Source organism: Uranotaenia lowii, chromosome 2 (assembly GCF_029784155.1).
Source record: "Uranotaenia lowii strain MFRU-FL chromosome 2, ASM2978415v1, whole genome shotgun sequence".
NCBI classification, from domain to species: domain Eukaryota; kingdom Metazoa; phylum Arthropoda; class Insecta; order Diptera; family Culicidae; genus Uranotaenia; species Uranotaenia lowii.
The window spans coordinates 409,532,568-410,109,283 of NC_073692.1; the positions used below are offsets into that span (position 1 = coordinate 409,532,568).

At 33.7% G+C, this 576,716-nt stretch overlaps 13 protein-coding genes and 1 long non-coding RNA gene across 25 annotated transcripts in view; 8 read left to right on the forward strand and 6 right to left on the reverse strand.

Annotated features, from left to right (window-relative positions):
- The first annotated feature begins 5,300 nt into the window (after positions 1–5,300).
- On the forward strand, positions 5,301–6,796 carry LOC129747248 (elongator complex protein 4). 2 transcript variants are annotated; one of them, XM_055741357.1, is made up of 4 exons: positions 5,301–5,427; positions 5,487–5,663; positions 5,747–5,862; positions 5,922–6,796. In XM_055741357.1, exons 2-4 carry the CDS (start codon positions 5,513–5,515, stop codon positions 6,759–6,761), a joined length of 1,107 nt encoding a protein of 368 aa, XP_055597332.1. In that variant the 5' UTR covers positions 5,301–5,427; positions 5,487–5,512; the 3' UTR covers positions 6,762–6,796. The 2 variants fall into 2 exon arrangements, with proteins under 2 accessions (XP_055597332.1, XP_055597330.1); XM_055741355.1 differs by having other exon boundaries at positions 5,368–5,427; positions 5,500–5,663.
- A 13,375-nt stretch (positions 6,797–20,171) lies between these two features.
- Positions 20,172–60,677, forward strand: LOC129748610 (CD151 antigen). The gene is made up of 4 exons (XM_055743271.1): positions 20,172–20,748; positions 59,473–59,712; positions 59,770–60,165; positions 60,225–60,677. Exons 1-4 carry the CDS (start codon positions 20,686–20,688, stop codon positions 60,630–60,632), a joined length of 1,107 nt encoding a protein of 368 aa, XP_055599246.1. The 5' UTR covers positions 20,172–20,685; the 3' UTR covers positions 60,633–60,677.
- A 5,903-nt stretch (positions 60,678–66,580) lies between these two features.
- Positions 66,581–436,019, forward strand: LOC129748188 (neurogenic protein mastermind). 9 transcript variants are annotated; one of them, XR_008737676.1, is made up of 8 exons: positions 66,581–66,882; positions 78,967–79,494; positions 178,355–179,450; positions 363,650–365,269; positions 406,730–407,111; positions 430,729–431,700; positions 431,759–432,799; positions 432,859–436,019. XR_008737676.1 is itself a non-coding variant. In XM_055742699.1 (7 exons), exons 3-7 carry the CDS (start codon positions 178,899–178,901, stop codon positions 432,376–432,378), a joined length of 4,146 nt encoding a protein of 1,381 aa, XP_055598674.1. In that variant the 5' UTR covers positions 66,581–66,882; positions 78,967–79,494; positions 178,355–178,898; the 3' UTR covers positions 432,379–436,019. The 9 variants fall into 9 exon arrangements, 8 of the variants coding, with proteins under 8 accessions (XP_055598674.1, XP_055598675.1, XP_055598676.1 ...); XM_055742699.1 differs by having other exon boundaries at positions 431,759–436,019; XM_055742700.1 differs by having other exon boundaries at positions 66,581–66,741; positions 431,759–436,019.
- Positions 191,043–191,777, forward strand: LOC129748191 (uncharacterized). Its single transcript, XM_055742708.1, has 2 exons — positions 191,043–191,484; positions 191,548–191,777. The coding sequence occupies exons 1-2, from the start codon at positions 191,067–191,069 to the stop codon at positions 191,670–191,672; spliced, it is 543 nt and encodes a 180-aa protein (XP_055598683.1). The 5' UTR covers positions 191,043–191,066; the 3' UTR covers positions 191,673–191,777.
- Positions 194,206–194,981, reverse strand: LOC129748192 (uncharacterized). The gene is made up of 2 exons (XM_055742709.1): positions 194,565–194,981; positions 194,206–194,498 (listed from the first exon to the last, which is right to left on the reverse strand). Exons 1-2 carry the CDS (start codon positions 194,953–194,955, stop codon positions 194,374–194,376), a joined length of 516 nt encoding a protein of 171 aa, XP_055598684.1. The 5' UTR covers positions 194,956–194,981; the 3' UTR covers positions 194,206–194,373.
- LOC129748190 (ferritin heavy chain-like) lies at positions 332,147–333,139 on the forward strand. Its single transcript, XM_055742707.1, has 2 exons — positions 332,147–332,364; positions 332,427–333,139. Exons 1-2 carry the CDS (start codon positions 332,259–332,261, stop codon positions 333,002–333,004), a joined length of 684 nt encoding a protein of 227 aa, XP_055598682.1. The 5' UTR covers positions 332,147–332,258; the 3' UTR covers positions 333,005–333,139.
- Positions 341,440–342,340, reverse strand: LOC129748197 (general odorant-binding protein 99a-like). Its single transcript, XM_055742713.1, has 2 exons — positions 342,183–342,340; positions 341,440–342,117 (listed from the first exon to the last, which is right to left on the reverse strand). The coding sequence occupies exons 1-2, from the start codon at positions 342,219–342,221 to the stop codon at positions 341,722–341,724; spliced, it is 435 nt and encodes a 144-aa protein (XP_055598688.1). The 5' UTR covers positions 342,222–342,340; the 3' UTR covers positions 341,440–341,721.
- On the forward strand, positions 347,322–348,929 carry LOC129748193 (uncharacterized). The gene is made up of 3 exons (XM_055742710.1): positions 347,322–347,515; positions 347,575–348,358; positions 348,420–348,929. Exons 1-2 carry the CDS (start codon positions 347,477–347,479, stop codon positions 348,028–348,030), a joined length of 495 nt encoding a protein of 164 aa, XP_055598685.1. The 5' UTR covers positions 347,322–347,476; the 3' UTR covers positions 348,031–348,358; positions 348,420–348,929.
- Positions 358,026–358,813, reverse strand: LOC129748194 (uncharacterized). The gene is made up of 2 exons (XM_055742711.1): positions 358,675–358,813; positions 358,026–358,601 (listed from the first exon to the last, which is right to left on the reverse strand). The coding sequence occupies exons 1-2, from the start codon at positions 358,708–358,710 to the stop codon at positions 358,185–358,187; spliced, it is 453 nt and encodes a 150-aa protein (XP_055598686.1). The 5' UTR covers positions 358,711–358,813; the 3' UTR covers positions 358,026–358,184.
- LOC129748196 (uncharacterized) lies at positions 359,117–359,803 on the reverse strand. Its single transcript, XM_055742712.1, has 2 exons — positions 359,695–359,803; positions 359,117–359,627 (listed from the first exon to the last, which is right to left on the reverse strand). Exons 1-2 carry the CDS (start codon positions 359,740–359,742, stop codon positions 359,232–359,234), a joined length of 444 nt encoding a protein of 147 aa, XP_055598687.1. The 5' UTR covers positions 359,743–359,803; the 3' UTR covers positions 359,117–359,231.
- Positions 436,020–437,315: 1,296 nt separating the features above from the next.
- Positions 437,316–437,871, forward strand: LOC129745774 (uncharacterized). The gene is made up of 3 exons (XR_008737180.1): positions 437,316–437,432; positions 437,499–437,632; positions 437,708–437,871. It is a non-coding gene; the product is annotated as an uncharacterized LOC129745774 (long non-coding RNA).
- A 19,873-nt stretch (positions 437,872–457,744) lies between these two features.
- On the reverse strand, positions 457,745–463,120 carry LOC129743384 (uncharacterized). The gene is made up of 2 exons (XM_055735379.1): positions 459,901–463,120; positions 457,745–458,667 (listed from the first exon to the last, which is right to left on the reverse strand). Exons 1-2 carry the CDS (start codon positions 463,118–463,120, stop codon positions 457,745–457,747), a joined length of 4,143 nt encoding a protein of 1,380 aa, XP_055591354.1.
- Positions 463,121–517,733: 54,613 nt separating this feature from the next.
- On the reverse strand, positions 517,734–518,561 carry LOC129743385 (uncharacterized). Its single transcript, XM_055735380.1, has 3 exons — positions 518,522–518,561; positions 518,052–518,454; positions 517,734–517,912 (listed from the first exon to the last, which is right to left on the reverse strand). The coding sequence occupies exons 1-3, from the start codon at positions 518,555–518,557 to the stop codon at positions 517,734–517,736; spliced, it is 618 nt and encodes a 205-aa protein (XP_055591355.1). The 5' UTR covers positions 518,558–518,561.
- Positions 518,562–527,460: 8,899 nt separating this feature from the next.
- The window catches only part of LOC129749740 (SH3 and multiple ankyrin repeat domains protein 2), a 598,094-nt gene continuing 548,838 nt past the window's right edge, over positions 527,461–576,716 (forward strand). For all 3 annotated transcript variants that reach the window (XM_055744799.1, XM_055744801.1, XM_055744800.1), the window contains exon 1: positions 527,461–529,289. The gene's annotated coding sequence lies outside the window, so the exon portion shown is untranslated. The remainder of the gene's footprint in view (positions 529,290–576,716) is intronic.

A 576,716-nucleotide genomic window follows, 5' to 3' on the forward strand; every position in this document is an offset into this window, starting at 1 on the left:
TTTGTCATTTTTGTCATTTTTGTCATTTTTGTCATTTTTGTCATTTTTGTCATTTTTGTCATTTTGTCATTTTTGTCATTTTTGTCATTTTTGTCATTTTTGTCATTTTTGTCATTTTTGTCATTTTGTCATTTTGTCATTTTTGTAATTTTTGTAATTTTTGTCATTTTTGTCATTTTTGTATTTTTGTCATTTTTGTCATTTTTGTCATTTTTGTCATTTTTGTCATTTTTGTCATTTTTGTCATTTTTGTCATTTTTGTCATTTTTGTCATTTTTGTCATTTTTGTCATTTTTGTCATTTTTGTCATTTTTGTCATTTTTGTCATTTTTGTCATTTTTGTCATTTTTGTCATTTTTGTCATTTTTGTCATTTTTGTCATTTTTGTCATTTTTGTCATTTTTGTCATTTTTGTCATTTTTGTCATTTTTGTCATTTTTGTCATTTTTGTCATTTTTGTCATTTTTGTCATTTTTGTCATTTTTGTCATTTTTGTCATTTTTGTCATTTTTGTCATTTTTGTCATTTTTGTCATTTTTGTCATTTTTGTCATTTTTGTCATTTTTGTCATTTTTGTCATTTTTGTCATTTTTGTCATTTTTGTCATTTTTGTCATTTTTGTCATTTTTGTCATTTTTGTCATTTTTGTCATTTTTGTCATTTTTGTCATTTTTGTCATTTTTGTCATTTTTGTCATTTTTGTCATTTTTGTCATTTTTGTCATTTTTGTCATTTTTGTCATTTTTGTCATTTTGTCATTTTGTCATTTTTGTCATTTTTGTCATTTTTGTAATTTTTGTCATTTTTGTCATTTTTGTCATTTTTGTATTTTTGTCATTTTTGTCATTTTTGTCATATTTGTCATTTTTGTCATTTTTGTTATATTTGTCATTTTTGTCATTTTTGTCATTTTTGTCATTTTTGTCATTTTTGTCATTTTTGTCATTTTTGTCATTTTTGTCATTTTTGTCATTTTTGTCATTTTTTTTTGTCATTTTTGTCATTTTTGTCATTTTTGTCATTTTTGTCATTTTTGTCATTTTTGTCATTTTTGTCATTTTTGTCATTTTTGTCATTTTTGTCATTTTTGTCATTTTTGTCATTTTTGTCATTTTTGTCATTTTTGTCATTTTTGTCATTTTTGTCATTTTTGTCATTTTTGTCATTTTTGTCATTTTTGTCATTTTTAACATTTTTAACATTTTTGTCTTTTTTGTCATTTTTGTCATTTTTGTCATTTTTGTCATTTTTGTCATTTTTGTCATTTTTGTCATTTTTGTCATTTTTGTCATTTTTGTCATTTTTGTCATTTTTGTCATTTTTGTCATTTTTGTCATTTTTGTCATTTTTGTCATTTTTGTCATTTTTGTCATTTTTGTCATTTTTGTCATTTTTGTCATTTTTGTCATTTTTGTCATTTTTGTCATTTTTGTCATTTTTGTCATTTTTGTCATTTTTGTCATTTTTGTCATTTTTGTCATTTTTGTCATTTTTGTCATTTTTGTCATTTTTGTCATTTTTGTCATTTTTGTCATTTTTGTCATTTTTGTCATTTTTGTCATTTTTGTCATTTTTGTCATTTTTGTCATTTTTGTCATTTTTGTCATTTTTGTCATTTTTGTCATTTTTGTCATTTTTGTCATTTTTGTCATTTTTGTCATTTTTGTCATTTTTGTCATTTTTGTCATTTTTGTCATTTTTGTCATTTTTGTCATTTTTGTCATTTTTGTCATTTTTGTCATTTTTGTCATTTTTGTCATTTTTGTCATTTTTGTCATTTTTGTCATTTTTGTCATTTTTGTCATTTTTGTCATTTTTGTCATTTTTGTCATTTTTGTCATTTTTGTCATTTTTGTCATTTTTGTCATTTTTGTCATTTTTGTCATTTTTGTCATTTTTGTCATTTTTGTCATTTTTGTCATTTTTGTCATTTTTGTCATTTTTGTCATTTTTGTCATTTTTGTCATTTTTGTCATATTTGTCATTTTTGTCATTTTTGTCATTTTTGTCATTTTTGTCATTTTTGTCATTTTTGTCATTTTTGTCATTTTTGTCATTTTTGTCATTTTTGTCATTTTTGTCATTTTTTTTTGTCATTTTTGTCATTTTTGTCATTTTTGTCATTTTTGTCATTTTTGTCATTTTTGTCATTTTTGTAATTTTTGTAATTTTTGTAATTTTTGTATTTTTTGTTATTTTTGTAATTTTTGTAATTTTTGTAATTTTTGTAATTTTTGTCATTTTTGTAATTTTTGTAATTTTTGTAATTTTTGTAATTTTTGTAATTTTTGTAATTTTTGTAATTTTTGTAATTTTTGTAATTTTTGTAATTTTTGTAATTTTTGTAATTTTTGTAATTTTTGTAATTTATGTCATTTTTGTCATTTTTGTCATTTTTGTCATTTTTGTCATTTTTTCATTTTTGTCATTTTTGTCATTTTTGTCATTTTTGTCATTTTTGTCATTTTTGTCATTTTTGTCATTTTTGTCATTTTTTGTCATTTTTGTCATTTTTGTCATTTTTGTCATTTTTGTCATTTTTGTCATTTTTGTCATTTTTATCATTTTTGTCATTTTTGTCATTTTTGTCATTTTTGTCATTTTTGTCATTTTTGTCATTTTTGTCATTTTTGTCATTTTTGTAATTTTTGTCATTTTTGTCATTTTTGTCATTTTTGTCATTTTTGTCATTTTTGTCATTTTTGTCATTTTTGTCATTTTTGTCATTTTTGTCATTTTTGTCATTTTTGTCATTTTTGTCATTTTTGTCATTTTTGTCATTCTTGTCATTTTTGTCATTTTTGTCATTTTTGTCATTTTTGTCATTTTTGTCATTTTTGTCATTTTTGTCATTTTTGTCATTTTTGTCATTTTTGTCATTTTTGTCATTTTTGTCATTTTTGTCATTTTTGTCATTTTTGTCATTTTTGTCATTTTTGTCATTTTTGTCATTTTTGTCATTTTTGTCATTTTTGTCATTTTGTCATTTTTGTCATTTTTGTCATTTTTGTCATTTTTGTCATTTTTGTCATTTTTGTCATTTTTGTCATTTTTGTCATTTTTGTCATTTTTGTCATTTTTGTCATTTTTGTCATTTTTGTCATTTTTGTCATTTTTGTCATTTTTGTCATTTTTGTCATTTTTGTCATTTTTGTCATTTTTGTCATTTTTGTCATTTTTGTCATTTTTGTCATTTTTGTCATTTTTGTCATTTTTGTCATTTTTGTCATTTTTGTCATTTTTGTCATTTTTGTCATTTTTGTCATTTTTGTCATTTTTGTCATTTTTGTCATTTTTGTCATTTTTGTCATTTTTGTCATTTTTGTCATTTTTGTCATTTTTGTCATTTTTGTCATTTTTGTCATTTTTGTCATTTTTGTCATTTTTGTCATTTTTGTAATTTTTGTAATTTTTGTAATTTTTGTAATTTTTGTAATTTTTGTAATTTTTGTAATTTTTGTAATTTATGTCATTTTTGTCATTTTTGTCATTTTTGTCATTTTTGTCATTTTTGTCATTTTTGTCATTTTTGTCATTTTTGTCATTTTTGTCATTTTTGTCATTTTTGTCATTTTTGTCATTTTTGTCATTTTTGTCATTTTTGTCATTTTTGTCATTTTTGTCATTTTTGTCATTTTTGTCATTTTTGTCATTTTTGTCATTTTTGTCATTTTTGTCATTTTTGTCATTTTTGTCATTTTTGTCATTTTTGTCATTTTTTTTGTCATTTTTGTCATTTTTGTCATTTTTGTCATTTTTGTCATTTTTGTCATTTTTGTCATTTTTGTCATTTTTGTCATTTTTAACATTTTTAACATTTTTGTCTTTTTTGTCATTTTTGTCATTTTTGTCATTTTTGTCATTTTTGTCATTTTTGTCATTTTTGTCATTTTTGTCATTTTTGTCATTTTTGTCATTTTTGTCATTTTTGTCATTTTTGTCATTTTTGTCATTTTTGTCATTTTTGTCATTTTTGTCATTTTTGTCATTTTTGTCATTTTTGTCATTTTTGTCATTTTTGTCATTTTTGTCATTTTTGTCATTTTTGTCATTTTTGTCATTTTTGTCATTTTTGTCATTTTTGTCATTTTTGTCATTTTTGTCATTTTTGTCATTTTTGTCATTTTTGTCATTTTTGTCATTTTTGTCATTTTTGTCATTTTTGTCATTTTTGTCATTTTTGTCATTTTTGTCATTTTTGTCATTTTTGTCATTTTTGTCATTTTTGTCATTTTTGTCATTTTTGTCATTTTTGTCATTTTTGTCATTTTTGTCATTTTTGTCATTTTTGTCATTTTTGTCATTTTTGTCATTTTTGTCATTTTTGTCATTTTTGTCATTTTTGTGATTTTTGTGATTTTTGTCATCTTTGTCATTTTTGTCATTTTTGTCATTTTTGTCATTTTTGTCATTTTTGTCATTTTTGTCATTTTTGTCATTTTTGTCATTTTTGTCATTTTTGTCATTTTTGTCATTTTTGTCATTTTTGTCATTTTTGTCATTTTTGTCATTTTTGTCATTTTTGTCATTTTTGTCATTTTTGTCATTTTTGTCATTTTTGTCATTTTTGTCATTTTTGTCATTTTTGTCATTTTTGTCATTTTTGTCATTTTTGTCATTTTTGTCATTTTTGTCATTTTTGTCATTTTTGTCATTTTTGTCATTTTTGTCATTTTTGTCATTTTTTTTTGTCATTTTTGTCATTTTTGTCATTTTCGTCATTTTTGTCATTTTTGTCATTTTTGTCATTTTTGTCATTTTTGTCATTTTTGTCATTTTTGTCATTTTTGTCATTTTTGTCATTTTTGTCATTTTTGTCATTTTTGTCATTTTTGTCATTTTTGTCATTTTTGTCATTTTTGTCATTTTTGTCATTTTTGTCATTTTTGTCATTTTTGTCATTTTTGTCATTTTTGTCATTTTTGTCATTTTTGTCATTTTTGTCATTTTTGTCATTTTTGTCATTTTTGTCATTTTTGTCATTTTTTTCATTTTTGTCATTTTTGTCATTTTTGTCAATTCTGTCATTTTTGTCATTTTTGTAATTTTTGTCATTTTTGTCATTTTTTTCATTTTCGTTCTATTCTAACATGTTTATCATTTTTGTCATTTTTGTTATTTTTGTCATTTTTGTCATTTTTGTCATTTTTGTTATTTTTGTCATTTTTCCAAACAAAATATCCCTAGCGGCAGTTTTCAACATTTCAGCATTCTTTGCTTTTTTTTTTATTCCAATAGGCGTCACTGGCAGTTTTTAAGGTGTCTTCGCTAGGAGGTCAACACAACGAAGACTCGAACCTCTTGCGTTTGTGTTCCTCAATTCTGAACGTCATATCAGAAAGTTCAACACGCAAACGCATGGGCCGGTTCTTTGTTTTGGTTTGTAAATTCGTGGTCCTCAGGCAGCAGCACGTCGTGCATGGCTCTGTAAGTTTAATTTACTTATTTTACGATGAACCGGATTTAAATGTTATTTACTATTTAAGATTTATGAAATAGTCGCAGCACAACGATGTCCAACTTTTTTAAACGGCAACCGGCCGTCAGCATCAAGGGTTCACGCGCTTCGCTTCACAGTGGCCAGCCCATCGTTTCCTCCGGAAATCCCTCGCTGGATCATGTTTTTGGGGGAGGTTTCCCGATAGGATCGGTGATTGCCATCGGTAAGTTCAATATAATTTTTCTTTTTTCATGTCAAATTCAAATCCTAAAAATGTTGATATAAGTAATTTGCAACATTTTACAGAGGAAGATAAATTTGCGAACTATTCGAGGGTGCTGACAAAATATTTTCTCGCTGAGGGAATAGTCAATGACCATGCCATATTTCTCGCGAGCCTTGAGGAGGATCCCATGGAAATGGTAATTTTCATATCACTCAAAATCAACTTAAGATTCACCTTTCTTATGATTTTTTTAAGATGAAGAAGCTCCCGACGCCTGTTGATCCATCGGAGCAGGAAAAACCAACGAAAGATAAACAAACACCGGAAGAAATGCGAATAGCTTTCAGGTACAACAACCTATCGATGGTGGATCTGGAACAGAAGCCAAGCACCCAACTGGGTCATTTTTTCGATCTTTCGAAACAAATCTCTGAATCAGAACTCAAAAAGGCAGACATGGCCATTTGGGATGGACGTCAGACTACAATAAGCGATGGTAGGAATTTCTCAAACGACAAATTTCAATCGCTTCTAGATAGTATTTTAGAAAAGGCAAAACCCTTTCACGTAGACAACAAAGCGGAAGGCAAGGAACGTAATCTTCTAAGAATTTGTCTCAACTCCATCGGATCACCCCTTTGGTATGACACAAATTTCGCCCAAGATCTGCTTCGGTTTCTTACGCTGCTCAAAGCGATAGTTCGACAGCATCTATGTACTTGTCTGATAACCCTACCGACACACCTATTCCAACATCTGGACCAGCCCGGTCTTCAAGAAAGATTAATCAACCTTACAGATTATTGCATTGGGTTGGAATCATTCGCTGGTTCGGAAAAGGAGACCAACCCGATGTTTAAAGAATACCACGGCCTTTTGAATGTGGTCAAAATATCCGCTATGAATTCCCTGGCGGCATTTGTTCCGGAAACCCTAGATTTGGCGTTCAAGCTTCGTCGGAGGAAGTTTGTCATCGAGAAGCTTCATTTGCCACCGGAACTGGGCGAAGACGATGGACAGGGCGGGAAAAGCGAGCGGCTGATCCAAACGATGAGTTGTTCCGGGGGAGGCGTCAAGAGCAAGCTGGAGTTTTGAGCGATGGTAAGCAAATAAATTTTTGTTAAAAAATGGTTTCTATTTTTAAAATCGATTGTGAAAACGGCCATGTTGAAAATGTTTCAATTCCATTTTCGAATCTGAGAGCCAAAAAGATATAAGTTAAAAAATCTAAGGATTGAAAAAAAATCTGAATCTTCAATTGAATATCATCAGTCCTCAATGATTGATTTCACTCATAAGTGATTAATTATGGCACTTTTAGACGCCATTTTACAAAAATTAGAGGTGATACACTAAATCTGTACGAAGAATCGAATTCAGGACACCATATTGCTGTATCTTTATGTTATCAAACCATAAACTTCGAAAACTAATTGATTGTTAAAATTTAAAAAAAACAAGAGTTTTTTTAATGAGTTTTTTTTATTCTGCACATGTAGTTATGCAGACTTACCTCTAGCAAAATCTTGCTACTTTCTCTAGTTTTTTCCCCAATAATTAATATAATTATTAAACTTTTTTTTAGGGTTTTTAAGATTTCTTTTGGATTGTAACGGGCGTAGTAGAAAATCATTCTAACTGAATCCAAAAAAAAATCAGATCATATTCATAACACACACAAAAAATCTTAATAATTATAGGAAATGCATGTTCATCGAAGCATAGTTCTCCCGTCCCCCTAGAAAAAGCTTAAAAAGTACAAGCTTCTCCGAGGTCGTCGCTTTCCAAATCGTCACCTACAGATTCGTATTCATGTCTGGGAGGCTTTTATTATTTTTTTAATTTTTTTTATAACCAACTTCACGCCGAGTAAAAGTTCTGTTTTGTGTTCAGGGAACGATGACGATCATATGATGATAATTGAATGATAGAATAGGTATACACTTTTCACAGATGATGATCATGATACTAATGATGAACTCCCTCCATGACAATGATCGCTTGGTGTTCGGTATAGAACTTTGGATCTTTTGTTTTGTTTTGCTATTCATCTCCGCGTTAGGTTGCAATTAAATGACTAGGGGCAAACTTTCCGAAACGAATAGCGACCGTTCGCCTCCATCCAGACAAACACTTAGTATGAGTCAGACTCCTCTGGAGCGAACATAATTTTTAATTTCCCTTTCAAATGTGATAAGTTACTTTGGAAGATCTTTCTCCTAAGAAGTGTAATAAAAAGTTCTTGTTGATGAACAACACTTCAACGAATTGCGGTTAAAAAAGCTTCAAAGACCCAAAAAAAAAAAATGAACGGAGGAATGTGAGGATGACTAATTTATGCACCCACGATGAGCATTTTATTTATTGGCCACACTTTCAGAGCATAAAAAGCATACAGAACAACATTCATACCTACATACGATCACCATATCCGTATAAAGGTTTAACCTACGGGCAGTAATTACGTAATGGTCAGATGGGCACACATAATCCGGTCCCGCAAAGGGTGTGTAGCAAAATAGAAGTCGAAGTAGGTACACTTTATGTGGGGTTAATGAGTAAAAGTTCTTTCCTTGATGGCGTAAATTCATGCTTTGATCCGTGAAGTTCTCGAAAAGGCAAAAGCCAAACTTCTACCTTCCCAAGAAGCCAAACTTCTGAGATTAGCAATTTATATGGGCAACCATTTTTTACACTCTTCAATTGAATAACGGTTCTTCGTTATATTTATTGTAGTTTCAAAATAAGAAATGTCAATACCGTAAACTTTGATCACTTTTTTCATTCATTTTTGAATATTTTTGAAGGGGTTGCTTTTTCGTAATACCTAAAAGCTTTAAAATACTTACTGAGGTAAGGAGTGTTAAACATGATGATTGATTGCAGTTAATTCAAACGACATTGGTGGTTATAATTAAATGTTTGTTACAAAACCAGATTTCGAGTTTCGGGGTAACTTTGATCACTCTGGTTTTTACGTATCTCAACATCTTCAAATTAATTGTTTTGATGCCATTTAGCACATAAGGCTCAAAATTTCGATAACAGTCATTTTTTGTTTAGACTCAATTGAATTTTTCAACGTTTTCTTTCAAAAACAAATATACTCAAAAAATGGACAACATTGCTGCATACATTTAGGGGCAAAAATTATAAACATTTCTCCATATTTTTTGGCTTCAGAATCAAATGAAATTTTACCTTCATGCAATTCCCTAAGTCCTCACGCTGTTCCCATGTTCTTTTTTTCTTCAAACTTAACCATTTGATTCTATAAGGTACACCGGGGTAAGTGTGGACGATGGCTATTAAAACAATACTGTGGACTATTTTTTTTCAAACTATTAATGCAGTATGTTCAATTTACTTGTAATCTACCCAATAATTGTGAAAAAGATACGATTCCGACAATAACGGATGTTTACATTGACTTTTTGCGAATTTTCTATTTTCAACTACGATGTCGAGGTGATGTTCATCTTTTTCAACTGCAAATTTCTCGTAAACTAGCTGGTTCTCGACGAAAAACTCTACATTGAAACAATCCTGTGGGCCGCTTTACAAACTTTAACATTGAAAAAAAAAAATATATAAAAAAAAAATCCTTACATTCGAAACAACCAGTTAGGAAAAGAAACGGCGATTAAAACTTTAGAAAATTGAGTTTATTCACAAAAATCTAAAATTTTCTATCGGCTTTATACTGGCTTGATATTTACATATTTTTTTTTAATTTTCTGTCCTTCATTCAATACAGCTTAGCTATATTTAGCATTCGGATCATGAAAAGTTGGGCAAAGTGCTTGTTTGTTCTGGGATAAGTATATATTTTCGATAGAATCGGATCTCGTGTTTTGCAACTTAAATTACACACAATAATTATTGAAAGACGCCTTACTAATAGCACCATGAACTTTTTTCAAAATTTTAGACGGTTCGAGCAATAAAGTATCGTATTCAACCAAGAAAACACAAATTTGTTGAAAATTTCCTGAAAAATCATAGGGAAAATCTACCGTCCACACTTACCCCATAAAGCGGGGTAAGTGAAGACACCAGCAGTCCATAACAATTTACGTGATAACTTTTCTCGCTTTGCTTCTTTCAAGCTCATCTTTTCAGCGTTTGTAAAAAAACATGTTCAGCATCACATTGAACGTAGTTTTATCAAAATTGATCCACTGCTGATTTTTTTTATGATTTTTTAAAGTTGAACTATACGAAAAACCGTCCACACTTACCCCGGTGTATCTTACGGGCTTTTTCGAGGAAAATGTCCGTTTTTTTTAATTATCCAAAAATAATCATCAAACGAGCGTAAAAATAACATATAAACTAAACCTAAACCAAGAAAAAAGTTGAACTTTAACATTAAAGAACCCATTTGCTCCTAACTGCTTAAATTTGATCAGCAGAGATGTTTGTTGGTGAGCCTTCACAAAAAAAAAAGACAGATATTTAAAGATTTTAAAATTACATTTTAAGTAATTTAAAAAATCTCCTAATGAAAACTAAATTTAGCTTATTTGTAACTCAATTCTTAGGCTTCCAAACGTAGTAAACAGTTTTCAAATATTTTTACTTTACACTTAGTTAATGATGATTATCTGCAAAAATTTCATGTTGTTAAAAGCAGCACGACTACCGGAACGGGCGAAAAAACGTGGGCTACAAATTAGCCATCACTGCCTCTCTAAACATCCGGAGGCACATCCGGAGCACGAGGGTGGCTCAGCGGATGGATAGATATCCGAGCAAACCGGAAAGGCTTGCTAAAGCGATCGGCCAACAAGAAAAAGGGCCACAGACGCCCGGAAAATTGCCAGCCAAGAAAGAAGGAAACAACCATCAAAGGGGTCGTGAGCGACCCTCTTTTTTCATCTACGACCAGCCTTTTTTTCCTGTTACACGGAACCTTTTATGCAACTTCCTCTGGTGCAATCTCTTTGTGCAAGCCTGTTTGCGCAATCCTTTTCTTTGCGTGACATTCTTTTCATCATCCTGTTGTTCCAACATCGGGGACAACTTTTGTTGCACTTTGAGGCACTCTGCTGGGAAGTACGTTTTGGACACGTCTCGCGACCGAAGGCTCGTTCGAAGTCCGGATTGTTTCGACGGCCTAGAAAGGCATAAGGCTTGTCGATTCGAAGCACACTGGGTGTGCTAAGTTTCTGCGGTGCGATCGAAAAACGACGAGGGAGGCAGAAATCCACGGAAAGACAACCCTCCGTAGAGCCAGGAGTGGCTAGGTGCTGCACATCTCTTCGTGTGGGCCGACAAGGTGTGGTTTCGGTAAGACGAGGCCGTAGGCACCCAAGCATCATCGGTCAGCGGATGACATTTTGCGGGGACACGAGCGGAAATCCATGGTGTGGTCCGCATCTCCGTACGACGAGTGAGAGTGCATGTCTAGAGGCGCACCTGGCGGTGTCCAAGAATCGTCGAGTGACAAGCAGCATTGCACGGGTGCCAGCAAGCGGTATCACACGTGCATCAAAGGTGAACGAGAGTGAATCGGACAGGTAATGCGAATCGTACAGCGTGTGTGACAAGAACAGGTGTGAACCTACGGATTGCTGAGGGCGTTGACTGTGGCGAGTCCCAGGCGTGTGCCGAATAGAACCAGGGAGCCGCTTCAAAGCAGCCGAGGCGAAACCCGCAAGGCAGCGAAGATGCACGTAAGTCGATTTGTTTATGATGTGAGGTGGGAAAGAACATGGGTGTAAAATTCAAGCAACCTTAAATAAGTGTTGCCATCATATGTTTGCAAAATATTTTATTTATTCGTGGCATCGACCATAGCCTACGTAATAAACCAATATCTCTCTCTTCTTTCTCAGCCGAAGTTTCCAAATTAATAGTTTTGAAAACCTCGCAACGTAACTCAAATATGTTTCTCAGACAATATTCACCTCCAACACTTAAGTTTTCCGTTATTCAAAGTATAAGAAAAAAAAATCCGAAAAAACATGCTTCGCAGAAAACTGAGGCACTTGGGATCAGAGGGGTGCAAGTGATTTTTTATCAAAACTGAGTTAAACTGTTTTTTGGAAATTTAAAATATAGATTAACAATTTGTAGAGGACACAAGTCAAAAAAAATTTTTCGATATTTTTAAGCTGTTTAAAAAATAACGTGTTCAAAAAAATCCTGTTTCGTTTGGTGTCAGTTTTTTTTTTTATAATCTGACAATTTGCGCCGAGGGTCTTTAGAACTTCTCCAAAATTGACAACTTAAAAACAATTGTATTTTTTCAGATTTTTAACATTTTTATTTATCGAGTAAGCCTCGGTTAGATTTTTTTTTGTAAATCAATATAACCATGGGCTTGTGATATGGCTCAGTTGGCAAGTCTGTTGTCTCCTGAGCGGATGTCCGCGAGTTCGAGCCCAAGAGTAAACATCGAACACAGTTGTACCGGATAGTTTCTCAATAACGATCCGCCAACTGTAACGTTGATAAAGTCGCGAATGCCATAAAGATGGTAAAACGACTATAATCGAAACAAAAAAAAAAAAAAAAAAAAAAAAAAAAAAAAAAAAAAAAAAAAAAATATAACCATATTTCAAAGTTTTATAACTCTGTTATTTTTCAACGGAAATTATAAAAGAGCACATCAAACTGCATTGAAATTTTATCAGCTTTTCAAATAAAATACTTGAAAAAATTTAATTAATGATCTTCAACATGAAAAATTGTAATTTATTGCGAAATGAGATTTATTGCTGAATCAAAGCAATCGAAAGATTCCTTTTAATTCAACCACGGTAAATGAAAAGTTCATATACCGGTATTTCGATAGCAACTTACTACCTTCTTCAGTGAACGTTTTCGATTGATTCCCTGAAGGCGTCTTTCAATAATTATTGTGTGTAATTTAAGTTGCAAAACACAAGATCCGATTCTATCGAAAATATAAGTTATCACCATATCAATCTAAACCAGCCTAAATCATACGACAGCAGAAATCCAGCGACGCATCGGGATCTAGAGGCACATTTTATGCTGACGCTATCGGCGCGTGGGAAAACCGCAACATTAGAAGTAAGAAAAATATGTATTTGATTGATATAAATAGAAATATAAATTGATTGATCAAGTCAGTCTTCAGTTGACCGTCAGATTGATAGCTGCCTTTTTAAAAAGTATATCACAGCCGAAGACCCATAAGCAAAAACTGAGGGTTTATTCTTCATCATTCGACAGAACGCATCACTCCAGCTATCCATTTGACCGTTTCGCCGCCATGCAAAAGATCAACCCCTCAAGCTTCACCGATCGCCTCAGGTGACCCACAACTAAAAAACAGATTCACTTATCAATTCCGAGTCTTGGAATCTGAGCAGTGCAATAAATCGTGTTCCTTCCCCAATCCCTTCCTCCTCATCCAAAACGCTTCCCCATACTTTACAAAAATATGAAAAACATATTTGAGTTACATTACGAGGTTTCAAAAACTTAAAAATTATGTAAAAACCGGTTGAGAATCAAGAGAGATCTCGCGTGAGCTTTCATTACTTCGTATGAAACATCTTAAGAATTCACAGAAAATTGCTGCAAAAGTTAACAAAACAACTCAAAAATTTGTATTTTTCACATATAGAATATGTTGTCTAGCCTACAAATATTCTAAATGGAAAGAAATTGCGACTAGTTTCTGTCAGTTTCTGTATTTTTTCGGAATAAAACTTTTTGTTTACATTTTGTTTCGTACGACGTAATGAAAGCACACGCGAGATATATTGATCCAAATGATATTTTAAAATTAAGAGTCTAACTACAAATACAAATCTATACTGAACTAAGAACACTAAGAATTCTTCTTCGGAATACATCCCTCGAAACGTCAAAATCAAAATGCTCTGAGAAGCGGTTGAAAGTCTTAATGACGCCAATTATTGCAGTGTTGGCCCCGTAATTGTTCAGTCTAAGAGGAACGAAAAGCTGAAGATCTCGATTCCTCAAACGTCGAGGTCGGACGCTAAGTGGAAGAACTTCCAAAAGAGCGGGAGAGACGATTCTTGATGAAGGCAGGGGCTTTTGTAGCTGGGATGTCGAAAAGCTCTTGCTAGTTTAAGTGTCGAAAGACATACCTGTAGTATCGTCGTCACATTATCTTTCTACTTCATACTTTTCGTTGGTATTAATTGGTTCTACTTGAAAAAGTATTATATGAAAGAGTGCGAAGGTTTTAGAAGAATCTAGGCAGTCGAGGAGTTTCCTGAGTAGTCTTTGGTCGATATTACAATACCTTGAAAAACGTCGTCGGATGGCTTTGATGCGCTCAGAACCGTTTTGATAATATGAGCACCAAACAGCAGAAGCATAAATATTTATTCAAGAATCGATCAAACCAAGCTACTCTAAAGATTCTTCAGGCAGTAGACGTCCTTAAAGTCCTTCGTCATAAGGATAAGAAGACACAGGCTTCTGGAGGCTTTGTCAACGATATAGTTGGTATGAGTCTTAAAATTCAGCCGCACGTCAAGAACCACACCAAGATCTTTCACGTGTTCAGCTCGAGAGATTGCATCGTTTCCAAGGAAATAAACGGCTAAGAACGGGCGTCGTTTGCGGGAAAATGCGCATTGGCATCACGCCAGGAGGCAAAAATGTTAAACTGATTCTGCAAGAAGCCTTCGAGGCCATTGTTAGAGTAGAACAGTTTCAAGTCGTCGGCATACGCTTATTTTGGTCCATCGAGAAGTTGCAGCACGTCACTGAAATAGATCAAGAATACCATTGGCCCTAGATGACTTCCCTGAGGCACGCCTGATGAAGCTGAGAGTTGCCTGGAAAACAGTTACCCGTACGAAATGTCAATTTACGTCCAGTTAAATAACTGCGGAACCAGCCAAGAAAAGATCGACAAGATCTTAAACATTCGAGCTTTCCGATGGCAATATCATGGTTCACCTTGTCGAATGTGGCAGACAGATTAGTATAGATGGCATTAGTTTGAGATTTCTTTGCAAAACTTTCATGCACAAACGAGGTGAAGGTCAGTAAGTTAGTTGTAGTTGAGCGTTGGGGCATAAATCCATGCTGGTCGTAAGAGAAGTTATGCTTGCTATGAACAGGAAAAGGGGATCTAAAACCACCAATTCGTAAAGTTTGGCTATTGCACCAAAAGCTGAAATTCCGCGATTATTATTGACATCTTTCCTATTTACATAAATAACACACGACGTAATACAGGACACCTTTCCTATTTCCCTTTTTATGAACCGGGAACATGTAAGCTTCCTTCCACAGTTTGGGGAAGGTGGCCTGGTCGAGCGAATCTTGGAAGATAAGCCTGACAGGAGTCAGCAAAAGGTAGCTTCCCATCCGGGCCCGTAAAGAAGAAGTTTTTGAGCTCAGCTACTACCCAGCCAACAATTTGGTAGGTATATCAAAAGATATACGTACGTCTAAGTCGACACTAATCATCGTATATGCCGTTAGAAAAAAGCATATACCTACCAAAAGTGGAGGCGATATACGTACATAGGGGAACATGCCCTATTATGCGCCACCTAAGCGAATCACTGATTGTCTATGTATTCCACGTACAAATTGTGTTAAAAATGGGTGCAATCGTTGAAGAAAATGGTTTTCTACAAATGCCTATGATTTTTTATTACTCAAATTGCTATAGTTGCTTCAAAAACTTGATTTTTAAAAACCTTATTCAAAGCCACAGAACAAAACTGTGTTGCAAATACGCGCCGCCGTATATTCAATACGCGCCTAGCAGCCGAACACACCCGAAAGCAGCCGAAGACCGAAAACACACCAATACTTACAAACACTTCGAATGAAAATAAAATGAAAATGGACTAATCAAAATTTAAAAAAAAATAAAAGTAGATTTTTTGAGCTGAATTAACGCTCAAAATAAGGTTTTAGACTTTTTGTTCATTTTCAATGAAAATTGGCCTTTTTGAAAAATTAATGCTATTTTAAGCCTACTACGATTGGCGCGTTATAACGAGCGCTTGGGCCGTGATAAAACATACCCATAAAAAGCATACCATAGTGAGTTCGGTATAATTTTTTAGCATTAAATCGTAGTTTACATTCTCCTCTATCGATGTGTCAGAAAGTATTGTCTTATTCGTTTTTCTCTGCTTGGTGACACCTTATTGAAAGTGTTATAAAATTTAGATCGAAATGAAGAAAAACCTAAATTGTGAAATTATCACGACACAGGAGCATTTTAAGGAAAAATTCGTACTTGCCATGACCAATCACAGCATTTAGAACAAATTGGTAATATTTTGCAGGCTTAAAATGCTTCAGATTCTTCAAAACAAGGGTGGCGCGTATTAGCCACATGGGGCGTTATATGAACTTTTCCCCTACCTGTTTTCGCTATTTTCTGGTTTACGACTTCGACATCATCATATATGATGTTATTTACGATGTCAGAAATGCTTTGGTACTTTATGTCTCATTGGCAGCACTTTGTACGTTACATTGAAGGATTCGATTGAAGCACATTTACGATGATGGGATGATTGAAAGTTCCAAACACACTTTATGCGATGTGTGTTTTACCCTTTTACGACTTGATGTGATTTGATGATAAATTGGCACTTTAAGACACCCTTAATGTGAAGTGTGTTGAACTCTTTTACGACTTGAAACGATCTGACGATGAATTGGCGGTCTAAGTCACTCTTTTTGCGAGGAGTTTTGTACTCAAGTACGACTTGAAGCAATCTGACGATGAATTGGCGATTTAAGTCATACTTTATGCGAGGTGTGTTGCAGTCTTATACGATGTGCATAATTTTGAACCGCGGTTGACAACTTAAGTCACACTCTAAAGGAGGTGTTTTGTACTCTTGTACGATATGAAGCAAATGGACATTTGATCGACTGTTTTAGCGATACTTTATGCGAGGTGTGATGTAGTTTTTTGCGATTTGTTCCATAACACGATTTTGAGAACCATTTTAAGTAGCATGTTATGCATATCATTGTGATTGAAATACGAATCTTAAAAGAAATACAAATGTCTGATGATTTAAATTGATTTAATTTCAATCACACTTTTTATATTTCGATACATTATACAAAATCGTAGCTGATATTACAATAATGCATATATTTTTCAGTGACATCACTCTAAATTTAATTGTAAAATATCAATCCGGACCATGTTCCGTTCGCTGCTTTACCGACGGTTCCGTCGATCTTTGTCGCTTCCCTCTTTGAATGTCGAAACACTACACAACCGGAAGCGGTCGCACCATATTCGCTATCATAGCTCTGTTCAATAGGAATTATTAGGTGATTTAGGTAATTAAAGATACAACAATGAAAAAATATTGTATATTTTTAATGTTAAAATAACTAAAACTGTCCTTACCATTGAAGAGATGTGCGTGTGGCTGCTTTTGGATCTGTTATCTTCAGGGCATTTAAGACTTGAGTTGATGGCTGTTTTCCAGAACTCCCTCGTATCTTTCTGGTCATGGCCTGCAGCTGATCCTTTCCAGGCAGGTTGCTTCTCAATTTGATTATACCTTGATCAATTTGATAATACCTTGAGTGAATTCTGGTCAGCTGAGCCCAGGAAAGCAGAAGGTAAACCTTATTGTGAAATAAAATTGTCATTGAGATTTCTAGCCCAGCTTTATTTTTCCTAAACTTACCTTTAATGGTATCCAATTTTCTTTTTTGTGAATGCCAGCACACAATTTCACAGGCATAATTGCTGTAACAAAAATACATCATCTCACACTTGCCATTTCATGTCCGTTTAAAACGTTGAAGTTTGATTTATGATTTGTTAGTACACTCTAAGTATCCGTTTATACAAACCTGATTCGATCGGATTAAATGTATTTATATCGCGGGTAAAGTGACCGGCTATACGATTAAAATTATACTCGTTAATTTATGTGGCTATATCAGAAAGACGTGGTTTTGATTTGCCTCTTAATGTGATAATTATTATAATATACAAAGTGGAATGATAGACGATGCTTACGAGGTATTATATACGAATTTATCTGAAGTCATTTACGATTTCGATACGAAAGTAAATTATGTACTTATAAAATGCATCTTAAGAAATCTTATGCGATTATTATAAGATTTCATCTGACATCGGTCGAACTAAATACGACTTCATCTAACATATCGTAATCAAGTCGTATTTGATTTGGTTTTAACATCTTCTACGATGATAGTCGAATTTAAAGTGTACACAATTACGATTCCGATTATAGTTGCGTCCATATACGAGTTTAGCGATTATTTCTTTTACGATTTCATGTTGGCTTTAAGCGGGCCACAAGACTACACAACATTTGTACAAATGCGATGAAATTCGATGAAACTTTGTCGCTGTGAGCACGATTTGCATAGTGTATGGCACTGCTTGAATGAGCGCCCAAACGGTTGGAGTAAAATCGGTCGGGATCGAAATATTTTGTACAAAACATTCTCCCAGCCGGGGTGGAGATGGTTTTTTTGTTGCTGTTGCTGTTTTCGCCAGCAATCATTTGTGTTCGCGTGAAATATGTTTGTATAGTGTGTGGGCGAGCATAGATCAAACAATCGACGCGGAATCATCGAATTTGTACAGGCCAATTTGTGTAGTCTATGGCCCGCTTTAGAGATGGTTTTATCCTCGACTGTAATACCGATTTAAAGAAAATCCCACTGCTGGTGAAACACTCCTGATAGCACAATCCAGTTGTTCGTCGGTTATTGAAGATGTATCAAAGATGCTCCAGAATTTATTGGCAAAGAGGTCGCAGATGCCATCTTGGAACATGCAGGACGGTGTTCCAAGTTCATTCCGCTGATTTTTGACGTGATTCCAGAAGGATTTTGGGCTAGTCTTGATGTTTCACTGAATCCGGCTAAGATGATTTTGATAGCAACGTTGACTGGCTTTTATATAGGCAGAGTTGAGTTTGCGATATTCTTCCTTGGTATGCGGAGATTTGTGCTTGTTGTAATTTCTAAGCGCACGCCTTTTTGTCGCTCTCAGATGTCGTAAAGCTGCTGTAGCCCATGGAGTCCGAGGATTACCATTGGCGCTGCGTTTCGATCGTTTCGACGTTAGTGTTCGTCAGGCTTAAACAAAAATTTACATTATTCTTCTATGACATTTTTTTCCATCCCGTCAGATGACTCATCTTCAAATAAAATTATGACGAACTTAACAACTGTTTAACATCCTCAAAGTTTAATATAAATCTCCCTAATTGTACTAACTATAGGAACCTACGCTAAATATGAGCACCGCAATACGAAAGGGTAAACGTCAGTTGATAATATCAGCTTCGATATGATCTCGCTGGATGGCCGGCGGCTTGTTTGCTTACTTGTCATACCTCCACCGACCCACTATGGGGTTTGAGGGGCAAAAAGTCAAAAACTGAACTTTATCCGATCGCTTTTTTATTTTTACTAGTTAATAACTTAATATTTAACTAAGATATTCCCAGTTTTTCAACTCATTATCTTGAATACTGAACGCACCACAGACATCAGACTTTGAAAATTTGAAAAATTTATATGATGAAGAAAAAAATTTAAACCACATATATTTCTATGGAGAACATTTTTTTCTTAAATTCAAAGTACACCAAATGAAAGCTTATATTAAAAGCTATCATTTGAACCATTCAAAATTTTTACACTCTAAATTGATCTATGATAAAAATGAGTAAATAATTATTTTTTTCAAAAATCATAAACTTTGAAGGCTTGCCAAAGAAAATCCTCAAATTTCCCCATACTCTTTTCACTATCAAGATCTATTTTCAAGTCCTAAAAATACAATGAAAGAGATTCCAGGCACCTTAAAGCACCGTTTTTTGAGTTATAGTCAAATAAAGCTGAAAATATCATGCAAATGGGTAATTTTTACCCATTAATGAGTAAAAATTCAACAAAGTTTATGTTGGTTTGTCAAAAAAATGTTTCTCATGATTGATCAATCATTTCACACATTTTTCTCTTGAGTTTCATGAAATGTCTTGATGTTATTTATCATTTAATGATCAATTAGTCCAAAACCTGGTTTTCAAAAGATATAAAAAGTTGGGTCAAAAATAACACCAAGCATCGTATTTTAAAAGCTATTTATGCAAAATTTTCTTTGGAATTTATTTTAAGTTAGTTAAAATAGTAATTTTCATAAAAAATTTTCAAAAATAACAAAAAAGTCCAAAACACCTAATCATACTTTTTGCCGCCTCATTGTATGGAGCTGCCCCATAGTGCGACCGGTGTGTGCAGCTCTGAAAAATTAAAAACTTCACAACGTTCGTTCAAGCGACGAACCCTTTTTTGGTATTTAGCCATAGCTAGTTTGAATTTCCACCAGCTTTTCCAGCGCTTGGTTTTTGTCTGTAGTCTGATCGTTGCTGATGATCATCATCATCGTGATCATTTTTCGCTTCCACACAATAATGACGGTGGGCGGTCATTTTCAAATTCACTTGCTTTGCTCTTGGTAGAACCGAAAGCATTTTCCATTCAGTTGGCAGTCGGCGTTGGTTCGGTAATGAACGCAGTTGGCCAGTGCCGGGACGGATTTGGAAACAGTTTTGGAGTTGTGAGTCGGGGGAAATTCGGTGGAAATGCTTACTTCGATTTGCGTGAAAAAAGTTTGATCAAACAAATGTGTTTAATGTACAAGAAAACAAATGTCAGTGATAATGTGATGTTAATTAAATCTCAAAGAAGCTTTAAGTCATTCAAATGATTAAGGGAGTATTTAACCAGAAAAATGAGGTGTCTAAAGTAACAAGTGAAACTAGCCTTTGAAAATCCTCTCCTCACGCTTCTCTTCCTTGTGGCTTCTGGCTGAGCCACGTGCTGCAGTAAAATTTATACAAAACACACACCCCCGCTCCTTTTATCAGTTGCCGATATCGATTGTTGTGGCAGCAGCAACAGATAAGAAAAAGAAAAACAACTATTAACAACATCAAACAACACGAAGGCATCCATCGAGCATTGATCGATTAATCGAATCAACGTGGATTAATTATCGAGCGGAACAATGAAGCTGGGTAAAGTCTTCAACCACAGATTCGTGCTGGGCAGCTGCAATCTGATCTTTATGGTAATTTAAACGACTTTTTTTAAATAAGTAGATAGTTACTCTTAGAAAATGATCACAATTTTTCGGTTTAATAGTTTAGAATAAACAATCATTCGTTTAAAACAAAATTGTAAAAAAATAACAAATATGTATCTTTTATTTCATTTTGATGAGGGGTTTGGCAAGAACCGGGTTCTCACATCACACTTTAATTGGTTGACGCTTTTTTCAACCTTTTATCTGATTGCTATTTCATGATTATCGAAAAGTCACTCTGTATATGGTCGTCGGTCGTCCATTCATCGTTGGCAAACGAATGAACTGATGACTAGAGACAGGTGATGTAGAGTTCCGGTCAGGCAATCCCAATTTTCCGCTTTATTTTCAGCAATGTAAAATTAAATTTTTGTCGTAGATCGGAAGTCAGCGTGTTTAAAACTAATTCAATTTATTCAAAAGGAGAAGGTTCGTAGAAACATTCAAATGAAAATTTGACTTAATTTTATAGAGACTTTTTTTAAACTTGTATATTTTTAAATAAACTCAAAAGTTTGCAAATAATGGTGACTAAAATTGAGTTTTTTTTATGATCCTGTATTGAGATGAAGAATGCTATCAGATAAACCGATCCTATTTAATCGAGTAAAATCTACATCTAAGTAGGTATGGGAAATAAGGGCATAATGGCCACCTTAAGAAAAACGCTTTTTTAACCATAGAAAATAGCTATAATACAGTGAGCGAAATAAGAATAGCACCACTATGTGTTTTGCTTGTTAAAATATTAATGATTGAAAATTACGAAAATTTTCTTCCACAGATTGTTCTGAATTGCTTAACGAATAAATCAAGCATAAGTTTACTTTTTTTCTACGTAGCAATTGGCGTTGAGGACCAAAAATGTGAAAAAGAGGTGCGAAATAAGAATAGAACCACTTGAGTTTTTCTAACAAAAACAAGATTATTTTCAAAAATTTACTGTGTAAAAGTGAATAATAATGCTTCTACGAGTTATTTGAATAGATAACTGCATTTTAGGAGTTTTCCAGAATTCCAAAGGATTTCAAAGGTTTTAAAATGGGGGTTTTAAGAGATGCTCCTCTAGCGTTAAGGAATTAAATATTTGAGCTGTAATTCATTATCAAATTACTAACTTTCATCATTAAAATGATGTGAAATGATGAAACAAACATTCAGGATAAATTTTTAATCAGAAAAAGTAGGTTGGAAATCAAAAACTTTGATTTTGTTCAGTAAACCACACTTTTTTCCAGTTTCAAGTCGTAGATGGCAGCATTATCTTGCAGTTAACACCAAATTTTGTCTCAATATTGATTTTCCAGGTTTATTTAGGCCCATATTCATCATTTTGAGGTATTTTCCCCTTACAGTTTTGTGGAAGTTCACGCTGCAGAAAGTTTTTCCGGATTTGCTAAAGAATCACCAGCACAAAAATGTACAAACGCCAAAATTCCTGCTCATCTTAACATCCAATTCAATTGCAAATCATACCAATAATACTGCTAGCCATCTGGTCCATCAAGCTGCATCCCAAAGTGTAACTTTATTCTGATAATCGGTCCAAAAAATTCACTTTTAGTGACCTTGATGCAATTCTATTTTTTTGGGTTTAGTGATCTTAGAATATCCAAAGTGTTCACACGGTACATGTATTTATTTCTTGACCAAAATCGTCCAGCACTCCCTAATTAATCCCAGATATTCGAAAATGGGCATGAATTTGGTTAAATGGCAAGATAGTGCTGCCATCTATGACTTAAAACTAGAGAAATAGTGTTTGATTATTGAAAAAACATTAGTATTTTTGAATTCCAACCTGCTTTTTGGATTCAAACTCAGCCTCAAATCTATGTTTCATCAGTTTGCATCATACTTATGAATGTTAATGAAGAAATCAAGCAGTTTGATAAAGTTTTATAGCTCAAAAATCTTATTCCTTAACGCTAGAGGAGCATCTCTTAAAACCCCCATTTTAAAACCTTTGAAAACCTTTGGAATTCTAGAAAACTCCTTAAGTGCAGTTATCTATTCAAATAACTCGTAGAAGTATTATTATTCACTTTTACACAGTAAATTTTTAAAACTAATCTAGTTTTTGTTGGAAAAACTCAAGTGGTTCTATTCTTATTTCGCACCCTTTTTCCACATTTTTGGTCCTCAACGCCAATTGCTACGTCCAAAAAAAGTAAACTTATGCTTGATTTATCCGTTAAGCAATTCAGAACAATCTGTGGGAGAAAATTTTCGTAATTTTCAATCATTCATATTTTAACAAGCAAAACACATAGTGGTGCTATTCTTATTTCGCTCACTGTATGTGAGGTACATCATTGTTTCGTGTTCAGACACTAAAAAATATACTTCCTAACTGGCTGAAACTTGAAAAAGTAGATTTAAACGTTTAACAATGCTTTTTATTTTTTTTTTGAAAATCAGTCACTGTAAGGGCATAATGAGAACCCCGCTGGTGCAGTATAAGTACCATTAATCGGGGCAAGGTGAGCGTTTTTGGCCGTACAATCAGGAGCGATCTCAACTCACTGAAGTCAACTGAATTATAGAGCTTCAGCTTGGCTAGTTTCATCTGACGAATTGTAAGGACTAGGAGAGATAATCAGTGGACTCGCGTTCGATTCCTGGTCGAGGCGTTTTTTTTCATTTACCTTTCTTGGTCGATGCATTTTGCACTAAACGGTGCACGGTGCAGAAAAAATACAGTAACGCTAATTTTTGCATGGACAGAAAATACAGCTTTTTCCGGTTCATTTTCACCAAGAATTAAAATATTTTGTCGGTTTCCCATACAAAATATTTTTTTTTTAATTTTATATTTGAATTCTTCAAAAAATTTATATATTTCTAGTGTTTTATAATTTCAGAGGTGCTAATGCTTTAACTTTCAATACTTTTAAATTGAACTGGTAACTCAACAATGTCATAAAAAACTTTGAAAAATTTTCAAAAATTTTTCAACAAGTTACAAAGCAGTTTAAACATAAAAATGCTTTAAAGGTATCTCTTAATCCTAAAATTTAAAAATTGGCTGGCAAATCCTTTCAGCAGTCTGAACGTGTCAAATTATCTGAAATTATTAGAATTATCTAGAATAATATGAATCCATCTATGAACCCATTTGAATCCATTTTCTTTAGATTTGCTGATTGTGGTAACACTGGGAGGAATTTTATTACAAAAATGATCAATGATTCAGAAAATTAATAAATTAATTTTAATTTAATTAATTCAAAAACAGTAAAAATAGTAACATAAAGGCGAACCAGCTTGTGGCTGAAAATCTTTCAAATAAAGAAAAAAAATAGTAACACTAGGAACCGCTATCCTTTTTATGATAACAACGCTTATAGTGATGCGTTCTAGAGTAGAAACGTTTGCCTTAATTTAAGTTTTGATAAAAATAATACGATAATGAATATTGAAAAGTAAACGATACGTTAAAAACAATTTTCGATGCGAAACCAGTTTTTATAATACTCTTGAGTTAAATGTCTCAAAATTCCATTTGCACTTCAGAGACAATGCAAATCGCTACAGCAGTTCAATCTAGCTGAAATTTTGCTTGTTACTGTCTTTTGATACAATTATCTTATAATGATTATAATGGAGTTGCCTTTAACCTTTTTATTTTAATTATTTTCTAGCCCAATTTTTGTAACCCTGCTGCACTCTCTGATTCATGGCCGTAGGAACGGGGGGGGTTTTGGGGGTTAAACCCCCCCCATGAGTGTCCAAAAAAGCAAGCGAGGTATTCTACTCTACACTCAAAATTTTAAATTCATACTCAAATTATGATAGTAGAGCAAAGATATTCAAGAGTAACTATCTGGACTAAAAACTAATACAAAAACCTCAAAAACCCATTTCAAGTACAAAATTCTGCTACAGTTTTTCAAAATTTTCTCACTTGTGCACAGAATAAGATTGTCAGATTTTTTTACAGCATGTATCCGGGCCGAACAAATGTTTTGAACCCGTGTATTCGATTTAAAAATTGTTGACCAAATCCAGGCAAAACCGGGCAATTTTGGTCAAAACCCAGAAATTACCCATAAAAAATCTAGAATGATTATTCTTTCAAACTTGATGCAAAAATTTTGAACACATAAAAAAAATTACAATACTATTTGTTTTTTTCTAAGTTTCATTTGAGAATGAGAATGAGGACAATCCCGGGCAAAATCCGGGCATTTCCAATGAAATGTGGGCAATCGGGTCGGATCGGACTTTTCCCAAATTCAATAATAAATATCCGGGCCAATCTTGGCAACCTCATCATAGAAATTCAGGTTTGAATATTAAATTTTAAATTTAACCCATTTTGGAGGTTCTGGTTCCATATTCCTATAACCAGAATTGTATTTCTACATATTTTCGTATTTCTTATGGTGTATCAAGCTTGGGATTCTTGATTTTCAGTTCGAATAATCATAAGAAAGTAGGAAACCCGTGTTCGATTTCGGTTTTGCATTCATATGAAATTTGAATCATGTTTTTCGAAGATCAAATGCATTTTCAATATTTTGATAATAGTTTTCCGAATGTGGAAAAAGAAGAGATTTGTTCTATATTCAAATTCGAAGTTCTTAAATTTTTTTCTAACACAAAATTTCAACATTAAAAGCTTCTTAGAGGCGATTCAAAATTGAAAACCAGATTCAGATTCATCATTAGAAATTCTCATTTTCAATCAGATTCATAAAACAGATTAAAAATAAATGATTCAAATAATGAATTAAGATTAAAGTAGGACTAGAGAATTTCAATAATAGATCCATGAATGGGGGCTCTAAGATTTGGCTCATGAAATTCTAATCTGGAATTAAGATTCTTAAATCGTATTTTTTGTACATTTCGAAAACCGTATAGAAATTCAGAAACAGATTCAAAGTTTAATTTTTGGATTCAGGTTTGAATTCAGATTTAAAATTCAGAAAAAGATTCAGCTTGTGAATGAGTTTTTCAATCAACATAAAATTGTTGAGAAATTCAAGAGAACATTAACTTAAAAAATTGTCAATTTAATTTCCAGATTTCAAAGTTTTTAATCAGAATTAGTATGTACACACAATTCAGTTGAAAATCACAAATATAAAATGAAATTTGAATTAGTTTTCTAGGTTTTGATTAATGCAAAATATTCCAAATTATATTAAAAAAAAAAATCAAACATTTATTCTTTATGAAAAATATTTCCTGTTTCAGAAACAAGAACTGGAGATAACTTAAAAATCTGCACAATTTTTTTTATTTTCATAGTGTATTGTTTAACATTATTAATATAGTAGCTTTTTTAAAGCCAAATTCCAAACTAAAATCATAAACTTAATTCAAATTTGCATCAAGCAAATTTGATTCGTATTTTTTTTTTCTTCCTGTTTTTTTTTCTCTTCCTGTTTTTTTTTTTTTGGAAAATTGAATTTATTTTCATCAAAGGTTTGAATTTTGGAATTTGCAAAAGAGTTTAGAAGATTGGGCTTGTTTGATTTGAGTATTGAATAAGTTTATTTTTAAGAAATTGAGGGTTACCCTAAAAAGAACTTATTTTATGATCAAATCATACAACTTTGATCTAAAAGACTTTTAAATAAATTCAAAAAAATTATCCATCGATGGAAGCAAATTTCATATTTTGTTTTTAGAGGTTTAATAACAAAAAAATAGCTCACCCTTTAGGCTAATACCACTTTTCTAAAGCTACTTTTTTTAAAGTTTTTGTCAATGACACTTTTCCATCCTCGTAACATTCGTGTCTTTTTTCAAGTTACCATTTCATACGTGAAATATTAATGAGTACTTAATAATGAATAATCATATAGTCACAAACATAATTTGTTTAAATTTTTTTTTGTTCCTGAGTTGTTAAGTAAAAAATCATAGGTTAACATTAGTCACCAAAACCCCCCCCATGAGTCGGTTCTTCCTACGGCCCTGCTCTGATTCTTCCATTTTACCCAAAGAGCTAGCAATACTGTTAAAGTTAAATAATCTTTGCTTCTACGGTTTCCAACCCGCTATATAATTTGAATAACCTCTCAAATTCTTTGTTTTGAATTGAATTTTACAGTTTTTTGGAAATAATTTTGTTTAATAGATGAATCTAGTCTAAAACTGTGATAAATTTGAAATTTTTCCAAAAAAAAAAAATGCAATTGAATCTTTTTGTCGATCTTAAATTTACAAAAATTAACAGTATTGTTGGCAAAAGTGACTTGCAAATGATCGATAGCAAACTAGTCTGTGCGCTACAATTCTTCGTATTTTGTTCATCCCTTACTTATTTTAGTTATTCTACTGTACACTGAAGTTCTTCTTTGTTATTAAATAGAACCCTAATGAAGCATGATTGTTACAGTAAAACAATCATAACTTTTACAATTTTATACCAATTATGGTAAAAACTTGGTTTGAATAAACCATAGAAAACCAAAAAAAAGAACAAAAAAAATTGAACCGCATAAATTTGGTCTAAAACCGTCGATAAAATTGAAATTTCTCTTTAAAAATATCGTTTTTCATCGTTTTGTTGATCATGAATTCGAAAATATTCAATTTTTAAGCAAAAATGTAGTTCAAATGATTGATAGAAAATTTATTCACCATCAATATGAAAAAAAGATATTATAAAGATTATAAAAGATAAACGGATTTCAGTGCAACTACATTAACTTTTAACTAAGGCCCTTATTCTGCGCCTCGAGTGACGTGACGATAGTAGAGTCACCCAAGTCACTCTATTCCAGTAGTCGGTTTAGGTGAGGATTGTCACTTCGGATGAACTTTGTGAGTTCTTACCCTATTCTCGTAGTCACCGTGGGTGAGAATCGTCGCTTTCGGGTGACAATTTTAGGTGACAATTGTCGGTACCTTTTCAGGTGGTGACGGGATAAAAATTTAAAGGAAAATTTATGCAAAACGGAATAATTAGGCTCTAAACGTTTAATTACACTAAAGTGTGATAGTTTAAGAATCAATCATAAGAAAAATCACTTCAATTTTTGATTTTTTCAATCATTTGTGCAACAAAAAAAAATTACTAGGTAGAAGTTGGAAATAAATTGAAACATATAAAATTGAAAAAGGTTATAATTTTATTTTATACAACTTTATTAACATGCAACGAGTTTAAAATAACACATTTTTTGCACTTCACTTCATCTTATCCAATTCCCGTCGCGGGGGGATTTTTCACTTTCACCCGGTAATGTTGTTTTCGAACAAATTAATGTTACAGCTTTGAAGTCCTTTACTGAACCATTGTTTATCGACGTCGAGGTGTCGTATTCCATGTGTTAATCTGTATGCAAAGGACCAGTTTATTGGGGCAGCAGCCGTCGATTTCCGCTATTTTGTTGGATGTTTTTTTCCAAGCCGCTCCAGGAACCAAACATATTAGACCAAATTCTGTCCGATTCGCTTTATTCGCAGCTCCAAAAGTTATTCCAGCTGCTTGCTTAAACCTTGCAATCCGTTAGTGACCGTTTGCGTACCGAAATTTGTACATTTTGATTTTAAATTTAATTTTAACATTTGGAATCGCGAACGAAATAAAAACAAACCGAGCAAATTTGACACATGAGTTCATTCGGTCGCTCACCTAGAATGAACCTCTGTCACTTTAACCGGATCGACTCCGGGAATAAGGTGACAAATCTCACGGTGACTCCGAGGTGAGGTGACAATCATCACGTCACGCGCGGCGCAGAATAAGGGCCTAAATTTCATAGTTCAAATTTGATTGAAACTGGTGTGTGTGTGTGTGTGTTCCATCCAACGACCCCCTGAGCTGGCAGGTATGTTATGCAAAAGAGTCAATCTTAATCTATAAGATCAAAATTATTCAATTGCGGGTGCTGGAGGTGTTAGCTCTATTGAAATTCCAGAAACCCATTTCAGAATGACAGAGACCTAGCTGCACATTCCGAGGTTACTTTCGTTGTCAATAAGCCCCGCCCAATCACAGCCGCATGACCAAATGGGTCATGTAATTATGATTAGACTTTCAATAATTTATTGTTGACATAGTAAAGTACTGAATAAATATAATTTACCAATTATATTCATTGAGCACACTAGTATATCCAATAAAATATTGACGTGTATTTAATTTACGAGTTTTAGTTGAATTTTAATTACTATTATGGTATGGTTGCTGATAGATATTGTTGGTAATAATATTTAAAAACTAGTTGAAGGGGCTGCTAGACATTTATCGTGATTGTAATTGAGGCGCTTGGGATCGGAGGGGTGCAAGTGTCTAAATGATAGTTTCGAGAAAACGCGCTTCAAAGTTGTGAAGGTGTCCGATTTTTCATAGAACTTGAAGAATCGTTAGGTTTATTTATCTGAAAATTGATTATTTTGGCACTTGCATTCCTTTGATCCTGAGGGCCTCAATTGTAATATTTTTACTGTAAAAAATTCAAAAAAAAAAAAAAAACTTATCAGAAGCATCGTAATTTTCCGTTTCCAAAATGAATATCAAGTCGTCGAGCACGTACTAAAATAAACGTTTTGCCGCCGCCAGATAAAATCGATCTGAAAATTAAACGATATTAAAAAAAAAAATTAGTTTTTGTCCATATGTCCAGTGTTAACGTTGATGGTGATTATACCAATGATGATAGCTGAATGACTCGTACAAATCTGTAATCAAAACATTATTAAAAATATCAAAATATTCTTGAATAGATTACCAGCAAAAACTTTACTATTATTCTGAATAAAGATATACCTTTTTTGCCTGCAAAACTTTATTTAACCAATATTTAGCTGCAACATTTTACAGATAATAAAGTATAGAGTAGAACCATACTCTGGTAGTAAACTTCAATAATAAAAATAATAATAATAATATAATACTAAAATAATAAATGTTACTATAGACATTTGTCAGATTCAATGATTGTGATACATTTATTATGTAATAGGCATAAAAATGATAATCAGTAAAACTTTTGAAGAATCATTAAGAACAGTTCAAGATCGACATACAGCTGTGTATGGTCATAAATATAATTTTCAACACTATTTTTTGAGAACAAATCTAGGAAAGTATATTTAAAAACAACAGAATAATTGATTTTCTATCTAGACTTTTTCACATCTTAAAAACGACTACACTACAATGATGCAAACATTAAATAAAATTGGTTGAATTTGCACAGCAAGCTTTTTCTTGTAGAAAACACTTTTTAAAGTTGTGATCCCAAATTAAGCTCAGAATCCCGAAATAACGCTTCTAAAGGCCAGAAAACGCATTTTAAAGTTGTGATCCCAAACTAAGCTCAGAGTCCCGAAATATGAATGTCATAAAATTTTATTGTGCTTCATTTTAAATAAATACTAAGAAATATTAACAATTCAATATTTTTTTATTAGTTCCTGGTTAATGGATAATGTTTGGGAGTCAACTATAATAGAATAAATGATTTTTCATATTTCCAATTTTACATTTTTTTTAATCCTGTGAAATTTAATTCAATGAATAATATGGAAATATAATCTAAATAATAATATAGTATTAAAAGCAAAATTATCAAACCACGATAAAGCTTGATTTAAAGTGAAAAATATTTTAATACATTAAAAATTAGATTATAATTAGAAGTACGTTCACAGTCATAAACAAATGAAGAGCTGAAAATATCAAGAACATAATAAGGTTAATGTTGAATGAAGTCTGAAATTACTTCAAACATAAGATATTCCATGTATCCATAATCCTGCAAGAAATATGTTATTTATTAACTAGATTCCGATTGAAATAATCAATATCATGCTATCACATTGCATGCGTATACCCATATCGTTCCCGGTTCAGTCAAGGTTCTTAAACAGTTCTCTATAAAAAAAATCTACATATACTTTTCATAATAAATTTGAACAGTTATTAATAATCAAGAAAAGCAAGCTCCGATTCGATCCATGAGATTCTACTCACAGAACCAAACGAAAACAGCTCCACCAAATAAACTCACCTACAAAACTGAAATTAAAATTATTTTAAGGATATATAAAATGTTAATCATATGCTTGGATTGAGCCTTAAAATCGTGCCAGTAATCATCTTTTAAAGCTTAAAAATATTCTGATCCGTTCATACCCAAACTCGATTTTCTGTGGCTGAAAGGTAATTATTAAGATTTTCAAAATAACTTGGATTTAGAAACACTACTAGTTACTCTGGCTGTGGTACATTGTGGTATAACTACAAGTGTCCGAGAAACCAGCAAGACTCAGACACAATCTCCCGGACTACCCCCTTCAGTATCACTTCATTATCTAAGGGATTATTTTAGTAAATATTCCTCTATCCTAAAAACCACCCACCATCCAGCGTAAACACATCAGGAAACCACTCCTACACCACACTATATCGACCCATTCTAAGTCATTCTTGCAGTTCTACACAAATTCGAAAAAGTTCTAAAACACCCTTAAACAACTACTTTCTATTACAACTAGAATACTTAGCTTTCATCCGATGTTTGGAACCAGTTCGCTGAAATTTCTGTAAATTGTTGTCACCGTCACTAGTTTTCTGATTCCATCAATTTGGCATATGATTTGCAGTGCGTCTCCCTCTCAAATATCGTCGAAATATTTTCCCGTTTGTTTTGATTCCTTTTTGTAGCAACTCGCGTTATGCGAACCAAAGGCGTTACGTTCCGTTTCTCGTGCATTTCGTAGCGCCCCGCCGAGTGGTATTCCTTTTTTTTTTTTCAATAAAACATGGTTTGAAAAAAGGCAAAATGTTAAAAATTGGGAGCACGATTTTTCGATCAAGGAACACCATAAAAACGGAACAATCAAAAGAATGCAAGATGAAAACATGAATTCTATCACTTCGCGAGATCATTTCCAAAAAACATCATTCACTTTCACAACAGCACTTGTTTAGCTCAAGAATAAACATTAATTTCAACCTCAATTATTCATTTTACTTGAAATAAATTAAATTTTCACTCCAGCAATTCTTCAGAACAGGGAAGCAAACAGGGTTGCCAAAACTCCCATCAGTTCAAATTTGATTGAAACTGGTCTGCTTATATATCTTTAAATTTAATCTGAGGTTAACGAAATTCAAAAATGCCATAAACGAGTGGTATTATTGAAAATTTAATTTTTGTTTTCTAAAGTGCGTACTCATATGCATCAAAGCCTGTAAATATTGTGGAAATATTTCATAGAACAATTTTGAAAAAAGAAAAGGTTTTTAATATTTTGTTGGAAACCAATCAAATGTTGTTGGACTGTTCTTACTCATGTGTCATAAATTTGTTTAAACCAGAGTAAGCTCTCCAAGATATACACAAATGAATATAAATTCATGTAACATTTGGATAACACCAATTTAACAAAGATATTCCAAATGAGGCCCTTGGAGCGAAAGAGGTATAAGTGACAAAATGAAAAAAAAATCGAGATAACCATCTAGAACGAATCCTTGACTGTCGAGCATCATATGCTATTTTGATCATAATTGTTTTTTATTTATTTTTGTAAGTTTTGATCTTGTTGAAAAAATCCTGCTAACTGAAAATTACTTTTTGTTTGGAGCCAAAGGGATATAAGTGCAGCACTTATTCCCCTTGGCCACCAAGAAATTTACTTATATCCCTTTGCCACCAACCCAAAAGTCATTTCAAGGAAGTAGTGTTTTTTTCATCGAGACGAAAAATTTGTGGAAATTAATTTGCATTTGAAAAGTAAATCATGTTTGAAAATTTACCAGTACCTAACAGTTAATCTTTTCATTGCATTTAGTCATAATTCTAGTGAAAAAAATATTATCAAATTTTGTATTTTTTCTTTTCTAACACCAATAAATGAATTCCAAAATCCCGATTTCTAGTCATAATAATATGGAGTATGCCACAAATTTTGAGCTAGGCTCAATATGTATGAGATGATTGGATTAACGTTGAAGCGCTAGTCGTAAATGTACTGTTAAACATCAACTCATAATGAGCGGAAGTCCTTTTCCAATGTACAATTTATCACGAAAAGGCTCAAGCAATATGCAATGATTGAGAATTCATTGAGAAATACCTTTCACGAGTAATTCTTATAATTGTCCTGATGAAAAATTGTTGTTTGAAGAGATTTACTCCAACTGACAAAACAAGGATGATCTTTAGACATGAAATCTCTCGATTAACTGTACCAGGTTACATTTCCCATCAAAACAGTAAAAAATGAATACAGTAATACCTCGATATAAAGCAACGAAATTTTTTTTTTCGTTGCTCTATATCGAAGTTACGTTATATCGAAACACTACTCAAAATGGTCCTTTGGAGCATCGATAGTGATCGTAAATGTGAAAAAATATCGACAACAGTTTGTGATTTATGTACTGCCTTTCCAAGCAAGATTGTCCCATGTGAAAAAATGTGTTAACGAGAAAAACGTGATTGAAATTTCAGCTATGTTTCCAATTTTACTGTCAAACTCAAAATTCACAGACAGTCTTTTCGTAGTGAACAGTTTAAGTTAATCATTTAACAATGTTTTCTTCCAAAAAATAACATTTCCTACAAAAAATAGCAAATTAGAGCCAAAAATGCTCCGTGTGACACTTTTGCGTAGAATTATAACTCAACAGTTTTAGAGAATTTTTTGATAAAATTTGCATTTTTCATAGAATTTTCTGTACATTCTTGCGGAGACACATCAACATAGAGACAACCACCTTGATGAAAATTTCGTATAAGTTCAGAAAAAAGTATACTTGTTTGTGTTTTTATTCGAAAGTGAACAAAAGAGAGTGTTCCAGCAAGAAATTGAAAATGACCCAAAAGTCACATGGGACAGTCTTGCTTGGAACGGCTGTGTATAGGTCATAAAAGTGAGGTTAGGGAATTGCTCCTGCTATGCCCAAAAGCGCCATCTGCAGACAGTTTTGTTTTTTTTTAGCTATTAATAAAATGCATTTCTTGACGATTAAAAATTGTGATGAATGTCACCTTATAATGGCATTCTGATATGATAGGCGATTAAAACCAAACAAAAATCCAAAAGAGGGTGTATTTTTAAAACGGCTCAAAAACATCAGAAATTTGTTTTTGTTATTTTCATAGCAAGTGATAAAATTCGTGCATTCGCGATGGTACAGAAGTCTGTACAGTGATTGATCAACTGTCAGCAATCATAAAAACTTATTTGAATAAAAGGCTACATGACTACATGTGATCAGTGAAGTTAGTCACTTCTGCTTAAGCAACTTATCTGTAGGTGCAAATATAGTCATTAAGTTTGGAAATGGAGATACATGCTCTAGGCTGGATTTTAAAAAACACAAAAGCGACTATCACAAAACTGAAAGTACTGGAGTTACATTTTCAACGCTTGCGCTCATTCGCTCTTTATGCCTCTGAGAATTTACCGCATGGCTCATAAACAACATTATTATATTTTTATGACAAAAAAGTATTGAAATTAAACATTTTTATTCAAATTAGAAACATTTTTAAAAGTTACCTAATATAGAGGCAAAAGTTGCTTTATATTGGGTTACGTTATATCGAGGATGCTTTGAAAAGAAGTTGCTTTATATCGAGGTATTACTGTATGTTAATAAATTATTAGACTTTCACCTAATAAAATCACTATGTTTTCTGAATCATATCATCAATAAGACAAAATCACCTGAAAATGGAAATTTGTTGGTGGCAAAGGGGTATAAGTTAATTTATTTGGTGGCAAAGGGGTATAAGTGCAGGTGTTTGGAGCAAAAGGGGTATAAGTGAAAAAATAAAAAATCACGTTTCGTCTCAATTTACGTCAAATAAACGTTGTTTTTCTATAAAATGGTGCTATATGATTTATTTTTATTTTAAAAGATCATGCTCATTGAAAAATTTCATAAAAAAAATATCTATGGAATTTATTGGAACACAACGAACTTCAAGTGCTTTTTTCTCGAAATAAGCTTTTATTGTTTTTACCCCTTTGGCTCCAAGGGCCTCAAACAATAAAATTTAAAAAAAATCATATAAAAATAAGTTTTTCTGAAAATCCAAATCAATTATCTTTCCAGGCCTTGACATTTTTTATTGTTTCAGACTGACAAAAACTTGAATAAAAAAAAACAATTTTCAATGAAAAAAGTTAATATTCCATTGCACTGCAATAATTTTACATATCTAAATTTTTAAATATTGACTACAAATCTTCAAAAAAAAAAACAGAACGTATGGGGACTCACCAACCAAATATTTTAATTTTGCCTGAAAATGATTCAGAAAAGGCTAAATTTTCCATTTCTGTAAAAATTAGAGTTATTATATTTTTTTTTTAACATCTTCTATGAACTAACCGTGGGTGAGTTTTAGATCCACCAAACAAAGCGAAAACAAAATAATGTAAGTCTGTTAGTAGAATACCAACAGTTCACATACACTCATACATCATGTTTCTGGTGCTTTGTTTGGCGGATGATGCTACTAGCCGTATATGATGATACAATCAAAATAATCGATCATGAATGGTAAATGAAAAAAAAATATAACCTCGATCAGGAATCGAACTCGAGTCTTCTGATTATCTCTCCGACATCTAACCAATAGGCTAAATCGTCAGATGTAAACTAGTCAAGCTGTAGCTCTATAATCAAGTTGACTTCATCGAGTTGAACTAGCTGCTAGATTCTACGGCAGAAAACGCCCATCGTGCCCCGATCAATGGTGCTCAGTTCGCCCCAAGTAAACAAGCTAAAGTGAAAACGCGTTTAAAAATTGATTACAGTGAAAAATTGAACAATGTGTACATCATGTTGCAGTGCGTACTTTATAGATCAAGATGATTTAACGATCGTCAGAGCTTTTTTCCCAAGTGCTCAAAAATTATAATATTTTCAGCACTTGAGATCCTAGTTGGTTTTTTTTAATATTTCAGTCAAGACGATAGGGATATTTCATTTTTACAGAAAATTGCTACTATACGAACTACAAAACTGAGGTATAAAATTGCGGTCCAGGCACAGTTTCACAGTCGAGTTTAATGTAGGTTTCATTATCCATGATAACACAACCCTATTTCTGGATCGGAAGTTCGTCTTTGAGTTTCTTCGCCAGAACTTGTTATGAGCAAAATTTATTTTCGTCCCTTGCGTTCCTTTCTCGATGTTTCAAAATTGAATTTTCAATGCTGGTGAAACACTTTCCAATAAAAAAACAAACTTTTAATGCAGTCACTTGAAGCGTCCCTGTTTTAAAGAAATGTAAGAATTCACCTAAACCAGCGGTCGGCAACCTTTTGAGGCAGAGGAGCCAAAAATTGCAAATTAAGGAAATGTCCAAGTTTCAAAGAGCCGCAATTCATTTTATCCTTACTATAAATAATGGTGATCGCTAAGGTACATTGCATCCTGATGTTAACTCAGTTTTATTATCCTTTTTCATAACGCCACAGATTTTCGTTGTTTTATTGGCAAACGGAAGCGATTTTCTTTCTTCTGAATCCATTCATTTTCATAACGGGTACAGCTTAGTAACGTTAAAATTTTGGCGATTTACCATTGTGACCTGATAAAATTTATCATATTAATGGTGCAATTCTTCCTAACACCTATTCCCAGATAAAAAATTGACTTTCGATGTGTTCTGTTGAAATATTAAAAAGAAGCATTGAAAATTTTATATCATAAAAATGCATACTACAAGATGTAAATTGATATAAAAAAAATTAAACGAGAGTTTGTCATTATTATTTTTCTTCAAATTCTACAAATAAGCCTTAATTTTTTTTTTTGGTTTTGAACATTCGTTAAAATCCATTGCGGTTCATTTGTTTGTTATAAGCATAAAACTATCATTATAAATAGATAAATATTTTCCCGGCCTTAGAATAAATAAACCAACAAATTTTAATTCATAAATGCTCATTTTATGGATTGAAAAAAATTAGTCAAAATTTGACAAAATTAAACAATCGGTCGCGAGATGTGGTCTATAAAATGTGGTTATAAAATTTCTTTTGGAGTTTTTTCATTACAAGCATTCCGATTCAGCTCTCTAGTTCTCATTTTGATTTATGATAAAATTAGAAAAATGGTTTCTAAAATTATATTTTTCGATAACGAAAATATAAGATTGAATTCTCAATTCTGTTCAAAATCGTAAGCCTTCCAAGTTGTTTCTTCTCCATACTAATGAAATCTTTAAAAAAAATGTCTAAACCTCTGAGCCTGACATATATCATGGATTCAGATTGATCCTTCTGTCACAGTTTCTATGAATTCTAAACACAAATTAGTATTTTATATTTTTATACAGTTAGGGATTTGGAATTTATTCTATTTTATTTTTTTTTTCAAACAGATATTTTAATTTGTTGAATGAATTCTTAGTTTTTACTTGCGAATTAGTAATGTTAAACATTATAAGAATTTGTTGGCGGTCCCCTGGCCGAAAATGTTAATTAATTTTAATGATATAAGATTCGTTGTGTGAATAATTCATTCTAATTTTTAAATATTTCAAAACAAAATAATTTCAAATATTTCAAACAGTCAAAAAAATATTTTTAAAATACTTTTGATTCTTGACAGATTTGCTGTATTTCAGTGTATCTTGAATTTTTGGAATCGTCAAGAATAGATTCAACCGATGATGAAGAAATATGCTGGGGTCCAATGAAAGTTTTGATGGCTATATCGGATCTTCCATAACAATAATACATCTAACATAATAAGAAACATCTAACTTTGGCTTTGCTTCGCTGTATTTCATTTTTCAACGAACCGATTTTTTAAACTCCAATTTCAGGTTTTTGACGTTATTTTGATCATCACTTCATAGAACAAACCAAAATCAAAATTCTAATGACTTAGAAATCAAAATCAACTTTTAGAACAACAAAATATTTAAAAAATAATTGCAGAATTAGGAATAAGGTTGAGAATTTAAAAAAAAGACATAAAAGTTGTTAGAAGATATATATTAATTTATGGAAGAAAATGCTTCTTTACCAAATAGAGTTTCTCTTTCGGATAAATACCTAAAAATATTCATATTGTACATGAAGTTCTAAAATTAGACCGGCGCTCAGTTCCCGGTTTACAAAAATATTTTTTAACGAACTTGAAAATTAAGTTCACTTGAACTCATGTTCAAATTAGAATGAAGAGCTTGGTTTTTTTTTCATTGTTTTGAAAAGGAACATGGAGAGATGGAATTCAATATTTGAAAAATTTAAAAACAAAATGTTTTAAGAAAGAAATTGTAATGCAAAAAACCATTATATTATCAGTATTCAAAGCATTATTAAAATCATCATCTGATGTTCATAATTGATCAGAACGGTGGTAAAGCAAATTTATTTTTAAAATATTCAATCCAAGAAAAACAAACTCAATTTCATCATTTTAACAGTGAGGACTATATTTGACGATTAAAAAAATGCTCTGTTTTTTCCGATTAAATCATAAAAAAAACTCAACGGAAAACTTCCCGTGCCAGCGAAAAAAAATTTCACCGGGCTTCTAAATGATATATTAGACTTTTATGAAGAAGGTTTCTAAATCTCAGCTTGATTGCAAACTGACAAGATGCTGTTAATTTGTTCTATAGAAGTTTTTTGGTTTCTTTTTTAATCCTGGGAAATATTATACGAACTGAAGGAAAACATATGTTGCGTCCGTTTACTCTAGAAAATTTCGGGGATTTGCAAAATTTTCACACATTGAGCTAAAGAGCCGCAGTTATACATCTAAAGAGCCGCATGCGGCTCGCGAGCCGCAGGTTGCCGACCTATGACCTAAACCAATAAAAAAATAAAGAACTGTCAAATGGGTTTTAAATCTTTATTTGTGACTGCATTTCCACTCACACGGAATCGAAAAACTCGTCACCTTGAAAGTTCCAAATTAGCGCCAAATCAACACAATTAATTGACCGATTGCAATAAGTTGCATCCGACATTTTCCGCATCAGTTGTTCGCGTTTTTTTTAGTTTTTCTTTATCGACTTCGCATTATTCCTCATCAAAAGAAGCCGACAGACTTCCCTGTAGTCGAAAGTGTTACCGAATGTATGTATAGTGGCAAAAAACACACAAAATTAACCAAAAAATTAATGACCGTGTGGGTGTGCAACGCTAGTGCAAAATTATGCAAATCAGCTGACTTACGATAACACGAACGAGTTTGTACGATATGCGATGGCAGTTGGATTACGATCAAAGCGTTTTCCATGTTTGGGAAAATGTAAAACAAACATCTTGGATCATCTTCAAGAGGCGGTCATTTGAGTAATGTTAATTTGAATTAGGTACTACTGCTGAATGCTGATACAGTTTTCATAATTAGTGATAGCGGAGCATCTTAGCATAAATCTGTATGGCGTCAACGATATGGCATGTTTTTCATGAAGGTTTGGCCAGTAAGTTACACGGATTGAATAACTTCGTTTTGAATGAAGTAGCGACCTAATAATTGAATAAGTGTTCAAAAAACAATTATATTTCAATTCTAACCATTAAAAATCACCAAACGTAAAATTTCTAAACTCAGTTTATTGAGATGATACACATGTACATTTTCCGATCGTGTGGCAGAAATCACGAAACGATAAAATACAGCATCAGTAGGTAATTTGCGTGTGGAAAATCTACATACCTACATACATAAGCTGTGACATTTGATTTTATTTTGCTTCTCCCAGTTTCATACAACAATGATTTGCATATGTCCAAACGATGCTCATTTGGTCAGTTTCATTGTGCGGGGCAGTCGATTGTGACGGGAAGTTGAGCACAATGCATCATTCAGTCAACATATGAACGTAGTTTGTCACTCGAATCACAGGTGCTCGGATTTTCTCATTTTATTGCCCGTGAATAACGTAGTAAAACTGGACTGATTTCTGCTGCTCCGTTTGATTAACACAGTTAAATTGACGGAAAATTCATATTATAACTGAAGTTGAGTGAGTTACCTGAACTCTTGCGAACATCGGACCAAAATTTTGAACTTCTAATAAAATAACTCTCGTTAGTGAAAACCATTGCATCCAAGTAAGCTGAAGTTGAACAGTATAAATGCGCCCCGTTAACTCTCCCACAAATGTTTGGGAGTCATTTTAGACCGACCAACGTTTGAAGTTTAGAGCTCACTCAGAAGAAATCAAAGCGACATGCCAACAGAGAGTTCTGTTCATCCGGAGTATGGCTGTTAGAACTTGGGGAGGCGACCGGAGAACAGAGATGCCATTCTCTACCGAGAAAAACGGAGAACGGAGAAAAAAACACCCCCGTGCGATAGTTGCAAATCACCCGGGTGAGATTTTTCGATCCTCTCCACACATTATTCGCACCCCGGTTTCGAAAGCCACACACACCTTAGTTCAATAGCTCCGGCGTGCGAGGATTTGTCACTGTAGAGCACCCCGGTGAAAACACAGAACCGTCTAGTTGAAGCCACCAAAAAGCAAAGACAAAAACAAACACGACGGTGCGCATAATAATAGCATCAACAACGATGAATGTTTCGGGCGAGTGGTTCAGCTTCGTATGTGTTGGTAAACGCAACAAGCCAAGCCAGCTGCCGTCGCTGTCGCTCTCCGTGGTGAAAACATTTTTTCACTGTAGTGTGCGTTAGCTCTGTCGTGTTGATTTACAGATTCTCTACAGAGGTTCGGCTAAAAATCTCTGCGGTGCGTTTCAGAGAATCTCTACCGATAATCGAAAACCGAGCACGTGGGTGATTCTCGTAAGAGAAATTGCAAGCCTGCCGGAGAACTCTTTTAAAGATTTAACGAGCCACGGTTCTAGAAAACCTATTGAATTATTATTATTATAATTTATTTGAGACCTTTTAACCACCGTGATAAACCTATTATATGCAGCTCCAATTTTGTCAGGCATTGACAAAAAAAAACTCCAATCTTTGGAAGTGGTGCACAACACAGGACTCTGAGCGATTGTTGGAGCATTCAGGACTAGCCCCGCACAAACAGGAATACCAAGTTTGAAAACACTGCTAGATGAGTGAATTAATCTGTAAACTGTCGCGCGTTGCTGTAGATCATGTTGAAGGAACCATCGAAATAAACAACATTACAAGCGAGGTTAGCAACAACAGCGACTCTGATTTAAGCTCTGATGAACGATGGGGCGAACAAATCAGGTCTCAACAAAACTCCTTTAGAGTTAGAGGTCAAAACATGATGGCTAAACTAGACTTACGTGTACCAAGAACAACTCTTTTAAGAACACTGGAATGTCCTCCATAGCTTAGATCGAAACTCTAAGTTGACAAAAGCCTTCATAATAAATTATCTCAAGGTGCAACCTGATATGAACTCGGAGTATGTTTAATAAACTATGGCAAACCAAATACCGTATGCATAGAACAATATTTACTGAAGGGTCGACACAAGATTCTTATTGTAGATATGGAATAATCAGCGATGTTAAGATATTCGAAAACCCGCCCGTGGTGGCCGCCGCCCGTGGCTTAGAAGATAGCCTTCAAGTCTGCTAAGCCAGGAGGTATGAGATCGAATCCCAGTCACGGCATACATAGTACACTTTCGGTGGGTTGGTGGTTTTAGCATTTGTAAGATGCTAGCCATCATATCCTCGAAAGATGTACGCTTAGAGTTAAAAGAAAGGAATCTCTTCGAGGAAACTCATGTTTCATTAAGATCCTGTATGTGTTTGTGTTCGTTTTTAAAACGCTTAAACAATACCTTGTAACACGATTTCATGCAGGCGCATTCAGCCTCTCCCATACAACTTTCGCTTTCATCAAACAAGTGATTTAGGCGCTTCCTTATATGAGGACAACTCGTCGAGGTTGATTGCCCGACTTCCGACCTCAGGCCGGGTTATCCAAATGGATCCGGAAAAGGACACGGAAAAATTAGAGGGATGGGAAATATACCAGCAGTTACACCGTTGTATCCAAAGGATAGCTGGGCGCAAACCGTTGTTCTATCCGCTCGAAAAATACTCTCTTTTGCGTATCTTTTCATGGGTGGAACACCCTCTTACAAGGTTTTCCCTTCCGTGATAGAGGCGTAAGCGAGGAAACTGTTTTGCGGAACAGCTCAATCCGGAGTGAAATAAAGAACTAGAACCAATAAAGAAAACTTTAGATACTAAGCGAACAAAACACGTCAAATTTCTTTTAAATCAAAAGCAACTGTTTAAGGCAGGGGTGAGCAACCGCATGCGGCCCTCGAGGCATGTTTGTGCGGCCCGCGGAGCTTATCTCAAATTAAATTTATTTCACGATTTTTTTTACGAAAGATTGTTAATTATCATAAAATAGCCCCTACTAAACCAAAAACATGATATATCAATAACTTGATTTGCACGTCGCTTGTTTTCAGTTGCATTTTGCCCATAATCATCCAGATTGTTGACTTTAGGATTTAAGCTTTTTATTGAGTTCTTTTTATTTATCGGAAATACGTTATATAGGAGGTTGTTAAGACTTGATTTTTCGTTTCAAACAAAGTTAAAATTGTACGATGAAGTGAAATATTTTTGTTCTTGATTAATGACAGAAATAAGGAAAATTTTATAATAAAAACTGGGCTAACGATTATAGATTTCATATCGATAGAACTCAGTGATATTCTGATACCTCGACAAAAACAATATCTGTAATTCTGTGATTCAAACAAAAAAGTTTGTAACGATTACTCAGTGAAACAGCATTTTTGATGCCTATGTTTCAACTGATTTTGTGAGAGATTGGCGTCCTTTATTCAAAACATTTCACATATTTAGGTTATCGCTTCTAGTTTTGGTAATATGGCGTGTGGAAGTTTTTAAATTGATCATTTTGGGTAAAGGTTGGATCTTTCATAACTGATAAACCAATAAACCTACTTAACAATCCAAAGCTGATTTTCAATCAATTTACTACCCTTTTTTCAATCAAGGACTCAGATAGATAACGCTTTCAAAAATTGAATTCTGCTATTTATAGAAATTCAAAAAATAAGATTACAACTTGTTCTGACCTCATTAAATAATGTTCTTGAATTGAAGATTTTAATTTTTACAGCAAATTTGTTGAAAACTGCGGAATAATTTGACTTACGGTTTTAAAAATATCAAAGATTCAATTTAGTTTGATTTTTCTTTAAAATTTCGTATAAATTCCCAGTTTTGCAGGTTTGGATAACAAAAAGAAAACTTCCATATCTTTTTTTCAGAATTCAAAATTACTTGTGTTTTTTTTTTGAAGTTGATCATTGAGTCAATAAGTATTTGTATTTAACAGTTTTGTCAAAAAAAGGACATAAATTGAAACTTATTCTTTTCCTCTTTTTTAAATTATCTTATCTCGAAAACTAGAGCTGACAAAAAAACTAATTGAATACATATTTGGATTCAGTGCCCCTGAATAAGTCAAAATCAGATCTGAGATTCTTTGCACCTAGGAAAAATGTGAAATTTGTTAACTTATGATATCTGTGATGCTATTTTGAGAAATTTCATAGACATATTATGCAAAACATTGATTAAAAGGAGTCATTTAACTTAAAAATTAGACATCCACATTACCAAGGTCATAAGATTTTTATGATTCAGCCTTAGAAAGCCTGTCCCAGAGGTGTCTAATTTAAATTAAAAATTTATGAAATCTGTAAATATTTTCTAGAAACAAAAATGTAAACTGTAACATTGACAAATGCGCGGCCCGCCGAAAGAATTTCAAATTAAAAGTGGCCCGTTGCTTCAAAAGGTTACCCCTGGTTTAAGGAGAAAGCAAAAAAAATTACATCAACATAATTGTTTTAGCACGAAATAACTAAAAAGTTTTATTCAAAAAAAACTATGTAGGGGAGATAAGGGCATAATGGCTACCTTAAGGGGGGGGGGGGGGGGGGGGGTAGGGTCTAACACTTTCAAAAAATCGATTTTTTTATTTTTTTTATTTTCTTATTGTAAAACATTTCAAGAATTTTGTGTCAAATTTTCAAGTCAATTGAAGCAAAACTGTAGAAATTACAGGCCTTTATCTTCTCCTATCTAATACTGCAAGAAAGCAAGAGCAGAAACTTCAAACGCGTTTTTCTCGAAAGCACATTTTTAAAGTCCGTGGACATCGTCATTTGAAAACTACTTATCCGATTCTTTTAAAATTTGGAACATATTTTCTACATATAAAATACCAGACCCCAACGTTTTTCTTTTTTGTTTTTTTTTCTTTGGGGAGATTTTACAGGTGAAAAATGGCGGATTTTTTCGTGAAAAATCGAAGTTTTTACTTCAAACAGCCACAAAAATTTCATAAATTTTTTTTTAAGTTAAATAAAAACGTTGGGGTCCGAAAAACATCTATTAAAAATATATTGCTCTGATTTTTTGACTTCAGATGATTCTGTGCTGAGATACAGTGTCCACCGCAAATCCTGTTTTCTAAAAGGCATCCTCGAAAATTCTCCGTCACCGGCTCATTTTTCAATATTTTTTAAAGAAAAAATTACTAGATGTTCTTTTAACAATGCTTTGTATAATGCAAAAAATTTGAATACATTTGTTTGAACGATAGCTCTAGAAAAAAAAATCGTGAAAATGGTGTTTTTTTATACCCGTTAGACCCTACCCCTCCCCTTAAAAAGAAATTTAATTTTAATTATAATAATTTTATCGAAATTAATTTTTTTCCATGAAAGGGGTAGCAAAGCACACCGGGTCAGCTAGTGTTGTATATCATTTTGTTTTCTTTTTAAATTTGTATTCGATATTCATACTATTTTCATCATATTTATATGATGCCATATATACTTGAAATAGAACTAATTGTTTTTCATAGATAATTGTTATTTTTCTCATTTTTTTTTTTGTCAGTTTTGCCTTTTTTTATTTTGGATTTTTATTATATATTTGTCAATTTAGTTATTTTTGTTTATTTGCATTTTTTTCATTTAAAGCTGTTATCATGTTTGTCATAAGAATTACAAACGGCAAAATTTATATAATCATTAAATTTTATTTTTTTTAACTTTCGATTAGACCAATTACCCAAGGACAATTCCAAGCAAACTTCTTGTCATTCAAAATCATCAACAAATTTAGTTGAAAGCAATACAATTTAGGTACATATTATCTTACAGGAAATGAAAGAGCAACTCGAACTATAACCGTTAAAAAACCGCTCGACTCGAAAACGTCGTCATAGTTCGCCCAATTTGGCGGCGATGAAGCGTTAATTTCTCAACTGCTGTCAAATCTATCCCGCAAAATAAGAAGCGTAACGCTTTGTTTTGTTTTGACTGATTAGTTTGGAAATGTCCGTCCGGAGACAGCGGCCGGTGGCTTAGGGACGCGGTACGCAAATCAAAACAAACCAAAAAATGGATACTGTAACGAAAGGAAAAATAATCATAGTAGCCCACTGTAGAGTTGATAGATAGTCGCTTGCTACCTTTGGTGAGGAAAATGGACGTTTGTTTTACACTGTTTTGAAGAGGAGGGAAAAAAGGGAAAATAGCCGACTAAGGAAAAGAAGCACATAACACAATAAGATCATGTACCAGTTTAATGATTGAGTAGGTACATTGTATACATTCACTTAACGATTAGGACCAAACATAACGCCAAACGTAAGAAAAATTTGAAGTTTTGGCTTAGCTTAGCAGTCTGCGTGTTCGATACCCAAGCATCTCCTAATTGGACAAGGGCCTACAATTTTGAATTCGCTAAAACCCCACGTGCCATTTCCCTTTTCATTCAAGGCTCTCGGAGGAAAATTTAGCAAAGTTAAAATATTTAAGCTTCCCAAGCTATGCGAGCGTTATGTTAACGGGGTCTGCGATCATGAATGGATCGCACAATCAAGTAGGCGTGAGAGTAGAAGGTCGGTATGCACCACACCACAACGAAAAAGTTACGCACATCCCCGACCGCTGCGCGATGGAAGTCATCAATCAGTGTCCATTTCGGGGAAGAACTTTCGATCAAAGCCAACTGTGTTGATGATGCAAATATTAACCACACTCCACAAAACATTAACGAAAAGCAATGAACGGATTTTCACAACTATTCCAACTGCCGCAGCCGACCGTCATTGGCGCGCAAATGTATGCAATTAGGCCACTTTTTTGTTGTTGTGGCTTTTGCTACTGTCACCGGGTGGTGCTGCAAAATGGTTAAAAATCACGAGGCTAGACCGCTACTTCCAAAATGCCTCTAATAAAGCCCACAAGCCTCCGCCAAACTAGACGACGCGGATTAATTAGCGTGAGCTAGCAATAGCAACAAACACATTTTTCGATGGTTTGTTTTGTTTTTTTTTTTCGCTTTTAGGCGCCGCATTCTTTTTTTTTTGTTGCATGTGGTGTTTAGAGCGATTTGAAAAATTTGCGAGAAAGTACTACAAATGAATGGTGTTGCTTTTGCTGGTGCAAATGTAAATTAGTCAGAGATCAACAATGAGCCGGAGTGAATTTAAACAAATTACCTTGGTTGTTTTACTATGATGACCGCTAGAGTAGTTTGATATTGATGAACATGAGAAAATATCGGATTTGGAGGTTGCACTAGTTTTGAGGCTAGAATTTTGACAGAGTTTTATGTATTATGTGTTTGATCCTAATCTGAGGTCATGAAGCATTGAAAAATGATCGCATGACAAACAGTATTCTCACGAAAGAGTTTTCAATGCAAGCCGAAGCGATCCCGCAAATTCTTACCATGAACTGCGATTGTAATCTTGTTTCAATCTCGAGTGACTATATTATCGGCCCAAAACAATTTTTTCTTCTAAAGAGCGAACTTCCGGCTTCCGACAAAGGAAAATGAAGTACTAGATTGTCAGAACTCTGTGTTCAGCTGTCACCCAGCCAACAATTTGGTAGGTATATCAAAAGATATACGTACGTCTATGTCGACACAAATCATCGTATATGACGTTAGAAAAAAGCATATACCTACCAAAAGTGGAGGCAATATACGTACATGTTTTCGTTATTTTCTGGTTTACGACATCGACAACATCATATGTGATGTCATTTACGATGTTAGAAATACTTTGGTACTTTAGGTCGCATTGGCGTCGTTTTGTACGTTACATTAAAGGATTCGATTCATGCGCATTTACGATGATGGGAGGATTGACAGTTCCATCCACACTTTATGCGATGTGTGTTTTACCCTTTTACGACTTGAAGCGATATGATGATAAATTGGCGATTTAAGTCACCCTTAATGCGAGGTGTGTTGAACTCTTGTACGACTTGAAGCAATCTGACGATGAATTGGCGATCTAAGTCACCCTTTATGCGAGATGTTTTGTACTCTTATATAACTCGAAGCAATCTGACGATGGAATGTCGATTTATGTCACCCTTTTATGCGAGATGTGTTGCAGTCTTATACGATGTTCAGAGATTTTAACATCGATTGACAACTTAAGTCACATTTTATAAGATGTGTGTTGTAAGCTTGTACGATATGATGCAATTTGACATTTGATGGACTCTTTAAACGATATTTTATGTGAATTGGGATGTACTCATGTACGATTTGTATCATAAAACGATTTTGCGGACCATTTTATGTAGCATGTTATGTGTAATATTGTGATTGAAATACGGCGCTAAGAAGAAATCAAATTAATTGATGATTTTAACTGGTTTTTATTATAACTAACATTGAAATGCACTACATATATTTTCGTAGGTACCGCAACCGGGCATTGTCCCGATCGCTACTTTCCTAACTGCCACCGCCTCCATGCCTCCCTCAGGATCTTTGACGCCTCTTTCTTTCGGGTTTACAGCGTAAATTGCCGGGCCACAATTCTGTCCGTGAACATTCCTTGATACTCGTAGTATGCACATGCAAATCGCCGGGTAATTATCCGGCGGGGTTTTTTAATCTGAGCCTAGTAGGGGAGAATAATCCTGTTATTTTTGAAAGGAAAATGTTAGTGAGGTTTCTGTCCAACGTTGTTTTTCCAAAACCTACCTTTATTATTTTATTTCATCCGTTTGCTTGTTTGCTTTAGTCGTCAACTTTCACAAAATTCAAATGATGATACGAAATTGCAAGCACGATCGCAAAATTGCACATCCACTGAACACGATTTATCACGATGAAGTTTTAATATCATGATGAGATGTGGGCGAACGCTAAGTATCTGTTAATACGAATCTGATTTGATCGCATTAAATATATTTATATTGTGGGTAAAGTGATCGATTATACGATTATAATTATACTTGTTATAATATTTGTAGCTATATCGGAAAGACACGGTGTTAATTTGCCTACTAATGTGACATTCTAGTAAACATACAACGTGATACGAAAGACGATGCTTACGTAGTATTTTTTACGAATTTATTCGAAGGCATTTACGATTTCGATTCGAAAGTAATTTGTGTACCAATAAAATGCTTCTTAAGAAATCTTATGCGATCGTTATAAGATTTCATTTGACATCGGTGGAACTAAATACGACTTCATCCAACATATCGTAACTAAGTCGTATTTCATTGGGATGTTGCATCTTCTACGATGAATAAACGATATGATCGAATGGTAAGTGTACATATTTACGATTCCGATTTGAATGGCATCTATATACGAGTTCGACGATGATTTCTTTTACGATTTCATGTTGGCTGGGCAGTTACCCAGCGACGTTTCTAAAAAAAAAATACTAAAATGCACAATATAACCTATTTGTATTGCTTTTTATCACAGAAAATGACGAAATTCAACACCGGCTTATAAAAAATCAATCAAGACATTTGGCATAAAGATTTAATTTTCGATTTTTCCGATCTCCTTTTGGTTATTTTTAAGGGGCTTTAGGCACCCATAACTCAAGTCCAATTGAGCTGAAATTTTTCACAGGTCTGTTTTTTAAACCAATCTACAAAACGTATATGATCGGTTTTCAAAATTCGATCATGCATTTTTTTCCCTTCCATCCATTGCCTCCCTAATGAACATAGGATAGCGAAAAAAAGTTGATTTTATAAATCGACTTTCTGAGATTTTGTTTTTCGGAACTCCGGCGAATTTATAAGGAATGTTTAAGAATTGGCTTGTAAAATCAATCCTACCTGGCTCCAAACCACAATTTCACCATTTGAATCTTTATAAATCATCTAAATACAAAAAAAAAGTTTATTCTGTAGTTTTAGTTGTATTTGTGATTTTTATCATGCTTGTGATCTTCGGTAATTTCTTCAAAATTATGGAATTTTTGTATTATCAGTAATTTCTGAAACTCTTGTTAATTTTATCACTCTTATAATTTGCAATTTTGAAATACATTATGAACAGTACAAAAATTATAAAAATAAAATGTTCAAAATGTTCAGTTAACTGAGAGATTTGTCATGGAGGACAAAAATATGCTTAAAGTAGGCTTGCCAGGTAGTTTTAAAAAAAGCGGGTAAAAGTCAAAGGAATTTCATCGCGTCACCGGGAAACCGGGATAAAACCGGGAATTTCGGCACCTCACCGGAAAATTGTCATGTTTGAGATGTTTTCACGGAATTTCCAAAATATTTTTAAATCATTTCAAAATTTAAGAGTATCTTTTGTCAGTTTCGTTATAGATTTTTCTCAAACGCTTTTTTCGTTCATTATTAAACAAACGAAGTTTGAATCGCTTTGTTAACTAAATGGGAGCAATATGTGATTTCTTATTTTTTCGCTCGTCGCAAGTGTGCTACACTTAAAAGCATAACTCAAATGTTATAAATTTAATATTGAAACTATCATCGACAAAACTAAACACAAAACTAACTACAGTCGAACGTCGAAGTGAAAGTATAGAAAGTATAGCAACATACAAATGCATTGAAGTAATCTAGAAATGCAACTATTCAATGTGTATTTGATAAAATTCCACTCGAGTGAGTTTCAATATGGAATTATGGATATTGGCTATTTGGTAACCCAATATCCTTTCGGAACCAAAACATCAATACAAAACTGGTATTTTCTCAAATTTCCTTGGTCTAGTCAGAAAAATGACTCTAGCTAATAGAAGGTTCACACTTTCACTTAAAAAGGTTTTGTGCTTTAAAATGCTTGGGATTTAGTGTTTTCTCTTACTGATAGAGGTTTCTCGCTTATCTAGGTTCGACTGTACCAGTTTTAGTTTTCGACGTCAAATAATTCAGAGTTCGATTTGCATACATATTTCATTGAATTATGTTATGCAAAAAGCAACTAATTTAGCAACGTGAGACGTTTTTAAGCAGAGTTACACCTCTTTTCACCAGAAATAAAGGGTTTCAATGTTGTTGTTGTTGTGTATTTCATTGAATTGGCCTGAGTAACGAAGCATTATATCTCAAGTGTTTAGTTTTTAATGCTTCCTACAAATAATATCTTACATTCAAACGATAAAAGTTCAGCCCTGTCTTATACACGATTTTCTATATTTTTAACGAATCTTTAGTTCAAATGACTAGAACTCTACTAAAGTTATTCATTGTTTTTTTATTGGAAAGATAAACGTTTTTTTTCTAAAACATGTCTTTGGACTTGTAAAAAAAATATAACTGCATTCTGCAAATAACTAAAAAACCACCGAAATTATTTTAAATTCTTATGAAGAACGTTGAAATTCATCAAAAACAGTACACCATGGTGGAACTCAAATCTCAGTAAATTACGAAAAAACTGCAGACGCTCTTGGAACCGAAGGCGCACGGAAGGTTTTGATGCATTCAAGTTGGCTCGCAGAGCTTACCGGAAAGCAACAAGAGCTGCCGAACGCTCAAATTGGCAGAGCTACTGCACAAACATTTCAAGCTTGCACGAAGCAAGTAGGTTAAATAAAGTCTTAGCCAAATCAAAAGATTATCAGGTTTCATACCTTAAAACCCCTAGTGGTGATTATACATCAAACGACGAAGAAACATTAAGTTGTCTATTCAATACTCACTTTCCAGGATGTGTTGATCAAGATTCATCGATAGAGCCTGAGTTCTTTTCTGGAAGTCTAGATTCCTTGCATTTTGCTCGGAAAATAGTTACTACAGAATCGATCAAATGGGCAATCGATGGTTTTGCTCAATACAAATCTCCTGGAAGTGACGGTTTATTTCCAGTTTTGCTTCAAAAAGGTTTCGATCATTTCAAACACATATTAAGAAAAATAATGATAAGCAGTTTTGCTCATGGATATATACCTAAACTTTGGCGGCAGATAGCCGTGAAATTCATCCCTAAAGGGGGACGATCATCATACGACGAAGCCAAAAGTTTTCGCCCTATTAGTCTAAGCTCATTTCTATTAAAAGCACTTGAACGTTTAATTGATCATCATATCAGGCAAGAATGCCTTGTCCAACATTCGCTTAATGCGACACAACATGCATACCAAACAGGAAAATCAACATTAACTCTTCTGCACAACGTAGTACATAGTATTGAAAATAGTTTTTCACAGAAAGAATCATGTCTAGGAGCATGTCTAGACATAGAAGGAGCATTTGATAATGTCTCGTTTACATCAATAATGGATGCGGCACTACTTCATGGAGTGCCTAGTGTTATAACTAACTGGATTAGCGCAATGCTAAGTAACAGGAATCTTCATTCGTCTTTAAGACAGGCTTCAATAACAAAAGTTAGCACACGTGGTTGCCCACAGGGAGGTGTACTATGACCGCTTTTGTGGAACCTAGTTGCAGACGGCTTGTTGAGAAAACTCAATGATCGTGGAATACCAACCTATGGATTCGCAGATGATTATCTTCTGCTGGTAAGAGGTTTGTGCATAAGCACATTATTTGATATAATGCAACAAGCTCTGCGCTCTGTTGAACGATGATGTTCTCATGTAGAACTGTCAGTTAATCCTCTAAAAACTAATATTGTATTATTTACTAAAAAACGTATCACCCGCGGGGTGCGCCCTCTGCTGTTTTATGGTTCCGAAATCACCGTGTCTAATCAAGTTAAATATTTGGGTGTCATTTTTGACTCCAAATTAAACTGGTCTGATCACATCGAATTCAGAATCAAAAAAGCATGCATGGCCTTCGGACAATGCCGACGTGCAATCGGAAAAAACTGGGGACTCAAACCCAAACATATTCACTGGATTTACTCCACAATAGTAAGACCAATTCTGGCCTATGGGTGTCTAGTGTGGTGGCAGAAAGGAGAAGTTGCAACAGTTCGGACTAAACTAAATCACCTTCAAAGAATGTGTCTCTTAGGGATGTCCGGATCGTTCAGTACAACTCCTACTGCAGCACTAGAGGCTCTGTTTTCTATCAAACCTCTACACTTGTTCCTAAAACAGGAAGCCTTCTCATGTGCTTTTCGTCTACAGGCAGTTGGTCTCTGGCTGTCAGGAAATATCGAAAGATCATCGAGTCATACAAATGTGTGGCCTGAATTAGTTAGATTAAACAAGTTTAATCTAGCGCCAAACGATTTAACACTCTCGAGTAGTTTTCCCTACATGGGGTTCAAAGTCAAATTTCCTTCTCCTCAAGAATGGTTATCAGGTTTCGTAGAGGACCAAATGTCCTCTCATATTGTATTCTATACTGACGGTTCATTATCAAACGGCCGTGCAGGTGCAGGAATTTACTGTCACGAGTTGAACATAGAATATGCTCAACCTCTAGGAAAATATTGTACAGTCTTTCAGGTTGAGCTATATGCTATTATGTATGGAGTGCAAATTGCACTTCAAAAGAAGATTATGTTCAGAACAATTTATTTCTGTTCAGATAGCCAAGCAGCTATCAAATCACTCAGTGCTTCCAGTTCTAGATCAAAACTGGTAATCGCATGCCGGAAAGCAATCGAAGAACTTGCTGAAGGCAATGGATTAAACCTTCTATGGGTACCCGGACATAAGAGAATTTTTGGAAACGAATGCGCCGACGAACTCGCTAGAGCTGGGTCGGAAAAGGAATTTTACGGACCAGAGCCGGCTGTCCCAATATCAACATGGTTCAGAAACCAAATTCAAACTTGGTCCTCTAACCAGCATGAACGATACTGGGAAGAGTTGGACACTTGTCGTCAAACTAAATTATTTTTAGAAAAACCATCTCCAATCATATCGAGTTACTTATTAACTTTAAATAAATCTCATTGCAGCATTTTGATCAGAGCACTCTCCTTACTTACTTACTTAATGATCCCGCGCCGATCCTCCGGTGCATAGGGCCGTGGTAAAAGACCTCCACTGTTGACGATCCGGAGCCAGCGTCTTCACCTGGTCCCAGTCAAGATTCTCGTCGACAGTTCGGATTTCAGCGGCTAGGCTTCGCCGCCACGAATTTCTGGGTCTGCCTCTTCTTCGATGACCTTCTGGATTCCAATCTAGCGCCTTTCTGCAAATCTCGTTTTCATCTTTTCGCAGCGTGTGCCCAATCCATCTCCACTTACGTTCCCGAATCTCGATTTCTAGCGCCCTTTGATGACACCGGCGATGTAATTCCTCATTCGAGATCCAGTTGCCAGGCCACCAAGCGCGGATGATATTCCGCAGGCAGCGGTTTACAAATACTTGCAGTTTTCGCGTCGTCACCGCATATGTGCACCAAGTTTCGCACCCGTACAGCAATACGGATTTGACGTTTGAGTTGAAGATTCGGATTTTAGTTCGTAGAGAGATCTGGCGTGACCGCCAGATGTTTCGGAGACTCGCAAACGCAAATCGGGCCTTTCTGATCCGGGTTTCGATGTCTTTCCTGGTACCACCATCAGGCGTTATCTGGCTACCAAGATACTGGAAGCACTCCACTTTCTCAACTTGTTGCCCAGCTACCATGAAACTGGAGGGATTTTCTGTGTTGATCTCCATCGACTTGGTCTTTCCAACATTGACTTTGAGACCTGCTGCCTTGGAACTTTCGGTGAGGTCGTCGAGTTTGCTCTGCATATCTGGTTGTGTTTGGGCTAGCAAAACAATATCGTCAGCCAGGTCAAGGTCGTTCAGTTGCTCCATTGTTGAAGGATTCCACGGCAATCCTCGGTTCGGTGCACAGTCAATCGATCCAATCAGAATCTCATCCATTACGATTAGAAAAAGTAGCGGTGATAGAATACATCCTTGTCTCACTCCAGCAGTTACCGGGATTGGTTCGGACAAGACACCGTCGTGCAAGACCTTGCACGAAAATGCCTCATACTGTGCTTCGATGAGATGGACTAGTTTCTCTGGGACCCCTCGTCGCCTTAGAGCCGCCCAGATGTTTTCATGGTTAAGTCGGTCGAATGCTTTTTCGAAATCAACGAACACCAGCAGAAGAGAGTCCTGGAATTCGTTGATTTGTTCCAGTATGATTCGTAGCGTTGTGATGTGGTCCACACATGATCGTCCGGATCGGAATCCAGCTTGTTGTCGTCGGAGTGTAGCATCTATTTTCTCCTGGATCCTGTTCAGAATCACTTTGCAGAGTACTTTGAGGGTTGTACAGATCAACGTTATGCCTCGCCAGTTACCGCACTCTGTCAGGTCTCCTTTCTTCGGGACCTTTACAAGGATACCCTGCATCCAGTCGGCCGGGAATGTTGCAGTATCCCAGATGTCAGCGAAAAGACGGTGCAACATTTGTGCTGATAGGGCAGGGTCGGCTTTCAGCATTTCAGCAGGGATGCAATCGATCCCAGGTGCTTTGTTGGATTTCATGTTTTCGATTGCCGCTTCTATTTCAGCCAGCGAGGGCGCTTCCGAGTTGACGCCATTAATGCGACTTACTGTTGGCGCTTCGAGCTGCGGGTTTTGTTGGCCATCGCTATTCGTGACTTGGAAGAGTTGTTCGAAGTGCTCAGTCCATCGTTTGAGCTGATCTGTTCGATCGGTCAATAACTGACCTGCTCGGTCTTTCAGCGGCATTCTTGCATTAGTCCTTGCACCACTGAGGCGGCGAGAAATGTCATAAAGTAATCGGATATCTCCATTGGCGGCGGCTCTTTCTCCCTCTTCGGCTAGGGAGTTTGTCCAGGCTCTCTTGTCTCGTCTACAAGCTCGTTTAACTGCCTTTTCCAGCTCCGCATATCGTAAGCGGGCGGCTGCTTTGGCTGACCCGGTACATGCCTACTCAATTCCGACTTTCGCCTTTCTCCGATCATCGACCATCCTCCAAGTTTCATCCGACATCCATTCACTCCTTCTTCCACAAACTTTACCGAGAGTACCATGGCTCGTCGTGATAAAGGCATTCTTGATTCCACACCACTGTTCTTCGACTGTTCCGTCTGTCGGCAGCTCCGAGGCTCGGGATTCTAGCTGTTCAACGTATGCCCTTTTCACCTCTGGATTCTCCAACCGGCGGACGTCGTATCGACACCCGACTTTCTCCTCGCGCCGTTGGACACGCGCAACTCTCAGTCGTATCTCGCCAAGGACGAGGTGATGGTCAGATGCAATGTCTGCGCTTCGTTTGTTGCGGACATCAAGAAGGCTCCTTCTCCATTTTCGGCTGATGCAGATGTGGTCAATTTGATTTTCTGTTCGGCCATCTCGGGATACCCAAGTGACCTTATGTGCTGGTCGATGGGGGAAGAGCGATCCGCCGATCACCATGTTGTTGTTGCCACAAAATTCTACAAACAGCTCTCCGTTTTCGCTCATCTGTCCTAGGCCATGGCGCCCCATGATGCGCTCAAGGTCCTGATTGTCGGAGCCAATCTTTGCGTTGAAGTCGCCCAAATGGATTTGAATGTCACCCTTCGGAATTCTCTCAACCACGCTGTTCAGTTGACTGTAAAACTGCTCTTTCTCCTGCAAGTCGGCAACGTCAGTTGGCGCATAACACTGGACCATTGTAAGGTTTCTAACCCGTGTTCTGAATCTGGCTACGATTATTCTTTCGTTTATCGGTTCCCATCTAATGAGGGCCGCGTAGGCCTGCGGGCTTAACAGGAAACCAACTCCTCGTTCCCGAGTAGCATGTTCTCCTCGTATGCCAGAGTAAAGCAGGACTTGCCCGGGTTGTGTCTTGTGTTCTCCAGTATTAGGCCAACGGACTTCGCTCAGTCCCAGAATTTCAAGCTTGAGGCGGCTAGCCTCTCTAGCAAGTTGTTCCAGTTTGCCTTGTTGGGCAAGGGTTAAAACATTCCAAGTTCCAATTCGTGTCCGTGTTTTCATGCTAAAAGTCGTCGCCAAAGTTCCAGGTCGGTCATTTCTTTCGGATTCCGTAACAATTTCAAATCGGGAACAGTAGGTTGTTAGCCTAAAGTCCCTATCCCGCGATGGGGCTGCCATCTTGGACTTAGCTGGCGGGAGCCGCATTTCATAAATTCAGCCGCTTGCTGCAAGACAGACGCTGTTTGAGCCGCCCCTGACCTGGAGAACAGACGCTCGGTTGTTGTTGCACGCCGCCCCTGACCTGGGGAACAGACGCGTGCGGCCACCTTCTCAGTCTGCATGCGACCAAAGCATCCACCGGGGTTGGGTACCCGATCTCCGCTTAGGTTACTCGCACCCCAGCCGGCACCGCGGGGAGGTAGAGATAGGAGTTGTGAATAAGAGGTGATATGACCACTATGGGGTCTCGTGTTGCACATTATCCACCGTTTACCAGCCACTCTCCGGTCATTGTAAACTCAACTATCACATGCACAACATTCAGCGTGCTGAATCTCCAGTATGTGGTAGTTGTGAATCAGATGTGGAAGATCCCTTCCATCTTATATGTAACTGTCCCTCATTTGCCAGACTACGTTTTCGTACTCTGGGATCTAACGCTTTAAGCGAATCTGAGTTTAAGAAATTAAACTTAAAAAACATTCTATCATTCTTTACCGAATGTAGAAAAGAGCTTTAATGCTAATAATCCCTAGTGGAAAGGCTTTATGCCATCTCAAATAGATTGAATTTATTTCTTCCTTTTGTAGGTTTTTCAGGTTTCTCAGGTAAATGATGAAATCTTGGATAAAAAAAAGGCTAGGCACAATTTTCCCGTATGTTTGGATAACGTGCCGCTATTAAGCCTACCCCCATTCTGATACCCGATACCTGAAGAACAGCGAGAAATCTTGGCCGGTAAACATCCAAATTAGGTACACTGTATCTGAGCATCCACTAAAAGAATTTTTACAAATTTAGTCCTATCATTTAGTTACCCAAAGTGTTGTATTTATTTTTGTAAAATAAAGTTTCGTTATAAACTTCAAAGCATTTGAGTTATGGTTCTAAGTGCAACATACTTGCGACGATCGAAAATGTATTTTTTTTTGGGTTCATTTCTGACACTTTAACATCCTTGTCCATCCTTGAAATTCGTGTCTACAATCTTTTGATGTGAGATGAGGTTCATGAAAAGTTATAATTTAAAGGAAATTTAAATCACGTGGAGTTTTTTTTTACATTTATTTAACGAAGGTATGTAACATAAGTTTTCACCCTGTAAATCTCGTGGGGTTTCGTAATATGTGAAGATGAAAATTTTTTTTTGTCTTGTTCCGGTAAAATGGCCGTTTCACCATCTTTGTGGCATTTGCGACTTTACATCAACGTTGCCAGTTGGCGGACAGTTATTGAAACACTTTTCCAGTACAACTGTGTTCGATGTTTACTCTTGGGCTCGAACTCACGGACATCGGCTCAGGAAGCAACTGACTTGCCAAAGATGAAAACGTTTTCTAAGTACTCTATTGAAATGCTTAAATGTGACTTGCATTTTTCGATGAGAAAATATCGTTTTCATAGACATAAGTTACAAAGAAAAGGCAGGCATCCTTTTTGTGTGTTGTGAAGTTTGGATAAAGCAATTAAATTAAATCTATTTTTTTAATGGTTAATGTATATTTTATATTGTTTAAACGTTTATAGGGCGGGACATTTTCTGAAAAAGCGGGACTTGTCCTGCTTTTGCAGGAAAGATGGCAACTCTAGTTTAAAGGCTTTTCGTCAATTTTCAGAACAAAACTCCATGATTTTTAGAAATGCGTTTCAAGGACATAGGCACCAATGAAATGCGTTTCAAGGAACTATTAATTGGACATTAAAAAATTCATTCTAATTTTTTTTACCTTTTATCATCATCTCGAGATAAAAAAAAAGATTGAAAAGAATGGCAATTAGTGATCCCGAAAAGCTTTTACCAACACCATTAAGATTGTAATTATTCCGCCCTGGACCATGACCCTCTGAATCACAGGAAAACAGCTCGAAAGACACTAGAACTGTCAAAAATCCACAGGTTTACCTGAAGCACCTGAAGACATCCGAATCTCGTAGCACTACAGTTCTCCTGGAAATCGAAGATACTTTCCTCGAATGCTAAGGAACTCGAGGAAATACAGGACAACTACTACCTGTTAGTCGTGACATTCAGTAACTGCCATGTGTTTGTTTTTTTTTTGTGATTCGAAGATTTCTTTTCTACCGGTGATTGATTGTAAAACTCGCTCAGATGAAACCGCAGAAGCTGCTAAAACTCGTGCGGGTTTGTGTTTATTGCCGGGTGATAAAGACGAAGCCACTGCTGACTGCCGGAGATCTTCTTAAAAAAATTATGCCACCCTAGGATCTAACAAAAAAGTTCAAAATTCATACGAACGCTGGAATCAGTAGCAATTTATAATGCTGGAGCAGCTGAATATTTCAAATCAATTTATAATTGACTGAAAAACTTAGAAACGTTGACGTTAACAAGAATCTGCAAAGAATGCCATATGGATTAGACAACTTTTCAATAAATCAGTATTTTCAAGGCCCAAATTTCGATCTTAAATCTTAAATTGGGATCGTATGTGCAAGAATAAAATTTGAACCGTAAAATTATAATTTACGGATTACAATTTTCATCGATGAAAAAATCGTTGTATTCGCCCAAAAGTTGGGTAGATTTATCTTACTTGATTTAAGCATACAAAAGTTTTTTTAAAAGAAACTTAAGGCTTCCTTATAATACTTATTTTTTTATATAATATTGAGAAAAAGCTAATCAAAATAAACTTACTATTTTCAAAATTTAAAGGACGTATTTTCAGAGGTTGCTATTTAATATTTTAAAACAATGAATGGAAAAGAATTTAATAATGAATAATCAAAAATGTTGTACTAAAAATTTTTGTTTGTGTTGGTCAGTTCAGGCACTGTTTGAGCAAAAATATCATAGAAATAAATCTGACACCAAACACACACACCAACTTTTTGTTTAAGGTTCCAACGTGTTAATCCTTATTTGATCTGCGGACTTGATCCAATTTTTTCCTATTATTTTTGGATTTATAATCTCCAGTATTATAATTTAGTTTCCTGTTGGAAAGTGAAGAGTGATCACTGTGGAACTTGATTACTGTAGATTATAAATCCAAAACATTAGAGGACAAAAACGAATTAAGTCCGCAAATGTTGCCAAATCAGCCTGATCAGTCAAATTAAAAAGACAACATTTTTCGTCCCTGATGAAAATCGTTGGAATTTAATAGTCGTCTTTGCTATTTAGTATAAATAGGCTGCTAGTGGAAAAAACTTCCACAAACATAATGTTTTCAGTCATTAGTCTACACTCAAAATGTAAAATATTTTGTATGTTGTTTTTAAGCGATGCTCTAACATAACTCCATAATATGACGTTGCGTTTTAAAGCGTTGGCCTTAAATTCTTAGCAATTATATCATTCTTAAAAACTGTTAAAGCGTTCTGCTGAGTTAAAATTATCGTGGAGAGACTTTTTTCAACAAGTCAGAACATTTTCATCGAACTTCATTAAAGTCCAAATACAGTATTCAAATATTATTTCAGTTCACCTTTTAAAATCTAACATTCCTGATCTTTTCTTACAGCTATGCGGCGTAACCCTGCTGGCCACGGGGTTCTTCATGTTCACAGATGCTCCTCGGATATTGCTGTCCCGATTACTGATATCGGCCTCGGAACACCACAAAACAGCGCTATCGGAACTCGAACAACCCCTGTTCTATTACGTCGCCCTGGGCCTAACCATAGCAGGCCTCGTTGCCATAACAGCAGCATTGCTGGGTTGCTGGGCCTCCTGCATGAACACCTACTGCGTTTTAACCATTGTAAGGACTCTGTTATAAGTACTCGGCTCATAAAATTAAAGATTTTTTCAATTTCAGTACTTTCTGATAATTTTGGCTCTGCTAGTAACAGAATTTGGAGTCTGCCTCATGATCACGGCGTGGCCACAATGTTTAGGTCTAAATTTGGACGAAACCGCCATGGTCAAAGCACTACAGGGCAGCTACGGCGTCCCCGGTCACGAACAGTTCACAGCTGCGATGGATTTGGCTCAGACCATTTTCGAGTGCTGCGCCATCAATACGGCCATAAACTATGACACATCCCTGTGGAAGTTACAAAGCTTAGGGAAGAAAGAACTAACAGTTCCGCTGACTTGTTGCCGCCTTCAGAACCGATACGAGTACACAGCCTACCTGGATCCGGTTCCCTCGAACTTAACCCTCTGCCAGGCGCTTCAACCACACGATTACGAAGGTCATCGACATTTGGATGTAACTATTAAAATCATTGTATTCGGACTCTTCATAACTGATTTTTTTCATTTTTTTAGGGTTGCCTCCACAAGATCGAAGTGTGGTATCGGGAGCAATACTTCCTGTTTCTCTGCGCCGGCTTAATAGTCGCAGTTGTAGAGTTCTGTGTACTTCTAAGCATTATTCTGAGCTGCACTAAACTCCCGCGAAAGTCAGCCTCGCTGAGCCCGGAGCGGCTTCCCCAGGTGTCAACAACGACCTCCAGCCTGATGCGATCCGGTATCGTGGGTCTAGGTGGACCTGGGTCCGGTCTTCGATTGCCAGTGCGGGATAACATCTACGAGCGGGACCTTCCTACTCCGATCCCAGTTCCCACCATCAGAGAGACCTACCTGCAGCCCAAAGAATTTACCAAAGCGAGGCACGAGAACCCATTCGGTCCCGGGTCCCACTACTATCAGATTTCCAAGAGCTATCTCGTTTAAGAGTAAGATAAGTAAGTTATAAAAGGTAAGGTAAGGTGCAAATAAATCGATAAAAGTAATGAAGTATTATCTAACTGTGGAATTTTCGAACTCCAAATTTTTTAGTGACACATATCTATACTTTTTATAGAAATTAGGGATAAAAATTAAAATACAGACCCCGTTCGTTTTTGGCAACATTCGATTTTGGCAACATTCGATTTTGGCAACATCCGATTTTGGCACATGTGCCAAAATCGAACGGTTTTTAGAAACGACATGACCTTTTAGTTTTCTCTATAACAGGACCAATATAATTTAGATAAAAACCAAAAATACGTTTTTACGTTCAGAAATGGTGATAGAATACAACAACAAAAACAAAAGTTTTTTTAAAAAATTTAAAAGTACTCAAAAATTACAAAAAGATGAAAAATTTAAAAAGTTAAAAAACAAATTCAACCAAAAGACTGAAAATGATACAAAACAACTGAAAAATGATGAAGAATGATGAAAACTGCAAATAAAACAAATGAAAACAAACATTCTAAACCAAATAAGAAAAGGGCAAAATGCATCAAAAACATGATGAAAAAAATTAGAAATGACTTCAAATGATCGGAAATTGACTAGGAATATCGTTTTTGATAATAATAACAACTATTTTGTAAAAATAACTGAAAAAAAAGTTGAGAAAAAAAACCGTTCGATTTTGGCAACATTCGATTTTGGCAACACAAAATGTACGGGCGTGTTGCCAAAATCGAACGGGGTCTGTAATAGTTCAATATACCAAAAAATGGATAGCAATGGATAGATATAAACATAACATCCTAAAATTCAAAAATAAAAAACAAAATGACAAAATTATTGAAAAAAAACATTTAAAAATTTAATATAAAAGAATGAGAAACAAAATTAAATTAACTTGATAAATTGACTAAACTTGACAAAAATGGCACATGAAAATAGATTAAACGGATTAAATGGAAAGAATATAAAAATTAACAAAATTGACAAAAGAATGACACAATAAAGAACAAAAAAGACTAAAAATTAAATAAAAAAAATTAATAATTTCACAAGAAAAATCAACTTGACAAAAATGACGAGATACCTAAAATTGAAAAATTGAGATTATGAGATGGTGGGGAATCATTGGGGAATATTTTGTTGACTTGTGTACGCATCGTATGCTGCTTAAGCTTGTAAAATGAATGGAAGGGCCCGTCAAGCTTTGGCACACACAACCGGTTGTGTTTTCCGACGTGGAACAGCAAATCTGGCTGTGCTAGAGATTGCTGACAGCATCCAGACGTTGGGCCCAGAGAGTGCTGCTCATCATGCAACGTTTGAAACTGCTCGTAACGCTGATCCGGTGGCTCCAGATAGTGGATCCGAACTTTGTTTGCAGGTTAATTTCCTCGAAAATGACCTATTTTCAATGTAGAAACAATTTTTTCTGTGGATTCATTTCGAACTCACTGTTTCACCTGTTAGAGGTTTAAATCATACGTAACAAGTTAATCCCGTACTACTAGTTTAAAGAAATACCCGTACTATTTAGGATAAGTAAATACTTTTTAATTTTAAACGCTCTGCACTACACAAGCCACAAATTTTCAGTTATCTCTCGCTTGTTTTTGTTTATGTTTTCCTCTCGTTGGTGATGGTCTATCTCGCGCGCACTTTCCGAAAAGTGCTGCCGAGTCGTGCAGTTGATACATGCTCAACAGTCCCCTATCCCAAATAAACCTGATCCGGATCCACTATCTGGAGCCACTGGGTCAGCGTTACCAGCAGTTTCAAACGTTGCGTGATGAGCAGCACTCTCTAGACCCACCGATTTGCCGTTTCACGTCGAAAAACACCACCGGTTCACACAGGGATAAAACATAAAAAAGGCTTTTTTTTTGTTTTGTTTTAATATGTTTATGTCATTCGCGACTTATATCAACGATGCAGTTGGCGGGCAGTCATTGAAAAACTTATCCGGTACAGACTGTGATCGATGTTTACTCTTGGGCTCGAACTCATGGGCATCGGCTCAGGAAGCAACTGACTTGCCAACTGAGCTATATCACAAGTTCAATTAGAAAACAGCGGTTGGCGATACTTTTCAAAACCGCCAGCTATGATGTCAGTTAATTTTTTGCGATCAACTCTAATGCCGATAATGCCAATAAAATTTTCTAAAAACTGAAAAGAGCATTCTAATTGAATAAGCAGAGCTAAACGAAAAAGGTTGTTTATTCAAAGATGGCTAACGTAAAAGCACTGACATGACGCTTAGAACAAAAATTCAACAATTTTCTGTCTAATTTTTTGTTGTCGGTTTTTGCAGGTTCACAATATCGACGGTAGGTGGCGAACCTGAAAAATTTGACAAAAAATGCCCTGTAGGAAAAATGGTCCTGTTTAGCCCGATTTTATCGTAGAAATTAAGTGTTTTATTTTTAAAGTTGGGTGGCATTTCCTAACTGGGAAAGCATTTCTTCAAATCGATCGATGCGCACTCTGGAATCGACATTGCGTACTGTTGGAAAAATTATCCAGAAAACGAAATCGAGTGTCCAGTCAGTATGGTCAGTGGTAAAAGTGAACTATAATATTGAAGCCTGCTACGATTTGTAAATTATCTCTAGATAAGTTTCCGTTGGTCGGTTGCACTAGGGTTCACCTAACACCTCCGCTCAACCGAAGAGCCCTAGCTTGTTCAGTAGATATTCGAAAGATACTCGTGGTAATCCTTTTGTGAAAATGTCTGCGACCTGCTCCGATATTGGCACGTAAGAAACTTTGAAGACCCCGTCCTGGATCTTCTCACGGATAAAATGGTACCGGATATCGACATGTTTCATCCGCTTATGGTCCCTTGGTTCCTCTGCAATGCGGATACATGATTGATTGTCTTCAAACAGGACAGTTGTCGATTTCAAGTTGCGGGGGGAGCGCGCCGGTAGTTTCTTCTTCCTCGGATTCGGATTCTTTCTCGGTGTCACTTCCGTCGGATGTTAAAATATCCGTCGATTCACTTTTCATTTATTCTTTTGCGTGTACAACAGGTTCGATTTCGTCGTCCGATTCGCAGGGTACACTAACGGGTCCGGAACTCAGCAACTTTTTCTTCTTACTCTCGTCGAAAACAACATCACGAAACGTAAAAATCACTCTTCTACTTGGGTTCCAAATCCTGTATTTATTCGTGGTGTAGCCAACCATAAAGTTTTAATCGCTTCTAGGATCCAATTTACCGCGCTTCTCTTTCGGCAGCCAGGTAAAAGCGGTCGAACCAAACACACGCATCTTGTCAATATTTGGCTTTCTCTCGTACCGCATTTCAAATGAAGTTTTTCTGTCTTTCAGCGCAGACGTCGGGCTTCTGTTCAGGATGTAAACAGTAGTGAGGACGGCCTCGTCCCACATGGATTTTGGCAGACCAGCATGCATCGAGATTTATCCAACAAAGTGCGGCTTAATCGTTCCACAACTCCGTTTTGCTGCGGGCTATACGGAACCGTAGCCTCCATCTGGATTACCTCTGTGCGGCAATATTGCTTGAAGGAATTGCTGGTGTATTCTCCACCGTTGTAACACCTGAGTCGTGCAACTCTCTTGCCGAAAAATGCCGTCACCTGAGCACAGTACTGCTCGAATTTCTCCTGAACTAGTGGCTGTAGTCGTCCGTAAATGAAACATAAATACGCTTACCACTCCACGTCACTGGTGTAAAAGGCCCGTACACGTCAGAATGGATTATTTCCAACGGTCGCGATGAACGTCTGTCACTGGTTTCGTTAAAGCGCAGCCTCGTTTGTTTACCTGCCAAGCACTCCTCACAGATACTACGTTCGGGCCAGTCTGAAATCTTTTTCGCTGTTTGGACCATCTCATGCTCCACAGGTTCTTTATGTTGGTCTCACTCAGGTGGCCATACCTTCGGTGCCACAGTTCAAATCCGTCGTCCTTCGCCGTCAGAGCTCGTCAAGACCAACGTCAAGAGCGTACAACTGACCACTTCTGCGTCCCACGCACACAATCTTGTCACCCTTCGTGATGATCACTTTCCCTCCACCAATTTTCACCGACATGCCGTTATCTTCGAGCCGACGAACAGAGAACCAATTGCAATGTAGCTCGGGCACGAACAAAACATCCTTCACCACTGACGGTTGCTTCTTTCCATCGACTGCCATATCGACTCGAATTGTTCCAGCAGACTCCGCTACAATCTCATGACCGGATTAGGCAACCGAAATCGTCACCTTCTTTTCCAGTGGACGCAGCTCTTCAAATAGACGTCTTTCACGAACCATATGATCCGTAGCACCGGAATCCAAGAACCATTCGATGCGTTTTGTGGCCGTTACAGTAGGCATCGAAAATGCATCGCAAACCGTGGTTGCGATAAACACAATTTCTCCCCCATAAGTGAAATTAGCACTGCCTTTGAATTTTCGGTTCGATTTTCCACTATACTTGGCACCTTTCTCTCGTTCCTTGCCCGCTGATCGGAGCTCGGGACATTCAGCACGTTTGTGTCCGAATCTTCCACACTCGAAGCACTTGAAGCCGGTCTTCTTTCCAGCAAAAGCCGATTCACTAACGTGTTCCTCCGGATGGTCAGTTTGATTCACACGCTTCGTCGACTCGTCCATCAGCTGCTTATTGACGTTGGTTGGGTTGCAGTTGTTCCGGTTGCATAGTCTCCAGTGCCGTTATCAAGGCATCGTACGATTTGGGTAGCGAGAGTAGAAGCTGACAAACAACTTCCTCATCGTCGATTTTCACTCCGGTAGCCTTCATCTCGCGAAGCCGCTCTGACAGCCATTGTGTCCTCTGGGAGATCCTCCGCGTAATCCTCGTCTTCGATGGCGTTCTCCAGACAGTCACGCAAATCCTTGTCCTCCATCTGAACTTCAATTCGGAACTTCCAGTTCCCAAAATTGGTTCCGTCGAATAGCCACAACTTATCTCCACCCATTTTCGGGTCGCATTACTACTTTCGATTAAAGAAAAATCCGAACTTTTTCAATTTTCTTTCACTACCACGCTGGGCACATAACCTAATAAAATAGGCAGAGCTAAACGAAAAAGGTTGTTTATTCAAAGATGGCTAACGTTAAAGTGAACTACAATATTGAAGCCTGCTACGATTTGTGAATTGTCTCTAGATAAGTTTCCGTTGGTCGGTTGCACTAGGGTTCACCTAACACATTCTGCCTGTATTGTGATATTAGTGTTAATAACACTGTGTTACACATATAACGATGATTTATAGTAAATTAAATTAATAGTATATAGTAACATAACAATCTTACTTTCTTGGCACCATAATGTTGGCATGATGACATATTGTTATACCATACCCATTTAACATTATTTCCCTCCGTTCCTGAAATGATGGTTCAGTAACTTTGCTATAATGCCCTATCCAACTTCGAACAGTACACCTTTGAAGCCGTCAGATAACCCAAACGTTAGCGAAGCTAACGTTCTCGATTTCCCAACCTGGTTGGGTTATTCCCTGTAGATGTTTGGCAAACACCATATCGACTCGATCCAGATGTCCGACCCGGCACGGGATCCTATTCCATCAACGATTGTATTTTGACAGTTGGTCAGAAGGAGAGCAAAAACAAGCTGTGATCAAACAAAAAAAGAAAAAAAAACACACTCAAAGCGGATACAATAAATCATGAATGAAACCCCTCAGCAGCAGATGGGCAAAGACACAAACACCAAAACCATATTTGTAGCAGAAAAATGTGTGAGTGAAGTGAGACACCATATTCGAGTGAACGAAGGATAGAATGAGATACAGAGACAGCAGAAACACACAGCTGCGCTGCGTTGTTATGGGTTTGGGTTTGGGTATGGGTTTCTGTTTCGGATTCGGTCTCACTCCTTGCTGCACTGCACTACACTGTGAAAGAAAAGTGAAGGGTCAGGTTAGTTGTTCGCTACATTCCTACGCGAAGAGCGGCGTTTAGCGTTTTCGAGTGTTTAGTGTGTCTCTCGGCTCGAACCCTTTCTACTGTATTCGATATACCAGTGACAGTGACAGTGCTGTGAAGAGCTTTGCAATTCCAACTGAACAGGAAGAAACGTCTCGGATCCTTTTTACACTGTACGGATGAGTAGGCTTTGCGGGGTTTTTTTTGGAAGTGAAAAGGAAATTACAGTTGAAGCAAAAGCCTGTTGCATGGCTTGCTTGGGGAAATAAATTAAGGAAACGTCAGTGATGGTCTTGTGAAGCGTCTAATTGAAGGTGTGTTTCTTTATTCGAATTTAATCAATTGAATTAGGATTGTGCAAAATTTTTGTACGAACGACAGAAGCACAAGCAAAATATGTACATACAGTGCTGTGATCGCCAATGGTGTTGCCAATAATTGACAGTTCCGCTCTTTTGGCCTAACAACCGGTTTTGCCGAACTCGTTGCCGGTTGAAGAAGCAAGAGGGCTTGAGAGCGTGTATATCGAAGAGAGTGAGCGTGAGCAGAGCAGCGATACGAAGACAAACCGACAACGAATCGACTCAGGCCAGCCAGGCAGCGTTACCACATATACAGATTTTTCAGTGAACATACAGATTTTTTGAAATTTTCAAACCAAGAATCTGTATATACAGATTACAGATAATTGGAAATTTATACAGATTTTATACAGATTTTCAGCAAATGAAAAAAATTCTATGATATTTTGATTATGCTTTGAGTTAATCGAGAATAATCTCCTTTGATGATCCAACGTTCAAGCCATCAATTGCCATGCTCACAAATGAGAAAAATCTTCCAGATTATAGTTCGGAACTGCATCAATGCAACGGTAAGACAACAGTTTTCAAACCTGTGTCCGAAAATCATATACCAAGATCAGGCAATGCATTACACGAAATGTAACTTTTAATGGTACCTAGTTAAATATCATTGAGTTACTTCAGCTGCTGTGAATATTTTTCTTGCAGTATACAGCGATTACAACTAAATACAGAAACTGATCAGAGACAATTGACACAATTTAAAACTCCCATCTCATTGTTGAACCCCGGATGGACAAAGATCGTTGCATTTTACGAAACATATCCACTTTAAAGTTGGCGTGACCTTATTTTTTACATGTAGCGGTAGCGGATATGTATTTTGTTCGTTGTACAAGAAATTGGATTTCGTGCAATGTTTCGAAGTCACATTTTTTAGTACAACCAAACCAAAAAGCGGATTGCATGTAGCAAAATCACAGAATTAACACTGATTTGAAAGATCGCACAAATGTCGCAGTTCGCAATAATGAAGAGGGCAACTAGATTAGTGCGCCACGCATTATAAAAAAGGTCACCGTAGTGCAATGTTTGTATCCGGAATCAAAATTTTGAATACAGATTTTAATACAGATTTTTGAGATTTTATACAGATTAAAAAGATTTTTTGCCTCGAAAATACAGATTTAAATGTGGCAACGCTGCAGCCAGGAGGAATGTTTGGGTTCGGTCGGTCGATATGCTGACCTCGGGTCGATTCGGAACTGTGATAGTGTGAGTGAGACGCTTGCTAGCTGAGGCGTGAGGGAGAAAGGCGGTGAAAACAACAGTGAGTGTGCAAGCTAGGGAGGGAAATAATAATAAAAATAATAACCGGTGGTGAGAATCATGCTGATGATGATGAAGATCGGTGGTCAATCGTCGGTCGTCGTCGTTGTTGTTCTTGTCCTGCTTGCTTGCTTATGCGGATTTTATGGATTAAGTGAAGGTGGGCTCGATTGAGTTTTGACCGGTGTTCGGTGGTGTGTTTTGAGGAAGTTGTCTCAAACAACGAGCGAATGAATCAATGAAGATGGATATTATTAGGTGGGAACGTTTTGAGTGGCTTAGCTCGGCGTTGAGTTGAGTTGTCTGTCAGGTGTTTGAACCAGCCAGACGCGCCGCCGAACCGTATTGGTGGCAATCCATTTTTAGAGCGGAAGATAGAATCGAAGCACAAGTGTTTTTTAATAGATTGAACAATTATAGAAACGATATTTGAGCAGCCTTTTAGATTGCTTTTTTTATTTGGACATTTAAACATAGATTTTTGTTTGATTTAATCTGTTTAAAGCCTCAACACATTTTTCTACTTAAATTAATAGAAGGGTTATCATGGTATTGATGTCCGTGTCAGTGAAATACAATTTCAAAGTTCATGCCAAATCAACCAAAAACGTAGCATTTGCTTCCACTCTTCTGTTTATTTTTACAAGAATTTTTATGCTGAGATAATAAGAGGTTTCAATCGCAATTTGTTACAAAGCTTTATTAAATTTGAAGAACTTTTTTCACCAACTTTCTCTTCTTTAATGATTTCATTGAAAATTTTAGATACATGGCTTCATAAATAGAGTGCAAAATTTTACCTAAATGTGACAAAAATGAAATTTAATCAAATACTGATCTGGTGCTGACAACTTTTTTTTTCATAAATTGTATTATTTTTTACTGGTCAATTTTAAAATTTTATGTAAGATTAGAGTTTTATAAGATTTTTACAAATATTTTTAAAAATTTTGAAAAAAAGATATCAAGATTATTTTTTCTAAAGTTTTTATCATCAAACTCTTTAGGTCAATTTGAAACGAGAAAAAAAAACTTTAAAAAAATTTAATTTTACAATTACATTTTACAAATAATTTTTTGTTCATATTTCGCATCCTTAAAATATAATTATCTGAGTTTCAAATTGTGTTTAAAGTTTCCATGGGCTTTCATGAATTTTGATCAGCAAATAGGTTCTATGATTTGATCAATAATAATCAGTAGAATATTTGAAAAACCATGATTTAAGTGTGAGTTTTGGGGGTTATTTCTGATAACTCCTGAAAACTAATTAATGATCATACACCAAAATTTGTATTAGCATTGTTTTACAATACTATAGGGATGTTAATTATAATGAATTTGAGTGAATAGTGCATTTTTAGATCCATCAAGAAATAAATCTCGTTCGTGATCCAAAACATTCTTTGCTCAATCAAATTTGAAGAAAAAAGTGCTTCTACTGGTCGAAACCGTTCTCCAAAAATGGCCAAAAAATGCAGCCAAAACTGTAATATGTTGATGTTAACAAATGTGGGAATCTATCTAACATAAAATTAGAGTGGAGTTAAATGGTTTTTTTTAATCTATAGTTGAAGTTTTTATCGCTTTTTAATGATATACTGCCGTTCCAAGCAAGACTGTCCCATGTGACTTTTGGGTCATTTTCACTTTTTTGCTAGAAACACTCTCTTTTAGTGTTAACTTTCGAATAAAAACACAAACAAGTATACTTTGTTCTGAACTTATACGACATTTTCATGAAAGTGGTTGTATCTCTGTTGATGTTTCTACGCAAGAATGTCACACTAGAGAAAATTCTATGAAAAATGCAAATTTTATCAAATTTTTTTTCTTAAGATGAGTTTAAACTGTTGAATATAACGTTATTCACCGTAAAGAACACTAAAATAGAGGGCGGAGGAGGAGCGCGAAGCCTTGAGTGTTTTAATCAAAGCAATTTACACAAAACACTTTTCGGTAGGCGCTACTTACAGGATCCATACTCAACTATACATTTTTATAAACAAAGAGGAACGCATTTCTCAAATTACGGTTTAACTTGAGTTTTTGGGAAAAATAGAAAATATAAAAGCTTTTACAATGATAGAATTTGGCCGATTTTCGTAGAACTAGCATCGGTATGCGTTCTGATTCTACGCAAAAGTGGCTCTAATTGGTGTTTTTTTTGTAGGAAATTTGATTTTTTTTGCAGAAAACATTGTAAAATGATCAACTTGAACTGTTCACTACGAAAAAACTGTCGGTCAATTTTAAGTTTCTTTGAAAAAATGGAAATATAGCTGAAATTTTAATCGCGTTTTTCTCGTTTGCACGTTTTTGCGCATGGGACAGTCTTGCTTGAAACGGCAGTATATTCCATAAAAAAAATTTTAACTTCATCTAAAAAAAACTAATTTCCAATCAATAAGGTGTAAAGTATGCCTAGCAAAAATATAAAAATTACAGCAAAGCAAAATAGATTTGCGATTTTATTATTTATTTATTATTCAATGTAAGCTAATTTTTGAGAAATTTTTAATCAATGTAAGCTAATTTTTGAGAAATTTTCAATCAAAATTCAAACTTTTCCTAGCATTGCATTGAGAACTCCTAAACGAATAAATTCATGACTTTCATCTTAATGGTTTCTTGTAGCCTGAAAATGCCAAAAATTGACTTTTTGCCAGCTTTTCTAGGTTTTGGACCACTGTGCAACGTCAGTATGAGTCGAATTTGTTTACTGAAATTACATTTACTCCGATGGTTTAACGTTTACAAAAAAAAATCACAATCATTATGAGTCTCATAAAAATTGGGCTAAACATGTTGAAGTCAGGTGTAAAATAAAATTAAATACAAGGAAACATTTCATCATCAAGATTTTTATTCAAATATCTGAATATGACTAAAGAATATGGTTAGTAACCAAGTACAACTTCCACCAATATTTTGCTCTTGTGCCTACAGACGCCGTATTAAGAGGAGGAGGGGAGAAGCATTACAGAATATTTCCCGAATTTTTTGGCTGAACAAATTAGTGAAAATTTTTACAATACCTGGCAATATCTGGGCATTTAATGTCGAATTTTTCAACATAAAATCCAGACAAATCTAAGCAGAACTCGGTGATAATTCGAAAAAAAACTATAAGATTGCCGTCGACCGTGGCCTAGAAGATAGCGTTTCAGTCTTCTAAGCCAGAGGTCATGAGATCGAGCCTGGGTCACGGCATACATTGTACTCTTTCTGTGGGCTGGTGGTGTTAGTATTAGTAAGATGCTAGCCATTATATCCTTGAAAGATGGACACAGTTTCACTGTGATCCTATGACCACCACCAATATTTTAATTTTATTCTATTGATACACTTTTTTCTATCAACAGCGTTCAAATTCCAGTTTAAACTCCCCAAAAAAACCAATTCGATGAAACAAACCCAGAAAAATTGAGCCAAATTTAAACTTTAGCATGCTTTATTTGTCCACTATACTTCGAAAACCAGGGCATGTCCGAATAAATCCGGGGAAACAGGAATGCAAACCCAACAATCAATAATACATCACTTTCTCTGATTAATTGAATTAAGCAAATATTTCAGGAGCTTCCAGCGAATCAAGCATTATGTTTTAATAAGGAAATATTTTCTCCTCATTAAAAAAAATATAACGGCTTTTACGGGGGATAGATAAACTTTTTCTTAGATTCGTTAATATAAAAAAAAAAAACAAAAAACATCAAGTTTTGAAAGAAAATTTGCAGAAATTTGAAAAAGTGCAGAAAGTGTAGAAAAAGAATATTCAAAGTCCTTTTAAATTGTAAGTTTTCTCGGGTTTTGTCGGAAATAAAAATAAAGAAAAACCAGGAAATCTGGAACGCTCACTTTCTAAGCATAAGTATAAATATGAACAATACAAAATTAGTGTTGGTTTTTCGAACATTATTGGAACTTGCGTTGATTTATACACTTTATACCCTTTTTAAATTTGAAAGAAAAAGGTAACTGTAGTTGACTAAATAGAATCCATCAGGGTTCAACACGCAGGAGTGCGTCGATTGAGAAAGAGCAAATAAAACGCAGCTCTTTCGTTCTCGGTTCACGGGCACATTTGATTGCTCGAAATTCTCTCGAGAAATTTGCGACCAAAACGCAGATTGAAAATTTTTGAGCAGAGCGAATTCGCGCGCGCCTATTCGAGAGCGCGAGCGGTTCGGAAACTGCGTTTGCGTTTTTTCTGCCGCGTGCGTGTAGGAACACCGAGCATCTACCGAAAGGACACGGCGGCTCACCGGACGGCGCGCGCGGCTCTCTTTAGCACACGGAGTGTTCGCCGTGTTTTCGTTATTGAGGGCCGACGGAATAATCTGTGCGAATAATTAAACAATAGATATGGTAAACAGATAGAAGCAAGCAATAGCCTTGGGGGGAGGGTTATAAAAATCCATGTTAGAAGTTTTAAAATACATACTAGTAATAGTAACTAGCACTAGTAACTATGAAAAATTTACCATGAAATAGTAAAATTTCGCGAAAAACGCCAAATGAAAGATCTTTACACAAGGATTGTTAAAATGAATGTTAAAAAATTCTAGCCACTAGTAATAGTTACCAGCACTAGTAACTATGAAAAATTTACCATGAAATAGTAAAATTTCGCGAAAAACGCCAAATGAAAGATCTTTACACAAGGATTGTTAAAATGAATGTTAAAAATATTCTAGCCACTAGTAATAGTTACCAGCACTAGTAACTATGAAAAATTTACCATGAAATAGTAAAATTTCGCGAAAAACGCCAAATGAAAGAGCTTTACACAAGGATTGTAAAAATGAATGTTAAAATGTTTAAGTCACTAGTAATAGTTCCCAGCACTAGTAAATATGAAAAATTTACCATGAAATAGTAAAATTTCGCGAAAAACGCCAAATCAAAGAGCCTTACACAAGTTAAGAAAATCGCGAATTTTTTTTTCTTTAACAAATTTGTGTTTCAAAATAACGATCCAAGTATCTAAAACAATTTTGTTAGCTATTCTTCGCTACAACAGGGTTCAACAGCACCTTAAGAGTTCTAAGCGCTTAAAGTCGGACTCTAACGAGAGCTTGGAAAAACGGTTACGTCGGTTTGCACTGCAGCCATCTATACCGTTGGACGTGGACATTATCACATGGTGGAAGCAAAACTATAAGCTTGATGTGGAATTAAATAATTTGGCAATGACAGCCCTGCAGCTGCCGTGTACGCAGGTGTCTGTGGAGAGGGCTTTCAATAGCTTGGGCCAAATATTGACCAAATTCCATGTCAACTTGTCTCCGGAAATATTAGAAAAAAATCTATAATTAAAAAATAACTATGACATCATCGAAGATCCGACATTTGACCCGGAATTCTAAATAAACGAAAAAGCTTACACATACGTAGAACTGATAAAAATCTGTTTTCATTGAAAATTTGTTGACACTAACATGTAAACTTAGTTGAGTGATGTGTGCATGCATTCTGTGACCATAATTGTATGTGCATTCTAGTCGCTAGAATATTCCGACATTCATTTGATCAATCTTAAGAACCTTTGATTTAGCGTTTTTCGCGAAAAATAATTATAATATGGTAAATTTTTCATTGTTACTAGTGCTGGTAACTATTACTAGTGGCTAAAACATTTTCAACATTCATTTTAACAATCCTTGTGTAAAGATCTTTCATTTGGCGTTTTTCGCGAAATTTTACTATTTCATGGTAAATTTTTCATAGTTACTAGTGCTGGTAACTATTACTAGTGGCTAAAACATTTTTAACATTTATTTTAACAATCCTTGTGTAAAGTTTTTTCATTTGGCGTTTTTCGTGAAATTTACTATTTCATGGTAAATTTTTCATAGTTACTAGTGCTGGTAACTATTACTAGTGGCTAGAATATTTTTGACATTCATTTTAACATTCCTTGTGTAAAGCTCTTTGATTTGGCATTTTTCGCGAAATTTTACTATTGCATGGTAAAATTTTCATAGTTACTAGTGCTGGTAAGTATTACTAGTGGCTAGAATATTTTTGACATTCATTTTAACATTCCTTGTGTTAAGCTCTTTGATTTGACATTTTTCGCGAAATTTTACTATTGCATGGTAAAATTTTCATAGTAACTAGTGCTGGTAACTATTACTAGTGGCTAGAATATTTTTAACATTCATTTTAACATTCCTTGTGTAAAGCTCTTTGATTTGGCGTTTTTTTGCGAAATTTTACTATTGCATAGTAAAATTTTCATAGTTACTAGTGCTGGTAACTGTTAATAATGGGTAACGTTAACCTCTTACATTAATTCTTATAACCCTCCGCCAAATCCCATCGCGCGCTTACATATATTTTAATTATCTTGTTGATAAAATCATACACACAGATTTCTCAATCGGCACTGCAAACAGAAACACGAACGAAACACAAGGCCCTCACTCGAGCCCGTGCGCGCCGCCCGGTGACGAAAAGAGGGCCGCCTCGGACCATTCGGAGAGCCGCCGCGCGCTGCATTGTGAGCCGCTGCGTCCTGTTCTTTGAGCCAAAAGAGAGGCCTCACCCGCCGCTCGATTAGGACGCGCGAGAGCTAGCCGTGCCTGTTTGACTTGGCCGCTCGCGCAGATTTCGGATAGTGCATCTCGTCGACGAGAACGAGGGGAAAAGATTGAGCGAGCGTGTTTTGGTTTCGAGCGAGAGCGCGTCAACGGACAGAACGCAAACGAAGAAGTGTTTCGCTCGAGAGCAGTGGTTTGCGTGTGCCGCGCGCGTCTAAAAGTGTGCGTTTTGTTGAACCCTGTCCATAGGCAAAACAGAGTTCTGCTATTGAATTTTTATTCAAATGTCTCAATCTAGGATTTGAAATTCTAATTGAAACTTTTCCAATTGATAAAGCCCAAATTAGGGGCGGCCGTACAGCCTAATGGCTAGTCTGACTGGTTTGTAATCAGACGAACAGGTATCGAATCCCGCCGACTCCAACTAGGTTAAGGAAATTTTGTAAAAGTCCACGAAAGTGAAATTGAACACAAACACAATTAAAAATGTAATAAACGATGAAACAATAATAGAATTGTAAACACTACTGAGAATGAAATAATGCTAAATATCTCTACGGAGTATAAAAAATTTAAAACTGGGCGAAGTGTAAACAGAAACATTGGCCATATAGTTCCTGTAATTGGACTATTATAGGAAATAGTCGATAAGGCGAGTCGTGCTAAAAATAGTATCGGCCAAAAGAATCAGAAGAAGGAAAAACCCAAATTTCACACTTATGATTTTGATGTACTTTTTTTTAATTATCCGCTACTAAAGGAAATATCCTGAATTCAGCATATCTTTATCCAAATGACCATTCTCAAATTATTTTCAAAAACACGCTCTCATTGTTGAACTGCAAATTTCAACATTAATATATCTTTATTTTCAATTCCTCATCTTATTCCCCATTTATGATTCTGTGTCTTGAAAATTTAATTTCCGTTCAGAATTATTATTATTGAAAGTACGTTTTGTTGCATTAAGAAGAAATTTTGACAAAAGCTTCAAGTTTTTTTAAACATTAAAAAAAATATAACCTTCAATCCGCATTCCCTTTTTGAAATTTTAACACATTACATGAACACGGTTTTTATGTGTTTCAAAGACTTGAAAGTGAAATAAACATTTGGATTTAAATTATAAATTTAGCAATTCCTGTTTTTTCTTTGATTGTAACTTTGATTCTCAATTTTGTATTTAAATTTCATTTGTAATTTGATAGTACGATTTTAATTTTAGACTTTAAATTGTGGGTCTGAATAAAATTAGGCCCCCGAATAGGTTGATTCGGCCCTGCTTATATGAATGTTTTTTTGGAATAAACTGTACTGGTTGATACTTTTTGAGTTCCTTAAGACTCCATGAAGTTATGTTTTGGAAAATGAACAAACAAATTTGTCACACCCGTTGTATTTGTTATCATCAGAATTTTTAATAATTATCTGTTCTAAATTAGCAAAAACGATCAACTCAACCATCGGATTGGACACCTTTTGTTCACACAAGGTTTTCTGTGATTTAAAAATAAAAATATTGATTTACGATCAAAGTTCTAGAACAAAAAATGCCGAATTTAAGCCAACTTAAATGATTCAGTAGAAAAATTTGGTTTTTGAAAGGGATCATACAGTGAGCGAAACAAGAATAGTACCACTATGTTTTTTGCTTGTTAAAATGTGAATGATTAAAAACCACCGTAACTTTCTCCTACAACTTGTTTTAAATCGTTCCTCGGATAAATCAAGCATGAGTTTACTTTTTTTGGACGAAGCAATTGGCGTTGAGGACCAAAAATATGGAAAAAAATGGCCAAAAGTACCACTTATGTTTTTCTTCAAAAATTAAGATTATTTCTTTAAATTATCTGTGTTAATGTTCAAAATAATGCTTCTACAAACTATTTGGATAGATCCCTACATTTATAGACGTTTTTCAGCATTCCAAAGGTTTAAAAGGGGTTTTTAGAGATGCTCCTCTAGTACTAAGAAATTTGATATTAGAGCTGTAATACTTTACCAAACTACGTACTTTCTTCATGAATATGATGTGAAATGATGAAACCAACATTCTGGGTTAATTTTGAATCAGAAAAAATAGTTCAACAGAATTAAAAAACTTAGATTTTTTTTCCAGTCAACCCCACCTTTCCAGTGTCAAAGTTGTAGATGGCAGCACTATCTAGCAGTTTAACCCAAATTAAGTCCCAATATTGATTTTCCAGGTTTGTCCAGGCCTATATTAATCATTTCGGGGTAGTTTTCCAACACAGTTTTGTTGGAGTTCACGCTGCAGAAAGCTTTTCCGGATTTGCAAAAAATCACCAGCACAAGAATATATCACAGAGAACAGACGTACAAGATAGCCCACGAAACTTGTGTAAAATTTCCAACGACCTTTTGGAACCAATCTTTGTTTTTTGGCTAAGCCACCAGATGTCTCCAAACACGCCAAAGAAAACTGTCAAAACAAAACTGAGAAAAATATTCAAAATTTTGTCAGTTTTGAATAGATCGTATCAATTGTTTGGCATGTTTCAAGAAAATCGCTGTTGAAGTTTCGTAACACTTTCGTCACGTTGCATAATAGAAAAATATCTTAAAAGTTAATCGCAATTCCCTTCAAGCTAGAAGTACTAAATTATGAACAATCTGATGCAAAAGTTGGAAATAATCCGCTTCGTGATGTCTAGAATCAGCTCTGATGGGTGAGACTGATCGTCAAAAATGTTCCTAATTTATTGGATATAGCCGATTCGTCTTCTGACCGTTCGAGAAGTGCATAAACTTATTCCATAACTGCTCGTTATTTTGACTGCCTTAGTAGTGCAAAAATAAAGGAAGTGAAATTCTATCCTGTCAAAAGCAACTCTTATTGCATTTAACTAGCAATAAATTTAACCCGTCTATTTTAGAGTGGCATTATTTTATTTATTATTGAGTTCATATACGATTACGCCTTTTCGAAAAATGAGCTCTTGGGAATTTGATCTGTAACTTTTGAACGGCGCAACAGATGGCACTGTTTCAAGTCACTTTTCAACGTATTTTTTAGGTGTCAGCATTTGAAATTTTACACACTTTTTTGAAGATTTTTTGTTCGAGCTGATACGTCTGTTCTCTGTGAATATACCATCACACGGTAGCAAGTAATTATTTCTTCACCAAAATCTTCCAGCACACCTCAATTAATTCCGAATAATCGAAGTTACGGTCTTCGATAAAGTTGTTCAGCGGAAAAATTTTGCCAAATTAATTATAAATTTGCACAAAAACCATCATAAGGTTCGGTTTCATAGAAGAAACAAAAATGCTGCTAATTTTTCAGTACAAAATATTCAATTTTTCCATACAAACCTAAAACTTCAAATTTACTCATGTAAATGTTAAATAAATCCTGAAAAATAAATCATGGATGAGTTTTGAACCAAAACCCAAGTTTTCAAGACCCAAGGGTTTGTGAAATTCAAAAATAAACTCACATCGACTCAGTCTAATAGAGTACACACTCAGATCTTCTTAACTGTTACTTTCTAGTTCCCTATTTTTCTTAAATTTTTCTGTTTTTTAGAGGATTCTCGACCTGCCTCTTGAAATGCTCGATTGAGTTGAAATTTGAAGAGTTGGGGGTATTTTGAGGCTTTTATCGATATTAAATATACAGTATTTACTTTCGTACGAAATGACGTACGAATTTTTGTCAGCTTCACTTATTTATTGAAAGTAATTAGTGGCAAACGAGATTTCCTCACGAAAAGTTGCTTGGTCTGTTCTAGGATGGCAAATAATCCATTTGGAACATCTTTGAGTTGGAAAACTCCATGTTTCAAAATCTAAGGTTTCTCATGCACTCTCATGTTATTGAGGCCTTCAGATTTTGAAGCATGGAGTTTCTTAACTCAACGATGATCGATGATGTTTGCTACAATTTTTTTAACCAAACTTGCAACTTTTTGTGCTGAATCAATGCAATCGAAAAATTCCTTTTAATTCAACCACTGTATAAGAAAAGTTTATATACCGGTATTTCGATTCCAACTTAGGTACCATCTTCTTCAGTGAGCGTTTTCGATTGATGGATGTGTATCGTTTCCGATATGTGCCAATATTTATCATTATTCATCCACTTTAAAAAAAAACAGTTTCTGAAAGTTTGTTGCATCTTTGAATTCAAATAAAATCAATCGAAATACTCCTATTACAAAATGCTTATTTAAATTTTTCATCTTTCTAGTTAACTCAGATTTCTGATAAAATTCTCAGAACAACAGTGAATGAAACGGAAAAAGTAAGAATCTCAAAACAAGTGCTCGTCTCGGAAACAAAGTAAATCAGCTTAAGCTTATTGTGTGTGGCTGAACCGATATCAACAAAAAGCAACTGAAAAATGCTTCAAGTGTAAACACACAACAAGAAAAATCGAGATCGACAAAAAGTCAGCAGCAGCAACGGAAAGTGTCAAATCGTGTGCTGGATCAGCAAATTCAGCAGAGTCAACGGCAGTTATTGCACGTGTGTGTTGTTTTGTGCTGTGATGTGATGTGATGGGATTGAAATCGGTTTGGTGGATGTGTGAATTTTAACTCGATCATCATTATCGAGAGAAATAAACAAATCAAACAAACAAATAACAAACGCCTTACCAGTCAGCTAAGAATGATTGTCTCAGTCGACGATTGTTTTTCGAGAGGCAGTTGGTGTGTGATCTTGCGATAGTCAGGAGAAGAAGCTGTTTTTTTTTATCAAAACATGTGATTAATTGGTAAGTAGTTTTCTGTTATCGTACTTTTTCTTTTAGCCTTGAAGTTGTTTATGACTATTCTCATATGGAATTGTTTGGAATTCCAGAGTTTTGTGATCGCGGTTTTCGATATATTGTTCGGACTTAAAAAAAATTCTGTTGAATTGATTTACTTCTGGAATTCTTCCGCTTTTAACTTAGTTTAAAAAGTAATTTTGGTGCCACGAGCTTCACGAGCTTTATAATATCAAGGATGATAATCTTTAATAATTTCATGCACAAGACATTCTTCCATCGTTAATGATAGGACTGTCTCATAATGACTTGATTAAAAAAAAATTTAAAAAAAATGACAAAAATGGCAACAAATGACAAAAATCACAAAAATGACGAAAATGACAAAAATAACAAAAATCACAAAAAAAAAATCAAATATGACAAAAATGACAAAAGATAACAAATATGACAAAAGATAGCAAAAATGCAAAAATGGCAGAATTGACAAAATGACAAAAATGACAAAAATGACAAAAATGACAAAATTGACAAAAATGACAAATTTGACAAAATTGACAAAATTGACAAAATTGACAAAATTGACAAAATTGACAAAATTGACAAAATTGACAAAATTGACAAAATTGACAAAATTGACAAATTGGCAAAATTGGCAAAATTGACAAAATTGACAAAATGGACACTATGACAAAATTGTCAAAATTGACAAAATCGACAAAATTGACCGAAATGACCAAAATGACAAAAATGACAAAAATGACAAAAATGACAAAAATGACAAAAATGACAAAAATGACAAAAATGACAAAAATGACAAAAATGACAAAAATGACAAAAATGACAAAAATGACAAAAATGACAAAAATGACAAAAATGACAAAAATGACAAAAATGACAAAAATGACAAAAATGACATAAATGACAAAAATGACAAAAATGACAAAAATGACAAAAATGACAAAAATGACAAAAATGACAAAAATGACAAAAATGACAAAAATGACAAAAATGACAAAAATGACAAAAATGACAAAAATGACAAAAATGACAAAAATGACAAAAATGACAAAAATGACAAAAATGACAAAAATGACAAAAATGACAAAAATGACAAAAATGACAAAAATGACAAAAATGACAAAAATGACAAAAATGACAAAAATGACAAAAATGACAAAAATGACAAAAATGACAAAAATGACAAAAATGACAAGAATGACAAAAATGACAAAAATGACAAAATTTAAAAAATGACAAAAATGACAAAAATGACAAAATCAACAAAAATGACAAAAATGACAAAAATGACAAAAATGACAAAAATGACAAAAATGACAAAAATGACAAAAATGACAAAAATGACAAAAATGACAAAAATGACAAAAATGACAAAAATGACAAAAATGACAAAAATGACAAAAATGACAAAAATGACAAAAATGACAAAAATGACAAAAATGACAAAAATGACAAAAATGACAAAAATGACAAAAATGACAAAAATGACAAAAATGACAAAAATGACAAAATTGACAAAAATGACAAAAATGACAAAAATGACAAAATTGACAAAAATGACAAAAATGACAAAAATGACAAAAATGACAAAAATGACAAAAATGACAAAAATGACAAAAATGACAAAAATGACAAAAATGACAAAAATGACAGAAATGACAAAAATGACAAAAATGACAAAAATGACAAAAATGACAAAAACGACAAAAACGACAAAAATGACAAAAATGACAAAAATGACAAAAATGACAAAAATGACAAAAATGACAAAAATGACAAAAATGACAAAAATGACAAAAATGACAAAAATGACAAAAATGACAAAAATGACAAAAATGACAAAAATGACAAAATGACAAAAATGACAAAAATGACAAAAATGACAAAAATGACAAAAATGACAAAAATGACAAAAATGACAAAAATGACAAAAATGAAAAAAATGACAAAAATGACAAAAATGACAAAAATGACAAAAATGACAAAAATGACAAAAATGACAAAAATGACAAAAATGACAAAAATGACAAAAATGACAAAAATGACAAAAATGACAAAAATGACAAAAATGACAAAAATGACAAAAATGACAAAAATGACAAAAATGACAAAAATGACAAAAATGACAAAAATGACAAAAATGACAAAAATGACAAAAATGACAAAAATGACAAAAATGACAAAAATGACAAAAATGACAAAAATGACAAAAATGACAAAAATGACAAAAATGACAAAAATGACAAAAATGACAAAAATGACAAAAATAACAAAAATGACAAAAATGACAAAAATGACAAAAATGACAAAAATGACAAAAATGACAAAAATGACAAAAATGACAAAAATGACAAAAATGACAAAAATGACAAAAATGACAAAAATGACAAAAATGACAAAAATGACAAAAATGACAAAAATGACAAAAATGACAAAAATGACAAAAATGACAAAAATGACAAAAATGACAAAAATGACAAAAATGACAAAAATGACAAAAATGACAAAAATGACAAAAATGACAAAAATGACAAAAATGACAAAAATGACAAAAATGACAAAAATGACAAAAATGACAAAAATGACAAAAATGACAAAAATGACAAAAATGACAAAAATGACAAAAATGACAAAAATGACAAAAATGACAAAAATGACAAAAATGACAAAAATGACAAAAATGACAAAAATGACAAAAATAACAAAAATGACAAAAATGACAAAAATGACAAAAATGACAAAAATGACAAAAATGACAAAAATGACAAAAATGACAAAAATGACAAAAATGACAAAAATGACAAAAATGACAAAAATGACAAAAATGACAAAAATGACAAAAATGACAAAAATGACAAAAATGACAAAAATGACAAAAATGACAAAAATGACAAAAATGACAAAAATGACAAAAATGACAAAAATGACAAAAATGACAAAAATGACAAAAATGACAAAAATGACAAAAATGACAAAAATGACAAAAATGACAAAAATGACAAAAATGACAAAAATGACAAAAATGACAAAAATGACAAAAATGACAAAAATGACAAAAATGACAAAAATGACAAAAATGACAAAAATGACAAAAATGACAAAAATGACAAAATGACAAAAATGACAAAAATGACAAAAATGACAAAAATGACAAAAATGACAAAAATGACAAAAATGACAAAAATGCAAAAATGACAAAATTGATGAAAATAATGAAATTGATAAAGTTGACAAAATTGACAGAACAACAAAATTGACAGAAATGACAAAATTTTATATATTGACATTTCGAATTTTCAATGTCAATAGTTTATTCCATCGATTATCCACTGTTGAGTGTCTTAAATCAGAGTTTCCTTCTTTAATCGTGTAGAACGGCCAATATCGTCTTCTTTTAGAAAAAAGACTTGTCCAGATTTCATCAAACAGAACTAAAACATTTCATTTTTCACAGCTCAGTCGTTGCCATCGACGGAATGCTGCTTTTTCCAATAAATATATGTATGAAATGAAACCTTAATGCACACATATCGCACTCTGCCTACTTTGTTCATTTTTCAGTCGGTCCAAACAAAATGCGCCACGGTTTGCTTCGTCTGGCTGGGCTGAAATGGCTTGAAGCGAGCGATCGTCGCCATCGAATCAAGAAGAAGGTGGAGGGGGAGGCATACAAATTTCTCGGCCACTTTTTTTTCATTCCCTGTGTGCTTTCTTGTGCCTTCAATTTGTCTTATTCGTTTTAAACATAAGAAGTAAAAAAAAGTTTTAACCGGGGAGAAACCAAGCAAGTGAATGACTCTGATGAGAAGGAGCAACAACGAAAAAAAATCCTGCTGCTGCTGGTTGGAAACTCTTCGGGAACTCCACCAGAGTCTGGTCTGCCTGGGATGATCTCTCGAACATACGTCGAAGCAACAGCAGCAGCAGCAAAAAAAAAAGACGCAGAGCATGAATAAAAAAGTAAAATAAAACAAGAACTTCCCAACAACCTGGAAAAAAGTTTAACGGCGCGCGAACATCATCGGCCTAAGGTTGGACTGTTTTTTTTGTCATTATGAAAGTTTTTATACGGGGTTTTTACTCAAACGATGAGGTTATCGAAACGATGATGATTTCATGAATCCATTTTTTAAAACTGAAGCTGAGGATCGGAGATTTTGAGTTGTGTAGCAATTTTGATCCTTAAAGTGAAAAGTGAATGTAACACCACGTAAAACTTAGATTTGAGATTAAAAATCCAAATCCTATTTTGCGAACCCATTTAAAAATCATTTAGAAGCAAACCATTTTTGTTTGCTTTAAATAATCTCTTAATTTTATTTTATTTTTATATTTTCAGAATATCTTAAATTGAAAACTAAATGTATATTTTTAGGGTTTATTAATTTAGGGTTTTCTCTCTTGTATGTGTTGTGAGCCTACTTGGTTGAATAGTTATACTGAATCAAAGCAATCGAAAGTTTCCCTTTAATTCAACCACGGTATAAGAAAAGTTCATTTGTAATTTTATTGCACCTCGAGTGTAGTTCTGAAATTAAAAATATGTGTAAAAAATACTAGAAAGCTTAATAATATTCAGGAACTTCCTCTGAAAATTAAATTGAAAGAAAACGACGATCAACCGATACCAACTTTGGTTCGACGATACAGATACGACTCTTCGTTATAGGTACTAACTAGTTGAAGAGCCCTTCTCTTTTTACCTAGTTTCGATGCCTTTTTTTTCTTTCATCTCGGAAAGCGCATCGAAAAGTTTCACCTCTTCCTGAACCCGCGTTCAGGCACAAAGTCTCATCTCATCAGCTGAGCTGCTGCTAGATTTGGAGGTTGAACTTTCGGCGTTTTGTTTTTATTCTGCAGCAGATCAAATTCATACAGTTTTGATCTTGTTGATTGCAAGTTTTAGTTTTAATTTTAAAAATTAATATTGAATGAAAATAACTAAAAGATGATAATAAAATCGCAAAACAATTGTTCTATATTTTAAAGAAAGTTTGAAGTTGAGAGCAATTGATAACAATATATTGTAAGACGTTAACTGTTATAAGGTTGCTAGATTGCCCGGTTTTATCCGGGTTTGCCCGGATATTTAACACAAAATTTGGGAACAGTTCGGCTCGGCCCGATTGCTCGGATGTCATTGAAAAATTCCTGGATTTTCCCGGATTTATTCATTTTATTTGGTGAACCAAACATTAAAAAAAACAAATTGCGCAGTAAAAATTTTTCATATTAGCCTCCAAAACGAAATTTGTTGAGTAAGTTTTACAGAAATAATCATGAACGGTTTTTGGAAGCCGAAAGAAATAGGTTTATAATCGGTCGATGAGTTAAGATGACAAATTTTTTTTTCAATATTTTTTTTATTGATTTTTGTTGAATAATTTCAGGGTTTTGACAAAATTCACCAGGATATTGCCCGGGTTTTTTGTCATCCATTTTGTAATCAAATACCCTAATTTTTCCCAGGTTTTTATATTAAATTTCCTGGATTTGTCCAGCCTGAATTTGTGCTGAAAAATTATGGCAACCTTATGATAACTACATACAGACAAGTGGAAGCATAAGAGCGTCTTATAATAATTATTTTGCATATCTAATGTTTTGCATTTCAGCGAGTTATGAAATTTAAAGTAGATATTTTATACAGAAAGGAAACCATTTTTTCTACTTTGAATTTAGTGATTTGTGAAACGTAGATTGTCGACCAAAATTCTTCACTTTATAATATGCCGGGTTTCAATTGAATTTTTCTTGCAGGAACCAGCCCCACGGTGGTCTTGCAATGTACTTAAACAAAAACTTAAAATTTGAAATTAAAAACAATTTAAATCATGATGGCCTTCACACTATCAGTACAGAGCTCTTCATAAATGGGCAATTTATAGACGTACACGGTATATACAGGCCACCTTCATTCCCATTCAACGGTTTTTGTGATGATTTAGAATTGTTATTGTCATCTGTACCTGACAAACATTCGTGTTTTATTGTAGGTGATATAAATGTTCCAGTGAACCTGAAGAATAATAACAGCACTGTGAAATATAAAACTTGGCTCGAGTCTTTTGGATTTGAATGCTCAAATACTTTTGTAACCAGGCCCAAAAGTCAAGACATTTTGGATCATGTGATTTGTAAGATTGCTGATCTTCAAAGATTGAAAAATGACAAAATTTATACGGATGCAGGTGACCACTTACAGATTATAACTACTTTCAAACTTTTGACTGAGAAAAATAAAATCTTTTTAGAAAAGTATTTAATTGATCACAGAAAATTTAGCGAACCATTCCGAAACTACTTGCAGACTATTGTTGCTATTGAAGATGCTGATCTCTGTTTACAAAATATCATTTCAACCTACAACTCTTTGCTTGAAATTTGTTCTAAAAAAGTTGTAAAATGTGCTAGTCTCAAAGAAAATAGCTGTCCATGATGAGTTTTGATCTTTGGACCTTAATAAAAAAAAAATTATCTCAAACGCCTGAAACGTGATCCTGGTAACTCTCATCTAAAAGATATGCTCGCTCATGTTTCCAATAAAGTAAAAATGTATAAAAGAAAATGTAAACAAAACTACTACTCCTCCATCTAGAACAATACTCCTAACTCGAAGCTTTGGAAGCACATCAACAATACTTTAGGTAGATCCAAGATTAAAACTTCACTTTGTCTGCAAGAAAATAATATACGTATTGAAGACAATTCTGGAATTTGTCAAAGTTTCAATAATCACTTTACAAATGTTGGAAAAGAATTAGCTAGAGAGATTCCTGCGAACTCTTCTTTCAATACTTTTTCCTACATGGAACGAAACTCCAACTCAATATTTTTGTACCCTACCACACCAAATGAAGTTTAAAATATTATTATGGAATTAAAAAATAAGAAAAGTTGTGAACCTGATTAGATACCTACAGCACTTCTAAAATCTAACATTGAATATTTTGAAAATGTACTCTCACAATGCTTCAATCTCATAATAGAAAATGGAGAATATCCCGATTGTTTGAAAACCGCGAAGGTCATACCAGTTTTTAAGTCAGGAGATACTGCCAACGTTAATAATTACCGACCGATATCTACTTTGAGTGTTTTTAACAATATTTTTGAAAAACTATTAACAGTGACGTTGAATGAATTCCTCAATGACAATAATATACTTTATTGTAGACAGCATGGCCGTAGGAACGGGGGGGGTTTTGGGGGTTAAACCCCCCCCATGAGCGTCCAAAAAACAAGCGAGGTATTACACTCTACACTCCAAATTACAAATAATTACCAATTATAATAATATCGCTAAGTTTTTCAAGAGAAACAATCTAGACTAAAGCCTATAGCCAAAACCTCAAAAACCCATCCCAAGTTCAAAATTCAGCAACAGTTTCCCAAAACTTTCTCACTTGTTCATAGGTTGCCAGGTTTTTCATCACGTATTAGGGCCAGATAAATCCGGGCTAGTTTATATAAAAACCTTGCAAAATCCGGGTAGTGGATTGAAAAATTGTCGACCAAAATCCGAGCAATATCCGGGCAATTTTGGACAAAACCTAGGAATTACTCATCAAAAATCAAGAAGAAAGAAAAAGATGAAGAAATTAAAAATTTGAACGCATAAATGGAGAAAATTAAAACACAATTTGTTTTTATTTATTTGATTTGAGAATGAGAATGAGATTTAAGCCGGGCCAAATCCGAACTTTTCTAATGTGATCCGGGAAACCGGGTCGAACCGGACTTTTCCCTAATTTTATATTAATCATCCAGGCCAACCCGATTGAAACTGGCCAATCTGGCAACCTTGTCTTAGAAATTCAGGTCTGAATACTAAATTTTAAATTGAACCCATTTTCTATTTTTGAGGCTCTGGTTTCATATCCCCACAGCCAAAATTGTATTTATACATATTTTCGTATTTCGGATTCTTTATCAATTTTAGGATTCTTGATTTTCAGTTCGAATAATCATAAGAAATTGGGAATGAAAAGCTGTTTTTAAATCCTGGTTCAAATTTGGTTTTGCATTTCATATCAAATTTGAATCATGTTGAAAATCGTATGCATTTTCAATGTTTAGATAATAGATTTCCGAATATGAAAACAAAAATTGTTTTACATTCAAATTTGAAGTTTTTAAAGCTCTTAAGTGGCGATCCGAAATTGAAAACTTAGATTTAGATTCATCATTTGAAATTCACATTCTTATTTAGATTCACAAAACAGATTAAAAATAAATAATTGAAATAATGAATGAAGATTAAATGTGCTCAACAGAGTTTAAATAAAAGATTCATGAATGAGTGCTTTTAAAATGGCTCAAAAAATTCTGATCTGTAATAAAGATTCGGAAACGTATTTTTTGTACATTTCAGAAATCGTACAGAAATTCGGAAATAGATTCAATTTTTAAATCAGGTTCAGAATTCAGGTTTAAAATTTAAAAAAAAGATTTAGCTTATGAATGAGTTTTTTAATCATCATAAAATCACAATTAGGTATAATGTTTATTTTTGTTTGTTTTGATCACCGCACTTCCTAATGATCCTTTTCCTTCCTTTTATTTTTTGACTAATGATCACCGAGAAACATCTATAAAAAAAGATCGTAAATATAAGGTAGAAATTGAGTTAATTTTCTAAGTTTTGTTTTATGCAAAAAATCCCAAATAATATTTAAAAAAAAAATCATCCACACGATTTTCATAATGGAATTGATTCTTTATGAAAAATATTTGCTGTTAAGAAAATGTGTACCTGATCTTCACGTAAAATATTTGCACAAAATTCTATATTTTCTCGCTGTATTTTTCTAATATTTTCACGGTGTATTTTTAACATTATTAATATTGCAGTTTTTTAAAAGCCAAGTTTCAAAATTAAAACATAATTTAAGTTCAAGTTTACATCAAGCAAATTTCATCCGATTTTTTATCTCTTACTGTCTGTTGGGAAAATTTTATTTATTTTCATCAAAAGTGAGAAACTTGGAACTTGCAAAAGAGTTTAAAGGTAAAAGTCAGTCACCAAAACCCCCCCCATGAGTCGGTTCTTCCTACGGCCCTGGTAGACAGTATGGTTTTAAATCTGGGTCCAACGAGGTGTAGCCAATGACTTAATTCGTAGCTACTTATCAAATCGAAAGCAATTCGTGTCCATTGACAACACCAGCAGTGCACTAGAAAAAAATTGAAATAGGTGTTCAACAGGGAAGTAATATTGGACCATTGCTTTTCCTGATATATATCAACGACTTAAGCAAGCTTCCCTTACATGGTACTCCTCGTCTATTTGCCGACGATACTGAACTTTTTTACCCTGACAAAAATCCTAATACAATATTAAGGAAAATGGAGGAAGACCTCGAATTGCTACTTAAATATTTCAACAGCAACCTTTTATCATGAAACTTTTCAAAAACTAAATATATAATTTTTCACTCAGCACGAAAAATTGTACCTCCACACAATGATCCATTGGTTGGGATGTGTACCATTGAAAAGTAAATGAGTTTAAGTATTTAGGCATACTTTTGGATGATTCGCTTTCTTGGAAAAATCATATCACTCAAATTCATAGGAAAGTGTCTTCGTTTTGTGGAATTCTGTGGAAAATTAAACAATTTGTTCCACGGCACGTTCTTTCCAAGCTTTCTATACTATGCGTTCATACATTCCCATCTAAATTATTTGATAGCTGTATGGGACAGGGCCAAGGTTGCCGAAATCACAGATAAATCTGTAATTTCACAGAATTTTAAGAAAATTTTCATCACAGAATCTGTGTCACAGAACACAGAATTATAAAATTTTCACAGATTTCACAAAATTTTTAAATTTTGAATGAATTGCCGAAAATATAATTTTTCTGGACAGTATCAAATTTAGATTTCTTACTTTGAATTTGAAAAGTATGATAAGATTTGTAATGGTAATTGATTTGGCCTAACTTAAAAGGGAAAAAGACCCAATTTACTATGAATTTCCTATGAAATTCAAAGAAATAGCATCACAGAATTTTTGGGTAAAATCACAGAAAGTCAGAATTGTTTTTCTCAAAACCACAGAATTTTTTTCGGCAACCTTGGGCAGGGCCTCTATATCATCTTTATCTCGGCTTCAGACCCTACAAAACAGATGCCTGAAAACTATTTTAAATTTGCCTTTGCTTTATCCGACATCAGCACTATACTCAGACACGTCGCACAATATATTGCCTTTATCTCAGCGTTGTGACTTGCAAACAATGATTTTTGTGTTCGATAATCTCCGTTCCTCTCCAATCAAATTGTTTACAATGCAGTATCTAGCTCGGCCTTTGGTCAGCGTAGAATATCTTTTACCGGACCTACTAAATATAATTCTTTACCGCAGGAAATAAAAAATTCTCAAAACCGTAACATGTTTAAAACGAAACTAATTCAACTTCTTAAAGAAACGCTGAACCTATAACAACCAATCATCATGCCAGTTTTTTTTTAATTTGTAATATTTTCAATTTGTATTTCTCATTTTAATTTGTAATTTTTTGAACTTTAATTATTATGCAGTAGTGTAATGTTCTTTAATATATTTTTTCTCTTATTTGTTATTTTTACTAAGTAAGCAAGAAGGATCTCTTAAAAGGAAACCTTTTTCCCCTGAGATCCCTTCTCTAGAATGATACTCTAATATTAATATACATTTCCTCGCATTAAATATATTTGTGTTCTCAACATGCTTAAATTTTTTCTCGCGGTCATTTGTTAATTTTTGCTGCCAAACATGTTGAGAACTGAAGTGTACATTACCGGGGGACTCAGTTGAGTTTTTTGGTGTGGGGGAGTGTGGCGGGTAAAAAAAAAGAAAAAAAATCATATGTCGCCATAATGCCAAAAATTGGATAAGAATATATCTCAGCGGCGATTTAAATAAGATAACATTGATGATTTTTAGAACGAATGCCAAAAATAACATCCAGGCATTTTTAAGGTTTCGACATTGAAAAGGGTGCATGTGGAAATCTACTTATCCATGTTTCGGGATGATACGAATGGAACCGGAAAAATTAAAAGTTGATGTCTTTGACTTGAAAACGTATACAACTTCAGGATCTGGTATAAGACCAGTGATATTATAAAAAAAATTGTCGTTGTGCCTTTTGTCGTTCTTGTAGCAGTACGACGAAGTTACGCTATTTTGGCCAGATTTGGCATCATGCCACTGTTCTAAAAGTGTCCTGAAGTGGTATGAGGCCAATTCTGCCCATTTTGTTCCAAAGGACGTGAACCCGCCAAACTGTTCGCAGCTGCGCTTGGTGGAGCAGTACTGAGAAACTGGTACCGAATGAGACTGTAAAGACTTTGATGGAGGGCATTAAGCAAAAATGCGTTCAATTTTACCCTTAAGGCTCCATCGATTTTCTTTTCTTTTGATTTTTTAAGTAAATATATGTACAAAACTACCCTTAAATTTTGGTTTAATTCCAAATTTTAGCCTGCAACGCATAACATTTCACAAATTTCAAATTTCGCATACAAGTTTTAGCGCAGTCTACTAACCACAGCATAAAGAATCTTAAAATTATTTTTTTCATCAGTCATAAAAATATTTCATACGGTAAATAGATAAAAAGTATAGTCTATCACGTAGTGATTTCCAACCTTTTCCAATAAAAAAAACACAAAGTATACAAAAATGACAAAACAACCGTCGTTCGGGCTGACTCATTCTAGAAGGTAACTATGGACCAAAACAAAGAAAGTTTGTTTTTGAAATATAGACTGTTCCAAAAATTATAAGCACATCTAATTTTAACGGTCATTTTGAACCGAACATTTATTTCCGAACTCTACTGGCTGCGTCGTTTTGTTTACATATTTCTGTGCGTGATGATAACATAAAAAACATTTAGCTTGTAATAACATTTCAAAATGTGTGGTCCTTCTCCGGAGAAGAGAAAATGAATCGTGCACAGGTGGTCTATTGTGAGTGGAATTTCATTGAGAAACTTGGCCAAAGAAGAGGATGTACGCGTCGAAGCGGTACGGACAGCTTTTAAAAAATATGGTTAACATTGTACATTTGAGATGAACCGAGGATTGGTCGAAAATCTGGTCCTGGAAGTCCTGCTATTGACAAAATGGTCAGGGATGCCTACAAATAGAAACCATCGGCTTCCGTTCGGGATGTGGCGAGCAAAGTCGGACTTCGACGTCTAACGTGACGCGTTCTAAAGAGCGACTTTGGCTCAAGACGTACCGGAAACCAAGAGTGCGGAAACTGTATGATTCTATATTTTGCATAAGTTCTGGGTGCATTTCATGGACGATGAAACGTATGTGAAATTGGACTATAAAACCTTTCCTGGGCCACACACAATACTTCAATGTTACACAAGGACAAGAATATTCCCGAAACGGAGAAGGCCATTTTCACTGAAAAATTTGGCAAGAAGGTGATGGTGTGGCAGGCATTTTGCGAGTGCGGTAAAATCATTGTCACATAGGAAACAATGATCACCCAGAACTATATCAAAGAATGCCCCCAGAAGCGTTTATTGCCGATGATCAATCAGCATGGACCCGTCATAATTTGGCCCGATTTGGCATCATGTCTTTACGCCAAAGACACACTAGGGTAGGGTTACCATCTGTCCCACAAAAGCGGGACATGTTCCGCTTTTTTGTTGAATGTCCCGCTGTCCCGCTTTTTCCTCAAATTGTCCCGCTTTTTTTCATGGAAAACTTTTAAAAAGTTCACTAACTTACACTAGAAAAAATCAAACTTCACCCTAATTTGAATTCATTGGTTCAACACAGAAAAGCTTTCAAATCCCTTTTATTTCTCAAAATAGGCAGCATTTTTCATAGTCCATATAAGACAATACTGAATAACTCTTATGCTCTTAGCATTACAGAAAGATTCTGATTCAGTTAACCGTTCTTGGAGAAAGTTCAACCAATGCTACATGAATAACTCTGGTATGAAGAACATATAGTTTAAGTTGCTTCCAAATGATTAAAGAGTTTTACTTTTCGCCGGAATCTTAATTAAACTGCCTTATATTGTACATCACTTATTTAGACTCAATTGTCCAAACTATACAATGATGGAAGTTGTATTGAGTTTTCAAATTTTTAAAACAAATTTGAAATATGTTTGTTATTACACAATGGTATTATACGCGGCTTCAAAACTGAACAAAATCAATCCGCGTGACAAAAAAAACCTTAGTGTTCAATGAACAACTTTGGATGATGTTTGACTATTATACCATTAAGCTGTTTTTAATTTTTTTAAGAAAAAAAATGTTTTAAAGAGTTTTTCAATTGTCCCGCTTTTTTCGGCTGTGTCCAGCTTTTTTCTGAAAGTATCTGTCAAGCCTACACTAGGGTGATACAAAAGCCAAAACGTATGTTTTGTGCCAAAAAACATGAATCCGCCAAATTGCCCCGAGACACGGCCAATCGAGACTTTTTGGGCTATGACCAGAGCAAAGCTACGAAAATACATAAAACCAGCTGATGACATCGGGAAATTTAAAAAAGATTGGCCAAAAGTGGTGAAAATTTTGGATAATGCAACTGTGCAGAAGCTTATTAGTCATTTTCGAGGAAAAGTGCAATATCTGGCTTATGATTAAAGATGTTCATCAAATAAGCGTACAGTGTTAGGTAGGACACAAATGATGATACAGTGTGCCAAATAAAATAAACAAAATTTAATAAAACAATATTAAAATTACAATCTGGAACAGTCAATCCTTTAAAATATTGGAGAAATCGTTCACAAATTTTTACACGTAATAGTTTGCAAATAATTTAGTCTTTTGCTGAAAAAAATTCAGTCCCAAAACATCTTATTTGAATTCTAAAAATTGGCTAAATCCAATTTGAAAATGGCAAAAATTACTTAAATCAAGTTTGAAGGAAAATTAAAAAAAAAGCTTCATTTTAAGTTTCAATCAAAGTGATATCTTTCCAACAGATGCGAAACCACTGCTAAGATCAGTTTTATATGCGCCCAATTTGTTAAGAAAAAAAAAATTAAGGATAACTTCAAGGCTTTGATGGGGTTTTCTAAACACCAAACGTGCCATTGATGTAAACACGGTGTCTTTTTTTGGACCTTTAAAAACAAAAAAATCGACATCTCTAAAAATTTGCCACATTATAGAAGAAGCTGTCCTCTATTCAACGCACAATTCAGGAACAAAAATCGATTGGGGGAACTATAACATTTTTTTATGGAGATTTAAGAACAAAATACACGAGGAAAATTTACAAGCTATTTGTTAATAATTTTTCTTAAGCAATTCAAATTTTTCATTTTCTTAGATGTGATAAGATGCTTTCAAAAATAAATATTACTCCAAAAATTTTGTTCAAAATAATTTTTTTTAAATTAGGGCAAAAATGTTAAATTTCGAAGAAAATTTATAAATTGACAATAAAAATATCTAGAATTGGCCTAAAAAATAACTGGCAACACTGTAGCAAATAAACAAGAGCGGCGTTATAAAGATGTATTTTCTTAATTAAATATTTGATATTTTTATTTTATTTTATCATTCTACAATATATTATTGCTATCTGGAAAAATCATAAAATAGATTTCCGAACTCGGTTTTAATCAAACACGGTGTGATAACTTTCGATGATTTATATAAAAAAAAAACAATATGCTCAAAGATCCTTTCAAACTGAAAATGGATGTTGGAAGGAAAGAATTTTGATGGAAACACATAAAAATATCATATTCCGTTTAAAATATAAGAAGGTTTTTTTCAAGCAAACAATGTACACATTCAATGATTGCACAAGGCAACAAAATGTACATTTCCGATGTGCAAAAAACTGATTCAGACTTATTTGGGGGCGCTGCTTCCAAATATACAATTAATTTTGTTTTTCTAGCAGCTCTTGTTTTCAAAATAGCTTTGGAAAATGGGTAAAAATCCATTTGGACACTTTATGGGCAAAACAGTAGAACATTATAAAGATTTGAACATTAAAGGTTTTTACTCAATGATCAACTTTCCCAAAGATTGCGAATATTTTTTATTTCTGAGAAAAAAGTGGTAGAAGTTTTTTATTGTTTATTTTCCACAATTTTGCAACATACGGCAAACTTTGACGAAATTTTGACTCAATTTGAATCTTAAACCAAAAGTCCAATCGTTTTGCAGTGTTCAACAAAGTTCTTAAATAAATTAAAATCTTTATTATAAAATACTCAAAGACTTTCTTAAGCGATGCCAAAAACAGAAGTAATTTTATCTATTGAAATTCAGAAAAATGGTTGAATTTAATATTTCAAAGCTTTATATGGATCTCTGAATCTATAAATTCTAGGCAAAATCTGAGTCCTTCATTGAATTGAATAAAATAAATAGATTCAAAATCAGTTTTTGTTTTTCATGTAGGTTGGTTGATTTATAAGTCATCAATGATCTATTTTACTAAAAATCGACCAACTTCAAAATTTCCATAATATCTCTATAATATGAACTGATAGACAAAATCTGGCTTATGATTCAAATTGAGGACGCCAAAATCTTCCAAAAACAGTTATGAAATGATAGGCCAACAGCTTTGGCGTAGTGGTTAGAGTTCAAGTCATCTACGACAAGATTCATGAGATCGAATCCCGGTCATGGCATACATATAGTACACTTTCTGTGGTCTGGTGGTTTTAGCATTTGTAAGATGCTAGCCGTCATAACCAAGGTTGCCGAAAAAAATTCTGTGTTTTTGAGAAAAAAATTCTGACTTTCTGTGATTTTACCCGAAAATTCTGTGATGCTATTTCCTTTAATTTCATTGAAAATTCATGATGAATTTAGTCTTTTTTAAATTTTAGTTGGGGAAAATCAAATAACATTACCAATGTTAACATACATTTCTAATTCAAGGTAAGAAATATAAATTTTATAATGGCCAAAAAAATTATAATTTCGGAAATGCATTCAAAACTCAAAAATTCTGTGAAATCTGTGAATATTTCAAAATTCTGTGTTCTGTGACACAGATTCTGTGATGAAAATTTGCTCAAAATTCTGTGAAATTACAGATTTTTCTGTGATTTCGGCAACCTTGGTCATAACTTCGGAAGATGTGCGCTAAGAGTTGAGGAAAGAAGATCTCTTCAAAGAAACATGAAGTTTTACTGGATGTTCGTTTAATAAAAGCTGTTTCCTAGTGGTATCAAAACAGATAGTTATTATATATTTTTTCCAAAATCATACCCATGTGTGTCCAATGCACAAATAAATCGTGAGGGGGGAAAAATATTGTTGAATAATTGAATCGTAACTTTCTTCACTCAACTCAAAACTACATTCAGTCTTCGATAGAAATGATCATAAAAAGTACACCTTTATTAATGTGCTCTTTTCAGTTTGATAAAGTGTTGCCAGTTAATTTTAAGGCTTTATCAAATTTTTTGAAGGGATTATAATTTTTAAAAAAAATCTGGCACATCTAAGCTCAAAATTTGAAACTCTTCAAAAAAAAGTTTTTCTAGACCCCTTCTTTATCGATTTTTTTTCCTGAACAGTGGTTGGAAAGGGGAGAGTCTCCTCTGTGATGTGGCTAATTTCCAGAGATGCGGAATTTTTATTATTTATTCTAAAAAAGACATTGGGAGGTATATAAAATTTAATATCAAAAACAAGTGGCCAAAATTGTGTTGTGTTACACTAGAGTTTGTTGTACGATTCAACACAAAAAATTGAAAAAAAATGTCATCAAATCCTCCCTTGAGACCGTTCTTCCTATTCCTATGGCCCTGCCTTAATAATAATCTGTAATCTGTAACTTTTCTCACAAGAAACTCCGTGGTTTAGATTCTACAACCATTGACTAAAATGTAACCAATGATCTGCGGGACTAGATGTATTTTAAATCGAATATATCTAATGGTAGTCAGCTAAGTGATGAAACCATACTTTACAGTCTATATTAAAGAATATATTTTACAATCGACTATTTTTCTATAATAAAGTTGAAGATGACGCAAATCGTTTGAAGTCGTCTTTTATGACCCTTGTTTTGTTTCATTATAACAGATTTTTTTAAATTGATCAAATAAAAATTTGAAGTTTGATCCGGCCAAACTTTACACCAAATATTTTGGTATTTTGGTTCACAATTAAAAGTAAACCAAATTCAGTTATCAATTATATTACTTAACCCAACGTTTCGAGATGGATTTTCACATTCATCAAGGATAAAAATAAATTTTATTTTCCTAATTGAAAGCACTTGTGCTGATTCCTTTTTGTTAAAGTTTAAGTATAAGAAAAAAATATAAAATTTCAAAAATTGTTAAATTACAATTTCAATCAATGAAATAATCAAATTTAAAATATTGAAAAGGGCTAGCTAAATTTATTAAGAAAAGAACTGTGGAATAAATCAAATGCAAAAGGAAGCGTTTCACGAAGGTTTAGTTATTTCTTTCTTGCCTCAACCGATCATGAGACGACGCACATGATAATCATCGTAAAAACACCGGTTCAAGCCAAATGAAATGAATGTTGAACCATCGTCATCGCCTTCATTCGTTGTTCGCGTATCAGGAAACGGGCGCGAGGGATAATCGTCGTCGTCGTCGTTCTCGGTCGCATGGCATCAATTTCAGCGGGGCGCGTCGTCAGCAAAAATCCATTCTCAAGTTGCTGTTGCATTCGACAACAAAACTCATAACAAACCCCGAAAATAGGAGTAAAAACCAGATCGCATCGAAGCAGCCTGTTGTTGTGGATGCAGTCAGCAGCCAGCAATCACATCGTCATCTTCATATTCATCAACGACGACCACGACACGACAATAAGAGAAGAGTAGCTGCAGAGACAAGAAAAGGAAAAAAATCATAGCAGCAGCAGGCTCTGACTGGCTGGGCTGACATCAGACAGGAGTCGGACGAAAAACGGGCCCAGGGTCATGAACAAATATTTACGTGACTTACACAAACACTCGGAAAAATTCCACGATAGAACATCAATGTTGAATAGTGTAAGTGAGTTTAAATCGACATCAGGAAAGGGGAGGAGGGAAAAAAACAACAAAAACAAAGAGAACGAAAATGACATTTGCACCGGCTGCATTTCCACTTACAACATCGGATCAACGGAGAAACGGGGACGAGCAAAGAATATGAAATTCAAGAGGAATAACGAAGACGATGATATGGTGAAGAGAGTCCTGCGTGTGTGCATTTCGATGGTTTCGATTTATTAATGAAAAATTACGAACCGCACACGACGCCACTTGAAGGAAGAACCTGGGGTGAAGATCATCTAAACGCGCTTCAAGAACAAGGTCGATTTCCTTTAAATTAATTTATTCTTCGAAGTTGTTTAACTGAAAATTAACTCAAAATATCATTGTAATTTCAAGTTATCAACACCTTGAAACATTTATACATTTTTTTTTCAAGTGTAGAAAGGTCCTTCTCAAGAGAAAAATAAAACTTCTTTTTTTTTGAGATTATTGCCATTTTTGTTGTTTTGCAAATACAGTTAATAATCAGTTTTGTCAAATTAGTAATTTTTAAATTTTTAAATTTTCCTCAATAATTTTTGTAATTTTTGTCATTTTTATCATTAATTATTGTCATTTTTTATTGCTTTTTTATTTATCATTAATTATTGCTGTCAATTTTGTAATTTTTGTCATTTCTGTAATTCATGACTTTTTTGTCATTTGTGTCATTTTCGACATTTTTGGAATTTTTGTTAAATTTGTCATTTTTAAATTTTTGTCAATTTTGCAATTATTGTCATTTTTGTTGCTTTTGTATTTTTTGTAAATTTGGTTTTTTTTTTTTGTCATTTTTATTAGATTTGTCAATTTTGTATTTTTGTCATTTTTGTCATTTTTGTAATCTATGTCATTTTTTTTTCAATTTTTGTCAACTAAGTAATTTTTTTCTTTTTGCGATTTTTGTCATTGTTGTCATTTTTGTCATTGTTGTCATTTTTATTTCGTCATTTTGGTCATTTTTGTCATTTTTTTTTCATTTTTGTAATTTTTGTCATTTTTGTCATTTTTATCTTTAATGCCATAGTATTGTTTTTTTCTTTTTTTATTGTTGTCAGTATCGTGTTTGTCGTGATTTTTGTCATTTTGGTCATTTTTGTCATTTTTGTAATTTTTGTCATTTTTGTAGTTTTTGTCATTTTTGCAATTTTTGTCACATTTTTCAGTTCTGTCATTTATGTCATCCTTGTCATCTTTGTCATCTTTGTCATTTTTGTCATTTTTGTCATTTTTGTCATTTTTGTCATTTTTGTCATTTTTGTCATTTTTGTCATTTTTGTCATTTTTGTCATTTTTGTCATTTTTGTCATTTTTGTCATTTTTGTCATTTTTGTCATTTTTGTCATTTTTGTCATTTTTGTCATTTTTGTCATTTTTGTCATTTTTGTCATTTTTGTCATTTTTGTCATTTTTGTCATTTTTGTCATTTTTGTCATTTTTGTCATTTTTGTCATTTTTGTCATTTTTGTCATTTTTGTCATTTTTGTCATTTTTGTCATTTTTGTCATTTTTGTCATTTTTGTCATTTTTGTCATTTTTGTCATTTTTGTCATTTTTGTCATTTTTGTCATTTTTGTCATTTTTGTCATTTTTGTCATTTTTGTCATTTTTGTCATTTTTGTCATTTTTGTCATTTTTGTCATTTTTGTCATTTTTGTCATTTTTGTTATTTTTTCATTTTTGTCACTTTTGTCACTTTTGTCATTTTTATCTGAATCAAAGCAATCGAAATCGGTATACCGTGGTTGAATTAAAAGGAATCTTTCGATTGCTTTGATTCAGTTGAATCATTCAACCAAGTAGGCTCATACCACAACAGAATCATTTTTATAATTTTTGTCTTTTTTGTCATTTTTAAAATTTTTGTCATTTTTCTCTTTTTTATAATTTTTTGTAATTTTTGTAATTTTTGTCAATTTTGTCACTTTTTTTGTCATTTTTTTCCTTTTTTGTCATTTTTGTCTCTTTTATCATTCGTGTCATTTTTGTCATTTTTGTAACCTTTGTAATTTTTGTCACTTTTGTAACTTCAATCGTTTTTGTAATTTTTGTAATTTTTGTATTTTTATGGAATTTTTGTCATTATTGTAATAATTTTCTTTATTGTCATTTATACAACATTAGTCATTTAACTCCATTTTATCAACTTTTGTCATTTTTGTCATTTTGTTTTTTTTTTGTCATTTTTTGTCATTTTTGTCACGGTTGTCAGTTTTGTCATTTTTGTGAATTTTGTCAATTTTAGTCATTGTGTACTTTTTGTCATTTTATGTCATTTTTGTCTTTTTTGTCATTTTTGTCACTTTTGTCATTTTTGTCAAGTTTGTCAATTTTGTCATTTTCGTAATTTTTATCATTTTTGTCATTTATGTCATTTTTGTCATTTTAATCATTTGGGTCATTTTTGCCATTTTCGTTATTTTCGTCATTATTGTCTTATTGTTAGTTTTGATTTTTTTTGTCATTGTTGTCATTTTTATCATTTTTGTTATTTTTGTCATTTTTGTCATTTTTGTCATTTTTGTCATTTTTGTCATTTTTGTCATTTTTGTCATTTTTGTCATTTTTGTCATTTTTGTCATTTTTGTCATTTTTGTCATTTTTGTCATTTTTGTCATTTTTGTCATTTTTGTCATTTTTGTCATTTTTGTCATTTTTGTCATTTTTGTCATTTTTGTCATTTTTGTCATTTTTGTCATTTTTGTCATTTTTTTCATTTTTGTCATTTTTGTCATTTTTGTTAATTTTGTTATTTAAGTCATTTTTGTCATTTTTTCATTTTTGTCAATTTTGTCATTTTGTCTTTTTTTTGTAATTTTTGTCATTTTTGTCATTTTTGTCATTTTTTGTCATTTTTGTGATTTTTGTCATTTTTGTCATTTTTTGTCATTTTTGTCATTTTTGTCATTTTTGTCATTTTTGTCATTTTTGTCATTTTTGTCATTTTTGTCATTTTTGTCATTTTTGTCATTTTTGTCATTTTTGTCATTTTTGTCATTTTTGTCATTTTTGTCATTTTTGTCATTTTTGTCATTTTTGTCATTTTTGTCATTTTTGTCATTTTTGTCATTTTTGTCATTTTTGTCATTTTTGTAATTTTTGTCATTTTTGTCATTTTTGTCATTTTTGTCATTTTTGTCATTTTTGTCAATTTTGTCATTTTTGTCATTTTTGTCATTTTTGTCATTTTTGTCATTTTTGTCATTTTTGTCATTTTTGTCATTTTTGTCATTTTTGTCATTTTTGTCATTTTTGTCATTTTTGTCATTTTTGTCATTTTTGTCATTTTTGTCATTTTTGTCATTTTTGTCATTTTTGTCATTTTTGTCATTTTTGTCATTTTTGTCATTTTTGTCATTTTTGTCATTTTTGTCATTTTTGTCATTTTTGTCATTTTTGTCATTTTTGTCATTTTTGTCATTTTTGTCATTTTTGTCATTTTTGTCATTTTTGTCATTTTTGTCATTTTTGTCATTTTTGTCATTTTTGTCATTTTTGTCATTTTTGTCATTTTTGTCATTTTTGTCATTTTTGTCATTTTTGTCATTTTTGTCATTTTTGTCATTTTTGTCATTTTTGTCTTTTGTCATTTTTGTCATTTTAATCATTTTTGTCATTTTCGTCATTTTCGTCATTTTTTTCGTTTTTTGTCATTTTTGTTATTTTTGTCATTTTTGTCATTTTTGTCATTTTTGTCATTTTCGTCATTTTTGTCATTTTCGTCATTTTTTTCGTTTTTTGTCATTTTTGTTATTTTTGTCATTTTTGTCATTTTTGTCATTTTTGTCATTTTTGTCATTTTTGTCATTTTTGTCATTTTTGTCATTTTTGTCATTTTTGTCATTTTTGTCATTTTTGTCATTTTTGTCATTTTTGTCATTTTTGTAATTTTTGTCATTTTGTCATTTTTGGCATTTTTGTCATTTTTGTCATTTTTGTCATTTTGTCTTTTTTTTTTTGTCTTTTTTGTCATTTTTGTCATTTTTGTTATTTTTGTCATTTTTGTCATTTTTTGTCATTTTTGTTTTTTTTTGTCATTTTTGTCATTTTTGTCATTTTTGTCATTTTTGAAATTTTTGTCATTTTTGTCATTTTTGTCATTTTTGTCATTTTTGTCATTTTTGTCATTTTTGTCATTTTTGTCATTTTTGTCATTTTTGTCATTTTTGTCATTTTTGTAATTTTTTTCATTTTTGACATTTTTGTCATTTTTGTCATTTTTGTCATTTTTGTAATTTTTAAATTTTTGCAATTTTTGTAATTTTTGTCATTTTTGTCATTTTTTTCATGTTTATCATTTTTGTCATTTTAGACATTTTGGTCATTTTTGTCGTTTTTGTAATTTTTTAATTTTTGTAATTTTTTGTCATGTTCGTTATTTTTGCCATTTTTATCTTTTGTGTCATTTTTTAATTTTTGCAATTTTCGTAATTTTTGTCATTTTTGTTCTTTTTTCCTTTTTATCATTTTTTTCCTTTTTGTCGTTTTTGTCATTTTTGTCATTTTTGTCCTTTTAGATATTTTGGTCATTTTTGTCGTTTTCGTTATTTTTGTTATGTTTGTTATTTTGTCATTTTTTTCATGTTTGTGGTTCTATTCATGGTTGTCATTTTTGTCATTTTTATAATTTTTTTTTCATTTTATGACAAAATTGATAAAAATCAAAAAAAAAATTAACAAAATATTTTGTTATTTTAATCAATTTTTTCATTTTTTCATGTTTGTCATTTTCTTCGATTTCTTTATTTATGTCATTTTTGTCACTTTTGTCATTTTTATCATTTTTGTCATTTTTGTCAGTTTTGTCAGTTTTGTCATTTTTGTCATTTATGTCATTTTTGTCATTTGATTTTTTTTTTCCATTATTGTCATTTTGTCATTTTTTTTTCATTTTTGTCATTTTTTCATGTTTGTCATTTTTGTCATTTTTGTCATTTTTGTCATTTTCATCCTTTTTATCATTCTTTCATTCTTGTCATTTGTGTCATTTTTGTCATTTTTGTTATTTTTTGTAATTTTTGTCATTTTTATCATTTTTGCATTTTTTAAATTTTCGTCGAATTTGTCATTTTTGTCGATTGTGCCATTTTTATCATCTATGTCGTTTTTGTATTATATTTTTTTTTTTTTTTAAATATAGTTTATTTTTCATTCGAAGGCTCAACTGCCATTTTAGCTTAAGGAGCCGAGCATCTTTTCAAAGAGGTAAGAAACCCGTTTGAGAGTGTCTTGAGTCACGGTTCGAAAACCGGACGAAGCCTCTCTCAAACGCGTGCAAACCTCCTACAACGTTATAAAACTTAGTGTAATTGATATTAACAATAACAAAACAAAGTAATAACAGTGAAGAATATCTCTATACGAAGTATCCATGATTGTTGTATAGCATTTTTCTGGATCTGGAAATATCCGCCTGCAGTCATCGAGGTGATGTGTATCTCTTTTCCAAAACGTTTTCCGAATGTCAGTCTTGGTGATAGTGGGAGCCGGGTTTCGTCATACATACGTTGTTTCTCATAAAAATAAATAGAAATGATAAGAATGAAATACAAAATTTATAGGAGCAATGAAATGCATATTGATTAGATGTTAAATGCGGATATTGATAGATGTTAAATATTCATATAATATTTTCAGGAGATCTAGGTCTTGTTTAGCCAAAATATCGCGTACAGGTGTTCTTGGAGAAACACCTTTTTGTCGGAATGCGGTTAATAATTTCAATCTTGCACTATTATATAGTGAACAATTCCACACGATGTGATCAATGTCGTCGTAACTACTTTGGCAATTACATAAGTTTGTGTCCGACATATTAATTCGGAAATTATGTGCATTAGACTTATAGTGGTTGGACATTAAGCGAGATATCGCTCTAATAAAGTCTCGAGTAAGGTCTAGTTTCTTAAACCAAGGTTTTGTGCATACTTTCGGTTGAATTGAATACAGCCATCTTCCTTTTTCACTTGCATCCCATTGAGCCTGCCATTTTGATACAGCCAGTTGGTGGGCAAATGGAAAGTGTTCGTGATATGCAATGGGGCGATCCATAACGTTTCCTTCGGATGCACCTTTTTTGGCAAGTTCATCCGCCAACTCATTTCCCGGTATACCACAATGGGATGGCACCCATACGAGGGAGATTCTATAGGATTTACTCGCTAAAGCATTTAAATTTTTTCGTATGGCTAATAGAAAATATGAATTTCGATTCGTTTTTCTAAGGCTTTTGATAGCTTCGATTGAACTGAGACTGTCAGAGAAGATATAATAGTCTCCTATTGGCAATTCATCTATGAGCTCCAGAGCTCGACTAATTGCAGCCAATTCTGCAACAAAAACTGATGATGGATTGTCAAGTTTGTAGAATTCTGTATGATGATGATTCATGATGCCAAATCCTGTTTCTCCATTGAAACTCGATCCATCAGTATAGAACGCTTGTTGGGTATCTATTTGTTCATATCTATTAGCGAACAAAGCTGGGATGACATTCAATCTAATACTATCTGGAATGTTTCGAATTTCTTCCTTCATTGAAAGATCAAATAAAATATGTTCGCTGTCAAAATCGGTGTTGTTTACATGAGAAGACAGATCAGACGATTTAATTGCTTGACTTTTAAAATTGGAATAGGTTTGAACGAACTTAGTTTTCCGCCTCAAAGCAAGTAGATGTTCAAAGTTTTCAATGATTAGAGGATTTCTTATTTCAGAGCGAATTAAAAACCTTATTGCAAGTTCGAAAAATCGACATTTCAACGGGAGCATTCCTGTTAGAATTTCTAAGCTTTGCGTATGCGTTGAATGCATGCTTCCTAACGCTAATCGAAGACATCTATATTGTATCCGTTCCAGTTTTATCAGATGAGTATCGGCAGCATCTTTGAAACAAAAACTACCGTACTCTAGTACAGATAACAAAGTTGTTTTATATAAACAGATCATAGATTCAGGATGTGTGCCCCACCATGTACCGGTTATTGTTCGTAGAAAGTTTATCCTGGGTTGACATTTTTTCTTTAAATATTCAATTTGGCTTCTCCATTTACATTTTGTGTCGAAATAGACTCCGAGATACTTATGCGAAGAAACCTGTGTGATAGCTTGGTTCAAGAGAGTTAAATTCAAAGTTTTTGGATTGTGTTTCCGAGAAAAGACGACAAGTCTGGTTTTTTCCGCAGAAAATTCGATGCCCAGATCAATTGCCCAGTCTGATAAACTATTCAAAGTAGCTTGAAGAGGATTTTCAATGTTTTTAGTACCAGTGATCGAAACTACTGCATCATCTGCTAGTTGTAACAGGCTACATGTACCTTTAAGACAATCATCGATGTTGTTCACGTAAATATTATAAAGAATGGGGCTTAAACAAGATCCTTGTGGAATGCCCATATAACTTACACGTTTTATATTGGTAGACCCATAACTAAAATGCATGTGCTTTTCCCATAATAAGTTGGTTATAAAGTTGTTCAACAAAGCCGAAAACCCTCGTTGGTGCAATTTTTTAGAAAGAATTGAAAGTGACACGTTATCGAACGCTCCTTTTATGTCCAAAAAGACAGAAGCCATTTCTTGTTTGCTATCAAAAGCTAAATGTGCTTGTGTTGTTAATAGCCCAAGACAATCTAAAGTACCTTTTTCCCTACGGAAACCGTATTGAGTTGGTGAAAGTAGTTGATTCCTTTCCGCGAATTCATCTAGTCGATTCAGAATCATTTTTTCTAATAGTTTTCTCAGGCATGAGAGCATAGCTATTGGTCTGTAGGAATTATGGTCCGAAGTTGGTTTCCCGGGTTTCTTGATTGCGATTACTTTTACTTGTCGCCATTCATGAGGAACCAAATTGAACGAAATTAGTTTGTTGTATAAATTAAGTAATCGTCTTTTAACTAGATCGGGTAAGTTTTTAAGTAAACAGAATTTAATGTTATCAATTCCAGGGGAGTTATTGTTAGACGCAAGCAGGGCCATTGAAAACTCTACCATCGAAAATTCTGGTTCGCTTGGAATCTCGGACGATTCAAAAGAAGTTAGTTTTAGAGGTGCCGAGTCTGGGCAGATCTTTTTGGCAAACTTATGTAACCACCTTTCAGAATGCTCGACTTCCTCATTTGACGGGACATGGTTTCGTAATCTCCTCGCGGTTTGCCAGAGTGTAGTCATCGCAGTGTCTTTCGACAAACCTTCAACAAAGTTCCTCCAATAACTAGATTTTTTCTTACCACAAAGTCGTTTAAGTTTGAGCTCTAAAGCTTGGTATCGGTTGAAATCGATAATAGATCCATGCTTACGGAAAACCCTGAAAGCATTAGTTTTCGATTTGTACAGATCCGTACACTCTTTATCCCACCAGGGAGCAGATGATCGTTTTTTGAATGAGGGGAGAGGTGGTTTCGTTTGTGCATCAACAGCGCTATCGTAGATTGAAACAGCAATAAATGTATATTCTTCGAGAGGAGCCATATCCCCTGCTTCTTCTACTCGTTGTAAGACTAATTCTTTAAATCTTTGCCAATCAATATTTCGTGTTAGGTCGTAAGTCAACTCTGCTGAGTTGTCTTGCCGAGATTCCTTGTGAATCTCAATTAGGATGGGTAAGTGATCACTACCGTGTGGGTCTTGGTGAACTTTCCATGTACAATCTAAAGCTAGGGATGTAGTACAAAGAGAGAGATCTAAGCGACTAGCTCTGATAGGAGGTCTGGAAATCCTCGTAATTTCACCAGTGTTCAGAATAGATAGATGGTATGTGTCGCAAAGATCGTAAATCATTTTAGCTCTGGTATCATCTGATGGTTCACCCCATTCCGTACCATGGGAATTGAAATCCCCTAAAATCAATCTTGGTTCAGGTAAAAATTCAGCAATGTGCGAAAGTTGTTGACTGCTAATTTTGGCAGAAGGTTTGATGTAAATGGATGCAATATAAAGGTCTTGTCCTCTTATTTGGACTTGACAAGCTACTACTTCAATATCTCGATAAATTGGGAGCTGTACTCTATGGAAAGGGTGACGCTTATGGATACCCAGCAATACCCCGCCGTAAGAATCATCTCTGTCTAATCTTATTATATTGTAACCCCGTACTGTAACAGTTGTTTGATTTGAAAGCCATGTCTCAGATAATGCAATTATGTCGCAATCTAAATTAAAAATAAGTTGGTTGAATGAATCAAGTCGAGCCATCAAACTCCTGCAATTCCATTGCAGGATTTTTACACTACTAGTTGAATGCATCTGTCTATTCATTGATATTAATCAGTTCAGAGAAGAGGGGCCATTTTGAAGCAAAAGATGCGCAAATTTTTTGAACAATGGGGAACAAGTGTTTGATAAAACCAGTAATAGACTCTGGAATCTCAAATAACTGAACAATCATTTCAATTAACGACGAAAGAGTAATGAGGTTTTTCGAGCTCGAAGGAGTTGCTCCAGCTGAAGGTGTTAAAGAAGGTTCATGTAAGGAAGGACTAAAGGTTGTTTGGCGTTCAGAAAGGGTGTTGGGAAATTCTTTTTCATAGCTTGGATTGCTGGGACAAGCGGAAAAGGTATTTTTAGGGGAGTTCTTTGGATTCTTAATAAGTTTTGCTCTGTTAGTTATGTTAGAATAAGCTTTTGAAGTTTTTCTCCTCTTTGGAGCCTGATTTCTGTTTGTTAGTACATAGTTTTCTTCCGTAGAACTGTAGCTTTCAACTACATTATCGTCGGATTCGTCAGGTAATATTTCGTAGCGATTTTGCTGCGTAGACTTCAAAATATTTGCAAATGAAAGATGAGATCGTTTAATTAAAGAATTTTTGAGTTTGGTGGAGCGTTCCTTGTACTTAGGACACTCTTTAAGGTCATGGCGATTCCCTTTACAATGAAGACATGTGGCTATATCGTTTTCGCAGCCATCATCTTTATGGGGTCCCCCGCATTTGGCGCAAACACTTTTGTTGCTACAATGTGTTACCGTATGTCCTAACTGTTGACAATTCGTACAATTCATGATTTTTTGATGAAACAACCGGACTGGTAACCGAAGTTTACCGACCGAAATGAAATCAGGCAAGGCAGAACCCGCAAAAGTAAGACGGAACGACGCAGAAGGTGTGAACTTTTTTTTATCTCCTTCAATTTCAACGGTTCCCAACTGGCGATATTCAACTATATCGACAGTTGGAAGTCCAGGTTGTTTGAAGTGACCTTTGACGCCCTTCAGGTCATCGAGTTTGAGAGAATCCTCAGTAACCACCCCATCTATCTCGACGACGTGGGCCGGTATCCAGACACGATATTTCAAAGTGAAAAATTTGTCCCTAACAATGGCGTTAGCATTTTCAGCGTTATTTACATCAACAACAAGTTTGTTGATGTTAACCCGTCGAACAGTTTCAACCCCTGCAAAACGTTTGTCCAAATCCTTCGCGATTTGAACCCGATCGAGTTTGCTCTCCCCTTTTGGTCGGAAGTAAACGACAAACTTGCTACCACTGCCATTTGGGTATTGACGAATACGAGGTTGTACGGAGGAGTGCTGATCTGCTGGTACGAGAGATGATGCTTCCGACTGAATACTCGTCGCCTTGAAAACAAATCGATTAGATTTTGGAATAGCTCCTGTAGATATCGGTTCCCGGAGAGTGTGTGTAACTTGACGATCGTTCAACAAAGTTTGCAAATGCGAAGCATTGCATATTCTATTATTTTTTTTACCCTTCACCGGTATGAAAGGGGAATTGTTATCATCTAAAAAGTCATCGTCGGAAGCCGAAGGAGACAGATCTGGAAGGATTTCCCTTCCATCAGTCTCCATGCCAGCTGAGTCAATTTCTGGCCAACCAGCGAAAATATTCGCCAGTTTAGCCAATTATTATAGCAAATTCAATAAAAAGAATTCAATAAAAGGAGGATAAAAATAAAAAGATAAGATAATAAAGAAACAAATGTGACCGTCTGACTTGCGTTCTCAATACAGCTATCCAATTTGCCGGAGTCTTCTCGTTGCAACCACGCTCGATCCACCTTCGGGAATCCAGATCGGGAACCAGTTCCACACCTCCAGGAGAGGTCCGAAGCACTTCGGGTGATAAGAAATCCAAGCCTTCAAATGATTTAAAAAAAAAAACTCGCACCAAAACGTTTGCTATAACCACTGCTAAACAATCGAACGTGTTGATAGCTCCACGGTACGAAAGCGAATGATTTTTTTTTTTTTTTTTGTATTATATTGTTTTTGTTATTTTTTTTATTTCTGTCATATTATTCATTTTTATCATTTTTTTTTTTCTAAAATTAATAAAAAATAGTTTAGTGGTTCAGATTTGTTTAAAAAAAAATTAAAAAAGGACAAGAATGACAAAATTGACAGAAGATGACAAAAACTTTAATGAAACAAAATGATAACTATAAAAAAAGATGTATCAAAGATTTATAAAATGATAAAAATGAATGAAATTACAAAATCTTGTAATTTTTTGTTAGCTTAGTCATTCTTGTCATTTTTGTTTATTTTTTTTTAAACATTTTTGTCATTTTGTCATGACAAAATTTTCAAAGAAATGACAAAAATTTAAAAATGGCAAAAAATAAAAATAATGCTTTCTATTTTCCACCAAATAAAAAAGTATAAAAACATTAAATAATGATAAAAATAACGAAAAAATGTTAAAAATGACAAAAAAAAGAACAACTTACAATTATGACAACATTAAATAGAATAAAAAAGTTCTATTTAATTTTATTATTATTGTAAGGTTAATAAAGAATTGTCATTTTTAACATTTTTTGTCATTTTTGTCAGTATTTATTATTTTTATACTGTTTAATTTTTGTTAAGTTTTCTATTTTTTGCCATTTTTTTAATTTTTGTCATGACAAAATGATAAAAATGTTAAAAAAACATACAAAAATGACAAAACTGACTTAATTGATAAAATGTTACAAAATTATGTGATTTTATTTTTTTTTATCATTTTTTAAATCAAAATTTTTTTGATTGTTATCATTTTGTTTAATTATTGTTTTTGTAATTTTTTGTACGTTTTGGTCAATTTTGTCATTTTTATTTTTTTTTTGTTTTTTTTTTTTGTTTTGTTTTAACAGTTCTGAACAACCAACCTTAGAATGTAATTTTTCAAATTTGCAAAAAAAATAGCTTTTATCAATAGTTTATTGAAAATTGAGTTTAAAAAATATTTTCTCTATCCGCTTTTTTCAAAATCATTTTTGTTTCCTCATAAACCAGTTTTTGTACAGCTTTTTGTCATTTTTGTTAATGATTTAAATTTTGGTAAGTTTTGGCATATTGTGCGATAAAATGAGAAAATTTGTGATAAGATGAGTGAAACCAGTGCGCAGAGGGAAAAAAGTTTTGGGAATACAAAAATTGATGCAAGTTGTGCTGTAGGTAATTGTGGAATTTTGATCATTATCATTCAGAATACATTTTATTTTTCAAGCTGTTTCACTCTAAGAAAAGATTCTCTTATGCTAGAAAAATAGTTTTGTTAATTTTATTTTTCTACACCCACAAATAAGACTCTACTCCAAAAATGAACTTCCTTGGAAGTGAAATTATCGGTAAAAGATTCTACGCCGGACCAGCATTAATAAACTTTCTAATAACTGGCATTGTCCTTTCAGCGCAACCGTCTGAAAGAAACCAAATAAAACATATCCCATATTCTATCACAAGACAAGGCAGGATGGAAATAATCAGCCAGCAAGGATATAATCGAATTGTGTGCCGAACGCTGTGCGTGTATGTAAACCGGCATTGGAAAAAAACATTCATTGTAATAGAAAAAAAGTTTCTAGTTTCCCACTCCCTTCCAATTCTCATCCCTTTCCCATCAAAGACAAGAAATGAGTAAAAAACAAAACAATGCAGTAATCGACGATGGCAGAAGGACTATGCTTATGCTTATGATACGTACACAGCCAGATCTTTTCAGCATCCCGGTGAATAGTAAAAATACATTTACTATTCATCTTATCAAGGCCGGGCCCACTGTGCAGTATTGGACGCAGAGACGACTGGAACCAGGGGAGGAAGAAACGTGGACAACAGTACCATACGTTCCCATGTTAATTTTATATTTATTCGTTGGGAGCATAGATGCTAAGATATTTCTATGCTCCTTGGTGTTGGGCCTTGCGATTCTTCCTTCAGGGGATGGAAATGAGGTTTTTCTACATGGAGTCCAAAATTCAACAATACAATATTAAAGAAATTTCTTTAATCATTATACACTGTTTAGTTCTGGATCCCTGTACCTTCATCTCAGGTCATCGACCATGGTTATAGCGCCATTGCCCGCTTTTGAAAAGATTTGAAAGAGCAGAGAAATTATTAATACAGCACCAAAATCCTTAGAATTTTTCCATTCTAAAAGATTTTAGCGCCAAAAGGAATACATACACATTATGACATACTAAAAATATCAAAAGCAAAATTCTAAAAACAATTCTTTATGATAAATTTGCAGTAAAAGATAAAATTAAATGATTATGAGCGTAAGAAATATAATCTTTAATCAATCAAAGTTAAATGCACTGTTGAATATAAAGTTTTGACCCTGTTGCAGACGAATAATCATAAGTGTAACAAGTGTGGTATGCAAGTTTTTTTTGTTACATTTTCCTAGAATGAATAAATACTATTAAATAGAACTAAAAAAAACTATTAAATAGAGCAGAGAAATTATTAATACAGCACCAAAATCCTTAGAATTTTTCCATTCTAAAAGATTTTAGCGCCAAAAGGAATACATACACATTATGACATACTAAAAATATTAAAAGCAAAATTCTAAAAACAATTCTTTATGATAAATTTGCAGTAAAAGATAAAATTAAATGATTATGAGCGTAAGAAATATAATCTTTAATCAATCAAAGTTAAATGCACTGTTGAATATAAAGTTTTGACCCTGTTGCAGACGAATAATCATAAGTGTAACAAGTGTGGTATGCAAGTTTTTTTTGTTACATTTTCCTAGAATGAATAAATACTATTAAATAGAACTTTTAACCTTCCCATGCCGTTCGGGTCAATATGACCCGAAGCGCACATTTAAAATCTCTTTATCATCATTCCAATATACTGAAGAACTTGGAATTTTGACAGACCAAGTATGTTCTATGAAAATAATGATCAAATTAACGTCAAAAAATTGAAATTTGAGTTTTGAAAATCAGTTCATTGGGAAATGAAATACAGCTAAGCAAAGCAAAAATTGGATATCGTTTTTTTAAAGTTAGATTTTTTTCTACCGGAAGATCTGATATAGCGATCAAAACTTTCATTGGACCCCAACATATCTATACACTGTCGGATAGATGGATTCTTGACGATTTCAAACATCAATGAAACACTTAAATACAGAAAAGCTGTCAAAAGTTATGAGCATTTTAAAAATAAAATTGATTTTTCGGACTTTTTACTTTCTGAACCAGTTTCTGATAACTTGGTAATACATATCGACTTTATTTTAAAATGTTGAGTAATAAGAACAAATTACCTACACAATGAATATAAAATCATCAAAATCGGTTAACATTTACAGCCAGGAGAACGAAATCAAACTATAACTCAAATTTCCCCGAAACGGATATTTTGCGAACGGCATGGAAAGGTTAAAAAATAAAGCCTTTGCATATTTTTGGCGAACCGAAATCAATTTAAACAAAGGATCTGAAATCAATTAATAATCGAACATATGTTATTTTGAACTCCACACACATCAACATCTTGTACATAACCACTATAATCTTGCCAACTGCATTTTAGTTATATAGGAAAAATAGTGCTAGTACTGGTACTTGAAATCTATTTAAACTGGCGCATGTTAGTGAATGGTGTCAATCAAATATGTTTTGAGACAAAATATTTTCATTTAGTCAAAAAAATAAATTACAATGTAGTATTAATTATCGTTGCCCGAAAGATTTATGTCGCCGGATAAAACGCAATCACTCAAATCGCTTAACGCCCGACCTAAATCGTTACGCTTAAGCGTTACAAAACCGTGACGGTGGTATACGAGTTTAATCCAAGGGTCGATTATAATATGCATGTATGCTTGATTATGAAAAGTATACTTAGCTTCGGGTTAACTTCGGATATTTTCGAAATTCCATCTGAAACAGGGACCAGACTAGAAGAAACAGCATTGAAATTGGAGCTAGATTGCAACTAGCTCAACATGATGATACTCGTCCACACATTCATTATTTCCCCTTCTTCGACGATTCCAGCTTCGCCTCATAAGAATAAACTTTGAATTCTCTCAACTAGAAAAACTCGTCCCACATTCCCGAAAAATACATGTCGCCCCGACCCATCTTGAGCCGAAAAACACACGCGCGGTAACAAAAAAAGAAAAACACGTCGGCTCGCGAACACAATCACACCGTAGCGGAATGCTTCCCTTTCCTGAGGAGCTAACCTCACGTCTCAAAATTTTGAAGCGAAACGGCACAACCAAAATTTAAGATTTTCCCGAAAACACCAAATGGTTATTAAAATCTTCATGATGTAATAAAGAAAGCACTCTTCACTTATTGGTTCCACTAAAGAAAACTACTTAAACCCGGCCGAAATTGATTTAAATTAACTTTAAAATTTCACGGAAAAACAACGCGTCCATTACCAACCAGTGTTCCCAACGATCCTCCAATCGACGATGGCAGAAGGACTATGATAATAAACTTTCGTTCGCTAACCGACTCAGATGGTGCACTGGGTAAGATAACGGACTGGCAATCCAAGATGAGATGTTGCAGTCAGTTCGATTCTCACTATATTTTTTTGGGATGAGTTATCCAATAGGATGAAAATCTCATAAAATGTATTTCTTGTTTCGCTTGAATGTAGTGGTTATGCATCAAATTAAATTATAAAAATTGAAAATTTTAATCTTTACAACTACACATATTTTTGAAACATAAAAACGGAAAACATTACAAAAGAAAAATTTCAAGAAATATCCACTTTTGTCCCGAAACGTTCAGAGTTTACTGACCTCAATCAGAGCTTTAAATAAAAATAAAAAAAACTTATAAAATCCCATGTCCATCCCGCCATAACGGAGATGCCGATGACGGACGACGCGACACGGTGCGGTTCATTGGATCAAACCTCTAGCAGGCTCCCTGGCTCGCTGAATTAACGTGAAGTAGTAGGCGGCGACGGGCGTTGTCTCAACTAGTCTCCGAAGGACGTGAATACAGTTTCGTGGAATCTCAGGAGCGGATTGCTCGTAAATCGAGGCCGATTGAGACCGGCGGGTGTCGAAATAGCGGCAGCATGGCGACGTGATGGCTTGCTGAGACCCCGCGAACCGCGAGAGCTCTTTTGTGCCCTCCTAGGGAGCTGCTCTCTGATGACGTTGCTTGCGGTACGCAAAATGAATCGCGTAAGTTGGACCCGGATGTGGTCAAGATTTTTGTCAAATGACCGCTGCTGGTCTGACTATTGAAAAACGTCATACGTCTATAATTTTTTTTTAAATAAATAGAATTGATCGTGTAGGAATTTTTTAAAAGAAGCAAACTGAGGTTTGTCCAGTAGATGAATGCGAGATTCTTGGCATGCTGCCTTCGGACGATATTAAATTATCGTTGCTTCCTGGGGATGTTGTTTAGAACCCTTTCTTTCAGAGCAAGTTTAGTGGTGTTGGGAAAAAGTGGTAGAAATTTTAACACTTGTAGTACATTTTCAAAAATTTTACCATGTAATAATGTTTTCAAGATCTTTGGCGTTGTATTTTGTTTACAGCACTGTTTCTATTTCAGCCGTATGTGATATAAATAATGCTATTTTTGCATCACAGCATGCGAAAATACAACACGTGTTGTAAAAAGACTTGAAGGCCACAGATCTTGAATAAAAATGTTTTTGCATTGTAAAGTTCTCAAAATGTGCTAAGAGTGTCAAAATTTCAATCACTTTTTCCCACCACCAGTGAACTGACTCTTAGTACACTTTTTGGATGACACTTTATACACATTTTTGATAAATATTCAACATTTTTGTTACCATAAGTAGGCTACTTTACAAGTATTATGGTGTTATGGCAGCTTAGAAAAAGTAAAGGATGAAACTACTAGTTACACTGAAAGCCTCAAGTTAGGTAAACTCAAACATAAGAAGGAAAAAAAAGTTACATCGTTTGACAACAAAAAGTTTTCTCTTGTCAACGCAGCCTAAGGTCATCTTGTCGTAATATAATTTCAAAGTCAAAGCATATTTTTTACAAAACTTTGAGCGAAACTTCAAAGTGGGCAAACGGAAATTGTTGAGCTAACTTGTTGAGTAACCCGAGAATCCTTTGCAACCATTCCGATTACGAATATGAGTAATAGCTCACCCCGGAGTATTCATAAAACGAATAAAATGAAGTAGGTACAATAAAAGAAAAATACCGTTTTCTGACCGGAATGAATCACCTTCGACCAGCAACATTACTTGGAACCAGAACAGAAGACCAGATCGAAAAAAAGCTGTAAGTTAGCAAACAACATCCCCAGAAAACCATCACTTTTGATTCGAGTCGCTCCAGAAAGCGCTGCTGGCTGCTGGCTCTTGCTCGAAAAACAATCCAATTCTTTCATTCCTCCGTTCAACATCCACGCGGATCTGTCGGAGGAATGAGACCGAGGCAGGTGACCCAGCTTTGCATGGTTAAGAAAACGTCTCTTAAACTATTTCCTCCTTCTTTCACGAACGTCCAATCGGAGTTTCTCCAGCCATAGAAGTAAGGTTTTTTTTTCTCACGCGTGCCAAATGATGAATATCTTTCTGCCCAACAGCCTAACAACAAACCTCGAATCGAGCCTCGCGCAGTCAGTAGTTTAACGACGAACGAACAGGAAAAATGTGGTTGGTTGGGTCTTCTCTCAGTAGTGTTTTCTGTGTTGTGTTGTCTTGCCTCTCAAACAAGCTTTTTATTTTTATGGGACCTTCCTTCCACTTGTGCTGTTCATCACCTGAACCACCACACCACATCACCTCCAACCGGCACCAGTCTATTATTCGGACATTTTTCCTCCTTCTTCCTTCGTTCTGGATTATGTTCTAAGGCACTTGTGTTCTTCTTCTTCTGATGTGTCAACTACCTGTTTGGATACCGTTCGTTTTGAGGTTTTGGGTTTGTGGAATTCTTCGGATATCACGTTTTTTTTTTCACTCTTCTCCTGAAGAGTGTCAAAACTCTTTTGCAAAAATCTGAACGATTTATCGGAAAGTATTTTCATTCGAATTCTGACAACATTTTGGGTTTTTTTTAAGGAATAGATATTTACCTAATCAATTATTTAGGTTCAAACTGTGGAAATCATAAAAACAAAATTCAAAATTTTTGAAAATTCCAATTACCATTCAAACGCAAACTCATCTTTACGACAAATGGCAAAAATAGCAAAAATAGCAAAAATAGCAAAAATGGCAAAAAAGACAAAAATGACAAAAATGACAAAAATGACAAAAATGACAAAAATGACAAAAATGACAAAAATGACAAAAATGACAAAAATGACAAAAATGACAAAAATGACAAAAATGACAAAAATGACAAAAATGACAAAAATGACAAAAATGACAAAAATGACAAAAATGACAAAAATGACAAAAATGACAAAAATGACAAAAATGACAAAAATGACAAAAATGACAAAAATGACAAAAATGACAAAAATGACAAAAATGACAAAAATGACAAAAATGACAAAAATGACAAAAATGACAAAAATGACAAAAATAACAAAAATGACAAAAATGACAAAAATAACAAAAATGACAAAAATGACAAAAATCACAAAAATCACAAAAATCACAAAAATCACAAAAATCACAAAAATCACAAAAATCACAAAAATCACAAAAATGACAAAAATGACAAAAATGACAAAAATGACAAAAATGACAAAAATGACAAAAATGACAAAAATGACAAAAATGACAAAAATGACAAAAATGACAAAAATGACAAAAATGGCAAAAATGACAAAAATGACATAAATGACAGAAATGACAGAAATGATAAAAATGACAAAAATGACAAAAATGACAAAAATAACCAAAATGACAGAAATGAAAAAAAAGGAGCCGAAGAAACCAGTTCTTATATCCAGATGAGTTTGACATTGACAATCCCACACAGCAAAATAAAAAGGAAAAAGGAAATTGAATAAATCATCGACTATCGTTTTAGAATAATTAAAATATTGCTAATTTTTTAAATTAATAATTATTAATATAGTCTTCATTCTCTTTCTCTTTCCAGGTGAGTCGCCCGAATGGATATTGTAAGTTTAGTTTGTCATCTATTTTTTTAAGAATACCATTCTTACCTAAGACAACTTTGTAGGATGTAACAACTCAATAACTCTGTAAACTTATGAATAGCAAAATCTAATACCGGAAGTTGTAAACGGTGTTTTTTCCGGAAAGTTTTGATATTGAATCAAGATTGATACTGCAGTAAATCGTAAATAACTGCTTTACCTGACAAGCTGAATAAACTGACCGGGACTGTTCTTTGAAACTTGTGGTTGCTTTGACGAGCATTACTTATTTTGATTTAGTTAGCACACATTGACCCCACATACACTGCCGGCCAAAAGTTTGGGATCACCCGCTAAAAAACATGCAAATTTTGATCGTTCATATCTCAGCCGTCTTAGGTCATATTGCAAATCTTCTGATCTAATTTGAAAGATAATGAGCAATAGCTATTTCGGAGTTATTTTGCCAATAAATAATGTTTTAGTTTTGCACCTAAAACTTAACCTAAAATTAGAACATTTTCAAAAAATTGCACTCAATATTCAAAGCCAATCATCTCGCGATAGGGTGAACCAAATTTCAAAATTTGAGTTGCATTAGAATCCTTATTCTATACTTCTCAAAACACAATCAAAAAATTTTGTGCAAAATTTAAGAATGTACTTTTAATGAATGAAATAGACACTTAAGTTATCGTCCAAAAGTTTGGGATCACCCCTCAGTATGGTGTATCGGCCAAAAACATGCAAATTTATCTCATTCATATCTTTCTCATCTAACATCGTATTGCAGATCTGAAGGGTGCATTTGAAAGCTTAGGAATTAATGTTTTTTCATAAATTCAAACAAAAATTATATTTTAAAGTGATAACCATAAAAAATATGCCTGAAATTAATTGTTTTTTGAAAATTCACACTTATGATTGTGAATTTTTATGGTTAAGGATTTAAAATATAATTTTTTAATGAATTTATGAAAAAACAACAATTCCTAAGCTTTCAAATGCACCCTTCAGATCTGCAATACGATGTTAGATGAGAAAGATATGAATGAGATAAATTTGCATGTTTTTAAAAGAATGATCCCAAACTTTTGGCCGATACACCATACTAGGAGTGATCCCAAACTTTTGAACGATAACTTAAGTGTCTATTTTATTAATTAAAAGTACATTGTTTAATTTTTGCACAAAATTTTTTGATTGGGTTTTGAGAAGTATAGAATAAGGATTCTAATGCAACTCAAATTTTGAAATTTGGTTCACCCTATCGCGAGATGATTGACTTTGAATATTGAGTGCGATTTTTTGAAAATGTTCTAACTTTAGGTTAAGTTTTAGGTGCAAAACTAAAACATTATTTATTGGCAAAATAACTCCGAAAGAGCTATTGCTCATTATCTTTCAAATGAGATCAGAAGATTTGCAATATGACCTAAGACGGCTGAGATATGAACGATCAAAATTTGCATGTTTTTTAGCGGGTGATCCCAAACTTTTGGCCGGCAGTGTATGCATGCTGCGATTGGTACTATTTGTGTCAAACTATTAAAAAAATCATCTTTTATCTTTGGGCGCATGGCTAACTAATGGCGTATTTTTTTTTTTTTTATTCCGGATTTGGCTCTGGATCCGTCCGAATAAAAAAACGACTCTCGGTTTTGGCGCATTCCATACGTAGGTGTGCGTGAGAACGAGCGCAATGTTTACATGCAGCTGTCATTTTGTTCTCCCTTCTGGATTTCTTCACTCGGTTCTCCACATCCGGATTGCCTTTTTTCGTGTCCGGATTGCATTGGACAGCAGATAGTACCATTTTGCTTGGCTGAGAGGTTCAAAATCGCGGCAATAATCATTTTCCTGTTCATTATTTCAACTGTTTTGCTTTCAGCCACAAACAGCTGTTTGATGTTTAGACAACAACGTTGAGAGTATTGGTGAACTTCTCGCAAAACTGACTTTCTTCTCAGGGCGACTCCGTCCGTTTTTGGAGCGAACCTAGGTTGCCTCTAGAGCAATAAATGAGCACGATAACAGCAGTTAGAGCGAACCTAGGTTGCCCCTGGTTTGCCCCCAGGTGAAAAAAAAATACGGTATAAGATTGTAAATTTATCCTTCCCAATCTAAAGGATGATACGGTCTGCCAGCAGATCGTGTCCTAGAGGGTAGCATCCTTGTCTTCTAAGCCAACGATCATGAGATCGAATCCCGGTCGTGACATAACCTGGCACACATAGTATGATGAAGATTGGCGGTTTTAGCATTAGTGAAATGCTAGCCGGGTATACCTTGGAATTGTACGCCTCAATGATGCAGCACATGCATGTGGATGGAACTTTTCAAGGGAACTTAGATTGCACTTGGAGATCCTACCTAGTTATGTGTGTGCTCGTAGTGCTACCGGTAAATAACTGCAACTTCAACCAATAGTGCAGGGGTGTCAAGTAGCATAGCAAAGTAAAAATTATAACGCGGGGTAAACCACAATAGATCAACTTAATGGTCGCAGTGGACTCTCTCCCCAACAGGAAAAAAAATGATACGGTCAAAATTTGGTCAATATCAACTTGACTGAACACCCCTCATTGTGTGTGTGTGTAGAATGTTGCTCCTATTTTTATTTTGAAATTCACTTCTCAGTTGTTAAAATGCCGTCCAAGGAAGAAGAGCAGCGTTTCAAAATTTTGCTTGCGCATCTCGAAAATCCGAGCAACTCGCACGGAAAGCTGGCAAAATCGCTAAAAATTGCCAAATTAACCGTTACAAATGTAATTAAAGTGGTTGGGGAACGTTTATCGACAGCCAGGAAGTCTGGATCGAGGGGAAATCTAAAAACCGGAAGCCGTTGAGACGACAAAGAGAGTTACCGGTAGTTTCAAGCGAAACCCTAACCTCTCTCTCCGAGATGCCGCAAATAAGCTGGGTGTATCTTCTACAACCGTGCATCGAGCCAAAAAACGAGCCGGACTATCGACTTACAAGAAGGTAGTGACTCCAAATCGCGATGATAAACAAAATACGACGGCCAAAGCGCGATCCCGGAGGCTGTACACGACGATGCTGACGAAGTTTGACTGCGTGGTAATGGACGACGAAACCTACGTCAAAGCCGACTACAAGCAGCTTCCGGGACAGAAGTTTTATAAGGCAAAATGAAGGGGAAAGGTAGCAGATGTTTTCAAGCACATGAAACTGTCAAAGTTCGCGAAGAAATATCTGGTTTGGCAAGCCATCTATACCTGTGGCTTGAAATGCAGAATTTTCATAGCTTCCGGGACTGTCAACCAAGAAATTTACTTGAAAGAGTGTTTGAATAAACGTCTGCTGCCTTTTCTGAAGAAACACGGTTGTTCCGTACTGTTTTGGCCGGATTTGGCATCTTGCCATTACGGTAAAAAGGCCATGAAGTGGTACGCCGCCAACAACGTGCAGGTGGTTCCCAAGGACAAGAACACTCCCAACACGCCAGAGCTCCGCCCAATTGAGAAATACTGAGCTATTGTCAAGCGGAACCTAAAGAAGACCAAAAAAACTGCTAAGGACGAACAGCAGTTCAAGCAAACTGGCTTTCTGCGGCGAAGAAGGTGGACAAGGTGGCTGTACAAAATCTGATGGCAGGGGTTAAGCATAAGGCCGGGCAATTCGGACTTGGAAAAGCGGAAGCCTAACTGAATATTTTTCCTGAATTTTATACTAATTAAACTTGAAAAAGAAATTTAATTTGATTTTTTGAATAAACGATTTCACCGATTTACACGCGTTTTCCCTTGACCAAATTTTTACCGTATCACCCTTTATGTAGTTGACCCACTGATAAGGTTGACCAATCTTAAGTGATCTGGACGAAATCGGGAAGCTCAAAGATATGTATTGGATATTGTTTCAAGAAAATCTTTTAAAAAAGATAATTTCAATAGAGAATCCAGTGAAAAAGTTTTGCAATTGGTCTAAAATAAAAAAAACACAGGGTATCAGAACCGGGAAATCCGGAATAAACGGCAATAGAAAATCGAAAAAACCGGAATTTAGAAACAAAAGCAAGAAAATTAAAAAAAAATTGAAACGTATGTTACTGCTGAGATTTACCATGTTAAATTCTTCATATACTGAGATTAGTACACTGCGTTTCGATTAATTATTAAAAATGTAAACATTACTGTTTCATATTTTCATATTTTTCCATAAATTTAACCCCACTCAGAGAATAGGAAGGTACAATGTCATTTTGAACAATTAACTGTACCTTTTTTTTACTGAAATGAAATCAACATTTTTCTGCATTACACAGCTGTAAAGCAATATTCTACAATGTTTTGTTTAAAACTTCTATAGGCACTGCCAACAAATTTTCATTGTATAATTTTAGGAATCTTTCAAAATTTGCGTATATTCGGAGAAAACTAGGTAAAACTATTTGTTAAGTTGAATATTTGGCCAATTTTCAATTTGGGTTATATTTAGCCCGAAAATTCTAAACTGCTTTTCCCTGAATTTCACAAATTTCGTTTTGTACTTCAAATTCATGGGTTCTGAATTTATAGTTATTTAAGTTTTTTTTAAATTGTGTACTTAAATTTGAAATTTAAAATTTAACTAAGCCTAAAATTAAACAAAATGTATGTCTTATTGATATTCGTTTGAACAATCCTCAAATCTGTAAATACTAGACTATGGAACTTGTTGCCAAGATTGCCGAAATCACTGCAAAATCATTAATTTCACAAAATTTTGAGCAATTTTTCATCACAGAAATTGTGTCCCAGAACACAGCATTTTGAAAATATTCACACATTTCAAAGATCATCAGATTTTTGTACGTATATTACTAAAATTTTTATCTTTTTTGTCAACAAAAATTTTGTATTTCTTACGTTGTATTGGAAAGTCATGGTAAAATTTTTATTATTTATTAATTTTTCTTAAGTAAAATGTAAAAGAGACAAAATTTTTCATGACTTTTTAAAGAAGTCAATGCTTTTTTTTATCACAGGAAACCGTCACAGAATTTCTGGTGGGAATCACTGAAAGTCAGAATTTTTTTCACAAAAACACAGATTTTTTTTTTGGAAAACTTGCTTGTAGCCAATATTATTTTTTAACTTTGGAAATCAGAATTCAAACTTGAGATCGTGTCTTAATAATTCTGCAGTGAGAGCATCGAAATGGAAATAAAAAAATTATTTGAGTGGATTTGTTTTTTTTTTAATTGGCTTTTTTTTAAAAAAAAAACATGAATTTATAACCGGGAAAACCAGAAATTGAAAAAGGAAAAAGTTGTGGCCACCCTAGACACAGGTTGCTTATTTCGACTAGGTTAAGGTTACCCAAACTTTTTTCGCACATATTCGGCCCGGAGAAATTAAAGAAGTTCATTTAAAAACCGGACAAAATCCGGGCATTTGATTTCGAAATTTTCAACTCAGGAATTATTCAACAAAACTCAAGATAAAACAAAAATCTAAAACATATTTTTTTTTTCATTGAAAAAGATTCAAAACAAGTTCATGGTGATTTTGTTAAATTTTGATAATAACTTATTCGAATTTTTTGTTTGAAGTGAATAAATCCGGGAAAACATAGTAGGCGTTGGCATTTTCGGAGCGATCGCGTTTTTTCTACGCTTTTCAATTCTCTGACATCGCATGGAAAACTGCTCCAGTAACCACTGTAAACAGAAAAATGTGATTCAAGCCAAGAAAAAAAGTCTCTGGGAAGTTGAGGCTAGTGCTGATCGCCCGAATTTTCGTTCTTCAAAATTCATTGGAAGTGGAATAAGATTTTCATAAGAATTCCATTTTCAAATGGAAGGCGTAATCGGGAACAAGAATGCCAAGTCCAGTGAAAGTGTGAAATTTCCTAGGATTCAGTTTTCAAGAGTTTTGGAAAAGGATATCAAAATGTGTGCTCTTGCTTCAGAGATTCACTTTACAATAATGGATTAGGTGAGGCTTACTAACTTCTCGGTGAGGTGAAGACCATTATCAGATTGGGTTTAAAGAATTTTGTTCAGAATAGGGGAGGAGCGGGCTATATGCGCCTATTAAGCTGAATACTGATTTAATCTAATATTACAAAGAGTATGTGTACAAAAACTATATACACATGAGCAAACATCTGTTTTCTATACATTGGAGTAATTTTTTTTGTTGAAATCTCCTTCCGTTTTTGAGAAATCGATTTTATTATAACTGTTGTCAAAATTACCGAACCTCAAACCGTGCGGGCTAAACCTTATGTTTTAGGTAAAATTTTTTGTTTTTTGGCAATATTTCCGTATAATTTCATTGGAAATGCTAGAAACTGATAACTTTCATACGACAAAGCTGAAGTTTCATAAAAATCTAAGTCTTTTAAAACTTTATGGAATAAACAATATTTAGGCTTGCCATAATATGAAGGAATTTCATTCCTAAGATAAATTTTATCAAATCTGTTTTGAGATCTTCAATTTGCTCTTAAGATGTTGATTAGAGCTTAGATTTGAAGGTTCAATGACAAAAATCATTTATTTATTCTATTTAACCTATTATTTTAGGATGGAGGCATTTTACCAACATGATGGGGGCATACAAAAACACTATTTTATTCCACTTTCCCATCATTATAAAACTATCATAAAAGCTTAAATTTGTTTTACTTCTAATGTTCATTTGAATAAGAAACAAAAACCACCCAACTTTTTGTTTTGAGCTTCTTTGCGTATGATTTTTAAAAGTCAAAATATTACATCAAAAGGTATCAAAACCTCATATGAATTTTTAATATTTTTTGAGTTGGTTTATTCATAAAATTCTTTCATGCCTTATGTTCAAAGCGTATCACCCTCAAAATGCATTGATTAGATATGTTGTTTTGTCAGCCATTTCGTCAAACGGCCGTAGGCGCATTTAACCCGATAGGCCCATTAAGGAAACCTTTCCCCTACGATTCTTGTAAACAAAATGAAAAGAAAATGTCGTGTGTTTCGTGATTCCACCTGAATGAATTGACTAGAATGTTCTGAAAAAGTTTTGTTTTTTTTTTCACAGTTACTAACAGTAACAATAACACGCTTGCTTTGTTGTTTCTTCATAACTTGCATAATATATAAATAGCAAATAAATTTGGTTCTTACGGTCTTATGTTTGATGAATTTGAGTGAACATATTAAAAAGTGATAAAATTTGCGAAATTTGTAAAAATTTTATGATACTTATGTACTGTAATAATTTTGAGCTGAGTTATACAAATGCGTGATGTGATTGACCTCAAGCTGCTTTGTGCGTAACTAAATATTGGGTGAAAAATAAAGATTTTTTCCTAGGGGAGATTTGCAGCATTCGGGTAAGATGTTTTGGATTTTATGGATTGTGATATAGAATACTGAAATCATTCATAAGGGATAAAATAACGAAAGATTTCAGAGCTCTAAAGCAAGTTACGGCGCTATAACCATAGTCGATGACCCGAAATGAAGGAGAATTTCAAATTTCTAAAGTTTACCAATTTTAAGGTATACTTACCTTAAAAATTGTACTGATAAATTTTTCTGTCAAAATTCTTTATTTCCATCTATTGAAGGAAGAATCGCAAAGGACAAACATCAAGAAGCATAGAAATATCTTAGCGTCTATGCTCCCAACGGCAATGGTAACAAATCTTATTAACACGGAAACGTATGGTACTGTTGTCCACGTTTCTTCCTCCCCTTTGTTCCAGATGTCTTTGCGTCCAATACTGCACAGTGGGCCCGGCCAAGTAAAGATGAGTAGTAAATGTACTTTTACTACTCACCGGGATGCTGATAAGATCTGGCTGTGTATGTATCATAATCATAAGCATGAATTAGTAAAATCGGGGAAAATCTGTGGGTTTTTTAATTAAATCTGGGCAACCAGGCCTCTTTTCACTTTTGATATAAAATATACGGGAAACTCTAGGGAAAACCAGGCAATCTCACAAGCTTATTTTAGGTAGACACATACGATAGTAATTGGTGAATATCTCTTACAGTAGATTTTTTTACAGATTTAACTTAAAGTCGAACCAGACCAAGGCAAGTGTACTTATTAATCGGTGCCACCACACGATTGTTGAGTGATGATCCAAAAATAACCTCTTTGATAAGACTACGCCTTTGATAGGATTTTTTTTTCTTACTTTTTACTTTTCGTCAGATTTTAGTTTCGGCGATCCATTCATCCGAAATGTTTCAGCAGCCGATTGTCGGTTGCCAACCACTCAATTCGTTGCTTTTAGGCTCTTTGTCGAATGTCCGTCCGTCGTCGATGGCGCAATCTTGTTTTATTTTTAAGGCGTTTTATTTTGGGTTCACCCGATGCCCATTACCTGGGTATCTCTAAATACCTTGATGCATACCGAGAGCAACAACAAAACATCGACTAAAAGCAGCTCGATGTGCTCGTCTAACTAACTCGCTAACTAACTCTTGCTTTTGGCTGGGTGAAGTTTGGATTTTAGAGTATAAAATATATCTAGGCACTACAAAATAGATAGATGTATGATGTTGATGATGAAGCGAAAAAAAAACAGAAGAAATGGGTTAGACGAGGGGGAAAATAGAAAGTCAGAGCTTTCAATTCTCGTGTCGCGCGCGCTATTTTTGTTTCGTTTTCAGAGTTCAGTTTTCCAGTGGCTTGTCGCTTGCAATTTTGCTTGCATTGTGGCGTGTTTGCGCGGGACTATTTTTGCGTAAAATTTATCGTTTCCAGCAGCTCTCGCCGGTGTGACCTTTCGAAAAGTTTTTTTTTTCTCTCGATTGCCTGGAAGTTACCTGAATGCATTTGTGGCATTTTGACGGTTTATTTTTAAGTTGGACAATTTATGCAACCTTCTAGAGTACAGTGCTTAGAAAATTAGAAACGTGAATGGGAAAGACATTCTTTTTAAAAAAAAAAAAAATCAATACCTAGTTGAATAAACTACATGTGGTGGAATAATGAGCACTTTTAGTTAGTGATCATCACTGATGATCAGCTACCACACTCCAAGGTGAGGAGATACACAGTTATTCCGTTTTTTTTTATGCCATCGCTGCGTAAAATAATAACAAAAACAAGCCAGTCCGCGATCGGTTTCCATTATATTCCAACTTAACTAAAGCCAGAGCTGTCAGTAACTTAAACCGAGCGATTACGCCGGAAAGCTTTCAATCCTACATGGATTTTTGCACACTGTTGGTGCCGTTTTGTGAGACCTTTAGGTTGGTTCATTAAAACCTGTAATATTCGAAGAAAATTTTTTAAAAATCCTTGAAGAAAATTTTAGAAAACATCGAAACGTCAATTCCGTTTCTATTTTGTCCAAATAAGCACCTACTCCAAAAAAATGCATTGAACTACCCTAGTGTGCATAATTTGTTGCAAAATTAAGGGTTACACTACCCATATAGTGTCGGGGAGCTGAGAGTAAGGAGTACAACAGAGAAGAAAAAAAAATAATAAAAACGGCAGCAAAACCAACCAAGTTTGGGGTTGGTGGAGTGACAAAGAGAGCAATAAGTGCTAGTAACTGGTGTTAAGAAACAACAACAACAGACGATTGTTGAGGGGGGAGAGATTTTTACTGTGCCCAAGAACTGATATCGAGTCAAGCTCGTTTGTATGGCAATTACAAGGGGCGCCTCGTGGTTCAATTTTTTTTTCTCGCCACCCTCCCTTCTTTTAACGATACTTTGTGCAACACACTCGAACAGTTTATTGTTGGGGGGGCATTTAAAAGTTTCCTATTTTCATATTCAATTCGATGATGATGATGAATATCGGCGAAGGTCTTTGCTTTTAAGTTATGGGTGCTAAGTTAAGACAAAAAAGTTAAGTCGGACTCGAAAGGTGTGGTACTGTTCTGAGTTAAATTCCCGGGAAAAAAATAAGGACTCGGATTTAAGATTTGAGATTTCAAATTTCAGGTTTTAATTTCAGGTTCAGATTACCGCATGTCAAAAAAAATATGATCTTCACTCTTTCCAGAATGCACTTGCACTTACAGTTACCAAGTCAAGTAGTAGCGTGAAACGATTTCCTAAATTTGCTGAATAGTTTTTCAAATCTTTCCAAAATTCTTACAAAGCTAAATTAGAATTCTTAAACAAACGAAAATATATTGAAAAGGCATAAGGCGCTATGAAAGCCTTTGAAAAGCTGAGAAATTTCTTTCACATTGCAAAAAAAAACCTCATATGCAAAAAATTAAAAAAATACCTAAGATTGTAACCGTATATAAAAGTTCTACTTGAATAAAGAAATCTTTAACGATGTTCGATACACATCATTTTAAATTTTTTTTTAAAGAAAAGGCTTTAATTCTAGAACAATAACAAATAAGCATGAAAATGCGAAATTAATGAAAATACTTTAAAACACAGTCAAAATTTAAAAAAAATCGCTCAATCATTTGCAACATTTACAATTTAAAATTCGCGTTTTATTTTCTTAATTTATTCGGGTAAAATCCGATCATATTTTATGACTCAAGATTCTGAAATTAAAATATAATTTAAGAATCTGAACCTTAAAAAACCAAAAAAAAAGTAAAAAAAAATAAAATAAAATAAATGGAAAATTTTACCTCACAACCTTTTCAACCCGAATGACAATTGTTAAAGGGCCTTTAATAATATTAATAATAATGATAATTAACTCACAACCGGATCACAGAAAAACTGCTTTTATAAAACTATCTTAGAATTTAATTTCAAAATCTGAACTCCGAAACTGTCGGAAGAATTGAAATAAAAATCTGATTTTTAGAATTCAATCCCTGAATTTCATCTCAGAACTTCGGCTTGAAAAATGTTAGTGGAGCTATAATTTCGAGAGATTATATTGTTGTCTTTGAATGGACTATAATTTCTGTTCAATGATCCTAGGGTAGAAGCTTCTGAGACAACGGCTTAAGGAAGCTGTTTTAATTATACTAATAGAATTACCTTCCATGTTGGTTTAGACACTGACATTTATTTACTAAACCATCTTTCTAATATCTATTATATAAAATTCTCTTGTAACGGTGTTTGTAGTACTACTCCTCCGAAATGACCGAAACGATTGTAATTAATGTATTTTTAGAATATTCTATAGGCATGCGAATCGGTTAATATCATACAAAAATAACAGAAAGTTGCATAAATTGTCCGCAATAATTGAATTTGTAGTTATTTGAATAAAATTGAAGTTATGGCATCCATTTTTTCGAGATTTTCTTTACTTTTTATGCCGGGCGGGCGGTTTGTTTTTCGTCTTCATGGTCGAGGCGTCCCGAGCCAACGTCGTGAGAGGATAGTAACCATGGCATAGCATACTGATTAGTGGGAACATTTGGGCGCCTATTTCTCAATCAAGCATACTTTCAATGCACGTGGTGGCGATATGAAGCCTAGATGTGTTTTTTTTTATTTCTCGATTCCTAGCTTATTTGTACAGCACATATGAATAAATCAAGCCTAGATGTGACCCAGATTGATATTTTGCCGATTAAATCAAAACCATTTAAACGATTTTAACGTTCAACATTTACAAAAAATGTGTACATTATTTCTTCATTTATATCTGGTTGGGCCCAAATAAACAATCTGACTAAAAAAACTAAACTTTTTCTCAAATAATTCACCGAAAAACTGTTTACAGGTTCACTGTTTGTTTACACAGAATTCAAGTACCATAATCCGGGGTAATATTGATCACTTTTTTCAATATTTTTCGATTATTTTTCCCGTTAAGGGGAATGTGGTATGGTTCATATTTTTAAAACCAGTACTGGACTCCTATAAACGTAAAACATGGTTGCAGAAAGTTATTGGACTACTTTAAATTTGATTTAAAAATCGATTTCGTCGCTGTTCAGGAATTGATGCTTTGGGGTTACATTGATCAGTCTCCATTTTGACGGTTTTAACGAGTTTTCTTGATCATAAAGGATACAAAACACCTTCATAATTGTTTTAAAATTCTAATTTATCACTTTTACCTTGCTTTTCAACGTTTTCTTTTAAAAACATTTATAATCGAAAAAAGAAACAATGATGCTGCATACATCTAGGGGCAAAAAATTATAACAATTGCTAAATTGCTTTAGCTTCAAAATACAAATGAAATTTTAGCTCCACACATTCCCCTAAGCCCTTCCACTATTTCCATTTTCATTTTCATAAACATTTGATGGGATTTCTATCCATTTGTCCAATAAGGGCTTCTCTTGGAAAATATACTTAATTTATGAATATCAAAATTTATCATCAAATGACTATAAATTGAAGTACCAAGCATTATTTTATTATGGATATAAACTGTAGATATATCAATGAGAGTTGATAAAAAAGACAAACAGAAACAAGTATTAAATTCATTATAAAGTCTTTCCACTGACGCATCTGAAATAGAGCAATGTGATTTTAATTGCATCAATAAATGGGACAAATGTATACTTAGATATGAAAGTTGAAGTGTGATGGTATCCGTTTGCACTTGCCCCGATGTTTCTTTATTGAAAATTACAATTTATAATAAAAAAGACATTTAAATGTTTTTTCAGGTTTCCAGGTATATTTATAAGAAAATTTCCAGAAAATGAAATGAACTCATGAAATTATCGTAGCCTTAACAGATAAGTTCTTTTCAATCTATTTAATTTTTTTGAACCTGCATTCCAATTAAATGTTATTGAATCTTGAAAATATTACATAATTTTAAGTAAAATCTCAGGTCACCTTTAACACTGTTCAGAGCACCCCAATGCTTCAGTTAGAACCTTTAAAAACAATGATTCAAATTGGCAGATATGTTCTTTAGGATAAAAAAATGCTGTAATTTGGTTGAATAACAAACAATCTAAACATATATTTTCCTTTCTGAACCAAGGGTTTTTTTGATTAATTAGGTTATTGTTCAATGGAATTTAATTTGCATTTTTTGCTCGAATAAATAAAAAAAACGGCGTACTTTTAATTTTGGACATGATATTATTTAATTACTAGTGCTTCCAAGGGTGAGGATAGTGAACAAAAAGCTCGAGAGCTGAAAGTGCTGCGTTAGACAAAATATAGGGCAAATACTTTAAAAACTGTCCCAATATTTAAAATTCTTTTTCCGCAATGTTTCATATGCAATAAATTCCAACTAATGAGAAACTTTTGATTTCGATTTCAACCTTCAAGTGAACTCGAGCAAAGCGGAGTAAATCAACTAAATGGTATTCAATAAATGAAACATAGATATTATCACTATCTAGGTGTATGGAATAATTTATGGAACAACTTACAAAGAGTGGATTTTTTTTAGAAGGAGGCTTGGCAAGTTTGATGGTTACGTTGAGTGCTGAAAAAATTTATTTTGCAACGGAAAGCTGATACCTGATAGCATTCGGCAATATTCATAGCATCCGAATCCCAGAAAAGTAAATGAAAAGTATGCATACAAGATGTATGTAAGATTGATCGAAGGTTTTTTTTTGATAATTTATGTAAAGACCCGTAGAATTGAGTTAAAATTTTTAGGTTTGATTCCGATATAATTAAACGGGACAAAGTGTAAACGGAAAGGAAGGATATATAAAAAAAAACTAGGACATGTTTACGAAAGCGCGAAAATGGACGCCAAGTTTAACATGGTAAGACGAAGTTTACCGGGTCTGCTAGTTGTTTCATGAAATTCTGCAGAAAATATATAAATCCATTACCTACTTTTGTATCTACATATTAAGGATTTTTTCTCACATTCATTGTCAGCACAATACTATACCTTACAACAAGGAATATTTAAAGAAGGTAGTGCCAAGACAGCCCTGCTCTAGTATTGGTACATACTGCGACGTCACAATCACGAAAAATCTTTTGATTTACGAGGAAACTTACATTTTTCGTTGATAACTCGAAGGATCTGCTGGAAATTTTCCATTTGGTAAGCAGGTATTAATTATTCTCGTTCTTCAAGATTGATACTAATAAAGTGGGATTTTCGAGTAACTTTTCTATAAAATAGACTTTTAAAGACAATTCAAATTTGCAAAACTTTAGAATTAGTTCAAAATATTCCATGAAAATTTTCTAGTCTGTTTATTTTTAACTTCTTATTATAAAAAGTAATCAAAAAACAACTGGTATTACCCCCCCTCCCCACCATAAAGGTCCAAAAATGCCAAGTGATTTTTTTTAGTAAACATAAAATTTTTAAAATTTCTTTTCAAATTTTGAAGAACAATTAAAAAGATTCAAGAGTAACAATAGTGTAACAATATCGACTTCAAACCCTGGAAATCTTATACCAGAACCACATTTCTGCAACAGCTTTTAGAAAAATTTCTCACTTATTGATAGTAATTCAGTCCCAAATATTGAATCCTAATAATGAAAGACTAAGCAGATTTTCCGGATTTCGAACAGTGTTGCTCACTCTATTTGTGAAATCAAACGAAAATTTCAATTGAGTCGCAAGAATTATGTATCTTGCGTCCAAATTTTTTTTAAACAAATTTTGTCAAAATAAACATAAACAATTTTTTGGAAGCCTTAAATATGATTTTGAGGCTAATGTGGTTCGATAAAATAAAAACGGTTTGCCACGTGTTTTTCTTTTTGATTTTATTGAAATAATTCCGAAATTTGCCTGCATATTTTCTGGATTTTTGGAATAAATTTGGAACAATATGCCCATATTTCGCTAGGTTTAAAGATAAAATTGTCTGAATTTGCCCAGCCTGGATCCTTGCAGAAAAAAATATCTAGTAAGTATCCAGATTATTGTTCTTTAATATTGAAATATCAATATTAAAATGTCATATAATAGGGTTTGAATTTAAAAAAAATCACAGTTTCATAACTTTGATTCTTGATTCAAAATAAATATTACAAATTCAATCAATGTCAGTTTAGAAACCAAAACCTGGTGAAAATCACAAAATAGGAATCTTGTTTTTTGAACTCAGATAAAAATTCAGCTGGAAATTTTATTTAACATGATGTACATATATCTTATGCAAATTCTCCAAAATCAAAGGTTCTTATTAAAATTTTGATTTTAATCGAGTCTACTTGAGTAGACAATAAACCTTATTTGAATCGCAAACCTATTTTTTTTTACTTTTGTTTCTAAAAATCTGATACATTTTCATTCATGCTTAAAATGGTTAAACTTGTGGTTTAAAAAATAAGCTTGCGAATGTAATTGAGTAGAAAAAGTATTTTTTTTCTCTAAATGAAACGTTCAAAATTCTTTTTTTTGTATTAGTCGTTTCTACATCATTGTATTAGAAAAACTTACGTGGATCAACTGTGTTTGATGTTTACCGTTGGGCTCGATCTCACGGACATCAGCTCAGGAGGCAGCTGGTTTACCAACTGGGCCGTATCACAATTGTCATCAAAACACCAAGCATGTCAACTTGCTTAAAACATCAAAAACAGTAGTTTTTTGTTTAGGCCAATTGAATTTTTTTAGGTTTTCGTTCAAAAACAAATGTACTCAAAAGATGGAAAATGTTGCTGCATGCATTAAGGGGCAAAAATTTTAAAAGTTTCTCAAAATTTTTGGCCTAAAAAACAATAAAATTTTACCTTCATGCAATTCCCTAGGTCCTCCCACTGTTCCTTTGTTCTTTTTTAATTAAAACTTAACCATTTGATAGGGTTTTTACCTATTTGTTCTATACAGGCTTCCTCATAGAAAAAGCCCGTTTTTTTATATCCAGAAGTAATCATGGAATGACCATAAAAATAAGTCTAAAACTATACCTATACAAAGGTAAAAAGTTAAACTTTCATATAAAACAACCCATTTGTTTCTAAATGCTGTCATTTTATCAGGATATGTGTATGTTTGTGAGTCTTCGAAAAAATAGATATTTTAAAACTTTAAAACTACACTTTAGCCTGTTGGAAACTCAATTCAAACGTATAAAACAGTTTTCAGATATTTTAGCTTCAGTGTTAGCTAATTATGATTATCTGCAAAAATTTCATGTTGATATGTTGAGTTACTCATTCAGTGCTGTTGAGAATTTTGTGTGACTAAAAATAAAATTACATCACATATGATGTAACGAAAAAGAAGCATCACATATGATGGAATTTCCAGTGCGAGTTTAACATTACACGTCTGTGAACTCCAACAGACGTGTTAAATTTGAAAGACATGTAAACAACTTAAGTCGTGTAATATTTAATTCGCACTAAAACTTCTGTCATATGTGATACTTCTTTTTATTATGAAGGAGGGGAGGGGTCTCCCAAACAAGAGACAATTTTTTGCATAACTCAATTACCAATCAAGCAAATGGTATCAAATGTGGCATGGAGTGGTATTTTGGAACGGGGAATTTTTCTGTGAATATAAGGTACCCCTCCCTCCTCTCAGTGGGGTGATAAAAAAAGGAGAGGGGGGAAACCTTACAATTTTTCGTATAACTCGAAAACTAATCAAAATATTGGAATAAAATTTGGCATGGGAGGGTATTTGGACACGAAAAATATTTCTATGATTATTTGAGACCCCTCCCTCCTTCCAGTAGGGAAATACAAAATAGGAAGGGGGCTTTTTTATATTTTTTTACATAACTAAAAAAGCAAATGGAATTCAATTTGGCATGGACGGTTATTTGGGAACGTGACATGTTCTAATGATTGTTTGAGATTCCTTCCTTCTTCCAGCGGGGAGAAAGGAAAAAGGGAGGGGAGTTTCATAAAATTTTTACCGCATAACTCGAGAACTACAACAGCAACTGGAACCAAATTTGGCATGGAACGATATTTGGGTACAAGAAATGCTTCTATGAATATTTGGTATCCCTCATTCCTTCAAACAGGTGGGTGAAAAGCGGGAGGAGAGCTGAGCTGGAGAGCTGATCGATCAAATGGAACCATATTTAATACCCTTACATATTTGGATACGAGAAATGTTTCTATTATAAATTGAAGTCCCACCTTTTTCAGCGGAAAGATATTAAGGGGGAAATGAGAGCTTTCCAATATTTTTATGAATATTAAGTTCTTCCTTCATTCAATGGAAGGGGGAATGATACTTCATTTCAAGTTTTATGCATAATTCAAGAATTTAATACGCAAATAAAACCAAATTCACGGACCCGAATGCCAAAAAAGGACCTAAATTAATTAAAATAAAAAAACAAATTTGGCGTGAGATGGTATTTTAACACGAGAATTTTTTCTATGTGAAGGAATTCCTTTCTTGCAATAGGTGGACAGAATTGGAAATGTTGGAAGGGAAAAGGAAAGCTTATATTTTATTTTTTCTAAAAAATCCGAGAAATGGACAAAACTTAACATGGAAAATCATTTCGGTATGATTCTATGATTGTCTGACACACCATCCTCCTTTCAGTGAGTAGGTACATAGGAGGAGGAATGTGAGCGCAATACAATTTTGTTAGCATAAGCCAATAAATGGAAACGAAGCCAATAAATGGAAACAGATATGGCATGGAAAGGTATTTGGTTACGAGATATGTTTCTCGGATTGTTATAGACTCTTACACTTTACAGTGTAGAGAGGGGAAGAAAGGAGGGGGCTCCGTACAAATTTTGTTGTAAAGCTTAAAATCTTATCAACCAATGGAACTATTTTTGATATAAGAGGATTTTCGGGCTTGAAAAAAATGGGTATGATTATTAAAGACCACGATCTCCATTCAGCAGGGGATGATGGGAAGGACAGGGGGGGGGGGGGGGGGCTCTTTTATCAGTTTTTATCATAAATCCAAAACATATCAAGCAAAACAATCATATTTTGTATGTTAGATTGTTTGCGTAAGATAAATTTGAGACCGTCCTTTTTCAAGGCGACGCTTAAAGAAACAGATTAAAATGATCAGAACTTATAGATCAAGATTCAGAAAATTAATTTAAGTGATCTTTGTATTGCAATTCGAAACTCCAGCTGCAGCTCTCATTTCATAGCGGTTGCTTTTGAATTATGTTATGAGTTGATTCAAAATAATGCCAATAAAACAATAAAAATTTGAACAATTTGCGAAAATTTCATTTTTTTTTAAAGGTGTTGCAAAGCACATCGGGTCAGCTAGTGTACAATAAATTTACATCTAATAATCGCGTTCCATGTCAAGTAGTATTTGTGATTCAACATTTTTAATCTATAAATTTTCATTAATAAACGGCTTTCCACGTAATTTTATATTAAAGGTTTCTATTTAGTGTTGTAAAGGATACCGTTTTTTTTTGCAGTGTTAGAGACCTCAGTCCGCCACGCGACAGCGTGAAAGACAATATATTTGATCAAGTTTCAAAAGCCGCATTGGTAAGCTTAGAATCAAACTAACCAAATCTTTAACAAAATATAAAACTGGTTAAAAAATAAATTGGGTTTGAAATTTTCGAAAAATTATGAGCCCAACAATAAAATTGAATCAGAGGAGTATACAAAACTACAGGAAAAATCTTGCTTTTATGGCATTCCAGGAAATGTTCCATTCCGGAAGAAAAAAAATCTGGGAATTGATTCATTTCGGGAAAAAAAATCTGAAAAATGGTCCCTTTTGGGAAAAAAACATCAGAAAAATGGTTCATTCTGGGGAAAAAAATTCTAATAAATGTTGCATTCTGAGGAAAAACCATCTGGGGAATGGTTCATTCTGGCGTTTGATTTCGGGTATTTGTCATTCAATGGAATAATCATTCTGGGTAAATGTTTTCGGATTTTTGGGATATAATCAACAATTCAATTTGTTTACTTTAGGCGCGTTAGCCCCTTTGAAAATTCGCTACCGAAAAGCTTATTGTACATTTAAAAAAATTCAAATAACAACACCTTTGGACTGATCAAAAGTAACTGCAGCTGAATACAACCTGTCATAAAGAGAGCATGTCAGAAACGTTGTCTACATAATCTAAAAATTATGGGGTGGATCAATTACGTTGACACTCTTCTACCGACCACAGATAATTCCAAAGCACCCGCTCACGGAAAGCAATTGGACCTGCATTACATAAATCTATTGGTCATTTTCCACCTCATTGCGCAAAATTGGCCTACCGTCAGTCAAGCAGTCAGTCATTCGGCTGCGTAGCTTAGTCTATTTTATTTTCTCACACGCAAAATTGTGTGCTTCCATTTTTTTTTTTTTTCGAAAAAAAAAGACTACAACTTACAACAACAAAACCACAAGCAAGATAACATTCAAGCACCTCCAACAAAATCAGTCGGGGCGTTTTAGTAGCTTAAAAGTGGCTGCAACAGCCTCAGTCTGAAAAGTGCAAAGGATTGAAACGGGGGGGGGGGCTTGCTTGTTGCTTGTTAAGCTTGTTGGCAGGCTGCTGCAGGCACTGAGATTTAACTTTTACTTCGTAGGTATTTATATTTTGCGAGCGTGGGAAAAAAGCCTCGGCCCGATCAGCAGCATCAAGCAAAGTCGCCAACAACGAGCCAAAGTCAACCGCCGAACGACGACGACGACGACGACGTAAAAGCATAAAAGCCCCTCTGAGGGGACCGACACACAAACCGCAAGTAATCGATCTATTGATTTTTCGATTGGGACCGGGCAGGGGGAGCTTTTAGTATGTTTTTTCTCTTTCTTTCGTTCACTGTCTTGGTCAGTTGCTCTCGCTTCATCGAGAGGACCCTGTGAAGAATCGTGCGAAGTCGGTGACAAAAAAAACACGAAAATTACTTACTCCAAAAATGGACGCAAAGCATCGTAAAGCTCCAGAGCATGTGTGGCCGCCCGGCCAAAGGTGCACTCTTACTGATGAATACTGAAGAATACTGAAATGTTCAACTAATTTCGGATCGATTAACTGTTGTTTGACAAGTTTAAAAGATATAAAGAAACATTTCCTAAGAGCAACTTCACTCGTGTTGGGGGAAAGCGGTAGAAATTTTAACACTCGTAGCAAATTTTGAAAATTTTACCATGCAAAAATGTTTTCAAGATCTTTGGGCGTTATATTTTTTACAACACTGTTTCTATTTCAGCCATTTGTGATGGAAATATTGCTATTTTTGCATCACAGCATGCGAAAATACAACACCTGTTGTGAAAACCTTTGAAGGCCACAGATTCTGAAATGTTTTCGCATGCTTAAGTTTTCAAAATGTGCTAAAAGTGTTAAAATTTCTACCACTTTCTCCCAACACCAGTGAACTCGCTCTAACAATGCTGAAGACTCTATTGTGTGTTATGAGCCTACTTGGTTGAATGATTGTACTGAATCAAAGCAATCGAAAGATTCCCTTTAATTCAACCACGTTATTAAACTGTCCCTACTCGCATTGTAGTCCCATATGAATTTTCATCTAACCTGGCATTTCGTCATTTTGAACATTGGATTTCCAAATAAAACAATTAAAAAAGAGATTTTGTTCTAGAAATTCAACAAAAATCAACTTGTGACTGTCCCATAAGAAATATACCCGCATAACTGTCCCATATGTGAAATACCATGGATGTAGTTACCTTACTATGTGTCTTTCAGTGAAATAATCTTCGATTTATCGCTTTAAGTCATTTAAAAAAGATTCAACTCACTTGATTCCGAACTACGCACTCTTGTTTTTGAAGTCAGACTAAAATAGAGGAACGAATGTCTTCCTGTGAGTAAAGCTATCAAAAACAAACAAAAAACCCGATTTAATACACTTAACAGTGGATTGGAGCCTTTCTAACAGAGTTTAAATTATATTTGGAAATATATAAAATAATATAGAATATACATGATAGATTCCTTCCCTCTGAATCATATAAGTATGATTTCAGATATTCAAACACGAAAAATTCCAATCTCAATATAAAAAAATGATGCCTGATACGTTTTTTTGGGGAAAAGCGAACTGGTATGTAAGGAGCTCATTTTATGTATGGAAAGAATGGTATTTAAACAGTAGAATTTCCAAGATTTATAACACGCTGAAATGGTGCCGTGGTAGCAACCAGAACTATCACGTTGCTGGTCACGGTTCGAATCTTACTGTTTTTTTTATGCTTTTTTTTACTGAATAAGTAAAACCAACTACAATATTGATGGATAGCCGTGACGCGTGCCCTAGCATGATACCTTTTTTAGAGCTCAACCATGCATAGAGGAAAAATTCCCACAAAAGGAGGGGAAAGTAATATGACTATGAAATGATTAATCTCATTCTGGAAACTAAATCTGAAATCTTATTCTGATTCTAAAGTTTGAATTTTGAGTTACAACACTTAGTCTAATATTTGAATATAAGTTCCAATTTCAAATTCCAGGTTGATCTTTAATCCAAATTCTTAATCAGAATTCTAAATCTGAATTCTCAATCTGAATTCTGAATTTGAACTCTGAATTTGAATTCTAAATCTGTATTCTGAATCTGAATTCTGAATCTGAATTCTGAATCTGAATTCTGAATCTGAATTCTGAATCTGAGTTCTGAATCTGAATTCTGAATCTGAATTCTGAATCTGAATTCTGAATCTGAATTCTGAATCTGAATTCTGAATCTGAATTCTGAATCTGAATTCTGAATCTGAATTCTGAATCTGAACTCTGAATCTGAATTCTGAATCTGAATTCTGAATCTGAATTCTGAATCTGAATTCTGAATCTGAATTCTGAATCTGAATTCTGAATCTAAATTCTGAATCTGAATTCTGAATCTGAATTCTGAATCTGAATTCTGAATCTGAATTCTGAATCTGAATTCTGAATCTGAATTCTGAATCTGAATTCTGAATCTGAATTCTGAATCTGAATTCTGAATCTGAATTCTGAATCTGAATTCTGAATCTGAATTCTGAATCTGAATTCTGAATCTGAATTCTGAATCTGAATTCTGAATCTGAATTCTGAATCTGAATTCTGAATCGGAATTCTGAATCTGAATTCTGAATCTGAATTCTGAATCTGAATTCTGAATCTGAATTCTGGATCTGAATTCTGAATCTGAATTCTGAATCTGAATTCTGAATTTGAATTCTGAATCTGAATTCTGAATCTGAATTCTGAATCTGAATTCTGAATCTGAATTCTGAATCTGAATTCTGAATCTGAATTCTGAATCTGAATTCTGAATCTGAATTCTGAATCTGAATTCTGAATCTGAATTCTGAATCTGAATTCTGAATCTGAATTCTGAATTCTGAATCTGAATTCTAATTTTTAAGATAAGTTAACCACCGTTAATTAATTTTGTAAATTTATTTTTCGGCATATCGGTGAAAAGTAGTTATGAAATTGATAAAGATGGATAGAGAAGTGAGAAGAAAATTTACAAATGTTGAAAAGAGCGAAAGAGCATTTTTGCGAGGAAACTTATTAACGTACACCATACTTTACCCTGCAACATTTCATTATTTAGGAGAAGTAGTACCGGGATAGAGGTGGCACTACCTTAACCTATACAATGAAATCTGGTTGGTCCGAAGTCTACATGTGGTGGACACGTATACTCCGTCCGGAGTATACGTGTCCACCACATGTAGCAGGGTTGCAAGCAGGGTTGGCATAATTCAACGATCAACGGTAAAATGGTCCTTCAAACTCATTTGACTGTTCCTTAACGACCAGTCACTTCGTTTGCCAGCCATTCATTCCCCATTCATTTGAAGCTAAAATAATAACCTAGTCAAGCAATCGCATTTCAACGACCGATGACGAAAAAGAAACGCATTTATTATTATTGTTGCTCCTGCCAGCAAGCCCGTTTTCAGTTTTTTATTGCTATTGTTGCACTCTGCCAGCAAGTCGTTCAATTAGTTTTACCTGCCAGCAGCAGCCGATCGAGGATGTGTAGGAGCTTCGCCAGCCGCATGACGGAGAAATGTTGATTGTTGTCGTGCTTTATCCGTCATGCGATATGCCGAAAAATAAATTTACAGAATCTGAATTCTGAATCTGAATTCTGAATTCTGAATCTGAATTCTGAATCTGAATTCTGAATCTGAATTCTGAATCTGAATTCTGAATCTGAATTCTGAATCTGAATTCTGAATCTGAATTCTGAATCTGAATTCTGAATCTGAATTCTGAATCTGAATTCTGAATCTGAATTCTGAATCTGAATTCTGAATCTGAATTCTTAATCTTGTAAATCTCATTTTGATTGTTTTGCATCACGCGGTTTTCAACATTGAAATTTCTTTCATCCAAAATTTTTTTTTATGATTTCGGATTTTACAACTTTTAATAGTATGGTTTTACCCCTAAAAGTATGCAGCAAACTTAATTTCAGAAAAATTGTGAATAAAAGTTTTCACAAAACAAAATCGTGTTTTCATGCGTAATGATTTTTAAGTCATCGCAAATTTATCAAAAACTGTGAAAATTGGTATTCTTGGAGAAACAATTCCAGAATTGAAAATTGATAAAGTGAGGAGAAATTTTACGGATGATGAAAAGAGCGAAAGAACATTTTTGCAAGGAAAATTTATTAACGTACACCATACTTTGCCTCGCAACATCCAGCTTCATCAATTTTTAATTCTGATATTCTTTCTCCATGAATCTAAATTTTTCACCGATATGCCGAAAATAAATTTACAAAAATTCTGAATCTGAATTCTGATTCTGAATTCTGAATCTGAATTCTGAATCTGAATTCTGAATCTGAATTCTGAATCTGAATTCTGAATTTGAATTCTGAATCTGAATTCTGAATCTGAATTCTGAATCTGAATTCTGAATCTGAATTCTGAATCTGAATTCTGAATCTGAATTCTGAATCTGAATTCTGAATCTGAATTCTGAATCTGAATTCTGAATCTGAATTCTGAATCTGAATTCTGAATCTGAATTCTGAATTCTGAATTCTGAATCTGAATTCTGAATCTGAATTCTGAATCTGAATTCTGAATCTGAATTCTGAATCTGAATTCTTAATCTGAATTCTGAATCTGAATTCTGAATCTGAATTCTGAATCTGAATTCTGAATCTGAATTCTGAATCTGAATTCTGAATCTGAATTCTGAATCTAAATTCTGAATCTGAATTCTGAATCTGAATTCTGAATCTGAATTCTGAATCTGAATTCTGAATCTGAATTCTGAATCTGAATTCTGAATCTGAATTCTGAATCTGAATTCTGAATCTGAATTCTGAATCTGAATTCTGAATCTGAATTCTGAATCTGAATTCTGAATCTGAATTCTGAATCTGAATTCTGAATCTGAATTCTGAATCTGAATTCTGAATCTGAATTCTGAATCTGAATTCTGAATCTGAATTCTGAATCTGAATTCTGAATCTGAATTCTGAATCTGAATTCTGAATCTGAATTCTGAATTCTGAATCTGAATTCTGAATCTGAATTCTGAATTCTGAATCTGAATTCTGAATCTGAATTCTGAATCTGAATTCTTAATCTTGTAAATCTCATTTTGATTGTTTTGCATCAAGCGGTTTTCAACATTGAAATTTCTTTCATCCAAAATTTTTTTTTATGATTTCGGATTTTACAACTTTTAATAGTATGGTTTTACCCCTAAAAGTATGCAGCAAACTTAATTTCAGAAAAATTGTGAATAAAAGTTTTCACAAAACAAAATCGTGTTTTCATGCGTAATGATTTTTAAGTCATCGCAAATTTATCAAAAACTGTGAAAATTGGTATTCTTGGAGAAACAATTCCAGAATTGAAAATTGATAAAGTGAGGAGAAATTTTACGGATGATGAAAAGAGCGAAAGAACATTTTTGCAAGGAAAATTTATTAACGTACACCATACTTTACCTCGCAACATCCAGCTTCATCAATTTTTAATTCTGATATTCTTTCTCCATGAATCTAAATTTTTCACCGATATGCCGAAAATAAATTTACAAAAATTCTGAATCTGAATTCTGAATCTGAATTCTGATTCTGAATTCTGAATCTGAATTCTGAATCTGAATTCTGAATCTGAATTCTGAATTTGAATTCTGAATCTGAATTCTGAATCTGAATTCTGAATCTGAATTCTGAATCTGAATTCTGAATCTGAATTCTGAATCTGAATTCTGAATCTGAATTCTGAATCTGAATTCTGAATCTGAATTCTGAATCTGAATTCTGAATTCTGAATCTGAATTCTGAATCTGAATTCTGAATCTGAATTCTGAATCTGAATTCTGAATCTGAATTCTGAATCTGAATTCTTAATCTGAATTCTGAATCTGAATTCTGAATCTAAATTCTGAATCTGAATATGAGTTCTGAATCTGAATTTTGAATTCTGAATTTTGAATCCTGAACCTGTATCCTGAATTTGAAAACTGAATCTGAATTCTGCATCTGAAATTGAATCTAAATTATGTATGAGTATGTAGAAATGAAAAAAAAAAACATAAATTCATTCTTCAACACGGGTAAAAAAAAACGAGGGTCATAAGATCTTCATATAAATTCCCCCCCAACGCAGTTTCCTGTACGGCTCTGCATTTTGTTGACACCCGGCATGGCTTTAGACACTATAATTTCATAAATGAAATTATAATGTCTATAGGCATGGCGGACTCTGAAGGAAACGCCCATCCGCCATTTGCTGCATTGAAAAGCAAGAAGTGTAAGATATAAACACTGTTGCCGTATTTGCCCCAGCAGACTGAGAAACTGCCCAGACCACGGTGCGTCTTAGTAATGCCTTTTACCTATTTGAGTTTGAGCCGCTCTCTATCAAGCGTGCCGATGGTTTATTGGATAGCGCTTGAAACTTTGAATCTGAAGGGTTTTGGTTCAAGTCTCGAGTTAATAAATATTATTTTTTTATTTTGATTATCTCCAATTTATAAATGATTGCTGGTGCTGCTGCTTCGAGGCGCCACTAGCAACTTTTTTATATGCCATAATAAGTATGATATGTATTTGGTAAAGAAAACGGTTTCAACTATTTTGTTTTTTTCCCGTTTTTGAAAGGGTTGTGTAGAAAAAAAAATGCATTCTTTTGAGACTAAAATCATTTTAATTGTGCAGCCCAGTTTCGCAAAAACGTTCTTGACATTTTTAAAATGGCACATACAAATCCACGGACATCAACAGAACTCGTCGAGCTGAGTCGATAGGTACCTATAAAGGTATGTCTAAGACCCATAATTAATGATCTCTCAAATCGACCGATAACCAAACCTTTCTGTTAGAAAGGCAAAAATCGTAATCAGTAAAGAGACTTTAGTAAGCAAAAAGCCGTCATCTGATTTCTTTCAAAATAATGAGCTTGCAACCAGGGTTGGTAAATTTCGCCCGTCACGCTTGACCCGACTTGTTTTTTTTTCATCAAACGACCGGCACCTTACTCAATTGACGGAGCCTCACTACTCGCATGACGGATAAAGCACGACAACAATCAACATTTCTCCGTCATGCGGCTGGCGAAGCTCCTACACATCCTCGATCGGCTGCTGCTGGCAGGTAAAACTAATTGAACGACTTGCTGGCAGAGTGCAACAATAGCAATAAAAAACTGAAAACGGGCTTGCTGGCAGGAGCAACAATAATAATAAATGCGTTTCTTTTTCGTCTTTGGTCGTCTTCGGCTTGCTGGCAGGAGTAACAATAATAATAAATGCGTTTCTTTTTCGTCATCGGTCGTTGAAATGCGATTGCTTGACTAGGTTATTATTTTAGCTTCAAATGAATGGGGAATGAATGGCTGGCAAACGAAGTGACTGGTCGTTAAGGAACAGTCAAATGAGTTTGAAGGACCATTTTACCGTTGATCGTTGAATTATGCCAACCCTGCTTGCAACCCTGCTGCAGGGCAGCCGTTAAGACCGATTGGCTTTGCTCGATTGGAATGACACTGACAGAAAATCAAAAATTTCAATCGTGACATTTCGGTTTTTTGTTTACTTTAGGCTCTTTAATAATGAGATTCAACTTACAATGTCAAATTCACGATACTTTCAAAATTAATTAAAAAAATTAATTTAATCGAGGATATTTAGTAGACTGTTCTCCATCGGCACAGAAACAACATATCTAGATGACTTTTTATAACTCCACCACATCATTCGCAAAATGTCACGATTTTAAATTCAACCAAAACAGAGTATTAGCTTTATGATGGGACCTATAGAAGTGTTATTCAGGGTAAACAGCCGCATTTTGAGGCAATCTTTTTTGTATATTTTGCCACCAGTTGTGTCAATCGTTATGTAACACTGGCGAATTTGCAGTTGTCACAGATCCTCAGCTAGCTCCAGTGCTAGACATAAAAATTTTCAATATTTTCTCCTAGTTTATTTCCTGATCATCCAGGCTACACTTATTAATGCAAAGTTTTTGGCTAGACGACATTTTCAGATTATTCTTTCCTGCTAATGGTCCAAATATTTTGCTCACGATTTGACCACCGTATTTTGTTAATTTGACCGGTGGGCAGCTTTTTTTCCTTGTAGATATGAAATCAGACATGTCTATTTGTCAGCTGAACGAATTAGATAGATAAACTGACCTTCTTTCAACTTTTGCGATCAAAATGTTTAGGATTGTGCCTAATTCAACCTCTCACGTTCCATGCCTGCATGCAACGATTTACCATAAGAAGTTTGGTTAAAAAGCTGATTTCCAGCTGTTTTGGGGTCTCCTCTTAGGACTTTTTTGATTTTTTTTACGATCATGCCCAAAGCTTTTGGTCAATGAGCTTCTGTGTTGGATACTATCTCAAAAACTATTTGACAGGTTGTCATTAAATTTTACATTTTTAAACAATACATTACTGGGTAGCTACAACGAAACTTCCAGCAAATTCCATCCAAACAATCAAAAGTTATTCACAGAACAAAGTGTTCAATTTTTTTTTATCGAATACACATCTTATTTAAATCTAAAAATATTGTTTCATATGCGTTTTCATGTTATTAGTTTTTTATTTAAATTTAATCTCAAAAACTCATCTAAGTTTCTGATTCTGACTTTCATCGTATAAAACCAAAAAATCGGATTGTGATCTTATAATTTGTTTAACTAAAACTGTTTTAAGATTCTGATCTCAGAATACAATTTGAAATTTTTATCTTTGTTTGTTATCTCAACCTCTGATTTTCACACCAGAATTTTAGTATGGTCGTTGAATGTAAGTCTAGAACGTCATCGTTTCAACGTGACCTGGTTTAACAACCTTATTTAACAATTTAACAAATTTTTATCTGATTGTGAAGAATTATCCAAATTTATCCAAAATCTGATCTGTGAGCTTAGTCTGTTATTTTTGCTTTCGACTGTGAAATTTAAATGGTGGGTAAATTTTTTTTTCGGATTTTTTGTTCTACTGGCCAGTGAAAACGAATATTGTTTTTACTTCCGACGTTTCGGTGATTTTTTTCACCTTTATCAAGGATTCTATGAGGGTTTTCTAGGTTTAGTGTGTGATACAATTGTAATTTAGTGTACTCACAAAACGGTGTTTTTTATCTGAATTGGGTTTTTTTAAATGGTGAAACTGTCATTTTGGGTGAAGAACATGGGCTTTGTGTTGTCGGAACTGAGTGAAATATGCGAAGTAAGCTTATTTGTATTTAAATAGGTTGGTAGATTACTTACAATTTGGTTATTGCTCGACGAACTAAAGGAACGGTAAATTTCACTTTTTTCAACTTAGGTTCATAAACTGACCTTTGACATTAGTTTTAAATTCTGCTTACTAATATAAATTTTTAGAGTAAGTATGAAATTCATTTAGAGAAAAGGGTAAAATAAATAGATTTGATTGATTGGTAGTTGTAAGATTTCAAAATAACGAAAAAAATGTGAACGCTTAATTTTGTTCTCTTTTTTTTAAGTTCAAGCAAAGGCTGAATAGCCTTCTACTCAGCTTTGGATATGGAACTTGAAAGTGTGGATATGAACTTAAATTTCGAGCTGAATAGAATGCTATACAGCTCTTGAGCAGGGCTGAGTGAGCTTTTAAGAGAATGTTTTATGGCACTTTTGGTTACTTGGAAATGAAACTGAGATACTGGTCTTAAAATTTATTCTAATAGTTATATTTTGTAATTGTAAAATCCGAATCGGATTTTTTAAAAACTGAATAGGATGACTTGGTCTCAAAATCAGCTTCAGGGTTTAAAATCTGATCTGTTAAAAAATCTGGTGATAAGTTTTCATTTAAGATCCGTTTTCGATCATCAAATATGATTTCAGAATCTGAAAATCTCAAAATCGGATCACACAATCTGATTTTAGAATCAGATCCTGCGTGAACTCTGGACCTAAATGGTCATTATTTCTTGAAATAATTCATTTGTCCTAAAATAAGCTAAAACTTCTTATATAAGTTTCCAAAAGCAGTTTTTTACTAAGATTGATTGAAAGATCTCAGAGCTTTTTTCGAAATTAGGTATCTTTGCACATTTGTTCTTATTGTATTTCCTGGCCCAATTAGACTGGATCGAATTGGGGTCATCTTTGGCGTCTACAAAGTTTCTTTTTGTATGATGTAAAGATGTAATCTTCCATCCTATGTCGCATGCATGGCACAGCCCGTTTCCAGCGAACTATCTCGCATCATAACTTGATCCAAATCTCATGTTTACTAACTTTAAACTGCTTTTGAGCGGACTGTTTCAAGGGATTGAAGGTACTAGTAAAAAAACGGTTCAGTTAAGGTAAGGATGGTTTGACTCCATTAAAAAAAGTTCGTTGCTTGTTATCATCAAACTAAGCTTTTGTGAGTTTTTTTCAAGCGAAAAAAGGGGTTCTAGACAAATCCGGGCATTTGAATTAAAAATTTGACGACCAAATATCAAGTCAAATTTTGTCAAATCTCAGAAGTTACTCAACAAAAAAAAATAAATAAAAAAAACTTATCGTCAAATTTTAAATTGTATTTTAGGCTTCTGAATAACTTTTCTTGATTATTAGTATAAAACTGTCTCAAAAAAATTTGTTTTTGAAGCAAAAATTAAAAAAAAAAATACAAAACAACTTGTTTTTTTTTATTTTCCAATTTAAATGAATAAATTTGGTAAACATCCGGGTATTTTTTAATGAAATCCAGGCAACCGGGCCGGGCCGGATTGTTCCCATTTTTTTTTTTAAATATCCGCGCAAACATGGATAAATCCGGGCAATCTGGCAACCATACTATGTACTGTTGGTTTGTAGCTTTCAATTTAATTTAGTTTTATCATTATCAAACAGTGTGAAGTCAGATCTGACAGTTCAGCTTAAACTCAAATGCCTATCTAACATGCCTAATACTATCTAACATTGCGTTAACTGAAAATTAGTTTTTGTTCTAATGATGATTCATTTTCTGCAAAGTGTTAAACCGCTGGCTGGTTCAGGAAATTCTTTTTGCATTGAAGCAAATCTTGAGCCTGACCTTCGATTTCAATTAAAGATCTGAGCCCCAACGATTTTTCTTTTGCACCCTCAATCGCAACAATTATCACCTGCGTCAGCCAGCATCCAGCACCGTTCGCCATCGACAACAAAACGTGGGCATTCGATCCAACAAGGCTCTCAATTAGAACCGATACGTGTTTTGTGTACACATCATCGATTGGAATTTGCCATGTTTTGGCAGCTTCGATTCGATTATCGGAAAAAGGAACCTCAAACCGGGGGTTGCAAACATGAAAAGAGCAGCACTTCTAAAACACTTGATTTGGCACCAATTTCAACCGACATCAGCATCAACAGCATCATCTGAAGTAGCAGCAGAAATCATCCATAATACATGGGACAAATAAAGACGAGGTTTAAAAATAACTTTTATCACCTCTCGATACCGGCGCAGATTATTTTCGTCTAGCTGCTGATGATCCCCGACAATAATGGAATCAGAAAAGTTTGTGCCCGGATAAAGCTTTCGAATGTTGATGGTTGTTGTTGTTGTCCGTCGAATGAACTCATCCTTAACGATTGAGGAAAAATACCCACACATGATTTTTGTCAATCGAGTTTGACCGTTGATGAAAGTTCTAGACTACACAGACAGATTGTATCGATTTTTTACTGGACTAGTACCTATAGCAGTTTGGCTCCATCATCTTTCATTAACCAGATTATAACGGCAAGCAGCTTGGTTTAGTGAAGTCGTTTGTTCTGTATTGAACAGTCTTCAAAGTTTGTATGCGTTGAGCGTGGTCAGCATTTTTGCCTTTAAACAAACATCGACGGATTCCACGAAGCGCCGTTTGTTTGAAGTGCATTCATCCAGCCAGCACAATCTCTGCCATAAACAAAACGCTGACCGAACGGGGAAAATTGCAAGCTGTTGGATGATGTTTCAAAAGGAAATGAATATCTTACTTTCGCTAACATTTTTATAAATTCTACAAAACGGCTAGCGCCACAGCTCAGTCGATATGGCGTATGCGTTGGTTGAAAGTGTCAAACGCGTTTTTTTGCAGAGGAGAGAAATTTTCTCTTGTAATATAAAATTTAAATATATTTATAATTTTTAAACGAAAATAAGTGTGAGACTCATGATACAGTGTACGATCGGAAGTCTGTACGATTGACTTTCGCAGCGGGTCCAGGGTTATGGATTTTTCGGGTTTACTCGGCGTTTTCCATGGTGAAATAGTTCCAAAACAACTGGTGAGTTGTCCTCTTGATCACCAATTCTCTTCCCGGAATATCTTCATTGGCAAAAAAGACTAGGCGGCAGAAAACAGAAGCTTAGTATTATTTTGCGAAAAACGACGTTGTATATTGAATGCGTGATCAGAACAAAATTCTCGATTAGGGATCATGCATTTCATGCATCATGCAGTTTTAGCCATATATAACTACATTCTCGGGTTCGTCAAAGTTTGGATCAGCGGAACATGTAAACTTCAACATTTATTAACTTTAAACTTTTACCCCAGCTTATATGAAAGCAGGAGGCATCTTCAATATTTTGGAAGCAACCACTCCAAATAACATGAATCCGACGGGAAGTTTGGAAATATACTTGAATTTCATATTCTCTAGAACATGGGTGGCCAAACCACGGCCCGCGGGCCACATGTGGCCCGCGGCTGTCTTTTTGTGGCCCGCGAAGCTGTTTCCAGAATTACCACATTCCAATCTTCGTCATATTTAAGACATGACGGTTTTGCTGGTTTCTGTACCATTTTGAGATGAAGTTTATCAAAATCTGTATTAAAACGAAAGTCGTAGCAAAACCTGTATTTTTCTTTAATTCCCAATATTTGACACATGAACAGAACTTTCAAATAACAGATCTGTATTGCGATGAACTTCCCTTCTTTAGCACGAAGTTATAGAGAATATCAAAACACATTTATTTACGAATTAAACAATATTTTAGTCAAAGTTTAGTATTTCAGGCATTTTAGAGCGAAAAATTTACTTCATTTGTCAGCTTCAATTGAAACCAACAAATTTTTTGCTATAAATATCACGGGAAAATATATTCATTATATGACCATTTTCGAAAGATGTCTTTAGATTTTCATCTAATTTTAAAATTGGATCATTCTTGCAGGTGGTAATATTTATCAGCGGGACAAGTCCAACTTTTTTGTTTAATGTACAGCCGTTTCGAATTTTTCTCAAATTGTCCCGCTATTTTTCTTGGAAGCTTTTACAAAGTTCACTGACCTACACAACCTCAGTTTGAATTCATTGGTTCAAAACAGAAAATCTTTTAATCTATTTTTTTCTCAAAATAAGCCGTATTTTTCATAGTTTCTATAAGACAATACTAAATAACTCTAATGTTCTTAGCATTACAGTAAGATTTTGATTAAATTTAGCGGTTCTAGAGCACGTTCATCTTATACAATGTTAATAACTTTGGTATGAAGATATTTTTTGGTTAAGAGTTAAGTTGTTTCCAAATGTGAAACGATTATTGTAGATCTTAATTTTTCTCCGGAATGTCATTAAATTGTCTAATATAATAAACCACAATTCTATACTCAATTGCCCAAATTATTCAATGACGGAGATTGAGTTTTAAAATTTTTAAAACAAATTTGAGATATATTTTAGGTTTTATACGCGGTATCAAATCCGCCATTCGCCGATCACATGTAGGACTTGAAATATTTTTTTTTCTCAAATAACGTGTTAAGAACTGTAGAAGATAAAGGTGCTTATTGCAAAAACCCGTGTGCACAAAAGTCATGTAAGAAAAATCTGAACAAAATCAGTCCACGTAAAAAAACTTTAGCGAACTTTCTATGAACTACTTAGGCTGATGGTATACGTATAAGTTTGGCTACACAATTAAGCTTTTTCTAAGATTCTCTCGAATTTCCCGCTTCTCTCGGCTGTGTCCTGCTTTTTTCGGAAAGTATCTGGCAAGCCTATATTAACATTCAATGCTTTTTGATGTGCCATTTTATAATATCTGTTTAAAAATTACTAAGTTTTGTGGAGTATAGTTTTTTTTGACGGAAGAATCTTATATGAAATTCAAATTAAAATATTTAAAATTTGTTCGAATATTTAGTGTAATTTAGTCAAAGCTAAAGCGCTTTGAGTAGAATAAATATCTCTTAAGGAAAACTTAAAACTTCACGGAGTGTGCTATGTTAGACGATAAAAAAACTGATGCAATGAATCAATATGTTCATTATATTTTCACAAAGCCGTTTCTATTTTTCATAAGATGTTTTTATGAAAACTTAAAGTCTTTCATAACTCTCTCATGAAAAACAACTTTACCCTCTGAAAAGCGGTTCATAAGACGCATCTTATGAAAATTATAATAAGAATTTGCCTGAGTGTATAAGTAATCTTTGACCAATCATTGCATGGCAGAATTCGAGAAATTCGCTTCTTTAGCCAGCCTCCGAATTGATCTTACTGACCAATTATACCACTTTTACAGCACGTGCAGACAGTTGCCTTCCATTACACGGCTTCTGTAGACACGGTCTATGAAGGAGAGAATGTTTAACTAGGTAAACAACCCAAAATAGACTGCTAATTTTCGCATTTTTTTATGGTTAGGTTCATTGTAGGGTATGTCTAAGTTGAAAAGAGCTCGATCCAGTCATCATTCTTGGCAATGAGTGATTTTATTTTGAATATCTTCAGGATGTTCAGATGTCCCGTAAGATCCTTCTAATAGAGAGTTGTGTTTTCGGAGAGCCTCAAGCAAGGCACTAGTTTTTCTAGTTTTTGTGTTAGGTATTTAAGACCGTAATCGTAGGTATCCCTTTTTTGTAAGCGAACTGAAACTTGTTTACCTTACTTAAGCTAAGATACTGAGATTTAAAATACTCGTCAAGTGCATTCTCCATTATCTTTAGAATAATGGATGTCAGGCTGATAGGTCTGTGACCTTGACCTGGCTGACCATATTGTTTTGCTCGCCCAAAGACAAGAAGATATGCAGAGAAAACTCGACGACCTCACCGAAAGCTCCAAGGCAGTAGGTCGCAAAATCAATGTCGGAAAGACCAAATCTATGGAAATCAACATAGTAAATCCTTCCAATTTCGTGGTAGCTGAACAGCAGGTTGAGAAATTGAAGTGCTGCCGATATCTTGGTAGCCAGATTTCGCCTGGCGGTACTAAGAAAGACATCGAAACTCGGATCAGAAAAGCCCGAATTGCGTTAGCGAGTCTCCGAAACATCTCGCTCACGCCAGATCTCTCTACGAACTAAGATCCGAATTTTCTACTCAAACGTCAAACCCGTATTGTTGTACGGGTGCGAAACTTGGTGCACATATACGGTGACAAAGCGAAAACGGTAAATTTATTATGAATCTCTGCCTGCGGAACATCATCCAAGCTTGGTGGCCTGGCAACTGGATCTCAAACTTGGAACTTCATCACCGGTGTCATCAAAATGGGGTTGGAAATCGAGATTCGGGAACATGGATTGGGCACACGCTGCGAAGAGATGAAAACGAGATTTACAGAGATGCGCTTGAATGGAATCCAAATTGGCATCAAAGAAAAGGCAGGTCCGGAAGCTCACGGCTGTGTAGTCTTTTTTTGTTAGTTGATCACCTAGGTAGTAAATCCTTTTAACGGATTCCATTCCAAGGCACGGCGAGTCACCGCGGCGCCTTAGTATGCTACTCTGGGTCCAAGGGTGCAATTGGTCGACTCATGATACTATGTACCCCAACGCCCATAAAGTCCACCTGGGGCCTCTGGTCATCATTCCCATCTGGACCTGCATCGAAGGCTGTACCCGAGATGGGAGATCAAGTCCGCGCTTAAGCGCTCATCGGCTAACTCAGTTTCAAGTCAAAACTCCAGCATATATATACCCTGTCTCTTGCTACGATTCAAGACTAAGGACCTCTCCTCTGACGACTCGAGGTCCGGCCTTTACTCGTAACTCGAGGCTCGCTTTGTTTTCCGTCCACGTCCGGGGCTTAACGAAAACTACTCGGATGATTCCCGGCGAAGACGTCATCCTACACCGACTCGAGTGACTCACCCGCCGACGACGTGAAGTCACTCTACCCGAGAATATTTCGCGGGGTGAAAACTCTTACCCCTACGAGTTCGACTGCGAAGAAGGTCTTGTCTTATCCCCGCAGCTTTCGTCGTAGGAAGCGCGTTCTACTCAGATACTTCGCAGCGGTGGAGGTATCGTACACAACGTTCGCGATGTACCTAACTGCTCGGCATACGCAAAAGATAGAGTCTTTGTGTGCTTTACTGCTAGGATCGGACGTACACCATTCGAATGCCCCTCGCCGAAAAGGCATTCTACTCCGACCGTGGTCCGGTCTTCCTCCTTCCTTTGGCCGGCAATTCGGGGCTGGCAACCCTAGGCTTTTTGCCCGCCGTGTGCCGAATCGAGAGCAGCTTATCTTAGACTCGCGCCTGTCACATCATACGTACGGGTCTTTGACGCTTGTGACTCAGATGAATCCCGACGGTGATGTCATCCTACACGACTCGAGTGGCTCATCCGACGGCGATGTGAGACCACTTTACCCGAGAGTATTCCGCGACGTGAGTACTCTCCCCCCTATGACTGCGACTGCGTTCGACCACGGAGAAGGTCTTGCCTTATCCCCACAGCCTTCGTCGCAGAGGGCGCGTTCGTCTCGGATATTCCACGACGGTAACGTTAGAGGTATCCTGCGCACAGGTAGAGTCTTATCTTTGTAGGCTTTACTGCCAGGTTCGAACGCACACTACTTAGATGCTCCCCGACGAAGGATTCACGCTACACCGGTCGCGGACTGGTGCTGGTTCCAACTTTTCTGCAGGGCAGTCATGATCAGGTTGAACCCATCGCTGACCACGTGCCAAGTATTGGCATCCTCATACATCCTCCACACGATGCTGTCGGCTGTCGAATCTGGCAGGCGGCAAGCATGTTAGCGCGTACGAACCACAGGTTGGGCAGAATAACGAGGCCACGTGTCCAAACCGGTGGTGGTACTGCATGAAGCACCCGTGACCAGTCAAGAACTGTGTCATGCAGAAAACCACCTCTAGCTGCGTAGTCTAGCCGCTGAAATCCGCATAGTTGACGAAAACCTTGGCTGGAAGAGTGTTGAGACGCTGTCTCCGGATCGCCTGCAGTGGATGTCTTTAATCTCAGCCCTATGCATCGGTCAATAGGCGCTGGACTTGGAACCACTTGGAACGCTACTCACCTCGACGTGCGCATTGAGTCACATTTGATGTGCTCTGCCGGTCTTTTTAGAAGGATCTTGATGATGGTGGAGAATAACCATAGGTCTACGGATCTTGAAGCAACAAAGATCCGGTAGATCGAACGATATACAGGGTGACAAAACAGTCCGGTCACACAGAAAAATCTCAATATTTCAAAGAATAAGAAGAAAATCAGAATCTGACTTTCATAGCTGTATTCAGTAACTCATCAAGATACTTCACAGACGATATCTCGGAATTACACTACCTTTCTCTGATCGAACCAGCTTCAGACGTCTCGGGAAGTCATCGCAAGCGGCGCGCACGTCCGGTCTCGTATAATCTTTTTCAACCTTGGAGTTCTCACAGCCCTTGGTCGTCCAGATCGTGTCTTGTCCTCGGTGCCTCTGATCTCTAGGATCGATTTATGGTCTGGTACACGAATTTCCGGTTTATTACGAGCGGTTTTAGGTGTTTGAATATGTTGAATATGTGTCCGGGTTTGTACCCTCTCACATATTTAGCGATAACAGCTGCTCTCAACTCTGCCACTCACAACTTAATTGAGCTTGAGCTTGAGCTTAGATCAACCGTACATTTCAGTAGTTGCTACTCCGTGATTGACAAGAACCATCAAAATTGTACATAGATCCAACTAAATGGGGCTTGGGATTAGCATACCATTTTCTGTGTACACGTTTCGAAGGTTCCTTATCTTTTATGGCCAATAACGGCGCCGGCCACGTCCTTACGGTTCATCGGGGAAAGGGAAGGATTGTTAGCTCGACTTCCGTTGCTACTAGAGACCGAATACACCTCTAAATCTCCACGGTCGTCACAGGAAGGGTGGTTTGTTAGTGGGGGAGGTAAATAAGATCGGGATTCCCTTTGGGAAGGGATGTGATCAAAGCAAAATGATCGTCGCGTCGCACACTATCGAGTACATCGCGTTTTTATTTAGAGCAAATACGTCCTAACGTGGCATTCTCATACACGTACAATGCACTTGGCACATGTGCAACTCACCGAATTTTATCGCCCGTTGAATCGAGAAGAGCAAAACGTCCTAACGTGGCATTCTGATACACGTACAATGCACTTGGCACATGTGCAACTCACCGAATTTTATCGCCCGTTGAAACGAGAAGAGCCAACCGTCGTAACGTGGCACTGTCATTCACGTACAATGCACTTGGCGCATGTGCAACTCTCCGAATTTTACCACGCACTTATAACGAGAAGAGCAAAACGTCCTAACGTGGCATTGTCATACACGTACAATGCATTTAGCACCGGTGCAATTCACCGAAGATTATCGCGCGCTTAAAACTAGAAGAGCAAAAACGTCCTAACGTGGCATTGTCATACACGTACAATGCACAATTTTATCGCGCGAGCAAAACGTCCCAACGTGGCATTGTCATACACGTACAATGCACCTTGCACCGTTGCATCTCACCGAATTTCTCCGCGCGCTTACAACGAGAAGAGCAAAACGTTCTAACGGGGCATCAATGTACTTAGCACCGGTGCAACTCACCGAAGATTATCGCGACACTTTATTTATAAACACGGACGACCGAACCAACCGATCACGTCAATTTTCCCCACGCTAACACACACACCCACACACACGCCCCCCTCCCCCCCCCCCCCCCCCACACACACACACACACACACACACACACACACACACACACACACATACACACACACACACACATAATATTCTGGCGAGAAAAAACCCCACTACTTAGCTTCTTTATATCCACGGTGCCACCTTCCAGTCGCCACATACTAGCCGTCGAAAACCCAATTGAATAAGCTCTTGTCATCGTACTGACCCGTGCTGTCACGTGCAATGTTGCATTCAATACTACCATGCAACTCAGTGTAACGCCTGTTACACTCGTTACTTCAATTTGGAGCTTTGTGCTGACGTTTTAAAGAAGCTTTTAGAACAAAAGCTCACTAGCTCCAAAACAGAATTTTCGATGCCATTTTCAAGATGGACACCTCTTCCAAATTAAAATCAACACTTCACGCACAGAAAAATCACCAAATCACGCCATTTCACCAGAAATTTCACTTTCTCCGACGGCCATCAATTACCGCGCGATCAAATAACTCTTTTAAAAGAATTAATAGCACACATTTCACTAGAAATTAGTTAATTTTCGACACCAACGCGAGGAAAACGTTTTGGACTTGGAAATGTTGCCAGAGCTCCTCCTCAACTCTGCCACTCACAACTTAATGTACACAAACTGCACAGAAACGAAACTCTGCCACTGTGGGCAGCAAAGTTAGCCCTTTCATTTGACATATAGATGGCACCAGAGAGATACAACGTATAGGCTACAGGCGACCCCAAAAAAAAAGTGTGACAGGACTTTTTTGTCACCCTGTAGATGAAATGATAGAAACTTTATCACCTTTTAGCACTCCATTAGCGCGTTGAGCACGTTCGACGGGCTGAATAATCCGCCGGTGCCTGAATTCTCTTGTGTAGCTTGCGATCTTTCCGAGTTAAAACTCATTCGGTGGTGCTACTTCGTCGTGCAACATCGTATGGTGTTTCGCTAGGTAAATTCTCCACATGAACTTATTGGTTCGCACGAAAGCAATTCCAGCAAAAATTGCGCTGTGTAACAAGCTCTCGCTGCCGTTGGGAGCTTGACAGGTTCGAAAATGCTGGACATTATTGGTGAAGCAGATATGTTCTTAAAACAACAGGGGCAAGGCGAAGTGTTGGACTGCGATTCGGACGTAGCTGCGTTCACAACAGATTTGATAAGAGTTTGCTTCTTCGGGATCTGGGAAAAAATCAACACTGTTTAACACTAGAAAGACCGCACCAGTCAAAATGACTGGTTGGGCACTTTGTTTGTTAAATATCTTTTGCATACTTCGCTTTAAAAATTCGCAAAAAATACGACTTTTCATGAATTTTGAATCTCTACAAAACTGTGTATTTTTTATTTCACTAGCTCTTTTAGTAAGCGAGAAAAATTTCGCCATGGACACTCGGACCGTGACCAGTCAAAATGACTGGTAAAATTCACAACCCTATAACTCAAACAAGATAAAAAATTTTCGTTTGCTTTTGGTTTCATTTGCAAGCTACATTCAAGACAATGAGTCCTAGTTGATTTATGGTGGGCAGAAGTGTGTCATTCGTTATGAAATTATCGATTTTCGATGCGAAGTCCTGAAGATTTGAAGAAAAAGTTATCGGATTGGCCGCTGTGTGGCGCTTCAAGCACTTGACTCCTAATTTTTTTGGTCTGTTTTGTTGCTCAACTATAATTGAACTTTCTGTCAAAATTTGGCGAAATTTCATCAAGATTTGTAAAAGTTATGTTAGATTTAATACATGTCCATTCGAGTATCGAGTAGTTTTAGGTGATAAATATGTTTTATACTAAACTAGAATGAGTAAAATTTTTATGAATTGAGTACTTATTTATTCAAATTTGAAGACGTCAGCTATGAAACTGAATAATTAAAATGATATTTCAACATGGGTGCACGATATATTCTTATATGTTGGTTATCCACCATGGGTGGACGGATTCGCCGCAGTTTCTGCCCAAGTATGTATTCACTTGCATTCTTAGATTATTAGGCTCGACAAATTTCCAATGCAAGTTCACTTACAGGTAATCCGGCATCCGTGTATATACCTGGCAAGCTGGCAACTGATTGAACATTCTTATGATAAGAGGAAACACATCTTACCTGTCGGCAACTTATGGGGTTTGAACCCAAGAATTTTCTTGCAGATACAAGGAATCGAACCCAGTACGCCTGGCATTCCAACACCAGACTCGCGCCAGCCTATCTGATAGACCACATCGGATGCGGATATTTCAACATGGGTGCACGGAATGGCTGCAAATTCACCGTTGTAAATTATATAGAGTGAAATAGTTTTCAACTTGCTTCAGAACACAAAATATTTTTGATTTAGACATGATAGGTATTTGAAATGCAATATTCGTCAATTTAAAAACTTTTAAGGAAAAACAAATCAACGTGTACATTTGACAATGTTGATTCATTATTTTTATTTTTACTGTTTTCCGTCGCACGACATGACTTGATGCATATAATTCCTAAAACTAGCTCGGTCCGTGGTAAGCGTTTTCCAATTTCTTGGATGTTGATCAGATCGTATCAGATAAATGTACGATTGCAAAAACCTGTTTTGTAATAAAAAATAAATAAATTTATTATTTCAAAATAAAATTGAAATATTTCTTTTCCAGGAATGAAAAAACGAAACTTTAAATAAAAATCGTTATTTAAATCATTATGTCTGAACATGAAAGACATGGTTTCGACTTTGGTTTAGTTAAGATTTATAAAAATGCTTTTTAAAAATTTGCAAAAAGTCCAATATTTGATTAAAACGCGGTGAATCCGTGCACCCATAGTGAAAAACCATGTATATAACACAAATTTTTATTTAAATCTATAAAAGTCTTTATTCTTTAGCATTAGCATGCTAAAAAAATGATTTTGTATGAACAGCGGTGAATCCGTGCACCCATGGTAAATTGCTTTATTTATAGAAAAAATATGCTTCAAAACCTACAATATCAGGTATAATTTATAGGCAACTAGCTGACCCGGTGTGCTTTGCTACACCTTTCAAAATCAATTGATATTTTCAAAAATTATTCAAATTTTTGTTTTTTTTAGTGGCATTATTTTAAATCAAATTATAACATAATTTATAAGCAACCGCTATAAAATGAGAGCTGCAGCTGAAGTTTCGAATTGCAACACAAAGATAACTTAAACAAATATTCTAAATCTAGCTCTATAAACTTGTGTTAAAGATCTGATAATTTGAATCTGTCTGGACGGTCTCAAATGAATCGTACGCAAACAATCTAACTTATAAAATATGGTCGTTTTTTCTTGATATGTTCTGGATTTATGCTGAAAAACTGATAAGAGAGCCCCTCCCCTGTCCTTACCTTCACCCCCTGCTGAATGGAGGTCGTGGTCTTTGATAATCATACCTGTTTTTTCCGTTCCCAAAAATCCTCTTATATCAAATATAGTTCCATTGGTTGATAAGTTTTAAGCTTTACAACAAAATGAATATGGAGCCTCCTCCTTTCTTCCCCTCTATACACTGTAAAGCGCAAGGATCTATAACAATCGTAGAAACATATCTCGTAACCAAGTACCTTTCCATGCTATATTTGTTACCATTTGTTGGCTTCGTTAGCATAAATTGAGAATTATATTGAGCTCACCTCCTCCTCCTATGTATCTACTCACTGAAAGGAGAACGGTGTGTCAGATAATCATAGAATAATACCAAAATGATTTTCCATGTTAAGTTTTGTCCATTTCTCGGATTTTGTAAAAAAGAGTTAAATATAAGCCTCCTCTTCCCTTCTCAATTCCCAATTCTATCATCCTACTGCAAGAAAGGAATTGTTTCACATAGAAAAAGTATTTTTCGTACTCAAATACTTTTTGATGCCAAATTTGGTTTCATTCGCTCGATTAATTCTCAAGTTATGCAAAAAAAATCATATGGAGCTCCCCTTTCCCTCTTAAAATCTTTCTGCTGAAAAAAGGTGGGGCTTTCATTTAAGATAGAAACATTTCTCGTATCCAAATACCCTTTTAATCCACCTCTTTGAAGGAGTGAGGGATACCAAATATTCGTAGAAGCATTTCTCGTACCCAAATATCGTTCTATGCCAAATTTGGTTCCATTTGCTTTTGTAGTTTTTGAGTTTTGCTGTAAAAATTGTATGAAACTCCCCTCCCTCTTTCCTTACTCCTCGCTGGAAGAAGGAAGGGATCTCAAACAATCATTAGAACATGTCACGTTCCCAAATACCTGCCTATGCCAAATTTGGTTCCATTGGCTTACTTAGTTTTTAAATTGTGTAAAAAATTATAAAAGAGGCCCCTCCCCCTTTATTTATCCCTACTGGAAAGAGGGATGGGTCCCAAATAATCATAGAAATATTTTTCGTATCCAAATACCCTCCCATGCCAAATTTGGTTCCATTTGAATTATTAGTTTTTGAGTTATGTATAAAAATATGAAAGAGGCCCCCTCCCCCTTTCTACTGGAAAGAGGGAGGGGTCTCAAATAATCATTGAAATATTTTTCGTATCCAAATACCTTCCCGTGCCAAATTTGGTTCCAATATCTTGATTAGTTTTCGAGTTATGTAAAAAAAATTAAGATAGGGCCCCTTCCTCCTTCCTATCTCCCCACTAAAAAGAGGGAGGGGTACCTCATATTCATAGAAATATTCCTCGTTCCCAAATACCACCCCAAGCCAAATTAGATACCATTTGCTTGATGGGTTCTCGAGTTATGCAAAAAATTGTCTTTTGTTTGGGAAGCCCCTCCCACCCTTCATGAAAAAGGGAGGGGTCTCAAACCATAATAGGAACCTTCCCCTGCCTCCAATACCCCCACCTGCCAAGTTTCACGCAAATCGGTTCAGTAGTTTCCGAGTCTATAGGGAACAGACAGACAGACAGACAGACAGACAGACAGACAGACAGACAGACAGACAGAAATTCATTTTTATATATATAGATGTGTTGAAAAATTTCAGAGCGATGGATGCTAGAAAACATCTACTAAAGCAAAATTGAAGTGAAACCGTGCACCCATGGTAAATATCCATAGCCGTCTAACATGATTTTATAATTAGATTGATAATGTGTTTTAATTTTTTGGTTACTTTTTGAAATATTCATTTTATGACATACACGCATTCGTCAACTATGCCAAAATGAGGTGATTCCGTGCACCCATGGTGAAAAAATATTTCCATTTTATAACAAAAATGATATTGAATAAATAACAAAACAATTTCCAAAGAAAAAAGTTAAAAATATTATGATAGAAAAAATTTCCCCTTTACCAGTCATTTTGACTGGTCACGGTCCGAATAGGTATATTCAATTTGCCGGTCCTTCTAGTGTTAAGGATGCTGGAGATAGCTGTCCACGGATTTTAACATTCGGACTTGTTGGATAAGAAACTCGATGAGCTCGTCGCGGAGTTCAAATTAATCATTAAAATGAGTGGAGTGTCCCGGCTGGTTCACCCAGCTTCCCCAGTGCCTTAACGTGTCGCTGGGTCGTACAGACCTTGGAACAGTTCCTTTCTGAGGGATCGCTTGCTGTCGAAGCGCTTTTTTAGCACGTTCATTGTCGACGCATAGTTATCGGCTTGGATATCCACATACTTGAACGGTTTCTTGCCTTCATTGGTGTTCTGCATAATGCAATCATATTTGGGGATTTAATTTCAATTTTCAAATTTTGAATAACATTCTTAGGTTGAGTCCGGCTTCTGCTTTCTGAACCTGTAATAAATCTTTAAAATTTAGATTAAGAAATCAGTTGTTGATCATTGTTTGAATAATTTTAAGAGTTGAAATTTTCAAATGCATTTGTGTATTTTGTTAGCTCGAAAAAGGATCATGAAATTAGATTTTGGAATGAATCTAAAATAATATTTTTTTTTACTAATATTGTTCGTAAAATTGAGGATCAGAGCCCTAGATTTCAAAGTTTGTATTTGAAATCAATTTTTTCCTTTCAGAGCATCGAGAGAGAAAAAAGTGTAGGTATCGATCTGTGAATTTAAAAAATAGAAACATATCCGTGCCACCTCTCCACATCATTTTTAAAAAGTCTTTCTCAACAAACACTTACTCCAGTATCCCTACAATACCTCATCAACGAAAAAACTGACAAATCTTCGATCTAGGCTGTACGGAAGTCAACGAACTAATAGGAAAGAGCCTCGTCGCCAATTGACGCACGTCAATACGCCTTCTGCCAATGGTGGCCAATCATAAAACCACGCACCATGTTGTAGGCAAATCTGCGCTAACACGGAGCGGCTTCCTCAACGAAATTTTGACTGAGCTTTGATAAGATAAGAAAGCGCCTACTGTGCCAACGATTGGCCGGTCGGTCGCTGGATTAGCGCTCCTTCAGCAGACCAGCTAGCTAACTGGTCTGATTCGGCTTGCTATGACGAAGACACTCACCCTCCTCCGGTCGATCTGTCGAATCGAAGCAGGCAAGCAGGCCTTGAACTAGCTCGCGCCAGCGTTTTTTTTTTATTTCGTTCTTCCTTAACATACACTGAGGAAAAGTTCCGAGAAAATATTGCCGAGTCCGAGTCGTCGTCGTCGGTTCGGTTCGGTCTGGCTGGTCAGTTCAACCGGTCAGTTGTTTCGTTGGTGTGTTTGTCTTTCTGTCAGGTTAAACGATACTTGCTGTCTAGCTGTTGTATTGTAGTAAGAGAAGCTTTCGCAGCCGATCACTTTCGCAAAGCGGTAGTGCGTTCCATTCCATTAGAGTTGGAATGTGGTGGTGACATGTTGCTCCGACACTCATACCTACACTCATTCATGCGGCGGGGTCTTTCGCTGTGCCGTTTTTGGTTTGCAATTTTGTTGTTGTTCTGTTTCGCTTACTCCCGTGTACGAGCCGGTTCCTACTCACTCTTTCAACCATCAACAAGGTGGTTGCGAGGTGGAATTGCCCGGAAGGGTCATCTCCGCTTGCTTCGATCCAGTCGGGCACTTCTGTTCTGTCTGATGATGAGAAGTTCCGTGAAATTTCGACCAGCGGTGTTTGCACTACCGGTAATTTGGAGCACTTTTGATTGGTTTTGGTGATTAAAGTTTCCTTAAAGAAATTTTGACAGATTACGTCTGTGACTGTCTCTAAATATGAACAGAATGTTTGACAAAATTGACAGAATTGACAAAATTGACAGATTTGAAAGGAATAATTAAATTCATTTCAGAATAAATTTTTTTGAACGTCTCCTTACACTGAAAAAAAAACCACCAATCGCCTTAATCCCACACAAAATTTAATAAACGCTCAAAACGGTAATCGTCTTCACGGTGCTCTCACGGTGAAGTTGTTGGACAGTTGTGATATCGATACTCAACAGTTACCGCCACCAATTGCTGTCCCGATGTTCCTTTAGCGGTCCTCTTTCCTCTCGCTGGTTTCCGAGAAGTTTTCCTAGCTTCTACTCCACCGTCATTCGAGAGCCAAAACGGTGGTTGCTCGTCGTCACATCATCGCATCGTACATACTCCATCCAATACGTACGGCAGCCAGGCATTCGATGAACTGGAACTAACCTTTTGCCCTCGTTTGCTGAAAACCGGAGAGCCGCTACCCGAGAGAGTGTCTCGCCTCTCTCCGGCAATTGTTTTGTTTGACGTCCTCAAAACTGTTCAGCGCCGAAGAAAATGCCGCTGCTTCCTCCGTCCTCACTCAACCGGCTTCGACCTTCTCAACCATTCCGAGACGAACGGTGGGTGAAAAGTAAAGGCGAAGAATATCTGTTTTCCTCCCTACTTACCGACGACGATGATGTTGATGACGGACGACGGCGATGATGCTTGTTGCTGCGGTGTTTTACTCTGTTTCACAACAAGCTCGTCACAACACAAAACAACCAGCAGCAGCAGCAGCAGAATTACCAACGAAGGGAAAATGCTAAGCTAACCCTCACGAAAGACGAATGAGCAAAAGCAAAATCTTCAACGATGGCACCCATACAATCGCAGCAGGCGTGGAAAACACCGCTCGCTCTACTCTTCCCAACAAAATTGCGTGTTGTTTTGATCACAGCCCTCTACCAATACCGATGCAAGTGCATCAATGAAAACATCGCTGCTAGCTAACCCTCTGCTGAAAGCGATTTTTACTCAAAGGGAACGGAAACGTACCGAATGTTGGACCGATGTTCAACACACTGAACTGAACTGAACTGAACTGAACGCCAGTTGAAAACTGTCATCTATCGGGACAAGTTCGCGGTTTCTCGTGTTCGTCTTGATTGCCGACTTGATTTCGAGACAATAACGGCCACGGGCGAGTGTTTGTTTTCGTTTTCGGACCGTCGTCGTTCGTTCAGCGGTTGGAATTTCCTAGCGCGTTCCTTCCTTCTATTAAGTCGAAGCCGAGCAAGTAAGTGTTTTCTGATGGAAAAAAAGGCAACCGAATGGGAGACGAATGAATACAAAAATAATGAAATAAATCGGATGGAGTGCGCGCCGTTTTAGTTAGTTTTTTCCCTGTTTTGGTTTTGTTTGTCACGGCGGTGTTCGGCTTCCATTCTCCTGCGGTGTCCATTACTCCGGTCGGTGTGCAACCGAAAAGAGAAAAATGCGTGTGTTTTGGCATCAATTTTGGCCCAAAAACATCTCTGATTAGATTTCAGCACTAGTATTTAGTCAGTGATTGCTGGGATCCGAAAATGATCATGGTAGCTTATAAGGTGTTTTAACGCCCGAAATAAAAGTGAAAGTGAAGTGAGCTACTTGGATCGGAAAATTGAGGAGGAACTACATTAGTTCAAGCCTCTAGTAATTATCGGTGTACATATTATCAACTTCAGATAGGATTGCAGTTACATTTGAATATATCGAAATTTTTGGGATTTAATCTTATGGTTTGACATTCAACTTTTTGTTTTGGTAAGTTACGTTTGTTATTTTAATTTAGATTTTTTGATTATCGGATTGCATATTTTATTTATTCCTCATTTCTCATTCCGGATCAGAAATCAAGAATCACAAAAAAAAGAAATCGAAAACGAGAAATTCTGATTTTTTATTTCAGATTTTTTTTATTTCTGCTGAATCAAAGCAATCAAAAGATCTTTCGATTGCTTTGATTCAATAGAATTATTCAATCAAGTAGGTTCACAACACTTATTAGAGTTCTTATTTCTGATTTATGATAATTTGATTTTTTTTGTTTTAATTAAAGTCGTTCAACCATTTTTTTTTGTTTTAATTAAAGTCGTTTAACCATTGGAAAACTTATCCGGTACAATTGTGTTCGATGTTTACTCTTGGGCTCGAACTCGCGGACCTCGGCTCAGGAAGCAGCTGACTTGCCTACTGAGCTATATCACAAGCCATAGATTCAAGATTATTGGTTTCTGGTACTAATATCTGGTTTCTGATTTCGGATTTTTGAATTCTGAATTGTGATTCTGAAATATAATCTGTTACACCTGTTCTCTGATTTTTAATTTCAATTATCTTATTCATGGTTTTTGATTTCTGATATCTGATTTCTGATATCTGATTTCTGATATCTGATTTCTGATTGTAATTCTGATGCATAATTTTTTATATCTGATATCTGATTTTTATATCAGATTTCTGATTTCTAACTTCCGATTTCCTATTCACGGTTTTCGATTTCTGATCAGACTTCTGATTGCTAATTTCTGATTTTTGGTTTCTGATTTCTTATTTCTGACTTCTGAATTCTGATTTCAGACTTCTGATTTATGATTTCTGGTTTATGATTTCTTATTAATGATTTCTGATTCCTGATTTCTTATTTCTGATTTCTGATTTCTAATTTTTAATTTCTGATTCCTGATTTCTGATTGCTGATTTCTGATTCCTGATTTCTGATTGTAATTCGGATGCATAATTTTGAAACATCTGTTCTCTGATTTTTATTTCAGATTTCTGATTTCTAACTTTCGATTTTTTATTCATGGTTTTCGATTTCTGATCTGACTTCTGATTGCTAATTTCTGATTTCTGGTTTCTTATTTATAATTTCTGACTTCTGATTTTTGATTTCTAATTTCTGACTTCTGATTTCTGATTTCTGATTTCTGATTTCGGATTTGCTGCTATTTACACTGGAATTTTATAGATTTGTATACATAAAAAAGCCATATTGGAAAGATTCTTAATAAGTTTAGGTAAATTATGATAAAATGCCAAAAAATTGTCAATAAAGTTAAATAATAAACTTAAAAAATAAGCCATAAAAAGGACACTTGTCGGAAAAAGCAAAATAAAATTTTACAAAAATAATAATTAATTGACACAAAATTAAATAATAATGTGCCAAAAGAGAGAAAAATGATGAAAACCTATAAGAAAATCATGGGAAAAATAATAAAATTTCAGTTTTTCTTCGAAGTTTATACTGAAGAAAAAATCACCCAGAATCAATATTTTTTAAACTAGAACAAAACAAATAGGAAGACGATCCATTAAGACACAAATTGAAAATAAATCAGAAATGCGTCAAGAAATATGAAAGAAAAAATTCTACCAAAAAAGAAGTTAAAAAAATATAACTGGCACTAAAAAAAGGCTACAAGAAGAGAAGAAAAAAAAAACCCATAACAAAATCATACAAAAGAAATAATAATAAGAATGTTAGAAATCTAAAAAAACACCAACCAAAAAAAAAATTACACAAATTATTAAAAATAACAAGAATTTGAAAAAATGAGAAAAATATCCCGTATTACAAAAATTAAAATCATGAAAAAGAAATCAAACATCAGAATGTTAAAAATCGAAATAAAAAAAACAAAGTTGACAAAAATAAAAATTACAAAAAATTACAAAAATGAGAAAAAATAACATAAATTACAACAATTGCAAAAAAATTTAAAATAACAAAAATTCAAAGTTACAAAACTTTAAAACAAATTCAAAATCATCAAAAACTACAAATATAACAAAAATTATATAAAATTATCAAACAGCGAGAAAATTACGAAACTAATGTTAATTACAAATATGTAAAAAAATTATATAAAATACAAGAATTACAAAAAAAAATCCGATACTACGAAAATTGTTAAAATGACGAAAATTACAAAAATTAAAAAAAAGTCAAGAATTACAATATTTACACAAATTTCTGAAAATATGACAAAATTACAAAAATTGCTGAAATTAAAAAAATTCAAAACTTACAAATACAAATATAAAAAATGACAATAATGAGGAAACAAATAAAATAAAACACAACTGGGAAAAAACAAAGGTTGAAAGAAAAGAAAAATAAGAATTCAACGATCCGAAACATAAACAAAACCATGACAAACGAAGAAAAACAAGAATGACAAAAACTCGAGAAAAACTCATCAAAAATTTAAAAAAAAATCAAGATTGACAGAAATAAAAAAAAAACGAAAAAATTACAAAAATTGCTAAACTAACAAAAATCACAAATTAGACGAAAATGACAAAAATTACCAATGAAAAATAATACAAAAATTTAAAAAAATGCAAAACTAACAAAAATAACAAAAATGACAAAATGGACGGAAATTACCAGAATGACAAAAAAGACAAAAATGTTAAAAATGACAAATGAAGCATATTACAAAAATTACAAAATATACTAAAATGACCAAAATGACAAAAATTACAAAAATTACAAAAATGACAAAAATTACAAAAATTACAAAAATTACAAAAATTACAAAAATTACAAAAATTACAAAATTACAAAAATTACAAAAATTACAAAAATTACAAAAATTACAAAAATTACAAAAATTACAAAAATTACAAAAATTACAAAAAATACAAAAATTACAAAAATTACATAAATTACAAAAATTACAAAAATAACAAAAATTACAAAAATTACAAAAATTACACAAATTACAAAAATTACAAAAATTACAAAAATTACAAAAATTACAAAAATTACAAAAATTACAAAAATTACAAAAATTACAAAAATAACAAAAATAACAAAAATAACGAAGATTACAAAGATTACGAATATTACAAAAATTACAAAAATGACAAAAATGACAAAAATTACAAAAATTACAAAAATTACAAAAATTACAAAAATTACAAAAATGACAAAAATGACAAAAATGACAAAAATGACCAAAATGACCAAAATGACCAAAATGACCAAAATGACCAAAATGACCAAAATGACAAAAATGACAAAAATGACAAAAATGACAAAAACGACAAAAATGACAAAAATGCCAAAAAAATTACAAAAATGACAAAAACGACACAAAAATGGCAAAAAGGACACAAAAACTTCACAAAAATTTCATAAAAATGACATAAAAGTGACGTAAAATGACTCTGAAAAAAACACATAAACGTCACGAAATAACACAAAAATTTCACAAATTTAAAACACGAAATTGACACAGAAATGACACAAAGTTTAACACAAAAATGTCACAAATGTGACACAAAAATGACACACAAACGACACCAAAATTCAAAAACTGGTACAGAAATGAACACAAAAATTTACACAAAATTGGACACAAAAATTGACACCAAAATTGACACAAAAAATGATACAAAAATGGACAAGAAAATTGACACAAAAATGACAAAAAATTGCACGAAAATTGTCACAAAAATTGATTCAAAAATTAACACAAAAATTTACACAAAAATTGACACAAAAATAAACACAAAAATAAACACAAAAATTGACACAAAAATAAACACAAAAATTGACACAAAAATTGTCATAAAAATTGACACAAAAATTTTCACAAAAATTGATAAAATAATTGGCGCAAAAGTTGACTCAAAAATTGACACAAAATTGACACAAAGTAGCTTTAAAATTGACAAAAAAGTGACACAAAAAATGACACAAAAATTGACAAAAAAAAAATTGACACAAAAATTGACACAAAAATTGACACACAAATTGACAAACAAATTGACACACAAATTGACACAAATATTCACTAATCACTAATCACTAATCGTACTTCTACAGCCAGAACTTATGTCTGAGTCCCAAAGAATAATAAGTATCTTATTATTCTTCTTGTCTTTGTTTATGTTTTTAATTATTCTAACATAAAAACATTAAAATGATCAAAAACACAAAATGGTTGGGCCTACCATAGAGCAGAGAACGCAGAGACTTCTGGAACACAGGAACAGGAAGAAACGTGGACCACCAGTACCATACGTTTCAAATGGGCAGTATTGTTGGAAGCATGCTAAGAAAAATGCTCCTTGATGAAGAAATCATGTGCAATCTAAAGTGATTATGCCAATCACTAGGATCGTTTGGGGCTGGAAATGATTTATTTTGTACACAGAAATCCCAAAACCTAAAAAAATCTTTGAAAATCTAAGCTTTTTTATGGACTGTTTTGGATTTCAATGTACAATCATTTCTGGTCATCGACCAAGGATAAAGCGCCTTTACTCGCTCTTGAAAATAAAAAAGATATAACGAAAAAAAATTAATAGAACGATAAAACCTTTCGAGATCTCCTTAGAGCTCGAAAAGTTTTTAAGATTTTTTAATCGTATAATCAAAATTAATCATTAAATTACCTCGAAAGTTCTCCACAAATCATAAATTAGGAATAATAGATTGAAAAACTGATTGAAGACTGAAAATTAAAGAACTAGAAAAAGAAAAAGGAACGTCCTCACCGGTTTTCTGCTAACTTCCGCCTCTCGCTGCTGACCTCTTTCGGTATCAAAAGTTTTGTCATTTTTAGCACACATTTCTCAAGAATTTAATTTCCTGATTTCACTCCTGAGCGTATTATGCGGAAGGCATTGTCTTCAACATGAGATACACATTAGAACCTTTTTTCTGTTCCATCACATTTTTATCAACTTCAACTTTCACTTGTATAAATATACTCAAAAGAAATCATAATAAATATCTTCGATCACTTGCAATGTCCATTCCCCAATTCCCCCGCACGTATCTAAACAATTAAACAAAACCGTTCGGTATCCCAAAAGCTTTCTTTCATTTACAACACTTCTAAACCATCAAAATCTAACCCTCCTCGTCAATTAAACTGTGCAAAAAACTTCCTGAAGCTACCGAACTGAGCACTATAAAAACAACAACGATGTTCAGTGCAATAAAAACTGATACATGATTTCACACTTGTCTCTTTCTCTTATCAGCAGTGACTTCTTCTTTGTATCTCATGAATACATCATCAATTGATTATTTATTGGTATCAAAAATCAAAACTTTATCTCGAAAATGACAGAAAACGACAAAATTCAACGCAGAAAAAACAAACGCGACCGCACTCGACCAAGGCCTACTCGTCTCTCCTGACACACAAATTGACACAAATATTGACACACAACTTGACACAAAAATGGACACAAAAATTGACACAAAAATTGACTCAAAAATGACACAAAAATTGACACAAAATTAACATAAAAATTGACAAAAAAAAATTGGCTCATAAATTGATACAAAAATTGACACAAAAATTGACACAAAAATTGACACAAAAATTGTCACAAAAGATGACACAAAGTTTACACAAAGTTGGCACAAAGTTGGCACAAAATTGCACAAGAGTGATACAAAAATTTTCACAAAAATTGACCAAACAGTTGACACAAAAATTGATACCTAAATTAACCCAAAAATGACAAAAAAGAACACCAAAATGGTACAGAAATGACACAAAACTGACACAAAAATGTCACAAAAATGACACAAAAATTGACACAAAAATTGACACAAAAATTGACACAAATATTGACACAAATATTGACACAAATATTGACACAAAAATGACACAAAAATGACACAAAAAAAATTGATTCAAAAATTAACACAAAAATTGACACAAAAGTTGCCACAAAATTTGACACAAAAATTGACACCAAAATTGACACAAAAAATGATACAAAAATGGACACAAAAATTGACACAAAAAGTGAAACAAAATTAACACAAAAATTGACACAAAAATTGTCACGAAAATTGTCACAAAAATTGATTCAAAAATTAACACAAAAATTGACACAAAAATAAACACAAAAATAAACAAAAAAAAACACAAAAATTGACACAAAAATCGACACAAAAACTGACACAAAAATTGTCATAAAAATTGACAAAAAAATTTTCACAAAAATTGACACAAAAAATGACACAAAAATTGACAAAATAATTGGCACAAAAGTTGACTCAAAAATTGACACAAAATTGACACAAAGAAGCTTTAAAATTGACACAAAAGTGATACAAAAAATGACACAAAAATTGACACAAAAATTGACACAAGAATTGACAAAAAAAATGACACAAAAATTGACACAAAAATTGACACAAAAACTGACACAAAAATTGACACAAAATTAACCTAAAAATTGACAAAAAAAATTGACACATAAATTGATACAAAAATTGACACAAAAATTGTCACAAAAGATGACACAAAATTTACACAAAGTTGGCACAAAGTTAGCACAAAATTGCACAAGAGTGATACAAAAATTGACCATACAGTTGACACAAAAATTGATACCTAAATTAACCCAAAATGATACAGAAATGACACAAAACTGACACAAAAATGTCACAAAAATGACACAAAAATGTTACAAAAATGGCACAAAAATGACACAAAAATTGTCACAAAAGATGACACAAAATTGACACAAAACTGACACAAAAATGTCACAAAAATGACACAAAAATGTCACAAAAATGACACAAAAATGACACAAAAAAGACACAAAAATGACACAAAAATGACACAAAAATGTCACAAAAATGGCACAAAAATGACAGAATAATGACACAAAAATTACAAAAAACTTGGCACAAAATTGACACAAAAATGATACGGAGATGGCACAATGCTACACAAAAAAAAACATAAAATTGAAACAAAAATCACACCAAAATAATTCAAAAATGACACAAATAGTGAGCTGACAGCAAAACATAGACTTCCGACATTCCAGCAGATCATTTTCCTTTGGCGGAAGTACGTCGGAAATCGAAAGTCAGGACTTCCGGAGTAAAATTGTGTGCTGACATCGGATACTGAGAACCGAATTCAGGGATGAAATATAAGTTTCAACTCAAAATTGAGACCAATAATTTCGAAATGTACTCGTTTGCACCAAACGTTTCACAGTGTTTGATCCAAACTTAGTGATTTTCAGAAACTCTCGTCGCTAGATTAGTAAGTAAGTAATCCAAGCCGCAGCGCATATCGAATTGCCTAACTGGCAAATCCGCAGCTCGTGTCTGAATCAACGGCGGTTGGGGTCCATGCCATGTTTCGTTGTAGTGCTCATTCATTTTTTACACAACCATTTGGTCAGCAACCGCCATTGGTTGGGTTCCATTTGTCGAGCATAATAGTGCTCCACATAATAACAAAAGCCAAGCCGCGCTCCATCCATATTCGTTTGTCGTCAGCCAAACGATTACTACACTCTGATGGGAGGGAAAAAACTAGATGAAACCTAAATAAATTTGCCTTTATCGAGCGATCGGTTGAATCAGTAAAGTCTGAATAAGTTGGTTCAGTTCAAAGAGTTTTTTTTAAAGAAATGAGTACGCCCGACACATGAGTCTCGATGAGAAGAACAACCAAAAGGTGAAGTAATCAGTCAGCCAGAGACTGGTTGATGGTTGTGTAAAATTTCAGTAACAATCGTAACCGCACAAGTGACATATGTAGGCTACTTACCCATTCGCTCATTGTTGGCGGGGTGATTTTTACACCTTTATGATACCGGTTGGCCCATAAATTGCAATTGCACTGCCAATCTTAGCCCGAAGTGCTTGGAGTGCTCTCCGGTTGATCCATTTTGCCGTTAGATTACTGTTAAAAAAAAAATAGTTCTGGGAACAATAATTGATGGTCATTCAAGATCTAATCAATAGTAAATATGTTTGATTTAACAATATTTACTGCTAATCTTACCTAAACATTTTCCTAAAAGAAATGGTTTTAGACTCAAAATTTTTTAAGGGTGTTATCCACCCTAAAGAAATCTCTTGAATGAAAACCATTTCAAACTTTTTCTCAAAAGCAAAACCCTAAGGTAATTGCATTTTACACCAACCTCACATCATCATCATCATCATGACCAAGATCATTGTGCTAAAAACACAGCGAAAAAACACCATATCACACACCAAAGTGCATCAAATTAAAGCGAATCTCTCCCATTGAAGACATTCGCAATCCAAGAGCGAGAAAAAAAGAGGGGAAACAGTCTGTTGTTTTTTTTTCCTCGACACACAACTTTTTCATTCACTGATTCAACCAGCTATTATAGTCGGCAGTCAGCAGCAGCAAAGGGAGAGCAGCAGTAAATTCGCACAAGTGACACCGAATCGTTGTTGCTCGTTCGCTCAATGCAAGCGCGCGTGCAATGACGATCCCGACAATTATCAATTATGGGCTTTAATTGCAGTTTCCTCATTAACTTCGTCGATGCTGCTTTAACATCTATCGCGAAAAAATCCTGAACTACATTCTAGTATTTGGTATAAGAACATCTCGAAACCATGGGTGGTCCCTCGGATTTTGTCGTTTTGAAGACCGAATTCCAACCTCAAATAAATCTCTTAAACCCAATAAGGTTAAGGCTTCAGATTGAAGGGAAATTTGAAATTTTTTGACATTTTTTCCATTTTTGACAGTTTTGACATTTTTTACATATTTAACATTTTTTTTAAATTTTGACAATTTTGAAGATTTTGAAAATTTTGACAATTTTGACAATTTTGACAATTTTGAAAATTTTGACAATTTTGACAAATTCGACAATTTTGACAAATTTGACAATTTCGACAATTTCGACAATTTTGACAATTTTGACAATTTTGACAATTTTGACAATTTTGACAATTTTGACAATTTTGACAATTTTGGCAATTTTGACAATTTTGACAATTTTGACAATTTTGACAATTTTGACAATTTTGACAATTTTGACAATTTTGACAATTTTGACAATTTTGACAATTTTGACAATTTTGACAATTTTGACAATTTTGACAATTTTGACAATTTTGACAATTTTGACAAGTTTAACAATTTTGACACTATGCAAATTTATAAAATCTCGGAAATTTTGACATTTGTGACAATTTTGTCATTTTTGTCATTTTTGTCATTTTTGTCATTTTTGTCATTTTTGTCATTTTTGTCATTTTTGTCATTTTTGTCATTTTTGTCATTTTTGTCATTTTTGTCATTTTTGTCATTTTTGTCATTTTTGTCATTTTTGTCATTTTTGTCATTTTTGTCATTTTTGTCATTTTTGTCAATTTTGTCATTTTTTGTCAATTTTGTCATTTTTGTCATTTTTGTCATTTTTGTCATTTTTGTCATTTTTGTCATTTTTGTCATTTTTGTCATTTTTGTCATTTTTGTCATTTTTGTCATTTTTGTCATTTTTGTCATTTTTGTCATTTTTGTCATTTTTGTCATTTTTGTCATTTTTGTCATTTTTGTCATTTTTGTCATTTTTGTCATTTTTGTCATTTTTGTCATTTTTGTCATTTTTGTCATTTTTGTCATTTTTGTCATTTTTGTCATTTTTGTCATTTTTGTCATTTTTGTCATTTTTGTCATTTTTGTCATTTTTGTCATTTTTGTCATTTTTGTCATTTTTGTCATTTTTGTCATTTTTGTCATTTTTGTCATTTTTGTCATTTTTGTCATTTTTGTCATTTTTGTCATTTTTGTCATTTTTGTCATTTTTGTCATTTTTGTCATTTTTGTCATTTTTGTCATTTTTGTCATTTTTGTCATTTTTGTCATTTTTGTCATTTTTGTCATTTTTGTCATTTTTGTCATTTTTGTCATTTTTGTCATTTTTGTCATTTTTGTCATTTTTGTCATTTTTGTTATTTTTTTCATTTTTGTCATTTTTGTCATTTTTGTCATTTTTGTCATTTTTGTCATTTTTGTCATTTTTGTCATTTTTGTTATTTTTGTCATTTTTGTAATTTTTGTCATTTTTGTAATTTTTGTCATTTTTGTCATTTTTGTCATTTTTGTCATTTTTGTCATTTTTGTCATTTTTGTCATTTTTGTCATTTTTGACATTTTTGACAATTTTGGCAATTTTGACAATTTTGACAATTTTGACAATTTTGACAATTTTGACAATTTTGACAATTTTGACAATTTTGACAATTTTGACAATTTTGACAATTTTGACAATTTTGACAATTCGACAATTGTGACAATTTTGACAATTTTGAATATTTTGACAATTTTGACAATTTTGACAATTTTGACAATTTTGACAATTTTGACAATTTTGACAATTTTGACAATTTTGACAATTTTGACAATTTTGACAATTTTGACAATTTTGACAATTTTGACAATTTTGACAATTTTGACAATTTTGACAATTTTGACAATTTTGACAATTTTGACAATTTTGACAATTTTGACAATTTTGACAATTTTGACAATTTTGACAATTTTGACAATTTTGACAATTTTGACAATTTTGACAATTTTGACAATTTTGACAATTTTGACAATTTTGACAATTTTGACAATTTTGACAATTTTGACAATTTTGACAATTTTGACAATTTTGACAATTTTGACAATTTTGACAATTTTGACAATTTTGACAATTTTGACAATTTTGACAATTTTGACAATTTTGACAATTTTGACAATTTTGACAATTTTGACAATTTTGACAATTTTGACAATTTTGACAATTTTGACAATTTTGACAATTTTGACAATTTTGACAATTTTGACAATTTTGACAATTTTGACAATTTTGACAATTTTGACAATTTTGACAATTTTGACAATTTTGACAATTTTGACAATTTTGACAATTTTGACAATTTTGACAATGTTGACAATTTTGACAATTTTGACAATTTTGACAATTTTGACAATTTTGACAATTTTGACAATTTTGACAATTTTGACAATTTTGACAATTTTGACAATTTTGACAATTTTGACAATTTTGACAATTTTGACAATTTCGACAATTTTGACAATTTTGACAATTTTGACAATTTTGACAATTTTGACAATTTTGACAATTTTGAAAATTTTGACAATTTTGACAGTTTGTCAATTTTGACAATTTTGACAATTTTGACAATTTCGACAATTTTGACAATTTTGACAATTTTGACATTTTTGACATTTTTGACATTTTTGACATTTTTGACATTTTTGAAATTATTGACAATTTTAACATTTTTAACATTTTTGACATTTTTGACATTTTTGACATTTTTGACATTTTTGACATTTTTGACATTTTTGTCATTTTTGTCATTTTTGTCATTTTTGTCATTTTTGTCATTTTTGTCATTTTTGTCATTTTTGTCATTTTTGTCATTTTTGTCATTTTTGTCATTTTTGTCATTTTTGTCATTTTTGTCATTTTTGTCATTTTTGTCATTTTTGTCATTTTTGTCATTTTTGTCATTTTTGTCAGTTTTGTCATTTTTGTCATTTTTGTCATTTTTGTCATTTTTGTCATTTTTGTCATTTTTTGTCATTTTTTGTCATTTTTGTCATTTTTGACATTTTTGACATTTTTTACATTTTTGTCATTTTTGTCATTTTTGTCATTTTTGTCATTTTTGTCATTTTTGTCATTTTTGTCATTTTTGTCATTTTTGTCATTTTTGTCATTTTTGTCATTTTTGTCATTTTTGTCATTTTTGTCATTTTTGTCATTTTTGTCATTTTTGTCATTTTTGTCATTTTTGTCATTTTTGTCATTTTTGTCATTTTTGTCATTTTTGTCATTTTTGTCATTTTTGTCATTTTTGTCATTTTTGTCATTTTTGTCATTTTTGTTATTTTTGTGATTTTTGTCATCTTTGTCATTTTTGTCATTTTTGTCATTTTTGTCATTTTTGTCATTTTTGTCATTTTTGTCATTTTTGTCATTTTTGTCATTTTTGTCATTTTTGTCATTTTTGTCATTTTTGTCATTTTTGTCATTTTTGTCATTTTTGTCATTTTTGTCATTTTTGTCATTTTTGTCATTTTTGTCATTTTTGTCATTTTTGTCATTTTTGTCATTTTTGTCATTTTTGTCATTTTTGTCATTTTTGTCATTTTTGTCATTTTTGTCATTTTTGTCATTTTTGTCATTTTTGTGATTTTTGTCATTTTTGTCATTTTTGTCATTTTTGTCATTTTTGTCATTTTTTTATTTTTTTATTTTTGTTTTTGTCATTTTTGTCATTGTTTTCATTTTTGTCCTTTTTGTGATTTTCGTGATTTTCTTCATTTTCGTCATGTTTGTTCATTTTGTCATTTTTGACATTTTTGACGTTTTTGACATTTTCAACAATTTGGACAGTTTTTGGCATTTTTGACATTTTTGACAATACTGACCTTTTTGACCTTTTTGACATTTTTGTCATTTTTGACATTTTTGACATTTTTGATATTTTTGAACTTTTTTATATTTTTGATCTTTTTGAAATTTTTGACATTTTTGACATTTTTGACATTTTTTACATTTTTGACATTTTTGTCATTTTTAACATTTTTGACATTTTTGACATTTTTGACAATTTCGTCATTTCTGACATTTTCGAAGTTCGAGACATTTTCGAAGTTTGAGACATTTTTGACATTTTTGACACATTTGTTATTTTGGACATTTTTGACCATTTTGTTGTTTTTGACATTTCTGGCATTTTTGTCATTTTTGATATTTTCGACATTTTTTTCGATTGTGACATTTTTGAGATTCTGATTCTTCTGATATTTTTGACTATTTTCACATTATTGAGATATAAGATATTTTTGATATTTTTTTTTATTTTCAAAATTTTTGATTATGTTTTCAATTTTGACATTTTTCAAATTTTTATCATTTTTTTAACTTTTTGTCTGACAATTTTTATATTTGACACGTTTTTGAAATTTTTGACATTTTAGAATTTATTTTTATGAATTTCGTTATTACATGGTTTTTTTTCTGGTTGTGGTACGTTTGTTGTTTGTTTTCTTATGTTTAATGTTTTCCATTGTGATTTCAAATTGTTATTATCATCAAGTTGCTGAAAATTTTGAATATTGTTTTTTTAACGTTCGCATTGTTTTTTTTTAATTTTTTGTCTGTTATGTGTGGCTTATTTCTGCGCAATAATGCTACATTTTACCCATTTTTGGTCATGGTCGTTGCCTTTCTGTTCTATTGTAGGGTCATTTTTTTCTTATATTTTTCTCTTCATTGGCGATTTCTTTGCAATTAGGACATAATTGCAAAGTTCTTAGAAATGAAGCAAGTTATTAATTTTTTTGTTCTTTTGCTTATTGAAACTTTTGTATTCATTTTGTCCCAGATTGTTTCCTCTAGTTCATTTACATGTTATTGGAATGCTTCTTCTGTGTGAATTTATTTGTCAATTTTTGAGTTTTTATTTTACTAAAATGTGGTCAGTTTGTGCTGTTTTTTGTTTAATGTGAACTTCATTTCCAAATCGATCTTTAGTATTTCGTTTCTCGGATTATTATTGAATTAAGTAGTTTTAGTTTTAGCCTTTTAATTTTTGTTTCTGTTTGGTTTTTCAGTTCAATAGTTCCGTATAATTTTGGTTTTGTGTGTTTTTTCGCATTTATGAGGCATTTTAGCAATTTTATCATTTTTTTATCTTTGTTATGATGATACAAAGTATTCTAAATTTGCATTTTGGAATATGAAACTTTATATTTGAGAATATATATGAGAAATTTTAGATTCGTTGAGATTCAAAATTCAAGATTCGTACTTGATGATTTGTAAGAATCATGGTTCAAGGTTATGAGATTTGTTGTTTGTGATTTGTTATTTGCAGTCATGGGGGACTCGATGTTGCAGCTTTGTGACTTTTAAAGTAAGAGACCTCGGGACTTTAGATTTGCGATTTTCGGATCTTTTTTAGGGAAAAATACCAAAAATTATGCTTGATAGGAATTAGTCTTCAGAACTGCGCTGTGTTTGAAAAATTAAAAATTTATTGTATTCAAAATAAATATATCATTTTTTTATGGATTTTACATTTTTAGTTTTTAGATCAAAATTTGAAGATTATTTGAAGAACTTGAATTTATAAATCGCGGCACTCATGCGCATGAGTACTAAAACTAGAATTCCGATTTTTAAGAATAAAAGTGGTGAAAAAACAAATTTTGTTGACATCAGGCGTTGGCTCTGCGCAAATTCTAACTATCGGGATTAACCCCTCGAATGACGTATTAGAAAGATTTTTTTTGTCTCACTAACTGCCTACGTCCGGGGGAAATAATGAAAAAAAGACAGTTTGAAGTTTTGAGTTCTTTTGAAGTCCGACATCAACAATCATTAGTCAAACACACAATACACCGCATCATTGACACCCTTTCTCTCCCTGAACATCTATAGTATAGTCTGATGAAAAATTTCCTGGAAAATCCAAGATGATCAATATGATTAATAGTTGTCTGTCTCCGTCTCTGATTTTCAGGTTCCCTTCCGATCTTTGTGAAGAATAATGGTCAACTTACGGACTGCTGGTGGAAACAAAATGTATCTACTAAACTCCCGAAATCAGCAGCAGCAGCAGCATAGGAGCAGAAATCGAAGGCACTGCAGCCGAAGTTTTCGATGAAGATGCCTTCCTCGAATTGAACGGTAGCAGCAGATTGAAAAGTGAAAACGGAAAGTGATGTTGATGGAAAAAGAGTAGTGAAACATCAATCGATGAGTGAGATAAGTGATTAAGGGAATTTCTCATGAAATTGAGAAAAAGTGGTTTTGGTAAGAAAGTTCCGTTCTAGGAATATCTGTGTTTCTGTGTCAGGGTGATGGGCAATTGGGGAAAGAAGACCGCATCAACTTAGAAGAAAGAAGTGCAAAGAAAACTGGGGTGGCATAAGCGATGAGCCGAATGAAGAAGCAGAAGCAGTCGCAGCAGGTGGTAATTGGGGACTAAACCAGGAAGAACTTTGTGGGACACGCGCTCTCCAGTAGCACGTGCCATCCACAAACGACCACAAACGGAAGTCTGTATGGATGCGGGAGGTCTCCCAGTATTTCCGGGTGCTAATCAGGCCAATCACCTGAACAACATTCACCTGCAGCAGCAACAGCAACAACAGCACCATCTGCAACAGCAGCATCAGCAGCAACAGAATCAACAGCTCAGTCTGCAGCAGCAGCAGCAAATGCAGCTGATCAACAATCAGCATCAGCTACAGCAACAACAGCTTCATCTAGCTCAACAACAACAACAACAGCAGCATCAGCAGCTGAATCAATCGCAGCAACCCGGAGGAGAACTTATCCCCCCGAAACGCCAGGCCGTCTTTGATCGGTTGAAGAGAAGAATAGAAACGTACAGGCGAAGACAGACCGATTGCACCCCCCGATTCGAGCAAACCTTTAGTGGAGTGTGTGAACAACAGGCGAACGAAACGAGTGCGCTACAGAAAAAGTTCCTGGAGTCGAAGAACAAACGTGCGCTCAAGAAAGCGGAGAAGAAACAGGAACCATCCCAACAGCAGCAGCAGCAAAGCGGACAAACGACGATTGCCGGCAATCTTCAGAGCAGTGTTCATGTGGTGAGTACCCTAACCAGAATAATATATAGGAAAGTAGGTCTTTTGATAGGAAAAACTAGCTAAAAGAAGTAGGTACACTTGATTTAGTACCAATTTTAAATTCCTCCTATTTTGAATATCGTGCTGCTTTTAGGCCGACCCCTATTCTGAAGTATTATTTGAGACTATTTTGAGTCAAAATTGAGACAATTTTGATACCAATTTCAGACAATTTTAAAACAATTTTGAACAAAATTTGTGACAATGTTGGGCAAATTTTTAAAATTTGAAGAAGATGACGAGACAATTTTGTGACAACTTGGAGACAATGTTGAGACACTTTCGGGACAAACAATTTTAAGATAAATTTGAAAAAAATTTGAGACAATTTTGAAATAAATTTGAGACAATTTTAAGACAATTCTGAGACAATTTTAAAACAAACTTGAGACCATTTTGTGAAAATTTTGAGACAGTTTTAAGACAAATTTGAACATATTTGTGACAATTGTGAGACAGCTTTGCTTCTATTTGGAGAATAATTTCAGACAATTGTGAGACAACTATGAGACAGTTTAATTCAATTTTGAGACAGTTTTGAGACAAATTTGAGATAATTTTGAAAATTTCGAGACAATGTTGAGACAAACTTAGGACAGTCCTTAAAGAATTTTCAAACTAATTGCTAATTAGAGACAAATTTCAAAACAATTTGAAGCTTTAGCCAAGTTTGAGATTAATTTGATACAAATTTGAGACAACTGTGACTCAAATTTAATATTATTTGAAGACCAATTTGAGACAATTTTGAGAAAATTAAGAAACAATTTTGAGAACAGCGTTATAAAAATTTTGTGACAATTTTGAAACAAATTTTCGACAATTCGAAGACAAATTTGAGACACTTTTGAGTCGATTAAGAGACAATTTTGAGACAATTTGGAGTAAATTTTGAGAAAATTTGCAAACAATTTTAAAAAATTTGAAAATTTTGAGTCAATTTGATCTAAATTTGGATACAATGTTAAGACAATTTTGTGACAAATTTGAGCTAATTTAAGTCAATTTTGAGACAATTTTGAAACATATTTGATACAATTTTGTGACAATTTGGAGACAACTTTTAAACTTATTGTGACAATTTGAAAAAATTTAAAGACAAATTTCAAGACCATTTTGAGACAATTTAAAGACAACTTTGAGATAATTTGAAAACAATTTTTGAAAAATTTGAGATTTTGAGTCAATTTTAAACCTATTTGACACAAATTTGACATTTTTGACATTTGTGTCAGTTTTGACATTTTTGACAATTTTTGAAATTTTGACATTTAGTACATTTTTGACATTTTTGACATTTTGAACATTTTTGACATTTCTAACATTTTTGACATATTTGACAATTTTGACATTTTTGGTATTTTTTCTTAACAATTTTGACAATTTTGATAATTTTGAAAATATTGACATTATTGACAATTTTAATATTTTTGACATTTTTGTAATTTTTGACATATTTGACATTTTCGAAAATTTCAACAATTCTGCTTTTTTATGTCATTTCTGTCGTTTTTGACATTTTTGACATTTTTGAAATTTTAGACATTTTTGACACTTTCGACATTTCTGACATTTTAGACAATTTTTACAATTTTGTTCATTTTTGACATTTTTGACATTTATAACAATTTTTGACAGTTTTGAAATTTTGACATTTTTGATATTTTTGACATTTTTGTCATTTATGACATTTTTGACATTTTTGACATTTTTGACATTTTTGACATTTTTGACATTTTTGACAATTTTGACATTTTTGACATTTTTGACATTTTTGACATTTTTGACATTTTTGACATTTTTGACATTTTTGACATTTTTGACATTTTTGACATTTTTGACATTTTTGACATTTTTGACATTTTGGACATTTCTGACATTCTTGACATTTTTGACATTATTGACATTTTTGACAATTTTGACAATTTTGACATTTTTGACATTTTTGACATTTTTGACATTTTTGACATTTTCGACATTTTTGACATTTTCGACATTTTTGACATTTTTACATTTTTGACATTTTTGACATTTTTGACATTTTTGACATTTTTGACATTTTTGACAGTTTTGACATTTTTGACATTTTTGACATTTTTGACATTTTTGACATTTTTGAAATTTTTGACATTTTTGACATTTTTGACATTTTTGACATTTTTGACATTTTTGACATTTTTGACATTTTTGACATTTTTGACATTTTTGACATTTTTGACATTTTTGACATTTTTGAAATTTTTGACATTTTTGACATTTTTGACATTTTTGACATTTTTGACATTTTTGACATTTTTGACATTTTTGTCATTTTTGCCATTTTGACATTTTTGAAATATTTGACATTTTTACTTTTTGACATTTTTGACATTTTTGTCATTTTTGACACTCTTGATAATTTTTTTGTTTGAGAAGTTTTCAACATTTTTGACCTTTTAGAATTTTTTGGATTTTTTTTTTAAATTGAACATCTTAGACTGTTCTGAACATTTTCAACATTTTGGGCATTTTTTAAATAAATTTGAGACAATTATTAGGCAGCTATGATTTGTGATTTTGTTTTTGGAGACAATTGTGCGACAACTATATAAGGTAATATAAGTCAATTCAAAACCGATTTGAGATGATTTTTAAATAATTTTTGACAATCCTTGAAGAACTTTAAACAAATAAGATACAGTTTGAAGACGATTTTTTTCCAATTATAGTTCAAACGTGGGACTATTTTGGGACAAGTTTGGGAACATTTTGAGACAATTTAGTAAAAATTTTGAGACAATTTTTTTACAACTTGGCGACTAATTTAAGACAATTTTGAGACGATTTTCAGTCAATTTGGAGACGATTCTGAGAATGTTTAAAGATAACTTTAAAAAATTTGGAGAAGGTTTTGAGACAATTTTATGACAATTTGGATACAATTTAGAAACAAAGAAATTTGAGTAAATTTTAAGACAAATTTTGAAACAATTTTGTGAAAATTTGAAGACAATTTGAAGGCAAATTCTAAACAATTTTGAAACAACTTTGAAACAAAATTAACAATAGTGAGACCAGTTTCAGACAATTTTGAAACCATTTTGCGCAAAATTTGTGACAATGTTGAGACAATTTTGACAATTTTGAGATAAAGATGAGACAATTTTGTGACAATTTTGAGTCAATGTTGAGATAAATTCAATACAATTTTGGGACAGTTTCTAGACCATTTCGAAACAAATTTGAGTCAATTTTTAGACAAATGTCTCTAATTTTTTAGAAAAATTTTAAACAATTTTAAGACAAATTTGATTGAATTTGAGATAACTGTGAGACAGCTTTGCATTATTTGGAGATCAATTTGAGAATATTTGGTGATAATTGTGAAGAAATTTTGTGACAGTTTGGAGACGATTTTAAGATAATTTTATTCGAATTTTTAAACCATTTGGAGATGATATTTTGAGAATAATTTGAGACAATTTTTAAAAATTTTTGAGACAATTTTGAAACAATTTGGATGTTAAGACAATTTTGAGACAAATTCAAGATTATTTTGAGACATATTTACGACCATTTAAAGCAAGTTTTGAAACATATTTGAAACAATTTTGTGACTATTTGGAGATAATTTTCAAACTAACTGAGACACTTTGAGAGAATTTGATATAAATTTTAAGACTGTGGAAAACTTGGAGAATGTTTGAAAATTAATTTCAGACAATTTTGAAACGATTTTGTGACAATTTTGAGGCGGTTTTGAGACAATTTTGATAAGATTTTGAGACAATTTAAAGACTATTTTCAAAAATTTGGAGATAATTGAGGTTTTGAAATAATTTTGTGACAACTTGGATACAATTTTGAGTCAATTTTGAAACAAATTTAAGACAATATGGATAAACTAGTTCGAGTTAATTTGAAAACAATTCTGAGACAATTTGGAGAAAAATTCTATACAAATTTGAAACGATTGTAAGATAGTTTTGATATTATTTGAAAACAAATTTGGGTTTATTTCAAAACAAATCTAAGACAATTTTGATACATATTTAAGACAATTTTGAGGCAATTTTTTAACAAGTTTGATACAATTTTGTTACTATTTTGAGGCAATTTTCAAATTATTTCAGATAATTTGAGAAAATTTTAAAACAATTTGAAGACAAATTTGAGACAATCTTTAAACGATTTTGTGACAATCCTGAGACTATTTTGAGAAGATTTTAAGAAAATGAAGAGACAATTTGGATACAACGTTAATTCAATTTTGAGACAAATTCAAGACTATTTTGAAACAAATTTGAGACATCTATGAACCATATTGAGTAAACTTTGAGTCAATTTGAAAACGAATTCAGAGGAAAAATTAATACACTACTATATGAAAAAAAATTATAGACAATTATGAGAAAATTGTGAGACTAATTTAAGACAATTTTGATACATATTTATGACAATTTTGAGTCAATTTTGAAACTAATTTGATATCTTTTAATGACTATTTGGAGACAATTTTCAAACTTATTGAGACAATTTGAGAAAATTTTTAGACAATTTGAAGATAAATTTAAGACAATTTTGACACGATTTACTGACATTCTTTAGGTGGTTTTGAGACAATTTTGAGAAGATTTTTAAGCAATTTCAAGACAATTTCGAAAAATTTTGAGAAGATTTTGAGATAATTTTGTGACAATTTGGATATTACGTTGAGTCAATTTTGAGACAAATTTAAGTCAATTAGGAGACTTTTTTGGAACAAATTTGAGACAACTTTAAAACAATTCTTACACAATTTTGAATCTAATTAGAGAAGCCAATTTGGGGACCAATTTGAGACAATCTAGAGAAAAATTTGATAAAGATTTGAGACAATAGTAAGACAGCTTTGAAACGATTTGGAAACCAATTTGACACAGTTTTGTGGCAATTGTGGGACAAGTTTTATACAATTTGGGGACATATTTAAGACAATTTTGAGTCTCTTTTAAAACCAATTTGATAAAATTTTGTGACTATTTGAAGAAAATTTTCCAACTAATTGAGACGATTTTAGAAAATTGTAAAACAAATGTTGAGATAATTTCAAAAAAATTTAAGACAATTTGAAGAGAAATTTGAGACAATTTTAAATTATTTTGTGACAATCTTGAGGTGGTTTTGAGGCAATTTTGAGAAGATTTTGAAACAATTTGATGTAAATTTTGAAACATTTGAAGGAGGTTTTGAGATAGTTTTGTGACATTTTGGATGCAATATTGAGTAAATTTAGATGCAATTTGAAGACAATGAGGAGATAATTTTGAATCAAATTTAAGACAATTTTGGGTCAATTTTGAGACCAATTTGAGACAACTTGGAGAAAAATTTCATACAAATTTGAGACAATTGTAAGGAAGCTTTGATATTTTTTGGAAACCAATGTGAGACAGTTTTGAGAGAAATTTAAGACAATTTTGAGACATTTCTAAGACAATTTTGCGTCAAATCTGGTAAAATTATGTGACTATTTGGAGGCAATTTTCAAACTAATTGTGACAATTTGAGAAAATTGTAAATCAAATGTTGAGACAATTTTGTGAAAATATGGAGACAATTTGAAGACAAATTTAAGATAGCTTTGAAAAGATTTTGTGACAATCTTGATGCGGTTTTGAGACAATTTTGAGAAGATTTTGAGACAATTTAAAGGCAATTTAAAGACAATTTTGAAAAATTTGGAGAAGGTTTGAGATAATTTTGTGACAATTTGGATACAATTTACACAGTACATATACAGTTAATTTTGAGACAAATTTAAGACAATTTGGAGACAACTTTGAAACAAATGTAATACAACTTTTACACAATTCTGAGATAATTTAAAACTAATTGGAGACCATTTTGAGTAAATTTTAAGTCGATTTGGAGGCCAATTTGAGACAATTTAGAGATAAATATGAAACAGATTTAAGAAAATTGTAAGACAGCTTTGATACTATTTGGAAACCAATTTGAAACAGTTTTGAGACAATTGTGAGACAATTTGTGTAACAAATTCGAGTCATATTTTAGACAATTTTGAGTTGATTTTGAAACAAATTGGATAAAATTATGTGACTTTTTGGAAACAACTTTTAAACTAATTAAGACAATTTTGTGAAAATATAGAGACAATTTAAAGACAAATTTAAGATAATTTGAATCAATTTTGTGACATTTTTGAGGTGATTTTTGAGAAAAAAAAAAAAGATTTTGTTACAATTTGAAGAAAATTTAAAAAGAATTGAGAAGGTTTTGAAATAATTTTGTGACAACTTGGATACAATGTTGAGTCAATTTAGAGGAAAGTTTAAGCCAATTTGGAGACAACTTTGAAACAATTTCAAGACAACTTTAAAACAATTCTGAGACAATTTCGGAACTTATTAGGGACCTTTTTGATTAAATTTTGTTTAAATTTTAAAACCAATTTGAGACAATTTGAAGAAAAAAATTAAAACAAAATTGAGACAATTGTAAGACAGCTTTGATAGTATTTGCAAACCATTTTGAAAATTTTCAGAAAATGTAAGACAACTTTCAGAGTTTTGAAAAGATTATGAGAGAAACAGATAAACAATCTGTATACAATTCTTTGTCCTTTATTTTATAATCTATTTTGAGACAATTGTGAGGCAATTTTGGGACATTTTTAAAGTTAAATTCAAAAAAAATTTTAAGAATCTTTTCAATTCTGACAATTTAGCAATTTTGACAATTTTGAAAATTTTTAAACTAATAAGAGACCATTAAGAGCAAATTTTAAGATATTTTGTAGATCAATTTAAGACAATTTTTAAATTAATTTGATACAAATTTGGTACAGTTTCAATACTATTTGAAGGCCACTTTCAGACAATTTCGTCACAAATGTGAGACAACTTTGAGACAGTTTTGAGACGATTTTAAAATATTTTTTTTTAGAATTTTGAGACAATTTGGAGACGATTTTTTGACAATTGACTATTTTGAGAACATTCTAAGACAAACTTGTGAAAGTTTTCTGGAAATTTTAAGCCAATTCGGATACAAATTTGAGACAATTTTGAGACAATTCAAAGACAGTTTTTAAAAATATGGAGAAGGTCTTGAGAAAATTTTATTACAGTTTGGGTACATTGTTGAGACTATTTTGATACAAATTTAAGACCATTTTGAGACATATTTCAAACAATTTTTTAACATTCTTGATATTATTTGTTGACTATTTGAAGACTATTACATTTTTAGATAATTTGAGAAAATGTTAAGACAATTTTTGATACAATTTTGTTAAAAATTCGCTAACAATTTAAAGACAGATTTGAGACAATTTTGAATCGATTTTGTGACAATTTTGAGAAGATTTGGAGACAATTTTTAAAGAAATTTGAGACAACTTTAAAACAATATTGAGAAAAATTGGAGGCCAATGAGAGACCATTTTTGTGAAGATTTTGAGACTATTTCGAAAATTTGGAGACAAGATTGGAACAATTTTAAGACAGTCCTTAGAGATTTTTTTTTACAAATTATAGACCTAAAATGGTTAATTTGAAGACAATTTGGAGACCAATTTGAGAAAAATTAATTTGATACAAGTTTGGGTAACTGTAAGACAGCTTTAAAACTATTTGATGACCAATTTGAGACAATTTTGTAACAATTGTAAGGAGATTTTGAAATATATTTTCAACAATTTTGAAACATTTTGGAGACATTTTTGAAACAATTTATAGACGAATTTTTGACAATTATCACAGTTGTGGGACTATTTTGGGAGAACTTTGAAAACATTTTGAGGAAAATTTAAGACAATTTTGAGGCAATTTCGTGACAATTTGGAAACAAATTTAAGACAATTTTTAGACGATTTGGAAACAATTTGGAGACAATTTTGAGAATAATTTGATACAAATTTCAGAAAATTATGAAACAGCTTTAATACTATTTGAAGACCAATTCGAGACAATTTTGAGACTGTTTCGAGATTTGAAATAATTTTGCTACAATTTGGATACATTTTTAAGACAATTTGAAGACGATTCTAAAACGATTTACAGACACTTTAGGCCAATTTTGAAACATCCTGGATCAAAAGTTGAGACAATTTTGTGAAAATTTTAGGATAATTTTGATCCAATTTTGTGAAAATTTTAAGACAATGTTGAAAAAAATTTGAAACAATTTTGTGACAATTTGGTGAAAAATTTGAGACAATTCTGAGGCGATCTTAAGACAAATGTTAGCCGATTTTGAGACAATTCTAAGACAGTTGTTAAACTTTTGAGTAGGTTTTAAGACAATTTAATGACAGTCTGGATACAATGTTGAGATATTTTTGAGACAAATTAAAGACAATTTTGACACATGTTTAAGACTATGTTAAGACTATTTTTGATATAATTTTGAGGCAATTTTGAAGCAATTTTGAGCCAATTTTGAGGCAATTTTGAGACAATGTTGAAACAAATAAAACAATTTTCTGACTTTTTGGAGACAATTTTCAAACTGGATGAGACTATTTGTCAAAATATTTAGACAAATTGAAGATAATTTTGTGAAAATTTTGAGCCAATTTTGAGTCACATTCACATTTATTTTAAGGCTATTTTAAGATTGGATGAGGCAGTTTAAAAATTCTTTTTGAGATAAATTCGACAATTTGGAGACTTTTCTGCTCAAGTTCGAAACGATGTTTTAACAATTGTGAGGCAGTTTTGGTGCATTTTTTAGGTTAATTTGAATTTTTTCTTTTGTCAATTTTGTCAATTTTGTCAATTTTGTCAATTTTGTCAATTTTGTCAATTTTGTCAATTTTGTCAATTTTGTCAATTTTGTCAGTTTTGACAATTTTTTCTTAAATCGAGTATTTTTTAGGCAATATATCAACATTGCCCACATCCTCAGCAAGGTGTATAATTTGTTGGTGACTTCTAGTGTTTGTTTAAGTTTTGGATGATTTTTATAACAGGTTCATGTCATTTTTGCTATCTTTCTTTTCCATTTCAAGTTTGTTTTGCGTCATTTTTGTGTCATTTTTGTGTCATTGTTGTGCCAATTTTGTACAATTAATGTGCCATTTAATGACAATTTTGTGTCTTTTGAGAAATTGTTTTCTGGGATTTTGGTGTAATTTAGTTTTTTGTGTCTTTTTTGTATTGTTTTATGTGTGTGTGTCATTTTTGCCAGTTTTGTCAGTTAAGGGTTTTTTTTATTGTTTTGGGTCATTTTGGTGTCATAAGTGTTCCATTTTAATTTATTTTCATTGTTGTGTCAATTTTTGTGTTATTTGTGTGTTATTTTTGTAGTATTTTTGTGTCATTTTGGTATCGCTTTGGTACGTCGTTTTTGTACCACTTTTTGGCATTTTAGTGTCTTTTATGTTTTAGAGTCATTTTAAAAAATTTTGTGTTATTTTTGTATAATTTTTGTACCTTTTTATTTTTATAACTCTAGTAGTGTTATTTTTTGTGTTGTTTTTGTGTAAAATTTTTTATTATTTTTGTTTTATTTTTTTTTCTGTCAGTTTTGATTTTTGTTTTGTCATTATTGTGTTTTTTATGTTTTAAATCTATGTCTCTTTTGTATAATTTATATGCCATTTTTTATGTTATTTTTGTATTATTTGTGTGTTAATTAAATGACAATTTGTGACTTTTGAGTAATAATTTTCTGGGATTTTTGTGTAATTTTGTTTCTTTCACTGTCTTTTTTGTATCGTTTTATGTGTGTGTAATTTTTTGCCAGTTTTGTCAGTTAAGTTTTTTTTGTTGTTGTTTTGTGTCATTTATATTCCATTATCATTTTTTGTGTCATTTTTGGTATCATTTCTGAGTTGTTTTTGGAATATTGTTGCGTCATTTTGGTATTGCTTTTTTCATCTCGTTTTTGAATCACTTTTTGGCATTTTAGTGTCTTTTATATCATTTTAAAAAGTTTTGTGTTATTTTTGTATAATTTTTGTACCTTTTTATGTTTTAGTTCTATGTCAGTTTTTTACAATTTATGTGCCATTTTGTGTGATATTTTTTGTGTTATTTATGTGTTAATTTAATGACAATTTTGTGTCTTTTGAGTAATTGTTTTCTGGGATGTTTGTGTAATTTTTATTCCATGTTCCATTTTCATTTCTTTTTTGTATCATTTTTGGTGTCATTTCTTTGTTGTTTTTGTAATATTTTAGTGTCATTTTGGTATCCTTTCTTTAACATTTGTTGATATTTAAAAAAAGTCTTTTGGTATTTTTGTATAATTTTTGTACCTTTTCTTTTTTTTGTATAATTTTCGTTGCGTTATTTTTTGTCCTTTTTGTGTTGTTTTTTTTTTAATAATTTTTTGTCATTTTCGTTTTACTTTTTTCATTATATTGAGCCATTTTGGTTTCTGTTTTGAGTTTTGTTTCTTCAGTATGTGTTTTTTATGTTTTAGGTCTTTGTTAGTTTTGTGTTATTTTTAAGTACCGTTAAAAAATAGTGGCTTCAAAAAAGTTTTGCACTAAAATGAGCTCTATCATTTTTTTTGGATTAATAACCCAATAAGAGAGATGAAAAAATTGTACCTACGATTTGAAAGTGATTTTGTTTTGTATTTTAATGGGAATTAATCTAATCATCATAACATTCTGGTAAAGAATTCATTTGACTGTAAAACTTCTTCCAAAACACCTACGAGGATAAAATGTGATACAAAAAAGTTTTAAGCAACGATCGCGTTTTTCACATTTTTAACCACTGTGAAATGAGTTGCTTGTTTATTGAAAAACTCATGCATGTACTTAGAAAATGCGATCATTTTAGCTTCCATCATTGAAAAGATACATCAGTGCATAGTTTTCCGCTTTGCAGATATTCTTTTGATTTTTCTAATCCCCAGTAATCGCCATTTTTTCACCAATACTTTATATCCGAAGAAATGTCAATGATGGTGCCTAACTCCAGGGGCAAAAAATTCAAATATAATTGAGATTTTCATTTCTAGACTTTCTGCAACAGCTAAAGGCCCTTTTCTTCTAGGATCGACTTGAAGTAAATTTTCTTCAGTTCTACATTATTTTCCGCAATCTTGGAGGACTTAAAATAAAATGGGCCAAAGAATGGTTCGGGTGTGTCATTTTTCGTCAGTAAAGTGTCTATTTGTTATTTTATTGAGTCATTTTTGTTAGTTTTCTTCCATATTTTATATTTATACATTTCCGAATCTTTTTGCTTTTGTCATTTCTGGTATATTTTTGTGTTATTTTTTGTCATTTGTGTTACATTTTTGTAATTTTTGAGTCTACTTTGTATCATTAAGGTCATCTAATCTCTTAAACTAATCAAACTATTACAGCCTGTTTGAAGGACTTCCTGTGTATTTCTTGCGATATGAAAGAAAAGTGTTTTGTCTTATATGCGAGTTAATTTACATTTTTTCCCTTGAGTCGGTAATCCATCCATCGGTGAACAAAAACCAATCAATTACCAGGTAGTTGATATTCACAGATGAAGCAATTTCCCGCCAATTTTTCTCGGTCCAGAACTCTGTTATAAAAGCAGACCATTTCTACCGAAACCTAAGTTCCGACTCGGAGTTAGTCGAAAAGTGTTACTGAGAATGCTCCGTTTGGTTGTTGCGTTGTCCGCGATAAGCTCAGCTTTGAGCGACACTTTTCCTAAACTAGTGGAAGAACCCTGGCAAGAAGCGAAAATGTCTGAAGTCGCCAACGAAAGTAAGAATCCCTCAGAAGATTTGTTGAAATTGCTAAAGATGGCGCCCGGTTACGATGATGAGGCGAAGAAAGTTCAAGTATCGTCCACTTGTTCGGGGCCTCGGTGTGCAGACGAAAAAGTCACTTATCCCAATTATGAATTTGAGGCTTTATTGTCGATTTTGGGCAATGCATTCTTGATTCCCGTTGACGCGAAACCCGGCTTGAACAAGCGAGGAATGGGGGAGATGCGAGCAAGGCTCGCCAGTCTCACATTTGCGCTGAATCCAATTATGAATGCTTTGATTCAGGGTAAAAAATCAGGTAAATCAATGTATCAATTGGAATCAGAAATTTGTCAAAACTCACTTTAACATTTTCTCCCAGGATGTTTTACGGCAGAAACGATTTCCAATGTAGATCAATCTTTGGAAGCAATTCTTACTCTACTGACTGAACTGCATACTGATGTCAACTTGGTGGAATTGAGAGATTGGGCCCTGCCAAAATAAGGTTTCGCACATTCCGAAACTGTTATGGCACAATCAACTATGTTATAAGAAAGTATCAGAACTAGAACGTTGAATAAAATTTCTATAATGGTGGACAAAATAAAACATTTAGAGTCTTACCATAAATACTACTAAAATAGGAATATGTCCTACTTTTCGAAATTTGGCCTATCATCGGCCTACTTTTGATCCTAAATGCCATCTTTTTTTCGACATATGGTTGATGCAAAGTCTATTTCGTTTCACTTTACAAACACATGTTTGGCCAAAATCGTTGAAATTGTAAAAATTGTAAAAATTGTCAAAATTGTAAAAATGGTCAAAATTGTCCAAATTGTCAAATTTGTCAAAATTTTGTCAATTTTGTCAATTTTCTCAATTATGCCAATTTTGCCAACTTAGTCAATTTTTCAATTTTGTCAATATTGTCAATTTTTCAATTTTGTCCATTTGGTCAATTTTGTCAATTTTGTCAATTTTGTCAACTTTGTCAATTTTTCATATTTGTCAATTTGGTCAATTTTGTAAATTTTTTCAATTTGGAAAATTTTGTCATTTTTTTCAATTTTGTCATTTTTTTCAATTTTTTCAATTTTGTTAATTTTGTCAATTTTGTCAATTTTGTCAACTTTGTCAATGTTTCAATTTTGTCAATATTGTCAATTTTGTCCATTTTGTCAATTTCGTCAATTTTGTCAATTTTTCAATTTTGTCAATTTTGTCAATTTTGTCAATTTTGTCAATTTTGTCAATTTTGTCAATTTTGTCAATTTTGTCAATTTTGTCAATTTTGTCAATTTTGTCACTTTTGTCAATTTTGTCAATTTTGTCAATTTGGTCAATTTTCTCATTTTTTCAATTTTGTCAATTTTGTCAATTTTGTCAATTTTGTCAATTTTGTCAATTTTTCATTTTTTTTTTCAATATTGTCAATTTTGTCCATTTTGTCAATTCTGTCAATTTTGTCAATTTGGTCTATTTTGACAATTTTGGACAATTATGACAATTTTGACAATTTTGACAAGTTTGACAATTTTGACAATTTTGACAATTTTGACAATTTTGACAATTTTGACAATTTTGACAATTTTGACAATTTTGACAATTTTGACAATTTTGACAATTTTGACAATTTTGACAATATTGACAATTTTGACAATTTTGACAATTTTTACAATTTTGACAATTTTGACAATTTTGACAATTTTGACAATTTTGACAATTTTGACAATTTTGACAATTTTGACAATTTTGACAATTTTGACAATTTTGACAATTTTGACAATTTTGACAATTTTGACAATTTTGACAATTTTGACAATTTTGACAATTTTGACAATTTTGACAATTTTGACAATTTTGACAATTTTGACAATTTTGACAATTTTGACAATTTTGACAATTTTGACAATTTTGACAATTTTGACAATTTTGACAATTTTGACAATTTTGACAATTTTGACAATTTTGACAATTTTGACAATTTTGACAATTTTGACAATTTTGACAATTTTGACAATTTTGACAATTTTGACAATTTTGACAATTTTGACAATTTTGACAATTTTGACAATTTTGACAATTTTGACAATTTTGACAATTTTGACAATTTTGACAATTTTGACAATTTTGACAATTTTGACAATTTTGACAATTTTGACAATTTTGATAATTTTGATAATTTTGTCAATTTTGACAATTTTGACAATTTTGACAATTTTGACAATTTTGACAATTTTGACAATTTTGACAATTTTGACAATTTTGACAATTTTGACAATTTTGACAATTTTGACAATTTTGACAATTTTGACAATTTTGACAATTTTGACAATTTTGACCATTTTGACAATTTTGACAATTTTGACAATTTTGACAATTTTGACAATTTTGACAATTTTGACAATGTTGACAATTTTGACAATTTTGAAAATTTTGACAATTTCGACAATTTTCACAATTTTCAAAATTTTTACAATTTTTACAATTTTTACAATTTTGACAATTTTGACAATTTTGACAATTTTGACAATATTGACAATTTTGACAATTTTGACAATTTTGACAATTTTGACAATTTTGACAATTTTTGTCAATTTTTGACAATTTTGACAATTTTGACAATTTTGACAATTTTGACCACTTTGACAATTTTGACAATTTTGACACTTTTGACTATTTTAACAATGTTGACAATTTTGCCATTTTTTGACAATTTTAGCAATTTTGAGAATTTTGTCAATTTTGCAAATGATGTCAATTTCGTCAATTTTGACAATTTTGACAATTTATACAATTTTTACAATTTTGACAATTTTGACAATTTTCACAATTTTGACAATTTTGGCAATTTTGACAATTTTGACAATTTTGACAATTTTGACAGTTTTGACAATCTTGACAATTTTGACGATTTTGACAATTTTAACAGTTTTGACATAACAAGTGTTTGTAAAGTGAAACGAGTTAGACTTTGATTCAACCATATGTCGAAAAAAGATGGCATTTCGGGTTAAAAGTAGTCCGGCGATAGTTCAAATTTCAAAAAGTAGGACATATTCCTATTAAAGTAGTACGTCTGGTAAAACTCTAAATGTTTTAATTTGTCCACCATTTAAGAAATTTTATTCAACGTTCTGGTTTAGATACTTCCTCATACCATGGTTGGTTGTGCCAGAACAGTTTCGGAATGTGCGGAACCTTATTTTGGCTGATCCCAATGTCCCAATTCCGCGAAGTGGGCATCAGTTGCCAGTTCAGCCAGTGTAGTAAGCATATTTTCCAAAGTTAGATCTATACCCCAAATCGTATCTTCCGTAAAACATCCTGAAAGAAAATGTTAAAGTGAGGTTTGACAAACTTCTGATTCCAACTGACATAATTGTTTTTTACCTGATTGTTTACCCTGAATCAGAGCTTTTATAATTGGGTATAGCGCTAGGACGATATTGGAAAGATTTGTTCGCATCTCCGCCATTCTTTGCTTGTACAAGCCGGGTTTGTAGTTTTCAAGCAACGTCGACAAAAAACTTTCCGCGTCAACGGGATTCGATAACTCCTTGTCGATTTTGGACAATCTATCCTCATATTCACCCAAAGAAGTGTCCTCATCATCGTAACCGGGCGCCATCTTTAGCAATTTCGACAAATCTTCCGGCTGATCCTTACTTTCGTTGGCGACTTCAGACATTTGCGCTTCTTGCCAGGATTCGTCCGCTAATTTAGGAAAAGTGTGGCTCAAAGCTGAGCTTATCGCGGACAACGCAACAACCAAACGGAACATTTTCAGTAACACTTTTCGATTGACTCCGAGTCGGAACTTAGGTTTCGGTAGAAATGGTCTGCTTTTATACCAGGGTTCCGGGACCGAGAAAAATTGACGTGAAATTGATTCATCTGTGAATATCAACTACTGGTAATTGATTGGTTTTTGTTCACAGATAGATGGATTATCGATTCAAGGGAACAATGTAAATTAATACGCTGATAAATCGAAACATTTTTTTTCACATCGCAAGAAATACAGAGGAAATTCCTTCTTGGAACACTCCGAAAGTCCTTCAAACAGGTTTTAATAATTTGATTTTTAAAACTTTTTGTTTAAAAGATGATTTGACTTAGATTCAAAAATAACTCCAAACTGACGAGTAAATGACCTAAGAATGAACCAAAATTGACAAAACAAAAAAAAAATTGGTAATGACTTTCCTTTCCTTTTTTGAGAGAAAACGCAAAAAATAACAAAAAGACACTTTACTGACAAAAAAAACACCCTTAAAACGATGCAAATGTGAAAAAAAATTGCAAAAAACTACACAAAAATTGCAGAATGAAAATACACAAAACTACAAAAATAACTCGTAAAAGATCCTAAACTCACATCAAACTAACACATCAATGACAGACTGACACGAAAATGACCCAAAAATGACAAAATATTCACATAAAACAACACAAAAATGACATATGTAGACAAAAAAATAAAATTTTAAAAAGGTGACTCAAAAATCGCAACTTTATTTTTCCTCCTTTCGGGAGCGAAACGTTCCTGGATTTTGGTTAGTTCAAACTGCTTCGAACTTTTAAACGGTTTTCGAAATCCCCCAAAATTGCGGGAAATAATGTAGAACTGAAAAAATACTTAAAGTCGATCCCAGAAGAATAGGACTTTCAGGTAATGAACATTTGAGTTTTTTGCCCCTGGAGTTAGAAACCATCATCGACATTTCTTCGGATTTATGTGTGGGTGAAAAAAAGGTGATTACTGGGGATTGGAAAATTTAAAAAAAAAATTGTAAAGCAAAAACTATTCGCATTTTTATTGCTTAGCAGTTTCTAAGCACAAACATGAGTTTCTTAATAAACAAGCAACCTACTTCACAGTGGTCGAAAATGTGTAAAACGCGATCGTTGCTTAAAACTCTATTGTTTCACATTTCATCCTATAGGTGTCTTGGTAGAAGTTTAACAGTAGAATGAGTTCCTTAACAAAATGTTATTATGAGTTGATTGATTTCCCTATAAGCGAGATAAAAAAATCTTACTTTAAAACCGTAGGCCCAATCTTTTTCCCTCTTAGAGGAGGTTCAGGTCAAGAAAATACATCATCTAAAACAAACCTGGTGTTAAGCAAGCAAAATTTGATTGACTCAAATTGAAAATAGTTCAAAAATTGTCCTCATTCCCCCTATCGGTTCTTAAAAATAAATAAAAATAAAAAAGCACAAAACTGACATAGAACTAAAACATGAAAAAAAAAACACAATAATGACAAAACACAACTCAAAACTCACACAAAAATGACTCAAAATAATGAAAAATGTAAAACAAAATAGAATAAAAATCGACACAATTACTACACAAAAATGACAAAAATGACAAAAATGACAAAAATGACAAAAATGACAAAAATGACAAAAATGACAAAAATGACAAAAATGACAAAAATGACAAAAATGACAAAAATGACAAAAATGACAAAAATGACAAAAATGACAAAAATGACAAAAATGACAAAAATGACAAAAATGACAAAAATGACAAAAATGACAAAAATGACAAAAATGACAAAAATGACAAAAATGACAAAAATGACAAAAATGACAAAAATGACAAAAATGACAAAAATGACAAAAATGACAAAAATGACAAAAATGACAAAAATGACAAAAATGACAAAAATGACAAAAATGACAAAAATGACAAAAATGACAAAAATGACAAAAATGACAAAAATGACAAAAATGACAAAAAATGACAAAAATGACAAAAATGACAAAAATGACAAAAATGACAAAAATGACAAAAATGACAAAAATGACAAAAATGACAAAAATGACAAAAATGACAAAAATGACAAAAGTGACAAAAATGACAAAAATGACAAAAGACACTTAAATGCCAAAAAGTAAAAAGAAAATGACATAAGCAAACAATACCAAAATGATTTAAAATTATTATAAAAAAGATCACAGAAATGACACCAAAAATGACACACAAAAAGAGATTAAAATGAATATATTCGTAAAAGATACAAAAATGACACAAAACAAGAACAAAAAACCTTAAACTGATCACACTGGCAGAAAATGACACGTACATTAAACGATATAAAAAAAGACACAAAATACGAAATTACACAAAAATCCCATAAAAGTAAGTAAAAAGTTATTGACTCAAAGGAAAATTGTCATTAAACTTACACACACAAATAACACATAAATGGTACAAAACTAAAATAGAACTGAATATGAAAAAAAAAACAAAACTCAAAACTGACACAAAAATGACAAAAACATAAAAAACACTAAAATGCCAAAAAGTGATACAAAAACGACATAAAAAAGCGAAACCAAAATGACACAAAAATACTACTAAAACAACACAGAAATGACACCAAAAATAACACAAAAAAATAAATGAAAATGGTATACTAATGATACCAAAATGATACAAAACAACAATAAAAAATCCTTAGCTGACAAAACTGGCAAAAAATTACACACACATAAAACGATACAAAAACTACACAAAAAGAAAAAAAAAAATTACACAAAAATCTCAGAAAACAATTTCTGAAAAAGAAAAAATTGTCATTAAATAAATGGCACATTAATTGTACAAAATTGGCACTAAAAATGGCAAAAGTATATGAAATGGTTTAAAAATGATACAAAAATGACATATAACAACAACAAAAAACCCTGAACTGGAAACTTGGAAAAAATGACACACTCATAAAACGATACAAAAAAAAAACACAAAACGAAACAAGATTACACAATAATCCCAGAAAACGATTTCTCAATAAGCACTAAATTGTCATTAAATGGCGCGTGAATTGTACAAAGTTGAAACTATCATGACACACAAATTACGCTAAAAAGGCTTGAAATCGCCAAGTTATAAACAAAAATCAAACTACAAAGATAATAAAGATAACAAGAATGGCATGAATCGCTCTTAACCTGTTATAAAAATTGTCCAAAACTAATACAAACACTGAAAGTCACCAAAAAATTATACATTATGCTGATGAAAATATCAACATCGCCTTAAATTGTCTGAATTAAGAAAACTGCTAAATTTAACAAAATCGAACGCCTTTACTCGACTGAAATGATGAATTCACGCACTTTAGCCTTTGAAAAATTGAAAAATTGATATAATAAAGAAAAAAAAAAATCATATATTTCAATGGAAAACATTTTTTCTTTATATTAGAGTACACTATATGAAAGCTTATATTATAAGCTATCATTTGAACAATTTACAATTTTTACACACTAAATTGATTTATGATAAAAATGAGTAATTAATTATTTTTTTCAAAAGTCAGAAACTTCAAAGCCTTTCCAAAAAAAGACCCGCATTCCTCCATACTCTATTCACTATCAAAATCTAATTCAAGGTCCTAAAAGTACAATGAAAGAGATTTTAGGCACCTTAAAGCACCGTTTTTTTGAGATAAAGTCAAGGGCATATAGTCAAGACACTAGCCCTCCAATAGGAGCACCCAGCTCCGAACAGAAAGAAGAAGAAGAAGATAAAGTCAAATAAAGCTGAAAATATCATCCAAATGGGTAGTTTTTACCCATTAATGAGTATAAAATCAACAAATTTGATTTTGGTTTGACAAAAAAAATGTTTCTCATGATTGATCAATCATTTCACTTATTTTTCTCTTGAGTTTTATGATTAGTCTTGAAGATATTTATCATTTAATGATCAATTAGTTCTAAGCCCGGTTTAAAAAAAAATATAAAAAAGTAGAGTCAAAAATAACACCAAAATGTATAAATTTAGTATAATTTAGTTAAATAGTAATTTACATACAAACTGCCCCATAGTGCAATCTGACAAACAAAAAACGAACGAATAATATTAGGGAAATAGATTTAACTTTAAGAAAAAAAAAGTTAAATAAAATTCATAGATAAGTAGATAAATGATAAGACTTTACTTTTCCTCAATTATAAAATAATAATAAGAGAAGAAATAACGGAAACTTTGAACGAAAGACAAATTGATTTAATTGGATAAAAAAAATGAAAAATAAAACTAAAATTACCAAACAGACATAAAAGTTAAAACTGATAAGAAACAAAAAAGTTATGATACGGCAAACGCATCATTTCTCATCATAACTGACAACCCGTGCAGTATATGAGAAGGCAATGCAAATCTTGCCGTGCCTAAAATATCCAAATTTGAGTCCAACTACCGTAAGATGAAAAGATGGAAATAGAAATAGACCAGGAAAAATGATTATGATCACATGGGAGAACTATTCCCTTCATTCCGATAGACATCGACACTCAACCAGTATAATATTCATACGCCAGGTTGGTCTCCTGTAGTAGAATGTTAATACATGGGCCCCGGAGAGGCGCAAGATGTGGGTTCAAGTCTCACCGGGAGACAAGGCGAAATTTTTTTCGCATGTTTTTCAACATCAATTTTCCCTTATCTAGTCCCTGAAATTTCATCTAAGTTGGATTCATTTCTCTACAAAAAAAATATATATATATAAAACTAACGTAAGGAAAAAATTACACGACATAGAAACATCATTACTCAAAAACCCGATTTAATACTCTTAATACACTACACCATATTTTATTTATTTATTTTTATTTATTAAGTTGAAGGATTTTTTTTAGTTTTACAGGTTTATAAAAATTAAATAAATTAAATTGAAAAAAAATTAGCAAAACTGATAAAAATTTTAAAAAATTTCATAATTGATTTTTTTTAAAATTACATAAATGATTTAATAAACCAAATTGACTTAATAAACATCAATGACAAAACTGACGAATTTGATAAAAATGACGACGTTGACAGAATTGACCAAAATAAAAAAGTAGATAAAATTGAAATATGAAAAAAATGACAAAGTAACAAAATTGCCCACATTGATGTGATAACCTGATTTGACAAACCCAACAAAATAAACAAAATTGAATAAATAAAAAATACCGACAAAATGTACAAAATTGGCATGAATGAAACGAAGGAATTTTGTCGTTATTGTCAAAAATGAGAAAAGTAAATTGTGTCTTGCTTGTCATTTTTTCCATTTCGGATATTTTTTAATTTTTTGTCAGTTTGGTCAATTTTGTCATTTTTGGTATTTTTTGTCATTTTTGCCATTTTAGTCATTATTGTCATTTTTGTTTTTTTTCATTTTTGTAATTTTTGTCATTTTTGTAATTTTTATCATTTTTGTCATTTTTTTCAGTTTCGTCATTTTTGTCATTTTTGTCATTTTTGTCATTTTTGTCATTTTTATCATTTTGATGATAAATGATAGAGATTTAAAAAAAAGTTTCACAATTTCAAAATAAATCGAACAAAAATTTGCATAAATGAATGATATTGTCAAAATTGTAAAAATTATCAATAAGGCCAAAACTGTTTCGACCAGTTTCAGCAGCTGTTGTATAAATTATGCTAACTTTGAAAGTGACACAAGCAAAGGATGGCACCCACCTTCATTTAAACTTTATGACCGTCTTCCTGTCGTCTAGCCAAAGTTTTTTATTACAATCGCTTTAAAAAAAAAAGTCAGTTGTTTATTGGTATCCTATATGGTTTTTTTGAGTTTCGGAGACACCTCAAAGTATTTTTTTCCACCATTTAATTGCAGATGAAAACTGTGAGAAATCCAGGTGGATTTATTTAGAAGAGGGTGATTTTTTAAACTTTGAATTCAATATTAAAATATTCTAATTCTGTTTCCAATCTTCAGAGACTTTTTTTATACAATTTGTTGAAACTGAAAAGCACTCTCCTTTTTTCGAATAACTTCTGCTCGAATCCCGACCAGGGAATTCCCGATGACCTGTGAAACTTTAACTGAGTCAGCAATCGTCACCATCGTCAGTCAGTCAAATTGCGTCCAGTCAGCGAAAATTCGGGCAAACATCAGGGCGCGTTTCAGGCCAGAACTCAAATAATCAAACCCAAACCTTCAACCAAGCCATTTTGACGTCTAGCTGGCTTGTTTTATATTTGAAGCAACAATCATAAGTAAACTAAGAAGTAATGGCGTCGTCAATCTTCAAACAAAATTTTTACTTGCTACAGTTTCGTTTGCAAATCCGTAGGAAACGAATTTATGTGTCGTCTCCTGGAGATCCGGTCAATTTTTTTTTATTACGCGAAGCAAAACAGAGTCTCGAGGCAGACGCCAAAAATCTAAATAAAAAAAAACACCAACAACACAATTGATAAACATTTGCCAACGCTTTTCGACGCAACGTGTGTTGTGACGGCTTATCTTGCGCGTGTTTTGATTAAATTGTGACGGAATCTGGTCGGGTTTTTTGTTTCTTGTGAGCTAACATCTAAAAAAAATCTAAAGAAATGATTTGAAAATTATAAATTTAAATTTTTGACAAAATTCTGACACTATCAGCTTCAACAAATGTCGATTTCCGAATACCGAAACTCCCACATGATGTAGAAGCCATAAATTCCATCAAAATTGTCCATCATCAATTACACCGGCTGCCCACTGAAAGTTTTTATCAACGATATTAATGGCTTAATTAAATCATGCCTGAAATTTACACAAATCCCAACAGGCGCTCGCGTCCAGCCATCACATTGTTAAAGCTGTTCCAGCCATCCGTCGTCGTGATTTGACTACAAGACAGATTAGATTATGATCCATCAACAGAGCTACTTCCAGCCTTGCCACCTACACGCCGAGTTCGTTGATTCAATTGGCCAGCTCCATCGAATCGCAAAAATGTGCGCGGCTTTCTGCCCACCATATCGACAGGCACCGGGAGCAACAAAATATTTGCAATCAAAATTTTCCCGCTCCCGGTTTTTCACTTCTTTGCCTTCCGGCCTACGACAACACTATAGCGAACCTACTCGGTGTGGTGTTACAACCAATGGGCTCTGATATGCTACAGTATGACCCTTAAAAAATGCGAAAATTTGTCTACAAAGTGCAAAAACACTGTTCTTGATGTTTACATGATTGATGAACCTTTTTATTCGTACAGACATGTAGATTGACATCTTTAGAGACAATCACTTGATGTGTCCACTTTCGTTCTCAACTCCTCTCTCGAGGCGTGATCTGAATCGGAAGCATACGTTCGTAATATAAGCTTCTCCGGCATTGAAGCCCACGCCTCAGAGATGGAAGCCTTCAGAGAATCATTTCTTGGGTGAGAGGATTCACAGGCCTTCGGTTGAACATACGCCCATATGAAAAAAATGAGAAAGTTCAAAGCCGGACTGCTCGGAGACCAAAGATCCTTCGGCCAAAACTCCGTATTCTCCTTTAGCCAGGTTTGGGACCGTTTTGAGGTATGGCATGGGCTCTGTCTTGTAGCATGGAAGAATTTGAGATATTCGCTTCTTTAGCAAGCCTCCGGATTGATCTACTACAACATAAAATTAGAGTGGAGTTATGTGGAGTTTTTTTTATAGTGTTTTGCAACTAGATCCCCTACAAAAAATTTCAACTTTATTCCAAAACACACATTTTTAAGAAAATATTTGTAAAATATGCCTAACAAATATAAAAATAATTTCAAAACAAAATACATTCCCAATTTTGCAATTCAATCGTCATTCAATTTAAGCAAATCTATGCGAAATTAAAAAAAAAATTAACTCTTCGTATCATACATTTGAGAACACTTAAACGGACAAACTAATGACTATCATTTTTATGGTTTCATATAGCCTGAAAATGACGTAACACGATGAAATATTTGGCAAGATAATTTTAGGCGCTTCAAAAATCGACTTTCTGCCAGCTTTTCTGGGTTTTGGACCACTGTGAGCCGCCGCAATTTGCTTGGGAGATTTTTGGGCGAGAAGCAAATTGATCACTATCTCCTTTGTGTACATCTTGCCAACATAGCATAAACTGAACTACTGCATTGTTTACGCCAATTGACGCCAATAAGGTTAGAGTTAACACACATTCACAAACAGAGATCCTCAATAGTCGTCAAAAACAATCGAAAACAAGTTGCCTTAAATATTTACATTTTTTTATTGGTCATACTGTATATGCGCCTATGGCCCCGGGTTCATCATCATCGTCGACTTTATGTAAGCCATAAATTCGAACCAAGGGAGTAATTGCGAAAGGGTCTTATGTAGACATCGTCGAATGAGTATTCAGTTTTTTTAAGTTTTAGAATACACGGAAAATTAAAAAAAAAATGTTGAATTTACCTTTTCGCAGGTTAAATTTTACCTTTTTTTCATTCACATAGAAAAAAGGTAAATTTTACCCTCTTCGCGTTCTTCCGAGCCACCATGTCCACTGAATACTCCTGAATTGCGTTAACATTCATGGCCTTCTCCTTCGATTATTCCGGTCAGGTTTGGCTTTTCCGGAATGATATCTGGGGGATGATCCGGAATGACCACAAAAAAAACACGAAGTTCCTGAATGACAAAACAGCTTAACCTCAATAAACAGGTTCGGCAAATAGTTACCTTTTTTCGAAATGAATTGTACCGTTTTGTTTAGCTCAATGCAGGTTAACTTCCCTCGCTACGAGGTAAGATTTACCTTTTTTTAATTCACATTTTTTCTCGGTGAATTTTACTTTTTTTCCAGCTCGATTCAGGTAAAGTTTACCTCGCTGTGAGGTGAGTTTCAACTCGAAGAGGTAGAAATAACCTTTTAACTTCCACGAGCGTTCACCTTGCTATCTGGGTAAATTTTACCTTTTTATTATTTTCCGTGTAGCTTAAAAATTTACTCAAAGATTTCCAGAATACGATATAGAATTCTATCCATATTCAATGACTTATGCTGTACTTATCTTTCAGATGTAAGAACCTAAATATGTCAGTCAACCTCTGTCAAACTCAAAGCTATCTTTCGTCAAATCAAGTTTTCCTCAAAAGATTACCAGACTACCACCCATCACGGCAGTGCCCCATGGCCTGTAACTTGCAAGACATCTAACTCACCTTAGACGTTAGTCCTGAGATAAACTTTGGTGCCTACTTGGCACTCCGTTGAACACTTCATATATGCTACTCAAAAACTTTTCTGCTTTTATGTTGCATCATAAACATATAAGCCTGCTTAATAATCAGAAGTGTCTTCAAAGCAACTTTTTTCAAGTTTGAAAGCAAATCACAAAAAATCGACCTCTTATCCTAAAAAATGAACACCCCCAACACCTTAGGTAAAAATGTAGTTAATAAATATGCAACGATTAATAAATTTGCAATCGGTTTTGGATCGATGGGACTTTTCCGAAGTTTTTTTAAACTATTTTTTTCGGTCAAATTACATAAGTGCGAGCCAAGGCCGTACAAAAGGGGGGAGGTTGTAGGGGTTTAACCTAGGCTTACCAGATACTTTCAGAAAAAAGCGGGACATTTCACGAAAAAAAAGCGGGACTTCGCCGAAAAAAGCGGGACATTTCGGAAACTCTCTGTAGTTCAGAGTAATTTGAAATCCTAAATTTGAAGATAGCTTTTATATTTTGAAACAGTTGTTTTTGATCATCCACCAAGTTTCTCTTATCTAACTCGCCAATTCATTCATTGTTCGATTGGAAATGGCTTTTTTCACTCGGTAGTCCTGTTTTTTTTTATCCGGAATTTCACTTATTCCATAAGCTTCAATTGGAGGGATTTCTAGGATTCCGGAAAAAAAAATCTTGAGCCATTATCATTTGGAAGCAATTGAAAGAATATTGTCTTCAATTGACAAATATTAACATCGCTAGAAAGTTCTCAAAGAACGCTTTACTGAACCCAATTGTTATTGTGATGCCAAGATAAGCTTGCCAGATGGAATGGTCCAACCTGGGCTTGCCAGACTTGAATTTGTGTCAAATATCCATACAAAGTTTTTGAAAAGTTCGGTCTGGGTCGGTTGCCCGGATTCGTAGAAAAAAACCTCGATTTCGCACAGATTAATTCACTTATCACTGTATTGCCAAATTGAACCAAAAAAACTTAATTGAGTTATTACATTTTTTTGTGTTCAGAAAACTATTTTATTGAGCAAGTTTATTCTAAATAATCATGAACAGCTCTTCAGAAGCCTGAAAATACGATTTAAAATCTGCTGATGTGTTGTGATATAAAAATATATTTTCTAGTGGTATTGTTTTTTTTTTTTTTTTTTTGTTGAATAATTCCGTGGTTGCCTGGGCAAATTTGCCCAGGTATAGAGTTGTTTTTGACATTTCTTACGCACACTTGCTGAGCGTGTACAGATGAGTCGGGACAATTAACCTCAAAAACTCTCGGTACAAATTTCAGTGCAAAAAACTGGGCAGCTAGCCGATGAACACGGTCGTTTTTTAGGTTAATGTTCCCAAAATTCAAAAGTATTAGTGAGAATTTCTGAATTATGACACTAATACTACTAGCGGCAAATAGGACTATTGCCCGGAGTTTAGGTTGAATATTTTGAAATCAGGTGCCCGTTTTTCGTCAAGTTCTAAGATAAAATAAAACGATACAGGAACAAGGGAAAAAAGAAGCGTCGAGTTCCCTGCCAAACGCTTCATCTATATAAATAAAAAGCAATTTCTGTATGTTTGTTTGTTTGTTTGTTTGTTTGTTTGTTTGTTTGTTTGTTTGTTTGTTTGGTTGTTTGTTTGTTTGTTTGTTTGTCCTCTATAGACTCAGTCGTCTTGAGAGCTAGAGGTCTGAAATTTGGTATGGATGCTCATTAGGACCAGGAAAGATGAAAACCCCTTCTGAAGGGGGTCGTCCATACAAGGCAAATAATGTTTTTGTGATATTGACGTTATTCTTCGTCGGATTGTGTTGAAAATTTGCACATGAAAGTTTTAAAAGACGAGCAATTGATCCTAGGTGTTTAATTTTGTGTAAGGGTCAGCCAAAGGGGGTCGTCCATATTAACTATTCGCTATTTTCGCGATATTGACGTTATTATACATCGTATTCAGATGAAAATTGGTACACGATAGTTTTAAGTGACGTGCAATTGATTTTAGGTATCAAATTCAGTGTAAGAGGCCGGCAATAGGGGTCGTCCATATCAACTTTCCAATATCTTAGTGATATTGACGTTTTTATACATCGGATTGGGATGAAAATTTGCACATAGGAGTTATTAGGCACAAACAATCGATTTCACTTATCAAAATTACAAACAGGGGTCGGCCAAAGGGGTCGTCCATATTAACTATTCACTGTAAATGCGATATTGTCGTTATTATACATCGGATTCAGATGAAAATTGGTACATGAGAGTTTTGTGGAACGAGCAATGGATTTCAGGTAATAAATTCGGTGTAAGGAGCCGGCAAAGGGGGTCGTCCATATGAACCTTTCAATATTTTTTATAATATCGTCGTTATTTGACATTTGGATTGGGATGAAAATTTGCACACGGTAGTTTTCGGGGACGGGCAATCGATTTCAGATGTCAAATGTTTTGCCAGGGGTCGTCGAAAAGGGTCGTCCACATTAATAAATTTTTCACTGTTTTGAGCTATATTGACGTTATTATGCAATAGATGCCTTTGAAAATTTGCACACGGGAGTTTTGAGAGAAGGGCAATCGATTTCAGATATCAAAGATTGTATGTTTGTGAGGCAACCGAAAGAGGTTTAACTTTTTGGCAATAATTGCGTTGTTATGCAACGATCGAGTTGAAATTTATAGAAGGGGTTTTTGTCACGGTCAATTGATTCCTAATTTCAAATTTAGTAGCTGACGACATAAAAAGTGATCGTTCAATATTTTTGAAATTATTACTTTACAATGAATTCGGAAGTACATCTGGAAAATGCTTGGCAGTTGACTTTTATACAAACTGTTCATGACATATTCCAAGCTAAAAGCGAAACGGAGTTCGTATGGGATCAGCTAGTAATAAATAAGGATTTATTAAAATGATACTCTTATTCATAGTAAAGATTGAAAAATTTAATTTTTAAACAGTTAGGAACAAGCGAACGAGCAAACCAGCTCGAAGACAAAATAATTCTTAAAAATCTGAATAAATATTTTGATTTTTAAACGTTCTGAAAAATCATAAATCTAACACATTTTCATTATATTTTAAAATTTGAAAACAGATCCTTTCAAATGTTTTCAGAAGTAATCAACCAGAATATAAGCCATTAAACCACTGCAAGCTTTGTATGGAAATGTCAAATTCTTAAATTTTTACACCTCCCATAATTTTTTTTTTTTTTGGTTTTGCTGCTAGAAACAGCAATTAAAATTTTGGAAGCGGTTCATCCAGTCCTGAATCAGCGCAATGAGTTTTAATTTTGTATGGAAAATTGTATGGGAAAACTTAATTTTGCATTAAAAGATCGCAAGAGATGTACTGAAAGTTCAAAAAAATATAACTTTGAATTAAAAATATTTCTTGATTCTTGCAGTACAATTCATGTGAACAAAGCACAAACTTAGATTGTATCCCAGGATAGATATTCGATTTTATACAAAATTTTTTTTTCAAAATAAATGTTTTTCATTTTAGCGGTTTTGACTGCTTATTTAAAAGCTGTGTAACCGTAGCATGAGAATAAAAAATCTCAAAAAACTGCTTTGCATAGCCAAGGAATGTATTGATTTGTATAACCTTTGCAAAAACATTTCATGAAATTATTAAAAGCTCTGGCTAGTAAAATCCGCAATTTTTAAATTCTTTTCAATGGATTCAGTTTTTTTTTATTTTAGAATGGTTATGACTTCTTCCATGAAATGTTTAGCTGCTTGTTATGTTAGCAAAAAATGAAGCTTAAGAATAGTCAAAACCAAAAATTAAAGTCCTTCTTAATTTCAAGCTAGTTTGTATTTTCTGCATGATTTAATGTGCAAAAAATTCTTTTTCCATACAAATTTACATACAAAACTGAAACGCCTTGCGCTAACAAAGGAATCAACCAAATCATCTGAAATTTTACACTAATGTTTTGTGGCCCAAATAGCATCGAAAAAACATATGGAAGAAAAAAGTCATTTGTTGCAGCGGTCTAATAAGGCACATCTTAAAAGTCTGATGGTATGTAAAAGATTGGAATCAGCTCCAGATTCTATTATTAATCAAAAATTGACTCTGGATCTGGTTTAACTAACTTGAAGTATTTCAAAATCAGTACAATTATACCTAAATATTGCACAAAACAAAAAGAACGAACTTACCAGTTTCTTGAATAAGATTTAAGGTTCCCAAGGCATCGGCTTTCGCCAAACTTGCTGCACTCAAAATTCTCCGGAAAATAAATGATATTCTTTTTTCTTGATGTCACTCATTGTGATCTGATTAAGGGGTCCGTTCTTAAAGCATTTTCCGAGAAACATTTGTATTTGGGAATAGCAAAATTTTCCAGTATTGAAAAAAAAAAACAAACACCTCCGTCACTTTTGAGCACAGCCTACTTAGAGCAAGTTCGCTGGTGTTGGGAAAAAGTGGTAGAAATTTTTTCACTTTTTGCACATTTTGAAAATTTTGCCATGCAAAAACATTTTCAAGATCTGTGGCCTTCAAGTTTTTCTACAACACGTGTTGCAAAAATATCAATATTTCTATCACATGTGGCTGAAATAGAAACAGTGCTGTAAAAAAATACAACGCCCCAAGATCTTGAAAACATTTTTGCATGGTAAAATTTTCAAAATGTCAAAATTTCTACCACTTTTTCCCAACACCAGTGAACTTGCTCTTAGTCTCATAATTTTAAATCAACCATTTTAACCAAGGTTTTTTTAAACACGAGCGAGGTTCTCCGACTTTGGTTTTGTTTTTACTTTTGGAAATAGGAAAAAATCATTTACGAAATATCAGCGCTTCAAATCAATTCAGAATTTCCATTGAAAATGATAAAATTAAAAGTTAATCCAGATTTTTTTTTAAATGTCTGTGACAGGAAATTCGACTGAAAATATGTTTTTGAGGAGTCAAACCTTATAACTATAAATCAAGAATTAACTTAAATTATTCCGAAAACAGGTCAAAAGACAGCTCTACTCGCCCAGGCGCATCGATTCTCATAAGAAAACGGCATATTTTCGATTAAAAAAAACCTTAGTTATAATCAGCAGAACAAAATAAATAAATTCTATTTTAGTCCTCGAACGTTGGAAACGTCTATCAACACTTCGGTTTATGCTAATAACAAACTGCAAGCAAAACCCACTTAAAAAAAAGATTAATAAATGTTAACAATTTGGTATCATAATTTTGCTAACCAATTATGAATTATGTTGATTGATGTTTTAATCAGAATTTTTGTTTATAGTTTGGATTTAATGGATATTTTACACATTCTATTCCTGTGCACTAATTCTTTTATGCCAAGCTTTAAATTCTTTTTTTTTAATCGAATGTTTAATTGTTATTCGTTTTCTGGTGCTTTGAAAACATTGATTCGTAATTTGTAAATTAGACTTCTTAAAATTTATTTTTCAGCAAATTTCTAATTCAAAAAAAGAAACTTCATTCAGAACAATTGATGACCTACCGGAAAAAGCATCGATTTGAAACATTGATTCTGATTAAGTTATGTCGAAAAAATTTATTTTATTTCAAGTATTCCTTTTGAATGGTTTTTAAACTAGGAAATGGCTTTAGAAATCAATTTTCTTATTAATTGTATATTGTGATTTTTTTTATTGTTATTATCCCTAACTATATTTTAATTTAGAAATAATACCCCCTCCCTCTCATGGACAGGTACACCGCACGGGCCTGGTTCGAGCTTTGGAGATACTCTGTTGTGAACTTGTTATGAAGGTTCCAATTATTCTTAGTAACTACTAGATACCGGCATGCATGATTGGAAACTTGCCAAGTGATCGCTAAAGAGTTCGTTTGCTGTCCATTACGTTTTTTTTTTCAAAATATATCCCCACTATCAGGCCAAATATTTTGCGCACGATTTGACCACCGTAATTTGTTTATTTTATTTGTAGGCATCTTGAAATTCTTCTAGGAATGAAGTCCGGCTTGTTTATTTCTAGCTGTTTTTGGGTTTCCTAATGGGACTTTTCTGGATTTTTCCCGCTCCTGCCCAAAAATGTGTGTCAATGTTCTTCAGTATTGGACACTATCTCAAAAATCACTTGACAGATTGTCATCAAACTTTGTATACCTACACATTATATTACCAGGTAGCTTCACTGAAAATTTCATCACTTTTCATCCATGCATTTAAAAGCAATTCACAAAACAAAGTGTTGCATTTTTTTTTTTAATACACTCCTTAGAAATAGTGTATTCGAAAAAAATGCAACACTTCTATTTTTGAATAACTTTTGAATGCATTAATGGAAATTAATGAAAAATTCAGTGAAGCTATCTAGTAATATGTGCTCACAGAAAAAAATTGTTTGGGCATTTTCGAGAAAAATCCAGGAAAATTCCAGTCGGAGACTCAAAAACAGCTGGAAGGAAATCAACTATTCGACCAAAAGTCATGTGGTAAATCGGTCAAGGAGTCCTGGAGGTTCTAACAGTGAGCTGGAATTTGAATATAAATGACGATGATTGATTCTGAAGTTAAGGAACGTGAGAGGTGTTATCGAACGCAATCTGAGAATATCAATAGAGGAAATGATAAAAATATTATGTTTCTAACTAGTTCATCTAGATAACTAATAAGTAGGCCAAACTTCGTCGCTTCAAAATAATTAAGCTGCCCACTGATAAAATTGACAAAATATGGTGGTCAAATCGTGCGCAAAATATTAGGGCCGTTATTGGATAGTACTTGAGGAAGCGGATTATCTGTGGAAGATGCAAATCAGTTAATGTTTTATAACGATTGACACGACTAATGGCTAAATGAACAAAAAAAAGATTGCCTCTAAATGCAAACCACTTCAATAGGTCTAGCAATTTCATAGTATTGAAAAGTTTATACTTGTATACTTGTATGTTAATACTTGTATGAATATTGTTGACTTCTTCAACAAAACACTTTTTACAATCTAAACCTAGCTGAGGACATGATAGCTCCAAAATGAAAATTTCAAAAAATAATGTATCGATCTCACTATTAGGAAATTTTATCACTTTAATAAAAAGCTCATTTTAAAGTACTTGTAATGTAGGTAAAATGTCCGAAGACACTAAAGGTCTAAAACGCTTCGTTTTGGCATAAACTAAGGTTGCCAGATTGCCCGGTTTTATCCGGGTTTTCCCGGATATTTCATACTAAATTTAAGAACAGTCCGTCCCGGCCCGGTTGCCCGGATTTCACTCAAAAATGCTCAGATTTTACCAGGATTTATTTACTTTATTTGGCAAATCAAACAAAAAAAAAAACAACAAACACCTTCAAAACGAAATTTTTTGAGCAAGTTTTATAAAAATAATCATGAAAGGTTTTTTTTATGGAAGAATAAAATAAAATTAAAAAAAATGATAAAAAAAAACACCAGCCAAACGACAGTGCGTTTTTTGGTAATCGGCGGTGGCCGAAGGACTATGAAAATAAATTTCGTTTGCTAACCGAATCAGATGGTGCACTTGGTAAGATATAGGACTGGCAAACCGAGATGAGATGACGTTACTGTGAGCTCGATTCTCATCATATTTTTTTTAGGATTGATCATCTTATAGGATGGAATAAAATGTTTTTCCTGTTTTGCTTGAATTTAGTAAGCATTCATCATTTTGCTTGGGAGCTCGAGTCTTTATGCCAGTAGTGCTTTCCCAAGCATTTCATCTTTGGAACAGTATACTTTTCAGCGCATTTTCGGCACAGAGATTTGCTAAATAGGCATTGGATTTTTGGAACCTCTTCTATGGGTGAATATTTTTCAAGGATTTTGAGTTAGTCTAACATCACTTATAGAAAATCTCCTAAGCTCGATGTTTTACCTATAGTTAGACATCAGAAGAATCTTCTACTTCCACTCCTCACTATTCATAAATTTACCCAAAAAAAAAAGAAAATATTAAATCTAGGACATTCATGCCACCATCGAATAAGTTCATCGCTGATGAACAGTACGGAATTCGGCTGCTCCACACATAATGTGCCTTCCTGAGCCGGGGTCGATACCTGCTGGTGGATGCCCTTTGGCCTGTCAGCTCCAGAGGAAAAGGTAGCTCTGTTGTAATAGAGCCCTGACTCTCCCGATTGATTGCGCAAAAGTTCAGTAGACTTGAAAATTGAAATTGATTTTCGTTGGTGAAGAAAAAAAATCAGCCCAGCTCGATACCATATCGTGTATCATACTTACTCGCGTATTTGCACCTGCCGAATCACTTTAATTGTCCCTCAATCGAGCATATCGATTCAAGTTGAAGGAATTATTTTTTTTTAATTTTACATCTCGGAGTGTCGATTGAAAAATGTTGTTTAATGGCAAAAGTGTGGCAAAACGTTTTGTTGCCAACTGACTGAGAACAATCGTTCGGGCTTAAGCCAAATCTCGATAACATTGTATCGAGCTTGGGCTTCACCATCATAAACCATCCATTGTGTGTTTTTCCGTTCTTTCGCTGCTTTTAAATGGGTTGATTTCAATCAACCCTTCAAGTTTCGGTTTCCATGAATGAATTGAGCAAAGTCTCATTCATGGCTTGAGTTTTCATTCATTATTGCTGTTTTGCAATCAAGATTCTTGAACTTTGACTGAATGGCTCAGCGTCATTAGCTGCCATCGTTCTAACGTTGACGTAACACTTTGAACATCGAATGAATCCAACTTGAGAATAATTATTTTCAATTTTGATAAAATAAATTTTGTTTATTGGTTGGCCAAATTTCCTCCCTCAATTTGTCTTAAAGCTTAACATCGATGGTTATCGATATTTTTCACAGATAGACTAATTCGATTTAGACGAATGCGAGCGATAAATAATTTTCCCAATAATTCATAGAAGACGACGGCGAATGCGCCACGTGGCCATCTGTTGATGGTGGTGGCTGATTTTATGACCTTTCTATATCGGAAACAGTAGGCTGTTATGTAGGCACCTGGCTGGCATGGCAGTGGCAAGTTCATGTCCCTAAGTAGGCCTCCGCCCCTTTCGGAGAAAAAGCCAACACGAGAGAACTCTCAAGGGGAACATTTGTGGCAATCAGCTTACTGGGATGATCTTCTAGCCGTTTTTTTTTCTCAGAGTTGCCAACTGCCTCTGTATTACATATTATTCATCCGAGTAATAGACAACAAAAAAACCCTCCAGTCAGTCACCTCCGGTCCTAATGCAATTCGGTGTAGGTATATTTGCTGTCTGTCTCACGCAAACACGAAACCCCGAAATTGCAATAACCGTTTGAAGGGAGCGAAGGTGAAAAACGAACAGTAGAGCAAAAAAAAAACTAGAACAAACACCCAAACAATAATAACATTAAGATCAGCATCACACAACAGTTGGGGAAATAACTAACTTTTGGCAAGCAGCAGCATGGGGTGAGCAACAAAGTATTTAGAATTACAGTAAATATGCTTTGGCAAACATAACACAACACAGCAACAGCAACAGCACAACAAATGAGATAAGCTTTTGACACGCAAACCTGTCGGGGTTTGCTGATACTTGGAGGTTAGGACTTGGAGTCCGTTTGCTTTAAGCTCTAAGTCGACTGTCATAATGTCTGTTGATGAGAGCAAAAATTAGGCAATATCTTCGGTCCAACGGGTCGGAAATTCGGAACAATGAGGTATCTGTTCACATTGAAGCGGTCAACCAGTTGATTGAAAATGTTGCAAGGCTTAGCTTAAACTGTTTTGAAGCTTAAATCCTTTATGTTACTAATATATGTAGTAAACTACTTGTCAAAATATGTACCAAAGCTTTGATTTCTTAGACTTTTTGGACATAACAAATTTTGATGACGTTTCAAAATGATTCAAGAGTAAAAATTCGACAAACTACGGCTACAACCTCGAAATTTTTTGCCTCAGGAGTGGTCCTAGAGCTCGCTCTTAAGGAGGGGGGAAGTGTTTGTTGCACGCTGGCTCTTCTCTGCAATTAGTTTGGTTTCCTTCACTCTACTAATCTTTAATTTTCCATGCGAAAAATGTTGATAAAACGATGAATTTCGTATTTAGTATACCTAGTACCTGAAAAATATCCACTTTTGAGTTCAGTCATGAATCTCCGTTAAAATGTCATTTCATAAATGGAAAAACCTTAGAGTAAGGTGGGGTAAAAGTACGAGTCGGGTAAAAGTACGTTTTGGGATTATCACAAACTGAGAACAGTTAAATTCAAAACTGTGGCGTGGATTGATAGTGATTTGGACTGCCAACAACCAGCCATAATTTTTTTCGTAGAAATTGACACGAATTGACTCCGAAAATGAGGTAAAGTAGCTTTTTGGTTTGTGTCACAACCATCCGGAATGAAGCACCTTTCACTAATAGCTACCTTGCCACTTGCCGTCAATCAGAATTTGAATCACGAAATGTGATCAAATTAACCGCAGGTCTTTACAAACGAAAAACCAGAAGCAGAGCAAGTTTACATACTAGTGAATTGTGTGCCGAGGTAAAATTGTGAATCGTTTAAACGAATATTGATTGTAAATTCTGATTTTCCTAATTAGGTCAGTTAGATTAGCTACAAGCAGTTGTAAGTGGTAGGAACATTCTCTTAACCATAACTGTTATATGTACTACGAATCAGGTAAATTTATACAAGAGCATAGATAAATTGTAACCTAACCTAAAATAATATTCCCAGCTCACGTGCTGCACGAAAGCATACAAAACACGTGCTACCAAAGTTGCGAGCACAGATTAGGCAGAAGGAAACTAAACGTAAGTCATTTATTTCACTAAACTGTAAAAACCTTTCGAACCAAAAATAATCATTAACAATGTGGCAATTAATGTAGAATTTTCTTTGTACCTTATTTGTCATTGAAGGAATTTATTAACGCCACCGAATAAACGTACATACTGTTAAATAAAGGTCGTTTTAACAAATCAGAAAATTCTATTCTTCTGTCTGTCGCTCACGCAACAGTTTGAATGATGTAATATTTCAAATAACGGCGAACATGATTGTGCAGTCAAGTGTCTGGCTTTCAATGAAAGATTTAATGTGTCTTTTTAGTTGTTTTTAATTACTATCAAATGCCGAAGGAAGAATTTAATTACTATGTTTCTATTCATCACAATAAACTTTGAATCATAAGAAACCTTGAAGGGGCAAAAGTACGAACTGCAAATGGGGCAAAAGTACGAAGGGTCTACTGAAGTAAATCTGAACGGAAAATTCTAACTTCTTTTTTAAATGCTCTGGAAACGTCAGCGCATATTTTTGTTTCTACAAGACTTACTCGCGCGATAAATGGCTCAAATATGATGAGAACTGGATTTCGAAAACCTGCTAAATATGGACAGTTAGTGGAGGATTTGTATCAGAAGCGAACAAAAAAGCTGCTGCTGTAAGCAGAGATTAATACAAAATAATTTTCCAGTTGACTTCATGCAGAATTTTGGAATTTAGAATGGTCGTACTTTTACCCCACATCATTCGAACTTTTGCCCCAGAGGTGGGGTAAGAGTCCGTTTCGATAGCAGTTAGGCATTTTCACTACTGCTATCAAATGCGGCGGTCGATTATCTTCGTAATTTTGTAGAAGAGAGATAAAAGTCTAAAGAATCAAATGCTGTTCTTGGTTTTTTTTTGGAAAACAACCGGTAACATATTCTAAAAAAAGGATAGCACAAAGGTCGTACTTTTACCCCACCATACTTTTTTCCCTTGTTGTTGGATGAAGCAGAAAATTTACAGAAAGGTTTTCATTACCTATTTTTTAGATCTTCTTCATATCAGCGGAAAATTACCACAACGAAATTCTAATGATTTCATTTTGCAACGTTTAGTTCGAAAAGCAAATATTTGAGCTATGTTTTTGAAAAAAATACCTATGAAGTTAAAACTGATTCTAAAACTTTTTTTTTATTATTATGTTATATTTTTTTGAATAGTGATTCAGAATTATCGTGTTATTTTTATCAATTCTGCAATTGATTTCTCATTGTAAATTGTACGTTACTTTTAAAATAAAAAAAAATTAAACATGATTCTCCTCAACTCTGGAGCTTCTGGAATCATAGTTTCATTGATTTGCTCTTGAACTTCAAGCTCTCATTTTAGATTATTTACTTTTTTCATTTGAAACGAATTGAATTAAATTTAAACTCTTCCTTTCGAATAGTAACAAATTTGCAACAAAGAATGTATGAATAAAGTGATTTATTTCATTTCTTGACGGACACACCATGGAACAACATATTTCGGGTGTAAGCTTTTAAACGTGATTATTGTGATAATCCGGCTTTGGTGGAAATTTTTGAATTGGTCAGTTTTGGGTAAAATCAATCTTTAATAATTGATAAACAAATGAACCCTCATGAAAAACTGAAGGCTGATTTTCAATTGATTTACTGTCCTTCATTCAATCATGGATTCAACGGCCGAATACTGACCTACCGACTACCGACCTTTTCAACTATTCGTTGAGCCGAAAATTAACGGTTTTTTGGCGGTATTCAGCGTTTCTATTGTTGAAGAATTTGAGTGATTCATTAACTTGGTGGAAGCCTTCGAAATAATCTTACTAATCGTTTTAAAAATATCAAAGATTTAATTTAGTTTACATCTTGTTTAAATTTCGTCAAAATTCACGTTTTTATAGATTAAGTAAAAAATAACAAAAAATAAAATTTAATCATTTCTTTTTTGAAAATCAAAATCACTCGGGGTCTTGAAAAAAGTTGATTATTTAATTCAAAACTTTATTTTCAAATACTTGTGATGGTCTACATTTTGTTTCCAAAAAAGGTGCACAAATTTATTTAATGAATTTTTACCTTTTTTTTTAACTAGTTTAAAAAACAAACGCTGATTGAAAAAATCTTAATATTTATTTGACTTCAGCGCTTCAAATTATGTTTATATTTAGCACATATATTCTTTGCACATCGTAAAAATGTGGTTTTATGCCTTGTGTAGCTAGAAAAACATGAAATGAATCATCATTTCGCATTGCACATGAGATTCAAAGCTAACATTTGAAAACAGGTAAAAATTTATTTTATAAATTTGTGCATTTTTTGAAAACAATTTACAACGTTACAAAGATATGGAAAATAAAGGTTTTGAATCAATGGTCAATTTTTCGATGCTAATGAGTAATTCTGACTTGTGAAAAAATTTACATAAACTTCTGTTTGATTTTTTTTTCGAGATCTACGAAAATCCAGCAATTTAATGCTATTTCAAGAAAATTTCTAATCGAAATTATAGTTTCAGTCTTCAACAAAAGTGTTAAATAAATTAAAATCAATAAGTTTAAACCCAGCCGCCTCAGCAAATCACTCCAAGATCTTTCAAGTAACTGCATCTTTGTCGAGAAAATATTCGAAAGAAAACGGAATTTCAATTATTGTTGCGCGTGAGTATTTAGAGTTCTGGAACTGAATTGAAATGTCTTCCGCCAAAGTACTTATTTCTTGACATAAGATTAGCGATAGTATTTAATACTAACTACTCCTTTTTGACTCTGAAAACTCTAAATGAACACAATAGTTATAATACTTACAATGGAATTATTGTTGTAAGAGGCTCAAGAGGTTCAACGTTCTAACTTAAATTTATAAATCCTAATATTTTATAAGATTTTTTTTAAATAGCAGATTTTTTTTTGGACGATCGCCATATGAAAAGATGGGAAAAAATGTAATTAAAAAAAATTAAAATACATAATCGAGTCCCTTCATTCAAAGTTTTCTTAAAATTTCTATTTAAAGCATGTTTAACTGGCAACATACCTACATGTCTGTTATTTCATGAAAAAATCAAAAATTCAATTTAATTAGCCCTCTAACAACCAATCCCTCCTTTAGACGAGTTTTACTAAAATCAGCATAATATCAAAGCTTTTTATTACTTTTACTTTTTTTTCAAAAAGTGTCAAATTATGTAAATCTAACTTTTCATACAAATGGCCACTATTTAACTGTTTGAACAGTTGTCTAAAGCTTCATATAGGAAAAACATAAGAAAACTGGAAATGTGCCTATTTTTCGAAAAATCATCATTTGGTAGCTTAAGATAACCTTGGCCAAGTGTTTTCGACCTAATATCTTTTGATAGTTAGGTATAAAGCTTACCATCATTTTGGATTAATTTATTGAAAAGAAAAAAATATATTAGGTCAGGTAGAAAAGAATAAATCTAAAGGCCGTCTAAAGGCCGGATTGGGAAAACTGACAACAAATCCACTAATATTTTCAATATTTGCAACCGAAAAAATAATAAAATTAAGTTATTTAATCCATGGGGTTATGTAATTTTCGAAAAACGTTAAACATATTTCCTTGACGATATTTTTTTATATCTTAAGTGGTAAGTAATAATAAAAGATTTTCAACTTGAAAAGGGTAACAATTTTAAAGTATAGTATTTCATAATAGTAACAATGTTAAAAGAAAGATAAGAAAGTTAGACTGCCATCAGAAGTCCTACGCTTCTGCAGCGTGAATTGCAAATTGATTACCCTAATGGAACATTGATTTTTTTTGTTTGATAAACATTCAAACGGAGTGGAAAATTTTTTAATTTCAACGGTAGGAACTAGGAAAAAATATAATTTTTTTTTATAGAAGTTTCGTGTATTTTGTATCAGTGACCCCAGCATTAAAGCATTAAAGTAAGCTTGTTTGATGCCAATTTAATGCATAGAAAATATAGCATTTGTTATACTGATTTAGAGCTATGTTGGATTTCAAAAGCCTTGTGTAGAGCTGATAAAATGCTAGTTGCATTTTGAAAGAGTGGTAAAATTCTAATATGATGCAGCATAGCACTCGAAGAGCTGTTGTAATGCAAAATTGCACTTGATGTGCTGATATAGTGTTATTAAGCACTTGAATGCTGGTGTAAAGCTATAAAAATGCAAAGCTTTAGTGCTTATGGTTACTTGAGTAGAATCATTCCAGATGAATTGGTTCCAAGTTTTATTGTATAAATAAAAATTTGAGGTCTGTGTTCAGATTTTTTGGTCCTGTATCCAGTTTATTGTTCTTGATTTTCAGTTTTAGCTATAATTAAGACAAAATTCTGATTCGAAAAAAAATTACAAACCATTTTTGAGATTTTAATTGAAATTTTTACTCTTATGAAGAATTGAAATCTTAGAAAGTTTCATGATGGTGATTCAGATTTCAAAAATCTGATATAGTTTTATCACTTGAAATTTGTAATCAGATTCAAGTTGAATAAAGAATAAATAATTGAAGAAATAATTTATATTGAAAACCATAAATTCAAAATTCAAATAAGTGATTTCTGGTTAAAGGTTCTGAATCAGAACTTCTGATACAAATTTGGCTGATGTAGAATGTAGATAAAAACAAATGGCTTTCAAATTCAGGATACAGATTTTTAATTGAATTTAAAAATCCAGAATTATTTATTTTTAAAATTTAAATTTGGAATTCAGATAAAGATTCTTTCGAAGTTAAGTTTTATAATCAACATTGAAATCTCAATTTGAGAATGTCATTATGGATTCAAATTGCAGGAAATAATAATTTAATAATTTTAATTCTTGATTCAAATTTTTTTTTGTTATTCAATCAGAGTTAGTTGGGAAATAAAAACCAGGTGAACTTCTATGGGTTATTATCGAATATTATAGCTAACAATCTTGCACGGTTTTCTAGAATTTTTCAAGCACGTATCTGGGCCGGAAAGATTCGGGCTATTTTGTCTTAAAACAAACGGTCAAAATCCGGACACTTGATTTCAAAATATCAACCCTAAATGGTCAAATGCAAGGTAATACTCAACAAAAATGAAGAACTTGAAAAAAAAATTTTCTTCGATACACATCAACAGATTGTAAATCGTTTTTAATGCTTCTGAAACCGTGCATGATTATTTTGATAAAACATAAATTACCTTTTTGGGTGCAAAAATTAAAAAAAATTAATGTTTCAATTTGAGTTTTTTGTTTCATTTAGACAATGGAGTGAATAAATTCGAGCAAAATTCGGGCTTTTTCAACAAAATTCGGGCCATTGAGCCAGACTAGACCTTTCCCAAATTTTGTATGGAATATTCGGGCAAATCCGGATAAAACCGGGCAATCTGACAAGTTTAAAATAACTTGAACCTGAATTACTGATAGTCCCTACACCTTGTTTTTACTATTTTTTTTTAATTACAGGCAATAAGGTTTATACAGTTCAAGTATGTAGTTTAAAAGAGTTCTGAATGCTCTATCAAAACTCTAATAAAACATTTTTGGCATGTTTTGATTTTAAAACCGTGATACAATTAAGTGACAGTTCTCGATCAAGATGTCAAAACAGCCTAGCCTGAGCGTATCGACTAGATTGCACAATATTGCACATGAATGAATTGGAATTGCCTTTTTACACATTTTTGATAAGTCATGTGTGATGTTTTTGAGTTAAATTAAAAAATATATAAAAATCTTTTTAATACTTCAAATCACCGGAAGAGGTTTGAATCTCATGAAACATCCACAATATGGGTATTGGGGAAAATGGCTAACCGAGTAGAAGTCGAACTTCGCAATCTAGCGCTAACTTGAAAACCAAGATGGCGGCTTTCGATTAACTTTAAAAATGCTATTAATCACTGATAATCGCATAAAACCCCCATAATATGGGTATAAGTAGAATGGGCTTAACTAGAAGAAGTCGAATTTCGCTTTCTTACGCCATCCTGACATCCAAGATGGTAGCTTCCCCTGAACTGGAAAATACTGTAAGTTAATGAAAATCGCACGAAACGCATGAAAAAAGCCAAGCTTGACAAAACTAGTTGAAATCATATACAACAAGATAAAATTTGATAAAGATCAAGATTAAGCAGTTTATATTGAAGATGCTTGATCTTGATCTTCATCACATTTTATCTTGTCAAACCTAAAATTGATAAAACATGACAAAACTAAAAAAATAAAACTGGACAAAACAAAAGCAAACAAGAAAAAATGTGAGCATAATAAAATAAAACCATAATGCACCATTTAAAAGATGGTTTAGACAAAAGAATCACATGATAAATAAGACAAAACATAATAATCCAATACTAAACAAGATTAAGTAACTTAACAATAAAAAATAAACAAGATAGGTAGGTAGGTGAAAAAAAACAAAAATAAGCAAGATGAGTCATGGTGAATATTGCTGACACAAGATATGACATTACAAATCAAGATGAAAAAAACCCACAAAAAACCAAACTAAAAAAAAATGAAAAACCTAAAAAACCAGTTGAAAATAAATGTAATACACCATTAAAAGACATAAACAATAAGCAGATCAGACGAACCAGCCAAAAGGCTGAAAGTCTTTCTCATAAAGACAAAAAAAAAACAGCTCGAAAATTCTATTAACAAAATTAACATTTGAAAGTTAACGATAGCCTCCATTTTGGATTGGCTCGTTTTATTTTATCATTTTCACCTGCTTTCATAATGTTTTTATTATTAAATTTTTATCTAGTTTTATTTTATTTTTCCATTTCTATCATTTAATTATTGTTACTCCTACATAAGTCTTGTTGATCTTTTTTTTTTTATCTTGCATTGTATTATTTATCATTTATTATTTTGCCTAGCTCGTCTGTTTTGCCTTGGTTTATTTGGTTTCGTGTGTTTTTTTTTGTAGCGTTTTAATTCTAATTATTCAAACTTATTTTATTTTGGTATTTCTTGTTTTGTCATTTATTATCTTTTTTTCCATATCATTGATATTTGTTGAAATTTGTTCGGAGAATGTCAGATTTTTTGTTTCACTCTTTTGTTCTTTTCAATGCAATTAAAGTTTAACATCTGATTTGTACAGAATTGGTTTAGTTCTTATTTGTTCTTAATCATAATGTTAAAAAAAACAGTTCTACCTGAGTTCAGTTTATTTTCTGCAAAATTTCGGCATCTGGTAACTCCTGATTTCTGGTATCTTTCATTTTTTTTGCAAATGATAAATTTTGTAATAAAGATCATTTCATCAGAACATTTCAATGCTCTGAATTCAATAATTTTCATATTAAAACAATATTTCTGAAAATTGGACGGAAAATCTGTCAGTGCTGAATGTTTTGTTTGGAGCGTTAAACTTTTTTCTCGCTACTAGTCTTCTCGCTTCACCGTCTTCGGCAAAATTGAAATTTTTGAAATTTTTGTAATTTCATCATTTTTTGTCATTTTTGATATTTTGGATATTTTTTTAATTTTTGTTATTTTTTGTAAATTTTCTTATTTCTGTCCTTTTTGATATTTCTTACATTTTAAGCATTTTGAACATTTTTGTCATTTTTGTCATTTTCAGTATTTTGAATATTTTCGTCATTTTTAAAATTTTTATAAATTTTTGTAAATTTATTTTTAAATTTTGTCATTTTTATCATTTTTCAAATTTTCGACATATTCGAACTTTTTGACATTTCTGCCAGTTCTTCTAATTTTGGTCAATTTTTGGTAATTTGGATATTTTCGTCATTTTTGACACTTTTGTCGTTTTTGTCATTTTCGCCATTTTTGTCATTTTTGTCATTTATCCATTTTTGACATTTTTTGCAATTTTGACATTTTTTACATTTTTAACATTTTTGACAGTTTTGACATTTTGGACATTTTGAACATATGTATTTGACATTATTGACATTATTGACATTTTTGACATTTTTGACATTTTTGACATTCGAAATTTCTGACATTTTTGACATTTTTGACATTTTTGACATTTTTGACATTTTTGTCATTTTTGTCATTTTTGACATTTTCGACATTTTTGACATTTTTGACATTTTTGACATTTTTGACATTTTTGACATTTTTGACATTTTTGACATTTTTGACATTTTTGACATTTTTGACATTTTTGACATTTTTGACATTTTTGACATTTTTGACATTTTTGACATTTTTGACATTTTTGTCATTTTTGACATTTTTGACATTTTTGACATTTTCGACATTTCTGACATTTTTGTTTTTTTTTTGGCTTTTTTGGTTTTTTTTGACATTTTTGACATTTTTGACATTTTTGACATTTCTGACATTTCTGACATTTTTGACATTTTTGACATTTTTAACATTTGTTACATTTTTTACATTTTTGACGTTTTTGACATTTTTGACATATTTGACATTTTTGATATTTTTTACTTTTTTTACATTTTTGACATTTTTGTCATTTTTGACGTTTTTGACATTTTTGACATTTTTGACATTTTATCATTTTTGTCTTATTAGGTATGATTGTAAATACTAATCATCGCAAATAATTTTGTTTTTCACAGTGATTATCAAAGCTGAAATAGCCAAGACACATTTCCAATTTTCATCTGACTGTCCTCATTTAATCGTAGGTTTTTTTTTTGCCTACAATTTCTGTCTGCAGCTGAACAATGATGTAAACTTCATTCTGTGGGACTTATTATATTTAACAAAATCTGGTCTTCGGGTGAATTTCGTCAACTTTCGCCCGAAGCTTGCTCCAGCCAGATAAACAACACCCATCCGAGTTCCTATTTCTGTCCATTCCCGGTAAAAACAAATGCTATTTCGAGGTACTGAGAGCAGATTATCAACAATAAAAATCATCAAACCAGAAGTGGTTTTAAAAATAACCACACCAGACACGCGCCTCGAACAAAACACGAATTAATAATAATCATCTCGTCGTGTGTGTGTATTGGATAGAGTACGTACAGTCTCGATGCTTTTGCTTCTGCAGCTTGGCCCCGGTCTACAAGTTTGTTCTTTTGAGTAGGATTTTTTATTTTACTTTTCTACCTACTTGCTTTAACATTTCCTTGCTTTTTTACTCCTATGGCATGGCGGGCGGAGGTCTGGAATTGACGTCATTCGGGAAAAGTGTGCTCGCTTCCAATCGACCTTTTACCGCGCTATCCATCTATCCTCTTTTTCCTCTGCCATTCGATCGGTTTCTCGACTGTGCAAAGTGATAACAAATTTTCCCACCTGACTTTCGAGGCTTTTCGCCCATTTCGGGAAAATGGAATGTCATGAAGATGATGATGATAAGGGTGCAAGTTTTGTGCAGTTCTTGCTGGAGTTTCGGCGAAATGTTCTTCTTTCTGCAAAGTTTTAAACTGATTTCTGTTCATATTTTATTGTTGAGTAATGATTTCAAGGAAGAGCTTTTAAACCTTCTCAAGCAATACTCTGTCATGACAACACCAAACATTTCACTGAAAAAAGTAGTATCTACAAAGTATTAAAAGTTTGAAACGTATTCAATGAATTCAAAAGGGTATAAGTATCAATTAGTCATTCACAATCACTTCAAGTCAAAAAAGTTGAAAAAATAGAGGGAATCATATAAAGTAGGGTCGTAGGAAAAACCGGTTCATGGGGGGTTTTGGTGACAAATTTAGGTGACAAATAATGATTAAATTAATAAATAATGGATTTTCAAGAAAAACTTTTGTATCTACTTAAATAAGCAAATAATAACCAAATTCTTTTCAACCACAAAATATTTTGAAATAAAAGTAAGAGATAATCTCTTTTGCGGTTCAAATCAAATTCATTTTCTACTTATGTAAACTCGATTAAAATTCAAAATTTTAATTTTGTTTTGAACAATTTATTCATATGCGATATGAAAACCAATTAAAAAATTTTTACAGCTTAATTTTCAAATTTTCAAATTAAATTCTTTCTTAAAGGTTGCTGCTAGTTTGTGTTTCCAAACTGAATCTGATTAAATATAAAAATTAATTGTTGAATCTGAAATCATAACCCAGGTTGCCTAAATCACAGAAAAATCTGTAATTACACAGAATTTTGAGCAAATTTTCATCACAGAATCTTCACAGATTTCACTGAACTTTTGAATTTGAATTGTATTTTTTTTGGCCAACATCAAATTTAGATTTCTTACTTTGAATTCGAAAAGTTTGATAAGATTGGGTATGTTTTTTGATTTTTCCAAACTAAAATGTTAAAAAAAGATTCAATTTATCATGAATTTTCAATCAACATAAAGGAAATCGCATCACAGAATACCATCACAAAATTTTTGGGTAAAATCATAGGAAGTCAGAATTTTTTTTCTCAAAAACACAGATTATTTTTCGGCAACCTTGATTATAACTATGAAACTATGATCTAATGCAATTTGAATCCTTAATGAAATTCTCACATTGGTATATTTGTTTCTGTTATAAAACTTAACATCGAGCTGCACCTTAATTGAATTTTGGACTTAACCCTGCCTTTTGAATCTGATTTCAAGATCTGAATTCAGATTCTGACAACGAATTTTTAATCAAAGTTTCAAATAATAATTTCTTTCAATTGTTAATCAACAACTGAAATTGGATCAAAACCCTCAACCAGAAATCTTTGATTTGAGTTCTGAATTTTCGCCTTTTAATATGAGTTCTTTCTTTAATTGTTTCTTTGAAATTCAATGTCTAAACCTGAATAAAAATACCGAATGATGAAACTGTTTCGGATTTTTCAATTCTAGATCACTTTTATAAAACTTTTTTTAAGTTGCAATTCTTAAAAGATGAAATTTTGTAATACATAGTTGTAATTTTGTCACGAATTTTGGATTTTTTCTTATTTTTTATTGTTGGTCGTTTTATTTATTTTTTTAATTATTTATTGTTGACTAGACGATCATTCCCTGAATTTGGTTCCCTTTATAGCATAATTTATTTATTTATTCTTCAACCTAAGCTCTCATCGTTTTTTTAGCCTTTCAATATTTTTAACGGTTCCTTTTCCCGCTACCGTCTTTTCTTTTTATAAAGGCTGAAATATATATTATCAAACTTTTTTTAAAGCCTCCTTTTTTTGGCTGAATATTTCTTGACTTATCTCTTTTTTTTAGTCCTTTTGATAAGCCTCTCCTTTTATTTGGCTGAAATTTTTTTTGACTTATCTCTTCTTTTTTTGAAGTCCATATGACAAGCCTCTTTCTTTTTTTGGCTTCACGTCTTTTTTGCAAATCTTGTCTTTTTTTTGCAAGTTATTGATTTATGTTTGTAGCAATCGATTGACTCACGTTTTTTTCACTCTGTTAGGTGTTCCATTTTCTTAAAAAAAAGGCGCTCGTCAAATTAAAAGAAATCTATCCACTTTTTTTAACCATCTTTTTATGGTTTCTCAACTTCACTCATTCACTTTTCCTGGAAAAACTTACTGGCTTTTAGTTGTCGGATCCTTTCCTGGGGTGTTTTTGGTTCCGGAAACCGGTGCGCCATTGTCGGAAATATCCATCGCCAAACGCGTCTATCACTTCCAAAACTAGTTTTTCAGAATGAATCGATCAGCGTTTTCTCGTTTATGTTCTTCACGCTTTCTCACTCTTCCTTTTTCCAAAACAACCCGGATCTTCCCTCTCTCTTTCTCTCTTGTATCAGTCATGAAATGGGCTACGTTCGCTGTGTCCGTTAAACGAAATGATTTTCTCATTGACACAACGGAAAGATTATGCACGCAAAGAAATGTTTATACAACTTAACGAATTATGCACTCAAAGAAATGTTTCAATTAAAATTATTAAAATTCCAATACTTCATCCTGGTTTTCTATTCTATTTTTTTCTATTTATTCATCGTTAATTTATTTTATCTTTATTTTCTCTTTCAATCTCTCTTGTTCTCTATAGTGTTCAGTTCATTTAATTATCATTCGGTGATTTCCTACATAATTATTTCGTACGCACATCGAATAAAATTAACTTCTCTAATGAAGTACAATCTATCAAAAAAAAAAAAAGTATTTATGGCAATGGCATGGCAAGAAAGTGAACATGCCAAAATAGGGCTCACTTACCCTATATTTCTATTGAATCAATTCAAATTTTCGTTTGATATTGCAAATAATGTGAACAAAATCGGACAACATTTGCACAATCCGTCAAGCTAAGTTTAATCTTATTGAAATTCGACATTCGGGACTAATAATTGATATTGATATTTAATGATTTTTTTTTTCGCATAAACCAAAAACTTGAGGCTAAATTTTTGATCCCGAACATTCCTTAGTTTGAATAATAAGTGTTTAGAATTTTTGAGTTTTGAGTATTGGATTAAAAAATCGTAAATGGAGCACCCGCTGCATTTGACAAAACAACAGAGAAAGTGTATCAATAGACTGAGTCGATTTGGGGTCATTTTTGAATTTCTCAAACCCTGGGATCTTAAAATCTTCGTTTTGGTTAAAACTCATCCATGATTTTTTGCAGAATTTTTAAGTAACGTTAACATGAGTTAATATGAGCTTTCAGGATTGTATGAGAAAATTCAATCTTTTGTACTGAAATATCAACATTTTTTTTTCTTCTGTGCAACCGAGTCTGCTAATGGTATTTGTGCCAATTTATGAATTCTAAAACGAAATTTTCCGCTTAAAAACTTTGTCGAAGACCGTAACTTGATATCTTATTAAGCAAAAAAAATATTAGCTGTCTTATAGGGGTATGACATTTGACATTGGAAACAAAAAATTCAAGTGACATAACAGCTCGGAGCAGGGATGCCAAATTATTTTTTTCAAAAGTCAGGTCAACATGAAGAATTTTTCAGGTCACTAAAAATTCTGCTTAAATTGCATAAATAAAGGCGAAATGCAGGTACAGGAAGCCTTAATTTTTGCAGAAAAGTGAGCAGAATTGTGGATGGCCAGAAATTTTAATGAAAAAAAATACCACATCAATATCATCTGAACCGATCTATATTATTGGTTTAGCTATTTTATTACAGATTTATTCGATATCCTGATAATTTAACTATAAATTCAATTACAGTTTAGATATTTTTTTTTAAATCCGGGCAATTTGACCATTTTTTCAAAATCAGGACAAATCAGGACAATTTAAAAATAATCAGAACGATCTTTTGAAAATCAGGACACCTGGCACCTCTGCTAACGAGGCATTGCATGACTACACTGAAACTAAACTCACACCTAAAATACACTTGAGATCTCACTTAAAATGACCCTCACTTAAGTTTTAAGTAAACGGTAAAATATCTACTAATATCTAAAATATCTATCATCATTTGAATTCCTAGTGACTGGCATTTGAAATTCTATCGTCTGAGAATCATCGTTTTCATTTCGATTTCCTCTGAACGAAGCATGTAAGTAGAGAAAAATAGTAATTTATTGGATTTAAACCAAAGATATTTTTCCAGAACTTGTTGACAATGTCAGTTCTGAATTACATTAGAAATTAACTAAAATTTATTTCAATAAATACAACCTCAAAAATTAAATTCATTCTTGTTTGATCGAGTATTGGTAAAAAAACAAATCACAGATATAACTTTTACAGCTGAACTCGATCACTTGCTGGATAACTTTTACATTCACTTGACCGCTAACAGAGAATTTTCACTTGATGGTCACTTAAAATTCACATTTTAAGTATGACCAAAATTTACTCCAGAGGAGGCTTATATTTTAAGTAAAATTTATTTTCAGTGTACTTTTCATGCAATACTTCGCTAGGCACCAGCAGTGATATCAATTGAATTTATTGTTTTTCAATGCAAAATGCCATACCCATATTAAACAGCTAATAACTTTTTTTCCCTAACAAGTTACGAAGTTACGGTTTTCGACAAAATTTGTCAGCGGAAAATTTCCTCTAAAAATTTATAAATTGACACAAATGCCAATGCTCGGTTCCACCTTTAGAAACAAAAATAATGTTGATTTTGTAGTACAAAATATTCAATTTTGTCATGCAAATTTTGAAAAATTCAAAAATGATCCCAAATCGATTCAGTCTGATGATTAGTCCAATTTGTCGGTGTGTTTGTTCTCAGCAATTTGTAAAATTATTGAGAATCATTTTTTTTTCATCGAAAATACTATACTAAATTTTGAAAAAGTTTTTAGCCTCAGTCAGCAGTCTTGAGGTTCAAATTCTGACAAATGTAAATGGAAAACAATATCCACACTGAGTTGGATCAAGTTAATACTAGAAAAGATTTGATTTTAAAGGCAATTTTTCTATAAGATTTAGCGTTTAAAATTCGAGAATTGAAGCTTTGTTTAAAATTCAAACGAGTATTTGTTTAAAATTTCAATTCTGGCTTTCTTTCTTTTTTTTTGTTGATCGTTTTCTTTTAATTTTGTTTTTATTCTAGGCTAGTGAGTAGTTGGTATAAAAATCAAATTCCAATTTATTAATTTTCTATCTTATTTTAATCCATACCTAGTAGAAAAGAACCATTTAAAAGTTGAATAAGTTCTGATTCTAGTTTGTTTCCTCAAATTGAACGCCGTTATGTTTCTGTATTTCATATCTGTGCACTGGTTTTTCTTTCCTTAGCTGACAATTCGATAAAAAAATTCATACATTCATTTTTGATTATTAATCTGAGCTAGCTTTATGAATTCTGATTCTGGTTTCTGGTTATGCTTCAAAAATATTTGTTTTTGTTGCTATTTTCATTAATCCAAAATTCTTACTTTTATGTGAAATATGATTACTCTCTCTTCACAACTAATCCTCTTTAAGGTTTTTAATATTAAGTTTAGAAATTTTTACATCTCGGGTGTTGATTTAAAACAACACAAACTAGAATTCAAATATTTCGAAAACGCGTGAATATGTTTAAAATATATTTTCTTAAATATTATTCTAGAGTTTACAAAAAAAAGGTTGATACTTTTGTCATTGATTAACCAATAGAAAATTTTGAGAAGATATGCGAACAAATTGCAAGAATCAAATTATTTTTTTAAAAAGGCTTTGGAAAAAAGTTTTTTTTTAGATGAATCAATATTATGGAAAATTTGGTCTCAATCAATCACAAACATCTTTCGTTTTGAAAAAAATCAAACATTTCATTGACTATTCTTTGACTTTGATTTGTTACATAGATCATAAAACTCGAATTAACGGCTTCAAACCAACGTGTAAAGTTATGTTATTCGAAATAAAATTATAATAATTGAATGCATAAGTATTTGCTACAACCATTCAGAAACAAGTCATGCAATAATCCTTATCCGCCCCGGAAATTTTCACCTCTTACCCTTGAGTGTTAATTTGACACTCCAGACTAAAACCAATGTTCCTCTCTTGTTTCTCAACCGATTTTTACAAAAAATTTATCAAGTTTTGAAAATCTCGTAATGTAACTTATATATATTTTTCAGACAACATTCAGCTACAACACTTAGATTTTCCCTTATTCGAAGTCTAAGAAAAAAATCCGAAAAAACTTGCTTTCGAAAAAAGACTGTAGATCAGCTACGGAATGCAAAAAAAATTTCACCAAGTGTCCCAGAAAGCTGAAGTTAGAATCTATACGTTGCCCATAAATATGTGTATATATATTTCAATGTTTTTAAGATCATGACAAAAACATAAACGCTGTGATAAATTTAATAAAAATCGGTTGAGAAACAAGAGAGATGTAGCGGTTTTAAGCGAGGAGTGTCAAATTGACACCCAAGGTCTGAATAGGGAGTTTTTTTGTCTAGGCTTTCAGGATCTTCTTATAAAAGTGAGGATGCAAAATTAAAGATTTTAAGATTTCATTGAGGGTTCCCGAATTTTTTTTTGTTTGGATGCACCTGAATAAAGTAATAAGCCGCATCTAAGAGCGGATTAGGTTTGAAGGTTTGAGCCATGCATGCAAGTGGAAAATTTTCTACATATCATCATGTTGTTTGATGGAATTTATAATTCTCGGTGAATCAGAAATAATGAACCTCAACATAAACGAACATTTTACAACAAAGTCTATTATGGTTCAGTTTTAGCTTCACAGTCACACCACCCTACTGCATAGGTTGGGGCACTCATTTTCCCCACTTTCCCAGAAACTTTCCACTCTCAATCGCTCTTTCGATTTCATCATAGCACAATTTGCGCAAGCCTTGAAAGTTTTAACACTCTGCTGAAGCTACTACTTTCTCTCACTTCCGACGTTTTTCTCGCTCACAAAACTTATCACCCCCACAAAAGAGCGAGTGACCCGAATAAAAAAAAACCCAATATCTATGAGAGTATTTTCCAGAGAAGAGTAGAGTTGTATGGAAATTGCATTTCCATGTTTCTCATTTCAAGAAAGAAAAAAGGGGGGACGAGCTTTCCGAACCTCAAGAAAGCATTCAAGCCGAAAGATAAGCAAAGGGAATCTCTTCACTTCTCTCAACGAGGGAGTAGTGGTGGTTCAAAACGTTCGGCGGAATGCCGTCTTGCCATCCGGAATCGGCCAAACAGACGCCACCAGCCACCGGAGAGTGAATAAAATTCCGGACGTGATTCTAATGCTAAGCTTCTTCTGGCCTAGGCGAAGTCTATGAAGAGCTTTCCAGGTTTTGACTGTTTTGTTCCTCCAGTTGTTGCGTCTTCGTCGGCATCGTCGTTGTCGATGTTAAATTTCTTCGGTTTCATCCTCCACCCCAACAAATAACAATTCTGGTCCGGTCCCTCAGATTTTGAGCTAGCGGAAGTTGGTCGTTGTTGTCGTTGACTGTTGACTCGTTTCTGGTCCTATATGTTCGCTCCCCGGAATCGATTTTATAGCTGGTTGACTTTTGATTCCCGCTGCTTCGCGCCTTTGCAAGCTCTATGGTATATGGTAATAAGTTCTTTTTAGTACTTTTTATCATCAGCCAGATTGTGTGCTGGGTGTTCCTCTTCCTTGTTTGATTTTTACCTGGGAAAGAAAGGGAAAACAGAGCAGAGAAAGGGGGGTTGAATTTGAATTTTGATTGATTTTGTTTTCGGAATATTGATCGACGATAACCTATCCGATATTCGTGGCGTGATGTTAACGGATTATAGAAACAGGTTTCCGCATTTGTTTCTAGCGACACTATTCTCTGTTTAAGGCTATAAAATAAAATTTCAAATAATATAAGATGTTATGTTTGAAATATTAGTTAACATGCAGAATTCATTGTTAAGACTTTATCAAAAGTTTGATTTTTTAAATATTTTTCGGGCAAAAATTTGGAGGCTTCAAGTTGCACCAGAATTTTAGCTTTCATCATCCCCCCTTTCCTCAGTGTTAAGCTTTGTGTGTCCTACTAGTCTGACAATTGAAAGGAAACTTTCCCAAGCACACACGCCTTCCTAAATACTCAAAAGTTCATCAAAAACTTTTGTTGATAAGCTTATTCATCTCTCGGGTTTTTTTTTTTCGTCATACTGTTTACCTTTAACTTCGTGTTCTCATTACGAAGCTCGGTCGAATGCATTGAAGATGCTTAACCCGAGCTGTGAAGCTACGAGTAGCTTAGCTTTTGTCTCTGCTGCTGGCCAGCCATCGTCGGGGGATTTTTCGTTTGGCTTTCGCGATGATCGTGTTTTACTACCTACGTACAACTTTTACGAAACGAATCGGGCTCGACGATGCCTTCGGGTTTTTCTGCGAGCCTGTTCTTTGGTCGCTTTTTTCGAAGGTGAGAGATGAGTCAAGTCTCGAGCTTGCCTTTCGCTGTATACAGCTTTGACTTTTTTATTCTGTTCACTGTTCGAAATTTTGGTCACCCCCAACTCCACCACCAGAGCCGGCCGGAAGCTTCTTAAGCTCATTGGAGCTCATTGAAGCTCTTTTAATGATAGGTAGTGATGATTACCGGGTGAGTTTTGGCTTTTAACAGGATTAATTTGAGCGCTGTAAAGCATTTTTGTACTGTTTCATCGGTCTGTTAAAGGGTGCTTAGTAAACTTATTTTATATTGAAACGTGGAAGTTTAAATTCACTTTTAGCCGTCTCATTTGGAGATGTCCGAGGTTCGAAGAACATCGAACGATGCTCACCAGGGAAATGGATCGTTGTGGAAAACCTGTTAATGTGCCTATAAGAGATATTTTAGGCAAGAGAGACACACATGGCATGTTATTGATCCAAGAATTTTTAATGAAATCGAAAGTGATGTTGTAAAAGAGTTATTCATTGTAATCATTTATTTTTAGCTATAAAAATGTTAATTTCATATATTATTTAAAAAAACTAAAATTGTAAATCATACCCGGCTCAGTGATGGTTTATACCGATAGAGCCTTTAAATGTACTTGGTAGAATGAAAAAAACCCTCAACCATCCCAGAAATTTTCATCCTTTGAGAGTTCTTGGAATATCAATTTGGCACTCCTGACTAAAGCCTCTATATCTCTTTTGTTTCTTAAAAGATTTGTTTATTTTTAGTTTTAAATTTAAAGTTGTAGAATTCTCGCAACGTAACTCGCAACTGTTTCTCGAATAATATCCATCGGCAACATTTCAGTTTTCGGTTATTCATTGTCTAAGAAAAAAAATCCAATAAAACATGCTTTGGAAAAAGGTTTTGAATCAGTTACGTAGTGCTAAAAAATCGCTTAGTGTCCAAGAAAAGTAGAAACTATAGCGATAAATTTTGTTGAATTTGTTTAAGAATTTTTTTAAGATCATGTAAAAAAGTGATGTAAAACCGTACTTTTCAATCAATGATCCGTCAAACTGTGAAGTCATTTCAGATGAATATTGGAAAGAGAATTGAAAAGTTCACATATTTAATTTGGCACATTTCCGCCTCTTTTGATTTTCAAAATACGAAATACAGAAATTTTGACCTATTTTTCAAAAGGTAGCTGTTCTTTGAACATTTTGTCAAATTGTATTTTCTCAGGTTTTCTTAGACTTAAATTCAACTATGCACTGGACTTTGAGTTTATTCACCAGAATTTATATTCACCAGAAAGGCAATTTTGTACTAATTCTCGTAGTGGAGGGCTAAGTGGGGGTAATTATGAACAAATATTCTTCATTTGGCACATTTACAGCCACCAATTGGAGGGGCTTGTGATATAGCTCAGTTGGCAAGTCTGTGGTCTCCTGAGCCGATGTCCACGAGTTCGAGTCCAAGATTAAACATCGAATATATATAATAGTTTTTCAATAACGATCCGCCAACTGCAACGTTGATAAAGTCGCGAATGCCATAAAGATGGTAAAGCGACTATAATCGAAACAAAAAAAAATCAGCCACCAATTGTTTATTTCTTATCATCAATTCTGAAATGCTGCTAACAATGAATGTTTCCGTGCTCTTCCTCATTCTATAGAGCAATTTTTGTTGGTAGCAAACGTTGTACCTGAGACGTCTGTTCATAATTACGCCACTGTCTAGGGCAGTGGTCGGCAACCTTTTGAGTTAGAAGAGCCAAAAACTTCAAATTTTCGCATTAAAGACTTATTGTTTTAATTTGTAATAAAAAAAATTATGAATGATCAATGAACATTAGTTTTATGAAAATAACTTTAAAATCATTAGAGTTTTCTCTTCTAGTTCTTTTGGATCGTCAAATCTTCTAACATAGTTTGATTTTATATCAATTTTAATGCCTTGGCAAATATCGAATCAAGAAGGATTCGGAGTTTGGCATTCGTCAGGTGCGGTCGCGTTTTTTCGTGCTCCTACGCCGCTTGATTCTAAACGTTTTATTGAATTATTTTGTGATTGGTGGTGGTCTGATTGGGCATTGAGTGTGATTCGGCAGAATAAAGAAAAAATAGATTTCAAAGCTATCCGAATTTTTGCACCAGAAGAGAATGTTTCATAAATTCGTTTAATTTGATCGCGTTTGGTAGAAGAAAATATTAGAGTAAAGAAAGTAAACTCGGTTCGATTGCCACAAACAAATGAATTTGAACGCGAGTGTAAAACCTTTCTCTAAGTGCCGGCGGCTTCGGATATTCAAATAGAATCGAAGATATATATTAAAAAAGAAGTTGTGATTGAGAACTAAATGAAGTGTAAAAAGTGGAATTAGTTGCAGATGATTTTAGTTGAAAATCGCATGAAAAAATTTCTATCGTACCGATTGGGAAAATAAGGGTAAAACCAACTAGATAGTGTCGAAATTCCGGGCTTCGGAACATGCTGGAACATGTATGGCGGCAACAGCGAGCTAGCGGCTTGAAGCGATCCCGGTGAGATTGTTCCTTTTTACATTTTTTTCATTATTTTTTTAATTAGTTTGAACTTAATACTATAAGATTGCTTTAAGGACAACGAAGAGGCCTTGATTTGCATGTACAAGTTATGTACGTCTACCCTTTCGTTGGGATTTTGATAATGTTCTCTTCATGGGTCCAATGCATTCTGATCAAAGCAAGCGGGGACAAATTTTATCCAGCCAAACCTTTTTTTTCTTCTTCCTTTCTAACACAGTCATGTGTGGGTGCATCCGTTCTCATTTAGCTCAATATTCCACGTGTGAATAGTGGCTCAATTATTTCTTGCGTATGGCATATTGACGCGATTCACATGTGCGTTTCTTAATTATGTTCGCCTGCCGAACGCATCGGAGTGTCATCGGCTTATGTGTTTCTATCCGTGCCGAAATTTGTTTCTCGGGAAACTCAAGATTATCGATCAACAACTAAACAAAATGAAAAGTTAATTGCACCAACAGAGATGGTCTTTTGCGAACTACGATTTACATTTTTTCAAAACTGATCATAAGATTTCATATTCATATATCATATTACAGACTTTTGAGTGGCATATGTGGAATAATAAATAATAAAATGTTGCATCTTATGATAAAGTATCAATCGTTCTATAATTTAAAACTTATTTTCGCTTTTTAAATATTATATTTTGAACTTTTAAATAAACTTAATAATTCAGTTTAAAGCATTTTATCGATAATGAACATTGGAAAATAGGTGCAAATTGTATCAGCATGCATTGGAAACATTTCCATAAAAATTACGGTTTTTTGTTTCAAGGTGGGAATGGTTAAATAAATCGCTTAAAGTATTCATCATTTGAGGGCATTTTAATTTTTTTTTTGCTATTATTATAATCATTTAAAAAGTATTTGGACGGTTTAGTTGGAGTCTACATCATGGGAAACATTATTATTCACAAAAAAACGACTCTGAAATTCGATTTACTAATTAGGTACTACACGCTAATATTTCAAGTTTCATTGATTTATGTATCCATTCATTTTGTCTGATTACAATGCTCAAGATTTTAAATCCTTTTTCATGTTTGATGTTTTCTGGCTTTGAAATGACATTTTCTTTATTTCAGCACATTGGAATACCAGATTACTGTCGCAGTTTTTATCATTGTCAGATATTTATTTCCACTTCAGCACATTTTGGGAACATTGATCGGATGTTTAATAATTATTAATCATGTTGTCATAGAATAAAATGCATAAATTTCTTACAGGTTTCAACTCAAATTGTATGATTATTTTCAAAATTTCTCTTTTCACAGGCTTGTGTTTTTACAATAGTTAATTTTTTAATATTTTTAGCAAGGTTTATATCAAAAGATGAGGCGGCATGACTTAGTCTTGGTCTTTCACTCGATAACTGGATGATTCTTTTTGCTTTAGTTGGCATATTTTGTAATTCCAACATACAAATATTATTCCACTTTATTTCTATTCATTCATTCATTCACTCATTGCATTGCTCATTAAAATTTCAAATTTAATTTTGATTCAGTAGTTACTGTAATTTATCTGGTATTTTGTACATGTTATAACAAATTCATTGTTTTTTTTTACATTTCGTTGAGATTATTTCAGCGATCAATCCCAGTTTACACTGGGTTACTCTGTTCGATGCGACGGGTTGGGTTTGTATGGCAAGTTGTGAAAGTTCTTGAGTGTATTTATTATATTTTTAATTACGTTACATTGAAATTCATGTAGTTTCCAGCAATCGAGATAGACGAATAGGCGATTTACATTTTCAGTGAAATCAGAACGGGAATGCCTTCCACTTAAGTTGTAATTTTAGCAGATTTATGGACATTTTTCTATTAAAACTTTACTATAAAATTGTGCAGTTTCCCTTTTCCAGGTCATTTTTAAGTTTATTACCCAACGTGTTAAATCCACCAATTTCCTTTATAATAAAATAATGCTGCCGAAAAATGTGTTGAAAACTGAATTATAAAATTAATGTTGATCTTTAGATATTATTAATATTCTATTGAAAAATTAAGAAACAATTTTTGTTCCAGGACTATTTCAAATTTGCTCATATAATCCAATTGTTTATCTTTTTTTTCAACAAAGTTGTCGTTGTATGTTTATTATCGTTAATTTCTTGTTCCCTTATATATTTGGCTCTCAATCTTGTATTCTGTGTATATTTTTTATTTACTCCTAATATTAATAATGCATAAACGACATGGTAGAACATGAAAATTTACCTTTAATTCCATACAGGTAGTGTCGGAGCATGGATGGACTTTGTAATCAATACTTTATTTTCAACTATTTAAAAAATACCTTACGATACTTTTATTACAGGTCTGATAAGCAATTACGTATTTTCTTCACAAATTATTTTTTCAATATTTTTTATATCTTTATATCAACCAATAACAGCATGATAATCATAAATGAATAAAACCATAAACTAAATACGTGTCTATCTTTTATTGGACATATTAGGGTGCCAATTCTATATAGTTAGACAATTATATTTAATTTGTATCTGGATATGTCAACAATAAAAGGTGGAAAGTCTAATCATAATTACATGACCCAATTGGTCATGCAGCTATGATTGGGCGGGGCTTATTGGCAATGAAAGTAGCCTCGGGATGTGCAGTTGCCATTCTGAAATGGGTTACTGGAATTTCAATAGAGCTAACACCACCAGCACCCGCGATTGGACAATGTTAATCAAATAGATTAACATTGGCTCTTTTGCATAACATACCTGCCAGCTCAGGGGGTCGTTGGATGGATAATACATACATACATACACTTGGCAAATATCGAATCAAGAAAATTTGAAATCATGCATAAATTAAAACTTTAAATTATGTAAAATATTAGAACATATTACAATAAGCAGAATATTTATAAATTCTTCAGCAAAGAAAAGCTTACAAAATAACAAAGTAAAGGGAAATGTCTCATTTTTAAGCGGATTTGTGCCAACGTAAGAACCTAACTACACAATTAACACTCGACGTATTACAGGACACGACACTTAACGTTCTTACAAACGGAAAAAAGGATTCAAAATTACCTTTTTTGGCGACCGGTTTCGGGCTGGATGTTGCCCATCTACAGGATATGATGTTGCCCATCTATTTTTCAAAATTCATGACATCAAGCGAACGTTTCTTCAGAATTTTATACATCTGGAAAATTCAAAAATCTCATTTTATATAACATATCATTTTTCAGTCTTGTGCGTCCATTTAAATGAAGAATGAAATTCAATACATTGGAGATTATTCATTGATGCCTACGAAAGCTTAGATTACTGGAAAAAAAATCTGCGGTTTGACCAATGTAAATCTGTAGAAATGAATTTGTAATTCTCAATTACTTGTTTGTGATTTTTTTTTTAATTTCAAGTATCTATTCACTTTCTGTTGTTTATGGTTGTTGATTGTGTAAGTTTTCCAATTCTTTTTTTCGGAAAAGAGCTGAAAAATAAACACACAAAAATTGATTTTTACCAAGTCACATAAGCGGCATTTAAATCTTATCTCTCAATTCCAAAAAAATGCATACGAATTTATTATGCTAAAACTAGTAGAAAATTTGGAATTTGAAATTCGAAATTATGAATAATCGGGGAAAACCGAGTCTTTTTCCTCGATATCCGGACAATCGGACCGAACCGCGCGCATTTCCAAATTTTCTCTTCAAAAATCTGTTATGCAAATAATGTATCTTTACTCAGGATGTTAGATTTTTTTGAGTACTTATCCGGGATATTTGATCTAAAAACCTGGCAATATCCGGGTATTTGATTTCAAAATTCTTGACCAAAATCCTGGCAAATTTCTTTAAAAACCCTAAATAACTCAACAAGAATCAAGATAAAAAACTTGGAACATTTTTTTCTCATCAAAACTTTATAGCAAATTTTGATTTTTTTTTTCGGCTTTCGAAAAACCTTCCATGATTATTTTCAGAAATATTGCCCAAAACATTTAGTTTTGAACGAATAGATAAAATATGTTAATAACACAATACGTTTTTTTTTATGTTTGATTTGGCAAATAAAGTAAATAAATCCGGCCAAAATCCGCCGTTTTTTTCAATGAATCCGGAACATCTGGCTGCAAATTTGAATTAAATATCCGGACAGACCCAGATAAAAACGGGTAATCTGACATCTAAATTAAGGTTGCCAGAATTTTTTCAGAATGTATCCGGGCCGGACAAATCCAAGCAACTTTACATAAAAACCTGGCATAATCCGGGCAAATTTTGTCTAAACCTAGAAATAACTAAAAAAAACAAAGGAAAAAATTGAAGAAAACAATTTTTTTCATCAAAACTCATCGACAAATGCTAAATCGTATTTTATCTTGCTCAAAAACTTTCGTTTTAGAGGCATAAATTAAAAAAATGTCAACAGAATTTGCTTTTTTTTGTTTGATTTGCCGAATAAAGTGAATAAATCCGGGCAAAATACGGGCATTTTTTAATAAAATCCGGGCACCTGGGCCGGGCCGGACTGTCCTCAAATTTAACATTAAATATCCGGGCAAACCAGGAAAAAACCGGGAAATCTGGCAACCTTAATCTTAAGATTATGAAATTTTATAGATGGATAGATGGTTAGATGAAATTAAAGATGTTGAAAGTGAGAGGGTAGAATTTATTTAGAAGCATTATCATCACATATCAAATCTTTGTTCTGCACGGGCCAACTACTATAAAGTGGTAGATACAGATAAAGCTGCATTAGTAGGCTAAGCGTGGTTCGCCTCACAAGCGGTAAAACTTGCAGTGCGAATGAACGAATCCCGTTCGTTTGAGGTACTGAGATATTGGTCAATCTATTCATGAGTGTATATACGATAACGCCCGTTTCGAAAATTGAGCGCTTTAAAAACTGATTTGTAACTTTTGAACGGCGCTACAGATGGCACTGTTTCCAGTCAATTTTTAACGAATTTATGTTTCTGATGATAGCTTTTAAATTTTTACACACTTTTATGAAGATTTTTTGTTCGAGCTTGTACGTATGTTCTCTGTGGCTCTATTGTTTAAAAAAAAAAATGAAGTGTTGCAGAAGTTGTCCTTTCCAAACTGAAAGAAAAAATCTTCATTGAGGGTTCCATGTTTTTTTTTTGTTTCAACCAAAAGATATTCATTTTGTACCACATTGAAGCAACGTTTTCGAAAACGAAAGTATGTATAAAAATCAAACCGCAAAAAATACATTGTGAATCTTTGTTGAACACAAAAACTGTTGAAACTTACGGTTTTCTATTTGTCCTCCGGCATTCTTCAACAGCAGCAAACTTCTGCTGTCACGAGCAGAACCAAACATTGTTTGTTTTGGTTTCTCTTGCTATTTCTAATTTGCAATCGAGTAAAATAGATCGATGATTGCTGATGACAGGTGATGATGATAAACACGGTACAAATGTTTACATCATCACACGGTTAAGCGAGACCTCTCAAATTGGCTTCGTGGTAACACAAGAGTGTTGCCAGATATTCTAGGTAACAGTATCAAAGTACTCATTGAGAAATGAGTACTTTCCCAGTTAGGGAATATGAGGAGTGGAAAGTGTTAAATATCAATTGCTAAATTGTGTAGTTAACTTTATTATCTTTGCTTTGTGGACTAATTCACCTATTCAATTCATCATAGTTAATGACAGTGTTAAATCTCACGCGATTCAGAATTGAAGCTCGAGCTGCAAACCTTTTGTAAAAAAATGGTAAATTTTTTTTGAGAAAAAAAAACATTTCTTCAAGTCGAGCTTATAACTTTGTTATATTGATAAATTACGAAAAAACAGGTTTTGGAAGGACGTAAAACTTGTATTCGGTATTAGAAAACTATTGACATGAATAGTGTTTTTCGGTTCCAATAATACCGTTACAACTATCCCTACGCAATTTTTTTCAATCTACCATAAGCAAGTTCTTATCTCTATTTTTTTAAACAACATTAAAACTTTTTTAAATGTATTTAGGTTTTCCTGTGAGTAAAAAAATTCATTATAACGACGTCATTCGCAGAAATCAAACTGATATGGGTTAAGTTTTCTTCTTCAATATTTCTGTTTTTGAAATTAATGTTTAGTTTTGATAAAATTGTGTTCAAAACTTTTTTCCAATCAGTGTTACGGACCTGGATGATATATTTTTCTACATCCAAATCTCATTAAAAATCAATTTTTAAAAAATTTAAAACTTTATTCTTAAAAAATTAAACTCAAAAATTTGAGTACTACTTCAAAGATACTTAATTTATTGTTCTTGGTTCAGTACACGCTAGAAACTATTAAACCATTTATGTTTCAAAAATAACCATTTTTGAACTTTTCCCGGGAAATGTCATTTTATGAGTTCTCCATGAGAAGTCATAAAATGGCTTATCGGGGAGAAGTTCAAATATGGTTATTTTTTAACCGAATGCGATTCTGTAGGAGAAGTTGAAAAATGGTTATTTTTCAACCGAAATTCAAATGAGCTGCTATTTACGATTAATGAGGATTTGTCATAAAATTTCAAGTAAAACCCGTCATTTTTCGTTAGCAAAATCAGTTTTTTCGACATTTAAAAGAAACCAAAGAAAGATTAGTGATAGTATTTAGAAAATTTTTATTCTAAATATTTTCTTTTGTACATTTTTAAACAGCAAAAGTTGATATCCTTCTGGAACGTTACATTATTTTTGCTAGCTGTTGTAGAATAAGCTACAGATTTGTTCCCTGAAGATTTGTTGCTGAAGTTCGGCTGTCGACGAGAGTCTTGACTGGGACTTGGGCGACCTTTGGCCGCCTTATTGGCACACATTTATTAAAATAGACGGTATCATGCTTCGGAACTGCTTCAAACCGTCCAACTCCGGAAATTGTGGTAGCATGTAGAAAACTCTTGGTGACACTCTGTTGGTTGAGACCTAGCCCTAATAACGGGATGGCTAGTCTTACCAGTTGAACCAATAAACATCTTGCTGACAGAGACTGCTCAAAACACATCTTCGAGAAGCTAAAATAAAATCAAATACTTACTTGAACAACAAAAACTTACAATCAATCAATTTTCCAGTTTTTTTACCCGCTTTGAGAAGGGAATCTAGCAGCAGCCACATCCGGTAGCAGTGAAAATAGTTAATAGTTTCCCCACGGAAAATTTAACTGCACTGGAAGTGCTATTGCCACATCGACTATCCTTGGTGGCATCCTAGAGAGGCATCACTTGCTGGCGGTTTGCTGACTATGATAAGGTGACGGTTCGGAAAATTCAGGTTTTGCCGGATCCTGGAAAACAATTTGTTAAAGATTGTTGTCAAAGATAATTAATTAATTATTACTAATAATGAAAACAATTACCGTTTGCGTTTTTGGTTCCTCCAAACTAGTTTCCTTCACGATTACCAATTTCCCTATTTCTTTGTTGATCTCACGATTTGATGAAGAAATTAAATGCAAAACAAAAAATGTGCGGGGCTACAAGACTGATGAAACGGCGAAGATGATTCGAAAGACAAATTTTCACTTTGAGGTTAAATTTTTAACCTTTTTCTGGGTTATATTGGAGAACTAAACAAATGGTTGAAATTCTACTGTGATAAATTGTTAAAAAATAACCATATTGGCAGTTATGAAGGAAATATCAGAAAATGGTTATTTTTGAATCATAAATGGTTAAATAAAAATGAGCGTGTAGATTCAGGGATGTAAAATGCCGAGTGTTGAAGTTTTCCGGCTAAGATTTTTTCACGGTCCGTAATGTGTAAAGATCTTACAAGTAAACGGCCTTTAAGTTGATGAATAAAACTATTAACCATTAAAAAGCATAAACGTAAATCTCTTCGAGGAAACATTAATTTTATTGATATGCTGTATGTGGGGCCTCGAATCATAACAAATTTAATTTCATTTGCCTCAGAAGTTCTCGAAATATTACAAAAATGTATGGGAACCCTTTTCTTCCTATTCCTTCTTTCCACTGGAAAAAAGAGGAAGGGTCTTGAATAATAATAAAAACATCCCTCGTTCCAAAAACAGTCCCATGCCAAATTTGTGTCCAACTGCTTGTGTAGCCTGTCGAGTTATGGTATTAGTTAAATGTATGGGAGCCCTTCTCTTCCCATTGTATATTATTACTTAAAAGGAGGGAGGGAGGGTATGCTGAAGAATAAAAAAAAACAGTATTCGTACTCAAATACCCTTCTATTCCTAATTCGGCGTGGTTCAACAAAATATATGGAAGCCCCTGCCAAATTTGGCTCAATTTGCTACATAAGTTCTCGAGTTATTCAAAAAATTGTATCAGGGGCCCTTCCTCTCTTCCTCACTGCTGGAATGAAGTGAGGGTACCGTCAAACGGGGCAGCATGCAACAGCGGGGTATGATGCAACATTTGTATACCACAGCCCGGTTTTAATTTTTTAATTTTATATAATGTAATCAAGTTATTTTTTAATGACTACAAAATGATGATAGCATGATTTCTCACATCTTAAGCTAGTAGTTTAATGTTTTTCGTTTTCATTCAAAATTTAAAAAAATCTTTAATAAATGTACAAATTTTAACATTTTTCGATGCCGTAAAAAACTTTACCTCGTATGACGGATAGGCTTAACGAAATCACCCACAAATTTTTTACTGGTTTAATCATCCTGAACAAACACTGTTTGTGTAAAAATATTTCTCGAGCAATCATCAATATTTTTTAAATAAATATTTTTATAATTCAGTTACCTGTCCGGGATAACATGCAACAAAATGCAAATCGTTTCCATGTGCTGGAGTGTAATTATTTTGCATCACGCGTTTGTCAACATTGAAATTTTATTCATACACATATTTATTTTTTATGATTTCTGCTAGCAGAATTTTTGGTAGTGTTTTTTTTACCCCTAAATGTATGCAACATCCTTAGATATGTTAAAAAAAAATGTAAAAAATAGTTAGTGCGTAATGGTTTTAATGGCATCAAAAATTTACTAAAAACTTTAAATCTATATATGTACGTTTTCATTGGATTTTTAATTTAAAACTAAGTTTGTTGCAAGTTGCCCCTTTTTTAAGTATAGTTAAAATCACATGTTTTTTTTTTAAATTGAAAATAACTGAAGAATCAATGATTTTTCTGACTACGTCAATTTTATGTCCAATTAACCTTAAAACTTTTGATGCATCAAGGATATGATTTTCTGTGGACATGGGTTTTGTGAATCCATTGAAGTTGAAAATTGGTTGGGATTTGTTGCTACCTATAATTTTACTTTTGCCGTCTACTTCAAGATATCATTTCAAAACTAATGACTAAATCATTTTTCTTCTCTTCCACAGGTGAGTCATCGATTTTTTTTTCCTTTGAATCAACAGTATTGTTCTACCCTTCATAAGTAATTTCAGTAAGTAAAACCAGTCCTATTTTCTTAAACCCTTTAAAAATGTTATTTACCATAAGGCTCGTTAAAAAAAAGATTTTCAAAAATATCAATGATCCGGAACCATAATGTATATTAGGGTGGCAGCCAAATGCGTTTTGTCGAATTTCGAACTTACTTACTTAATGTTCCCGCGACGATCCTCCGGTGCATAAAGCCGTGGTAAAATTTTGAATTTCGAAAACCGAACATATTCATTTTGTAGATTGGCCCCGAAATACAAACCAGCGCAAAATTTCAACTTAATCGGAATTTACCTCAAAGTGGTCAAAATTCCGGTTTTTTGGCCCTCAAAAATCATCAAAGGAGGACCAACGGAAATCCTAAAGATCAAAATTTTAATTTTGATGCCAAATTACTCAAAAATGTATAAAAATCTAAATCTGGTGTTGTCTCGAAACAAAAATTTTTTGGTCAAAATTTCACTTTCTGGAAGATTTTCAAAACCTTTTTTTTGAGAATACACCAGATCTCTCCCCTTTTTGGTGATTTTAGAGGTTCAGAAAAACCGAAACTTTATGGGCATTGAGGCAACCCTAAATCAAATCCGATTGAGCTAGAATTTGGTACAGGTCAGTTATTTGAGACAATCTACAAAATGTATAAAGACTGTTTTTTAAGTTAGATCATGATTTTTTTCTCATACATCGATTACCACCTCAATGTTTATCTTACAAACTGAAGATTTTTCAAATACTACTTTTCACAGCTCCTAATGCTATTTGATGGATCATAAGTTTTAATTTTTTTAATGTTAAATAAGCTATAACTGTTAAGCTTTACCATTGAGAGGGTATCAAAACAAATATGAATGATTTTGTAGCATCATTCAGAAGCACGAGAAACAGAAAAAAAAATCAAAACTTCCATACGCAAGCAGAAGAGCGAGCGCAGCGAGAGGGTTCATGCCGTGGGTACAATATCCGAATCCAACACCAACCTCCAAGCAGCAAAACTGTTTCCAGACAGGTTGTTGATCTTTGGTGTCTGGTCTCCTGTTGGAGCTTTCGACAAACTACAAACGTCATACCTACACTCATTTTGCTCTTCTTGGGTGAACGTGTAGAAGATAGACACCTCTTGGTTGTTGTTTTTTGTTGTGACTCCGATTTTTTTTTTGTGGATGGAGAAATTACGTTTTGCTGATGCAAATGACGAATACGATGAGTAAAAAGTGACGTCAAATAAATTCCTTCAGCAGTCAGTCGAATAAAAGGCATCAAACCAGCTGACGTAGGGAGCTGTCAACCTTTCGAAAGTTGATGTTTCAATGGAAAATCGATTTTGAAACTTAAACACCAAAATTATACCGAAATTTGAAATTCGACCCAGAATTTTGATCTCTTCAGATTTCAAAACACTAAATCTTTAAATTTGAAATTCAGACTTCAGATGAAACCTTTCAGATTTCCGATTTGAGGATTCAGATTCAGATATCAGATTACAAATTTCAGGTTTCAAATTTCGAACCTAAGATCATTTTTGTCATTTTTGTCATTTTTGTCATTTTTATCATTTTTGTCATTTTTGTCATTTTTGTCATTTTTGTCATTTTTGTCATTTTTGTCATTTTTGTCATTTTTGTCATTTTTGTCATTTTTGTCATTTTTGTCATTTTTGTCATTTTTGTCATTTTTGTCATTTTTGACAGTTTTTGACAGTTTTTGTCATTTCTGTTATTTTTGTCATTTTGGTCATTTTTTTAATATTTGTTATTTTGTCATTTTTGTCATTTTTGCCATTTTGTCATTTTTGTCATTTTTTTTTAATATATGTAATTTTTGTCATTTTCGTCATTTTCGTCATTTTTTTCATTTTTGTCATTTTTCTCATTTTTGTTATTTTTGTCATTTTTTTTCATTAAAACGGCTTTAAAAGCCTTGACACACTAAATAGTTTGCCAATTGCCACTTTGTCCCCAACTAACGGCAAACATAATTGAACTATGTCGGAAAGCTTTCGGAACTAAATAAAGTGCGAACAACAAAACGGAGCTCGAGAAAGAAAACGGAGAAGTGGCAAGAAACGTAAGTGGTCATCTAATTTCCGTTATGAAATTGGAAGTGTGCACGCAAAGTGTGACCACACCAGCAGCCCGAGCATCAGAATCAGCAGTCGGTCGCACTTCGCAGTTGATTATTGACCAATTTCTGGTTTCCCCCTTACCTAAACTAACCTAACTCTTCTCTTTTCGGTTTGTTCAAAGACGGGGAAAATCTCCGGAACGTTTGCCAAGATTCAGACTTCATTACTTCGTTTTTAGGGGGGAAGTAGCTCGAGTCACGTTACAGTTTGAACATTTGGGCTCTGGAACAAAGTTGAGTTCCTCTCTTTTAAAACCCGAGTCAGGAATTATTGAGAGAGCGCGCATGAGCTGAAAATGCCAACAAATCATTCGGAATTGTTATTTTTTCTGCCTTTTAACTGACGTTTCCAGCGTTACTCAACTCGCCCTATTACATTTTAATACCTACATGTGTGTAGATATACGGTAGTAAAGACTCTCGTCATCCCCCCTTTCTCGCACAATCTCATCAACCAACCTCATCGTTCTTCGGGGGGGAAACCTACTCGCAAAAGTGATTCCATTTCTCCGCTTTTGAGCATTAAATTTTGCGGTTCGCATTTTGCTTTTAGTTGATTACAAACACGGGGGAGAGTTACTAGAAGAGGAAGCAAAAAAAAAAAAGAAAAATACACGACGCAACATGTTGCGAATGATAATTGTGTTGACTTTGGCGAGGGAGAATAAGTGGAAACGAATACCTACCCAGCACGAAGTGGATGAAATGTGTTCTCAATCGTATGTTGGATGATTAACTAAAGCTGAGTTTTTAATCTACTATCTGGAAAAGATTGATTTATGGAAAATAAGTATTGTTCGTCAGCAGAATCTGTATCTCCCAGTTAACATCTGAATAAATCGTCGCTAATAATATTTTTTAAATAAAAATCAGATTGTTTTGAAGAGAAATAAAGCAAAATCTAAACTTTGAAGCGAACAGAATTGAAATTCATTTTTAATGTTTTTGAGATAAATTACAACATGGATTCTTTTCTCGGATTATTTCTGTTGATAATTAATGTTGACAGTTTTGCGCCCCCTCTTTTAAATAAGTATTCCAGTTTGCGCGGATATCCAAAAAATGTAGGACAATTCCGGTTGTTCGGCTATCTAGAGAAAATGCCCAGTTTCTGTTCGGAATTAATCACATTTTTCCTCAACATTTAGTAGATTACTCAAATTATGTGTTTGTATTTGTCAATTATGATGTTCGAAAACAACCAGCGAACATAAACTCGTATCAGAAATGATAACATAAGTCTTACAATGGTGTTGCGAATCGCAATTCCAACTGAGTGAAAAGATCGTATGAATCGTCGTCCGAAGTCAAATTGAATCGGATCACGGAGAAAAAAGATTTTATGCATTCAACTATAAATACAATAGATTCAACTACAAACTGCTGGTTGACCTTATGCAATCAACTATGAATATAATAGATTCACTTGTAATGGTATAATTGATTCAATTGTAATGGTATAATTGATTCAACTGTAGATATGGTAGATTCAATTACAATTGTATGATTGATTATAGGCATTCAACTATAAATATAATAGATTCAACTGTAGTGGTATAATTGATTCAACTGTAAATATGATAGATTCAACTGTATTGGTATAATTGATTCAATTGTAAATATAATAGATTCAACTACAAATGTATGATTGGTTCTAGGTATTGAACTATAAATATAGTAAATAAAACTGTATTGTTATGATAGATTGTGTGTTACTTGAATACTATAGTGTTCATCAGCAAAAACAAAAAAAAAAGTAAGTGTGGGACCCAATACGTGTTCCCTGTAGCGATCGTATCGCTGTTTTTAGGTCTCTCTCAGGTGATGGGGAAACATTTTCCTCTACCAGTTCGTGGCAGCGGTCTTGTAGAAGGCCGACAGTTCCTGGAATTGGGAAAAGTACACCTACTCTGGCTGCCCAGGAAATCGACGTGGGTCTCGACGTTCATTTACACGATCCTGGCAGGAATTATAGTTAGCCGAGAATTAATCAGATATATGATTGAATATAAGTGGATTATTGTTGGAAATACTATACTTTTTTCCGTGATATGACAGAAGATCCGCCATGTTTGTAAATTTTTCAATGCATGCATGCACGCGCGAGCTTCAAGTGAGAAAATCGTAGTCATGTTCTCTCTGCAACCAGCAATGCACCAAGATGGCTGGAATTATTTTCGCTGGCAACGATTCAAACCTATAAGAGCAAAATCTTGCGCTCTCTTGCGTTCTTCCGATAGGTACGAATAAGGGTCGGACAACGTCCAATTGGTGATGTTTCTTCGCTTAAGAAAGAAATTCAATTTAGGCATGTATATTGCTTCCACTTTATGGTAGGTAAAAGCTGTTTTTTCAACTTTCGTACGATCATTCTATAATGTGTATGGAACGTATATCAAAACAGCATAAAATATACCTACAAAAATGTTGGCTAGAGAATATTTCGCGCGAATGCCATCATAATGATCATCATAACCGATCACCGGTAAACGGTTTGACACGTTCGTCGCCATGGTACCCATATTCGGGTGACGGGTGTATTTCCTGGGGGGCCCCATCACATCAAAAAGCGGGTGACGCTCTCTTATAGTGTTTTCGTTTATTGGCAGTGGCAACCTAGTTACCCACGAGTTTTGCCCTAGCTGCTGTTATTGTGTTCGTTTATTAATTTAGAAGTCCACTAGTTTTGCCCGAGATTTGAACCTCAAGCAGGCGGTTACACCCCGTAAAAGTTGTCAGTGTTGGGGGTAAACATAAGTATGAGTATAGCAACCATATATTTGCATCGTCCTGGGTAACGATTCTGTTTGTTTATTCAGAAAAAGTTTTGCCCCGCGCTTGTGGAGAAAACGAAAACGGCATTAGTCAAGTTAGACGCTCAGTTTAGCCACGCGTTGCAAATCTGGAAACTCTCCCTCTTTTCTTTCTCGCTCCCAGACTTTCTTTGCGCCCGGCTAGTAAAACTACCAAAATGAGCTTGACGACGAACGTGTTAAACTGCCACTCTCTCTCTTTCAAATTTCCAACTATTGGATCAACCTTAATTTGCCAGGTTTCTAGGTTGATAAAATTAAAATTAAATTGTAGACTTAATCAAGGTTTAATGAAAAAAAATGCTTGGATTTGCCCGATAAGTGCTCGAAAAATTTTTGAATGCTCAGGTTATATACTACTATATACGTACTATTATTATTATTATTATTACTATTATTACGTATAATAAGACAAATAGTGACGACAATTTGGTGAAATTTGAGAGCAATTTTTAATATTTTTTTTTCAATTTCAAACTATTTTCGGGTGAACGACTTCGAAAACAATAATTTTTGTTTATTTACAGTCAATTTCACCAATTAAATTCCTTCGCATCTTGGGCTCAAGAGAATTCTGAGACTTCTATAAGCTTTCTTTCAACTCATGTTAATATTTTTTCTAATTGAAAGAAGAAAGTTGAATTTCCAACACATAATTTGTGACAATTTCCATGAATTGATTTGAAAATTCTGAATGATTCTTGTTTTTTTTTTCTATTAAAAGGAGATGCAAGCAAGATAATTTCTTTTAACTTTTATTCAATCAGTTTCCAGACAATTTGTAAACGAATTTCAAGTTTTATTTTGGAAAAGATGACAAACTAGACATTTTAAGAAAGTGTTGAATTTCTATCAAATTTAAAATACCTTCAAAATATTCGCAATCATCATTGAAACATTGTTCAAACTGCTTGACAAAAAAAAAGATTTTTAATCAACTTCAAACAACATTGAAGTAATTGATTTTATTTAAATTGGTACCTATCCCCTTGGATTTAAAATATGTAATTTGAAAAAGGAACCTGAAGTTTATGATGACATAGGTTAGTAAAATATTTTTTGACAAATTGGTTGATTTTTTCAAAACTTTATGCTCAAGATGTTTCACCTTGTTTTATTTTCAGTACAATTCATTACCTATGGTGAGATTTTTTCTCGTTTATAGATTTATTTAAGTGAATTTGCAGATGATTTAGATCAATTTTGTAATGATTTCAAAGTTTTGCATATCGTAAATGTCGTTTGAAAATTTTATCGACAACCCTGAAAATGATGCGGATGTTTTTCTGGATTGCGTAAAGGCAATTGAGAATCGCCTTTACAATGATGATGATGGCCCTCCACTATCCCCCGTACATGGGAAATAGGGCTGGATTATCTTAATAGATATTTTTATAAATTGTCTCATGTAGTTTTGATCAATTGATTCGCTGGATCTTTCTAGATTTGTTCCCATATACGTCCTTCATTGCCTTATTTATTTATTGCTTTTTTTTTGCTGTTTCTTTTGCTGCTACAAATATTAAACTTTAGACCATCTGGGAAAAGGGACATTTTGGGGTGTAACCCCATCCCACACACACATGAGTCCATTTTCAGGGTTTTACCGCGCCCCAGATCGCTTTGCTTTTGAGATTTATCACGTGCGACCCAGAGACGTTTGTTCAGTTGAGTTCATCATCATCATGTAATTTAATTACTAGCTTATTATAACACGTACTATATTCTAATATTGTTTTTCACGAACGCCAAACATTTATTCTTAAAATTTGTCAAGTTTTCTTCTCGCTTGATTTACATAGGAATATTTTTATATTTTTATTCCTTTATAAAATACTGAATTCTGTGTGGATGCTAACAAAAATGAAGCTGCTCTTATCTCACTGGCAAAACGAGTTCCATAGCGATGCAGGTCTGTTCCTCTGGTTATTCTTTCCTGAAGGTATTCTGGTGCTATTCCTTTTACAATTTTAAATATCAGGATCATGTTATGATACGCCACTCGCTGCTTAACTGAGAGCCATTGAAATGTACTCAGCATATTTTGAATGGGGGTTCTTCGGTCACATCTCAGAATCAGTCTCATCATTTTATTCTGAAGCCTCTGTAGACGAGCCATTTGTTGATCATTTGCAAAGCATATTATTGAAGAGCAGAAATCAAAATGCGGTGATATTATTGCCTTGTACAAGTAAATAAGACATAAAATTCCAAATTTTTGTGCTATTTGCTTTACAGCATAGTCGATATGTTTTTTGAAATTCAATTTTTCATCAATTATAACATCAAGATACTTAATTTCATGAGCTATTTCAAGACGTACACCATCGATACTAACATTAACAGGGTGGCTAGCGAACCGGGAAAACCGGGAAAACCGGGAAAAACTTTGGAATTTCATCTCGTCAACGGGAAACCGGGAAAAAACCGGGAATTTCGGCACCTCACCGGGAAAAAGGTCATGCTTGAGATTTTTTCACGGAATTTAAAAATATTTTCAAAGTTATATCTAATTTTAAGAATAGTTTTTGGTGGTCTTGATATAGATTTATCTCATGAACGCTTATTACCGTTCATTAGTAAACAAATAAAGTTTGAATCGCGTTTTAACAAATTGGGGGGCAATTAGATATCTAATTTTTTCGCTCTCCGCAAGTGTGCTATACTTACAAGCATAACTCCAATGTTGTAAATTTAATAATAAAACTATTATCGACAAAACTAACTACAGTCGAACCTGGATAAGTAAAAGTCCAAAGAATTGAACATTTTTTATCGCTTATATGTCTTATGTAAAAATTTTATCGAAAACTAGCTCCTGCCGAAATATAAGGTCTTTACCCTGCTACAGAATAATTTCTCACATTCAAATGATTAAAGTTCAGCCCTGTCTTATACACGATTTTCTATATTTTCACGAATCTTTAGTCCAAATGACTAGGGTACTACTAAAGTTATTAATTGTTTTGTATATTTAAAAAAAACATTTTTTTTTAAATATGTCTTTGGATTTCCTCAAAAAGTTTAACCGCATTCAGATAATAACTAAACATTTTCCTGCAATCTGATGATTTTGAGTTTTGTAAGACAAATCCCCATTCAAGTTGACAAGCTGATTTGATATTATGTTTCGATGTATTTTTTTAACATATTTCTATACAAACTATACAATTTTTGTTCTAGAACTTTTTAAAAATTCTAGAAAATTTCACAGTGGCTCAAAGGTGCTACATTATAGTTTCAAGATCAATTGTCCTCATTTTTTTTGCAAAACTTTTGAAATTGTAGAGCAAAACAACGAATAGAGGCCAATTTGTTTAGATTCGTTTTGAAAAATCATGTAAAAAATTGTTACGAAAAGATTACGTGTTAGTAGCAAAAGTATTTGTCATGATTTCCAAACGTTTAACACTTCACGATTTTTTTTTTATTCACCATGGTTTTATATTAAAAAAACGAGAATATAAAATAGGAAAATCATCATTTATAACCGGGAAAAAACCGGGGAAAAACCGGGAAAAACTTTGGAATTTCAAAACGAAAAATCGCTAGCAACCCTGCATTAATTATATCACAGTTTGCAGGCTTGGTGGAGACAATCAAACATTTAGTTTTAGAGACATTCAGTTTCAACGTTTTAAAATTCAGCCATTTACTTAAGTTTTCTAGATTACAGTTCAGTTGTACAACGGCAGCATCAGTATTGTCATTAGCAATAAATATTACAGTATCGTCAGCAAACAAATTTATATCACAGTGGTTCAGGATTCGTTTCATGGCATTAATGTATAAAATTAAAAGCAAGGGTCCAAGCACACTTCCTTGTGGTACACCGACCTTGGTTTCTTTGGTATTGGATATCACAGTGGCATACTTCGTTCGTTGATAACGGCATTCTAAATACGATTGGAACCAATTCAGAGTTGTGCCCTCTATACCATATTTCCATAGAGTTTTTATAAGATTTCTGCGTGAAATTGTTTCAAATGCGCGTTTCAAATCTAGATATACTGCGATTATCTTTTGCCTTTTCTCCAACATTCCTTTCCATTTAGCCAACACCAAGTTTAGAGCGGTCTCACAAGAGTGATTCTTACGATAGCCGCTCTGTTCTGGGATAAGCAGTTTCAATATAATTTATTAATTGTTCCTTAACTGCTAACCCCAATACTTTCTCGTACAGAGGAAGCATATTAATTGGACGAAATTCTTCTGCTTTCGATGTACCATTGACTTTTTCTATTGGGACTACCAAAGATTCTTTCCAAGAGCGGGGAACAAATCCAGTCTGCGGTGCCTCGTTTATTATGGTTAAAATATTTTCACCGATAGCATCAAATGCATCTTTTAAAACTCTGCAACTAACAAAAGTTTTCAGATTATGAGGAATTGATTTCTTCGTTTGTTTTCTACAATGTTATTGTTTTTAACATTTTCGAAACTATGCAAATTTTTGACAAATTTTGAAAAATCATATCTTGCTTAGTTTGTCTGCAATTGGAAAGTCTGTGCAAATAAATAATCAGATTCCTATTTTTCACAACATTGAAGAGACAATTTCGAAAGTTTTAAGATTATAAGGGTCAAATCTTAATTATTTTTTATATTTTTGAGTTTTCAGTCAGTAAAAAGCCCAATAATATTTTTAGAATTTGAAGCAGTTCAACGGGTTAAGCTGCTCTAAACCATTTTGATAAGTAAGACTTTTTGTAACAAATGTTAAAATTTTTACATTAGAGATGTACCGAATCTAATTCAAATCTAAAATAGATAAGTCAAATCTAACAAGGATGCCAAGATATTCCCGAGCAGACTTTTATGGCAAAATTATAGCAAATTTTGCTATCACGCCCTGAGAGCCTAATGTGCTCTCATTTTGCTTGACATAAGGTGGTACACAGCAAAAATGAGAGCACAAATATTCATACATGGTTAGCAAAGTGATACCTAATTTTGCTAAAACTGAGACCATAACTACACCTCGTTTTCCGAAAGCTTGGAGAGCAAAATGATACCAATACAAGGCGTCACATGATGCTCGATGAAAGCAAAATTAGACATCAATATGCTTTCAAAACTTCGGTAAACCGACTGCAAACCGAGGTATAATCAAAGCTTCAAGACAAGCAAAATATCGCATTACTGAGCTATCCGTTTATGAATATTTTGCTTTCATTTTTGCTGTTTTCCAAATTAAGTCAAACAACATGAGAGGCAAATTCGGCTGTCAAGACGTGATAGCTAAATTTAATATCATTTTGCCGTAAAAAGTTTGCTATTCTTACCAGTGTTGCCTTTAGTTATGCAACGTATAAACTGCTACTACTCGCATGACAGTTCCATATTGTAAGCAATTCCTATCAATATGGGACTGTTATGTGAATAGCGAATGTAAATAAAATTCAAACCTCGGTTAAATCTTTAAATTTAGGTTGCTTACCAAGTTGTCCAAGTTGCGTCGGAAGATTTCGAAGATGGTTTCATTGCCGCATAATGGTCTGAAATGCGCAATCAATCGATCCAAAAATGCCCCACCGCCATAGTTGTCTCCAAAAGGGTACAGAATCCGGATACTCTGCAGAACAGTGAAACCAGCCAATTTTCGGATGCGATCCAGATCATCGACAAATTCCATTAATAAATGTGTTAAACGTCGTCGTCTTAGTCGCATGGTTTTGGTCGACACAAGCATCCTAAAAATTAAACAAAATAATAATATTTAAAGAATAAACTGAAAAGTAACTATAAATAGAACAATAAGGCATCACATAACTTTCTTTGAAAGCGAAATTTGGCATAATTATACTTTCAAAATATTTTGAAAAACGAGGAATCATTTGGGTCTTAAAAATAACAATATTTGACATCACTTTGCTAACCATGTATGGAAATTTATACTCTCATTTTTGCTATGTATCATCTTATGTCAAGCAAAATTAGAGCAAATTTGACTGGCGTGATAACAGAACTTGCTGTAGAGTATGCTCGGGTTGAGCATACTCTTGAGCAGTTGTACAGTATAGAATTCAGATCATCTTGTATAACTCCACATTGTATGCAATCCATTTGATTTCTATTCATGATTTTGATGTTATAAAAAATCGCCGTTGGTTATGCAACTATCAAAACTCGTATAAATGTGGCAGCTCGATTAACCCTTTAATGCATAATGTTTTTTTTTGAAACAAAACAACTCAAGTCAAATACTTTCGTACAAATTTTTTTTTTAAGATTGAAAGTAATTAGTACATAATATTTTAATGAGTAATATAATTATATTATATATAATTATATATTAATATTGTTGAGGCAGCCCATAGCCATGTGTCAATTTAGAATGACCATCAAAACTTGATGGCAACTCTGGGTAGAAGTAGAACTAAACAAATAACAAGATAGATAGTTTGAGTGCTGAAAATCAACCACCTGGTGCAAAAGGCTTGCGATTTAGATTAAAATATAGTTAAAATCCTTAAGATTATCAGTGGCTTTAATTGCAAAGTGCTTTACTTCTAGAAGTATCATCCACGGTTAGTAATAATCACTTTCAAATAATAAAAACATAAAAATATACCCTAAAAATACTTACGAATATAGGACACGAGGAGATCGAATTGGCACGTTAGGCAATTATTAGCCCAAACCTGAAAATTTAAAATAAGGAAACTGTGAGTATAATAACCTAAATACTTACCTGAAATACTTACCTGAATACTTACCAAAATACTTACCTGATACAGCTAAGATAAATTCGCAAGTTAGTTTGATTAACAGATCAAACATAACCTCAAAGAAGTCAGAATTATCAATCAGATAAAAATACCTTCTCCGCTGTGCATAATAGACACAATCATTGTAAGTTATAACAAATCAATATTAAAAGAAGGAAACTAAATTTCTAAATTTAAATTAGGTTGATTTAAGGCAGTTTGGAGAAGAAGATCAAGGGAAGATTAAATCCTGTCAGTAAAAGCCTAAGGAGAGAAGGTTAACTATAAAATTTGTAAGTAATCTTAGTCTTAACAAATATTTTAAGCATCTAAAAGATTTAATACACTTTCAGTTGAGCTGATTTATACTGCTGCAAAAAATAGTAATCCGTCTCAAATAGATCCGAAAATACCGGAACAAACTCAAAAATTTTATATCGGATTAACGGATCAATACCTTTAAAATGGCATCAAGGCAGGATTTCACAATTACCGCCTGTGAAAAATGTGGCGAAACTTCTACGCAAGACGAAGGCATGGTAGGATGCAATGGTTGTGCTGGATGGTTCCACTATCGCTGCGTTGGAGTCACAGACGAAGTGAAAAAACAAAAAAAGTGGTTCTGTCCGAGCGAAGCGTGCCAACAATTGTTCTACAAATTTCAAAGAAAGCAAGAAGCAGGGCGAAAGGGTGCTTTGAAGAAAACAGAAGGTTCCGACAAATCAAGCACAACTTCTGAACAAAGAATGAGTCTTTGGAGCGAAAATAAAGATGAAACGATCAGAATGCAGGACACTAATCAGTCTGTCAGAGAAGAAACGCATGAGACTGAAAAACTACAAGCTTTGGAAAAACAAGATATGGAAATCGAGGCAATGACAAGGCAGTACGAATTGGAAGCAGAATTACGGGAACGGAAGCTTAAGTTAGAGGAACAGATGTTGAAAAAAGCTTTAAATGATAAACGGATGTATTTAGAGAAAGCCAAGAAAATGCGTGAATCCTATCAATCCCAAATGGATGCCATGGATAAGGAGTTAGCTGAGCTGAGTATCGGATCTAAGACCGGAATGGCGAAGGGCGGTTGTAGTAAAACTTCGACACCTGTGGGAAAATCTAAACTACACATCAGCAAAAATTCGTCCAAGCTTCCAAAGCGCGGAAGCTGCGATAAAGATACGTCATCAGATTTAGAAAGTAGCACTACTGATAGTATCATGGAAGAGAAAGTCTGTAGTCAATCTTCGCACCTTTGCTAAATTCGTTTCCAAAATTGTGGCGGAAATCTGCGAAACAAATATCGACTTGAGTCAATCGTCAGATCCCCAAAAAGTAGGATCCAAAGAGAAAGCAGTTTTCAATCACATAACCGAAGAAAGGCCGAGGAATACTCAAAAGCCGTGCAAAGCTTGTGGGCGTACGGACCATCGTTTACGTTTCTGTGACGTTTTCAAAAACATGCCACAAGCGCAACGTCTAGAGTTGGCAGAACAGTGGCAAATTTGCCATACTTGCTTGAACGATCATGGTCAACTCACTTGTCGATTCCGTAGAATGCGCTGTAATGTAGGAGATTGTCAGGGGCGTCACCATTCCTTGCTCCATCCGTCAGATGGTCCAATCGTATCTTTAAATGCACACTTTCCAAACTCGTCAAATATCATGTTTCGAATGATTCCCGTAAGTTTACGTTTTCGCGGAAAAGTCGTGAACACGATTGCCTTCCTTGATGAAGGAGCGTCAGTCACCCTGATCGAGAATTGTCTCGCAAAAAGATTAAACTTAGTTGGCCAACTAGACCCACTCACCATTAAATGGACGGCAGATGTAACACGAACCGAGAAAGATTCAATTCGAGCAGATATGCAAATATCATCGAAGGCGAACAGTGACGGTTGGGTGCTACGAGGTGTTCGAACGGTATCTCAACTACTTCTACCTGTGCAAACTTTGAACGCTGAGGAACTTAAAGTGCATTATCCTTTTCTAACTGAAGTACCAGTTCAATCCTTCTCTGGAGAAAGGCCTGGACTTCTCATCGGACTGAATAATTTGGATGTGATGGCCCCCCTGGAGACTAGACTAGGAAACGTCGGTGACCCTATTGCAGTACGGTCCAAATTAGGTTGGTCGATTTACGGCCCAATCGGGGAAGCGATAACATGTTCGACTAGTGGTTATGTAGGAATCCATGTGGAACCTACTAACCAGGAAATACATGATTTACTTAAACTGTATTATTCTGTAGATGAGTCTGTTGAGTCAATATCAACTGAATCAAAGGAAGACCAGAGAGCGCGTCGTATATTGGAAACGACCACGATGAGAATCGGTGACCGTTTCGAAACCGGGCTTCTGTGGAATACAGATAGCCCCTGGTTTCCAAATAGCTACGGTATGGCATTTGGTCGCATGCAGGAACTCGAACGGCGACTAATAAATAAGCCTCAACTGTACGGAAATATTTGTTCACAAATCGAACAATACTTACAAAAGGGCTATGCTCACATAGCGACAGCTGAAGAACTGTCGGAAACCAACTCCCACCTAACGTGGTACTTGCCGCTGAATGTGGTTTTGAATAAAAATAAGCCCGATAAAGTTCGTTTAGTTTGGGATGCGGCAGCCTCGGTTAAAGGGGTTTCACTGAATTCTCAACTATTGAAAGGTCCAGATATGACGGTGTCCTTGCCGGCTGTCATCAATCGTTTCCGGGAGCGCCGAGTCGCCTTTGGAGCCGACCTTAAGGAGATGTATCATCAAATCCGAATAAGGACAGAAGATAGGCAAGTACAAAGGTTTCTTTTCCGCGCAGATCGCTCCAAGCCTCCCACAACTTATGTCATGGATGTAGCCACCTTTGGCGCAACATGCTCCCCGTGTTCGGCTCAATATGTAAAGAACCTTAACGCTAGTGAATTCGCGACAGAGTACCCCAAGGCATCGGCTGCAATTGTAAATAATCATTATGTTGACGATTATTTTGACAGCGTAGACACTGTAGAACAAGCGATTGAATTAGCCACTCAGGTACGATACATTCATATCAAGGGCGGGTTTGAGATTCGGAACTGGGTCTCAAATTCAAGAGAATTGCTTATTAAAATAGGTGAGCCTAATGCGATCCAAAGTATTCAAATCAGCCGAAACAAAGAGACCAACAATGAACGAGTCTTAGGAATTATCTGGAACCCGCAAGATGACATGTTTTCTTTTTCCACTACTCATAGAGACGAAGTTAGAAAATACTTACATGGAGATTCACGACCGACTAAACGTATCGTCCTCAGTTGCGTCATGGGGTTTTTTGATCCGTTGGGCTTACTCTCTCCATTCACTGTACTGGGAAAGATGCTTATTCAGGACCTGTGGCGCACTGGCTGCGAATGGGACGAAAAAATAGATGACGATTCATATGCCAAGTGGAAAAAATGGATCAGCATGATGTCCCAAGTTGAAAATGTTCGAATCGACCGTTGTTATCTTGGGAATTTACATTCTAGAGATATCGAATCTCTGCAGTGGCATGTGTTTGCGGACGCCAGTGAACACGCGTACGGCTGCGCAGTCTACCTTCGGGTGAAATGGTCTACTGGCATAAAGGTTTCTCTGGTGATGTCGAGCGCCAAAGTAGCTCCATTAAAACGTATATCTGTACCACGACTAGAGCTCATGGCAGCTGTTCGTGGGGCTAAAGTTTTGAAATCCGTTCTACAAAACCACACTCTGAAAGCTGAAAAAAGTTTTTTGTGGACCGACTCTAGGACGGTTCTTAGCTGGATCCGATCTGAGGCACGGAACTATCAACAGTTCGTATCTTTTCGTATTGCTGAAATACAAGAGCTTACAAATGTGTCGGACTGGCGATGGGTTCCCACTAAACAAAATATCGCTGATATACTTACGAAATGGGGCACTGGATTCTCTTTGGAGAACGATTGCTGTTGGTATCGAGGGCCTACTTTCTTATACGACCAGGAAAATCAGTGGCCAGAACAAGTCAATCCGCCACTCAATGTTTCCGAAGAAATTAAACCGTGTTTTTTGCTCTATCATGATAGCGATGAACGGTACCCACTTATCCCCGTGAATAACATGTCAACTTGGAACAAAATATTACGTGTAACCGATACAGTTTTTCGATATGTTCAAAATTTAAAAAGAAAGAAGTTTGGAAAACCTTTACGTTGCGCGAAAGTTGACATTACACTCAAAGAAATATATCAGGTAAATTTTAGTCGTGTTCAATGCCCGCTTCAGACCGACGAAATACAAAAGGCGGAATCAATCTTATGGAAGCAGGCTCAGCATGATGCGTTTTCTGACGAGATACGTATTCTGGAAAAAAATTCAGAAAGTGACAACGACGAAATCAAATATCGTTTACCGACGTCAAGTAAGTTATTCAAGTTAACACCAACACTCGATGAAGAAGGTATCTTGCGCGTAAAGGGAAGGATGGAAAAAGCAAAACACATAAGCTTTGATACACGTTTTCCGATCATATTACCTCGTGATCATGTTATTACTCTGCGACGCTTACAACAATACCATGAGAAATTTGGACACGCCAATCGTGAAACTATATTTAACGAAGTCCAACAAAAATTCTTCATCTCAGGTCTACGTCGTGCTATTCGACTCATCGCCAAGAGCTGTATGTGGTGTAGAGTTAACCGCTGCATTCCCCAAGCACCGATAATGGCACCGTTACCAATACAGCGCATATCCCCCCAGATTGGACCGTTTCAAGCCGTTGGAGTGGACTATCTCGGTCCTATTGAAGTCACGATCGGACGACGTACTGAAAAAAGATGGGTGGCAGTTTTCACTTGCCTGTCGGTGAGAGCGATTCACTTGGAACTGGTCTACGGCCTTTCAACCCAATCGTGTCTCATGGCAATTCGCAGATTCATCTGCAAACAAGGTGTTCCGACAGATTTTTTTTCCGACAATGGGACTAACTTCACAGGAGCCTGGAATGAGATGCAAAAAGAAATTAACTATAGATGTGCTGAAGCATTCTCGAGCTCTCGAACAAAATGGCATTTCAATCCTCCTGGTACCCCTCATATGGGAGGCATCTGGGAAAGGATGGTACGTTCAGTGAAGGAATCAATGAAAGTGCTAAATGATGGAAGAAAGCTTACCGATGAGATTCTGTGGACAACGTTATCTGAGGTTCAAGACATGATTAATCTTCGACCTCTGACGTACAAATCACAAGAAGTGTTCGAAGAAGAAGCATTAACTCCTAATCATTTCTTGAGAACAGTCAAAGCGGACGATTTCAAATCCGAAAATGAGACTGAACTAGCAGATGCATTGAGGAGCATTTTTCGGAGGTCTCAGTACTTGGCAGATAAAGCATGGCAACGTTGGTTAAAGGAATATCTTCCAACGATAAATCGGCGTACGAAGTGGTTTCAAGAACAAAGGGCAATCAAGAAAAACGATCTCGTGTATGTCGTGTCTGGTAAAGATAGGAAGCAGTGGACCCGAGGAATCGTTGAGGACTTAATTGAGGGACCGGATGGAAAGACTCGACAGGCTCTAATTAGAACTGCAAGTGGAGTAAATCGTCGGAGCGTAGTTAACCTAGCTGTGCTGGAGTTAGATGGATAAGGTAAACCCGGACCAGGGGTTGGCCGGAGTTACGGGTGGGGGGTGTTGAGGCAGCCCATAGCCATGTGTCAATTTAGAATGACCATCAAAACTTGATGGCAACTCTGGGTAGAAGTAGAACTAAACAAATAACAAGATAGATAGTTTGAGTGCTGAAAATCAACCACCTGGTGCAAAAGGCTTGCGATTTAGATTAAAATATAGTTAAAATCCTTAAGATTATCAGTGGCTTTAATTGCAAAGTGCTTTACTTCTAGAAGTATCATCCACGGTTAGTAATAATCACTTTCAAATAATAAAAACATAAAAATATACCCTAAAAATACTTACGAATATAGGACACGAGGAGATCGAATTGGCACGTTAGGCAATTATTAGCCCAAACCTGAAAATTTAAAATAAGGAAACTGTGAGTATAATAACCTAAATACTTACCTGAAATACTTACCTGAATACTTACCAAAATACTTACCTGATACAGCTAAGATAAATTCGCAAGTTAGTTTGATTAACAGATCAAACATAACCTCAAAGAAGTCAGAATTATCAATCAGATAAAAATACCTTCTCCGCTGTGCATAATAGACACAATCATTGTAAGTTATAACAAATCAATATTAAAAGAAGGAAACTAAATTTCTAAATTTAAATTAGGTTGATTTAAGGCAGTTTGGAGAAGAAGATCAAGGGAAGATTAAATCCTGTCAGTAAAAGCCTAAGGAGAGAAGGTTAACTATAAAATTTGTAAGTAATCTTAGTCTTAACAAATATTTTAAGCATCTAAAAGATTTAATACACTTTCAGTTGAGCTGATTTATACTGCTGCAAAAAATAGTAATCCGTCTCAAATAGATCCGAAAATACCGGAACAAATATGTATTATAAGCTCTCGGTACAATCGAAATATGGCATAATTTTCAAAATTTTGATTTTTTTATTTTGGTTGTGTACCACTTTAAGTCAACCTAAATGGTTGCAATTTGGCTGTCCAGACGTGATAGCAAAGTTTATTATTCTGATATATAAGTATGCTTTAGTTGGTATAAACATTTGTCCTGCATTTGTGCTATCATCTGGCCCAACACTGACTTCATCAAAAAAGTGTTCATGCTTTAAAAACCTCCTGCACTTATGCAACGCTCAAAACATTTATAGGAACTAAGTCTTAGAACAGAATTTGGAATTTTGTCAGTTCCAATAAAATAAACGCCTGAATATAGATAATGCAACTAGTAAGTAGTTTTGAATATAACAAACTTTGTTATTCTCATTTCGATTGTTGCTACTCGAAGGGGCTAAAACATGTACTGAACATTCATAAAGTAGAACCGAAAAGCTTAATCAATTCTCGCGTGAGCTTTCATTACGTCGTATGAAACATCTAAGAGATTCACAGAAAACGGCCGCAACAGTTTTAAAAACAACTTTAAAATTTGTATCTCACATATACAATATTTTGTCCAGATTACAAATATTCTAAATGAAAAAAAGTTGCGCACTACTTTATGTTAGTTTTTGTATTTTTTTGTAATTAAACTGTTTGTTAGCATTTTGTTTCATACAACCAATGAAAGCTCACGCGTTAATTATTGTAAGACGCAAGGTTTTACTTAAGTATTTCAATCGCTCATAAACAGGATTTTAACATTCTTGGCACTTGTGTCTACACAAGACAGTTACTCTGAGTGACTTTTTGTGTTGCTTCATTTTTAATAAAAATTGAAAAAAGTGATTATATTTTTGAAAATGGATATATGCGCGCCTCGAATAGACAAAGAAACAATTTAGATGAGATTACAACAATCGTTATCTTAGTTACGAGTTCCGTTATCTATATTAAGGCGTTTATTGGCTGACTGGAAAAAATCTAATTCTATTATAAGATTTAGAAAAATTAAAAAATATTATTGATAAAATAATCAAAAAAGAATGTTTATAGCGAATTATAGAAACATATTTTTCAGTGTTTCAGTGTTGGAGCTCTATATTTTTGTAAATAACTGTCTTGATTTTGCTATGCCAAGAACTAAGAATGTTGAATTCGGAGTAACTGGAGAACGGTTGCCATGGAACCGCGAAGGGATGAATCATCCTAAAAGATGAAAATCCCGGAAAAAAGGTTGCCATGGGCCGAGTGAATTTTAGGACTCATGTTCTTTATGTTATGCCTTGAGACGGAATTCTCAAAAAATAAAATAAATAAATACTCGTTGATCGGAAGCAAAATGCTAAATTCATATTGGTCGGGCTTCGACTTGACCAAACTGAGCGCCATGAGAAAATTTAGAAGCAACAGAAAATGGTTCAGAAGTAAAGATTCTCTAGATGAAAATATTCACATTCAAAAATCTGCGTTCAGTTCAGTCTGGTCGAATCCCGGCCATTCTCTTGAAGGAGGGAAGATTTTCCTTTCCAGCTGAGAAAGATAATAGGAATTTTATCGAACCTTGGAAAAAGTATAAAATGATAAATTCGAAAAAATATTATGTAATTAAACACTAACAACTTACCTTGAAATCAATGATGGCACGTACTCTTCCAGCAGGGTGTTTTTACCTAGTGGTAGGGCGGCCTGTGAAGCTAGGTAGGACGACTGAAACTAAATTCCGGCTGGATGGAAACGCAAGTTGGATGTCGCACAGGAAGGTGTTTCCAAACAACCTGACCAGGTAAAGGTTACGCAACATGGCCACACTCTGGAATTCCGGAAATACTAGGAAATTTTAGAAGTCTGAAGCTGGAACTTATAGTATACATACCAATCGGCATCTGCATACTTCGGTTGCGATCGATTTCTCGCAGGGCGTCCTCAGTTCTTCAACTCCTCTTGGTGAAAAGGCGCTTCTCCGGGCAGCGTTGACCAGCGGGTTCTTTTTCGTTCACGGGAAGTTCCTACACGTCGTTTTCGAAACGAGTCCGTCAATTATATTCGCCGGCACCAAACTTTGTTTTGTTTTGTTTTCTTCTACGCTCTACACACTGACAAATCAAACAGTAGTTTTCGCAAACCAGACATGGTACCTACATGATGCGCAAATGAAGATGGAAGCAAAACGATTTTGGGTATAGATCGTATAAAATACTCTTGCATGTGCACATAGGATGCAGATAATATTACGCGCAGCGCAATAAAAGTGATTGCGCACTTTAACTGCGAACTGCGACCTTTATCTGTTAAATTTTCGTACTATAGCTAGCTTTTTTTTTGTCAAACTTTGAACGGATAATTTTTTTTTCAAAAACCATTTATGGAGTGAAAAGTACATTTTGATTACATCCCGAGCTGAATATTATTAGACGACGGTTTATCAAGCATCAAAGTTTAGCGAGATTGAGTGATGGTTTTTCCTGTGCTTGATTGAAATGCAAGAAAATTTTGCTTTCTTTGGAAAGATATTGATTATTTTTTTGTTTTATAGATGAATTAGCAGCTTTTTTAAGCTTAGTGACTATTGAAATAATTAATTTAAAAAAAAAGTTTTTTTCAAGTTTTTATGTATAAAATAGTGGACGCCCGGTATATTGAATGTTAAAAAGATGAAAAAATATATGTTGAAATTTAATATGTTATCAAAGATGATAATAGCAATGATGCCTACACAGCAAAAATTATTTCCTGTAAAATTACGCTAGTGTCCTGTTACAAAAAGGAGCAGGACATTTACCGTAATTTTACAGGTCGAAAAACAACCCGAATAGAATTGCACGGTGAAAAAACCATGAAGTTCACTTTCATTTTACCATGAATTGTATGGTGGAGACAATGATTTTTATGGTCTACAATACCGTGTATACCCATTGAACTTCATACTTTACGACCATACATTTAATAGTTTTGACAAAAATAACCATGAAAAAGGGGTATTGTTATGCAGCGTGACCATGAAAAAAATGGCGATTTTCCATACATTGAAAAGCCCAAAAATATGAAGTTCATGGTTAAAACTGCTTCCATTTTTTCACAATAAAACCATGAAAATACGTTTATTTCGATCGTTTTAGCGAAGATGAAAATCAAGATTAATTGAGGGTTCAAAACCATAATTTTTACCGTACAATTTCATGGTTCATACAATGAAAAATTCGCTTTCCTAAGGATTGCATTAAAATTTTATTTATTTTTATTTTTCAAACATCTAATTTTAACTAAAAAAATCATTCACTTATTTTTCACTTTTTGAATACAAGTAATTTACAGCATTACCGCCGACCATTGTGGAATGTGGAACCTCCGATGGGATGCTGGCTTCTTCTCGTTGGCCACTAGCTGGGCTATTCAAGTGCCTGATTCGCTGGTTCCGGCAAGGTCTTTCCGATGGCATTTTTCCCGATTTCACACCGGCCCAATTTGAACAGCACATTTCCGATGGTTGCCAATGATTTTCCCGTGCCGTCTTTGCCGATCGGGGGGAATTAACCGGGAGCGTAAAAAAAGCCTGCCAATCGGATGTGTGGAACAGCATCTAGAAAAATAAATCAAAATAAAAAATATAGTTCTCAAAACCATTATTACGGCGCGTTCGTAAATTGATTTTTTTGGGTGATGCATCAGTCGATTGATTTGTTTGGTAGATGTCAAATCACTTTCCATATGCTTTTGCATACGTTTGTTTGGAATTTACGAACGCCAGCATCGATAAAAAAAATCACTTCGATAGAAAAAATCAATTTACGAACACGCCGTTAGTATAAAAAAGCAACTCACCGAATCCAAAACATTTCGATGCCCGCCACCAAAACAAATTGACCGCGAAAACTTTTGCCAAAATGGCGCGCATTGAAAAATATATACACGATCAATTAAAAGTGTGTAAAATAACCAAAAGTTTACCATTGTTCGTTTTGGTTCGGATTTACATTTTACCATGAAGTACGCTGTAACAATAATAATCACAATAAAATTATTGTTATACCGTGTATCTGTCATTTTCGTCAACTATGAAATATTTTGAATTAACTATATACTTCATGGTGACTTAAAAATTTATGGTGATTTCATAATTAAATGTGGTTGGCAGATATTTAGATACTACGATGAAGTTTACAGTTAAATTGAAAATCATTGTTCGGTTATTTTAAAACCATGGTCTTTGCTATTCGGGAAATTACGTGACATTTAATTTTCAGTGTACAACTTTTTTACAGGACATTTGCTGTAATAGTAAATGAATCTTCGTTAACTTTCAAGGAAAAAAATTTAAAATTGCACGTTTTATTAATTATAGGTTGATTTATTTTAAAGGTTGCAGTTTCAGTGACACTTAATAGTCAAAAATTTTGTCTGTGTATGTTAAGTTTAACTGAAAAATCAACACTAAATAACGGCACGATGCCGTTATAGAACAAATTTTCTGATCGTTTTCCGTTCGATTTAAGTTTAAAGCCTAGTCCACACTAGGAGACGGTTCGTCTCGATACAGTCTCAGCGTCTCCCATTTTCTTGGGGAGACACTGAGACCGTCTCAGGTTTCCAACAACAACAACAGACAACAAAGTTCGTCTCATAACAAAAATCGTAGTTCATGTTGCCAAGTGTGGACTAGGCTTAACAGCCTACCATATCTTGTTATCATTTTAATCTCACTTTTCTGAGACTCAAAAAATACGCGCACTATTCCGGTAACGAACATATTTGCTGTTTTTTTTTTAATTCAATTTAATTTTTTGAACACCAGATTTCATCTTATTTTTCATCAGAAAATGTAATACCAAAACTTGCTACAATTTCAACCTCACTTTTCATCTTAATAAACGAAACCTTAATGATGCCTCGTTCTGTTATCTTGGAAAAATCAAAACCAAATAATGCTATCATTTTGGCATTGATAGCTCATTTTGGTTACCGTTTGCTATCAGGTATCAAAGTCTGCTCGGGGCTCCATTATGCCTAGTTTTGCTATCAATTTAATTCTATACCAAATTTTGCTTTCTGTTTGCTGTCGGTACCTAAATGTGGTCTCAGCGTGCTGTCAAATAAAAATATTTGAAACCTTAATTATGCCTTATTTTGCTCTCGTTCAAAATTCAACAGCAAAGGATGCTATCAGTTTGCTGTTGACACCTTATTATGGTCTCAGTTTGCTATCAATTTAGGCATCAAAGTCTGCTCGGGTTGTTAAAAACCTCCCGGGTTTATTCACATTAGATGCAAAATGAAATAAATAAATCAAATTCATCTTTGAAAAGTTTTAGTTTTCGTGTCCAAAATCGATTTTAAAGATTGAATTTGAAAATGAAAACCAATTTTTTTAATGCTTTGATACGATTTGAACGCTATTGATGTGAATCGTTGGAACATTTAAATTTCAAGTTTTTTTCTTTTACTTGTCTTATGATTTGCTCTATTTTTTCCAATTTTTTCAAAAAATCTCCCAGAATTGCCCGGTTGTGCGAATACGTGAGGAAGAAAGTATGGTAAGTTGTAACATTTTGAAAATCTTCCGATCTTTCAGTAAAGCACGCTGAAAAGAAATTGATCTTTTGAAATCTTGGATAGACGGGCGACCCGTATTCAAGACCGTATTAAGCCATATCGGGGGTCCGGGTCAATTTTTCACGGGGAGCATCCATAAAACAACAAATCCTGGAAGACCGCTGGATGGATTATCAGTTGATGATGACCTTCGAAAGGGAATCTTCTGGCCCTCCACGTGTTTTCTCCGAAACATTGTGGCCGTCGGAATTTACTTTTTCTTGCGTAAGTAAATCAGATGGGAAAAATAGGGTTCCTGTAAGGGTGCAGGATTTTGCATCAGCAAAGGAATGTTTTCCGATTCAGGGGTTCTTACAGAGCTCGACTGACCCTTTTTTCCCGAAGGATTTTATTGTTCGCTGTTCTGGAAATGTTCAGACAGCGCCTGTCAAATCAAGTGTTGCCAGATTTTCAAGTTGACGCTCTATTTTCTTGTCGATTACTTGTTACTTTTTCAGTGTCAAATTTAGAGCTATTCGTGTATGCATGCCTTTATCTACGAGAGATTGGATTTACAATAAAAAGATGTTTGCATATTCGTCCAATACCGCTTACAAAATATAGATCAAAATAAAGGAATATTTAAATGACGTAGTGCCGAGAAAGAGCAGTTTTACAGTCAACTGAACAACGTGGTAGAGAGAATTCCGAAGGGTGACATTCAAATCCATTTGGGCGACTTCAACGCAAAGATTGGCTCCGACAATCAGGACCTTGAGCGCATCATGGGGCGCCATGGCCTAGGACAGATGAGCGAAAACGGAGAGCTGTTTGTAGAATTTTGTGGCAACACCAACATGGTGATCGGTGGATCGCTCTTCCCCCATCGACCAGTACATAAGGTCACTTGGGTATCCCGAGATGGCCGAACAGAAAATCAAATTGACCACATCTGCATCAGCCGAAAATGGAGAAGGAGCCTTCTTGATGTCCGCAACAAACGAAGCGCAGACATTGCATCTGACCATCACCTCGTCCTTGGCGAGATACGACTGAGAGTTGCACGTGTCCAACGGCGCGAGGAGAAAGTCGGGTGTCGATACGACGTCCGCCGGTTGGAGAATCCAGAGGTGAAAAGGGAATACGTTGAACAGCTAGAATCCCGAGCCTCGGAGCTGCCGACAGACGGAACAGTCGAAGAACAGTGGTGTGGAATCAAGAATGCCTTTATCACGACGAGCCATGGTACTCTCGGTAAAGTTTGTGGAAGAAGGAATGAATGGATGTCGGATGAAACTTGGAGGATGGTCGATGATCGGAGAAAGGCGAAAGTCGGAATTGAGCAGGCATGTACCGGGTCAGCCAAAGCAGCCGCCCGCTTACGATATGCGGAGCTGGAAAAGGCAGTTAAACGAGCTTGTAGACGAGACAAGAGAGCCTGGACAAGCTCCCTAGCCGAAGAGGGAGAAAGAGCCGCCGCCAATGGAGATATCCGATTACTTTATGACATTTCTCGCCGCCTCAGTGGTGCAAGGACTATGCAAGAATGCCGCTAAAAGACCGAGCAGGTCAGTTATTGACCGATCGAACAGATCAGCTCAAACGATGAACTGAGCACTTCGAACAACTCTTCCGAGTCACGAATAGCGATGGCCAACAGGATCTGCAGCTCGAAGCGCCAACAGTAAGTCGCATAAATGGCGTCAACTCGGAAGCGCCTTCGCTGGCTGAAATAGAAGCGGCAATCAAAAACATGAAATCCAACAAAGCACCTGGGATCGATTGCATCCCTGCTGAAATGCTGAAAGCCGACCCTGCCCTATCAGCACAAATGTTGCACCGTCTTTTCGCTGACATCTGGGATACTGCAACATTCCCGGCCGACTGGATGCAGGGTATCCTCGTAAAGGTCCCGAAGAAAGGAGACCTGACAGAGTGCGGTAACTGGCGAGGCATAACGTTGATCTGTACAACCCTCAAAGTACTCTGCAAAGTGATTCTGAACAGGATCCAGGAGAAAATAGACGCTACACTCCGACGGCAACAAGCTGGATTCCGATCTCGACGATCATGTGTGGACCACATCACAACGCTACAAATCATACTGGAACAAATCAACGAATTCCAGGACTCTCTTCTGCTGGTGTTCGTTGATTTCGAAAAAGCATTCGACCGACTTAACCATGAAAACATCTGGGCGGCTCTAAGGCGACGAGGGGTCCCAGATAAACTAGTCCATCTCATCGAAGCACAGTATGAGGCATTTTCGTGCAAGGTCTTGCACGACGGTGTCTTGTCCGAACCAATCCCGGTAACTGCTGGAGTGAGACAAGGATGTATTCTATCACCGCTACTTTTTCTAATCGTAATGGATGAGATTCTGATTGGATCGATTGACTGTGCACCGAACCGAGGATTGCCGTGGAATCCTTCAACAATGGAGCGACTGAACGACCTTGACTTGGCTGACGATATTGTTTTGCTCGCCCAAACACAACCAGATATGCAGAGCAAACTCGACGACCTCACCGAAAGTTCCAAGGCAGCGGGTCTCAAAGTCAATGTCGGAAAGACCAAGTCGATGGAGATCAACACAGGAAATCCCTCCAGTTTCATGGTAGCTGGGCAACAAGTTGAGAAAGTGGAGTGCTTCCAGTATCTTGGTAGCCAGATTACGCCTGATGGTGGTACCAGAAAAGACATCGAAACACGGATCAGAAAGGCCCGATTTGCGTTTGCGAGTCTCCGAAACATCTGGCGCTCACGCCAGATCTCTCTACGAACAAAAATCCGAATCTTCAGCTCAAACGTCAAATCCGTATTGTTGTACGGGTGCGAAACTTGGTGCACATATGCGGTAACGACGCGAAAACTGCAAGTATTTGTAAACCGCTGCCTGCGGAATATCATCCGCGCTTGGTGGCCTGGCAACTGGATCTCGAATGAGGAACTACATCGCCGGTGTCATCAAAAGGCGCTAGAAATCGAGATTCGGGAACGTAAGTGGAGATGGATTGGGCACACGCTGCGAAGAGATGAAAACGAGATTTGCAGAGAGGCGCTAGATTGGAATCCAGAAGGTCATCGAAGAAGAGGCAGACCCAGAAATTCGTGGCGGCGAAGCCTAGCCGCTGAAATCCGAACTGTCGACGAGAATCTTGACTGGGACCAGGTGAAGACGCTGGCTCCGGATCGTCAACAGTGGAGGTCTTTTACCACGGCCCTATGCACCGGAGGATCGGCGCGGGATCATTAAGTAAGTAGTGCCGAGAGCCATATTGGATTTGTTTTGTGACGTCACAAAACCGCTTGTATCGAAAATTTATGTGAGAATGGCAGAAATTTTAAAGAAAAACACGTTTAAGAACGAAAATGATCTCCAGTTTCATTTTGGCCTCTATTCAATTATGTTATGAAGTTTTTTGATCCTTTGAAGATTGCATTAGGTTTTTTTTTTTCTTATTTTATGAATGAACGCGATGTCACCTTAAAGCTAAAACGTGCACAAATGAAGAAAAATTCAATGATTTAAAAATGCATAGAACACCAGTAAAACATGCTAACTGAAAGCAAATGAGTTATTGAAAATTAACTGGGTTACTTGTACAAAATTTGGTGACAATCTGTCAAGTGATTTTTGAAATAGCGCTCCAACACTGAAGTTTATTGACAAATTTTTTTGGGCAGGATCGAGAAAAATCCAGAAAAGTCCTAGTGGGAGATCCAAAAAAAGCTGGAAAACAACTATTTGACGAAAGTTTGCTTGGTAAATTGTTTAAGAATTACTAGAGGACCCAATAATGAGCTAAAATTTGAATAAAAGTGAAGATAATCGATTCCATGAAGTGAGCGAATTGTGAGAAGTTTCTCAAACTCAATCAGAAAATATGATCAAAGGAAGGATAAAAAGAAGTCAATTTTTATGACTGCTTCGTCTAGCTGACTTATAAACAGGCCTGACTTCATTTCTAAGGCTGGAGGAAAAGCTGCCAACCGGTAAAATAAATAAAATACGGTGGTCAGATCGTGCGCAAAATATTTGGACTGCTGGTGGGGAGATATTTTGAAAAGTTTTGTAATGGACAGCACAACGAACTCTTTATAGGTCACCTGGCAGGTTTCCAACCAGAAAATTTTCGTTGACAAGTCTCGCCTGTATTTCCCGAAGATGAACAAGGAGAAAAATTGAAAAATGTAATATCTATTACTTGAGGAGGCTAGCGATCTGTGGATACTACAAGTTATTCAGTCTTTCATATGGTTTGACACGATGAATGGCTAAAATACAAAAAAGACTGCCTCCAAATGCAGCCGTTTTCTCTGCAAAGCACTTCAATATTCAGGTCCCACAAATTCAATTCTCTGTTTAAGATGGATCTGGAATCATGCCATTACACAACAACGACGGTGGAGTGATAAAAAGTCAAATATGTAGTTTTTGTGCTGAAGAAGGACAATCAGCTAAATTTGTTATAACTTCGACCAAATTAAAAATTTTAGTTATTTTGAAGGTCAAGCTTCAAGAAACATCAAACGTAATTAAAAATAGCCTTAATTTGAAAAAAAACATGATTCATTGTATGCATTATAGATGGCGCACGTATTGTTGAAAAATTTCTTCATTGAATGCAATTTCAAAAACCACTTGACAGATCATCACAAAAATTTGCATTGGTAAACATTACATTACCGGGTAACTTCGCTGAAAATTTCGTCAATTTACATCCATGCATTCAAAAGTTATACACAAAACAAAGTGTTGCATTTTTTTTTTTCGAGTACACTCCGCTTGGAACAAAAGTTGTTCGATTTCTGAATAAAAACAGTAGAAAACTAATATCGAAATCAGGAATACAAATTTATGGAACTTGTTGTCTAAAGCTTGTAGAAACTTAGGGACACTCCAGAACATTTATTGGTTTTTTATAAAAAATTAAAATATTTTTCAGTGTTTTAATGTTCTTTTCTTTATTCTTTAAGCTGATTTGAGATTTTATTTAAGGAATTTACGAAAAAAAAAACTTAACAATCGAAATCCATCCACATTTTCTCAAACTGGTGTGACTTGGTAGAATGACTAAATGCGGAGCAAATGATCAAACAAAAAAAAAACTTAAACATTTCCATGGAAAATTTGGAACTTATTTTAAAGTTTTGCAAATCTGAGTGGGGAAAATCCGCCATTTTTTCGAACTTCGATGGTCTATTTTATAGAAAAGTTATTCGAAAATGCAACTTTATTTTTACCGATCTTGAATAGCAAGAATCCTCCTTGAATAACATGTTTAAAAAGTGAAAATTTTCCAGCAGATTCTTCGAATTATCAATGAAAAACGCATTTTTCCTAGTAAATTAACAAATTTTCGTAATTGTGAGGTCACAGTCTGTACCAATACTAGAGCAGAGTAGCCTTGGCACTACTTTCTTTAAGTAGGTATTCCTTGTATTGTAACATCAATTTTAAAAAACTTTCCTGGTTTAGCAGATATTAGTTTAAATATAGTAGACTTTTTGAAACACTTTTTTCCAATCGATGCAAAGTCAAATACAATCTCTTTTTATCAATTCTTTTCAAATTTCTGAAAGATTTTTATCAATTTTAAATTTGTATCTATAAAGCCGATACAAAATCCTTAAAATTAAAACAGAACGGTAATTCCTCTCTATGATAACTTTTTTTTAACAAAATCTCGAAAGATTTTATATTAGAAAAAAATAACAACTTAACAATACTTTAGTTCAATATGTATTCAAAATATAAATGATAAACCGTTATTCGAAATTTGTATTCCTAATCTGCAATCTGAAGTTAGGATCGGTATCTTAAATCTGAATTTCAAATGCTAGTTTGAAATCTCAACTAGGAAATCGTTTCCATATTCAATTTGAAGTAAATTTTTGAAAACCACAAACTAGGACTAACATTCCAGACTTTCCTAGGAAAAAGCTCGCCGGCAATGCTCTGAACTTTTCTATTCACTCAACAAGGAGTTCTACGAGTTCGACGCATGCTCAAAAAATCAAAACTCGTCTCTCACTCAGGACTGGACACTCATCATCGGCACTCTCCCTCTTCGTTTGGTCCTTTTTTGCCGCCGTCATGCAAGCTCACATGAAGTTTCACGTTTCGATTTTCCAAACCCGATGCCCCGAGAAAGGAAATTCCGGAACAAAAGTCATTAATTTTAATGAACATTGGCACATCGACTGACTCTCTACCATAGATATGTGTGTGTTTGTAAGTGTTCTTGGATGTGAATGTGTGCTTGTAGATCTATTTTAGAGGGTAAACCTGAGGACAAAACTAACCACCAAGCTAACTAACCAGCCAACATAGGACGAAAATCTCTGGCCGGTCACTTTCTTGTATTTATTCACTCTGGGGGGGAAGGGAGCACAAATTTGACCAGGGGACAGGAGCAAGTTACGTGACCTCCCCCGGAAAGGAAATAGGATGGATTTTAATGAACAATTTCTCTCCCTTCTTTGGTTGTTCGGCTATTGATTGACTTAAGAAATATTGGAAAATTAAACATGCTTCCGAAAATCAATCATTTTCACTGAGCCATGCTTGACTACATTCAGAGCCAAAAAATCAAAGCAGTCAAATTTTCCTCCTTCAACCAAATCATACAAACAATCATGCATGACAACGACGCTTCTGTATTTGAAACACTTTTGCGATACATGATGAGGTTAAAAAGGACGCAGACTATCAGCAACGAACGTCTCGATGCTGATTTCCTTCTCCTAACGACGTTCAACCTTTAGGATCATAACTGATATGTATCAGTTCTGAGCGATCTATGTAGGCTATCAGATGACTTTTTATTTTTCGTTGTGCCTAGAAGGACAAAATCATGACTAGGTAACCGCAATGAACTGTCCAGCATGTGCTACAGCTTTTTTGAACATGTGGTCCTGGTATTTATTCAGATTTTTCCTTTTGAAACATTAATGATCGTCTATCAATAACGAGCATTATCAACAATGATGCGAGGATAGACGTTCGGGAATGATTGAGGGAGCGACGTTCAAAATGTATCACCAAGTATGTCGATCACCGTCGATTAGCCACGTGACGAATAGCAACATTAGAATCCGGTGGGGCATGGTATATCTTCTTGTATCAAGTTAGTGTTGATTTTCGACATATATTCAATGGGTACTTTTACCACGTGCGTATCACAGCACTCGGAGGTAGCATCATTCTAGCTAGAAACCATTCCTGATTGCTTTTCTTGAGCGATTTTCCGACCACTGAAATTAAACATTCATGTGAATGGAGAAAAACAAACAGGCATCATTTGGACGCTTTAATTTTTCTTCTTAGAAATATGAAAAGGCTCTGAAATAGCACGACCAAGTTCTACAAGTTTAAATTATTTTCGGAAATTCAAAGATTTTTTTTTCACAAACAACTGACAATAATAAAATTTAATTTTTTTATGTTGAAGAAGCTATATTTAATTTTGTTTTTTCCTAAATGTTTGAATGTTTTTTTTTTGTAGAATTTTTGTCATTTTGAACTTTTCTTTTCAATTTGTCCTTTTTTTTTTGTTACTTTGCCAATTTTTGTTTTTTGTTTTTGTCATTTTTGTTATTTGTCAGTTTATTTTTAAATTTTTGTTACTTTAGTCATTTCTGTAATTTCATGCCTTTTATGCCTTTCTTGACATTTTTTAAAATATTTGACATTTTTGTCATTTTTGTCATTTTTATCTTTTTTCATTTTTGTGATTGCTGTCACTTTTTGTATTGAAGTCATTTTTTGTCTTTTTTTGTCATTTTTGTCATTTTTGTCATTTTTTTCATTTTTGTCATTTTTGTCATTTTTGTCATTTTTGTCATTTTTGTCATTTTTGTCATTTTTGTCATTTTTGTCATTTTTGTCAATTTTGTCATTTTTGTCATTTTTGTCATTTTTGTCATTTTTGTCATTTTTGTCATTTTTGTCATTTTTGTCATTTTTGTCATTTTTGTCATTTTTGTCATTTTTGTCATTTTTGTCATTTTTGTCATTTTTGTCAATTTTGTCAATTTTGTCATTTTAGTCATTTTTGTAATTTTTGCCATTTCTGTCAATATTTTTATTTTTGTCATTTTTGTCGTTTTTGTCATTTTTGTCATTTCTGTCATTCTTGTCATTTTTGTCATTTTTGTCATTTTTGTCATTTTTGTCATTTTTGTCATTTTTGTCATTTTTGTCATTTTTGTCATTTTTGTCATTTTTGTCATTTTTGTCATTTTTGTCATTTTTGTCATTTTTGTCATTTTTGTCATTTTTGTCATTTTTGTCATTTTTGTCATTTTGGTTATTTTTGTCATTTTTGTCAAAATGTTTATTTTCTTCATTTTTGTCATTTCTTTCATTTCTGTTATTTCTTTCATTTCTGTCATTTTTGTCATTGGCAAACCATATTTGTCATATTTGTTCTTTTTGTCACCTTTGTCATTTCTGTAAGTTTTGTCATTTCCGTCATTTTTGTCATTTTAATCATTTCTGGCATTTTTGTCATTTTTGTCATTTTTGTCATTTTTGTCATTTTTGTCATTTTTGTCATTTTTGTCATTTTTGTCATTTTTGTCATTTTTGTCATTTTTGTCATTTTTGTCATTTTTGTCATTTTTGTCATTTTTGTCATTTTTGTCATTTTTGTCATTTTTGTCATTTTTGTCATTTTTGTCATTTTTGTCATTTTTGTCATTTTTGTCATTTTTGTCATTTTTGTCATTTTTGTCATTTTTGTCATTTTTGTCATTTTTGTCATTTTTGTCATTTTTGCTTTGAGCTTGAGCTTGCTATCAACTACGGTCCACCTACGGCCCCTCCTGGCCAATGCACAGTGGTGCAGAACATCAATCTAGCTGTACGAAATTAATAGCGCCCAGGGATGAAGAGATAGACATTTGATGTCTTCAGCAACATTGTTCAGTGTTACATTGAGCATATTCTAGTATCAAAATTTTTGCCGAGGGGTCCACCGATAGCGAGATAAAAATGCTAACTTTTTTGTTTTTCAAATTAGGGCTTTGATGTCTTCGACAAAGTTGTTTATCTGATCGAAATACATAAGTTTGTTGAATTTATCAAAGTTCTATCACATCACCCTCAGGAGTTACAGTCAAAGTAAAAAAAATCTCTTGAAAAAACAGTTTTTTGAACCTGACACGTTGTAGATTGGATAAAATGGTTCGCTGTCTTTGAAACAAAGTTGTAAAATGCCACGATCTACAATTGTCTTATACATTATGATGGGTTTAGAAGTCGCTGAAGCCCTATAGAAAGCATTTAGTGTATTTTATTGGCAATTTTGGAAGGCTAGTGCATCGAAAAGTGCACATTTTCGCAACACCCCCTTTTTGTGATTATTTTTGATGATAAGCGAAACCATTTCCATTTGAAATTAGAGGGGAAATCGGTGGAACTAGTAGAGATTTCAATGATTGAAAATACACTTTTTATATAAAAATTACCTATTTTACTTAAAGAAAAAAACGTTGAAAACATGTAAATTATTAATAAAGTATTGCAGTTTTCTTTTACATGTTTTGTTTTATTGAAAGAAATTTAAATTTCGATTTTCCAAATCATTTAAACTCCAGAAAAATTAATGGAAATAATGTGTTAAATTTGGTAGAGCACGAAATTAGTATTTGATATCATATAAATGAATAATAGAACCGTTTTTTCCAGTACACAGTAGTGCTCTACCAAATTTAATAGATTAGTTCCATCTTTTTTTTTTTTAATTTTAAATGATTTGAAAAATCGAATTTAAATTTCTTTTAATAAAACAAAACATGTAAAAGAAAACTGCAACACTTTATTGTTAAATTACATGTTTTCAACGTTTTTTCTATGAGTAAAATAGGTAATTTTTATATAAAAAGTGTATTTTCAATCATTCAAATCTCTACTAGTTCCACCGATTTCCCCTCTAATTTCAAATGGAAATGGTTTCGCTTATCATCGAAAATAATCACAAAAAAGGGGGTGTTGCGAAAATGTGCACTTTTCGATGGACGAGCCTTCCAAAATTGCCAATCAAATACACTAAATGCTTTCTATAGGGCTTCAGCGACTTCTAAACCCATCATAATGTATAAGACAATTGTAGATCGTGGCATTTTACAACTTTGTTTCAAAGACAGCGAACCATTTTATCCAATCTACAACGTGTCAGGTTCAAAAAACTGTTTTTTCAAGAGATTTTTTTTACTTTGACTGTAACTCCTGAGGGTGATGTGATAGAACTTTGATAAATTCAACAAACTTATGTATTTCGATCAGATAAACAACTTTGTCGAAGACATCAAAGCCCTAATTTGAAAAACAAAAAAGTTAGCATTTTTATCTCGCTATCGGTGGACCCCTCGGCAAAAATTTTGATACTAGAATATGCTCCATGTAACACTGAACAATGTTGCTGAAGACATCAAATGTCTATCTCTTCATCCCTGGGCGCTATTAATTTCGTACAGCTAGATTAATGTTCTGCACCACTGTGCAATGGCATAATGGTTGCACTCCGTGATTGGTTCGAGATAATCCCATTGCACAATGAACCAAATGAAAGGTGCTGGGAACAAGCATCACAATCTCACTGTGCAGTTTTGAGAATCTCCTACATTTATTTGAACCTATAACGACGCCGGCCAAGTCTGTGTAGTCGATAGGAGGAAGGGAAGTGCAGCACATATGAAGATATGTTTAGCGGAGGCCGGCTGTACGCCATCCCTCCACAGATCTCCACGCTGAATGTTTGGGGGAAAAGGTATTGTGGCATGGAAAATTACCTTGGTAGGTAAAGTAACCACTTTGAACCTATGCTCCTAGTCTCCTATACTTCCTACGTTTCCTATTGAAACTCCTATTTGTTCCTAATGAGGCCTTCTAATGAATTTGCATGAACATGACTAATCTACGATTGAACTATATGAGGTTAAAATAATCACATTTTAACACTAAGGGTTCTAAACTGTTTTTCAGTAGCAGAGTGTTAACAAACAAAAATAAATAATAACAAAGAACAAAACAAAGCATAGCAAGCAAAAAAGATTTTTTTTTTGTTTGACCACAATGCATGTTATTTACCTTATAGTTGCTCTGAGTATACCTATCTACACTACGGCCTCATCTGTTTAATAATCTGACCACCGACGATTTCTGCATTTTGAAATTCATGTTTTGAAAATTGCATTACGAAAGTTTTACTTTTAACCTCAATGTCTTATAATTATTTTTGTTTTATTTTTAGTAAAACTTGGCTGGTACTTGAAATTTTAAATTGGTACTGGTACTTGAAATTTGCAATTGAACCTAATTCGTCGCATAGTCGAATTAAAAAAAAACCCTGTTCCGGTTTACATTTGAGTCACTTGAACCCCAATTCTTGTAGCTTCAAATTCTGCTACAATATCAAAAACATGTTTCTATTCAAAAATAACAAATCAGATTTTCAGGCAAGCATGGAAAAAATCGGATCAAAGTACATTCAATCTACAATCCGTGGTGAACTCATTCAATTCTAACTGCCAATCGAAGCAATCGGGAAAGGAAAAAGTTCACACACCAGAATGAACACTAACGATTGCAATCCCGAATGAATGAACTTTTAATACGTTCGGGTTGATGAAACGAAGCCCGAAACATTCGCCGCGTTCAATTGGATCGTTTTTTATTTTCACCACGACGTTCGCAAATGATTGTCGAAACACAATCGCCAAACGATTGTAAGATTGCATTCGCGAATGTTTCCGTAACCGATAAAGGATTGAGCCATCAGGTGCTTGTTTTTCGGCTTATTTTGTGCGTGTTTTAGCCCCCGCGCTCGCTGATGGTTTGTTTTCTCATGATGTTATTTTAATTTATGTTCGAATAGGAACATTCAACATATAATTAGCGAAAGTGTGGACTTTTGCACATTGCGTAGAAAACTAAACTGACAATGGGGGGTTTGAAAATAGGAGGCAAGGACGTCGGCCTGGTGTCGATCAAAGCCGTCGATATTGTTTCAGTCGAATAAACGTCGTCTTAGCTGCTGATTTTCCGGTGCGGAATTCGCTTTTATGTCCCAATGGGATACGAACGCGAAACATACGTATTAGGCTTAGCATTTTTATAGTTACAATTTTTTATTTCCTTCCGAAAACCAATTCGAACAAAACAAAACGCCTTCAAGTAGGCAAGCACGTAATCGCCTAGATGTAGGCAAATATTTGAGTGCTATGTCGGCTTACAATATTTATGTGTGGGATTTTATAACTTTTATGTGACGCATATAAAAGTAATAATTTTGTATTCTGTATTCTTGCAATCTCAACATAATTAAATGATTTTTTGGCAATTTTGGATAAAAAAAATGTCCCAGTAGCCAAAAGCTAAATCCCTAGACTTCGTAAACAAGAGTGGACATTTTCAAACCACCCTTTGTCAATTTAGTTATCTACGCAATGTGCAAAAGTGCTGAATGTTCTTATTCGAACATAAATTCAAATAAAATCATGAGAAAACAAACCGTCAGCGAGCGCGGGGGCTACACGCACAAAATTAGCCGAAAAACAAGCACCTGATGGTGCAATCCTTTACCGGTTACAGAAACATTCGCGAATGCAATCGTGCAATCGTTTGGCGATTGTGTTTCGACAATCATTTGCGAATCAATTCACCCAACGAAAGTCGTGGTGAAAATAAAAAACGATCCAGTTAACTGCGGCGAACGTTTCGGCCATCGGTTCGTTCACCCGAACGTATTTAAAAGTTCATTCATTCGGATTGCCAATCCGACCAATCAGCGGTCGTCTGTTCACGCTCGCATCGTCGATGCTATCATCGTGAACGGAGCGGTGATTGAGAATCATTAGCGTTCATGCTGGTGAACGAATTTTTCCATCCTTGTTTTCAGGCCGAGCCTGAGGATTGCTTTTAAATAACGTTCACTATGGACGTCTACGATGGACTTTTCTGATTGTATAGATATTGTGTTATGGATTGTCTCTGATGGTTGTTATATATTAAAATCTATTATTTATCTTTCGATTCGGATCTATGGTGAGACACAATTCGAATATTTGCAGAAATACGTATCGAACATCCAATTTTCCCGTTTTACCGTCGATGATCACTTTTGTTTTCTGTACCGATTGGAGACTTTTTTACATTTTTTATTCAAAAGTTTGATTTTTTAAAATAACGAATTCGTGAATAAATATGAATGGAATTATCTTAAATATTCATAAAATTGAAAGTAGCTGTTATTATTAGAGCATAACAAACTTTCTAACTTATTCACATTTTTCATCTCTGAGTTTAAGATTTATACATTTCAGATTTAAATTTTTTCGTATTTTTACCGTAAGGTTTTTCGTGTAAAATTAATGTTAATGGGATAAATGGTAAACATTTTTGTGCGAGTATGTATGAGTGTCTACTAATTTTACTTGTTTAAGATCTGTCAGCTATCGCGATTCATTGAACTAGTTAGAGGAAAATTTCACAAATACTTATATGAAAAACTTGAAATAGTAGGTTTTATTTTCAACTACTCTATTTGCAACACAGATTTTACCAGATTTTCCATAAAAATATGTTGAGCACTCATGTTTAGTACATTTTTTTCCCATGAATTGATTGTATTAGCGCATACCATTGCATCAGATCACTATTTAAGCTAGATGTGTTGGGACCAAGGAACTAAATCTAATAAATCTGCATCAAAATATAAATTTTATGATATGAAATACTATCCGCTACACTTAACTGAGATAATATCTATAGAAATGGAATCAGATTGGAATTATGAATTCACTATTCTGGCCAAGTTATGAGAACCTTCAAACTTATAACATTGACTCCCCTTCATTTTTTAAACCTATATATTATATTATAAAAGACAAAATTATACCAACATACATATTTACTCAAAACGAATGTCAAATTAGTTACCTAGAAATAAAAATCACGAAGACTTTTTTAAAAACTTACATTGATTCAAAATCAACTTGTAAATCTTGCAACTCTATAGGTAAGCTCTTTTCAAGTTTCATCTGAACGAAACTAAATTGAAGCTTCCGTAACTTTAAATTTCCAGAATTTTGTTTATTTGCATTCTGAATACGAATCTGCTAACGAGCCCAAATCGATCTCGAACTACTATTGAAATTTTACCACCAACAAATCAGGATATTCCAACACAAACATTCAAAGTAGGTACAGATTCAAGTTTTTTAGTTAAAAATTAAAACTTATTTTAAGACTATAAATTGCATTTATATAAAAAAACACCCAGTTTAAAAATTTTAGAATGAGATGTCACACTAGCGCCACTTTGTAAATGAAAATCTGTGGAAACAATTGGAAGCTACTAAAGCTTTGTATAGTGGGGAAACAAACCTTACGACTTGCAATCTGACTTGTGTTGAAGTTTTAACACAAGTTAACGATGAAATTTTTCAACGTCAGTTTTCGAACCTTCCTCCGAATAATAAAAATTTCAGAATTTCCTAAATTGGTACGATATCTACTTAATATCACCAATGGAATTATCTAATTATTTAGTCAATAAGATGTATAAATAAACAAAAAAAACTTATCTTGGACAAGGATACATCTCTCTGATCGAACCACTTGTTTTGGCTCATCACTGCTTTCATTGGATGGTTCGGGAGGGCGTAGTACTAGCCCCTTTCTACGCAGCTGCTTCAGAAAAAACCACTTGATATAATAATCCCGTTAATTAGTATCACTTCGGCAAAATTATATTTTCCACAAACACTTCACATAATCATTTCACTGTCTACGAATCAAATTTCGAAATTATGGCCGGAAATATCTAAATTTGATTAAAAATTTCTGCACGAAAATAAAACGCGTGTTGACCGTTCAGCACACGCCTACTCGTCCATTTTGTCATTTTTGTCAATTTTGTCAATTTTGTCATTTTTGTCATTTTTGTCATTTTTGTCATTTTTGTCATTTTTGTCATTTTTGTCATTTTTGTCATTTTTGTCATTTTTGTCATTTTTGTCATTTTTGTCATTTTTGTCATTTTTGTCATTTTTGTCATTTTTGTCATTTTTGTCATTTTTGTCATTTTTGTCATTTTTGTCATTTTTGTCATTTTTGTCATTTTTGTCATTTTTGTCATTTTTGTCATTTTTGTCATTTTTGTCATTTATGTCATTTATGTCATTTTTGTCATTTTTGTCAATTTTGTCATTTTTGTCATTTTTGTCATTTTTGTCATTTTCGTCATTTTTGTCTATTTTGTCATTTTTTTCATTTTTGTCATTTTTATCTTTTTTCTAATTTTTTGTCATTTTTGTCATTTTTATCATTTTTGTCATTTTTTTAAAACTTTTTTCACTTTAGTCATTTTGTTCGTTTTATCATTTTTGTCACTTTTGTCATTTCGTGCATTTTCCCATTTTCCATTTATGTCATTTTTGTAGTTTTTGTCATTTTTTGTTATTTTGTCACTTTTGTCACTGTTGTCATTTTTGTCATTTTTGTCATTTTTGTCATTTTTGTCATTTTTGTCATTTCTGTAATTTCTGTCATTTTTGTCATTTTTAGCTTTTTTCTAATTTTTTGTCATTTTTGTCATTTTTATCATTTTTGTCATTTCTGTCATTTTTTTTTGCATTTTTGACATTTTTATCATTTATATCATATTTGTCATTTTTGTCATATTTTTTATTTTTGTCATTTTTGGCATTTTTATCATTTTTGTCATTAGTGTCATTCTTTAATTTTTGTCATTTTTGACATTTTTATCATTTTTGTCATTTTTTAAAACTATTTTCACTTTGGTCATTTTGTTCGTTTTATCATTTTTGTCACTTTTGTCATTTCGTGGTTTTTCCCATTTTCCATTTCTGTCATTTTTGTAGTTTTTGTCATTTTTGTCATTCTCGTCATTCTTGTTATTTTTAACATTTTTATTTCTTTTGTCTTTTGTATTTTTTATGCTTTTGTCTTCTTTCCGTTTACATTTTGATTTGACTTTTTTGAATTTTTATCAAGTTCATCCGAATGTTTAATTTTTTTAAATTTGTATCCTATTGAGTATGTTTATTATAAATTCTGTAAAGCTAATTATCTTTCAATTTTGTGTTCTGTTATGCCTGGATTTTTATTCTGAATTTTTATTTCATTTCAATATGAAATGTAACACTCATACCTTTTTTTCTCTTTTTCCACAGGTGAGTCATTGTCTTGTTGTGCATAAATTCATCACGTTCCAGTATCAGCTGGGTCAGTAAGTTTCCATGACCTATTTTGAATGACAATTCACTTTAAAAATGAATGTGTTAAAACAGTTAAAGTATTTCTGGTTAACAAACTTCATGTTTTTAACTGCTATTCCAGCTGTTTTCAAAATTGAAGATACAATTTTTGTTGACATAAGGTGTCTAAATTTAATGTTAAGTCTCAAAATTTAATTTTAAGTGATAGAAAATTTTACACTTATATATTTTACACATTTTACATTTTGAAAATTTAACCATGCAAATTTTTTTTTCAAGATCATCATGTTTTTTTACAACAATTTCTAGCACATTCGTCTGAAATAGAAACAGTGTTGTAAAAAATTTGACTGCCAAAGATCTTGAAAAAAGTTTTGGATGGTAAAATTTTTAAAATGTGCTACAAGTGTCAAAATTTTAACTATAGTGGTAAAAATGTTGTCACTTTTTAATTTGAAAATTTTGCCATACAAAAACATTTTCAAGATCTGGTGCCTTCAAGTTTTTTAACAACACGTGTTGTAGTTCGCATGCTGTGATGCAAAAATCGCAATATTTCTATCACATACGGCTATAATAGAAACAGTGTTGTAAAAAAACTGAAGATCTTGAAAACATTTTTGCATGGTAAAATTTTCAAAATGTCGACCAAGTTCACTAGTGTTGGGAAAAAGTGGTAGAAATTTTGAAACTTGTAGCAAATTTGGTGTTTGTTTTAAAGTATTTTTCCTCGAATCTTTTAAAAAAAAGAGTAGACCGTTGTTATTCAGCAAAACAAAAACCTATCAGTGTAAGAGAGTCACAACCAAATTCTTCTGTTCGAAATGGAACCCGTGAAATGTTTACTGATCAGTTTCTTCGGCATGCTGATTTCGTTTTTCACGATTTTCATTGCGTTAATTTTGACGGCTGATATTAATACGGATTCGAGCCGAAAAAGTTCCACAACTGCACCAGGGAAGACACTTTTGAATTCAACGGAAACGGAAAATTCAACAGCAATGGTCAAAAGTGAGGCACTCAGACAGGAGCCGGTTGAAAAATCGTCCACCTCCTTGATCCGGGAAGAGCGCAGAATCCTTGGCCCGAGAGTACCCTTTTCTGTACGGTAGTGGAGCTTGTGGTTCGGAAAATAATACGCCTCAAGACACTCAGTGGATTTGGAGCAATCGCTGATTACCATACTACTCGAACGATAGAACGGCGAAGACAGGATCTGTGCATGTTGAGGGAGGAAATTTGCTAGAAGATGAAAATTGTGGCCCAAATCCGGTGGCGGTTGAGCTGGTGATGAGCACATATTGTCACACTTTATACGGTGTTGCTTGAGAAGGAGAGATGGCTTACGGTTGCATCCAATTAAATGAAAAAAATAGCTGCAGACGAATTTTCTAAATTAATTTTCGGAATAGTCTAAAGTGATCAATAAATTCAAACTTATTTTCAAAATTGAAGATGATCTTATGGTACATTGTTTTTTTTAATACATAGATATTTCAATGACATAATACAAGGTCAAAAGCTAAATAGCCTAAATGAGCTTCCTGAATTATTTCTGGATATTTCTTTCCGCAATTTTCAATATTCGATGATTCACAGAACTTCAGATAATTCGGATGCGATCACGTTGAAAGTGGCTGTCCAAAACACAAACCAGAAGCTAACATTTTCAACATCGTTTCGCTCTTTCTACCGTAAAAATCTAACAGTGAATTCTTCTTCTGGGGTGGAAATTTCTATGAGGGCACTTCAGGCTTTATTAAGAAAACATCGAAATTAATAAAGCAACTGTTTCATACATTTTCTGCAAGCTGTCCTGTGTATCCTCTCTTCTGTATGCAACCAAACAGTTAGCTTTAACCCAATTTTTCAAGAGACCTTCCAACCTCGTTTTTCAATTTCAAGCAGTCCATCAAATATGTTCTTACTTTTGTCCTATTCAATTTCATTGTCAATCTTATTCATATCTCAAGCTTTAAGCCGTTACCTTGCTGTAATTTCATTTCCAATTGCTCAACGTATTTACTTGATTCGTTATCTCGACTCACTAACTAATGTATACTCCTTTCTTTAGCTGAACTCCAAATCTGCTTTTTCACATATTTGTTCATTTAAATCACATGAGATTTTAAAGAAATATTTAAGTATAAAGCCCTAAATAATTTCGATATGTTTTAAAATTCGATTTTAACTCAAGCTGTCCTTCCAACTCGCTTAGTTTCCAGTGATATGAAATACTCAACTTAGTTTCCAGTGATATGAAATACTAATACATACTGTCTTTTTAACATGCCTTTCAATTTCAAGCTGTTCTTTCAACATGCGTGAATTTGTTTTTATCAATACGTTCAGGCTGCTCCTCAACTCGCCATTTAATTTTTAGCTTTCTTTGTAACTCGCTTTTAATTTCTAGCTATCCTTGTAACTCGCTCAAATTTCTTACAATACTTTAAGGCTGTCCACCCAACTCGTCTTTCAAATTCCAAGCTGTCCTGTCAATTTCAATCGATTTTAACCTTTCAATTCCATGCTGTTCTTTCAACTTGCTTCAAATTTTCATTGCTTTGTTCAAGCTTTTAAATTCAAGCTGTCCTCTCAAATCGCTTGAAAATTTTACCGATTTATTCGGGCTGTCCTCTCAACTCACTTTCCAATTTTAAGCTTGAACTAAACTCACTTGAAATTTTTATTGATTTATTCAGGCTGTCCAATATGCACTGGCAGTCCTTTCAACTCGCTATCCAATTAAAAGCTGTCCTCTCAACTCGCTAAGAATTGTTACCAAAATGCTCAGGCTGTCCTCTCAACTCGCCATCCAATTTCAAGCTGTCCTCTGAACTCACAATATGCACTGGCAGTCCTCTCAACTCGCCATCAGATTGCAAGGTATCCTCTCAACTTGCTTACAATTGTTACCAAAACACTCAGGCTGTCCTCTCAACTTGCCTTTCAGTTTCAAGCTGTCCTTTCAACTCGCATGAAATTCCCGTCACAATGCACTGGTGGTCCTCCCAACTCGCCATCCAATTTCTAGCTGTCCTATCAACTCGCTTAAAATTGTTACCAAAACGCTCAGGCTGTCCCCTCAACTCGCTTGAAATTTTCGGCAATATGCACTGGCGGTCCTCTCAACTCTGCATCCAATTTCAAGCTGTCCTCTCAACTCGCTTAAAATTGTTACTAAAACGCTCAGGCTCTCCTTTCAACTCGCCTTTTAGTTTCAAGCTGTCATCTCAACTCATTTGAAATTTACGTCAAATGCACTGACGGTCCTCCCAACTCCCCATCCAATTTCAAGCTGTCCTCTCAACTCACTTGATATTGTTACCAAAACGCTCAGGCTCTCATTTCAACTTGCCTTTCAGTTTCAAGCTGTCCTCTCAACTCTCTTGAATGCACTGGCGATCCTCTCAACTCGCCGTCGAATTTCAAGCTGTCCTCTAAATTTGCCTAAAATTGTTACCAAAATGCTCAGGCTCTCCTCTCAACTCGCCTTTCAGTTTCAAGCTGCTCTCTCAACTCGCTTGAAACTAGCGTCAATATGTTCAGGTTGTCCTCTCCAATTCCAAGCTGTCCTCTCAACTTGCTTGAAGTTGTTAACATAATCAGGCTGCCTTTACGACTCGCTTAACATTACATATTTATTGTTTTTTTCATGCTTTCTTCTCAACAAACTTGAAAATTAGGCTGAATTATTTTTTTCTTCTAATCCAGTTTCGGCATTATTCCCAAATGCACGTTTTGTTTCTTCCACTTTCAACGAAATAGCTTTCGAAAATCTTCCCACAGCGTTGCTGTTTTCTTAAACAACTTTTAAAATAATTGGTAATCTAATAACTCATTTCTCAAGTTTTATTTCAATTGGTAGTTTATAAACTGTTTGGTTTTCAACCTCGTTGGATGAAAATTATTTCAACGTGATTCGCGTATGATTTTCTTTTTTCGGTTCACTTTTTTCCTAATTTCTCGTTTTTTTTAAGCTTCTGAAAAATTAACTGCCACGGTCGCCAAATATGCAGACTTGCCGGTCTTGGCTAGCGGCGTCGTTCTTGAAGAAGCTCAGTCTCAAAAGCTTCACTGCCTGTCAAAAGAAAACTTTGGATTTTCATACTATGTACAATGAAAGTCTTTCAATGTTCATTCATTTCAAAAAGACCGACAGCACTCTGGATTGGCAATGCTACCTGGAGTACTGTCAAATGAAAACAACCTTTTTTTCATAGGAAACCGTTTTGAGTGATTTTCAAAGTGAAATGAAAATTATCAGTGGCTTGTACAATTTTGATATAGAGAAAAAAAAAGTAACTATTTAAAAGCTGTTAGAGCAAACGCACCAATACGGCAGTATACGTGGCCCGATTTTGCTCATTTCAGCGGACCGGTTTTTGTATACACACTCTTTCACGCACCGGACGCAAGCATTTTTATTTCCAAATTGAGCATTGCACTGAGAAATCTTTTGCAAAAAATCTTAAATTTAATTAATACTGACCGAAAAATTTGTCAGAATCGTGAGTTTTTTTTTGTTTTGATTCCGATTATTATCATTATTCAATGAGTTCATATTCTTTATTATAATGACGATTTGCATGATTTTAACCTTAGAAGTTAATAAATGTTGTTGCTTATTTTCAAGGTTTTCGGATATATCAACTTATCAAGTAGGAATTTTTTTTTTTTTTTTTGTTTATGGGTTTATGAGCGCCTGGCTGACCCGGAAAGGAAAAACAGAACGGGGGACAGATGAGGAAAATTTTAAATGAGAGTAGAATAGCTTAGAAAAGGATAGCGGCAACAGAGCCCGAGGGTTCTGAAGCACCAGTTTAGGGAAGCGTTAAGATAGTGCTCGACGGACTAGGACGGTTGGTGGGCCCCATATGAACTTCGAGTTAACCCAACCTTCAATTCAACCGAGCAATAGCAGTATAGTATCAAATAATATGGTATCATATGCTAACGCCAGAAGGGTTCACTATCTTACCGTAGTTGAATTTTTCCTACCTGTCATCTACCTTACTCGTTTCCATAAATTTGGATTCTTCCTAGTTTGATTTAGAAATAACCATAGATTTCCTAAGTAAAAGATATATTCAAGTGAATGATTCTACGCGACTACACGGTTATTCGATAACTCAATTAGGAAAACAATCATAAAAACAGAATCTAGAAAAGGTGTCTCTTAAACTCATCAACAATGAACTGTAAGCTTAAATAGGAATAGCTTTATTGTTATCGTCAACTTATCAACGGAACAGGAAAATAACAGTGCTGTTCTTTAAAACCTTATCACTAATTGTGGTCAACTTCTCAAACAAACTTTAATACTCTATCTACACGATAGGGGTTCAATTCAAATAAATCGTGTGTCTGTTTTTAAATGCCCGAAATGAATTATCTGAACTATCTACTCATTCTTGCTTATCGAAATCATATTTTCTATTTTAAACTTCGATTTATGAATTTCAATCCTAACCGAAAAATGTATAGATCTACCAAAAGTAAATGAATAAATAAAAACAAATGTCGAAAGTGTATTAAAAACTGAAATATCATATTTGTCAAAACAGCATTCCCGTCCAATGAGCCCCTAGTTCTTGTAAAATGCTTGATTTAAGAATAAGCCAACGAAATTCATAAACCGCCAATGCACACTTTCTAGAGCATTGGGGAGGCGAATACCATTACCTATACCTAACCTAGCAATACTTGAAACATCCTAATTCTATGAAACTAAACTAGCTAACTACCTTACCAAACAGATTATGCCCTATTGAAAAGTATCACTTTATGACGCCAAAATGTGATATTTTCACTACAAAATTTTCCCATTGTTCAACGGAAGGGAGGACAAGTGTTTCAACTCCCATTCATCTTATCAGCATGGATCATGAAAAATTGGGACACCATTGAACCTACTGCTAATTTAATTTAAATAAAGGTGTCCAGCACGCCTTCTAATTTGAGTCATATTATGATCCATGCTTGACAAGATGTGTGCAACGACCCTCTCAGGACAATGATAGTAAACCATCATTATCACAAGCATGCACATCGCCGCCGTGACCCATGGGAACCCAGGGTACGGAACTTATCAAGTAGGAATTTTGTATGAAAATAAGATATGCGATTCGAATATTATTTGTAAAGAAACGTATCTTATAATCTAAAAAACACAGAATCTAGTTCTACACTTTCGCGGTTATATTTTTTCATCTGTTTTTGAGGAATTTTTCGTTTTAGTTTCTCATTAATCTGCATTTTAGATTCTTTTTGATCTTAAATCTGGAATTTTAAATGACTGTTATTATCGCAGGTAAAAAGGCAGCGTAAATCGTAGCTTCTGGACCTGATAAATTTCAATACATATATCGATTGCAATTTTCCTGCCCGGCAATCCATACCGGCTGATATTTTCCGATATTCTGCTGTCACTGCTGGTCAATTCCTTGGTTTGTCTCAAATGTGTTAACTGATCGCTGTAGCTTAAATTAGTCGAAGTTAGTTTTTGAATTTCAGTTCCGAATCCGAGAAATCCGAAACCCGATCCGAGTTTAAAGTACCTGCACGCTTCCGGCGGATGTTTCATTTGGTGGTGGTGCTTTTGCCACTATCAGCGCTAATGCCAGAAGCTAATGCCTCTGGTCACAATTGTGGCTGAGGAACTGGGCGTGTGATGATGTTTTCTTCAGCCAGATTTAGGTCTACTGCTGCTGCTGTTGATGTGGGGACTGTTGTGCATTTTTTGGCCGGATGGTGAAGTTTTTTCTTTTACCTGCTGCGTACTTTTCCAAGCTGTACAGGGTAGAAAAAATAAGAATTTTTGCTAAACCAAACAGATTTCTACTTACCTTCATCGCTCACGTTGCTGTTTCTTGAGGAACAAAGAGAACTCCACGACTTGTATACACTTCCAGTCCCTCCGCGAGCAAAATTTCGTTCACACACTTGACCGAATCGAAATTAGAGCCACCACAATTGCTTAAATTATTAACAATTGTTTCCAAAATTATAAAATTTCTCTATGGCAATGAAATGTAAACAAACTTTACACGCTGAACGTCGTTTGTTTAACTCAGCATTAAACGGTAGATTTTTTTCAGTGCATGTTTGCTCTCGCCCCTTTCTTGTGAGCAAATTTGGTGATTTTATCGGTCCCGACGACAACGGCCCTATTTTGCTCACCCATACAGTAACCCCCGGTGCGGTATCAGATTGATGGTGGCGTGTGAGCATTTTCACTACTCGCGATTGCTGCGGATGCCCTTAGAAAAATTTAATCTATACCTGTACACGAACGATGCTGTTCTTCAACTTGCTGAAATTTGACTTTTCTGAAATCCCATTTACCAATGCTTACTGAGTTTTAGAAACCTTGTCTGAGAATCAAAGCTGCGCGGTTTGTTCGTTTTGATGTTTATGTTGGCATTTGTCTTAATAAGCATTTTTTTAAAGCGTACTATACATAACCAATATTTATGAACTGTTAAGAAGTAGGTCATTTGGAAATTAAAATACTTATTTCAATTATCCTTCGTGCCGAATGCAAAAGGTTATGCGATATAAATTCGTATTATTTAAACCAAATGCAAATTTGTGAAAATAGATGAGTCAAAACTGATAAAATTTCATAAATAAAAACCAAAAAAAAAGAGTTTCACTTTTTTTTATTTTTTTTAAGGTCCTTTAATTGTTAATAAGATTATTCTTTAGGAAAAAAAAATTCTAATGCTTTTTGCGCATGAAACATAAATAAAAATTTAAAAATCTCATTTTCGTGTGAAAATGAAAAACGAAATTTCAAATGAAAATGAACGATCGTACTATGAAAGCCAATCTTGTTATATTCATCGGAAACACCATCCAGTTTCGAATGAAATGTAATGAGATGAATTTACTGTCAAAATCTTTTTTCTTTCATTTGACAGCTTTTCGGAAAATTGAAACTGAAAATTGGAGACACTGCTCTAGACACAACTGGCAAAGATATTCCTTAAATTTTAAATTGGATTCAGAACTAGATTCTGACCGGGAGTGTTTCCCGCCTTTAAAAAAATGCTGATTGCTTGTTCATTCGATTTCTTTTTTATAAATACAGATCTTGTGTTGTAATCCATAGAATATTTAAAAGATAACGCACAATATATAAAAAGATTATTTGTTCCTGTAAGGAACTCCAGAACCTCCTATTTTGTTATCCCAACCCGTGGTTCAGTTTATTTCAACAACTCGTTTCCCGTTAGGTTAGAGGCATCTCAAACTGGAATAATCGTCCTACCAAACTTAAATTCATAAAATCTAAATCAGAATTCAATGAAGCTTCCCTTCAATTAGCATAAAGATTAGGTAACAATCGGAAATTAAAGTGAAAGTGCATCAGAAACTTAGCGTAGAAAATCGAATGACTGACTTTTATTTGTTTTGCCTAGTGTTTCCAAAATAAGAAACGTTGCCACCGAAATCAATTTAATTTTGTGTATCTTCCGTAATGCCGAATAAAACTATTTTTTTTCTGCATATCCTCCATCTCATCTCTACATTCCTTCTCATCTGTATTCTCAATGAAAACATTTATCTACACATTTATGCTATTCTCTAAAACAACACTTTTTTTTTAATATCCTTCATCTCAATTCTATAATTCTACATAACAATCAGTAGAGGCTGGCCTGAAATCTGCGCTTCCTAAGCCAATACGACTTTTTCCACCGGAAGGCCTAATCAAAACAAACAATCAGCAACAGCAGCCTTGAAAATCCGCGCTTCCTACGCCAATCCGTATTTTTCCACCAGGAGGCTGAATCGAAACAAACAATCAGCAGCAACAGCAGCAGCCTTAAAATCTGCGCTTCCTTAGCCAATCCGTAATTATCCACCTACCTATCTACCTAAGGGTCTGGCGCCGATTGACCGACCGATTAACATAGGGCTGAGATAAAAGATCTCCACTGTTGACGATCCGGAACCAGCGTCTTCACTTGCTGCCAGCCAAGGTTCTCGTCAACTGTGCGGATTTCGGCGGCTAGACTTCGCCGCCACGAGCTTTTGGGCCTGCCTCTTCTTCGATGCCCATCTGGATTCCAGTCAAGCGCCTCTCTGCAAATCTCGTTTTCATCTCTTCGCAGCGTGTGCCCAATCCATCTCCACTTACGTTCCCGAATCTCAATTTCTAGCGCCTTTTGATGGCACCGGCGATGAAGTTCCACGTTTGAGATCCAGTTGCCAGGCCACCAAGCGCGGATGATGTAGCGCAGGCAGCGATTCACAAAAACTTGCAATTTTCGCGTCGTCACCGCATATGTGCACCAAGTTTCGCACCCGTCTTACAGCAATACGGATTTGACGTTTGAGCTGAAGATTCAAATTTTCGTTCGTAGAGATTCCGGAGACTCGCAAAGCTTTGGACTTTGGAGACTTTGGAGCTTTTGGTGAGGTCGTCGAGTTAGCTCTGCATGTTTTGTTGTCTTTGGGAGAGTAAAACAATATCGTCTGATAGGTCAAGGTCGATAAGTTGCTCCATTGTTGAAGAATTTCACGGAAATCCTTGGTTTGGTCTACAGTCAATCGATCCAGTCAAGATCTCATCCATTACGATGAGAAAAAACAGCGGTGATAAAATACATCTTTGTCTCACTCCAGCAGCTACCGGGATTGGATCGGACAAGACACCGTCATGCAAGACCATCAGGAATGACACCGCTCGGTCAGAAGATACCGCCACGGTCTGGGGAGGTTCGCAAATCGAGAGGATTACCCTCGATGCCGTCACGAGCCACGCTGCGTAAGTTTAACAGCGTAAGTTGTTTTCCGACCGCCCGGGAGGAGGACTCTCGAGATCTGGAACCAGAATTGGTCAGGTCTGAATACTCCAGATGGAGTATTATTCCGGATCGGTTGTTGAAAGAAGTTGTTTGTCGAGAGAGCTACTCTTTGACCTTTCTGCGGCTTTGGAGAAGGTGTTTTGACACTGTTAGTTGCCTGCAACTTCAGCAACGCATTAGAGCCAGATTGATGCTCGAGAACGTTGCACTTCGGTTTTTAGGAGCGCTCACAACGTAAAATCAACTGTAAGTAAGTCCATAAACCAGCAAGTCGAGAAGATTAACCTCATGCTCAAGCTGAAGGCTGGTGAGCTTATCACTCAGCAATCGGCCAAGAATTGATCGGCTGTTTAAAGTTTTTGTGGACATTTTCGGATATCTGTACTGCGGTTAGCGCACTGAGCAAGTACCAGGCCAGACCGGTGAATAGGCACTGGAAAAGGTCTGAAGGGTATTCTGCGATACCTTAGACGTTAGACCGAAACGGCGTCGGTACACTGCAGAAACGCGAAACCGGAAGTCAGATATGCAGATCCAGATTATGCCGATGATTACGACGACCAAAGATTTGTTTCGGATTCCTATCTTTGGGAATCTAATTTTGTGGTCTACGAAAGGTCAGCAGTCTGTCATTCACCGAAGCTGACCTTTGCAATGCGGTGAAGGAAGGTTTCATGTTTATGGAGGACAACATCTTACCTACATCTAGTACATGGAAAAAGCGCGGACCCATCAGCCGATGAAAGATTTGGATATCAAGTACGAACTCATCAAGGAGATCATAAGAAGCGGACAGCTTTGCGACACATCTCCACTGAGGATCAGCAAGCTGATGCGTTCACGATGACACTACCAAGAGCGAGGGATGCTAAGCTGTTCAGCATTCTCAATTTGCAAATTGAGGGGAGGTGTTAATACTCACGATTTCGGAACAGTTCCGGACGGAATTCTTTTTTGAACAGCAGAGAAAATCTGCTGATCTCCCGGCGAAACCAAAACATTGTTTGTTTTTGGCTCCCACTTGTTCCATGCAATTCGCAATTTCGAACGGTTTCGAAAAAATAGGATCAATGATTGTAGATGACAGCTGATGATGGTAAACACGGTACTGTATAATTGTTCACATCGTCACACGGTGAAATAAAAGTACTCAAGTAAGGTTGGTGGTAACATAGCAGTGTTGCCAGACATTCTGAGTTGTTAGCTTATAATATCACACACAATTGAGTGTATTCCTGGTGAGGGAAAATGATAAGTGGAGAGTGCGAAATAGGCATTCGCTTAAAAATATAGTTATATTGTAATGACTTCATAGACCCGTACGAATAAAAGATAACTCTATTCCACCACTGAAATCTGGTTTTTCAACAAGTATGTCCTGTACATGAGCGATTTACTGTTTGGAAAAACGATTAACTGATTAACGAAAATAACATTTAGTCATTCGTCCATATCAAAGCTCCAAACTCATTTTAGCGATTGATAAACACAGCAAAGCAACGTTTGTTAACCTAAATGCACCCACCAGACCACAACTGCTAAGTTTATCGCAAATCTGTTGAATAGGAGGAAGGGAGGAAGTAAGGCTAGATTCAAGTATCCACCGACACGACACGAAACAATATGCACAACCAGCACACTGAATTAACACACTAATAGCGTCGTTCTGTTTCCGCCGCTCCACCACCACCAAGAGGCCGTCCCATTTTCATTATGTTTCACTCATCTCGGTGGTGCTGAAATGTTTGAAAAAAAAAAACATCAAATTAAACTTCCTACCGTACAGTCGACAGCTGAAGCGTCACTCACCACTGTTCCTACTCATGGGAACTCTGAGAACTGTGAGTGCAGTGTGTAAAGGGGAAAATTTCAATCTAGTGTGCTTTGAGGAAAAACCAAAACACGACAAACTAAGCGAGAGCGATAGGTAATTTGTATCATTTATCGCTTATGGAGACACAAGGTTTCCCCCAATGAAGTGACAAGGTGGGTAACTCATCCGATGTTTGAGAATTCTCTCATTCTCTCACTCGGTGTTTCCCACTTGAATTGATTGTTCTGGGGGAAAAAATGGAGAGAGTATAAAAGTTTGAGTCACTCACTCGACTCGGAGCGGCACAATCTGCTCCCGATTTGATAGGATTTCCATCCGTAGAGTTCCAACAAGAACATCTTGAGCTGTGCGTGAGGAGAATATGTTGCTGATCTGTTGGTTTTAAGCAATCTTTAGAGTTGGACCCAAATGAGGTGAGTCTTATGGAGTGAGAAAACTCGCACTCTATTTGACTCTTCTTTCGTGGAAAAAAGTGGAAAGGGAGTTTCTCTCATCCCGCATCTCATCCACACAATTATGGTGGTAATTTTGCAACAATTTTACAAATGACAACAACTCGGTGGAAAGAAGGTGAGTGCGTGTTGAATATGTTGTTGAGTGCGAGCGCGGTGTAAGATTTGCGGTGTGGGAAAAAACAGCGTAACGATGCTTGAGTTTTGAACTCTCGACTGGGATGATGTTTGGTTTGGTTTTGCCAAGCATCCGACCCGAGTGTTGTCACACATTTTTCTTCCCTCTTTTGATCTCGCACTCTCGCAACAATTCGAGGGTGGATTTTATTTCACTATTTTTTAATCTAAAATCAGAATTTTGAAAAAAAAAAATAAAATTTTGATTACAGATTCCATAATCCAAAATTGAGTAGTGAGAATTCAGTTCTGGAAAATCAGAATTCCGGATCATGTATTGAGTAATCTAAACTTGCTTAATAAAAATCAGTTCATCAGAAAAAAAATCTCAACTCTACTAAACAGGTCAAATATTTAAAATGTGTTCATACAACTTCAATTCCTCATCCGATACATTCTCCACATCCTATGGAACCCGCCGATTCCTGTCAAACACCAACTTCCAACCAGTCGCCACCTTTCTTCGTCTCCGCCTTTCCGCTTTTGTCACGGTCGCCACTTACAACAGCGCCAATATTCCAACAACGAAAAAACATCACCCGAAGGTGCAGTTCCGCTTTATGAGATATTCAACACAATTCACGCGCGCGTGTCTCGCAGCCACCACAAAGAGTGTGGCCAACCTCGGCCGAAAAAAAACCGAACACACACTTCGACACAAATCGGATCCCCGATTTCAATCCGAATGGAAAAACCGAAGCTCCAAACTCTTTCTCTCTTTTGCGAGAAAGAGAGTCTAGTGAGTGCAGTGGTGAGTTCTCTCATCGCCTCTCGCTTCCAAAACGAAGGAACCACGGTCGAGTTCGAGTAGGCTAGGGACAAATCCGATAAGAGATTGGGGACGCGACCGCATTTCTCCTCTCCTAACCCAACTCGCGACTCTTCTTCCGATCTTTTGCAGTTCCTAGTCCCCCCTAGTGTTCGGGAGGAATTTCCAACAGGATTGAATTGAATTTAACTGAGCAAAGGGAAAGATTCTCCGACCGAGCGGCGGGACGTGATTGTCATTCTGATTGGATTTTCAACGAACACCCACCCCAGTTCCAGTTGATGAGTGGGTGAGTGAGTGGGTAAGTGAGTGAGCAAGACTGGTGGGTTGAAGGAAACAAACTTCCGAGAGTTTGGCTTCGAGGATATTTTTTTGAAAACTTTTCTTAGTTGCTGGGTATTAAGTTTGAGTTAGGCCTGGAAATATTGACAAAATTGACAAAACTGATAAAAATTACAAAATTGACTAAATTGACAAAATCCACAAAATTGACAAATTTGACAAAATTGGCAGGATCGACAAAATTTAAAAAATTAACAAAATTTACAAAATTTACAAAATTTACAAAATTTACAAAATTTGCAAAATTAACAAAATTGACAAAATTTTCAAAATTTACAAAATTTACAAAGTTTACAAAATTTACAAAATTTACAAAATTTACAAAATCTACAAAATTGACAAAGTTTACAAAATTTACAAAATTTACAAAATTTACAAAATTTACAAAATTTACAAAATTTACAAAATTTACAAAATTTACAAAATTTACAAAATTAACAAAATTTTCAAAATCTACAAAATTTACAAAATTTACAAAATTTACAAAATTAACAAAATTTAACAAATTTAAAAAATTTACAAAATTTACAAAATTTACAAAATTGACAAAATTTACAAAATTGACAAAATTTACAAAATTTACAAAATTTACAAAATTGACAAAATTTACAAAATTTACAAAATTTACAAAATTTACAAAATTTACTAAATTTACAAAATTTACAAAATTTACAAAATTTACAAAATTTACAAAATTTACAAAATTTACAAAATTGACAAAATTTACAAAATTTACAAAATTTACAAAATTTACAAAATTTACAAAATTTACAAAATTTACAAAATTTACAAAATTTACAAAATTTACAAAATTTACAAAATTTACAAAATTTACAAAATTTTCAAAATTTACAAAATTTACAAAATTTACAAAATTTACAAAATTTACAAAATTTACAAAATTTACAAAATTTACAAAATTTACAAAATTTACAAAATTTACAAAATTTACAAAATTTACAAAATTTACAAAATTTACAAAATTTACAAAATTTACAAAATTTACAAAATTTACAAAATTTTCAAAATTTACAAAATTTACAAAATTTACAAAAATGACAAAGTTACAAAAATGACAAAGTTACAAAATTTACAAAATTTACAAAATTTAAAAAATTTACAAAATTAACAAAATTTACAAAATTTACAAAATTTACAATATTTTCAAAATTTACAAAATTTACAAAATTTACAAAATTTACAAAATTTACAAAAATGACAAAATTACAAAATTTACAAAAATGACAAAGTTACAAAATTTACAAAATTGACAAAATTTACAAAAATTACAAAATTTACAAAATTTACAAAATTTACAAAATTTACAAAATTTACAAAATTTACAAAATTTACAAAATTTACAAAATTTACAAAATTTACAAAATTTACAAAATTTACAAAATTTACAAAATTTACAAAATTTACAAAATTTACAAAATTTACAAAATTTACAAAATTTACAAAATTTACAAAATTTACAAAATTTACAAAATTTACAAAATTTACAAAATTTACAAAATTTACAAAATTTACAAAATTTACAAAATTTACAAAATTTACAAAATTTACAAAATTTACAAAATTTACAAAATTTACAAAATTTACAAAATTTACAAAATTTACAAAATTTACAAAATTTACAAAATTTACAAAATTTACAAAATTTACAAAATTTACAAAATTTACAAAATTTACAAAATTTACAAAATTTACAAAATTTACAAAATTTACAAAATTTACAAAATTTCCAAAATTTACAAAAATTTACAAATTTTACAAAATTTACAAAATTTACAAAATTTACAAAATTTACAAAATTTACAAAATTTACAAAATTTACAAAATTTACAAAATTTACAAAATTTACAAAATTTACAAAATTTACAAAATTTACAAAATTTACAAAATTTACAAAATTTACAAAATTTACAAAATTTACAAAATTTACAAAATTTACAAAATTTACAAAATTTACAAAATTTACAAAATTTACAAAATTTACAAAATTTACAAAATTTACAAAATTTACAAAATTTACAAAATTTACAAAATTTACAAAATTTACAAAATTTACAAAATTTACAAAATTTACAAAATTTACAAAATTTACAAAATTTACAAAATTTACAAAATTTACAAAATTTACAAAATTTACAAAATTTACAAAATTTACAAAATTTACAAAATTTACAAAATTTACAAAATTTACAAAATTTACAAAATTTACAAAATTTACAAAATTGACCAAATTTACAAAATTTACAAAATTTACAAAATTTACAAAATTTACAAAATTGACAAAATTTACAAAATTAACAAAATTTACAAAATTTACAAAGGTTACAAAATTTACAAAATTTGCAAAATTATAAAATTTGCCAAATTGACAAAATAACAAGATTGACAAAATTTACAAAAATGACAAAAATAACGAAAATGACAAAAACGACAAAAATGACAAAAAATGGCAGGCATGTCAAAAAGACAAAAATGACAAAAATGACAAAATTGACAAAATTTAAAAAAATAATCAAATTGACAAAATGGAAAAAAATTACAAATTTGACAAATTTGATAAAATTGACAAAGGTAATAAAATTGACAAAATTGACAAAATTGACAAAATTGACAAAATTGACAAAATTGACAAAATTGACAAAATTGACAAAATTGACAAAATTGACAAAATTGACAAAATTGACAAAATTGACAAAATTGACAAAATTGACAAAATTGACAAAATTGACAAAATTGACAAAATTGACAAAATTGACAAAATTGACAAATTTGACAAAATTGACAAAATTGACAAAATTGACAAAATTGACAAAATTGACAAAATTGACAAAATTGACAAAATTGACAAAATTGATAAAATTGACAAAATTGACAAAATTGACAAAATTGACAAAATTGACAAAATTGACAAAATTGACAAAATTGACAAAATTGACAAAATTTACAAAATTAACAAAATTGACAAAATTAACAAAATTGACAAAATTGACAAAATTGACAAAATTGACAAAATTGACAAAATTGACAAAATTGACAAAATTGACAAAATTGACAAAATTGACAAAATTGACAAAATTGACAAAATTGACAAAATTGACAAAATTGACAAAATTGACAAAATTGAAAAAATTGACAAAATTGACAAAATTGACAAAACTGACAAAACTGACAGAATTGACAAAATTGACAAAATTTACAAAATTGACAAAATTGACAAAATTGACAAAATTGACAAAATTCACAAAATTCACAAAATTCACAAAATTCACAAAATTCACAAAATACACAAAATTCACAAAATTTACAAAATTGACAAAATTCTCAAAATAGACAAAATTGACATAATTCACAAAAATAACAAAATTCACATAATTCTCAAAATTGACAAAATTGAAAAAAATTGACAAAATTCACAAAATCGACAAATTTGGCAACAATGAAGAAAATGACAAAAATGACAAAAATGACAAAAATGACAAAAATGACAAAACTGACAAAAATGACAAAATTGACAAAAATGACAAAAATGACAAAAATGACAAAAATGACAAAAATTACAAAAATAACAAAAATGATAAAAATGACAAAAATGACAAAAATGACAAAAATGACAAAAATGACAAAAATGACAAAAATGACAAAAATGACAAAAATGACAAAAATGACAAAAATGACAAAAATGACAAAAATGACAAAAATGACAAAAATGACAAAAATGACAAAAATGACAAAAATGACAAAAAAGACAAAAATGACAAAAATGACAAAAATGACAAAAATGACAAAAATGACAAAAATGACAAAAATGACAAAAATGACAAAGATGACAAAAATGACAAAAATGACACAAATATGACACAAATATGACACAAATATGACACAAATATGACACAAAAATGACACAAAAATGACACAAATATGACACAAAAATGACACAAAAATGACACAAAAATGACACAAAAATGACACAAAAATGACACAAAAATGACACAAAAATGACACAAAAATGACACAAAAATGACACAAAAATGACACAAAAATGACACAAAAATGACACAAAAATGACACAAAAATGACACAAAAATGACACAAAAAGGACACAAAAATGACACAAAAATGACACAAAAATGACACAAAAATGACACAAAAATGACACAAAAATGACACAAAAATGACACAAAAATGACACAAAAATGACACAAAAATGACACAAAAATGACACAAAAATGACACAAAAATGACACAAAAATGACACAAAAATGACACAAATATGACACAAAAATGACACAAAAATGACACAAAAATGAAACAAAAATTTAAAAAAAATGAAACAAAAATGAAACAAAAATGACACAAAAAGGACACAAAAAGGACACAAAAAGGACACAAAAATGACAAAAAACGGAACAAAAATAACACAAAAATGACACAAAAATGACACAAAAACGACACAAAAATGACACAAAAATGGCACAAAAATGGCACAAAAATGACACAAATATAACACAAAAATGACACAATAATGACACAAAAATGACACAAAAATGACACAAAAATAACACAAAAATGTTACACAAATGACACAAAATGACACAAAAATGCGCAAAAATTACACAGAAATGACAACGAGATAACACAAAAATGGCTTAAAAATGACACAAAAATGATACAAAAATAACACAGAAATTGACAAACAAAAATGGTACAAAATGACACAAAAATGGCACAAAAATGACACATAAATTCCAGAACAAATTGAGCAAAAAATAACACAGAAATGACACAGAGGTAACACAAAAATGGCACAAAAATGAAACAAGAATGACACAAAAATGACAAAAAATAACACAAAAATTGGCAGATAAATGGCACAAAATGACACAAAAATAACACAAAAATGACAAAATAATGAAACAAAAATGATACAAAAATGACAATAATGTCACAGAAATGTTACAAAATATTACAAAATCGACACAAAAATATCACAAAAATCACACAGAAATGACACAGAGATAACACAAATATGACACAAAAATTACATGAAAATGACACAAAAATGACACAAAAATAACACAAAAATAACACAAAAATGGCACAAAAATGGCACAAAAATCGCACAAAAATGGCACAAAAATGACACAAAATTGACACCAATAGAACACCAAAATGGCACAAAAATGACACAAAAATGACACCAAAAGAACACAAAAATGACACAAAAATGACACAAAATGACACAAAAATGACAAAAAAATGACACAAAAATAAGAACCTGAGAAAATCCGTGCCTTATTTCTAAATTATAAGTTTCGACTATATAATAACTAAGAAATGTCTAAGAAATTCAATGACTAAGAAACAAGAATAATGATAGCTCTATTCCACCACTGAAATCTGCGATTTCAACAAACTCATATGGTCATTTACAAAAAAAACACACAAAGAATATGTTCACTAAAATTTAAAAAAAAATAACACAAAAATAATACACACTACCTCAAATTTACCCAAAAATTGTACAAAAATTACACAAAACCGAAACAAAAATAACTCAAACAATATCTTAAATAGTATTAAGAACTTAATAAAAAAAAACTGCATAAAATTGTTCAAATAATGATAAAATTTGCATACAATTCACACACGCCTTCAAAGGGGATTGATTCCGGCAACCCTACAGGCAGCGAAGCAACAGAGAATAACCATCAATCGCATTTCCTCCTTCCGAAGCTCGCAATCTGTGATCGGGGGGAGAGTGTTCGTGAGTTACTCTAATCACTTCGAAAGTACGAACTCCCCCCTTTTCATGAAGGGAGGTAACTCAGCTCAAAAATCACGCAAAATCGCAAGCTCGGCGCCAATCTGAGCACTGAGTACTCATCGGGTTTGTGCAACAAACTCGAAGCACAAAAGAGTCTTCCTCTATCAGTGTCAGGTCTCTGGGCTGAGGTGTTGTGAGGGTGGTTGGTTTTTGTTAAAGCACAAAACTTCCCCACACGTTCCCACGACCCCGAATGAATGGGTGTTTCTAGACCGTATTTAAAGTCGAGTCGGGATGGGAAGAGGGAAATCCGTTCCGTCGTTGTTCCTTCAATCGGACCGGACCAGAATGCGACCGTTCTAGCGGAGACAAAATTGACAAATTTGACAAAATTGACAAAATTGACAAAATTGACAAAATTGACAAAATTGACAAAATTGACAAAATTGACAAAATTGACAAAATTGATAAAATTGACAAAATTGACAAAATTGACAAAATTGACAAAATTGACAAAATTGACAAAATTGACAAAATTGACAAAATTGACAAAATTTACAAAATTAACAAAATTGACAAAATTAACAAAATTGACAAAATTGACAAAATTGACAAAATTGACAAAATTGACAAAATTGACAAAATTGACAAAATTGACAAAATTGACAAAATTGACAAAATTGACAAAATTGACAAAATTGACAAAATTGACAAAATTGACAAAATTGACAAAATTGACAAAATTGAAAAAATTGACAAAATTGACAAAATTGACAAAACTGACAAAACTGACAGAATTGACAAAATTGACAAAATTTACAAAATTGACAAAATTGACAAAATTGACAAAATTGACAAAATTCACAAAATTCACAAAATTCACAAAATTCACAAAATTCACAAAATACACAAAATTCACAAAATTTACAAAATTGACAAAATTCTCAAAATAGACAAAATTGACATAATTCACAAAAATAACAAAATTCACATAATTCTCAAAATTGACAAAATTGAAAAAAATTGACAAAATTCACAAAATCGACAAATTTGGCAACAATGAAGAAAATGACAAAAATGACAAAAATGACAAAAATGACAAAAATGACAAAACTGACAAAAATGACAAAATTGACAAAAATGACAAAAATGACAAAAATGACAAAAATGACAAAAATGACAAAAATTACAAAAATAACAAAAATGATAAAAATGACAAAAATGACAAAAATGACAAAAATGACAAAAATGACAAAAATGACAAAAATGACAAAAATGACAAAAATGACAAAAATGACAAAAATGACAAAAATGACAAAAATGACAAAAATGACAAAAATGACAAAAATGACAAAAAAGACAAAAATGACAAAAATGACAAAAATGACAAAAATGACAAAAATGACAAAAATGACAAAAATGACAAAAATGACAAAGATGACAAAAATGACAAAAATGACACAAATATGACACAAATATGACACAAATATGACACAAATATGACACAAAAATGACACAAAAATGACACAAATATGACACAAAAATGACACAAAAATGACACAAAAATGACACAAAAATGACACAAAAATGACACAAAAATGACACAAAAATGACACAAAAATGACACAAAAATGACACAAAAATGACACAAAAATGACACAAAAATGACACAAAAATGACACAAAAATGACACAAAAATGACACAAAAAGGACACAAAAATGACACAAAAATGACACAAAAATGACACAAAAATGACACAAAAATGACACAAAAATGACACAAAAATGACACAAAAATGACACAAAAATGACACAAAAATGACACAAAAATGACACAAAAATGACACAAAAATGACACAAAAATGACACAAAAATGACACAAATATGACACAAAAATGACACAAAAATGACACAAAAATGAAACAAAAATTTAAAAAAAATGAAACAAAAATGAAACAAAAATGACACAAAAAGGACACAAAAAGGACACAAAAAGGACACAAAAATGACAAAAAACGGAACAAAAATAACACAAAAATGACACAAAAATGACACAAAAACGACACAAAAATGACACAAAAATGGCACAAAAATGGCACAAAAATGACACAAATATAACACAAAAATGACACAATAATGACACAAAAATGACACAAAAATGACACAAAAATAACACAAAAATGTTACACAAATGACACAAAATGACACAAAAATGCGCAAAAATTACACAGAAATGACAACGAGATAACACAAAAATGGCTTAAAAATGACACAAAAATGATACAAAAATAACACAGAAATTGACAAACAAAAATGGTACAAAATGACACAAAAATGGCACAAAAATGACACATAAATTCCAGAACAAATTGAGCAAAAAATAACACAGAAATGACACAGAGGTAACACAAAAATGGCACAAAAATGAAACAAGAATGACACAAAAATGACAAAAAATAACACAAAAATTGGCAGATAAATGGCACAAAATGACACAAAAATAACACAAAAATGACAAAATAATGAAACAAAAATGATACAAAAATGACAATAATGTCACAGAAATGTTACAAAATATTACAAAATCGACACAAAAATATCACAAAAATCACACAGAAATGACACAGAGATAACACAAATATGACACAAAAATTACATGAAAATGACACAAAAATGACACAAAAATAACACAAAAATAACACAAAAATGGCACAAAAATGGCACAAAAATCGCACAAAAATGGCACAAAAATGACACAAAATTGACACCAATAGAACACCAAAATGGCACAAAAATGACACAAAAATGACACCAAAAGAACACAAAAATGACACAAAAATGACACAAAATGACACAAAAATGACAAAAAAATGACACAAAAATAAGAACCTGAGAAAATCCGTGCCTTATTTCTAAATTATAAGTTTCGACTATATAATAACTAAGAAATGTCTAAGAAATTCAATGACTAAGAAACAAGAATAATGATAGCTCTATTCCACCACTGAAATCTGCGATTTCAACAAACTCATATGGTCATTTACAAAAAAAACACACAAAGAATATGTTCACTAAAATTTAAAAAAAAATAACACAAAAATAATACACACTACCTCAAATTTACCCAAAAATTGTACAAAAATTACACAAAACCGAAACAAAAATAACTCAAACAATATCTTAAATAGTATTAAGAACTTAATAAAAAAAAACTGCATAAAATTGTTCAAATAATGATAAAATTTGCATACAATTCACACACGCCTTCAAAGGGGATTGATTCCGGCAACCCTACAGGCAGCGAAGCAACAGAGAATAACCATCAATCGCATTTCCTCCTTCCGAAGCTCGCAATCTGTGATCGGGGGGAGAGTGTTCGTGAGTTACTCTAATCACTTCGAAAGTACGAACTCCCCCCTTTTCATGAAGGGAGGTAACTCAGCTCAAAAATCACGCAAAATCGCAAGCTCGGCGCCAATCTGAGCACTGAGTACTCATCGGGTTTGTGCAACAAACTCGAAGCACAAAAGAGTCTTCCTCTATCAGTGTCAGGTCTCTGGGCTGAGGTGTTGTGAGGGTGGTTGGTTTTTGTTAAAGCACAAAACTTCCCCACACGTTCCCACGACCCCGAATGAATGGGTGTTTCTAGACCGTATTTAAAGTCGAGTCGGGATGGGAAGAGGGAAATCCGTTCCGTCGTTGTTCCTTCAATCGGACCGGACCAGAATGCGACCGTTCTAGCGGAGTCAGTCAGTTTACACAATCAGTTCGATTTCGACAACGTTCCGTGTCGGTTCATGTGCTGTCTGTCGCTCAGCCAAAGTAGAATCTAGTTGCTCCAATCTGCGGAGCCTTTTCTAGTCAAGTTTCGAGTCAAGTTTGGTTGTTTTTTCTCACCATCGCTTTGTCGAGCGTCTTCCGAGCAAAGCAGGCTGGAAAAAGTTTGTTGGATTGAAATTGGATACGGTATATTGCCTGGCAGTTCAACGAAGCTCAGTAGGCGCTTCCGTTGAACGCAGGAACGGCCTTCCCGGTCTCTGTTATTCGGGTCGAAGAATTTTCACTCACTTTCTGTCAAAAAATTGTGTAAAAATTCTTCAGAGTGTACTCAGGCTGTGTGATGCGCAAACCCCTTCTAAAAATTTGTTTGAATAGTGTCAGTGAGTGCTTAACCTAAAATAAGTGTGTCAAACTTCTCTAGCCTAGTTCAAAGGGTTACTTTGATCGGTGTTGTTGCCCCAATCTAGTGTGTTGCAGCACTTCAGGCGTTAAGTGCCCATTTCAAACCAACCAACCCAAAAAAAAACGAACAAAAGTGAACCACAATCTGGTGGTCGAAGACCAGTTTGTTGATAAGAGCATAAATACCTACTGAATATTATTGGCGTTATTGAAATTTATTCCATCACCCAGTAAAGGTCCCATCGTTGACACACCACAAATAATAATCATCGAAATGTGTCGTTCAATATGCTCGTCGGAATAAAACGCGTAAAGAGCGTAGCATAAAAACTGATAATCTCTTATCGCGGCGTGGTGTGGCTGTTGAGGGATTTGTTTTGATTTTTTCCTTCTCTTTATTATTTTGCTCGCGTTATTTCACAGCAATTGGCTTTCGGGTTTTTGGAATTGGAGTTCTCATTTTGTTTTTTTTTTATTTTGTCGTATCGGAAGCCAACCATATTTGTATATTTGTCTAGCTAGGCAGCTGATAGCCAGCCGCATTGGGAATCAAAGTGAATCAACCGATTAATTATTGATTTAGCAGTCGTTTGAATATTGAATTAAGCTGCCGGAGTGTGTTGTTTAATTAAAAATACTGGTTGTATGTTAAGTGAATTTTACGGTTTTTCGAATTGATTGTTTTATTATAGTTCAACATAGTTATAGTTTTGAACATGAAGATCTGAAGATCTCCGGCGTAATCGTCAGATAATGAAAAAAATCTCCAAATACCAAATTTCATACTCTAGCTTTATTGAAGTCATAAATCTGCATTTTTTCGAATTTATTTATATTTTTTTTAGATTTCAACGGCAAACCATAAAGAGAGGTATCAGACTCTAGTTTTCTACTTAAATGAACTTAAAAACTAATGTTTGATTTTCCTCCTTATTTTCCACGTCTTTTCTTTAACACTAGAGCTTCCACATTGAATCCTATGTCAGATTCAAATCATTCAAAGTTGGTTTTAATTTAGAGAATGTTTTCAATATTTCAAGTGTAAAAACTTGGAAGGAAATATTAAAAAAAAATCAATAAATATTGAAGTATGGTAGGTGTTCTAGAAGCTTGGAGTAATATGTTTCAATTAATAACAAAGGTAATGAGCAACTCTTCTTTTGTATTTTTTTTAAAGCGGAAAATTTGGAATAAATCTTAAACCGATTACAAAATTTGTTTTATGATGTGCATTTGACATGATTTATGTAATTTAAATGATAGAAGTCATGAAGCAAACTTGGTTGAAATGAAAAAGAAATGACACATGACATAAAAATGTTACAAAAATTTATTCAAAATTAAACAATAAAATAAACAATACCCAAAAAGCATACAAAAAGTTATATAAAAATGACACAAAAATCCAAGCAACCAAAATGACACAAAAATAAAAATAAAAGATCGAAAAAATTACAAGAAAATAATCACAAAAATCACAAAAATGGCATGAAAATAAACCAAAAGTCTCACAAAAATCACAGGAAAGTTATACAAAATTATAAAAATATCAACCTAAAACCTTACAAAAATCTCAAATATCACACGGATACCTAAATGATTGAAAAATTACTTAACAATGACTCAAAAAAATTTGACAAAGAAATGTCACGTGACACAAAAATGGATTCAGAAGTGACTCTGAGGTAACAAAAAAAAATTAAATAAACATATTCCAAAAACAATACAAAACAATATGTAAACTTTACACAAAAAAGAAACCAAGAGGCAGAATTGCCTTCGTCAGACAGGGCCACATCAAATCCCAACATTTCACTGTTCCTTCTGGGGTCCCCCAAGGTAGCCATCTAGGTCCTCTCCTGTTAAGCTATTCATGAACGACCTTTGTCAATTAATTGGTTCTGAATTAGTGTTTTATGCAGACGATCTGAAAATGTACCGCTCAATTACGCATTACTCACTGTTTGCTCGACTGTTTGCTTCTTCAGCGAGACCTCGATAATCTATTGCTCTGGTGCCAAGTGAATGCGATGGAAGTCAACCTAAAAAAAACCTAAAAAAATGTAAGATTCTTACGTTCACCAGAAGCAGGGTTTTTTTTATTAGTTGTTAACCCAGGTGGTAAATCCATTTTACGGATTGCATTCCAAGGCACGGCGAGCCACCGCGTCCCCCCAGTTTGCTACTCTGGGTCAGAAGCAGGGTTGAGATTACCCATCTGTACACAGCTGATAGCGTATCTCTTGAAAAAGTTGAGTCTATTAGGGATCTTGGTGTAATTATGGATAAATCTCTGACATTCAAGGAGCATTTAGCTGTAACCGTGGCCAAAGCAAAAACTGTGCTGGGATTTCTGGTAAGGAACACCAAAGGATTCAGTGACATTACCACTCTCAAAGCATTATACTGCTCACTCGTTCGTAGCGGCTTGGAGTACAATATCCAAATATGGGCACCTAATTCAATTGGAGGGCTGAAACTACTTGAGTCAGTTCAGAGGCGGTTCCTGCGATACGCGCTTCCAAATTTACCATGGAATGAACCTCAGCGACTTCCCTCCTACCATGACCGATGTGGAATCTTGAATATCGAACCGATCGGCTCACGTGTTGTGCTGCTTCGTCGTTTGTTTATATTCGACGTCATATCCGGGAATATAGATAGTGCCAGTCTCATCGAAAGGATACCGTATCATGTCCCATCTCGTTCCCTAAGAAATTTCGAGCCGCTAAGATTAAACAATTATGGAAGAAATGAATTTTATAATCCATTTGACATCTCTTGTAGATTGTTCAACCTAGTGTATGTGTATTTTGATTTTAATATAAGTAAGGATAGTTTTAAGCGTAGTTTAAGTAACCAGTCTGTATGATATTAAGTTATCGAAGACCGTGAACAATAAATAAATAAAATGACACAAAAAAGAAAATGGCACAAAAATGACACAAACATAACCCAAAAGTCTCACAAAAATCACAGGAAAATCATACAAAATTATAAAAATGTCAAAAAAAAACCTTAAAATTACACTTCAATAAAATAAAATCTAAGAAGTTAATCAAAAATAACGATGAAATCATCAAAAACATAGTTAATAAAAAAAAACACAAATAATAAAAACAATCAAACGAATGACAGAACTGAAACTTTGAGTAAATATGAAACTTGTAGTCGAATATGACACAAACTAGCACACAAAAATTAAACCAAAGTAATACAAAGTTTTGACAAAGAAATATCACTAACACAAAAATTGATTCAAAATTGACCCAGAGAAAATAACAAAATGAAATAAACAAGACACATTAAACATACCAAAAATTATATAAAATAGACACAAAAATAACACAAAAACAACACAAAAGTCTCACAACATTCATAGGAAAATTATACAAGAATTGTAAAAAGGTTAAAACAAACCTTTCAAAATTTCCTAAATATTACACTTTAATGAAACAAAAGTGGCTTAGAAAAAACTAAGAAATGACTCAAAAATAACACTTAAATTTATAAAAAAAACACATTTAAATGGCACAAAATAACAACAACAAGTTGAGAAAAGAAACTCTGAGTAAAAATGAGACTTGTAGTTTCATATTACACAAACTAGTGCACAAAAGTTAGACAAACATAATTGTAAATTTTGACAAAGAAATGTCACATGACACAAAAATTTATTTAAAATTGACCCAAAATAAAATAAACAAGACACAAAAACCATACAAAAAAACAATATTAAAATGACACAAAAATTACACAAAAAATAAACCAAAATGACACAAAAAACAAACCAGAATGACACAAACATAACCCAAAAGTCTCACAAAAATAACAGGAAAATTATACAAAAATTATAAAAATGTCAAAAAAGCCTTTTGAAAATTCCAAAATATTTCACATCAATGACACAAAAGTGACTTTTAAAAAAACTTAGAAATGGCTCAAATATAACACTTAAATCATAAAAAAAACACGAATAAAAAAACACAAACAAATGACACATAAATAACTGATGCATTGAGTAAAATGAGACTTGCAGTCAAATATTACACAAATAAGTACACAAAAATTAAACAAAAGTAACACAAAATTTTGACAAAGGAATGTCACATGACAAAAAAATTGATTCAAAATTGACTCAGAGAACAAAAAAAATAGATAATCGAGACATGAAAACTATACAAAAAACTATAAAACAATGAAAAAAAATACACAAAAAAGAAACCAAAATTACTCAAAAATGAAAATAAATGAACCCAATTGTCTCACAAAAATCTCAGAAAAATAAAAAAAATAAAAGTTTGGAAAAACCTTTTAAAAATCTCAAAATATTACACTTTAATGGCAAAAAAGTGACATTAAAAAAAAACATAGAAATGACTCAAAAATAACACTTCAATCATAAAAAACACAATTAGTAAAATAAACATACGAATCACTCAAAAATAGCAACAAAAACACAGAACTGAAACTTTGAGTATAATAAGACTTGTATTGAATACAAGTGACAAGTGACACAAAATAGTACAAAAAATTAAACAAAAATAATACAAAACTTTCACAAAGAAATGTCACATGATTTAAAAATTGATTCAAAATTGAACCAGAGAAACCATAAAAACCATAAATGACATAAAAACCATACAAGAAATTATATAAAAATGACAAAAACCAACATAAATGAAACCAAAATGACTCAAAAATTAAAATAAAAAAAATCCAAAAATCTCACAAAAATCTCAAAAAATAATACAAAAATTCAAAAAAATGTCGGAAAACCCCTTTCAAATATCTCAAAATATTACACTTTATTGACATAAAAGTGACTTAAAAAAAACTTGGACATAACTCAAAAATAACACTCAAGTTTAAAAAAAAAACACAAATAGTAAAAAAAAACATACTAATGACACAAAAATAGCAACAAAAAACACAGAACTGAAACTTTGAGAAAAATGAGACTTGTAGTCAAATATGATACAAACTAGTACACAAAAATTTAAAAAAAATACAAAATTGCTAAATGGCTTAAAAATTACACAAAATAGATACACAAAAATGGCTCAGAAAACTCAATTTCCACACGAATATTTTTCAAAAACTCCACAAAAATCAAACAAAAACTGTAATAAAAAACCTTCAAATGACACATAAAAAATTATTTTGAGAAAGAATGTTACTTAAAGTCAAAAATTATATGAAAATTTTGAAATGATGTAAAAAATATAAAATAAAAATGACGAAATCGCCGAAAATGATTAAAATGACCCTCAAAATGGCACAAAAATTAACTACAAAAAAAATGAAAAAAAATTGTTAGTAACTGAAAAATAGCTAAAAATTAACTTCAAAGTTTTTGCTAATTTACAGACTCCGTTCGTTTTTGGCAACAGTCGATTTTGGCAACATTCGATTTTGGCAACATCCGATTTTGGAACATGTGCCAAAATCGAACGGTTTTTAGAAGCGACATTACCTTTTAGTTTTCTCTATAACAGGACCAATATAATTTAGACAAACATCAAAAAAAACGTTTTAATGTTCAGAAATCATGATAGAATACAACAACAAATACAAAAGTTTTATAAAAAATTTAAAAAGTACTCAAAAGTTACAAAAAGATGAAAAATTTATAAAAACCATAAACAAATACAAACAAAAGACTAAAAATGTCAAAATCATCTTAAAAATGACGAAGAATGAAAAAAAAAAACAACAAAAATGACAAACAAAACAAAGATTATAAACAAAACAAAAATAGTGCAAAATGCATCAAAAACCTGAGAAAAAAAACTATAAAAATTCTAAAAATGATCGAAAATTGATTTAAAATAACGTTAATGATAATAAAAATAGTTATTTTGTAAAAATAAAAGAAAAAAGTTTCAGAAAAAAAACCGTTCGATTTTGGCAACATTCGATTTTGGCAACACAAAATGTACGAGCATGTTGCCAAAAACGAACGGGGTCTGTATATGAAAATACTACAAATACAAACAACAAATATTACATTCTTCTTTTGTCAACTTACTACTCACACATTCGATTTTGTACGAAAATCCCGAAGGGGAAAATAAACAAAGTTCAAGGTATTCTATTTTAAATTTAATAAATTCTTTTATACAAGTATATTGCATGCAAGCTTTTGTTCTATTTGTATAAATTGTATAATTTGTAAAAATGTTATTACCTATTGCCAATTTGAATTATTTAGAATTCACTCCCCTTCTTTCTTCGTGGTGCTTCAACTCCAAGTGACAAAAGAGGGGTTTCAAATTCGTTCCCGACGTTTTACTGGAAAAAAAATAGAACAAAATGACTAAAAACTCATTGACAATAATTTTATTATTACTCAGTATGAACTTAAGAACAAAAAATGTAAAACTGTCGAAGTTTATATGCAAAAAACAAAAAAATGACTTAAATAAGACAAAACAAAAATCGAAAATTGGTAACCAACAATTGACAAAACAAAAAAAATCCAATTGTCTGATACACATTACGGTTTTTTTTTAAATTTTCAAAACAAAACAAAGTATGAAAAATGCGAAAATGAGAGAATAATTTATCATATACAAAACATGTTGTGGATGAAGCTGAAAGAAGAAAGATATGTAAATAGAACAAAAAGGAATAATAATTGGTCAAAAATCGGGCATAAATATGTAAAATAATTGGACTTCATTTTACACAACAAGACAAGAAATAGCTACAATTATCAGAAAAAGAGAGAAAAAGCAACCAAAATACCTGCACTATTCAGAAACTAAACTTGAGCAAAAACAGTCAAAATTCAAATAAAAAGAAGCATAAATATGAATCCGAGGAAAAATTAACGATGGAAATTACTGTATTGACCTAATACTTAAAATATTATGCCAGTAGAATAAAATTTGTTTTTTTAGTATAAATTGTGTAAAAAATGTGAAAATTTAGAAAATTTGATTTTTATTTTTTATTGTTGGTTGCTATTCGTATTTTTGATACACTAAAATAATTCGACATGTTTCACAGTACTGAATCAAGCTAAAAAATGTATAAACAAAAATTCGAAACCATACAAGAAGACATTTCATTGAGAATTCAAATTTATAAAGAGTTAAAACAAAAGGTTCGATGAAGCTTTTATAAAAACTTTGAAATTTATCTGTATAAAATTCTTATTGAAATACGCTTTAAGATATCACTTCTAAACCTTTTATACCGACATTTGATTGAGTTGATATTGTTGCTTGGGAATATAAAATTCGGTTAAAAACTCCTCAATAACAGACATCTTTTCTCGTTAAGATGACAATGACAAAATTTACAAAAATAGCTTAACTCAAAGATATTGAATTTGTAGATATTGGTCCAGTCGTTTTTGAAGATGTCAAATTTTGATGTTTTCGAACTTTGATTTCTTCACAGTCCTAAATGTGTTAAATTTTCTTAAAGATTAACTTAAAACCGACTTTATTTTTATTTCTCTTTTTTTTACATCAAATTTTCAATGCTACAGTTCTCAGATTGAGTCCAAAACCAAATTCGAGAAATGATACAAAAAAAACACAAAAATTATTCAAAAGTCACACACCATTAAAAAAAATCACAATGACATGTAAAATATTTGAAAATAACATAAAAATCGCCAAATAAATTCTCAATATTCAAACTAAAATTTCCTACCCAAAAAAGTACACGAAAATGACACAAAAATACATAAAAATTATACCAAAATGGCAGAGAGATGATACAAAAATGACAATTATATAACTCGAATAAAACTAAAGTAACACTCAAGACACAAAAAGTACACCAAAATTACTCACAAAAATAACAAAATTTCAACAGAAATCTCACCATAGTCTAAAAAACCAGACACACAAAAATCTAAAAAATAAATTTAATTTTAATTGAAAACAAAAATTGAACAAAAGAATAACAGAAATCAGATGAAAGTTAATTTAAAAAAAATGAAATAAAACAAAGATATCTCACAAATAATGGAAACTACAAAAAAAAAACTTACTCAAACAGCTCGAAAAAAAAAACAGAAAATCACACAAAGTCATACAAAAAATATAAAAAAAGAACCTGAAAAATCAAAACAACATGAGTGAAACGCGAAAATAGCAGACAAAACACAACAATAAAAAAAATAATATGAAATTTTCAAAATTTTCAAAATTGTGAATATTGTCAAAATTGTCGAAATTATAATTATATTTTATTTACATAGTATCGTCGAAATTATGAAAATTGTCTAAATCATCAAAAATATAAAAATTAACAAGACAAAATTAACATAGAATTGTCAAAATTATCAAAATTGTCAAAATTGTCGAAATTTTAAAAATCGTCAAAATTGACACAATTGTCAAAATTGTTAAAATTGTTCAAATTAAAATTGTCAAAATTGTCAAAATTGTCAAAATTTTGAAATGTTTTTTAAATTTTTAGAATTTTCAAAATTTTTGAAATTTTTTAATTTTTTAAAATTTTCTAAATTTTCAAAATTTTTAAAATTTTCAAAATTTTCAAAATTTTCAAAATTTTCAAAATTTTCAAAACTTCAAAATTTTCGAAATTTTCAAAACTTTTAAAATTTTCAAAATTTTTAAAATTTTCAAAATTTTTAAAATTATTAGGATTTACAGAATTGTCAAAATTGTCAAAATTGTCAAAATTGTCAAAGTTGTAAAAATTGTTAAAATTGACAAAATTGTCGAAATTGTCAAAATTTTCAAATTTTCAAATTTTAAAAATTTTTAAAATATTCAAAATTTTCAAAATTTTCAAAATTTTCAAAATTTTCAAAATTTTGAAAATTTAGAAAATTTTAAAAAATTAAAAAATTTCAAAAATTTTGAAAATTCTAAAAATTTAAAAAACATTTCAAAATTTTGACAATTTTGACAATTTTGACAATTTTAATTTGAACAATTTTAACAATTTTGACAATTGTGTCAATTTTGACGATTTTTAAAATTTCGACAATTTTGACAATTTTGATAATTTTGACAATTCTATGTTAATTTTGTCTTGTTAATTTTTATATTTTTGATGATTTAGACAATTTTCATAATTTCGACGATACTATGTAAATAAAATATAATTATAATTTCGACAATTTTGACAATATTCACAATTTTGAAAATTTTGAAAATTTCATATTATTTTTTTTATTGTTGTGTTTTGTCTGCTATTTTCGCGTTTCACTCATGTTGTTTTGATTTTTCAGGTTCTTTTTTTATATTTTTTGTATGACTTTGTGTGATTTTCTGTTTTTTTTTTTCGAGCTGTTTGAGTAAGTTTTTTTTTTGTAGTTTCCATTATTTGTGAGATATCTTTGTTTTATTTCATTTTTTTTAAATTAACTTTCATCTGATTTCTGTTATTCTTTTGTTCAATTTTTGTTTTCAATTAAAATTAAATTTATTGTTTAGATTTTTGTGTGTCTGGTTTTTTAGACTATGGTGAGATTTCTGTTGAAATTTTGTTATTTTTGTGAGTAATTTTGGTGTACTTTTTGTGTCTTGAGTGTTACTTTAGTTTTATTCGAGTTATATAATTGTCATTTTTGTATCATCTCTCTGCCATTTTGGTATAATTTTTATGTATTTTTGTGTCATTTTCGTGTACTTTTTTGGGTAGGAAATTTTAGTTTGAATATTGAGAATTTATTTGGCGATTTTTATGTTATTTTCAAATATTTTACATGTCATTGTGATTTTTTTTAATGGTGTGTGACTTTTGAATAATTTTTGTGTTTTTTTTGTATCATTTTTCGAATTTGGTTTTGGACTCAATCTGAGAACTGTAGCATTGAAAATTTGATGTAAAAAAAAGAGAAATAAAAATAAAGTCGGTTTTAAGTTAATCTTTAAGAAAATTTAACACATTTAGGACTGTGAAGAAATCAAAGTTCGAAAACATCAAAATTTGACATCTTCAAAAACGACTGGACCAATATCTACAAATTCAATATCTTTGAGTTAAGCTATTTTTGTAAATTTTGTCATTGTCATCTTAACGAGAAAAGATGTCTGTTATTGAGGAGTTTTTAACCGAATTTTATATTCCCAAGCAACAATATCAACTCAATCAAATGTCGGTATAAAAGGTTTAGAAGTGATATCTTAAAGCGTATTTCAATAAGAATTTTATACAGATAAATTTCAAAGTTTTTATAAAAGCTTCATCGAACCTTTTGTTTTAACTCTTTATAAATTTGAATTCTCAATGAAATGTCTTCTTGTATGGTTTCGAATTTTTGTTTATACATTTTTTAGCTTGATTCAGTACTGTGAAACATGTCGAATTATTTTAGTGTATCAAAAATACGAATAGCAACCAACAATAAAAAATAAAAATCAAATTTTCTAAATTTTCACATTTTTTACACAATTTATACTAAAAAAACAAATTTTATTCTACTGGCATAATATTTTAAGTATTAGGTCAATACAGTAATTTCCATCGTTAATTTTTCCTCGGATTCATATTTATGCTTCTTTTTATTTGAATTTTGACTGTTTTTGCTCAAGTTTAGTTTCTGAATAGTGCAGGTATTTTGGTTGCTTTTTCTCTCTTTTTCTGATAATTGTAGCTATTTCTTGTCTTGTTGTGTAAAATGAAGTCCAATTATTTTACATATTTATGCCCGATTTTTGACCAATTATTATTCCTTTTTGTTCTATTTACATATCTTTCTTCTTTCAGCTTCATCCACAACATGTTTTGTATATGATAAATTATTCTCTCATTTTCGCATTTTTCATACTTTGTTTTGTTTTGAAAATTTAAAAAAAAACCGTAATGTGTATCAGACAATTGGATTTTTTTTGTTTTGTCAATTGTTGGTTACCAATTTTCGATTTTTGTTTTGTCTTATTTAAGTCATTTTTTTGTTTTTTGCATATAAACTTCGACAGTTTTACATTTTTTGTTCTTAAGTTCATACTGAGTAATAATAAAATTATTGTCAATGAGTTTTTAGTCATTTTGTTCTATTTTTTTTCCAGTAAAACGTCGGGAACGAATTTGAAACCCCTCTTTTGTCACTTGGAGTTGAAGCACCACGAAGAAAGAAGGGGAGTGAATTCTAAATAATTCAAATTGGCAAAATTTTCAAAATTGTCAAAATTTTCAAAACTTTTAAAATTTTCAAAATTTTTAAAATTTTCAAAATTTTCAAAACTTTTAAAATTATTAAGATTTACAGAATTGTCAAAATTGTCAAAATCGTCAAAATTGTCAAAATTGTCAAAATTGTCAAAATTGTCAAAATTGTTAAAATTGTCAAAATTGTCGAAATTGTCAAAATTTTCAAATTTTCAAATTTTCAAAATTTTTAAAATATTCAAAATTTTTAAAATTTTCAAAATTTTCAAAATTTTCAAAATTTTCAAAAATTTCAAAATTTTCAAAATTTTCAAAATTTTCAAAATTTCCAGAATATTCAAAATTGTCAAAATTGTCAAAGTTGTCAAAATTGACAAAATTGTCAAAATTGTCCAAATTGTCAAAATTGTCAAAATTGTCAAAATTGTCAAAATTGTCAAAATTGTCAAAATTGTCAAAATTGTCAAAATTGTCAAAATTGTCAAAATTGTCAAAATTGTCAAAATTGTCAAAATTGTCAAAATTGTCAAAATTGTCAAAATTGTCAAAATTGTCAAAATTGTCAAAATTGTCAAAATTGTCAAAATTGTCAAAATTGTCAAAATTGTCAAAATTGTCAAAATTGTCAAAATTGTCAAAATTGTCAAAATTGTCAAAATTGTCAAAATTTACAAAATTGTCAAAATTGTCAAAATTGTCAAAATTGTCAAAATTGTCAAAATTTTGAAATGTTTTTTAAATTTTTAGAATTTTCAAAATTTTTGAAATTTTTTAATTTTTTAAAATTTTCTAAATTTTCAAAATTTTAAAATTTTCAAAATTTTCAAAATTTTCAAAATTTTCAAAATTTTCAAAATTTTCAAAATTTTCAAAATTTTCAAAATTTTCAAAATTTCAAAATTTTCAAAATTTTCAAAACTTTTAAAATTTTCAAAATTTTTAAAATTTTCAAAATTTTCAAAATTTTTAAAATTATTAAGATTTAAAGAACTGTCAAAATTGTCAAAATTGTCAAAATTGTCAAAATTGTCAAAATTGTCAAAATTGTCAAAATTGTCAAAATTGTCAAAATTGTCAAAATTGTCAAAATTGTCAAAATTGTCAAAATTGTCAAAATTGTCAAAATTGTCAAAATTGTCAAAATTGTCAAAATTGTCAAAATTGTCAAAATTGTCAAAATTGTCAAAATTGTCAAAATTGTTAAAATTGTCAAAATTGTCGAAATTGTCAAAATTTTCAAATTTTCAAATTTTCAAAATTTTTAAAATATTCTAAATTTTCAAAATTTTCAAAATTTTCAAAATTTTCAAAATTTTCAAAATTTTCAAAATTTTCAAAATTTTCAAAACTTTTAAAATTTTCAAAATTTTTAAAATTTTCAAAATTTTCAAAATTTTTAAAATTATTAAGATTTACAGAATTGTCAAAATTGTCAAAATTGTCAAAATTGTCAAAATTGTCAAAATTGTTAAAATTGTCAAAATTGTCGAAATTGTCAAAATTTTCAAATTTTCAAAATTTTTAAAATATTCAAAATTTTCAAAATTTTCAAAATTTTCAAAATTTTCAAAATTTTCAAAATTTTCAAAATTTTCAAAATTTTCAAAATTTTCAAAATTTTCAAAATTTCTAGGATATTCAAAATTGTCAAAATTGTCAAAGTTGTCAAAATTGACAAAATTGTCAAAATTGTCAAAATTGTCAAAATTGTCAAAATTGTCAAAATTGTCAAAATTGTCAAAATTGTCAAAATTGTCAAAATTGTCAAAATTGTCAAAATTGTCAAAATTGTCAGAATTGTCAAAATTGTCAAAATTGTCAAAATTGTCAAAATTGTCAAAATTGTCAAAATTGTCAAAATTGTCAAAATTGTCAAAATTGTCAAAATTGTCAAAATTGTCAAAATTGTCAAAATTGTCAAAATTGTCAAAATTGTCAAAATTGTCAAAATTGTCAAAATTGTCAAAATTGTCAAAATTGTCAAAATTGTCAAAATTGTCAAAATTGTCAAAATTGTCAAAATTGTCAAAATTGTCAAAATTGTCAAAATTGTCAAAATTGTCAAAATTGTCAAAATTGTCAAAATTGTCAAAATTGTCAAAATTGTCAAAATTGTCAAAATTGTAAAAATTGTCAAAATTGTCAAAATTGTCAAAATTGTCAAAATTGTCAAAATTGTCAAAATTGTCAAAATTGTCAAAATTGTCAAAATTGTCAAAATTGTCAATATTGTCAATATTGTCAAAATTGTCAAAATAGTCAAAATTGTCAAAATTGTCAAAATTGTCAAAATTGTCAAAATTGTCAAAATTGTCAAAATTGTCAAAATTGTCAAAATTGTCAAAATTGTCAAAATTGTCAAAATTGTCAAAATTGTCAAAATTGTCAAAATTGTCAAAATTGTCAAAATTGTCAAAATTGTCAAAATTGTCAAAATTGTCAAAATTGTCAAAATTGTCAAAATTGTCAAAATTGTCAAAATTGTCAAAATTGTCAAAATTGTCAAAATTGTCAAAATTGTCAAAATTGTCAAAATTGTCAAAATTGTCAAAATTGTCAAAATTGTCAAAATTGTCAAAATTGTCAAAATTGTCAAAATTGTCAAAATTGTCAAAATTGTCAAAATTGTCAAAATTGTCAAAATTGTCAAAATTGTCAAAATTGTCAAAATTGTCAAAATTGTCAAAATTGTCAAAATTGTCAAAATTGTCAAAATTGTCAAAATTGTCAAAATTGTCAAAATTTTCAAAATTGTCAAAATTGTCAAAATTGTCAAAATTGTCAAAATTGTCAAAATTGTCAAAATTGTCAATATTGTCAATATTGTCAATATTGTCAATATTGTCAATATTGTCAATATTGTCAAAATTGTCAAAATTATCGAAATCGTCAAAATCGTCGGAATTGTCAAAATTGACAACAATGACAAAATTGTCAAAATTGTCAAAATTGTAAAATTTTCAAAATTTTAATTTTTTTTTTAATTTTCAGAATTTTCAAAATTTTAAAATTTTCAAAATTTTCAAGATTTATAAAATTTTAATTATTTTTAAAATTTTCAAAATTAATTGTATTGTCATAATTGTCAAAATTGTGAAAATAGTTAAAATTGTTACAATTGTCAAAACTGTCAATATTGTCAAAATTGCCAAAATTTTCTAATGTAAAATTGCCAAAATTTTCTAATTTTCAAAATTTTCTAATTTTCAAAATTTTCAAAATTTTTAAAATTTTCGATATTTTTAAAAAAATTTAAAATTTCTGAAATTTTCAAAATTTTTAAAATTTTTATTATTTTTAAAATTATTAAAATTGTCAAAATTGTCAAGTTTCCAAGATTGTCTAAATTGTCAAAATTGTAAAAAATTTCAAAATAGTCTATGCGTTTATGATCGTTCGATGCTTCTCGAAATATCCAGTAAAATTTAGACAAAAGCATTCTTGAGTGTTTAAAATTTCTCACTTGGGAAAAACACCTTCTCGTTGCTCAGATCGACATCCCGAATATAAACAGATCCCATTCATTTGAGGTGAAATGATAAATAGCACACGTGCATCAACAGCTATCCATTTTACAACAGGTCTTAATTATACATCGCTCTCTCTTTTGGTCAGAATCAGTCAGTCAGTTAGTGTCTTTGCTACAATGTTGCCGCACTGCAATAATGCACCATCATCATCCGCCTCTCACCAGCCGAGTTTTTGATTGATCACGGGGAGGTTAATTAAAAATTGTAAACAAGACTGATATCTGCCCTATGGTGTGTAGAAAAAATGAACCGATGTGTAGAAAAATTGTTTATTTTCTAGTTTTCGAATTGGGAACAGCAGGTTGGTTAGAAAAGTTTTACCTGTATCAAAACTTAGGCAAAATACTGCTTTAGAATATTTGCAGAGTTGCAGAATTGATCAACAAATATCGTGAATCTTCGATATACACGCTTAAATTAAATACATCATCTTCTTTTAAAAATAAATCATATTGTAATCACGGGATGATGGCCTTTTAGATACAATTTAACAAACAAAAATCTGAAATGAAAACAATTTTTCTAATGGTTCTCCCAAACAAAGGGTCATTTTTCAAAACTAATCGAAATAACAACAACAAAAAGTAAAACAACTACAAATCCAGTACAGTGGCGCCAAAATATCATAATCACCACACCGATTCCAAACGATGCCTATAAATAATCGAAAGTATCGAAAACATATTAATAAACAATCACGATGGCGTGAGTTTTTCCGAATCCAGAACAATGCCCGTGGCCAAAAGCAGACAATTTTGTGTTCGTTCGTTCGTTCCTACTTTCAACTGGAACGCTTCACTTAGCTCCCGTTTCCCCTTTTTCCCCTCTCTTCCTTTCTCGCTCTCACTTAGAAGGGGGGAGCTGTCGGTGTTTCTGTTTGATTTGTTTACACTACCGAAATTCAAACGGAAGAAAAAAAATACGCCACGATCCCTACGCCCGAAAAGAGAGCCGAAAATAATAATACTAATAGACACCGAGGAAAAAAAATATCGACTTGATTTGTGAGTTTTGATTCATTTTTCATCACACACACCCGTCTTCGCTACGCCTGGCCTGGTGAGGAACTTGGCAGGAAAATTATCTACCGAATGGGGACGAAAAATTAGACCAGAACCTGGGCTACCGATAAAATAAACAACTTCACTGAAAAAAAATGAAAAAAAAAATTCGACTATTTTCCTTCACGGATATCAGAAGCAAGCGTTTTGAATTAGAAGTGAAAACTACTAAGTGACCGTTGAAAGAAAAAAAACCTTAATTTGAAAATAAAAGCCCGCTATGAAAGAACATGCCTACTACGACAAGCAATAATGCTTTCTCTTTCAGTGAAAATTAAGGGAGTCGTTTTTTGTTTGTTTTTGAAGTTATTCAAATTTCAGGTTTATTTCTTTTTAGTAGCAACAGTGCCACATTTTATTGGTGTTTGTGAGTGAGAGCTCAGTGTAGCTAAAAAGTTAAACAGATCGAAATTTGCAAAATATTAAAAAAAGTGTAAAAATGAATCAAGGGGAGCGCCAACGTTCTGCTGTTCCGGATAAAAAGTGTTGCGGCAACAACGGACAGCTTTGTTCTCGACCAGCAGCAGCTGAGAGAGAATAAAAGTGCGAACGAGCTCGCGTTAAAAATTTATTGCTCCTTGCGCCTCCATCGAAGCAACTACAGCTCTACTCATCATTTCTTCCACATTCACTTGGAGTACACTGAAAAAAAAACCTGTCGGAACACCAAAGCATCCAAATAGCCGGCATTAATGAACGTTTGGGTAAGATTTTTCATACTTTCAGAAATATTTTTAAACAACGTCATGCAGCTCAATTCAGCAAGCCTAATAAATTCCAAACATTTAAAGACTCTTAAACTTTTTTCGTATTTCGTTTCTGATCGTTTTAACATTTCTGTGTAATTTACCACTTTTCATCAACGATGTTGTTGGTAGACAATAATTGAAAAACTTGTCCTGAAGGTAGAGCTCAGTAGGCTCAGTAGCAAATATTTAAAAAAAAATGTGGTAGTCCCAATGAATTCATATAATCTTTAATTTTTCATCACTACAATTTTACGGGTGCTCCCTGGAAGCCCAGACAAACTCACTCCCTAATCAGATCTTGAGTGTCAATTTAACACTCCTTGCATAAAATCCCTACAGTTCGATTGTTCCTTAATCTAATTGTACAAAATTTATAGTTATCAAAACCTCGTAAGGCCGGTCACAACGGTGTATGGAAAACACAGATTTGGACCACACTGAAACAGTCCGTCTGGTACCGGTGGCGTAAATGGCTGTTTTACACAGTTATCGATTTCAAAATTCCCAACTGTCATTAGCTTTTGTTCCAAATTCATGCAAATTTAAAACAGCATTCAAAAAATACAAAAAACCGATTCTGACGTTTGGGGTTCACGGTGAGAAAATGTTAGCCACTGATGATTATTTTCACACATATTTGGATAACATTGAGTGTTATAGTTGTTTCGTTTTGAGATAAATAAATATAAGTAAAAGGTTTTTCCCGCTTCAATCAGCCTTCAGCGACAATATCATAACCAAATTTCACGGTTTCTACACACTACGAAAAAAATCTGTAAAACCACATCACATGTGATGTAAATAAAAAGAAGCATCATATATGACGGAATTTTCAGTGCTAGTTGGATATTACACGTCAGTAAAATTTTGCAACGTGTAAAATAAAAAATGATGTAAAATTGGCAACGTGTAAAATAAAAATGATGTAAATTATAAAATCACTGAATATTGGAAGAGAAACTTTCCAATTGGAATTTGTTTTGATTTATTTTTTGTTTATATGATTCAATAATGGAATTTTCTCATCTCTTCATAAAAATTGAACCTTTTTATGTCTAAATTAATTTATTGTATTCAGCGACAGAATTTTTTTTTCAGCTCACATTTTTTTATTAGAATTCACTTCAACCTTTCATTTACTTCCCCGAATCCTAAGTTGAGTAGCATCAACATCACAGAGAACAACATGGTGGTAAAATGGAGCCGCTTCCGGAATCGCATCCCTACATCATGAAGATCTCCGGAAACCTCACTCGCGGGAAAACTGCTTAAAACAAATACTTTGGTGCACGACTGGACTTGACACTTTGTTTACAATTGTCTATGGTTCTGTTCTTGACAGTCTGTATTTTTACATGGTATCATCGCGTTCAGTGTATTGTAATATAAATTAAATTCAAATTCAATGTCCTATAACTTTCCATGTCGTGTAATTTTAAGAAATTTCTATTTCAGTGCTGTAAAGAATTTTGTGTGACCAGAAAAATGTTATAAAATTACATCACATATGATGTAACGAAAAAGAAGCATCACATATGATGGAATTTTCAGTACGAGTTGAATGTTACACGTCTGTCAACTTCAACAGTCGTGTAAATATGAAAGACATGTAAAATATTTAAGACATGTAATGTTAAATTCGCACTGAAAATTCCGTCATATATGATGCTTCTTTTTATTTACATCATATGTGATGTAAATTTACATCAAATAATCGCGTTCCATGTCAAGTAATGTTTGTGTCATACGAATTCAGTGCTGTTAAGGATTCAACTATTTTTATTATGTAAATTTACATTAATAAGTCGCGTTCCATGTCATGTAATAGTAAAGGTTTTCTATTTCAGTGTTGTTATGGATTCAGATTTTTTTTCTGTGTATATTGAAACATTGACTACACTGACATGATTCTTGGAAAAAAATCTTTTACATTTCTGGCTAAAAAAGTTGTCGAAATTAAAAACAACTGATAATCATGAAAATTGGACTTAAAAATATGTAAAATTAGCATGTTTGCCAACATGTTTAGTTCGTTCGAGTACTCAAAATTGATCGATTATATTCGTATTATCATAGATTTAAAAAAAAGTTGTCGATTTCCTTTAAATTTGGAGGAAATCGTGGGTGCCATTTAATTTACATTTTATTAATCACAAAAATCGTTTTTGTTTATTTTCCATTGGCACGGGGGCACACTGTTACCTCATAAACAAACAAAACCGTCATTCGTGACGACGCAGATAATGTAAATGCATCGTCCCAGGCGACGATTTTGATTGTTTATTAAGTTTTCTACTGCCTCCATGCCAGTAGCAAATAAACGAAAACGCTTCAAAGAAAACTTCAAAAACTTTTTTCTCAGAAGTCAAAATTACTCGCAGTCTTGGGGAAAGCTGATCATTGAGTTAAAACTTTTATTTTCAAAATATTGATAATGTTTTGCCAAACAAGTGCAAAAATTTGTTTAAATTTAAGTTTATTTAATTTTTTTTTTTTATTTAATTATCCTTTTTTTCTCACTGTGTAGTCATTTTGGCTTTTAAGTATATGATAGCCCTGGTAGAATAACTGATATACCGGTTCTGTCAAAAATAATATTCGTATAATGAATTTTATGATGTTAGATTCTGTGAAACTCAAACTTATGTAATTTGTCTAATAAAATGGGTTTTTTCTTATCAATTGTTGAGTGTCCGCAATGAAAGTGTATCTGTTTTAAATTTTCTCTCACACAGGCTTGTTTTAGCCGATTCCAAATTTTGTATCGTTACTAAAAATCATATCCCAAAATTTGTAACTTTACCAAAAATCCTATCCCAGAGAAAATCAACTCTTCATTTTAAAACCAAGCTGAACAGAAACTTGTGGAAAAATTGCATCAACAAAAGGAAAAAAAATTCCCTTCTCATTTCAATCTAGCCGCGATCATGCATGGCAACTTTACCACGGTTAATAGTTTGTCAAATTTTAATGGTAGCAAATGATCGAACAAAGGCTGAAAAAGTGTGTCCAAAATAATTATTCAACTTCTCCCATTGGCCGCACTCAGACTTCTTCAAACGCTGAAACATGGTTTCAGTTAGTCGTTATTCAGCCAATAAGCTGAAATAGCAATTACGCTTTAGCTCAGTTTTTGAATAGCCTTATGCGCAACATAGAGCTTTTAACTTCAAGTTTCTTAGGCCCTGAGTGAAATTCCTTCCTTTTTCCAATGCGTGTTTTTGAGGATTTTCTTTCTTAGAATTAAATATCATAAAAATGAATAGTTGTAGCTGGATACTGTCTGAACAACATATTTGAGTAACGTTACGGGATTTCCAAAACTATAGATTTCGTACATATTGTGGATTTAGTTAGGAGTGTTTGACACTCCAAGGCTCCAAGGGGTTAAAAAATCTAGGACGGATTAGGGTTAAATTTTAAAGACGTTCACGTTGATTTGAGCTGCGTGTGTTGGTTTAGACTATCTAAGACATTGGTAGCATTTATATGTATCGTGTGACCAACATATTTTTGCTTAGCGTTATTCGATGTTCCGAAAATCAATCAAAATAAACACTCAGGATGCGTTTCCTGTTGGATACATTCTGATTGTATAATGGGATAGCGCCTCTCGCAACTGCTTCGCCCGACTGGTATGCAATCTCGATCAGCGCTCTACTCAGCAATGTCAACCGAGTTCCATCATTCAGAATCATCGGGTTTGCAAACATCGCATATCGGAGATGAGTGAGATACCAACTGATCCATTCTGAATGTCACTCACTCAGTATCCGCCTGGCTGATTAGAAATTGAAAAGACGGCGGAAGTGACCATCTTTCCATCACAAACACAACTACAGTTTGATTTTGTTCTTACTGTAGTAAAAAAAGCTGTAAAATCAAATAAATTTATTAATTGGCTATGTTTAAAATCAAACAACATTTGCCAATGATCGGTTACATGTATCACTCGCTCACTGCCTGAACCATTCACTCCTGATCCTAGCCCAACATAATTCGCCGTATGCATCGCTCAATGGTGAGATTCCAATTTGGTGATAGTGCTGCACTGTTTTGACAGCAAACATCGTGCGAGGTGATCTGTATTTTAGCGATGAATAGAACGATCGATGATCGGATAAGTCCAGTAGCAATCAATAACAAAACCCGATCGCTGTACGTTCAGTTGCGAAGTGCAATCAGGAACATTCATTGAAAATGAGTGATTTTCGGAACACTGGCGTTATTAAGCTTTTTTCCTCAGATTTAAGCTCTTTTTTGCCTTAAGAACATTGGAGATGAAAGCTCAAATCTGAGAAAAAAAAGCTTAATCCTAAACTATTCGGAACATCTTTATACAATCCGAATCGCTTCAAACATCTCTGAGTGTAATGCATGATACGGAGTCATGCAGTTTTAAGTAACAAAACAGCAAAAATCTTGATACGACCAAACTGACCTGGCTTCTGGCTTTGGGAAAATGATTCAAGTAATAGAGACCTAAAACATTTCTTAGCTTGAAAAAAATTTAAACCAGACTGATCAATTTAAAGAACTTGATGTTAGCCGAAAGCGATCGAACCAGCTTATAGTGCTTAAACCAACGAAATATGCCTCTCAAGTAACATTAAACACCTGAAAATAGTGCAAAACGTATAACCTTTTTTGTTATACCTTTATTAGCTTCAAATAATGCTTGAATAGTCTAAACAAAGCTTAAGCAAATTAAGTAAATAAATAGACTAAGATCAGCTTAAAAACACTTAAAAAGGATTGAAAAAACATCTTTCCTTTCAATCCACCAGTTTGAAAAATTTGAATTTGTTGAAAACTCAGGTTTTCAGTGGTGGGATAGAGTAATCTTTATTCAGTTTCGTCTGTGAGGTCCTTAAATAACTACTTATAATATAAGCTATACCCAACAAACATTTTTGCTGATTAAAAAGGTCAATTATCTGATCGTATGTTATGTTAAGGTGCTTATTGCTGTTTCAGCTTGCTGGATGAATGAAGAAATACTTCAGCGCTGTTTCATCGTGTAAGGAAGTTTTATTTCAGCCAATAGAAAGTAGGGAAAAATTGGTTGTCCAACCATTTTTGACACTACTCAAATTTGACAGGCGTCAGCTGTACAAGGGTAGCTTCGAAAGCGCCTTTCAGCTATATCAACTTTTCTGTTGTTCAGCTATTGATCAATATGCATGATAGCGAATTTATAGAAATTAGATTTTTTTTAATCTTCTAATTATTTGAAATTTCTCACTTTGCTTGGTAAAATGACCTAGCCGGGAAATTTACTTTTTTTCTCGAAGCATTTCAATTCCAATTTCTTCATATGAAATTGGACTTGGTTGGAAGATATTTTGGTAGCTTAAGAACGACACTTTTCTGATCCTTCGCAGAATGCATGATTGGTTCAGCGTACCGCGGCATGAGACCATAGCAAGTCGTAGGTTCAAAATTCGAGAAATGAAGAAAAAAAATAACACGAGAGGGGAAAAATAGCTGGCAAACATCGGACTTTTTTTTGTTTTTTTTTTTCTGTTGATACGTCAATTTACGTTTCATGTCATCTTCGCTGATTAATTTCTCCAAATCTCGATGTTTAGGGGCTGAACAGCAGCTTCTTCCTGAATGTTGGTTGCCTTCTTTCAGCAAGTTAGCTGATTTAAAATAAGAACTAAATAATGCTTCAGCGGTTGTTCAGCCAAAAATGTTTGTTGGGTAGCTATTTGTCACTATTACACATTTTTACTCCCTAACCGGGAAACTACTCATTTCCGAATGGGTATTCCAATGCATCTACTCATTTTCGTGTGAATATTTTGAGTGATCCGTGGTTATATTCTGAATTACCACGAACTCAGTTTGAGTCGTCTCCCTTAACCGCACCGCGTTCATCATCATCACCTCAGGCAAATAGAAATTCGCTGCATCATTTTTGCAGCATTTGGTTACTTACTTTACGGCTTAAAATTGAGCACTTCTTCAAAAGAGTAGTAATCGAAATTCGTGCCGGAACCGAACAAAATCAACAAAACTATTGTTTTATAGATAAAGCATGCTCAGTTTGATGGAATTTGTAAACTTGATCAAGGCAAAACTCTGTTAAAAATTTAAAAAAAACGTTTTAATGATAATCATTCTAACTAAGGAAACAAAAGATGTTACCTCCTCACTGGTCGGTGATTTAATCAGACCAACTTGACGTTTGAGCGCTTTTTTCTGTTTTGCAGCAATCAGCAATCATTGATGCATTGTTCTCGATTGCTGTATTTATTGGGTCAGTGTTCACGAACGTCTCGAAAGGCATGCCAAACTCACGTATAGCTTGCGTTGTCTTCGTCTCACCAACACTTGTGCCATCCCTAACAGTATATCACTGGTCACCCGGAAGCATTTTTTAATCAAACTTGCAATAGGTTTCGTCGTCGACAATAGTGTAGGGGAACATGCTCTATTATGCATCACCTAAGCGAATCGCTGATTTGCTATGTATTCCACTTACAAGTTGTGTAAAAAACGTGTGTAATCGTTGAAGAAATGTGTTTTCTACAAATGCCTATGATATTATATTGCTCAAGTTCAAATCCACAGAACAAAACTGTGTTGTAAATAGGGGAAAAGTTCATATAATGCCCCATGTGGCTAATATGCGCCTCTCGTGTTTTGAAGAATCCGTAACATTTTAAGCCTGTAAAATATTACCAATTTGTTTTAAATGCTGTGTTAGGCCATGACAAGTATGATTTTTTTCCTTAAAATAGCTCTGTGGCGTGAAAATTTCAAAATTTAGGTTTTTCTTCATTTCGATGTTAATTTTTAAATACTTTCAATAAGGTGTTACCAAACAGAGAAAGGTGAATAAGACATTATTTTCTTACACATCGATAGAGGAGAATCTAAAATATGATTTTACGCTAAAAAAATCATACTGAACTCGCTAAGATATGCTTTCTATGGGTATGTTTTATCACGGCCCATGCGTTCGGTATAACGCGTCGATCGTAGTATGCTGAAAATAGCATTAATTTTTCAAAACGGCCAATTTTTATTGAAAGTGAACCAAAAGTCTTAAACCATATTTTGAGCGTTAATTCAGCCCAAAAAATCTACTATTAATTTTTTTTTATTGTAAGAAATTGTATTGAAAATACCACTTTTTGGCCACATCCCGAACTAAGACCGTCTTCTTACTGGCGTAAGCACGTATGCTTTCCAGTCCAAAGTTTTGTCCATCGGATCCGGTTTTTGTCCAGATTTTTTTTTTTGTACACGAAGATGCTTTCCTTTTCATACTTCCGAATAGATTTTCGAACTGCTCGTAATTTTAACTGCGTTATTTTAAAACAACACTTTGCATTCAAGGGTTAAACGTCATCCGGCACTAGCATGGTTGTATCTAACGAGCCTATAGTAAACAAAGAGGCGAAATGTCACGATTGGAACTTTTGATTTTTTGTTAGTGTCATTCCAATCGAGCAGAACCAAGCAGTCTTGAAGGCAGCCATACAGCAGGGTTGTAACTCATTAATTTTAAAGGGACCAGATGGCACCTCTTTGTTTACTATAGTCTCTTTAGTTGTATCGAAATCGTGCTTAGACTTAATGGTGTCATCAAATCTGTTAGTTTCTTTTTTTAACGAACTTTTCACTTCAAATTCAAATAAATGCCATCGAATTAAAAAACATGAAGTAATGTTATCCCCTCCGATAGCAACACCCATGGCTTCGCGCTATCCCCAGATTGCTATCGGGCCCAACATCTAAGCCAGGCAGAAGCTCACGTTAACCTGATATGAGCCGGCAAGAAAGATGCCAATCGCTCGGTTTCTAATGCCAACAATTGAGGCGTCGCTTCATTCACATGCCTAGTCTAGTAGGTATTATCTATCCGATTGATAAGCCGAAGCTGGGTCAGTTGCTTTGTCAGCGCATAAAGGAAATAAAGGAAAGGCCAAAATTCGCACTCATTTTAAATTGATGCAGGAAGCAGTTGACATTTGTCATTACTAAGCAAGCGGCCTTTGAGTGAAGTTAGATTTCTAGTACCTAGTAGAGGTAGTTCAGAATGAAGGTGTTTCTGACAATCGTTGGTTCTGTCCTGTTGGCCAATAGCTGGTGGTCTTATGGAGTTGAGGCTTTTCAACCTGCAGCCTTGTGTCTGGCCAATGCTGGTAAGTGTTCATTTTTCGAGTGATCGGGATACAAAGTTTGACGATTTCCGGTGTTTAAACAGGCGATTGCACAGCGAAATTCTCCGGCGTCAGCATAAGTCTACAGGAGATGCAAGACTTGAGCACCCAGCTGATGGATCAGTCCTTCGACTTTCTGGTCCTTTCGTCGGCTTTCGATCATCACGCCAAAAATCGTCCTGGCTTCCGGAAGCTGTACCGGAAGATTTCCGACGAGGCTTGGTCCGATTCGATCGAGCTGATCAAGTATCAAGCCAAACGTGGCTATCAGCCGGCTTTCAATCCGAACTACAAATTTGCCAGCAGTGGTTTGCGGACTCTGAATGATCCGGACCTGGCCAGCGAGCATGATTCGTTGAAGCTGGCAATGGAGTACGAGAAACAGGTGGCCACAACTGCCCACGCACTGCACAAGAAAGTTTCGGTGGCGCACCACAAGCCGGCCCATTACGATCCGGATGTGGCGCACTTTATGGACGAACACATCATCGCCAAGCGGAGCGAATCGGTGCGGAAGTTGACCGGATTCATTCATGTGCTGGACGGGATTCTGAACGTCGATTCCAGCACCAGGGACATGGGACTGCACGAGTTCGATGAATATCTGCAGTCGGTGGTTTGAGGATTTGTTTTTTTTTGTAAGTGCTAGTGAACCTCTCAAATTGTGCAACCGAAATGTGGAATAATGCTGTGCTCAGTAAGGTATTAAAAGTAAAGAATTATCAAAAATCGATACTGTGGATTATTCAATCATCAATTATTTGTTTTATTTTGTTAACTTTATTATGTCTAAAAAAATTCCAAATGGAGTGTGGCCTTTCTTTAGAAATAACCCATAGAGACCATATTTCAACGTATGAGACCGTAGAACAACAAAACTATAAACTTATCAGCGATAAGTATTGATGCAAAAACTGCGAACGAAGGTCAAGTGTGCATTAATCAGTCGATCGAAATCCGACAGGCTTATTTGCACGTAGACCTTATCTAGAAATCTAATCGAGACAGTTCAGTAGCTAATTGTTGACGAGTAGATATTGAACTCAAGCAGGGTGCCATTCATTCAACCAACTAATTCTACGAATTCTTTAAGGCCGGATCAAATTTGAATTCCTTCTTTTGTGATTTGGACTAGAAACATCACGAACGGCGGATGGTAAAAAAATCAAATTTTCAATAAATTGTAGGAAATTGGACAAAAACCGGCATAAAACAAACTTGCATACAAACAGCATATTACAAAATGTTAAAATCGCAATAATTTAAAAATGAAAATTTGAAAAAATCTCGAATACAAAAGGTTATTAAATTCCCACATTTTAACGTTTGCCTTTTGGTTTATCAACTGTTTGAATTTTCGAAGATAACATCAACTTTTTTGCTATTTTTGTTCAAACTCGACAAAATTGTCTAAATTGTCAAAATTGTCAAAATTGTCGAAATTGCCAAAATTGCCAAAATTGTCAAAATTGTCAAAATTGTCAAAATTGTCAAAATTGTCAAATTGTCAAAATTGTCAAAATTGTAAATTGTCAAAATTGTTAAAATTGTCAAAATTGTCAAAATTGTCAAAATTGTCAAAATTGTCAAAATTGTCAAAATTGTCAAAATTGTCAAAATTGTCAAAATTGTCAAAATTGTCAAAATTGTCAAAATTGTCAAAATTGTCAAAATTGTCAAAATTGTCAAAATTGTCAAAATTGTCAAAATTGTCAAAATTGTCAAAATTGTCAAAATTGTCAAAATTGTCAAAATTGTCAAAATTGTCAAAATTGTCAAAATTGTCAAAATTGTCAAAATTGTCAAGATTGTCAAAATTGTCAAAATTGTCAAAATTGTCAAAATTGACAAAATTGTCAAAATTGTCAAAATTGTCGGAATTGTCAAAATTGTCAAAATAATCAAAATTTTGAAAATTTTGAAAATTGAAATTTTCAAAACTTTCAAAATTTCCAAAATTTTGAAAATTTTCAGTTTTCTAAATTTTTAAAATTTTCAAAATTTTCAAAACTTTCAAAATTTTCAAAATTTTCAAAATTTTCAAAATTTTCAAAATTTTCAAAATTTTCAAAATTTTCAAAATTTTCAAAATTTTCAAAATTTTCAAAATTTTCAAAATTTTCAAAATTTTCAAAATTTTCAAAATTTTCGAAATTTTCAAAATTTTCAAAATTTTCAAAATTTTCAAAATTTTCAAATTTTTCAAAATTTTCAAAATTTTCAAAATTTTCAAAATTTTCAAAATTTTCAAAATTTTCTAAAATTTCTTAATTTTCAAAATTTTCAAAATTTTTAAAATTTTAACATTTTTAAAATTTTCAAAATTTCCAAAATTATCAATAGTTTTAAAATTTTTAAAATTTTCAAAGATTTCAAAATTTTTAAAATTTTCAAAATTTTCAAAATTTTCAAAATTTTTAAAATTTTTAAAATTTTCAAAATTTTTAAAATTTTCAAAATTTTCAAAATTTTCAAAATTCGTTAGGTTTTCAAAATTTTCAAAATTTTCAAAATTTTCAAAATTTGCATAATTATTAAAATTTTCAAAATTTTCAAAATTTGAAATTTTTTTAAAATTTTCAAAATTTTCAAAATTTTCAAAATTTTCAAAATTTTAAAAATTTTCAAAATTTTCAAAATTTTCAAAATTTTCAAAATTTTCAAAATTTTTAAAATTTTCAAAATTTTCAAAATTTTTAAAATTTTCAAAATTTTCAAAATTTTCAAAATTTTCAAAATTTTCAAAATTTTCAAAATTTTCAAAATTTTCAAAATTGTCAAAATTGTCAAAATTGTCAAAATTGTCAAAATTGTCAAAATTGTCAAAATTTTCAAAATTTTAACATTTTTAAAATTTTCAAAATTTTCAAAATTTTCAATATTTTCAAAAGTTTCAAAATTTTTAAAATTTTCAAAGATTTCAAAATTTTCAAAATTTTCAAAATTTTCAAAATTTTCAAAATTTTCAAAATTTTCAAAATTTTCAAAATTTTCAAAATTTTCAAAATTTTCAAAATTTTCAAAATTTTCAAAATTTTCAAAATTTTCAAAATTTTCAAAATTTGCAAAATTATCAAAATTTTCAAAATTTTGAAAATTTTCAAAACCTTCAAAATTTTCAAATTTTTCTCAAAATTTTTAAAATTTTTAAAATTTTCAAAGTTTTTAAAATTTTCAAAATTTTCAAAATTTTCAAAATTTTCAAAATTTTCAAAAATTTTTAAATTTTTAAAATTTTCAAAATTTTCAAAATTTTCAAAATTTTCAAAATTTTCAAAATTTTCAAAATTTTCAAAATTTTAACATTTTTAAAATTTTCAAAATTTTCAAAATTATCAATATTTTCAAAATCTTTAAAATTTTCAAAGATTTCAAAATTTTCAAAATTTTCAAAATTTTCAAAATTTTTTGAGCGTTCTAAACTCGAATCTGTTATCAAATTTAGTCGTAACACCTTTTTTGTCCAAACTTGAAAAAACTGTCCTTATTGAACAGTTGTATCAAAATATTAAAAATATTCCAAATTTTCCAAACCGTCAAAAATCGCCAAATTTTCAAAATTGTCGAAATTGTCAAAATTGTCAAAATTGTCAAGATTTTCAAAATAGTCAAAATTGTCCAAATTGTCAAAATCAACAAAAATGTCGGAATTGTCACAACTGTAAAAAATATGAAAATTATTAAAGTTGTCGAAATTGTCAAAATTGTAAAATTTTAAAATTGTCAATATTGTCAAAATTGTCAAAATTGTCAAAATTGTCAAAATTGTCAAAATTGTCAAAATTGTCAAAATTGTCAAAATTGTCAAAATTGTCAAAATTGTCAAAATTGTCAAAATTGTCAAAATTGTCAAAATTGTCAAAATTGTCAAAATTGTCAAAATTGTCAAAATTGTCAAAATTGTCAAAATTGTCAAAATTGTCAAAATTGTCAAAATTGTCAAAATTGTCAAAATTGTCAAAATTGTCAAAATTGTCAAAATTGTCAAAATTGTCAAAATTGTCAAAATTGTCAAAATTGTCAAAATTGTCAAAATTGTCAAAATTGTCAAAATTGTCAAAATTGTCAAAATTGTCAAAATTGTCAAAATTGTCAAAATTGTCAAAATTGTCAAAATTGTCAAAATTGTCAAAATTGTCAAAATTGTCAAAATTGTCAAAATTGTCAAAATTGTCAAAATTGTCAAAATTGTCAAAATTGTCAAAATTGTCAAAATTGTCAAAATTGTGAAAATTGTCAAAATTGTCAAAATTGTCAAAATTGTCAAAATTGTCAAAATTGTCAAAATTGTCAAAATTGTCAAAATTGTCAAAATTGTCAAAATTGTCAAAATTGTCAAAATTGTCAAAATTATCAAAATTGTCAAAATTGTTAAAACTGTTAAAATTGTCAAAATTGTCAAAATTGTCAAAATTGTCACAAAATTGTCAAAATTGTTAAAACTGTTAAAATTGTCAAAATTTTCAAATTTTGAAAGCCTTCAAAATTTTCAAAATTAATAAAATTGTCAAGTTTTTCAAAATTCTCATAATTGTCAAAATTTCAAAATTGTCAAAACTGTCAAAATGCTCAAAATTGTCAAAATTGTCAAAATTGTCAAAATTGTCAAAATTGTCGAAATTGGCAAAATTGTCAAAACTTTCAAAATAATCAATATTGTCAGTATTTTCATAAATGTCAAAATTTTTAAAATTGTCAAAATTGTCAAAACTGTCAAATTGTCAAAATTGTCAATATTGACGAAATTGTTAAAAATGTCAAAAATGTTAAAATTGTCTAAAATGTCAAAATATTCGGAATTGTTGAAATTTTCAAAATTCTCAAAATTGCCAAGATTGCCAAGATTGTCAAAATTGTCAAAATTGACAAAATTGACAAAATTATTAAAATTGACAAAATTATCGAAATTGTCAAAATTGTCAAAATTGTCAAAATTGTCAAAATTGTCAAAATTGGCAAAATTGTCAAAATTTTTTAAATTGTCAAAATTGTCAAAACTGTCAAAATTGTCAAAATTGTCAAATTGTCAAAATTATCAAAATTATCAACATTGTTCAAAAAAAAAAACATAATTTTCAATTATCAAAATCGCCAAACGTGAAAAAATTGTCTTAATTGTAAAATTTCCATTAAATCGTCGAATTTTTTAAAGTTTGGATCTTCCGACTTTCTTTCTTCGCTCTTGTTTTAGATTTTTTAAATTGTTTTCTTTTTATATTCAATTGTTGTTTTCGTTTATCATTTATCTTGTTTCCAATCCCTTTAATATCGTTTCTACATTTGTTTTCAGTTTTTCAAATTAAAGCCAATCGGATGTTTGATTTTCATTTTTCATTTCTTTTTTACATCCTTTGTTTGTCTATCCCACATTTGTTATGACGTTTTTTTCTTACTCTTCCACTATTGCGTCTTCTGCTCGAACATGTTTTTTTTTTCGTCCCAGTGTTTTAGATTTTTCTCTTTTTTATTCAGTTCCTTTTTCATCTCTGTTACCTTTTTTCACGCCACTTAGAAATTTTCTGCTTTGCCTTAGCTTTTCTTATTCACATTTTTTTTTCTTTCGTCAAACTTCTATGCTTTCTCAAAAAAATTATCTTTTCTCATGCCCTGTCCTTTCTAAATCAGCTGACCCGGTGTGTACCTTACAAAATTGATGGAAATTTCAATAATTACTTGAATTCAAATTTGATTCAAATAATTTTATATTTGAATCTCAACATCAACCCCTTGGAATGAAAGTTGTATCTTGAGTTTTAAATTGCAAAACAAAAAAATATAATTCTAATTTCATAAATGTTCTTTTTTCTTGATTTAGTTTAGTTTATTGATGGATATGTGGGCTGAGCCCGTCATCCCGCAAACTTAAGACTATCTTAAATATAATTGTCGTCTTAAATACATAATGTAAATGTTTAAAATTGTCTGTACACTTGAATTGAAGTCAATTATGTTATTTATGCGGTTCGCTTCCCTCATGTATCGGTGCGCTGGCTCGTTACGGCTGTAATTTGTTGTTCGATTCTCAACGGTGTAGCGCCTGCGTCTTCTTAAGACCAAACTTCTGGAATTGGTTGTTATTCGGGACCGTAGAAAGGACGAATCTATGATGCCTCGATCTATTTTCAGGAAGAATTTTAAGTCGTTTATGCGGTGCCGATTCTCTAGTAGATCCAAGTCCAATAGATGACATAAACTCTCATACTCTGGCATTTGCTCTCTCCAACCAAGATTCCTTACCGCAAATTTCACAAACCGTTTCTGGACAGCTTCTAATCTATTTATATGTACTTGGTACATGGTCCTCCAAACTATGCTTGCAAAATCAAACTTCGATCTAACCAAGCTAATATAAAGGCAAAAAAAATGTGCCTTCTTAAAATGTGCCCTAAAATTCGTTTTCCAATCATTAATTTTGTATCTTAAATTAAGACTCTTTATTTGTTTAATCATAAGTTTCAAAATTCTGCTAAAATAAAAGTTTTACTTGTTTAAAATTCCTTTCCCATGCCAAATTTGGTGCCATTTGCTTGACCAGTTTCCAAGTCGTTAAAAATTAAATTATAAGAGTCCTTCTGTGTAATAATCAAGAAATCCCCCCAATCCCTTCTATGCATAATTTGCTCGATCATTTCTCGAGTTTAAAAAAAAAAAATAAGTGCACCTCTCTCGCTTTTCTAGCTCCCCACTAAAAAGAATGTAGGACTCTAAAACTCTTATTTCCATATAGATACTTTCCCATGACCGATTTGGTCCCAATTGCTCAAAATGTTATCGAGTTTTGAAAAAAAAGTTTGAGTGTCCCCTCCTACCGATTCATTGCTCAATAAGCGTAGAAACATTTCTCCATCTCAAACATCCTTCCCCACTAAAGTTGGTTTCTTTTGTAAGACTTATTCTATAGATATGCAACAAAAATGTATGGGACTCCCGTCTTCTCTTCTTATCATGGAAGAAGAGAAGGGTCCAAAATCATTATAGAAACATTACTCGTATCAAAATACGATCTCATACCCCTCTCCTCTTCCTATTTATTCTCTGGGATCAGGGAGGGGTTTCGAACAACTATAGAGTCTTTTTCCATATCAAAATATCCTCCCATGCCAAATTTAGTTCCATTTGTTCGATTATTTCTCCAGTTATGCAAACAATTGTATGAGAGTACCTACTACATTTTGTTTTCGCTTTGGGAGTTGGGAAGGGCTTCAAACTATCTGGGGACTCTCGCATTCCAAATTTAATTCCCTTCGCTTGATCAGTTTTCGAGTATTGCAAAAAATTGTATTGTCCTCTCCTCTTCATATTCGCCCAATGCAAATTGTGAGAAGTCTCAAACAATCATAGAACCTTTTCCCATATCCAAACATCCTCTCATGCCATTTTAGGTCCATTTGTTCGATAAGTAATCGAATTATGCAATAAAAATGCATGCTTCCCACCCTCTTTTTTCTCCCCACTGGAAGAAGGGAGGAATCTCAAAAAATATTGAAACATTTCTCGTATCCAAATACCCTCGCATGCCAAATCTAGTTCCCTTTTTTGACTAATTCTCGTGTTATGTGAACAATTGTAAGAGTGCCCATCTCCCCTTTTCTATTTCCCGACTGGAAAAAAGGGAGGGGTACTAAATATTCGTAAAAATATTCTTTTTGTAGCCAAATAACCTCCCATGCCAAATTTGGTACCACTTGCTAGAATGGTTCTCAAGTTAGGCAAACATTTCTCAAACAATAATAAAAACCTTTCCCGAATAGACAGACTAACAGAAATCCATTTTTTTTTGTATAGATTTAAACCTTCTCTTCTCTATCATTTTTTCTCTCTACTCTCTTGTTTTTTACTCACCTAAATTTTCATCTCTCTTCACTATCTTTTTTTCTCTTATGTTCTGTTTATTTTTCTTTGTATATTTGTATCTGCTTTTGTTCTCAATCTGTACGCTAATTGTCCTCTTACTTCCTCCTACTGTATTCATGGACATTCCTTCTTCCCTTCTTCTCACCATTTCCTTCTCATTTTGTCTCTTTTCTGTTTTCTACTTCTTTCAATTAGAGGGGTTTTTTTTATTTCATTGGTTAAGTTTTGTCTTTATTCAATTCTCGTGTACTTTTGCTTTTTTTGGAATTTATTTTTTCTCTTAACCTCCTCTCTGATGACTTTAAATAACCTCAATTTTGTTTCTCTCTCTATAGATTTTAACTTGAACTCAAAACCGCTCAGGAGCCTCATATAGTTTATTTCCTGCAATTTCTATTCACGATGATGAATTCATTGAAAAACACCAAGAAGGTGTAAAGCTTGATTATGTTTACCCTAACCAGTGATGGTAAATTTCGCCCGTCACGCTTGACCCGACTAGTTTTGTTTCATCAAACGACTGGCACTGTTCTCAATTGACGGAGCCTCACTACTCGCATGACGGATAAAGCACGACAACAATCAACATTTCTCCATCATAGACTGGCGAAGCACCTACACATGGTCAAAATTTCTCCTGAGAGTGACTGGCAAATCTCTTCACACTTCGATCGGCTGCTGACGGCAGGTACAACTAATTGAATGACTTGCTGGCAGAGAGCAACAATAGCAATAAAAAACTGAAAACGAGCTTGCTGGCAGGAGCAACAATAATAATAAATGCGTTTCTTTTTCGTCACCGGTCGTTTGAATGCGATTGCTTGACTAGGTCATTCTTTTAGCTTCAAATGACTGGGGAATGAATGACTGGCAAACGAAGTGACTGGTCGTTAAGGAACAGTCAATTGAGTTTGACGGACCAAGAGGCTTCACAGTCACAGCTTCACGCCTCATGACGATGACTTTTGCCAAGCCTGACCCTAACTATCAATATTCTAACACAATTTGCACCGTTCAAAAAAAGGCAAACATTGCATTGATGTAATATGGCGACCGTCAAACACCAAGAAGCCATTTAAAACCATTTTTACAATTCATCGCCTAATCAGCATTTTCAATCTTCTACTACACTAATAGTTACTCAAAAATATTCAGTATACGAATTATTGAATTTTCTTTCAATCTTTATGAAAATTTAGTCAATACTTCTAACATGTTTTTTTCTTCTCTTTTCAGGTAAATATCGTTGTTGTCAAATACCTTTGATATAACAATTGGTAAGAGATTTTTTTTCTCTAAATCCCTTCAAATGGTACGTTAATGTTTGCTTTATCGAAAGAAAAATATCAAAAAAAATCCAGTTGAAATTCTTCCGAAGGCATTCGAAGGCACACGATTAAACACAATTATTTAAAAAAAAATCTTAATCTATCGAAACACAGTTTTCGTTTCGAATCGAACCACTTTCTTCTGAACCCACTCCCCTTAGGCCTTGCTCTTGTTGTGCAACTTATCCCGGAAGCACATCATCGTGCGGAAGGCCTTGCGGCACTTGCACGGTTTCTTCCCTTCCTCGACCTCGTTGCCCCGTTCCGCACAATCCTGATGCTGGGTCGTAAAATCTTCCAGCGCAGTTCCATCGTTGAACCACCGGTGGATCGACTCGAAGTTCGGCCCCGTTTCGTCGTCGTAGTTATCGTGCAGGATCGACACGCACCGGATGAAGCAATACGTGTCGTGTTCTTCCGGATACTCGTGGGCGAAATATTTGGTCCGCATTTCTTCCGGAACCGAGAGCAGTTTGGCGCACGTTTCCTTGATCTTGAGGTGCTGCTGCTTGCCGGCATCCTCATCTTCACATCTGGCCATCCCAACGATGACCTAATAGAAGAAAGTTATTCGATTGATAAGGAGCTTTTGAAGGAAAATACAAATCAATCACTTACCAGTAAAGTTACGAGGCAAAAATTCATCCACGAGGCCATTCTCAGTTTCGACCACTTAAGAGTTTTTCCTTGGAAGAAACAACGTCTGATCGGAAGGATCTTTTGCGGAAAACTAACCGATCGACAGAACGTTACCTCGGCATTTGTACTCCTTCCTTGCAGCGCTAAACTATCGGTTATTCGTCTGGTTCATCGCCAATCGCTGCAGCTGATCAGCTGTAGCACATTGATTTGGATCATTGCGCAATCAATCGGTAATTACTCTTATCAATAACTTACAGCAACACATTGGGAAGTTTTTTCAAAACTGTACTCTCTAGTCGAGCAAATTTATTTTACATTTGTGAAACCTTTGCGATGATCCTAAATATTTTTTTTAACAATTTTGAGAATTTTGAATGAAGTTTGTTCATTGAAAAAAAAATGAGGATGAGATGATAAAAACATAGAAAAAGATAGAGAATGAAGAAAATTTGCAAAAATTACAGAAATAAAAAAAATTACAAAATACAAAAATTGCAAAAATTACAAAAAACTGAAAAATTGACAAAAATTTAAAAAAAATTGCAAAAACAAAAAATATCAAAAATATAAAAATGACAAAAATGACAAAAATAACAAAAATGACGAAAAATGACAAAAATGACAAAAATGAAAAAAATGACAAAAAATGACAAAAATGACAAAAATGACAAAAATGACAAAAATGACAAAAATGACAAAAATGACAAAAATGACAAAAATGACAAAAATGACAAAAATGACAAAAATGACAAAAATGACAAAAATGACCAAAATGACAAAAATGTCAAAAATGACAAAAATGACAAAAATGACAAAAATGACCAAAATGACAAAAATGACAAAAATGACAAAAATGACAAAAATGACAAAAATGACAAAAATGACAAAAATGACAAAAATGACAAAAATGACAAAAATGACAAAAATGACAAAAATGACAAAAATGACAAAAATGACAAAAATGACAAAAATGACAAAAATGACAAAAATGACAAAAATGACAAAAATTAAAAAAATGACAAAAATGACAAAAATGACAAAAATGACAAAAATGACAAAAATGACAAAAATGACAAAAATGACAAAAATGACAAAAATGACAAAAATGACAAAAATGACAAAAATGACAAAAATGACAAAAATGACAAAAATGACAAAAATGACAAAAATGACAAAAATGACAAAAATGACAAAAATGACAAAAATGACAAAAATGACAAAAATGACAAAAATGACAAAAATGACAAAAATGACAAAAATGACAAAAATGACAAAAATGACAAAAATGACAAAAATGACAAAAATGACAAAAATGACAAAAATGACAAAAATGACAAAAATGACAAATATGACAAATATGACAAAAATTATAAAAAATAACAAAAAAAAACAAAAATTATAAAAATTACAAAAATTACAAAAATTACAAAAATGACAAAAATTACAAAAATTACAAAAATTACAAAAATTACAAAAATTACAAAAATTACAAAAATTACAAAAATTACAAAAATGACAAAAATTACAAAAATTACAAAAATTACAAAAATTACAAAAATAACAAAAATTACAAAAATTACAAAAATTACAAAACTTACAAAAATTACAAAAATTACAAAAATTACAAAAATTACAAAAATGACAAAAATTACAAAAATTACAAAATAACAATAATATCAATAATTACAAAAATGTGAAAAATGATAAAACAATAACAAAAATTACAAAAATTACAAAAATTGCAAAAATTATAAAAATTACAAAAATTACAAAAATAACAAAAATGACAAAAATTACAAAAATTACAAGAATTACAAAAATTACAAAAATTACAAAAATTACACAAATAACAAAAATTACAAAAATGACAAAAATTACAAAAATTACAAAAATTACAAAAATTACAAAAATTACAAAAAATACAAAAATAACAAAAATTACAAAAATTACAAAAATTACAAAAATTACAAAAATTACAAAAATTACAAAAATTAAAAAATGACAAGAATTACAAAAATTACATAAATAACAAAAATTACATAAATTACTAAAATTACTAAAATTAAAAAAATTACAAAAATTACAAAAATTACTAAAATTACTAAAATTACTAAAATTACAAAAATTACAAAAATTACAAAAATTACAAAAATTACAAAAATTACAAAAATTATTAAAATAACGAAAATAACAAAAATTACAAAAATTACAAAAATTACAAAAATGACAAAAATTACAAAAATTACAAAAATTACAAATAATAATAAAATTACAAAAATTACAAAAATTACAAAAAAAACAAAACTTACAAAAACTACAAAAATTACAAAAATTACAAAACTTACAAAAATTACAAAAATTACAAAAATTACAAAAATAACAAAAATTACAAAAATTTCATAAACTACAAAAATTACAAATAATTAAAAAAAATTACAAAAAGTACAAAAAATACAAAAATTACAATATGTACTAAAATGACAAAAATTACAAAAATTACAAAAATTACAAAAAATAACAAAAATTAAAAAAAATACAAAAATTACATAAATTGCAAAAATTACAAAAATTACAAAAATTACAAAAATTACAAAAATTACAAAAATTACAAAAATTACAAAAATTACAAAAATTACAAAAATTACGAAAATAACAAAAATTACAAAATAACAAAAATTACAAAAATGACAAAAATGACAAAAATTGCAAAAATGACAAAAAAGACAAAAATGACAAAAATGACAAAAATGACAAAAATGACAAAAATGACAAAAATGACAAAAATGACAAAAAATGACAAAAATGACAAAAAATGACAAAAATGACAAAAATGACAAAAATGACAGAAATGACAAAAATGACAAAAATGACAAAAATGGCAAAAATGACAAAAATGACAAAAATGACAAAAATGACAAAAATGACAAAAATGACAAAAATGACAAAAATGACAAAAATGACAAAAATGACAAAAATGACAAAAATGACAAAAATGACAAAAATGACAAAAATGACAAAAATGACAAAAATGACAAAAATGACAAAAATGACAAAAATGACAAAAATGACAAAAATGACAAAAATGACAAAAATGACAAAAATGACAAAAATGACAAAAATGACAAAAATGACAATAATGAACAAAAATGACAAAAATGACAAAAATGACAAAAATGACAAAAATGACAATAATGAACAAAAATGACAAAAATGACAAAAATGACAAAAATGACAAAAATGACAAAAATGACAAAAATGACAAAAATGACAAAAATGACAAAAATGACAAAAATGACAAAAATGACAAAAATGACAAAAATGACAAAAATGACAAAAATGACAAAAATGACAAAAATGACAAAAATGACAAAAATGACAAAAATGACAAAAAATGGCATAAAATGACAAAAACGACAAAAATGACAAAAATGACAAAAATGACAGAAATGACAAAAATGACAAAAATAACAAAAATCACAAAAATGACAAAAAATGACAAAAAATGACCAAAATGACAAAAATAACAAAAAATGACACAAAAATGACAAAAATGACAAAATTAAAAAAAAAAATGACAAAAATGACAAAAATGACAAAAAATGACAAAAATGACAAAAATGACAAAAATGACAAAAATGACAAAAATGACAAAAATGACAAAAATGACAAAAATGACAAAAATGTCAAAAATGACAAAAATGACAAAAATGACAAAAATGACAAAAATGACAAAAATGACAAAAATGACAAAAATGACAAAAATGACAAAAATGACAAAAATGACAAAAATGACAAAAATGACAAAAATGACAAAAATGACAAAAATGACAAAAATGACAAAAATGACAAAAATGACAAAAATGACAAAAATGACAAAAATGACAAAAATGACAAAAATGACAAAAATGACAAAAATGACAAAAATGACAAAAATGACAAAAATGACAAAAATGACAAAAATGACAAAAATGACAAAAATGACAAAAATGACAAAAATGACAAAAATGACAAAAATGACAAAAATGACAAAAATGACAAAAATGACAAAAATGACAAAAATGACAAAAATGACAAAAATGACAAAAATGACAAAAATGACAAAAATGACAAAAATGACAAAAATGACAAAAATGACAAAAATGACAAAAATGACAAAAATGACAAAACTGACAAAAATGACAAAAATGACAAAAATGACAAAAATGACAAAAATGACAAAAATGACAAAAATGACAAAAATGACAAAAATGACAAAAATGACAAAAATGACAAAAATGACAAAAATGACAAAATTGACAAAAATGACAAAAATGACAAAAATGACAAAAATGACAAAAATGACAAAAATGACAAAAATGACAAAAATGACAAAAATGACAAAAATGACAAAAATGACAAAAATGACAAAAATGACAAAAATGACAAAAATGACAAAAATGACAAAAATGACAAAAATGACAAAAATGACAAAAATGATAAAAATGACAAAAATGACAAAAATGACAAAAATGACAAAAATGACAAAAATGACAAAAATGACAAAAATGACAAAAATGACAAAAATGACAAAAATGACAAAAATGACAAAAATGACAAAAATGACAAAAATGACAAAAATGACAAAAATGACAAAAATGACAAAAAAGACAAAAATGACAATAATGAAAAAAAAATGACAAAAATGGCACAAAAATGGCACAGAAATGGCACAAAAATGGCACAAAAATGGCACAAAAATGGCACAAAAATAGCACAAAAATTGCACAAAAATTGCACGAAAATGGCATAAAATGGCACAAAAGTGGCACAAAAATAGCACAGAGGTGGCACAAAAATGGCGCATAAATGACACCAAAATGACAAAAATGAAAAAAAAAATACAAAAATACAAAAATACAAAAATTAGAAAAATTAGAAAATGACACCAATTACAAAAAATGACAAATGGTAAAACGAGACAACAAAATTAACATTTACCGAGATGTCAAGTGTTGAATATTTTGAAAAACTCAGCAAAACTTCCAAATTCTTTCCACATCGTATGATCTTTTTGAGTTTGTTTTCTCCTCCAATAATCAATTCGCCATTTCAAAACTTCGGTATTCACCCGTAGATGATCAATGTATCAGAGTTTTTCTTTGGATTGAGACGAACAGAGGTTTTTTTCATAATCTGCTGCAACTGATAAGCTCAAATCAGATAATCACAGTTTTCATTCAGAGTAGCAGTTCGCGATCATTCTGTAAATTGAACATCTTACTGGTTTCAAAATGAAAAGTAGTTTAAGTTTTTTAGTAATTTCTATTTCTGTAAGTAAAGCCTTAAAGCAAAAAGGTATCGGAAAAACATTTTTCGCTTTAATTTTTAGTCGATCAGTTTGACGGGGGCAGCCTTTTTGCCGCATCTGCCGGAATGGGATCAAGTCAAGTCTCGCCACGAGCGGCCCTGTGCCAAGTTCCTGGGAATTTCGAATAGTACTCTGGATCGGTACAGCCGGTCCGAGTTCGATACCGCTGAAAGTGAGGACTTTTACTGTTTCTATCGGTGTGTCCTGATTGTTGACGAAAGTTACGATGATAAAATCGGACTAGTGATGTACAAGATGATGCAGTATTTTGCGGATGGAACAATGGATTTAAACCAATTTTTTGACCACTACCAAGGATGCTTGATGCTGGACCAGACTAGGGATGGCCAGTGGTACGGAAAGTGTGAGAAAGCCTACCGGAAGCACAGCTGTATGACTCGAAAGCACCAAGAAATGTTGCAGCTACTAAAAGACAACCCGCAAGCGTATGATTTGTCCGCCTCCAAAAACGAATGATTTGTTTTTTATTTATGAAAAAAAAAAACGTAGTTCTAATAGTTTGGAAAAAAAGTTGTGTCCTCTCTTCTAATATTAAACGCTGAAATAATTGTCACAACTCATATCGGTCGAATTCAATAAATTATTGTAAACCAAACAGTTTCCAGGAAAAATGATCGGTGAGAAGATGATGCAAAACAAAACATTGTGATGTTATTGCCACAATTCAATGAGCTAAGCTATGAGATAAGTTCGAATCTTCCATCATCAGTTACACTCTAGATCTGGATCAGAGATGTCGCGCCCAGTGATTAAATTATCATCTTTTTTGCTGCTTTACTCAACGGTTGGATTTTTCGTCTTTTTTTTCGTTCCCGAAGGAATTATTTTGAATTGGTCTTTTTCAGTTTCTAACTGTGAACAGCCTGGTTTCCGATGAGGAGTACTACTCCTATCTAAGATATTGCGAGTCTCCGTATCTGGATCCGATATTCCGAGACCACTCGATAGTGCCTTTTTTCACACCCAAAACCGTACTGGAGAATTCGGCCTGCATCATGCGCTGCATGGGACAGATGGCCGGGATTTACAACCTTTCAACCGGGGACCTGAACTGGAGCAAGCTACTGGATGGTGCCGAGGATGTGGAGTGGCTTCAGAACTACAAGGAAAATATTGTGGCCTGTATCGACCAACTGGATAATTCCGAAAGCGAACAAAAATTCAAAAGTTGTGCACGCGAGGCCGATTTGATTTTCTGTGAGCGAATGGCTTTTAGGAAAAGGGATTCCAACGCTAAAACTGAACCAGCGGCAACAAAATAAACTGGCACTTACTTCCAATGAAGACAATATCTCACCGGTCAAATTTTGTTTAATGTTTGATGTTCTAAATTAAAAAATTATGTATGATCAAAATTCATTTATTTAAGACCGGACGATTTCGAAAGGTTTATGTACATGGGTCCAGATGTTCCTTATTCACGGCGGTGCAGTCTATACAGACTACTTTTGGCAATCGAAATCTGCAAAATTATACTGCTGCCGACAACAGGATTTAGATCACAGGAGGTAGTGGCAGATTTGAATAAAATTTTGATTATTAAGTCAGATAGAGGAAAATTTCAATTCTCGTACGAATAAATTGAGGTGTTCTTTTGTAAAAAAAAAACTGCAAATTTGATCTTACCTCAGCGAAACTTCCGGAAATGACAGGTAAAACCCGTTAAATTGGTCATGGTCATGGTCTTTCTAATGAAACCAAATTGGAAGTCTGCTTACTGGTAGGTGATTTAATCAGATCAATTTGACATTTGAGCACTTTTTTTGTTTTTATTCTTCTGTTTCCACCCCTGGGGGTAAGCATAACAACAGCATTACGCATGTTCAATGACCAGATAGTAACAAATAAAATTGGCAATGCAATTGTAGTAGTTTTGCAAGCGCACCTTGGTTAGGAAAATATAAATTCTTTATTTAATTAATTGTAAATGGATAACAAGTCAAGACATGAAGGTATATTTGTTAATGATTTTCAGTTCAATAAGTTTTTAAAAGAAAGCATTGAACAGTGCTTATCACCAAAGATCAAAATGGCGACCAGTTGGTGTTTACATTTTTCAAAACAAAAACAAAAATTACCCCAAGGTGGAATAATGATAATAGTGTAGGTGAAAAGTCAGACTATATGTGCGTTAAAGTTTTTAATTCCATCTTTCCGTATTTTTCACAAAAATAGCTTTGTGAACATCCATGCAAATAGTCTTCAGCAGGCTTCGGACTTATCGCAGAGCACAACAAGAGCGGTGTAACTTTCTGCTCCGCTCTTTAATTGTTGTTTTGAGCGGAGCAAGAGTTGTCTATTGTAGCAGTCACTCACACAACAATTAAAAATTAATATGAGTACTCTATAAGTGCGTTTCCTAAAGAGTACACTGAAAGCGTACACAAAGTGCGTCAAAGTAATAAATTGATGGTGTTGTTCACTTGGGTTCGTTTCTGCTGTTTTTTCGTTACTAACTAACTTCAGGTATCAGGTATCAGAAGAGGCCTAGCCTTTTCTTTGCAGATTTCATCATACACCTGAGAAATCTGAAAACCTATAGAAAGGATGATAAGGTGTACATTGGACAAACCAAAAGGAAGTTGATTGATAGATTCGAGGAACACATGGCTATAGCTAGATCTGACTCAAAGAAGAAAATTCTTCCTTCACAGAATCCTAGATCTGCAGTAGCTTTACACATGTGTGAATCTGGTCACTCTATTGATCGAGGAAATGTCTCGCTGATCCGGTCTTTGAATAGTAATTCGCTTAAATTGGATGTTGCTGAAAGCATTGAAATCTTCAATGAAAAATCAGTTCATCTCTTAAACGGAGACTCCGGACCAGGGCACACTTGGTTGTTCAAATTCTTAGGTAAAAAGAAATACAATAATTTACCTGACAATGCCCAAAAGCGGGTAGAAAATAATTTAGCACTACCAGAAAACACCCAGAATAGGGTAGGTACACCCAAAAAACAGACAACGGCACAACTGCCGAGCATTCGGAGGTTTCTGATACCTAGTAGTAGCTTACCTAACCCGGACAATATAAGGGAGGGAAACGATACACATTCATCAATCGAAAACGTTCACTGAAGAAGGTAGTAAGTTGCTATCGAAATACTGGTATATGAACTATTCATTTACCGTGGTTGAATTAAAAGGAATCTTATGATTGCTTTGATTCAGTCGAATCATTCAACCAAGTAGGCTCATACCACAACAGATAGAAAGGATAAAAAAAAATTCAATGTATTAAACATGGCATGTAGCCTATCCACATGGGAATTCTTGACAAAATATGGCATAAAGCCTATACACATAGGGATTTTTAAGCGTTAAAGCTCGTATGGGGTAAAGAGTGACAAAATGTTACTTTAGTGTAAGTTCTTAGAATAAGATTCAATTATTACATGATGTAAATGTACCTAAGACAACGGCTTAAGGAAGCTGTTTTCATTAATTCAATAGAATTGCCTTCCATGTTGAAATGAAACTGATATTTATTCATTGAACTAAATTTCGAATACTGTTTTATGAAACTATGTAGGAAATAGATCAATCCATTACGTACTTTTGAGTCAATTTATGATTTATTTTTCTCATTCAAGTTCCTCCATTGTCGTACCAGGTCCCTAATTCCGTCGTACAAGGAGACCGGAATTGTCTCAATTTAAACCACCCTCTTCAGAAATACATTAAAAATTTTGCGGTTACGGTTCATGCAATTAGCATCAGCTTACATCGAACGGATCAACCGCGCAGGATAACAGCAGAAGTTCTCTCGAGTAACCAGTCGAGTCGCAATAAGCTATGAAACTAGGATAGCTTTATTCTAAACAGGTCTACCACTGCTTGGCTAATGCATCTGCAGGCAGCAAAGTTTTTTTTTTTTTTTTTGTTTCGATTATAGTCGTTTTACCATCTTTATGGCATTCGCGACTTTATCAACGTTGCAGTTGGCGGATCGTTATTGAAAAACTATCCGGTACAACTGTGTTCGATATTTACTCTTGGGCTCGAACTCGCGGACATCGGCTCAGGAGACAACAGACTTGCCAACTGAGCTATATCACAAGCCCCAAACAGCAAAGTATTATACCTTCTATTCAATTCTACCGAAATTGTCTCAAACTATTCCTCCCTCATGAGGGATAAATTTGTAATTTTGCGGTTGCGGTTCATACAAATGCGATTATTTACTTCGCACGGATCAACTGCGCAGGATAACTGCAAAGTTCGAATAAGATCTAAGTCGGAATAAAATGGACTTGCCAAGAAATCCCAAGGTAGCGTTTTTGTAGCTAGGTACCATTGCTTGGCTAAGGCAATAGCAGGCAGCACAGTATTAGACCTTACAAATTGAATCCACCCTGCAAATATATTTTGTAACAACACACTCTCCAACGGACTGGGCTGCCATGATACAGTATTTGTCTGTAAAATAAGATTTTATAACATTCATACAGAAATTTTTCACAAATAACATGGCACTAATTTACACAGTAACTGCATATATTTAATGATCATCAGCATTTTTAATAGTATAGGGGAGTGGGGAATCATGGGCCACTTTTTTCGTTGTTCCATAACTTCTTTATTATGAAAGATAAAATGAAAATAAAAAATGGTATGGTTTTCTACATTTTCAAGGTATCATAAGGTGTTTTTAAAAATTTTTTAATAAGTTATTTTCCCCAAATTATGACTGTTTGAAAAAAAGCAATATATTTTGGATTTTGAAAAATGGTGGGGAATCGTGGGCCACCAAATCAAAATTGACCAAATAACATGCAAAGTTTATGAGTTGACCCAAAACTGAGATTTCATAATTCATTTCGTTATTTTAAAGCAATTTCAGATGATGAAATAAAAAAGAGCGCTGTGTATGATCGCGTAGATGCCAAAACCTGGCTCGCGAACGTTTTGGCAAAATTTCTTATATAGGATGGACAAAATATTTTTCATAACTCTTCATTTGGCATAAGAAAACTTTACAGATAGGAAAAACGTATTTTAAGTTCTGAATGTGTATAAAAACATAAATATATAGGTGATTATAGATGTGTGGCCCACGATTCCCCACAAGCTATGATTTGCAAATTTGTTGCGTTTGTGTGACTTATTGATGTTTCATCAAAAATTCCGTTTCAACGTGAAAGATCATGACAAAACTAAGATCTTAAGCGTATGAGGTTATTTATGTTTTGCACTTTAGGTTCCCCATCGATGAAATTAGCGGGTGTCTTTTTTAATTATGTAAGTAAATTTTTCTAACTTTTTTTAGCTTGATAGATAAAAGAAGTATTTGATGCGTATTTCAGAATATATGCTCACGCAAAGCGACGACGATGACAGTTGGTTTGGGATTTTTATCTCAACACACATCTGAGATATTAAAAGTGGCTCACGTTTCCCCATGGCCCACGATACCCCACTCTCCCCTACTGTATGTTTTTCTACGCAATGAGACTGAATAGTAAGACATTTGAGGAGAGGCAGAATCACACTTGCGTTTTGTCAACATGTGTATTCTTATACATGTGGGAACTCTGGCGAAGTAAACCGACACAAAGCAACGCCACGTTGATGCGTGTAATGCGCATTAGACTGGTTCAGCTCATCTATTCAAGTTTTTTTGCGAGCGATAAAAGTTTTTGCAAAAATGTTTTTTTTTTTTCGGAAATTGACTTTGTTATTCTAACATTTTGTTGTTTGGGTTCAAATTTTTGGGAAATGACGTAGAGTAATTCAACTGAAATTAAACTTTTCGACTTTTTTCATTCAAATTGTAATATGTCAAAAACGACAAAACATCTTTTGTTGAAAATTCACTGAGAATTTATAAAAATGCAGCAAACATGAGTCAAGTATTAAAACTTATATGGTAGAAATCAGAATATAAGCGGGTTTGATTTTGTTGAATTTTGAACGACTATATGTACAAAAAATCATATCTATCGATTTTTTATCCAAACTTTTATTGAGATCCAAACCAGAGACTCATGAACTCTTATTTCAAAGTTTAAATGATCCATTCATCCAAATTCTCTTGTCATTTTGACCTTCAACGGGAATTTTTTGCATAGTTTTTCCATGCATCGTAAAGATTCAATAAAAATCGAGGTTTTCGGTCCAGGAATTGAAATTTTTTCCTCGAGTTGATCCCCATTTAGAGAATTTCTGAAAACTGGAGAAGTTTTAGTTTTAGTTTTCAAGGATCTCTCAGTGACCATTCTGTAGAGCAAAGCGTTTGGTCGTATGTGAGATATTGCAGTTTGAATGCAAGAAGTTTAAAAAGTCTAATTTTCAAATAATTGATGTATCTCATGTTTCAAACACTTGAGAAAGGTTCAGTGTTATCAGATAATAGAACCAAAAATAATCAAATCTTAAAATATGAAATAATTTTGAAGAAACAATGGCATTGGAGTTGACGTTAGAAATGTGAAAGTTGGAGATATTCTTGCGTGCACCCAAACGTCTATTTAATTATGCACGATACTGTTAGTAAATAATTTGTAAAACACCAACCACTAAGCTAAAAAATCCATCAATTCTTTGTTCATTTGAAACCATGCATTATAAGCAATGCTGAATACATTCAAGGAATTTATTAATATAAATAGATTCTTTGCACTTATCTCCCAGTGCATCAAGTTCCTAGCTTTAAAATAAACAAAATTACTGTATTGTGTTGTGATAACTAGGAAATCCATTATGTTCATTCTCTATGAGTCAGACTGTGTTCAGCAAAAAATAGTAAAAATGAACCGGTCTAATTCCAATTCTTGCAAAACGGTTTCCTATTCCTGTCGCAAAATTACGACGAATTATGGGGCCCGAGCGATTCGATTTCAATCGAAAATTGACAAATTTATATAGTTCAGATTAGTTTGAAATCATTTTTCTAATTTTATTTCAACACTTTTCTATCGAATTTTATTATTTTGATCGTTATATGCATTGACAGGAAGCGATAAAACAAAGAAACACGTTGGGGGGATCACTAAGTTCGTTTTACAATATGGCGGAGTGCGTCAATAATTCAATTCACTTCGCGATTTAAATATCAAATAAATTAAGAAATAGTTTCAAAAGTGACAAATTTGTGATGGAAAATACATCCACAAGCTTAAGTTTATCATGTGAAGTAGCCAATTAAAGTGGAAAGTGATTTTTCGGCTCTAAAACATGCATTCTTGAATTGCGACGAATCAGAGGGATACGACGGAGGAGGGTACACCTACCCTAGTTTAGGTTTAAATCATTTCTGATGTTCTGGTTCCAAATTTTGAAAAAAAAAATCAAAATTTGTTGCCTGTGATCGGATTCTGGAATCTGTACCCAGTTTACTATTCTTGATTTTCAGTTCGGTTCACCATTGGGACAAAATCCTGATTCGAATCTTGGTTTTGTATTTGAACTAAAATTAGAACATTTTCCTATTCGAAATTCATCATATCGGAATATTGAAAGAAAATATTTAAAAATACAATTCATTTAGAAGATTTGGATTTGAAATTTTTACTCATAATTCTTACGGAGAATTGAAACTTAAAAAAGTTCTATAACGAAGATCCAGAATTTAAATATCAGAGTTCCATCATTACGAATTTTAATTCAGATTCACTAGTTGAATTACGAATAAATAATTTAAATAAGAATTCTTATAGAAAATCAAAGATACCTCATGCAAATAAAAGATTTGTGACTGAGGATTGTGTTATAAAATTACCTTTTCGGTTCATAATTGTTGGGAGTTTTTGTTTTGTATTTAGTTCCAGAAATAGATTTCCAATCGGGAATCAGTTTTTTTTTCAGGTTCAAAATGCAGAATTCAGATTCGGAATTTAAATTCAAAATTGCACAAAACAAGTGAAAACCACTATTGTAAGATCTGTATTCATTTTTAAGATTGCGTTTTTTTAATCTAAATTTTCGTTTTCACCAAAGTTTTTCTTAACCCGAATATTGAGATTTACTGTTATATTTTTTTACTTTTATTTATGAATGCTTTTTTCAAGCAAAAATGTTATAGGAAACTTCCAAATGGCAAAAATAGATAACGAACCCTTTATATTCGTATTTTTCTAGATTGTGCCTAGGGTCAGGGCACCCTGAATTAAGAATTAAGTCTTCTTTAGTGAAGGATCAAGTCTCCTGTAACTTAAAAAATATTACATTTTTTTTAATCTGACGGAAAAGCTTATGTATCTTTCTAATTTTTCTAGCATATAAACTTGGAATTATATGCTGTCAGAAAATACTAAAGACGGCGAGTTGTTAAATTTTCCCAAAAAGATATGATGAAAATAAGAAAAGAGGATCAAGTATCGCCATTCTCCCCTATGGATAACGGAAAAAAGAGAAATTAGTTTTGGACAGAACACAACATCTGCTTAAAAAAATTTCAATGATTGATAGAGAAAGTAAAATTTCAACTTTCTTCCGTCTTCTAACTTTCTATCCGTCTATAAAATTTCTTAATCTTAAAATGTTTTTACTTGAAAGGACATCACAAATTAAGTAACAAACATTCAATTTTAATATTAACTAAGGTTTCAAAATTTATGCAAAATTTTAAAATAAAGAGAATATCCGTCAGAATTATACTGTAGATACTGCAGTAGATACTGACAAACTTATGAGAGTTTCATGAATGGCTTAAAATAATTTGTTTAGGGTAAGTGAGCCCTATTTTGGCATGGTCCTTTTCTTGGCATGCCAACATGTCTTTTCATGTTTTTCAGGTCCAAGTTGAGCTTAAAAAATGTTGAATTTTTTTCATTGCGAAGAGAATAATTTGTTCCAAATCTGTGCATACCGAATTTTTTGATTGTTTGTACTTTAATAAAGAAGTTAATTTTTTTCGATCTGCATCCGAGGAAATTATATTGGAAATCACCGTATGAAAATCAGATGAACTCACCTTTCTAGTGCAACTGTTAAATTCACATGCGATTTCAAACATTCATTTGAAAAATTTGCAATAAATACTCATGCTTACAGTTAAACTCGGTAAAAATTCAAAAAATACTAGAAAGACTAAAGAGTGAATATTTATTTAGGTTTTGAATAGAAATTTAAAACTAATTTTGTTCCTTTTCTTGGCATGCAACTTCAATCGAAATACACCAGCAGTGTTGGAAGCTGGAAAAAATACATGTTCATTAAAGAGGTATTTTTGGGCTGATGTTTTCCCTAAAACTTCATTTAAAACTACGTTCAAAAGTTTTCATACTAATTGGGTTGTATGAAAAGACCGCTGCAATCAGCTTAAGCTTCGAAATAAGTTGGAGAACATAAGTGATAAGACTAGCTAAAAGCTATATCCGATCATTGAAAATGCAAAAATCGCTATTTGAGAACCATGAGTCGAAGGTATATTGGTATGCGTGCGAACAGCATTTGCATTGCAGTCTGCCGAGCAAAAGCCACGTGGTCTCCTACAGAACACAGTGGTTCGAAATATTAAAAAAAACTAAATTAAATTAAGCATCTCACAAGACTTAAGATGTTTTTCTTATCTAGAAATTGTTAGATCGATGGCAATTTATGACTTTAGTATATAAAATACAAAATTAATTGAGTTTTGGAATCGTTTTCTATTGCTTGTGAACCATATACCTACTCAGATTAAATTTTTTGGATTTTTGTTCTAATTTTTTTCATGGAAACAGAAGTTGGAAGTTCAGGAAAATATCGTTTGCTTTCCAATTATTCCTTAAAATATTTGATGTGAGTCGAATCAAGGGGGGGGGGGGGGTGTAGGGTCTAACGGGTATAAAAAAACACCATTTTCACGATTTTTTTTCTAGAGCTATCGTTCAAACAAATGTATTCAAATTTTTTGCATTATACAAAGCATTGTTAAAAGAACATTTAGTAATTTTTTCGTAGAAAAATATTGAAAAATGAGCCGGTGACGGAGCACTTTCGAGGATTTGCGGTGGACACTGTATTTCAGCACAGAATCATCTGAAGTCAAAAAATCAGAGCAAAATATTTTTAATAGATGTTTTTTTGGACCCCAACGTTTTTATTTAACTTAAAAAAATTTTTATGAAATTTTTGTGGCTGTTTGAAGTAAAAACTACGATTTTTCACGTAAAAATCCGCCATTTTTTAATCTGTAAAATCTCCCCAAAGTAAAAAAAACAAAAAAGAAAAACGTTGGGGTCTGGTATCTTATATGTAGAAAATATGTTCCAAATTTGAAAAGAATCGGATAAGTAGTTTTCAAATGACGATGTCCACGGACTTTAAAAATGTGCTTTCGAGAAAAACGCGTTTGAAGTTTCTGCTTTTGCTTTCTTGCAGTATTAGATAGGAAGAGATAAAGGCCTATAATTTCTACAGTTTTGCTTCAATTGACTTGAAAATTTGACACAACATTCTTGAAATGTTTTACAATAAGAAAATAAAAAAATAAAAAAATCGATTTTTTGAAAGTGTTACCATGCCTTAGGTGCCAAGGTCGGGTACATTTACCCTAACTTGGTTTCGATTTATTTAGCAGTTTCGAACAGAATAAGATTGTGAAAAAAAAATCCAGACAAAATTGAGCAAAAGTCTAGGTATCAAAAAGATCAAAACGAAAATCTCTCAGTTCAAAAACTGTATTCAATTCCCCCCCTTGGCCATCTGTCGATCGAGAAACTTCTGATAAAGGCACTGGTGCTTCCGGTAGGCCTTCCAGCAGATACAGGGCTCGGTACGTCCCCCGTGAAGTTCGTTGCCCTCGTTCCAGCAGCTTCCGTAATAGGTCTGGAACTCTTCCCGACTCATCCCGTCGCCAATGTAGCCGAACATTTTATCGAAAATCGGACCCGCCTCGTCGTCGTAGCTCCCGTCCATGATCATCACGCACCGGAAGAAGCAGAACGAGTCATGATCATCCGAGTATTGGGAGCGAAGGTACTTCTTAAAGTCTTCCTTCGGAGTCGACAGAACTTTGGCACATTTCCGCTTGTAGTCCAGCTTCCGTTTGGCGAATTCCGGATCGTTGTTGATCGCCAAAACGGTTGATGTTACCAAGAACTGAAATAAGGTTAAATTGTTTAAATGATGTTTTTTTTTGTAATTTTTCTCCTAAAACCTCAAAAGCACTCACCAAAGCTAAGAATGCAACCATCTGGAGGCCTTCCATCTTGAGATGACTTCAGTTTGCTACTGACAGTAAAGGGTAGCCAAGAGCTGGATCTATTTACGTACCTCTTAGAATGGGAAACAGTAGTTGAAGAAAATTGTTTAAACATGTATTCAGTTTCGATCATCTTCCTTCTACTCGTTATCAGGTCGATGGAAACTCCAATCAAAAGGGGAATTTCAAAGTACTGTTTGAGAAAAAGGTCATCGTAGTTCAGGCTATGCTAGCATCTTTTCTTCCCAGATAACTGAGTTAAGAGTAGTGAAACAGTGTTGTTGATAATGATTGCTACACGAGAACAAGCGTGCTTGATTTTGTAATTTACCTTTGTTTTAAATGGAAAAGATCGATCTTTCAGAGATTTTTTTAGGGTCTTAGGGTCTTTTTTAAAGGTCTTCCTCAAGAATTGTTTTGTGTCTTATTGATAAATCAATCAATTTATTTTCATTTTTTATTTCAAATTTTTTGAACTACACTGTTCCGAAACGCTGAAACCAAAATATTGCTGAAAATTACACCAATTATTCGTGGCCCATGTGCGCCATCATCAGCTGGTGGAATTCTTCCTCGAAGCACTGATACACTCGGAAAGCCATCGAACATTCGTCATCTTCTTCGCCGGAGTGCTTCTTCTGCTGGGCCTCCTCCAGGCACTTCAGATCCTCTTCCTTCAATTCCTCGCAACTTTCCTTGGAACCCTCGGCAGCCTTCAGGAAATTTTTCAAACTCTCCACATTGACCATTCCGGTTTTTTCGTCGTTTAGCTGCAACATTTCCCCGACACAGTGCATCAAACAGTGCGCCGTACGATCTTCCGGATCGAATTTCAGTTCAAGGTAGGATTTTTCCTGTTCCTCGCTCATCGGAACCTTCTCTTTGCAGCCGTCGATCAGGGCCTGGATGCTTTGGGATGCGACCTTTAAGGAACAAATGTCAATCGTAATTTCTAAAAAAAAGATAAGAATTTGGAATATTCTCACTTACCATTGCAATGGTGAGTAGAAGCACGAAACTTTTTAGCATTGTCTTCATTCTTGATACTTTCTTGACACTTCAACTCCGGGGAATACTTTTTCCAGAATAAAGCTCAACGCACCTGGTAAGATATCTTTTATAGTCAACCGAATGAGTCATCATACTGAGATGTGATCATCTGATCGATGATCGTTTTGTACATACATACTACGGAGTGAAATAAAGGAATAATTTCCTTCCCATTAAACGGTTGAGCAATTTTCCCCCAACAAACACTCAAAACGGCAATTTGACTACTTACTTGGGAAACTTCCGTAAATTTCAAGCAATCTTCCTCCTTGTTTCAATGACATTTTGTGTTATTAGGTTTGACTTATACAATCGACCAGTAATTTTCAGTAGAAAGATTTTTGTTATATTGTTTTTTTTTCTAAAACGTAATCGAGAAACTCAAGTTTTTCTCCATTCATTCATCCCAGCCGTTCGTTACGATCATCAAACACGCAGGTTTCAATGTTCAATACAAGTAAAAGAACATGTCTTACTATCTATCAAAAACTGATAGGATGCATCGTGAAATGCATCATTTATTTGAACATTATTGAAATCGAGTGAGGAAGAAGAATGAAAGCAAAAAGAGCATAAACTGATAAGAGCTGTTTTGCGATCGCTTCGCTGCTCAATCTGCATCATGAGAGATGATTTATTGTGCGACATTCGAGCTGATTACTTTTTTTTTCGCTCGTTTCCCCTCTGTAACAAGTTTTGCACTTTTATCAGCAAACGTAGTCCAGCCCAGTCGTCTTTCATGCTGCTCGATCGTTAAGTTCGAGCAGCAACTTGAAACATGCAAATGCCATTAAACAGACTAAATACGATCAATCATTTTCTCCAGCACGCTTTTCCTAGACAAGTAAACATCGGAGTCGAAAATCAGACAAACCACTGTTTGACGAAGGTTAAAGATCTTGTGTTTTGGGAAGGTTAACACTATCTGGACGTTGCTCTCGAAAAACCTACCCACAAATTTATTTAAAAAAAAGGTTAAATTTCGTAAAATAAAAATCATTCCGATAAAAAATGTCAAAGTTGTTAAAATTGTCAAAATTACCAAAATTGTCAAAATTGTCAAAAATGTCAAAATTGTCAAAATTGTCAAAATTGTCAAAATTGTAAAAATTGTAAAAATTGTCAAAATTGTCAAAACTGTCAAAATTGTCAAAATTGTCAAAATTGTCAAAATTGTCAAAGTTGTCAAAATTGTCAAAATTGTCAAATATGTCAAAATTGTCAAAATTGTCAAAATTGTCAAAATTGTCAAAATTGTCAAAATTGTCAAAATTGTCAAAGTTGTCAAAATTGTCAAAATTGTCAAAATTGTCAAAATTGTCAAAATTTTCAAAATTGTCAAAATTGTCAAAATTGTCAAGATTGTCAAAATTGTCAAAATTGTCAAAATTGTCAAAATTGTCAAAATTTACAAAATTGTCAAAATTGTCAAAATTGTCAAAATTGTCAAAATTGTCAAAATTGTCAAAATTGTCAAAATTGTCGAAATTGTCAAAATTGTCAAAACTGTCAACATTGTCAAAATTGTCAAAACTGTCAAAATTGTCAAAATTGTCAAAATTGTCAAAATTGTCAAAATTGTCAAAATTGTCAAAATTGTCAAAATTGTCAAAATTGTCAAAATTGTCAAAATTGTCAAAATTGTCAAAATTGTCAAAATTGTCAAAATTGTTAAAATTGTCAAAATTGTCAAAATTGTCAAAATTGTCAAAATTGTCAAAATTGTCAAAATTGTCAAATCAAAATTGTCAAAATTGTCAAAATTGTCAAAATTGTCAAAATTGTCAAAATTGTCAAAATTGTCAAAATTGTCAAAATTGTCAAAATTGTCAAAATTGTCAAAATTGTCAAAATTGTCAAAATTGTCAAAATTGTCAAAATTGTCAAAATTGTCAAAATTGTCAAAATTGTCAAAATTAACAAAATTGTCAAAATTGTCAAAATTGTACAAATCTTCAAAATTGTCAAAATTGTCAAAATTGTCAAAATTGTCAAAATTGTCAAAATTGTCAAAATTGTCAAAATTGTCAAAATTGTCAAAATTGTCAAAATTGTCAAAATTGTCAAAATTGTCAAAATTGTCAAAATTGTCAAGATTGTAAAAATTGTTAAAATTGTCAAAATTGTCAAAATTGTCAAAATTGTCAAAATTGTCAAAATTGTCAAAATTGTCAAAATTGTCAAAATTGTCAAAATTGTCAAAATTGTCAAAATTGTCAAAATTGACAAAATTGACAAAATTGTCAAAATTGTCAAAATTGTCAAAAATGTCAAAATTGTCAAAATAGTAAAAATTGTCAAATTGTCAAAACTGTCAAAACTGACAAAACTGTCAAAACTGTCAAAATTGTCAAAATTGTGAATATTGTCAAAATTGTCAATATTGCTAAAATTGTTAATTTTTGTCATTTTTGTCAGTTTTGTCATTTTTGTCATTTTTGTCATTTTTGTCATTTTTGTCATTTATGTCATTTTTGTCATTTTTGTCATTTTTGTCATTTTTGTCATTTTTGTCATTTTTGTCATTTTTGTCATTTTTGTCATTTTTGTCATTTTTGTCATTTTTGTCATTTTTGTCATTTTTGTCATTTTTGTCATTTTTGTCATTTTTGTCATTTTTGTCATTTTTGTCATTTTTGTCATTTTTGTCATTTTTGTCATTTTTGTCATTTTTGTCATTTTTGTCATTTTTGTCATTTTTGTCATTTTTGTCATTTTTGTCATTTTTGTCATTTTTGTCATTTTTGTCATTTTTGTCATTTTTGTCATTTTTGTCATTTTTGTCATTTTTGTCATTTTTGTCATTTTTGTCATTTTTGTCATTTTTGTCATTTTTGTCATTTTTGTCATTTTTGTCATTTTTGTCATTTTTGTCATTTTTGTCATTTTTGTCATTTTTGTCATTTTTGTCATTTTTGTCATTTTTGTCATTTTTGTCATTTTTGTCATTTTTGTCATTTTTGTCATTTTTGTCATTTTTGTCATTTTTGTCATTTTTGTCATTTTTGTCATTTTTGTCATTTTTGTCATTTTTGTCATTTTTGTCATTTTTGTCATTTTTGTCATTTTATTATTTTTGTCATTTTTGTCACTTTTGTTATTTTCGTTATTTTTGTCATTTATGTCATTTGCGCCGTTTTTGTATGTGTTCTGTAATTTTAGCTTTTTTTAATAATTTTTTTTGTCGTTTTAAATTTTTAACATTTTTGTGATATTCGATTGTCAAGACACTCGAAACATAACGTTTTTTAATTATTTTTTTATCAAGAAACAACAATTATGTAAGCACTTAGTCATACAAGTCGAAGCTACTTGAATCAATGTTTTTATTTCGGGTGGTGCTGTTGTTACTTAGTGCTGCGAGCATGAATGAGCTCTGCTCTAGGTAGTGGGAACCTACTGATAGAAACTTAGTCCGAATTACGTGGAAATCAGCACAGTTTAAAGTCGAACGAATGAACGAACGAATCATCGCCCGTTCAAGCTAGAAAATTCCATTAGCAATAAATAAATATAAACGTTACTTTTTTTTATTCGTTTTACCCTGTTCGCAAACTCCACACTTCACTGTTCGTTTTTTTCGCCTTGGGTGTGTCTCGAAAAAACGGCACAAGACTGTTCGATCTATACCTACTATGTTTTAGGAAGGAAGCTTCCTTCCATTATTAGTCGTTCATTAACTGGTGGACTCTAAGCAGGCGGTGATTAAACCACGCCGCTTCTTTTTTCTATACCTATGATTTGTTCGCAAAATGTTCTTTCAAAGGGCCACAATTAATGTCTACGCTGGAGCAGATGGTGGGGTCTGTTTGTGGCATAAAAAAAAGATAAAAAGATGAATCATGGTTAATGGAGGTACTGATTTTTGCTTCTCCTTCTCTCACTTTCTTTGCAGCAACAGAAATTCCTGAAAAGACCAGCAGACGACGTCGATCCCGCGTCCGGTTCCGATTCTGGTGCCTTCGATCCGCCGCCGGTCAAACTTCAGCACCATCAGAACAGCAGCAGCAGCAACGGTTCGGAGAACCTGACCAAATTCTCGGTGGAGATCGTGCAGCAACTCGAGTTCACGACGTCGGCGGCCAACTCGCAGCCGCAACAGATCAGCACCAACGTGACGGTAAAAGCCCTGACCAATGCCTCGGTCAAGAGTCAACCGGCCGATGGCCCCGGACAGCAGCAGCAACAGCAGAATCCCGGAGGTGGAGGAAGTTCCGGCGGAAATGGCCCCACGCCATCCCCACACCTGCACGACCTTGGCCACATTGTGGACTTCAAGCAGGAGCCGGAGAACGAGTTTGCTGATCTGTCCGCTGCCCTCGAGAAGGACGCCGCAGCCAACGGCCACTTCCCGGGGCTGTCCGATCTCATCGGAGACGATACCAACGACGATAGCGATACCTTCAAAGATCTCATCTCGGATCTCTCGGACTTCCACTCGGACTTCCTGGACTTTGAGGAGAAACCGCAGATTCACCAGCAACAGCAACAACAACACCCGCAACAGCAGCAGCAGCTTAACCCTAACCAGCAGCAGCAAATGCTATTGGCCCAGCAGCAGCAGCAGATCGAGGTGAAGCAAGAAACCTGCATCAAACAGGAACATCCCGGTCCGATGCTCGATAACATGGGCATCAAGCGGGGAAGTCCTGCTCAACCTGGCGGTGGTCCTCAGCAACAGCAACCATTCCCGGGCGCTTTTAACGACAATTCGCTGAAGCGTGGCCCGTACGGTCCCGGTCCAGTTCAGAACGGTCCCGGCGGAATGTCCGAACTGTCGCCAGCCGCACAAACCCTCAAGCACATGGCCGAACAACATCAGCACAAAAACGCCATGGGTATGGGCTTCCCACCGCGAGGGGGTCCACCGGGAGGACCTAACCGGCCACCATACGCTAATGAGTTCAACCCGCAACAACAACAGCAACAGCAATTCCCCGGTCAGGACTTTATGAACAACCCGGCCGCCCATCAGTTCAACAAAGCGAACGTTCCTCCCTTCCCGGGGGCGGATCTCATCAAGCAGGAACTCTACTCCCCGCAAAACTCCGTCGATTTTGATCTCAAATCTCCACCCCAACAGCAACAAGCCCAGCAGCAGATGAACCGGATTCCACCGGGGATGGTGCCGGGTGGGCAGAAGATGGGACCCTTCGGCAAACCACCGAACCCCAACCAACAACCGAATCAATACTCACCGTACGGATCGCCAGCCGGGGGCAGTCCGGCCGGGTACATTCCACCTCGCGGTCCCGGCGGAAACAATGGAGCAGGAGGTCCTCCTCCGGGAGCTGGTGCCGGAGGACCCAATGGTCCCGGTGGACCAAACAACGCTGGCGGAGGCGGTGGTGTTCCTCCGCAGGGTCCTCGAGGTGGTCCGGGAACCGGGCCCGGTGGCAACGGGAATGGTCCCATGGGTGGTGCTGGCACAGGACCGAACACAACGATGCTGCAGATGAAGCAGACGCAGCAGTTACACATCAGCCAGCAGGGACCCGGTGGCCACGGGATTCAGGTGAGTTTTTTTGCTTTTTTTTAATATGTTGTTACGGTTATTCTTTTGTTGACCACATAAAAAACCACAAAATTCTTAACCCGTCTAAAATCAACAACGTCTGTAACAACGACGAGCTAAAGTGGAGGGCGATAATAGTGGTCATACCGCACATGTTAATGATGACCCACACCAAAGGTCTCTTAGTATCAAGATAATTGGGCTGTCGTTCTCTCGAACAAATCGTTGGCCATGCCGGCACAATGTCTATGGTGTGATCTAAGCTTTGCAGCTTTCTTCTCAAGCATTGCAGCTTTGCAATCAAGCTTTGAGTAAGATCACATCATCGCACTAAAACATTGAATATCAAACGTCAGTTCAATTACACCATGATTGTGTTTATATTATTTACGGTAATGTAAATTGCACTGGTACACGAGTGTGCATGAAAAGTGTATTAAATAGAGGTTGGACCCCAACCCGTTAACCCTTATTTGGCGCTAGTGTGGTGTCGTCAAAATTTAAGGGTAGCCGATGAGATCTGCTTACACATCAGTAAAAAATGAAATGGAAAAATGGTAAAAAATACTTTAAAAAAACAGTGAGCCAGCTAAAAATCAATTTTAAAATCATATCTTTGTGTGATGTAGTGATTAGCTTCAACAAATAAAAGAGTTTTCAGCTTAATGGATCCCAGATTCTGACGATTTAGAGTTATAACAAGACTATTAAAACACCTTTCCACGCTCACTTGTGTGCAAGGTAATTGAAGTGCTTAGAGGCATAAATAAGCCAATTCAGGGTCCGTTCTCTTCTGCTTAATCCAACACTGAATTATATCCTCCTGAAGATTCAGTGCAGGTTCCAACCAGATTCGCCGGATCCTATTCTCAATATTTTCATTGGCAGATTTCGTTCTTGAATTTGCTTTTCACAGCTGTTCGACTTGGGTTAGATGGATTGATGAGGAACCGGATGCTTCGACGGATTCAGCACGTACGGTATCTGTTACCGGACAATCCAGAAGGTCTTTTAAAATCATCCAGGTGGCTAATAGGTGTTGCTGCAAACAATGAATGAACATTGGAAGATATACAACTTTTTCTTAGTTAGTGTTATACTTACAATTGCTCGTTCTTTTTTTGCCGATGATAACACCGGTCGAATGAAGCTAGAAACGCATCGTTGTCCAACCAAAGGCTTTGGCGTTTGAACATGGCTTCCTTCAGTTGATCTGCAAGCAGGGTGTCGATGTATTCTAGTTCCAGGACACACTCTTTCCAGAACAGGAAAAAGGATCCACAAACCAAAGCCTCTTCCTGTACTCTTTTCGTCAACATGTACATAGGCTAGGTGGCTGTGACGAAGTTTTCAACGCAATCCCAAAATTGCGGTCCAAACGGCTTGCGATGATCCGTTGTAAGCATTTCAGTTATGAAATCTTTCCCGCCTAATATACATTTCGCCATGAGGTAAGATGAACCCTAACGGGTATCACCATCATAAAAAAGCAGTTTTTTCGTTTTATCCAATCGAAAGACGTTCCTATATGGTTGTGTTCGCATTAGTTAGTTTTACAAGATGTCGAACTTTAGCGAGGAACCTGTTTATTGATGGTTTCTTTAAAATATCGTAGACAGCCAACTGCACATCATGAGCTGCGCATTTGACTCCAGTGAAATGGTTTTTATCTTCAATGGATGACAGCTCGTCGTGATGGTCAGGACTTACTTCAGAAGCGATGTCTTGAAAATATGCTTCGTCTTGCACATAATAACTGAGAAATAAGAAATGTAAAATAGTTAAATAAAAATAAAGATATTCTTAAGTGACTTACCAATCCAGTTCTTCTATTTCCATTTCGTACTCTGAATCACCATTTTTGTTTTCTGTTTCTTGAAGTTCTTCCAAATCAGATCCTTATTCCTGTGACTTTAATTCGGCTTTTCCAACTATTTCTTTCAAAATAGTGGAAGCCTTCAAAAAGTTTGACCCATTGTCGGTTGTAAGAGCGTAAATATTTCTCAGATCGAGATCGTAATCCTTGAAGACATTTAAAATGTCAGCCACAATGGAATCGGAGGTGTTCCTCGAAAATCTCTCAACCATGGCAAGAGTACTTACCTAGATGGGAGAGGCGCCAATGGTTTTGGCGTTGATTCCCAAAACTCTCCTTCCCCGGCGACTGGCAATGTCCGCTTTCAAAAAATACATTTTGTTTTTCATTTCATTGCCAATGTATTGTTTTATTTTTGTAGCAACTTCCAAAACTTAAACGGATATATTCCTACTATTGGTATGAGGGATTTTCAAACCATCGTCTAATCGATGCAAAATTTTCCGGGTACTTGGTTTGTTGAAAAAATTCAACTGTATATTACATTCCGTCATCCAACCTACCAATGATAAAAGATATGTTTCGCGATCCAAGTCCACAATTTTTTTATTCCGTTTGGATGAAGACGCTGGCACCAAGCAATGGTCTTTTTTAACAGTCCCATTTCTTCAGCTTCTTTTTGGTGACTATTTTTCAAATGACGTGCGAGATTATATTTCGAATGAAACATAAACACTCGGGGTTGTAAAGCACATTTTTTTTCCATCAGTTCCTTGCCGTTTAGTAAACTTGGATTTGATATCAATTTTATTTAAACTGTTCATTTTTCACTATTTTGAAACGGTACCAATGCGTGAGCTGAACAAACGAAAATGACTGAACATTTGTTAGCACAAAAATATCTCCCTTAGAGCGCTCCCTGGGAGACGCACGCTAAGAGAACTCATTTCTCTGCTAGAGCAGTGTGGGAGACGTCAAGAACTCTCTTAGATAACTTTAGGATTGAGGCGAACGATCACTCTTTCTCTTTTTAGAACGCCGCTTAAAGAGGGAAGAAAATTTGCACTCCGCGTGCGTTGGGCTCTTTCCCAGTAAACATGAATCGTCAGAGAGGTAACTCGAATCGACAGAGGGATCGTAACGACCTCTCTTGCGATTTTGCATCATCTAATTGGCAGAGAAAAAAACCGTACGCGTGCATTGCGTGAGTGCCACGGAATAATCTAAGACACGCCCTCCAGAGAAATACACGAAAATAATCCGAATCATGTTTGTATGTTTCCCTTCGAGAAACGTGTTTGCCTGCCTGAGAAGTCGACTGCTACGATTGAAAGCACGCATATAAAAAAACACGGGGATAAAACGCGAGCACACCAAACGAGTGTACGATTTAAACTGATTTCGCATGTACGCATTCGTATTCGTTGCCTCTAGGTATCTCGGCAGGACAAACCAAATGAGAATATTTGCGTTCTTGGAGTGTCGCCGAAATTAACCGTTTTATTCTAAGTTCGGTGACTCAACCCTCAATTTTTTGCATGCTCTATCGACTTCTGAGAGGACGCGCTTACTGGGTTTGTGAGTCCGAAGCCTGCACATCACACATCAGCTTGTAAAGGGTGTACGAACCTGATTGCCTCATTATGGATGATGAGACGTACGTGAAAGCAGACTATCGGCAGCCTCCAGGGCACCAGTTTTTCTACGCTCTTCATAAGTTGCTCATGTGGAAAGCGGAGCACCCCATTCGTAACAATTGGAACGATCAATGGGCAGGTGTACCTAAAGGAATGTCTCCAAAAGCGTCCACTTCCTCTTCTGCGGTCACACGATGGTCCTAAGATTTTCTGGCCGGATTCAGTCTCGTGCCATTACTCGAAAGAGGTATTGGAGTGGTACAAGGCTAACTGCGGCCTAAGGAAGTGAAATCGGAGAAAGAAATGAAGAAAACATGGATTGCCACGCAATATTCAGGGATTGAAAAATAGCTATTAAACTTCATTTTACCATATTACTCGTATTTTATTTACAGTCCATACGTAAATGCCCGCACCTTGGCCTTAACCCCGGCCATAATGTTCTGCACAACCTGTGAATCAATCGTTTTTTGCATGTAAACCCATACTTTCTTCAGTTCCTCGACTGTCTTCACTACTTTAGCTCGTTTAAGAAGGTGCTGCTTCATAATTGCCAGTAGTTTTCGATGGGGCGGAGCTCCGGAGTGTTGGGAGGGTTGAACATTTTCGGCACGAAATTGATTTTATTGTCCGCATACCACTTCAGCACGTCCTTGGAGTGGTGGTATGAGGCCAAATCCGGCCAGAAGATTTTTGGAACGATGTGGACCTTCAGGAGAGGAAGCAGCCGTTTCTGGAGGCACCCTTTCATGTACACCTGTTCGTTCATCGTGTCTTGGGTCACGAAAGGTGCACTCCACTTCCCCCACTTGCAGATGGCTTGCCAAATCACGAAATTATTCGCAAATTTGTTCGGGCTTGTGATATAGCTCAGTTGGCAAGTCTGTTGTCTCCTGAGCCGATGTCCGCGAGTTCGAGCCCAAGAGTCGCAGTTGTACCGGATAAGTTTTTCAATAACGATCCGCCAACTGCAACGTTGATAAAGTCGCGAATGCCATAAAATTGGTAAAACGACTATAATCGAAACAAAAAAAATCCCAAATTTGGACATCTCGCTGAACTTATCCTTGGCCATGAAAAACAGATTTCCGGGGATCTGTTTGAAGTCGGCCTTCACATATGTTTGTCGTCCATGAAGCAGCAACTTTCGTCAGCATGCTGAGGTACAACTTCCTGGCACGGGTTTTGGCGGAATTGTTCTGCATCTTGTCGCGATTATGGGCCTTTTGTACCTTGAACTTTCGAAGCCCAGCCTTAGTTTTGGCCTTCTGGACAAAATTTCGGCTTGGGTGCAGCTTCTTAGCCACATCCCGAACAGGGGCGTTCGGGTTTCGGTTGAAGGCCCCAACTACGCGATTGTGATTTTTGGTGTTGTATGGAATGTTCATGTTTCAAAAGCACCAGTACGACTTAAGATGCGCTTCTCCGTCGCAACCATTATTTCGAAAGATTCAAATGTTCCTTTCAAAACGTTTTTGAGATCGTTGTTTAAATGGTAACGTTACGTGCTGTTTCATCATCCCTTTAATCAGTGCTCTCGCAGGCAACCACGTTCCAAACCGTAAAGCTGTTCGACAGCAAAAAAAATCGCGAAAAAAAAATCTTCAACCCACAGAGATATCAGATATATCGTTTAGTTAATTTGTTTCAACATCCGAACAGCACCAACACGGAACTGAGTGTGCTCATCGATTTGTGCTCTTTGTTGTGGTTCCCATGAGAGGCAGGCAGAACGACGAGGGGTGCAACAATGTGTTCCGAATCACATGAAGCATCCCCAAATGGATTCCGCACATTCACCACCCACCACTTCACTCTCCACCGGGGGATCAGCTTTGATTAATTGTGCATCCTCTATGATTGCGAACTCTGTGGTTGTTTAAAAGTCCTCCGCTGCCACTGCCAATATCGGTTGCAGCCGAGAAGCGAAACGAGGGGTCCACTCACAGCACAGATCCCGGCGTTATAAGGCAAGGGGTCAAAGATCGGTTTATTGTGGCCAAACGTTTGCCAATGCGTTTCGATTCGAAAATTGGTTGGTCCGTTCGATGATTCGGTGTTGTTATGGATTCGAAATTTGATCCACTTATTGTTGTTATTATTTTCATTCCACTACTGATGATGATGTTGATGGGATTGCAACCCCGTAGGCAGCAGATTAGCAGTCAACTAAAATTCCGGGGTCGATGCAAATATTGATATGCCTCCTTCCATTTGAGGAAAGGTGGGAAATTCGTGTGGGAAAATGTGGCAAACCAAAAAGCAACTCCTACCTACTATATTACCACCTCACCCGTGCCGATATGAGCTGCGTTTTCCCAGTGACCGTTTAGTATGTGCCCAGGTATGCTGTATGTGTGATATTGATTTTTCGGTTCCGGTGGCCGAACAAATCCCATCCAATTGGTTTAATGGGATCACTCTGGGACACACAAACACACACAAACACTTAGTCGAGAGATTGGATGGCTGTTTGCATAATGAAATATTCATTAAATATGGATGCTATTGTCTTTGATTTCGACAAACGAATGGCTAGCTGGCTGACTGGAAGTTTGTTGGGGAGGAATCCACCAGGATTGATAACTGGCCCGGATGATGGACCGCTTAACCGGAGATCAATGCAAACACATTTTATCGCTCAGTTTAGCCATTGTCCGGTGCCGTTCGGAGTTTTTAATTTAAAAATTAAAAAAAAAAAACAAGTTAACATATCGTGATATGAAGTCAGTTTTCAAGTACGATGCTAAGAGTAAGAAGGGAATACAAATAATAGATTTCAGTTTTTCATGTAATATCGTTGATAGTTGTTTATGCTTTCAAAATACCTATGTGCAATTTTTTGCAGGAATTTAGTACTAAGGACTGGTACTGGAGAAAAAAAATACAACATTGTCTTCCGTGAATAACTTTTGATTGCATGGACGAAAATTTAGGAAATGTTCAGGATAACTAAGCAAAGCATGTTTGAATCCATACAGCCATAAACATAATGTGTTCGGTCAATAAGGCCGGAAAAAATTTCAAATCCTTCTTTTGTCACTCGGAGTTGGAACATCGCGAGGGAGGGAGACAATAAAATATAACGCGAAAAACAAATAATTTGGAATAAATTGCATGAAAGCTTGTATGCAACAAAATTGCATACTATCTTGTTGCACGAAAATCAAGTAATTTTTTATTGAATAATTCAATGAAATCAAGAAAACAAAAGGTGAAATAATTCCCATCTTCTTTTTTTTTTTTGGTCTTGTAATCTTTTAGATATTGGATTTTTTTATTGGAATTTACATAAATTACTTTCAACTTTATTTATTTCCCCCTTCGGGTTTTTGGAAATTTCGAACGGGGGGGTGACAAAAGAACAAAATGATATTTGTTCCAGCCTCCAGCGCGAATACTCTAATCAGCTATCAAACATGAAAAGTATTGGTTGAAAGATATTATTTTATACAGGAACCAAAGCACTTACCATAAGGTAACAATTATATGACTTATGACACAACTCACAACATCAAACAATTGTTACTACGTGGCAATAAGAATATAGAAAATGTTAAAAAGAATTCTAGGAATAAAATTATGATTTATTTTATAATCAGTATAATATAGAAAAATCATGTAGTCTTGAATATCATTCGAGAGGAACAAAAAACAACACCGATTTCTTTTGGGTATGATTTTCCTTAAAGCTCAAATTATGACAAATATGATCAGGGACTCATATTGAATAGAGCTTTGATTTAAAATGTTGTTAAGCTTCCAAATTGGACTTGGTGATTTTAGCATTTATAAAATGTACGTCTAGTGTTAAGTTAACGGCAATTTTTCAAGGAAATATCAAGTTCCAATGAGATCCTGTATGAGATTGTGTGGATTTTTATATTTTAAATGACGAGGCGTATTTTTTTATTCATAGATGATTTAAATTTTCATGGTTGCCAAGTCCAATTTATGGCTTATCTTGAGTTAAAAAATTTCAGCTTCACATTACGAAAAAAACCTAACTTTTCTCTTTTTAATACTAATTTTGCTCTTTTTGTTCTTAATTTTGCCTATGGTTATGTTCCTAATTTTGGGTATTGTGAAATTTTCAATTTTAAAGCAATCGGGGGGTCTAGAACAACTTTTTTTCAAGATTTACGAACAAAATACACTAAAAACATAATGTTCAAACTTTCACTTATTCTTGTTTCTTAAACTTCAATTATTACATTTTTGAGCTTAGATGTACTAGGATTTCTTCCAAAATAAATAATAATTTCAATACTATCAATTTTCCAGTATATCAATTTATTAATGTTGTTAATAAACTTGACCCATTTAGTGTTCTCATCTAACTTATACGATCAATTTATGTTAATGTAATTTTTTATCCAATATTTTGGCAAAAGTGTGGAACTTAGAAGTAAATTTTACAATAATCAATAAAAGTTATCTACCACGGAACGTTCTATTAAATGGCAACACTGTAGCAAATCAACAAGAGCACGGCAAAAAAGGTGCATTCTCTGTATCCATTTCTATCGCAGACAGAATGTAGTTTTGAGTTGTGTTAAGAAAGTTACGATTTAATCATTCTACAGTATACACAGCAAAAAATTTCTAAAAGTATACGCAATCTAAAACACGGGTGATCTATTTTTTCAGCAGTGTAATCCAAATAAGATGTAATTTTAAACTCTTTCTGATCTATTTTTGGTTCGTTGGTATAAAATTAATTTATATGATGTAAGTTTATATGCCGTGATCTAAAATTCAATTTCTTAATATAAAATCACATTGAAAACAATGTAAAACATGGCAGATCATTTGTTTACATTTTTTTCGTGGCATAAGTTTTTCTACTCTGACTCGAGATGGTGGTTTATTTTGCACGTAGCCGAAATTTCTCTTTCGTAGTTGAATAGTTGGACTAAAAAGTGGTAAGTTAGATAAATAAGTTAAAAAAAAAGTGAAACTAAAAATTCTCTTTCGATTGCAGGAATGATAGATTATTGCAGTTACAAATTTTTTGGTGTTAAGGATATTCCGGCTACTACGTTCTTCTGGTAATGTTTGAGGATTAACTGCGATGATGAAATGCAAAACATCGCCGTACTGCGAATCATCGGATACAACAACAATTCCAGCCTGACGCTGCCCGTAATGAGGGGTCATATTCTTGTCCATATTGTATCGGAAATATATTAGTGAAATAAAATGACCTATGTGACGTATTTATTTATAGACATCACAAAAAATCCTAATATTTAACAAATATTTCTAATATTTACGGTAATAAATTTTTAAATTTACATCCTGTATATTTTTACACGACGATTCATGTCATCCGATTACGTGCATTTTTTTCGATTTAAATTTACACGCCTCAAAAATTACATCCTCGAAAAAAATACATCGCAGTAGAAATTTAGATCAAAAGCGATGTTCCGTTTTCGTGCATCGTTTTCGATCTAAAATTACACGATTTTTTCTAGCTGTGTACTGCCCCCCTGGAAAACCCATAAAATTGAATGATTTAATTGCAATTTTTTACGCTCAACTCAAAACTACATTCCATCTTGGATAGAAATTACCATCGGGAATACACCACTAGTACCGTGCATGATTTTGTTATTTTTCAAATATTCTTCAAAATTTAACATTTTTGTCAGATTTTTTGAAGTTATTATTTTTTTAAAGGAATCTACACATATCTTAGTTAAAAACTTTCAGGAAAAAATATTAGCAAAAACATGGAAATTTTGCTATTTTGTTCGCAAATTTCCGAAAAAAAATTGACCTCCAGATCGATTTCTTTTTTCCTGAATAGTGCGTAAGATTGGAGATAGTTTCCTTTTTTCTTGAAATTGTTCTAAAAAAAAACAGGAAAAAGATCCAGAATGAATTGAAAAAAGTTGAAATTCGAATTGTTAAAATTGAAGATTGTCTCAAAAAAAAGTTCCTTAAGCAAAGTGCATTGTACGACCAAATTTAACATAGCTCTACAGTTTCACATTTCACAAACTTGAAATGTTCAACAAAGTGGTGTATTGAAATAAGATAAACAACTTTGTGCAACATATTATTCGACTTAAAATTTACTAAAAAAAGTTATTATTAATAAACTGATTTTAGAGGTAAACTTTCTTATTTAGCCTATAGCTTGGAGAATAATTATTTTAGAAACTTGACATCTGAGACAAAGTTGTAGAATGTTTTTTTTAATTTTTAAACAAGTTTGTCGAAGACATCAAAGAGCTAAAACCTATAATAGAGCAGTTAAAAATTTTATCTCACTTGTAGGAGGATTAATCTGAAATAATTTTTTTTTTAAACAGCTGCTTTTACTGACAACTTCGCCGAATGCACCAACAACCTATAATGTGAACTAAAAAAGTTATAAGCAACGATAACGTTTTTCGGATTTTTAACCACTGTGCATGTGTTTCGATTCATTAAACTTTTGTTCTGCTGATTAACCCAAAATAAGGCATTTCCTCACTCGTCAAACGAACAGCTGATTTCTCATGTTTACATTTTCTCGGCATATCGTGGTAGGGTAAACATAATAACAACATTACGCATGTTCAATAACCAGATAATAACGAAATAAAATTGGCAATGCAATTGAAGTGGTTTTGAAAGCGCACCTTGGCGAGGAAAATATAAATTCTTTATTTAATTTATTGTAAATTCATAACAAAATAAGACATGAAGGTATGTTAACGATTTTAATTGAAGAAGATTAAAAAAGAAAGCATTGAACAGTGATTATCACCGAAGGTCAAGATGGCGACCAGTTGGTGTTTCCTTTTTCCAAGGCAAAAACAAAAAGTTACCCAATCACAATCTGTCTCAGAAAATACTCTATTGCAAGAATTACGAAATTTAAAAAATTGGCAATATTGACAAAATTGACAAAATTAAAAAAAAAATGACGAAATTTACGAAATTTTCAAAATAAACAAAAATGACAAAGGTGATATTTTTGTTAACGGGTATAAAAAAAACTCCATTTTCACGATTTTTTTCTAGAGCTATCGTTCAAACAAATGTATTCAAATTTTTTGCATTATACAAAGCATTGTTAAAAGAACATTTAGTAATTTTTTCGTAGAAAAATATTGAAAAATGAGCCGGTGACGGAGCTCTTTCGAGGATGCCTTTTAGAAAACAGGATTTGCGGTGGACATGGTGGATGTATCTCAGCACAGAATCATCTGAAGTCAAAAAATCAGAGCAAAATATTTTTAATAGATGTTTTTCTGGACCCCAACGTTTTTATTTAACTTAAAATTTTTATTATGAAATTTTTGTGGCTGTTTGAAGTAAAACCTACGATTTTTCACGAAAAAATCCGCCAATTTCCACCTGTAAAATCTCCCCAAAGTAAAAAAAAACAAAAAAGAAAAACGTTGGGGTCTGGTATTTTATATGTAGAAAATATGTTCCATATTTGAAAAGAATCGGATAAGTAGTTTTCAAATGACAATGTCCACAGACTTTAAAAATGTGCATTCGAAAAAAAACGCGTTTGAAGTTTCTGCTCTTGCTTTCTTGCAGTATTAGATAGGAGGAGATAAAGGCCTATAATTTGTACAGTTTTGCTTCAATTGACTTGAAAATTTGACACAACATTCTTGAAATGTTTTACAATAAGAAAATTTAAAAAAATCGATTTTTTAAAGTGTTAGACCCTACCCCCCTCCCCTTAAAATTCCAAATTTTACTAGATAGACACCATTGTTCGATGATGTTGTCAACTTTAGTTCTTTGGCCAATTTGTATTTTTATCATGTTTGTCATTTTGTCAAACATGACAAGTGAGCTCGCCTTTCATGGCTGTTAATAAGACTTCATATTTTTGACCATCTCGATTAGTAATTGCTGGATGTTGCTAGCAAACCGAACGGACACGTTTTTTGAAGTGATCATATTTATGATATTCACTATGAAATAAAAATTGTTGTGTTTTGTTATTTTCCCGTTCTAAATATTATTTGAATAAGCTAGTGCCGAGAGCCATATTTGATTTGTTTTTTTTTTTGTGAAAAAACGAATGTATTGAAAACTGATATGCAAATGGCAGAAATGTCAAATAAAAACACGTTTTAGAACAAAAATGAATTCCAATTTCATTTTGATTGTGTTTCTATTTCTCTTTGTTATGAAATTTTTTGGTCCTTTGATGATTGCATTTTTTTTTCTCATTTTATTAATGAATACAATGTTATCTTGAAGCTAAAACGTGCAAAAATGAAGAAAAAATCAGCTTTAAAAAGGTCTAGCTGGTAGTTATTGAGTGGTCAAGTGATTGTCATGATTTTTATCCAACCAGTTTACCATATTCAATTCTTATGTAGAACAAATCACATCAATTAATGATTGTTAACTCGGATTATTAGAATGCCAATAAATAATTGTGGTTTTTTTTAAAAAAGTTTGTTTTTTTTTCAAACTTCATTGTAATAAGGATCTTAAACTGCATTGACTTGATCATTTTCATGGTAGACTTTGAACTAATTTGAAAGTTTTGCAAACTTGAGTAGGGAACATCCACCATTTTTTCGAACTTCGATGGTTTATTTCATATAAAAATTACTCAAAAATCCAACTTTTTGTGTACCGATCTTGAAGAGCAAGAATCCTTTTAGAATAACATGTTTTAAAAGTTGAAAATTTCTTGCAAATCCTTCGAATTATCAACGAAAAGACAAATTTCCTAGTTAATTAACAGATTTTTCGTGATTGTGACGAAACAGTCTGTACCAATCCAAGAGCAGGGCTGCCTTGGTACTACCTTCTTTAAATATTCCTTGGATTTTAGAGACAAAAATATCATTTTTTGAAAGCTGAAAATCATTTTAACTGAGCAGCCCAGTTTCGCAAAAACGTCGCGAACAGAGGGTACAGAAAATTCACACTCATACACCCAAATGTACAGACATATCGTCAGAACTCGTCAAGCTGATTCGATAGTTCCTTTTAAAGGTATGTTTAAGACTCATAATTAATTATCTTCTCAATCGACCGAGAACCTTATACCTTTTTGTAATATAGGCAAAAACATAGTTCATAAGTTCTTTTTAGGAACTAAAATCATGAAAAAAGGATTGTTTCTAAAATAATGAAAAAATCAGGTAACAATGTTACCTGAATGTTCCTTTTTTGATAGGATGTTTTTTTTAGCAAATAATGGAAAAAATTGTGTGTATGGTCATTCGAATATAAGACTTTTATGGATATTGTGCTAGTGTTTAAGCGTACAGCGTATAAGGTTTTCAAAAACCGACTGATTTGGGCCACTCTTATATAAAAACTCATTACAACTTTTAAAATCTAACTGGATGTAATGTTCTGTTTGACAATTAACTGTTAACTTCAAAAAGGGAATAAATATCGAACAACTGCGAAAATACAAGGCAAGTTCGAAAAACTTAATACTTATTACGACTGAGTCCTGTCTTATTTCGATCGTTGCACTACTTAAAAAAGGGTGTTACTTAAGCGAGTTGAACTCTCCCTACCTTCAACGATTGAACGCATCGCTGACGAGGTGCCCACGATTGGTTGGAGGTATTCCTAAATCATGAAGGAATCGGATCCACCACTCCCGAACTAATTCGTTCTTCCAGCCAGTTCTGCCTTCCAGTTTCCTTTCCGTTGTTGGTTTGTTGGAAAATACACAAATCGCTTCTCCCATCACGAGCAGCTCCTGGTTTTCTGGGGGGAACCCACATTTCTGGCAACTTGTTAGTAACACCCGCGGGGGATCAGCAGAGATATACCTACCCACTTGTCGCTTGACGACGATGGGGAGCAGCTACATGTTACCCAAAACCGTTGTTTTGTGACAGAGAGCGAAAACGCCGTTAATATTGGTGAAACAAGTGAAAATGTTACCGCACATCGTACCAGGAGCTCAGAATCCGCGACAGTGAGAACTGGTTCCTTTTCGCTAGAACAACACAATTGCCGCCGAGTGTCGTTATCACGGATTTCGCTGCTGCTTCGTTCGCGATGCGTTTGTCAGTTCCCCAAGTTTTGCTCCACCCGACGACGGCGGTCTTCCTTTCTTGGTTACTTCCCCATCAATAGGGTTTGAATGTCTCCTCATAGCTTGCTTTGCTGTTGCTGTTGCTGAGCCTGGTTTGGAAGCAAATTTCAGTCAGCCAGTAGTAAGAATTTGCGTTCGCCTGCTTTGACGAAGATAATCAATGCTGGCTGGCTCGGCCGAAAGACGACGACGAAGTGCAATTGCAATAATCGCTGAGTTATGCATTTTCATGGAAACATTCACCGACCGACTGTTGTTGTTGTAATTGTTGTTGCTCTTGCAGTTGCAGTTGCAGATTTGTAATGTCACGCGCGTTCGTTTCACTTTATTTGAGCTTTTTTCTTCTATCTTTTTTTTATCAACGGAAGTCAAATGTGACTTGAATTTGAATTTGAAAATCAACTTCTTTGAGGTAGCATTCCAATTGGAATGAATCTTTTTGAATTTTGTCTTTCGACGGATATCGAAGTTGAAGTTCGAATTTGTTTTTGAGTTATGTGAATTCTTGAAACAAAACATAAGTATAAAATATCTGCTATCTGTTTCAAACTTTATGTTTCAGGTTCAGAACTAAGATTTAAAAAAAATAGGTATATTATGTCAGGTCACACTATTTTTTTTATAGATTGACACAAGATGAATTTCTTTTTTTTTTCGAAAAACTGAAGTATTCGGAACAGGTGTTAATATTTTTTTTGTTTCGATTATAGCCGTTTCACCATTTTCATGACATTCGTGACTTTACATCAACCTTTCAGTTGGCGGACTATTTTGAAAAACTTATTCGGTAAAACTGTGTTCGATGTTAACTTCCGGGCTCGAACTCGCGAACATCGGCTCAGGAGGCAACTGACTTGCCAACTGAGCAATATCAGAGGTCTTAGTAATAATTGTGATAACTTTTCAGTATTCCACATGTGAATTTGTATTACATTCAAATAAATAACCATCAAAATTGTGAAAAAACATTTCAAATTACTTTCAATAATAGTGATTTGGCAATTGTTAAGTTTGGAATTACGATTCTTATGCAGTATTTTAACCGTTTCAACCAAATTCGTTTGAGTTTTGATGTTGATTGTACTCATGGAAACATTCATGATAGATCCAAAAATTCAAGTGTTTCAAAAAAGTTACATCAAACTTAAAAAAAAATCAGTAAAAACAGCATTTTTGTGCTCAATAGTTACGTTACACCAGCAAACTTGGTGTCGTGCCTAATGTTGTCCTTTTTTTTCAATGGTGGCACATCTTAAAAGCCTTCTAAGGAGCTGATATTAGATTCAAAACTTATTTTAAGAACTTCTTGTTCAAATTCAGTCCAATTTGGAGACTGCCTTTTTTTGAAAGTCATCTAACTGTAGTGCTTTTTTACCTTTTTTACCCCCCACATGAAATTTTAAGTCATTTCAATTCCATAAAATGAACTTAAAGGTTCTTAAACACTTAATCTATGTTGAAAGGAACTATTTACAGATGAGAGGTTAATAGGATGCGAAATTTTCAGAATTTTCAGCAAATTTTCACAGATTTCACAGATTTTTTTAGTTTTGTACGTATTTACAAAATTATAGATATTATGTGAACATAAATTTTGGATTTCTCACTTTGTGTTGGAAAATCATGCTATGATTGGTAATGTTAATCGATTTTTCTTAAGTGAAATGTGAAAAAGACTCATTTCTTCATGATTTTTCAAAGAAATTTATACTGTTTCAATTATCATTGAATTGCTGAGTAAAATCACAGAAAGTCAGAATTGTTTTCGCAAAAACACAGATTTTTTTTTCGGCAACCTTTGCTCCGTACACGCCTATGAAGGAAATCTCATTTTAGAAAATTCATTGCTTTATGTCTCACTTGGAAGTTGATCGGTTTGATCAAATTAAATATCAATTTAAAGCTCAAGAATGCACTCAAAAACACTCAAAGTTTCAAATCGTTCGATTGTTTCATGCCCAAGATATGCAATTTTATATAAGATATTATCTTTTCAAATAGTCAATTAATTAAAATAAAGAAAATTCACATCACATTGAAATGTTTTCCAACAAAATTTCACAGAAAATTTCACATAAAATTAAGAAATATATCAATTCTTCCAATCTGCGGCTTCGAATAACTTGGGATTTTAGCTCCAAATTTTCCCACTGTGCCATGCTTTGACACTATTTTTATTAAAATCGAGGGATTCGATGTTCACATGAAATAAAATTCTTCAAGATTCGTCGTGTAGATGCAACAGATCATCTTGAAATTTTGGAAACAGTGGATTAAAAGCAGAATAGGTGTTTTAGGCTACTCTTCAGACATCGCAAGTTGCCCGACTTTCCAAACATACATACATACTAGTTGAATAAACTCAAAACTTCAGTTAAAAGTTATGACAAAAATAGGTTTAACTCCTTTTAACTTCCCTTCAAAATCAAATTTTGATGAACGACTAAAACGAGTCAAGAGCAATAATATCGACCCAGAAATTCGTCAAAAATCTCGAAATCTCATCTCAGATTCACGGTTCTACTACAGTTTTCTTAAAAATTCTTAATTGTTGATAATAATTTAATCCAGAATATTCAATAAAATGTAACTGTCAAATTGCCCGGATTTCGCCCAGATTTTTTCACTTCATTTGCAAGATCAAACAAAAATTCCTATTGAGTCATAAGAATTATGAACTTTACGTCCAGAACATATGTGTTTAACAAATTTGGTCAAAACAAACTTTAACGATTTTTGGAAGCCTTTTTAATGATTCTAAATTGGCTGATATGTTTCGTAAAAAATAGAACATTTTTCAAGTATTCAAGTGTTCTTCTTGATTGTATTTTAATAAATATAGATTTGCATTTCAAATAAAATAAGAAGGTTTTCCATATTCAAAACATGAAATTCAAACCATTTTTAAGATTTCGATTCGAAGTTTATTCTTAATTCTTATGCGAAATTGAAACATAAAGAAGTTTCAGGATGGTTTTTCGAATAATATTAATTAAAAATAAATCATATTGAGAACCATTAATTCAGAATTTAAATAAATGGTTTTTGATTGATACACATTTCGCATTTTGTTTCTTGATTCTTCTTATCTGGAATTCACATTCAGATTTTTATTTTAGGGTCAAAAGGCAAAATTTGGTCTAGAAATTAAAATTTAAAATTAAAATTAGAATCAACATATCAATGTTACAAATTTATTAAGAGTTCAAACTGCAGGAGTACGAGAACCCCTGCTTGAAATATTCCACACAATATTAGATAACTTTGAATAATTCATATTTATCCATAAAGAATTTTTGGGAAACCTCCTGCCAGAAAGAATCTAAAAATAGTCGATGACTTTCCCTGAATTCAGCAACAGTATTTGAAAAAAATCTCTTATACAAGTGCTGCGCGTAATAAACAGCACTTGTCTTTTGCTACAAACTTCGCGATCTCCAAGCTGTCACCATACCTCGTAAAAATTAAGTCTCTTGTGTCAACCATTACTCATCATATAAGAAGCAGGATTTCTCCATGTTATGTGAAACGCTTAACAGTGAATTGTAATATGCAGATTCTATTTCCACTTGCCCACTAATAAATTTATAGTTTTAGAAAAGTTTGTTTATGAAATAAATAAAATCAGAACGGATACTATAAAAGTTGGAATCGAAATATCCAGATAACCTATTACAATAAAAAATATATCCAGCTTTGAGCTAAAATCTTCCGGAATAACGAAGTAATTTGCTGAAGGAATTCGACATTGATTCTCACAAACAATTAGTATTTCACTAGCTTCTTACTATTATAGCATCCTCATTGGGATATCGACTGAAGGAAGTACGTATATTATTTTCCTCTCTTAAATTTTCCTTGCAACAATGGTCTCATTCAATTTTGTTCTAACATTTATGGATTTAATGTCGTGTTTCTTTTATATTTATGAAGATTTGGTTGATTACTGATTTTTTATCTTTGGATATTGTCGTGATTTTAAGACTCTTCTGCCACTCGGATAGATCTGTGACTGACTTTGGTTTGTTTGGTTTTGCCAGGTGTTACTAAAATAATAAACGTTGCAATTGAAATTTATTTTATTTTATATATCTTCAGTGATGCGGAATACAACTATTATTTTTATTAAATATTTTGTATATCCTTCATATCATCTCTACGTATATTTGGTTGTAAATTGTTTTATTTTTTATTTACCACCTACTGATTAGCAGCTTCCATAGATCGTCAGTCACTTAAAATACTAGATATCTGCTGCGGAACATTCAGGTGAGACTTAACAACGAAAAATTTGTTCCGCGGTCCATTCTTGCGCACGATTTGACCACCGTACTAGGAGGATAGAACCAGGGGTGCCAAGTGGTTTCGTCAAAAATCAGGACAACGCGAAGCTAAAAATCAAGGACACCTCTTGACTCATGAAAATAATAAGCAGCTCTGCTTAGATTGCATAAACAAAGGCGAAATACAGGTGCTGTAAACGCCTTGATTAATGCAACAACAGTACGCAGCTTCTTGGCTGGTCTGCTGCAGTTTATATCGAGAAACATCATTTTGAATACCAAATTACCATCTGATAAATGGGTTTAACTATTATCTAACAAATTTATTAGATTTTCTCATAGTTTAACTAAAAATTCGTTCATATTTGAAATTTTTTTATGAAAATCAGGACAACTCAGGATTTTTAGGACCGATTTGGAAAAATCAGGACAACTCGAGAGTTTTTAAAAATCAGGACGGTCTCTCGAAAATCAGGACAAATCCTGAAAGATTAGGACACCTGGCACCTCTGGGTAGAACAGACGAAAAAAAAACTGACCTTTTTTTTACTACTTCTACCATCAATAGGTTCGGATAACGCATGAATTTCCCCTTATATTAGGATAACGTGCCGCTATAAGAGCATCTTTATTCGTGGTCTATTCTTGGGTCTAATTTATACAAGAATTGAACCAGAGAAATTAGATCCGTTCAAATGAAAAAACTGGCAAAGGCACTCGTGTTCCATTAACTGTCAAACGGTTAAGAACTGCGTCAAATTGGATCCAAATCTCATCAGTTTTGGATCAATCCTTATACCAGCTCTAAAAAAAGTTGAGTTGAAACTGGTATAATCACCAGTGCGGTTGCTCGGGTCGGAATTTGGGTCTAAACCGGCTTTTTGGACCACGGATACAGGTGCTCTAAGCCTACCTCTTTTCTGATACCACCCTAATGTAAGCAAAACATTACTAGATATAGGGTGTACCATTATGTCTAAGCACAATTTAATATAAATAGTATTCACACAATTTAAGAGCAAATTAATTTTTCACTTTCATGTTCTCTATAGTTTTTTTTTACAGTAAATACATACAAAATTAGATTCCAGTCAACCGTAGGCCAGTAGTGAAATTTTCGATCGAAGACTGCTCATTAGCCTCAACACTAGAGTGCCCAAAATGACCCGACATTTGAAAAAGTTATGTGCTGCAGGCTTAAAATTGATTCTAGGGTTAGTACAAGGTCTCATGCCAAATTTGGGTCAGATCGGATCACGGGGAGGGATCACTCAACGAGCCTAAAGTTTGTATGGGATTGTGAAACATTTTGGTTCCCCCCGATTTATTTTGAAAACGGGTTTTCTTGAAGCCTAAGCTATGAAAAATATTTTATTCGAAGACTGCATTTCGATTCGAGATTTGATAAAAAAGTTACTAGACTTCAACAATTGGGCAACTTTTTTCAGGGTGATAATCATCACTAATCATATGAGAGACACTGCTTCGAACATTTTGACGCAGCATTAACAGTGATGAATATCACCCTGAAAAAAGTTACTCCATTTTTTAAGTCTCATAACTTTTTTATCATAAGTCGAAATGAAATGCAGTCTTGGGATGAAATATTTATCATAGTTAAGGCTTTAAGAAAAACTGTTTTCAAGAGAAATCGGCAGAAATGGACCAAAGTTTTTCATGAAAAACTGGATTTTCATGTTCCTCCCGAACAAAATGTGTCAAAATCCCATACATACTTTAGGCTGGTTGAGCGACCTCTTCTCGATTATTTTGGCAGCTTTTTAAGCATTTTGCCAAGTTTTAGATAGAATCTGCATACCAAACTCACATATGTTTTGTCAAACCATTGCGTTTTCGCCGTATTTATCGGTTAAAAAATACATCTCTGTCCTGTCATTCCGTTGGCCATCCCGAACAGTGTAATACTGGTCACCCGGCAGCGTTTTGTAATCAAACTTGCAGTAGGTTTCGTCGTCGATGATAACGCACACCGATTTTCCACAAAACAGTTGATCTTATAATTTACAAACTCTTGGTTTGACGGAAGCAGTTTGTTTTTGACTCGATTACAGCCTCTTCTGCTTCTTACATGTCTTTAGGCCCAACCTTACCATGGCACGATAGATGGTGTTGAGAGGGGATCCAAGTTTTGACCACATCCTGAACTGATGCAGTGTTCTTACTTGCGTAAGCACGCAAGACATCCCGGTCCAAATTTTTGTCCACCGGACCCGGTTTCATATTTTTTTTGTTCACGAAGCTGCTTTCCTTTCCATACTTCCGAATCGAATTTCAGACCGCTCCAATGCTTACTTTTTCCATTTTCGCCAAGTTTCGCTTTTAGTTGAGCTCACGGTACACAGAGTTTTAAGTTAGAAATCTGCTGTTTAAACGTCATTCGGAATGACTAGGGTTGTATCAAAATCGTGCTTAGACATAATGGGACACCCTATAGTTCCACTTATAATTCAAACTATTTCCATGTATGCATTCAATCAAAGCTTATAAAATAAAAAAAGTGTTGCTTTTTCGAATACAGCCCATAAAGGAACAACCCATAGTTCCCATTTCTATTTCTAAGTAATAAAGGAATTTCCTAAATGTTCAATGAATAAGCCCATCTTCCAGAGTCAGGCAGGTTGCAACGACCAACCCATTCAAAGAAATGTAGATTATATTTCCCCGAAATCTGCCATGAACTACGGACCAGACACAGCTGCCAGTAATTATCGCAGTTAAAATTGTACATTATTTATCAATTTTAATGTCAGCTATCATCCCTTCTTCTTCTTTTCGAATCTTTGAAAGGGCACAAAAAAGGGTGAGAATCACGTCCTTAGAATGTGCAATTTTCGCCTCTCTTTGGCCCAATCCAATTCCCCGTAAGAAATGGAAGGTTGGTGAAGAAAGGTGTTTTTCCGATATTGCCCCCAGCCAGAGTCTATTGGTCGGTCGAGACTTAGTGAGTGAGTGGGTGAAGCAGTTCCATAAATTGAAACCGAACCCCCAAAGAACTAATCTCCTATCGAGGAGGTGCTAAAATGAAGCTCTGCCCGGCTGCGAAGAAAGCTGCGTGGCGTGGGAGCTCTGAGAGAGTGGCCAGGCCGGCCATCGGATCGGGATCGGTTACGCAGTTACCCGGGACGGCAAGTTTTAATGGCTTTTGCGAGGAACCCTTATATTTCATGTTTATTGCTTTGTTCCGATGTTGTTTTTGCTGCTGCTGCTAGTTAGTTCGGGAATTCGACGAATCCCTTGCCCAGCAGCAAATGTTGTTGTTGAGCACTCTGTTGCCCGCACGGATCAGGTTCCGGATAGCTGCTGGTCTTGGAGCGTGTTGTCTGTTTCTTGAAGGTCCAAGTTAAATCTATTAAAGTGGGGATAAGCTGAACTGTAGGCGGTATATTCGAATATCATTATCAATAATCAAAAGAATTTAAAAATTTACACTCAATGAAAAACTATGAAAAAAAGATAAATGATAAAAAAGAAACAATAGCGTCTCTGATGAAAAATAGTGGTAACACGAGATTTCCTTATGGTACACCACTGAAAAGCAAAAAAATTTTGATTCTTCAAGCTGGTTTTGAAAATCTGATCAACGAAAGGCGTTGAATCGTATTGTAAAGATAATTTGGCAAAACTCTAGAGCCAGCAAAAACTATCCTAGTTACATAAACCGTTCCTATCTGTGACCAGACAGCATGCAACCAACTTCTACTCCAGTCAGTCAGTGTACTTAGCGACCAAGCTTAGGCGACCAAGCGACAACCAACTGAGCAAGTGTCGTCGAAACATATGTAGGAGACGAGATGCTAAGGTGACGAAACCATATGGCGCTTGCTCGCGTCAAGTTGGAGTAACGAAACGAACACGCGACAAACGGACGGATAATAATGAGAAGGCCTTCTCTCCCCAATCGGAATCATCCCCAACAACGCGACCACTTGTCTTCCTCCTCCTGCTGCTCCTCAACAAAACCACGTAAAGTCACTCATAAACCCACTCGCACTCCGCCTGAATACTGCTGGCTGCCAGTTAGTTGTTATATCTGCTCCCCACAAATCCACGCCACAAGTGCGCTCTGCCAGCTCCGTATCCGAATGTGTCCACACCACGTGCATGTGTCGTGTCGTCGTTGCTGGGGTTTTCGTGTGGCGTCGTCGTCCTCGTCGTCGTCATCGCCATTCGTCGGTCCATCCGAAATCCAACAAAACCATTCGGTCGTTCAAATTCACCCTCCTAGCTCTTGGAAGCGGAACCAGACTGGTCGTTGGACTAACTACACGCGATTCTGCCAGCCTGGTACTTTTCGGATACCGGCGCACACGAGACCCGGTGCGTCACACGACACGATAACGGAATTTGGGGAAGCAGACTTCTGGCGATGATAGCGTGTTTGTTGCGGTCTCGCTGCTGCTGCCGTTGCTGAGCTGATGCCGATGGCTGGCCGATTCCGTCCGGTTCCATTCGACCGACCGAGCGACGAAAAAGCGCGCGCACCATCGCCGCCGATTGAGGGATGGCCGCTTTGATGCCCTCGTTCCGTTTGTTTAGATATCGATGGAATGCTTACCAGTAGGGTGTTTCAGTTTGGATCCACTCCATGCTATTTCATCGTATTTTGGTTTCTCTGTATGTGGGGGGGAATTTATGAAAAAAAAATTAGAAGTGGTTTTCGTGATTTTACGATTCTTACGAATCTCAATTTCTCCAAACAATATTTTATTTTTCAAATAACCTTCATCTCAATTCTTCATTCCAATCTTACCACAGGCTTTTCGAATCTGTCAAATATTATTTATTTTCTGCATATCCTTCACCTCATCTGTACACAGCCGCACAGTCTTTTTTCTCCAGTAGGCCAAATCAAATCAAACAATCAGCAGTCTTAAAAATCCGAAAAAGACCAAACAAAAATAAACAATCTGCAGAAGCTGGCTTAAAATCTACACTTCCTGAGCCCATTCCATCTTTTTCCACCGGAAGGCCAAATTGAAACAAACGATCAGTTGCAGCAATCATGAAAATCTGCGCTTCCTTAGCCAATCCGTCTCTATCCATCGGAAAGCCTAGTCAAAACATACAATTAGCAGAAGCTGGCTCAAAATCTGCACTTCCAGAGCCAATCTGTCTTTTTCAACCGGGCGTCCAGATAAAAAAAAACAATCAGCAAAATCTGCGCTTCCTAAGCCAATTCTGTCTGCGATTTTCAATCCAAGTCTTTTTTTGGAGGCCTAATTAGAATCTTTTTTTTTTGGTAGCAGCAGCCTTGACAATCTGCACTCTTTGTGCTTATTCAACCAACTTCGCCATTGTTGTGATGTTACGATTCTTACGAATCTCGAATCAGAGATTCACTCAGACACGTCTGTCTCTCTCAAGAATAGATCAATGGGTCAATTCACGATGACTTAATTCCCTTTTCTGGTGACAGTTCGCACGTCCTGTTTACAAAATTTTACGAACGGGAAAATGGGGCGCGACAATTTTTTTTGAGTAGCCGCACGGTTAGTTTAAGGATAGCAAAAAACCGAGTCCCATTTTCTGTACTAAATTTAGCGCACTTTTTTTTGTGTGTTTCTTAACAACTATTCATCCGAGAATGAACAGAAAGTTAAAATTCTTTAAAAATTCTTTAAGGAGATTTGTTTATTAAAATGTTTGAACATGTTTTTAAAACCCTTTTTCAACACATTTCTTCTGGCCAACCCACTTTGCATTGAATATTCTGGGGCAGTGCTTCTACTTGAAACAAAAAATCTCATCGAATGTCCAAATGTGGAAGCTTCTAAAGAATTCGGATGTGCCGAATCGACTGTCCGTAAGTTTCTTGTGTTATTTTGACCGGAAGCTGTAAACAAATGCACATACGTGTACGACAACACTATTCAGGGACAGAAGAATCAAATATAGGAAAATTCTCCAGTAAAAATACTGAAAGAAAAGGCTGAACTATTCTAAATTTTTAAGATATGATATTTTCGAGGAATAAAAAAAACGTCGGATAGTTAAACTTTTAAACTCAAATCCATTTATTCCAATATGTCTGTTTCCAGTTGGATTAACAAACAAAATAATTGATTTTTTATTATTTGATATTAAAAACATTTAGTTTTTTAACAACTAATTTCCATTAATCCCAAAATTGAGCTGAGAACTATTGCTAAAAACGTGTGAATGAAAATTAAATGAGGACCCAAATGTTTGCTTTGCTTCCTCAGCGTGTAGAATTGGAAAATAAGGAATAAAAACAGGAATCGCGAAGTGTCAAAAACAGTGAAGTCAGACAGTTTGACAGTGTTTGAAATCGACGAAAAGAGAATTTGTAGTGTTCTTTAGAATTGTTGCCAGTTCAACAAATCTTTATTGAAGTGTTGCCAAAATGACGGATGTGAAATCCAAGCACATATCAATCACTATTGTAACCTGACCTTTATACATGACTTGATCCGAGATGATAAATCGCGAGTCTACATACTCGCACTTTGCCTTCTTTGCAGAACGATTTTATTTCGTTAAACTCAAACTGTAATGATGCTATCGATAGTTCAACTCGAAAAGCATCAGGAAGTAAGCTTCGGATAAACTCGGCAGGAGTAAACAGCAATCGGGAGCTGGATTGCCAACATTTTTTTCCCAAATTCAGGGAACCTTGAGAAGAAAAATCAGGCAAAATTAGGCAGTCAAATTGATGGCCAGTGATGCCACATAAAAATCGGTATTAAAGCCCCAAAAAATCGGTATTCGGTATGAAATTCCAAAAAACATACCGATTTTTGTTGAAGCTTCCAAAACCTTCTATAAACTTGGTTTGGAATATTGAAGAAAAAATGCAAAAAATAATAGAATAGAAAGGTTGATGAAAAAATTAATACTATAGTCTCATAGGAAACTTAAGCATCTGTTAATAATTATTGCATGAATCATTAGTCAGGGTCAATAAGAGTCTGGTTAGCAATTTGACATTGGCGTAGCATCATGAGTTGGAAACATCATATTTCTTGTTAAGGAGACAGTCCACTGAGCTAGATTGTGTAATTTATTAACTCTAAATAATATTATCATTAAGCAATTCAATGCCGCCTAATTCTTTATACTTTATACTTTATCACGAGCGAACACTGATCTAAGTTCCTTAGTTTAAAACATACAACTTCAAGATAAGGTTAATAACGTTTTAAACTGTTTGAATCTCTAAGTTGCCATGTTATTTGTTGATCAAGATTCGATCTCAAGACAGTTGGCATAGAAGACAAAGATGCTATCTACTATCCACTACGCATAGACTTGCTGGCTTATTATTTGTGAACTGGAATTACATTGGTTCAAAATAAAAAAAATATATATAAAAAACAATAATTTTAGTTGCAATTTGAAAAAAAAAAATCTGTCTGAACCAATTTTTCAAAATTTGGTATGAAATCGATATGATTTGGCAAAAATCGGTATTCTGTACATACCGATTCTTGGTCGAAAATTTCCTCGAAAATTGGTTTAATTACCGATAAATCTGTATGTGTGGCATTGCTGCTGATGACCCTTTTTTCCGTTTCTTATACACAGGTATAGTTATGGATCATGGTGAAATCACCAATAATGAGTTTGAGACCTTATTTTATAGGTACCTATTTATTCAGCTTGATGTTTTATCAAGCTGTAAGTTCGTGCGTGGGAGCTTGTTCATGTCTTTTCAAAACTGGCCTGGGCTAACCAATTTTCATTGGAAACGTGCTTATGGTTTTTGTGTCAATTCATAAATTCTCTAAAAGAAACTTTCCACTAAACAACTTTATCCAAGACCGTAACTTCGTATCTTATTAGACAAAAAACAGTACGGAACAACTGTGTTTCTTCAGGAAAGGCAGCAGACGTTTATTCAAACACTCTTTCACGTAAATTTCTTGGTTGACAGTCCCGGAAGCTATGAAAATGCTGCTTTTCAAGCCACAGGTACAGATGGCTTGCCAAACCAGATATTTCTTCGCGAACTTTGACAGTTTCATGTGCTTGAATATATCTGCTACCTTTCCCCTTCCTTTTGCCGTATAAAACTCCTGTCCCGGAAGCTGCTTGTAGTCGGCTTTGACGTAGGTTTCGTCGTCCATTACCACGCAGTCAAACTTCGTCAGCATCGTCGTGTACAGCCTCCGGGATCGCACTTTGGCCGTCGTATTTTGTTTATCATCGCGATTTGGAGTCACTGCCTTCTTGTAAGTCGATAGTCCGGCTCGTTTTTTGGCTCGATGCACGGTTGTAGACGATACACCCAACTTATTTGCGGCATCTCGGAGAGAGAGGTTAGGGTTTCGCTGGAAACTACCGTCAACTCTCTTTGTCGTCTCAGCGGCTTCCGGTTTTCGATTTTTCCCCAATCCTGACTTCCTGGCTGCCGACAAACGTTCCCCAAACACTTTAATTACAGTTGTAACGGTTGATTAGGCAACTTTTAGCGATTTTGCCTGCTTTGCGTGCGAGTAGCTCGAATTTTCGCGATGCGCGAGCAAAATTTTGATAAGCTGCTCTTCTTCCTTGGATGGCATTTTGACAACCGAAGAGTGAATTCCAAAATCAAAATAGGAGCATCATTCTACACACACACACCTTCAAAATGAGGGGTGTTCAGGTTTTTTAAATGCAAAATTGAAAGAAATACGTCAAGTTGATATTGACCAAATTTTGACCGTATCACCCTTTAATTGTATGAATTCGTGCTCGTGAACCATTTTTTTTTCTGAAATTCGCCTCATATTTGTTTAAGTTGAATACCATTTTAAGTTGATTTTGTATGACAGCCCTCCTTTCATAGAAAGGTAGATTCTTGAAACTGTTATGTAAACTAAGTTATTCTGATCTTCTGTTCTTTTAGAAATGGGACAGTTAGGAATGCGTGTATCTCAGAAACCATTCGTTTGATCGAAATACTTTCTATGAAGGAAATGAAGGTAATTTTATGATAATTGTTCTGTACAGTTTGATGTATTGAGAAGGGTATCTTTAATTTGTCGATTATATGAGACTTAATTCTAACAACTTGAACTGACTTTCTGAAACCCCTCATCTGATCTTTTTCTCCGAAAAATGAACCACCCTTTCAAAGCAAGTCAAACATTCGCATCAACAAATGGCGTGAAGCTGTTTCGATATCAACCATCGCAGGAACAAACGAATCGACGCGATGTTCGGGCTGAAATCTTCGTCGTCGTTGGTTTAGCCGCATTCGTCTTTAGATTACTCGTCCGTTGTCGTTGTCGTCTTGGGGCCAACAAAATTCGTCAAAACTTCGGTCCGATTCGCCCCCCAGTTTGACCACGGACTGAATGTATGGACGAATGGATATGGTGGAGAAATTTTGCGACAATCCATTCGTACATCGACAATGGGGGAGCTTGATCACTGTTCAGTTCAGTGTTCAGTTGGGGGAGCTCATCATCGTCGTCGTCGATGTTGCAGGTCGTCGAAAATCAGCAGTCGGGTGTTCAGCTCCAACACCATCACGAGAGGCGAACTGCTCCCCCTTCGGTCGTGGCGATGCTTTCGGGTGCCGTTTGTTGTCGCTCGTCTTGGTCGTTGTCGCCCTTTTAACTAGAAGCGAAGACAACGACGCGTGTCGCGTGGCCATGACTTTATCGGTCAGCAGCACCAGGAGTCCAAGCCGTTCGAGGTGGACTTTCGGACGGTTGACTTGAATCAGATGCTTTTTCGTCGGGGGGGATGAGCGAGTGGCGAGTTACGAGTGGGTGGTTTTGCTGTAGGTTCGAGGGTTTCGGGTTCAACGACGAAATGTGAACGAAATTATCGAATATTGACAATATGTCTGCCAAGTTTGCAATTTGCAAATGAACATCGGCTGTCCATTCGGGTGAAGTACATTGGCAGACGGTGTTTATGAGGCATTTGAATTTATTGAACAGATTAGTTACCACAATTGGGTTTATATTCGAAGCAATTATCTTAAATTATCAACAAAAAAATATTTCAAAAGCAATACTCTCTACTTAAAAAAAGTTACAAATTATAGAATTTGCATTTTTGCAGCATTTAATTGAGAACGAATTCCATTCCATTACTAATAATACAAAGTTATGTCGAATTTCGAAAATTGACCACATACATTTTGTAGAACGGCCCAAAAAAATGACCTGTGCAAAATGTCAGTTGAACCCTAATCCTCTCTTTAGTGTTAATATGGAAGTTTGGCAGCTTGTATCTTTAATCGGGTGCATCTTAATAAACAAATTTCTTCTGGGACCCTCATTAATTTTTTGAAATCTTTAGTTTTGCATCATTACTTTTTTATGGACGCACTCTAAAAGCTCAGGAAAAAAACTCCCTAATCAGACCTTGAGTGTCAAATTGACACTCCTCGCTTAAAATAGAAATATCTCTCTAGTTTCTCAACTGATTTTTACAAAATTTATAGTATTAGAAAGCTCGTATATAACCATATATGTTTCTCAGACAATATTCAGCTTCAATACCTCAATTTTCCGTTATTATAAGTTTTTGGAAAGAAGTCTGAAAAAACATGATTCGAAAAAAAGGATGTTGATCAGCTACGGAATGCTCAAAATTTTCACTTAGAGTCCAAGATAGCTGAAGTAAGAAGCTATACGATGCACACAAAGATATATTTTTTGAAATTTTTTATTTTAATTTTTAAGAATCGCAGCGCTTTTTAAATTGCACTACTAGAACCGGTTTGAATTGCCTGTTGGGATAATATTAATTTATTACAAAAATCTTTCGTGAACATACTCAAAATCTAGTGCAAAGTTGAATTAAAGTGTTAGAAAATCTATGAAATTACAAATTGACAAAAACCTTTGAAAATTCGTCAAAAACTCTGTTTCGAATGTTGAAAATCTAAAATTCCAGAATGTGCCAAATTACGACAACTTTCCAATCCTCTTTCCAAAATTTATCTAGTGTGACTTAAAAAAAACTTTTTTTTACATTTTTGCAGTCATGCTCTTCGAAAATTAAAAAAAAATTCTTGTGTGCAAAGTAGCTTCTAACTTCAGCTTTTCTGGACACCAAGTGAACCATTTTTTGAGCATTCCGTAGCTGATCTACGGACATTTTTCCAAAGCATGTTTTTTCGAATTTTTTTCAGCTAGACTTTGAATAGCGGAAAACTAAAGTATTGTATTTCTTAGTATTGTGTATTGAGAAATAAAGGATATGAGATACACCGGGGCAAGTGCAAACGGTTTTCACCATAGTTCAACTTTGACATGTCCTAGAAAAATATTTATATGTTAAAAATTATCAATTATCGTTCGTTGCGTCACTAAAATAGTCCTCAACAAATTCCCGAAAAATAAAAAAAATTTTAATAAAAAGTTTATGGGGGCAAGTGCAAACGCAATACATTTTCCAAACTAATTCACAGATGAGTCAGTGTATCGGTCCTAAAATTAATTGAATACATGTTTCGGTTCGTTTTATTAATATATTTGCTGTTTTCTTACAATATTGATAACTTTTTGGAACTTCATTTTTGGTGACTGTTGTTTTAAGCAAAAGACCTTCATTTACTAAGGCATAACGGGACTTTGAACATCCGCTTCAGATACAACACTTTGGATACCGCTTCTGTTCATTTTAATGTAATGCTGAACCATTTTGGTGATGAATTTTTTGAAATGGCTGATATTACATGGCTTAAAGGTGCGTTTGCACTTACCCCGGTAGTGTCGTTTGCACTTGCCCCGCTGTGTGGGTTAACAAGAGCGAATATTATTTTCACAACTTTCGGGGTGTACTGAAAATATATCATAAATTTTCTGCTTTCACTTCTATATCGGTTTCAAACACTCACCTTTAACGAAAATTCGGAGTTGAATCCCCTTTTTTGTAGCCAAAATATGCAAAACAAAAACACACTGTTCATGTCTACTACGTACTTGAATTCGTGTGTGATCAAACAGTGCCGTGTTTTAAGTGAAAAATTCAAAGAAAGTTTAGTTTATCTATGTCAGATGGTTTGTTTGGGACTAAACAACAATTTCTAGAAGAAGAAATATTTTTTACTTTTTTTTGTAACAGAGAAAAGTTGAACGTTTGCACTTGCCCCGAGTTTGCACTTGCCTCGGTGTACCTTATAGCGGTTTAAGCCAGGAGTGTCAAATTGACACTCCAGGAACTCAAACGGGCAAACATTTCTGGGGCGGATGATGCTTAAGGGGATTTTTTTTTATTATCTGACAATTTGCGCCGGGGGTCTTCAGATTTTCCCCAAAATTGAAAATTTGGTTCATTTTTGCGACTTAAAAACACATGTATTTTTTCAGATTTCTAACATTTTTATTTTTTGAGTTAGCTTCGGTTAGATTTTTTTGTAAATAAAAAATAACCATTTTTGAAAGCTACATAACTCTGTTGTTTCTCAACGGAAATTATAAAATAGCACATCAAAATGCATTGAAATTTTATCAGCTTTCCAAAGAGAATAGTTGAAAAAAATTAAATAATGACCTTCAACATGAAAAGTTGTAAATAAACTTTAAATGGCGTCTAAAAGTACCGTCTGCACCACCGAATATTTTGCAAAAAATACCGTTGTATAGCTCGATTCATGATGCAACTTTCATCTGAAGACACCAAAGTGGGCCATTAACACCTTGAAGAGTTATGAAAGAAATAATGACGATAAATCTCTTTTTTTGCGACGAAAACAAACAATGGTCGAACAACTGCACTCACATATGGAGGTAGCGCGAACTTCTAACAACATGGAAACAAAAGAACTTACCAAAGCAGGTAAAAAACACTACTATTTCGTGCTTTGTAGAGTGTTTGCAGCAAAACTGACTTTAAATTTTAACCAAAATTCTGAGTATCGTATTGTTTATGTGATATAACTAATAATGGGAATGTTGCTTTTACAACCTGGTCATATACTATATAACTTATTAATTTTTCGATCAAAGATCATTGTGAAGCATAATCAATGCCAATAGTAGAAGGTTCAGTCCCTGTGTTTGGGATCACAAAAATCTGATTAAAAAAATGAAATATAGGCGTGCTTTACAAAATTTTTATATCGGGAGCTAAACACTGGACACCAAAATCCTTTCCCATTGATCAAAAAAGTATGAGAAAGTGGCACAAATGTTGTAGAAATAATCAAAGAGCTCAGTATGGCCAGCCCAGGCTGTAAAATGATGAAAATATGATACTTTAACCGTATTCGTTTTCTACATTCGCCCAGTTTTGAGGTTTACCATACTAGAACGAACATAATTCGTCGTCAGTGTTTTGCTACCTCGATCGCTCACACACGAATCTTCAGTGTTCCACCGTCTATTTTAAATCAAATCTGGGGAATTACGAATGTCAAACTTAGCGCATAAACTTCTAAAAATGACAGTAAAATGTGCATAACTTGTTGTGACTCGATGCAAAACTGGGTATGAACGAATACGTTATTAGATTTTTGGATATAACATGAAGTCAGTTAAGCTGCAACAATCTACGGCCCCTTCTTTCATAACAGTCCAATATACAAAAATAAGCAAGCGAGACAATCAGCTCTTTCTGTTTTGGAATATATTATTAAATTGCGACCACCACTTTCAGCATAAACGAAAATCGTTTCTAGGTTGTCATAATAAATCGTTAGACCTGACATTTCCGAAATTGGGTTATTGGTAAGGTCGAGAGCACCATTTTTATTCATTATGGGACTGTTAATCGACCATTTTTGAAACCTTTTTCAAATCTACTCGCATAACAGTCCCACACATAATATTTTTCTCTAACCAAGCTACTTTCTAAGACTTAAATTGATCATTTTTGAGCTTCCTAATGCAATTTTCAGAAAATAAACACACTATTGGAAAAATATCGTAAATTCCACATTTTAAGTTGAATATTTTTACGATTTTCGATTGCATCCGATAGTTTTTCGCTCAGGAAGTCATTCCTAAGAAAGTCAGACCTGCCTTCGAAAACTAGTGTGCATCATTCGACATCAAGTGAGTTAAAAAAATGTTTAAATGATTCAAAGCAATAAACCAAAGACTATTTCGCCGAAAGAAACATTGAAAAGTAACCAAATCCGTGGTATTTCACATATGGGACTGTTATTCAGGTATATTTCATATAGGACAGCCACGAATTGATATTTTTTTTCGAAATTTCTAGAACAAAACCTCTATTTTTAGTCTTTTATGTTGAAGCCTTATGTTGACCTAAAATGACGAAAATTCATATGGGACTGTTATGCGAGTAGGGGCAGTCTGAAAAGGACGAAAAAATAGTGTTTTTACCAGCTTTGATAAGTTCTTTTGTTTCCATGTTGTTAGAAGTGCTTGGTATCTCCATATGTGAGTGCAGTTGTTCGACCATTGTTTGTTTTCGATGCAAAAAAAGAGATTTGTTGTCATTATTTCTTTCATAACTCTTCAAGGTGTTAATGGCCCACTTTGGTGTCTTCAGATGAAAGTTGCATCATGAATCGAGCTATACAATGGTATTTTTTGCAAAATATTCGGTGGTGCAGACGGTACTTTTAGACGCCATTTAAAGTTTATTTACAACTTTTCATGTTGAAGGTCATTATTTAATTTTTTTCAACTATTCTATTTGAAAAGCTGATAAAATTTCAATGCATTTTGATGTGCTATTTTATAATTTCCGTTGAGAAACAACAGAGTTATGTAGCTTTCAAAAATGGTTATTTTTTATTTACAAAAAAATCTAACCGAAGCTAACTCAAAAAATAAAAATGTTAAAAATCTGAAAAAATACATGTGTTTTTAAGTCGCAAAAATGAACCAAATTTTCAATTTTGGGGAAAATCTGAAGACCCCCGGCGCAAACCCGTCAGATAATAAAAAAAAATCCCCTTAAGCGAACTAAACTTAAGGGTGCCTCACTCAAAGAGCTCAACGTAACGATTAAAACCCAGCTTTAATTTTAGAAGCTAATGATTAAAATGTATAAAACCTCAAGCTCTTGTATTATCTTAAGAAAAAAAATCACCTAAAACGACTATCTGGGACTCAAGCATGACATAGGGTGATTTGCCAATCGTTGTCCCCTTACCCATTGTTGCACGAAATGACTTAATTGTCAATATTTCAGCTGGTTTTCAACTTTTTACCAAGAATAATACTAAATCCAGTTAATTGGAATGTTTACTGATGAATTTAGGCTTTTAACGATATTTTCTGTTGAAATAAAAAGCATCTAACGACAGTTTTAATTTTTCTTGTTTTTTTTCGCGTGACCTTAAAACTCATACTACGGCAAATAATGTTTGACGTCAGAACAAAACATTTTTCGTATCGGGTTTCTTTACGAAACGTTCGTTGGACAATTCTAACACCATGATTTTGGAAAAAAAAATTACGATTAATACACAACCAGAGAAAATATCGGATCGGGCCACAAAAGTTGTACATAAGTTCGCTGCAAGATTTGTATGGAAATTTCAAATAAATTAATTTGTTTACCTCCATAAACTTTGTTTGGTTGTTTTAACTGCCAAAAATAGCAATAGAATTTTTGGAATCAACTGATAGAGTCCTGAATAAGCGCAACGGGTTTTGAATTCTACGGGAAATGCAAATTTTCATTAAAAAATCATCAGAGCTTATTGATTATATTTGAAATATATTTTGGTTCATACAATACATTTTATGTGAACAAAAACCAAACCTAGCTTGTACCCCAGAAGTGATATTCAGTTCATACGAAAAATTTAAGAAAAAATTAAAATTTATTGTTTTTGATTGTCAATTTGAAAGCTGTTTAACCGTAGAATGAAAATTCTTCGAAAAAACATGCCATGGAACTATTTGAAGCTCCAGCAAGCAAGGCCTGCAATTTTGCAAAACTTTTCGATGGATTTCGATTTTTTTAAATACTTTTTTTCGTGAAATACTTTGCCTCTACTCATGTTGGCAAAAAATGAAGCTTAAAAGGTAAAATCCATTTATAATCAAACGTCTAACTTCATTTCAAGTTTATTTGGATTTCCTGGATGATTTAATATGCGAAAATCTCTTCTTTCATACAAATTTCCATACAGAATTAAACACGTTCACACTTATTCAATTTGCCTGCAACTGAAAAAAAACTCGGATTGTCTTTTAATATGTCATGTTTTTTGTTTAATATTTACATGTAACTATTAATTTTAGTAATTTCTGTGCTCGTATTAACTGTTTTCACTCAGAATTTTCATATTTTATGCACTCAATGTAGATTTTCTATTTTTAACGATTATTCAAAGGCTCTTCATATTTCCATGAATATATTTTTTCTATCTTCCAATATAATTGATGTTTTGATATTATAAAACTCGTTGAAAAACACATCCATGCATTAAAAAGTCGAGTAACTTGCAATGTCTGAAAAGTGTCAAAGTCACTTAAAGTGCATTGGCTTTGAGGGACTACTTTTCTATCAGATTTATTTTGAAATCCTTTATTCCAACCATTCACTCAACATTTTATGCAAATAATCTTAAGATTGTTCTAAAAATAATCCATTTTCTCAAATTTCGAGACGATAAATCTTAAAGAACTGTATCTCATGTCAACAGCAAACCCCTTGATTTTGATAATAATATAGTCAAAATATTGTACAGTAAGAAAACTTCGACCCTAAATCCCAAGAAAAACTTGAATTCGAAGATTGGAAGGGCGTGGTTGAGTCCATGTTTAAGCTTTAAATTGGTATTCATGTAAAAATCGATCGACTTCCAAGTGAGTCCTAAAGCAATTAGTTTATAAAATCACATCTTCTTTATAGGGGTAAATAGGGGCAAATTAGATCGCGTGCTTTGACACTTTTATCTGAAAATAGGCATAGGAAGTTGGTAAAACATATAAAGGACATGTAAAGGAAAAAGCTCAATACTGGGCAAATGAGGTCACATTACACTTCCGAATTTACTCATTGTGCATTGGACGGATTATATTGAAGACCTCCCTCAAAAGGGGTTGTCTCGAAATTGGATTGCATTTGAACTAGAAGTTCTGATAATAAGCTTCCGTAATGAATATCAGCCTCTTTGACCACATGGTGGCTGAGCCTTAAGAAGGTTTTTAAAATGTGCAACCATTGGAAAAAAAAAACGGACATCATTGAGCACGACATAAAATTTGCCTGAGCAACTTTTGGGCATAAACAAGCTGATTTAAATGATTTTTAAATTTTTATGTCACTTTTTTCGAACACTTGAACTTTTGGATCTTGTTAACCAATCCTGTAAGAATTCAATCGACAAAAAAATCGAATGAACTCGGTTGAAATGACTAAAATACAGCATAAAAACCAAAATCTTGTGCTTAGATGTGAAACGGTTTGTAAATCACCCTAAAATCACAAAAAAGAAAAAAGGGCGTTTTTTGCCAGTTGTTATTATATTTACCATTTTTGTCATGTCTGTCATTTTTCTTCATCGGGTCATCTTGACTTTTATTTCATTTTTAAATTTTAATTTTTTTTTAGATATTTTTTGATATCTTTGTCGATAATGTTAATTTTTTTCACTTCTGTCTTTACTGTAAATTTTTATTTTATTTGCATTCTGGACATTTTTGTTAATTTTTGTAATGTTTGTAACACACTTTAACACACAAAACGAGATACCCGAAACTAAAAGCTTTGTAACTCAACAAAAACACTACAAAATTTTATATTTAGAGTTATTTTAAGTGTTTTGTATGATCTTGTAAAAAATAATTTTGGGAGATGAATTAACTTAGCTTAACTTAGCTTGATTGACTACTCATATCCACCTTTAATTATTCAACTCAAAATGCTGCATAGAAGGTTTTATAATATCCAATCTCGTGGATCACTTGTATTCAATCTATACATTTCGAATTGTATGATCGCTGGCTTGCCTAAGCAGGACAAATTCTGCCTCGCCAATGGTGAGGCTACTACGTGAATGATCGGGGCCATCAGTTTTGAACAAAGTCAAAAAGAATGATGCTTGGGTTTAGCAGTACATTCTCAATGTACAAAACTGATGCTTTCCCTTTTTTTAAAATGGTTAATAATGGCGCCAGTCACGTCCTATTAGTCAATGGTGATAAAAAGAAGGAAATTAGTAGGATTTTCGTTGGTCAACCAACAACCCCTATTCCAAAAAATATATTTTTCAAATAGCAGAAGCGAAGATGAGCTAAATAGCATCGCCAAATATGAGAACCGTCTGCGAATCCATATTTAAGTATCCAAAGAAGGGGTTGTGTTAGGTAGAGACAGATAAAGATCAGAATCCATTTTGAGAAATAGTGTGATCATGTGTTTCCTGCATCTTCTATGCTCCTAGGACCTAGACGAAGGTTCCCAGATTTTTTTTTAAACGAACACAAACACATATAGGATCTCAATGAAACTTGATGCTTCCTCGAAGAGATTCTTTTTTTTTTTTAATTCTTAGCGTACATCTTTTGAGGATATGATGACTAGAATCTTACAAATGCTAAATCCGCCAACACACAGAAAGTGTACTATGTATGTCGTGACCGGGATTAGATCTCATGCCCGGTGGTTTAGAAGACTTGAAGGCTATCCTCTACGCCACAAACTACGACAGATTGCCCGGTTTCATACGAGTTCGCCCGGATACTTAATACAAAATTTGGGAACAGCCCGGCCCAGCCCGGTTGCCCGAATTTATTGAAAAATGCCTGGATTTTTCCCGGATTTTTATCACTTCATTTGACAAGTGAAAAAGAAAAAAAACTAATTGTGTTGAAATTTTTTTTATTTATGCCTCCAAATCGTAGTTTCTGTAGCAAGTTTTATACAGATTTTTATGAAAGTTTTTTATTTTTGAATCCTTAAATTCAAATTCCTTCCATAAATTTAAATTAAAAAATATATTTTCAATTTTTTTCATGATTTTTGTTTTGTTTTTTTTTTGTGTTTGATATCTTTCCGATACTTTACTGATGATTTAACCTTTCTGATGTTTTTGAAATGTGTCTGATCAATCTGTGAAAATAAATCTTTGATATATTTCTGAGACTTTCTGATGTTTATCTGATTTTTTTTTCTGATGTCTTAATAATGAGTTTCTGATAATTTGTGATGTCAGAAAATATCACACACATTATGGCTTTATTTTTTAACCCTTTGAGCCTTTGTGAGAAATAATAGAAGACAATTAAAAAAAAATCACAAAAAAACTTTCGATTTTTTTTAATGGATTTGAAATTTTTTTTAGTAATAATCAATTTACTGTTTTAGCATTTCCTTTCAATTAAAAAAAACAGCATTTAAGAATTCAGGGTTCATAAAGCATTTTTTATTAAGATGGGTTATGGAATTAGACTACTTTAAAGTTAAGCATTTTTTTTTCGTTCTATCCTTTACGAGTCAAGTATATAGACGTCATAGTAATAATCCGGATAACTTAACTGTCATTTAATCAAAATTTACTATGATTGTTTCGTTAACCTGGACACCGCAAAAATAAAGGATAATATTGTAATTTGATGTCACAAGAGTAACGTTTTTGTTTCCCGGTGCAATTGGGATTGATTTTTGCCACTCAATGACAGACTATCTTAGGTACACTGCCTTATTGTATAGTGATCCGAAAGCTGGTGAAACCGGAAGCAGAAGTCGCGGGAGTCTAGGTGAAATTTAGGTGAAAGCAAACAAGACTCACACAGCACACAGCAAGATACCCCAAGAGCACAAATGACCTAAATTAAAACGGTGTGCTCCAACTTCACCTCGCTGCCTTCCCGTTTCTTTCTCTGTTGGCGACCGTCACACAATCAAGCTGTGCCCCACGCTGCACCGTACGGTGTTTGTCGGTGCCTTTCAGAATAAATTCACCTCCCCACGATTGTAGGTGGTTCATTTTCATCCATTCCGAGTGAAAAAGAGTGAGGCAGGAAGAGCGAGAGCGTCGGTGAATGGAAAACATGAAAATCTCCTCCGAGGTACTTACACAGCAAAGTTGAAGCTTTGTTTCCATACTCGGCAACCTTTCTGGAGGTGAAGAAGATGAGAGTAGCAGCAGCCGAGATGAGATGGTGTGTTGTCTCGGTTTAAAATTGATGACTGCTGGCAGGAATTTCATTTGACTTGTAATTATTTCACGGACAGTATGTAAAATAATCCCTTTTCTTTACTGCCGGCTGAATGAGTTCCAATTATCTCTCTCTGGGGGGAATAATGAAGGAAAAGAGTCAGTTTATTTTCATTCTGTTGCCATCATCGGTCGATGTTCACCTCTTCTTTTAGTTGATATATGAAAAGCTAAAGGAGCCTAAAATGCGATGTCAGATTCTTGGCTTTTTCACAAAAAAAAATAAACGAATTTGGCTGGTCGTGCTTAGTAAAGATCGTCCTGAGACTCTCAAACTCATCCATACAAGGATTTTTCCATTTTATATTTTACCAGTATCTACTGGTTGGGGCCAATTTGTATTATGTTGCTCAGTAACTATCATATATCACACCCTCCGCCATTTATTCATCCAATCGATGCTGACCGCCTGGATAAAAGAAAATTATTGCAAACTTTTGGTGGCTCCCCGGAGAGATTTTTACTCCCGAAGTAGAGCAATAAAACAGGATCTGGTTCAATGGGCACCGAAAGTGGAACTTCTCCAAAAGAGTTGTATCTTTTCGGTGACAATTATTTCTAAAAAGATGTCTAAATTACCACCTAAGGTAAGATGAAAAAAATACACCATGGGCAATATCTGAAAAAAAAACCAAATTTGATTGAGTTTTCTTTTATATTTTTCGACATTACAAAAAAGTTGCCATATGAATATTGCGGATTAGCACTTCTAAAAATAGTACGAAAAAAATAAGAAAGACATCAGAAAGACGTCAGAAAGACATCAGAAAGACATCAGAAAGATATCAGTAAGACATCAGAAAGACATCAGAAAGACATCAGAACGACATCAGAAAGACATCAGAAAGACATCAGAAAGACATCAGAAAGACATAGGAAAGACATCAGAAAGATATCAGTAAGACATCAAAAAGACATCAGAAAGACATTTGAAAAACATAAGAAAGATATCAGAAAGACATCAAAAAGACATCAGAAAGACATCAGATAGAAATCAGAAAGACATCAGAAAGTCATCAGAAAGAAATAAGAGAAACATCAAACAAATATCAGACATACATCATAAAGACATAAGGACATCAGATAGACATCAGGAAGACCTCAGACAGACATCTCGAAAACATAAGAAGAACATCGGATCGACGAAAAGACATCAGAACACATCAGAAAGACATAAGAAAGACTTCAGAAAAACATCGAAAGACATCAGAAAGAGTTTAGATAGACATCAGAAAGACATTAGAAATATATCAGAATGACATCAGAAAGACATCAAAAAGACATCAGAAAGACATCAGAAAGACATCAGAAAGACGTCAGAAAGACATCAGAAAGACATCAGAAAGACATCAGAAAGACATCAGAATGACATCTGAAAGACATTAGATAGACGAGTTGAGAGGACAGCTTGGAAGTATACCACAAAGTGAGTTGAGAGGACAACTTTAAAAAAAAAATGCAATTCAAGCGAGTTTGGAGGAATGCATGTAATTATGACACAAAGCGAGTTGAGCGAACAGCTTTGAAAAGAAATGCAATTCGAGAGAATTGAGAGGATAGCTTTAAATTGTAAAACAACGCGAATTAAGAAAGCAGCTTTGGAAAAAAGGCTATTCGAGCGAATTGAGAGGACAGCCTGGAACTGTAACACAAAGCGAGTCGAGAGAACAGTTTTGAAAAAAAAAACAATTCAAGCGAGTTGAGAAGACAGTTTGGAATTGTTACACAAAGCGAATTGAGAGGACATCTTCGTAGAAAAAGGAAATTTGAGCAAGTTTAGAGGACAGTTTGGAACTGTTACACAAAGCGAGTTGACAGGCCAGCTTTGGAAAAATGCAACTCAAGTGAGTTGAGAGGACAGCTTGATTGTAAAACAAAGCGATTTGAGAGGACAGCTCTAGAAAAATGTCATTCCAACGGAGTTTAGAGGAATACTTGGATTGGTGAAACAAAGCGAGTTGAGAGGACAGCTTTGACTATGAAATGCAATTCAAGCGAGTTGGGAGGACAACTTTGGGAAAATAATGCAATTCAAGCGAGTTCAGAGGACAGCTTGGAATCGTTATACAAGGCGAGTTGAGAAGACAGCTATGGAAAAAGTGAAATTTAAGTGAATTGAGGACAGCTTCGAATTGTAACACAAAGCGAGTTGAGAGGACAGCTTTGGAAAAAAATCAATTCAAGCAAGTTGAGAGGACACCTTGGAATTTTAGCACAAAGTGAGTTGAGAGAACAGCTTGGAATTGTAAAACAAAGCCAGTTGAGAGGACAGCTTTGGAAAAAAAAGCAATTCCAGCGAGTTGAGAGGACAGTTTGAAATTGTTACACAAATCGAGTTGAGAGGACAGCTTTGACTATGAAATGCAATTCAAGCGAGATGAGAACAGGTTTGGGAAAGAAATTCAATCAATCAAGTTGAGAGGGCAGCTTTGAAATGTAACACAAAGCGAGTGGAGAGGACAGCTTTAGGAAAAAAAAATCAACTCACGTGAGTTTAGAAAACAGCTTTGAATTGCAACACAAAGCGAGTTAAGAGGACAGCTTTAGGAAAAAAATGCAATACAAGCGAGTTGAGGAGACAGCTTGGAATTGTAAAACAAAAAGAGTTGAGTGGGCAGCTTTGGGAAAAAATGCAATTTAAGCGAGTTGAGAGGACAGCTCGTAATTGTTACACAAAGCGAGTTCAGAGGACAGCTTTAGGAAAAATGCATTTTAAGCGAGTGAAGAGGACAGCTTGGAATTAGAAAACAAAGCGAGTTGAGACGACAGCTTAGGAAAAAATGCAAATCAAGCGAGTTGAGAGGGCAGCTTGGAGTTGTGAAACAAAACGAATTGAGAGGACAGCTTAAAAAAAGCATTTCAAGCAAGTTGAGAGGACAGCTTTAGGAAAAATGCATTTGAAGCGAGTTTAGAGGACTGTTTGGAATAAAAAAACAAAGCGAGTTGAGAGGACAGCCTAGGAAAAAATAAAAATCAAGCGAGTTGAGAGGGCAGCTTCTAGTTGTAAAACAAAGCGAATTGAGAGGACAGCTTTAGAAAAAAGCATTTCAGGCGAGTTGAGAGGACAGCTTGGCATTGTAACACAAAGTGAATTGAGAGGACAGCTTTGGAAAAAAGAGCAATTCGAGCGATTTGAGAGGACAGTTTGGAATTATGACACAAAGCGAGTTGAGAGGACAGTTTCAAGTTTTAACTCAAATTGAGTTGAGAGGTTAGCAAAAAAAATCTTGTTCTTGTGTAATGGAACTGCCTGCTCAGGATATAATCCATTCAATTAGAAATGTTCTTGATGAAGACTTTTTCCGAAAAAAATATTCAGTTTTACCATACAAACCTTAGAGTTAAAATTTAGGCATTTAAACTTAACTTTAAAATTCTGTAAAAATTCATGGATGTGTTTTGCTCCAAAAAGAAGCTTTTTACACCTTATGGTTTGAGAAATTCTAAAATGCCCCCAAAGCGACGCATTCTTCTGTCTAGTGTCCGGAGAATTTTTTGAAGTAATAATAAAGGATTCATATCGTATTTTGCTGTTTTTCGATTTTAGTTGTTCTTATTTCTAAATCGAAAACTAACTTTTTTCTAATTTTCTCTTCTTCCACCAGGTCTCAGCGGGTCAACATTTGCATCTCAGTGGGGATCTCAAGACCGGAGTATCGGTGGCCGCTCAACAGGGTGTATTCTTCAGCCAACAGCAGCAGCAGCAACAACAACAGCAACAAGGTCAAGCACCCAACCAGCAATCTCAGCAATCCTCGCAACAGCAACCCGGAAATCCTCAACAATCGCAGCAAGCTCCGAATAGCGGTGGAGGAGGTCCACAACAGCAACCTAATCAAAACAACCCGAATGGAGTTGGACCTAATAATCCTAACGGTCCCGGGTCAGGGAATCCTCAACAGCAACAGCAAGGACCCGGAGGACCTCAGCAGGGACCTCCCGGTCAGGGACCCGGAAGCAATGGTGGCAACATTCAAACCTCTCAAGGTGAGTTGTTTAATTTTGGTTTTTTAAATTTCGGGAAACTAACGTTTCATACATAATTTAAAAATTTGAATCCATACAAAAACTTTACGTTTGTGTTCGTGAGCCTAACCTCACTTCCGTAAGCAAGCCTTCGAGAAACATGAATTTTACTTCAGCAGCGTACCGACACGAACACTTATTAACAGCTCCATCAACTTTATGACACTCGTTCCCATAAGTATTGTATGTTCTGGTTCGATCTCCCCCCGGTATTGAACCAATTTCCTAACCGAAAAAATGTATCCCATAAGCATATGTAGGTATGCATTGAACGCCTCCAGCAGAAATGTTCCCCCTTCCTTCTCCCAATTGTGGCCCTCATGACGAGAAAAGTGCTGGGGCATAACCTTAAACGCTCGGTTTTCGGTAGGATACGGAAAGCTCAAATTTTTCCCCCCGAACCGGCGCTTCGAATGCATGCCGTCACATATGCCACCATTTCGGTATACCTACATAGTATCATTACACACCTCCCCTGAGAAAGCCCGGAAAACCAGAGAGAGGAAAGAGCAAAATGTCCCCTCCGTGTGTCGTGTAGTATCGTGGCAACCGTTAGTAGGTACCCAGTAGGAAAAAAAATCATCATCGTTACAAATACAATCTGTAATTTGGTGCAAGGCTACTAGGATCAATACATTATCCGGAGACATCACCTCGAAGCAGTTAGGCATTGGAATGGAGAGATTTTCCTGTCCTGGTTGAAGGTAGAAGGATCCTCGGGAAAGAATGAGAAAAGCGAGTTGGTGGTGGAAACCCCAAGAAGGAGTGATGTCGTTGCATGGTTGTTGGAAGAGGTGGAATGCGGAACAAGGCACAGGAAAGACACTCACTTGGCTTGCAAAGGAAATCTATTAACCTAAAAGCAAACGCTTGCTTTGAGGTTTTTTTTTGTGTCGTCTGTCTTCTTCCTCCCTTTATTTCATCTGTTGGCTGACTGTTGCGCTCTACCTTTTGTCCTATTGGAAAATTGCTACTAATCGGTGGAAGGGTTTGAAGGCAAATTTTTTTCATCAGAAATTTAAGACAAATGAAATTAAGGATTATTGGTTCGATTTATATGTTCTGTTTTAAAATCATCATGAATTTACAAATACAAATTTTGGCTCTTAAGTCAAGGTTTTTCGACAAGAAATGTTTTTGGAATTCAATGGAGGCCGAGCATTTGAATAAAGTTTACTCTTTAAGCAAATCAAATATTATTGTTTGTAACATTTTGATCGATAGCTTATTTTTAACAGTCCGAATACATTATGTCTAAAAAACCAAAAAGCTCCAGGATTTTGTTAAAGATTTGCGAACAAAATGCAAGAGTAACACCCAAAATTCATCCTTTACTAAAATCATGAATAATCAATATCATACAGTAATTTGCATTAACCCGTATTGAAGCTTGCTTCAGATAGAATTGGAACAAAAACAATTGCCTGATTTCCAGTAACTTATTATTGAGTTCAAGATCTTTTTCTTATACAAATGTAGCGTTTTCTTCAAACTTTTAAGAAAAAATACAAATAAAATTATTCGTCACGTTTCCGAAGGAATTCTCGAATTTTTCCTGTAACACGGCTCATTAGGCGGGGCACACCTTCTTCGTCCATCGTTTTAGCTCTCTTATTCCCGCAGGTCTTCATCTAATTGATATCTTTGACAACCTTTGCCTTGAGCCTCCTTTTCATGATTGCCCAGTATTTCTCAATAGGGTAAAACTGGGGGCACTTGGGTGGTAAAGGTTTTTCGAAACAAACTGGACCCCTTTCTTCGCATATCATTTTTGAACGACTTTGCTGCAATGATAGCTTTCCAAATCTGTCCAAAACATCACGGGATGGTCGTGGGATCACAGCACAATTCGTTTTTGGAGACACTCTTTTCGGTATATTTCCGACGCCATCCTCTTATTTTCAACGAGAACTATCGTTTTTGGCCACAGCTGCAAATGCCCTGCCAAATCATAAAGTTTCGTGCAAATTTGTAGGCAAAAACAAATTTAAATTTTGCTGGAACATTCCCCCGAGCCGTTGCCAAGTAAAACTTTTGATCTGGGATTTGCCCGAAGTCAGCCTTGAAATAGGTTTCATCGTCCATCAGAAGGCACTCATCGAACTTGGTCAGCACCTGGTCGTATAGCATTCGAGCACGGATGTTGGCCACACTATTTTGTTTTATGGTCCAATTTGATTGTTTGCTAGCTCGATACGACTTGATTCCTTCCCGGAGTCGAATTCCCCTCACGGCACTATGGACAGCTCCGATTTTTTGGCCGACAGGTTGGAATTCCTCTAAATCGTCTTCAAAATCTTACTACGCAGTTTCCGGTCGACAGTTTCACACCGAAGATTGGTTTGGCTTCCGAATCGTCTTCAATGTTTCCTTACACCGTTTGATAACACATTAAACGGTATTTCTGGGCAATTTCAGCTGTCCAGCTAGCCTAAAGCAGACCACAATGGATTTTCCAAATAACTGTGAACATTTTTTTCCCTTCTTTCGGCTTCCATGTTGATTGTTCACAAAGTACAGGTGATTTGCAGAACATACGTGAAGCTGACAAAATTTCCGACGCGTGGGCGCCAGGAACTTCCAAATCCGTCCACCAGGAGCGCCACAATATGAGCAAAAGTTTGTTCCAATCCTAAATGATGCAAGCTTTAGAAGTTTTGTTGCACGATTTTCAACAGATCCAGTCAACTTGTCTGCTTTGCCGACGTTAATGATTAATACGGCCAAGAAGAAGCATATGCTGGCCTGTGGATCCGAGACCGAACGAGCCCGCTTGTCCAGTAATAACAAGGTCAGACATGTTGGGCAAGACATGTTGAGAGAATGCGGACGACTGCCCTGCAAAACAGGTGTGCGCTACGAATCCGGTAGGAACGAGACGAGCAGGGCGCAATGAGTGAGGTGGTTAGGCCAAGTGGAGCGTGATCTGGCGAATGTGGGATGCTCGAGAAATTGGAGAACGGTTGCCATGGACCGAGTGAATTAGAGGAATATTGTTCACCAGGTTACGAAAAACAATGTAAATAAAATAAAATAAAGGAATTATTTTGATCCGCTGTAATGCGTTATCATGCTGAGTACCCCTTAAAGGGAAAAGGGACTTTATCCCGAAAAGGGAGTTTTCCCAGTCAACGGGTCAAAAGTTTTCGTTAAGGGGTAGCCAAAAGTTAGCATGTACATTAGACTTCCCCAAATTTGTATGGGAAATTTAAAACCTGTAAAATGTTATGCACTGCAGGCTTAAATTGATCCTAGGTCTAGTACACGATCGCATGCCAAATTTGGGCCAGATCGGATCCCGGGAAGGGGTCGCTCAACAAGTCTGAAACTTGTATGGGATTTTGAGACAAAGGATTAAAAGGATAAGAATCAAAGGTAAAATTGGGTGGGATGAGAAAAACTTATAAGGATAGGGTTATGTTGTAGACAGCACTTTAGTTCATTAATTTGACACGGACTATGCCTTCTCTGAAGATAACTTTTTCGATTAGGCCTTGTTTTTTTAAGTTTCAAAACCATCGTTCTTATTCCCCCGGAATGTAAGGTGAGATGCTTGTTGACGTAAATTCGGTTATCCGAATCAAAACCTACGTGTCGTAATGATAGGCTGCGTTTGGTGATATATCGTTTAAAGAATTTTTAAACAGAGCTTCTCATGGCAAACTCGCATAGGATGAGTGGTCTCGATCCTGAATGTATTGATGATTTAGCTAAAAGTTTGAGTTCTATAATTGAATAAGAAGTTTAGCTCAACTGATTCGCAATTTGACCGATAATATCCATAAGGTCTTCTTTTGGTTCGTATGGAATTCCAGATCACTACTTCATAACTCTTTGTCACCCGTTCCAAGGCTTTCTCACGTATTTTGGTGACTGCTGTGTTTAGTGAGGTGATAAAAGAAAAATATTCAGTTTGTAATGAAGCTACCTGCTGTTCAATAGTATCGATATGCTTAGCTAACTCTGTGCGGCAGTTATCAATCTTTTCTTCAAGACGATAATTAGATTGGCTGATTTTATCTTCGATCTTTTTCCAAAACTCATCAAAACTTCCAATAGTTTCGGAACCTGCTTGATGTAAGTCGTCTCGAGAACGTTTTTTGGCCTGGGAGTCGGTATCAACAAGCAAATGGAAAGTTCCATTGAACGGTCTCTTACTTAGCCCTGATTTGAAGCTGAATAGCATTCTACTAAGCTTGAAGTTTAAGTTCTCGTCGATACTTTCAAGTTCCTTTATCAAAGCTGAGTAGAAGGTTATTCAGCCTTTGTATGAGACTTCGAATGAAATAGATATTTTTTAATATAGATGTAAAAAGTTCAATTTTGTCTAGCTACCCCCCTTTTTTATTGGGATTTTAAACCGGTTGGTTTATAACAAATAAATTAGATCCAATCCAGTGAAATAAATGGCTCGTGTTCCTTATATCTGTCAAACGGGTTAGAACTCCGTCAAATTGGATCCAAATCTCATCAGTTTTGGATCCATTCTAATACCAGTTCTAAAAAAAGTTGAGTTGACACTGGTATAATGGACCACCAGTCCGGTTGCTTTGGTCGGAATTTGAGTCTAAACCGGCTGTTTGAACCATGGATACAGGTGGTCTTAGGATTAATGTTGTCATAGTAGGCAGAACAACAAAAATGTAAACAATTGCCATTCAGTAAACGATGCATCAAACAGATTCATTCCGGATCAGATGACAGTTAGAATTGAACGTGAGTGTTTAAAAGTTTAGTTTGGTTTTTTTTTTAAAAAACATATCTTTTTCAGTAAAAAAAGAGAAAACTCGTCAAGCGATTTTGAAGCAAGGACGACATAATGAAATGGAAGTCAATGGAGGTCAAGCCTAATCCAAAGAGCCAAAAAATGTAGATTATCGAGATATGTGCGGATTTCAAATTGTCCGGTGCAACAAAACAAAAACGAACACAAACATATACAGGATTTTAGTAAAATTTGATTTTCCTCGAAGAGATTCCTTTTACTTAACTCTAAAGCGTACATCTTTCGAGGTTATGATGGCTAGCATCTTACAAACACTTATACTACCAACCCACAGAAACTGTTCTATGTATGCCGTGACTGAGATTAGATATCATGACCGTTGGCTCAGAAGACTTGAAGGCTATCCTCTACGCCACGGGCTGCAGCTTTGTTTTGGTTGTTTTCGACGGACAACTTCCGGTGTGTTAACTTTCGATTAAATATACAAACAAGTATACTTTGTTCTGAACTTATGCGAAATTTTCATCAACGTGGTTGTCTCTATGTTGATAGTTCTACGCAAGAATGTCACACTAGAGAAAGTTCTATGAAAAGTTCAAATTAGTCTCAAGACTCAGGCCTCAGATCTCTGATCTCAGGTCTCATGTCTCTAGTCTACATTTTCAAGTCTCAGGTCTCAAGTCTCAAGTCTCAGGTCTCAGGTCTTAAATGTCAAGTTGCATGTCTTATTGTTTCAAATTTCATAGCAGCATGATTTTGAATGGACTTTTTTTTACACGGTTTTCGGGAATAAGCACGATTTTTTACACGGTTTTCGGGAATTAATACGGTTTTTTTTGCACGGTTTTTAGGGGTACGTATATCAGTGTAAAAAAAACCTTACTGTATCTATATTGAAAAATTCTCTTAAGATGAATTTAAACTGTGGAATATAATGTTAGTCACCGAAAAGAACACTGAAATAGAGGGTTGGGGAGGAGCGAGGATCTTTGAGTGATTTTCTTAGAGAAATTTTCGGTAGGCACTACTTTCAGGATCGATACTCAACTATACATTTTATTTAATATACAAGGAGGAACGCATTTCTCAAATTACGGTTCAACTTGATTTTTGGGAAAAAAAAGGAAAGCTTTTAAAATGATAGAAAAAGTTAAGCCGTGTGACAGTTTTTCGTAGAACTAGCATCGGTATGCGTTTTGATTCTACGCAAAAGTGTCAGCATGTTTCGCTCTTATTTTCTGTTTGTTGAAGGAAACATATTTTTTTTGCAGAAAACTTTGAAAAATGATGAACTTGAACTGTTACTACGAAAAATCTGTCTAATTTTTAGTTTTAAAGAAAAAAATAAAAAAAAGCTGAAATTTCAATCACGTTTTCCTTGTTAGCTCGTTTTTTCACATGGAACAATCTTGCTTGGAAGGGCAGCTTAGTTCTATGATTTTAAACAGCTGTCATTGATCGAAAAACTTCATCGTTGAAGAAAACTGTCAGAAAATTTATTCCTAAAATTGGATATCATGATTTTCAGCACGTCATACTTCAATACTTCAACTTTTTTAAGGCATTTCGTTCCAATGTAATCGGTTGTAATCGGTCATTATTTGATGAAATATAGTGTTCCGGTCGGAGTGGTCAAGCGTATTGACGCCTCATTAACAATGGTGAATACCACTCTTAAAAAAGTTAGCCCATTTTTGAAGCCTAATAATCTTTTTATCTTAACGCATTCTTGCGATGAAATATTTGTCATAATTTAGGCTTTAAGAAACAGTATTGAAAAGAAATCTGCCGAAGGGGACCAAAAACAAGTTTTTCATGTTTCTCCCCAACAAAATGTTTCAAAATCCCATACAAATTTTCAGGCCCTTCCCGTCATCCGATCTGGCCCAAATTTGGTAGGAGATTTTATACTAGGCCTAGAATCAATTTCAGCCTGTGGCGCATAGTTTTTTCAAAATCGGGTCATTTCGGGTACTCTAATGGACATCTATCACATCTATTTTTGGTGATCTGGCGTTTGAAAATTTTAAAACTGATTATTTTTAGATAAAATCGACCTACATGAAAAAACAGTTTTTGATCTATTAAGTATCTTTCATTAAATCAAGCATTTAGATCTTGCCTAGATGTTTTAGTTTCGAAAATACAACGCTTTTCAAAAATAAACTCTTTTTTTTTAATTGAATATATAAAATTACAACTGTTTCTGATATTATTCAAGAAAATAATTGTGTATTTGATATTGAAGATTTCCACTAAGATTCCATTTGGTTAAAATCTTCTGCAAAATTGAAAAATAAATTACAAATAGAAAACTTGTATTACTTTTCTCAGAAGTCAAAACTACTCGCGGTCTTTGAGAAAGTTTGAATTCAATGCAATTTTTTTATACTTTGCAATGCTGTATATTTTTGCCAAAAAATGCAAAAATTTATTCAATGAATTTCAAACATTTTTCTTTATTCATCTTGGAAACAAGACTGATAGAAAAAAAACTTTTCGCATATTTGGAATCAACGCTTCCAAATTATTCAATATAAGCTCTTGGATTCTTCGTATCACGGCAAAATGTGAATTTTGGTGCCTTGTGTTATAGAGGAAGTTAAAAAAAATTAATTCTCGCATTTAGTTCGCCAATCTTCATCAAACTTCTGGAACTTTTTGCTTTTTTGCCATAATATACCGATTTAATAAAGTTTGTGAGAGTCGACCTAAAAAATTATGAGAGAAGTAAATACAAAATGGTGGGAATCATTTCTTTGATTGAAATACTTAAGTTGGATTTCGGACCAGGAAACCTGATATTTCAATATGAAAAAGCTTTGGCCTCTCTGAATTCAGTATCAGACTTTCATTAAACAAAATTTGTTTATTGTATAATTGTTATTGTTCTATAGTTTTGCACGAAAACTTGCAGAAATGGTCTGAAATTCGGAAAGTTCTCCTTGATTTGCACCCACTTTATCAAATGTAAAACATACATTTAAAACTCCCATCAGAATGCTCATCTCATTCCATTTGCAAAAACTCCCACCACCACCTAATTCAACCTGGCTCATCGCCATCGCCATAGTCGTCTTCATCAGTGGCTCAATTCTTGCTCAGCATTATCGTCGTTCAGCCGCCTGCCGCCCCACGAAAGAGCTCCAGCAATGATAATATGATGAGGTTAGATTTCAACAGCCAGTTTGTGGGGGGCGTTCATCCCTTCGGATTTCGGGGAGCTGATTTTTTTTTTGCTTTACTCTCTCCAGAGCCACTACATTTTTTGGGCTAGGGTGGCTTTCGTTGGTTTATTTTGGTTGAATTGGAAATCACTCAACAAAATAGAATTATTTTCATTATCGTTTCTCCAAAAAGAAAGATTTAGGCAAGGAAATCACTTTGTTTTTTAAACTCTTTAAATGAAAGAGTAACCCTGACCAATTTCCCTGTGCAAATCCGGAAAGCTGTTGTCCCCTCGATCTAATACACACGAACACGCATTTATCCACTCATTATTCGGTTGTCCAAATTTATTTTCATTCCCCATATGACTCGCCGTGCCCTCATACCTACCTGATCCAGATTCCTTCGGGTGAACAATTTCAATTCCATCGGTGCCGTCGATACAGGAAAGAGAGAATCCTTTCAAAGGAGTGAGAAAGCGATAATGGAGCTCATGAGTGATCTCCAATCCCGATTCTCACTTTCAAACAAAAATGGAAAACCTTGGGGAAAATGAAGTTGTGAACATGCGCTCTCTTTCAGAGAGAAGTGGATCAACTTTCTCTCGTTTTTTTTTTTGCTACAATCGTGTCGTGTGCTCTAGTAAGGGGGGATGATGCATTAGGAAAATTTCCTTCGGGTCGTTCGCTGGTTGAGGCAAGCAAAAGACGGCGGACGACGACGACGCCAGGATTCCAGTGTTTATTTTTTACGGTCGGAACGTGAGTGAATTTCACGTTCCCATTCCCAGTTAAACGAGAGCTCCGGCAAACGGGTTCTTGGTTCTTGCTCCTCGAGCGGACATGAACTGGTAGTTAGGGGGGATGATTGTGTGTTGCCTCCTGACGTGCAATTACGTTTGGTGTTTTATGACACTAATCTGAACTTCAGTTCCTTCAAATTTTTTTTTTTGCTCTTTCGGGGTTCTCCAGGATTCTCTTTCTCTGAATTTTTGTCTTCAATATGTGAGTACATTTGGCCTACCTGCTGCTTCACTGTGTTCCGAAGACCATGGCTATCGGATGAATTGCCAAAGTTTCGGGGGACCACCGAAGGCTAGCCGTCGTTTTTATGGGGTTGGGAATGCAATTTCCATAAAGGACAGTTTACATTAACCATTGTTTAACGGAGCTTCAATATCATTCCGGAGGCGTTTGATGGCATTCGGAAGAAACAATTAGAAAAATAATAAAACTTTTGACATTTTTTGGGTATCCTTCTAAAATAAGGTTCAAGAAATAAAACGTGAAATTGAGAAAAATGAGAACCTCACAAATCTTTATGCAAATGATTTAAAAATAAAAAAAAATAAAATAAGAAAATTTTTTAAAAAGTAATGAACGACAAAAAAAATGACAAAAATGACAAAAATGACAAAAATGACAAAAATGACAAAAATGACAAAAATGACAAAAATGACAAAAATGACAAAAATGACAAAAATGACAAAAATGACAAAAATGACAAAAATGACAAAAATGACAAAAATGACAAAAATGACAAAAATGACAAAAATGACAAAAATGACAAAAATGACAAAAATGACAAAAATGACAAAAATGACAAAAATGACAAAAATGACAAAAATGACAAAAATGACAAAAATGACAAAAATGACAAAAATGACAAAAATGACAAAAATGACATAAATGACAAAAATGACAAAAATGACAAAAATGACAAAAATGACAAAAATGACAAAAATGACAAAAAATGATAAAAATGACAAAAATGACAAAAATGAGAAAAATGACAAAAATGACAAAAATGACAAAAATGACAAGAATGACAAAAATGACAAAAATGACAAAAATCACAAAAATAAAAAAAAATTGCGAAAAATTTATTATAAAATAATAAAAAAAGACAAAAATGATAAAAAATTACAAAAATTCCAAAAACAAGGAAAATAACGAAAAAAGAATAATTGACATAGTTCACCAAAGTGATAGATAAGAAAATAATCGAACATATGAAAAAAAAATACTTTTGGGACCATCTATGGCTTTTAAGCATATTTTTAAATATTTTTTAAGGTGGAACAATGATAAAAATTTGCTTCTCATATTTCACATACGAATAGCTTGAAGTTGCCCGAATTTTTTAGCACGTACCCAGGCCGGACAAATCCGGGCTATTTTGTATAAAAATTTTGTAAAATCCGGGCTTTTGATTTCAAAATTGACGACCAAAAATCCAGGTAATATCCGGGCAAAATTTATCAAAACCAGGAAATTACTCAAAAAAATAAAAAAAAACGAAAAAAAAAATCATCAAAACTTATTGACAGATTTTAAATTGTATTTTAGGCTTCGAAAATGTTTTTATGGTTATTTTTAAAAACTTGCTAAAAAAATTTTTGTTTTGGAGGCATAATTTAAAAAAACTTTAATCACAATTTGTTTTTTGTTTTGTTTTATTTGCAAAATATTGTAAATAAATCTGAGCTCATTCCGGGCTTTTATCAATTAAATTCGAGCAATCAAGCCGGGTCGGACTGTTCCCAAATTTTGTTTTAAATATCTGGGCAAACCCGTATAAACCGGGCAATCTGACAACCTTAGAGCTGAGCTATGCCAAATTTAGGAGAAATTGAAATCTCAATGATACCTTGTTTAGCCTGCCTTTTTATGAAATGTTTGAAAGTATAACGTTGACAAATCTTGGTTGTACTCGAAACCAAAATGTTGCATCATTATGTCCTCAAAACTCGTTTTCGAACGGTGGCTAAGCACGGTATCATTAAGGTGTCAGTATACTCTTAGTATAATTGTGTTATCCACATATGTGAATTGAGACCCAAGTTTTGGCATTGTATTACCTTTATTCGGGCAGAAGAATTCCAAATTTTATTTCCAAGGCGTAATAGAAAAATAAGGTGTAATTTTTCCGCAAAAGTCTGCTCTGGCATTCATAATTATTTGTCCAATTTCTACGATAGAATGCATCACATAAAATCATAATTAAAAAAGTTTTTATGGCAAATCCATATCTTCGCTCATCATTCAACTTTGCAAAGCAAATAAAAAATCTTAATATCTCGAACACAAATCATCAATCTGACAAGTGAGTAGGTTCATCCTACATCTTCGAACGTAATTTATCACCCATCAAATAACGTAATTTGTTTACATTTGGTGCATACGCTTTTTCCAGTTTTTTTTTAGTTTTAGTTTTTAGTTCGGAACAAGTTCGAAATCCTTCTTTTTTTTACTTGAAGCTAACTGGAGACAGGGAGTTTAAGATATTTCAAATTTTCAATAAACTGCAATAAATTGCTTGTGTGTAAGAAAGCTTCATCCAATCTATATTGCACAAAGTTGGGAAATTATGTTTTTAATGATCGAATATTTGAAAAATAAAAACTCGACCATAACAGATGATAGAATAGTCATTTTCCACGGTTTGCTTATTGCTTTTTCATCTGTTAGAATTTTAGGAAAATAAATCAAATGTTTCAATTCAAACCTTAAACCTTTTCCCTTTCTGTATTTTCGAAAAAATCAAAGATGAAGTGACAAAGATGAATTTGATATTTTTTCCTGACTATATAGTGATCAGGACCTCCGTAAATGCAGGAAAAAATATTTTACAAACATTAAACATGTCCTGTAACAAAAAAATCAAATAATACAGCCAATCTTTCTAAATTGTTCAAACAATGTTACAACTGTTACAAATTAAAAAAAAAAACATCTAGCAAGTTTCATTGAAACAAAGAAATTTGTTAATTTGATTAAATTTTGTTTTTTTAAGTAAAGCTCAATCAGACGTCCTCCATTTCTCCTTTTTTTTCGACAATTGTCTTATTATGTTATAGTTTGTCGAACCAAATGTCCTATACCTTACAAAATTTTGGTCTGTTATGCCTACATATGCAACGGTTAATCTATAGATACGTGCTTCGATAATTTTTTATCCAAACTCTGATTAAAAGAAGCTTTAACAAACAAGCAAGTTTTTCGATGTCCCTTAAAAGTATGACTTTAAATAAGTTCAAGTCAATAAAAACTTTGGAATTGTTAACAGAGCAACTATTCTAAGTGGAGGAAAAACAATTTGATTGAAATAGCGAATGCCAAAATATAAATTAAAATTTTGCTTGCATTTATGAAGAATTTTAACGCTTCCAATTTTGCATATATTAAAATATATAAAAATGCGCATTAAACTGACACGTTTCAAATGTGTGGTAGAGATTGTAAAAAAAACTCTTGGAATTTGGGACACGTAGTCATTCCAGAGTCATTTGAGTAAAGACGTTGTAACACAGAGAACCAAAAAATGGGCTCCGAATAAAAATGTGTAAAATTCCTGTGTGAGAATTCGGCCATTTCAAAACCGTTAAAATTGGCCTAAAAACAGCACCATCTAGTGGCTCTTAGCTAAGTAACTCAGCGATTTTTATTGTCAACATTTGAGAACACAGATCATAAAAAACCCAAAATTGATTTCCAGAAAGCATAAAGAGAGTTAGCTAGTTTTCTAAACCAGCTAAACAAACTGAATCAAAGCAATCGAAAGATTCTCTTTAATTCAACCACGGTAAAAGAAAAGTTCAGATATCGGTATTTCGATAGTACCTTACTTATCAATCGAAAACGCTCACTGAAGAAGATAATAAGTTGATATCGAAATACAAGTATCTGAACTTTTCTTTTACCGTGGTTGAATTAAAGGAAATATTCTATTGCTTTGATTCAGTAGAATTATTCAACCAAGTAGCCTCATAACACATATTAGAGCAGCTAAACAAAATTGGCAACTTCATTTATATGCTCGTAAAACTAAATCATTTTCTATTGGCAATGTTGTCTCTTTCAGTACTTGTTTTGCATTAAGCTACTGGCTTTGTTTGGGAAAAGGTTGTTAGAAGAGAAAAGAGAGACAAAGTTTAATTCTGAGTATACCTCATCGTTTAATATGAGTTATAATTAAAAAAATATATGTTAACATTTGTATGACGCAAAAAGATTGATGGATGAATGAGCTCAATTTTTCGATTAGGAGCAAACTTTTTCGCCTATTTCAGTCTCAACGAAAACTTTTTTAGAGTTGTTTTTGACATTTTTCACGCACATTAACTGGCGTCCCACTGGCGTGTACGAACGAGAACGGGAAAATTAAGCTCCAAAAAATTCAGTGCAAAAATCGGACAGCCAGCCAATGAACACGGTCGTTTTCAAAGTTAATGTTCCCAAATTTAAAAAGTGTCAATGAAGAGCCCTGAATTATGACACGAATACTACTAATGGCAAATAGGACTATTGTCGTTTGATTTTTGTAAAATGCTAATACCTGAACTGTGGGTCATTCCTGCTTCCTTTACAGGACTTCAGTACTTTTAGAAATGTTCTAAAAGCTCCAAAAATCGAATTTTACTCACAACAATGGTTTGATGAAAGTTCAAGGAAAATAAATCGAATATGCTTGTGCTTACATATTCTTAGTTTGAAACAAAACAACATCCAAAACATATTGTTTCTATTTTTTGCATTTTTGTGTAGGGGGGAGATGTGTAGCCGATAATTGCGAGCGCGAGTCGATAATCTCTCCTCATCTTTCTTAGTACGCTCACATACACAAGCGAAACGGCTGAGCTATCGTGCCGTGAGTGGTCGTCTGTTAGCTTACCATATTCGGTGAAATAGGTCACCTGTAAAAGGTTAAGCCAAAGGGCACAAAGCAAACTTGCACATCTCCATGAAAAGCTTCCCTCTTGACCATAATCATCCATCATATGGTACTCATAGTGTAAAAGCAGATAATACTCAACCTAAGAAACACTTCAAATTCTTCTTCGGAAAACATTCCTCGAAAAGCTTAGATTAAAGTGCTCGGGAAAACTGTACCCGAATAGCCAAGACCATGGTAATAATATAACAGAACAATGATATTCAATTGAACAATAAACTTTATTGTAAAATCTAGATATCTATCTACCAATTCTAATGATGAAATCACCATAATATTCAAAGTCACCGTGAACTATACCGTTTTTCCAAAATATTTCATAGTTGCTAAATATGTCAGAAGCACGGTATTACAGTAATATTTTCATGATTATTACTGTTACTGTGTGATCCATGGTAAAATGCAGATCCAAACCAATACCGCATTGGTAAAAATTTGCTTCTTTTACACATTTATAATTTTTCGTGTAGAGGATTTTTTTCTCGTTCACACAAACGCCATTTTATCTTTGAATTTGTTCGTGGTTTGGGCGTTCGGAACCAGCAAATTTAGATATTTCCGCTATAATTCTGGCCGGATCGGATAAGGATGACAATTTACCTACGATAATGCAGGTAAGTGCTTTTATTTTACAATTAGATAACTGAACTTATAGAAATTTCTTTCATTTTAGATGCTGGCGAAAAGAGTGAAGTTCCCCAGCGGCAGAACAGAATGGCTGATGGACAGGACTTCCAAGAGAAACCCGAATCGAACGGATTGGTGGCCGTCTAGTATCCGAAGATGGCAAAAAATTATCCGTGTCCCAGGGAATGGTGTGCAGAAGAGGCGTAAAAGCCACCGGTGTTGTGTTGTAGTGCATGTAGAAAATTTAGCATCTGGAAAAGTGACGTGTTTTTGTAAAACAATCCAAAAATCTAAATAAAAAAAGCAAACGAATGAAACAAGTTTATTTTTTTCACAATGTGGTTGAGAAAATTGGAAGCTGTAAAAACCATACACTTTATCGTTTTGTGTTTCCGAATGTATGGGAAAAAGTTGATTTTTTCATTGTTAAGTTGCTTAACAACCCCCTTTTTTCATGGTAATTTTGGCCAAAACCATGAAAACCATGGTTGAAAACAATGAGTTTGACAGTGAAATCATGGTTCCATGTACCGTGATATTCATGGTGTTAACCATAAAAACCATGGTAGAGTGAAAATGAAATTCATGGTGTTTTCATAATGTTTTTCTATTCGGGTAGTTAAAGCCCCAGATAGCGTTTTATTAGTCTCGTCATAGTTAACCTGCAAAGAGAGCTAAAGATTTCAAGTCCTCAAGGCGGGTGTTGCATGTTTAGTTGCAGAGCTTCCGCACGGAACTTTGATCCTCGACGAGAGAAGGTCGGCAACAGAAGAGGTCTTCTAAACCTGCACCCTTGAAACTTTTTACTTGACATCATAAATTTACATGGAACCTGGATATCAATTAGTGATCCCTAGTTATCCACTATTGCTCTATCAGGTTCTCAACGCTCTATGCGATAGACCTCGTACAGAGAACCTTCTGTGGATAGAGATCTACTACCAACGTTATACATGGACACACTCTTAGCATCTGGATGGTTAGTCCAGAGGTAGATGCAAGTCCAGAATCATCCTAGCCAACTGGATGAAAGGAAACAGTAACTCCCTGCTTGACCATTCCAGGACAATGTCATTCGACCATCAATTATCTCCATCGATTCCATGAGATCAGTGCAGCTCAAATTCGTGATTTTGGTCTTCTTCGTGATGCCTTAGATTTGGGGTGACTGTGAAACATGTTGAGCACCACTGACTGTCAGTGTGCGCTACACGGCTAACTCTTACCCAAAACAGAAACACACAAAACCCAAAATTTCGTAGATACAATCACAATAAACTCTAACGCCATATTGAAAACGTAAGCTAGCTTAACATGTCTACTCACGGGCCCGTTTCCCAACGTAATTTACCAAGACACCATTCAAAAACGCAAACATTTGTATCACAGCTCGGTTTCCTAAGGTATCACATAATCTGGCAGCCCTTCCTGGCTGCACTGCTCAACAGGCGCGAGGTAATTGCCCGAAGCACCTCGATGTCTGCTTCTGGCTGGATTTGTTCCGGCTGAGCCATAGCTCATAAAAAAGCGATTCCAAATCCCAAACAACGGCCCTATAGAAAAACAAACATTGGTCCGCTGTTTCTCAAGAATTTCTGCAATACCGCAATACTGCAGCACAAATGCTTTACTCACCCAGTGAAGGCCGTCAGTATTGGTAAGCTGGTTCTTCCTTCCGCTTTGTTCGGTTAGGTCATGACCCGTCGGGACAGGATATTGTCGCCTTCAACTCTACCGTTGCCTGGGCGTTGGGAAGAATTAACGTCCGATTTGTGCTAACCGATTTTTCTTCGCTCACCTGTAATCAGACGAAGCGGAATGATCCTGTCCTTTACGGGCAACAGCTTTTGGATGAACGAATGACACGAAACTGGAAGCAAAAACAAACTGTGCCGTACAATTTAGTGCCTTTTCTGGCCGTGATGTTGTTTTGTTTTTGTTCACTCTTCTGTATGTATGTATGTATGTATGGATTTGATGATTTTGGCCTAGAGTGTTATACTCTATATAACCACTGCACGAGTATAGGTCGAATCAGGTCGAATCTATTTGATTATTCGAGGACACAGTGTGTCTAATACGAACGATTTTTCATTAAATTGAAAATCTTGCTTTTTCTAGAAAGCTTATGACTTCCTTGATTCTTGATTCATCGAAGTTTTTTAACAGATCGAATAGATTATTACATCTTTCCCAGTCGTAGTGGTTACGGATATGATTGTATTGTATACAGTGAAACAGTGCATGTTCGGTCGTAAAATTTTCTGTACATAATTCGCAAGTTTTTGAATCTCGAATGTGCATGAGTCCCAGGTAGTATGGTGAGTAATCATGTCCGCTTAGAAGTCGATTTGCTGTTCGAATTTGCCTGTTATTCATTTCAGAACTCCAGTACCACGGTTTGAGATTAAAATTCTCTTGGAATTTATAAAATTTCAATCCTTTTTGATTTATTGTTGCCAAATCTTTATACCACTTATTTGTATCGTCTATAAGTGTCTTTTTATAATATCGAATCGCATCATCTAATCGAAGTTTGTTTTCTAGGATTGCTGAACTTTCGAGTCCGAGTTTCGCTAGTTGGTCAGCATTTTCATTTCCTCTGATTCCAACATGAGAAGGTAACCATTGTATAGTTGCACGATTTTGTGTTGCTAGAGAACAAATGTCGTGAGTTACTTTATCGAACGTTTTGTTCTTTCGATCCCTTTTTAAAATTTTGCATGCCGCTTGGGAATCTGTGAAAATAACAATTCTTCGCGAATCGTTAGCTTGTACGTGTTCTAATGCAACTCGTATTGCCAGTAGCTCTGCAGAAGCAATGCTCACTTCGTGCGCTAAAGCTAGGCTTATGCTTTCGTCTGTGGAGGCATCGTAAATACCAAGTCCGCAATTTGAGCCAGATTTGGAAGCATCCGTATACCATTGTTCGTACATGCAATAATTTGTTTGAATCATTTCTTGAGTGAGTTTTTTTAGAACTATAGGAGATGTTAATTTCTTTTTTTGAGTTGACCCTATTATTTGCTCATTAACCGTAAAATTGAATATGCTACAAGATTTTGTCTGAACATAAAGTTTTGGACGTTTTTAATGTATACTCTTTCAATGAATGAGTACTGCCTTTCTTGTTTCAGTTGATTCAGGTTCAAAGACTGTAATTGTTGAGCAATCAAATCGTTCCTGTAAATGTGAAAAGCAATTCTCTTTTTTGTAATAAATTCGCGTTTCAACGTTAGAGGTCCTTCACCACTCAGCGCTGCCAATGTGTTAATGGGAGTTGTTTTTGTGCAACCCGTCGCTACCCGAAGTCCTTGTCGGTTGGTGGTCTCTAACATGTCACTATATTTTTTTGCAGCATTTCCGTAAAGAATGGCACCATAGTTCAGATAGTTTCCGAAGAGTGCTTTGTGGTACATTACCATGACTTTTGGTGTACCTCCATATTTTATTCCTCCAATAATTTTTAACATGTTCATCCTGTCCATAAATGTATTTTTTAAATTTTTTACATGTAAGCCGTATCTTAGTGTTTGATCCAGAGTGATGCCTAAATATTTGTAGTTTTTAACCGTTTCTAATATTTCGCCTCCAAGAGAAAGAGCGAGAGTTTTGTTTGAATCTTTGAAGAGCATAGCCTTTGTTTTTGAACAATTTAGTATCAATCCAAGCTCCTCAGCTTTTGCTGTGAAATCGTTTATTTCTAGTTGCATTTTTTTAACAGCCTTTTCTAAAGTTTTTGCTCTTACAATTTTCAGGAAATCGTCCGCAAACTGAAGAGTTATGGTGTCTCGGTCGAGGTTTGTATTGTGAAGAGAAGAAGTGTAGATATTGAAAAGGATAGGCGAAAGAACATCACCTTGTGGAACTCCGCAGCTTGTTATGTGTTCTACTTTTCCTTGATCTGTGCAGATGATCATTTTTCTATTTATAAGAAAATTGAAGATCCACGTTATGGTATCTTTTCGGAATCCATAATTCAGCATTATGATTCTCAGTTTATCCACATTTACACTATTAAATGCATTTGAGAAATCAAAAAATACTCCAATTGTTACAAATCCTTCTCTTCTGGATGACATTATAAAGTTTGTTGCAAAAGTCACACAATGTTCCGTTGACATTCCTTTACGGAATCCAAATGAGAAATCAGGTAGAATATTGTTATTTGAACAGGTAAGGTTAACATCTTCAAGAACCACTCTTCACTCTTCTGTTAGTGCTTTTTTTGACAATCCACACTCTTAATTATAAACACTGAATTCTGGCTCGAATTAACCCAATCACTACATGCTCAAAATTAAACAAGCACACATACCTAATTATAACGCTACGACTGTTTTATTCAAAAATGCTACTAGGCGTAGGTTATTGTACTTAGTTGTGTTGAGCACTAAGAGGCTTGACAAGTGTACATTACATTTAATCCTACTGTGTGGTACACAAGTATGCTGTCAGATGCGTACTGTATGGATGCTCCCTTATGTAAAGCGCCACGCACACTAACTGGACTAGGTGCTATCCTTCACATATGCGAGCATCGTTCCTGTCATTCGTGCGTCGGCATTCGACTGACAAAGTCGTGCGAACTGGTGGTGTGCGCTCCTCATGCCAAGGGTGATTTCCTGGTAGCGAAATAGACATTGCACATTGGCGACCTAGATAGGACGAAAATTCCTGCTCCAGCTCCAAACAAAGATGAATTTAACTAGGAAATCACCCTGACACGAGGAGCAAATTGTGTGCGATTAGTGATTCGGGCGTTTTTTTTTCTTCGTGATGGGCAAAGGCATTCTCATGTGTATGTAAGTATAAATTTTAATGGTGACTGAATTCATAGCGTGCTTATGAAATTCAGGGGAAAAAGTACAGTTGTGAGCGAGTTGAGAGTCCGCTTATTCGACGAAAGCGCGCTGAGAGTCCGCTTGTCGAAGATGCGTGCTGGGAGTCCGCATTCGACTGAAAACATCAATATCAAGTGCGTTGAGAGTCCACTTGTTATGATGCAATGAAAAAGCGCGCTGAGAGTCCGCTTATCGGAAATGCGTGCTGGGAGTCCGCATTCGACTGGAAAATATCAATATCAAGTGCGTTGAGAGTCCACTTATTATGAGGCAATAAAAAAGCGCGCTGATAGTCCGCTTGTTCAAAATGCGTGCTTGGAGTCCGCATTCGACTGAATATAATCGATAACAAGTGCGTTGAGAGTCCACTTGTTAAGGTGCAAAAAAAGCGCGCTGAAAGTCCGCGTTTGACACCTCAACAATTCGGGCTGAGAGCTTGGCCGTTGGAATGCGTGCCGGTGGTACGCATTCTAAAAAAAAAAACAAAAGAAAGAGAAAAGAAAAAATCAATAATAAGAAACATGACAGAGAACCGAGAGTTCAATTATGAATCGAGGGAAAGTGTTCAGTGGAAGAACTGAAAAAAATTTAAAGGAAGTTGAAAATCCACTTCTTAAAAAAAGTGCGTTCAGAGTCAACTTAATATGAAAATATAATGGATAAAATTTGAAAAAAAAAGAAATAAAAAAAACACAAAAAGCATCCTGGAAGTCTATTGCTATTCTTAGTTTTTGAAAAGAGATCGGAATGAGCAGATCAGCTTTCACAGTATGCACAAATGTTTAGATGAAGGTACTTGATCATAAGCTTCCTTGGGAAAAGCGTTAAATTTTCAAGAGAAAAATGAAAGAAAGAACGAAATGTAAAGGAAATAAGCGGAGAATAACATTACATGCCAGAAAATGTACAAGGGTAAAGAACACAAAGGTACAAATTGTTAATTTGCCTAAAGATAACAAAAACGATGAGGTAACTTTCTGAATCAGTTGATCTATCCCAAACAAAGAGTTGTTTTTGACATTTCGTACGCACACTTACCGGCGGCGGCTCACTGGCGGGTACGAATAAGAAAGGGAATATTAACATCCAAAAATGGCAGTGTAAAAAAAATCGGGCAGCCAGTCGACAAACACGGTTATTTTAAAGATTATTTTTCCGAAAATTAAACAAAGAACACCTTGATTATGATACGAATGCTACTAGCGGCAAATAGGACTATATCCTCCATCGATCCCACGAATCTACGCGCAGCTTTTTTGTGCTCGTGAGGTGATGTGTAGATTAGATACAGTGAAAGTAATACTAGCATGAAAGTGTCGATAGTAACATGAAGCTTTATGTGTTGCTAAATGAGAACATATCGGTAGCAAATTTAGAATAGGGCGAAAGCGCCAAATGTAAATAAACTGAGTTATCAGTTGGATATAAAAGTACGTTCAAAGGCCTACATCTTGATTGTACAAAGTTATCTAAAGGATATTTGGTTTTTGAGAAATAAAGGAAACAAAATAATATTTTTGCTGGGAGCTTCTGGAGCTGTCAAACTTTGAACGCGTTTTTCTTGAAACAGCGATGTTGGCACATTCGCCGTATTCAAAATTCGATACCGATTCTCTTGCTTTTCGGGAACCAAGCCAGGGTTTAGGATTGGCAAAAAGGGGCGAATTAACATCGCATCGAAGAATTATGTATGTATTTGATTACCTTATTAAATTGTTGTTTGGCTACTGATTGAATTAGATCACACGAGGGAATACATAAAGCATCAGGTAACCCTTTGAAATCGAGCTAAATTACGTTGTTGGAAGAAGGAAGTTGAATATAATTTAAAAGTATTTTATAAGTTCTGATTTCGATTTCCAACTTAAATTAACTATCCTTGTTTATGAAGAGTGCATGACACCGCAAGTGGAACATTTGCACAATATTTGACACGTTTGTAGAAGTGCTAAAAAAAAACAGGACAGCAGAGGATAGGAAAAAATAAAACCATTAAATATTTAATATCTCTACTTCGGTCTTGGGACAAATATTGAAACCACGACAATCCGAACGTTTGTATTATTCTCAGAGAGAAGAAGAGAGCTCACTGCTAGGTCAGTGATTGAAAGAGATGGTTTGATCGAACCAAACACAATTACCACCATTGGGCTGTGCACATTGTTAAATTTATGGCACATGGTTTATAATACAGTTTTTTCCACTGAAGCACCGATGTATGAGGGTCCTTGCTAAGTGCGACGTGGACGAAACATAAGCATTCAATAATACATCCCCTCTCGAAAAGCATCCTTATCCGAGAGACATGATACGTTTGCTTGCACTAGGAATGTATGTGTCCCTCCTACCAAAAGCTCTAAAGTAAAAATGACCAGACATATTGAATTGCGTTTGTGTTGGTTACTCGAAGCGGCCGGTGGAAACGGTGGACGTGAAGCGTGAAGCACATGAAGAAAGTTTGTGGTAACGTTGTGTTGGACGTGTAGCTATTTATTGTTCAGAGAGGAGTAGAGGGAATGACACGGAAAACGTTGAGAGTTTCTATCGTTGGCTTTATTGATGATGCGCTGCATCTGAACCATATGCGCACTAATTTTATAAAATTTAGTGAGGTAAGGTTATCTAATTCTTGATTATAAAATAATATAAAAAACTGTTGTAAGAAAATCAGAAAACGGAATAGAACGAAATTTATTGAGTTTCCCCTCGATTTACTTAGAGTCACTGACTAGTTATCACAAAAATTGATATATAGTATTGACTTTGATGAAAGCGAGATAAGATTAGGAAATAGAAGCCGACAGTTTTGTGATAGATTACTCTGAAAGCCATTAAATTAGCACATGAGTATTCAAATAAAATGTTTCAGGAGTTATGATTTGAGCTATGGATTGTAAAAAAAGTACCAAAAAAAGAAAATATCTATGACCATAAGTATTATATTATCAATGCAGTTGAAATCTGATTACACTGTGATTGTGCAAATGTTCGATGAACACATAAAATGAAATCTGTTATCGAATAAATACACATATTTACTGTACTAAGGACTTATCAAAACGTGGTTGCGTGATTGGCATGTTTTAGTAAAGTTTCAGTATCAATGAGTAACTGACTGAGTTGAGTCTCATTTATGGCGATGTAAGTCACACTAGACGTGTGCTTCATCCTGAATAACTGATCTTATTTACTTTCCATTGAAAACTTGCAGACATGACATACTGCGAAGCAAAGCGAATAACTTTGTTGGTTGTATTAACCTTTTGAGAAAAAGGCTCCCGAATGAAAGGGAAAATCACAAGCAATAGCATGTTAGAAAAGTTAAATTATGAAGCAGAATCATGTCATCAACCTTAGTCGTGTTTGAGCCATGGAAAAGTTCAAAAGAAAGTCACCACAACTAAATTCGCCTCCGATTTTACAGGTTTACGATTTTACAAGAAGATGGAACATTACGAATACATTGACTGATGATAAATGTTTAAAGCAGCCAAATATCTCATGCAGAATATACATATCATTCAGATCTGGTAATAATTGTACGAGCGACAGATAAGAAGAATTTAGCACAACATACAAGATAGTCTATTGAATAAGTTATATGGAATATGAATGCAGGATTGTTCATCCCCACCATAAATTGGTGAGTTGTTCCAAGGAAAGTACGTAAGCATTCTTTCTTGTAACTATTGAATATTTAAGAATGAAGGGAAATGAGCGGAACTATGGAAATGCTTGTTATCGCGATAGATCTGAAATAAATAGTAATTTGCCCCATTGACGGTTGGTTTTATTTTGGATTAAAAAGTGGTCGTATTGTGTGGTCAACTTAGAGGTTATAAGTAATTGAACCGCCTCGAACCCAACATGAATTATGATAGCGGAGGAATTTTTTTTTTCTTCGTTTTCTTTAGAGAAGAAGGAAGATGTGTGGTACACAAGTATGCTGTCAGATGCGTACTGTATGGATGCTCCCTTATGTAAAGCGCCACGCACACTAACTGGACTAGGTGCTATCCTTCACATATGCGAGCATCGTTCCTGTCATTCGTGCGTCGGCATTCGACTGACAAAGTCGTGCGAACTGGTGGTGTGCGCTCCTCATGCCAAGGGTGATTTCCTGGTAGCGAAATAGACATTGCACACCTACAATCCGTGTATGTTTTATATATTATCTTTGAATTTGTTCAATTTTTCTCTGGACGCTTCTTCTCGACTTTTTCAACACATTTTTGACAATCTGGCAATTGAAACACTGAATATCCGTGATAAATAACTATTTCAGCAAATTTTGAGAAAATTCAAAACTGCTCCTAAGGCAATCAATCACGTTCAGTAATTTTATTATTCAAGGTCAATTACAAATACATTCCATTAAACAAAAAATGACTAACTAAACCTTAAATAGATCCTTCGAACCCGTCATAACAGTCGAGTAAGTTTTTAATCAATCCCGTTTTCCTTTTTCTCAATTTCCCAGGTTCCTCGATGGAGTCCCAGTATACGGTATCGCAATCTCAGACGATCAACTTCACCCAGCAAGCAATGCGGCAACGGCAACAGCAGCAGCAGCAGCAACAACAGGGTGGCCCTGGACCCGGTCCCGGTGGTCTCCCAGGAAACCAAGGCCCTGGACCAGGTGGTGGAGGACCCCAGCAACAGGGTCAACAACCTCAACAGCAACAAGGTCCCAGTGGTAATCAGCAAGGTCCGGTGGGACAACCGGGACCCGGTCCAGGTGGAATGCCTTCCGGGATGGGTCCAATGGTCCAGAACCCTAATGCTCCCCTGGGAATGGGAGGTCCTATGGGTATGGGCCCTGGTGGGTTGAGTGGACTGAACTCAATGGTGTCCAATTCCATGGGTGGAGGTCAGATGATGCACGGAGGTGGAATGGGACCTGGCGGCCCGATGGGTATGCGTTACATGCAGCAGCAGCAGATGATCCGAGCGCAGGCTATGCAGCAACAGATGGCCGTCGGGGGTAGACCTCCTCCACCGGATTACAAAGCTGCGGCCCAACAGCAGCAGGCACAACAGCAACAACAAGGTGGTCCCGGAGGTAATCCGAATGCGGCCATGTTGGCGGCGCAGCAACAGCAAATGTTACATGCGGCGGCGGGTGGTGGCGGAAGGTTTCCAGCGATGCGACGGATAACGCAGCAACCGATTCCACCCTCGGGACCGATGATGAGGGCTCAGCATGCGGCCTATATGCAGCAGCATGGAGGACATGGGGGACCTCCGCGAGGTGGCATGGGAGGCTTCGTTGGAGGAATGGGACCGGGTGGGCCGGTTCAGAGGCCCCCGAACGTGCAGGTTGGTCCCGAAGGTATGCCGATGGGATCGCAGCAGCAGGCCGAGTGGCGGCACATGATGATGTCCCAGCAGCAGAGCATGAGCTTTGGGGGCGCCGGCAATGGTGGCAATATGAGAGCCGGCGGAGGATTTGGTAGGTTTTCTGATTGTTTATGGTTTGAGGTTTTCGACTAATGTGGTTTCTCTTTTAGGACCCGGAGGAAACGCGTTAGGGATGCCGAACGGTGGTCCCGGTGGCGTAGTCGGTGGACCTGGAGGTCCGGGAGTTGTGCCCGGTGGTCCAGGAGGTGCCATGAATCAGATGCAACTGCAGCAGCAACAACAAGCGGCCATGATGCGGCAGCAGAGCATGGGAATGTATCAAGGTGGAGGACAAGGTGGTGCCATGGGTGGTGGAGGACCGGGTGGTCCCGGGCCGGGAATGCAGCAGCAGCAACAGCAGATGACCATGATGCAACAGCAGCAGACCATGATGAATCAGATGCAGATGGGTCAAATCCACATGAGCCAATCCCAGTCGATGAGCATTCAGCAGCAAAACCAACAACAGCAATCTGTGATGAATTCGTTCGGAAATCCGGGCATGGGACCGGGACCTGGTGGCGGAGCCGGTGGCAATCAAGGACCAGGAAGTGGAACCAACGGGGCCGGAAATAACGGAAACAATAACAATGCGTCCGTTATGCCGAACGCCGACTTTAGCTTAGATTTCCTGGAAAACATCCCGGTGGGAGATCCGAGCCAGTTCAACGCCCAGGATCTGCTCAGTTCGCTAGACAATGATAATTTTAACATTCAAGACATTTTGTAAATAGGCTCCCGATTCGAGAGCAATCTTGCATTTAAAAATCAGAAGAAAATTCCAACAGTGATCCCCCTTCCTATTATAAAGTCTTGAACCAATTATTCACAGCGTAAAGTACCGTTATATGCTAAAAATTGATGTACTAACTCCAAGCGTGCACCACTCAGGTCAGCTGACTGCACCGATTGCACATATACAATTTCAAGCAATTCAATCCTCTTCTTGTGCAACACTGATTGATAATTTTAACGGTTTTGTGCTTGCGAGTATTTGTGATCCAAGCAGGCCTAAAAATTTTTAGCATCGTCTACTTCAACCTCATTCATCATTCATCAGTTTACAACGAACATTCAACGGAGCAACACCGTCACTTCAACCAGCGCAGCATAAACCAGTTAGGCACCGCCATTGTGACACAAAAATTTAGGTTTGACTTTTTTATCAATTTTACATATTTGATTTTATTTATTGTATGTTTTATTACAGGTGGCTTAAAATTTTCTTTTTCTCTGGCTTCCAATGACGACTGCTAAGATACTCCAGCCTTCCGATCGCTGCGTAGTTTTACGCAGTTTCATGGGTACCCCGGACGCTTCAATATCGTCTTTTTTTAGAAGAAGGGTTTTGCCGAGTACCTGAAGCTGGAAGGAATAGGGCCATCTACATACGGATGCAGTTCCTCGAAAATATAGTCCATCGACCAAATAAAGCATTCAAAATCAAAAATGTATCAATATGAGAAGTGTTTTGTAAAGTGAATTTACTATGGAAAGTGTTGTGAGTGAATAAAATAAAAGAAGAAACTGAGAAAAATGTTTTTCATTTATTCAAATTTGGAAAATTTCCATTCGAAGCTTTTTCGTACTGGCACGCATACATATAAATGCTCAAATTTTCGTATGCACGCACACATGAGTAAATAATCATCTCACAAATACAACCAAACCATGACAGATGTCAACGAGAGCTGTCATTCTGAACCGGGAAAACTGTTTCAAGTAGAATCGGTTGGGCCATTTAATGCTTGAATTCCATGGGGCGGATGCTTGAGGAATGCTTGGAATCCAAGCATTCTTTCAAGCATTCCAAGCATTTATTTTGTTAAGCGGGATGTTTCGGTTGGATGAAATGGAAACGAACCTCGAAGGCTCGTTTCCAATTTAAGAATGTACCGGTTTGCCCAGTCAACTTGCATACAAGCTACTCAAGCAGGCCGGTCTCGTTGCATGCAATTTGTTGCAGCACGGAAAGCGTGCTCGTCGTAAAAAATCGTGACAAAGTAAATAAGTAGTGTTATTTATTGAGAGAAAATACTAATAAGTAAATCAAGTTAAGTAAATCAAAACTCATTAAGCTAAAAACAAAAAATCCATAACAACAAAAATAGCAAAAGGCGGACGACGATTATTATACTTATAGAAAATATGTCTCGCCATCTGTAAATAGTTAAAAAGTATTGTGTCCTTCGTTGAAAAAGGTCTCATTGTAAATAGTGAAACTCTATTGTGCGTATTAAGGTTATTAAAAACTTTTACAAAAAATTCAAAAAACAAACAATCTACTCGTTATCCTTAATTTAAAGCAAAACAGAAAGAATAAAATAAATTTAAAAAAAAGCACTGAAACAGTGTTTACTGATTCTGATTAAAAAAAAAGTTCTCAAATGTTTTGAGACCAAATATTTCCTTCGCGAAGTACGTTAACTGATAATTTATTGCAGCCATAGGGTTAGGTTCTCAAATTGAAAACACACAGCCAATTCGAAAAACTACAACTGATGAACAATTTTTTTTAAATATAATTCACATCAAACAGAGAAGTTAGAATTTTTCGCTGAAAAAAACCCCTGTATTATTCGACTAATTTTCAAAAGTTTTAAGCAACATGTTTCTTACATTCCTTTTTTCAACATTTATTTTTTCCGAAAAAAAGTATTGATTTGTGATTCGATAATTGAATTCTTATTCTGATCTTTAGAGTTTTTTTTTAAATTCATTTTCATCTTGAAGTTTAGATTTTCAGAAATTCAATCACAGAATGTAAATAATCAGTCATATACAAAATTGAATGAAATATTCAAAAGAAATCGATCAAACAACTTATCTGAACAAGGTACTCAATTAACTTAAAAAATCAAACTACTAGCAAAATAAAAGGAAAACTATCTATTGCAATTTACCACTTTCAACCGACAGAGAAAGAAACAACAGGAAAATATTCTAACAGTAGCGATGCTTACTCAATTTCTTCAAACATAAAAAACAGACAAACTGAAATATTTATCAAAGGAAAAAAAAGATCACGTAGAAATTTCATTAAAAACACATCTAAACTTTGATAGAAAATAAAACTAAAGTGAAATAGCACATTGAATAAAAAAAACCATCAGTATGACGAAACGAATATGTAAAGATATTTATATTGGTACTAAAGGGAAAAATTTTGGATCAAAAGTTGAACAAATACCCAGAAGCTGAAAGCTGTAATGAATTTTATGAAAACCGACAAACAACCTATAAATTATTCAAAGTAGTGAAAGAGGAAAGAAACATAAATTCAAAGGAAGAAGGAAAATTCAAACCCAAAACGAAACAGTATACAACAAGAAATGGCATTATTATTGAAGGATAAATTAAAATTAAAAAGAAATTAACAAAAAAAAACTTTACTTTTAGACAAATGAAAAGAAAAAACAAAGGAGTAAACTTAAATTATTAAGCTGAACAGTAGTAGAATCATAATGCAAACAACTATGTATACAATAAAAAAACAAATCTGAAAAACGGAAAAAGTAAACAAAAGATATTTTCACTGAAATTTGAATGGGATTAAAAAAAAGAAAGGAAAACGGTTCCGAAAAGTTGTGAGAAAGTTTAAGTTTCTACAACTCGTTTTGTACAGTTGAATGGAGAGAAAAAGCATTTTATTCTGTGACAATTTAATTAAACAAGTAAAATCAGAAAGGAAAAAAAAATCCATTGAAATCGAAGAATATATTTTTGATAGATTTGTTTATAGTTTTTTTTTATTTTAGGTTTTTTTTCGTCTTAGAAGAAAGAATAATTAAATTTATTTTAAGTTCCAGAAACAGCGTTTTCCAAATCGAGTTGGAAAGTTTTTATTTAAAACAAAACAAAAAAAAAGTACAGATCGTCGAGTAAGAAGTTTTTTCTTCTTCTAACATATTATCTGTGTATAAAGTTATAATTTAAAAAAAAAATCACAAAAAACGAAAAATGGTGTATATATTTGAAACGGTTATTTTTGCTCTTAATTTTAAAGGAGAAAAAAACAAACAAACCAATTGTTTCGTTTCGTTTCGATTATTTTTGTTTCGAAATCGAACACGCAACTTAACACTCAACAAGTTTACATAAGAAAGAAAACCGTTAACACTTACCGGAGCCGGAGTCTAAGACGGAGAGCTAAGTTATTGAAGAGAATGGTAAATAAACAAATAAGTAAAAAAACAAAACAATTATCAATATACACAAGTGAAACATTATTATTATTATGGAATCAGATCAAACAGTGGGAGGGAATATGGAAAAACAAAACAGTTCGGAATGTGCAAGCGCATCCCGCATTTATATGGAGTAAAAAAAATCAGACAAAAAAAATCAATAAAATAGATAATTTAATTTAAATCGTTCCGATTCAAAATTATTTAATCCGAAATTTGATTATCATTTCATGACCTCAAAAATCAAAACTTCAGGCAAGACCCAAACGGCTAGAAGCTGCCCAAGCAACCAAAAGTTCAATAAAACGAGTAAAAAAAAGCTTACTTTGCCCCATCATTGATCTGGACCACGCTCTGCGCAGTTAAAAAGTTTTTTTTTTAAACTTTTGAGTTTTATTTATATAAGGGAGAGAAGAATGAAAAATCACCTGAAATGCATTTCGCCAGAATTTTTCCCCTGAATGAACCATTTCCCAGAAAAAATTTTACCAGAAAGAACCATTTCTCTGAAAATTTATCGCCAGAAAATCCAACCAGGAATTAAAAAAAAATAGATATTTTCCACAAAAATTGGGATCTTATAACACTATTCTTTCGCGGCAAAGCCGCAACCAACGAGTATGAAAGGGCCGAGGTGGCACAAAGCCGCCGAAGCTTCCCAATCTTAGGTGGTCACCGATCCGCATTCGGAAGCGGCGGCCCTAATATGTACATTGGTCTAGGTTTGCCGGAGCTTCCTAGGTCTGCGTGAAAGCTAGGGGTGATCCCTCAACCCCGTGCGACAGCGTGGAGGACAATATATGTCTTTCAAGTTCGATTTCGCAGCGTAAGGAGTCGGATACCAAAACGGTTTTTAAAGGACCATGGTTTGCATTAAATCAATTAAAGTACCCAAACCTTAAACAAAGCACAATATTGGTTCTGAATAAATTTAGTTGGAAAATTTCAGAACAGAACGCTCAATCCCGAAAGCACTCTGCACACTCATTGACCAATCGGAGACACCGATTGTTAGCATACATTCAGGCTCTTAGCAGGTTCATGAGATTAGCAAATCTTCATTTTCAATTTCAGGAAATAACAGCACAGGTATGAAGCACAGGTATGAAGTAGTCATTTAAAACGCGAGAAAAACACACTGAATTGTGCGCTGGAATTCACCAGATGTGCAGCAAAATTCATCAGATGTGCGGCAAAATTCATCAAGTGTGCACAAAATTCACCAAGTGTGCGGCAGAATTCATTAAGTGTGCACAAAAATTCACCAGATGTGCGATTCCAACTTTTTGATTTCCATTTACATGGGATTCACGCTCATATTTTTTTAACCATAAATGAATGTTTTTCATACATTTTATGGTATTTTAAGTAGAACTTCTAAAATTGTTGTTTTTCAACCGTTATGAATTCTTTAATTTTAACCATTTTCCGAGTTCATGAAGAAAAGGATGAAAATGGTTGAAATTCAACAATAAAATGACTGAAAAAACAGTCGCCATGTTTGCAATCGTTGAAGTGATTGTTTTGTTTTTAGTTCCGCGTTGGACTCGCTAGTAAGTTAAATAAAACTGCCCTGGATTACTTGAAAATACAAATTGTAAGTATTCGGTTGATAATACCAGTATATTAAATTAATAGAATTGAATTTCAATTCCATTTTCAGAAAAGAGTGGTTGAAGAGCAACTTTATGTTATTTGAGATCAAAAGCAGCAGCAGTTCCGCTGCAGACAGAAATTCATCGGCTGACTCAACGGAATCCTAAATTTATTTGTCTCCAGATGCCGTCACGTCTTTGGGTAAGTACGAACTATTATTGGAAATCTCAGTCTAGTGCATCCGAAACTAATAACCATGAAAATAATCACTTACAGGATGATCCGGAACTTCCTACATTTGTTGCATCAAGAGGTTTGTGTCAGTTCCGAAATGTCCGAGGAAAAAATACCAGCACTAAAATAACAGCAGATTGGAAAGCGTGCTGTTGAAACATTACGGGAAAAGCAGCAGCGTACCATCCGCAACTGTGGTATCAGAGGCCGACATGAAGATAATCGACGCAGTCATTTCCTCGACCAGCTAGACTATCTTCCACCAGCTCTTTCACTAACATCAACAGTGCAGATACCGGGAAAAGCAACTTAAAACATGAATGTATTAAAATAAAAAAATCTGTGCATTGTATCATAGATTGATTTCTTTAAGACTTTTTCCCTATATTATCCGGTTTTCTAGGTACTTGCTGATGTCTGAATTTATTAGAAGCATAATTGAATGAAATTTGAGACGATTCATATTTAAAAAGCAAATATTTCCTATAAATTTCGACCCATTTTTACTTTTTCGACCATGCTTGAAAAATAACCATTATCCTAGTTCTCTATGAAATCTCATTTTATGAGTTTTCACTGAAAATTCATAAAATGACTTGATCCACAAAACTGCCATTATGGTTATTTTTCAAACATTAATGGTTGAACGTGGCCCAGCGTGTTCGATGAATACTTCATAGGCCTGGCTGATCAATGTGGTAAAAAGACAGGTGATGAACAAACACGCATACTATTACAGTACTCGTTATTCAAAAAGTAAAAAGGTAAACAAAGCCTACGTCACTTGCCAGGATGTTTATGTATCCTAGGCGAGAATTATAAACAGCAGTTGGCAATGGTTTTTTTCTCTAGTTTTCGCTGGTACAGCGATGATGATTGTTCGAAAATGCAACTGACGTCACGAATTGGCATGGTTACAATGCTTACAAGAAAAAAACTTTTACTAACACTTAGCACGGGATTTCCATCGCCACCTGAGATGTGTATACAGGTTGCTGGCTGATAGTGATAAAAGCTTCATTTCAATATCATTATATCGAATGGTGACAAAGCTTGGGCGAATCAACTCGCTAGGCTTGCGGAAAAAACTATGTTTACGACAACAACGATGAAATGAATTTTGGAAAAACCTTTCAAAAATGCGTTTTAATTTGAGTAGTCGGTCACTTGCATGAGATGTCAATTATTTATATTGAATTTGTTGAACTTCTCAACATTTTGTTTTTAATTTTTTTTTTTCCTTAAACTTATCAAAACCCATTACGATTGCAGGTTAATATTATGGAATACTTATGAACTTGCTAGTGAAATTAATCCGAATGCAATTAAATTGATTAATTAATGGGGTGGTCATTTTATTTATCACAAGAATGATCTGAAAAAAAACTTAAAGAGGGTTAGTAATAAACACTATGTGCAGATAATTCATCATAAATATACACAATATATTTTGTCATTCAAGTTATTGTCGCCAAAATACTAACCGTGAGAAAGTTGTGGTAAATTCTGCATCGGCAAGAAATTTCTAACCTGCGAAGCCTCTCGTCCCTCGACTGAAAAATCGTTTAGTCATAGCGGTTTGAAAATCGTGTTTTCATTTTAAATTCCAATTGCAAAAATGGCCAAAACAAATGTCTACCGAAATGTTCAACAACTTTTGCTGACACTGATTGAATGCTAAAGCTGCATTCACTGATCGAATAAAAAGAGCGAAAATCGCTATCGTAGCAGTCGAGCGAAGCAAGTTTGTTCTGGTTCACGAATGAGCTTTTAACTGATTGACAGATATATCGACCAAGCTCGACGAAAATATGAGAATGACTGAGCCGATCAGAAGCTTTTGAATTTGTTGACATGGGAGTTATTAAGCAAACACTAGCGACACCATGTCCTCCATAGAAAAGTTTCGATTAGTTAGGGAGCTTTTGGAAAGCTTTTGAAAACGGCCATACATTTGTCCTAACTCCGAAACGTCAAAAAATTTACCTGGCAAGGCGGATCTCGGCTCCATTCATGTCAGCTTGAGCTTTCTACACTGATAGAAATTCAAAGTTGTTCTCATTCCGTGCTTTCAGAAAATTGCAGCACTGGTACCTATATTCAACCAAATATTGGGCCGAATATTCGTTAGGCCGAATAGTTGAAAAGGTTAATCTTCGGTATTCGGCCGTTCGCCGAATAACACTATTCGGTACATCTCTACTCTCGAGATTGGCGCATTACTGACCTAATTGCTAGCTAGATGCTAAAAAGGTCAGTTGTGCTCCAAGATTTAAAAATTAAAAAAAAATGTGTCTGTGCCCAATAGTTGCACAGGCAAATTTTATGTCGTGCCTAATGTTGTCCGATTTTTTCCATTGGTTGCACATTTTAAAAACCTTCTTAAGGCTCAGCCACCATGTGGTCAAAGAGGCTGATATTTGTTACGGGTGCTGATTATGAGGACTTCTATTTCAAATGAAATCCAATTCGGAGACGGGCCCTTTTGAGAGGAGTCTTCTTCCATATAAACCGTCCAATGCACAATGGAAAAATTCACACCCAAATCGAAAAAAAAACACGAAGCCGCCGGTTTGAGAGTCTGGAATAGTATTTATCACACGTGAAATTTCCTCAGAATCTCTAATATGCCGCTAAATTTAACCGGAGCCATCTGAGTGGAGTGTTATTTGACCGTATTTGTCCAGTATTGAGCTGTTAGGACGTATGTATAAACCTACCAACATAAATTTTTGTGTCATTGAAATTCCATAGAATAAACTGAAAGGTATTTAAAACTTGTTTTAAAGTGCCTATTTAAAGGTGAAAGGATAAAAGGACGCGATCTGTTTAGCCCCTTTTTACCCCTATGAAGAAAATGTGGTTATATAAAATGAATGCTTAAGAACTCACTTGGAAGTCGATCGATTTTTACATAATGAATATTGAATTTAAAACTTAAAAAAATGGACCCAACCACGCCCAAAGTTTCAGATCGTTCGTCTGATTTATTGAATATAACTTTTTAAAACTAGTTTATCTTGAATATATTTTTCATGAAAGTGGGATTATTTGTAATGAATTTAACCTTTGTGGCATTTCATCAATCTTCAAGAAACATTCATTTCACATTGAAAACTTCCCCAACAATTTTCAGGCTGAAATACTGTTTTTATCAAACAAAGTTTCACGATGTTATGACTGTTTATTTTTCTGAATTAATAAGAGTCAAATGAAGCTTCACTCAAATGTCTCCAGTCTAGTTCGACGGCAGATTTAAATTTCTGAGAAAATTGCACATGGTAAGTAATATTTCGGGTCTTCCAATTTTAGATTTCGAGTTTTTTTGGGATGTAGGTATGGAGTTTTCCTACTGTACAATATTTTGACAATATTATCATCAAAAGCAAGGGGTTCGCTGTTGACATAAAATACAGTTCTTCAAGATTTTCGATTCGAAATTTGAAAAACAGGGTTTTTTTCTAGAACAATCTTTAGATTCTTTGCATAAAATGTTGAGTGAATTGTCGGGATAAAGGATTTTAAAATAAATCTGATGAAAAATTAGTCCCTCAAAACCAAAGCAGTTTAAGCATTAGTCTGTGGTTTAAGTGTCTTTGACACTTTTCAGACATTGCACGTTGTCCGATTTTTTAATACATAGATACGTTTTTCAACAAGTTTAATATCTCAAAACTTCAATTTTAATATTTGAAGGTAGAAATAACATATTTATGGAATAATGAAGTGTCTTCGAATAAAGGTTGAATTATTGAAAATCAACATTGAGTGCAAAAAATATGAAAATTCTGTGTTCAGTTAATTAGAGCACAGAAATTACTAAAATTAATAGTTAAACGTATATATACACAAATTTAGCAAAAAAACATGTCATATTGAAAAACAATCAGAGTTTTTCCAGTTGCATGTAATCAATGAACGTGTTCAATTTTGTATGGAAATTTGTTAGAAGAGAAAATGTTCGGATATAAAATCATCCAGGAAAATCAAATAGGCATGAAATGAAGTTTGTCTTTGATTAGATATTGATTTAACCTATTCTTGAGCTGCATATTTTGCCAACATGAGAAGAAGCAAAGTATTTCACGGAAAAAGTTATAACTGTTTTAAAATAAAAATCGGAATTCATTGAAAAGTACTGTAAAATTGCAGGCTTTGCTTGCTAGAGCTTTCAATAATTTCATGACATGTTAATTGCGACTTTTTAATTATAATCTATGATTTAACAGCTTTCAAATAAGCAATCAAAAACACTAAACAAAATTTTTTTATTTTTTTGTATGGCATCGAATATTATTTCCAGGGTACAAGTTAGGTTTGGTTTTTGTTCACATAAAATGTATTGCAAAACCCAAAAATTATTTCAAAAATCAAAAATAAAGTTTTTTAAATTTTCAGTACATCTCTGGTAATTTTTCAATAAAAACTTTAATTTCACGTGCAAATCAAAACACGTTGCGCTAATTCGGGACTCAATTAGTTGCTTCCAAAAATTTTATTGCTGTTATTGGCAGTAAAAACAACTAAATAAAGTTTTTGGGGGTATACAAATTAAAAAATTTGATATTTCCATTCAAATCTTGCAGCAGACTTATATAAATACAACAATGGGATAGGAGGAGATTGAGCGGATCAATAGTTGCACGTTCCGATATTTCCCTGATTATGTATGGACCGATTTAAAAAAAAACTCCAATGTGTTCAAATTATCCAACAAACATTTCGTAAAGAAAACCGATTCGAAAAATGTTATTTCAAACCTTATTTGCCGTAGAAGTAACATTAAGGTTTTGTATAACATTTAGCTAAAAAACAAAAAACTGTCGTTAGATGCATATTATACAGGAGAAAATATCGTTAAAAGCCTAATTTCATCAGTAAACATTCCAATTAACATGATTCAGTGTTAATTTTTTTGAAAAAGTTGAAAAACATCTGAAATATTGACAATTCAAGTCATTTCGTGCAACATTGGGTAAGGGGACAACGATTGGCAAATCATCCTAGTCAAAATAACTGGTTTCCGAAACCAGGCGGGCTAAATGCGCATATTTATGGTTTGGGCAATATTTCAGTTCCTCTTTCAATATCTTTGTGTAATCAAATTGAAAATGGTAGAAACTCATGATAAGCACTCGTCAAAGCTGAAATGTTTGCAAAATTTTAGATATCACACGTTCTGTTGCATAAGACATAGTTAGGGATGCCAAGTAATGGTAATATTTCGTTCGTATATTCAGTTATACAGTTCTTTTATTTTCACTTTAAGATTATTTTTTTTGTTTCGATTATAGTCGTTTTCGTTGGCAATCAAAATCCGTCTCTTAGATGTTCCATGACACTTCTATAGACTTTTCATGTTTATTAAAAAATTGAGCTCGAAAGATAATTGTTATTATTGAACATTGAATATACACGATTTAGCAGCTATGCGATTTTTGATTACTTGTGAAGATTTCTTAATGCGTATGAAACTGGAAAAAAAACATTTTTTTTATGAAAAGCATAAATTCATTCGATTTTTTTGTTCTTAAATGGGAAAAATTTGCTTGGAGAAGTCAGCTACCATGGCCCTGGAACTACTCTACACGTTTTTTTTTTTTCATATTGATCTTCCATATATTAATTAAACAAAGAATGGGAGTTTACTTCAAATTAAACTTTTCATTCATAAACTTATGTTGACGACTCAATATATCGAGTTCATTCTACACCTTGAATAGATTCCGTCTCGCTGTGGCAAGTTTAATCGCATCAATAAACAAACATATGATCGTTTAATTAGGGTGAGTGCTCCTACTTTGGACCTAGACCCTACTTTAGTCCTAAAATGCCGAAAATTGTAAATAATTCTTTTTGCTGGCATAAGATTAATATATTCCTATGCACACAATAAACTCTTATTCTTCCTGAACCCTACCACACCGTTTTTTGACATTAAAAGTCATTCTGATAAAATTTTCAACGTTTTTGAAAATGTACCTTCTCATTAGTAGTAAATCAGACAGCTCATTTAGTGAGGCGCGTTTTAAGAAATAAGAGTATTTAAGGAAAAATCATGGTTTTTTACTGTCCAAGCCAAAGTTTAAAGGAAAATTACTTCCATTGTGAAGAATATGAACCATCCTACCTATTTTTCTTGAAATTCATGAAAATCAATGGAAAACTCGGAAAATTTGCAAAGGGTCCACATATAGGAAACTATTGATTTTGATGTTCCATGTTTAGACCTAACAGCACCAAAACTTTGTATCAACACCAACAGACAAATCAACCAAGGTGCGAATTTCTGATTGAGGCATAATTCTGAACCAATATTGAATATTCCTAACAGTTTTTGTCAGCTTGACGGATATAAACTACAAGTAAGTAGACACAAACAAGTTTCAGCTATTGTTCTGCTGATAGAGCTGACGGGGAATGTAAGTGATTGTGATATTCATAACAGAAATTTAAGTTTTTTTAAATGTCAAACAAAAAGCTGTAATACTTTTTTATGATAATAATTGATTGAAGATTACATTTACAATAAATTTGTATATTTATTTTCGAAAAATCATACTTTTATATGAATTTTAGTTTTAGGTCCATTAAAAGAAACCAGTCCAGTACCAAAATAGGAACAGTAGGTTCAATGTTGGAACTTTGGATCATCCATATCTTTGCAAATCTCTCAATAACGGCGTAACCTATGTTGAAAATTTTCATTGAAACTTTCAGATAAGATCAAGACTTATAAATGAATTTCCTAAAGGATATAAATTTCCCGTCCATTTTTGAGAAAATCATGATTATTTAAAAACCACCGCTTAAAGGGTCCAAAGTAGGGCAACTAACCCTATATGTAGCTGCGAACGACCGGTTTTTTTCTTATTCTAATCGTGCTTCGTACAGTTCTTATTAAGGGACACTTGGCTGTAGCACACAGTAAAAATCATAGCTTGTAACGTGCTTAAAATAGCAAATAAGGGATAAACAAAAATTTAAATCGTAATTTTGATAATTTAAAAAAAATGCGTTTAGATTTGTTAAGATTACTCAGAGTGTTAAAGATTTTTTTAGAGTGAACAGGTTAACAAACAACTCCGTTCTCCAGAGGCTTTAGAGGGTGCTCTGTACGACTCATTTAATTGCGTAGTTAATGTTTTATTATCGGCTTGAGCCGCACTCGATTAACCCGCAGCAGCGATCCTGAAACCGTCGCCACACTGCTTAGCTTTAGGCTTAGCTAAATAAAAGATCTCATAAAAATCATAAACCTCAAGTTCTAGGCTCAGATGGCTTTGCGCATATTTTTATCCCTCTATTGGCCTAAAGATTGTTATCTCAAAAGCTTCAGTGGCTGTGATGATCAAATAAAAGGCCCACTTGATCGTGTTTTTGGTGCCACTGTCTATTTAGTGGCGTTTCGCGAGCTACTTGGATGCTCAATAATGGTCATTTTCCATTAATGATTTTTTTATTCACTGAAACCTATGAGAAGGTACTAAGTACTTGACACACAGAAGAGTTGTCCTTGAACGAAATAACGAACCCACCTCGAGACACTGAAAAGGACGAGCTCAGCAAAATGGGCAGCAGAAAGGTTCACACCAAAATTCTCAGGAAAAACCTTAAACCTGGTCTAATTTCAACTGATAGGTAGGTACGGCACCCGACATTCAGCCACAGACAGACACAGGGTCCGGTCCGATATCCGGTGGGCTGATGGGGTTTGGAACCGTAGAAATTCGATATGCCTCTGCCGGTAAAATAGTGATATAGTGTAACGATACAAGGCGATTCGTTTTGAAGTTGCAAACTGTAGCAAATTTTATGACAAGATACCAACTGTCTCCTGCCCGGGGCGAGGCTCAACAAAGTTGAAGAAAAGTTGGTTCTCCGATTAATCGGCAACATTGTTACAACATTACTGTAACCTATTGAAAATAAAATTTCATTTGATTTGAGTTTTGAAAAATAAAAAAAACTAGATTACAAAACTCAGAAATATTTCCTCTGACAGCTTAGACATATTATAAGCAAAGTGACACGGGGTCATCGAATTCAGTTTTGTATACTCGTAATAATCACTGTTAAAGTTATATAGCAGCTCAATTTCCAGACCCTGATTATGGACTGGAAAATTACGACTTTTACATAAGAATATATTTTCAGTACTTGAGATAAGGTAAACTATGCTTTTTGGTCAGTATTTTTCTGGAGGATTAAAAAAGGATTGAAAAACGGTCTCAACAAATTTATAAATATTTACGTACAAAAAATGTATGTCTAGAGCCATTTTTGCTTTTAGGCCTTTATTATGGCGTGGCAGGTCATGCCTTCAGCTACTACACCGATTGATAGACTCCCTTACTCAAGCAAGACAAAACACTGGCAGCAGGCCGTCATTATTGTGATTCCATGATTATGGTTCACTAACCTAGAGATTCTCAGTAGGCCGATGGATGATGGTCAGTCAAATCGAAACATTTTTTCAATGCTGTGTAAGGTGCCGAGTTCAGGTCGTCTGGGAATAATCAACACGTTTTTTGCGCCCATGATGCAAAGGACTGGTCCATCGTTTTCGGTTTCTTCTTCTGTTTAGACTTGCAGCAGAGCGGTGGCTCAACTATGGGAACTAGTCTTAAAACCGGGACAGAGGTGAACAATAACAACCGTAGAGTTATTCGACTTGAGAAGAGCAAAAAAAAAACGAGCAACAACAACTAGTTGGTCGTGATTGTTATGAAGCCCATAATCAGCCGCGACACCTGTATGTGGTACCTTAACCAGTGAAACCGGAGTGTTGTGACCTACCGAGAGAAGGAGGCCCCCAAGGGAAGATGACGAATTGCCATGCCTCTGCATCAGTCGGTTAGTGGGGTATGGCAGGCAGCTAGTAGGGTTAATGGGATGAAGACGAATGAAAAGAAGCCCATTCAGTCGACTCCCAAATAATCCGGCACCTGGCAGCATAACTCTCAGTTATGTCACCGGTCATGGCGGGCGGCATGTACCTATTTAGTTGAAATGTCTTTTTAAAGGCCCTATAAAACTGGCCACAACTAATAGGTTGTACCTCATCGCGTGCGCCAAGCTCGCATTTTTCAAATTTCCCAAACAAATTGAATGTACGTATATTTACGTTTATAGTTTGACCGAGGCTTATTTAAAACAGAATGATATTTTCCTGAATATTACGAGATTTAACAAATTCAAATAAGTTGCCCAAACGATCTAAATGTGTATAAGTGATAAGATCTTGTTGATCCATATGAAGTCTTGTTATGTCTGTATTAGACTGGCCAAAATTTGTATGGGATGATTTTTTTAACATTTTTTTCAACGCGGCACCCCCTAGATTGGTGCCTTTAGGTGAAAAAATGACTTTCTAAAGTTTCAGGTCATTTGGCAGAAGCACGAGCTGGCGCAAACGACTTAAAATTTGTATGGAGATTTTCGTCAAAATGTATGAAAAATCTGTATACTCTCACTCTTTGTGTTCTAAAATATGTTTCTAGTATGCTAGAAAGCTCAGAATTTCAGGAATTGTAGTTCAAATAATGACAAACAAATTTGTAGAAGGTTGTTGTGGTGATTCGGTTTCTTTTTTTGTTCCGAATTTCAGCCTGCGTGACTGTGCTCGGTAAAACTCGTTAATAGACTGAGGAGGACTTCTCATCAGTGATGCCACATTTTTATCGGTATTTTGGAACCCAAAAAAATCTTTTATCGGTATGGAAATCCTAAAAATCGGTATGAAAATCGGTATTTGAGGTGGATATTCAAAAAAGCTTACATTTTCAACTTCCTAACGTATTTTTAATATAAATGGAAGCTTGCAATAAAAAGCAAGTCTAAGAACTCTTATGAATGTTAATTTGAGTATTAAATTAGCTGACTAAGTGTGTTTTAGCCTATACCTATTGTTTATTTTTTTTATCTTGGTTCTAGGTAACACTAGTTTACATAAAAAGACGCTTTTGAATTTTTAACAGAACTTTATATTTTCAAAACTATCTGCTTTTGCTGAAGAAAAGTAAAAATCCCAAATGAAAATTCAGCAGAGAATCAAAAATAAGTATTCCTTTCCAGTACTATAATTGAATGGAAATCTAATTTAAAAGTTACCATTTGAAAAGAAAAATAAGGGCATGGCGATCACTTTCAGGTTACACGTGGTTTAGGCATATTAATGAAATAAAAACTTGATTCTTTAATTCATGTTTAGCTAAAGTGGGATGTAAATTTGATAAATTCGATAAGGCAATAGAACCAGGTCAACCTAAAGGAAATGTCAATTTAGTAAGCACTTACACATCCAATGGCTTTTTGATGTTCGAGGTAAATATGGGCCAAGTTGATGTTCTTCGTTTGGTTGATGGTTTTTTTTTTTGCCAAACTGGCCATTTCAGCTTTTAAAGCCTTTAGTATTAGATATGAGTTTTAGCAATTAAAAAAAGAAATGCTTGGAGAAAGTTGTTGCTTCAATTTTTTTCAGGCAATGGAAAATTAATTTTATTTTTTGAAAAATCACCCATTATTCATATGAAAACCCAAGAATTTTATGCGAAAATAAATGAGAAACGTGTTCTAAAAGAAGGTGTTCCTAAGAAAAATGTTTAAAAAACACATAGTTTTTCCAAAACTGAAAATACCCATTTTGCCTGACGTGGCCTGGCGATATCTGCAGTTAGGAACATGTGATATCATTTATTTGGCTTACAAGATGGAGAAGGATTGAAGATTATACCGATGATATGACAAACCGTATATCTGATTGCACTTCAAATCTTGACATACCACATCTGGCGACAAATTGAACAACGGCAATATTCCAACGGTGTATATTTTCCCTTGAAAAGTTAGCATCTCAGGAGACAAGAGCATTGTCAATTGAGATTGATCTTTACAAACTTCTACCTTCTGCTTGCAGTCGCAGAAGGTCAAATATCAGCCTTGAGCTGAGTCCTTTGGCTTTGAGGTTTAGCACTATAATAGTGCATCATTTGACAGAACATAGGAACAAAACAGCGCGAACATCTGAACGAATTATGAGAGTGAGCCGTGGAGATCTTAGCAGGGTACTTTAAAAGTTGTACAGATCAACTTACACCACGCCAGCTACCGCACTTTGTCTCCTTTCTACGGGACCTTTACGAGGATAGCTTGAATTAAGTGGGAATGTGAAAGTGGAATGAAGTTTGAGTTAAAATCTTAAAAATCGGTATGAAATCGGTATGTTTTGCCAAAAATCGGTAATCGGTATATACCGATTCTTGGTCAAAATTTTGCTCAAAAATCGGTATAAATACCGGAAAATCGGTATGTGTGGCATCGCTGCTTCTCATCTTTTCTTCGATATAGCCGTACATCAACACCAATACCAACACAAATCAGTTCACTTGTCATTTTTTGCACGCTCAAACAATCAAACCAAAATTGGGTAGTATACAATCGAAACTGAAACTCAACTATGATTATTAAATAGTAAATTTAAGATTCATTAATTCATATTTTGTAGTTTTATTATGAATTTCTTATGATCACTTTTTTCAATATTTTTCGATTATTTTTTCTGTTAAGGGGAATGTGGCATGTTTCATATTTTTAAAACCAGTACTGTACTCCTGTGAATGTAAAACATGGTTGCAGACATTTTTTGGACTACTTTAAATTTGATATAAAAATCGATTTCGTCACTGTTCAGGAATTAATGCTTTGGGGTTAAATTGATCAGTCTCCATTTTTACGGTTTTAGCGAGTTTTGTTGATCATAAAGAATACAAAACACCGTTATTATTGTTTACAAATTCAAATTTATCAATTTTACCTTGCTTTTTAATGTTTTCTTTCAAAAACATTTTTAATCAAAAAAAACAATGATGCTGCATACATCAAGGGGCAAAAATTATAATAATTGCCAAATAGTTTTAGCTTCAAAATATAAATGAAATTTTACTTTCACGCATTCCCCTAGGCCCTCACACTATTTCTTTTTTCATTTTTTCTTCAAAGTTAATCATTTATTAGGATTCCTATCCATTTGTCCAATAAGAGCTTACTCTTGGAAAATTACCTTACTTTTTAAATATCAAAAATTTATCATTAAATGACTATGAAAATAGCTTTATAACTATACATGTTCGGATCAAGGCAGTAAATAAGCAACACTTATTTTGATAGCAAGTTGCTTCAAAGCTAAAATTTTATAATTTTTCAGAATTGTGAACTTAATTTATAATAGATTTCAGAAACTTACATTTAAGTGCCTTTGTAATAACGGAAATGCCAGCGGATATAGATTGAGGTTATATCTTTGATTTTCAGATGAGTCGTTTTGGGTCAATCAGCGCTTCCTAGTAGATTTTAATGTAAGATTAACTATATCTGACTAATAAATTTAACTAAGATTTATTTTTGGTAGAAATCTTACCTAAATCTGTTAGAACAGATGACAATTTTTCACGACTTGCTGCTACAGAAATTAAGGCCAAAATTCCCAACTATAAAGGTAAAAGTTAAGGTAAAAATAACACTTGAATAAATCCTCTCGATTACCTACACTTTCATACAGAAAATATAACTGAATATAACCGGGTTTAAACTAGATTTTCCAATAAATTCGAGATTTGCCAAACTACTACTTTGTGAACACGTTTTTCCAATTTCACAGATTTTTCATAATGACATTCCGCTTTTGCTACATTCTAAACAACTATGTAAATACGAGAGCCTGGGACTCACATCTCATTTTCATCCAGCTTACGAGGGGCTTCGCCAACAATACATATACATAGAATAAAAGTTGTTCTTTCACATTCAACCACCCGTTTGCTTCTAAATACATTTTGGCACCATCAGAAGAGCCGATTGTTTGCGAGCCTTGAAAACAATAGATATTTTAAGATTTTGAAATTACATTTTTACTAACAGGAATTAATTTCAAATACAAACCTAATTTTGTCTATTTGATACTCAATTAATAGGCTTTCAAACGTAGAAAACAGTTTTCAAAAATTCAAACTATAGACTAAGTTATTGATGATAATGTGGAAAAATTTATTGATGGTCAAAATTACCCCGGTGATCAATGTTACCCCGTTTTACGGTACAAACTTGATCGCATTGTCACACAATGAAAAAAACAGATAGAAAGTTTGTGTCCTTGGCAAAGTTTTAGCTTATTTTATAACAAATATCTTTGTTAAAAGTTGAAAGTAAGGTTTGAAAAACTAAGAACTGCTGCAATTTTGTGATTCGAAAAAATATTTTCATAGCAAAGATGGCATCGAAACAGCACGTGCTCCGCGAACACATTGTACGGTTCTACGAAACGCATTTCCAGCAAGGAAAAAAGTTCACGGTGGCAAATTTTCAGGAAGAAAATGTACCTGTCAGTACGGTATACCGTATCCTGGGTTCCCTGAACGTAGAGGGGAAGGTCGGAAGTGGTCGTCCGGTGACGATAATGACGAAGCAATCCGGAATTGTATCCGGAAAATGGACGTAAGTGCCGTACAACGTTCTTGTGAGAGCATCGCGATAAAGTTGCGTCGAACATCAGACCACGGCCCTTACTCAAACATTCACTGACATTTTTTTTAAAGAAAATACATAATGTTATTAATAAAAAAATACTGAAATCGATGAAAAAAAATAACAATTTTTTTATATGTGATTGAAAAAATTCTCATTTTTTATTTAACACCCGTTATCAAAGAAATGCTAAAAAATCACACATTCAATTGCAAATAACTCATCGCAGTAAATTCGTATCGCGTCACAATCTTCTACAAACTTGTTTGTCATTGTTTGAACTACAATTCCTGAAATTCTGAGCTTTCTAACATACTGGAAACATATTTTAGAACACAAAGAGTGAAAGTATGTCGATTTTTCATACATTTTGCCGAAAATCTCCATACAAATTTTAAGTCGTTTGCGCCAGCTCGTGCTTCTGCCAAACGACCTGAAACTTTCAGAAAGTCATTTTTTCACCTAAAGGCACCAACCTAGGGGGTGCCGCGTAGAATAAAAGGATTTTTTTTTGTTATTAGTCAGTCTAATGTACATGTACAAAATTGGTGACAATCTTTCAAGAGGTTTTTGAGATAGCGTCTAATACAACAGCTGGAAATCAACTATTTGATCAAAGTTCATATGGTAAATCTTTTAAGCAGTCCTACACTCAGACAAATTCTTATTATTATTTTCATAAGGTGCGTCTTATGAACCACTTTCTAGAGTGCAAATATGTGTTTCATAAGAATCTTATGTAATTGTTTCAGTTTTTATAAAATCATCTTATGAAAAATAGAAGAAACGGCACTATTAAAATATAATGAACAAATTCATTAATTCCATCAGATTTTTCATCGTCTAACGGTACGAAGCACTCGCTTGTTTGTTAGTTATTAGTTTTACTAAACGTTTATATGTCATTGTGATCTTTTGAATGTTTGCTAAGTAGTAGTAAGTTTTAATTATTTTTTTCGATGTGAACGATTAATATATTTGTAAACTAAAATATATTTTTGTTTGCTTCCACTAAGCGAACTGGCATAAACGCAAGGTCGAAGTATCGGATGCGGCAAAAAAGAAACATCGTTGGAACCGGGTGTTGATGTGTTGCTAATGATTGTAGGATACAGTTCAACTGTATCCTACATATACAGTTCAACTGTATCCTACAGTGACCATGAATAATTCAATTTCAAACAATTTTGGAAAACAATAAAGTGAATGTTTTCAACATGAAATATCTTAAATTATTCTTATTAGAAGTGACTTCCTGTTTCCATAAGAGCCGCTTTTGAAAAGTAGCAATATTCATTGCAATAGGTGTTCATCTTCAGAATTCATTCGCGTCATAAGACAATATTATAAATTTCATTAATTTTTCCTATGGCGCCTTTCATAAGAAAATCTTATGGCATACATAAAAGTATTTTTCTGAGTGTGCGAAAATTTGAATCAAAGTGAAGATTATTGATTCCATGAAGTGAGAGCAACGTGAGAGGGTTTTGATAGCTCAATCCGAAAATGTGAATAGAGGAAGTGATAAGAAAGTCAAAGTTGTCTGACTGGTTCCTCTAACTGACTTATAAATAGACCTGACTTCATTTCCACAAGGTAGAACATCTGCCCACCGGTAAAATAAACAAAATACGGTGGTCAATTCGTGCGCAAAATATTTGGACTGTTTGATATTTTGATAAATTTCGTAATGGACAGCAAAACGAACCTTTTAGCGGTCACCTGGAAGGTTTCCAACCAGAAACTTTTCGTTGACATGTCTCGCCTATATTTCCTGGAGATAAACAAGGAGAAAAAATTGAAAAATTTTATGTCTAGTACTTGATGAGGCTTACGGTCTGTGGCAACTGCAAATTACTCAGTCTTTCATAACGATTGACAAGCTGAATGGCTAAAAATATAAAGAAGATTGCCTCCAATTTCTCTGCAAAGCACTTCAAGGGGTCCCACAAAGCTTATACTCTGTTCAAGTTCGATCTGAAATCGTATCATTACGCAAAAACGGTGATGACGTGATAAAAAGTCAAATATGTTGTTTTTCTGCCGAAGTAGGATAACCGGCTAAATTTGTCATAACTTCGACCAAATTAAAAACTTGGAGTTATTTTAAAGGTCAACCTTCAAAGAACAGCTAACGTACTCTAATCTAACCTTGATTTGGAAAAAAAGACGTTTATAGTATGCATTATAGATGGCGCACGTGATGCCCAAAAATAAAAATAAGAAAAAACTTCATTGGATGCTATCTCAAAAACCATTTGACAGTACTTTTGTATGAAAACATTACATTACCAGGTAACTTCATTGAAAATTTCATCAATTTACATCAATGCATATAAAAGATTCACCAAACAAAGTGTTGATTTTTTTCGAATACACTCCTTACTGCAATTTTAGGAAACATTTTCATGAATTCAATTTTTCAGGAAAATATACCGGTTTTTTTCGGTTTACATATTTTTAAAAACCGGATTACCGGATTTCCAAAAAAAAACGGTAAAACCGACCACCCTAATAATTTTTTAAAGTTTAACTCGCTTTTTGGCTATGATAATTAACGGATGTCAGTTCCCATACTGTTAATGTAGTTCCGGAGGTGTTTGAGGAAAAAGATGACCAGGAAGACTCTAACACAGTAAAATATTAACTTTTGTAATTGCAAACTGACTTTTGTCTACCTTGATGTTCGAAATCGATCACAAATTGTGAAAAGAATTCAAGACGAGGCCTTGGGATGTTGCTACCATATTGGTTTGAACCGTGCCAATCGAAAAATACTGATTTTCTCAGCAGCAACATTTTGAAAGTTGTGTTTATTGCCCTTTGGACATTGATTCTTCCAACTTTTGGCACATATTGTTGATATTACCATCATAATACCTTTGTTATGAATTAATATTCCTACCTCGCACAAAATCTAAATTTGCTAAATGCTAAGTTTGTTAAAAAGTTTGAATTGCTGCGCTGTTTCCTTCTGTTTACTTTTTAATTTTCAATTCTGTAGTTTTCGCCTGATAAACAATTGTTGAATCTTGATGGGAGCTGAATTATGGATTCTTCCTGTTTTTGTCTATGGGTAGCAAATGTTGAATCCTTGATAAACAGTTAAAGAATCTCTAAGCACTTCCAGAAAAGTCTAATTTCCAAGTAATAAGTGATCTTTCTATATAATTTTCCAGGAAAAGGTGTTGAAAATGGCATACATTTCCTTAAACCCATTTTTATGTAACAAAATCGCCCCAAGCCACAAGCCAATAATCTTGGAGTTCAGGAAAAGTCTACTTAAATAATCCGCACACGCTAATAATCATGGCTCGGCGCAGAAAGGCTGGCTAAGCTCGTTGATTCAAATCCAATCAAATCAAACCTCAACTGACGACGATCAACTAATGGAGCCCAATCGAGATGGAAGAAGTAGGAATAGGTCAAGTCTGATCCAAGGGCCGGATTCCATACGATCTTACCCTTCTGAAAGAAAACACTCCTAGAACCGGCCCTGTCCAGGTCTGTGGTTTAACAGCAAAAAAGTGGCGTGTGGGTGGACTGTGAGCCACTTTGCTTTTGTCACTTGACGACTGACTGCGAGATTCTGCGCTCGAAAATCATCAATCATGTGCTGCGGGTGGCGTGCGGAAACTTAAGCTCCCCTGCCTGACTGGAGTCACAGCCAAACGATTAGCCCTGGCTAAGCTGGGCTGCGGTTCCAGATTATCTAGAGCGTGTAGACAGATTAAACTTAGCCTCAGCTTATGCGAAAGTGAAGTTTCAACTTGACTTGACAAGTTTACTTCCTTGTTCCTGAATCTTTCTTCGGTTAATGCTGTTGTGCAAACAAATTTGTACTTTGTATGTTGTATTGTTGTTAATAGTTGTATTTAAGATAAAAAGTAAAGAAAATTTTTTCTTAATCTATTGTTTAGAGATTAACTTCAAGTTTGGTTAAAAAAAAAACATGCAAAAACTAGGTCTGGAATGTTATTGAGATGGTGTGTGATGAAAAGTGACTTAAAATGAGGTGAAGTTTCATTATCATACCATCCGAAGATGAGCTAATGAATGTATCTCTTAAAAAAACGCTGAACAAAACAAGGCAGCTCGAAAAAAAAGCATGACACAATTAGCTAGGCTCGGATGAAAGAAATGCTAGATAAGTAAATGCAGCGCAGATGGGGAAAACTAGAACAGAATTTAACCATTGTTTCACATGAATTGAGGCTGTGATTTGCTGAACGTGTGATTCAAGCCGAGCCAAGATCTAAAGTGGTTGGGAGGCAAATTGTTCAAAACTTTCCCATTGAAGAAGCAATCGAGAGTGCATTAAATGAATTGTGGATCAAATTTTAAATCGGCTCGAGGAGTTGAGGATAAGTTTTAAAGACATTCAAACTATGACAAATAATATGACAATTTATGCTATTTCCCATTAGCTGTTTTATAAATTTAATTGGAAGGAATTTTAAGAAATTTGAAAACACATCAGCTGAAGCTTTTGATCACAAAAACAACAAAAATTTCTAAAGTAGCATAAATGACAAAATTGAAAAAAATGTCAAAAATGTCAAAAATGTCAAAAATGTCAAAAATGTCAAAAATGTCAAAAATGTCAAAAATGTCAAAAATGTCAAAAATGTCAAAAATGTCAAAAATGTCAAAAATGTCAAAAATGTCAAAAATGTCAAAAATGTCAAAAATGTCAAAAATGTCAAAAATGTCAAAAATGTCAAAAATGTCAAAAATGTCAAAAATGTCAAAAATGTCAAAAATGTCAAAAATGTCAAAAATGTCAAAAATGTCAAAAATGTCAAAAATGTCAAAAATGTCAAAAATGTCAAAAATGTCAAAAATGTCAAAAATGTCAAAAATGTCAAAACTGTCAAAACTGTCAAAAATGTCAAAAATGACAAAAATGTCAAAAATGTCAAAAATGTCAAAATTGTCAAAAATGTCAAAAATGTCAAAAATGTCAAAAATGTCAAAAATGTCAAAAATGTCAAAAATGTCAAAAATGTCAAAATTCCTACAACCACTTAATCCACAACAAAACTTGGCTGTCATGGACCAAAGGTCTGCGCCAAAAGCGAATGAGAGAAAAAAAAATGTCAAAAATGTCAAAAATGTCAAAAATGTCAAAAATGTCAAAAATGTCAAAAATGTCAAAAATGTCAAAAATGTCAAAAATGTCAAAAATGTCAAAAATGTCAAAAATGTCAAAAATTTCAAAAATTTCAAAAATTTCAAAAATTTAAAAAATGTCAAAAATGTCAAAAATGTCAAAAATGTCAAAAATGTCAAAAATGTCAAAAATGTCAAAAATGTCAAAAATGTCAAAAATGTCAAAAATGTCAAAAATGTCAAAAATGTCAAAAATGTCAAAAATGTCAAAAATGTCAAAAATGTCAAAAATGTCAAAAATGTCAAAAATGTCAAAAATGTCAAAAATGTCAAAAATGTCAAAAATGTCAAAAATGTCAAAAATGTCAAAAATGTCAAAAATGTCAAAAATGTCAAAAATGTCAAAAATGTCAAAAATGTCAAAAATGTCAAAAATGTCAAAAATGTCAAAAATGTCAAAAATGTCAAAAATGTCAAAAATGTCAAAAATGTCAAAAATGTCAAAAATGTCAAAAATGTCAAAAATGTCAAAAATGTCAAAAATGTCAAAAATGTCAAAAATGTCAAAAATGTCAAAAATGTCAAAAATGTCAAAAATGTCAAAAATGTCAAAAATGTCAAAAATGTCAAAAATGTCAAAAATGACAAAAATGTCAAAAATGACAAAAATGACAAAAATGACAAAAATGACAAAAATGACAAAAATGACAAAAATGACAAAAATGACAAAAATGACAAAAATGACAAAAATGACAAAAATGACAAAAATGACAAAAATGACAAAAATGACAAAAATGACAAAAATGACAAAAATGACAAAAATGACAAAAATGACAAAAATGACAAAAATGACAAAAATGACAAAAATGACAAAAATGACAAAAATGACAAAAATGACAAAAATGACAAAAATGACAAAAATGACAAAAATGACAAAAATGACAAAAATGACAAAAATGACTATTAAAACCTCGGACTCTACTGGCCGGGTAATCTTAACGGGTTTTACCTGCCGGTGGGAAGGACCAAATATTAAAACCTCGGACTCTACTGGCCGGGTAATCTTAACGGGTTTTACCTGCCGGTGGGAAGGACCAAATATTAAAACCTCGGACTCTACTGGCCGGGTAATCTTAACGGGTTTTACCTGCCGGTGGGAAGGACCAAATATTAAAACCTCGGACTCTACTGGCCGGGTAATCTTAACGGGTTTTACCTGCCGGTGGGAAGGACCAAATATTAAACCTCGGACTCTACTGGCCGAGCAATCTGTCGCTTCCGGAGGTTTCCGCTGGGGCAAGTTTAAATTTCGGACCGCGATTGGAAAATCAGTATTTTACAAAAGAACTTCTTAATTTATTTGAGCGAGCAAAAAACACGTGTCATTTTTCTTTTATCTGACGTACAAGTGAAAATTTTATTCAAATCTGTCAATGCCTGCTACGATCAAATCTCGTTGTCGGCAACATCCTCCGGGGCACCAGACGCTCTGGGTTGTAATACGATTATTTTTGTAACTGGTCTTACGTATGATGAAAACGCAGTTCGTACTGATACTGTTCGGACATTACCGTCGGTTCCTCGCATTACCTTATCGATGATACCTCTAGGCCAGCACCCGCGATGCATGTTCTCGTCGACAATCATTACAAGATCACCTACAGCGTATTCGTGCCGGTTACGGTTGTCTTGCCACTTGTGGCGTTTCAGCAGCTCAGGTCGGTACGAAGACACCCACTTGCGCCAGAACCTGTCAGCGTATATTTGAGCATGTTTGTACGCAGCTCGACAATTTAGGTCCCGTTCGTCGAAATCATGATCGTATTGCATATGATTGTTTCTACCAAGTAATATCATATTAGGTGTGATCGGTTCAGGATCTTGCGGATCTTCAGGAACATGTGTCAACGGCCTATTGTTAACAACGTTCATAACTTCACAAAGAGCTGTACGCAACACCAGGTCCGAGGGATGCCTATCCTTCAACATGGATCGAAGCGCTGTTTTTACAGAGCGGACAAGTCGCTCCCAACATCCACCAAAATGCGGCGCTCCGGGTGGGATGAACGCCCATTGTACTCCTCTCACACTCAGCGTATCCGCAATCTGTTGCAGATCCAACTCCTGCAGCAGCTTTTTCGTCTCACGGTCCGCTCCTACAAAGTTCGTTCCATTATCGGTTAGAATTTTTTGAGGAATTCCCCGAATCGACATGAAACATCTTATAGCCATCAAACAACTACTTGTATCCAACGAAGGTACCACTTCCAGATGTAAAGCTCGACTCGAAAGGCAGGTGAAAAGTGCGACCCAACGCTTTTCTGTACGTCGCCCAACTTTCACAGTCAGTGGCCCAAAATAGTCGATGCCTGTATACGTAAACGGGAAAACGAAAGGTGTCGTCCGCTCTGGAGGAAGGTTACCCATTTGTGGTATTTTTGGGTTCGCCCGAAGCTCGCAACATCTCAAACATGTACGGGCAAATTTTTTAACTTGAGACCTAATTTTGAGAATTCTGTGCCGCTGATTCAAGTTGTTAATAATCGTCTCAGTGCCTTGGTGCCCATTCGCAATATGATACATCTTTATTAACAGGTTCGTGAAATGATGATTGTCCGGAAGAATAACAGGATTATTCACTTCGAAAGGCTGGCTGCTATCTTGAACTCGTCCTCGCATTCTGATAATGCCCTCATGAAGAAAAGGTGAGTATGCGAATAAACGGCTAGTTCGTTTGACGAAATCCTGCTTTTTGAGAAGAACCAGCTCTTCACCGAACGCTTCAGCTTGAACTTTCTGATACAACATCATTCTTGCTTGGTTGATATCATTCACGTCGATTGAAAATCTTTCAGGTTTTTCTGACTTGGGTAGCGCTAAAATTTTAAGCATTTTCAAGTAATATGCTGTACTTCTCGTTAGGCGATTAAAATCTGAGAAGCGTGTTATATCAGGAAGATCAAAACATTTTTGGGTGGATATTTGTAAACAAATTAGCAAATTATCCTCTACTTCTATATCAGCATTGAAATTAATTGCTTCTTCGTTAGTCAGTGTTAAGGTTTCTTGTTTTGGCCAGTGTTCCTGATCAAAACGCAAGAATTCCGGACCGTTCAGCCAAATATTCATATTGCAGAACATCGAATTCTTGGTGCCAAAATCAGCAACGTTCAAGTTTGATGGAATCCATTTCCATAAATCGGAATTGTGCCCGTTCTCTTTTATCTTAGTGACTCGGGATCCTACGTATGCAGTTAACTTCTGTGTCGAGTTTAACCATCCTAAACAAATTCTAGAATCTGTCCAAAAATGAACTGATGTTATTTCTATTTTTAGCTCATCCTGAATAGTCTTCACCATCTGACTACCGGTTACACAGCTTTGTAGTTCAAGACGGGGAACAGTTTGTGCCTTCAGAGGAGCTACTTTTGATTTGGCGATGATTAAAGCTACGTGAGAAACGTTCCGGATTCTATGTACCATATATACAACACAAGCAAAAGCTTTGTCCCTTGCATCACAAAATGCATGCAGCTCAACTGCACCAACAGATGACAGTCGTGGAAAATAATATCTTGGAATTCTCACCTCGCCTATCTGACCTATTTGCTCTAGCCATCCATTCCAATTTGTCATAAGACCATCTGGAATATCATCGTCCCAATCGATTTGCAGGCGCCATAAATCTTGGAAAAGGATCTTCAGATGAATGGTTATCGGACCAAGGACACCTAGAGGATCGAAAATACTCATCATGAACTTGAGCAGCTGTCGTTTAGTGATGACTTTTGAGGTTGGCAAGTTCGAGAACTTTAACGGGAACACAAATTCATCACTTCGGAGGTCCCACTTCAGACCGAGCACTCGGCACTCTTTCTCATCAGCAGCTTTCAAAGAGGAATCGATGGACTTCATCACAGCTACGGAGTTGGAAACGAATTTCACAAGTTTAAAACCACCTTGTCGATGTGCCTCGATGACGTTGTTTATCAATTGGATGGCCTCACCTTCGGTATCGCGACAATCAAAATAGTCGTCCACATAATGCTGACACAAAGCCGCCTCTCGCACTCCTGGTAGTGCTTCATCAAGTCTATTTGCATTAAAATTTTTAATGTACTGCGCTATACAAGGCGAAGATACAGCACCAAAAATCATCGCTTGCATGACGTACACATCAGGGGCCTTCTTGCGTTCCATTCCTCGCCAAAAGAACCTTTGCGAGTTCTGATCCTCAGGTCGAATGCGCACCTGATGAAACATTTCCTGAATATCAGCCATAAACGCAATCTTGTTTCTTCTGCCACGCATCAGGACCGCAATAAGTGGAGGAACCAAATCAGGACCTTTAAGAAGCAAGTCATTTAAAGAGAAACCGTTTGACTTTGCTTTTGCATCCATGACCAATCGGAACTTTTTAGCACTGCAAACGCTAAAGTGTGGCAAATACCAGGTGTTAGGTGTTTCGAGCAATTCAGGACCGGTCAGTTTACGCGCGTAGCCTTTTTGTAGATAGTCTTCGATTTTGTTGCAATATTGATCTGCAAATTCGGGATCTGCATCCATCTTTTTTTCCATCACTTTCAAACGACGCAACGCCTGTGGTTTGCTGTCAGGAAACGTGAAGTGATTGAACTTGTACAGCTGACCTACCTCATAACGATCGCCGATGCACTTGATGGTACGGTTCATAATATCTACTGCTCTCGTATCCTCTTCAGCCATTTTAGGTGACTGAGTTGTCATCCCAAAATTATCAACAGCGTACATAGTTTTTATTAAATCAGTCAACTCCATGTCTTCAATCGAACATAGTAAAACATGAGGAATCTCAATGCATTCTGCAACAGGTTGAATTTCTCCATGGACTGTCCAACCCAAATGACATCGAGTGAGCTGTAATCCTCGAATCGAATACTGGATGGTTTTCAGAGGAACAATTAAACCAGCATTATTTGAACCGATCAGCATACGAGGAGTTGCATTTTCGATAACTTTCAGCTTTTCTTCGTCTAACAGAGGATACAACTGACGAATCTGAGCTAAGTCGAAATTCATTTGCGAAAGCTTCATGTTCTTGATCGTCCTAACGTTATTCATCTTGTGCCAGACTGCCTGATCAGAAGGTCCAGATATTTGCAGAGAAATGATCATCGATGTGTCGTCTGTATGCGTGATTCCGTTGGTCCAACGGTACGAAATTGGAGAAACTGTACCCTGCAAATCCATTTCCTTAGCGATCGAAGAATCTAACATGGTCAGCGATGATCCTTCGTCGAAAAGTGCAAAAACTTCTTCAGTTTTAGTTTTACTACGGATGCGCACCTTTCCTACTCGAAGTATTGTGTTACAACCCACAATCGTATTGCATGTTCCACCTACAGTTAGGACAGGTTGCTTCGAATCATTACCAGGATGAACGAGCTGATGATGGTTTTTCTTGCATATCGAGCAGGTCTTGTTCGATTTACAATTCCGTCGCGAATGATCCACTTCAAGGCATAGATAGCACGCTTTACATCCTCTTACCGTCGATCTACGCTGCTCAATAGACATTTTCAAAAACTTCTCACATTGCTTCAAACCAGGATGTTCTTCAGATGAGCATAGAGGACATTGAGATCGGCTATCGGCTGCAGTGTTGCTGACCTGGAACACAGGCGGTCTTACTCTTTGGACGGGTGCCTGACGACGACTAAGGAAGGTAGGATTGACACTGGCTAGTTGGTTGTCCAACTCATCCTCCAACCAACCAGAAAAAATGTCGAAAGTTATCATCCTATTTTCTCTCGTCAAACTGGCTTTGTGACGAATCCACATCTGCTTGCTAAATGTTGGCAGCTTGTCTGCTAGATGAGCAATTAATTCGGGATTCATCAAATACATTTCAGCGTTAACATTTTTCAGAGCCACAGCAGTACCAGTAACAGCGTTGAAAAATGTCCTAAATGATTCAATATTTCCCTCTCTAACTGTTTCCAGGTTTCTAAGCATGTCCAGCCTATTCGACACAATCCATTCTGTACGTCCAAAATTCGTTTTTAACAGTTTCATAATCTGATTCACATTTTCAGCGGAGGTAAGGAGAGCCTCAACGCACTGTCTGGCCTTGCCGTGAAGCGCTTTATTCAGCCTTCTCAGGTTGTCTTGACTAGATAAAGCAAATTCAACGGTGGATATGTTGAATTCGTTCTCGAAAATGGGCCATTCCATCAAGTTTCCGTTGAACTGAGGCAAATCTCTCACAGCACGATACTGCAACGCTTTCAGTGCTTGCGTAACAACTTCGGTTTGTCCAGAGCCGCGGTCAACGGGGGGATCAAAACGAGGTGGTGGGTTAGGTTGTTCATGACCATTAGGAATGTCTTCAACCCAACTCCGGACACGACGATCAGGGCTACTATGAATGGAACTTCTCGAAACAGATTTCAGTTCGTTAATCTGAATCTCCCTTTCAATGCGCCTACGTTGAAACTCAGACTTTTTCTTTTCTAGTTGCATCTCTAAATCTTTCTGTATCTTTAGCTCCTCTAGTTTTTGTTGAGCTCTAATCTGATCTACTCTTAGAGATGCTTCTAACTCTTCCTTTTCTAATTGGTTTTCCAATTCTAGTGCTCTAATCTGACTAACAGTTTCACTAACGACTGACTTTCTGCTACTTATCGATCGTCTACTCCTACAGCTCATATTTCCGGTTTTGCTTCTAGCATTATCACCCGACTCGGAGTGCACTCTTGCATGTGCTGCGCCCACTTCAGACGGCCCAGGAATGGCAGCATCATGTGATAACGCAGGAACTTCCTTCACCGGAGTACGATACATTGTACTTGCTTGTGGAAGTTTGTAAACGAAATCGTCGAACTTCTTCGGGACTTTACCTGCCGTTGATCTTTCTGTTCGGCGCAGGTTAGGTTCCATATAAACTGGTGTTAAGTTTCGAAGGACCAAATATTAAAACCTCGGACTCTACTGGCCGGGTAATCTTAACGGGTTTTACCTGCCGGTGGGAAGGACCAAATATTAAAACCTCGGACTCTACTGGCCGGGTAATCTTAACGGGTTTTACCTGCCGGTGGGAAGGACCAAATATTAAACCTCGGACTCTACTGGCCGAGCAATCTGTCGCTTCCGGAGGTTTCCGCTGGGGCAAGTTTAAATTTCGGACCGCGATTGGAAAATCAGTATTTTACAAAAGAACTTCTTAATTTATTTGAGCGAGCAAAAAACACGTGTCATTTTTCTTTTATCTGACGTACAAGTGAAAATTTTATTCAAATCTGTCAATGCCTGCTACGATCAAATCTCGTTGTCGGCAACAATGACAAAAATGACAAAAATGACAAAAATGACAAAAATGACAAAAATGACAAAAATGACAAAAATGACAAAAATGACAAAAATGACAAAAATGACAAAAATGACAAAAATGACAAAAATGACAAAAATGACAAAAATGACAAAAATGACAAAAATGACAAAAATGACAAAAATGACAAAAATGACAAAAATGACAAAAATGACAAAAATGACAAAAATGACAAAAATGACAAAAATGACAAAAATGACAAAAATGACAAAAATGACAAAAATGACAAAAATGACAAAAATGACAAAAATGACAAAAATGACAAAAATGACAAAAATGACAAAAATGACAAAAATGACGAAAATGACAAAAATGACAAAAATGACAAAAATGACAAAAATGACAAAAATGACAAAAATGACAAAAATGACAAAAATGACAAAAATGACAAAAATGACAAAAATGACAAAAATGACAAAAATGACAAAAATGACAAAAATGACAAAAATGACAAAAATGACAAAAATGACAAAAATGACAAAAATGACAAAAATGACAAAAATGACAAAAATTACAAAAATTACAAAAATTACAAAAATTACAAAAATTACAAAAATTACAAAAATTACAAAAATTACAAAAATTACAAAAATTACAAAAATTACAAAAATTACAAAAATTACAAAAATTACAAAAATTACAAAAATTACAAAAATTACAAAAATTACATAAATTACAAATATTACAAAAATGACAAAAATTATAAAAGTTACAAAAATTTCAAAAACTGCAAAATTTACAAAAAATCACAAAAATGACAAAAATGACAGTCTGGTATTAGAATAAGTTTGAGTATAATCATTAGTGGTATAGGCATAATTGTTAATTTTTGTGAACATTCTTATGAGCTGCAGTTTTTTTTCTCGTCAATTCACCATTACAAAAATGTGAAGCTCAAAGTTTTTTTTTCTGGTTTGTCTGACTTAAACCCTTTTTATTTCAAAAACTTGTGCTTTAAATCTACCCAACTCAAAACAGCAGCACACATTGTATCGAGTCTTTGGGCCAGTTGTTCCCGGGGGCAGCACATTTTATGCTATCCGCAGCATAATTCAATCCCGATCCCCGAGATTGGAACGCACAAACATCGTTGACATTGCAACTGCTTCTGACTTTAAACTTGTGTTCCCTTATTCCGTCAATCGTCCGTCAATTCTCGTCCATTCGGGGCCACAGAAAAACTGGATGGATCAGCAAATTTGGTCCAACCGTCCAATTCGATCCAAGTGTTCACGGGAAGTTCCGAGGAACACAATCCACGGTTTTGTAGGGTGGACCGAAATGAAGAAATCTATCATCAGCAGGCTATCTAAATCAGTCAAACTGTTATATCATTCATAAGAAAACTTTTTTTTTTAATTTTTGGTGTTCGACTCACCACCCCAACCTGATTTAGTAGGCAATGATCGTGGCTTCTTCAGTTTGGAATCCCGACCGGAGTTGAATTTCAATCACAGTAGGCATTTTTTGTCCAGCCATGCACAACGACACCCGGATTATTCATTCCAGGGTAACGAATACTGACAGTCGATCAGTCGATCCTCGGAACTGCCCGGTGCAGGATAGATCCGAACTAATTAGTGACATTAGGGGCCATTCCGTGGGCAACTTTGTAGCGGACCGGATGGATTTCGATCGATTTTTCGGTGGTGGTCTAATAGAGTTGTGTCACAACTTGTGTGTTCCAGGATGTTTATAATCAGATGATGTGTTTGTTTAACTTTTTTTTTTGACAAGTGTTATGGAGTGTTTTCTATTCGGTAAGTGATACTTATAGTAAATAGCAATTCAAAATATTTCATCAAAACAAAATTTAGGGATGTGGAATTCGATTCATAATGAATTCTGATTTCTAAATCCTGAATTCAGAGTTAAGAATTCTGGTATTCTGAATACCAGAATTTTGAATTCTAAATTCTGGATTCTGAATTCTGAATTCTGAATTCTGAATTCTGAATTCTGAATTCTGAATTCTGAATTCTGAATTCTGAATTCTGAATTCTGAATTCTGAATTCTGAATTCTGAATTCTGAATTCTGAATTCTGAATTCTGAATTCTGAATTCTGAATTCTGAATTCTGAATTCTGAATTCTGAATTCTGAATTCTGAATTCTGAATTCTGAATTCTGAATTCTGAATTCTGAATTCTGAATTCAAAATTTTGAAAACTTAAATCTATATCCTCAATTCAAAATAGTGAAGAATGAATAAGATGTATAAATTTGAAGTTTGAAACGCTGTTTGAACGCTGATTAACTATTCTAACTCATTCCTGGTCAAAATGGGAAATATTGTTTCAATTTATCAGTTCATAGTTCTCACTTTTGATTTCTGATCTGAATTCTCAGTTGAGTAACTCAATTCTTAGTTCCAGCTATTGAAGTCTTGATTTGAAATGTGCTGTCTCTATGGCGAGTTTAAATTCTTTTGATAATTGAGTCTATGTATTGTGAAGCTTACTTGGATCCGAGATTTTTGTTCCAATCTACGACAACGCTCATATTTTAAACGCTATAATGTTGCCACTCCGTTAATATCATCCTGTATTGTTCAAAATCGCGGGAAAAGTTGTAATTTTGAGTTAGAATCAAATAAAAACTCTCATTCGCGTTAACCGTTCTTCAAACAAGTTGATTTTGATCCCATATCCGGTCTTACATTACATCTTTTTTTTATACATTTTTCAGAAATTTGTAACTTTAGTTCGATCGGAAAAGAATGATGGAAAAACCTCATAATTCTGAAAATTTTACCAAATATAGTTTGAAACATGAAAAATTGTTTTGCATTATAAACTCAAAATTGACCATTTTCGTTCTTTTACGCCTTTGGTTCTGAAGGCTCATATGGGTTAAACAAACGGTAAAATGATAAAGAAACGTTTCATACCTTCAAACTTTATATACAAATCATAATTTTTATGAGGCACTAATAAAAAACCCTTTGATTGTGAAAAAAAATATATATTTTCACTATTATGAGATAAATTCCAACTATCACTCTATTGAAACTGAAATTTATTAGAACATCTGTATACGTGGTCCAAATCGCCGATTTAGACCCAAATTCCGACCTAAGCAACCTCATCCGTGTTCCATTATAGGTACCAGTTTTATCTCAACATTTTTTAGAACCGGTATAAGGATTGATCCAAAACTGATGAAATTGGGAACCAATTTGACGCAGTTCTAATCCGTTTGACAGATAATGGAACACAAGTGGGGTTGCAAGTTTTTGACCGGATTGGATCTAATTTCTTTGGTTCAATTCTTGTATGAATTAGACCCAAGAAAACACCACGGATACAGGTGCACAATTGTATATATTTTGTAAATTCAAGTACGCAGCTTTTATTAATAAATTTTCAAATTCATATCTGCCAACATTTGATATCCGAGTTTTGAAGCATGGCATGCTTTCTCAGAGACACAATCAATGCTTGATTAAATATTACAATGCTCAATATTTTTCCTATTGTTTAAGTCGTTTCTAATGAAGGAATTTAAAAAAATGCTCTTTTTTGAAATTATCCACATATTTCCTAAAGTGAGTTTTGATTTAGGTTTTTTAAATCATAGACTGATTTTGTATTCTTATCTAAATGACTGAACCTAGCTCTGGCACTGGATTTTTATTTGAAATTCTTCATTGTTGAGTTTTATTTTATTTATATTTCATTTTTGAATCCTTTAATTGAATTTCATTTTAATTCTGATATTGGAATCATGTTTTATATTAGAATGTTGATTTCGATTTCTTTCTTTTAATTTTATCGACTAACTAAATTCTATAGCATTAATTCAGTAAATTTTGGATCTTTAACAAAACGAATTTTAGCTAGTTTTCGGAATTTGAACTGAGATTTTCCAATTAAAATTTTGAATTTTAAACGCTGTTTTGAATTTATATTCTGCCCAATAATTTGAGACTTGAACTCTGAATTGTGTTTTTGTAGTTCGCTAGTATACCTATAGGAGAATTTTGACTTCGACTTTTTCAAATGAAACTTTATTTCGGGGATGAATATTTGATCAGGATTGATCTCTCGAGTTTGAATAAACGAACTGCCGAATAAATTAAATAGATTATTTTTAAAATTGCTACAGATACAGTTGCGTTAAAAAAAGAATGAAATCGCGTGAAGCTGCGCACCAACATCCAACTTTGACAAGCTGCCATTTCTCTCTCGGTTTAATTTTTTCATGAAATTTTTATACAATCTAGTTCTATCCAACTAACGCTATAAAAAATTTGAAGTCTTTACATAACTGGAAACAAAGATACAGCTATTAGCGTAAAAATGGGAAATTTGGAATTTCTTCACTAAATTTGGTGTATCTTTGACAATTTTCATTTAAAAAGCATGAAATTTGGTATAAAGATGTAGAAATGTTTATTCTAGTACCAGGCCAAGTTTCGTCAAAATCGATGAACGTGATCAAAAATGGTGTTGGGTAGAAAATGAGGTTCATTATCGCCCAGCAGACGATTTCATTCTTTTTTGGACGGATGTTTGTATCGAAAGTATCGTAATTCTTGGTTTTTTCCTTTCACAACATCAAATTTTATCACAAAGAATGTTGTAATTAGATAAAAACTGCATTCGTGCTTTATTTTGGAATAGAAAATGTTTCAACAGAGTTCAAAATAAGTAGAACAGAGTTAATGACCTGCTAAATATACTGCTAAACAAATTTGATACACAATTAAAGCGAGTATTATATTCGCTCTTGTGTTTTAAATACCAGCTCTGTTGGAACAATTTCTATTTTGAAACCTAGCAGGAATGAAATTTTTATCAATTTACAAGACTCTTTGAGATAAATTTTATTTTTGTGAAAGAAAAAACCAAGAAAACATTGATTACGATGTTTTCCATACAAACATCCGTCCAAAAAAGAATGAAATCGTCTGCTGGGCGAAAATGGACCAAATATTCTACCCGGCACCATTTTTAATTACATTCAGCGATTTTACCAAAACTTGGCCTGGTACTAGAATAAACATTTCTACATCTCTATATCAAATTTCATGATTTTTCATTGAAAATTGTGAAAGATACACCAAATTTAGTAAAGCAATTCCAAATATCTCTTTTTTAACGGGAATAGCTGTATCTTTGTTTCCAGTCATCGTAAAGATTTCAAATTTAGTAGAGCGTTAGTTGAATAGTTGAACTAGATTGTATGAAAATTTCATGAAAAAAGATGAACCGAGAGAGAAATGGCAGCTTATCAAAGTTGGATGTGGGTGCGCAGCTTCACGCGATTTGATTCTTTTTTGAACGCAACTGTATATATTGAATTAAAATGGAAAAATAAATTAGAGCCCCCTGGGCCTTTGAAATTTGAACCCCAAATCCATTAAAATTCCAAGCCACAGGTTAAAGAACTTGATAAAATACACATCTTACTTCAAATTTTCCCAGCAATTCAAATCTTTCGTCGAACTTGGCAGGAGCCCTCTCAGTGATGCGTTATTTGATCTTTATTGCCCAAAAAATAAGGTATTTTCCTGATATTACTAATCAGCATGAGATAATAAGTCATTGCAAATTCATAAAAATCTCTGTTTTGCCTTCTTTTACACATATGAAAATGATGTAATTTTTTAAAACAATTGCATCATATCTCACTGGAATGTTAATAGATTTCAACAAAATCAACATCAAATTCTACCTTATGAATGCATTACAAATCGATTTTGGATCGATCGACTAATGTATGCAAAAGATATTTAATTTTGTATAAAAATATAGATTTTCAAAAAAAATTGATCAGCATAGAATTTCTATGAGAGAGGGCCATTTTTTGTAACGCTCTATGAAACTTTCCCCTTAAATCAGAATGTTTCCTAAAACAGTTTTACTGAATTTTTTTTGTTTAAATCACAAAGTTATGATTGTTTTTTTTTCTGGGCACTAAAAGACCCAGTAAAATCTCATGGTAGATTTGAACTCCTGAGATGATTTTACGTAAGGTGAGTATTGTTTCAGGTCACTAAACCAGCGGCTTCGATTTTTTTGGGATATTAGGTCCATCTTTTTCCACTCTGCAATGGTAGTGAGTTCAAGCCCAAGAGTAAATCCCGGGCACAGTTGCATCGGATAGGTTTTCCAATATCGATTCCTTCAACTGAATCGTTTATAAAAGTCGCGAATGACATAAAAATTTTAAAATAACCATAATCGAAACGCAAAAGAATGTAAACTACGGTCTTTGATAAAGTTGAACCATAATCTCAATGGAATGGAACTTCAGTTATATTTTGTTTAAAACTGACCGCAAAATTATGAACACTGAAGAAGCTTTTTATACCAAATACCTACTAAGAAAACAATTAAACTCCATACCTTTTTTGCTCAAAAAAAATATAGATTTATGGAAGAGTTTAACAAATTTGGTCATTCGTCCTCTTAGAAAAGTTTACACCTAGGTCAAAAGTTTTTTTATGATTTTGGCACTTTTCAGAAATTGTAGTAATTTATCCTCGTTGAGCACGTTCAACGCCGTTGATACGTCTTGATCAATTCTAAAGTTTTGCATAGTATGCATTCTACAATAATATGTGCAACTACAAGTGGTTTATTACAGGTGTTGCACCTGATTATTCCTTTCGTTAAGAATTTTGAATGCGTAAGAATTGTGTGTTTTATTCGAAGTCTAGTCAGAGTACGTTGTTCGCGGGGGATGTTTCAAAATTGGTGTAGTTGATTCTCCTCAAGAACAGTTGCCGATCGGGCGCTGGAGTCTCAGGTGACATTCTCGGACCACTTCTACCTTTTCCAGCTTGTTCGTCAGCTTTCCTAAGTATTTCCTTCTAGGTATCCTAAATGACCTGGGATTTAACACTGGGTAGGATATGTGTAGATTATGTAGTTTGTGTAGATTTTCTTCAATTTCTTGCACTCATGGATGAAAAGATTTTCCAGACTCCAATATGCCGCCAAAACGCTAGCTGAATCAGAAAAAATGACTGCAGAATAGTTTCAAATCCAAATAGTATCGCCATAGCTTCTGCCGAGAAAATAGTACACCCTTTCGTTAGTTGATAGCAGATTTCTCGATTACCACTTGATAAATCAAGTTCAACGTGAACCATTGGTGAAAATCTGATAATTTTAATAGCGTTATTGAAGGTGGTTTTCGACTAGTTGGACTGCCTACCTAGTTACTTTCTCCTACTTTAAACATTTTAATCGACTTCCAGAAAATCTCGAACTAGGTCAGTAAATTGCAAATAGTTGTTTCGGTGCCGATCCTCTACTTTCGGATTCAATTTGGTTGGGTATGTTTCCAATACATTTGAGAATATGCGGAAGGGGGGATGATTTTCATTCTCGTACAAAGTTTCGAAGTCACTGTTTTTATCGAATAACTTTATTTCGCTTTCTGGAGAACAAATGGCTATGGTTGATTATCTTAATATGTTTTTCAATTTTTTTCATTTGCAATTGATATTTGGTTTGAAACGACTGACAGTTTTGATAACATTTGTTTACAGCATTCTTGACCTAAGCAGCCCGAAGATCATTTTTAATGTTAAATCTGTCACTGAATCCGAAAATCCGAATTCAAAATGGTCAAAAAAATCTCAGTGGAACAATTTTTGAGATATGTTTCAATTACGAAATTTTGCTAACAGAAAATAGTGGTTGTACATAAATCCAAATATCTCGGACTACATACAATCATTTTAAAACATCTGTTTTAATTTTTATTTCAAAGCTGATTAAATTAGCTATCGATCATCAGAACTTCACTTTTGTGAAAAATTATCATTTGAAAATTTATTATTAAAAAATCGATAAAAAACAGATGTTTTCAGAAAAAAATTAAACTTTGTCGACAGGTTTGGACCAGCCATTTTTAAAAGAATTGCAATAACTTTTTTATTATATCTTCGATTGTGATGCGGTCTCCGGATGAAATATTTGTTTTTTTTATTTTTTTTTTATTTTAAGTGCAAAATATCTTAAAATCCCATAAAGGCTTAATGTAATATTTTCCTGTAGTCACATCTTGATTAAACTTGGCGTGTGACCTTCTGTAAAGCCTTGAGCGCTTGAGATTTATTATGCTTAATTCGTCCTATATTTATACAAAGAAATATACTGCAAACTATGGTTTATCAAGTGTATTCAGAAAAGCATTATTGTTATAGTAAAACATTCAAAACTTTTTCAATCAATCAAACCATTTTCAACCAATAAATACCCAAAAATAAGCTCTTTAACTCTTTGTTTCAAACTGAAATTGAGGTTTCATAGAAAATCTAATTTTTTAAATGTCAAGATATAGTCCAAAACCATCACAAAGTTGAATATTTCCTGAAAAAAAAACGTTTTTATCGAAATGTAAGAAAAAAACAATCGAAAGATTTCTTTTCATCCAACCACGGTATAAGAAAAGTACAGATACCGCTATTTACGCTATTTACGCGCTCCTTTAAGGTTTTGTTTTAAATTTAATTTTTGAATTCAGCGACTAGTTTTACTATGGAAATATGGGTCAGTTGAAGAAGTTTTTTTAATTCTGCGAATTTGTTCAACTTATTTATCACAAACATGGATATTGTTTGAGTTCGAAAAAAAAATTCTGTTGTATGATTTCATGGTTTCCTCAGCATTTAAGAGAAGTTTTGTTAATTTCACATTTGAGACAGATATTTTGAAATAGTTTAGTCATTATTCCCAAACTTTATTAGGAAATACTTATCAACATGTTCAAGCTATGATTTTTTTTCACTTAACGAAACAAAACAACAAAGACAATATTTGTTTTTTTTATAGTGATCAAAACTCCCTGGGTTAACTATTACTGTTTAATCAGCATTCAATTGAACACAATTCATAAGAAGTTGGATCACAAATGTGAGTAAAATGTCAAATTTTGCACTAACGAGATGAATATCTTTTTATTACGAAACTGATTTTTATCTATTATTAGAAATCATCATCATCGATATTGTACAATTGAGAAATAAAATTGATACATTTGGAGATCTGTAAACTGAAAACAAACGCTAAGATCATTTTTCTAACACATTTTGTTTCGTTCAATTTTACTTAAATTTTCGGTAATTTCATAAGAAATGAAATTAAACTGCAAATTTTTCTTCAGAAATTGTCTTAAATTTTCGACATTAAAAGATTTCAAACAAAATCTTCTGAGTACCTTTATTTTTAGAAAAATTAGCGCTCTAAATCCAATATGTTTTTAAATTTTAGAAACAAAAAAACACATTATAAATGAAGAGTTTATGAAACAAATTAAGTATGCATCATGCATTTCCAACCGTTGTTTTTATTTTCTTCATTTTTTATTGCAAATCTATTTTTTTCTGAAATCCTCTGCATCCCAAAGGTATCTTCTTACTATCGTAGGCCACAGTAAGGTGTAGTCCCAATGTATTTTGATGGCTTTATGTTTAAATCTGAACTGTCATATTTCTTGAATTAATTTAAGAGTTACTGAAATTTTGAATAATGAAAAACTGTATTTTAGTTTACAAATTAAGACTAAATACAGTAGATTGGCAAATGATGTATGAGAAAATTTCATGGTTTTGTTAATTTTAAAAACCATGAAATTATCTCATACATCCTTTGCAACCTACTGTATTTAGTCTTAACTTGTAAACTAAAATATAGTTTTTCTTTATTCAAAATTTCGGTTTTAAATCCGATATATCTAAATTTTGTAGATTGGTCCCAAAAATGGACCTGTGCAAAATTTTAGCACAATCGGACTTGATTTAGCGCTCAAAGTTTCGGTTTTTGACCCTCAAAAAATCTCCAAAAGGTGCACCCAAAGAAAATTGGAAAAAATCCAAATTTCAATTTAGTTGCCAAATGGCTTTAAAATTCACAAAAAACGTCGATATTTAGTGTTATCTCGAAAAAAAGTTTTTGATCTACTTTTTGGGACTCAGCCGTTTTTTTTTTAAATCATAAATCCCAGCATGTAAATTTTTTGCAAAAAAAATTTCGAGATAACACCAGATCTGCAAGTATGCATTTCTGAGTCATTCCTCAAAAAAATTAAAATTTCGAATTTTTCGATTTTTTTTTTTGTTCTTTCCTTTGGTGATTTTTGTTTGAGGATAAAAAAAACCGAAACTTTGAGAACTTTAAGGCATCCCTAAACCAACTTCGATTGAGCTGAAATTTAGCACAGGTCAGTTTTTTTGGCCAATTGAAGGCCTAAGGTTCAGAGGGGTGCGAGTGCCAAAATCAACAATTTTGAGTTAAGTATACCTAAAGATTCTTCAGGTTTCAATGTACATCTGGTGCAAAACTCAGATTTTTTATAATTTTTTGAACACCTTTTTGATTAAATTAAAATTGCTCGAATTCGAAAAATACATGAAAAATCGAGCACAAATTTGAAGCGCGTTTTCTCGAAACTATCATTTATCCCAAGCGCCTCAATTAAAAAAAAACCGTATATGGTTAGTTTTTTAAATTCAATCATGAAACTTTCTCCATACATTAATTGCCACCCTACTGTGCAAAATTTAATATAAAAGATCTTTAAAAAATAAGATAGATGATAAACTTAACATAAAAATTCAGAGTAGACAAAAAGGACAGACCAACTGAATTTGACCTTGTGAAATATTAGTCTAAATTATGACTGTTATGAACTATTCCTAGATTAAAATGTTGCTGTATCTATTAAATTAAGGTTGCCAGATTGCCCGGTTTTATCCGGGTTTGCCCGGATATTTGATACAAAATTTAGGAGCAGTTCGGCTCGGCCCGGTTGCCCGGATTTTATTGAAAAATGCCTGAATTATGCCCGAAATTTTCACTTTATTTGACAAATTAAACAAATAAACATAAATTGTGTTGTGATTTTTTTTTTCTTTAGCTACCAAAACAAAAAAAAATTGAGCAAATTTTTTTTTGAATGTTTTTATCTCGATTTATGGTGAGTGATTTCTAGGTTTTGACAAAATTTTCCCGGATATTGCCCGGATTTTTGGTCGTCAATTTAGAAATGAAATGCCTGGACTTTGACAGGATTTTATAGAAAATTGCCCGGTTTGTCCGGTTCGGATACGTGCGGAAAAAATTCTTGCAACCTTATGTTAAATGGTTCATCAGCTAAATACAAAATTGATCTAGAATCGTAAAAAAAATGTTTTTGCATTGAACATTATCTATTTCACGCAGCTGGAAATAAAGTTTCGATATTTTTTTTTGTTTACAGTCAACACAACATGAAATAAAATGAGTTGACTTGTTCGACCCTAATCCAGAAGTAAGGTTTTAGAGAAAAAAATCACATTGCTCTGTGTATGGATTGAATACAATTGTACTCCACTTTATCGTACATTTTGTTTGCTTTCTGGATTTAAAGGCAGATTAACTTTTTTCTATAAATTTATTACGTATTTTTCAAGATTCGCTAAGTTTTGGGGCACAAGTAAGCTCACCTCTAGAAATTGAGAATCTGAGATATTTCATCAAAAATGATATGGTTCTATTACAAGATTTTTCTTGTATACACTAAAGGTACTGAAGTTCGAAACAAAATAGCCCTCACAAGAGCTCGAGCAGCCTTTCAAATTTTGCAAACAAGGAAGTGAATTGCAACTCAACCAAAAGAACAGGGCATTGCTATCGGTAGTTCCGGTTTATCGGGCTCTTCCTCTTTTCGGAATTGAGTTTTTGTACGTTTAGTGTTGTGTAAATTTTCAAACGACTCAACCATATTTTAGGTGGAAAGGGGGGATGATTTCCGCTAACTTTTGCCGCTGTCGTAAAGTTTTATCCACATTTCATTAGCAGGGAAGGTTTCCTCCAAAACTTCATCTTCTTCTATATTCGGCTAGAAAAGTTTAAATTTAGTATCGATTTTAAAAGTTGATACAAAATTGAAATTCCGTTAAAATTTTCGATTTCCCCTATAGCCTAATTTTTACTAAGCGAAATAAATATCATTGGCTTGACAAGCGAAAAAATCAATCATTGAACCGGTAAGCTTCAACTAATATCATCCCTCCAGTAATAAAATCGAGCAGCCGCCAGAAGCCCCATCCTGGATCGAGGAAAACCACAAAACGATTACTCAACAACAGCTATGCAGATCGATTCGATACATCAGAATAAAATGCCTACAATCAATCGAATGATTTGAGTCAGCAACCAAGCCCAGCCATATGGTTCATCGGAAGTTTGATCTCAAATATCCACTAGCTACTAGCTACCGCCAATCAACAGAATGTGGGTACAGAGAGGTCGTGGTTTTACCATTTCAACATCGATTTGATCGTATCTTGACGATGAATTCATATCCATTACATCGATCGAGGTCTTTGGAAAGAGAACTCCAGGAAAGTTCCAGCGTCTCAGTGATTTATTATCCATGGTTTAATAGAAAAGTCATGATCCGGCAATCTCTTTCAGCAATGGAAACTGACCACAGAAGGTTTTCTTTCGATTTGAACCATATCTACTGAGAAAGGCTTCCATAGTGTAGTCTGATCAAATCACAAAACCTTGGAAGGAAGGAAGTGATCCAGTGATATAACCTTTACGGTGGACTTAATTTAATTTAGATAAAAATGAAAATTAATAACTTTACAAATTGATTTTTTCTCGAAGGAAACTAGTTTCCGTCATCAGCAGAACTAGTGAATATTTCCAGCAAACCAATCTTACCTTCACAATATTTACATTGCTATACCAAAATCAATTAAAGCTAATTCCGCCTTTTCCTTTTTAACATTTCAGATGGTGTGCCAAAGGAGGAAAGTTCTTCCCTCTGGGTGGCTCCACAGAGAAAAGGATAAAACCTCGACCCAAGCCCAACCATTCGTTGTCGGCCTTCCAAATTCAATTTCCCTTTTTTTCTCCCGGCAAAACTTTGGAGTTCTGGCAACAGAAACAGCATCGAACAAGCAACATTCGTCGATGGATAGATGGTAATTTTTCTTTTTTCGTAGCATCCTTCAAAATGGCAAATTGAATCTACCGAACCCGCCTCCGGATGGAAAAAGAGTTTAAGTTCTATTTCCGTCTGGCAATTGGACCTGATGAGTAAACACGTTCGGCTTTTGTTCATTAACACTTGTGCCGAACTAAGTTTCTCGTGGCGATAATGAAGTTAAACTTACATGTTACGAATAAACTACATTTTTTATATCCTTCTTCGATACTAATTTTTTAATTTTTCATTTTAGGTCTCTCCAAGAATGTCCAGAGTCTTGTTCTACACGAAAAAAAACGGTCATGGGGGAACGCCGCTACCTCGCTTTCACTTGGTGCAGTTTACCTTATACCGGAAATCTGCCATTTGGGTATCCCATGTGATGTGACGTAGTGGTACCTTCCCGTGGCCATTTCATCGATAGAAGCAGCAGACTGAAGCATCCAAGTGTTTGTTGAAAAAAAACATATTTTACAATTTTAACGCTCTAGAATTTTCTTATCACAGCTCATAATTAAAGCGAAATTTTCACGAATAATCTTAAATCCACAATTAGGTGAGATATGATGTACAGCGGAAGGTCAATGCAAAACTTGAGCTATATCGTTCCACGGGTAGGAGTCATGTAACAAACCTGAAATTTGTATAAAATTTTAAGCCATTATTGGCAATATCAAGTTTTTTTTAAATTTCAAATTTACATTTGTTATCGGTGCTTAAAACTTCTGCCAAAAATAATGTATGAGTTTTGTACCAAAATGAAGCTTGTTAGACCCCAGGGTTCGAGAAATTCAAAAATGACCCCAAATCGACTCAGTCTACTGTAGATCTCTTCTTGGCAGGTTCCGAAGTTATCTATCTGGACGTAAATTGACAGTTCGCACGGGAGATTTCTTTTCTAGGAATTTTCCGCCTCCCTCAGGGAAGTCATTTAGGACCGATTATCTTCTTAATCTATTTCGACGATGTGCTCTCACTCCTTGGCGGCCCAAAGCTTTGCTATGCTGACGATCCAAATCTATTTTTCAATGTCAAAGGCTAGGACGACATTGATCTTCTACAAAATCAGTTCAACCTATTCGAACACTGGTGTAACATAACTTACTTGCCATTGAATCGCAGTAAATATGCAGTAGAGTGCTCCAAATGAACCGACTTTTGAAAAAGTTATGAGCTGCAAGCTAAAATTGATCCTAGGCCTAATGCAAGATCTCATGCCGAATTTGGACCAGATCGGATCACGGGAAGTGGTCGCTCAACAAGCATGAAGTTTGTATGGGATTTTGAGACATTTTGTTCGGGAGAAACATGACAAACAATTTTTCCATCAATAACTTTGGTTTCCTTCGACCGATTTCTTTTGAAAATGGCCCAAATTATGACAAATATTTCATGCGAAGACTGCAGTTTGATTCGAATTAAGATAAAAAAAATTGTTAGGCTTGAAAAATGGGCTAACATTTTTTAGGGTGGTATTCATCACGGTTAATGTTGCAATAAAATGTTCGACCGCCCCGACTAATTAACAATGATGAATCCCTTAAAAAATTACCCCAAATTTGAAGCCTAATAACTTTTTTATCTTAATTCGAATCAAACTGCAGTCTTCGGATGAAATATTTGTCATAATTTGGGCTTTAAGAACACGCATTTTCAAAAGAAATCGGCCGAAGGAAACCAAAGTTATTGATGGAAAAATTGTTTGTCATGTTTCTCCCGAACAAAATGTCTCAAAATCCCATACAAACTTCAGGCTTGTTGAGCGACCCCTTCCCGTGATCCGATCTGGCCCAAATTTGGCATGAGATCTTCCATTAGGCTTAGGATCAATTTTAGCCTGCAGCGCATAACATTTTACGAGTTTTGAATTTCCCATATAAATTTGGGGCAGTCTAATGTGCAGTCATCAATTTTTTCAAGAACTACTAGAGAGAGCACATCAATCGGGAGCTGGAATCCAAAACAGACATAAAACATATTTTGACATCGCGGATCGACTGTTCCATGTTACTAGCAGCCATTTCTCTAAGTGTAAGACTCGTGGACTTAGATTTGAAAACTAACGATTTGGATGGATGATGGACTATTTAGTTGGAATATTTTTGAAGACTAACTTCATAAACTCTTTCGTTGAAGTTCGACCATTTTCAGATGATTTTCACCAAATAGACCGATCGTTCAAAAAAACATGAAACTTTGTTTTGACCATAACTTATAGTGTCTTCGTTTATTAGCAGTTTTAACCTAGTTATCCACGAGTTTTGCCCGAACTGCTGTTATTGTGTTCGTTTATTAATTCAGAAGTCCACTAGTTTTGCCCGAGGTTTGAACCTCAAGCAGGCGGTTGCAACCCGTAGAAGTTTTCAGTGTTGGGGGTAATAAAGAGACTACAAGAGGCGCGGTCTGATCCCTTTTGGAATAATAAGCTTGCAACCCTGCTGTAGGGCTGCCTTTAAGACTGCTTGGTTTTGCTCGATTGGAATGACACTGACAGAAAATCGAAAATTCCAATTGTGACATTTCGTCTCTTTGTTCACTATAGGCTCGTTAGGGGGTAAGCATAAGGTTGACTATAGCAACCATATATTTGCATCGTCCCAGGTGACGATTCTGTTTGTTTATTCAGAGAAAGTTTTGCCCCGCGCCGGTGGAGAAAAACGAAAACGGCATTAGTGGCCTTTCAAGTTATTGCAGATCGGATTAGCTTATTAGCAAGCTTATAAATCGCACTTAATTCGAAAAATATATCACAAATGATTATAAACAGAACGTTAACTAAAATAAGAACATTAGTTTTTGAACAGTAGGAAGTTGTGATAACATAAATCATATGATTTTAAGATTTTTACCTTTAATAACTATTTCAGAAGTAAGTGCAGGTCATAAGCTTTCAAATAAGCCCACACGATCTGCAATAACATGTAGGACAACTTAGCTATGGTCAAAGCAAATCTGCATGGTTTTTTAACGGTCGGACTATTTGGTGAAAATCATCAGAAAATGGTCAAATTTTAGTTAAAGATTTAATGAAATTAGTCTTCAAACATATTTCAACTAAATATCCATAAAGCAAGTTCAACTAATAAGCTTCCAAATCAGCTTAGGGGAGAGGCGGGTTATATGCGCATATTAAGGAAAACACTCATTTTCTCCCATATTCCGATAGATAGGAGCCTGAAAACTATATGCACATGAGCGGACATCTGTTTTCTATACGTAAGAGCAATTTTTCTGTTAAAATCTCTTATAGTTTTTGTGAAAATAATTTTATAATAAAAGAAGTCAAAATAGCCGATTTCCGAAACCGGCGGGCTAAATGCGCATATTTATGTTTTAAGCTATATTTCATTTACACTCGCAATATTTTGAAATTATTTAATTGAAAATGGTAGAAACGGATGTTAGGCATACGTCAAGGCTGAAATTTTGGTGAGATTTTTTACATCCCTAGTTCTTTTGCATGAAACATAGTTAAGTAGGGTCAAGTGGGGTAATTATGAACACGGGGTAATTCCGAACAAGTGCCATACGCACTGCTGTGAGGAATGAGTGATCACAAAAAGTTCCAAAAGTGATAGTTTAACATCCAATCGATAGCTATAAGCTGTTTTTGATCTGTTTTCAAATCCTTATGATATCATTTCAGATGTTTTAAAAAACCATTACTCCGTGAAATGGAAATCGTTTTCGACAATGTTCAATGTTTTGAATATCTGATCATAGGAAATCCAGCTGGAGTGTTGTTATCACTTGTTTTGCATTCAGTTTTTGATGCTTTGTCTGGATTTTGAAGAAATTTTGAAAAATTTTATTCCCACTGATTAACAGATGAGTGTTCATATTTACCCCATAGTTTTCGTCCTATGGGGTAATTATGAACACATATTCTTATTCATTTCCTGACATTTATTTGGCTTTTTGATGGCCTAATGTCTGATTCATCAACTTAGGGGGCCATTCACTAATTACCCAATTATTTCTAGAACCCTTTCCCCCTCCTCCCCTTGTGAGAAATTTCTAACAAAACTACCCCCCCCCCCCCCCTTCTGTAAGATCTTAATAAACTTAGGATCGTGAAGAAATCCTAGCCGGGAAACATCAACACTCGGCATTCTGTATCACAGAATGTATGTATGTATGTTAGTTATTCACCATGGGTGCACGGATTCACCGCAGTTTCTGCCTTAGTATATGCTTACATGCCTTCTTAGATTATTAATTTCGACAAATCTCCAAAGCACCTCCAAAGCGTGCACCATACCCGGACCCCATGGCTTTGTATGAACTGTTGTGGATGAATGTATTGTGTTGGTGTTAGTATATTTTGGAAGAACGAGTCAATCAGAGGGTTAGTTTATTTACAGGTATTACGGCATCCGTGTTTATACCTGGCCAGCTGGCAACTGATTGAACATTCTTATTATATAGTCAGTTATAAGAGGAAACATATCTTACCTGTCGGCCACTTATGGGATTCGAATTCAAAAGTTTTCTTGCCGCTACCGGGAATCGATCCCAGTACGCCTGGCAAACCAAATTCAATAAATTTCATATTTAAGTGAGGTCCGTAATGTGTTAAGTGTTGAGTTTTGAATTTTTGAGAAATTGATTTTTTTTTCTTTCTAAAAATGAGATTCGGATTTAGAAAAAAAGCTTTGCCAATGAACGCAATTTTATTAAAACTAAAAATAAAATTTCAAAAGTGAGTAAAACAGAAATTTTGAATAAAAAGCTCAATGCGTAGCGTGCGTAATTTTGTTTAAAAAATAGTAATAAGAACTTATTTTTTGTTGATATAAAAAAGGCAATCAAATGTTTTCTTTGATTAAGTGAGTGTTACTTAGGGATAGTTTTACCCGAAACCGAAAACCTGTATCCCAGGAATAGTTTTCTAATACCGAATACAGGTTTTAGGTCCTTCCAAAACCAGTTTTTTTTGGTATTGATGAATAACAAGGTTATAAACTAGACTTGAAGAAATTTTTAATTCTACTTAAAATAAAATTCACCATTTTTTAACAAAAAGTTTGCTGCTCGAGCTTTTATTCATTACCGCGTGAAATTTAACATTAATATGAACCTTAAATCTCTGTGGTCAACAGTAAAATATATGAAAACCCATGATAAATTTATTAGGTGAATAACACAATACAAAGATCAAAAAGATACATTTTCCTGTATGTTTGGACAACATGCTACTATTCAGAGCATTAGAATTACAGCAAATAATAATTGTTTATAAGTTTTACATTCGTATAACAAAGATCCAAAATCTATTTTCTTTCAGTCTTATTTTTATACTTAGTAACTGTTTTCAATCTTAATTTGTTCGAATACATGTTTTTTTAATTAAATTCAAAATGATGTAGATGATTCATTCCACCTGATATGCAATTGCCCCTCGTTTGCTCAATTACGTTTTGTATTTTAGAACAACACGTTTTAAGTGAATCCAATCTTAAAAAAATTAAACCTTAAGGACATACTTTCTTTCCTCATACTTTGTGGAAAAGAGCTATAAAGCTTCGAGAATTTGGGATGGGATGGGATGGGATCTAGGTTTTCTCAGGTAAATGATGAAATCTATATAAAAAAAGGCCAGGTACAATTTTCCCGTATGTTTGGATAACGTGTCGCTATTGAGCCAACCCTCTTCTGATACCTGATACCTGATTGGTGAGGAAAACTTCTGCAGTATTTTTTTTTGAGAAAATAGAGCTACTAATGTGAAATTTCGTACAGGTGATAAAAAAATTAATTAGTGTTAAAATTTTTCAAAACAGTCGATCATATAGAACTGACAAGCCTTGCAAAAAATGACTGTCCGAGAAAATTTTAATGAGTGTTTTTTGAAACCACCATCTGAAAAAAAAATAGAATTTTCTGTATATGTAAAGGTGTCATCTTAAAAAAAAATTAGAATTTTCTGTATATGTAAAGGTGTCAATTTCATGATATCTCGCACGTACGTAAAAACGGATGTGAAAACTATCGAGTAGCCTAACTCGTCTAAAATTTCACACGTATGGAGAGGCCCTATCAAATAAAATGTTCTGTAAAGACATAAAGAAACGGAAAAAATAAACCAACCAAAACGTAAAAGATGCAACAAGAAAATTAAACTCTTGAAACAAAAGATAGAAAAATATCAGTTAAAGAACACTAAATAGCTATTTATCTATTGTTTTACATCTTAATTTTGATTAAATTTGTTTATTTTGCAAGTTTTATACATGAATTGGATTGAGTTTTAATAAAGCAACCCATTTTTTTTTACTGCTAATAATTTTCATTATTTGGTGTTGAATTGAGATTTTCTGACACCATATAAATCATATTGGACAAGTCTCGGGGTAAATATGAACATAGTCCGGGGTAATTACGAACAGAGTTTGGGGTAATTATGAACATAATTTTTTAAGCAAAAAATCACCATACACTGATTACTATGGATAAATGTTACATAAAACTACTTTTACTTTTCAAAAATTTTATACCAAGTTCGTATTCCGTGTTCATAATTACCCCCTAGAGAGTGGGGTAAATATGAACAGACGGGGTAATTATGAACAGACGTCTCAAGGACGTGGGTTGCGACCAAAAAACAAAATTTGTTCTACAGAATGATAAAGGGCACGGAAACATTCATTGATGGTAGCTTTTCAGAGTTTGTGATAAGAAATTAACATATGGTGGCTGTAAGTGTGCCAAGTGAAGAAATTTTGTTCATAATTACCCCACCTAGCCCTATGCCATATGGCCATATTTCATGGTAATATTTTGTTCATATTGTATTTTTATCGGATCAGTATGAAGTTCTTCTTTTTTCGCTGTAATATCGTGATTTGAGCGTAGATTTAATGTTTAATTGATAGGAAGTAAAAAATTTATAAGAATAATCTATTTTTCTTGATATAGGCATTTAACCTGCCTTGATATGGGCATTCAGAACCTTATTCCAATATCTTATCTCTTATTCCAATATCTTAGCATCTACAACTTTGCCAAAAGCTTCAATTTGTTGAATTTCCGATTTCCAGATGAATAAGAAATAAAAACCATTAAAATTTTTGTTCACAGAATCTGTACGCACGATAATTAAAATTCAATATATTATATCAAAACTGACAAAAATCTTGTTTGAATTTTTAAATTTTTTCGACTTTATATAACATTTTAATTTTTTCATGCCATGTGTTAAAAGCGTACTACCCTCAAACTGCACTGATTAGATATGATGAATCTCTAGCCATATCGTCAATCGGCTGTATGCGCATATTACCTAACATGCGCATTTAGGAACACTTCCCCCTACCAGATAAACAATTTGTTGTTTAATAACAGAGATATGCGTGAAATAAAAATACATGTTTTAGAAGACTGATGCCAAACTTTCGGACGATAACTAAAGTAGGGCTATTTTATATATGGACAAAATTAAACAAATGTGTTTTGATAAGCATGAAAAGTTCACCCCACCCTAAGAGCATCGGGTTTGAATTTTAAGTTCAGTTTTTGTAAAACGTCCCAACTTTGAGCTAAATATAAGTTACATATATAAACTCAACATTAATATTTTGTCAAAAACATACGAAGAAGTTTTTTCTCACGATCTCTTGAATGAGATCAAAAGAATTGCAATATGTCATAAGATGGCTGAGATATGGTCGATCAAAATTTTCATGTTTTTGAAGGGGTGATCCCAAACTTTTGGCCGGCAGTGTATATTGAAATTTGTTCTGCATTGCTTCAGTTCATTTTGAAACATGCAATCGTACATGCCAAATTTTCACAGCATTGTGTTGCATGTAAAAAGAAATATCCTGCTTAAATTTTTTTTCAAAATTTGAAATTAACGCATTTTCAAGATATTGGAGAAAAAATGTGCACAGCTTCCTTCAAAATCCATCATTATGAAATCGAGCGCCGACAAAACCGTTGTTTATACCGGAAATTACTATGTGTAAGTGGTGGAAAAGTATGACAACACTGTCAAAGATATCCAAAAAGCTCAATCCAAGTGTTGGATTGAAGCAAATAATTGAAAACTACGGTTAAAAATAATCAGGGAAGTAAAGGCTTTTTACACCAGCATTTTAAATTATGAATATTTATGCGAACAAATCGCTGGAATGTCCAGGAAATGTGTCTCTTTGGGGCTAGAAGTCTTGTCCAGAAATAAGTCATTTAAACTAAACCTCAAACAACAAATTTTATCCAGCTCCAAAGCTTTTTAACTCTATAGCCAGTGTCGGGCCAATGCGACAGATTACTTTTGATTGACGACAAAACTTGTGAAATAATAATGCTTAAGTAACCACGTTTCATTAATTTTTTTTCCTGTAACATCTTTGCTCGTTACAAGGTTCAGAAAAAAGTTCATTTGCTAGTTTTTTTGCGATAAATGATTTACAAGATTTTCGCGACAAAAATTGTGATTTTCGATGTTTTCGAAAACCTTAAAACAGTAGTTTTTTTTTAAAACATCGCAACTTACGATCTCAACTAGTCGATTTTGCTTTTAATTTAATCTCATTTTACTAAGTTTTTGTCTGAATTTGAAGGCTGACATTTCAGTAAAAACGTGTTTTAGAGGCACAAAAATGATCAAGTCTTGCAAAATCAAAAACAGCTGAATCCACCAAATTGGCCCAAGTTTCTGTAAAATAAGAAGTATTGATCAAACAAGTAGCTGAAATTGAAAAAAGGAGGCAGTCATCTGAAATGACGAAGTATTACTGGAAAAACTGATCAATATCATAACTGAAAAAGGTGTGCGCTGATCGATGGGGGATACAAAGAATAAAGTGTAAATAATTCATACAAAAAATGCTATGCCTCATATATCGAAAAATAAAATTTGGCCAAGAATCTGAGACTTAGTCGGTTTTCCAAAAAAAAGGCTAGCTAGTCGATTTTCAACCAAATTTTTTTTTTTCCGAAATAACACCAGATCTTGACGTTTCATTTTTTCCAAGTCATTTGGCATTAAAATTAAAATTTCTATTGTTCCGATTTTCATGATCCCTTTTCTTGATTATTGAGGGTAAGAAACCATAACTTTGAGCGCTTCGAGGCACCCCTAAGTCAAGTCCGTTTGAGCCGAAATTTCGCACCGGTCATTCTTTTTGTACCAATCTACAAAAGGTCGGTATTCAAAATTCGAACATGGAATTTTGCCCATACATCCATTGTCACCCTAATACTTAAAGAATTGGACGATACCGAATTTTGAATACTTCTTATCGAAAATTGTGATGATTTGCACTGTTCTTTTCTAGAAGTGAAATGGCGGTTAGAAATCAGTTTCAATGAACATTTTACATCCAACATACAGAAACAAAAATATTAATCCATTTTTTTTAAAGATTACTAAATGTAAAAAAAATGTCAATAACGACGGGCTTAGGCGTTTATGAAGCTTGTGTTACTTTGTACTGAGTTTACAGAGAATGTTCTTGAAGCGTGCGGCATACTTGAGAAAGATTTGAAGCTCGTTATATTGTCCAAGGCCGTGCGAACGGGGGTGGGGGGAGGTGTTAGAGGTTTAACCCACCCCCCATGGAGATTTTTTCCAAGTACAATTTTCAGATGAAGTAATAAACTTACCGTAGTACAAAATAAGTGTTAACAAACGTGTCAGAATATTGGGTCGCCTCCGGCGGAATTTTATTCGTAATTACTTTTGGCCTAAATTTCGATTTAGAAGTTAATAAAAGTTCTGTATTGAAACTCAAATCTTGACACTTTGACACACAGAAACACTACCTCGTCTTAAGAATTTTTATTAAGAAGTTTTTATTAACAAGTAAGTAATACAAATGTTATGCTGATATCAAATATTCTTCAAGAAACCAATTTAAACCTCAATTTTATTTTTAGTTTCTTGTTCTTTTAGGGTAAATGATCTTGAGCGGAACTAAATGGCCCAATTCGAAGCAACTCGGAACAGTTGATCAAGCGGTATGGAAAGGGGCTATATCCGAACGAATTTATTTTAGTTCAGCGGGTAGATCTTGGTTTCTGCTTTCTAATGATGATTTGTAAAATATTTTAGAGTAAATCCTAATAACTCTAGAGCTGTTTTACTGAAGAAAGAACTATGATCTTGAGCGGAACCATTTTGTTCTGTAACATCTTTAATAGACCTAATTACTAATCTCTGTGAAAACTACAATTAAATTTCATCTTTAAAGATTGTTAAATTAAAAAATTAACGTTTTTACGTAAATAACAAAAACTTCCCTTCCCTAGCTGTTCTCATAATATCCGTTCAAATTTATTTATTTCTTCAAAAAAGATATACAATTTTCACTTTGATTCCTTTGATTCACTGTATCTTATTTCAAGAGAATCTATTCTCTAAACTCTAATTTTTGTTTTTTTATCTTGAAAATTCAATTCGTAAGTATATTTGAATGATTATTTGAATGTGCGCCGTACGCGTTTAGAGTCATATAGCCCCGAACAACTTTTGAAGGTAATGAAAAAGTCAGTAATACAAAATTAGATGCCTTTAATTACAAATTTTGCAAAAAAAAACTGTACATTTCGCTTGTTTTTGAGAAAAAAAAATCTGATTTTTTTGTGATTTTATCCTAATATTCCGTGATGGATTTTTGTGATGCTAATTCCTTCAATTTCATTGAAAATTCATGATAAATTGGGTCTTTTTTTACTCTTTAGTTGGGAAACATTGAAAATCTTATCATACTTTTCTAATTCTAAGCAAGAAACCTTAATTATATTGACAAACAAAAAATGAAGTTTAAATAGTAATGGCAATGAAGATGGATTCTTATTCTGAAATAACAACTTTACTTTATTGGCTTCGAGAACTTACTCGAACTATGACAAACAATATGTAGAAAGCCTTCCTCCTCCTTCCCGTCATCCCTCTGAAAAAAAGAATCAATTTTTGTGCGCCTGGTTTGATACGCTGTGACACCAACAAAATTAATTTTTGGTTCTATTCGAAATTAATTTTACATCTTTTCTGTCCCTAAAGTTTATATAAAAACCACGTGTGAGACATAAGGCATAAGGCAGCGCACCTAGCGGTTTATTTTGGAAGGTAGTAGTTCCGCTCAAGATCCTGATATTTTTATTGAAAACTTGTTACAATAATCCGAATACTGCTTTTTTATGAGTTTTTCTACCATTTTAGTCATTAAGAATCAGTTTATAACAGCCAAGGTGTTACATAAATTGACGTTCAAAGTCAGCTTAGATTGGTAAAATTGCAGCAGAAATGCGTATGTTTTTAAAGCTTTTAATAAAATTAATTCATTTCATAAATTTTAGCAAAAATAAAAAAGGTTGTGTGAGAAGATCTTAAAAAAATGTTATTTCAACATTTCAATAAGATTCGTAAATAATCGTAGCCTAGATCTTAGAAAACAGTCTTCACGGTACAACTTGGGTGCGAAGTGCACGCAAGTTTTTGTACTTACTTGCACACAACTTTTGAGGCGCAAGTTCAACACGCACCCATTTAAACTCACCGCACTCGAGTGTGCAAGTACAAGTTCGAGCTCGTGCTTGAACTCGGGTGCGCATCCATGTTCAGAATCCAGGAAACGGAATCAAATGCAGAAAGCTTGAGCATCTTAGGTAGCTTTTTTGTTTCAATTCCAATCGCGATGCTGTCTTCGGGTAAAATGTTTGTCTTGATTTAGGCTTTGAGAAAATTATTTAAAAAAAAAACAATCGGCTAGTGGATAAAAAAGTTATTAATGAAAAATCTGTTTTTTGTGCATCTCTTGAGCAAAATATTTCGTAATCCCATTCACGCCTCATTCGCAACCCCTTCCGATGGTCAGATTTTGCTTAATTAGGCTCGTGAACTTCTGGTAAGGCAATGTTTAATTTTAGCTTGGAGCTGGTTAGATTTACCATGTTTTATTCTTCCTATTACTTACGTAAAGTAACCATAACCGGAAAAAACTGCGTGCTTTTGAAAAAAAAGTTCTATATTTCTTTGATTTGGCTCCAAAATTCTGTGATAAGATTCTGTGATGTTTTAATACGATTTTCACTGAAAAATATTTCGCATATGCTTATTTTTACAATATTGCAATTACACTGTATCAATATACAGTGTTAACTTTATAACATTTTCGTGAAATTGATTCAGAAATCCGAAGAAAGTATTGGTATGAAAATTTATTAGTTTGGAAAAGTATACAAAATTTCAAAAATCTGTGAATATTTTGTTCTATGACATAGAATCTGTGACGAAAATATGCTCAAAATTCTGTAAAATTATAGATTGTTCTGTGATTTCGGCAACCTTGACCATAGCTTCTGCAACTTTCAACCGATTTTTGATAAATAAGAACTTAAAATCTTTGTTTTATATCAACATTCAAGTTCCGTATAAAACAAACAATATAAGAATGTTACCATCGCAATAACTTTTCTGTTTTAAGTCCAATCGGATTACAGTCTTCGAGTGGAATATTAGAAAGAAGTGTAGAAAAAAGTTATTAATGAAAAACCAGTATTTTTTGTTCCTCCCGAGCAAAATACCTCAAAATCCTATTCACGTTTGAGACTCAAGCTGCCCTCCCCATGGTCAGATCAATCTGAAATTTGGCATGTGGCCTTCTGGTTCACTAATATTTAACTTTTACTTGGAGCGAGTGAGATTTACCATATCTTTTTCTTTCTATACTATGATAAGTCACCGTGGTTCGCCAAATTATGCAAAAAAGCAAAAAATCCTGTTATGGTAAAGTAACCATAACTTTTTCAATTTTCAAGCGATTTTGATAAACAATCACTTGAAATCTTTGTTTTGAACTGATTTTTAAGTACAAAAGAAAATCGGATTTTTTACATATTACCTTCAAGTCTGAAACTAAAGCTGAAACAAAATTTTCTCTATAAAAATGCGTTTTTTATACAGACCTTGTTCGTTTTTGGCAACATTCGATTTTGGCAACATTCGATTTTGGCAACATTCGATTTTGGCAACATCCGATTTTGGCACTTTTGCCAAAATCGAACGGTTTTTAGAAGCGAAATTACTTTTTAGTTTTCTCTATAACAGGACCAATATAATTTAGACAAACACCAAAAATACGTTTTTACGTTCAAAAATGGTGATAAAATTCAACAACAAAAACAATTTTTTTTTTAAATTTATAAAGTACTCAAAAATTACAAAAAGATGAAAAATTAAAAAAAAAAACAAAAACAAATATAAACAAAAGCCTAAAAATGATAAAACCAACTTAATAATGATGAAGAATGACAAAAACAGCAAAAAATGCCAAAAAAAACAAAGATTATAAACAAAACGAAAATAATGCAAAATGCATCAAAAACATGAAAAAAAAAACTTTAAAAAAATCTAAAAATGGTCGGAAATAGACTTAAAACGTCAATGATAATAAAAATAGTTAGTTTGTAAAAATAAGGGAAAAATTTCAGATAAAACATCGTTCGATTTTGGCAACATTCGATTTTGGCAAGACAAAATTTTCGGGCATGTTGCCAAAAACGTACGGGGTCTGTATATTTTTTTCTATCATAAAGTCACTAATATCAACAATACTGTTAATCATAGGCCCAAAAATAAAGTTCGCATGATCGATAGAAAATTTTTTCACCTTGATTATGCGAATAAGAGATTTCGAATTCACGTCATGCATTAAAAGATATTTGAATTTCAGTACAAATACCTTCTGATTTTTTTTTCAAAATTTCATATTTCGAGCATAACTTAAAAACTGTTCTACTGAGATTTTTTAAATTTTATTCTCGGATTCAGAGCCCAATATCACATTAAAAATATAGGTCATTCAAACGAAGCTTGAAAGACGATAAAAACAATATTTCATGTACGACAGTCTACAAATACTCGAAAAATCTAGTACGGCCTATTATGAACTTTCAGAATCATGAACACTATTTTTCTATGAAGTAATTGTGTAAAAAACAATTAAATAAATAGATGATGTGAAATACAATTTTCAACAACTTACCAGTGAAAAGTTACCACTAACCTTCACTAACTAGGTTACCACTAACCTTACCACTAACCCTTCAAAATTGTTCGGGTCAATATGATAAGATCAAGTATGTTCATTCAAAATGATAATCAAATTAACAACAAAAAAATTGAAATTCAATTTAAAAAAATCGGCTCATAGAGAAATGAAATACAGCTAAGCAAAGCCAAAATTAGATGTCGTTTTTAAAGAAGATCCGAAATAGCGGTTAAAACTTTCATTGGATTCCAACATATCTAAACATCGTCGGATTGATGTTTTCTTGACTATTCCAAACATCAATGAAACATTCAAATACAGCAAAGCTGTCGGAAGGTATGAGTATTTTGAAAATATAATTGTTTTTTTTTTTTACTTTTAATATTTTCTGTCTGAACCAGTTTCTTAAAAGCTGGTAATACATATCGACTAAATTTTGAAATTTTGAGTAGCTTGAATAAATAATCTATACAATGAATATAATATCTTAAAAATCGGATAACATTTACGGCCTGAGGAACGCCATCAAACTGCAACTCAAATTTCCTCGAAACGGATGTTTTTCAAACAGCTTTAGAAGGTTGTGCCATTTAACCATGTGTTTATTTTTGCCATTTGTTATATTTTAGCCATTTTCTTCTTTTCTGTCACTAAAGCCATTTTTTATATTTTTGTCATTGTTGACATTTTGAATATTTGGCCATTTTTCCATTTGTGTCAATTGGATCCTTTTTTTAATAATTTTTAATCATTCAAATTATGCAAAAATTTACATGTTTTCTACTCGCCATGCGATTATTTATCAATTTTATGTTTGCATTTTTTAATGCCTCATAAATATAAACATTGTTTCATGAGGTTTGCGGAGCGAGAGTTGAAACGGATATTCCCAAATGTTTCATAAAATCATCAACCGGTGATTTTATGAAATATTTGGGAATATTTGGGAACTATCTAGTTTCAAACAAACAAATTTTCGGCCGAATTTTTTATTCGGTTTTTCGGCCAACAGACAAAAAAATTTCATCAACAATTTTCAAAAACCAATCATATATATGTATCGGTTTTACCACCCCATAAATAACTCCAAAAATTGCTCAAAAAACAGCAGTGAAATTGAATAACATACGCACAAACGATGGAAAAACTAACCGACGGAAATAATTCATACCGCATTCAACTCCCAGGCATACACAGGCAGAAACATTCAATCTCAGTTCAGCCAGCCACTATGAGTACAAAACTCGGTACGAACCCGAAGCGAACCAAGGTACGAACATCGGGGCGCGCATTCGGGTACAATAAATGTGCTCGAGTTCAGGTTCAAGCTAAACCCAAGTACAAGCTTGTGTGCAAGTTCATAGAAAACTTGCGCCTGGATTTCCGCACTCAAGTCCGCACTCGGTACATGTTTTCGTGAAGACTGTTAGAAAAAGTAAATGGTTCCGCTCAAGATCAGATTTTGACTAGTTCCGCTCAAAATCATTTACCCTATTTGAATGCTCAACTTTACATTCCAACGGGTTTTGAAAATTTAGCCTCATTTTTCCGAGGTTGTCGAAGGTTTTCATTCTGGTTTTATGCGTAATTTTAAATCACATTCGTTTGCTGGTGTTTCGAAAATATTAATTCATATTTGTAAACTAGACTGTTTTAAATGCATGTTCAAACAAATTCTTGGTTCAGAATAATGAGCATAATTTTGAATGATTTATAAATTATTGTCAAAATAGCATTGCTTTAAAACTTTGATTCTGATTTATTGTGTGTTTTAAGTTTGTATGATGTCCAGTAGTTAGAAAACGGTTGTAGAAATCTATTTTCACATTTTTTAAGCACTTTTGGTATTTTTATTATTTCTAGCTACATAAATTTGAATTTCGAAAACCACTCCCCATGGACGGGGTTCTTCGCACGGGCCTGATATTGACAATAGTTGAAATTTACCTGAGAAATTGAGGTTTATAATAAAAACTCATCAAATTTGACCTATTGCTTTAAATTTAACATGGTTGTCATAACTTTTTTAACATCCTTTTTTTTTCAAATCGCTGTGCTGGCCTACTTTTCGAGGAAAGGTCGGAATCCCGTTTGAGTGTTTAGGTATTCTAAATCAACCCAAATGTCGAAAAAAAAACGGTAAAACTTATGTTCTTCAAAATTACGCCAATTAAAAAGTGTTATGAAAATTCCTGCTGAAATGTGTAACCATCATCAATGGACCGGCCATGTCGTCATTTCAAGTTTATTGGTCCAAATTTTGGTAGAAAATAACCGTTTTAAACGTGAAATTCTCTCCGGGAATGATTAATTTATTACCTTTCGTTGGCCATAATGTGTGTGGACTTTTACGAAGCCCTAGAAACCTGAAGAATGATGATTTATCCTACCCATTCATTCTGCCGTGTAAGATCCACCGGGAAGTTCTGCGAGCGGCATTCTCCGATTAGATGTGGCATAACTAATCCCGAGATAATAAAAAAAATACCATACATCCGAACGGTGAGATTCCGATCCGTTGAGCGCTGAATAAAAATGCAAATCGACGGAGATTAATCAAATCATTCCGCAAATTTGTCATATTAGACGAAGATGCCGCTGCGATTGTGTGATGTTGTGGTTTATAGGTTTTTTTTGTTCAATATCTCGCGGTCAAAGCAAGCTAGGCAAGAATCGAAACCAATTCAAATCGCTTCTGTCAGCCATAAAAATGTTGTTCGGTGAAATAAAACAGAAAATGACGACGGCTCGTTCTTCGACTATGTGTGTTTGCTTTTTTGGATTCCTGAGTTCTTCTCGATCTTAATGAGCACCTATTTGCTCTGATCCGTGCAATGGAGCAGTGAAGTCAATCATATATAATTGGTGGCGAATTGATTAGTACGAGTCATTCACCTGGCAAAAATCGTGAGTACTTTTTTAGTTCTAAATTACACATAATGAAGCTGCCCGCAGACATTCGATTATTTAGTTGCAAAGCTTTGACCTGTTCATCAAGTTTAATTCTGGTGATTGATTAAAAAAACACTCTGGTCACATCATTTAAAATGATTCAAAATAATTCTAAATGATTCAAAACCTTTCGAAAGGATTCAAAGTCAATAAAAATTATTTAAAATTGTAAATAGATATTCATACTTTTGAGCACTAATTGAAATCACATTTTTTATAACATGACTGTGAGTTAACACATTTTAGTGTAAGCTTTAAACGTGGATCTTTTTAAGTCTGGAAAGTAGGTAAATTTAAATGTAGAAGTCAATTTAAGGGTAATTGCGTAATTCGGAGCCCATTTTTGGATCAGATAATAATTATGGTCGTTTTGCAACCCGCGAGTAACCCAGATCGTTTGACCTTTCTTCTCTGATTGTAGTCCTTAATTTCGACCAACCAACCACCGCCAATCTTGAATCGAGTTTTAATTGTTGATACTCAGAGGTAGGGTGTTGTCCGCCTGAAAGACTTGATCAACAAAAAAAATACCTTCCACCTTTGGTGTGATGTAGCCGTGTAGGAGTTTTGAATTTGCAAAAGTCGCTCATAAATCAACCCGAACGATACGAGAAAAGAAAATATTGCGGTTGCATTTTACAGTGGATAATTTTGTTATATGTTTCGCTTATCAGGTAGGAGGTAATTAACTCATTTTGAAAATATATTTTTTAAATAATTTTGTAAAAAATAAAAAATAAATTAATTTTCATTTCTCTCTTAAGACTATCAGCAGATGATAATTTTAGTGACAGGACCACAATTTTGAGAAAACGCATCAAAATGGGTTAATCATTTTCGTGGAAGGTCATCTCTCGAAAGCTTCGCACCAGTCCAGGAATCGGCAGCAGCATCATCATCACACTCTGCAGACTGAAAAAAGGAAAAAAACCGAAAAAAAAATCTGCCAGTTTATACAATTAATCATACTCCAGATTAACGGCGTCGGTGGGTTTCTCTTGGGTCCGAGAATGAAACCAACATCAACAGCAAACATGCAAAAAAGGTCCATTATAAAAATAGAGGGAGAGATGTTCCAGAACACAAAGAACAAAAAACCAAGACCTTTAAGTCTGCTTATTGCTGTTTAATTTCTGCAACGCTTTCTTTCCCGAGAATTGGACCGGAGACTGGAGGGTTTTTTTTTCGTTGGGCTTTTGCACTTCTGCATCCTCAAAATGGCTTAATGGAGGTGGCTGGCGCGGGGTGTGCATTCTTGCATCATCATCATCATCATAATCATCTTCAGCTTTGGCTTTAACCTCGTGGCAGCCAGCAGCGGTTGAAGACTTCCGAGAAATGTTGAGACCATTTCAGCAATTTTCAGTAGAGGAAAAATGAACAAAACTGTAACTTTGGCATTCTGTATCATCTGAGATGAACAAACATTATCGTTACAGTCGTCAAAACATTGACAGTACTTAGGGAGGCAAAGTATATTTTCGAGTTTGAGTTCTAGTTAATTTCGGCAACTAGGACTTCTATCATTGCAAAATTAAATCTGTCAGAGATTTCATCAGAAAATTTCTTTAATGTATGGAAAATAGGTATTAAATAGCTCGTGTGAAAATACAGAGATTTGTCTGTTTTGAGTTGTTTTTGACGACTTCAGAGGATTTCTCGCGTACAACGTTCTCTCCATGTCCATGTCCAAGGAATTCGAGTAGTTGAAGGCCACGGTCTGCACACACTGTAAAAGTGGTAAAAATGGTCAAGACGAAAGTGGAGCTTAATCCAGTGAGATCTAGCTTCAGAGGCTGGCTAAGGAGGTGAATATCTCAAATTCTACCATGCAGAGAATAGTTGAAGATGAGTTCAATGAATCATCGAGGGTAAGAGTGAAGCACCATTTAATAACAGAACAAATTAAAGCACTACGACTTTAGCGTTCGAAGCGATTCCTGCCTAAGTTGAAGAAGTAGCAGGGCATATAGTATTAGTTACTGGCCCTTACTCCCGAACGGCTGCACTGCAGCGCGCTGGCTGAAGGGCTGTTCAAGTTAAAAGAAAAATAAGAAGAAGAAGAAGAAGAAGAAGAAGAAGAAGAAGAAGAAGAAGAAGAAGAAGAAGAAGAAGAAGAAGAAGAAGAAGACGAAGAAGAAGAAGCAGCTGATCGTCATGTTCTCAGACGAGAAACTGTTTTCGATTGATCCGGTGTCCAATTTACGTGAAATTCAAGTTTACTACCAAGCATCACACCAGAGTCATAGTATTTGGAGCCAATTCTAGAGTTTGTTTTGATTAGGTCGTATGAACCACTTAACGAGTTTCGAGAAAATCGCTGTGGAAGTTTCAAACCACCTTTTAATTTCTCATTTTAAAAATATCGGTCAGAATTGTTCGGAAGTTTGTAATTCAATTCATAAATAGACGACAAATCCGTTGCTATATTCAATAAGGGTATTATTCAGATCTTACTTGTGTAAATGTACTTACGTCCTTTGGCATTGATTTTTTGGCTCAAACGTCGTTTTTTGAACTGACTAGTGTTATCTTTTAAACTTGATTTCGTTTGTTTAGAACTACGCTTTTCTGCTCCGTTCCGTTCCGTACGTCGAATAAAATAAAGTACAGAACAATCTAAATCCAAAAAATAAGAAGAATCTCCGTTCAAATGTTTCCTGAATCACTGTTGCGGGGGACTGTCTATCAGGAATGTTCTTAACACCTTTTGTTACTATCCTTGAGCCACAGGTGGTAACTCTGTGGAAATATATCTAATGCTGGATTCATCTGTTGTAGAGTATAAATATGCTCAATATTTTAACCAGTAAAAAATAACATTCATTTTAATTACCCACCAATAAATTTAAGCCAGCAGTTCTGTTAGAATAGCCTTAGTCATTCTTTCAAACAGTATTATTCATCTATAAATTTTGTATTTTCCATTAACTTTCACTACTTTCCTAAGCATTTTCTATGACGATGCAAAAAGAGCTATGACCAACTAGTTGAACTGTTTATTTTGCGACCTTTGGCTGCACGGCAACGCAAAAAGTCGTTAAAACTAAATTGTCTCGAAAATGAGAAAGTTATCATACTCTGTTTGGTCAGACCTTCGGATTGGTTTAAAAAAATACGTCTTATCTTGATCGCGATAAACTTAAGAATGACAGTTTATTTTCTTAGCATTCATATTTACAATTTTTCCCTCCAAAACTTTGAAGATGGATACAAAACGAAACAATGACAAACTGGCAACATTTAGGATTAAAATTATGGCAAACGTTCAAGGGGTTTGTGAAAACAAATCTATTGAGTCTATTTTAGAGTGACCAATATGAACGAGATTCATCATACTCTTAATTTCAAATCATGTTTAGAAAGCAATTTTTAATTTAAATGAATCCAAAGTTTTACCAAACATAGAATACATGTTTATCAATCGTTTGCATTCAATAACTGAATTTTGTTTACATTGGTTCATACGACGTAATCAAAACTAACTCTAGAATTACTCCGGTAACTCCGAATCGATTGAAGATGCCTCTTCCAGAGCAACCAAAAGTTACACATAGAAAGCATTGAAAGTTACATATTGGCTGACAAAGAGAATCAACTGCCTAATTCCCTTGAGTAAACTTTATGTACATTTAAATTAACCCTCATCCGCATTAGATTTCATTACCCTAATCAGCACTTGTGGTGTCAATTTGACACCACAAGCTCAAATCGTTATAACTTTTGGCGTGTTAGACCGATTTAAACAAAACTTACATCAAAAGAAACCTTGTAATGTCAGTAAAATATGTTTAGAACATTATATACAGCTAAAGTTACAAGTTTTCTCGTTATTCAGAATGAAAGAAAAAAAATCCGAAAAAACATGCCTCATGAAAACTGCTGTAGTTCATATATTACACGTCCAAAAAAATATTTGCCTTATGCATATGAAAGCTGAAGTTAATGCCTACATCAGGCATGTCAAACTGGGGGTTCGCGGGCCGCATGCGGCCCGCGGCCTAGGTCAATGCGGCCCGCGTTGCCCCGTCTTAAATTGTCACAAAAAAAACACCACTGATTTTTATGTAAAATATTACTGCAGAAAAACTAAAACTGAATGTACCGATTTAACTGATTTTGGCTGCGGCCCTCTACGTCATAAAAATTTTTCAATGCGGCCCGCACACCTAAACGAGTTTGACATGCCTGGCCTACATCATGAAGATAAAAAATATTTTTTTAAATTTTTTTTATGTAATGGTCACAAAAAGTTAAAAAAGTGGTCTAAAAAACCTACTTTTCATTCGATTGCCAGTAAATACTGTTTGAGCGATGGTAGAGTTTTAGAAAAAATATGACAACAAACTTTATTAAAATTCTAACATTTTGCTGTCTTTAGATTTTTTATGCAATAAAAATTGAAATTACTGGAATTTTTCAAAGTTCACTCTTTTGCGCAATTTTCTTACAAATTGAAATTTCATCTGTTTTTGTGGTCCACCGTCAGGTTGTACCCGGATTTTCAGTGCTTTTACTTTGTTTGGACCAATCAAAAGTATATTCATTGGAAAGCTAATTTAATCTACATTCTAGTGAAGTGCAACAAATCACGCTGTGAGATTTCACAAAAATATGAAAATTATAAACGTAAAATCATTCCTGAATTTCTAGAACCACAAGCAGCGCGTCCAGCAAAACGTGTTTGTTTGCTCTCCGAGTAGGTAGGGGAGAGGCGGGCTATATGCGCATATTAAGGAAAACACTCATTATCTCCCTTATTCCGAAAGATAGGAGCCTGAAAACTATATGCACATGAGCGGACATCTGTTTTGTATACGTAAGAGCAATTTTTCTGTTTTAATCTCTTACAGTTTTTGTGAAAATAACTTTATAATAAAAGAAGTCAAAATAGCCGATTTCCGAAACCGGCGGGCTAAATGCGCATATTTATGTCTTAAGCTATATTTCATTTACACTCGCAATATTTTGAAATTATTTAATTGAAAATGGTAGAAACGGATGTTAGGCATACGTCAAGGCTGAAATTTTGGTGAGATTTTTTACATCCCTAGTTCTTTTGCATGAAACATAGTTAAGTATGCCATATGGCCATATTTCATGGTAATATTTTGTTCATATTGTATTTTCATCGGATCAGTATGAAGTTCTTCTTTTTTCGCTGTAAGATCGTGATTTGAGCGTAGATTTAATGTTTCAATGATAGAAAGTAAAAAATGTTTAAGAATAATCTATTTTTCTTGATATAGACATTTAACCTGCCTTGATATGGGCATTCAGAACCTGTCTCGTATTCCAATATCTTATCATCTACAACTTTGCCAAAAGCTTCAATATGTTGAATTTCCGATTTCCAGATGAATAAGAAAGAAAAACCATTAAAATTTTTGTTCACAGAATCTGTACGCACAATAATTAAAGTTCAATGTATTACAACAAAACTGACAAAAATCTTGTTTGAATTTTTTAATTTTTTCGACTTTACATAACAATTTGATTTTTTCATGCCATGTGTTAGAAGCGTACTACCCTCAAACTGCACTGATTAGATATGATGAATCTCTAGCCATATCGTCAATCGGCTGTATGCGCATATTACCTAACATGCGCATTTAGGAACACTTCCCCCTACGGTGGGTGGTGATTCGAGCAGAGAGCGAAGCCGACAGACGAAATAACGATGCGTGTCGTGCATTTCTTCGTCTGTCGGCTTCGCTCTCTGCCCGAATCACCACCCACCGTACCTACTCGGAGAGCAAACAAACACGTTTTGCTGGACGCGCTGCTTGTGGTTCTAGAAATTCAGGAATGATTTTACGTTTATAATTTTCATATTTTTGTGAAATCTCACAGCGTGATTTGTTGCACTTCACTAGAATGTAGATTAAATTAGCTTTCCAATGAATATACTTTTAATTGGTCCAAACAAAGTGAAAGCACTGGAAATCCGGGTACAACCTGACGGTGGACCACAAAAACAGATGAAATTTCAATTTGTAAAAAAATTGCACAAAGTAGTGAACTTTGAAAAATTCCAGTAATTTCAATTTTTATTGCATAAAAAATCTAAAGACAGCAAAATGTTAGAATTTTAATAAAGTTTGTTGTCATATTTTTTCTAAAACTCTACCATCGCTCAAACAGTATTTACTAGCAATCGAATGAAAAGTAGGTTTTTCAGACCACATTTTTGAACTTTTTGTGACCATTTCATTAAAAAAAATTTAAAAAAATATTTCTTATCTTCATGATGTAGGCATTAACTTCAGCTTTCATATGCATAAGGCAAATATTTTTTTGGACGTGTAACATATGAACTACAGCAGTTTTCGTGAGGCATGTTTTTTCGGATTTTTTTTTCTTTCATGCTGAATAACGAGAAAACTTGTAACTTTAGCTGTATATAGTGTTCTAAACATATTTTACTGACATTACAAGGTTTCTATTGATATAAGTTTTATATGAAGTTCTAATAATTCTAACGACTTAAATAGATTTTACTTTTGTGGTGTCAAAATGACACCAAAAGTCGGAAAAGGGAGTTTTTTTGTCCAGGCTTCCAGGGTTCGTCCATAAAAAAAGTAAAGATGAAATATTGAAGAACTTTTGAATTCATTTCGGGTCCCCGAAGAAATTTTTGTATTTTGAAGCTTCTGAAAAAAGTTACAAGCCTTCAAACTTGCAATGGTGTCAAAATGACACCCTAATGCGGATGAGGGTTAACTAAAAAAAACGATTTCTTTTGAAAACAGTTTTTCTTGAAGCCTATACTATGAAAAATATTTTTTCCGAAGAATGCATTTCAATTGGTTATTATTAACGTTATTAGACTTTCAGACAGACAAAAATGGGGTAACTTTTTTCCAGATGATATTCATCACTATTAAGACACTGCTTCGAACATTTTGACGCTGCATTAACAGTGATGAATATCACCCTGAAAAAAGTTACCCCATTTTTGAAGTCTAATGCAGTCTTCGGATTAAATATTTGTCATAGCTTAGGCTTTAAGAAAAACCGTTTTTAAAAGAAATTGGCCGAAGGGGACCAAAGTTATTCATGAAAAACTGGATAGCGTGCTAAATTCTCATCACGAAGGTCAGGGTTCGACCCCAAGCCGGGCAAGTTTTTTTCAACAAATAATTTGGTACTTGGGTGATCATTCTGATGCGATATACCTATGTAGGAAATGTAGGAAAGAAGCAATTGAGCAATTTGTCGAGTTTGGAATCTGCCTCGTATAATTTCGGTTGCACCATGTACTGAACATAGTAAATAATCAAAAGAAGGTGATATCAGTCGGTGCCAAGGGTGCAATTGAGATAGAGGGGCTTATTATGCGACTCGAGTGACGTGACTTACGAAAATTCATATAGTTTTGCTGGCTTAAATAGCCGCTCTAGCCTCGAAATTTTTGTTCGGATGAGCTGTTATTAACTCACCCACCGATACACACATTTCTTTTCTAAAGCTTTTTCTGGAGTCAGGACGAAGACGTGAAATTTCGTGAGTCACGTCACTCGAATCGCAGAATAAGCCCCAGAGAGAGATTTTTTCCCATTTTACTATTTTTGGAAGCTGAATTAAAAGGCCGCTGAAAGCTGAAGATCATTAAGACTTGTTTTGAAACTTGACAGTATCAATAAGATCTTAAATGGTGAGCTGCATAGAACGTACTTCATATCAATGATGGGGCTGAGTAAACTTTTTTTACCTATTTTATTGGACTTTTGGTTGCTTGCGTTGTTTTCATAAAAGCTGGAGTAAACGTTAAAACTGAAGTCTATATGAATATTTTGAAGAGTCAGGTGCATCTGTGAATTTGGGCAAACTCCGGTGAACCAAAGAATGTTGCTTTTCAACTAGATGGAGCCAATGCCATACCTTGAAACATATCCGAACATAGGTGAGGGAGAATAAATATGAAGTTTTGCCCAAAGGATCTTTGGCCTCCTAGCAGTCCGGATTTGAACTCCCCGACTATTTCATATGGGCGTATGTTCAAACGAAGCCTGTGAATCTACTCACCCAAGTCTCGTTTTCAATGTCAGAGGCTTATATTGCGAAGGTATGCTCCCGATTCAGATCTCGCTTTGAGAGAGCAGTTGAGAACGAAAGTTGACAAATCGTGTGATTGTTTCTTTTATGTTTATCACTTGCATGAATGAATAAAAAAAAGTTTTAAAGTCATGATGACATCACGGAAAGTGTTTCAAGCCTTGGGGACAGATTTTTGTGTTTTTATGGAGTATACTGTTGTTTGTAGGCGATGGAAGGCGAAAAGGCGATGAAAAATAATAATAGTATTCTGTCGAATAGAAAGCGGGCTATTTCCCCCGAGAACGTATGTGTTATTTTAAGCATTTAGCACCAGCGTTGAATGTCAAAAAACAGAGGGACTTCAAAAGAGAGCGATTTCTTTGCATTTGGAATGTTAATGATCAAAATTCCACAACTGCTTCACAAGTTGCAGCAATTTGCAACAATTCTTCTCTGAGCACTGGTTTCTCTCATTTCAACTCAAACCTTCTCATTTTCCCGCACAAATTGCCACAAACTACCACAATTTCAATCATTGGCTGCAAAATTTGTGTGATCATTGACGTATCTTCTCCCTTCACCTTAGTCCACTCCCCCACAAAAAACGCAAAATGATATAAGTTATTAATTAACCCAAATTACAACAAAAAACAGCATGATCAATCATTCAAAAACAGGAAACTAAAAACATTTTCAGTAAAAAACCGTAACTTGATCATTTTTGTCATTCTTGTCATTTTTGTCATTTTTGTCATTTTTGCCATTTTTGTCATTTTTGTCATTTTTGTCATTTTTGTCATTTTTGTCATTTTTGTCATTTTTGTCATTTTTGTCACTTTTGTCATTTTTGTCATTTTTGTCATTTTTGTCATTTTTGTCATTTTTGTCATTTTTGTCATTTTTGTCATTTTTGTCATTTTTGTCATTTTTGTCATTTTTGTCATTTTTGTCATTTTTGTCATTTTTGTCATTTTTGTCATTTTTGTCATTTTTGTCATTTTTGTCATTTTTGTCATTTTTGTCAGAAGAAGATGATTTTGCAGGTTTTTAAGTTAAAGTATGAGTTAGAAGTTTTTTAGAAAAATTTTAAACAGAGCTGATATCATTTTACTTTGTTAAATTAATTATTAAAGTCAGAAGATAAAACAAATTTAATTAATGAGGAGCCCCATCGTTTGCAAGTCAGCATCGACAAAGAAGTTAGAAGAATGGTGTCCAAACACGGAATCATTTCCCTGACATCGCGCCTTAATATCCGCAAACTTCTTCTTCTTTTGTGGTCTCGGATAACAGTTAGAGGAGGTAGTCGTTCCCCGTACATTTAACGATCCCCACTGATTAGTCTCGGGGTCATAATAAGAAGAAAAAAGACGTAAATGGAGAGACAAATCGCTCGAACAACACACAAAATTTGTTTGTTCCTCCACAGGAGCCGTTCAAAAGAGAAAAAAAAACTCCGGGATCAAGAAACATTAAAATTACAGACCCCATCCGAAACCGACAAACAAATCACCTCCAATTGAGCTCACGAGACGGAATCCAAGATCCACAATCCGGCTGCAGCTTGGTGAGCTGGAGAAGATAAAAATCCCAATTCCAAACTCGAGCTGTGGCTGGCTGCTTAACGTATCAGATTAAGTGATAAGCGAAAATCTCTTCCGCAACAGCCAAACGACAGCAAGCCATTAACCCGGTCGGCGCACACCATCATCATCTTCTCACTTTTCCCTCACATTTCATCTCCCGAAAGAGGTTGGGGGAAAACTGCAAATTAAATAACCACGTTGTTCTTATTGCTGTTTCAGATGTTCCCTTTATTTCTCAAAGGTATTCGTAATTCGACAGAGTTCCCCCTCGAAAACTGTGTTGCCCCAAGGAGGGGTTCGTTCAATGAACCTTTTTTCCAGAAAATTTGCTGTTGGGGATCCCAAGGCTGGTATCAGCGTTTGGATTCTTTTTTTTTCTCTCGAGAAACAACATCCTTGGACCCGTCATTCATTGTGGCGGGGGCAGCAATTTTTTATTCTCGTTTTCCTCTCGGTGTTGCACCAAGCAGCAGCAACACGCCAAACAGAAGATTTTCAGGCCCAGATTCGGACCCCCGTAATCTGGTCGCGTAAAGCTGAGTAAAACATGAGATTCGACCCCACGTCACTGACTGCTGATGCACAAACCGGTCGATTGGGCAGGGATGTTCAAACCGGATCGAGTCGAAATAAATTCTTAAATCAGACCTTTTTAACATTTTTGACATTTTTGACATTTTTGACATTTTTGACATTTTTGACATTTTTGACATTTTTGACATTTTTGACATTTTTGACATTTTTGACATTTTTGACATTTTTGACATTTTTGACATTTTTGACATTTTTGACATTTTTGACATTTTTGACATTTTTGACATTTTTGACATTTTTGACATTTTTGACATTTTTGACATTTTTGACATAATTGACATTTTTGACATTTTAGACATTTTTGACATATTTAAATTTTTTGACATTTTTGAAATTTTTGATATTTTTGACATTTTTGATATTCTTGACATTTTTGACATTTTTGACATTTTTGACATTTTTGACATTTTTGACATTTTTGACATTTTTGACATTTTTGACATTTTTGACATATTTGACAATTTTGACAATTTTGACATTTTTGACATTTTTGACATTTTTGACATTTTTGACATTTTTGACATTTTTGACATTTTTGACATTTTTGACATTTTTGACATTTTTGACATTTTTGACATTTTTGACATTTTTGACATTTTTGAAATTTTTGACATTTATCTACATTTATCGACATTTTTGACATTTTTGACATTTTTGACATTTTTGACATTTTTGACATTTTTGACATTTTTGACATTTTTGACATTTTTGACATTTTTGACATTTTTGACATTTTTGACATTTTTGACATTTTTGACAGTTTTGACATTTTTGACATTTTTGACATTTTTGACATTTTTGACATTTTTGACATTTTTGACATTTTTGACATTTTTGACATTTTTGACATTTTTGACATTTTTGACATTTTTGACATTTTTGACATTTTTGACATTTTTGACATTTTTGACATTTTTGACATTTTTGACATTTTTGACATTTTTGACATTTTTGACATTTTTGACATTTTTGACATTTTTGACATTTTTGACATTTTTGACATTTTTGACATTTTTGACATTTTTGACATTTTTGACATTTTTGACATTTTTGACATTTTTGACATTTTTGACATTTTTGACATTTTTGACATTTTTGACATTTTTGACATTTTTGACATTTTTGACATTTTTGACATTTTTGACATTTTTGACATTTTTGACATTTTTGACATTTTTGACATTTTTGACATTTTTGACATTTTTGACATTTTTGACATTTTTGACATTTTTGACATTTTTGACATTTTTGACATTATTGACATTTTTGACATTTTTGACATTTTTGACATTTTTGACATTTTTGTCATTTTTGACATTTCTGACATTTATTGACATTTTTGTCATTTTTGACATTTTTGACATTTATCGACATTTATCGACATTTTTGACATTTTTGACATTTCCGACATTTTTGACATTTTTGACATTTTTGACATTTTTGACATTTTTGACATTTTTGACATTTTTGACATTTTTGACATTTTTGACATTTTTGACAATTTTGACATTTTTGACATTTTTGATATTTTTGACATTTTTGACATTTTTGACATTTTTGACATTTTTGACATTTTTGACATTTTTGACATTTTTGACATTTTTGACATTTTTGACATTTTTGACATTTTTGACATTTTTGACATTTTTGACATTTTTGACATTTTTGTCATTTTTGACATTTTTGACATTTTTGACATTTTTGACATTTTTGACATTTTTGACATTTTTGACATTTTTGACATTTTTGACATTTTTGACAATTTTGACATTTTAGACATTTTTGACATTTATCGACATTTTTGACATTTTTGACATTTCCGACATTTTTGACATTTTTGACATTTTTGACATATTTGACAATTTTGACAATTTTGACATTTTTGACATTTTTGACATTTTTGACATTTTTGACATTTTTGACAATTTTGACATTTTAGACATTTTTGACATTTTTGACATTTTTGACATTTTTGACATTTTTGACATTTTTGACATTTTTGACATTTTTGACAATTTTGACATTTTTGACATTTTTGACATTTTTGACATTTTTGACATTTTTGACATTTTTGACATTTTTGACATTTTTGACATTTTTGACATTTTTGACATTTTTGACATTTTTGACATTTTTGACATTTTTGACATTTTTGACATTTTTGACATTTTTGACATTTTTGACATTTTTGACATTTTTGACATTTTTGACATTTTTGACATTTTTGACATTTTTGACATTTTTGACATTTTTGACATTTTTGACATTTTTGACATTTTTGACATTTTTGACATTTTTGACATTTTTGACATTTTTGACATTTTTGACATTTTTGACATTTTTGACATTTTTGACATTTTTGACATTTTTGACAGATTACACATTTTTAAAATTTTTGGTATTATTGACATTTTTGTCATTTTTGACATTTTTGACATTTATCGACATTTTTGTCATTTTTGACATTTTTCAACAATTATCGACATTTTTGACATTTTTGACATTTTTGACATTTTTGACATTTTTGACATTTTTGACATTTATCGACATTTATCGACATTTATCGACATTTTTGACATTTTTGACATTTTTGACATTTTTGACATTTTTGACATTTTTGACATTTTTGACATTTTTGACATTTTTGACATTTTTGACATTTTTGACATTTTTGACATTTTTGACATTTTTGACATTTTTGACATTTTTGACATTTTTGACATTTTTGACATTTTTGACATTTTTGACATTTTTGACATTTTTGACATTTTTGACATTTTTGACATTTTTGACATTTTTGACATTTTTGACATTTTTGACATTTTTGACATTTTTGACATTTTTGACATTTTTGACATTTTTGACATTTTTGACATTTTTGACATTTTTGACATTTTTGACATTTTTGACATTTTTGACATTTTTGACATTTTTGACATTTTTGACATTTTTGACATTTTTGACATTTTTGACATTTTTGACATTTTTGACATTTTTGACATTTTTGACATTTTTGACATTTTTGACATTTTTGACATTTTTGACATTTTTGACATTTTTGACATTTTTGACATTTTTGAAATTTTTTACATTTTTTACATTTTTGACATTTTTGATATTATTGACATTTTTGTCATTTTTGTCATTTTTGACATTTTTGACAGTTTTGACGTATATCGACATTTTTGTCATTTTTGACATTTTTGACATTTATCGACATTTTTGTCATTTTTGACATTTCTGACATTCATCGACATTTTTGTCATTTCTGACATTTTTGACATTTATCGACATTTATCGACATTTTTGACATTTTTGACATTTATCGACATTCATCGACATTTTTGACATTTTTGACATTTTTGACATTTTTGACATTTTTGACATTTTTGACATTTTTGACATTGTTGACATTGTTGACATTTTTGACATTTTTGACATTTTTGACTTTTTTTTCATTTCCGACATTTTTGACATTTTTGACATTTTTGACATTTTTGACATTTTTGACATTTTTGACATTTTTGACATTTTTGACATTTTTGACATTTTTGACATTTTTGACAATTTTGACATTTTTGACATTTTTGACATTTTTGACATTTTTGACATTTTTGACATTTTTGACATTTTTGACAATTTTGACAATTTTGACAATTTTGACAATTTTGACAATTTTGACAATTTTGACAATTTTGACAATTTTGACAATTTTGACAATTTTGACAATTTTGACAATTTTGACAATTTTGACAATTTTGACAATTTTGACAATTTTGACAATTTTGACAATTTTGACAATTTTGACAATTTTGACAATTTTGACAATTTTGACAATTTTGACAATTTTGACAATTTTGACAATTTTGACAATTTTGACAATTTTGACAATTTTGACAATTTCGACAATTTTGACAATTTTGACAATTTTGACAATTTTGACAATTTTGACAATTTTGACAATTTTGACAATTTTGACAATTTTGACAATTTTGACAATTTTGACAATTCTGACAATTTTGACAATTTTGACAATTTTGACAATTTTGACAATTTTGACAATTTTGACAATTTTGACAATTTTGACAATTTTGACAATTTTGACAATTTTGACAATTTTGACAATTTTGACAATTTTGACAATTTTGACAATTTTGACAATTTTGACAATTTTGACAATTTTGACAATTTTGACAATTTTGACAATTTTGACAATTTTGACAATTTTGACAATTTTGACAATTTTGACAATTTTGACAATTTTAACAATTTTGACAATTTTGACAATTTTGACAATTTTGACAATTTTGACAATTTTGACAATTTTGACAATTTTGACAATTTTGACAATTTTGACAATTTTGACAATTTTGACAATTTTGACAATTTTGACAATTTTGACAATTTTGACAATTTTGACAATTTTGACAATTTTGACAATTTTGACAATTTTGACAATTTTGACAATTTTGACAATTTTGACAATTTTGACAATTTTGACAATTTTGACAATTTTGACAATTTTAACAATTTTGACAATTTTGACAATTTTGACAATTTTGACAATTTTGACAATTTTGACAATTTTGACAATTTTGACAATTTTGACAATTTTGACAATTTTGACAATTTTGACAATTTTGACAATTTTGACAATTTTGACAATTTTGACAATTTTGACAATTTTGACAATTTTGACAATTTTGACAATTTTGACAATTTTGACAATTTTGACAATTTTGACAATTTTGACAATTTTGACAAATTTGACAATTTTGACAATTTTGACAATTTTGACAATTTTGACAATTTTGACAATTTTGACAATTTGGCAATTTTGTCAATTTTGTCAATTTTGTCAATTTTGTCAATTTTGTCAATTTTGTCAATTTTGTCAATTTTGTCAATTTTGTCAATTTTGTCAATTTTGTCAATTTTGTCAATTTTGTCAATTTTGTCAATTTTGTCAATTTTGTCAATTTTGTCAATTTTGTCAATTTTGTCAATTTTGTCAATTTTGTCAATTTTGTCAATTTTGTCAATTTTGTCAATTTTGTCAATTTTGTCAATTTTGTCAATTTTGTCAATTTTGTCAATTTTGTCAATTTTGTCAATTTTGTCAATTTTGTCAATTTTGTCAATTTTGTCAATTTTGTCAATTTTGTCAATTTTGTCAATTTTGTCAATTTTGTCAATTTTGTCAATTTTGTCAATTTTGTCAATTTTGTCAATTTTGTCAATTTTGTCAATTTTGTCAATTTTGTCAATTTTGTCAATTTTGACAATTTTGTCAATTTTGTCAATTTTGTCGATTTTGTCAATTTTGTCAATTTTGTCAATTTTGTCAATTTTGTCAATTTTGTCAATTTTGTCAATTTTGTCAATTTTGTCAATTTTGTCAATTTTGTCAATTTTGTCAATTTTGTCAATTTTGTCAATTTTGTCAATTTTGTCAATTTTGTCAATTTTGTCAATTTTGTCAATTTTGTCAATTTTGTCAATTTTGTCAATTTTGTCAATTTTGTCAATTTTGTCAATTTTGTCAATTTTGTCAATTTTGTCAATTTTGTCAATTTTGTCAATTTTGTCAATTTTGTCAATTTTGTCAATTTTGTCAATTTTGTCAATTTTGTCAATTTTGTCAATTTTGTCAATTTTGTCAATTTTGTCAATTTTGTCAATTTTGTCAATTTTGTCAATTTTGTCAATTTTGTCAATTTTGTCAATTTTGTCAATTTTGTCAATTTTGTCAATTTTGTCAATTTTGTCATTTTTGTCAATTTTGTCAATTTTGTCAATTTTGTCAATTTTGTCAATTTTGTCAATTTTGTCAATTTTGTCAATTTTGTCAATTTTGTCAATTTTGTCAATTTTGTCAATTTTGTCAATTTTGTCAATTTTGTCAATTTTGTCAATTTCGTCAATTTTGTCAATTTTGTCAATTTCGTCAATTTTGTCAATTTTGTCAATTTTGTCAATTTTGTCAATTTTGTCAATTTTGTCAATTTTGTCAATTTTGTCAATTTTGTCAATTTTGTCAATTTTGTCAATTTTGTCAATTTTGTCAATTTTGTCAATTTTGTCAATTTTGTCAATTTTGTCAATTTTGTCAATTTTGTCGATTTTGTCAATTTTGTCAATTGTGTCAATTTTGTCAATTTTGTCAATTTTGTCAATTTTGTCAATTTTGTCAATTTTGTCAATTTTGTCAATTTTGTCAATTTTGTCAATTTTGTCAATTTTGTCATTTTTGTCAATTTTGTCAATTTTGTCAATTTTGTCAATTTTGTCTATTTTGTTATTTTTGTCAATTTTGTCAATTTTGTCAATTTTGTCAATTTTGTCAATTTTGTCAATTTTGTCACTCTGTTGTGGTATGAGCCTACTTGGTTGAATTTTGTCAATTTTGTCAATTTTGTCAATTTTGTCAATTTTGTCAATTTTGTCAATTTTGTCAATTTTGTCAATTTTGTCAATTTTGTCAATTTTGTCAATTTTGTCAATTTTGTCAATTTTGTCAATTTTGTCAATTTTGTCAATTTTGTCAATTTTGTCAATTTTGTCAATTTTGTCAATTTTGTCAATTTTGTCAATTTTGTCAATTTTGTCAATTTTGTCAATTGTGTCAATTTTTTCAATTTTTTCAATTTTGTCAATTTTGTCAATTTTGTCAATTTTGTCAATTTTGTCAATTTTGTCAATTTTGTCAATTTTGTCAATTTTGTCAATTTTGTCAATTTTGTCAATTTTGTCAATTTTGTCAATTTTGTCAATTTTGTCAATTGTGTCAATTTTTTCAATTTTTTCAATTTTGTCAATTTTGTCAATTTTGTCAATTTTGTCAATTTTGTCAATTTTGTCAATTTTGTCAATTTTGTCAATTTTGTCAATTTTGTCAATTTCGTCAATTTTGTCAATTTTGTCAATTTTGTCAATTTTGTCAATTTTGTCAATTTTGTCAATTTTGTCAATTTTGTCAATTTTGTCAATTTTGTCAATTTTGTCAATTTTGTCAATTTTGTCAATTTTGTCAATTTTGTCAATTTTGTCAATTTTGTCAATTTTGTCAATTTTGTCAATTTTGTCAATTTTGTCAATTTTGTCAATTTTGTCAATTTTGTCAATTTTGTCAATTTTGTCAATTTTCTCAATTTTGTCAATTTTGTCAATTTTGTCAATTTTGTCAATTTTGTCAATTTTGTCAATTTTGTCAATTTTGTCAATTTTGTCAATTTTGTCAATTTTGTCAATTTTGTCAATTTTGTCAATTTTGTCAATTTTGTCATTTTTGTCAATTTTGTCAATTTTGTCAATTTTGTCAATTTTGTCAATTTTGTCAATTTTGTCAATTTTGTCAATTTTGTCAATTTTGTCAATTTTGTCAATTTTGTCAATTTTGTCAATTTTGTCAATTTTGTCAATTTTGTCAATTTTGTCAATTTTGTCAATTTTGTCAATTTCGTCAATTTTGTCAATTTTGTCAATTTTGTCAATTTTGTCAATTTTGTCAATTTTGTCAATTTTGTCAATTTTGTCAATTTTGTCAATTTTGTCAATTTTGTCAATTTTGTCAATTTTGTCAATTTTGTCAATTTTGTCAATTTTGTCAATTTTGTCGATTTTGTCAATTTTGTCAATTTTGTCAATTTTGTCAATTTTGTCAATTTTGTCAATTTTGTCAATTTTGTCAATTTTGTCAATTTTGTCAATTTTGTCAATTTTGTCAATTTTGTCAATTTTGTCAATTTTGTCAATTTTGTCAATTTTGTCAATTTTGTCAATTTTGTCAATTTTGTCAATTTTGTCAATTTTGTCAATTTTGTCAATTTTGTCAATTTTGTCAATTTTGTCAATTTTGTCATTTTTGTCAATTTTGTCAATTTTGTCAATTTTGTCAATTTTGTCAATTTTGTCTATTTTGTCATTTTTGTCAATTTTGTCAATTTTGTCAATTTTGTCAATTTTGTCAATTTTGTCAATTTTGTCAATTTTGTCAATTTTGTCAATTTTGTCAATTTTGTCAATTTTGTCAATTTTGTCAATTTTGTCAATTTTGTCAATTTTGTCAATTTTGTCAATTTTGTCAATTTTGTCAATTTTGTCGATTTTGTCAATTTTGTCAATTTTGTCAATTTTGTCAATTTTGTCAATTTTGTCAATTTTGTCAATTTTGTCAATTTTGTCAATTTTGTCAATTTTGTCAATTTTGTCAATTTTGTCAATTTTGTCAATTTTGTCGATTTTGTCAATTTTGTCAATTTTGTCAATTTTGTCAATTTTGTCAATTTTGTCAATTTTGTCAATTTTGTCAATTTTGTCAATTTAGTCAATTTTGTCAATTTTGTCAATTTTGTCAATTTTGTCAATTTTGTCAATTTTGTCAATTTTGTCAATTTTGTCAATTTTGTCAATTTTGTCAATTTTGTCAATTTTGTCAATTTTGTCAATTTTGTCAATTTTGTCAATTTTGTCAATTTTGTCAATTTTGTCAATTTTGTCAATTTTGTCATTTTTGTCAATTTTGTCAATTTTGTCAATTTTGTCAATTTTGTCATTTTTGTCAAATTTGTCAATTTTGTCAATTTTGTCAATTTTGTCAATTTTGTCAATTTTGTCAATTTTGTCAATTTTGTCAATTTTGTCAATTTTGTCAATTTTGTCAATTTTGTCAATTTTGTCAATTTTGTCAATTTTGTCAATTTTGTCAATTTTGTCAATTTTGTCAATTTTCTCAATTTTCTCAATTTTGTCAATGTTCTCAATTTTGTCAATTTTGTCAATTTTGTCAATTTTGTCAATTTTGTCAATTTTGTCAATTTTGTCAATTTTGTCAATTTTGTCAATTTTGTCAATTTTGTCAATTTTGTCAATTTTGTCAATTTTGTCAATTTTGTCAATTTTGTCAATTTTGTCAATTTTGTCAATTTTGTCAATTTTGTCAATTTTGTCAATTTTGTCAATTTTGTCAATTTTGTCAATTTTGTCAATTTTGTCAATTTTGTCAATTTTGTCAATTTTGTCAATTTTGTCAATTTTGTCAATTTTGTCAATTTTGTCAATTTTGTCAATTTTGTCGATTTTGTCAATTTTGTCAATTTTGTCAATTTTGTCAATTTTGTCAATTTTGTCAATTTTGTCAATTTTGTCAATTTTGTCAATTTTGTCAATTTTGTCAATTTTGTCAATTTTGTCAATTTTGTCAATTTTGTCAATTTTGTCAATTTTGTCAATTTTGTCAATTTTGTCAATTTTGTCAATTTTGTCAATTTTGTCAATTTTGTCAATTTTGTCAATTTTGTCAATTTTGTCAATTTTGTCAATTTTGTCAATTTTGTCATTTTTGTCAATTTTGTCAATTTTGTCAATTTTGTCAATTTTGTCAATTTTGTCTATTTTGTCATTTTTGTCAATTTTGTCAATTTTGTCAATTTTGTCAATTTTGTCAATTTTGTCAATTTTGTCAATTTTGTCAATTTTGTCAATTTTGTCAATTTTGTCAATTTTGTCAATTTTGTCAATTTTGTCAATTTTGTCAATTTTGTCAATTTTGTCAATTTTGTCAATTTTGTCAATTTTGTCAATTTTGTCAATTTTGTCAATTTTGTCAATTTTGTCGATTTTGTCAATTTTGTCAATTTTGTCAATTTTGTCAATTTTGTCAATTTTGTCAATTTTGTCAATTTTGTCAATTTTGTCAATTTTGTCAATTTTGTCGATTTTGTCAATTTTGTCAATTTTGTCAATTTTGTCAATTTTGTCAATTTTGTCAATTTTGTCAATTTTGTCAATTTTGTCAATTTTGTCAATTTAGTCAATTTTGTCAATTTTGTCAATTTTGTCAATTTTGTCAATTTTGTCAATTTTGTCAATTTTGTCAATTTTGTCAATTTTGTCAATTTTGTCAATTTTGTCAATTTTGTCAATTTTGTCAATTTTGTCAATTTTGTCATTTTTGTCAATTTTGTCAATTTTGTCAATTTTGTCAATTTTGTCAATTTTGTCAATTTTGTCTATTTTGTCATTTTTGTCAATTTTGTCAATTTTGTCAATTTTGTCAATTTTGTCATTTTTGTCAATTTTGTCAATTTTGTCAATTTTGTCAATTTTGTCAATTTTGTCAATTTTGTCAATTTTGTCAATTTTGTCAATTTTGTCAATTTTGTCAATTTTGTCAATTTTGTCAATTTTGTCAATTTTGTCAATTTTGTCAATTTTGTCAATTTTGTCAATTTTGTCAATTTTGTCAATTTTCTCAATTTTCTCAATTTTCTCAATTTTGTCAATTTTGTCAATTTTGTCAATTTTGTCAATTTTGTCAATTTTGTCAATTTTGTCAATTTTGTCAATTTTGTCAATTTTGTCAATTTTGTCAATTTTGTCAATTTTGTCAATTTTGTCAATTTTGTCAATTTTGTCAATTTTGTCAATTTTGTCAATTTTGTCAATTTTGTCAATTTTGTCAATTTTGTCAATTTTGTCAATTTTGTCAATTTTGTCAATTTTGTCAATTTTGTCAATTTTGTCAATTTTGTCAATTTTGTCAATTTTGTCAATTTTGTCAATTTTGTCAATTTTGTCAATTTTGTCAATTTTGTCAATTTTGTCAATTTTGTCAATTTTGTCAATTTTGTCAATTTTGTCATTTTTGTCAATTTTGTCAATTTTGTCAATTTTGTCAATTTTGTCAATTTTGTCAATTTTGTCTAACTAGAATTTTTTTTTTTAGAAAATTAAACATTTTCAAATTCAAGCAAGACATTACCGCGAACACTTTAAACATTTTAGTTAAAAATGAAGAACAGACATTTAAATTAAGATGAATAATGAGTAAAATTTGAATTATTTTTGCCAAAAAGTGATAATATTTTTTTTAATATACTCAAGAGTTTGGTAGATTTAGCTTAGTTGATTTGAACGTATGTATGCATATTTTTAAGACATTAAGGATTTAAATAAATCTTATTCTATGCTCAAATCAAATAAGGTAAATCTATCAGATTCTTGAGCAAATTAAAAACAATTCCACCATCGATGAAAGCTAGTTCCTATTTTGTTACTAAAAATGAGGTTTTTGAATGTAGCTACCTAAACTTGCCACTTTGCGCGGTTTTATTCGGGTTGGCACGGATATTTTTATTAAACTTTGACAACATACACTCATCAAATACCATCCAGAACATTAATTTTACAACAGCTATAAGAACACATAATACCCGTTTTTTTAATTATCTACAACCCTGTCGGTCGTTTACAACTTTAGGGCAGAAACGAATTTCTTCCATCGGACCAACCAAATATAACATCTTACCCAATGATCTTAAAGAAATAAATAGTAGATCCATATTCAAAAACAAACTGCTTCAAATATTTAAGGAAAAAAATTAGTCGTTAAATAAATCGAACAAAGCAAGCTTTTATGATATTTTTATTTATGTAGCTTAAATTTAGTGTAACCTTAATTTTAAAATGTAAAGTATCTTGTAACTTCTAGTATAATCTATTTTGTTTAAATTTTGTTTGTCTCAAACATGAATCTCTTCAAAGGAAATCTTTTTTCCATTGAGATTCATAGCGTAAATTAGTTTAAATAGTATTAAAAAAAAAAAAAAGAAAAAAAGAAAACATTTAGGAGAAGTCTGGTCCGGATGCCCGGATTCCATTTTTCTCTCGAATTTTTCTCCGATTTTTTCACTTAATTCGCCGAAACTAAATTAAAAAAAAAAACAAATTGTGTTTCTTATTTATGAGTCCAAAACGCAATTTTTTGAGCAAGTTTTATGAAAATAATCATGGAAATTTATTTGAAAACCTAGACACGATTTGAAATCTGCTGATAAGTTTGTATTTTAATATGTCTTCATTAATTTTTTTAAATTTTTGTTGATAAATTATTGGGTCGAAAAAATTTGCTCGGATATTGCCCGGATTTTTGGTCGAATAGCCCGAATTTGTCCGGCCCAGATATGTGTGGTAAAATTTTTGGCAAGCTTAAACTAACCACTATAAAAATTCGTGACGTATTTTCAAAAGTTACTATTCAATTTGAAAACCAATGCCTAATGTTGAAGAACTTAAAAATGAGTAATCAATTAATACCTATTAAATTTTTTAAAGTTTCTTTCATCAATGCATCGTTTGAACGAAAAATATTATAAGAAAAAATCAGACACAAAAAATCCCCCATGAGACGGTTCTTCCTACGGCCCTGTTTCAAGTGACTAGGTACGAAATCTGATTACAGAAATTGGTTTGATCTTTTTTTTTAAATCATTCAGGTTCAGAAGGACTTATAAGATGTATTGCATTGTCAAAAAGCTAAATTTGTATTCCAAATTTAAATCTACCTATTACCAACCTTTTTCGTTCTGTTTTTCATGTGTCTGTGTCTCCAAGCCTAAGGTTGCCAAATTGCCCGGATATTTATTACCAAATTTGAGAAGAGTCATTGAAAAAAGCCCCAATTTAGCCCGGATTAAAAAAGAAATATTTATGCGTCAAAAACGAAATTTTTATGAGTAAGTTTTACAAAAATATTCATAAAAGGGTTTTTTGAAGCCAAACATACAATTTAAAATTTGTCGATAAATTTTGATGAAAAAATTTATTATTCATTTTTTTTTTCAATTTTTGTTGAGTAATTTTTGAGTTTTGACAAAATTTGCCCAAATATTGCCCAAATTTTTGGTCGTCAATTTGAAAACAAATGCCCGGATTTTGCCAGGTTTTTATATAAAATTGCCGGGATTTGCCCGGTACGGCTACGTGCTGAAAAAATTCTGGCAACCTTATTCAAGCCCTAATCATCTCTAGATTGACAACTTTTAAAATATATTAATATCGATTAAATGCTCCAAGCATCATCTAGCTTGCTTGAGAACCACCTCGATTTCGGCCCTCATGCAAAAAAAACACACAACAATTTGCCATCCCCAACTGAGCGAGCGACAGACGATCGACCTGACAATATTCCACACTGGAGAGCAGCAGCGTTTCTAAATCATAATCACAGCGTTCTTTCCGTCCTTCCATTCCTCCTCCATTTAGTCAGTGGGGTCTTCGATGAGACCCAGGTAATTGTATGCCTTTGCGAGGGAAGCCAGCAAATATGGTAAAAAAGACAAATCAGAGAATCCCCCAAGATCATCGCCATCGTCCAAAACGTCGATCAATTCCGAGGAACGAGGGACCTGAGGAAAAAAGGTAGACGTTCTATGTTGTACTTGCAATTATGTAGATTACCCGGGATTACCGTTAGTTTTGCGCGTAAAATACCTACGCCAATCGACGAACGTCGAGCGAAGGTCCCAGAACCAGATTCTTGTGCTGAACCGGCAGGCTGGCTGCCTGCGTCAGAGATAGAACGTTGAAAGAGCGCCCCATCTAGGCGTCTATCAGCTGGGCAGCTGCGAGATGCGATTGTTCATGGTCCATCGATTGATTCAAACCTTCCTACGCAAGAAAAAAACCACAAGAGGAATGGGGGGATGATCGGTGGCCTTCCAAGAAATTGTTGAATAAAAACGGGGCCAAAAGTGCAGTTGTTCAGTCAGCCAAGCCAATCTCTGACCGAGCTCAGCACGCAAATTCTCCAATTGGCCCGGCTAAGCCCGACTGGTGGTTTAAGTCACGCTTTTCTGGAGAGACCCTGCCTCGCGAATCGCGGATGCTGTGCTGCTCTTCGGAAAGCCATTTGGTCTGCTGGATATCTAGCCAGGCTAATTGAGCTTACCTCGTGGCTTTCAGCACCAGGCAAAAGGCACGAGCTGAATCTGGCCTGGACCGAGATATTTTACGCCCTGTCAAATCGCGATATGCCCGTGTGTTGTTGTAGTTACAACAGTACATACGCATGTTTGTGGATTACTTGTACAAGCCGCGGGCAAGTGAGTCCGCCATGCGATTTGCTGATGTAGTACCTGAAGTAAGTATGTAAGCATGTTCCATGGGGGTAATTTTTCTCCTCAATGCATAGCACTTGGCACTTTCTTCGCCTTCTCTTTCTTTTTCCCTTGATTTTCGTTGTTTCCCGCGTGCCAATTAGTGGTGAATTTATTCTTCCAAACATTCCTCCGGTTGAGCTTGAGGGCGCCGTTAGGCGCTACGGATTGATTGCTAGAATTTTCCAGCACCGATTTGACAGCTTCCAATCAAGGGATGAAAAATCCAGAAGTAATCGACACATCAACTTTTTTTTTAAATATTTATTTCATACAATTTTTAAGAAACATTCTTAACCGTTTCAATTTTCAAAAAACCACAATCACCAACTTTAAGCTTACAAATTCCGGTTGAAGAATCCCCTCCAAAGAGCTTCCTGTAATCGTCCATCGTACAGAGGAACATCCGGTAAGCCTGTTCAGCCTTATTCGGAGTGCGGAAAACTTCCTCCCGATCGAAGCACTGTTGAAGTTCCTTTATGTACTGTTTTTCCGATGTTCCGGAGTAAAAGTTCCTAAACAGCTCGAACACTCCACCCCACTCCACCTCGTTGTTATCGTTTAGAAATCCAGTCAATACGCCGAGGCAGCGAGCGATCCGATGCACCTCCGGATGATCCGGATACTCGTGGTTGGTGAAAAGCTTCCGGAACTTTTCCGGTGTTCCCAGCAGCTCGAAACACTCTCGCTCAGCCTTGCGGAAAGCTTTTCCGTCCCATTCGATGGCGCAGATGGAAACCGCCAGCTGTTGAAATAAAAACCAAATAATCGACTATCAAATTTTTCCAATAGATTAACATGATTAAACCTACCAGCAAAATGTTCTGAAAATACAAAAACCTTCTCATTGTGGTGGACGCACTTCAACTAATCTAATTATGCTGGAGTATGAGCTTTTATAAGCGAAAAAGATGCATCTCGCTTTCGACAAATGACAAAATGACAAGAAGACAAGTTCATTCTTCGGCACGTGTTGGTAATAAAATTAATTATTTTATTATGTTTTATTTTTCCCAACCACAGTGTATCATCATCAGGTGAGGACCAAGCTTGCTTTCACACTAATTTGTATGCTTGCTTTTTATTTACGCGTCCTGGAAGCTGTGAACATGCTACTTTAATTAAAGATGACATGAAAGGAAGCAGTTTTTTTTAATAATTTTTTTTATTTATGTACTTCGTACAATTTTTTAAACCTTACATTTACATTCAGGGCCGAAGGAAGAACCACTTCATGCGAGGGGGGAGGGGATTACTGGCCTATTTTTTCTATGCTGTTCTTGCTCAAACAATGCACAAATTTAAGAAAAATCAAAAAGGAATTTTCTGAAATACTGTTTGATCATTCATTTTTGAGTATTTTTCACATTAAGTTTTCTTATTAAATAAAAACTTTTGAAAATACCTTTTTGAAAATACATCCTAGAATCTTAAAAATTTTAATTTTGATTTGTATAAGGAATCCTTTAGTGATGACTGCAAATGCAACTTATTTTCATCGATGATCGAAATCTTTGAATTTGCTAAAATACTCATGAATTTAGCTTATTTGATTTCAACATAGAAAAAGTTTTTAAGGAAGCCTTCACTCTCTTAAAAAAACTTAATTTATGCTCAAATCGAATACTTAAGCTAAATTTATCAATTTATCTTGAGCAAATTACAAGACTTTAACCTTCCCAAGTCGTTCACAAAATTTCCAACCAAATTATTTGCCGAATGTTTTTACTACTTCATTGATTTCAATCCCCCTGGTTACATAACTCGACCAATATTTATAATTTCAGATTCATTGTGTAGAAAATTTAGCAGATGACCTACAGAAAGTTTAATTTCTCATATCTGCTGAGTGCATTGGCGTATTATTATTATTTTATAAGTTTTGCAATTGTGAAAAATAAATATTATCAATCATATATAAAAATATTGGCAGCGCAAATGGGACGAGGATGAGTTGGGTCGGTGGCTCCACTCGATTATCCCAAAAGTAAGCCTTAAACTCTGGTTTAATAGATTGGACCTGAGTCAGGATTTTATTCGTATATTTTCCCGTCTCATGTTCAATCCATACTCTATCGTTTTGACATTGCTGGCAGCAATTTGTGTGGTTACGGCCAAGGTAACCATGGCATCGAGCTCTAGAATCGTGTCGCTAGAACGAGTTTCACGGGCCAGAGGAAAACCACCCTATGTTACAGTGAAAGATGTGCTGGCCGTGATAGACTTGGACAAGGGTAACGGACTTATTTTGGACCAGAGGACCTATTTTGGACCACCTTGTCTAGCTCTCTTATAAAGCAACTAATAATGAAAAAAAAATTAGTGTATTACATTAAGTGCCCGGGTTTCAACAATGTTTGCTAAAAATTTTCATGATTATTTGTTTTATAAGAGAGCTAGACAAGGTGGTCCAAAATTGGACCTCTGGTCCAAAATAAGTCCGTTACCCTACATGTCCGAAATTTACCTTTTCCTAAAACCTATTGATCTTCGTCTATATTTCTTTTTATTTTCATATTTCCCTATCTATTTTCATTTCTATACTAATAAAAAGTGATGTACTAGATTTAAGCAACAAACATAACGAGTTTGGCTCCTCAAAGCCTAAAGGTAGGAGCCGTTTCAAATAAAATTGATACAAAAAAATATAAAAAAAGTTTGAGAATCACATTTCACTTTTGGCTGGTTACATTTGTACTTAGCAGCACTGTTTCTCATTCTTTATATGCACAATAGACTGCCCCAAATTTGTATGGGAAATTCAAAACCTGTGAAATGTTATGCGCTGCAGGCTAAAATTGATCCTAGGCCTAGTACTAGATCTCATGCCAAATTTGGGCCAGATCGGATCACGTTTAGGGGTCGCTCAACGAGCCTGAAGTTTGTATGGGATTTTGAGACATTTTGTTCGGGAGAAACATGAAAAACCAGTTTTTCATCAATAACTTTGGTTCCCGTCGGCCGATTTCTTTCAAAAACGGGTTTTCTTAAAGCCCAAATTATGAAAAACATTTCATCCGAAGATTGCATATCGATAAGAGTTAAGACAAAAAAGTTATTAGGCTTCCAAAATGGGCAAACTTTTTTAAGGATGGTATTCATCACTGTAAATGAGTCGGGGCGGTCGAACTTATTGACGCCTCATTAGCAGTGATGAATACCACCGTAAAAAAAGTTAGCCCATTTTAGAAGTCCAATAACTTTTTTGTCTTAACTCTTATCGATATGCAGTCTTCGGATGAAATGTTTTTCATAATTTAGGCTTTAAGAAAACCCGTTTTTGAAAGAAATCGGCCGACGGGAATCAAAGTTATTGATGATAAACTGGTTTTTCATGTTTCTCCCGAACAAAATGTCTCAAAATCCCATACAAACTTCAGGCTCGTTGAGCGACCCCTTCCCGTGATCCGATCTGGCCCAAATTTGGCATGAGATCTTGTACTAGGCCTAGGATCAATTTTAGCCTGCAGCGCATAACTTTTTCAAAAGTCGGGTCATTTGGGGCACTCTAATGCACAATGATAGATTTAAATCTGTAATTGCTATGTTTTTATGAGGTTTTCAAAAATTTGCAGCAACATTTTCCGAATTTACTGAAAGATGTCGGAATTTGATCAAATTTTCAAACGTTTTGTAGCAAGCATGTCTGGCAATTTTTACACCCAGCAACTGCTAATGAGGTTATCACAGTTATAAAATCTCTTAAAAATAAAAAAAGCAATGGTCCTGATAACATACCTACGCTTTTACTTAAAATTCACCATTTGTCATTTTCAAGCATTCTTGCTAAATGTTTTAACAAAATGTTAGAGTCTGGCATCTACCCAGAATGCCTAAAAACAGCTAAAGTGACTCCAATCTTTAAATCAGGTGACATCCTTGAGGTGAACAACTACCGCCCCATATCAACACTTAGCGTCGTGAGCAAGGTATTTGAAAAATTATTAATACACAGAATTAATTGTTTTCTGAACTGCAACAATGTGTTGTATAATCTCCAATATGGATTTAAATCTGGGTCGAGTACCCTAACAGCTATCTGCGAGTTATTGGACTCCGTAATTGAAAAAATTGACTCTAAAAAAATTGTAGGTGCACTTTTTCTCGACTTAAAAAAAGCCTTCGACACTCTCAACCATGAAATTCTTCTTGAAAAACTAGAGTGTTATGGTATCAGGGGCACTGCGAACAACTTGATACGAAGTTATCTGGCCAACCGCAAACAATTTGTTTGTTTGGGAACTGCAAGAAGCTCTTTAGAAGTTTCAGATATCGGTGTCCCGCAGGGCAGCAACATAGGGCCTCTCTTATTTTTATTGTACATAAACGATATCAGCAAGCTACCTCTGCATGGTGTTCCCCGTCTATTTGCCGATGATACAGCTCTTTTTTACTCTGGCACCTGTCCAAATAGTGTTACCATGCTTATGGAAGAAGATTTAGAAGTTCCTCATAAATACTTTTCCACAAACCTTTTGACTCTCAACCTCACCAAAACAAAGTATATGATCTTCCACTCTTATCGAAAAAAAAATTGAACCTCATAATAATCCCAAAATCACCGAAATCGCGATCGAAAGAGTGAACAACTTCAAATATTTGGGTATAACTCTGGATGAAACTCTGTCATGGAGCAATCACAATGAAAATTTACAAAAAAAGATCTCATCTTATAGCGGAATCTTATGGAGGGTCAAAGCATTCGTCCCACGCCACGTTCTGCTAAAATTCTATTTTGCCTTCATACATTCTCATTTATATTATTTGATCGCCATATGGGGAAGGGCATCTTTGTCCCTTTTGTCACGTCTACAATCCCTACAAAACCGATGCCTAAAGACTATCTTTAACCTTCCCCTACTCTATCCAACCAATCTAATCTATTCTAACAGGTCACACAATATATTACCCCTAAATCAACTTTGCGATTTACAAACAATAATTTATGTATTTGATAATTTGCACTCTTCAAACAGTAGTCAAAGCCTGAGATTTACAACAGGAGAATCCATAACACCCGCTTTTCTCATCACTTACGGCCAACGCCGAATTTCTTTTATTGGTCCAACCAAATTCAACGTTCTTCCTGAAGATATAAAAAATTCAACGAATAGAAATTGTTTCAAAACCAAACTTATACATTATTTCAAAGAAAATTTAAGCCGTTGAACATCCAACCACTATTCAGAAGTTATTTATTATTTGTCTTGTATTTTTCTTAGCTGTAAATTTAGTATAATTAAATGTAGTTTAATAAATTTTTTTGTAGTATTTCATATTAAATTTTAGTAATTAATATCAAAATATGTACATGGATCTCTTAAAAGGAAATATTATTTCCACTGAGATTCATGTTGTAATTAAGTTTTGTAACGTAACATCTCCTCGCACTAAGTAACAATATTATTGAAGTTCTCAGCATGAGTAAATTTTTGTTCGCGTTTGTGTTTTTCCTTTTGCTGTCAGACATGCTGAGAACAGTTAGCGTCCATTACCAGGGGGCTCATTTGAGCTTCTTGGTGTGGGGGAGTGTGGCGGGCCGCTAAGAAAAAAAAAAAAGCCCAATGGCGAAACAGGAACAGCGCTAGAAAATTATTCTGGGGATATTTAAGCTGAAGTGAAGATACTGGAACATTTTTGGGCGAAGAGATCGCAGAATCCACGGCCAGAGTTCGCCGTAATGCCGTCCAGAAACATGTTTGAAGGTATACCAAGTTATTTCCGCTGACAATTTACTTGTTTCCAAAGCGATTTTGGACAAGACTTGAGGTTACGTTGTACGCGACGTAGGTAGTGTTGGTAACAACGTTCACTGGCTATTTTTTATAAACGGAGTTAAGTTCACAATACATATCCTTAGTGATTTTGGTTTCTTGTAGTTTCGAAGGATACATCTTTTTGCCGTCTTCAGTTGTCGCAGTTCAGTCGTGACCCAGGGGATTCACATATTTCCATCGCTAGAGCGTTTTGGAACGTGACGATCGATGACATAATTCAGAATGTGTGAGAAGGTATCAGCGGCAGTGTTGGGATATGATGGATCAAGCTCAGATACCCAGTCGATAGTGGCCAGAATGTGAGAGATGTCGTCGAAGTTAGCGTTCTTAAAGTCGAGGTAGAACGGTTAACGAGATTCATCATTGGCAAAGCAGAGGTCCAGCGTACGACCGTATTCTTTCATCAGGGAGTCCAATATTAGGTTTGAAGGCGCCGAAAAGGTAGAGCGTGCTGGGTCCGGGTACAGAAAGCTGCCATGGTTAGAGCACCAGCGTAGAAGGAACTAACTTCGAAGATGCAGCGAGAAAACGGCTCAGCGAGGGCAACATCTCTTGAGCAATCGGGTGGCAGGTACAGTACACATACGTACAATTTTCGGTCTACAAGATCAATGCGAATCCATACAAGTTCCAGATAGCACTGCGCTGGGAGATTCAACTTCACGGCAATTAGCACCCCGCCTCCACTGAACTTTTTGCTGTTGCGCGCACTATGATCACAGTGGAACACTGCGTAATCAGGGCCGCAGATCTGACTTGATAGTGTCAGCCATGGTCCCTTGAAGGCGATGACGTCATAGCAGGAACACGAAGTTGTGACTAGGTAGTCGGTCAGGCAGGAATTTATTCGACCGACATTCTGGTAGTAAAGGGTTATGGAATTTAAAGGTCCCGGAGCGGATCTGATGAGACGTGCAATGGAAGGTAGAACATCATCAGGCACAGGAATGCAATCAGGGGTACAATACTTGCCTGAATTCACAGGCCGGGACGACTGATGACTCGTTGCGGGTGGTTGCCGAAGTGATACTGGCTGGAGTCAGCGCTATTGGTACGACTGGAAACCGAAAAAGCGTCACGCGGTGGGAAAGTTCCAAAGGACAACTTATACTGCCTGTCGATGAAGGCTGGAGAACCACGTCGCCGCTATCGAACTCAGGGCCGGGACGACTGATGCCGCTGGCTGGAAACAGCGCGACTGAGTCGGAGGGCTCTGAGGTCTCTAAGAAAAAAAGACACTATATATGAACATTAGCAGACCCGGCAAACTTTGTTGAGCCTTTGAGCCCCTCAAGGTGGGTGAACAGAGACAGTGGCTTGTTTATCGAGGAATACGTTCATTTGAGCTTCCATCTTGAACTTTGTTTTTCGCTTCGCAGAAATTGTTTTGTTTATTCTAACTCCCTGTAATGACCTTTTTTTCATGTTCGAATAAATGTTTTTGGTGATGCCTACCTCCAAGGGCAAAAATTATCGAAGAAAGAAGACTGGGCTAAAATGTATGTATGTTGTTTCTAGAAAGAAGTTGTTAAAATCAGTACAAAGCCGTCTTCGAAAATGATCTGCAAGTCGCCTAGAATTGGAATTTGACCCGCTCTTCCTTTTGAAATAATACAACTTCTTTTTTTTTCTTACAATTATTATTGAATTATTCATAGCTTTTATCTTCCTCAGTAGATTTTCTTGGCCCCATGCAAACTTTTTTTTTGTTTCGTCTTGATTTTTAAAACTGTATATGGATGGATGTCCATATACACCAGAAAACCAAATTTTTCGAATCGCCTTTATAAATTGTTACAATTTCTTGATTTGCAGCGAAAGCTAAAAGCGAATGTCTTCTGGGATGAGCCTTAAAGTCAATTTTGCTATACGGACAATTTATATCGAACTTTTTCGTCTAGGATTTACCGTTGAATAGTTAATAAATTTACATTTGAATCCCAAAAATTAAATATGAACAGAGATATTCAATTACAAAATTTAAATTAAAGAAATAAATAAGCACAAAGTCGTCGAAATTCAATATGATTCCGTTATAAGAAAATTGAAGGAATGTTCTTCAATTCTAGGATTTAACATACCGCTGCTCTGACAAAGTATAGTGACATTTTATGCATCACCTCAAAATATGGGTGCCGGAAACTCTATAGAGAGAATTTTCTTCACCATTTTCTCATTTCCTCGCCCATCCCGTGGGGTTATTTGGCGAAAGTCAGTCGCTCTCTCAAACATTTATTCATCCCCCATATTTATACATTTCGCAACGTTTGTTTACTTTCGATTCCGCCCGCTTCGCCCTCTCTCGCTCGGTTATTTGGTTGGTTCATTCGAGAAACCGCCAAACCGGCTCCTGCTCAACTCCTTCTCTTTTGGAGCACGTTCATGCGCTGTTTCTTCCCAGCAAGAAAAAAATTCATTACCGTTCATTTTCCGCTTCGCAGCGAAATAAATTCGAAGCGGCCCGCCTCGGATTTATTTCGCTGCGAAGCGGATAATGAACTTAAAAATCACTGGGTTGTCTTGAATCGAGTCGAGAATCTCGACTCCACTCCATTTGCTCCACTCTCCCATTCGGGGAGAATATTGTGGGAAAATTTTACAATTCATCCTCTCTTAAAGTTCATTTTACGAAAATCATTAATGAATCGAGGAATCATCCAGACAGGGGTCTTTCATAAACATTGAAAATGCATAATTGCACTGAAGTATGATTTTCTTGGCACTTAATAAGCGATGCAGAGGATTTTGTACATTTTCAACAAAATATTTATCATTTTTCGTCACTTTTGTCAATTTTGTCATATTTGTCATTTTTGTCATTTTTGTAGTTTTTGTCATTTTTGTAATTATTGTTGTTTCTGTAATTTTTGTAATTTTTGTAACATTTGTAATTTTTGTCATTTTTGTCATTTTTGTAATTTTTGTTATTTTTGTAATCTTTGTAATTTTTGTAATTTTTGTATTTTTTGACATTTTTGTAATTTTAGTCATTTTTGTCACTTTTGCCACTTTTGTCACTTTTGCCACTTTTGCTACTTTTGTCATTTTTGTCATTTTTGTCATTTTTGTCATTTTTGTCATTTTTGTCATTTTTGTCATTTTTGTCATTTTTGTCATTTTTGTCATTTTTGTCATTTTTGTCATTTTTGTCATTTTTGTCATTTTTGTCATTTTTGTCATTTTTGTCATTTTGGTCATTTTGGTCATTTTTGTCATTTTTGTCATTTTTGTCATTTTTGTCATTTTTGTCATTTTTGTCATTTTTGTCATTTTTGTCATTTTTGTCATTTTTGTCATTTTTGTCATTTTTGTCATTTTTGTCATTTTTGTCATTTTTGTCATTTTTGTCATTTTTGTCATTTTTGTCATTTTTGTCATTTTTGTAATTTTTGTCATTTTTGTAATTTTTGTAATTTTTGTCATTTTTGTAATTTTTGTCATTTTTATCATTTTTTTTTTTTCATATTTGTCATTTTTGTCATTTTTGTAATTTTTGTATTTTTGTCATTTTTGTCACTTTAGCCATTTTCGTCAATTTTGTAATTTTTTGTATTTTTTGTAATTTCTGTAATTTTTGTAATTTATGACATTTTTATCATTTTGTTATTACTTCTTTGTGTTTTTTTCATTTGTGCCATTTTTAGTCATTTGTGTTATTTTTGTCATTTTTGTCACTTTTGTCATTTGAAAAATCATTGAAAATATTTTTTTTGTTTTATATATTTGTCACTCTTGTCGTCCTTTACTTTGGTTTTTTTGTTACTTTCTGGGTTCTGGCAACGCTGCACTGAATGAATTCCCAACACTGAATTTTTCTCTCAGAAAACCCGCTTTTCCTCTCCCACGCTCTTTGCTCACCTTTATCAGCTGGCCGGCGAAGTCGCGGGCGAGAGAGCATTCCTTCAGCAAATGCAAGGTGGGTGGACCTTTGGCAAAGCACCGTCAATCCCGGAGAGTTCAGTCCAAGTTGGTACTCCGTTCGATGAACTCGGCCTTCCTTGCGTAAACTGTGTTGGGTAGCGGTTTCGCTAACCGTTTGAGAAAAATTTCTGGTTTTCTCGGTACGATTCTGTGTAGAGAAGAAGCAAAAAACGAAAACGAACGAAGGAGGACTTTACGCGTGTTTTTCCAGCAGCACCAACACCAGCGGAAACTCCTACGCCTGACGGCGGATCGCTGCTGCTGGCTGGTGTTTTGGTCCGATTTGTGTGTATGCGGGGGCATGTGTTTGTGAGTTGGCTGATGGAGGATTGACAACAGGGCGTCCTTGCGGGACTGCCGCGGTTGTTTTTCGTGGTGCTGCTGAGGGTTGCGAATTTTCGACAGCACAACTTTTGACAGTTTGGTGTTGTGCGGGATTCGCTCGCATGGCTGTCTTCGATGTGCACTGGTGTTTGTGCGTAGGTGACAAGTGAATTCCTTTCTTGAAGTTGTGTAGCACATGCGTGCATATTGATACGATATCATATCGCGTTTTTGGAATTTTCGGATGTAGGTGTGCAAGTGGTGGTGCGCCAAAAGGATTGGTCCCTACGGCGATGAAAAATTTCGGAAAAGAAATTTAATTAAGGCGTTCTGAAGCTGCTTCTTGAAAGTCCAGCAATTTGTGAAGAATACTCCTGGCAAGTGTATCGATCGAATCTGTCAAATTAAGGAGAAACCTGAGTAGGTAGCCCTTAAAAATTCCAGGGAAGCGTCTGGAGGATTATTGCACAAGACCCAGTGGACGGGTGGAAAATAATCGATAACTCGGATGTTTTGGTCCGGCTCCAGCTGAAGTGTTCCGGAGAGTTGTAGGATGAGGCCTCTTCCTTGCTGAGCAAGAAGCAGAAGGGTGGATGCTGCTGTTTGACAACAGTGCTGAAAAAGGGTGTGGAATTTTTTATCCAACTGGTCCACTGTCTGGATTGCTAAGATTGATAAAAAGAAGCCTAATTGTGAAGCCGTCCGGGAAGTGCGATTGATTGATTTATCACAAACCAAGATTGATCACGGCCTGCTGGGATAGTTGTTAAATCGGATATATCAGTTATTTATCAGAGTTGTCTTTAGGAGCCATAAGAAAAAAAAATCGAATGTGCAGACAAGAGGTGGACCCCTCTGAAGCCATGCCGCTGTGAAATTACGTTCCATAGCGTTCAATCCGAGTAGAATTGCTTCATACAAGCGGAACGCGTGTGAAAAAAATCCGCTGAATAAGCGATAAATGAGAGTGAAATTTTACCAACCTTTTACGTCAGGTCTCCGCAGTTGATTTTTTCCGGCCTTCTTTTTTATCGGAGTGTAGTTGTTACAAAATCGTTCGCAATTAACGTAAAATTGCCGACGATCGGGCTGCTCAAAAGCAATCACGCCTGCTTTGTTTACCCCCCCTCAGAAAAGTGTCTCGAAAAGTGGTGGCCTTCCGGTTGTTGTGATCCGGTGAATGATTCAACTTTGGTTTGCAGTCGGTATTATAATCGGCCAAAATCGATCGTGATAAGTATAAGAAAAGAGTGTTGGTGATGAAATAATTAATTCAATCATCGAAAAAAAATTACTTCGGCAACCAGCCAAATTGAGTTAAAAACCAAAAGAGCGTATTGACCTTTTCAGTTTGGGGAACCGTTCGCGAGAACTTCAAACTCCCGAGGCCATTTATCAGAGTGGGAAAGACAAAACGCAATTGGATTAATCGCACCTTCGTAGCTAGCAGCAGGACTTCGGGAACTGGTTTTCCCAATTTGGTGGCCTTTCTGGAGAGAACCTGTGAAGCCGAAACACCAAAAAATCCAGCGAGAGACACACTCAGAAAAATAAACAGGTAATTTACCTTTCAAGGATTTGTACCTACTCTTAAGAAATCAGTTTGAAGTCGAAGACCGCTGCCGCGGAAACCTGTCGATTTTGGTTGCCGGTTTTTTTTTCTTTGGTTCGGTCTTGTCTTTTTGTGCAACTCGAATCCGGCAACCGACATCTGGGGTTCGAGCTGGACAAGGTCATCATAATTACTGATATCTACCTGTTTCCCTTCCTTTTGCGACCGACTTGAGCGGCACTCTCGGTTGGCCACGGTTTTACTTTTTCGAAGGGTTCAGGTGAAAGTAGCGTATAAACTCGTACTCATGCCTAGTAGGTTTTGGGCCTGTCTCCATAATTGGATTTAATTTCACTTTCCTGCGATGATTTTTGGAGGTTTTCTTCTTTCTCTAGTGGTCTTCGGTGGGATGTTTACACCACCTGAACTTTTGTGAACTCACGACTGTCGACAGGTTGTTGAGGCCTAGTTTGTAGGAAAAAGGTCTCCAAAATAACTAACAAAAACTGTAATTTGAGGCAATGGATTTAAAATTTAAAGCTCTTTTATCTTAAAAATGAGTTTTGATATCTGAGTACATTTTTATCAAATATTTAAATAGAAATGTAAACATCCTACTAATGATTCATTGATCAACACTCGATACAAAATAGCATTATTATAACTCAACCAATTGAAATTCAAAATTTACTGCTATCAGAACGGATGTTTGTTTCGATAGCTGTATATAAGCAAACAACCAGTAAGCACTCGTGTTTGTTTTGGTTGTTATTTGTTGCTGCACTTTATCATGATTCAGTAATATTTGCTGGACCAATTCGACATTAGCATTTAGGGACCGTTCCATTGCTGAGAGCAGGTTTATCGTTCGAAAGCGAAAAACGTGCAACTATTTACCGATTTATTTATTTTTTTACTGCCAGTGGAGAAGTGTCTGGTGAGGGAAGATGAAACTATTTTTTCATACCTGGAATCACGTTTTTGCTTGTTTGAATGCTCGTGTTAAGGGTTGAGTAAGGTGTCACTATTTTTATTAGAAACCTTCCTAGGTGGATTGCTCATCGAAACTATTCGTTATCAATTCTCACCGTTTGCCATTTAGTTAGTTAACCCGGTTCAAAATCGTGCCCTAGGTTATTGGCTAGCAACACTTGGCGCTAACTGTGCTTCGAGGAATATAGAATTTTGTGGCGAGGTCATATCGCGAAACCCCGCGATATCAGCCCGGAGTGCACTTTTCGCTTATTTAGAGCTGCCTTCGGCGGCAGGGGAATTCGAACCGATATTATGGCTAATACCGAGAGGAAAAATGAACTATAGTTTATTTTTGTGAAATTTCCGTTCGAGCGCTATCGCCATCGGATTGGTTCGGTGGGAATGAAACTTTTAGGTTGCGGCTTTCTTATCGCGATGCAAGTTTCAATTTATCGTATAAACAGAAGGTTCACGAGGTCGGATTCGAGTTTAGTTTCCTAGGAACAGTGTGATAATAATTACCATGCCTGGTGCTGTTTCAGCAAAAATTAAAAAAAAAGTTGGAATCGACTTTCGTTTATCTTTATACAGAAAACTAAATCCAGCAGATATGCAAACGGCCATCCCGAAACCGGAATCTTCTTTTACGAATCGTCCTAGGAACTGACTATGACTATGTAGTAAACCAGTTACGAAACGACTAGCTGGCGCCAGGAGTTTTCCATTCGATGGCTCTCGGTAGGGATGCACTGGCCAATTCTGGATAACATCATCATCATCATGAGAATCAGAATCATGAACAACATATACAGCCCCAACGTCGTCTTTTCCATCTTGGTACGAAGGCTACTATTCTACCACAATTTGCTGACTTGTTCAGTTACTTGTGCAATCATCACTGAACTGGTCTGGTTGTCTCTCGCCGAAGCTATTTCAAAATTATGGAATTTCCTTACAACCTAAACAATCGATTCAAAAATAAAATTTATTAAAAAGTAAATTTTTTAAAGCACAGATGTGCCTAATAAAAAAAAATGCTATCCGAGATGAAATACAGCGCTGATGTGGTCTAGTGGATAGGATGGCGCGAGTCTGGTAACCCAGGCGTACTGGGTTCGATTCCCGGTATCGGCAAGAAAATCTTTTGGGTTCGAATCCCATTAGTTGCCGACAGATGCTTGAGGAGTAAGTAGAGGCCAGTCTCGAACCCACCCTTGTCCTTCCTCCAACTGGTATCCGGGGAGGTTTAGTTTATTATCTTGAACTTTCTATTCTACGCTGCCTACTCTAAACTTTAAAATTTCCTTCTCCAAACTATCTCTAATTTTCATTTCCAGCGTCAGCTCCCCGAGCTATTTAAACGCCACGAAAAAAAAAGGAACTAATAAAAAAATTGCTATCCGAGATGAAATACAATACCAAAAAATGTCTAAAATGTCAAAAACGTTTTAAAAATGTCTAAAATGGCAAACATCAAGCATTTCAAAACTGTCAGAGATGCTAAAAATGTCAATAGAGTCAAAATATTAAAAATGTTCAAAATGTCAAAAGTGTCAAAAATGTCACACATGTCGAAAATGTCAAAAATGATAAAAATGCCAAAATGCAAAAAATGTCCAAATCCCAAAAATATCAAAATTGTCAAAAATGTTATAAATGTTCATTGTTTCAAAATTTCAAAAATGTTAAAAATGTCAAAATTTCCAAAATGTAAAAAAAATTGAAATTGGAAAAAAATAAAAAATGTCAAAAAATACCAAAATATTCGAAAATGTCAAAAGTGTCAAAAATGTCAAATTTTCTAAAAAAAATGTTATGAATGTCAAAAGTGTTAAAATGTCAAAAATGTTAAAAATGTCAAAATGTCACGAATTTCAAAATGTCACAAATTTCAAATCGTCAAAAACGTCAAACATTTGAAAATGTAAAAAATTGTCAAAAAATTAAAAATTTTAAAGAATGTCAAAATATCAAAAACGTCAAATATTGTCAAAATTGTTAAAATATAACAAAAATGTCAAAAATGGAAATAACACGACATTTCATCAAAACTGGATGTGTTAGACCAAGTTTGCGAAATTTTCCGGTTTGACATAGACTTTCCCGGATATTTCACAAAAAAAGGTGAGAAAAGGCCGGCCCGGCCCGGTTGCCCGAATTTTGTTTGAAAATGCCCTGATTTTGCCAGTATTTATTTACTTTATTCGTAATATCAGACTGAGTTTTCAAATTTGTCTAGTTTAGCGTCCAAAAACGAAAAATATCGCCTGATTAAAAAAAATTCAGGGTTTTTTACGCGACCCCCGACCAGCAAAAATCGAAGAAATGATTTTTAACCAAAAAAAAAATTCAAGTTAAAATTTTTCCTTTAAAAAAAAAAGGTTTTTTACGCGACTCCCGATCAAAAAAAAAAAATTTAAAAAAAGGCTTTTTGCCAAAAACTGTTTGAGTTGAAAATTTTGCCGGATAAAAAAAAGAAAAGGTTTTTTACGCGACCTCCGACCAAGGTTGCCGAATAACATTCTGTGTTTTTGCGAAAAAAAAATTGTAACTGTGATTTAACCCAAAAATGATAGAAATACCATAAATTTCCTTGAGAAGACATGAAAAATTCAGTCCTTTTTACATTTTTCTAAAGTAAAATGAATAAACATTCCAATCTTATCATATTTTTTCAAAACAACACTAAAATTACTAAATTTATGTTGACATTCAAATTATAGTTTTGAAAATACGTACAAAATTTGAAAAATCTGTGAAATCTTTGAATGTTTCCAAAAATGTTCTGTGACACAGAATCTGCGATGAAAATTTGCTCGAAATTCTGTGAAATTATATATTTTTCTGTGATTTCGGCGACCTTGCAGGGAAATTGAAAAAACTGACTTTTTTCCAAAAAATATTCAAGTTCATAATTTTGCCTGATTAAAAATAAAAAAAACCGACGAATGTTTACAAAAAAAAATCAAGTTTAAAATTTGGCCTGATTTAAAAAAATTCAAGGTTTTTTACGCGACCACCGCCCAGAAACATTTTGAACATTTTGAAATTAAATGTTCGGATTTTGCCAGGTTTATTGTTAAAATAGCCCAGATTTGTTCGGCCCGGAGACGAGCGTGAAAAATTCATGCAACCTTATTAAAACAACAAAATCTGAGCTTCGAGGTTGGTTGTTAAGTTAAAAAAAAACTTGTTCGGGCTTGAAAGTTGTGAACCATACGAGACTTATTGTTACGAGCTTATTTATTACGAGCCACGGCACGCTTAGGGAAATTGAGATACAGTACCGTTCATAATTGTATAGAAATTGCAAGCACGCGCACTGTCACTTCGACTTTGAACTTCTATAACTTTTTACTCTGATGATATTTTTTGATCAAATTTTTTGCGTTAGATAGATCAACTATCGCACTATTATATCACAAAATTTGAGCTTTCTGGAGTTTGTGTATCCTGAGAAACAGTAATTCTACGAAAATCGGACTTTTTGGACTTTTCTCATTCAAACTGTAATATCTCAGAAGCTACGCGAAATTTTTTATTGAAATTTTGCAGAGTGATTGTTGAAACATAAAGCTAGCATGTCTGAAGTTTTCGAAAAGTTCTATCGATGAGATCAAAAGTTACGCGAGGTGCAATATTTCAGGCATGAACCTAGAAATGCGATTTCTATAGAATTTTGGACGAATGTTTCCACAAGATAATCATATTCTCTTTATATCATATAACTTTTGATCTTATCGATAGAACTTTTCGAAAACTCTGCAAAATTTCAATAAAAAATGTAGCGTAGCTTCTGAGATATTGCAGTTTGAATGAGGAAAGTCCAAAAAGTCCGATCTTCGTAGAATTACTGTTTCTCAGGCCACACAAACTCCAGAAAGCTCAAATATTGTGATATAATAGTGCGATAGTTGATCTATCTAACGCAAAAAACTTGATCAAAAAATATCATCAGAGTAAAAAGTTATGGAAGTTCAAAGTCGAAGTGACAGTGCCCGTGCTTCCAATTTCTATACAATTATGAACGGTACTGTATAACTATTTTACCCTCAATTCCCCTGCATTTTTGAAATAACAAAAAAAAAACCTTTTCGGACATAAAACTTTTTAACCAAATGAGACCTATCCTGTGTGATTTTTTCCAAGGACTATGGAAAAATCTGTACTTTTTAAGATAAATCTGTTTTTGTGGCAACCATACCCACTGCTGGTTTAGATTTTTTTTTTGCCAAAATAACTGTCAAATATGACAGCTCTTCTAAGATTGAAGGCGAAAAAACAGTGCTTTTGACGCCCTAATTTACGCAACAGAAGAGATCAACTTCTTGGCTGGTTTGCAGTTTCAAAGACTCTTCTTGTAAACCCGATCAGGAGGGAAAAACTAAATTATATCAAGATGAGATATTTTGATACTATTTTTTTCCTATCTAAATAAATTTTGATTCAACACTCGTAGGATGTTAAAATATCTCCAATTATATAAAAAAAATCAATGCCATAATACCTAAATTATATCAATTTTAGATATGCTCCTTTCAAGATTATATCTCGTTCAGATGGCATAGTTTGATATTGGGCAGAACAAAGTCTATCAAAATAATAACTTATCAAGATATGAGTGCTTCGAGAAAAATTGTTAGTGGAATATCAATAAACCACATTATTTGCTAAAACCATGCTCCATTTTTGGTTTCCCAAAATTTGATTCAATTTTATGGATCTGTTGAGCGAAACTCATTAATGTACGGCTTGGGCCGTGAACTTCGATATCTGTGTTTCATTAAAAGTTGTACGTCTATCAAAATAAGATATAATCATTTTATTTTAGGACAATCCGAAGAAAATCTTTATTATTGAAAATGAGCTCATCCCCATTCAAATCTGTCAATCAGAATAAGATATAATTCAGATTGGAGAAACTTAAAATCGAAAATTTTGAGTACCTACTTAATTAAAACTGAATCAGATGTAAATATCTTGGTGAGATACGTTTGAGCTATTATTTTGAAATGATCTCCTGATCGGGAACGTACCAAGATAAAACTGTATAAACTTTCAGATTTCTCCTCAACACAATGCGCAATCAGTGATGTCAACTTTCCAGATTTCGTCTGAATCTTCCAGACTTTTTGGACTTTTGCTAGACATTTTTCTAGGTTTCCAGACTTCCAGACTTTAAGTCATTTCTTTCAGACAATTCCAGACTTTCGAGTTTCGTCATGAATTTTTTGACAAAACAGTCAAAATTCAAAATTTTTGTGCAAATGGCTGAAAATTATTCGAATTAATAATTGAAGAGTGAGATATGCCACGAAGATGGTTGTAAAACAGGAAGTTTAGCATAAAACGTAGTAACGCCGACAACACCAAAATGGTCCTAGGCATTGATAGTATTTAAAATGTATAATTATTATCGAGTAATGAGTGTCCTTCCCTAGACTCCAATATTGCGATCCGGCGACTTAAAATAAAGTTGGCTCTACTGTGCGCATCATATTTTTCCGGAGAAAAGAATTCTCTTCATCAGCTGAAGTGAATGCACTCGCTCACCCTAATGTTTTGACAATCTCACTCTTGATTCATCTCTCTCCGCACAGCTTGGGGGGCAGACCAAAAAAAATGCACTTTCTTTCACTGGACAAGCCGGTTTGAGGATCAGGGATGCCAGGATTTTATTTGAACCAATTATTATCTTGGGTAATGCGTTAAACTATTTTATTTCCGATTGGTTCGATGTCCTGATAATTTCAATTTTAATTCAATTATAACTTGGAGATTTTTTTTAATCAGGAAAATTAAGTGCATTTAAAGGTCGTTTTCAAAATATAATGACAATTTGAAAAATCAGGATGGTCTCTTGAAAATTAGGAAAAATCCTGAATAATCGGGACACCTGGCACCTCTGCTGAGGAGTTTTGCCATCCATAGTGTCAAAACTCAGGTTGTAGGTGTCATGTCAAAGGTCTTATGTCTCAGGTTCCAGGTCTTTATTGTCTCAAATTTTAGAGCTACGGAATAAGCACGTTGAACACGATTTTCTACATTTCGTTATATAACAATTTTTTAGGCGATACGTTGTTAATAAAAATCTCGGTGTATTGAGTTTTTGGATAATTCACGAATCAATTTATCCGTATTCTGAACCAGAATCAACTATATTTTGTGGTCAGAAGCGGTGTCAGGTTCAATAAACCAGATGGTAACGCAAAATCAACCATAATTATTTCCACTTTAACATCACCTTCTGACTGATTCAACAAAGTCTACGGCTTAAATCTATAGACAACCATATTTATGGCTGAATTGAACTTGAATTTCAACCGGATTGTGCCATATATTTTTCTACTTGAGAATAGCGAAGTTGAAATTTTTCACAGTCAAAATCAATTGATGAATGGTCCATTGATAGGGTGTAGTTCTGTTACCCGAAGGCATCAACAAAAATTCCAAGCATCGAAGGGTAATCGTCGCATAATTTACCGACCTACATATGGTAAATGTCATCCAAGGTGCTGGTCCGATTTTTTTTTTTTGTTTTCGTTTCTGTTCACCGGACCCAAACAGCTGAATAAAGCCATTCATGGGGTGGTGCTGCGTAAATCTGCCGGACCAATCGCTCGCGGCGACCTTGAGCTGTTGTGCGTGCTGATGCACATTGATTGGGGACATAAATTACCATCCGATTTCGGAATACCAACATGGGGATGAATGGATGGATGACAGAGCTTCATCTTTTTTTCCACTTTTGATGAACCAAGAAAGATCCGACGATGAGCTGTCTGTCAGGTCAGGTCGCATTGATTCATTCGGACTTTCCGAATGGCAATGCTCCGCCACCTTGTGGCTTTTGATTATGTAGTTTTTTTTCTGTTTTTTGTTTTCGAAATGCAACCAATTCAGCATATCGTGCCGAAGCATAAAAGCGTCGCCACAGAAATGGTCAAGAAAAGGAACTTTTTTCAATTCGTTCCACCTTTAGCCCCAAAAGCAAGCGCAAGACAAATGCGCTTTTACGAGGAACGACACTGCATATAAATATGCGGTTTTTTTCTGTCTCTTCTCACTGAGATGAAGCAAATAATAATAATAAAAAAGCGCTTTACAGTATTTATGCTGTTTTGTCCGCCTGCCTTTGCCCCTCTGACTGGGGCCGCGCGAATCAATCTTTCGTGCCTGGGGCCTGCTTGTAAAAAAAAATTGCATAATCCGAGAGACCGAAAGACAAGAAGAAAAAAACCGGCTGTCTTTCAACTGCCAACGAATAGGTAAGGTCTCTCGGGGGAGTTTTGTGGTGGCCTTAGAGCAACGTACAGAACTTCTTGGGACAGTTGACTAGCGAGCGACCTACCGGCATAGCTCTCTGAAGCTTTACGACTGACCACAACCGAGATACAAAATCTTTCCTTGATTTTCTTTTTTTTCTTCAAGTTGGATTTTAAGACTTAGGGATGTCAATTCATTTGAAACATTATCCTTAAATAAAAAAAAAATGAAAATAAAATATCCTAAACTCAACATTTTAATAAAGTTCCAATGAAAAAATCTACTGAAAAATTTGCAACTTAATCTCCACGGTCTGGCAACCCTGTTTAGATCCCGGTAGCTTATTCCCGGCATTGCTCCGGCAGCGTGCATTTTTTTTTTGCCAATAAAAGATATTCACCTTTATCTTGATTTGCTGGAATTAAGCAGTTTAACCCCACATGAGTGACGACCAAACTTTTGCAGCTGCCTGACCGACCAGCTTAGTTTAGCCCAGAGAGTTAAGGTGCTTAAGATTGCTATGGCAGCACAAATCTGCCATTATTCTTCCAAGCCAGCAGCGGCTTGTTGTTGTTAACGGTGAGATTTCATTGACCAGGTGCCATTATTTGGTATGCAATGGTATGTTTTGATCGGCTCTATTCGACTAATACCGGTCCTCCTTCCAATTGGTACAAATCCATTAGACAGATCAAATTAGAGGTCTAATAGCGTTGTAAGATATGTTTGACTACCTAGACGGTTTTTTTTAATTGCGGAATGATTGCATTTCTTTGGTTAGTAACCAAATATTCGCTTCATCCATTCTTTTTTAAAGCTGATTACCGCTGATTTTAGAATTATTATTAGAATTCATGATTCAAAGGCCTAATAAGTTTAGATTCGAAGTATGAATGTTTATTTCCAAATCTTCATATGATAATTTACGATATGAAATTTCCACAAAATGTATGGTTTCCGAGGTGGTTGTGAGTACACCAAAGAAAAGGTTGCCAAATTTCAATGCAGCTCGGCGCTAACTCTATGCCAAAAATGCGCAAAAAGTGTACTCTTTACCAAAGATGATATGATTGGAAAAGCACTACTGGCATAAAGACCCGAGTTCCCATGTAAAATGATACATGACAACTACATTCAAGCGAAACAAGACATTTTATGGGATTTTCATTCTATTGGATAATTTTTCTCAAATTAAAAAAATATCTAGTGAGAATCGAATCCCACGCAACATTCCTATTTCGACTTGCCAGCCCGATAACTTAACCAGTGTACCAACTGAGTCAGTTAGCAAAAGAAGGTTTATTGTCATGGAATTTCGCCACATTAGAACTTGGACATGGACCATGAAACTTGAAACGTCTGGCTGGCATGGGAATTAAGACCTGAAATATGACGCGAGAGACCCAGAAACCAGTGAAGTGAGATGTGAGAAGTATGAGATGAGACTTGAGAAATGAGACGTGAAAAATAAGAAGTGATGCGACAGACATAGAAATGATATGTGAAGCGTGAAAACCGAGAGAAATGAAGTGAGAAACAAGACATGAGCAAAGAGAAGTCTCACGTTTCACTTCTAATCTGAAAGATCGTCTCACGTTCTATCATATATGGAAATAAAATAGAAATAGATTGAAAGTTTATGTTTAGACAAAACTAAACTTAAACGGTTGAAATGTAATTAAAAGCTCTATCCACAAGCATTGTCCTTCATGCTTCGTGGAAATGTATCAACTGACTAGTGTTTTATACGTTTTATAAAACGTTTTCAGCATTTTTCCAAAATAAGAACCGCATACGCTTCGTGCATGAAGCAGTTTTTTTTGTGTTCGTGCCCAAAGGTCGTAACTTTGGATCGGCCCTCTCAGTCGCCTGATGCCAATCCAATTGAAAAGGTTTGGGCTCAAATGAAGAAGAAATTAAATCAGTTGTTAGGCCAGAAACAGGTGCTTGCGTTCAAATTCTAAGAAACGCAAAATGGATTAAACGACAAAATCCTTACAGTATCCTATTCCAGTATAGTGAAATTGACGGTTGCGCAGAATACACGCAGTAGTAAAGAAATCAGTCCGACTGAAAAAAATTGAGAGGACTAAATCTGCGAAAAGTGATAGCAACGTTATAAATAATTCGCTCATGAAATTGGAAGAAACTTTTCGTTTGAAATTTTGAAACACTCTCAAAACAGGATATCAAAGTCACACGCAAGGAATTAAAATCATCTCTAGATCCAATAATTTTAGGAGTAAAAGTCCGTAACATGGACTCAACAGAAGAGGTGTTTGTCAGGTGTTGGACTAAAGAGAAAGCTCAAAGTTTCATGACACAGGCTCAAAAAAATTTCAGCATGAAATATATAATCGACATTAAACAACCCGCTAAGCCTTAACTGAAAATTATAGGATTTGAAAAAAAATGATAATTTAGGATTTTGTTAATACATTAAAAAACAGAATAATTAAACCGATGCAGAAATCACAATGACAAAAATTGAGAAAAATGCTAAATGGAAACATAATGAAGGATGGGAGAGATGCAAAATTAATTAACCAGTAAGTGTGTCAGAGATTTTGTATCTCAATGCTTGTGCAATGATTGATGCATAATTTCGAAAAAAAATTGTTATTGCGGTTGAGGAACTAAAACCTATCCTTATAGTCTTAGTCGAAACCCATCTAACTGTAGACGCAAATTTGAACAAACTCAATATCATAGGCTATACAATGATCAAGTGTTTTTCGATGAATAACTAAAACCTATCGTTATAGTCTTAGTTAAAATCCATCTAACTGTAAACGCAAATTTAAACAAACTCGATATCATAGGCTGATCAACTGATTTTCGCATTCGAAACATACTGGTAGTTATACTATGTTTGTGCAAAATGGATTAAAAATGTTTTACTGAATGCTTTATTTCGATATTGTGATCTAAAAATTAAGGAATTGAAAGAAAAATATCATCGTTGGTGGAATTTACCATTCGCCAAGCGCAAATGATGCCCGCTTTATGGATATCCTTGAAAACCTTTGGCTTAGTGATATTGTAGTTGATGAAATTGGTCATATTTTTTGTAGCGATTTCAATATCAACTTTAATAAAGAAGCAGAGTGCAGAGACTTGAAACGTGTAACCAGAAGTAGGTACTAGAATTGATCTTGTTTTCACTAATGTGGACAAGCTGAAGCAGTTATCATTTCAGATTGTCGCATATCAGTTCATGAGACAATATATATTTATGCTGGATTTGAACATAACGAACGGGTTTTCGAAAATCATTACATGGTGAAGGATTGGAGTCTTTTGACAACGTATTTCGTCAGCTTCTGGAGGCAAGAATACCAATCTTGAGATGAGCAGACTTAAATAAGTTAGTAAGACGCTTCGATTTATTATTGAAAGACACTTCTTTTTTTTTTTTTAAAAAAAAGGTTTCGTCGGTACTAAATGTACTTGAGACAATCTTTATAGAAAGTTTTAAAGAACGAAATGCGAAAAAAAATTGGCGGAAATAAAAATTGGTGAGGAATGAATATTTTCGTGGAAGAAATCTGGCTAAAAAACGATCAATTCAAGATGAGATGGAAGAAATTCAAAATAATGGAAAAAGTCTATGGAAAACGATAAAAAAATTCGTAAGTTCAAATGCTGCAAAATAAAATTCGGTCTCGTTTGATGGGGTTGAAATCACGGACGAAACTAAAATTGCAAAGACGTTTAACGACTCTTCATTGACAGTGTCATGGAAATCCATGACAGCCTTTCGGAAAGTTCTAACGTCTTCGTGGATCATATTGTCTGCAATGGTGGAAGTTTCAGTTCATTTAAAACAACAAGTTGTCAAGAATTTAATAAAATCGTGAAAAATATGAAATCCACGACTGGTATCGATAACATCTCTTTTAAAGGTTTAAAGGCTACCGGTACTAGCCAATCAGTCGAAACAAATTATAAATACGAGTCCACGATTAGGAATAATACATTTCACATGGAAGCATTCGCCTGTTGATCTAATTGAAAAAGACAAAAATGCACAAAGGCTAAATTACATGATCCGATAAGCAAGTTTGAAATACAAGAAAAGCTGTTGGAATAAGCAGTTAAAAAGCAATTCATACGTTTTATAGAGTCTGAAGGAGTATTGTTTATCGAGCAATTTGGATTCAGAAAGCAGCATTCATCGGAGTCTGCAGCGAGCTTGATACTTCGAATTTGGAAGACCAATATTGAAAACGGTATTAAAACAGTTGCCGTGTTTCTGGATTTCAAGAGAGCTTTTGGAACGATTGATTGGTTAAAGTTGGTAAACGTTTTGGAAATAATAGGTATCAACGGAACGGTACTTAATTGGTTTAAAGACTTTTTAGATAATAGAATACAAAGAACAAAATATGATGGATAATCGTATTCACGATATAGAGAAAAAAACCTAGTAGTCCTTCAAGGAAATGTTCTGGGTCCTTTGTTATTTATATTGTACATCAATGACATAAAAAAAAACACTGTCTACGTTATGGTTATCTCAAACTGTTTGCAAATGATTCAGTCTCCTACTGGAGTGGTGATGACTTGGAGCTCGTTTACTAAGAAGAAAATGCCGATTTGAAAAAATATTTCTGTGTTTTTTAAACATAAAAAATTGTGTCTGAATCTTAATAAAACCAGCTGGAAGGTTATTGGTAATCGTCAAATAAGAGTCTGCCCAGAATTGCAAATTGATGGTTGTGCCATCGAAAGAGTGCGTCAGGTCAAATACTTAAGAATACAAGTTGACGAGAAGCTGAATTTCATAGCCATTTCTATACAATCAAGAAAATCGCCATAAAATAATGGCATAGTTTGCCGAGTTAGCCTATGTATGACTTTCTGGTCAAAACTAATTCATGTTAAATCCGTGATTATACCACACTTCGATGATTGCGCTACAATATTGCTTCACGCATCTGACAAACAAACAAATCGACTAGAAATAATACAAAATTAAAATAATGCGAGTAGTGAATCACTACTAGTGATACGATGCACGATACACGGCCACTGTTTTTATTCTCGATATTCTTCAGAGAATTGCATTTAACAGCTTAATGTTTATATATAAGATGACAATGGAATGTTACCAAATTGTTTAACGGGCGGCCTGCAATACGTAATCGACATTCACAGATAAAACACTAGAAGAGCAAAAGAGATGATCCAACGCTCTCTTTTCTATAATGGATTGAAAATGTTATACAACCTACCGACGAGCATCAAAGATTGTGTGAATATAAATTTTTCAAGAAAATTGCAAAACAATTCATAAACAGACTGTTTGAAAATATGACCAATCCTGACAAGGACCATACGATGGAAGTGAAGGAATCTGACGAAGAATGAGATGTTAAATTGAACGGTGATGAACAAACACGGGAGTAAGACGAAATAACTCGTATAGAAAAGGAAAATTTTAAGTAAAATAAAATTATCCTTAGGATAAAATGCCCCTCCCTCTTCTAAGGAAGCGTATGGGATGGAGAAAAAAAATGAAGCTAGAGTAGAATCGACCCTGCACTTTGAAGCAGCGTGTCCACCGGATTCACAAAGTTTGGAGGTCGTTTTCAGAGGAATATGCGCAAATTCTTGTCCAAAGTGGTTAAGCTTTTAGATAAGAGTTGCTGTGGGTGAGTAGACCTGTTATTAATGTTTTTGCATTGGTAGTTTTTGATGCTATAAATCAATAGTAAAACGAATTTCCGTAATGGGTATATTAATTTTCTCGCAACAGTGATTACACTCTTAGATATGTAAAGGACTGTAAATCAACCAGGCATCGGTCTATTCTGTCAATCAGCAGCTAAGTATGTATTGTTGAATCAACCTCACATGATGGCTGAAGGATATTAGATATTGTTGCCAGTTTAACAGAATGTGATTTTCAATCAAATATCAGAGACATTGAAGAACACATCATGCCAATATTAAGAAGAACAGCAACGAAATGCCGTCTGTCTCTTAGAAGCTTAAATATTTGTTTTAGATTAGAATAAATAAATTATATATTCGGCACAACGCATATTTGGTGTGATGTATCTATGTTGAATTAGGATGCTTTGAAAAATATATATTTCGAATTACCTTTTGCATTCTAGCCAGGATATCGAGAGCTCTTTTTTTTGGCGAGAAAATTTGTGAAGAAGTTTCATATATTTTTGAAAATAACAAGTTTTCACTTCGTAAGATTTTTGGTAGTTGGCAATTGGAAGATCGGAGTGCTCTCAACTTTCAACTACATTCTCTTACAGTGTGAAACCAAATTACCATAGCATTTGGTATTTGAACTAATAACCACCATTCCAAATCCACGAGATTCGAACAACGAGATCAAACACTTAAAGCTCCCCGAGCACTTACGCTCGACAATAATGGAATTTAGAACGAATCCCACCCCAGTTTTGTTTTTTACTCGGATCCACAAAATTAAGGCTGCCGACGATTGTCTGAATGTATGTACATAGTTGATTTGCTTTTAAGGAATTCCACTCGAAAACGGTGCTGGAAGAAAAAAATGAAATAAAATAAATCGAGGCAGACGAAAATAAAACGAAAATGCTTAAGTATCGAAGAAGAAAAAAAGTACCACTCCCGGGTGCCGTCGTGAACCGAAAAGCTCGCGTTTCGAATCTTTATGCAAATCACGGTAGTAGTCCTCTCGTCCTCCGGTGGCAGTCTACGGTCTTATTTCTGCCTTTTCGTTCAAGTTCCGAGACGGTTCGACCGTAGGAGTTTGAAGTTATTCGCCCCTCAACAGCCAACCGGTCGTCGAAACCGAATCGAGGGTACTAAACTCAATTTCTTCATGGCAGTATTTTATCTTTTTTCGCGCTTTTTCTCTTTCTGTTTCCCCCCAGCGAATGTGCGTATTATTCTAACGCCCGGGAATGATTGGGGTTGGGTTTTGGTGGAGAAACTTTGCAGCCCCATATACATATAGGTGTGGGCGTCCCCGGGCCTTGTGGTCTCGGCGAAGAGTTTCGTGAAGCAGTGTGTGACTCAAGAGGAGGTCCATTGAACGATTCATTCAACTTGACCATCACCGTCAGCATCCTCGTTTCCGAAGGTTTTCTACCAGTAAAGTCTGCTTCATTTAATATTGGAACAAATTCTTTTGCTCATTGTGGCGCTCCTAGTGGACGGATTTGGAAACTTTTTTCACCCACGTGTCGGGAAATTCATTACCTTTCACCATGTATTTATGTCATAACACCAAACGATAGCATTTTGTAAACAACCGCCATGGAAGCCGAACGGAGAGATCAAATTGTGCACAGTTTTCTTACAAGTACGAGTACGATAATTTCTTCGAAACAGCAATGAATAATTTTTTTAATTTTTTTTATGAAAGAGTAAAGAAAATGCTACATTTGTATGAAAAACAAATTATGAATTCGTTAATAAATGACTGAACTACACGCAATTGTTTGTGTTCCAATATTAAATGAAGCAGACTTTACATCCGCCGAACTTGGTCAGCACTTGTTCGTACAGCTTTCTAGCACGGATTCTGGCCACATTGTTCTGCTTCAGCGTTCGATTTGGCTGTTTGCTGGCTCGGAATGACCTTATTCCTTCCCGGAGACGAATTCGTCGCACCGTACTGTGAGCGGCCTGGAACTTATTGGCCAAATCGCGGTCTGAAAGATTGGGATTCCTCTTGACGGCCTTGATGACTTTCCCACGCAGTTTCCGGTCGACAGTTCCACTCCGACGCTTCGAATGCGGCTTCCGAGCCGTTGTCAATGTTTCCTTGTACTGCTTGATAACACGCCATACGGTATTTCTGGGCATTTTAAGCTGTTTAGCTAGCTTCGATGCCGACAACAATGGATTTTCAAGAAAACTGTGCACAATTTGATCTCTCCGGTCGGCCTCCATGGCGGTTGTTTACAAAATGCTATCGTTTGGTGTTATGACATAAATACATGGTGAAAGGTAATGAATTTCCCGACACGTGGGTGAAAAAAGTTTCCAAATCCGTCCACTAGGAGCGCCACAATGAGCAAAATAATTTGTTCCAATATTAAATGAAGCAGACTTTATAAGTTAGAAGCAGCTCTTGCTGATCATTTGAATTGGTGAACATGGAATTTGAAGTATCATTGATCTTGGAAAACAAGAGTGTCAACATATAGGAAAAGATCTTTGTAATCGGAGTAAATTAATGGAACCTCACTGACCATTTCATTCAGCAAAAAACTCCGAAATCTGTATTGCAGATTTTTTTGAGCTCATCGAAAAAATGCATTCTTCATTTTTTTTTTAATGACAGTAAAAATATAAGGGTTCAAACTTGTCCTCTTTGGGTAGATACAAATCCAAATACTCCAAAATTTGGTTCAAGAACCCAAAATATGTGATTCGGTAATCAGTTCTCTGAATTCTGTTAAATTTTTGAAAAAAATTAGCAATCAAACTATCGTGGACCCTATACACTTCCTTAGGGAACGTCTAGGCACGCCATTTCAAAATTAAGAATTTTGATGTTTTTTTGCATTCTGAAAGAGTTAGACCATTGTTTCGAATAAATCAAGCGATAGAAATTGCTAGATCTTTTTTCCTCGAAGAAATTATTGGATTTTAAGGAGTTTTAGTTTTCAATCACAGAAAGTGTGAATTGAGATTGACTCAAGAATCTCTCACACCAAAGTTCAACTGCAACCAGTTTCTAACCTTCGAATCCAGGTGACCCTTTTACGCAATGGTCTCGATACAAAGAACCAAAAACCTTGCCATCATTACCAAATGTGGATCTCGTTTGTATATTTTTTTTCCACACATATTAAACCAAACTAAGACAACTCTTTAGTGATAGATAACCCGACTTCAACAGATTTTCCCGCCACATTTGCTGCAATCAAAGGCTAGAAATAACTAGTCGGTCATTCATCAACCAACTACTTACTCATACTTCAAGCAAGAAAAAAAAACGTGTCCGATTCCGGACCAAATATGGCTCGCCCGGACCGGTCCAGTCCAAGCTAGCTGTCCGTCTTGTGTCGTCTTGTGGAGAGCCGAGAAGAAAAATCTTGGACAGACAAGTTGACCAACCGGCTTGGCTTGATGACTGTCTCAGTTTGAAAAAAGTAAACGAACGTTGAAATTCCTCGCGCAGCTGACCGATCAGCTAGCCTAACTTAATTTTTGGTTAGACCGGCTTTTTAAGAGTGAACGAAGAGTGTCGTCTCCAGTAAGACTGAACAGCAAACTCTTCTCATTCTTACTTCGAAACCAAGCAGGTACGCGACTTGAGTTGATGATGAGTAAACCACCAGAACAGAGACAGCTTTGATGAAGAAGTTGAGGCGAGATGTCCTTTTTCAAAGTTTGCTCTCATGACGATGATGATTCGGGTTATAGTTAAGTGACGTTGAATCCGAGCCAAGGTGATGGCGATTAAGTTAATTACTGTTGGATCTTCACGGTTTTACCGGTCAGGAGATTGTCGTTCTTGACATGGTGCTGAACTTTAAACGAGCTTGAGAGCCGGGTTAGGTTGACAGCTTATTGATGGGATGCCCGTTTGGTCCCCGCCATATGATTGATTCCCGTAGCGTTCAAGTATACTATTCTTAAATAGTGATAATATCAAAACCTTTCAGCAAAGGTTTGACATTTTTTTAAACGAACACAAACACATATAGGTTCTCAATGAAACTTGATGTTTCCTCGAAGATTCCTTTTTCTCAACTCTATGCTTACATCTTTCGAGAATATGATGGCTAGCATCTTACAAGTGCTAAAACCACCAACCCACAGCAAGTGTACTATGTATGCCGTGAACGGGATTCGATCTCATGCCCGCTGGCTTAGAAGAATTGAAGGTTATCCTCTAGGCCACCGGCTGTGGCCGAGTTTCGTCCAAACAGAAGGATGCTGTCGAAGTCCGCAGTTAAAAATATTTAGTAAGACAGACAAACGAAAAAATAAACACAATCTTTAAAAATCCAAAGTTGTGGGGACTTCAGAAAGGCTGTGAGAAAAATTCTATTGGATTCTATTGGATTGCTATACTTATTTCAAACCAGTGATCAGTAGTTTCCTCCTTAAATAAAAATCCACTTTTAACTGCAAAGTAAGAAAGTTGCCTACCAAAGCTTGTTAGTTTTAGGTCTCTCACGAAGTCACTATTTAAATATTTCCAGAGCTGTCCGATCAATGTTTCAGAAATTAACACAATTGTGAAACGACAAAATCTACCTCATACAAATGAACTTCAAAGCATTTGGAAAATTATTCGAGGTACTTTAAAGATCACTCTTCCTTAGTTTGTCAAATTGCCCAGTTTAACCCGAACTTGCCTACCCGATTATCCAAATTTCTGTAAAAAAAAGTCCGAATTTTACACACATTTCCTCACTTCGTTTGAGAAATCAAATTGTGTGTGTTTTGTAACAAAGCTCAATTTATTTTGAAAACTTCACGAAGTAGCAACCATTGGCGATGTGGAAATATTTCTAATTAGTCGCGCCTGCGATCATGGCTTTCGAAATGCATTCATGATGATATTGTTGAGAACAACCAAAAAAAAAACAAACTTTTCCAGCTAAGATAATTTTGTAAAAAAAAATACTGCATTTCGGGTTCCATGTTTCAGGTGGATGTGAGTAGTCGATCAAGCTAAGCTAAGCTATAGCTCAATTTATTATGAAAACTATAAGTGAGTTTAGTTGATTATGACTCTCTAGTTTTTTGCAAATATTCCTAAATTTTTCACTGTCACCTCGTATACGGTTTCTTTCAATAGGGTTTTTTTTAGATATTACCGAAGAAAAATTACTGAAACATTTTTTTTAGCAAAATGATAATCTTCAAAATTAAACAGTGTTTCAGTTTTTCAATTCTTCTTCTTCGGTGATGTCTGAACAAAACCTACTGAAAGGAACCTTCAACGTAAATTGCAGCAGATCGTGGCCTAGAGGATAGCATACTTGTCTTCAAAGCCAACGTTCATGAGATCGAATCCCGGTCGTGACATAACCTGGCACATAGTATGGCGAAGGTTGGCGGTTTTAGCATTAGTGAAATGCTAGCCGGGTATACCTTGGAATTGAACGCCTCAATGATGCAACACATGCATGTGGATGGATCTTTTCAAGGGAATTTGGATTGCACTTGGAGATCCTACCTAGTTATGTGTGTGCTCCTAGTGCTACCGGTAAACAACTGCAACTTTTGATCATTGCTAAAAAAAACACACACTGATGAGGTACGAAGTAACGGTCTTTGAAAAAGTTGTTCAGCGAAAAACTTCCTATTTAGAATTTGAATTTATAAATTGGCACAAAAAAACATTAGCAGGCTCGGGCCCACAGAAGGAATAAAAATAATGTTGATTTTTTTAAACAAAATATTCAATTTTCCCATTCAAACCTAGAAGTTCAAATAAACTCGTGTAAACGTTACTAAAAATTCGGCGAAAAATCAAGGACGAGTTTTGATAAAAAAAAACGAAGAACCATAGTGTTTGAGAAATTCCAAAATGACCCCAAATATGGGCAGTCTAAAGAGTGTATTCCAAAAAATGCAACACTTTGTTTTATGAATACCACTAGAGTTTGTTTTGATTAGGTCGTATGAGCCACTTCACGAGTTTCAAGGAAATCGCGAAACAAGTTTTAAATCACCTTTTCAATTCTGCTATTAAAACTATTGTTCAGAATTGTCTGAAAACTTGTTTCTAATCGTAAAATGATTAAAGAATATGCTTGTGTATTCGATATGGTGAATAAATTTGTTCTTACAAGTCTACATGTTCTTATAACCTTTTGCATTTATGGTTTCCGCAAACGTCGTTTTGAAACTTTTGAATTCAATCTTCATAAATGATTGAATTTTCCCAAAACCTAGCTATTCCGTTTGAATTGTATGTAGGGAAGATTAGAACAATCGGAAGCACAAATACATCTTATAAGTGCCTGCTCATATGAAGTGAATGCCCAATGATTCCTTGAATTGGTGCTGCGCCGAACTGTCGTCCTTCGGCGAAATTTTTCTATGAGACAGAACACTAATAGCCATCACCTGTTTCTCAGTTGATCCAACAAGTACAGCGAAAACGTGTCCAGTAAAAATTATGGCTATGGCTAGTAAAAATTAACACATATCTCACTTACCCAGCAAAAATTTGAGCCACTCGTTCTTCTAAGCCAGCTCTCACACTCTCACAACCGATTTTCATCTAATTTACTTATAAGCATTTTTTCACAAAATTTCAAGTACTTCCTTCGAAAATGCAAAAGGACCGAACAACCAATCAGCCGAGCTGTTGTTTAGGTCCTTTTGCATGCATGGCAATTTAGCGCAACGCAAAAGGTCGTTAAAACCAAACTGCATTCAAAAATGAGAAAGTCATCGTACTTCTTAAATTCAATTAGTTTTGTTGAAGTTAATTAATGACTAAATGAATCCATGTTTTTATTAAACATAGAATACATTTTTTACAATCATTTGCCGTCTAAATCTCAATTTTGTTTATTGGTTCATGCCACTTTATCAAAACAAACAATAGAACTTTTAAAAGCATGGAAGGAAATTGATCAAATTTTCAGTGAAGCTATCTGGTAATGTAATGTATACGTGCACAAAATTTGGTGACAATCTGTCAAGTGGTTTTTGAGATAGCGTCCAATACTGAAGTTCAAATTTTTGGGCAGGATCGAAAAAAATCCTGAAAAGTCTCAGTCGGAGACCCAAAAACAGCTGGAAATCCACTTTTCGACCAAAATTCACATAACAAATCTTTTTGAAGGCCTAGAGGACCCAATAGTGAGCTAAAGTATGAATAAAAGTGAAGATTGTTAATTCTTGAAGTGAGAGGAATGTGAGAGGTTTTTACAAACTCAATCCGAAAATATAAATGAAGAAGTGATAAAAAAAGTGACTGGTTCATTCAACTGATTTATAGAAAGCCTTGACGTCATTTCTACAAAGTAGAAAAGCTGCCACCGGTAAAATAAACGAAATACGATGGTAAAATCGTGCGCAAAACATTTGCACTGCTTGTGGAGAGATATTTTGAAAAAAATGGGGATATTGGCCTATTGGGAAATCAATTGTGCTTGTATGGACGAGAAACACATAACTTATGCGTAAATTCACATTTGTTTGTTACTAGAATTCACTTATTTGTGATTGTTTTGAATCGTTAAATGATTTCGAAACTGGGTTTCTGATGAAGATATGAATATGCGCAGAATTGGAGCCGGTCACAGTGAGGTTTTTAAAATATAAAATCTTAGTATTACATGACAATTTCTTCACTAAACCTAGAAACTAGGGCAAATTTAAGCGTTCTTTTGGCCTTAGTAAAAAATTATTGAATGATGTTAATGGAATCACTAGTTAAAAGCTGAAAGCTTCATTTCAGTTCATAAGAATCCGGAATTTCGTGAGTTCATAAGGGAAAAAGTCGTGGAAAATGCGGGAAATCAATATTTGGAATTGAGTGACCACCCTGAAAAAGATAGATATTTCCCATAATTTCTTGCTACTTTTAATTAGCATTATTTTGTTCAAAAATATCTATCCCTGCGGTATATTTCCATTGATTTGTATTGCTAATATCTGTTATTAACTATGCGATCATTCCAATACGTAAACCACATTTTCTGTAGTATAGACTGTTACGATAATTATGAATACACTAGAAAATAAATGTCATTTTGAAAATCGTGTAGTGTTCAACCAAATTTTGGCTGCGTACTGTTTTTTACTTCCAAGTGAAGTGAGCGTTGTCATTTTTTCCGTTTTTCTCTAAGAAATTAGAAAATACGTGGCCTGATTCCCGAGCAAAGAAAACGGATTGTGAACAAATGGCGCACTGTGAGTGCTTTTTCAATAAGAGAACTAGCTAAGAAAGAAGGTGTGAGTGTCGGAGCAGTTCAAACCGTGTTGAGAAATTATGGAGAACAGTGTACTTTCGCAGATTTCTCAATACGCGGTAGGAAACCTGGCCCTGCTGACCCTACAATGGACAAAAAAATCTAGGATTGCTACAAACGGCATCCTTAATTAAACAGCATAACAATCCTACAATCTTTTGGCCTAATCTCGCTTCGTGATACTAGTCTGAGGCAAGGTTGTCTGTGTATTTCACAAAAAAAATCTCGAACTCTGTGATTTGAACCAAAAATTCTGTAAAGGTTTTCTGTGACGCTATTTTTATGAAGTTCATTGAAAAATTAGGTCAAACATCAACTAATTGGAAACAACTTACAGTTCTAAAAGAAAAAGATCAATTTGCAATGATTTTGGAAATCTGTACAAAATTTCAAAAATCTGTGAATTCTGTGAAAATTTTAAAAATTCTGTGATCTGTGACGAAATTTTGCTCAAAATTCTGTGATAATACTGATTTTTCTGTGATTTCGGCAACCTTACTCTGTGGGTGCATTAAAGTGGTATGAATAAGGTTGCCCGATTGCCCAGTTTTATCCGAGTTTGCCCGGATATTTTATACAAAATTTGAGAACAGTCCGGCCCGGATCGATTGCCTGTATTTCATTGAAAAAAAGCTTGGTTGCCCGGATTTTTTAACTTTATTTGGAAAATTAGCCAAAAACAAGCAAATTGTGTTGTTGAAATTGAATATTTATACCTCCAAAACGAAATGTTTTGAACAAGTTCTAAAAAATTAATAATGAAAGGTATTTTGACAGCCTTAAATGTAATTTAAAACCTGTCAATGAGTTTTTATTAAAAAACACCATTTTTTTTCTTAATATTTGTTAAGTAATTTCTGGGTTTTTAACAAAACTTGTCCGGGACATTACCCGGATTTTTGGTCGTCAATTTTTAAATCAAATGCCCGGATTTTGCCAGGTCCAGATACGTATTGGAAAAAAATCTGGAAACCTTAGTCAACAAGGTCACATGTTTACCAAAAGACATGAACCCACCAAACTGTCCAGAGATTCGTCGTCCAATAGAAATTTTCTGGGTTTTGACGAAAGCAAATCTGAGGAAATATATTAAACCAGCAGACAGTGTTGTAAATTTAAGAAAGATTGGCTGGCCTAAAGTGGTTAAAAATAGTCGGAGAAAGCTCTGTGCAGAAGCTGGTGGTTAGTGTTGAAAGAAAAGTAAGAGAACTTTACTACCCTACAAATCTAATTCTAATTGAATTATAAGTTGAAAATAAATTACAACATGTGTGAAAGAAGGTTTTTTTTAATTCATTGTATCTTTTATTTAAGAAAGAAAGTGTATTTATAATTTTCGGAACAGTCTATTGCTAAAGATATTTTTGTATTCCTCAAAATTCACAATCTGTTGTTTTGTTTAAATACTCAATTGAAGAATATGGCAAAACAAATTTGTTTTTTGATTGGTTTTCGAAAGGAATTTAGCATCGATTTCCGATCAAAGATCTCAAAACTCGAATCCCCTTTTCCAATCTATCTTAATTTAAAACGACCAGGAATAAGTCCGATTTCCAAAACCATATGTGGAGTTTGGAGTTTTTTTATTATCTGACGGGTTTCTTCAGATTTTCCCCAAAATTGAAAAATGGGTTCATTTTAACGTCTTAAAACACATGTAATTTTTCAGGTTTCTAACATTTTTATTTTTCGAGTTAGACTCGGTTAGATTTTTTTTAAATAAAAAATAAGCATATTTCAAAGCTACATAACTTATTTTTCATCGGAAATTATAAAATAGCACATCAAAATGCACTGAAATTTTATCAGCTTTCCAAATAAAATACTTAAAAAAAATTAATTATTGTGTTTCAACACGAAAAATTGTAAACAAGCTTTAAATGGCGTCTAAAAGTACCGTCTGCGTCACCGAATATTTTGCAGAAAAAAAGTTTTGAGAAGTTTTTAAAGTCGTAAAATTGAACCAAATTTTCAATTTTGTAGAAGATCTAAAGACCCCCGGCGCAAATTGTCAGGTAATAATAAAAACTCTCCAAATATCAAGCCTTTTTATGTTTTGGCTTTCGTAAAAACGGGATGAAATAAAATTGACTTTAGGTTATTGACTTTGCAACGTATTAAAACCGTAAATCTACGTCATTATTTGAAGCGGAAGAAAACAAATGTGATTAAATTCTTTCGTTAGTAATATTGTTCAGAATCATAAGCGTTGTGAATCATTTACCTGAAGAAGTATACATTAATGATTAATCCTTTAGGAATTTTTTGTTCCGTAAAAAATGCTAGCATTACTTCTAAGTTCAACAGATCATGTAAACACTAGCCATCAAATATTGGAACACCTAAAACTAAAAAATCTCCTGAAACCCATCGGAATGCCTGCCTGACTGTAAGAAATTTCCAGTCTCGACTCAAATAAACAAACACATGTTCCAGGTGAAGTGAACTGGCCAGATTGGATCACAGAAAAAACCGCAACTGGGACCAGCCACAAAAGTCGGAGCTGGCTCGACTTATTCGTTGGTATTTGTATGTAGAAAATGCTTACTCAAAGCTTGTAAGGCCAGAATGTGCATGATGTGGTCTCCGTACTGGGGCCTCAAAGAAACAGGTTTAGCGCCCCGCGCTACCCTCGCATTTATGGGCTCCATCCTTCCTTGAATCACTTCTGCTGCCCACGAGATAAGCCACAGCCAACTTGCCAGGCGCTTTTACAAACATTTCTCGCGTAGAGACCCCCTGAACTTCGCGCACTGCCTTAAGGTTCTTTCTTCAAGGCAGCTCTCACGCGCGCGCAACCGAGCAGTGGCGGCAAATTGCGGCGGGCTGATGTATGTTCTGCGCCTCAGACCTCCTTTCCTCCGCAAAACCCCTGATGAATCAAGAAGGTAGTTTGTTTGAGGTTGTTGCTGCTGCTGGCTGCCTTCCCAGAGAGATTCCTAAGGCTTATGGTAGCAAAATAATCCCATCAATGCGCACACGGCCTCTGCCAAGAGCTACTGTTGGTTTTCATGTTCAGCTTCAGAAATCCCGGCCAGGTTCTCGGTTTGTTGCTTGGCTTGGCATGCGTCGTCGTCAGCCCTCAAAGACGTCGTCGTCGTTCAGCCAACCAGTTGAGTCTTGTCTTGTCGCGACGGCTTTTGTGAGTGCGTTGGTGAATGGGAAGCCCATTTTTATATATTTTTTGCTCGTTACTGCCAGCCTTCCTCAGCTCCCGCATCTTCCCACAAGTGTAGATCTCACCACGCTTTCGTGGAATTTAGGGCCCCATTGATGGCTTAAATGAGATCAACATTTGCCGTGAATAGAGCACATGTTAATGGGGCTACTTAGGCCGCACGATGGGGGTAATTGAAATGAAATATAGAACTACATTCCCCTAATCAAGATTGATGCAACCGATCGCTTGCGGGTATTGATCTGTTTTTGGTAGATCCAAATTGAAATATACCCGCTTCATTTGTGTTAACTTGGCAAGATTTAAAAAAAGTCTAGGAAACCAGCCTCTAAGTTAAAGAAAAAAGTTTATTAGAACAGGTGTCTTATGAGGAAAAAAAGCGACAATGAATTGCGCACGCGAAAGTAAGCAACCCACCGAACCAGGTGACATCATTCCGCAAGTCGCCCCCCGAATGGAATTGTGCTGGTCGGTTGTTGAAACAGCACAATATTTGCTCACGCGTGCTCATTTTTTCTTCCATACATGCTATCATCCTGTTATTTTTTTTTCTGTGCATTATTTTATCTCGATTTCCGAAGCCGATGAGCCAATATGAGCTCATGAAAACGTGCACTGACCAACCGCTTCTCTCGTTCGATATGTATTATTGATTCAGACCGCTCGCTTCTATGAATGTGTTGTGTATATTCACCGTTTTTTTTTCTACCGCAAACCTGATGACAGTGCCCGGTTTATTAGTTTTTCTTGAATGAAACACGTTGCAGAAATATTAGCGTCTCTAAAGATTGGACGATGTTTTTAAAAATTTCAAATTTTTGTTTAGCCAGATTTGATCAAAACTTCATTTTCAAATGTCATGAATATTCAGTAAATCAATGCTTACCGAATTTTTTCTTAGCCTTTATTTCCACATCATAAAAGTGAATTAAAGTCCCAAAGTGGAATTACATACAATCGTTGTACAATCGTGGAATTTCAGTATAGCGCTGTCATCATGGCCGTAGGAACGGGTGAGGGGAGGGAGGGGAGGATGTTAGGGACTTAATAGCCCCTCCCTCAATGAGGGTCAAAAAATGCCATGCGTAATGTTTTTTTTTAAACTCAAAATTTCAACTTTTAATAACGACCAAAATTTTTCTAGTTTAACAATCTCGACTAAAGCTAAATCCTCGAAATCATCTTGGGTACACATTTCTACTACAGTTTTTTTTTTATAAATTTTATCACTCGTTGAAATTTAGTCCCGAATATCGAATTTCCAAAACATTAGAACTAGCTTGTCGGGTTGCCCAGATTTTGCCTGATTTTTCCACTTTACTTGCAAAATCAAATAAAAATTTGTAAAAAATTTGTATAAAATTATTTTAGGTATCTCTTGAGGAAGGTCAAGAGTCAAGACCAAAGGCCGAATGTCAAGCAAATTGTAAATTTTGTATTTGCTTCCTTTTGACGGGAATGCCAATTAAAATTAAAAAAAAATGAGTTTAAAATTATTAATTTTGAGGGCAAATGTGTAGTGAAAATTTATTCAAAATTAACATAAACATACTCTTACCCAGAATATCTGGCAACACTGTTGTGTTACCGCAAGCCCAATTTGAGTATTTTCGCCTATCCGTGTGATGATGTAAACTAAGGTTGCCAGAATTTTTTCAGTACCTACCCGGGCCGGACAAATCCGGGCAAATTTTTATTAAAAACATGACAAAATCCGGGCATCAGATTTCAAAATTGACGACCGAAATCCGTGCAATATCCGGGCCAATTTTGTCAAAACCCAAAATTTTTTCAATAAATATCAAGAAAAAAAAATATTGAAAGAATTTTTTTTTCATCACAGTACATCGACAGATTTTAAACCGTATAAGAGCTTCCGAAAAACCTTTCATGATTATTTTTTTTATAAAACTTGCTCAAAAAAATTTATTTTGGAGGCATAAATTATCAATTTTAACAACAAAATTTGTTTTTTTTTGTTTTATTTGCCAAATAAAGTGAATAAATCCGGGCAACATCCGGGCATTTTCCAATGAAATCCGAGCAACCGGGCCGGACCGGACTGTTCCCAAATTTTGTATGAAATATCCGGGCAAACCCGGATAAAACCGGGCAATCTGGCAACCTTAATGTAAACGTTTGTACCGCGTTTATCATCATCACCTGTCATCAGCAATCATTGATCTATTGTTCTCGATTGCGAATTGAACATAGCAAGAGGAACCAAAACAAACAATGTTTTGGTTCTGCTCGTGGCAGCAATGGACATATGGTCTCCGATATCGGTCCAAAGAGCTCTAGAAAGAGACTCAATTGGGGATTAATCCACAAATCCAGAAAAAAAGAAACTCGTGGCAGCAGAAGTTTGCTGCTTACCCGGAGGAAACTGTAAGTTTCAACATATTGTTTATCAATGCCAAAAGACATCCTCGTTTTAAAGAGCTGATAACTTTTTGTCTAATAAGATACGAAGTTGCGGTCTTCGACAAAGTAATTCAGCGAAAAAAATCCTTTAGAGAATTTATAAATTGGCACCTGGAATGGTCACAAATCATTAGCAAGCCCGGTACCACAGAAGAAGCAAAAATGATGTTGATTTTTCGGTACACAATGTGCAATTTTGCCATAAAAATCTAAAAGTTCAAATTTTCTTATGTAAACGCTACTTAAAAATTCTGAAATAAATCATGGATGAGTTTTGAACCAAAACAAAACTTTTTAAACCCCAGGGTTTGAGAAATTCATAAATGACCCTAAATCGACTAAGTCTAGTAGCGGGGACTCCCATACAAAATCAATAAAAAAAATCGTTGCTACACGAACAAATTTATATCAATTGTCATAGAAATTGACTTTACAAACTATTGACAAAAATGACGGTTTATTGTATCAGATTATAAAAACTTTTAGGAGACTATTTTTCTTGCATAGTCAAAATTAAAAATGTCACAATTCAAGCATTTTTAGTGATTTTCATAAAATTTGGTGCGAGGATTTCCAAAGAACATGAAACATGACACAGCTCGAACAAATATTGAAAATTTGCATAAAGTTAATAAGTTATTAAACAAGATGAATTATTCCCTTTTAGTCCCTGTAGCAATTTTTAAACGGAGAAGTTAATATGAAATTAATGTGAAATACGACAAATCGGAACCATTTTTAGAAATTTTGAATTTCTTTTGAAATTGAATTTTTTTTTTTGAACTTATTTTTGAAACAAACATAAATAGATGATCCATTGGATTGACCAACTTCTCGCTCTTTAAAAAGATGGAAGCTTATATACAAACTTGATCTTCTACTAACCTCTACCATTTTTGAAATAACTGATGAATTATTGTATTGAATCAGCTATAATCAACTTTTCAAGTACTTTTCATAGAATCATCTCATTAGGTAGATGATTCATTGAACTGACTTTCAAAGTCGTAAGATCCCATATAAAATCATTGTAGAAATTCAATAGATTAGCTTCAGCAACATTGGCTTACATTTAATGAATATTTGAAAGTACATGGATAAAGGAAATAGGTGTGGTTTTCTTCAAAATGCCAACATTGCCAACAATGAGGTAAGGCCATTTCTGTCAACGATTTGCATTCCTCACTAAAATTGATTTTAGAGTTGGAATATTCTACAGAATTTACTGAGGTTATAATATCTTGAAAGACTTCCATCCAAGAAATTGTTTTTTTAACTTTGTTAAAAGGATTCCTTCAAAAATGATTCCCACTACTGTGAACGGAAATCTTCCGGTGTTGTTCATGTAACGCTACTTAAAAGTTGTCCAGTCAGAAAAGAAAGGAGGAAAAACGAAATAAACAGCTCAATATTAAAACCTTTTTCACCAAATTTATGGTAGAACGAAGTCTACCGGGTTACCTAGTTTGTAATTATAAAAACTGACTTTAATGAAAAATAATTTGAAATTGTGAAATTGATTTAAGAATTAAAATAGTAAAAATGCGATCTCTTGTATTTTGAAATATTCGACTTGATATTTTTATCAGGACCGTAAAACTCTTTAACGGGCTGAATCTGATTCTGAATTTGAATATTTATTCTAAATTCAAATTATAGATTTGGATTCTATTCTCGAATTCCAATACAATTGCTAAAATACATTCCAAATCAGAATATTCAATAAGACCCAGGAAATGAAATTTGTTCCAGAGCCCTCAATTATGAATCTCTCATTTTAATTTTGAAGTTTGGGTTCCAATCTAGGTTAATTATTTTAAAAATTTATATTTTCTCTGACTCGTGAATCTGTATTAAAAATTTGAATTTCAATGGATGATTCTAAGTTTTCAATTCTGGATTGCCATTTTGAAGGTTTTTTTGAATTCTGCATTTGAATTAAGTTCAAGATCTTAGAATCTACATATGATACAAAAACTCATGATGGTTTCTAATTAAATTAACGTATTCTAAAAATTATGGTCCAAGTATTGAAAATGCATATCTAGCGTAACAATTCATAAGGGCGAAACTAGCAGTTAGCTCGAAACGAGAAAAACGCGTTTGAAAATTCGGAACACCTATTCAAATCCTATTTAAAAAAATCGACCACCTTTTGTTCAACAAAAAAAAAATGTGCATTATATTCCCTTATTGTTCGAAGGTTATCAAGAACTTTAACTTTTTTCGCTTAATTTCGGAGATTTTCGAGTTTCGCCCTTTTATTGTTTTCGATTCCAGTTACGCCTGCAAGTTTCGCCCAATTGATCGGCCGCTTTTGTTTTGGTTTTGAAGTTTCGCCCATTCGTCCTACACGCAAAAACTAATTAGGCCGTTTTGTCACACACGGTCAACTCAGTTACGCCTATATATAGAAAAATTCACTCCATTTTGAATAGGCGTAACTTCACGTTCCAACGAAAATACATCAACAGGAAGTTTCGCTCAATTGAATTTTATCAATTTTTTTAAAGTTTTAGGTAATTTTAAAATGAAACCACGTTTATAAGGTAAAGTGTAACCGCGTGCATCTGGAATGACCGTTAACTCGATTTGTTTACATTCGGCCGTTTCGCCCTTTTGAAATGTTACGCTAGATATGAATTAAACCCTCAAAACTTCCCCGTTCCTACGACCATGAACGGAGTTATGACATGTTGAACGAATGTATGTCTTATATAATTGAAGGCAGTTCAATTTAATCCGCAACACTGAAATTTGAGGGAAAACAAGACGAACCAGCCCGAGGCTGAAAGTCTCTATAATAAAGAAAAAAAAAAAGAGAGAAAACACCTATAACCAAATTCGTCAACCAATGTTTTGTTTGTATCTGACAGCGTTGCGGGTTTAATTGAACTGTCTTGATTGCCAAAAGACACTTCTTACAACTAGAGTGTCCTACCCGGAAAATTCAGGAATTCTCGAATCCCGGGAAACGCTTAAAAAATCCCGGGAATTCCCGAAGTCAGTAAAATGTGCTAAATTAATACAAATTGAAAAATCAATCAGATTTTGCAAGGAAAATGATAATTCTACCACTGACAATACTGACTGGACACTCGATTTGGTTTGTTGGATTTTTTTTTTTTTTTTTTTTTTTAAATATGTCTTTATTTGTATCAAATCATCATTACACTTATATTACATTATTGCATTAAACTAGGTGTTCAGCTCAATAATGAACTGTTCATAGCCCTATAAGTAACTAGATTATAAAAATTTATTTATAAGATTTAAATTTGCTGAGCGCAATCAAGTTTTTAATGTAGGAGAACATCCTGTAATAGCAAAAATATTTTATACTTAAAACTAAACACTATCTTAAAATTAAACTAAACATAAAGAGAACGAATCTCTGCGATGGAAGACTGCATCGATTTGCCTCTGAAGTTGGAGATGATTTTGTTGGCCATCTCTTCGATCGATTCAATGCCCGCAATCCGATGAAGATCTTCGGTGCTGTGCCAAGGTGGAAGCCGCAAAATCATTTTCAGAACCTTGTTCTGAATCCTCTGGATGGCTTTCTTCCTCGTCGCGCAGCAGCTAGACCAAATCGGAACTGCATACATGATCGCTGGTCGGAAAACTTGTTTGTAGATGAGCATCTTATTTCGCAGACACAACCGGGATTTCCTGTTGATGAGAGAATAAAGAGATTTAGTGTATTTATTACATTTAGATTGAATATCTTCAATGTGATTTTTAAAAGTAAGATTCCGATCAAGTGTAAGTCCCAAGTACTTCACGTGATCAGACCATTCTAATGAAACCCCATTAAAAGTTATGGAATGATTTTCATTAGGTTTTAAAAAATTTGCTCTTGGCTTATGGGGAAATAAAATAAGTTGAGTTTTGGAAGCGTTAGGAGAAATTTTCCACATTTTCAAGTAATTCAAAAAGGAATTTAAATTTTGTTGCAATCTACTGCGTACCACCCGTAAATTTCGACCTTTGGCTGAAAGCAAAGTGTCATCAGCAAATAATCTTCTACCTTTTCCTTCTGGTACTTCAGGAAGATCAGAAGTAAAAATATTATATAAAATTGGCCCAAGTATACTACCCTGAGGGACACCAGCTCTAATGGGTGTCCTTTCAGAGCATGAATTTTGATAGCTTACTTGTAAGGTTCGGCTAGTCAAATAATTTTGAATAATTTTGGTGAGATATACAGGAAAATCAAATCGAGCTAATTTAGCTACTAAACCTTTGTGCCAAACACTGTCAAAAGCTTTTTCAATATCAAGAAGAGCAACACCAGTTGAATAACCTTCAGATTTGCTAGCGTTAATCATATTAGTTACACTCAAAAGTTGATGTGTAGTAGAATGTCCATGACGAAAACCAAATTGTTCATCAGGGAAAATAGAATTCTGATTAATGTGAATCATCATTCTATTCAAAATAACTCTCTCAAATAGTTTACTTAAAGAAGAAAGCAAACTAATTGGTCGATAACTTGAAGGCTCTGAAGCACTTTTTCCAGGTTTCAAAATTGGAGTTATTTTGGCATTTTTCCATTTATTGGGAAAATAAGCCAAATGAAAACATTTGTTGAAGATTTTAACTAAAAAATTTAAAGTGCTTTCAGGCAACTTTTTAATAAGAATATAGAAAATCCCATCTTCCCCTGGAGCTTTCATATTTTTAAATTTTTTGAAAATCAATTTAAGTTCATCAATATTTGTCTCACAAGAACTTTCAAACACATTTTGCTTGGAAAGAATATCATCAAATTCTAGGGAAATTTGAGCATCAATTGGACTTACAACGTTTAAATTAAAATCATGAGCAGACTCAAATTGTTGGGCTAATTTTTGAGCCTTTTCTGAATTAGTTAAAAGAAGTTTATCCCCATCTTTCAAAGTAGGAATTGGCTTCTGGGGCTTTTTCAAAATTTTAGTTAATTTCCAAAATGGCTTTGAGTAGGGTTTTATATCCTCTACTGCTTTAGCAAAATTTTCATTACGAATGAAATTTAAACGACGTTTGATCTCTTTTTGAAGGTCGCAATAAATTAATTTCAAATAAGGATCCCTAGTACGTTGATATTGGCGTCGACGAATGTTTTTCAGTCGTATCAAAAACTGAAGATCATCATCAATTAAAGGTTGATTAAATTTATGTTTTACTTTAGGTATTGAAGCGGCTCTAGCATTGACTATTGAAGTTGTCAAATTTTCTACAGCCAAATCAATATCTTCTATTGAATTCAATGGAACGTTTACATCTAAATTACGTTCAATAAAATTCATATATCGCTCCCAGTTAGCCTTTTGAAAATTAAAAGTCGATTTTAAAGGGTTTTCAATGGGACTTTGAGATATAGAAAATGTTACTGGAAGGTGGTCTGAATCGAGGTCCGCATGAGTAACTAATTGACTACAATGCTCGCCTAAATCCGTTAGAACCAAATCAATTGTGGAAGGATTTCTAATTGAAGAAAAACAAGTATGCCCATTAGGATATTCAACAGTATAATAACCTGCAGAGCAGTCATTAAACAAAATATTCCCATTTGAATTTGATGAAATATTATTCCAAGATCGGTGTTTTGCATTAAAGTCACCAATAATAAAAAATTTAGATTTATTTCTGGTGAGTTTTTGTAAATCTCCCTTCAAAAAATTTTTCTGTTCACCGCTACATTGGAAAGGCAAATATGCGGCAACAATTATAATTTTCCCCATAGAAGTTTCTAATTCAATTCCAATTGTTTCTAAGACTTTTGTATTGAAAGAAGGAAGAAGTCTAAATTTGAGACGACTAATGATGACAATAGCTACACCCCCACCTTGCCGATCAAGTCGATCATTTCGTAAAATTTTAAAGAAAGCATTGCTTTTCAAGTTATTGTCTGGCTTTAAAAAAGTTTCAGTGATGGCAGCAATATGTATGTTTTGAGTTTTCAAAAATAAAAAGAATTCATCTTGGTTAGCCAGCAAAGATCTAGCATTCCAATTCATAATGTTTAAACATCTATTTGGATCCATGAGGGAATCGTAAAGTCATAATAATTTTGTTAGCATAATTAAAAGAAGTTTGGAAAGCTTCAAACATTGAATTTGCTTTCAACATAAGTTGCATCATTTCCATTAAATTTTGATGCAAAAATTTTAATTTTTCCTCAGTAATCTCACCCAAATCAACAAAATTGTTAGGATCAGAAAATGAAGGAGAAGAACAAGTATTTGAATTTCGGGGATTTTCCCAAGCCTTTGCATGAACGTTGAGACTTGGTTTTTTCCCATTTTTATTAGTTAAACCTGAAGAGGGAATCCCATTTTCAACCACCTCTGAGAACGATAAACAACGAGTCTGGGGCGCAGATTCAGCACAGGTAACATTAAAATCACTTCGGGTATTACCCAGCCGTGATTCCAATGTCGACCGAGGCTGACCGCGAACAGGCAGGTTGTTTGCCGGCCCGACGTGTGAAGACGAAAAAGAGGAAGGAGGAGAAGAAACTTTTCTGGAAACTTTGGGATTTTTCCTAGAAGCAATAATTTTTGCCCTGATGGGACAATCTAGCGAATTCGAGGAGTGCGCAATTCGCACACTTAAAAAATTCTGTTTTTGGCTTATCACCACCAAAAAGGCATTTAGATTTTTCATGATCAAATGAGCCGCAAAACATACATCTGGCATTCATTCTACAATTTTTAGTGCCATGACAAAAAGCTTGACAACGACGACATTGCGTAATGTTTTGTAAAAAATTGGTAGAAGATTTACGAAAAGGTTCGAATTTGACTCGACAATGAAACATAAGACGAGCCTTTTCAAGAATTTGCAGATTATTAACCTGATCCTTTTTAAAATGGATCAAATAAAGTTCAGGAGCAAAACCAACACTACTGGTATTATTCGTGTTGGTTCTTTTCCTCATTTGAATTACTTGAATTGGAGAAAAACCTAACAAAGAATTTAATTCATTTGTGATCTCATCCGGTGTCTGATCGCCAGTGAGACCACGAAGTACAACTTTAAAAGGACGATCACCTCTAGTGTCGTACGTAAAAAATTGGTGTTTTTTATTATTCAAATAATTTAAAACCTTTTGAAAATCATTAAAAGATTCCGCCAATATACGAGCAGTTCCCCTTCGACCGATCTGAAAAGAAATCTTCACATCCTTGACGGAAGTGACGATTTCTTTTCGAAAGGCATTGAAGTCAGGAATCGTGACCGTTATTGGTGGAATCTTTTCGTTTTTAAGAGTATAAGAAGAAGAAGGTTTCTTAGTACTCTTGTCAGAATTAAATATGAATATTTCCTCATCACCGATGTTATGAAGGACATCGAATGAATTGGAAATTTCAACTTTTTTGGCAGATGGCCCTGGATTAGGTTCAGCAATCCGTTTTCTTCCGGCCCTTGAGCCGGCCGAAGACTTCCCCATGCTGGAAAGAAAAGAGAAAATATGAATAAAAGAAAATGAAAATAATTTTAGCACTGAAAAGTGCTGATTGAAATACAGGTAAGGAAAAAATAAATAATGTAAAATGTTCCTGCAGGTACACAGCAACGATACGATGCTCCGGCGTACGTGTTGACGGCTCAACGGTACAGATGGAAGTGATTTGGTTTGTTGGATAATTTTTCCAACAGTACGCAATATCGATTCCAGAGTGCGCATCGATCGATTTGAAGAAATGTGTTCCCAGTTAGGAAGTGCCCCCCAACTTAAAAAGGTACATTTTTCCTACAGGGCATTTTTTGTCAAATTTTGCAGGTTCGCAATACCGACATCACCTATTGTCGGTATTGCGAACCTGCAAAATTTGACAAAAAAAATTCGCTAGTCGAATTTTTGTTCTAAGTGTCATGTCAGTGTGATCAGTAGTTCTATCTTGACGGCTTGATCTTTATTTTTTTTTTTTCAAATCTGGTTAATACATCGAGTGTGATGAAAAAATGTTTTTCCAACTGAAAAATTAGTGTAAAAGTGAAAAACGACAAAGAATCTATGAAACCAAACAATTCCAATAATGCGACGCTACGGGAAAAATCTGAATGTTATATTTTGCAACACTCATCATTCAGAAATTTCGTTTCGGATATAGTTTACAGTAACAAAATTGTCAGCAAAGAAATGACATATTGTGCACCAAATGGATAGTTATCTGAAAATTTACGATGTTTGATGAATAATCTGAAGTCTAGCTATCGTATACTAACTTCTATCGATAGTGAGAAATCTTTCTCAATCATTTCAAATTTTTGCAGCTAGAATCAGACCAGTTTGTCGGTTAGAGTACTTTTTTTTGGGTCTTTGGTTTGCTTATTGAATTTTTGAGGCATTCAAAAAGTTTGAAATGTTTTGCAATACTAGGTACTACCTTAAATTTAAAAATACCATATTGATAAGAATTCGTACGCAGTAGAGCGTTAATATCTTAAATTTTTCCCGGGGTCCCGAGAATTTGCGGGAAAAGGATCATCAGATTTCCCGATTCCCGGGAACGCTAAAATGGCCGGGAAATGGACACTCTACTTTCAACAGGTCAAAATCAATTTAAATTTAAAATTGTTTACAACTTTTCTTCTTAACAAGTGAAGCTGAACTTCAGTTCAGTAACTGCGATTTTCTTAATTGTCAAATTTAGGTTAGAATTTGCAAAATTCTTCTAGGAGATCGTTACAACGAAACAGTAACTTTAACTCAGTTATGTTGTTCAACTCATGGCAACAATCAACTTCTCATGTTTTCAGATAACCCGAAACCCCATGAACTCCAGTTACCTGAGGTCGTTCCGTTCTGTTGACCTTCGATATCAACTTGAGAGCAAAAAACTTATTTTTTTCATCGCCATCATGATTACGAATCGTTTTTTTTTCTACAGTCGGACTGAACCGAACCGTTTCATCATTGAAAAGCTCAAGAGGAAAAAAAACTTCTTCATTTATGAAACGAAAAAAAAGGTGTCCGTCGTAGGTGAATATTCTTGAATGCTGCGTTCAATCGCTCGCTCACTCGCGATAGGGGGAGAATAATTATCGTTGATTGAAGACACAGTTGCTGGCAGGCAAATGGATAGATAGATGGATGGATGGATGGATGGTTGGTGATGGAACAGTAATTATGGGTTTCCTTCCTCTACGTATGCAACTTGATGAACTCTTTTACGAGATATCCCTCCGTTTGGATCTTCCTCGTCTAGTCAAGTCCAGAATTTATCGAAGACGCGCAAAGGTGCGCGCGCATCGATTAAAGCGCACAATTATTCTTGAACGCATCAATCGGAAGAGGCTGTGATAGGCGGTCGGCGATTTATCTTAAAGATTTTTCCTCTTTCTAAAACGGAAGTGGTTAAGAGCAAACACCGTTAATTGTTTGCTTCCTTGCAGAAAAATGCAGGAAAAATTACAATTATCTAGGCGCCTCAAATGTTTTCTAAGTTCTTCATCTATGCTACTGTTTTTATTATTAATAAGAGCATAAGTCTGAATTTTGCTTCAATTCAGGCGGTTTCATTTACTTATACAGACACGAATGCCATGTAAATGGTAAAATGTCTTTAATAAAAATAATAATAATAATTTACTTATGATTACAAAAATATAAACATTTTTTTTTTCATTAAATCTATGCTTCAGGCCACAATTGGCAACGAAGTTACCAACAACAGATTTAAACAAACATCCCTCTGGGTGTCGTTGGAAGAAATGCAGCAATTTAGGAAAACAGACTCACCGATTACAGCATATTGCTTTGCAAAAATTGCGTTTAAAATCCCAACAACATCGTGGTCCTGCGGGAACTACCGACTTTTACTTTGTTCAACAAAGTAGGAAAAGCCTCGCGAGGAAAAGCCTCGCGAGGAAAAGCCTCGCCGAACTTGTACTGCGCGTGGTAATTTTAAAATTATGCACAAAAAACTTCCCCCTCAGTCAGACGGGGAGCCAGCCAGCCGCCATCCTGGCAGCCAGCAGTCTCAAAAGCTAACGAACGAAATAATATCCGCAGGAGACTAAATCTAATTACGGGTACCATCCTATGTTTCTGTTGCATAAAACCACTACCAATACCAGCTACTACTAGCGAAAGATAGTCCAGGGACAGACGACGAGACTGAATACATAGGTTCTGGGGAAAGGGAAATGGATGAAATGAGAGAAAAAAAATGTAGGAACCCCAGAACAGGTTCAACCGTTCTATTTTTCCGCTCAAGTTACACTCTCAAGTGACGATGGTGCCTGGTTTGCTTGAGCATCTACACGGTTCATCGTTATCATTGCTGTGACAACGTCGCTGAACTCAGGAAGCAGACGGAGTGGAAAATATTGGAAAGCGCTTCCCTAAGGTGGCTTGAATTTTCAAATTTCTTTTATGACGGTCGCCATATAACCTTTTTTTCTGAAAATTATTGTACTTATTTTACTGAAAGAAGATTCTTGAGGGGGTTTTGAAGGCAAAAGGCGATTTTAAGAAGAGTCTAACAAAACTCACCTTTTACTGAAATATCATTTTTTATTTCGCGGAAAACCTTCTTTAAGCTCGCTACACTTGATATCGTGACGATCTTCCTATTTGGATGTACCTTAAGAGATTTTCAATTTTTTTTCTGATTTCTGCTAAAATCACCATCTAATGACTGACTTTAACAAGGAGTTGTCTCTTGCCATCCGTAAATTTTTGCGCCGAAAACAGTAGAATTTCAAATATCAATAAAAACAAATTTTTCCAAATAACAAAACAAAAAAATGACAAAAATTAAAAAGAAAATGGCAAAAGTGATAAAATTCTTAAAAAAATATTACAAATATAACATAAAAGTCAAAAATGACAAAAATTGAAAAAAAGGCAAAAATTAAAAAAAATGACACAAATAAAAAAATAACAAAAATTAAAAAAAATGATAAAAAAAAAACAAATCCAAACCGACAAAAAAATATGATAAAAGAGACAAAAACAAATCAATCCAACAAAATGACATAAAAACAATAATAAAAAAAAAAACAAAAAAATAGAAAAAATTTAAAAGAGTGACAAAATTAAGAAAAAAATTAAATAAAAATGCCGAAAAATATAAAAATTACAAAAATTTAAAAAAAACCAAAATGGGAAAAAATAACAAAAATGAAAAAAGGCAATTAAGACAAAAATGACAGAAATGACAATAACGAAAAAAAAAATTACAAAAATGACAATAATCACAAAAATGGCAAAATTAAAAAAAAGGTACAAAACTATAAAAAATGCACAAAAATAACAAAAATGACAAAAAAAAAAATAAAAATTACGAAAGTACAAAAAAAAACAAAAATGACAAAAATGCAACAAAAAATACAAAAATGTCTATTATGACAAAAATGAAAAAAACAGTAGATATGACTAAAATGACAAAAATGACAAAATTGTATAACTAGCAAAAAGGGCAAAAATGTTAAAATGACTGAAATGACAAAAAAAGGAAGAAATAACTAAAAAAAAAAATTACAAAACTGAGAGAAATATCAAAAATGACAGAAATGACCAAAATGACAAAAATGACAAAAAATATGAAAAATGATAAAAATGACTTTTTTTAAACATTTAAAAAAAATCAAAATTAACAAAAGCTACAAAAATGACATAAAAAATAAAAAAATACAAAAAAGGAATCAAAATTAAAAAAAAAGAAATTTTTAAAAAGATTCCAAAAGATTCCAAAATTTTCAAAAAAGAAAAAAACACCAGTAATGATAAAATTAACACAAATTTACAAAAATACCAAAAATGACAAAACTGTAAATAAAACGACTAAAATTTAAAACTTTACAAAAATGACTAAAATGATCTAAATGACAAAAATTACAAAAATTTCAACAATGACAAAAATGAGAAAATGACAACAATGACATAATCAGCAAAATGACAAATATGGCGGATATGACAAAAATGACAAAAATGATAAAAATTACAAAAATGACAAATATGACACAAATGACAAAAATAACAAAAAAAAAAAACTGAGAAGAAATGGCAAAAATGACCAAAATAACAAAACAATGCCAAAAATTACACAAATAACAACAATGACCAAAATGAAAGAATGACAAAAATGACAGAAACGTCAAAAAATAACAAAAATGACTGAAATTACAGAAAAGACGGAAATGACAGAAATGACAGATATGACAAAAACGACAGAAATAATAAAAATGACAGAAATGTCAAAAAATACAAAAATCGAACACAGTTGTACCGGATAAGTTTTTCTATAACGATCCGCCAACTGCAACGTTGATAAAGTCGCGAATGCTATAAAGATGGTGAAACGACTATAATCGAAACAAAAAAAAATAAATAAATAAAAATAACTTAAATCAAAGAAATTATAAAAAATAAAGAAATTTTCAAAAATGACAAGAACGACCAAAAAATATAAAAGTTACAAAAATTTAAAAAAAGTGACAAAAATGACCAATATTAAATTATGGCAAAAGTGGCAAAAATGACAAAAATGACAAAAATTACAAAAATGATAAAAATGACAAGAATGGTAAAATTGACAAATTGGCAAAAATGACAAATATAAAAAAATGAACAAAATGACAAAAATGACAAAAAGCACAAAAAAGAAAAAAAAGGACAAAAAAAATCATAAATGACGATAATTACAAAAATGACAAAAAAGACAAAACGGACATAAAGGACAAAAATGACAAAAAGCACATAAAAGAAAAAAGGACAAAAAAAAAATCATAAATGACGATAATTACAAAAATGACAAAAATGAGGAAAATGACAAAAAATGACATAAATTCATAAAAATTACAAAAATTACAAACATTACAAAACATTTAAAAAAATTACAAAAATGACACAAATGACAAAAATTACATAATTTAAAATAATGACAAAAATGACGAAAATGACTAAAATGACAAAAATGACAAAAATGACAAAAATGACCAAAATGACAAAAAATATAAAAGTGACAAAATTAACAAGAAATGACAAAAATGACAAAAATGACAAGAATGCCAAAAATGACAAAAATAACAAAAATGACAAAATTGACAAAAATGACCAGATTGACCAAAATTACAAAAATGACCAAAATGACAAAAATGACAAAAATGACAAAAATGACAAAAATGACAAAAATGACAAAAATGACAAAAATGACAAAAATGACAAAAATGACAAAAATGACAAAAATGACAAAAATGACAAAAATGACAAAAATGACAAAAATGAAAAAATATAAAAATGATAAAAATGACAAAATAACAAAAATGGCAAAAATGACAAAAATGACCAAAAAATGACAATTATGACAAAAATAACAAAAATGACAAAAATGACAAAAATGATAAAATTGACAAAAATTATAAAAACTACAAAAATTACAAAAATGACAAATATTACAAAAAAAAAAAAAACAAATGACAACAATGACGAAATTGACGAAATTTACAAAAATGACAAAAATGACGAAAGTGACAAACATGACTAAAATTTTAAAAAATGACAAAAATGACATAAATTACAAAAATTCACAAAAATGACGAAAATGACCAAATAAAATTTGACAAAAAGACAAAAATGACAAAAATTACAAAAATGACAAAATTGTCAAAATGACAAATGTGACAAAAATAACACAAATTTCAAAGATGATTAAAGAAAAACAAAAAAATACTTAAAGTTCTGTAATATCAAAAAAATACTGCAAGGGACCATTCAAATATTGCGTAACGCAATTTTCGATCATTTTTGACACCCACAGACCCCCTCCCTCCCCACGTAACACATTTTTATCAAATTTTCTTTTAACATTCACAAACCGTAACCAACTGCCATACCCCTCCCCATAAATGCGTTGCGTTATATTTGAATGGTCTTCAATGAAAAAAATAAAAACATTAAGTTAACTGTAATTATTTTACGTTATTAATTTTCAAATGATTAATGATGAATAATTTTTCATTAATTTAACATTTTTCTTCTCTCTTGCAGGTAAACCTCTTTAGAAATCGTCGATTAGAAAAATAACGGCAAGGTAATTTGGTTACCCATTAAGAAGCTGAAAATTAAGACTTTCAACTGGATAAATTCGCTATTGAGTAGCTAAGACTTTGAAAAGCTCGAAATTTTTATCTCTGAAATCTTTTTATCCCAGATAAAATTCAGTTGGTTTTAAAAGTTTGTTGATAATAAGATAGGCACCGATTCCAAAATTTGCAATCTTATAATTCAGGTTCAAGATTTGAATTATTTGACTCAAATATTGTTGTCTATCATCCAATCATTTTTCTGAATCCAGATTTTTTTTTTCAAATTGATTAGCCTACCGTGATTCGAAATCAGAGTGAGCACTTTTTTATAAGAATTATAAATTTTGAAATAAAATTCGATATGCATAATTAGTATTCTTACATGAATATTTCAGAAGTGGTAAAGTGTCTCTTATAAACTAACTTAAAAATAATTATTTTTGGTGTAATAAACCAGATTCAAATTAAAAACATTGAAAGAATAAAAAATCACAATTTTGAACTTGTGTTGAAGCCACCCTTATAATGTTCCTTTATCGTGATTTATTTCCGATCTCCATGTTGATATTTATTTGGCAGACACTGTAGCCCTATGGATTGACTTTTTTTTTTGCAAATCCCAAACCGAGAAATTTAATCGATATTTGATGTCAGTAGAATCTGGAGACTGCAAGGAAAAACTAGAAACAGAAAATAGATTTTTTCAAATTAAATTTTCAGTTCTCCGTAAAATTTGAAATTACCATCTTTTCCATTTTAATGAAGAAATAAATCATATCAATTAGAAAAGTATTGAATATCAATGAACATCCATGTGTCAGATAATTTACTTTAAATATAATAAACTGTTTCCGATCCAATTTGTCTTCTTTGAGTGGATTCAATTATAGAAATAGATGGAAAGAATTTGATAAGTACCCAAGAAAAAGTAACGGTTAATCCGGTTAATCGAAAGCATGCAGAAAGGCTCAAATTAAACTTCCAGTCGTAAAACAAAACAATTAAAAGTGTTTTTAATGGGGAACAACCATAAAAAAGACAACATCCACCGATAAAACATTACCAAAACAAACCCAATTGGATCTCGATCAACCCGACGACGAAGAACGAATGAAGACGCGAATGTAACAATCCATCAAAGCGCCAATAAACGTCAATAAACCCCAATCGATCAGAAGAAGTCCAGAAGAACATCTACCGAATGGTCATTCTTCGGGAAAATTCGACCGGAAAGAAGGGTAGAGACAAGTAGACACTCAAATGCTTTCGTGTCTGTCTGGGCTTCGAAACCGGCAAATGGGCCACCGGATGATTCCCAGTTTTCATCCATTCATTCATTGGTCCAACTGGAGCAGCTCTTCAGAAGATGGTTGATTCGGTTTCGAGAAGTGGGAAAAAATCGATCTCATTGAAGTCTATGGGCTGCTCATCGATGGCAATGCTGCTGCAAATGGGAAAAGCATAACTGTACCTAGTTTCGGAATCGATGATCGTTCCTCTTTTTTCGTTCAATTTTCGAAGATAATCGTTTGGCCTCGAAGAAGATGCAACGAAAAAGCTAGCGCTGCTAAAAATTTTACTCGCCAATGACTTGCAGTTCCTGGAGATAAGCAGTGTTCAAATTTTTTACCCAAACAATTTCAATTCGACTTAAAACTGACAAAATTGAAAAAATTTACAATATTTGTTTTCCAATTCATAATTTCACCATTTCATCATGATAAAAGTGGCAAAAATTACAAAAGTGGCAACCATGACAAAAATGACAAAAATAACCAAAATGACAACAATTACTAAATGACAAAAAAAAAAAAAATACAAAAATTTCAAAATGACGAAAACTAAGTGACCGAAATGACAAGACTAAAAAATTAACAAAAAATTTTAAAAAATGACAAAAATGCCAAAAATGACAAGAATGTAAAACTCACTGAAGTGACAAAAAAGACACAATGATAAATGTGTCAAAAATGACAGAAGTAATAAAAATGACAAAAAATTATAAATAATATACATAGTAACAAAGGGGGCAAATAACAAAAAAAAAAACAATACAAAATTTATAAAAAGTACAAAAATTACAAAATCGATGAAAATGATAAAAATTAAATAACTAACAAGAACAGAAAAAACAAATCACAAATGACAAAAACTAATGACGAAAATTACCAAAACTTCCAAAATTATCAAATTGATAAAAATGACAAAAATTACAAAAAAGACAAAAAAGCTAAATGCCAAAAATCACAGTAGGGACAAAATGGAAAAAATGCTAAAAATACAAAAATGATAAAAAATGACAAAAAAAAAATAAAACTGAAAAAAAGTCAAAAATGACAAAAAGGACAAATATTTAAAAAAAAGACCAAAATCTGATAAGTAACAAAAATGACAAAAATAACAAAAGTGGCAAACATGACAAAAATGACAAAAGCGTCAAAATGACCAAAATGACGAAAATTATAAAAATGACACAAATGACAAAAATAAAAAAAATATAACAAAAATAACAAAAATGACAAAAATGACAAAAATGACAGAAATGACAGATATGCCAAAAATGACAAAAATTATAAAAATGACGAAAACCATAAAAATGACAAAAATGACCAAAATGACAAAATTAAAAAAAATGACAAAAATGACAAAAATGACAAAAATGACAAAAATGACCAAAATGACAAAAATGACCAAAATGACAAGAATGACAAAAATGAACAAAAATAACAAAAATGACAAAAATGACAAAAATGACCAAAATGACCAAAATGACCAAAATGATCAAAATGACCAAAATGACCAAAATAACAAAAATGACGAAAATGACAAAAATGACGAAAATTACAAAAATGACCAAAATGAAATGACCAAAATGACCTGAATGACCTAAATGACCAAATTGACAAAAATGACAAAAATGACCTCTCTTTTTTCGTTCAATTTTCGAAGATAATCGTTTGGCCTCGAAGAAGATGCAACGAAAAAGCTAGCGCTGCTAAAAATTTTACTCGCCAATGACTTGCAGTTCCTGGAGATAAGCAGTGTTCAAATTTTTTACCCAAACAATTTCAATTCGACTTAAAACTGACAAAATTGACAAAATTTACAATATTTGTTTTCCAATTCATAATTTCACCATTTCATCATGATAAAAGTGGCAAAAATTACAAAAGTGGCAACCATGACAAAAATGACAAAAATAACCAAAATGACAACAATTACTAAATGACAAAAAAAAAAATACAAAAATTTCAAAATGACGAAAACTAAGTGACCGAAATGACAAGACTAAAAAATTAACAAAAAAATTTAAAAAATGACAAAAATGCCAAAAATGACAAGAATGTAAAACTCACTGAAGTGGCAAAAAAGACACAATGATAAATGTGTCAAAAATGACAGAAGTAATAAAAATGACAAAAAATTATAAATAATATACATAGTAACAAAGGGGGCAAATAACAAAAAAAAACAATACAAAATTTATAAAAAGTACAAAAATTACAAAATCGATGAAAATGATAAAAATTAACTAACTAACAAGAACAGAAAAAACAAATCACAAATGACAAAAACTAATGACGAAAATTACCAAAACTTCCAAAATTATCAAATTGATAAAAATGACAAAAATTACAAAAAAGACAAAAAAGCTAAATGCCAAAAATCACAGTAGGGACAAAATGGAAAAAATGCTAAAAATACAAAAATGATAAAAAATGACAAAAAAAAAATAAAACTGAAAAAAAGTCAAAAATGACAAAAAGGACAAATATTAAAAAAAAGACCAAAATCTGATAAGTAACAAAAATGACAAAAATAACAAAAGTGGCAAACATGACAAAAATGACAAAAGCGTCAAAATGACCAAAATGACGAAAATTATAAAAATGACACAAATGACAAAAATAACAAAAATATAACAAAAATAACAAAAATGACAAAAATAAAAAAAATGACAAAAATGACAAAAATGACAAAAATGACAGAAATGACAGATATGCCAAAAATGACAAAAATTATAAAAATGACGAAAACCATAAGAATGACAAAAATGACCAAAATGACAAAATTAAAAAAAATGACAAAAATGACAAAAATGACAAAAATGACAAAAATGACAAAAATGACAAAAATTACAAAAATGACAAAAATGACAAAAATGACAAAAATGACAAAGATGACAAAAATGACAAAAATGACAAAAATGACAAAAATGACAAAAATGACCAAAATGACAAAAATGACCAAAATGACAAGAATGACAAAAATGAACAAAAATAACAAAAATGACAAAAATGACAAAAATGACAAAAATGACCAAAATGACCAAAATGACCAAAATGATCAAAGTGACCAAAATGACCAAAATAACAAAAATGACAAAAATGACGAAAATTACAAAAATGACCAAAATGAAATGACCAAAATGACCTGAATGACCTAAATGACCAAAATGACAAAAATGACAAAAATGACAAAAATGACCTCTCTTTTTTCGTTCAATTTTCGAAGATAATCGTTTGGCCTCGAAGAAGATGCAACGAAAAAGCTAGCGCTGCTAAAAATTTTACTCGCCAATGACTTGCAGTTCCTGGAGATAAGCAGTGTTCAAATTTTTTACCCAAACAATTTCAATTCGACTTAAAACTGACAAAATTGACAAAATTTACAATATTTGTTTTCCAATTCATAATTTCACCATTTCATCATGATAAAAGTGGCAAAAATTACAAAAGTGGCAACCATGACAAAAATGACAAAAATAACCAAAATGACAACAATTACTAAATGACAAAAAAAAAAAAAAATTCAAAAATTTCAAAATGACGAAAACTAAGTGACCGAAATGACAAGACTAAAAAATTAACAAAAAAATTTAAAAAATGACAAAAATGCCAAAAATGACAAGAATGTAAAACTCACTGAAGTGACAAAAAAGACACAATGATAAATGTGTCAAAAATGACAGAAGTAATAAAAATGACAAAAAATTATAAATAATATACATAGTAACAAAGGGGGCAAATAACAAAAAAAAACAATACAAAATTTATAAAAAGTACAAAAATTACAAAATCGATGAAAATGATAAAAATTAACTAACTAACAAGAACAGAAAAAACAAATCACAAATGACAAAAACTAATGACGAAAATTACCAAAACTTCCAAAATTATCAAATTGATAAAAATGACAAAAATTACAAAAAAGACAAAAAAGCTAAATGCCAAAAATCACAGTAGGGACAAAATGGAAAAAATGCTAAAAATACAAAAATGATAAAAAATGACAAAAAAAAAATAAAACTGAAAAAAAGTCAAAAATGACAAAAAGGACAAATATTAAAAAAAAGACCAAAATCTGATAAGTAACAAAAATGACAAAAATAACAAAAGTGGCAAACATGACAAAAATGACAAAAGCGTCAAAATGACCAAAATGACGAAAATTATAAAAATGACACAAATGACAAAAATAAAAAAAATATAACAAAAATAACAAAAATGACAAAAATAACAAAAATGACAAAAATGACAAAAATGACAAAAATGACAGAAATGACAGATATGCCAAAAATGACAAAAATTATAAAAATGACGAAAACCATAAGAATGACAAAAATGACCAAAATGACAAAATTAAAAAAAA

Coding starts and splice junctions, on each gene's coding strand:
- LOC129747248 (XM_055741355.1), top strand. Junction 5,664..5,746: donor AGGATCGGTGATTGCCATCG/GTAAGTTCAATA, acceptor AACATTTTACAG/AGGAAGATAAATTTGCGAAC. Junction 5,863..5,921: donor AGGAGGATCCCATGGAAATG/GTAATTTTCATA, acceptor GATTTTTTTAAG/ATGAAGAAGCTCCCGACGCC.
- LOC129748196 (XM_055742712.1), bottom strand. CDS start 359,742: ATGAAGACAATGCTAAAAAGTTTCGTGCTTCTACTCACCATTGCAATG. Junction 359,628..359,694: donor TTCTACTCACCATTGCAATG/GTAAGTGAGAAT, acceptor TGTTCCTTAAAG/GTCGCATCCCAAAGCATCCA.
- LOC129748192 (XM_055742709.1), bottom strand. CDS start 194,955: ATGTTCCGTTTGGTTGTTGCGTTGTCCGCGATAAGCTCAGCTTTGAGC. Junction 194,499..194,564: donor GATTCAGGGTAAACAATCAG/GTAAAAAACAAT, acceptor ATTTTCTTTCAG/GATGTTTTACGGAAGATACG.
- LOC129748197 (XM_055742713.1), bottom strand. CDS start 342,221: ATGGCCTCGTGGATGAATTTTTGCCTCGTAACTTTACTG. Junction 342,118..342,182: donor TTTGCCTCGTAACTTTACTG/GTAAGTGATTGA, acceptor TTCTTCTATTAG/GTCATCGTTGGGATGGCCAG.
- LOC129748193 (XM_055742710.1), top strand. CDS start 347,477: ATGAAAAGTAGTTTAAGTTTTTTAGTAATTTCTATTTCT. Junction 347,516..347,574: donor TTTTAGTAATTTCTATTTCT/GTAAGTAAAGCC, acceptor TTTAATTTTTAG/TCGATCAGTTTGACGGGGGC.
- LOC129748610 (XM_055743271.1), top strand. CDS start 20,686: ATGAAGCTGGGTAAAGTCTTCAACCACAGATTCGTGCTGGGCAGCTGC. Junction 59,713..59,769: donor CCTACTGCGTTTTAACCATT/GTAAGGACTCTG, acceptor TTTCAATTTCAG/TACTTTCTGATAATTTTGGC. Junction 60,166..60,224: donor AAGGTCATCGACATTTGGAT/GTAACTATTAAA, acceptor TCATTTTTTTAG/GGTTGCCTCCACAAGATCGA.
- LOC129743384 (XM_055735379.1), bottom strand. CDS start 463,120: ATGTATCGTACTCCGGTGAAGGAAGTTCCTGCGTTATCACATGATGCT. Junction 458,668..459,900: donor TGGATGGCTAGAGCAAATAG/GTCAGATAGGCG, acceptor TTACGTATACAG/GCATCGACTATTTTGGGCCA.
- LOC129743385 (XM_055735380.1), bottom strand. CDS start 518,557: ATGAGAAGGTTTTTGTATTTTCAGAACATTTTGCTG. Junction 518,455..518,521: donor ATTTTCAGAACATTTTGCTG/GTAGGTTTAATC, acceptor TTATTTCAACAG/CTGGCGGTTTCCATCTGCGC. Junction 517,913..518,051: donor GGATTCTTCAACCGGAATTT/GTAAGCTTAAAG, acceptor CTTGATTGGAAG/CTGTCAAATCGGTGCTGGAA.
- LOC129748190 (XM_055742707.1), top strand. CDS start 332,259: ATGAAGGTGTTTCTGACAATCGTTGGTTCTGTCCTGTTGGCCAATAGC. Junction 332,365..332,426: donor CTTGTGTCTGGCCAATGCTG/GTAAGTGTTCAT, acceptor GTGTTTAAACAG/GCGATTGCACAGCGAAATTC.
- LOC129748194 (XM_055742711.1), bottom strand. CDS start 358,710: ATGGAAGGCCTCCAGATGGTTGCATTCTTAGCTTTG. Junction 358,602..358,674: donor TGGTTGCATTCTTAGCTTTG/GTGAGTGCTTTT, acceptor ACCTTATTTCAG/TTCTTGGTAACATCAACCGT.
- LOC129748191 (XM_055742708.1), top strand. CDS start 191,067: ATGCTCCGTTTGGTTGTTGCGTTGTCCGCGATAAGCTCAGCTTTGAGC. Junction 191,485..191,547: donor GATTCAGGGTAAAAAATCAG/GTAAATCAATGT, acceptor ATTTTCTCCCAG/GATGTTTTACGGCAGAAACG.
- LOC129748188 (XM_055742699.1), top strand. CDS start 178,899: ATGGATGCGGGAGGTCTCCCAGTATTTCCGGGTGCTAATCAGGCCAAT. Junction 179,451..363,649: donor TTCAGAGCAGTGTTCATGTG/GTGAGTACCCTA, acceptor CTTTCTTTGCAG/CAACAGAAATTCCTGAAAAG. Junction 365,270..406,729: donor CCGGTGGCCACGGGATTCAG/GTGAGTTTTTTT, acceptor TTCTTCCACCAG/GTCTCAGCGGGTCAACATTT.